The 536,182-nt window shown below is 36.2% G+C and overlaps 3 protein-coding genes and 1 non-coding gene across 5 annotated transcripts in view; 2 read left to right on the forward strand and 2 right to left on the reverse strand.

The window, feature by feature from the left end:
* Positions 1-26,714: 26,714 nt before the first annotated feature.
* On the reverse strand, positions 26,715-26,786 carry TRNAH-GUG (transfer RNA histidin (anticodon GUG)). The gene has a single exon. It is a non-coding gene; the product is annotated as a tRNA-His (tRNA).
* A 669-nt stretch (positions 26,787-27,455) lies between these two features.
* LOC150075934 (SOSS complex subunit B1) lies at positions 27,456-53,291 on the forward strand. The gene is made up of 6 exons (XM_090387675.1): positions 27,456-27,529; positions 27,723-27,861; positions 35,003-35,074; positions 38,936-39,014; positions 42,784-42,892; positions 53,007-53,291. The coding sequence occupies exons 1-6, from the start codon at positions 27,490-27,492 to the stop codon at positions 53,159-53,161; spliced, it is 594 nt and encodes a 197-aa protein (XP_090243801.1). The 5' UTR covers positions 27,456-27,489; the 3' UTR covers positions 53,162-53,291.
* A 139,692-nt stretch (positions 53,292-192,983) lies between these two features.
* E(z) (histone-lysine N-methyltransferase E(z)) lies at positions 192,984-431,980 on the forward strand. The gene is made up of 19 exons (XM_090387215.1): positions 192,984-193,042; positions 200,092-200,281; positions 219,153-219,281; positions 225,649-225,762; positions 228,736-229,042; positions 245,392-245,488; positions 258,223-258,386; positions 272,990-273,016; positions 286,584-286,675; positions 294,238-294,415; positions 331,546-332,516; positions 354,465-354,726; positions 361,672-361,785; positions 364,253-364,255; positions 398,746-398,807; positions 402,530-402,625; positions 411,213-411,294; positions 426,448-426,613; positions 431,722-431,980. Exons 1-19 carry the CDS (start codon positions 192,984-192,986, stop codon positions 431,780-431,782), a joined length of 3,174 nt encoding a protein of 1,057 aa, XP_090243341.1. The 3' UTR covers positions 431,783-431,980.
* A 16,950-nt stretch (positions 431,981-448,930) lies between these two features.
* Positions 448,931-536,182, reverse strand: part of LOC150075936 (dnaJ homolog subfamily C member 7-like) — a 201,506-nt gene continuing 114,254 nt past the window's right edge. For both annotated transcript variants that reach the window (XM_090387984.1, XM_090387983.1), the window contains exons 2-13: positions 503,181-503,269; positions 495,901-496,025; positions 494,039-494,152; positions 489,192-489,266; positions 485,680-485,798; positions 483,806-483,959; positions 477,719-477,883; positions 474,935-475,026; positions 468,229-468,302; positions 462,463-462,609; positions 456,235-456,378; positions 448,931-449,476 (exon numbers count right to left, since the gene is read on the reverse strand). In XM_090387984.1, the coding sequence (XP_090244110.1) occupies positions 449,373-449,476; positions 456,235-456,378; positions 462,463-462,609; positions 468,229-468,302; positions 474,935-475,026; positions 477,719-477,883; positions 483,806-483,959; positions 485,680-485,798; positions 489,192-489,266; positions 494,039-494,152; positions 495,901-496,025; positions 503,181-503,269 (1,402 nt within the window). In that variant the 3' untranslated portion in view covers positions 448,931-449,372. The remainder of the gene's footprint in view (positions 449,477-456,234; positions 456,379-462,462; positions 462,610-468,228; positions 468,303-474,934; positions 475,027-477,718; positions 477,884-483,805; positions 483,960-485,679; positions 485,799-489,191; positions 489,267-494,038; positions 494,153-495,900; positions 496,026-503,180; positions 503,270-536,182) is intronic.

Here is a 536,182-nt window from a genome sequence, read left to right on the forward strand (position 1 = left end):
ACATAAATTATAAATTTAAAAAAATAATGTTTGACCCATTCGGATTAATTGCAAAAATGAAACCAATTCTTCGTTTCAATTTTGGCAAAATTCTTCTTATCCGTAAGCGGCGAGTACGGGGAGGGCAAGGCATCGTTTCAAATTAAATACCAGCTGATCGACGCAATTAATAGCCTAGCACCTACGGCCGCATCCGGTGCTGATGGAATTCCTTAGTTTATGCTGAAATGCCTCAGTACATTTATTGTTGATCCTGTCGTTATTTAACAAGATCCTTAATCAAAAAATTTTCTAGTCAGACCGCTGCCGTCAGATAGTCAGTCAAACTATCTAGTCAGACCGCTGCCGAAAATACGCAAATACGCTCTGCTTCTCAGCCCAGTCACTTCCGTCCAATTTCCTCTGCATCAAGCCTAATAAAGGTCTTTGAGAAATCACTTCTGAGAACATTAACCATCTAAATTATACCACAACAGCTACCACAGATCCATTATGCTACCGGTCAAGATCCACCGCTACAAATCTAGTCATCACCGCTACCAAGATCCTCGAGGCATTTGAGCACGTTCAGAAATCACCGTTACGTATATCGACGTCTAGGCAGCATTTGATTCCATATCCGTTTACGCGTCGGCAAGGCCACTACGTGAGTATTACTTCATTGATGGAGACGTGTTCTAGTTTATTCAGACAATGCTTGAGAACAGGACCATTATTGTTCGCGATGGCAATCTGCGCTACATCAGGACTATTACAGCTGGAGTCTCACAAGGCGGGGTCCTGTCCGGAATCTTGTTCTCAGCTGTTCTCGTGACGTTCGTGACGGGCCGAACTGATATCATCACCTTTGCCGATGATATAAAACTGTTTACTCCCATCAGCCCTGGAGACACTGCTGACTACATCAATGCCTTAATCCTTCAGAAAATCCGGAACCTTGAGGCCTTCCTCTCCGGTTTCGGACTTCACATCAATTATGAGAAGTCAAAACAGTTGACTTTCTCTCTCAAACGGACCTCAACAATAGTGCAGCCCATTTTAAGAGGATCCGCGATTTCTGCCGTCCAACAACATACAGATCTGGGCGTTATTTTTGATCAAAAGATATCCTTTCTACCGCACATAAACCACTTGCAAATAAAGTTCTGTCGACTCCGGTGGATGATTAAACAACAACTTATGCACGTCCATGACCAGGCTGTTGGGTGCAGATATATTAAGACGTGTTTATCAGGTCATACTCTACGGCGCCGAAGTCTGGACTTCAATTGCTACGACCCATCTTAGACGGATTTTCGAGGGGAAATTCTGGCTACTGCAGTGGGCCACATGGAAATTTCTGCTTCCCCCTGCACTAAGGACCACCCAGATGGCGGCAGCTCTCAACATCAGACGTCTTCCTGCCATCATTCGCGAGAGAAGACTCGTCTTTGCCATCAAAATGATGGTCGGCATTATTTCAGTACCAGATTTCTGGGCTAACAGCGGTTGGAGGATCCTGGTCCCAAGCCTTAGGGCTAATCCAGTCCTTCAGGCCAATTCAAACCGGTTAAAGTTATCTGATCGGTTCCTACTCGTGCAAATGCTGCAAGACATACACTCCTTGGCGGTGACCTCTACAAATTCGCAGTCGAAGAAATATAGGCAGAAAGTAATCGGTCGACTTCCTTCCCAGAACCACGTCGGAGAACAGTAGAACCTGCTCCCGAGGACCTATCCATCACTGACATGGATCCATCACTCCAGTGTTCAAACCTTTCTGGAATCATACTTCTGTTTTTTTTTTTTTTTTTTTTTTTTCATCTTCGTTTATTATGTTGTGTAATTTATTTTATGTAAACTCCTGGCTTGTAGCCGTGAAGGAAGTTATATTCACAATGTGCCTTCTGTACATAATAAAGAGTTCTTCAAATTTGGCAAAATTCCTTTTATCCGTAAGCGGCGAGTACGAGGCGAAGGCATCGTTTCATACCCCCGCTGGTTCTAAATATAGTTTGAAAGTTGTATCGTTGTGTATAAACACAATCTACACACTGTTTTTACATGTTCAGTGATTGCATTATGCCAAGAACAAAGGAAAAGAGAAACAGTTCATTCAAACACAGGCGATCATTATGAGAGGTGGTTGAGAAGTCTTGCTGTCTGGGAGATCGAAAACATTGTTTCGGTCTCCTACTAGTTCTATGTATATTTTTCAGGATGCACTTAACCGCCCCTTCACTCCTGCGAAATAGCAAAAGGTCTGCTTTGGTCCCCTACTATTTCTATGTGTATTTTTCAGGATGCACTTAAAACCCTTCACTCCTGCGAAACAGCAAAAGACGCCACCCTAGACTCTTAAAATCAGGGCCAGCTCAGGGGTATATGTCAACCCTAGCCACATTGACCGATGGCGCCCTCCTCCCGCCGATGCGAAGATTTTAATTTTTTAGTATGATTAATTTTACATTTTATTTACTTACAAAAAGAAAATTATACGCAATATAATTATGTAAATAATATATTGTAAATTAGTAATTATAAATTATAATTATCTAAATTAGTAAATTATAAATTTAATATTTGTTTTAACCAGTGGCGGCTCGTGACTCTGATGTGTGGGGTTGCTGCTTCTTAAAGTTAGATTAAATTGCCTTGGTTATAAGACATGTAGACTTACACTGTGCTGCCACTTTATTAGATTGCTGTGCACACAAATGGTTTGTCCCAGAACGTTGCAACTCACATGACCACAGTTGTGGATATACGTGCAGCAGAACAACCTTTCTAGTATCAGTTAAGCGTACAAACCGAAGCAAGAATTGAGAAAAGGAATGATTTAACGGACATTGAACGTGGCATGGTAGAAGGTGCCAAACGTGCTGGACAAAGCATCTCTGAAACGGCAGTTCTCCTGAACTTTTCACGCACCACAGTTTGAAGGGTGTATCGAGAATGGTTCAACGAACAGAAAACATCCGCTCAACGGCACTCCTGTGGAAGAAAATCGCTTGATGATGAGAAAGAGAGAGAGAGAGAGAGAGATCAGAGGAGGATGGCTAGAATTGTGCAAGCAAACAGACTGGCTACAATGTCGCACATCACGTCAGAATACAACCTTGGTGCGTAGAACAAAATATCACAACGGACCACTAGTCGCACTTGGGCTACAACAGCCAACGGCACCATCGCGTATCTTTGTTATCAATGAAGAACAAGACAGCACGCCTCCTGTGGGCACAGCACCACCAACTGTAAGTTGCTTGGTCTGACGAGTCGACGTTCCTGGTGCATCATGTTGATGGAAGGCTTAGAATTTGGTGAAAACAACATGAAATCATGGACCCGTCATGCCTGACGACTACTGTGCAAGATGGTGGGGGCAGTGCTATTAGCATTAGCAGAGGCATATGATGCAAGAAAGCAAGCTTATGCAGCTACAGACAAAAAAAAAAAAAAAAAAAAAAAACAACACACTCCCATTTCACCCCTCCATTCGTTCCAAATACCTGTCCAGCTGAGCCTTAAATTTATTTAGGCTATCAACTTTAACAAGGGAAAGAAGTCTGTTCCACCAACCAACTACCCGCTGGCTAAAGGCAAATTTCCACACATCTATCCTACATGTCTTTCCTCAATTTGAATTTATGTCCTCTCAACTGATTATTCTGAGCAAGAGGAAGAATCCCATCAGCATTGAGCATGCTCACCATTCAAGGCTTTATACACCTCAATCAGAACACCTCGCTGGTGCCTAGTCTCCAGACACCGTAATTTGCAAAACTTAAGCCTTTCTTCATAAGAGCAACCCTTTGTTCCATTCACTAACCTTGTTGCCCTTCTCTGTACTTGTTCCAGCAGCTCTACATAATTCTTGAAATGAGGCCTCCAGACCTATATACAGTACTCAAGGTGTGGCCTGACCATTGCTTTTATACAAGGGAATAATCACATCCTTATCCCTGCTAGAAAAATTCCTGTATATCATTGACAAGACACAATGAGGTACTCTTGCAGCCCGTCTGCACTGCTCAGAGAACTTCATATCTGCCTGCACAATTTCCCCCAGGTCCTTTTCATTCTCTGCCACTGTCAGTGTAGTACCACAGAGTTGCTACGTTGCTCTGGGGTTACTGTTTCCGATATGTTGTACTTTACATTTGTCAATGTTAACCTTCATTTGCCACCTCTCAGCCCATGTGCTCAACCTTTCCAGATCCTGCTGCAGCAGAATAGCGTCAGTAGTGTCCTTAACAACCCTGCCAACCTTTGTATCGTCTGCAAACTTGGATATTAAGCTTGATATACCATCATCAATATCATTTATAAATACAGGAAAGAATAATGGACCCAATACTGAACCCTGAGGGACTCCACTAATAACATTAGTCCACGATGAACAGTGTCCATTGATTACCACTCTCTGTCTTCTCCCACTCAACCATCCCTTTATCCATAACAGCAATTTGCCTCCAATGCCACACTGCTCCAATTTGGGCAGCAGTCTTCCATGTGCAACAGTATCAAAAGCCTTTCTAAGATCCAAATATATAATATCAAAGTTTACCCTGCATCCAGTTCTTTTGTGACTGCATCATAGTATCCAATCAAATTAGTCAGGCAAGACATTCCCTTAACAAAACAATGCTGTGCTGTCCGAGCTATAACTGAAGTCTTGTCTAGAGGATCCTGCAGTGCTTCTTTAACCAGTGCCTCCATTAATTTTCCTGGAACAGAAGTTAAACTCACAGGTCTATAATTACTTGTGTCAGCCTTTGATCCTCCTTTGTGAATTGGGGTCACATGTGCATATTTCCAGTCTATGGGTGCCTCCCCTCAGTCCAAAGAAGCTCTCATAATTATGGCTAAGGGTTTGCTTACTTTCTTTGCTGCCTCCTTTAATATAACTGGATATATCCCATCCACCCCAGGTGTCTTTTTTGTTTATCCTCAACAATTTCTCCTCCACTTTCCTCTCAGTTATTACAAACTCATCTAGCTCACTGCCAGAGTTTACTTCACCTCTGGCATTCCCCTTTCTCAATTACTCCTCATGTGTAAATGTAGATGCAAAATACTCGTTTAGATTGTTAGCCACCTGAGCAGGATCCTTAACTGTTGAACCATCAATATCCAGTGATCCAATCGATTCATCCCTTTCCTTCTAGAGTTTACATAAGTAAAGAACTCTTTTCTGTTTTTCTTTGCATCCTTGGCCAAGGATTTCTCATAATCTGCCTTTGCCTACCTAATCTCCTTTGTGACTTGGTTACAGACCAGCTTATATCTATCATAGGCTTCCATGTCACCCATTAATTTATATGTATCCCATGCATTTTTCTTCTCTGCCATATGTCTCATTAGTTCATCTGACAACCATTTAGGCCTAAACCTTGAACAATATTTCTTAGTTGGTATGTAAAGCCTAGTAGCTTCCAAGATAAGTTCTTTGAATGCTTCCCATTTTGAATTTGCTGTTGATAACATCATCAGTTGGACCCACTGTATAGAATTTAATTACTGTCTCAGTCCATCGCAGTCGCCTTTACGAAAGCAATAACCCTTCCCTTTACCCCTAATGGTAGTTACTTCTTTGAGTAAATCCCACTTCAGCACACTGTGATCACTGCCACCTAGTGGCTCATTTAGCTGCAGATTCTTAATGCATGAAGCATCACTACTGATAATCAAATCAAGAGTATTACTCTCTCTAGTTGCCTCCCGAACATGCTGATGTAGAAAACAATCATCCAATAAATCCATAAAAGTCTTGCTAGTGTGTGAGTGACCAGCCCCCAAATTCCAGTCAATATCTGGGAAATTAAAATCCCCCATTATAAGACTCTCTGATTTACTGGCCCACTCTATTTCCCTGTACAGTTTCTTATTATACTTATCAGAGTCATTAGGCCTATAACACACTCCTACTCTCAATTTTGATCTCCTAATGCTTATGTCACACCAAACTGACTCGACACTGTACTGTCCAGTGATGTCGTCTGGTTTCTTAACTAATAGCATAACCCCTCCTCCCTTCCTGTCCTGTCTATCCTTTCTGTAGACGTTGTACTCCCCAAATTCCAGTTCTGCATCCCTTATATCTGTGTGACACCACGTCTCTAATATCCCAACAATATCTGCCTTTGATGTTTTGAGCAATACCTCAAATTCGTCAAATTTATTTACCAAACTCCTAGCATTGGTGTACACGCAAGTATACATGCACCTGTTCTTTTTCTTAGCTACCCTAACACAACCCATGTGTTTACTTGTACCGCAATAACTTCCAGCAGTCTCTGAAATATCCTGCATCTTGTTTTCCAGGCTGCTGCTCATTCCAACAGAAGCAGTGCAAGAATCTCTTTCACCTCTGCCAGTGGCTACTGTTAATTTATTGGTCCTTGTATCCCCCAAGCCAGCAGTTTTCCGACCCACCTAACGCTGTCTCGGCAGCATTAGCAAATATACTTGCACCCTTTCTATTTAAGTGTATCCCATCCCTGAAGAAGCAGTCTCTCCTGTTAACAAGTACAGACCAAACTTATGGTGTGGGGAATGTTTTCTTGGTACATGTTGGGTCCACTGATACCCATAGATTCACGTCTGAATGCCATCTCGTACCCAAACATCGTTGCTGACCAAGTGCATCGGTTCATGTTGACAGTTTATTCTCAGTCAGATGGTTACATCCAGCAAGATAATGCGCCGGTGCACAAACCCCGAATCACTATGGAATGGTTCCAGGAATATGACAATGACTTTTCTTTGCTGCAATGGCCCGCTCAGTCTGCGGATCTCAATTCCATTGAACATCTTTGGGATGAGCTGGAAAGGATTGTTCTCTGCAGGTCTACACCTCCGTCGAATCTCAAGGAACTGCGTGACACGCTCATGTCTACATGGTACTCCATTCCTGCACAACGTTTTCAGCATTCTGTTCAATCCATGCCTAGACGAATTCAGGCTGTTTGGAAGGCTAAAGGAGGCTCAACACGCTACTAGGGCGTCTCCGTAGCCAGGTAGGAAGGAGCAGCAGTGCGTAGCACACGCTTCTTGATTAGACCGGCGTTCGAGCCCGTCACCACCAAATACGGAAGATGCGGAAAGGTCAGGGAATGACCACCGCATATCCCGGAGCAATATGGCCTTAGTTGCTAATGCTCCTAAAAACCAAATAACAAACAAACAAACGCTACTAGGTAGGCGTGCATAATAGAGTGGCAGCACAATATAGATAGTAAAAATAATAAGCAAGTTAAAAGTACTACGATACATTAACTGAACACTTACCATTAACAGAGTTGGGTAATCTTGAAATTTTATTTAAAAATAAGATCCATTCTTCGATTTTTATTTGTTGAAAATAGATTAATATCTTTTTCATTCAAGTTTTGTGCACTATTCAAATCAGCACTGCTCGCTCCACAGTTCCTTTACCTCGTTTTGACACTTCTAAAAAATGCGTATTGGCAATCTGCCAACTGGGCATTGACTGAACCACTGAAACCAAAATGTGGAACTGTGTAGTGCACAGTTCCGCCTACGGTTATACTTCAAAGTTGAAAATGATTTCGCGTTTTTATTCGTTTATTATTGAAATGATTATTGGAAATAGAGGATGAGTATACTATAGGCAGGACCTGTTAATAAAAATATTAATTGTTCTTCACAAAATTTAATATAACTCCACTATATTTAGATTTAAAAAGCTGGGGGTGCTGCAGTTCCGCAGTGTCTACCAACGAGCCGCCCGCCCCTGCTTTTAACATGTTAACACATGAAATACACAATTTTTCTTGAGGGCTTTGTTTTTGGGAGGAGGGGACGGCGTTTGTGTCCCTAAGCCAGTGCCTACTCGGCCTTACCCTAAAGCTGGCGAGGCTTATAATTTTTTTTTTAAATTAAATACTTTATGAAGAAGATGAAAACTACGCACGCTAATGGCTGTTATACAGTTCGATAGTAAATTTTTTAATTTCAGCCATCCACTTCTATTACCTCAAAATTTCAATACATTTAGTTAAAAATTCTTCCCTAATGCAGATTTTCTTTTGGGATTTAACAAAGTTTTTCAACGCAGAAGCCACTCTTAACTTAAGTAACGCGAATGACCTGTATCGCTCTTGATTACACATTAAAACCTTTTTTTATGGCGATTTCAAACACGAAATATATTAGAATCTGATGCATTCTGAAGAGGAAAAGTTAGTAGGGTGGGCTTCTAATTGAACTCTTGCGGATTTTAACTAATTGACAGACGCGCGAGATCGGATCAGGAATGTTTTTTTTTCTCTTTGGGCCCAATATATGCCATACATGATTAAGGGTGATTGAATTAATATCATAAACCACACACCATTTGCTCCAATATACTTAGGCTTTTGTGTGGGGGGGGCGGTAGGATTTGGAAAGCTGTAATGGATTTGCAGTTCTTCGGGATCAGGCGAATGTTGGAATGTTTCCATTTCGTGAAGAAGATACCATCCTGAAGACAGGAATTATACAGTTGGATTAGCAAGTTAGTGATTAGTCCACAGGCGTTGAACAGCTTCACCCTCAATGAAATATAGGCTTGGGGCTTTACCAGGTTCAATTTTGGAGATGGCATAATCGATTTCAGCATGCGAGAAGTGTTCATCCATTAGTGAGGAAAAGTAACTGTCATTCAGATTGATGATATCGCTTTGGTCTTCAGTATTAAGGTCCGAATGATCAAGTAGTGGTTTCAAGAGACCCTTGAATCGTTATAGAATCAATGATATCCGCAGTAGAGATCTTGTTACGGCCATTCTTGTCGACTGAATGCACTGCTTTAGATGTAATGATTGGTCGTTGTAAGGTTTTGGGCGCATCAGCAACTTAGGCCATATTCCACAGTATGTAATATATCTCTAAATTGCGTGCGTGCGTTGGTCCATCTGCTGTTTCCTGGACGAAAAACCATGCTCTCCTCGCTTGAGACCGACTATATATATATATATATATATATATATATATGGGTGATTTCAATTTGCCTCTACTTGATTCGAGTAAATGGGAAGGAAACTCGACATGGGGAACAAAATTTTTAAATCAACTAGATGACTTATTTGTATCAACATGTCAGGGAAAGTACTAGAGAAAAGAATATCCTAGACCTCATCATCACACATGAATCAGATGACATAACAGGGTTGTCAGTAGAAGAACCAGTAGCAGGAAGTGATCACGGAGTTCTACGGTGGATGATGATGAGAAAGGTGGCAGCAGTAAAAGGCAAAGGAATGGGTTTTAATTTCAGAAAAGGAAATTACGATGCCTTAAGGTACTACATGGCCTCTATTAACTGGGTAGATATTCCACAGAGAATGAATACATTTGAACTGTGGTATGCTTTTAAAACATTAATCACAGATGCCTTGAATGCCCATTTACCATTAAAAAAATATTCCACGAGGAGGGTTCCAAGTTGGATGAATAGTGAAGTTGCCACATTACTTGAGCAGAAAAAAGGTGGCATGGAAAGGTTACAGAGCAATAAAAAGTGGAGTAGAATGGTATTAAGGGTAAGTTGCTACAATGGATAAAAGGATGGTTAAGTGGAAGAAGACAGAGGGTGGAAATCAATGGGTGCTGCTCTTCGTGGACTAATGTTATTAATGAAGTCCCACAGGGTTCGGTGTTGGGTCCACTGTTGTTTTGTATATTTATCAATAATACTGATGAAGGTATATCAGGCTTAATGTCGAAGTTTGCAGATGATACAAAGGTTGGCAAGGTTGTTAATGACAGTAATGGCAGTGTGCTACTGCAACAGCATCTTGATAATTTGGGCAGATGGGCTAAGAAGTGGCAACTGAAGTTTAACCTTGACAAATGCTAAGTACTACATATGGGTAGAAGTAACCCCAGAGAAACGTACCAACTGTGTGGTACTACACTGAAGGTGGTAGGAAATGAAAAAGACCTGGGAGTAATTGTGGCAGATATGAAGTTTTCTGAGCAATGCAGACAGGCTGCCAGGGCAGTTCATGTGGTTTTGTCAATGATATATAGGAATTTTGCTAGCAGGGAAAAGGAGGTGATTGTCCCTCTGTATAAGGCAATGGTCAGGCCACGCCTTGAGTACTGCATATAGGTCTGGAAGGATGTAGATTTGCTTAAGCATGTACAGAGAAGGGCAACAAGATTGGTGAGGGGAATGAAGGGATCCTCTTACCAGGAGAGGCTAAAGTTCTGCAAATTGCAGTGTCTGGAGACTAGGCACCTGTGAAGTGATCTGATTGAGGTGTATAAGGCCTTGAATGGGTTGTGCATGCTGAATTCTGATGGGATCCTTCCACTTGTTCAGATTACGAACCTAGGGGGGCATAAATTCAAATTGAGGAAAGATGGTTGTAGAATAGATGTGCAGAAATTTACCTTTAGCCAGCAGGTGGTTAATTGCTGGAACAAACTTCCATCTGTCGTTGTGGAAGTTGATAGGTCAAATAAATTTAAGGAGGAACTGGACAGGCATTTGGAGGGAATGGTGTGATTTTTTTTTTTCTTTTTTTTTTGGCTGATGCTGCATAAGCTCATACACTTGCTTTCTTGCATCACATGCTACTACTACTACTACTACTACCACCCTTATGGTGCCAAAGACTCTACATAACAGCCTAGCAGCAATAGGTCTCCCAGCGAACACCTACAAGGAACTCCAGAAAGTCGCATTCCTGAACACTTGTAGGATAGTCAGAGAGTTCCACGACCAACAGTAACACCAGACATAGTAACAACCACCCTGTGTACTTGGTAGCAATACCCGTCACGAGAGGTGGAATCCCCAATCAGGGAGAAATAATATAAGAGCAACAATAATAATAATAATAATAATAATAATAATAATGCGATTGCTACCTCAAGCATCACTTCCAGAAACACACAGCAGCACTCCACCAGGCCATAAGGGAGATAGACAAGTGGTATATCCCACTCAACCTACGCTAGGAGTCCCCTCCCAACCAGGAGGAACAAACGAAGCTAGAAAGATGGGCAGAGAAGACACTCCATAGCAGACACTACAATGATCTCCATCAAGATCACATAGATAAAACTGCTTCCAATGCATGGCTAACGAGCGGGACGCTCTTCCCCGAGACTGAAGGATTCATGCTCGACATCCAAGACCAGGCAATCAACACCAGGAACTATAGAAAATACATCGCCAAGGAGCCCGGAGTGTTCGATGACACATGTCGACGATGCCACCTGCCCTCAGAAACGATCCAATACATCACCGCGGGGTGCAAGGTGATTACCCAGACGGCGTACACTCAGACACGACCAGGTAGCCAGAGTAATACATCAGATCAGTAGCCAGAGTAATACATCAGAAGCTAGCAAGGAAATACCAGTTGATCGAAGAAAGTGTACCGTACTACAAGTACGAACCCCCAGACAGTACTAGAGACCCGAACCCACAAGCTGTACTGGGACAGCACCATAATAACGTATAGGACAATCCCGCACAACAGACCGGACATAACTCTTGTGGACAAGAAGGAAAAGGCTACCTATCTGTCATAGCGGTACTCAACACAGGCAACCTGCAGAAAACCCACGGGGAAAAAATCAGGAAGTACACCATCCTAAGACAGGAGATCAAAGAGATGTGGCATATGAAACAAGTAACGATCATCGTGTCAACCACAGGTATGGTGCCAAAGACCCCCTACATTACAGCCTAGCAGCAACAGGTCTCTCAGTGAACACCTACAAGAAACTCCAGAAAGTCGCAATTCTGAACAATGTAGGATAGTCAGAGAGTTCCTCGACCAACAGTAACACCAGACATAACAACAACTACCCTGTGTACTTGGTAGCAATACCAGTCACGAGGTGGAACCCCCAATCAGGGAGAAATAATACGAGTAATAATAATAATAACTTCATTAATTTTCTTTACTTTTTATTTTATGGGGTTGATCAGTTGGCTTCTGAGTGGCTCTTATAATAAGGTTGAAAAAACTTCTGGAAATCATTTTATGGACAACCCGGAAAAATCATACATACAACCAGACTTTTTTATGGATATATTTTTACATAATATCGAGATGATTCAAAACAACTAAGTCCGTAAAGTTCAAAGCACAAAAAAAAAGAAAAAAAAAAAGTCTAATGAAAAATAATAAAGATATTACATAAAAGCCGCACTGATATTTACTCCTATGCATCAAACGCCGGCGTGAATCGTTACCAGTGGCGTGTTATCCTATAGACAAAAAAGACATCTGCCTAGGGCCCCGATCAGAGGGGGCCTCAAATCACTGTTTCAAAAACTCATTGCTGTTTTTTACTAATATTTTTAAGTGATTTTTTTTTTTATCGGAAACTGAACTTTCTATCTGTCAAGATCAATGAACTTTACTTGAATATTAATTTGAAAATTTACGTTTTTTTCAAAAATGGCTTTAACGATTTTGATGAAATTTTATATTTAGTTCTTTGTCATATAATTTGTTTATTTTGTTGTCACAATAAAATGAAATTGAAAATGTCCTTTATTGGTTTTTTCTTTAGATGCCCTCCCAAATTCTATTTTGCTTTGGGCGCCAAGGTATAACGCGTCACTAATCGTTGCAGGAAGCCTGTACAAGTAGAAAAAAAAAAAAAAAAAAAAAGTACTGGAAAGGGAAACTGAATGCGCATGTGTCGAAATGCCCACGTTTAGAGAACATGTATTTATCAATTTGTTTCGTTTTTACTTGTATCCATTAAAAGCATCCTCCAGTATTTTAAGAAATAAGTCAAAATGAAAATACTCGTTTAAAGTGAATACATATATTCTTTATACTTCGTGAAAATTTCTTAGTGCTTCATTTTGACAGACACTTGCTCATGTTTACAGAATATACGTACATGCCCAATTTCAGCTGTTTCACAGAATGGGTTGGCAACGCTGTAAAGTCCCCCTTTACAGCGCAAGTTGCAGTCATTGGATTAACATCACATCAGTGTTTTAAACAGTGGCATATAGAATATGATTATAGTATCGATGACGTTAAACCCACGATTTAGTTGTGCCAGAAAACTCCCATTAAAACCAGCCCACTATTTGGTATTTTCATCATATTTTTACCATGGGAAGGGAGGGGGGAACAAACCTATAATACTAATGCCTAGGGTAACATTTTAATCATAAAAAATTGAATATAATTGCATCTAATGTGACTCAATACCATAATCATTAAACAAGATGTACAAAATAATTTTTAAAAAACTTACAGTATTAAAACATTCCACTGCTTTTTCAAATTGAGCGCGTTTGTAACGCACACGTCCTTCACAAATATAAAGAGAAACTGGGCAAAAGGAACGCTTTTTCTCTCCTTCTTCTTCGTCGTCCTCCATGTCAAAAGTTGTTTATGGAATGTGACTGTATACTTTCAGTTGAGATTTCTGTTTAAATTTAATTGGCATATCTTAGCTAACTTCTAATACTTAAAATGGCATGAAACCCCATCCGACAGCAACAAAAGGTTATACTTCTGCTTTCTGCATCTTTGCTCCTTTGGCCGACTTTTCACATCTTAACTTTAAACGCCATTTGAATGTTGCCAGGTGTCAAATTAAAACCATTACAAGCGATTTTGCTTAGCAACAGTTCGCCATCTATGAGTGGAATTTATTCTGAGCTTGAACTGATAATAAAAATAAACAAAATAAAATAAATAAACTGAAAATAAATTTTCTGTTTATAGTCCGGGAAGACCATACTGTCAGAAGAGTTCAGAAGATCGAAAGAATACAAGAAACAGCACCATATTTAGCAGTCACGAATTTGAACCCCGGTCACTCAAAGCACGTGTACTTATGTACTTTCGCACTTGACTACGGCGGCCGTCTAAAAAAAAAAAAATCTGTTTATACTCCGCGACGACCACACGGTCAGAGGAGTTATTATTATTATTATTATTATTATTATTATTAGCCATATGGTGCAAGGGAGCCTGCAGCTTATGCTGCACCAACCAAAAAAAATTTTCTGAATTACCCGAGAGAGAAAAGTAGAAGGGAATCACCAAGAAAAGGAAGAATGATGATATCCAGCTCAGGACCCTAGGTGTGCAAGCCCATACTCACCAGATGTGAGCCTCTGGGGCGTTCACAAGATAGAAAAAATACAAGAAACAACGCGTGCCTGACCACTCGGATACGGCGGCCTCGTAAATTCAATGTTTTTGATCAACGTTTCCCAAATTGGGTCCGTAGACTAGTTCCAGGAGGTCCGCGAAACGGATCCGCTGGAACTGGTAAAATTATTTGTTCTGTATATAGCAAATTGATGATAAATAAAGTTATTATTATATAATTATGTAAAAACAAGAATAAAGTTGTTGTTTTAAACATACTTTTAATTTTATTTTCAGAAAACCTAGTATATATATATATATATATATATATATATATATATATATATAAGGTAATGTTTAAAGAGTTACGTAGAAAAGAGGTATACAGTTGATGAAATGGTTTCAGTGAATATATATATTTGCAATTTATTTATAATAATTTTTTACGAATAATGTAACAGTATATATTATTAATAATTAATGATTTTGCCAGGGACACTGCCAAAACTACTTTACTTCTTATTACTTTCTGTCCCTTCCTTGTTCTCCGTAGTTACAATTTCAGTTCTAATAGCCCATTACCTATTCCTTTCTACTTACAAACGTATATATATATATATATATATATATATATATATATATATATATAGGGGTCCACAAATTTTTTTTTTGAAGGGGTCCACAAAACTTTTTTGATTTTTGAAGGGGTCCGTAAACTTTTTTTGATTTTTGAAAGAGTCCGTAAATCTCATTTGTTTGGAAACCACTGTTTTTGATGATAGCCACTTTTCTGTAGCAGAATGAATGTTCGACTTTAGGTGTGGACTAAAAAATAACAAAAAATTGAAAGAATCAATTCTGATTTATTTTTTCCTTTTTAGCACAAAAGTAAAATAAATTATAATAAATTTCGTTAATAAGCTTTATTTTATTTATTGTTTTTTTTCCCCTTTAAATTTTGTGTAATTGAAAGTAAATATGCTCTAAAAATAATAAATTTTGATCAGTGATAATGAAAAATCTATTAGGCATCATAAAAAGTTTCTTTACTTCGAAACAGAAGCATCGAATAGCAAATGGAGTTTCATGAATTCAATTTTTTTTTTTTTTAAATTTAGATGGAAGTTGGTCTACTGTGGCAGCAACTATGTTTGCCGCTTCGGGGGTACAGCTAACCACAACTGCTATACTGCAAAAATCCACCTACTCTACCAACGCGATTACTGTACAGTACTGAGTAAAGTTTTTTAGCTTCTAAAACGATCGCAGGCTGATAAAACGATATGAAAGGAGACTACGAGATGGCAGCACCTACTAGGGAGATTTGGGGGGGGGGATAACGTGATATGGCCAAGTATACCCATAGGCCAGAAACTATTCGATTGTGATGCAGATACATAATGGAGGGGGAGGAAAATCTGAGAACACCGATTTTCATCATTGGAAGATAAAAACCCACAATGAGAAATCGAGAAGGATGCACGTGTTTTAATTTAGATACATAAACACCCTGTACATTAACTGCTTTATGTGCTATATAACGGATGATTTGAAGAGTGAAAAGCATTTTGTTATACACTATTGTTCTCAACGTGGTAGTACTGATTAGATTTCAAATGGTCTGATTCGCGACATTTTAAGGTGCTCTGTAACAATCACGTGTGCACCGTTGTATGAGATTCTGCTGATCAGCTGAGGGAGTGTAATTCTCCTACCTTCATGCAAAATCTCTGAGCCTTTGCAATTTGAACTGAAGTGAGTGGCAGAAGGCCTCGGTTACACTGATTGGCCATTATCTGTTCAACAACCACACATTATACATTGTGATGTTGCCATAGTTTGGTTCGGACCGCATTCCACAATAAATAAAAATAAATATCCATACATATATTCTCGACCTTCCTTAATTAATGCTCCTATGCCGCTTGAAAATTGCAGTTTTCTTCAAACATTTATCTCCGTAAATCTTTGACAGTTCTCCAACAGTCTATGCAACACCCATGCCACGTCGAACACAATATCGTAAACAGAATATTGCCCAATTTTCGAATCTTACATTATATTTCAGGTGGTAGGTGACTTTTATCAACCGGTGAAATACCACCACTTTGCTTATTGGAGGCTTGAAGTGGTAAAACCCATGTTTAGTCTCTAGAGCAAAGTTTCCGGCATCCCCCTCTCCCCATACTTCTCCTTCAACCCATGCATGGTACTAAGTACTATAGGTTTTGATACCTTTCGTGTTTGGGGTTTTCATAAAAAAAAAAAATAAATAAAAAAAATACAGCTCACAGAACGGTTCACAATTACAGCACGTAACTTAAGACCACTTTGCAACTTCCAAACAACATGGCAAAATTTGCAGCACTTGGACATACAGCGTCCTGTAATCTACTGGCAGTTCGCTGAAACTTGAGTGGTTGTACGATAGTGCTGTAATTCCATAAATTAAATGATCAGCTTGTGTTTTTACTCTATGGGTCAGAAATTCAACTTATATCTTTAATTTTTTTTAAATATCACGTTATATCAGATCAGATCATCACGCTATATCCTATTTTTCCAAGGTTTTAACGAAAGAGGATAGAGCTGAAGGAGATGCCCTGCCACCCACATAACTTGCAGCGTTGTGAGTGATTCTGACGCGCGCGGTGATCTCTGGAAGAGGTCAACTTAAAACATTAGACGGCATAGGTCATACGCTTAAAATTCAATATATTTTCCAAAAACAAGGCTGTTTTCATGACTTCGTTTATTCCTTTAATTAAGAGGTTTTTTTTAAATATTAGCTTTTTTAATGAAATGAAAAACTCAATAAATAAGTTAAGTTAAATTTTTAAAAAATATTTTCAGTTTCAAGCAGAAACTGTTATTGTATGTGAAAATATTTTCCCAGAAACTACATTTTATTTGAATATTAGTAGAATAAATAAATAATAATAATAATAATGTTATATGATTATTAATTTAAGTTTATTGCATTTTATTTGGAACATTTGCATTAAATTTTTTGAAGCATTTGTCAGCAAAATTAACCCCAGGGGGCTCACATCTGGTGAGTATGGGCTTGGCACACCCAGGGTCCTGAGCTGGATATCATCATTCTTCTCTTTCTTGGTGATTCCCTTCTACTTTTGTCTCTCTCTCTCTCTCTCTCTCTCTCTCTCTTATGATAACTCGGGAATTTTTTTTTTTTTTTGGCTGTTGCAGCATAAGCCTCAGGCTTCTTTGCACCATATAGATAATAATAATAATAATATTAATAATAATAAATAAAAAAGAAATACTGTGAAAATATATATAAGAAAAATTGAAATAAATCAAAGTAAGAGGAAAGTTTATTTAGGATGAAGCCTACGTTATAGGAAATTAGAAATTACAAATACTATAAAGCAAAGTGCACAATACACAATATTCAACCAGAGCCATCTTCCGAACGGCCCTACTCTCGGTTCAGATTGAAGGGATACCCAAAAGTAAATATTATAGTTGATATACTGGGTTAACTCTCCTCTAACAATCATCAGAATAGGTGTTTTGAGCGCTGCATAGCCAAAAAAGATGCTTTTCATTTTAATGTTTTCAAGATCATAATAATAAATTATGCTTATAAAATATTATGTCTGTTTACAGCACCCCACCCCCGGGAATGTCCCGGATGTGCCCATGAATTAAATCATTCAGATTTTTTGTAGATACCTTATATATGCACAGGCCCGACGAGAGATGTGAGAGAATAGTTATGCACAGTATTTGACCCCAGTCGAAATCTTAATACAGTATTACATTTTTTAAACAATTAAATTAATTTTTAATAATTAGAAAAATTCTACAAACTTAAAATAAAATGTTTTTATTTTATTAATTTTTTTATCTTATTCATTTATTCAATTGATTGCTAGTAGAGAATAAATTTACAAAAAAATGACAGTTTAAAAATAAAAAAGGTCCTTCGTGCTGGGTGTCTCAAAGAGTTCTAGTTAGTATTCACAACATGTAAGGCTTAACAAACTTCGCTCACGAACTGCTTGATGGCAGCATAACGCTGAGAAGGAAAAAATATTGTGTTGCTAGGCAGTTAACCACCAAAACGATATCCGAAAGCACGGCAGAGATTTCGAGAGCACTGCGCATTGGGACCGCCTTCAGCGGCGGGCAGGCTTCCTAAATCAATTTTTACTTACACCGCTTGCAAGAGACTATAGGTTCTAGTTAGTACTGCTGTGACTCAGTTGTTTGTGGGAAGATAGTCATTCTGTAGGTCTTACTGGAGCATAATTTTTCACAGTTTTCTTGAAACCCGTTCAGGATTTCCATTATATTAAGCGGGAACATCATGTTAAAGCTTTTCAAGGAGATTAGGTTGGACCAGAGTGGTTTTATTTCAGGTCAATATAATTCCTATTTTCAAAAAAAGGTGATAAAAATGATGTAACTGATTACAGACCTATAACCTTGCAAAACAGCCTTGCTAAACTCTTCGACACAGCAGTACACAAACATCTCTTCGAATTCTTCAGGCCTTTCATTGATCAGAATCAACATGGTTTCTGCAGTGGCAAGTCAGTAGTCACAAATTTACTTCCTTTCTGGCAATACACCTCTGAAGCTCTTGATAACCACCTTCAAGTTGATGCAGTCTACACAGACATTAGTCTACACAGTCTACACATTAGCTGTAATAATGATAAATGGCTGGAAGTCAAGAGAAGAATAAATTTTGGAGGGATAGCATTCAGGAAATATAGTCACATACTGAAGAGCAATATCCCAGTTTGTCTGAAACGTAAAATAATGAACCAATGTATACTCCCCACCATGACTTATGGAAGTGAAACTTGGGCACTCACCAAAAGAATGGAAGAGAAGCTGAGAACGACACAGCGAAGAATGAAACGAATTATATTGGGAATCAGACTGTTAGATAAGAAGAGAAACACATGGATTAGGCAGCAAATTCAAGTAAAGGACATTCTTATCAAAACTAAAGAACTAAATTGGTCTTGGGCAGGACACATAGCTCGATGACAGATGGACTAAGAAAATAACAAAATGGTTGACAAGGCAATCCTCACCCAAGAGGAGCTAGAAGAAAACCTGGAAGACAAAGGCGGAGATGGATAGATGAAATTCATGAGTTTTTGGGTAGTAAATGGATGGCCAGTGCTCAAAACAGAAGGAACTGGAAAGTTGCTGGAGAGGCCTTCATCCTGCAGGGGGTTGAAAATGGCTGATGATGATGACACAGACATATCTAAGGAATTCGCACGAACAACTTCTGGAAAAACCTAAGCTATATGGTATCCGTGACCCTTTGCTCTCATGGCTACGCAGCTATATTACGCATCGTTCCTTGAGCGTTATCATCAATCAAGTTAACTCAGACTGTTTTATACCACTAAGTGGAGTACCACAAGGCCCTTAGGTCCCCTTCTCTTCATTGTTTTCGTAAATGATCTTCCTTCGTTCATCTACACCTCCAATGTTCAAGTTGCTCTCTATGCAGATGATCGTAAGATCTACTCAGCAGTGAAGTAGATTACCGATTCTCAACAGTTTCAATGTGCTCTCAATAAATTCTCTCTGTGGCTATCTCTGAATGGCTTGTCTGCTAACCTCTCGAAGTGCAAAGTAATCTCTTTCTCATCCGGCAGATCTCCACAACTAATAAATACGGAGTACAGTATTAACTCTGTGCTCATCGAAAGGTGTGACCAAGTTAACGACTTGGGGATTCTCTTCTCCACCAGTGATAAATTCGATGCTCATGTCCTTAAAATCACCAGCAAAGCATTCAAAACACTGGGATTCATCAAACGGAACACATAAGTTCAAAAACTACAGATATGCGGTTATCCTTTATAAAACTATTGTTCTGCCAATCCTTGAATTCAGTTCACCCATCTGGAATCCTCACACAAAGACTTTAACTAACAAAATTGAAGCAGTCCAAAAAAATTTTGTCCGTTACCATACGTACCGCAATCCTCTATTCTATCACTCAGTGTATTATGAATCGCTGTGTGATTACTTTCATCTTCCTGATGGGGGTTCCACTCTTCGACGAATACTGTTACTAAGTGAACAGGGTGGTTGTTATGTCTGGTGTTACTTTGGTGGAGGAATTCTCTGACTATCCTACAGGTGTTCAGGATTGCGGCTTTCTGGAATTCCTTCTATGTGTTCTCAGGTAGAACTATTGCTGCCAGATTGTTATGTAGGGTCTTTGACCCCATGCCGGTAGTTGACACGATGATCGGGAGCGTCGTGACTTGTTGCATATGCCACATCACTTTGATCTCCTCTTAGGTCCGCGTACTTCCTAATATTTTCCTGGTGGGTTTTCCTGAGGCAGCCAGTGTTGGGCCGCTAAGCTATGTCAATCAAATAGGTAGCCTTTTCCTTCTTGTCGACAAAGGTTATGTCCAGTCTGTTGTGCGGCATTGTCATGTCCGTTGTTATGGCGCGGTCTCAGTATTGCTTGTGGGTTGGGGTCTCTAGTATGGCTTAGGGTTCGCATTTGCAATACGGTACACTATCTTTGATCAACTGGTATCTCCTAGCTAGCTTCTGATATATTATTCTGGCCACTTGGTCGTGTCTATGAGTGTACTCTGTCTGGATGATCACCTTGCGTCTTGCGGTGACGTGTGGATTGTTTCTGAGGCCAAGTGGCATCGTCGACATGTGTCATCTGGCACTACAGGGCACTTTGGCGATGTATTTTCTATAGTTCCTAGTGTTGATTACCTGGTCTTGGATGGCGAACATGGATCCTTCAGTCTCGGGGAAGAGCGTCCCGCTCGTGAACCATCCTTTGGAAGCCATTTTATCTATGTGGTCGTCATGGAGGTCACGGTTTGTAGCGTCTATCAAGGAGTGTTTTCTTTTCCCATCTTTCCAGCTTCGTTTGTTTGGTCAGGGAAGGAGGGGACTCTTCGCTTATGTTGAGTGGGGTATGCCGCTTGCTTATCTTCCTTATGGCGCGGTATAGTTTTGCTGTGTTTTTCTGGAAGTAATCCTGCAGGTTAGCTATCGCTGTCTTCTGTTGCTCGATGACATCTATCAGGCCCCTTTCTCTTTCTTTCCGAACTATTGTCAATCTCTCCACAGTTGACTTTGGATGGTGTTGGCAGCTCTTCGTCATCATTGTCCTTGTCTTTCTCATGATATTCTTGAGCTCAGTGTTAGTCCAATCTATGATCCCAAAGGAGTATGTTAGCACCGGGACTGCATAAGTGTTTATGGCTTTAACTGTGTTCCCTCCTTTCAGCTTTTTGCTTTGAGCAGGCTTCTGATCTTTGAGCAGTCTCTAATGGTATTTTTCTTTTGCTTTGAGCAGTCTCTAATGGTATTTTTCGGTCAGACAGGTCTTGATCTCCTTGTGCTCTAACTGCTGAACCTGCATCATCCCCAGATATTTATTGGTCTCTCCCCCTGTCATGTCTTAGATCTCTTTACCAGTCTGAAGCTGATAGTTTCTGCCATCTGGTTTTCCCTAACGCAAACCGTCTGTCTTGCAATTGTCTAGACCAAATTCCGTCCTGATATCATTGCTGGATTTTTCGGTGATCCGGAGTAGTTGCTGGAGTTGTTTATTGATTGTCACTTAGAGCTCGATGTCATCCATGTACATCAAGTGCGAGAGGGTGTACAGGTTTGTCTTCCTTCTTTGAGATTATATCCATACTTGCTGTTTTTGCGCATGGTGAACAGCGAGTTGAGTTTAGACAGAACCACAGTAGGCTCAGGGCAATTTTATGAAAGATTCCTCTCCTGATGGGGATCAGTCTGGTTGTGATGTTCTAGACCTTGATGGTGGTACTCCATTTCGCCATGTCTGATTCTAGGAAGTTTGTCACTGTTGGATTGACTTTGTACAGTAGCATAGCTACCCTTTTTTCGGGCCCGGAGGCAAAGAACGTGTTCGGGCACCTACTTAATTAATGAAAATTGCAAAAAGAGGAGACAGTCAAAGACATCGGGGCCCTAAAGGGCCCGGGCTCGAAGGCAATTGCCTTGTCAACCTACATGGTAGCTACGCCACTGACTTTGTAGATCATTAAAGTCTCTATTAGGAGCCGTGATCATCTACTGACTAGGATATTGTGTTGTGGCCCCAATAACCCAGGTTCGAATTCTGGTCACGGCAGTGTAGTTACGCAAACAGAAGAAAGGTAGAATTTTTATTTTTCCAGGTGTCATTTCGAAAAAAAAAAAAAAAAAAATATATATATATATATATATATATATATATATATATATATATATATATACAATATACAGTTTCCTTTTAAATTAAACAAAAACATTCGACTGAATTCCACTCTGTAAAGATATGTTTAAAAAAATGCCTTATCCAGTAAGAGACACCAAATCAATTTCTGCATTTTTAACAAAAAAAAAATAATATTACAAATTAATATTCCCTAACCATCACTTAAAAACTTGGTTAAAGAACCAGATAATAAAGTATATAATATAATTTTAGATATTCTATTTCAATGCAAACGACCTGATACTGTTCCCCAGAACTTCCTCATCAACCTCGTGTTTTGGTAACTTGCATTTAAAAAAAAAAAATTCAAATGTTCAAAAATTCAAATTCAAATTCAAACTTCTATTATTTTATTTTCTCCTATAGACAACAGTTATGAAATATACAAGTATCATGATTGTAAGTTTATCATTTCTGAAAAATATGGTTTTATTTCCTTTTATTTCAGTGCAAGAAATCTATCAATACCGAGAGAATGGTGTTAATAGTTAAGTACTCATGGGACCTGTGTACTTAATGTCCGATAAAACTTTTTTGCTGAGGTTATTATTATTAGTGATATTTTTAAAATAAGAAAGTGAAAGTATAAAAGTAAGACTAAAGTAATGAAAAGTTAATTTTACATATTCCAAAACTGTCCAAAACTGTAATACTGATTAACTTTTTCTCAAAATATTTTTCAAGATTTTGAAACAAAAAATAAATAAATAAATAAATAAATACGGAACTGGTGTATACCCTTTATATTATATTAGACAAAGTTTTGGTGAATATCATTATTTATGTAATGAATTGAAAGGTTATGAAGGGCGATTTTTAATTGTATCAGAATGAATTGAGAAAGTTTAAATTATGTTTTAGCGTGTGAATTTCGAGTAATAACAATACGGACTAAAACTATTTATATTTATTTATTAGCAATTTAAAGATATTTACCCACAAATACCAGACAAATGAACTGTAGTTTCTTTGAGACAATAAAATAAATGGTATTAATACTCCCCCCCACCACATATTTCTCCATAGTATTCCTCATTGAATGCAGTTTGACACTTTGACCCATATTGGCGTTTTACATAAACCTTTGAAATTAAAATTTCAGCATACATGCTTAAAACTTCTGCACAGGTGAATGTGAATTCGTGTTTTCTCCGGCAGCAGTTCTAATAATTGCCTGAAGACTAGAGGTGCGAACCCATGTGAGTGACATCTGTGGTCATCCTGTCCTCTATTCTATTTCCAGTGGAATAGATCATCGACAATAAGCAAGCTTAAACTAAAACTTGTACAGATGGATTAACACAAGAAGCGATAACCACTGCTAACCACGCTGTTATTGTTAGCACTCCCATTAACTTACATGATACATTTGCATTATAGTGTAAGCACCCTAAGGTGAGACTGCACATTTAACAGCAGTTCCGCCATTTTCTAATCTACTGTCTTCAGTGCTGCCATCTGTTGATTTAAATTGCAAATAGGAAATACTATTAGCTCTTCTAGTTCGCCTGGTGTGCTAGATTTTGTGCTAAGGCAACCAAGGAACGTATTGATTCCTTATACCAATATAAGGAATCAATATATTAGGCCTTTAAATTCCACGCATTTTTAAATTTCTTGGGGTAAAAATAAAATATATATATTTGAAAATAATAATAAAAAAAAACTCTCGCAGGCCACTGTGTAAAGAAAATAGTAAACAAGTTTCTATTTTCATATACAAGACTGAAACTAGGTCATTTTCTTAACGATATGGATAGGTAATCTCATAGCTACTTGAGTGCTATGAGTATTACATCCTCCCCAAGTATGCAATAATGAATGTTTACTACTACTACAATCACCATCGCTCGCATATGGCAACGACTGTAAGGAGACAATAACATAGGAGGGAATTATTTTTTGAATCTCCCCTTTCTATATCTAGAAAGTTTATTTATAGAGAACAACAGATCTATGTATCGCAACCTAGCAGTAAATGACCACTTGGCTTTTACGACCAGTAAAAAGATTTATAATCTGCTGAACCATGCTGTTCATGCTCTTACGAACCATGCTGTTCATAATAATTTTCTGTTTTATTACTGGATTATTAAAAATAATTGTTTGGATAGATACCTACAACTATAGTCAGGACTGTGTAAAAACTTTTAAGCTCCTCGATGCAAACCAGAAAACGTTTCCAGTGTTAATTTTATCTTTCTCAAAGCTGTCCTGATAGACACGGAAATACTATTGTAGTTTTATAAGTATTCAGCATCACACCTGAAAGGGAAGTTCGACGTTCTGCTTGCATAAAAATTGCCATATTGGGTTACTCAAGAATCCACCCATGTGTATAGTCAGGACTAAATGTGTTAATAGTATGATATAGTAAAATATCCACCCATGTGTGTAATGTCTATAAATTGCATGTGTTCCCTGGTTGGATTGCATGTTTTATTGAACGAAAAAAATCGATTTTATAGGAGAAAAAGAAGGCCTTGCTGTTCTCTGGAGACTGACTGACTAACTCAGGCACGGAGTGAACAAAACCTGTCAAAGTTCCTCGATCATTGACGGAATTCGAACCCTGGTCTTTTCCATCCGGTGTGGAGAAGACGATGATTATAAACTCTGTGTTGCAGGCGAGGACATTAAGTTAAAATCTTGCGCCCGAGGCAGGTGCTTCGTCAAGATACCCTAGTCCCAGCTCTTCGACGAATGTTTATCACCAGGGGCGGACTTTGGCAACTGTCCCAAAATTTTTTTGGACCCGTAAAACGGTTTTATTATACATTTTTTATAGTATAAATTTTCATAGGCAGAGGACTCTTTTTAGTTTTCAACATACTACAAGACCTGTATTTTTATATTTAGTAATAGAAGATCTTTTTTAAACCATTCAACTGTGTCCTCCATTACAATTTCTGAAAGGTGGCAACCCTAGGTGGGGCCCAAAATGAGAATCTTGCCAAAATGAGAATTTTTCCTTAGTCCGCCACTGTTTATCACCGTTACATATATATCACATATATATATAGATAATACCAAGTTGGAACCTGGATCTCCACCTTAGAATCCGCATAATGAAATGTTACGTTTGGTCAGTTTTGTTGTATGATGGCGAGACCTGGACACTGAAAACTAACACCTGCAATAAACTAGAAGCATTTGAAATGTGGATATACAGAAGAATGTTAAAGATATCATGGACAGCAAGCGTGACCAATGAGAGTGTCCTGCAGAGAATTGGAAAAAACCTGTGAATTGCTGAAGGACGTAAATCTTGGGCACCTGATGCGGAACGACAAATATCCAATTCCACGGCTGATTATTGAGTGGAGAATGGAGAGAAGAAAAAAGCATGGGAGAAGACACATATCATGGATATATAACATCAAGAATTGGACGGGACTGAACACCTAGCAGCTGTTCAGAGCTACCAGGGACCGAGAAACATTTGCTGTGGTGGTCGCAGACCTCCGTTAGGAGATGGCACGAGAAGAAGAAGAACTTGTTGTATCAAATTAAAAAATAAAATAAAATAAATTTTCATTAATTTTGGATACGGCCGGATTCAGAAGGGTTTGATATCTCATACTGTGAGTTTGATGTGATATGCAGCATTTACTTACATATTACGAAGGAGATATAAAATGATCCCATATAAAAGGATGAATTAGAATTCCTGTATTATCACCATTTTTATTAATTTTTTAAAAAAATTCTAGTGATTATTTCTTGCACTGAAATAAAACAATATTTTTCAGAAAACGATAAACTTAAAATCATGATGTCCAATCATAATACTTGTGCATTGACTGTTGTCTATAAGAGAAAATAAAATAATGGAAGTTGAACATTTTTTAAAATGCAAGTCACCATAACAAAGAGATCGATTTGTACTGAAATAGAAAAACTAAAAGTATACACTTTTTTAATGTATTATTTGGTTCTTTAATCAAGTTTTTAAGTGTGTCATTGTTAGGGAATATTAATACCCCCAGGGGCTCACATCTGGCTTGGCACATCCAGGGTCCTGAGCTGGATATCATCATTCTTCTCTTTCTTGGTGATTCCTCTCTACCTCTTTCAGGGTAACTCCGGAATATTTTTTGGCTGGTGCAGCATAAGCCTCAGGCTTCCTTGCACCACATGGCTAATATTAATAATAATAATAATAATTTGAACTCATTTTTTGCTAAAAATGCAGAAATTGATTTGGTATCTTTTATTGGACATTACATTTTTATCATATCGTTACAGAGTGGAATTTAATTTAAAAGAAAAAAATAATAAAAATCATAAATAATTTTTGTTTTTCGGAATGACACCGAAGAAAAAAAAAAAAAGACTTTCTTTCGTTTGAGAAATCACAATGCCGTGACCAGGATTCGAACCTGGGTTATTGCGGCCACAACGCAATGTCCTAACCACTAGACGATCACGGCTACGAAGAAAGGATGAGCATAGGGCCTTAAAACTACTTTATAAATAATATTACACGATGAAGCGCCTAAATTGTCAAAATTTAAATCGAATTTAATGTATATCAGTTTAAAATATTTTTATTACTCAGTATTTTATTTTTCATCAATAGTATAACAGCTTTATAGGGGAATAACGTATATTAATTTTTGACCAATAGAAAATGTCCAGCTTGATTCTGACTAGAGATTAATGGCGTATTCCATCTGTTATTTTCTGAGTGGAACATATTATACATATTTCAGACAAAGTTACTTAGGCTTTAGATACAATTTATTTTTTGAATAGTGTTTTCACACATGTTGATGATAATAACGATATTTGTGTAATATTTTTGCGTATAGGTTCAATTTACTGAGTACACAATTGTACAAGCTGAGCCTTTATACGAAAAAGTTGGGCCATTCCATTTCATACTCTTTCTTTCATAACGTGAACTCATTGAACAAAAAACACATTTATGTATGTGTTACACTGCATGTTTATGTATACTGTATATATTTTACATATGTTTGTGAAACAAGAAACACCCATAGCGTGATGCTTATTTAAAGCTCTTTGGTACTGGCGATAATTTTTTCCTTATTTGCGTAGGTTCCTATATCTAAATATAATAATATCTAAATGGATTACACGTCTACAACAATTCGCGATTTGAAGCCAGGAATGAAAAATATTAATCTAGTTTTCATTATACTCGATATTGGTAAGTAAAGTTTCATGAATTTTGAGTTATGGGTATATTTTTTTATTTATTTTTTTTTTTTTGTCGTTTGTTTTTCATGTCGCAACAATATGTGAATGTATTCTCTGTTTTAGCTAATTAATTACGTTTTATTATGTGTGTATGACGACAAATATGTATACTATGGTCACATTATATTCCTCTCACATAATAGGTAAACCAAACACTACAAAAGATGGCCATGAAGTAAGAACGTGTAAAATAGCCGATCGTACTGCTTCGATAAATTTGTCAGTTTGGGATGAACCAGGGAACCATATTCAGCCAGGAGATATATGTAAATTAACAAAAGGGTAGGTAAATTTTGTTTAAATATGTATACGGATCTAATAAAATTACTAATATCATTTGCAAACCAATAATTTTATATCGGATTTTTTTTTTCTGTTACCAAAATCAAAAAAAAAAAAAAAAAATCTAATAAAGAAGCTATACACTCATCAGACTATTTTAATGTATTATTAATTTATTTATTTTATAGCAGCATAACATTTTCTTAACCCGATTCGCGACCCAAATAACTTGGTGTAGTCAAAACAAAAAAAGGAAGGAAAAAAAATATATATATATATTTTGAATTGTGGGTATTTGCTACTCTTAGTTGATGCCACTGGAATCATGGGGTGAAAATGCAGTGCAGAGGAAGGGAACCCCTCTGATCCTGCCATATTTGTTTTTCCTTTCAAGGAAATTCCAAAGGATGGATCAATGCAGGGTTGCCAGCTTTTGAAAATTATTTTTATGGACATTATGAAAAAAAATTACCCAACTCTTTTATTTATGTATAATATCAAGATGGCTAAAAAGGACATAATTCCATTAAGTTAACAAAAGTAAAAAGTATTAAACAAAAAGAAGTGATCGAGTTATACACATGAACTTGAAATGATATATATCTGCAAAATAAATAAATAAATCTAGAAAAGCAAAAGAGCAAAAAGAAATTTACAAACTAATTTTTAAAGACATATCTAAGATAGTTTTTTCTTTGGCCTTTTCTGTTAGCAAAATCATTACATTCGCATCAGAGTTTCTATTGCAAGTAAGTTAGTTCTGCAATAAGTGTTGTGGAAATAACTGCAAACCAAATTTATAAAAATCCTTTTTGAATTTCTTTAAAAACAAAAAATACAAAATGGATATTTTAATATATTTGATGAATGAAGAGTACATAGGGCCTGCAAAAATGCCAAATGAAGAGTACCTAGGGCCTGCAAACACAAAAGATTGCCCTGCTTGCTCCACATGCTTTATGGACCAATGTAATTAAAGTTACTAAGGTAACTTTAATTATTATAGCCCACAAAGAGAACTATATTTTGAATAACAGTGTTTTGGTATAACAGAGAATGAAGATTATTTCTGGGAATCAGAAAATTTGTAAGAACCACTTGCATTTCATAGAAATCTGCAAACAAACAAATACATACTAATAAAATAATCTTGTGCAGCATGTTTTTTTCTTTTTTGTACTTTTTGCAAAATTTAGGAATACTGGTTAAAGGAAAAATTTGCCCTTTTTTTTTTTTTTTTTTTAATTTCAAGTTTCTTTAATATATCTACTGAACAGCATCAGATGAAGTAAATAAAAAAAATGGGGGGGGGAGCCTGACTGTTAGCACAAAACCTACAGAACCATCCATCCGGACATTTACATATCATTCATTAACTTTAGGAACAGCCTACAAGTGGAGACTCCTTTGTCCATTTATTGGACCGTACATGAATAATATTTTCTATCTACAGTTTTGGACCAGCTGGTACATTTGATTTTGCCTGGCTGGTCAAAAACTGTAGATAAAGCTTTCTGTTAGCATGAAGCAGTAGATCCAGTTTTTATCTGTGAATGGGTTAGTATTAGTAATGGCCGCATGGTGCAAGAAAGCCTATGGCTTATGCTGCTCCAGCCAAAAAAAAAAAAAAAAAAAACCGATTAAAACAATGATAAAAAAAACTAATAATTAATAAAAGAAAAGGAAATTAAACCTATTATCCTATGCGTTTCCCTTACCCAAAGGTACTATCCAGATGACCTTTGAATTTCCCCAAACTGTCAGCCTCTACCACCCATGTAGACAACTGATTCCAGTAATTTATAACTCACTGGCTAAAATAAAATTTCCTGCAGTCCAATCTAAACATCTCCTCCCGTAACTTGAATTTATGTCCCCTAGTTCTAGCATCATTTATAATCTTGAAAATTTTGTCCTCATTCATTTTACTGATGCCTCTCAGAGCTTTAAACACCTCAATCAAATCTCCTCTAAGGTGTCTAGTTTCCAAACTCGGCAACCCACATATTCGAAGTCTTTCTTCATAAGGATGCCCTTTTGCCGATCTCACCAGGTGAGTTACCCATCTTTGCACCCTTTCAAGAAGCTCGATGTCTTTCTTTAGGTGCGGTTTCCATACTTGAACACAATATTCCAAGTGTAGTCTAACAAAAGCCTTATATAATGGGATTATCACGTCCCTATCTCTACTTGCAAAAGTTCTATAGATCATCGATAGGACACCATGAGCCTTCCTTGCAACCTGTTTACAATGCTCAGAGAATTTCATGTGTGACTGTATCGTAACACCCAAGTCCCTTTCCTCCAGTACTGGGTTTAGTTGAACTCCACCAAGTGAATAACGTATTTTGGGATTACTGTTTCCCAGGTGTAATACCTTACACTTTGTTGGATTAAAGCATAGCTGCTATTTTTCTGACCATTCCTGAAGTGTATCTAGGTCTCTCTGAAGAAACTCAGCTTGACAGTGATCATTAACTACTCTACCAATTTTAACATCTGCAAATTTAGACATCATGCCCTCTATTCCTTCATCAATGTCGTTTATGAAAATTAAAAACAAGTGGTCCTAATACTGATCGTTGGGCAACCCCACTTCTTACATCAACCCAATCTGAGGAATAGCCATTTATCACAACCCTCTGCCTCCTGCCCTGAAGCCATCCTGCTATCCATCTAAGGATTATCCCAGCGATTCCAACCTGTTCCACCTTATAAAGCAACTGCTGATGTGGGACTGGGTCAAAAGCTTTGCTGAAATCTAAATAAACAATGTCGAAATTATTCCCTAAATCCAGCTCATGAGTGACCCTTTCAAAATGGTGAACCAGATTTGTTAAACATGATTTTACCTTTACAAAACCATGCTAAGTATCCTTGAGAATTTCAATTCTATCCAAATGATCCTGAATTCCACCCTTGATCGTTGCCTCTATGATTTTCCCTACCACTGAAGTCAGACTGACAGGTCGATAATTTTCCCACTTCACTTTTAGAACCACCCTTATGTATGGGAGATACAGTGGCACTTTTCTAATCCAATGGAATCTCCCCAGAGTCTAGTGATGCTCGCATAATTAGCCTCGATGGTTCAGTGCACTCACTTGCCGCCTCCCTTAAGATTATAGTGTATATTCCATCAACTCCAGGAGCCTTACTGGCCTGTAGGCTTGAAAGTTTTTTCATTAAATAATCTTGCGAAATTTCAATATCATTAATTACATATTTTTCAACTTCGGTCCCACAATTTCCCATTACCACAAAAGGTTTTTCTTCTGTAAATATCAATGCAAAATAACTGTTGAGTTCATCTGCAACAGCAGCTGATGTATTTAATACTATCCCCTTTCCCTTATGTAAAGGTCCAATCTGGTTTGTCCTGCTCTTCTTAGCATTCATATATGTGAAGAATTCCTTATCTCCCCTCTTTGCTCTGTTTGCTAGTGATTTCTCATAAACTGCCTTTGCCTGTCGAACCTTTTCTGTGGCTCTATTACAGATCATCTTGTTGCTGTTATATGCTTCAGTACTTTTTATTGCGCTGTCACTTTTCCATGCCACCTTTTTCTGCTCAAGTAATGTGGCAACTTTACTATTCATCCAACTTGGAACCCTCCTCGTGGAGTATTTTTTTTAACGGTAAATACGCATTCGAGGTGTCTGTGATTAACGTTTTAAAAGCATACCACAGTTCAATTGTATTCATTCTCTGTGTGATATCTACCCTGTTAATAGAGGCCATGTAGCACCTTAAGGCATCATAATTTCCTTTTCTGAAAAATTATAATCCATTCCTTTGCCTTTTACTACTGCTACCTCTCTTTTCATCATCCATCGTAGAACTCCGTGATCACTTCCTGCTACTGGTTCCTCTACTGTCAGCCCTGTTATGTCATCTGATTCATGGGTGATGATGAGGTCTAGGATATTCTTTTCTCTAGTACTTTCCCTGCGAAGCATACCAAATTTTAATTTGGTATGCTTCATAGTTTACTTAAAGTTTATTGGTAAGCATACCAATAAACTTTAAATAAACACTATATATATATATTATTGATCTGCTCAAAGCCCCCGATGAAGTAGTGGATAGATGGCCATGTGAGGGAATGATTTTCAAAAATTGCATCACCCTTTATCATTTAGTATTGATATTTTTTCATTATCATTTAGTTATGATATTTTCATATTTTGCTTCATAGTAATTAATACGTTTACATTAACATAACATTTATAGGCCAACGAGAATTAAGATAGCCTATATATGCTAGCTTGATTAACTGATCCATATACACACTAATACCTATAATGTCCAAATTATACACATATAAAAATACCACTTAATTGAATTAATCGATCAATATATATAATGTTTTTTAATAATGTTGATATACATAATAAGCAGAAATATATGTACATGCACATATTTGAAATTTTGTGCGTTTAATGGTCTCTTAAACTGGAAAATGGAAGTGATTTAGCAACTGATGTTTCTGTTTTTTTGTCTAAAAAACATTTTTTTGCAAATTTCACATGAATTAATATATATATGTATATTTATTTTTTTGAAAATAAAAGGTATAAAACATATGGCATGTCTTTAAATTTTTTGTTAAAATTTAAAAGTACCTACAATAAGTACTGCAGTCCATTAAGAAAAGATGGAATATTGGTACTGTTTAAACAGAATGAAATAAACCCAAAGCAGTTTTAAAAAAATCAAGAGGAAGTTTGTGAAGTTTGTGAAGCAGGTGACCCACCACCATTTTTGCTAAGTTTAGATGCCATGGCTGTTGGGTTAACTAAGGTATTAGTTAACCTAAATAAGGTATTAGTTAACCAGTCTCAGATGGAGGGAGGAAGAGTTTTTAACCTGTTAGTTATTCTGGGGTTTTTCAGTCCTCACAACATGCAAATCAGCCATGAACACGTACTTGTGCATAATGTATATACAAATGTGCAATACGATCTAATCACTGTGCATCCTAAACTCAACAACAGAACCTGTAAATGGAACTAATGCATGAATAGCTATCTAACGCTGTTAGTTATTCATGCATTGTGCTTTAGTGCATATTTATATTGGAATGATTTTATTTTCAAACATAGTCATATGGTTCTATTATCAACCTATTGGCTGACATGCAATTTTTGTTACCTTGAAGCTGTATAGGTTTCTCCTTTCTCTCTTATCTGTGAAGGTAAGAAAACAAGCAGTTATTTAAAAATAAGAATTACTCTTATGTACTGTGCTTGAATTTTACTTTAGTTTGGTATCAGTAACATCTTTGCTAGAATGTATTACTTTATAAGATCTGTTGAAAGACAATATTTCCAATGTACACTTTCCTTGATGGAGATCTTACTGTGCTTCTTTGTGATCCAATTGGATCACAGAATGCCATGGAAGCAGGGGCAGAGCTCCCCTAGTTTATTATTATTAATTTTTAAATTGACACACGTTAAATTCTAGTTAATATCATAAACTCAATTCCTAGTGAGACGTTTTGAGCAATATATGATTTATCTTTGTAGATGCAAATCTCAAGACCAAATATGATGAATAAACATATACAGTTTTGCCCCATATCTGCTGATTCAATTACCTGCGGTTAACCAAGGGGAAAAAACTTAACACATACTACTCACATGTCCAATACGATGCTTCCCTTTTTTTTTTACAGTGTCGCATATGATTTGGTCACCAACATTATAATGGTTCTTTAGAGATTTAACTGATGCACCATTTTCAAACTTTTGAATAATTTCAAGTTTTTGTTTAATTTGAAAGCACAACGCTTACATTTGCCCATCATTTTTGCAATTTCTAAACAAAAAAAAAATGTTACTGTAAAAAAAAAATTCCAACATCCCTGACATAAATAACAAAACAAAATTTGTCCTTTTGTGGTGCGATGGAACACACAGTCGACACGATGCACTAAATCAAACTAAACATTTGGTCTCTTTTTTTTTTTTTTTGTTTTGAGCAGTAGGTGTGAAGACAGCAGGGGTTGCAAGATAATAGGTACACTAATCTCCCAATGACAACTTATAACGGCAGTTCTTGTCGCTTATTTACGACTTGCAAAATATCTGTTTATACCTATTCTAGTTATTACTTGAATTTTATGATTTCTGTTTTTTTTTTTTTTTTTTAATTTGGAGTCTTGAATTGTTCTGGTAAATCAAGAGTCTGCTGTACTTTATTATATGTATGTATATACAAGAAAATCATGTTATATATGGTGTCAGCAGGTGTTCACTTATATCCGCGGTTTCGGCCCTCCACGGTAGGTCTTGGAATATATCCCCCGCGAATATGGGGGTCTTACTGAATATTCAAAAACAATTCTGATGAAGTTTATATATGGCATCAGCCAACACACACACTTTGCCTATCCCTTCCAGTAACTTGTCCAGACCTTTATTATTATTATTATTAATAGCCAAATGGTGCAAGGAAGCCTGAGGCTTATGCTGCACCATGAAAAAAAAAAAAAAAAAAAAAAGTTCCCGAGTTACCCTGAGAGAGAGAGAGAGAGAGTGTGTGTGTGTGTGTGTGTGTGTGTGTGTGTGTGTGTGTGTGTGTCAAAAGTAGAAGGCAATCACTAAGAAAGAGAAGAATGATGATATCCAGCTCGGGACCCTGGGTGTCCCAAGCCCATACTCACCAGATGTGAGCCCCCGGGGTTATTTAAAAATTTATTTCTGCTACCCACTTCCAGAATGCTTGGTAGGAGTTTATTCCAACAATTGACAATTGTCTGGCTGAACACACACACACACACACACCTATTTTGCAAATCCTTTTTTACTAATTTAATTTTATTTCACCCGAGAAAGAGTAAAGATGCCATCAACATTTAATTTGCCATCTAAAATGTTGTTTATATTCAGTTAAACTTTACTGTTATGATTATTGTATTTGTATTTATGTTAATATTTCTGGATATTTTTTTATTTCTAAAAGTTTCATTAATTGCTAGAGTTACTAAGAATTGTAATGTAATAGGAATGTGTATTCATAAACAACTGAATATTTGATAAATCTCTCAGATACTTTTCATTTGTTTAGCAAAATAATTTTATGTTCAGCAGTATTAAACTGATCAAATGTGTTTATTCTTTGCTTTTGTTGTAGTTATGCATCAGTATGGAAAGGCTGCCTAACATTGTATACTGGAAAAGGAGGAGATATTCAGAAAATAGGAGAGTCAGTATGCATTTGTATTTATTAATAGCACATGTGTGAAAGATGCTTATTTTGACTGAAAATTTTTTATTTGACAAATATTACTTCGGATGTGAGATACTTTAGATTTTCAAAAGGCTTCAAACTTTTAGTTCAGCCTTTTTTCATAGTCAACTTAAGTAACTTTCTTTTGCAAGCCAAAGGCAAACTAAAATGTTTGTAATATTGAAACAAATTTTATTCTTTTGCTAAGTTTCTTATAATACATATAATTTACTTCAGGAAGTAGCCTGAATAGCACACTATTGAGGCTACTTTCAGAGGAAAAATTTCTTACAAGAGATTCTGTTTGCACTGAAACAGAATTTGCAGTGCAACCCTTTTTAGTGTCTTTTGCTTTCAAAAAAAAAGCAAAGAATTTTTATGCAGTCAAGCTGCTACAGATTTTTAGTTAGTAGTGACATATTTAATTTTGTTTCCCATTGCAGTATCAATGGGCGCCTCCGTAGCCAGGTGGGAAGGAGCAGCAGTGCGTAGCACACGCTTCTTGATTAGACCGGGGTTCGAGCCTGTCACCACCAAATATGGAGGATGTGGAAAGGTCAGGGAATGACCACCGCATATTCCCGGAGCAATATGGCCTTAGTTGCTAATGCTTCTAAAAACCAAATAACAACAACAACAGCAGTATCAATAATAAAAACACGGTAACACAGCAGTGCATTACATTTCAGGCGGGTTCAGTTTTTTTTTTTTTTTTTCTTAAATGAATTGAATTTTTGTTCTGTTTCTGAAATCACTATAAGCGTAAATATAGCTATCTCCTTATCAATTGATTAATTAAACTAACAATACTAATGTCCTTATCTCCTTATCAATTTATTAATTAAACTAACACTAATGTACAAGTTAGTGCATTTGCATAATTTCTGTACATAGCCAACTACATAAATAGTTATAAATTGGCACCATTAAGTATATCTCATATTGTGAATACCTTCACAACGAGTTGCCACGATATTGCACTACCTCGAATAAGTAACACTTCACCATAGGAGAAGACTATTGTTACTTATTCTCAGCGAATACCATCACCCATACAGTACCGTTTCGGAGCTTATTGGCTCCTCATCAGTGGGTGGGCAAGTATCCTGGTGTTGCAATGATGACAACGCAGTTGCGAATTATAAATCCACAATATGAGAGATGCCTGATGGTGTGGAGTAAATTAGATTATAGTATAGTTTAGGGCTAAAGCCTTATGTTACATAAATAGTTTAACTCTTTATTTTTAAGGAGTCCTCATGTGCTGTAATGTAATGACTAGATCATAGGTATAGCTTAGCTTAATTTTTCAGCACTCACCTCATAGTAATCTATGAGGTGAGTGCTGAAATGTTTAGATTGGACTGCAGAAAGTTTTATTTTAGCCAGCGAGTTATAAATTAGTGGAATAAGTTGCCTTCATGGGTGGTAGAGGCTGACAGTTTGGGGAAATTCAAAGGTCATCTGGATAGTACTTTATCTGGATAGTAAGGGAAGCGCATAGGATGATAGGTTTAATTTTTTTTTATTATTAATTATTATTATTTATTTATTTATTTTATTTTTTTTATTTATTTATTTTTTTTGTTTTTATCATTATTTTGTTCGGATTTTTTTTTTTTTTTTTTTTTTTTTTTTGGCTGGTGCAGCATAAGCCATAGGCTTTCTTGCACCATGTGGCCATTACTAATACTAATACTAATCTGCTTAGTTGGTGGAAAGTTTTACCATATACATAGTGGTTATAAGATAACTTATGGGGATTATGGATTTAAAAACTAAGTTATGGGCTTTAAAAATTTTTGCTAAGAAAGGAAAGTGCACCTTCCATTCTATGGTTGCCTAATTAAAATAAATTAAATGAAGAAAGCTAATAGCTGCGCACGAGTGTCTTTCGAAATTGTCTTCAGTTAGCTGTAGTGGGTGGGGGAAAGAGAGTGCTCGAGTGTGTTATATACAGGTTGGGTTCCCGAAATGCATTTCAGTGCACATGGAAAATAAGATACATAAACCCCCTATCGCAATATGCTAGAAGACTTCAACAGATTTTTAAGAATACAGATATCAAATTAATATTCACATCTTATAACAAATTAAGTTCCAAATTCAATTCATACAAGACAACACACGAGTATGGGACACAAGATCATAACAACATTGTATATTTGATCAGATGCCAATCAGATTGCCAAGCATGTTACATAGGCAGTACAACAGCAAAATTTGGGACATCAAAAATTTCCAACACGCTTGCGTACTACCACTTTAATAGCTTCAAATCTAATTTAGCAAGTAACTAACACAACACATCCAATCTTATAATCATAACCTACTCATCGATTCAGCCATCACAGTAGTCAAATTAAATTCCAGCTATAAAATCCTTCAAAACGAAACCTTCGTCATTGAGTGGTTTAAGCACCATACATCACTTAACGTATTAAACAAAAAGATTCCCGCCAACTTCTCCCCCATTTGGAATTTAGCACGTATTAAGTTTCCACGTGCACTGAAATGCATTTCGGGAACCCAACCCGTATATAACACAATCACGCACTCTCTTTCCCTCCACTATAGCTAACTGAAGATGATTTCAAAAGTCGCTCGTGCGCGGCTATTAGCTTTTATCTTTCTTCATTTAATTTATTTTAATTAGGCAACCATAGAATGGAAAGTGCACTTTCCTTTCCTAGCAAAATTTTTAAAGCCATAACTTAGTTTTTAAATCCATAATCCCTGTAAGTTATTAGAATCTTATAACCACTATGTATGTGGTAAAACTTTCCACCAACTAAGCGGATTACTATGAGGTGAGTGCTGAAAAATTAAGCTAAGCTATACCTACGATCTAATAAATAGTTTAACTAATTTAACTAATGTACAAGTTAGTGCATTTGCATAATTTCTGTACTTAGCCAACTACATAAATAGTTATAAATTGGCATCATTAAGTATATCTCATATTGTGAATAAGTTATACAGTATATGCCTAACTGTATTTCTGAATGTGTGCTTTATTAAAGTTTTATAGGGTTCTATTTTTCTTAATAAAAGAACAATTTCCAAAGGATAGTCTCCGATCAAATATTTTTAATTTGTAATACATATTTTGTCATTTTATTTATTTATTATTGATTTTAAAGAAGCCAATATTTAAGTGAAATAATTATTATTTCTGTATATTAGAAAAGTGCAGCAGAACTTAGTTATTTGAACAAATAATGGTTCTTTTAAAATAATTTTCAGTGATATTCATTGGAAATAAATTTTGATACAGTGAATCTACAGGCCCTCGTGAAATTTGTTTTTATAGGATGTTAGTTATATAGTATCGGTGTAAATACACCATGGTTAACCCATAAATTTGAACTACGTAAGTAGTGTAGAAGGCATCGTTTTAATTGTATCTCATATAAAAACAAATAACAGTAGTCTTTTCTACTAGAGAAGTGTTATTTATTTGAAGTAGTGCAATACCACTATCTCGTGAAGGCAACCACAATATGAGATACAATTAAAATGATGCCTTCTACACTACTTACGTAGTTCAAATTTATGGGTTAACTATGGTGTATTTACACCAATACTATAGTTAATTACCAAAACCCATAAGAATTATGCCCTTGTGCATTTCGTTTTCAAATAGGATGTTAGTGTAAAAACAAATTATGTATGCTGAAAAATTCTTCTTTGTATAGTTGTCATTTTGTATATGGTCACTAGTTTAATCAGAAGTTTGTTCGTTTGCTTTCATGTGACTGCAGAAATAGTTTTAATTATATCATAAATAATAAAACTATAATAAAAAATATATATAGTGATGTTTTAAAATTTCAGATTCTGTATGCTTTTTACTGAAATGCCTAACATGAGTGATCCAAATCCAGAGTTCCTTCAACAGCTTCAAGCAAAATTGGTAAGTACCTTCTTTTTCCTGTGATCCGAAAGTTGGCCAAAATTTATTAGGGAAAGAGAGAGGGGGGGGATTATTATTATTATTGCATCATAAACGTGAAGGGTGATTATAAAATATCATCTGCAGTTTCAGGCAGTGTTATGTGGCTGCTTGCCCTGGATCGCTAAAATGTAAGGAATTTTTTTGTGTGTTTTTAATTAGATTTATTGGTAAGTCAAGATAATTTATTTTTTTTTTACGCATTTTGGTCCTAGCATCTTAATAAAATGGCAGTTTGAATTCTGTCATCAGCCTGGGGTTTGGGATATACAGGAATATAAAGAACAGAATTGTTTTTTAAAATCACTTGCTACAATTACAAAATAAGTGATGTTTTAAAATTTGGTAGTATGAAGTTTGTTTCCAGTTAACATGATAATAATTAGAGTTGAGTAAGAATTTGTTTGAACTTGATTTGGTAGTATTTCATGTGAGTAACTTTCTGGATAGTATGCCTAGAGGAAGGAATTTTTTCTGAGGAATTTGTAAATTTTATAAAAATTGAAAAAGTATGTGCATAAATGTTTTTAAATATTTTTCCTTTATTCCAACTGTGTAGTCAAATACTGTGGATTCTGGTTATTTGGGCCACCGGTTAATCGGGGCAGCCATTTATTTGGGGCAAATCTTAAAAAACAGAAACCAATGGAGAAAATAGCCAGGGTTTACTTCGCTTAATCGGGACAGCATGCTGTTTAATTGGGCAGGAGACCGCAGCACTGGAGATTACCCTACGATTGTCTCCAACGGTACCACATGGTTCGGTCGAAATTCTGGAGGTCACAACCATAAAATATTAAAAACAATTATCATTCACCTGTTTATTGGGCTTTTCTGTTAGTGAAATCTATCATAAACGGACAGTAAACTCGATCTTACTGAATTTGCAAAAATACCGACAGCTGGAATTCTGTGGGTTGTTATGGTGAAATGTGTTTACACTTCCATGAAATCTTCAACCATATAAAAAAATTAATTTTCAGATCTTCTCTTCATTCCTATTTTTAAAGAGCTTCATAACTCGTTACTCCGTTCTCACTTGCGTGTATCGCGTATCGTGTTACTTGCAATTTGTGTGTGCTGTGTTCTTTGTTATTGCTTGCTTATCTTTTTACTGTTTTAAATTTTAACCCCCACCCACAAATGTCAGTGAACAGAAATGTCAACTAGTTCGTATGTACACATTACAGTACGTATTAATTATTCCAACTGTCACGTATATTCTTCTGATTTTCACGTATCATTTAATTTTTTAATTGGTAAGGTAATAAAGGGTAAATTTGTGCTTAATATATCTTTACTTTTATAGCCTGCGGATAATATTCCTCCTATTTTCTCTAATTAGAATCGCTGTTTAATAGAATTAAAATTCAATCCACAAACGTGATCACAATGACCAGCGCTTACTACACATCATATAGTGAACGGTACTTTACTATGGTGAGTTCGTTGTAACGTGATTTGATTGTACAGTGAACCAGTTGTAAAGGGGGGGTACATTGTATTTTTAACTATTTATGTGAAGCTTCGGATAATTGGGGCAGCTGCTTAATCGGGCCAAAATGCACTAGTCCCAATGTGTCCCAAATAATCGGAATGGACTGTATTAGATTTGAAATTATTGTCAAAAATAAAATCAAGATAAAAAGTTTGAAAAAAAAATTATAATACATTTAAAAATTTGTAAAAAAAAAAAAAAAAGTAAACAAGTCATCATACTTTTTTGATGATGTAGCATTTCTACATTTATATATTTATTATTTGATTCAGCTTCATTAACTTTGGGATTTAAATTCCAGAGAATTTCTCCAGTTTCAGATTATGTGAACCCATATCATCTCAAACCTTGTTAAAAGCCATTTTTGTACTGCCTTTCAAAACTGTCATAAAGATAAAAATGGCTACTGTTACTTGTAGTGGCACCAATGTAGATATAATTTGTTGACACTGCATTGACACAACTTTCAAAATGTATGCATTTGTTCAAGCTCCTTTGGGCCAACATAGAAAATTCTCTATATACAGCAAACCCCTGCTATTCGCGGCATCTGTATTCGCGATCGCCGATTTAATATAAAATGAAACCTAAAAAAATTTTAAAGCGCTGTGAATATTTTCCGCCATAAAAAAACATGGGCGTGGCTAAAGTTATCTTTCCCGGTCAAAACAACACTCGGTGGGTGGGGGCAGAGGGGTGACAAAATCGCGAGCGTGGATGTTTCTCGCTAATCCTTGTTCAGTATGTGTTATGCGCTTGTCATGGAAGGTTTTGTCGTTTGTTTTTAATTTATATGCTTATAAATTGAATAAATTTATCAATTTATAAATTGATATGCTTACAAAAGTGATAAATCTACCGTTTTGCACTGTAAAACAGACTTTTTCTAGTGTGTTAATGGAAGAAAGTGACTTTATTGTGGACAAGTTCTTTCTAAACCGTACAAAAATATGGCTACGAATAACAAGAGAAATGTGAAAAGATCAAAGAAGGTGATGACATTAGCGAATAAAATTGAGTTATTAGACAAAATTTCTAATGGTGAAAGTGTCTCCTCAGTGGCAAAACATTATAAAATCAATTAGTCAACGGTACGATCAATGAAGAAATCGGGAAAAAAAATCCGCCGTAATGTCTGTGAAAACGCGCTAATTGCTTCAAAAATTTGCTCTGTAACTCGTGATGTTAAATTAGAAAAAATGGAAAAAGCTTTAAATCTGTGTTTAGAAGACCGAACTCAAAATAAAATTCCGTTAAGTTCACTCATCATTCGTGAAAAGGCAAAACTCCTTTATCAACACTTTAGAGAAACTGGTGATAGCACTGGTGGGATAAGTTTTTTAGCTAGCAAAGGCGCTAGTTTGAAAGATTTGTTTGAAATTTCTAATAAATATTACATTTAATATTAAATTGTTTCTTATTTTCATTTTGATGCCATATGCTTGCATTTCACTATGTACTGTCTATGTACATAGTCATATTATGAAGGTACCTATAATACATACATATACAAAATTTTAAGACTAGTTTTTCTTATATATTTCATACTTTGGAACGGAACCCCTTTATTTCTATGGGAGCCATAACTCAGTATTCGCGACATTTCTCAGGAACGTAACCCCCGCGAATAGTGGGGGTTTACTGTATATGTTTGGAAAAAAAAAAAAAAAAAAAAGGTTAAAAATAATAATTAAATATAGAATTTGCGTCCATTCAGGCAGCTGTTTTGGGAATACATAAAGAAATATTTTAAAAATGCATGAATATCTGAAAAAATATAAATAAGAAAATAGCTAAATGGAATCTAAAATTCAAAATACAACTTGGTTTGTTTGTTATTTGGTTTTTAGGAGCATTAGCAGCTAAGGCCATATTGCTCCGAGGGGATATGCGGTGGTGATTCCCTGACCTTTCCACATCCTCCGTATTTGGTGGGCATGGGCTCGAACCCCGGTCTAATCAAGAAGCGTGTGCTACGCACTGCTGCTCCTGCCCACCTGGCTACGGAGGCGCCTAATATACAACTTGGCAGTAAGCCAATAGGCACAGTGACAAAGTTACTCGGACACCATGTATGCATTATGAGACAATTATTTTGTTTCGGTTTTGCATAATATGGCACTAGTTTGCCTCATCGATGAAAATATATTGATATGTAGAATGACTTTATTTCCTCTACACAAATATATATGCAGCAGAACTTATATCTCACCCCTCCCCTCTTTTATATAGCAGGGTGATCAGAGAGGTTCTCCTATTCTGCAGCAACCACTGCCAACTACACAGCCTTTACAAAATCAGCAAATTACAGGGCCTGTGACATCACCAGCTACAATGTCAGGTATGTTTTTATGTGTATTAATATATGTATAATCTGTTATTTACACATATATACATTACATACAGGCTGTAATATTAATTTAAAATGTCATTTCATCAGCCTGGTTTTATATTTAACAGTAAAGTTGATTAAGGTTGCCTTGAAAATGAAAAAAAAAAAAAATACTCCTAAAATCTTGTAGAGAAATAATATTTGTTCTGTTTGTCATCCATAAATTGACTTAAGTGAAATTTTTTGATAATAAAACGTGGAATGTATAGTTTAAATTAAATTAGGACACTTGCAGAATCTAATTAATTATTAGTTCCAATAACAGAATCATAGAAACTTGGGATGTTTGTACTTAATTAATTTACTGTTAGCTGCACCACATTACTTGGCAGCATGGATATCCATGTATGGTTCAGCAAAATCAGCTGGAATTTGTACATTTGGAGAATTGATTAAGGTTGATACATTGATAACAGTAAGTTGTTGATTGGTAGAGCGATTTTAAGCAGTGAGAATCTGTTTAATGAGCATTCTAATCTTTCCTTTAAAAATGCTTTCAAAGGAAAGATTAAAATGCAGATAGAACACTAAAAATATTAAAAGGCACACTAATATGGATATGAACATTGAAGGAAAAAGAGAATTTTAAGCTTTTTTTTTTTTTATCATACAAAATTATACATTTTTTTTAAATACAAATATGGAACAAGGAAGATGGATGAATGTATATATATTTAAAATTCTATGCACAATATAATTTAACTGATGAATTTTATTTATTTTTTTCTCAAGTTGTTAGGGCATGGACTCCACAAGGTGCCGAAAGCATTTCACAGGGATGCTGGCCCACTGTCCAACCTGCAATGTCTCAGGTTTGGATGGTGGTGGTTCCCTGCCTTTGACAGCTCATTTCACTTAATCCCACAGATGCTTAATGAGGTTGTGATCTATACATTGTCTACCAACACCAGAGGGATCAAATGTGTGTATCACAAAAAACCTCCACCCCATCATTTACTACCAGCCTGTAGGGTTTGATACCTGACATGATGGGTGCATTGATTCATGCTGTTGCCATACCCTGGACATGGCAACAGCATGGCCTCATCATCATGGCCTCATCATCAAAACGGAACAATTGAAATTAGAATTCATTAGATCAGGCAACCTTTTTCCACTCTTCCAATATTCATTACTGTTGTTATTTCTGTGTCCACTGTATGTATAGCTGCTTATTTTTAGCTGACAAAGAGTAATACCTGGTAGGTTATCTTCTGCTGTATCCTATCCATAACAATATCTAGTACATTCCGATATAGTACATCATTGTTGTATTGTGCTTTTGCCATTGTAGCCCATCTTTTTTGCCTTCATGCTTCTTTTCACCCTCCAACCTCTTGCATTAACAAGTTATCTCCATCCATGGACTAATTAGCTAGATGTTTTCTGGTTATTGGATCTTTCTTGATTTGCTATCCAGTTCCTATGTGGCACTGTTATATGTGAACATCCCAACATGTTAGCAGCAGTTTTGGTGTAGCATATTTGGTATTCACTGTCATAGCATGTTCAGAATTATTTATGTTGCACTGTTGGCCTGTACTGTTTCTGAATTGTGCATATTCTGTCCTTCAGTATCTAACTACCAGCTTTATAAAGCCAGGTAAGGGCATGTGACTATCTTTGACTGTGCAGTTGATTCCTTGGATGATTGTGGGTCTCTGATAAATTGGCCACCTGGTGTATATATATCCACCAGATATATTATACAAATTAATTTTCCTATCTTAATCCTATTAGGTGAGAGTGGTCACTTGTTATGTTTATATACATTCAGCAATCACTGAATTATGACCACCTATCTAAAACCATGTTGAGCTACCATTCAGATAGCAGCCACTATTTGCCTAGGCATTGACTCCACTAGATGTCTGTAGGGATCTGTAGCCATGCTGCCTGCAGGGCTTTCCACAGTGTCGGAAATGGATGACAATTGCATATCCATTTGCCTCACTTCCCATTCCAAAACATCCTACAGTTGTTAAATTGGATTGAGGTCAGGAGAATTCGGAGGCCAATTAAGATGTGTTCCTGGAACTGCTCATGCATAGTGTGGGCCCAGTGATATGGTGCATTGTCTTGGGAGAGCCCATTTCTACCCATCGTATAGAAATGTTCACTCACCACGAACATTTCAGTTATAATCGCATCACAGTGAAACGTTGGTTCATACATATCAGGGGTTGATCCAGTTCTTTCCAGCAAAACATGCCCCTCATTAAGCAACCACTGCCACCTGCCTGAATTGTGTGCATGATGGGTCCAGACTCATGTGGGGGCGCCTCCGTAGCCAGGTGGGAAGGAGCAGCAGTGCGTAGCACACACTTCTTGATTAGACCGGGGTTCGAGCCCGTCACCACCAAATATGGAGGATGCGGAAAGGTCAGGGAATGACTACCGCATATTCTCGGAGCAATATGGATAATTGGGAGTTGCTAATGCTCCTAAAAATCAAATAACAACAACAACAGACTTATGTAGCCTTGTACCATGCACAAAGGCATCTGTCGGCATGTTGCACCAGGTATTTGACCATCACACTTGTTTTCAGTCCCCCAGTGTCCAACTAGTGGGTTGTTGACACCACAGTATTTTTGCCATCGACCATGATTAGTGGTGAGGAGAGGATGTCTCTTGGGGATCTGCTACAGAACTTCATACATCTGAGTGTGCGGGATATCACCATTTGGGATATTGTTCTTGCATTGCCCATATTGTATTGCAGTGTCAACTGTTGCACAGTAACCTGCCATTGTGCCTCTGTGATGTGCTACACCCTTCACTCACCACGAACACCTTGCATATTCTTTATAGTTCTGTTGGCAGGAGGTGGTTTGACCCATTTGACACTATTCTTTGTATACCTTAACCATAGTAGACCATGAGCAGTTGACAAGACATGCAGTTTCTGATATGAAAGCACCTGACATACGAGCTCCCACAATCATGCCCTTTTGAAACTGTGAAATCTTTACTATGTCCATAACTGCTACTTTATCACTTTGACTTGCATGACTAGATGAAAATTACCCCTGCTCTAGTGTAGGAAGCTGTTCTGCTTTTTATACCATGAACTATTTGGAATAGTCATTTACAGATGGGGTGGCGGTCACAATTCAGCGATCACTGAGTGTATATCCATATTATATAAATTAGCTTTCTTGTCTCAAATCTGAGATGTGAGATATTATCTATGTTCAAAAAGGGGGGGGGGACCATATTAAGTGAGAGTGGGGAATGCCACTTTTGCATTTTATCATTATTTTTAAAAAAAATTTTGTACTGTTTTCCTCAGAAGACTAAGTTGAAAGTCCAACCAAAGTTGAATTATTGTATTAAAAGAAAAAATTAAGAGATTAATTAGAGAGAAAAAGTGAAAACATAACACCCACCCATCCTCAGAAGTGTGTTGAAATTTACACTTTTACAGCTTGAGAGATGTGCTGTTACCTTCCAGCAAGATTACACTCCACATATTTTGGTAACATTGTGTAGCCATCACTGTATGTCCAATTTATAAATGGGTGGATGGTCAGAGGACTAATTACTTGGTGACTATTCTTATAATCTCATTCTGTTAGATTATCAGCAGTTACAGTTTTTATATTGGAAGCTATATTTATTCAAGATATGTAGCTGCACATAGCAATATCTGATTATAGGTTGGATTAAGGGTGAGATTGGCTGCAGTTGTCCCCTGTGGCATCCAACATTTGGCTTTCTTTTTACTCCAGTGGCAACATGCTACAAATGCTATTGGCCTCAGAGGCACTTGATGCCTAGCTGCTTGGGCCAGCTTATATACTGGTTGGATGTACATTGAGTTACAATTTAGATGTTTGTTGAGTTATAAGTTGAATATACGATGGGCTACAGGTGGAGGTATGTTAACGCGTTCGCTGCTGGCCATGAGTCAGCATGCTATCGTTAATAGTACGGCATAGAAGGAGGAGACTGTCGCCAGAAGCCGACTGTGTTTCCATAACGAAAAAGCTTGAAAATTGGTAATAAGGGATTGTTAGGTATACCATATCAATATTCAAGTGTCATATAAGTAGTTTACAAAAGATGTTGAGATTCACGCGTCAGTGCGTGATAGGAACTGGAGGTCAAATTTGGCTGTAAATGCCGCATCATGCGCTGGCGCGTGACACAAAAACATAATAATATAGTATGTAAATAATAAAATAAAAAACATGCTAACATTAAGAAATACTTATTATTTCATAGCAAACCAATACAGATTACAAATACTATGTGTAAGAATGTTACTTATGTTTAATGTTCGCACAATCTAAGCAATAGCCTAGCGATCCTTGACAAACACTGCAGATATAGATTGTATCCTTACGTTTCCCTTTGGAATAGCAATGTTTGCATTGCTTCCTCAATATCTTTCCACCTTTTTTTTCTTCCCACGGTTTGAGCACATGTTCCAGTTCAGGTACATCATGCACAGTATGAGGGAGATCAGATGGCTGTTTCAATAAATATCCGATCACTGATAAACGGAAGTCATAAAGTTGCATCTTGTTATGTGAATATTTAGTAAAGAGATGGTGTGCATTCATCATTATTAGTTGCAAAATATGCATAAATATTTTTGTAGGCCCTCTAATGGTTTTCCTTTCGCAAGGATAATAGGCAAGCATTTGATCTTGCTTGTCAATGCCTGACAATTATAGGCAATTATATTCAATTATAGGCAATGGTTTTGATTTCAGTTTGCCTCGTTTGTTCTGCATTTCCACCATATCATTTTGGTATATCTGTAGATATGTAACTGATATCTCTTCTGTCCTTCCACTTAGCAATCATTACACCACGGGCACACCTTAATAAAGTTTCTCCTTTCTTCAGCTTTTTTTCTCGAACCTCTTTCGGAAATGTTTTCCTATTACTTTTGATTGTCCCAGTACAATGGGTTTGTCTGTCAGCGAGACACTTAGCGAGTTCATAGCTGTTGTAATAATTGTCCATAAATATGCTATGCCCGACATTTAACATTCCATCAAGTAAGTTTATGACTACTTTTTGTGCATGTCCTTTTCCACCAGAATCATCCAACATACCGGTATATACTTGAAATTTGATAACCATGCCAGTAGGTGTTGTGATCATATATAACTTGATGGCGTACTTATGGTGTTTGTTTTGAAATGTACTGTCAAAAAACAAGCCTTCCACGCCACAGTATCATAGACTCATCTAAGCTAATCTCACGTCCTGGATAATATATTTCCGACATTCGTGCATTGAACAGATTCACCATTTTTCGAATTTTATATAGGCGATCCCGTGGACATACCTCTTTCTTTTCTGGATTTTTTGCAAAATGCAAGGCCCGTAGTAATAATAAGAAACGATTCCTGCTTATGTTATCTGCGAACACATGTAATCCGAACAGTTTATCCGTTTTCCAATAATCTTGTATGCAGTTCAGTCGAATGGTTCCCATATGTAAAATCAATCCAAAAAAATACCAGCATTTCATCTCTAGTGGTGTCCTTCCATGCATTTATTCGAGAATGTTCTTTATTTTCTCGGGGAAGAAGTATTTCACGAGCATAAACATTTGTTTGTGTAATTATTTCATCGGTCAATAAATGATGAAAGTAATCTATAGGATTATCACCTGACACGGGTTGTAGCAAAGACTCGGATTTTGTAAAACGAAACTGTTTCATCGATGTTATGTCATTTTCCCACACGACGTTTTCCAACTCACCGGAATCCGGCTGTGGAAGTGTAGCCTCTTCCACAATATCTTCTTCATCTACGCTTTCCAAATCCGAAGCGTCTTTGGAGGGATAAAATCTTCATCATCGTCGTAACTGATGTCACTGGGATATACATCAGATAACTCTTCCAACATTTTTGCAATTTCTTCATCTGTAAGGGATTTTTTATATTGCACTTTTCTTCTTTTTGGGTGCAACGGCCCTGCTAAACTATCATCTGCACAACTCATATTACAAGGCTTTTCCGCATGTCACAACAAAATGTTCAACGCCACATACAATTACATATAGTTTACACCCTTTACTTGGTGGCGAAACAACTATACACAGCAGAAACACAATGCCAACTGAAGTTGAGAACGCCATACTAACGTCTAATGAATCCTGTGCCCACACATGATTGGCTACTGGGTAATGATGTCACGCCTGCGCGTGATTGGCTCTTCAATACTGCTACGACATCACGTGCCGGTGCGTGATCAGCAGCGAACGCGTTAAGCTACAGGTTGGATGTATGTTGAGCCAAAGTTGGACCATAATATACCCAAAAAAAAAAAAAAAAATTTGTATTGTTATTTTACAACATTCAATAAATATTTAAACTTATAATCTTATATGAAAACCTCATATTCTCAATATTATATAAATGTTTTTATGATACCTTAGTGATGAATTTTGTTCAAAAAGGTAATGGTATCATGGTTATTAAAAAACTGGACTTATTTAATAGTTAAACTCCCTCAAAGTAATCTCTCGCCTCTTGTACTCAGTCCAAAAAATATAGGAACAATCTGATATCACAGCTATAGTTATGTTGAAGAGTGTCAAGGGAATGATATATTGTATTCAGTAAGTCTTGTTTATCTGAAATCATTAAACCTGAATGGTGGTTCCTTAATCTTGCAAAACAAATTAGTATATATGACTTCGATTTGTCTACTGCTGCAGTAATGCCTGCACAGTACCTACTACATGATACTGTATTTTTGTACAATGACCAGCACTTGTCTGCAGAATATTGTTGGGCATAAATGCTTCTCCAGAAATTAATAGTACAAAATGTTTATTGTATATTGTGGACTTGTATAATAGCATGATGCAGAATGATACCATTGCAGTTCTTTCACATGTTCTGGTTCTTCTCTGAATTCTTTCTAATGGGAAGAACTTGGGTGATGCCATTCATTGGAATGGCATTTGATTTCTGATTTACATGATTGAAATCTGGTTTCATTCGGTGTGATCTTTATCCAATTGTATTAATTTTGCTTCATAAATAGAGCTCACAGTACCTGTAGCATATATTTACACTTCTCTGGCCAACAAAACAACTTTCCCCTTCGTGTACGCTTGTAGGACTGCAATTACTTTTCTTATATCTAGACCATACCATGTTTCTTGTCCCTAGCAGGTGTACACAGCAACTTTAGATCAGCGTTTGTATAATTAAAACAAATATAATAATATTCTGTTATTGAAGCATTATTTATGGGAATTTTTTAAAGTTTTGTTGTTCATTGTATTTTAATTATATTTATCCCTTCAGTATAATTTTCAGTTTTACAGCAAAACTTCATAAATCTGACACTGTTGGGACCTAGCCAAATTTTTTAAACCTAATACTCTAGGGGAACTAATGATAGTAAGGTGCACAGGTTAAGTACTGTATAAAACATATGTAAATTCTGATGGCACAATGAAATAATGTAGCCATTTTGGTAACTGTAGAGTGTTGTTTAACCAATAATGGCAGTGTGGAAAGTTTTTCCTGAAAATCCCATTTTAAGAAACTTTAAATTTAAAAAAATGAAGGAAGAGATTCTGCCATATTGGCAGTTATGAATTATATAGGATTGTGGTAAATTTTGTATTAGCTCCCCAAAGCAGTGTTTTTCCTGATTTTACTCGAGAGTTTGCTTTGGCTATAATCTGTAAACATGAAATGCACAGATAGTTGCTGAAGAAATTTCTGTAAGTTGTGTACTTTAGGTTCCAGCAAAAAAACTGTTTTAATTTCTTGAAGTGGCATGTTTGCTGATATAAGTCAAGTTCACACTATGATATGGTTTGAGCAGTCCTCTGATAATTAAAGTCCATGACGTATGTATTTATTGATTGCTTATAATGTAAAATTACAGCTACTGTCATTCAAACTGTATGTCATATAAACTGTAAAAGTAGACAGTTTTTTTTTTTTTTTTTTTTTTGGCAGTAATCTCTGGAAACATCATAATGCTTGCTTTTGTTGATTACAGGTGTTTCATTTGCAAATCTTGTCTAGCAGTCCAAAGAGGAATGTCCTGCATGTTCACATGATGTATAGTTTGAGTGATAACTGTCAGTTTTGAATAGAAAGTAACCAGTGAGAGATATATCACAGAATTTGGTTATCCACAAACCATACATAGTGTGTGTTTGCCACCATAGCCAAAACAATAGCACTCAAAGTGCAGGACTTGCTGAGTATTTTCTAGTTTTTTTTTTTTTATGTAATATTTTCAAAAGGTGAGGATGCTGGATGGCTGAGAATTCTGAAATTTTGATTGCTGGATTTATGAGCTTTTGCTGTACTTCTGGACATGTATAGTAATCTTATTTTCTAATCTGGCTTGACATAATCCTTGTTTGGAGACTCCTAATTTTTAGATTATTACATTTGAACAACTCTTCAGAATTGTATAAACTTTATGCTCTGTTGAAATGCAAAACATTTGCTGTATCCTCTAGGATGTGATTTCTTACCTAGTGATAATGTGCTATAAATGCTATTGGCCTGAGTGGCACTCATTGCCTACCTGCCTGAGCTGGTCTGCCCCTGGTTGGATATATGTTTATGTTGTCAATCTTTGACATAATTTTAACTGTTTTGTGAATGTATGCATTTGATTATCTTCCTTTCAAAAAAAAAAAAAACGTGATCATCTCTGACAATTTAGTAATTTACCACTTATTTGTTTGGAGAGGGCCAAGTTTAAATCCTTTGTGTGTGGTCAGAGGAAAAAGGCCTTTTCAGTAGGGTTATAATTAGCCAATCTTGAGTGTAGGAAGTAGGTCTTTTCCCCCCTCCCTACAGATTCTTAGTTTTAAGGGAAATAAAGTAGCTTTATTTTCCATCTCATTTTTTTATAGAATTAACTGGCCCTCTAGTTTATTTATATTTCTTTACCTTTTGGAGATTGCAGGTTTGGAATATATGTTTCAGGCTAACTTAAATTTTTTTTAGATTACTAAAATAAATACAGCCACACCCTGGCTTATAATACTCGACTTATGGAAATTCGACTTTACTTAAGTTTTTGCCTGCATGCATATAGGGTCCTCTGATCAGTATTAATCAACAGTTTAATGGGAATGCCTACCATTCCATTTTCACTGACCTGGTACATCCCTTCATGTATCCAGATAACTATCTACAAGATGGCGTGCCATGCCACAAGGCCTAGTAAGTTAATAACTGGTTTTAGGAACATGACAGTGAATTCTCTGTTCTCCCATGGCCATCCAGCTCACCTGATCTTAACCCAATTGAGCATGTTTGAGACCAACTGGAAAAGTACATTCGATGCTACAACTGTCCACCTGGCAGTGTATGAACATTACCAGACATATTGTACAGTGCATGGGTAGCACTAGCACAGGACACCCTGTAGCACCTTGTGGAGTCTGTGCCAAGATGTGTAAGGGCTGCATTATGGGCAAAAGGTGTACCTACAAAATATTAGGTTGGGTTGTTGCTATCATCATCATCAGCCATTTTCAATCCACTGCAGGATGAAGGCCTCTCCAGCAACTTTCCAGTTCCTTCTGTTTTGAGCACTGGCCATCCATTTATTACCCAAAAACTCATGAATTTCATCTATCCCTCTCCGCCTTTGTCTTCCAGGTTTTCTTCTAGCTCCTCTTGGGTACCATTCTGTTATTTTCTTAGTCCATCTGTCATCATGTCTTCGAGCTATGTGTCCTGCCCATGGGTTGTTGCTAATGTAAAGCCAACTCAGAGTTGGCTTTACATTAAGAGTCTGTTGAAACAGACTCTTAATCATTTGACATTAACAAGTAGTTGGCAAAAGTTCTGAAGTGTTGGTTTCCTAAAAATTTAAGATATATTCCATGCATAACAGTAACTAATTAAATTACCTTAATTTTATTGTATTTTACAAATTTCTCTAACTCTTTATTTTTTGATGTATTTAATAATATAATTTGTAATGTTTATTTAAACTTTAAAAATTTTCTTAAGTTAATATGAGATTTGTTTTAAAGATTTTAAATTAACGAATTGATAATAATTTTGGCAAGTTTGCTTTTTTTGTATACTTTAGGGAATGGTAATCAAGGACCTCCACTTTTTACTCAGCGTGGTATTCCTCGGCCAGCGATGTTCCCAAATACACAGGTGCCTATTCGAACACCTGTATCGACATCTAATCACAGTAATGGACTAAATAACAACAAACAGCGAATGAATCGAAGATAGGGGTTGTTTAACTGATAACATATGACTCATTTCCTGGGTGGTAACTGATGTTGCTATTTCGAGCTGTTCATTATGGATCAACTATTAGGCAGCAAAAAAAGAAAAAGAAATACTGAAGATAGAGAGTTAGTTAGGGTTAAAGTAAAAAAAGTACTGGGAATTTTGCCAGAAATCATTGCACTTGTAAATTAAGTAGGTGAAATCATGGTTAAAAAAAAAAAAAAAAGAAAGAAAACATTACATTTTGTAAGGACTTAGTTTTTTTTTTTTTTTTTTTAATACAAATTTTTACTACAGTAAACATTAAAGAAGAATCATAATGTAAGAATTTTCATTTCCAGGGTAGATAGAATATCGAAATAATTACGTCAATATTCTTCCAAAATAAAGTAGATTTTAACATTATTGCATATCAGTCCTTTTGGAATTATATGAGTTATGCATCAAGGAGTGTTGTTTTAGCATTTTGAGGCAAAAAATAATTTTGTAAACAGTTATTCAGTTTTTTTATTGATAGATTGTACATATGAAATTAAAATATATTCTTCAGAAAAGAATATTTATATATTCTTTTCTGAAAAGCACCAGTCAATTTCTTCATCTTGCACTGTTGACAGATGTTTACTTTTTTTAATATATATATACCTGATTGGAATTAGTATTCTTTTAGTTTATCCAGAGATCAAGAATGAATTTGCAAAAAAACCTAGGTTTGCACAGATTTCCTGTAGTAATTCACCTTTATAATAACATAGCCTTAAGGGGGGGAGAGATATATTTTCTAGTTTATTTTGTAATATACAGCAAACTGAGTGTCTTATGAAAGTGTCAGTTTGGAAATAGTTTAAATTTATGTCATTTTACATAAAAAAAAAACAATTGTTTTCATTCAAAGAAAGTGTTTCTTTTTTGCTTCATTTTTATTAAAGATAAAGTATGGCCTTTGCTGCATAATAGCTATCGGTAATAAATTTTAAAAAATGCAGTTTTACTTATATTTAAGTGTAACATTTTTGCTTTTGCTAAGATAAAGAACATGCACCTAAATATTAAGAAGAAAAAGATTCGGGAAGGAATTTTTCTTTTTGCCCTGAGAGAATCAAAAACCATTCATTAATAGATTTGACTTTGCTGGCAAACAAGAAATATTATCTGCAAATTGACTTGAGGGGTCATTGCCAACAATTGATTGGCACTTAAAGCATCCTATGTGAGAAGACTTCAAATATTTGCTTTCTTTTAATTTTTTTGTTTGTTTTGATTGACTGAATTTTAGTAAATTTCCTTTTTTGAAGAGAGATAATTTAGACCATGTGTTATTTCATTTCACTCCACTTTATATAAAAGCATTTCTTTATATAGGATATATAGGCAGAGAATAGGCCAAGAATTATTATTTTTATTTATTTATTTTTATTTTTCCAAATGGATTGAATTTGTTTAGTAAATGCTTAACCAAGAAAAGTTTTCTAACTTGGGATTTTATGTATTGATGTTTGTTTATTTTATAGAAGTTAAAAAAAAAAAAGAGAGAAATCTGACATTCCAATCTGAGAGCAGTAAACATCTTTTACAATTGTGTATATGCCTGCCCTTTTGTTTTCTATGCATATGCATTTTGATTGATATATCAATTATATCTAGTATGCTATATATGAACATTTTTAATAATGACCAGGAATTTTAAATTATGTGTTATAAAAAAGAACCTTCTTAAATTAGCTTTGTGCACTTTTTTGTAAATTTTAATTAGGAAGAGCTAAATTTGCAACATATTTTCTTATATAAATGGCTTAAATATAGGTAAATGAAACAAAAATTATGATTATCCAAAGATTATATTAAAATTAAACACTAAAAACCAATCTGAAATTTAATTATGCAAAACTTTATGTTAATAGATGAAGTAAAATTAATAAAATTATGCATCAAGATTTACAATATTTCTTTTGCATTTGTAATGCAACAAGAAATATTTATAATATATATATATTCCCTTTATATAATGTGTGTGTATTCTATATGCATAAATACAAAGGATGATTGATAAATAATGCACAATAGGCTATAATTTTTATTTATTTTTTTTTTTTTGCAAATATATATGTAACTATTTTTGTTGTAAGTATTCTGTTGTATGTTATCACTGAATATAAAGTACAATGTTTTGTCTTTTTAGGGAAAGATATTACTGATCTAATATAGTTTTTAATAACTGATCTAATATAATTTATTACTGATCAATAAGATACATACTATTGGCAACAGTCAGTCATTAAATATCTGTTTAAGACTGGTCAGATGCATTTCACAGGAATACTGTCCATAAATGATTAGAATATTTTAGGTACGGTAACTTTGGTATTAATGACTAACCTAGACCAGGAGACCAGTATTGGTATGCATCATTGCAAATGAAAGGCTTATTGGCAAAATGATCAGATTTGAGAGATGCATAACAACCTCTTAGATGATGAATATTCTTAAGATATTAAAAGAAAGTCTCTTAAAGATTATAGACACACTGTGCTATGGAAGAATATGTTTTTAGTGGTTTCCAAAGCTTTTTGTTACATGAAAACATGAGGATGGAGATTTGTTCCAATCTTCTTGAGACCTTGCAACAAGTAGATGAAGACTGTTTTAAAAGGGTTATAACCTGTGATGAAAAAATGGCTCTATCATTACATTTTACTTTCATGGCAATGTTGTAATATACGGCAATATCTAATTATACCACAAAACAAATGCAACAGTCTTGCAGTTATTCATGTCATATTTCTGTTTTACATTCATGTTTATGTTTGCTATTATCATATATTAAAAATGTGCTATTCCCATTGCCTTTGAAGACACAAGCATGGAGATAAACCAAGTGATTCCTCTGAATTTTATGTAGGATTGAACTCTGTGAGTAGCAAGACTTACTATTTCAAGAGATTCTTTACATTCTGTCTCTGTTATCACTGTTCTGTCTTTAGGATCATGCAAAATGTTATCTACCTTGTTAATAAAGAAACAACATAGTCTAATTTCTTTTTCTTTTTCTTTTTTTTTCAATATATATTCTCTTGAGTTCAATACATGACCTACATTTTGAGGGAAAAGTGGAAATACAGCAGACTCTCGATTTACAGGAATCGGATTAACCGGGACACTTCAAGATTCTAAATTTAAAAAAAAAAAAAAAAAAAAAAAGAGACCAAATGTTTAGTTTGCTTTAGTGCATCATGTCGATTCTTGTGTTCCATCACAACGCAAAAGGACAAATTTAGTTTTGTTATTTATATCAGGGATGTTGGAATTTTTTTTTTTTGTTTAGAAATTGCGAAAATAATGGTCAAATGCAAGAGTTGTGCTTTTTCAGTTGAAAAAAAACTTGAAATTATTCAAAAGTTTGAAAACAGTGCATCCGTTAAATCTCTAAAGAACCATTATAATGTTGACCAAACCATACGCGACATTGTAAAAAGTAAAGGGAAGCATCGTATTGGATATGCGAGTAGTGCGTGGTAAGCTCTTTATCTATCGCCATACTTTTTACGTAGGTTGCTGAACATTTTTTGATACAGCAAGTCCCCGACTTACGTTATTGTTACTGTTATTTGTTATTTGGTTTTTTTTTTAGGAGCATTAGCAACTAAGGCCATATTGCTCTGGGGATATGCGGTGGTCATTCCCTGACCTTTCCGCATCCTCCGTATTTGGTGAGCACTGGCTCGAACCCCGGTCTAATCAAGAAGCGTGTGCCACGCACTGCTGCTCCTGCTCACCTGGCTACGGAGGTGCCCCCAACTTACGTAGCTTCGGACTTACATTATGTTATTTATAATTTTTTTATATGACTGAAGATTTCAAGTGAAGGGGACACACATTTCACCATAATGTAACAACTCACAGAATTCCAGCTATCGGTATTATCACAAATGCAATAAGAATGAGTTTACTGGCTGTTTATAATTAACTGCACCAACAGAAAAGCCCAATAACCTGTAAAGTGCAAATTGCGTTTATAGTTTTATGGTAGTGACCTCCAGAAATGTGCTTTAGTAAAATGCCAGCTTGCATGGAGTGATAATAGTGAGTTTTCACCTTAACCCTGTGAAGTTCTTTTCAGAAAATTTAATTTTGGCTGTTATCATGGTGCCAACTAAGAGAATAAGTGACAGCGGTACTAGTAAATTTATCAAGAAAAGGAAAGCGATCGAGTTGGATCAGAAAACTAAAATAATAAAGATGAATGAAAATTACCAAACATCAACAAGTATCGTGCGGAATTCAGATTTGTCAGTGGCAACGGTGAACACAATAAAGGAGAAAGGCAGAATACGAGAAGCGGTCGGCACCAATGAAGGTGAACTGTAATAATAGCTGAGGCTACGAAATACGTACCAGTTTTTACAATACAATAACATGCGTTTTTTCTTCCTTTTATGTTTTCTTTTCTTATGTGCCCCTCTGGCTACTTCACTGCTGTCCCCAGATAAAGTTTTTAATTGAACTAATTAAAAATACATAACTATTTTTCTTCATTCTTCTGAGGATATGTGGGTTTTGTAATTTTGGCATATCGGGGATACAGCAGCAATATTTTATTAGTCATTCCCGAGTTATGCAATCCTCGACTTACATAATAAGTCCTGGAATGTATCTATGACGTATGTCGGGGACTTACTGTATTTTTTGGATTAACTGGGAAATTGATTATCCGGGAATATTTTTTTACCATCTATCCCGGAAAATTGAGAGTCTACTGTACCTGAAAAAAAAAAAAGAAGTGTTTTCTGTAAATGGCTTTTTCAGAGACTAGAAAGTCTCTGAAAAAGCGATTTACCTCCTCCTCAAGATCATCACTCAAAAGCTGATACCCATTGAGATGTTTCTTCTGATTTTTGAATCAGTGGGGCCTATTGATTCAGAAATCATTTGCAAATTCTAGGTTTAACTGTTGGGATTTGCAATCTCAGAGTGGCAGTTGCTTTATGGATTTGTGCGCAGGCACAGTCCCATGGAGAAGAAAAACACCTTGCGGCAATTTTGCCATATGTGTTTCTCTTCCTTTATGGTCCCTCTTAAATTTTTGAGTACAAGCAGTAGGCATCTCCAGTTATTTTATTTATTTTTTTCTTATGTGGCATAAAGTCTATCAAAAGAATTCCTTCCATATCCCAAAAAATGGTGGCCTTGATTAATTTCCCATTGGAGAATTGAGCCCTGAATTGACCCATTCTGTTTCTATTGCATGAACTCCTGTTTTGTTTCTGGATCCCAGTAATGAATCCACATCTTGTCATAGGTTGCAATTCTTGAAGAAAACTTTCACATGAATGATACAGATTCATTCATGTGAAAGTTTTCCTCACAGATTTGCGCTCTGCACTGTTCTGAAGACGTGTAAGAGTTCTTGGCATTCATCAAGAACTGAACCTTGACATGGCCAATTCAAAGGAGGAAGGAGGATGGTCAGTGCCAACCCCTCAGAAATATATTCTCTGGCAATTGTAGACAATTTAATATGTGATCCTATGTAATTAGTTTAATTTTTTTGATACATTTCTGGAGTTGTCACTTCTGTTGGTCATCCTGAGTGGGGGCTATCTTCTGTGGATTCTCAATATCATTTAAACTGCTTAGATCAAACTTTTTAACTAGCATTCAGAAGGGAGAGCATCATCACATACCAGCTTTCATGCATTCATGAAAAACTTTTGGTGCATTTGCTTCTTTTGTTAAAAAATTGATAATGGCTCAATGCTCCAATTTAATGATGTTCATATTTTCCTTTGGGTTGGCTACTTTAAATTACTTCTGTTTTTCTGTATTGAGCTGAAACTGCCCAAAATTCTTATTTTGGGAAAGTTCAGCTCAATACAGAGACTAGTTTTATCGTACTATCATAAATGCCGGGCATTTATGACAGTATGATAAAACTACAGTTTTTCATATATATTATTATTATTATTATTAACACCCCCTCATATTTACAAAAGAAGTTTTCACATGATAGAATCTGGTGTGAGGCTTACAGCAGATCCTCAGAAGGCTTACAAACTTCTTATATTTTCATTTCAATCATTTTCATCAAAATTTGGTTATGGGCCACGTTATCATTGAATAAATCAGTGATGTATTGGATGTCACAGCATTGGGATAGTTATCAAGATCACTGGTAACCATATCTGGCTTAGAAAGCAATAAAATTTCATCATAAGCCTTTGTGAAGGAGCTCGAACATCATCATCTGATTTAAACTATAGAGGGCAGTGGCCATACCATGTTACTTTTGGGTTTAGCTTGTTTGTATATTCTGTTCTATATTTGGTCATATAGGGACATCTGTTGCCATTTTGCTGGCTAGTGGCCAATGATCCTGTTGGAATTCACAATCTTAGATGTTCCCCGAAGGTGTGGTACCTGTAGGCTCTCCCTTTCTTTATTTTATTTCAATTTTGTGGATGTGGTACTCTTCCTTTGGTGAACGTAAGGGTGTATCTCATTGGGTGGGGAGTCATGGGTTTACGCTCAGGGTGAATGACTGGTTTCTTTTTATTTTACAATTAATTTTAATTTGTTAAGTTACCTTGGTACTCGGATAGCAAAATTGAACATTTTCAACAGGATTAATTTGCCATATTTGTTTCATAGTATAATTAGTGTTCATTATTTTCTTCAATATATTACAGTTGTAAAACTAGCAATATCTCACACACACACACACCCACACACAGCACAGGCAAAATTAGCAAGAATTGCAAGGTTTAGGTCGACATTTTATACTGTATTCCTCTTAAGACTAAAAACCTGGCTCTTTTTATTATTTTGTTTTTGTTTGATAGATTAAAGTCAATCTGTGTGGTTAAAACTCTTGAAACAAATGAAGAATAAGGTGGTTAAAAACTCAGAAGACAGAATTTTACTAGGGTGTTTTCATGCCTGGAAGGGGATATCTGGCAAAAATGTATTTGGAATATAATAACAAACATAATATATATTGTTATTATATTTCAGTGCTATTGATATTCAATTAAAAAAAAAATTATAGTCCATTGTGCATATTTATTGATCAACATCTTTATTTTTAGTACTTGAACTTAGCCAGAAACAGTATTCCCAAAGATGAAAAGAAAAGAAAAAAAATTTTTTTTTCTTGATGAGGAGCTGTAAGTTTTCATTAAACATTCCTTAGTTAAGACATAAATTGTTCCTTTGTATTGATTTAATTTTTAGTACCTAATGATTTCAGTTTTACTGTTCTACTCTTGTTAGTTTTCTTCATGAACAGATAAATATAGAAACTGCCAATAACTTTGAGAAACCTTTTTTTACCATAATTCCTGTGTACAGGTATCAGGTATTATGGTACGGGTCTAATTATGCCTGTATGAAGCAGTTACAATTTTCAGCTCAAAACAGTTTCTACTTAACCATTGAATCATGAGCCTTTTTCATTATCAATAGACATAAAACCTCCAAGTTCTTGAATAAGTTCAGAGAAACAGAGATAGCAATATTAGGCTGAGTATTAGTCACTGGTCCAATGTCACACCAATGAAAAACTACCTTTCTATAATGTTATAGTGTAACCTGATAGAGACTGAAAAATTATTTTTAGACTCTAAAGAAAAATTTTAGACTTTGCAACATGTCTGATATGTATTTGAGCCTTTTTGTATGAATACATATGACATGTTACACCACAAAATCACTCAGCTAAAAGTCTTGCAAGTGTTACTTCAAAAATTGAACAAGTTAGTGGAAATCACAACAGAAAAAAAAAAGAAACCTGAAATATATCCTCTTGGTGTACCTCTGCATGAAGACCTCATTCAAGTAGAATATGTATCCAGTTTTAAGCTTTTTGTGGTTTTGATTTAAGTGTAAATAATTGTTGCACTTTAACAATATATATGGGTATTCTTTTGCAATTAAGCATCACCATCTCTTTTAATTATGACTTTCCGAAAGATTGGTTTTTGAAATGTTGACAGTTATAAACAGTTTCTTGTTTTGCAGCAACAATGAATAACAGCCTATAGTAATATTTCTGCTCAAATGCAGAGATGCCTTTTTCACTAACTTCACTATGAAAATTGCTAATAGAACAGAAATTATTTAACCAGGCCAGCAATATGTGCTTCCATGCAAACACTTAATGTGCTTTCATTATGTGTGTCTGTGCCAGAGACACTATTGACCTGATTTCTTTCACAAAAACTATTACCTTGGCATTTATTGCCTGCCGAAATTGCTTGCTATTATTATTATTATTTATTTATTTATTTTTTTTGCATGTGTATGCCAATATATTTCCAATATACCTTATTCTCAAAACTTCCAGCACTTGCCATTTGAAATTGCTTGTGGTCTCAATTGTGCATTGTCTTCCATGCTGGAAACTGTAAAAGTTTGTTGGACATAACACAGCTAAACAATAAGACTATTTTTTCTTTTAGATAATAGGTAAATTTTAGTGTTGTCTGCTTTAAAGTTCTACCAATAAAGGTAAGTGGCTAGACAAGCTTTTTTATATACTATTTTCACTCCTTGGTCCTTAACAGACTAGAATAACTTGGCAAAGTCTTTGCATTAGCTATAATCAGGTATATTATTTGCTTAATAAATATTGGCATCGTGGGTAATCCTATTTGTTATGCTGTAATACTTTTCTATATTGGGCCATATAGCAGGGGTTCTTAACTTTTTTTTGTACAGCCACCTCTTCCAATTTTGCCCTGCCACCTTGCCTCATTTGAACTTAAATGAACATTTCAAATTTGAAAAATGTAATGATAAAAAAAAAATTGGCATAAACACACATACACACACACACTTGAAATAAAAAAAAAAAAAAAAGGTGTATTGCGGGAGGCCTTTTTCATCTTCCCCTAGAGAAGCCAGTTCTCTGTTTAAGAGCCCTTGCCATATAGCTTTTTTTTTTTTTTTTTTACATTAAATATCATTTTAACTTCTTTTGCTTTAAAAAATTCCTATTCCAACCAAGGATTTATTCCAAACACAATGAAATACTTTATTCAGAAGTTGATGAAATGTGACAATGTAGCATTTCATTTTTGGTAAGTTAATATTTGTTTTTGAGTTGTTCCTTTTCTTTTTTGCTATTTGAGTCTATATTAAAAATCATGCCTTCTTCCCCTCCCAAGTGAAGTGAAGTGTTTTGAGATTTTGTTCTTTCCTGTGTTTTAGACAGGCATTCAGATTTGTTAGCATTTTTTTTATTTATAATCACATAATACAGTTAAACTTGGTTAAAGCAATTTCAGAAGCAATGAAAGCTCAGCTATGACATCACAATTAAGTTTGTTTAAAAAAATCATCGTATAAATTATGCCATTTTTTTACTTTGGTTACAATGTCATTTCAAAGCACATCTTTGCTATAATGTTAACCTGACCAACAGTATATATTTTAAAATGTGTAAAACATTTTACACCTTTTACATTCATTGTCTGCTTTATAGTTTGAATAGAAATCTACTATTTAAACTAAAATACTGACTGTATTTTGAATAGTGGATGTGATGTTGACACAGCTCTCTTAAGTGGTTTAGCCTTCCATCATTTGTACCCTCAATTTAACAAAGATGCTTGCATGGCATCTGTGCAACAACCCTTTTTGTTTTAATTATAAAAAGAATTATTTTTAGTTTTTTTACGAATTGAAAATTGTGATCTGTTAATTATGATTTGCTAAATTCAGTTAAAAATGTTTAATGAAAAAAAAAAAAAAAAGAGAAATCAATAATAAAGAAAGTTTTTTAGAATTTTTAAGGTCACTGATTCCCCAGATTGAAACAGATGCTCATGCATGCTTTTGGTAAATGCAACATGAACGTCTTTATTTTGTCATTTGTTTACATTTAATCAGCAAAACCAAAGCACTGTGTCAAAATTAGATCGCTGTTGCAGGAATCTCACAGACACTATGGGAATAGTAATTGCTTGAAAAAAGATAGTGCTTTTTTGTTCACCTGGCATCTGTTAAATGCCAAACAAAAAAAAAAATTACTGTCTCTTAGTTCATTATATATCAAAATGAAAACAGAAAATGCTGCATAATCAGTCAGAGAATATTGGTGGCAGGAGGATTTGATTTCATTTACAAATTTAAAAAAAGTGGCATCTGTCAGATGCCATACTAGTAATGGAAGGTTAAGTAGCAAAGGGGTGAAAATACCCTGGTCAGTAGTCCACTTTTAGTGATTTAACAGTTATAACATCAAGGATATCATGGTCCAGTCAATAACTCTATAATTGAGTTGGAGTGTATGGTGTTCCTCAGCATGCATATAGAACTGATTCAGCAATAACAATTTTAGCTCAGTGACAGTTCTATGTAGTGCTGATTGTGGTATTATTGCCATCACTACACTGGTATACAACTAGCACCTATACAAAAATGTAACCAAAAATCTGATCATGTTCAGATCTTTGGTTATCTTTCAAGACCATTTCAGGGATTGTTTGTTTTTGTGTATTACACTGCATTTTGTATTGTGAAAGAATTTTGAAAAGCACCAGTGAAAAGACAAAGCATACTAATAGAATATTCTGTGAACCTGCTTATTCTGTTAGTTTTTTTTTTTCTCATTTTGTCTTGCACAATTTTTTGCATTCTTCAAATGTATTTTGTAAGCATAAGAGAAAAGTATTCTCAGCAAGCAAAATTCTTTCATAATACAGAACTTGGTGTAATGAACAGTTGTAATCCCTGTATTTATTGTCTTTTTATTATTTAAATCTGAGAATTGGTTAACCAGTGAAAAATTGCACCAATAAACAGCACGTCTAATATTTCACCTGATGCTTACGCGTGTAATTTTTCATTAAGTGGTGAAAGTACCAAGTACCTTCATCATCATAATCCTCTTGACTACTTATGATTAATTTTTGAAAGAGTCAGTTATCAGTTTTTGTATTGTCAGATGCACCACAAATTCAAAAGGCAAAATGTATTTTAATTGCAAATAATGTGTGTACATGATTTCTGGTATGTGCAGAACAAAAGCATAAATGAAAAACATAGTAAAAATGGGACATGTAGTTTTGTACTACATAGCTATAAACCTATTTTGCTGTTTCTTTCCATGCCCATACACTTTGACATATTTTATCGCTAAATGAAACTAAAATATTTTAGTTTCATTTAGTAATAGTAGTTTTTTTTTTTTTTTTTCCTTTGGTAGTTGTTGGCGCATCGGCTTCTGTGGCCATAGTGCATCTCCCAAGGTTTTTGCAGTACTTTGATCCAAGCCCGAGGCGGGATTCGAACCCGCGACCTTTGGGTTGCCAGGCAGGCACTTTACCCACCTGGCTAGCCCGATCGGCCAGTAATAGTAGCGGCAAATGATGCAAGTAAGTAAGTTTGTGCAGCATCAGCCAAACACATACACACACCCCACCTCATTTGTTAATTTCCTCTAATAATTTGTATAATACTTCCTTAAATTTATTCAAACTATTCACTTCTACAGCATCAGATGAAAGTTTATGCCACCAATCAGTTACTCTCTGGCTGAAAGTAAATTTCTGTATATCTGTTTTGCAGCCATCTTTTTTTTTTTTTTTTTCAATTTGAGTTTATATTCCCTTATGTGCATTTTCCTGTTGTCTGAGAAAGAGTAAGGATGCCATCAGCACGTAGTTTACTCAATCCATTTAAAGTCTTGAATACTTCAATGAGGTCTCCTTTAGTTCTGCAATTTGCAGAACTGAAGTCTTGTGGTGTAAAAATACCTTTTTATGTTCTTGATTGATCTGGTTGCTCTTCTCTGCATCTGTTCCAAGAGATGCATTTTAATCTTAAAATGAGGCTTCCAGACCTATCTGCAGTACTTAAGATGTGACTTAACCATTGCCTTACACAATGGGATAATCACCTCCTTGTGCTTGCTGGCAAAATTTCTGTATCATTGCTCAGAGAATTCATGTTGGAATACACTAGCCCCTAGCTTTCTTTTATTCTCTACTACCTGGATGGTAGAGAACAAAAGAGTTAGCACAACTGTGCTAATAACATACCATTTGAATGGTTACTCTCATTCTATTTTATTGTAGGATTGCTGCCTCCCATATGCAGTATCGTTCATTTATCAATGTTAAACCTCAATTACTACTTTTTAGCCCACTGCCTAAGTTTTTTAGGTCTTAAAACGTAATTTCTGTCATTAACGTTACACTCTGCCAACCTTTGTACTATCTGCAAACTTAGACAGTAAGCTTGATATATGCTTCATCAATATTAATAAATATTGAAAGTAGTAAGCCCCCTTGTTAGTTTAAAAAATGTTTAGATGAACATCAATAGATAAAGTTTTCTGTTATAGTCAGAATAATAAATATAAAAAGAAAACATTAATTGAATACCACTAAATTGAAACATATATCTTATAAGCAGTTGGATATGTACAATATACAGGTACACCAATCTAATAGAGAGTAGCATGATCCCTCAGAACAGCTTCAAGTCATTTGGGCAAGGACTCCATGTGTATCAGAAATGTTCTGCAGGGATTCTGTTTGTCCATGCAAACTTGATCCCATCCTGTTAACTCAGATTAGTGAATATTGTAGATTTAAAAAAAAAAAATAAACAAATAAATTGGTTGATTTAAAAAATAACGATTTTGGCTATGAATGTGAAATTTCATATTTGCAATGTCGATGGTATGAAGAATTGATTTGGAAAAAAAAAGAATGAAAAATATTAATAAGCAGCCATGTTGTAAACATTTAAAAAATAATTTTTAAAATTTCAGATTTTTGCTAACAACTACTGTAGTATGATTATATTTTATTCCATCAATATTAAATATTATTGGCAAATAAAAAGAAATTAATGAGACGTGTCTACTTCTTGCAGTAGTTTAATTCTTCTAAAAACACTCCAGAAGTGTCCAAAAACAGCTACTTAGATTTGCAAAAAAAAAAAAAAAAAAAAAATTCTAATGATATGAAAGTAGAGTTTAAACTAAATCTGTATAGCATTTTTGACTAATAGAAATTTTTTTTTTTTAAATATTCAACAATGACTATAAGCACTTAAATGTTTGTGGCTACTCTGTAGCCCCATGTGACTGTTTAAGCTTTAAGTGAAAAAGACCCTTGCATTGACGAGTGTACCTCTTTAAAAGTTTTGTAGGAAAATAAAGAATGTGTTATCGTATCATTGAGAAAACAAAGATGAAGATTAAGTTTGTATGAAAATATAAATTATTAAAAAAGTTATATTTTTATGTACATAATGTGATATTTGAATTTTTTATTTTGATTTATATTGTGCATTTCCATACTTTCACTGAATTAGTGGAAACTTCAAAGTTTATTATGTAGGTAGTACCATAGGCAGAATCAGGGTAGGGGCACGTGCCCACCCTGTTGCTTTTCGGAGAAATACACCTATTGCTTAAATTCCCTTTAGCAAAAAAAAAAAAAATTTTTTTTTGTTAATATAGTATTTTATCTATTTTTGCATTGTGGCTCAGCTATTTTCAACTGATTACAGTTGGCAACACTGATGCTATTGTGATCGTCATTCTAGTTCAAGGCGTCACGCAGTTTGGTTGTACATAACGTTTACTTCAAAGTAATTCAGACTTTAGCTATGTGCCTGTGTCCACCAGTCACATATATTTGAGTTCGTATTTGTTTTGTTCTGTGCATTATAAGGCACAAAATAGTGCCCCTCCTGTCATTTTTTTTTTGGATCCGCCACGGGGTAGTACTGTATTTTTGTGTTTCTTTGTTTTTACTTCAAGACATAATTCAGTGAAGGGGGATTTGTACATTTATAGTTAGATTTATAAAATATATACACCGATGAGCCAAAACATTATGGCCATCTACCTGTATGTCCTCCATGTGCAGCCAAAACAGCTCATACCCGGTGAGGCATGGATGCTACAAGATTTCTAAATGTGTCTTGTGGTATCTGGTACCAACATGTAACCAGCAGAGCCACTGCAGATCAGATTTGCTGTTCCAGCACAAACCACAGATGCTCGATGGGATCAGTGACTGGGGAATTTGGAGGCCACAGCAATACCTGGAAGCCTTCCTCATGTTCCATGAACCAGTCTCGAACAATCCAGGCGCATTATCTTGCCGAAAGACGGCACCACCAAAGGGGAAGACCATTGCCGTGAAAAGGTGCACCTGGTCAGCAATGATGTTTAGGTAGATGATAGTGATGTTTGTGATTTGGTTTTTAGGAGCATTAGCAACTAAGGCCATATTGCTCCGGGATATGCGGGGGTCATTCCCAGACCTTTTCCGCATCCTCCGTATTTGGTGGTGACGGGCTCGAACCCCGGTTTAATCAAGAAGCGTGTGCTACGCACTGCTGCTCCTTCCCACCTGGCTACGGAGGCGCCTGGTAGATGATAGACATCAGAGTGTCTGGCACATGGATGACTGGACCCAGGGTATCCCAGCAGAATATCGCCCAAAGCATGACACCACCGCCACTGCCATTTGCTTATTTTCGTCCCACGGTGCATCCAGGCACCATCACTTCCCCAGGTAAATGACGCACACGTACCCGGCCGTCTACATGGTGCAACAGGAAACGTGATTCATTGGACCAGACAGCCTTCTTCCAATCACTCAAGGTTCAGTTTCAATGTTCACATGCCCATTGTAGGCACTGTTGCTGGTGAACCGTGGTTAGCATGGGCACTCAGAGCGGCCTGCGGCTATGCAGCCCCATTTTCAGCAGGGTTTGATGTACTGTGTGTTGTGACACATTACTCCCATCACCAGCATTACAATTACTGGCGAGTTGTGCCACAGTCTCCCTTCTGTTGCCACGTACCATCCGGGAGAGCCTTCGCTCACCTCGAGAATCGATGAGCTGTGGTTGTCTAATGCCTCGCCGGTGATTTGTGGGTTCCCCCTCCTCAGACCACTTTCAGTAGGAACTAACCACTAGCTGACTGTGAGCATCCCAATAGCCGTGCCGTTTCAGATATACTCTGACCCAGTCGTCTAGCCATTACAATTTGACCTTTGTCAAACTTGCTTAAGTCCGCTGCCTTTCCCATTTGAAGAACTTTCTTTCCCATTTTCCACTGATTAACGGAACTCAGTATCAGGTGTTTTTTATACTATGTCCCAACCTGCACACGCACCGTAGTTCACCTGAAGTTGCTTCGATATGCATGATTACTTGCTGGTCGTAATGTTTTGGCTCATCGGTGTATCATGACTATTTATTAGAAATGAAGCATATGTAACTCATTATACAGGCCACCACTGTGTATATGAATAAGCACTCACTCTATCCTAAATGAAAGCTAGGGATTACAGAAAATGAGAGAGAGAGAGAGAGAGAGAGAGAGAGAGAGATATTCATGGGAATTGTTATTATTGTTAATAATTTCAAAGGGAGGTGTCAGGAAAGAAGCTGTCATTGTTTACCTGTTCATCTGTTACACGTGTAATGGGGGTCAGCTACTTGTGTCAGCTTCTGAAAACCAGATATCCGAGCTTGACATTATTTTTGTGGTTGAGATGGGTTTAGGGGTGAAAAGCTGCTGCAGTTGGAGGCCAGGAATATCATGGATGTGCCTTAGCAGAGAAATGCCAGAAAGTTACCATATTTGGAAGTAGGGCCTATTAATCTTTTTTTCTGAACATGGAGATTCACTGTGGTTTAATAGTTACTTTTCCAGTGTTGCTATTAATGAGGGAGAGAAGTGTTATATAAAAAAGGCTTCCTTGCACAACCTTTGGAATTGAATGAGTTATGGAAATATCCTGAATGTTGGAAAGGTTGAACGAGTAACTCTCAGTAAAGTGCTTTATAGTGTCTGAGATGGATTGATATTCTAGTCTGCCACATTGAGCATATTCTTGTTTTCTAGTATGTAGATCATTACATTCCATTAAAATTTAAATCACTTTCTTGGCATCCAGGGAGAATGGAAGTGAGAGGATGGATAGGTTGTTTTATTATAGTCTTCTTGCTGGAAGAAAGTTTTTAAGCCTTTTCTTCTTCAAAACAAGCAATCTGTTACCAAGGTTTGGCACATGTGCTATGCAAATGTGTTTCCCCATGGATTGAGGATTCCTGGAAAGCGAAGTCCATACAACAGTTTCATATATGGTCCTTAGGATGGTTTTTTTTAGGATGGCTCTGATATAATTGAGCTTAGCTTTCAATTCCTTTCCAAGCAGATTTTGAGGGTTCCAGCATCATCAAGGATCGTACTCTTAAGTAAGATCCTTGATGATGATGGTTTAAATGCTTTGAGCTTAGTGTGGTTGGAAGTCCAGCAGTTTACTCAGAGCAGTTGGTTTTGGGCGCAATCTGGTTTTCGTGCAGGAACTGCCCCAGTGGAAGACATCTAAGAAGGTGTTTATGTTCTTTCAGTGATCTCGATTTCAGATCTTTGCCATGAACATCTCTGCAAGAAGGAATTTGAGCAGGGGAACTGCCCTTACTCAAATTTCTCTTCCAGAAGCAGAACAATCCAGGAAGTAGATCAGATCAAATAGGCATGTCAATGAGATCCATTTTCTCAGCTACAGACATTGGTGTTTTAAAAGACATACTTTGACATTTTCTAGGGGGTGGTGAATATGGTGTCAATCCCAAGACTTGTTAGGTGGTCTCCTGGATGATTCCTGTGTGGAAGAGCAGCACTTGAGACTTAATAAAGTGTTGGTTGTTAAGGAATAATTTGAATGAGAATTTTGACCAGCCATCTGGCTCTAAGCTCATCCCAGGTGCCTGCCACTGTTATTGGACACCTGCTGGGCCCATAAGGAAGGTTACCCAGAAAATTCTTACACAAATTTTCTCACTGATTATTCCTAGCAACCAGGAATAATCAGTGATTCCAAGCAACTCTAACCTCCATTAAGAACTTCAAAAAGATCTAGATCCAGCCAGAAAGCGTACCAATTGACTTTTGATGTAGATGTAATGTTTGTTGCTGTCAGATAGGTTTACTTTGTTTCCTGGCATGTTCTTCCAAAAGAGGGATTTGAGCATTGGACCATCTTTCAGATGTGTTCATGGGGATCTGGTAGTGAGGTAATTGATAGCTCTCCTGCCCCAAAATTTGGCTGCAGTATGTTGATAACATCCTAGTGATTTGGCAATGTGTCAATCACTTTCTTGAATAGTTCCTGCAACATCTGAATATTCAAGCATCTCTTTGAAGTTGGAGCCAGAAAAGGATAATCTCCTTCTCTCAAGTGTTTCTATCCACATGGGTAATTTTTCTGTAAGAACCACAGTGTACTGAAAATTAATTGACTCAGGTAAATTGCTGGATGTACCATGCCAAAAGCCAGCATCATCAGTGACTCTCAGAACATACTCTTCCTTTTCTCAGGTCACTAGAGTAACAGTTTATAAATTTCATTGTAATGTAATGTTATCTACATTGTCCAGTCATTGTGTGTTAGAAAACATATGAAAAACATACATCAGCCATGCTCTTTGATATATTTTCTATACTCTGAGATGGACATGTACCTTAGTCTGGAGTGCATGTCCATTTCAGAGATTATAGAGCACTTCACCATCGAGGGTCATTTATACTGATTCATTCAATTCCAGGAGATTGTGCAAGGAATTTGTCTTCATGCCCTCCTCAAGAGCAACATCAGAAAAATGACTATTAAACTGAAATTGATCTCATTGTTTAGTGAAAAGATTAACATGCTCCCCTCCCAACCACAACAGCTTCTAGTCTTTTCTCTGCACTTGGGTGCATTTATAATAACCTCAGCCTATAATCATGCAGCACCTACGTCAGCCACAGTATTAACTCCTCTTCAGTATATTGCTAGTAGCTTCTACCTGGCAGATCTGGTCTCTATTGACCTATACAATTAGTCTTCCCTGCATTTCACTTACTGCAAGTGAAACGGGTGAATAGATATTGTGATTCAGCAGCAGTGACATTCTTCTCTTCAAACCTCCACATCAATGATGTAAGTTCCTGCGAGAGTAAGAATCTTAGCACCTGGAGCTGACATGATTACCTCATGAGCTATGAACTGATTTACTTTGGTATGTGTTTTCTGTTTTCCTATATGGATGTTTGTTATTGTTTTGGTTTTTAGGAGCATTAGCAACTAAGGCCATATTGCTCCGGGATATGCGGTGGTCATTCCCTGACCTTTCCGCATCCTCCGTATTTGGTTCCTATATTATTATTATTATCATTATCATTAGCTGTATGGTGCAAGGAAGCCTGAGGCTTATGCTGCACCAGCCAAAAAAAAATTTCTGAATTACCCTGAGAGAGAAAACAAGAGTCAGAAGTAGAAAGGAATCGCCAAGAAAGAGAAGAATGATGATATCCAGCTCAGGACCCTGGGTGTCATGCTTTTGTTATCCTGATGGTGAAGCTAGAAGTAAAACTAGCAAAGTGCATTTGATAGCTTATGATTTTTATTAATCTTATCAGTATTTATTCAGTTTTTTAATGTAGCTTGTACTTGTGTAAAGCTCAGTGCATTAAAAAGCTAGTTTTTATTTAATGGGGGGAAGAGAGAGAGAGAGAGAGAGAGAGAGAGAGAGAGAGAGAGAGAGAGAGAGCAAGCTTATTCTATATATATAATGACCGTTTATATATACCTATTAGTTTTGTAGATAATTTATTTTATTTTGTTTGGCCAACTGTTACTTTTGAAATAAAATGCAGTAATGTATAATAGCCCCAGGGGCTCCAATTTGGTGAGTATGGGCTTGGCACACCCATGTTCCTGAGTTGGATATCATCATTCTTCTCTTTCTTGGTGATTCCTTTCTGCTCTCTCTCTCTCTCTCTCTCTCTCTGGCGCCTCCATGGGCAGGAGCAGCAGTGCATAGCACATGCTTCTTGATTAGACTGGGGTTCGAGCCTGTGACCACCAAATACGGTGGAAAGGTCAGGGAATGACCACCGCATATCCCAGAGCAATATGGCCTTAGTTGCTAATGCTCCTAAAAACCAAATAACATCTCTCTCTCTCTCTCTCTTAGAGAGATGTTATTTGGTAACTCGGAAATTTTAACTCGGTAACTCGGAAATTTTTTTTGGCCAGTGCAGCATAAGCTTCAGGCTTCCTTGCATTATATGGCTATTAATAATAATAATAATAATAAATGCAATATGATTATTTACAATTTTTTTTTTCTTGTTGTAATTTGAAATAAATATTTGTTTCTGCTATTTATTTACACAAAAGTAATAAAAAAATTATTATTTAGCAGCAAAATAAAAATAAGCAAAGACTAAAATCTCGGTTAATCCAAATTGGATGAATTCTTTGATTGTTTTAACATTGCATAAAATATGATTTAATCAGATTTCGTTGTATTTATTTTTAGTTTTAAAAATTAACTTTTACATATTAGATTGATGCTAGTTATTTATTCCTAAAATACAATTCAGGCACTTTTCAGATAATAAAATATTTTTTCTTATTAAAATATTTTTATTTTATTATAATAATGAGATTTGTTCCTTTTACCATTATGAAAGTACTAAATAGTACAAGTCTATCATAAGCAAACCACAGTGCTTGATGTCTAGATAATAACACACAGAAAAGGTACAAGAGCTTTAAAATGGGTCTTTTAAGTTCATAATCTGGTGATTACATCTTGAAGCGTTATGGACTGCAAGCCAATATGCATATGGAAGTAATTGACATAAATTTAATAAATCTTTTGCTTTCATATACTGCCAAGGTCATACTTTCCAAGTTTTTCTCCTGTATAACTAGAAAAAGAAAGTCTTTGATATATAACATTCTATTCTCCTAAATTAAATTTGGATGTTCACTTACAGTAATGGACCATGTGCTTGTAATGGTGTTAGTATCCATTTGAAACACTGTCTCCAAAGTATGCCTGTTTGAGATAATTTCTTCTGAACTAGAAAGTCTGCATCTCTTTATATTCATAACCTAATAAACATTGTGATGTCATAAACAAGGTTCATTATACATTCCTGACCCAAAAGTGATTATAAAGCCAATTCACTTGATCATTTGGAGGATTTAAAATAATTACATTTGTACTTGGAGATTAAAAATTTGTATCTTATTTTGTTAGTTTGCATTCAAAAAATATCATATAAACACATAATGCACTGTTGAGTTCAGCTCCATCTTAGCCCTTTCACGAGTGAGTTTTTGGATCACATGCATGCCACCCGGAGTGAATTTTTTGAAGGAATTTGGAATTCTGTAAATTTTGAAATATTGTATACATAAATGCTTTTAAATATTATTATTTTTTTTCTATTTCGATTTTATAGCTGAACATTAATGTGGGATTATTGTCAAAAATTTCAGTCAAGTACTGTACTTTACTGGAATTTGTACTATATAAAATAATTGGAAAAAAATATAAAAAAAGGATTTGTCATTACTTATTTTTTCTGTGCAGTAATATCTTCTATGTTTATATACATATTATGATTCCATTTCGTCATCTATTGGATCTGAATCCCAAGAATTTCGTCAGTTTGGTCCTGTTTAAGTCCATGTTGTTTCGACAATTGTTAAATGAGCCCTCCATAAACCAATTTTTTGAAACTGTTGTAAATATTAAAATGGCTACTATTATTTGTGAATGCAGTTGAATCATCTGTAAAGTTTCAAGAGAATTTGCAGTATCAACAAAGTACATCTACAGATGTAATTTATTGACACTGCATTGACAGAACCTTGAAATTATATGAGGTGTGGCAAAAAAGTTCCCAGACATGTGCTGTTGTGGTCTGTACAGTGAGTTTGAAAATAAATGGAAGTGGTATGTTACAATTCAAACTTCCTCCAACAGGTGGTGGTACAGAAATTTTCCAGTAGACTGACCGGTTGCAAGTAATGGCCAGTTTCATTAGTAGTGTTAATGTTCCATGTCAGGATTTTGCAAGGGAGCAAGGAATGAATATCAAATTTTGCTTTAGTTTAGGAAAATCTGCAATAGAAACAGTGAAATGTTAAAAACTGGTATGTCAAGTCATACTAGTGTTTGAATTGTATGAGCAGTTTAAAGATTGGATGTTCGCAACAACCTAAGAAATGAGCATCAGTTAACTTCTTGAAATGAATACATAGTTGCAAAAGTTTGGGGAATTGTAGCAAGACATTACAATTTGACCCTCAGAATGATGGATGAGTTGGATATGAGTAAAGAGGTGATTTGTCAAATTCTGCATGAAGATTTAGGGAAAAGGAAGGTGTGTGCAACTGACCTTCAAGAGGGTCATGAATGATCTGCCTTTGCCTGCCTAACCTCCTTTGTGACTTGATTACAGACCAGATATAAGCTGGTCTGTAATCAAGTCAAAAAAGGAAGTCAGGCAGGCAAAGGCAGATTAAAAGAAATCGTTGGCAAAAGATATAAAGAGAAACAGCAAAGACTTCTTTACTTATGTAAGCTCTAGAAGGAAGGGGATGAATCAGATTGGTGCACTTGATATCGATGGTTTGACTGTTAATGAACCTTCCGAGGTAGCTGACAAACTGAATGAGTATTTTGCATCTACATTCACATATGAGGAGTTATTCAGGGAGGGGAATGCCAGAAGTTTATCAAATCCTTGCAGGGAGCTAAATGATTTTGTAATAACTGAGAGCAAAGTGGAGGAGAAATTGTTGAAGTTAAACATAAGAAAGGCACCTGAGGTGGATGAGATCTATCCCTTTTTTATTAAAGGAGGCAGCAAAACAAGTAAGCAAACTCTTAGTCATAATTATGAGAGCTTCCTTGGACTTTGGGGAGGTCCCCATGGATTGGAGATGTGCAAATGTGATCCCAATTCACAAAGGGGGGGATCAAAAGGTGACATGAGTAATTATAGACCTCTTAGTTTAACTTCTGTTCTGGGAAAATTAATGGAAGCACTGGTTAAAGAAGCACTGCAGGATCATCTAGACAAGACTGCAATTATATTTCATACACAGCATGGGTTTGTTAAGGGGAAGACTTGTTTGACCAATTCGACTGGATACTATGATGTGGTCACAAAGGAGCTGGATGCAAAAAATAATTTTGATATCATATACTTGGATTTTAGGAAAGCTTTTGATACTGTTGTGCATGGAGGACTACTGTACAAATTGGAGCAGTATGGTATTAAGGACAAAATGCTGCTATGGATAAAAGGATGATTGAGTGGGAAAAGATAGAGAATGGTAATCAGTGAACACTGCATTGGACTAATGTTAATATTGGAGCCCCCCAGGGTTCAGTGTTGGGCCCATTGTTGTTTTTTATATCTATTAATGATATTGATGAAAGTATATCAGGCTTAATGTCCAAGTTTGCAGACGATACGAGGGTTGGCAGGGTTGTTCATTACATTAATGACAGTATGCTATGGCAACAGGATCTAGAAAAGTTGAGCAGATGGGCTGAGAGGTGGCAACTGAAGTTTAATATTGACAAATGTTAAATTTTATGTGGGTAACAGTAACCCCAGAGTAACATATTGACTATGTGGTACTACACTCAGGGTAGTGGAGAATGAAAAAGACCTGTTGGAAATTGTGCAGTCAGATATATGAAGTTTTCTGAACAGTGCAGATGGCCTGCAAGAGTAGTTCATGGTGTCTTGTCAATGATATACGGGAATTTTTCTAGCAAGGATAAGGTGATGTTTATCCCCTTTGTATAAGGCAATAGTCAGGCCACACCTTGAGTACTCTATACAGGTCTCGAGGCCTAATTTTAGGAAGAATGTAGAGCTGAAACGTGTGGAGAGAAGGGCAACGAGATTGGTAAATGGAACAAAGGCTCTTATGAAGAAAGGTTTAAGTTCTGCAAATTGCAGTGTCTGGGGACTTACCTGCAGGGGTGATCTAATTGAGGTGTATAAGGCCTTGAATGTTTTGAGCAAGCTCAATGCTGATGGAATTTTTCCTCTTGCCTAGATTAATCATCTTACGGGACATAAATTCAAATTGAGGAAAGACAGTTGTAGAATAGATGTGCTGAAATTTGCCTTTAGCCAGTGGGAGGTTGATTGCTGGAACAAACTTCCATCTGTCTTGGAAGTTGACAGCGTAAATAAATTCAAGGCAGAACTAGACAAACATTTGGAGTGAATGAATGGGTGAAATGTGAAGGTTTTTTTTTTTTTTTTTGATGATGCTGTATAAGCTTGCTTTCTTGCATCATATGCCTCTGCTAATGCTAATGAACAGAAACAACGAAGAGCATCATCATGTGAAGGCTTCATCCAGTCTCTCAAGACAATCCTAATTTTCTTGACTGCATTGTCATTGGAGATGAGTGTTGAGTGCATCAGTATGGTCCAGAGATGAAGTGTCAGAGCATGCAATGGACTTCAAAATCATCACATGGCCCAAAAGTTTAATTTACAGAAGTCCAGAAATCATGTTTTTTGACAAACGGTGAAATTTACAAGGAATTTTTACCCAAAGAGGAGAGAGCCAGTGCTGTTCTACATGCAGGTTCTTCAATAATTATTGTGCATTTCCCAGGTGATGCTGCACTTTTGAGAGAAAGGCAATGGGTTCTTGTTGCATAACGATGCCCCTGCCTATCAGCACTTGTGAAGACATTTCTGACAAAGCATGGCATTGTATAGACCAACCGTCCATCTTACTCTTCCGATCTAGCACCAGCAGTCTTCCTCTTTCTCAAGGTGAAAACTGCCCTCAATGGAAAGAAATTTCAGGATGTTGAAGACAAAGAAAAATGTAACTGCTGATTTGAACATCACCTCTTTGGATGCCTTCACCAACTACTCTTTTCACAAACTTTTATAATGGTGTAATAAGTGTATTTAATCAGGTGATGATTACTTTGAATAAAACTAAAACCATTTTTGAGCTCCTTTACTTTGTGTTCTTTTTATTGCACCAGGCTAGGAATTTTATTACCACATATATGCATGCATACCCACGAAAGGGTTAATTGCAGTTGTAACAGAGAGAGACAAACTACCTTTCACTTTTTATACACATAAGTTGCAGCCAACTTTACCATGTCTGTCATGTATATTAACTCCCAAGAAAATGGCACTGTAACAAAATTATGCATGTGATCACATTTAAATTACTAAGTGTGTTTTAAGAAATCACACTTGACTACATAAATATTGCTTTAATTAATGTATTTTTAGGAAAAGGATAAGCTTATTACAACTCTGCCCTTTAGCTATGTTTCAGAATTCCATTTGTGGATCAAGTTTTGGGTTGACCAGCACACAATTTTAAATAGTTTTATCCTTTCCTATCAGTTAACTAATTGAACAATATTCACATAGTAAAGGGTGATTTCTTAAAACTTCTTTAGTAGTATCCATATAATATTCTTCTCTAACCCAGTTATATTTAAATTGTTTGCAAATTATGCTTTCAACAATACTCAAGATTTAAAAGCCATTTTAAGAGAATAAATTATGAATTGATTATTTGTACAAATGTTAACTCTTTTTGACTTTTGTGTAGTGGATGAAAATTTACTGAGCTTGTCAAGTTTTCCTAACATAGTGAGTGCTTCTCTTATTATCATCATTGAGTTGAATGTCCAGGGTAATGTATCTGGCGTCAGTTTTACTCATTTCTGACTACATCATTAAAATTATAAAGAAAGTATTTACTAAATAGTATTGACATCAAAGGTTTCAGGTACTTATCTTCTAATGCTAGAAATATTGAATTTCTGTTTGTCATATAATACAGCAGTGGTTCTCAACTATGGTTTATTATGTTGTATTATAATCTCCCACAATGTCCTTTGATATTCCCCCCCCAAGGGAAATATTAAAGAACATCATGGGATGTAATACACCATAATAAATAATAATAAAAAAAAACACAAAATCTTAGAGAAGGGAAACTATAGCTAGGAAGGGGTGGGGTATAGACCAATCTTCACTTATTGGGGCCAGTAGAATTGGAAGGTTGAGAAACACTGCAAAACAGTATGGACAAAGTAAAGTATGAAATGTATTGTATACTGCATTTAGCCACATAATTTACAGTTTATTTCACCCAGTTTTATACTTCATAAATGGTTTTACTCAATTATTCTTCAAAAAACATATCGCATTTTCTTAATCTTCTTTGTTTTCATTTGTAAAGATTTCATCTGCTGTGGAAAATATCCAGATTTGGCTCCCAGTAATGATGGATGTTATTTTATTTATTTATTTTGTGTTTTGTGTCTATTACTGAGTTAGTTAGTTGGCATGAATTGCATTATTCTTCAAAAAACATATTGCATTTTCTTAATCTTCTTTGTTTTCATTTGTAAAGATTTCATCTGCTGTGGAAAATATCCAGATTTGGCTCCCAGTAATGATGGATGTTATTTTATTTATTTATTTTGTGTTTTGTGTCCATTACTGAGTTAGTTAGTTGGCATGGATTGCAATTTTTTTGGGTAAATTGTTACAATTTATGGGAAACTTGTATTCTGTGCTGCAAAACAAACTGCAGAAATGTTCAGATGTGCAATATGTGGATGTACACAGGTTCATTGTAGCCTTTTCAGTAACTTGAACAGTCCAAACTAACTATATGTGGCTATCTCTGCTAATGTGTGATGTAGTGGGCAGTTTTAAATGTTGCCAGGAAAAACATTGTTTACACAGTCTGGCATTTGTTTCTTCTTGTTTTTAATGAAGCCTGATGTCTCGAGGGGAAAAAAGTGTAATATAATGTATTCCTCTTTCTTTCACGAAATTGTAACATATTCTGTTCAGGTTAGCAGTTAATTGAACAGGATAATGTTTCAAGGTATACTTTTACCATTTAATCATAACTATATTTATCTGAAGTGTGCAACGAAACTGATTTTGCTACGAAACTGATTTCTTTATATTCATGGAGTGGGTCATCAGGATTGAGTCATAAATACAGGGTGTCTGTAAATGATGTTTCCGATTTTGATATTTTTTTATTCAGAATTACTTCAAACTGCTTTCGTGAACCACATATCAGCTGAAAGATCAATTCAATAAGTTTTATGAAGGTACATAAAGTCATTGGTAAAGTTCATGAGTGTAGCTTGAAGTAATTCTGAATAAAAAAATATCAAAACCGGAAATATCATTTACGGACACCCTGTATATTAAACCAAAATGGGTATGTTAGGTAATGCCTACTAAAACTGAACACCTCACACTTTAGGCAATATTAAAATTCATCAAAAAGAAAAAAAAAGTATCTGATTATGTCCATCATTGGTAATAAATTTAAGTTAAGGACAAAATGTGGGAAGATGCTTAGTAGAAATATTTTAAAAAAATATATTTCACAGGAGCTAGATCATTTGATAGATGATAGAAACTCCATTTAAACGCTTCTTTAATTTTATAAAAGAGTGCATCATCAGTGAATGATAAGGAAGTCTAAACTTACTGTATTCCAGTAGATAATGTAATATTAAAGACCAGAATCTGATGAAAACAGTGCTGGACTGGGCCATCAGGAGACTGCAAGATCTTCCAGTGGGCTGTTCTCCATTTGCAAAGTGAGGCTAGTGTTATATAAAGACTGAGGCTAGTTCAGTTGGTATATCCAGGCCCACTTATATATGTCAATCTGTGACTTATATTGTTTAACCCATATTTATTGAATTAATAAGGACTTCAGAAATTTCTCCCCTACTTTAACATGGGGTTAAAACCTTTAACCCCATGTTAAAGTAGGGGAGCAAAATATGGGCCTAAGTATGGCATTTATAATAAAATAAAACCCACTTTCAATGAAATGAAAACTAAATTTAATGAATCAGCAGATTCTTGTGCACAGGTCAGGTGTAATGAAATAAGACTTAAAATAATCAAATTTGATTTGATATCAAAATTTGTTCCTGAAAATAAGAAAACAAATATATCATAAACAAGTAATGATAAATGTACAGTGATTTCTCAGTTTATGCATATTTGCTTCACTGTGGACAAATATGTATGCCACTTCTTGATTTAGGATGCCTTAGTTGTTGATTTTGAAAGCTTCACTAAAAATAGCTAAAGTAGATGAGTGTGCTACATAAGATAGCATGAGGTAAACATGCTAAGCTGTACATAAAAATCCATTTTTGCACTTAATACTGTTTTCAGTTATTAATGACACAAATTTTGGTGTTCTCAATTCTGTAAATTCTTCAAAAATAATTACAGTTTATAATTGCAAATTATAATTGTTTTCTTAATATTAAATTGTAATTATATATATATTTTGCTATGCTGTAACAATGAAATATAAAACTGCTTTATTTGCCTTAGGTTTAAAACAGGAAGTCTAAGAAAAAATTGAACTAAATAAACAATTAAAGATAGCATGAATTAAAAACTTAAGCTATAAAGTACAATAACAAAAAAAAAAAAAATAATAATAATAATGAAAGATTAAATCATGAAATAAGAACTTACAGCTTTTAACACATTGCAGTTTCATACTGTAATTTAATTCTCTGTGTGAACAACGTATTTAAAAACACTTATATATTAAAAAATAATGCTTGGTGGATATTTTACGTGAATAAATTCCTATAATTATTTTTTGGAGTTAAATACTATGCATCAGCTTGGCCCTTGTCCCCCCCCCCCCCCCCGTATCAAGAAATGGTTGTACTATATTTGTTGTCCCTCCATAATGGTTGCATCAAACTTTTATGGTAGAAAATATGAAATTATAAAAATTTAAATTATTTTTCTACATAAACATTGCGTTCATAATTTTGTTAATTTTTAGTTTATTTATTCATTGCAGTTGCTTTGGAATTGGCTAACTTTTATGGTTATGTTAGTAATATAATAGGTTAAGGGTTGTTGGATGTGTTCATTGAGTTTCATGTTGGTGAGGGCAGGCTCTGCAACATTTAAAAAAAAAACTTGCATTAATTCTGGTTTTGACACACTTGAAGACAATGCCATTTAAAATTAACAAAACAATACAATCATAGTGAGTCTGAAATATGAGCATTTAATTGACAAGGTTCTGTAAATAATCTTACTTTCATTTCCACATGTAAAGAAAATCGTAATAATGACTTCAACTGATTTATTTCATTGGGTAAACAATGTGTTCTGCACTTTAAGTGCAGTCTTTGACTTAAATGTAGCTTTCTTTTATTCCATCACATCTCCTTAATTTCTTGCAGATGTTGTTGTCAACAATATATATTTTATAGTGGCAATGATGATCATTATGCAACAAACAAGATACTAGAAATATTTTAATGTACAAGTGGCATTGTTGCACAGGTTATCTTGAAATGAAAGCACTTCACCCTTGTAAAATTGTAAAATTTTGAATTTATTCACTGGTTTAGCCAAAAAATCATGTGCTTGATTTTCTCCGAGGTCAGTTAGGCAAGTTTAGTCAGTTGGTGTTTTTTGTGATGGTATAACAGTAAGATTATAGTCACCAAAGAAGTGAAGGAGAAAATATCCACGATTTTTAGACTTCATTAATAATAGATATATTGTTGTTGTTTGGTTTTTAGGAGCATTAGTAACTAAGGCCATATTGCTCCGGGGATATGCAGTGGTCATTCCCTGACCTTTCCACATCCTCTGTATTTGGTGGGCATGGGCTCGAACCCCGGTCTAATCAAAAAAGCGTGTACTACCCACTGCTGCTCCTGCCCACCTGGCTACGGAGGCGCCCTTAGATGTATTGTAAAGTTTACATAGGTGAAATGCTTTTATTCAAGTATTTAGATAACAGTATTTGCTGCTGCTGCCACTGCCTATTGGAGAATAAAGAAACTAGATTTTCAACTTCCTATTTTTTGCCATTTATGTGAAAAACCATCTTCATAAGATGTTTGTATTGCTGTAGTTTAAAAGGAATATGCTCAGTATGCTGCATGTCATATTTTGTAGACTTTTGAAAATTTAATGCATAATTAGTGCATCCCAATTTTCAGACTACAAAATTAGCCAGAAAGTGCTTCACTCACATTAGCATTAGTAAAGGCACATGATGCAAGAAAACAAACTTATATAGCAACAGCCAGAAAAAAAAAAAAATCTTCTAATTTTACTCATTCACTCGTCCCAAATGTTTGTCTAGTTCTGCCTTGAATCTATTTATGCTATAAACTTCTACGACAGATGGAAGTTTGTTCCAGCAATCAACCACATGCTGGCTAATGCTAAAGGAAAACTTCTGCACATCTATCCTACAACTGTCTTTCCTCAATTTGAATTTATGCCCTCACGGGCAATTATTCTGAGCAAGAGGAAGAATCCCATCAGCATTCAGCATGCTCAAACCATTCAAGGCTTTATACACCTCAATCAGATCACCTTGCAGGTGCCTAGTCTCCAGACACTGTAATTTGCAAAACTTAAACCTTTCTTCGTAAGAGCAACCCTTTGTTCCATTCACTAATCTTATTGCCCTTCTCTGCACTCGCTCCAGCAGCTCTACATCCTTCCTAAAATGAGGCCTCCAGACCTGTATGCAGTACTGAAGGTGTGACCTGACCATTGTCTTATACAAGGGGATAATCACCTCCTTATCCCTGCTAGAAAAATTCCTGTATATCATTGACAAGACACCACGAGCTACTCTTGTAGACCGTCTGCACTGCTCAGAAAACTTCATATCTACCTGCACAATTACTTCCAGGTCCTTTTCTTTCTCTACCACTGTCAGTGTAGTACCATACAGTTGATACATTACTCTTAGGTTGCTGCTTCCCATATGCAGTACTTTACATTTGTCAATGTTAGATTTCAGTTGCCACCTCAGCCCGTCTGCTCAACTTTTCTAGATCCTGTTGTAGCAGCGACTGTCATTAGCGTAATTAACAACCCTGCCAACCTACATAACATCTGCAAACTTGGACAATAAGCCTGATATATCAGTATCATTGATAAATACAGAAAACAACAATGGAGCCAACACTGAACTCTGAGGAACTCCACTAATAACATTAGTCCACAAAGAGCAGTGTCCATTGATTACCACTCTCTGTCTTCTCCCACTCAACCATCCCTTTATCCATAGCAGCAATTTGCCACCAATGCCACACTACTCTAATTCGTGCAGCAGTCTTCCATGTACAGTATCAAAAGCCTTTCTAAGATCCAAATATATGATATCAAAGTTATTACCTGCATCCAGTTCCTTTGTGACTGCATCATAGTATCCAGTCAAATTGGTCAGACAAGACTTCCCCTTAACAAAACCATGCTGTGTCTGAGCTATAACTGAAGTCTTGTCTAGATGATTCTGCAATCCTTCTTCAGCCAGTGCTTCTATTAATTTCCCTGGAACAGAAGTTAAACTAACAGGTCTGTAATTATTTTTGTTGCCATTTGATCCTCCCTTGTGAATTGGAGTCACATTTGCACATCTCCAGTCCATGGGTACCTCCCCTGAGTCCAAGGAAGCTCTCATAATTAGGGCTAATGGTTTGCTTACTTCCTTTGATGCCTCCTTTAATATAACTGGATAATCCCACCACCCCAGGTGCCTTTCTTATGTTTATCTTCAACAATTTCTCCTCTACTTTGCTCTCAGTTATTACAAAATCATCTAGCTCACTGCCAGAGTTTAATTCACCTCTGGCATTCCCCTTCCTGAATAACTCCTCATGTGTGAATGTAGATGCAAAGTACTCATTTAGTTTGTTAGCTACCTGAGCAGGATAATCAACAGTTGAACCATCAATATCCAGTGGACCAATCTGATTCATTCCCTTCCTTCTAGGGTTTACAAAAGTAAAGAACTCTTTGCTGTTTTTCTGTGCATCCTTTGCCAAAGATTTCTCGTAAACTGCCTTTTTTTCTTTTTCTTTTTTATGAAAACACCAAACATGAGAGGTATTAGAACCTATAATACTTAGTATCGTTCTTGAGTTGGAGGATGAGAAGACGAAACAAGATATTTGTTGACATTAGACTTGAACTTTTATAGACTGTAATTTTCAGGAAATACGTATGAAGGAAGGTTGTTCCAAAAAACTACAGTTGAATGAATAAACGAGGAAGATGAAAATTTTGTTCTGTGAGTTTGAAGTTTGACAGTAAATGAATGTTGATTGATGGCAGCACATGTTCGGACTGTTTTGAAAGAGAGAGCGGAAATTATAGAAGCCAATTGAGAAGAACAGTACCCATGGAAGTATCTGTAGAAAAGGCATGCAGCAGAAACAGTACATCTATGAGACAGCGAGTGGAGAGACTCTGTTCTTCGAGAGGAGTCATTATTAATCTAACTGCCCTCTCCTGAATGGAATCTAGAAGCTTGAGAGAGGTTTTGGGAGCACTGCCCCAGATGTGGGAACAATATTCCATGCTAGAGCAGATTTGTGATTTGTATAGAGTGAACAGCTGTTTAGAAGAAAAGTAACGCAGAGAGAAAAAGAGAAAACCAAGTTTTTTAGATGCAGAGGAAGCAATATTTGTAATGTGCTTGTGCCAAGAGAGATTAGAAGTCAGGGTAATCCCCAAAAGAGATATATCATTTTGCCTAGAAATCGGAATGTCAGCAAAGATAAGCATAGGAGTAGAAGAATCCTTTTTGCGAGATATAAGACAAGACTGAATTTTAGAAGGATTGAAATCAACTAAGTTGTCTTTGCCCCACTGGAAAATTATCTGGAGATCAGCATTTAAGGAATTAGTAGCGGACATTTGAGAAGTTGAAGCTGATTGAGCAGGGCAAGGTTTCTCAAAATGGAAAGTGGAATGCAATGTGCTATCATCGGCAAAACTATAGATAGGATTTCCAGTCAATGGAAGAAGGTCATTAATATACAAGGGGAAAAGAGTGGGGGAAAGAAATTAACCTTGGGGGACACCAGCATTAGTGGAAAAGTTAGAAGACAGAGTGCCATCTACTATCACCCTCAGTGAGCAATCAAAGAGAAAACTGGATAACCAATTACAAAAAACAGTTGGCAAACCATAAGATGGAAGCTTGTTTAGAAGACCTTTATACTAAACACGATCAAGAGGCTTTGAGATGTCAAGGGCAACTGCTTGTGTTTCACCGAAGTTTTCCATTGAATTTGTCCATAAATGGGTAACATAAGCCAGCATATCACCAGTGGATTGACACTGACGGAATTCGTACTGGCAATCGTTGATCAGACAGAAGGTTTCTAAGTAGTTTAAGAGTTGGTGGTTAATTGATTTCTCCATTACTTTAGAAAGAATAGAAGTAATTGCAATGCGACAATAATTGATTGGGAGAGATTTGTCACCCTTTTTAGGAACTGGCTGGATATGAGCAAATTTCCAAGCAGAAGGAAAAACGTCTTTGGAATAAGAAAGTGAAAAAAGGAGGCAAAAAACAGGAGTAAGTTCATTAGCACAGGTTTTGAGAACAAGTGGAGAAATGCCATCAGGACCTGGAGGTTTCTTAGCATTAAGATTCGTCAAAATCCTTCTGACATCCTTTTGACGAAGACCACAGGAGGCATTGAATGGAGCGTGTTGGAAATGGTGGGAGGTGTTTTTTCAAGATCATTAATACATGAGTTGGAAGAAAAATGGGATGCTAGCAGCTCAGCTTTATCCTTGGCTGAAGTGACAACAGAACCATCTGGTTTTGATAGAGATGAGAAAAAGTTGCAGCCAATAGCTTTGGCAAGAGACCAGAATGCTTGGCTACCATTAGGGCAAGAAGCAAGTTTTCTGTTCTTAGCCTGTTCAAACTCTAGTTTGGACTGATTAATAACTGCGTTACAATTGTTGTGAGCTTTGGTGTAGGCAGAAAATGAAACTGAAGAATCGGAAACAAGCCAATTACAATATGCAACATTCTTCTCTTAGAACAGCCTTAGCACTTTATCTAAACCTCAAACCAAGGTTTAGATAAAGGACAAGATTTTAAAGTGGAGTGTGGAATAAAGGATTCCATTCCTAAATGAATAATTTCACTGATACGATCTGAGCAAACGTTGACATCAGAAGTTTTGAAACAGTAATCCGACCACGGAAAAGAAGAAAAGAAATCTTGCAGGACATCCCATTTTGCATCCTGTAATGCCAACCAATACGAGGTTGGGAATAACCATGAGATAAAGGCTCCATTGGAGAAGAGACAATCACCAAGTTGTGATCTGAGGTGCCTAAAGGACCACTCACTTGAACTGTGTACTTAGAAGGGTTGTTTGTGAGAAAAAGATCAGGTGTTTTGGATGTATGGTTAGGATTGTCCAGTATTCTTATAGGTAAGCAATCTGTGCAAGGTCATTAGTAATTGCAAAAGCCTCGGCATCTTTACCAGCTGGGTCGGTGTGACTAGAAAACGGAAGCCAGCTGGAGTTGACCATTAAAATCACCAAGGAAAATTACCTCACTGTTAGGAAAGTTGGACTGGAGAAAGTCAAGTTGCAAAGAGAAGAAGTCAAAGAGCTCCAAGTGATTAGTGCAGTTGGGAGAACGGTAGAGACAACAGATGAATTTAACACAGTGAGGTAGAGAGATTTTAAGCCAGAGAAGATTGAAAAGAGGAGATTCCAAATTACCAAGTCTCTGACAGGGAATATCGAAATGGACATATGCACAAGTACCACCTTTGAGGCGAAAGGAATCATACAGCGAATATTTTGGGCAACTGAGATGAGCAGTAGTTGAATCAACCGAAAGCTGAGATTCTGTTAGAAAAAGTACATGGGGTTTGGCAGACTGCAAGTGGAAATGGACATTGTTGAGATAAGAATTGAGACCACGTATATTTGTGAAACGAACTAGGAAGCGTTTGGGAGGTTTAGATCTTTTCACAGATAAGCTTACTGTATTAGTTTGACAATTCATGGTGTATTCAATAGTAAGAAAAAGTGGGGGGGGGGACATGCTGTATGAAGTAATGAAATTTTTGGATGTGGTGTACACATGGTAAGAATATATTGAGATCCTTGACATAATGTGGCCTCAACAATGCCCTCCGCATCCACACTACTCGCACTCCCTCCAGTCACTATCTGGCATAGTAGAGGTAGCAATATTATACACTAGCTGATCTGGAAGCCTCCTAAAGAGTTACCGATAGGTTCGGTCTGGTGTACTAACTAGTGGCCGTAACTAGAATCTAGGTAAATAACTAGAGTTAACATTTAATTTTCTGCTTTAAAAATTCTGAATAATATTCAACAATGTGTGTTTGAGACACGTGAACTATATCAAAGTACTTCAGAGAAACCCCCACAATGTTCAAGCTACGTGGACTGTGTCCCATCGGCTATTTCTTTGGAGAATTACACTCTAGCCCTTCATTTCTACATCCTTTCCTTCCTTCCTTCCTTCCTTCCTTTCTTTCTAGATTGTAGAGTCAGTTCAGTTTTGTTAGAGAGCAAAGTGGGAGTTTTTGTTTGCATTTTATAACTTAACCCTGTGAAGTTCTTTACAAAAAATTTCATTTTGATTGTTTTCTTTGTACCGTCTAAGAGAATAAGTTAAAGTGGTACTACTTCACTGCTGTCCCCAGATAAAGTTTTTAGTTGTTATGATATATAACTATTTTTCTTCATTCTGCTAAGGATATTATGTGGCTTTTGTAATTTTGGAATATCAGGGATATAGTAGCAATATTTTATTAGTCATTCCCAAGTTATGTAAAACTCGACTTACGTAAGAAGTCCTGGAATGTATCTCTTACGAATGTTGGGGACAGACTGTACATGTAATCACCAAGATTCTTCCCAGAAGAAAGTTTAATTCTGAAGTATCAAACAGAAAAACTAAAGTAGAAGAGAGGGTAGATGATGTCAGTGATCTGTTCTAGGAATATAAATATGACTCAGATTCACCTGGCAGGATTAGGATGGTGTTTAGCTGTATAATACACTTACATATAACCAAGGGATGAATATATGCCTTGAAATATTCAGTATATACATAGTAATCATCATTAACCTGAATAAAGATTTTTGTCTATAATAAAATATCATGAAGCAACTGTAAATAGTAGACTTAAATTGCACATTAGTTTCTACGTATACCACGCTCAGTGCTTCCACCACGATGTCTTGACCTTGAATTACGATTAAAAAAAAAAAAAAAAAAACATGACTGACTATTAGCAATTTGATTAAGAATTTTTTATCAGGCCACAACATTATCCCAAAAGTGCATGATTGTGAAATTTAAATACATATTATCAGCTCCTACAGTTTACCTGTAAAACTTATGAAAAATACCTGTTCTTTACAGTTTTAAAGAAAACATTTTTTGAATTTCAGTCACATATGTATTTTATTTTTCAAATATGCATATGGCTGTATTCAATTTGTTTTGCACAATATATGCCATAGCTGGGGTGTGTTTGTGTGTGTGTGTCATATTTTTGTGCTTGTGAATATCAAAGATTTCTTTCTAACGATGTTCTTCATTGTTTCAAGAAATTTGCAGAAGTTTTTTCCCAGAAGCTTGTAACCAGTGGTGTGCTGGATCAGCACATATAAGCTGTTTGTTAAACTTACAGTTAATGTGGCATCTGATAGCCACCACTTTTTGAAATTTTCCTGTTATTTTTTAAAATTTATAAATGAAATCAAATCCTCTTGTTATACAGTATTTTCTGTTTTGAATTTGGTATACTATGAATTTCAAGAAATTAATTTTTTGTTTGGTGGTTAACAGATGACAGGCAAGCAGATGTGTTTTTCTTATATGCTATTCCCATTTCCTCGTGGTATGCCATGTAAGATACCAGTGAAAGCCTGTTAATCTTGCCATAGAGCGTTGGTTTCGCCAGCCAAATATGAACAGCTGACAATTCATGTTGCTTCTACTAGACGCTACATGAGCATCTGTGTTTCAGTTTTGGGAATGATTCACCTTGAAAATTTTTAAAAATACAATAAACTTTCTTTATTATTGGTTACTCATTTATTTTGTTCAATAGTTTGTAATTATGTAGTGCATATGCAGGTAGTATAGTCTGTATCTGAGTAGCATGTATGCAGGAGGTTTTGTCAAGACCATGCTGTGCAAGGAGCTGGGTGTGTTTTTGCTGTTGTATGTCATATCAAAAAATTTTAGTAATTCGTACACCATGGCTAACTCCCTATTTTACTTTATCTACTGAATGCATCATGAATAGTCATGCTAATAGAACAGACTTATCTAAGAAAAGATCTAAACCTCCCAAAAAGTTACTCATTCATTCAAAAATATACATAGTCTCAGTTCAAATCTTAGTGATGTCCTTTTCAACCTACAATCTGTCAAGCCCCACCTTTTCTGATAGTCTCAGTTATTGGCTGCTTTGGGCACTACTCATCTCAGTTGTGTTAATTATTTGCTCTGATTCCTTTAGCTTCAAAAGTGGTAATTGGTCTGACCTGATATTCCTTGTCTGAAACTTTATAATTTGGAATGTCCTCTGGCTTAAAATCTCTTTTCTCCATTCTGTAAAGGTGCCTCCGTAGCCAGGTGGGTAGGAGCAGCAGTGCCTAGCACACCCTTTTTGATTAGACCAGGGTTCGAGCCCGTGATCACCAAATACGGAGGATGCGGAAAGGTCAGGGAATGACCACCGCATATCCCGGAGCAATATGGCCTTAGTTGCTAATGCTCCTAAAAACCAAATAACAACAACCCCGGAGCAATGTGGCCTTAGTTGTTAATGCTCCTAAAAACCAAATAACAACAACAACATCCATTCTGTAAAATTCATATGTTGTCCTCATCATTTGCCAAACTCCACTAATTACTCTGAACTCTTTGATTCCCTTTCTTTTAAACTCTCCTTTCACCATTCTAACTTTCCTAATAGTGAGATAAGTTTCCTTAATGATTTTAATGATAACAACTCCAGTTGGCTTCAGTTTTTTAGTTACACAGATCCACCTGGTCTAGATTTTGAGGCTTTTACATTTGCTACAACCTCACATAGATTTTTCATTTATCTCCCACTGTAACAGACAATCTTAACCACATACCGAACAATTCTCATCAATTCCTCATCAACAACCCTTTGAAGTACACTGTCAGTGTTAGTGGCCCTCTAGATCTCAACTTGGTGATGCTCTCTGCTGAGTTGGCAGGTGGTCAGTTCTGACCCAGCCAGCTTGGTTTTTGAGTTTACTGTCTGGTAAAAAATTGAGAAAATACCAGATATGTAAATGTCTAGTATTACATAATTAGGTAAGTTTTAAGAGTATTATAATGTTATAAGTTTGTTCATTTTAGTTGCATTCAATTTTCATTATTAATTTCTTGAGTTTTAATAAATTTTACAATCATCATTGCTTTGGGCAGAACTATATTCTTTAAATCTTTATCATTCTGTTATAGCAAGAATAATAAAGTTTTAAATGTTTCGTATCCAAATAATCAGTTGTTTGGATGTGAAAAGATGTTTCTATTTAAAAAAAAAAAAAAAAAAAAAAAAGATAAAATTTGCACTATCCAAAATAATAATCTCAACTTATAAACTTTCAGTTTAGTTCCAGTATATTTTAAATTACTATTTCTTGCTGTCTCTCCCCTTCTAGTGAGAAATTTTTTTTTTTTTTTTCTACCAAACTTTCCTTGTGTGTTCAGTATTTTTATGGAAACCATCCAACAAGTCTATTACTTTGAAGTAATTGATGCAAAACTGTAAGTTGTGTATAAACAGAATTGGAAGGTATGGGTACATGAAGCTGATATCTGTCCAGTTTTTCTGAGGAGGTCATATGGCAATCCTTGTATTGCTTGGCATTACAAGATTGCAAAAATGGGATGCTCTGTGCAATTTTTATTCCTCCTTTCCTTGGTTGCTTTACTGTTTTAAATATTCTGATTTCAATGTTTGCTCATATCTTGTCAGTGAAATTATTCTTGTAGGAATGAACTCTTTTATTCCACATTTCACCCTTAAATCTCATCTCATGTGGTTTCCTTGGTTTCCAATAAATGTGCTAAGGCTGTTCAAGATAAGAATATTTCATTTTATAGTTGGCTTGCATCCAGCTTCAGTAAAGCCTGCAACAATTGTGAAACAGTTATAATGTAATGCAATCTCAATTTGAATAGGCTAAGAGTATAAAACTTTTTTCTTGGCCAAATGAGTATTGTAGTTGAGCAGTCTAATATCTTGCCAAAGCTGTTTGCTGAAACTTCTGTACATCTATTCACTCAACACGAACGACATAACCCAACACTACACTATGATATAAATATACCACTACACCGATTGATCTTTATCTGTACAGTCATTAACTACACACAGCAAACACAGAGTTGCCATAGTTTTACTGAGCCGTACACACCAATAAAAAATAAAAAAAAAATGTCTGCTTATACTCCCACCGCTGTTAAAACTTGATGCATCCTCTCCGGAAGATAAAGCTGATTTACTAGCATCCTACTTTTCTTCTAACTGTATTGATGATTTTGATAAACCACCTCCTGCCATATTCAGTACACTCTACTCAATGCTTCCTGTGGTTTTCTGACAGAAGGATGTTAGAATTCCAAACAGTCTTGTTGCCAAGAAAGCTCCAGGTATTCTTCAAACCCATGTTCCTCCCCTTATGTTTTGCCTTTTTACACTTTCTTATTCCACTGGTATTTTTCCTTCTACTTGGAAATTTGTTCATATCCAGCCAGTTCTTAAAAAGGGTAACAAAACCATCCTATCCAATTATGACCTAATTGCACTTAGCCTTGCTCTGTCTAAGTTATAGAGAAATCCATCTGCCAACTCTTAAACTATCTTGCTGATGGAATCCATATCGATTCCATCAGCGAGAATCATTCCATGGATTCCACTATGGCTATGTATACTGCTGTGGTCCCTTATATTTTCAAGTAAAAAAAATAGTAATTAAGTTTGCATTTTGTAATATGTGTCAGTTGAGAAAAATTCTACAATTTCTAACTATAAAAGTGTGCCAAATGCACTTGCAACATAATATCAAGAAGACTATTTATTTATATATTTTTTTTTTTTGTCAAAGCTAGAAATGTAGATTTTGTTTTGGTATTATTCGATAATAGTGTCTCTTAATTTCTGGTAGAATATAATCTCAGGTGTATTATATTTTAATAAAAAAAAAAATTGTTTCATACCAATGTTTGCTTTTGTAAGCAGCATTTAATAATTCATTTTTTGCCTTTTTATGCATGTTAATAATAGAATATTTTTGCAGGGCTTTCCCCATTCCTGAATGGAAAAGGTCTTGGAAATGCAAAAATTTTCAGTGGCCAAATTCACATAATGTGCAACTATCGATAGAGAAGCATTCTTCTCTTGAGTTGTAAATCAGCCATTGCATCTCTTCAGAAGGTGGGAGGGGGAGATCAATATTGTTTGAATATTCTTTTGTAATAAATCAGATTGGTCAGATATCTCTTCAACTGTCATACTTAGTTCGTGTCGCATGACTGCAGAAATGTGAAAAAATATGCTACTGGCAGTTTATGCAAATTATATTTTCTGAATGATCCTGTAAATTATGAGCATTTTTGTTGGAAACAGTTTGGTATATAGGACAACATAGTTTGCTGAAAAATAGTCCTGTTGTTAAATGACATTTGTGAAAAAAATAACTTTTATATATATATATATATAAAAGTTATTTTTTGAAGTACTGAGTGTTTGAAAGGTATATACAGTGCATGTGGAGTTTTAACTTTTATGGAGAATGCATTGAAATATTAATCACTTTTTCTAACACGCCATAATATAAACTTTATTTTGAATTATAGCTATTTTTTACAGAATATATTTTTGAACTTCTGTTAATTCCATGATCATGTGTATAGCACTCACTTAAAACAGGTGCTTTGCTGCATCCTGATTTGGCACATCTTTCCCCCCCCACACACACACTTCTGGTTTTGTCTTGATGTTGTGTGTCATCCAGATGTTACTGATTAATAGTTTGAAGATATAGAACCATGCGTGGGGTTGTTAGATGTCTGTCTTTTTTGTTTTCTTTATCATTATCATTTAGCTGGCATTTTAAAATTCTGTGATATGTTTGGATTTTCTTTTTGAAAAGCGCATTAATGACTCCCTTTCTGTATATTACCTTATAGTTTGGCATGCCTTAAATGTGATTGAATAGTGAATAGAATACAAAGGTAGAAAAATTCTTTCAATGATCATTTCCTTTCACTCTGAAATTTTTACAGAAGGTATAACAACAAAGGCATTATTCCTGATGCAATGGTGTGCATGTGTACTCAGAGCTTCCTCCACACTGGTTGCCTGTCCACTTGACTATCTTTTTAATTTAAATGCATGATTTTAAGTGAATGGTGCTTAGGCCATCCCTTGTCACAACTGATGTGCATTGTGGAAAATAACTATGTACCGTAAATAGGTGCTTGAGGTAAGCACACAAGTTTATAATAATGAATGAAATAGATTCATCAATAGAAGTACTTTCACTACATTTAGTGAAAGTACTTCTGTTTATTTTCTTCTATTTCTAAATAGTTGATGGTGCTAATAATGAAAACTAGTAACCAGAAATTTAAAAACATTTTTTTTCAAAAATGTATAATAAAATTAATACATATAATCAAATTTTTCTTTTCATTCTTTCTATAACATCATTAATAGTTTTTTCCCTTCTCTTTGCTTTTCCTGCAAAAATGAAGTAATTCATTCATAATTACCCAAGATTCTAAAGTCAAGATATACTAAACACCACTTTACAGTTAATAGAAGATAAGTTTTACAGTTAGCTGTTGCATTGCGCCTGTGTTAATAGTTTGTTTACAATCATTAGGAAATGCAATATGTTAAACATAAGGGGAAACAAAGAATTTTTTTAAATGTATGCAACACACAGTACACACTTTGGCATTTTTGCCTTTGATGACATCCTTTGTTTTAATTTGGTATCTGGTAATCCTAACTACATGTTATTAATTCAGAATTTCAGGATATAGAATCATGTGATTCAAACTCAGTGACTCAGAGTTTGAGGAAATATAACCTCTTCTTTGGCTCTTAATCTAATTTGACTTGAGCCTTCAGAATAATCTCAACCTCACTACATCATTACACATTCCCTTACTCTAATATTATGAATCACATTTGAAATCATTCTTGGAACTTATTAAATCTATAATACAAAGGGTACTAGGAAAGTTTTGCAATATGACGCAACAATGAATCACAGGAAGCTGCTTGTTGCTGCATATTGAGACATGTTCATACGTGCATAGTAGCCGCCACGCCAAGTCGATGGGCTCAGTTATTCATTAGTAGTGAGAGTGTAAAGTGCTTGCTATGGCATCGTGGTCACGAAATGGGATAAGGACAGTTTTGCGGTATAATTTCGTGCGTGGTTTAAACATAGACCAGTGCTTAGAAGAAATGACTCTTGCACTAGATGATGATTGTCAACATCGTACAACGATATTCAGGTGGTATAGAGAATTCCAAAGGGGAAATTTCACTCTGGAGGATTCTGAGAGGCCGGGAAGGCCACGAACGTCAGTTACGGAGGAAAACGTTACTGCTGTGAGGAAAATGCTTGACGAAAACAGGCGAGTGACCTACCAACAGATAGAGGATACTTTGGGCCTAAATGCACCAGCAATTCGTTCGATTCTGCAAGATCATTTGCACGTGAAGAAACTTTGTTCTCTCTGGGTGCCGCATCAACTGACTGAAGAGCAGATGACACGACGTGTGACTTGGTGCCGGGAGATGTTAAAAAAGTTTGATAAGGGACAATCTCGGTATGTGAACAACATCGTGACAGGTGACGAGACTTGGCTGTACTATTACGATCTGCCGACCAAGGCTCAAAACAAAGTTTGGCTCTTTGATGATGACGACACACCCGTAATTGTCAGAAAATCCCGATCTGTAAAGAAGAAAATGATAGCTGTATTTTTCAAATCGAGTGGAATTGTGGAACGTGTCGTTTTGGACACGCAGAAGACAGTCACAGCTAAGTGGTATACTGAACAATGCCTGCCTAAAGTCATTGGATCTATGAAGAACCTGCGGCCAAAGTCAAGAATGGACACCTGGTGCCTCCATCACCAAAATGCTCCAGCTCACCGCGCCAAAGCCTGCACCGAATATTTGACCACGACAGGACTGAAACTTCTCGAGCACCCTCCCTACAGTTCAGACCTTGCTCCCTGCGACTTTGCACTGTTCCCGCATGTGAAAATGAAGCTAAAATGGAGGTGGTTTTCCAGTGATGAGGACCTTCTACGGGCTTGGGACAACGAGTGTGCTTTACTCCCTAGTGAAACTTGGCAGAACTGGTTTAAAGATTGGTTTCGGAGGATGGAGAGGTGTATTGAATGTAGAGGAAATTACTTTGAAAAAATTAAATAAACAAAGCTGTATTGCAAAACTTTCCTAGTACCCTTTGTATGGTTGCTTTATTTTAATGGCAAAATATGAATGGCTTATACTGTAAAGCCTCAATCTATGAAACTTGTATGTCAGTCAGAATATGAATGTTCAATAATTTCTGGGGCATTGTTCCTTAATACTCTTTTTTAAAATTTTATATAATAAAAGGTTTCTCTCCCCTTCCTTTTTTTTTTTTTCTTTTCTTAACTTCATGATCTATAATATTGATTTAATTTTTGTGTCTGGTCATATGACTAGTAGATTACCAGCTGCCTTTAATCTATCTCTTCTTCTATGTTGTAGATATATTTAGATACACCTACCTTAGTTGTTAATATTATTTTTAACTGTACTTCATTGATATCTCCATACAAGAATTCAGCTTAGTAAATTTTTGTTTTTTTTATATATATATTTTTTCCTTCTCTCTCCCTTCTTTTAAGTTGGTGATGGTATTGTTACTTTCACCAAGTCTAAATTTCTTTTTCTCATTTATGTTGTTTAATGTTGATCATCTTAAAATGTTTAACATGTCCATTTCAATACTTGCACTCTAGATTCTCTTTTAATACTGATTTTATTCCTATTACCTAAAGCTTCTGAATTTTGCATAACGTTTTTCAGTGGTCTTATTTCTGACTGCTAGCAGTACAAGTGGTGTTCTTCTGAGATTTATCCGTATATACTACCCATCACTGAAATTTTCTCATTTAGAAAGAATGGATGGGAGTTACACCTGAAAATTTATTTGCATAGCTGTGATGTACATGGACATAAACAATTAGCATTTCAAGGTGATTGATGCAGCAGAACATACAATAATGTGCATGTTATCACCCTGAAGGTGCTATTTATAGCACTTTCAGATTAAACATTAATGGGTAAACAAAATGGTGAGCATATGATCTATGGGCATGCATGTAAGGCAATATTATGTATAGTGGTGCCTCCGTAGCCAGGTGGGCAGGAGCAGCAGTGCATAGCACACGCTTCTTGATTAGACCGGGGTTCAAGCCCGTGACCACCAAATACGAAGGATGCGGAAAGGTCAGGTAATTACCCCCGTATATCCCCGGAGAGATATGGCCTTAGTTGCTAATGCTCCTTAAAAAAAAACCAAATAAAACAAATTATGTATAGTTGATGTACTTTGAAAGGGGTAGAATCATTAAGTTTTTCGAAGCTGGTATAGCACATTGTTGTTTGTGTGGTTTGTGATGCCCCAAATGGTGGTATGCTGTTGGCAACAGTGAATATAGGAAGGTATTTGAACATTGCACTTGAGCCCTGGTGACATTGGAAGAACAGAATGGGAAGATCAACAGCTGCTGATTAGCCACAGTAAAGGTATCTGTCACAATCTGTCAGATTTCCAATATTATGCCATCTAACTCTGTTTCTTGCCTTCTCTGCAAATGCCACCCCATTGTTGTCAGCATCCTTGTGGTATGAGAGAGCTGCTTGGAGACAACAAGCATCATCATATCATGTTTAGTGACAAATCACATTTCTGTGTGGAATCCACTGACTGGTGTGCATGTGCGCGCGTACACATGCACAGAGATGATCCAGTCTTCTCAAGGAGTTACATACCAGGCCAATATCCAGAACTGTGGTATGGGGGAGCTATCAACTACAATAGTGTTCATCTTTGGTCATTATTGATGGAAAGACATTATTTTGAAACCATTCTAAGACCAGTATTCTGTCCTCTTTACATTCCATTCCAAATGCTATTTTACAGCAGGAGAATGCCCATCCACATGTGGCTCTCATATCTCAACAGTGCCTACATGATGTGGACATACTTCCTTGGCAACAACAATTGTTTGTTTTTAGGAGCATTAGCAACTAAGGCCATATTGCTCCGGGATATACGGTGGTCACTCCCTTACCTTTCCGCATCCTCCGTATTTGGTGGTGACGGGCTCGAACCCCGGTCTAATTAAGAAGAGTGTGCTACGCACTGCTGCTCCTTCCCACCTGGCTACGGAGGCGCCATACTTCCTTGGTCTGTATTCATAGATATGCTGTCCATTGAACACATTTGCCTCTGCCTCCCAGCCACCTTCCTTCACTGCTGTTGCCCAATTTACAGTATAATTGCAGAAGCATGGCTCAGTGCTCAAAATGATGAATTTTGCCACTTTTCAGCTCCCTACCACAATTTTTGGTCACTTTTATCACTCTTCTTGGATGCCATATATTATATTGATGTGTACAATATCTTCCCAAATAAGTACTCCTGAATTGGCAAACAAACTTAATTTCTTCTTTATGTCTTTGATATCTACCATGCCACTTATTTTGAGCTTAAAGCATGCACCCTATTTTATATGAGACTGTTTCAATAATGAGCAGTCCACATCTAGTGAGATGAGATTTATTAGTAATGTTTTTTTTTTTTTTTTTTTTTTGGTCAATGTAATTCAGTTTTGTTCAGAATTGTGGACTGTTGTTCGTCTAATAGCAAGTGACAAAAATGTGTCAGTGCTATAGAAAAGAAAGTAATCCTGACATTGAACATAAAGGAGTTAAAAAGTTGATCTTTCACATGACATTCTAAGTATGAAGGGTAGACTACTACTTTTCATAGCATCTGAAAGAATTGTACCTTTAATCTTAGAAATTCTAAGATCTACTAGGTCTCACACAATTGTTGCTAAAAAGAGTTCATAGAAGCCTGGTCCATCCAACACTACCCAGGTGTCAACGTCAAAGAAATATTGGCAGGATCACCATCCCTCTCTCCTGGATTGATCTCTTCTCTGACCTCAGGTGCCATCTTGGGATATACCTTAGGCTGTACTTCTCAAACCCCCACCACCCAACCCTGGTAACCTTTTCTCATCTCTTACATCCAAAGTTTCTTCTGCACCAGGAGGTCCCAAAAAAAATTCAAGACATACTTCCTCAACAGATAACAACAAGCCAATTGGACTAAGCCCTGTCCAATTAATCCCCAGTCATCCTGTGTAGGTCACTATAATCAATACAGACAAGCCAGAGCCAATCATCATAATGCAGCTTTCTCTCAGAGCCATGGAAACTACTCAATAATTACTATCACAGGAAATAAAAATTGCTGAGCATATACAGCTCAAACAGATGTCCAACACAACCTAGTCACAATCTTTTTTCTACGTTTGTAGCTGCCATTGAGTCTCTTTATGAAGCTGAATATGGCTTATGAGTTTTTTGTCCATCTAAAAACCCCTAAATCTGCTGTTGAAGGTTGTAACACTCTGGTTGAAATGTATGGTAATCTTCCATCCCCTTACTTTTTTCTATTTCTATTTTGGGTTTCACTGGTGTTTATTTAGTTATTATTATTTGGCCCTGTATGTCAGAAAGCAGCAATTGGCATTAAACGAATTATTTCTAATTCATGCAGAGTAGCGTTCTACCTTTCATACTTAGTAAACCTTGGACATTCTGCATATAGCTAATTTATGTATATAAATTAGTATCCTGCTAAATGTTCATTATAGTATTCTAAGAACAATACTGTTGTATTGGTGTGGTGTTAACAACATAATGTCTACTATATCTAGTGCATTAATAATATTAATGTTAATATAAAATTAATTTGTGTGAATGCCTCAAACTATTATATAATTTTGTGCAAATGTACCGTTTTATTCATAGTTGAATTTAAAAAAAGAAGTTTGTATGTTAGGCATCATTATAATATCTCATATTGTGAAATCCTTCATGAGTTGCCTATTAACTTATACAGTCTGCTATTAACTTATACTCAGTTGAGTACCACCATCCAGACAACATTGTTTCAAGGCTATTTGGCCTTTCATTAGTTGGTGGGTAGTTACCAAGGTATAACTGACAACACAGTTGTGGAACCAATGGCATCTCTCATATTGTGTAAGCCACTCTTATGACAAATTCAGCTATTAAGAAATTATTCATTTGCACAAAACTGTCTCATATAATACCTAACATAATGTCTATTAAAACACAACAATGTAAATGTAAAATACAGTACATTTACGTTGTAAGTTTTTTCATCAAATGCACTCTGATTTCTAAAGTTTACCACCATTAGATATGTTAGTGTGGCCCAGATTTATGTCTAGTTATGTAGAAGATAGGTGGCATCCCTTGGAATGAAACCACCAAAATAAAACTAAACTGGGTCTGCAAGTGAAATAGTTAAAATCAACCATGGAGTACAGCATCATACAGTTTTCTAGTGATGACAGACTAACTGAGTTAAAATAAATTTATTGAAATAAATAAATAATATATATAAAATACTAAAACAATAGTATTTTACATATATATTATTTATAAAACAGTATCTGTAGAGAGCGAGGTTCTGTCTCCCAATGTGGTATCCCTGCTCAAAATACGTCTTGCACAGGCAATAGCCTGTTGCACAGGAACAGAAGTGAACAGAGAAACCACATCAAAGGAGATCATAACCTCACTCTCAGAAATAGTAAAATCTTTAATAATATGCAAAAATGTGTATTACTGGAAACAGTGTAAGCAGTTTTCCCAACAAGGGATGGTAATAACTTGGCAGCATATTTAGAAAATTCATGTGTAGGTGTATTACAATAAGAAACAATGGGCCGCAAAGAAATATCAGGTTTATGGATCTTTGGAAGCCCATAAAACTGCGGGAGTCGACAACCTGTCACATGAAGCTTCCAGCAATGTGTAGGTGTATTACAATATTTGTTAGCTAAAACCTTCATGCAACAGGTTGTTGACTCCTGCAGTTTTATGGGCTTCCAAACGAACATTCCTGGTAATCTTGTTAGTTAAAAACCTTCATGCAACGGGTTGTCGACCCCCTGCAGTTTTATGGGCTTCCAAAGATCCATAAACCTGATATTCCTTTGTGGCCCATTGTTTCTTGTTGTAATACACCTACGTATGAACTTTCTAAATATGTTGCCAAGTTATTAGCACTCCTTGTTGGGAAAACTGTTTACACTGTTTCCAGTAGTATGCATTTTTTGCGTTTATTGTTGTTTACTTTTTAAGGTATGAATTTAGACATCTGGGTTACAATGCGGTCAGCCAAGAGCCTTGTCTGAGTGCAATAAACCCGGGGGTCTAATATGGGTGCAAAAAGTTGCTCTGTGCAACCTTTTAGGGTTAATGCCTGGGTGATGTTGGTTTAGATTGGTTTGGATGGCTGCATTTATATGGAATCTGATAAATTTATCTGGTATTTTATTCTTGATTAGGTTGGCTTTTAGTTTTACTAGTACTTCCGAAATATATCCCTGTTTGTTTCAGATTCGTATAATTCTGTTGGTTTGGTTTCTGATAACGTTGCCATATATCTGCTTTGTTACATTTGTCTCCCAGTTTGTAAGTTTAATGGTCTGGACTGCTGGCAGTGTCGTGTGCTATTTGAAACAGTGACCTCCAAGTGACTCCCCCATCTCATGGAACAAATGATTTTGATGAGGATACACAGGAAAAACTGTCATTGCCAATTATTTAATTTAAAGGTAAAGGTAGGATTGTTACTAATCGGGATCAGACCATGACTTAGATCAGTCTGAAAGATGGCAACTGAAGTTTAATCTTGCTAAATGTAATGTTTTGCATTTGGTGAAAAGATATCAGAGAGGGGCATAAATACTAGGAGACAGGGAATTAAGTGGTTCATGACGAGAAAAATCGGAAGATTTAGAGGTTATAACACAAGCACACGTGGTTTTCTTTGCAGTGTACCTTTCTTCAAAGTAATCTCCGGACTCCTCCATAAGGCCGCCGTAGCCTTGTGGTCAGGCGCGTGGGTGCATAAGTTATACATGCCTTGAGTGACCGGGGGTTCAAGCCCGTGTCTGCTGAATATGGTGCTGTTTCTTGTATTCTGTCTATCTTGTGAACTCCTCTGACCATTTGGTTGTCCCGGAGTATAAACAGAAAATTTATTTTTATTTATTTTATTTCTGAGAGCGAGGTTATAAGGTTATGGTCTCCTTTATGGTTTCTCTGTTCACTTCTGTTCATGTACAACAGGCTATTGTCTGTGTGAGACTTCTTTTGAGCAGGGATACCACATTAAGAGACAGAACCTCGCTCTCTACAGATGATATTTGTACCACTCTTATGTTCAATGACTCTCTGTTTCGCCAAATACAGGGCACAGCTGTGGGTGCCCCTGTTAGTCCTCTCGTGGCCAATATCGCATTGGAAGAACCTGAGAGTCAGATTTTCTTGAACTTACCTGTTCTTATCACTCTCTGGTATCGTTATGTTGACAATATCTTTGCCATTGTCCCTTGGGAATCAGAAACTTGAATGCTGCAATATCTCAATTCTCTGTCCCCTGTCATTCAGTTTACGATTGAACTAGAGGTTGATAATACTTTTCCTTTTTTTGGATGTTTTAGTCCAACCCGTGGGTTCACATTTTGTAACTTCCATTTTTAGGAAGCCAATGTGCTCAGGCCAATTTACCAATTATGGATCTGCACATGTCCCTGGTCATTTACATAGCATTGCTTGTACTTTATTCTCCCGCACTTGGATGCACTCTAGTTCAATTGGTGACAGACAATTGGAGATTTTCAAAATTAGGGCGGAGCTTTCAAATTGCGGTTATCCACCTCAGGTTCTAGATAGATGTGAGCTTCGGGCTCACGAATTTGTTGTGCAATTTAACCCTCCTCATGTCAATGAATTTATCTCTACCACCTACATCCCCTGTTATCCGGGCATATTGGAACGTCCTGTTAGGATTTTGTGTCTCTATCACATACAATGTGTGCAACTTCCAGGGAGGAAATTACAGTCTATTATTTCTAAGGTGAAAACACCTGTTCCTCCTCTCCTACGGAGTGGTTCTGTATACCGCATTACATGTCCGGATTGTGGGGGTTTTATGTAGGTGAATCCAGCAGAAGATTGAAAGATCGGGTTTCTGAATGTGAGGTGGCTTTTCGAACTGCTAATTTTGATTGCTCAGGGGTTGCCAAGCATTATTGGGTTGAGTAGCACAATGTTGATCACTGTCGGGATATTGAAATCAACTATTCATGTGATTACTGCCAGCGCTCATGGCTTGAGGCACTGCACATAGCTAGCAGTAATAGTACCATGAATCGCACTAGGAGTGCATTTGCACCCCATAATGGAACGCACTATTTTGCAGTGTGATGAGTGCTGGAGATCATCACGTGTACATAATTCTGTTCTACCAACACACTATACTCATTATACATGATCATGCTCAGCTGACTTTTGCTATTGTGACCAACAATATAAACTAGAGTACACCATTCACCGACTAAGCTGATGAAGAGGCACTTTATTTTAACGCTTTTATTTTATTTTATTTTATATTTTATATCTGTTTTAGTATTATATGTATATATTATTTATTTATTTCAATAAATAAATTTATTTTAACTCAGTTAGTCGGTCGTCGCTATAAAATTGTATATAAGCAACCTGAAGCTGAAGGCCTGTTTTCCATGAAGTACAGGTTCAGAGAAGGCAAAAACCAAGAGATAACTGTGTTTTGAGTAATGTTTAAAAATACATGGTTCTGTGCTAGCGTCCATTTATTCCTATTTCGATTGAAACAAGAAGAATAAATGCCAAGCAGTGCAAACTAAGGTCAGCCTCCAGGAGGATAAAAATTGTTAAAAGAATGCGTATTTGAAGCAAGATAGAAATTAAAAGGTTATCAGTTCTGTCAAGTTAAGGTTATATGGGAAAACAATGGTGGTTCTCAGTAGATGTGTGAAATGTCATATTCCTCATCAGCTGTATATGAGAATTCGATCCATTTTTGGTTCCATGGGGATCATTTGGACCTTCATTCTGTTTTTTATTTTATTTTACAGAGGGTTAACTCGGTGCTTTCTATTTTCACCATGGTCTTTCTATTGAAAATTTAACAAATCTGTATTAAATACAGAATGGTCTTCAAAGTGGTAGTTTCTCATACTTCCTACAAACTGCTAGTAGGTTAAATAATTTTCATTTCAGCCAAAAAAATCGATATTGTAGATAAACTTGTATTTTTTTGCATACATCCTTCCTTATTCCATTGCAGTATAACCTTAAATGTGTGTGCATGTGCATCAAGGTACAGGATTAACACTTGTATTATGCTATCTGTATTATAACGAAATTCAATTTATAAAACATAACATAATAACCTGAACTTAATAACCTCCATTTATAAATAAATAACCAATTTCTGTTTATACTTACTAAGACTACCATATCCAAAAGAGTTTACAACTTCATTGTAACTTTTATTGCAAGTGATTGGCACAACAGTTAACAGTAAGCATGTTGCTCACTGTTAGCTTGTAGTAACATACCAGCTTGATCTCACAAAATATATACCCTCATGTTTAGGGCTCTACAAACATGGTCACAATGGCTAAACAGTTTAAGTTTCCGATTACTCTGGTAGGTTGTACACCCCAAATGTAATTTGTGTGTTAATTTTGTGAGTTTTCTGATCATTTTGCCTGCTTTCCTGGTCACCATCATTACCAAGGAATCCAACTTGGAGACAAGAATTTTACAGGTCACTTTAGCAGCTGTGAGGATGAGCTGCCATTTCTTTATTTTATGATCGTTTTGATCTATATCTTGCAAGGATTGGCACAACTTTCAACATAGGTTCAGTACAAGCATGAGGTACAGTTGCTAAACTATCAACAACATTATTTTATGGAAAAAAATTTATTAGTTGAAGGAATGCAATGAAAAGTAATAGTCCAATCAATCATCCAGCTTTCAGTAGGATAGTGTGAAAATTAAAATTACGAGGAAAGTACTCTTAATTAGTTATTTATTCAATGCTGATACAGCAAACTTTATTCTTTTTTAAATGGTCAGAGAAAAAATAAATATTTGAAGTTTGTTCAGTTAGGAGAACATTACAATGTTTATCTTATGCACATTTTTTGCATGCATGGTTGTTATAGGGGGGGTGGGGGATGTTTGTAACTCAGGGACTTCTTGGATTTCAGGAAATTTAACCAAGAAATTGTTTGCTCATTTGTGACAATGTTATTTTATCTTTCTTTGTAACGTGCCGCAATGTGAAATGGTAACCATAGTTCCCCTTGCCACTCTCATTACCTTTCTCTCCACGTGACCCAGCAGATTTACATCTTTCCTAAATTGAGTCCTCCAGACCTGTATATATTACTCAAGATGCACTCTAACCATGTTCTTGTACAAGGGGACAATCACCCTTATCCCTGCTTTCAAAGTTTCTGTATGTCATCAACAAAACCCTATGAGCTGGCCTGGTAGTCTATCTGCATTGCTACAAGAACCTAATATCAGACTGCACAATTACCTCCAAGACTTTTTCATTTTCCACTACCTTGAATGCAGTACCACACAGTTTATATGTACTCTGGGATTACTGCCACCCATATGCAGAACCTTTCACTTGTCGACGTTAAACTTCAACTGCCATTTTCAGGCCCATCTGCTTAATTTTTCTAGATCTTGTTACAGCAGGACACCATCATTACTGTCAATAACTGCCCTGCCAATCTTTGTATTATCTGTAAACCTTAAGCCTGATGTATTATTCTTGATATATTATGCCTGATTTTAAGCCTGATATATTATTCTTGATATATTATGCCTGATTTTAAGCCTGATGTATCTTCATCAATATCCTTAATAAATACAGAAAACAACATTGGGCTCAGCATGAAACTCTATGGGACCACTGATAGCATTAATCCATTAAGAGCAATGTCCATTTTTAACCACTCTGTCTTCTCCCACTCAACCATCCCTTTATCCATAGCAGTAACTTGTCCCTTGATGCCACAGTGCTCCAGTTTTAACAGCAGTCTTTTATATGCAACAATATCAAAAGCTTTCCTAAATTCCAAGTATATGATATCAAAATTATTTTTTGCTTCGAGTTTCTTTGTTACTGCATCACAGTGTCCAATCAAATTGGTCAGACCTCTCCCCTTAATGAACCTATGCTATGACAAGTATAATTGCACTCCTGTCTAGATGGTCCTGCATTAGTTCTTATCCAATGACTTCGTTATTTTCCCTGGAACAGAAGTTAAGCTAACAGGTCTGTAATTATTCATGTCGCCCTTTGATTTGCTTTGTGAATTGGGTTACATTTGCACATCTCAAGTCCACAGGGACCTTCCCCCAATTCCAAAGGTTCCCATAATTATGATGGTTGTTTACTTTCTTTATCTTTATCTCCTTCTTACACAGAAAAATTCCTTCGTGTGTAGGAAGGATTACAATGATGATATGATATGCTTAAAATAATGATATGCTTAAAAAATTTATGTGATGTGATTTAATTTTTTTTAGGTGAGCTCTGTGCTTTAGCCCTTTGCATATGTGTTATAGTAGGTTTTTTGGAGCATCAGCAACTAAGGCCATTTTAATCCATATATGCTGTCAAAGTTGCATGTGTTCTGTGTTTGATTTTCTGTTTAGATTTATGAAAACTCAGAGTTTCAGTGAGAAAAACCATGCTACCCTCGCCCGAGATCAACTAACTCGGTCTACATTGTGAAAAAGCCCATAAAAATTCCTCGTGTCATCGTCGGGTGAACTCGGATCTTTTCCTGCTTGGGGAGGACAATGATTCTATCAACTGTGTTACACACGAGGGCTTGCATATATGAATATGAAGTAACATTCTGGTAATAACCCTTGTGGTTGTTGTGGGGGCCTGTGATTGCCCTTTATCACCCTGTTGGAAAGTCTGGGTTCAAATCCAATCTCAGTAGGAAAAACATTTATGGACTTTCATAGCTGAGTTGTTTGTTCTTTGGTGAGGGTTGTATGATTTATTTGATTTTTGGTTTAGAAACTAGTTTTACATCCTACAAACAGACCATACCTGTAATTTATAAACACATGCTGAAACATCATGACTGGTTGCCTTAGTACTTATTCAAAACCACTCAATATAAGTCCCTACTTGTCACATGACACTGGGGTAAATCAAAAAGTAAGGAATTTATTTTTATTAAATAAAATTAAAAATATGCAATTTTTTTTTTTCATTTAGTTCCTTTGTTTCTCTAAACATCAAAAGTTGCTTAATGTTGTCTAAGGAGAACATTTTTAATTCATGAAGCTTTGTATACTGCTTTAGTTTTGTCATCTGCAAATTTTATCTATATAAATTTTTTTCCCAACAAGCTAAAAAAGTGATAGCTTGAAGGGGCAAAGGTCCAAACTGTATGTGTGAAGGAGGTTTGTGAATCATTTCATAGGTTGCAGCAGCTGAATGAGGTCAAGCATTTGCTGTCAAGTTTTTCTGCTGCAGAACATCTTGATGGAAAATCTCTGCATTTACTGTGAATAACATGTTCAGGTTTCTCTTTCGATATGGCAGATTATCTTAGCCTATTGACAGTCTCCACATTTCTGGATAAAATAGTGTCCTGACATGACTTTGCTAGAAGTCACACTTTTAATTTTTTGGTTGTTGAGGATAATGTGTTTCCACACCATGCTTTGGTCACATGCTCGTAGTGATGCACGTGTTTCATTACCCATAAATCATAGGAATGCTTCTCCATTGCAATGCTGCTGCACAAATTGCATGACCTCCAAACACTTCTGTTTTTGTGGTTGGTTACAAGAAGTTTGGAGAGCATCTTGAACAGGCTTTTTAGTATCTGACAATATATTTATATAGGATTAAGTATGCAAACTCACAGCTGATACCCCAACTGGCAATAGCTGAAACTAATCCATCTGTTTTCTTGAATTTGAGCATTAACTTGATGGCCTGAATGGTCTTTGCCAGCCCCACTTGTTCTGCCATTTCTAAACCTTCCAGCAACTTCATACATCTTTATTTGTTTAATATGATTTTGTGCACATTGTGCTAACATTCTTTTGTGATCTGGGATGGTTTCATCATCTCTTCTGACTGAAAGAACCTGATCACAGCACATTCACTGACTGCAATTGGAAAACAGATGATGTGATTACACCTAGACTGTATAAGAGACTGCATGCAACTGGTGACACTTGTAAATTTTCCTAACAGCATAGGAGTGATGATAACCTTAGTAGCGTATTGGGAGTTTCACACACAAATTATTTTTATTATTATTATTTTTTTTCCTTCAAGTGATGAAACTGCATGAACTAGAATACCATAAGAAAGAGAAATAAAGTAGGCGATTGTCATATTTATTTTATAAACTGATATTTCAGTACCTCTTCCAATACCTTTAGCATTAGTAGTGGCAAATGATGCAAGAAAGCAAGCTTATACAGCATAAGCAAAAAAAAAAAAAAAAAAAGAGCTCACTCACTCACATTCACCTATTCATCCCCTCCAATAGTTCATTTAGTTGTTCTTCCTTGAATTTATTTAAGATTTCAACTTGCACAATGACTGATGGAAGTTTGTTCCAGCAATCAACCACCCTCTGGCTCTATTCTGTAACTGTCCTTCCTCAATTTGAATTTGTGCCTTTTCATGTGTAGTCTGAGCAAGAGGAAGAATCCCATCGGCATTGAGCTTGCTCAATCCATTCAAAGCCTTTTTCAACAGTTAAGAAGAAATTGGGTGGATAAAATAGTCACATCCAGGGGGTTGTCCTTGGGGTGTGGAGGATATAATGCATCTAGATCTTGGACTGAAATTGGTTCCAAGGAAGGAAGGAGAGGAGGATTTGTTCTAGACAAATAGAACTTGCTGTCATTTTAAGAGCCTAACATTCTAGGACTGGCCTTAGTCACATAAAGTAGGTCTTGGCAAGAACAGAAAAATACGAGCAGTTTTCAAAACCAAAAGTTGGAACTTGCAGCACTTGCACATGTATTTTGTTACTATTTGATTGATTTTGATGTGGGATGAACTAGCTGAGAGATGGTCATTCATATGGAATGGAGGGAATGCTGATGAGTCTTCTAGAATACATTAGCCCTATATGCTGTCCAATGGTGAGAAAACCAATTGTGAAATGGCATGCGGCAATCACTGCTTTTCCTGGACCATTTCAAATGTGTCATCCTGGAATAAATGTTTTGTTGAAGAAGCAACTATACTGGGAACTCAAAAATGATGCAGCAGCTGTTCAGTTGCCCTGCTACTTTTTTGTATATTGGGATGAGTTTGAGAGTGGGAACCTTTGAATTCTCTATTTTCTAATGTATTGTCAAGGATTTTGTGTTGTGAAAGTAATTTCCCAGGTTGACACAGTGCAATTAATTTGGTAGTTTTCCATATTTCATTATTTATCATTATTATTATTATGTTTTTATCATTATTATTATTATTAGCTATATGGTGCAAGGAAGCCTGAGGCTTATGTTTCACCAGCCAAAAAAAAAAAAAAAAAAAAAATCCCGTGTTACCCTGAGAGAGAGAGAGAGAGAGTCAAAAGAAGAATGATGATATCCAGCTCAGGACCCTGGGTATGCCAAGCCCATTCTCACCAGATGTGAGCCCCTGGGGTTTTCTTGAAGCCTAACTTTTAAGCCAGTGACAAAAATTGAAACAGAAACCAAAATATGCAAAAATGATGTACAAGCATGTACCTGTTGCATTTTGGTTACCAACATGAATTAACTGATTTTTTATGACTGCTCTTCAATTAAAAAAAAAAAAAAATTTAGGTCAAGTTACTCACACTGGAAGCATATAAAAATTCATTCCATGACAATTCTAAGATAGTTTCATATTTAAAGTTAAGTGAGGTAACGAATTGGATCTGATGGCATGTCAAGTGCTGGGTTAATAGCATTCATATTAAAAGTGGTCCTGTGGTGTTAATAATTTTTTATGTCTGAGATAAACATGAGTCAGAAAGCAGATAAAGTTATGTTTTATTAGTATCCATGGAATAAATATCCATTTAATGCATGTGAAACGAGTGTAGGTTCGTTCTCTAATTCTGCAGTTTCTAATGCAGAATATTTCCTACATATCATTCACACAGGTATAATGAGAGTGGGAATAATCTACAGACCAGAAGATCATGAAGGCTAGGACAAGAGTCTCGGTGCACAGATGGAATGGGCAGAGGTGTAGCTAGGTTTTTGGTGCCCTTGGCAAATTCGTGGCTATGCACCTTTTTTTAGACTGTTAGTAAAATCATAATAAATAATAAGTACAGTCGGACCTCTGTTTAATGAATTTCTTTATAGCAAATTTTTTTAAATTCCCCTTGGTAATTAACATAGTTTCTGTAGAACTAAGAAAATTTACCATATAACGTGGATTATGAGAGACTTACGAGGTACACATTGATCGCACCTCTGGCCTTCAAGCAGTTTAGGTAATAGTGCTGTTGCTGATCATGAATTTAGAACTAAAGAGATTACCATCTTCAACTTAGTGGTACCAGTAAAACCTATCCAACTAACTGTCCCACATACCGAGAAGTTGAGCTGGTGTTGAATCTAGTGGGGTGACTGAGGGTTGTTTACCCCGTGTTATCCCCACGGGGGAACCCCCCCCCTGTGAAAAATAGTAATTTTTATTTTAATATTCGTTCAAAGACCTTGGATGTTGAAATTTTTGCCACATTTTTTGCTTAATTTTAATTGAAATTTTCTTTTCTTACTGTGCTCTTTAGGGGCCATATTATCAATTTACATGATGTAATTATAAAACACGAATTCAATAAATTTATGTCAAATAAACCACAAAAAATCACAGCAAAAATAAATCGCCAAATTTCAAAAGACATAAAACTTTCAAAATAATTAAATAGGCAATATTTCTGCCAGCAGAAATTGTAACTAAAATCCACTATTTCAAGTGTCGACAGTTTCATTTTATGGTTCCTTTTATTTTCACACACACACACACACACACACCATCTCTTGATGTTTCACACAAACGATCTGCTTGCGCGACTGATTCTTTATTATTATTATTAACTATATGGTGCAAAGAAGCCTGAGGCTTATGCTGCACCAGTCAAAAAAAAAATTTTTTTTTTTCTGAATTACCCAGAGAGAGAGAGAGAGAGAGAGAGAGAGAGAGTCAGAAGTAGAAGGCAATTGCCTAGAAAGAAGAATGATAGCCAGCTCAGGATCCTGGGTGTGCCAAGCCCATAAACAGATGTCAGTCCCTGGGGTTAAGTTATATATTGCAAACAAAACTGACTGGTTCGCAGGCCGTTAATAGGTTCGCCTGAATTGGTCCTTCAGTGACGGATGATTTGTAATTAGAAAGCATCCCGCGGCTTTCAGGGGAGGGGCTAAACAATGTCTGGGTAGAGAGAGGAGTGTATACTGTAGCCACTATTTCAATCGTTGGCAGTTTCGCTTTATAGTTTTCATATTTTCTTTTTTTTTCGCGGCAAGAGTCTATTTGTGTCTAATTCTTCCTTTGTATACCGCAAACAAGACTGTTTGGTGGCAGCCAATAAACAATAAATTTTTTTTATCTTTTTATTATATATATATATATATATATATATATATATATATATATATATATATATATCTGTACTGTAATATTGTAAGATTGCATAAAGATATGCTTAGAAGACCTGAATGAGTTAACAAAAAAATTAATAAATGAAGTAATTGATATGCAAAGAAAAATAATATTATAAGAAAAAGCAAAGAAGAATAAGATTATTATAATACTTGCATGTTTGATTTGTATGATTTTTCTGTGAATTTTAATCGGTCATTTTCATATTAAACTGTGATTGTTGTGAGTAATGTCGGTTTTTTTTAAACTGACAATTAGTATTTAGATGTTAAATATTTCCTTTTGTTTTCTCTTATAACATTCATAAATATACAGATTTGTTTGCAGTAGTGTACATATGGGGTGCAGGGGAGAATTTGCTCCCCCCACAAGATTTTTTTCTTAAATGGTGCCTATGGAAGGGTGCACAATTTCTTGACAAGGGAAATAGAACATTACAGACAGTAAAAGTGCCTATTTTGTCACCTTTGCTCTCCTCAAGGAAAAACCTGGGTATGCCAAAGTTTGTAACATATACATATGTTGTTAATATTAAATAAAAAATATACACATGTACTACACGTACCCCCCAAAGTTTACATTCTCCCCCCCCCCCATGCAAACACTCTGGATTCAACACACTCAACTACTTTCTATGTATCCATAGCCAGTGGGCAGATCAAGGGGTATTCTACATTTGGACAGTAGGCTCTGATCAACCTACTGTAAGCATCCTATTAGAGATTTAGGAGAGAGTGGTTTTCCTTTAGTGGAAAACTACTTTCCTAAAGAATGGTTTGTAAACGCCATTATGTCTGGCATTTGTGGATTATGAAAAGGCATTTGACTCCATACAGCACAAGGCAATGTTTCGGGCACTGGAAAGACAAGGCATAGACATTCTATACATTATGATTTTGAAGAAAATATAAGAAAATGCTACCTCCTTTATTAGACTAGGCAAAGACAGTAGCAAATTTAAAATTGAGAAAGGAGTTTGACAATGAGGCACAATATCTCCGAAGTTGTTTACTGCTGCCCTTTAAGAAGCTTTCAGAAGATTGAACTGGTCACAGAAAGGAGTCGATGTGAATGGAGAGTACCTAAACCATTTATGATTTGCAGATGACATTGTGATCATAAGCCATGATCCTGAAGAATCAGGAAAATCTTAATCAGTTATGGAGATTATTAAGGATTTCAGACTGAAAATGAATATAGCTAAAAAAAAAGTAATGAACAAGTATGCCACAGGAAGGGATATAATCATTGAAGTTGCAGAAATTGAAAAAGTGGATTCTGGGTCGACGCTAGAGGTGTACAGTGAGCTGTCTGACGGCACTAGGGGTTCCCCCCCCATCTCTGTGTTGTATACTCTGTGCAGGCCAGAGATTTAAAAGTGTGGGGAGTGGAATGTTGTGTAGTGTTATGTTTTGTTCTTCTGACCATTTGGCCGTTGGGGCCCCTAATTGGACTCACCATTGCCCACACTTTGCCATGATGAGGCAGGTCAGGCACCTAGTAGATTTTTAAGTACTCTGGCATGTCGTGCCACCTAGTTTCCAAAGATTTCTGTGCCAAAGACATAAAAAGGGGGGAGGCTTTGTGGTGAATTTACAGCCAAACTGAGGTATAGGTTTAAGTGAGAGGGGTTAAATTTTTGTGCTAGTTTAATTAATTTACTTTATGGCCATACTCTAAGTTATGTTTGATTAGGGGAAGAGACTGAAGGCTGAGGGGAACAGATAAGGGGACAATAGGGAAGGTGCCCCATGAAGATCAGTGGGAACATGCTCCACCAGGAGAAGAGGGGAAGGAGACAGGAACCATCCATTCCCCCTGACAGGGGATGGGGAATTAAAGAAACTAGGTTAGGGCACCAGGTTTAGATCGCCAAATGGCAGGTCAGATTCAGGATGTTCCTAACACCTCGACTAGGGGACTAGAAGGTCATTCATTCCATTAGTTGGGGTAGTTATATGCTTCAGTTATATGCTATTATTGAATATGTCGGAAATTGGCATTTGTCATTGATGTTCCTCCCTCACATGGCAATGCCACCCTTCAGCACATCTCAAACTGTTCCATAAAAGAATCCCTGGCGATAACTTCCTCCCGTCTGATCACAATCCGATTGCTGCCAGAATATGACTGCAGGCATCTAAGGAGGAACGTTTGGCAGTACAAGCTACAAACACTGAGGAGCATGTACAATCCTAAATACATCAACATTGAAAAAGTTAACACCCTTTTTCAACTTTACCTATGGAATATACTGGCAGAGCTTAACATCAGTGAGGCTGCCTACTGGCTTTCGAGATGGAATTCATTGCAAGGTCTGCAATGTCCAAAACTTGCATCCTTAGCCCCCACTCGAAGCCATGGGGAAATTACCTAAGGCCAAGGAAAAACAGGCAGCCCATGCCTCCTACAAGAACTTGCCTCCTGAAGAGTCATGCCATATTTCCCAAAGCAAGGGTGGATTTCCAGAATATCAAACAATAAGCTATTGACACATTCAGGAATGGCCAGCTGTCCAGAGGCAAATGTGTGGTCAAAAATTCATACCTGCACCCCCATAGCTTTGGATGTCCAGGAATGGTGTGACCACATGCAATTTATGGGAGATCACAGAATGTCGGAAGTATATTCTTTGAAGTGCTCAACGTTTCTTCAACTACCAGCAACATCGAAATTTCTGAAGAACAGCTAATGAAAATAAACTACCTGACAAGCCCACCATAGGAGCTGATGCAATATCTCTTTTTAGTCTCAAAATTGCGTCCTATTTCATCAGCAGAGAGCTCACCCATCTCTGCAACAAAATATTCAAATAGGGATATGCACCTCAATCAGTTGGTTGACTTATAGAGTAGTGGCAGTTCCAAAAAAGCCTCATGCGAAAATACCTGCGGACTACAGGCCAATATCAATCGCCTCTCCCTGAAATGCCTCGAGAAGTGCATCTATAATGATGTTGCAGTAGCAGTCTTTCTGCATAGGCCAGATCATGCCATGCCGAATAGATCTACTATAACCTGTCTACAGTCCTTATCACAGAAAATACTTCATGCCTAGAATGACAATGAGGATCTGCACACCATTTTTCTGGACATGAAATCTGCATTCGACTCAATCCAAATCACATCTCTCCTTGCATTACTGAATAGTTTCTATGGGATATCTAGCAATACACTCAAGTTCCTCAGAAGTCTTTTACATAGGAGAATCCTTCACATGTAATAACAGCAGTAAAAGCTCAGAAGTAGGAATCGCACAAGGTGGTGCTCTCAGCTCTGCTATTTACTGCAATATTAATTCCACTTATGGATCAAGTTCCAATGTTCTTATTGTATGCTGATGCTTTTGTATGTTACTTGCCATGCAAACGCTAGGTTGTTGATCCAAAAAAAGACAAAATTCAGAAACTTTAAACAACTACATTAATACTTTCTGCCAATATGCTAAATTTTTTGGTCTATCAGTTAATTCCCAGAAGTCAAGCTATCTCATCTTTTCTTTAAGTCGCATGACATCCGCTGATATCTTACTTCCAGAATTAGCAGGAAAGGTTCTGACTTCCACACACAGTGTCAAGTTCCTAGGGGTAATCCTAGATGCTAATCTCACTTTTAAACAACAAATCCAAGCCCACCATTCCAAAGCCTTCTGGGGAATGAAAATAGATTTATGCAGAACTCAACAAACATATAATCAGGAAATACCTCAAAACGTACTTCAGTAGCGTGATCTATGCCGTGGAAGTTTGGTCGGCCACACCCACCAGCCTCAAGAAACTGGGGTCTAGAATTCTGGGTGCTGAAGTGGGCCAATGGGTGGTCTCATCAGATCTACACGATATTCAAATCTGTACTATGCTCCAACCTGCAATACATGCCAGCAGTCCACAGAGCCCACGTGCGGAAAATAAAGGCTTTCTTTCATCTGTGTTCATCTAAGCATGATTATATGAACATCCGGAACATGGTTGGCGTTTGCAAAGAAGACACCTTTGCAGTACCCTCCCCCTTTGTGCTCAAGGCTACAGAGTTTCAATAGACACCTCCCAAATGTGACTTTGGACACAACTCGCTCAACATCGACTTGGACCTATGGTCGATTGACAAGTCATATCGAAATGACATCTTGGGCTATCTTACCATACGTAAAGGACAGGTTTGCAAGTGCCGGCCTTAGTACACCGATGTCATTTTATATTATGCTTAATTTGTAGTCTTGTTTTGATTAAGATTAATTCCCTGTTCAGATATTTTCTTTAATGGTTACTTTGTGATTGGTCACTTGTATAGTGAATGTTTTGTAAGATTTCCTCTGGTTATCTGTGCAGGGAATCAAAAATATATATTGGTTAATTTATTAAAGAATTTTATTATTATATTTCCTGTTCTTCCATTTGCTAGTTTCGGTTTTGGTGGGGAATCTTGTACTACTACTACTTGGCACATTGTGGGTAGTCAGTTCTAGTCCATCAGACATGAGGTTGATTTGGGACATATCCATCCTCAGTGGCGTGTCGCCATAGGAGTGTACAAGTGGTACTTGCCACAAGAAATTGAAAAGGTGGATTCAGGGCCGACGCTAGGGTGCTCAATAAGGCACTTGCCACAAGCGCTGTCTAAAATAGGCGATGCACCACACCACACACAAATATATATATATATAGTGGATATGGCAAATAGTTAACAGTTATAAACGTAAGATAATTAATTATAATGGTGATACAATCAGTGAAAACCTAAACAAAGAACCTGACAAGGGAGTGAAGAGCTGATTAATGCCATAAATGTCTGGATAAAACATTACATCAGTCTTAATATCTATGAACATAATGTGAATGAGCAGGTGGTAACTAAGTGCTGTGATAGCTGTGATAGCTGTCATAGCTGTCTCTGGTCCATGGTAATAACCTGGTAGGGAAACAATGGTTATATGCAAAAATGAAACATAAATATATAAGGTTCATTACTAAATCACTATGTCAAGCCAATTGTAGTAAAGATAGGTTGGACACATTGCAAAGGACTTTATCAGGGGCTAACCCTTACAATGTGTCCTCCTACAATTGGCGAGCTATCAGTTTCTGTCATCATCTGCCTGTTATTCCTGACGAATGGTCAATAGATATCATAAGGATATCTGTAAGGTGACAACTAAGTTAAGTTAAGATTAAACTAGAATATAGTAGTGGATAGAAGATAAATAGTTAGGGAGGTAAACGAATTAAGGTGGTTAACAAGCTAGATGACTTTAGCCCGACCGATAGCCCAGACATCAAAATCGAAGTAAAAAGCAAATAATGGTGATAGTAAAGAACCAATAATACTATATAACATGTTATTGGATGACAAAAGATAGTCAGCTATTGCTAAATAAGGAGAACGGAGATTAGGTGATAGACAAGTAATAGTACCTCAATCCCCCTCGAATTGCTCTAATAGTTCTTGAGGTATGAAATGTAGAAAAAGATAGCATATAGATAAAGTGAAGGAATAGTAGTAAGTCAGATTTACGTCGGAACATACCGGGAGCGTAACTTCCCGTCCCTTCTAGTAAGAGAACCTGGTATTGTAATAGAATTAAACAGCCAATTTGGAAAGTAAGAATCAAATATAATCTTGAATGAAGAAGAAAGGAATGGCCAGTTCCTGATTACTTACGGCGTAGTATAACATGTAAGGCAAACTTACCACAATGACGAGACGCGGGAATATATATATATATATATATATATATATATATATATATATATATATATATATATATATATATTCATATCAACTCTGTGGTACTACACTGACAGTGGTAGAGAATGAAAGGGACTTGGGGGTGGTTGTGCAGGCAGATATGAAGTTCTCTGAGCAGTGCAGACGGGCTGCAAGAGTAGCTCATGGAGTATTGTCAATGATATACAGGAATTTTTCCAGCAGGGATAAGGAGGTGATTATTCCATTGTATAAGGCAATGGTCAGACCACACCTAGAGTACTGTATACAGGTCTGGAGGCCTCATTTCAAGAAGGATGTAGAGCTGCTGGAACGAGTACAGAGAAGGGCAACAAGATTAGTGAATGGAACAAAGGGGTGCTCTTACAAAGAAAGGCTTAAGTTTTGCAAATTACAGTGTCTGGAGACTAGGCACCAGCGAGGTGATCTGATAGAGGTGTATAAAGCCTTGAATGGTTTAAGCATGCTCAATGCTGATGGGATTCTTCCTCTAGCTCAGAAAAATCACCTGAGAGGGCATAAATTCAAATTGAAAGACAGATGTAGGATAGACGTGCGGAAATTTGCCTTTAGCCAGCGGGTGGTTGGTTGGTGGAACAGACTTCCATCCCTTGTGGTGGAGGTTGATAGCCTAAATAAGTTTAAGGCTCAGCTGGACAGGTATTTTGAACGAACAGAGGGGTGAAGTGGAAGTGGTTTTTTTTTTTTTTTTTTTTTTTTGGCTGATGCTGCATGAGCTTGCTTTCTTGCATCAAATGCCTCTACTAATGCTAATGCTAATATCGTACCTTAACATGCATATATATATATATATATATATGCATGTTAAGGTACGATGTGAATTAGGTGCATTTTAAGGTTTTTGCCGCGGAAGCCACAAACGCTAGCGTTGGCCCTGGGTGAATTTATACACTTATCTTGGACACGTCATTAGGTGTAATAATGATAATTGGCTGGAAATCAAGAGACGAATAAATTTCGGATGGATAGCATTCTGGAAATATAGTCAATGAGGTGCAATATCCCAATTTGTCTGAAACATAAAAAATAATAAACCAATGTATACTCCCCACCATGACTTATGGAAGTGAAACTTGGGCAATCAAAAGAATGGAAGAGAAGCTGAAAACTACACAGCAAAGAATGGAACAAATATTAGGAATCAGACTGTTGGATAAGAAGAGAAACATGGATTAGGCAGCAAACTCATCAAGTAAAGGACATTCTTATCAAAAAAAGAACTGAAATGGACTTGGCAGGACTCGGCTAAGACATGATGCGAGATGGACTAAGAAACTAACAGAATGATCCCCAAGAGGAGCTAAAAGAAAACCTGGAAGACAGCAACGGAGATGGAGAGATGAAATTCAAGAGTTTGTGGGCAGGAAATGGATAGCTGTTGCACAAAACAGAAGGAACTGGAAACGCTGGAGATTCCTTAATCTTGCAATGGCTGATTATAGTTTGCCTTTACCCTGAAAAGTGGTCATCTGTTGTTTCGCGGAAGTGAATCATCCACAGTTTGTCGTAAATTTCTCTTATTTCCATTTACATGGTCATAACAATTGACTATCTGAGTGACTCCGATATTTCGGACGGTTTCAAAAAAATTAAAATTTAAGCCAGTTATGTAAACGAGCGGAATTTTTTTTTTTTTTTTTTTTTTTAATTTTTTTTTAAATTAAAAAAAAAATTTTTTTTTTTTAATATCCTCTTTATGCAGTACTACGAGGTAACCATGAATAGATTAATTCTGTTATGTGTACAAAAACTTACAAAAGGAATTTTCCCTGATTCTTGGAAACAGGCGGTGCTTCGACTCACCTTAAAAGGTCCAGACAAAGATCCTACTCTACCAAAATCTTACCACCCCATGCTCTTCGCCCAGTCTTGGGCAAAGTAATGGAGCGGCTGCTTCACCCAGATTATCTACCTACTACCAGACAGACAACTCAGACTCTCCAACGAAGTATGGCTTTAAGCCAGGATTCTCCACTGAAGACGCTATGAACAATCTCCTCAACCACAGAAAAATATCTACTGACTATCTCTATTGACTTTCGTGGTGCCTTCGATTCCATCTGGTGGCCCAGCATTGTCAGATTATGGCAACTCAATATTCCACTCAACCTCTACCGCTGTCTGCAGAACTACCTCTTCAATTGCTCAGTAACTGTTCAAACAAATTTTCAGAAAACTTCCCGACCAGTTGTTAGAGGTTGTCCACGGGGCTCAGTTCTTGGCCTTCTTTTGGAACTTAATACTAGATGAATTTCTTCTTATAGATCTAGGCCCTGTGGACTGAATGGCCTATGCAGATGGCCTCATTATTTATCAAAGCTGATTCTAGAACTCAGCATGAGCAAATTGCCTCCCCTGCCTTAACTATTCTCCAAAATTGGGCAAACCACAAGTTAATCATCTCTGGAGAAAAAACGAAGACTATCCTCAAAGGATCCTTAGACATAAGAAGACCACTCCAAATTAAAATCTCTGGGCAGACATTGCAATTCAAAACAAAACTCAAATATGTAGGAGTAACCCTTGACTCCCGGTTAACATTCTTACCTCATCTTAATTACCTCACCAACAAAATACGTCGTTATACCGCCATGATCGTAAGAATTAGCAGGGCAGAATGTGGTTTGAAGAGGAGGACTCTCATGCTACTTTACAAAACCTGCTGTGCGTTATGGTGCAGGCATATGGTTCCCTCATGCCATCATTGCACATAATAAAGCAAAGCTACATACAATTCAACACAATACCGTACTCACTGTGACCAGAGCTTGCTGCGCAGTCAGTAATCCTGCCCTGTAGGACTTAGCAGGTACTCTTCCTCTGGACCTGGAAGTTATTCATTGCGGCCTTGCATACTGCATAGAGAGGAATTCCCACCACCATTCTGGATATAACACTCAATCTAGCTAATGATCCAAAAAATGACATAGATTTCCTCTAAGCTCCTCCAGCATTGGCAAAGATCTCGGGAGCAAACAGCCAAAGATGAAACAACTAAAAGATTTCTTCCACAAGTTATGATAACTGCACGAAAACTTCCTCCATGGTACTCACCAGGCCTTCACGTCTCGTTCTTCCTCACTTGTCATGGATCGTTTCAGGCCAAGCTGCATGCCCTGGGTCTAACCGATTCTCCTCTCTGTCCATGACGTGACAACGAAGACTGGATTCACCTCATGTATAATTGCCCTCTTTATGATTTACCCAGAAGTCTCCTAATTACCAGAACTGGAAATATACCCCATGGGCAGGAACATCTCTACATATTTGACGAAACCAACTACAAAGCCTTCACTACTTTCGCCCAGACTGTATTTGAAATTCGTCAAATCCACCTACAGCAAACTTTTCAGACCACCCCCATCTTATAATGGATCCAAAATTCAATTCACAGAACATATCCTGAATTGAATCAAAGAAAACACCAACAGAATATTGATCTTTATCCTGACATAACAAGAATCTCTCGACGTTCACAAAGGAAATTCTCTTACAAACCCACCAACCCAAAAGGACTTTTCTACAATATACACAAGAACTCCAAGCAATCCTTGAGCTTCATGAATCCCTGTGCCTCCTCTCATCCCCTAACTTGAGAAGATGATTCAAATCCACTGCACAGCATGGGACACTGCCTATTGCCTACAAGTTACCCACCCTTGGTCGAAGAAGATTTAATTGCTGACGCTGGGCCCTTGCCCAGTGTGGGACCCACTCACTTGTTTTGGCACCTCTTCTCTTCGAGGTGTAGGACAATATCCGATTTTCTTACTTGAATAGGAACTCACATAAATACTCCTCCGGGAGCAGGACTGGCATTTGACTTGTCAAACGCAGGGTGATGCCATTAGGCAACCTGATTTTGTGGGTCACTTGACCTCACAATCTTTTCTCCTTTTTCTGAGGTAGGGTGGGGCCAAAAAGAAAAAAAATTTTTTTTTGGGCCCTTCCTGGGAAGCTCACGCTAACCCCAGGGTTGGCCAGCCAGAGTTCTCTTTCTACTTACCTGGTCCGACTCCCAGTGCCATTGACGGTAACTAGCGGTCTGTGGTGTTCCACAGACTTGAGGCTAAGCGTCTAGATGAACAACATAACCCACACCTATCTGGCCTTGACAGTACTGTCTTACTTCACAAGAGACCCAAATGCAGAGTTGTGCTAAAGGACCGGTGCTGCTTGTCAAAAAACACTGTCATTATGTAGTATGTACTCAGATTTAAGGATGCATTCAGGCTTGAATTGCCATCTTAAATCACACCATTTGGCGAAAATTAATTTTCACTCTGCCCTTTGCATCCTAGGGGTGCCATTTCGTCAGGTGTCTAAATAGGTTGGCACGGAACTGATGTGGCCTCTCAGTGGTGTCCTCCTGATACCGGCGCCCTTGGCACCTGACCCGATGCTAAGGCGTTCCTACGCTACTAAACTATTATTTTTAGGCCACCCGAATAATGAAATTCATCTTCCATTCTGTGTAACTTATGACTGTTAATTGCGTGTGTTCTATGGTCGATTTGTCTGTTTTGCTGAACGAAAAACCCCAGTTTCTGGTGGGAAAACGTGCTATCTACGTCTGAGACCGACTAACTCAGCCACGGAGTGAAAAAAGCTTATTAAAGTTCCTCGCGTCATCGGCGGTATTCGAACCCCGGTATTTTCCACCCGGTGTGTGGAGGATGGTGACGATACCACTGTGCTATCGCGCAGACTCCTACGCTACTGGGAATGTGTGAGCAAATGTGAATGTCTTATTGTGGGTGACTTACATCGGCCCGTAATTGATTTGAATGGGTGTAAGGGAAACTCGCCATAGGAACAAAATTAAATATACAATAATATACAAAATAAACAGTAATATACAAAATATACCGTTAGTGCTTGCCAAACAACACCTCCTTCATGTCACAGGGCCTGAGTACACGCTCCAATACATATATCGGTTTCTGCAGCCAGCCATCAACTACGAGTCAGAAATCTGGGCGTCGGCCACGAAAACCAACCTAAAAACCATTGCATCTGATGAGTACTGGCTTCTTCGGTGGGTCCTCTTCAAGCATAAACTGCCACCACTCATACATACTTCACATATCACCCAACTTCTAAATTACAGAAAAGTATCCAAACGGATATTTGCCCTCCGCTTGCTTGTGTCAATTAAAATGATAGAGGGTGAATTCAATACGCCAAATTTTTGGCAGATGTGCAATTGGAGGATCCCTTAAGAGCCCTCCACTCTCTGCAGTCTGTGGCGTGGAGGCTCAGAATAGGGGATAGATTCCTGCCCATGGAGATGCTTCACAACATCCAGGAGATAGATGTGGACTACAAAAAGTTCATAGAGGACAAGTCGTACAGGAGACGCATCATCAGGGAACAGCTTTCGTCTTCACACGAGTGACTGTCATCGTCCTTTCATGTGTCTTCATTTCACATGTTAATATTAATTTTATATGTAAAATATGTAATTATACGTTTTATGTCCTAATATATGTTTTATGTAATTCTTCTTGTATTAGTTATTTAATGTTAAACTCCTAGCATTGTCGCTGTTGTGGGTATTATTGCATCAGGCAATCATGTAACCAATCACTGCCTGCAATAAAGATATTTAACTTCAAAGCAGAAACGGATCACCCGAGAAGAAGATCGAGGAGTTCTGGGGAATATCTGGAGCAGTGAAGTAAGACATAACAGGCGAGCACCCTGGATTGAAGTAGAACAGAAGAAAACCAAGGACATACAAGAGATGAAAGAGTGGTAGATTCGATAAGAAGAAGTAAAACAGTCGATCAGCATCACCCACAACTTGCGAACCCCAGGAATTGATAACATTCACAACTACTGGTACAAGAAACTCACCTGGAACGATACAAGCATACAAGAACGTAGCAGAGCAGTTCACTCGAATGATAAGGCACCCGGAGACAATCCTGTAGATTCTCACTGAAGGAGTCACATATCTGAAGCCTGAATATACAATAGGAAAGAACCTAACAAAAATGGAGAATGATTTACAACAGGATGCAATACATTACAAACTTGGTTGCACGATAATAAATTAGCACTCAGCTTTGAAAAAACAAAATTTTTGGTAATAAGACCTCCTCATCAAACCTTGGACATTGAACCCTCTATCAAATTGCACAAACATGATTGCCTACATGATCAGAATTTCAAGAATTGCAAATGTATAACTGTGGAAGAAGTTTCAAATCATTGTTACCTTGGGTTATGGATTGACTACAGTCTACGTTGGGTAATGCATATAACAAACTTGTACAAAAAAAAAAAATGAGATTTTATGTGTACTTTTTCTACTACATTAAGAATAAGTTAAATCTTATATTATGCATTAGTGGACTCCCGGCTCAATTATTTAGTAAATATATGGACACGAGCAAATAAAACAGAAATAAGGGCAATGAATAACTTAATGAATAGGATTCTGAAACTTTTAATGGGGACAAACTCTTGGAATGACCTGAACAAGAGAAGGCAATTTTTGTTGAAACATAAAATACTGTATCCAGTTCAAAAACTGAAGTTAAATTTATTCTTAAAAAATCTTAACACTATTTTCGAAGAGTCGAATCTGCAAAGAAATGTCTCACAAAATTTAAGGAACCCAAAAGCAATTACTTTCCCTCACCCTAGGATACTAAATAGATTTGGAGATAGGCACACAATGAATATAATAAACAACTTGTTGGCTAGCATTGATTTCAGGCTCAGGAGAAGTTACCCCATCACCAAATTAAAATTCCTAATAAGAAAATTCTTGATACTCAATGACACAATAGATTAGAATTGATATGCAGATAAACTACTACCTCTGTTTAAAGTGTGGAATATAATGTGTAGTGACTTCATAGTCTTTTCTGTAAGATAACAAATTTGTACAAAACTGTTGTAAAGAAAGAATTACAACTTGTTGTCAAGAAATTTACTTTTCTTAACAAGTTGATTTATTGTAAGCGAATTCTCTTGATAAATAAAATTGTACTGTATTGTATTGCATTGTAAAATAACAATAATAATAATAATAATTATAATAGGGCAAGATGGTCCAGTGGTTATAAAGATTAATAAAATAAATAAACATTGTGAAAGTTGCTCCAAGGACACACCTAACCCAAGGTCTTGGTGACAATCTAATGCAGATTGTGGCGTCATCTGGCGTCAATACCGAGAACTACCATTTGACTTAAACCGAAGCGAAACAGGTCCCCCTCCATATATGGATGATGTCGAGAGAAATATTAATCATACTGCATCGAGTGTGACGCAGGATAAAGTCATTCAAGTTCTGGGCTTAGGCAGAGGGGTTGGTTCGAAAAATCAGAGGCGATCTCCCAAGGAAGACAGTGGATATCATGACCTCCATGAGGTCATAATATCCAAAATAGAGGATGAATGGAAGAAGGCCCTAACAGAATTCGAAAGAATGTACCCCACAAAGACTCACGTGATACCGAAGCAGAGGCCAAACAGAACTTTGTGGAGAGTTACAGACCACTTGAATGGGCACATAATACCGCATTACCTCGACAGCAGCGATATGCAATACTAGAAGCCATCCACACAGCTATGTATTGTGCTGTGGTAGCAGCCACGAGGATTAACGGGAGAGAAGCAAGAGACCAGCAGCAGAAGAACCGAAAGCAGAAGGAACCACCACCTTGGGGAAGAAGACTACAGCAGAAGATCGAAGAATTATGAGTCAAGATAGGCCAATTGACCTAGTACCAACGGGACAATAGAAGTAAGAAATTTATTGGAAAAGTGAAGAGCATCCTCAAGAGAGACAGCGTCCACATCAAACACGAGACAAAAAATCAGTGAATAGGACAGTACTTGGACACATTTTAGGAGAACCTCCTTGCACTCAGCAAGAGACTACGCCGTTACAAAGAGAGAGATCCCAGATAAAAATAAACAACCGAATCTTCGACGAGGACCAAAGAGGCTTCTACAGAAATCTTGGAGAAGACGGGAAAGAAGGGAACGGACCACCCGAGAAGAGGACGATTAAGGAGTTCTGGGGAAACATATGGATGGAGCAGGGAAGTAGGACATAACAGCCGAGCGCCCTGGATAGAACTAGAACGCAAGAAAATCAAGGACGTACAAGATATGACAGGGTGGGAGAATCGGGAAGAAGAAGTCAAACAGACGATCAAGAACTCTCACAACTGGCGAACTCCAGGAATAGAAAACGTCCACAACTACTGGTACAAGACGCTCACGTGCACACACAAGTACCTGGCAGAGCAGTTCATCCGAATGAGAAGGCACACAGAGACAATCCCGAAATTTCTCACTCAAGGAATCACATATCTGAAGCCTAAAGACGAAGATACAAGAAACCCAGCAAAATGTAGGCCAATCACCTTCCTGCCAACAACGTACAGGATCCTGACCAGCTGCATAACCAGGAAATTATCAGACCATTTGGAGAGCCAGAACATAATGGTCGAACAGCAGAAAGGATGCAACCGACTGAGCAGAGGATGCAAGGAGCAATTAACCATAGATGCCGCGGTTATGGAGCAAGCCCACAAGAAGCTCCGTAACGTGTACACAGCCTACATCTATTACCGCAAAGCTTTCGACTCCAAAGCTCATAGCTGGCTAATAGACGCGCTGAAGATCTACAAAGTCAATCCGATAGTGACAAACTTTCTAGTAAAAACGATGGCGAAATGGTGTACCACTATTAAGGTCGAAAAGATCACAACCAGGCCAATCCCCATCAGGAGAGGAATCTTTGAGGGAAATGCCCCCCTGAGCCCATTGTGGTTCTGTCTAGCACTTAACCCCCTGTCCACCATGCTCAACAGTAGCAAGTACCGATGTAACCTCAATGAAGGAAGGAATAACCTGTACACACTCACCAACCTGATGTACTGGATGACATTGACATCAAGCTCTACGCGGGAACCAAGAAGCACCTCCAGCAACTACTCCAGATCACCGAAGAATTCAGCAATGATATTAGGATGGAATTTGGTCTAGACAAATGGAAGATGTACGGATTGCACCAGGGAAAATTAGTCAGCCGAAACTACCAGCTGCAGACTGGTAAAGAGATCGAAGTCATGACAGAGGGAGAAGACTACAAATACTTGGGGATGATGCAGGCTCAGCAGTTACAACACAAGGAAATTAAGGCCTGTCCGACCGAAAATACCATCAAAAGCTCAGAAGCCTGCTGAAAGCAAAACTGAATGGAGGGAACACAGTTAAAGCCATAAACACCTATGCAGTCCCAGTGCTAACATACTCCTTCGGGGTCATAGATTGGACTAACACCGAGCTGGAGGATATCATGAGAAAGACAAAGAAAATAATGACCAAGAGCCATCAACACCACCCGAAATCTGCCTTCGAGAGATTCACAATTGCCCGGGAACAACAAGGAGGAGGAAGGGACCCGATAGACCTCATTGAGCAACAGAAGACTGCAATATTAACCTGAAGGATTATTTCCAGAAACACATAGCAGCACCCCACTTAAGTTAGCATAAGGATGATAGATAAGTGGGTAACCCCACTCAACCTAAGCGAGGAGTTCCCCCCCAACCAGGAGGTACAATCGAATCTAGAAAGATGGGCAGAGAAGACACTCTATGGCAGACACTACATTGATCTCCATAAAGAACACATAGATAAAATTGCTTCCAATGCATGGCTCACGAGCCCGATGCTCTTTCTTGAGACTGAAGGATTCATGCTCGCCATCCAAGACCAGATAATCAACACCAGGAACTATAGAAAATACAACGCCAAGGGGCACAGAGTGTCCGATGACACATGTCGACGATGCCACGTGGCCTCAGAAACGATCCAACACATCACCGCGGGATGCAAGGTGATCACTCTGACTGAGTACACTAATAGACATGAGTGTACTCAGTCAGAGTACATCAGAAGCTAGCAAGGAAATACCAGTTGATCAAAGAAAGTGTTCCGTACTTGTAGTACGGAACACTTTCGTACTACAAGTACGAAAGTAAGTCTGGTGTTACTGTTGGTGGAGGAAATCTCTGACTATCCTGAACTCCTGTAGGATAGTCAGAGATTTCCTCCACCAACAGTAACACCAGACATAACAACAACCATCCTGTGTACTTGGTAGAAATATCCATCACGAGGTGGAACCCCCCCAATCAGGGAGAAATAATGTAAGAGCAATAATAATAATAATAATAATCCTGAACACCTGTAGGACAGTCAGAGATTTCCTCGACCAACAGTAACCCAGACATTACAACCACCCTGTGTACTTGGTAACAGTACCCGTCACGGTGTGGAATCTCCCAATCAGTAATGTATTATTATTATTATTATTATTATTATTATTATTGTTATTATTATTGTATTAAACTTGTTAATACAAGAGCAAGCATCATACACAACAAATGTAAATGTTTTTTTCAAATAAGATAATACAAATTATAACAATTCGAGGTTTAATACCGAGAGAAAAGTTAATCACACAGCCAACAACACAAACACTGGGAGTAGCAGGATTAAGCTTAGGAAACCTTGGATGACTAAAGAAATAGAAGAACTAATGGTACAAAGGGATAAATATTACAGGCAGTTTAGAAATTGTCCATCAAAGAAAGAACATTATCACAATTATAAAACACTCAGAAATAAAGTGACAGGTATGATAAAAAAGCAAAAAAACACTTATTACAATCATCTTTTCATGGATAAGCAGATAACACAAAAGGATAAATGGAGCATTATAAATGACATGTTAAGTACAAGGAAGAAAAAGTCAAGGGGAAACCAAATTAAAACACTAGTAGAACAGATTTCTGGTGCAAACAAACAATATGAGGCTGCAAATAGGTTTGCCAAAGCTGTATTAGATCTCAACAGATATTTAATACATTATTGCCAAAATTCCTTTACTCAACAAGATAGGCTTCCTCAGATAATGAACTCTTGTGTAGTCTTAGCTCCACATTATACTGAGATTCTTAAAATTATAGAACAATTAAAGAACAAGAAATCTTACGGACTGGACTGTATTACAGTAACCGAAGTAAAGAGAAACAAAGAACAGTTCTCTGTTCTCTTGGTAGAGCTAATAGCACGGATGTTAGAGTCGGGAAGCTATCCTACAAACTTACTGTCATTTAAGATAATTCCTATATATAAAAAGGGACCACCAGATGACTTTTGCAACTACAGACCAATAACAATACAGTCAGTTTTAAATAAGGTAATAGAAAATTATATATTTTCCCATATAAGCAAATATTTACATCAATATGGTCTGTTAAACAGCTCTCTATTCTCATATCAGAAGGGCAAGAGCACACAGACATTATTAGAGAACTTAATAGACTCTCTAAACTTACATTAAAACAACAATAACTTCATATTGATTTTATTTATAGATTTGACCAAAGCATATGACCTAATTGATATCCCAATATTGCAACAGAAATTACTGAAATATGGAATAAGGGGAAGACTCAATCAACTACTAGCAAATTATTTAACCAAGAGAAAAATAACAGTAGAAGTAGAAAATACAAAGGGGAAATCTTATAATGTAAAGAGAGGAGTACCTCAGGGCACTCATGCTGGGCCAATCATGTTCAACATCTATATAAATGACATATTCGAAGTAATTAAGAACTCCTTTATAAAAATGTATGCAGATGATATAATCTTATATACAATAGGAAAGGACCTAACAAAAATGGCAAATGATTTACAACAGGATGCAATACATTTACAATCTTGGCTGTACGATAATAAATTAGCGCTCAGCTTTGAAAAAACTAAATTTTTGGTAATAAGGCCTCCTCATCAAACCTTGGACATTCAACCCTCTATCAAATTGCACAAACATGATTGTCTACATGAACAGAATTTCCAGAATTGCGAATGTCTAACTGTGGAAGAAGTCTCAAATCATTGTTACCTTGGGTTATGGATCGACTACAGTCTAAGTTGGATAATGCATATAACAAACTTGTACAAAAAAATGAGATTTTATGTGTACTTTTTCTACTACATTAAGAATAAGTTAAATCTTAGAACAAAAGTAACCTTATATTATGCATTAGTGGACTCCCAACTCAATTATTTAGTAAATATATGGGCACGAGCAAATAAAACAGAAATAAGGGCAATAGACAACTTAATGAATAGGATTCTGAAACTTTTAATGGGGACAAACTCTTGGAATGACCTGAATAAGAGAAGGCAATTTTTGTTGAAACATAAAATATTGTATCCAGTTCAAAAACTGAAGTTAAATCTATTCTTAAAAAATCTTAACACTATTTTTGAAGAGTCGAATCTGCAAAGAAATGTCTCACATAATTTAAGGAACCCAAAAGCAATTACTTTGCCTCACCCTAGGATACTAAATAGATTTGGAGATAGGCACACAATGAATGTAATAAACAACTTGTTGGCTAGCATTGATTTCAGGCTCAGGAGAAGTTATCCCATCTCCAAATTAAAATTCCTAATAAGAAAATTCTTGATACTCAATGACACAGTAGATTAGAATTGATATGCAGATAAACTACCTCTGTTTACAGTGTGGAATATACTATGTGTAGTGACTTCATAGTCTTTTCTGTAAGATAACAAATTTGTACAAAACTTGTAAAGGAAGAACTACAACTTGTTGTCAAGAAATTTACTTTTCTTAACAAGTTCATTTATTGTAAACGAATTCTCTTGATAAATAAAATTGTATTGTATTGTATTGTATTGTATTGTATTATTGTTATTATTATTATTATTATTATTATTATTATTATTATTAACAGCTACAAAACAGCAAACAAACGTGCCTGAGGGTGCAGCTACAAAGCATTATTACACAGCTTAAAAGCAGAAGCTTGGAGTATACATTTCCCAAAGTAAAAAGAAAAGTAAATTTACAGATAAAATAAAACTAAATAAATAAAAGTAGGACTCATCCGTCCTATTTAAGTGAACAGGTAGGAGTAAGACAGAGTACTGGTATTTCTTCACACACATTACACAATCAGAGTCATAGAACTTGCAAGAAGAGTCCATTTTAAGTCCGGTAACGGATGAGGTTAGCAATTTCAGTTGCCTTTTGAAGTGTCTGGGGGTGTCAAATATGTCCATATTTGCTTTGTTCATTGATCTTGCAGTCCTGTTGTAGAAGTTGTAGTATCCATAATTAGTTCTCGCATAGGATGGTTTCAGCAGTGGATGGTTTCTTAACGCTCTTGTCGGAGCGTTGAAATTTATTTGTGAGACGAGATGAGGGCAATTCAGGGTACCATTTAACAGCTGGTTAAGAAGAAGTAAGTCGGCTTTATCTCTTCTTTTTTCCAGTGTTTCGAGTCCAAAGAATACACACCACTCTTGGTAGGATTTCTCATTGTATTCAAGGCTACTTTTAAAGCAAACGTACTGGATTGCTCTTTTTTTTGAATATTTTCAATTTCTAATTTTTGGTAAGCAACATGTGGGGACCAGACCTGTGAGGCAAATTCTAGGGCTGGCCTAACATAGATTTTGTAAAGAAAGATGAAATGTGCCAACTGATTGAAGTCTCGGTTAATTCTTTTCAGGAAACCTAGTTTCTTGCTAGCTGCCTTCACAATGTAAGAGACATGGACATCAAAGGAAAATGATTCTTTAATAAAGATACCTAAATTTTTGGCTGTACTAACTTTTTTGATTGCCTTATTGTTGATACAATTGGAAAAATTAAGTTTGTTTTTCTTGTGTACATTAGCAAAGCTCATCAGCTCACACTTGTTTTCATTGACTGCCATTTTGTTCTCCTTCAGCCCCTGAATAACTCGTTGAAGACCTTCGTTTAGGATGATGCAGTCATTGGTAGTGCGAATTGCTTTATAGATTTTTATGTCGTCTGCAAATACGTTGATTTTAATTTGGTAGTCTCCAAGGGTGCTTGGCAGGTCGTTGATGTAGATAAGAAATAATTGCGGGCCTAAGGATGAACCCTGTGGGACACCAATTTCAGGACTGAAAGGATATGAGGTTTTACCTTTAAGTGTCATGGACATTTCTCTACCTTCCAAGTAGTTTTCAATCCAGTTTAGTGCCTGTCCTCTGAGACCATAGTGATGCAGTTTGTTGATTAGTCTCTGATGGACTACCTTGTCGAAGGCTTTGCTTAAATCAAGGAAGATGGAGTCGACTTGTTTTCCTTTGTCAAGCGCCTGGGATATATTCGAAACAAACGAAATCATATCTGTGCAGGTGGAACGATCCTTGATAAATCCGTGAGAGTAATCTGACAAATTATGTTTCATTTAGTTAAATAGTTGCTTCATTACAATGGATTCAATTATCTTTGAAAGTGTATTCAATTGACAAACTGGTCAGTAATTGTTGGGTGAGAATGGATTTCCTTTTTTGTAAAGAGGGGTAAGAAAGGCCTTTTTCAGTTGAGCTGGATAGATTACACTCTCAAACACGAATTTTATTAAGTGAAGTAATGGCTTTACAAGTGTTGTTCCACGTTTTTTCCATAAGACAGTAGGGATACCGTCCGGGCCTCGTGTGAGGTCCTTTTTCATACTGTGGATTGTGCTCAATTCAAATGTGCTCAATTCATTTCAAATGCTGTTAGTGTATCAATGTAGTTGAGAGGAAAATTTTTGTTTCCTTCCATCCCATCATCTGCTGTATCTGTTGTGTAATTTATTTATTTATGAATACAATTTATTTATCAAGATAATAATAATAATAATAATAATACAATTTATTTATCAAGAGAATCATAATAATAATAATAATTTATTTATTTATTTATTTTATTTATCAGGAGAATTCGTTTACAATAAATGATAATAATAATAATAATAATATTAATACAATTTATTTACAATAATAATAATAATAATAATAATAATAATAAAATTTATTTACAATAATAATAATAATAATAATAATAATACAATTTATTTATCAATACAATACAATTTACAATTTTATTTATTAAGAGAATTCGTTTACAATAAATGAATAATAATAATAATAATAATAATAATAATAATAATAATAATAATAATAATAATAAAAGTTTATAGAAAAAATTAGAAAATGATTTAAAGGGGATAGATATGTGAGTCGGATAGGTTTTTTTTTGTCTGTTTTGTTATCTTGTTGTTTTGCATCATTTACCATTTGATATGAGAGCACTTTACCTATGTAAAGTTTAAAATCTATTACACAATCACAGATAAAAATAAATATAACTAAAAATAACCATGATAACTCCTGGTGTTTTTCGTGACGATTAACAGCAATAACACAATAACTGAAGAAGCGTCAGAAAGTATTGTTTTTGAGTCTGTTAGTAATAAATAGCTTCTAAGGTTGACACAAATGGTGTGCTTTCATTTTAATTATTTTTTTAAAGATAAACTGTGTAACATGCAGTTCAAACATTATTATATTATTCGAACAAAAGTCTCTAGCCCGATAGTAATACGAAAAGTAACAACTGATTACAAATTTATTTCTTGGAATATTATCTTTTTTACAAATGCAACAAAAAAAAAACAAAAAAAAAAACAAAACAATCTAGTGAAGAATAAGACTGATAGTTTTCAATAGGATTATCTGTATTATTTTAAATGTAAAATATTTTTGATTTATGTTCCTATATTTAACATTTTCTCATAAAATCTTATCTTATCATTTTCTTATAAAGCATGATAATTGAGGCCAGATGAGCCTATTTTTGTGTTGCTATAGTTAACTGGTCAATAATTTTATTTGAAATAAAATTTAAACGACATATCTTTTTTGAACTGTTTTATAAAATAATATCGGCTTTGCTAATATTTGAGTACCCTAGAAAATTCTGCAGAAAAAAAATTATGATATCCTGGCTTTTACATCACCTCGGTCATATCCCGATTTTTGTTCTTCTGAGTGCGTTTTGTTCTGATTTTTTCATCTTCAGAATTCGTTTTGTTTCAATCTGTATCCCTGAAAATCTGGTTACCCACCCAATACGTAACAAAGAAAGGCCAGCAACCAGCTAAGGAGAATTCCTCCTTGCTGTCGCCTCTCTTGAGAGGGGGTTAGTAAAATGAAAGAAGGCGGAATATTCACTGTTATAGAGAATTCCAGAACTCGGGGGCTTAATTTCAAATTACAGGGGAAGAGATTTAGACTAGATTGTAGGAAGTTATCTTTTAGCCAGCGACTCATTGATTGCTGGAACAGGTTGCCTTCACAGGTAGTCTAGGCTGACAGTTTGAATAAACCATGGTTAGGCCGCATCTTGAGTATTATATACGGAACTAGAGACTTCACTTTAAAAAGGATGTAGATCTGTTGGGACGGGTGCAGAGAAGAGCGTCCAGACTGGTGAAGGGAACAAAAGCGTGCTCTGACCTAGAAAGGCTCTATTTCTGAAAATTAGCATTAGCATTCGTAGAGACATTTGATGTAAGAAAGCAAGTTTATGCAGCATCAGCCAAAAAAAAAAAAAAAAAAAAAAACCACTTCCACTTCACCCCTCTCTTCGTTCAAAATACCTGTCCAGCTGAGCCTTAAACTTATTTAGGCTATCAACTTCCACGACAAGAGATGGAAGTCTGTTCTGCCAACAAACCACCCGCTGGCTAAAGGCAAATTTCCGCACGTCTATCGTACATCTGTCTTTCATCAATTTGAATTTATGCCCTCTCAGGTGATTATTCAGAGCGAGAGGAAGAATCCCATCAGCATTGAGCATGCTCAAACCATACAAGGCTTTATACACCTCTATCAGATCACCTCGCTGGTGCCTAATCTCCAGACACTGTAATTTGCAAAACTTAAGCCTTTCTTCGTAAGAGCACCCCTTTGTTCCATTCACTAATCTTGTTGCCCTTCTCTGTACTCGTTCCAGCAGCTCTACATCCTTCTTGAAATGAGGCCTCCAGACCTGTATACAGTACTCTAGGTGTGGTCTGACCATTGCCTTATACAATGGAATAATCACCCCCTTATCCCTACTAGAAAAATTCCTATATATCATCGACAATACACCATGAGCTACTCTTGCAGCCCGTCTACACTGCTCAGAAAACTTCATATCTGCCTGCACAACCACCCTCAGGTCCCTTTCATTCTCTACCACTGTCAGTGTAGTACCACAGAGTTGATACGTTGCTCTGGGGTTGCTGTTTCCGATATGTAGTACTTTACATTTGTCAATGTTAACCTTCATTTGCCACCTCTCAGCCCATCTGCTCAACCTTTCCAGATCCTGCTGCAGCAGAATAGCGTCAGTAGTGTCCTTAACAAACCTGCCGACCATTGTATCGTCTGCAAACTTGGACATTAAGCTTGATATACCATCATCAATATCATTTATAAATACAGAAAACAATAATGGACCCAACACTGAACCCTGAGGGACTCCACTAATAACATTAGTCCACGATGAGCAGTGTCCATTGATTACCACTCTCTGTCTTCTTCCCCTCAACCATCCCTTTATCCATAGCAGCAATTTGCCTCCAATGCCACACTGCTCCAATTTGTGCAGCAGTCTTCCAGGTGCAACAGTATCAAAAGCCTTTCTAAGATCCAAGTATATAATATCAAAGTTATTCCCTGTATCCAGTTCTTTTGTGACTGTATCATAGTATCCACTCAAATTGGTCAGGCAAGACTTCCCCTTAACAAAACCATGCTGTGTCCGAGCTATAACTGAAGTCTTGTCTAGATGATCCTGCAGTGCTTCTTTAACCAGTGCCTCCATTAATTTTCCTGGAACAGAAGTTAAACTCACAGGTCTATAATTACTTGTGTCAGCCTATGATCCCCTTTGTGAAATGGGGTCACATTTGCACATTTCCAGTCTGTGGGTACCTTCCCTGAGTCCAAGGAAGTTCTCATAATTATGGCTAAGGGTTTGCTTACTTCCTTTGCTGCCTCCTTTAATATAACTGGATAGATCCCATCCACCCCGTGTACCTTTCTTGTGTTTATCTTCAACAATTTCTCCTCCACTTTACTCTCAGTTATTACAAGATTCTCTAGCTTACTGCTAGAGTTGAATACACCTCTGGCTTTCCCTTCGCTAAATAACTCCTCATGTGTGAATGTCGATGCAAAATATTCATTTAGTTTGTTAGCTACCTGGGCAGGATCATCAACAGTTGACCCATCGATATCAAGTGGACCAATCTGATTCATCCCCTTCCTTCTAGAGTTAACATAAGTAAAGAACTCTTTGCTGTGTTTCTTTGCATCCTTTGCCAAAGATTTCTCGTAATCTGCCTTCGCCTGCCTAACCTCCTTTGTAACTTGGTTACAGATCAACTTGTATCTATCATAGGCTTCTGTGTCATGTGTTAATTTGTATGTATCCAATGCATGTTTCTTCTCTGCCATATGTATCATCAGTTCAACTGACATCCATTTAGGCCTAAACCTTGAACAATATTTCTTAGTTGGTATGTAAAGCCTAGTAGCTTCCAAGATAAGTTCTTTGAATGCTTCCCATTTTGTATTTGCTGTTGGTAACATCATCAGTTCGTCCCACTGTATAGAATATAAATACTGTCTCAGTCCATTGTAGTCGCCTTTACGAAAGCAGTAACCCTTCCCTTTACCCCTAATGGTAGTTACCTCTTTGAAGAAATCCCAATTCAGGACACTGTGATCACTGCCACCTAGTGGTTCATTTATCTGCGGATCCTTAATGCATGAAGAATCACTGCTGATAATCAAATCAAGAGTATTCCTCCCTCTAGTTGCCTCCCGAACATGCTGATGTAGAAAACAATCATCCAATAAATCCACAAAAGCCTTGCTAGTGTGTGAGGGACCAGCCCACAAATTCCAGTCAATATCTGGGAAATTAAAATCTCCCATTATACGACTCTCTGATTTACTGGCCCACTCTGTACAGTTTCTTATTATACTGATCAGAGTCATTAGGCCTATAACACACTCCTACTCTCAATTTTGATCTCCCTGAACACTGCACTGTCCAGGGATGTCGACTGGCTTCACTTCCTTGGATTTTATTTATTTCTTAACTAATAGCATAAGCCCTCCTCCCTTCCTATCCAGTCTATCCATTCTGTAGACGTTGTACTCCCCAAATTCCAGTTCTGCATTCCTTATATCTGTGTGACACCACGTTTCTGATATCCCAACAATATCTGCCTTTGATGTTTTGAGCAATACCTCAAATTCATCAAATTTATTTACTAAACTCCTAGCATTGGTGTACACGCAAGTATACATGCACCTATTTCTTAGCTACCCTAACACAAGACATGTGTTTACTTGTACGGCAATGACTCCCACCAGTCTCTGAAATATCCTGCATCTTGTTTTTCAGGCTTCTGCACATTCCAATAGAAACAGTGCAAGAATCTCTTTCACCTCTGCAAGTGGCTACTGTTAATCTATTCGTCGTTGTCGCCCCCCAAGCTAGCAGTTTTCCGACCCACCTAACACTGCCTCGATAGCATCAACAAATATTCTTGCACCCTTTCTATTTAAGTGTATCCCATCCCTGTAGAAGCAATCTCTCCTGTTAACAAGTACAGTTCAAGCTGAAAAAAATTCTACCCCTTGAGCCTTGCACAATCTTTCCAGGGCCGAATTGAACGACAAGGCTCTCATAATATACTCCCTCCTATCGTGTCTGGGCAGAATTGTAGACACTTTCAAATTCAACCCTATTTCACGGCTTTTTTTCAACAGTGACCTGTACTTGTTAAGCAATTCTGCCGGTCTTCTACTCTTGATATCATTAGTGCCGACGTGTACAACTATATCACCTTTTGTGCCCTTAAAAGATGATATCTGCTCTACAACGTCATCAACCTTTGCCCCTGGCAGACATACCCTGGTCCTGTTCCACCTATCCTTTTTACAAAGCATGTTCCCCGTTTCCCTGAGAATAGAGTCACCAACAACTACTAGTTCCTTTGGGACCAGCGCATTCTGCCTTGCGGGTTGCCGCTGTGTTGCACGATGACCAAGTGCAAGCTCTGGCGTTGGTGTGGGCAGCTGAGAGCTTGATGGGCCCTCAATTTAGTTCCGTCGAAGGCATCCACCCTGTCTTTCAAGCTCTCATATAGGCCCATAAGAACGCTGAGTTGTTGCCTGATTTCGATACACTCTTTGCATCGCGCACACACAAAGACATCCCCCATGGCAATGTCATGTCTCGTATCAAGCTGTGCATTTTAGAAGGCTGTGATTCAGAAGGCAACTGCCCCCCTCAGTTCTCCTCTGAGCCACAGCACTCCCATTAGCTTGAGCCTTTTGTTTTGCTGCTCTGGTCTGAGTCATGATTTCTTTTAATTTAAATAAAATTTCATTTTCAGTTTATTACTTATCTCCCAACACAGTTATAACGGGATATATATATTTTTAGTGTCAAGTATTGATTATTATTATTATTATTATTATTATTATTATTATTATTATTATTATTATGATTAGCTATATGGTGCAAGGAAGCCTGAGGCTTATGTTGCACCAGCCAAAACAAAAATTCCCAAGTTACCCTGAGAGAGAGAGAGAAGTAGAAGGGAATCACCAAGAAAGAGAAGAATGATGATATCCAGCTGAGGACCCTGGATATCATCATTCTTTTCTTTCTTGGTGATTCCCTTCTACTTCTCCCTCTCTCTCCGAGTTCCCTTTATATAACTTCCGTTATGTATTAATTTCAGTTATGTATTAATTAATTATGTTACGTTTGTAATCTAAGTCGGTATATGTATTTAGTTAAAAGTGCAATTTAAATGCCAACGAAGTTCAACAAGTTTAATAGATTTTACCGATCACTTAAAAATATAATAACCTATACTATACTAACGCTAACTAGGTTCGATATATAACGATCGTATGACAAAGACAAAGGCGGGAAGTTACGAACAGTAAATCTATGGACACTCAAGTATTAATTAACTTTCAAATCTGGCTGTCTCAATTCAGAATAAACTAACGATCCTTACTAGGTATATAAGCTTCTTTCAAAAAATAATTTGATGTAAAAAATATTCAATAAGCGGCTAAATATGGCTAAAAAACTTCTCGTTCAGCGGAGTTGCGACTTGCAGCGTCTCTAGACTAGGGACCTGCCGGGAGATTTGAGTGAGGTGTTTAAAACCTGGAATGGATTGAGCTAGCTGAATGTTAATGCATTATTTTACTTGCTACGACTACACACCCATGAGGAGGCATAAATTAAAGTTGAGGAAGGATGGCTGCAGGATAGATGTGCGGTTTTGCTCTCAGCCAACGGGTGGTTGCTTGTTAGAACAGGCTTCCATCTGTTGTTGTGGAAGTGGATGGGTTGAAGAAATTCAAGGACGAACTAGACAAATTCTTGGACAGTACGGATGGGTGAACCGTGTAGATTTTTTTTTTTTTTTTTTGGCTGATGCTATATAAGCTTGCGTTCTGGCATCTGGATCTCTGAATTCTAGGACAGACCGGATTAACCACTGTAGTATCCGAGATGGCGCATCTCTTATAATACTTCAATTCATGATATTTTTTGGAAATGCGCCAGTTGACACTACCGTCAGAGACCTCAAAGACAAATTATGAATTTTAAGTACAAAATGCAAGGCGCCATCTGGTGTTTAGTGCAAAGTTATTGTTATTTGAAAGTTTGGTTTAAAAGCTAGGAAAACAAATCATGGCAAGTACTAGGTAGGGTGTCATTTGTGTTAGTGAATATTTGTGGTGTTTATATTTCTAATGAATATTTTTTGGGGAAAAGGCATTGTTTATATATTGTGTATCTAAAGAACAGTAAATTAGCGCGCCTACAATATTTGCTTTGCTGACAGGTATTGTGAGATTCATGTTTATTGTGCAGGCCGCAAAAGGACGCTACTTGCCGAAATTAGGGAGGCATCATGATAACTTTTAATTTGAAATAGCTAAATGTAGATTTGTGATTCATGAAGTTAATCTAGCCTGTGTCAATAAAATATTCTGTGTATGTTCGATTTTTCTTTTGAGGGAAGCTTTTATTTTTATTTAAAAACGACAAAAGCTATTCTTCATATTCCTCCTATTGAAGGAATCAAGGGGGAGGGGGAAGTGTTAGTATACTAGACCTGCTGGTAGGGTAACCAGCCGTCCCGAATTTTCTGGGACGTCCCGATTTTCGGCTCTGTATAGACGCGTTCAGGAAGAACCCTAGGTGGGGCGCCATTTGCCCCGATTTATCACATATTTATATTTAAAAATAATAGAAGTCTACATTCTGTTGATTGTTTGATGTTGACTTAATAATAAATAAACATTTTACTTACCTACCTATGTGTATCTAATTTATTCAACCTACCTATTTTAAAAATTATGTCGAGATATACCTCTATGTATAATAACCAAGAAGGAACATGTATATACGTTAATATTAAAAGATATTTTGTAATCTGATGTACCAATGAAAAAAATCCCAATTTTTTTGGTTGTGTCCCGATTTTTTAAGGTCAGTATTCCGAAATTGGCTGATCACGAGTTGGTCACCCTACCTGCTGGGTTGTTAAAAAGGCACTTGCCCAATACAGTTGTGTGGAACATATGTGGGATTTTAGTCAAAATATGTTTTGTTTTATTGCTACACATTATTGCATCTCGATTTACTGTTGGTGTAGCCTTAATTGAATTTTTTGCATAGTGATAGTGATATTTGATTCATAGTTGTCGGAAGTGGAATTCCCCTTCTCTATTTTAAAGGGCATTACTTTTTTAGATTGCGTAATAGTCAGTGGTGTATTTGTATAAATTCTAACGATTGGACTCTGATATTTTAACCTTCGGCATTCCATCCCACAACTTTTCCCCACAGAGTTTGACTTTATGGTGATGGGGACAACACCCTTCGTAATTCCTATCAGTAATAGACTCAAAAATTGAGGTCCATCTTCTTCCATTCAAGATTATCAAAGATGTAAATGCACTTATATTGGTTTAATCAGCTCAGTTAATAATAAATTCCTGAATGTGTTTTTTTTTTAACAATGGCATAAATAATTATTAGTTATGGGCAAAAATATTGGTGTTAAATTCATATTATGCCACCTTCTCAAATCACCAGGTATCGCTGAACCTTCACCAGGTATCGCTGAACCTTACCATATGATAATGAATGGTCTCTTGATAATTAAGCTCTGTGAAAATTAAAAGCTTTAAATTTCTGTACATGATTAATTTTTATCTATACGTTAAATTAATTATAAATAATATATTAACTGTTATCAGTAAACTTTTATCAACAACAGCTTTTGATACTATTGTGCATGGAAGACTACTGTGCAAATTGGAACAGTATGGTATTAAAGGCAAGTTGCTACAATGGATAAAAGGGTAGTTTAGTGGGTGAAGACCAGAGTGGTAATCAATGGATGCTGCTCTTCATGGACTAATGTTATTAGTGGAATCCCGCAGGAGCTGGTGTTGGGCCCACTTTTGTTTTGTATATATAACAATGATATTGATGAAGGTATACCAGGCTTAATGTCCAAGTATGTAGATGATACAAAGGTTGGCAGCGTTGTTAATGACAGTGGGCTACTAAAACAGGATCTAGAAAAATTGGGCAGATGGTCTGAGAAGTGGCAACTGAAGTTTAACATTGACAAATGCAAAGTATTGCATATGGATAGAAGTAATCCCAGAGAAACGTACCAACTCTGTGTTACTACACTTAGGGTGGTAGGGAAAAAAAAAAAAAAATCACCTGCGAGTAATTGTGCAGTCAGATATCAAGTTTTCTGAGCAGTGCAGACAAGCTGTCAGAGCAGGTCATGGGGTATTCTCAATGATATACAGAAATTTTGCTATTAGGGAAAAGGTGATTATCCCTTTATATAAGGCAATGGTCAGACCACACCTTAAGTACTGTGTACAGGTCTGGAGGCCTCATTTTAGGAAGGATATAAAGTTCCTTGAGTGAGTACAGAGAAAGGGAATGAAGGGGACTTCTTAGCAAGAAAGCATTAGTAGGGCATATGATGCAAGAAATAAAGCTTGTATAGCCTCAGCCAAAAAAAAAAACAAAAAAACCTTTCCCATTTCATCCATCCATACACCCCAAATGTTTGTCTAGTTCTACCTTCAACTTAAGTTGCTGACCTACACTACAACAGATGAAAGTTTATTCCAACTGTCAACCACCCACTGGCTAAAGGCGAATTTTTGCACATCTATTCTACACTCTATTGTCACTCACTCCTCACTTTGAATTTATGCTCCCCTCAGGTGAGAAATCTGAGCAAGAGAAAGAATCCCATTGCCATTGAGCTTGCTCAACCCATTCAAGCCTTTATACACCTCAATCAGATCACCTCGCAGGTGCCTAGTCTCCAGACACTGTAAACTGCAAAACTTAAGCCTTTCTTTGTAAGAGCAACCCTCCATTCCATTCACTAATCTTGTTGCCCTTCTCTGTACTTGTTCCAACAGCTCTACATCGTTCTTAAAATGAGGCCTCCAGACTTGTATACAGTACTCAAGGTGTGGCCTGACTACACGGGGACAATCCCCCCCTATCCCTGCTAGCAAAATTCCTGTATATCATTGACAAGACACCATGCGTTGCTCTTGCAGCCTTTTTGCACTGTTCAGAAAACTTCATATCTGACTGCACAATTACCCCCAGATCCTTTTCATTCTCCACTACCTTGAGTTTAGTACAACCCAGTTGCAGCATTAGCATTACTAGAGGCATTTGATGCAAGAAAGCAAGCTTATGCAGCATCAGCCAAAGAAAAAAAAAAAAAAACCACTTCCACTTCACCCCTCTGTTTGTTCAAAATACCTGTCCAGCTGAGCCTTAAACTTATTTAGGCTATCAACCTCCACCACAAGGGATGGGTGTCTGTTCCACCAACCAACCACCCACTGGCTAAAGGCAAATTTCCGCACGTCTATCCTACATCTGTCTTTCCTCAATTTGAATTTATGCCCTCTCAGGTGATTTTTCTGAGCTAGAGGAAGAATCCCATCAGCATTGAGCATGCTTAAACCATTCAAGGCTTTATACACCTCTATCAGATCACCTCGCTGGTGCCTAGTCTCCAGACACTGTAATTTGCAAAACTTAAGCCTTTCTTCATAAGAGCACCCCTTTGTTCCATTCACTAATCTTGTTGCCCTTCTCTGTACTTGGCTGACCGGGCTAGCCGAGTGGGTAAAGTACCTGCCCGGCAACCCAAAGGTCGCGGGTTCGATTCTCACCTCGGGCTTGGATCAAAGTACTGCAAAAACCTTGGGAGGTGCAATATGGCCACAGAAGCCGATGCGCCAACAACTACCAAATCAAAAAAAAAAAAAAAAAAAAACTCTGTACTTGTTCCAGCAGCTCTACATCCTGGAAATGAGGCCTCCAGACCTGTATACAGTACTCTAGGTGTGGCCTGACCATTGCCTTATACAATGGAATAATCACCTCCTTATCCCTGCTGTAAAAATTCCTGTATATCATTGACAATACTCCATGAGCTACTCTTGCAGCCCGTCTGCACTGCTCAGAGAACTTCATATCTGCCTGCACAACCACCCCCAAGTCCCTTTCATTCTCTACCACTGTCAGTGTAGTACCACAGAGTTGATACGTTGCTCTGGGGTTGCTGTTTCCCATGTCTAATACTTTACATTTGTCAATGTTAAACTTCATTTGCCACCAATCAGCCCATCTGCTCAACCTTTCCAGATCCTGTTGCAGCAGCATAGTGTCAGTAGTGTCCTTGACAACCCTGCCAACCTTTGTATCATCTGCAAACTTGGACATTAAGCTTGATATACCATCATCAATATCATTTATAAATACAGAAAACAATAATGGACCCAACACTGAGCCCTGAGGGACTCCACTAATAACATGAGTCCACGATGAGCAGTGTCCATTAATTACCACTCTCTGTCTTCTCCCCCTCAACCACCCCTTTATCCATAGCAGCAATTTGCCTCCAATGTCACACTGCTCCAATATGTGTAGCAGTCTTCCATGTGCAACAGTATCAAAAGCCTTTCTAAGATCCAAGTATATAATATCAAAGTTATTCCCTGCATCCAGTTCTTTTGTGACTGCATCATAGTATCCAATCAAGTTGGTCAGGCAAGACTTCCCCTTAACAAAACCATGCTGTGTCTGAGCTATAACTGAAGTCTTGTCTAAATGATCCTGCAGTGCTTCTTTAACCAGTGACTCCATTAATTTTCCTGGAACAGAAGTTAAGCTCACAGGTCTATAATTACTTGTGTCAGCCTTTGATCCTCCTTTGTGAATTGGGGTCACATTTGCACATTTCCAGTCTATGGGTACCTCCCCTGAGTCCAAGGAAGCTCTCATAATTATGGCTAAGGGTTTGCTTACTTCCTTTGCTGCCTCCTTTAATATATCTGGATAGATCCCATCCACCCCGAGTGCCTTTCTTGTGTTTATCTTCAACAGTTTCTCCTCCACTTTACTCCCAGTTATTTCAAGATTCTCTAGCTTACTGCTAGAGTTGAATACACCTCTGGCATTCCCCTTGCTGAATAACTCCTCATGTGTGAATGTCGATGCAAAATATTCATTTAGTTTGTTAGCTACCTGAGCAGGATCATCAACAGTTGACCCATCAATATCAAGTGGACCAATCTGATTCATCCCCTTCCTTCTAGAGTTTACATAAGTAAAGAACTCTTTGCTGTTTTTCTTTGCTTCCCTTGCCAAGGATTTCTCGTAATCTGCCTTCGCCTGCCTAACCTCCTTTGTAACTTGGTTGCATATCAACTTGTATCTATCATAGGCTTCTGTGTCATGTGTTAATTTGTAAGTATCCCATGCATTTTTCTTCTCTGCCATATGCCTCATTAGTTCATCTGACATCCATTTTGGCCTAAACCTTGAACAGTATTTCTTAGTTGGTATGTAAAGCTTAGTTGGTATGTAAAGCCTAGTAGCTTCCAAGATAAGTTCTTTGAATGCTTCCCATTTTGAATTTGCTGTTGGTAACATCATCAGTTGGTCCCACTGTATAGAATTTAAATACTGTCTTAGTCCATCGTAGTTGCCCTTACAGAAGCAATAACCCTTCCCTTTACCCCTAATGGTAGTTACCTCTTTGATTAAATCCCACTTCAGCACACTGTGATCACTGCCACCTAGTGGTTCATTTATCTGCAGATTCTTAATGCATGAAGAATCACTGCTGATAATCAAATCAAGAGTATTACTCCCTCTAGTTGCCTCCTGAACATGCTGATGTTGAAAACAATCATCCAATAAATCAACAAAAGTCCTGCTAGTGTGTGAGTAACCAGCCCCCAAATTCCAGTCAATATCTGGGAAATTAAAATCTCCCATTATAAGACTCTCTGATTTACTGGCCCACTCTATTTCCCTGTATAGTTCCTTATTATACTCACCAGAGTCATTAGGCCTATAGCACACTCCTACTCTCAATTTTGATCTCCCAATGCTTATGTCACACCAAACTGACTCCACACTGCACTGTCCAGCGATGTCGACTGGCTTCACTTCCTTGGTTTTTATGTGTTTCTTAACTAATAGCATAACACCTCCCCCCCTTCCTATCCTGTCTATCCTTTCTGTAGACGTTGTACTCCCCAAATTGCAGTTCTGCATCCCTTTTATCTGTGTGACACCACGTCTCTGATATCCCAACAATATCTGCCTTTGATGTTTTGAGCAATACTTCAAATTCATCAAATTTATTTACTAAACTCCTAGCATTGGTGTACACGCAGGTATACCTGCACCTGTTTCTATTCTTAGCTACCCGAACACAACCCATGTGTTTACTTGTACCCCAATGGCTCCCAGCAGTCTCTGAAATACCATGCATCTTGTTTTTCAGGCTTCTGCTCATTCTAATAGAAGCAGTGCAAGAATCTCTTTCACCTCTGCCAGTGGCTACTGTCAATCTATTGGTCTTTGTCTCCCCCCAAGCTAGCAGTTTTCTGACCCACCTAACACTGCCTCGATAGCATCAGCAAATATTCTTGCACCCTTTCTATTTAAGTGTATCCCATCCCTGTAGAAGCAATCTCTCCTGTTAACAAGTACAGTCCAGGCTGAAAAAAATTCTACCCCTTGAGCCTTGCACAATCTTTCCAGGGCCGAATTGATCGACAAGGCTCTCATCATATACTCCCTCCTATCGTGTCTGGGCAGAATTGCAGACACTTTCAAATTCAACCCTAATTCTCGGCTTTTGTTCAACAGTGACCTGTACTTGTTAAGTAATTTTGCCGGTCTCCTACTCTTAATATTATTAGTGCCAACGTGTACAACTATATCACCTTTTGTGCCCTTAAAAGATGATATTCACTCTACAACGTCATCAACCTTTGCCCCTGGCAGACATACCCTGGTCCTGTTCCACCTATCTTTTTTACAAAGCATGTTCCCCGTTTCCCTGACAATAGAGTCACCAACAACTACTAGTTCGGGACCAGCGCATTCTGCCTTGGGGGTTGTCTCTGTGTCACGCGATGCCCAAGTGCAAGCTCTGGCGTTGATGTGGGCAGCTGAGAGCTTGATGGGCCCCTCAATTTAGTTTCTTCGAGGGTATCCACCCTGTCCTTCAAGCTCTCATATAGGCCCACAAGAACGCCGAGTTGTTGCCTGATATCGAATACACTCCTTGCATCGCGCACACACAAAGACATCCCCCTTGGCAGTATCATGTCCCGTACCCGATTGCTCTGCAAACATCAAGCAAACAGTGCATTTTAGAAGGCTGTGAGTCAGAGGACAACTGCCCCCCTCAGTTCTGCTCTGAGCCACAGCACTTCCATTAGCTTGAGCCTTTTGCTTTGCTGCTCTGGTCTGAGTCATGATTCTATTAATTTATTATAATTAATTATGTTATGTTATTAATTATGTTAAATATAATTAATTATATTACGTTTGTAATCTAAGTCGTTATATGTATTTATTTAAACGTACAATTTAACTGCTAACGAAATTCGACTAACGCTATCTAGTACGGTATATAACTATCGTAACACAAAGGCGGGAAAAATTACGAACGGTAGCGGAGTTGAAACACGTGGAAACCTTTACTGATACTTTTATGCAATTACAAGGCCGAGTAAAGAATAAATACACCAAATTAATCAGAAAATCACAAAATAATGTTATACTACTAAATTTAAATCAAAAGTTTTAGAAAAACAATTTGAAATCAATAAATAAGAAAAATCCACTTAGCGGCCCTAGGGTTACTGGGATTACTGTTACCCATTCTGGGGTTACTGTTACCCATGTGCAGTACTTTACATTTGTCAATGTTAAACTTCAGTTGCCACCTCTCAGCCCATCTGCTCAACTTTTCCAGATCCTGTTGCAGTAGCATACTATCAGTACTGTCATTAACAATGCTGCCAACTTTGTATCATCTGCAAACTTAGACATTAATCCTGATATACCTTCATCAATATCATTGATAAATACCGAAAACAAAAAAGGGCCCAACACTGATCCATAGAGGACTCCACTAATAACATTAGTCCTTGAAGAGCAGTGTCCATTGATAACCACTCTGTTTACTCCCACTCATCCATCCTTTTATCAGTTGTAGCAACTTGTCCTTAATGCCATGCTGCTCCAATTTGTACAGTAGTCTTCCATGTGCAACAGTATCAAAAGCTTTCCTAAAATCCAAATATATGATATCAAAATTATTCTTTGCATCCAATTCTTTTGTCACTACATTATAGTATCCAATCAAATTTGTCAGACAAGGCTTCCCCACCTAATGAACCCATGCTGTGTTTTAACTATAACTGCAGTCTTGTCTAGATGATCCTGCATCACTTCCTTAATCAGTGACTCTATTATTTTCCCTGGAACAGAAGTCAAACTAACAGGTTTGTAATTACTTGTTGCCCTTTGATTCCCTTTGTGAATTAGGGAAACATTTTCATATCTCCAGTCAATGGGGACCTCCCCAGAGTCCAAGGAAGCTTGCATAATTATGGTTAAGGGTTTGCTTACTTCCTTTGCTGTCTCCTTTAATATAACTGGATAGATCCCATTCACCCAAGGTGCCTTCCTTATGTTTAACTTCAACAATTTATCCTCCACTTTGCTCTCAGTTATTACAAAATCATTAAGCACCCTGCTAGAATTTGATAGCCTTCTAGCATTTTCAGTCCTTAATAACTCCTTATGTGAATGTAGATGCAAAATACCCATTCAGTTTTTTTTATCAGCTACCTGAGCATGATCATCAATAGTCAAACCATCTATGTTACGTGGACCAATCTGATTCATCCCTTTCCCTCTAGAGCTTACATAAGTAAAGGACTCTTTGCTGTTTTTCATTGTATCTTTTGCCAAAGATTTCTTGTAATCTGCCGTCGCTTGCCTAATCTCCTTTGTGACTTGATTACAGTCTAGATAATATCTGCATAGGTTCTGTGTTGCCTGATAATTTATATGCATCCCATGCATTTTTCTTTTCTGCCACGAGCTGCATTAATTCATCTGATATCCATATAAGAAAACCTTGAACAGTATTTCTTAGTTGGTATGAAAATCCTGGCACCCTCCAAGATTAATTCCCTGAAAGCCTCCTATTTAGAATTTACTGTTGGTAACATCATCAGTTGTCCAACTGTATAGAATTTAAAACCTGTTTGAGACCATTGTAGTCACTTTTACAAAAGCAAAAACCTTTCCCTTTACCCTTGATGGTAGTTACATCTTTAAGTAAATCCCACATCAGTACAATGTGATCACTGAATCAGCAGGTAAAGTGGTTTCTTTACCTGCTGATTCTTAACACACGAAGAATCACTGCTGATAATCAGATCAAGAGTATTACTCCCTCTGGTTGCCTCTCGGACATGTTGCTAAGAAAACAGTCATCCACTAAATCCACAAAAGTCTTGCTAGTGTGCAAGAGACCAACCCACAAGTCCCAGTCAGTATCTGGGAAGTTAAAATCTGCCAGTATAACACAATCTGATTTATTGGCCCACTCCATTTCTCTGCACAGTTGCTCATTATACTCATCTGTGTGGCACCACATCTCTGATATCCCAACAATATCCGCTTTTAATGTCTTGACCAGCACATCAAACTCATCAAATTTAGTAACTATACTTCTAGCATTGGTGTACCTGCATCTGTTCCTACTCTTAGTTATCCTAACACAGCCCATTATTTACTTGTTTCACTATGACTCCCAGCAGTCCTGGAAATCCCCAGAAACTTGCTTTCCAGGCTGCTTCTCATTCTAATAGAAGCAGTGCAAGAATCACTTTCACCTGTGCCTGCGGCCCCTGTTAATCTTTTAGTCTGTGCATCCCCACAAGCTAGCAGTTTTCCGACCCACCTAACACTGCCTCGATAGCATTAGCAAATATTCTTGCACCCTTTCTATTTAAGTGTACTCTATCCCTGTAGAAGCAGTCTTTCCGGTTCACAAGCACAGACCATGGTGAAAAAAATTCTACCCATTAGCCTTGCACAGTCTTTCCAGGGCCGAATTGATTGACAAGGCTCCCATCATATACTCCCTCCTATCGTGTCTGGGCAGAATTGCAGACACTTTCAAATTCAACCCTATTTCACGGCTTTTTTTCAACATTGAACCGTATTTGTTAAGTAAGTCCATAATTCTCGTACTGTTAATGTCATTAGTGCTGATGTGTACAACAATATATTACCCTTTGTGCTCTTAAAAGATGATATCTGCTCTGCAGTGTCATCAACTTTTGCACTTGGCACACATATCCTGGTCCTATTCCACCTATCTTTTTTGCATAATATATTTCCTGTCTTTGTAACGATAAGAGTCCCCAACAATAACTAACTCCTGTGGGACCAGGGTATTCTGCCCTGAAGGTTGCCACTGTGTTGCCAGATGATTAAGTGCAAGCTCTGGCATTGATGTGGGCAGCTGAGAGCTTGATGGGTCTCCCAATGTGTGCCCGAGGGCATCTACCCTGTCCTTAAAGCTCTCATGAAGGCCCATAACAATGCTGAATTGGCACCTAACTTCTTCACAATGTTTACATCGAGCACACACAAAAGCATCCCTCTTGGCAACATCATGTTCCATCCTAGAAAGATCTGCAAACATATCACAAGTTGCATATTTCTTTATGCTGTGATGCATTGGAGAATTGCCCCCTTTGGTTCTCCCACGAGCCACACCGCTCCCGCTCCTTTGTGCACGTTGCTTTGCTGCTCTAGTCTGGGGCATGATTTACGTTTAAATACGATTTAATTAACAATGAAAATTAGTAAGGTTAATAAATTTGATTTAATTTACTCTACTTGACTATACAATACTATACTAAGCTAATGCAGTAATATGTATCCCACTATATAGTTTTACATTATACCTTAGCTATCAAATTTGAAATATACGTTATCAAGTTACATTATACCTAACGATCACAATGCTAAATTAGTTATATCCTTAGCTAAATACAAATGATATATATCATTTGTATTTAGCTTGTAAGGAGTCTGCTGACGAGGCTACTAGGAGCCAGACGTGTTCAAAGCTGCTAAGTGGATTTTTCTTATTTATTGATTTGAAATTATTGTTTTTCTAAAACTTTTGAACACAGCGGCAACCCCCAAGGCAGAATGCGCTGGTCCCACAGGAACTAGTAGTTGTTAGCGACTCTGTTGTCAGGGAAACGGGGAACACGTTTTGTAAAAAGAATAGGTGGAACAGGACCAGGGTATGTCTGCCAGGGGCAAAGGTTGATGACATTGTAGAGCGGATATCATCTTTTAAGGGCACAAAAGGTGATATAGTTGTACACGTTGGCACTAATGATATCAAGAGTAGGAGACCGGCAGAATTACTTAACAACTACAGGTCACTGTTGAAAAAAAGCTGTGAATTAGGGTTGAATTTGAAAGTGTCTGCAATTCTGCTCAGACACGATAGGAGGGAGTATATGATGAGAGCCGATCAATTCGTCCCTGGAAAGATTGTGCAAGGCTCAAGGGGTAGAATTTTTTTCAGCCTGGACTGAACTTGTTAACAAGAGAGACTGCTTCTACAGGGATGGGATACACTTAAATAGAAAGGGTGCGAGAATATTTGCTAATATCGAGGCAGTGTTAGGTGGGTCGGAAAACTGCTAGCTTGGGGGGAGACAAAGACTAATAGATTAACAGTAGCCACTGGCAGAGGTGAAAGAGATTCTTGCACTGCTTCTATTGGAATGAGCAGAAGCCTGAAAAACAAGATGCAGGATATTTCAGAGACTGCTGGGAGTCATTGCGGTACAAGTAAACACATGGGTTGTGTTAGGGTAGCTAAGAATAGAAACAGGTGAATGTATACATTGCATGTACACCAATGCTAGGAGTTTAGTATTTGATGAATTTGAGGTATTGCTCAAAACATCAATTTGTATGGGATACATACAAATTAACACATGACACAGAAGCCTATGATAGATACAAGTTGATCTGTAACCAAGTTGCAAAGGAGGTTAGGCAGGCGAAGGCAGATTACGAGAAATTTTTGGCAAGGGATGCAAAGAGTTCTTTACTTTTGTAAATTCTAGAAGGAACGGGATGAATCAGATTGGTCCACTTGATATCGATGGGTCAACTGTTGATGATCCTGCTGAGGTAGCTAACAAACTAAATGAATATTTTGCATCGACATTCACACATGAGTAGTTATTCAGCGAGGGGAATGCCAGAGGTGTATTCAACTCTGGCAGTAAGCTGGAGGATCTTGTAATAACTGCGAGTAAAGTGGAGGAGAAATTGTTGAAGATAAACACAAGAAAGGCACCTGGGGTGGATGGGATCTATCCAGTTATATTAAAAGAGGCAGCAAAGGAAGTAAGCCAACCCTTAGCCATAATTATGAGAACTTCCTTGGACTCAGGGGAGGTACCCACAGACTGGAGATGTGCAAATGTGACCCCAATTCACAAAGGGGATCATAGGCTGACACAAGTAATTATAGACCTGTGAGTTTAACTTCTGTTCCAGGAAAATTAATGGAGGCACTGGTTAAAGAAGCACTGCAGGATCATCTAGACAAGACTTCAGTTATAGCTTGGACACAGCATGGTTTTGTTAAGGGGAAGTCTTGCCTGACCAATTTGATTGGATACTATGATACAGTCACAAAAGAACTGGATGCAGGGAATAACTTTGATATTATATACTTGGATCTTAGAAAGGCTTTTGATACTGTTGCACCTGGAAGACTGCTGCACAAATTGGAGCAGTGTGGCATTGGAGGCAAATTGCTGCTATGGATAAAGGGGTGGTTGAGGGGGAGAAGACAGAGAGTGGTAATCAATGGACACTGCTCATCGTGGACTAATGTTATTAGTGGAGTCCCTCAGGGTTCAGTGTTGGGTCCATTATTGTTTTCTGTATTTATAAATGATATTGATGATGGTATATCAAGCATAATTTCCAAGTTTGCAGACGATACGAAGGTTGGCAGGGTTGTCAAGGACACTACTGACACTATGCTACTGGAACATTATCTGGAAAGGTTGAGCAGATGGGCTTCGAGGTGGCAAATGAAGTTTAACATTGACAAATGTAAAGTACTACATCTGGGAAACAGCAACCCCAGAGCAACGTATCAACTCTGTGGTACTACACTGACAGTGGTAGAGAATGAAAGGGACCTGGGGGTGGTTGTGCAGGCAGATATGAAGTTTTCTGAGCAGTGTAGACGGGCTGCAAGAGTAGCTCATGGTGTATTGTCGATGATATATAGGAATTTTTCTAGCAGGGATAGGGAGGTGATTATTCCCTTGTATAAGGCAATGGTCAGACCACACCTAGAGTACTGTATACAGGTCTGGAGGCCTCATTTCAAGAAGGATGTAGAGCTGCTGGAACGAGTACAGAGAAGGGCAACAAGATTAGTGAATGGAACAAAGGGGTGCTCTTACGAAGAAAGGCTTAAGTTTTGCAAATTACAGTGTCTGGAGATTAGGCACCAGCGAGGTGATCTGATAGAGGTGTATAAAGCCTTGTATGGTTTGAGCATGCTCAATGCTGATGGGACTCTTCCTCTTGCTCAGAATAATCACCTAAGAGGGCATAAATTCAAATTGAGGAAAGAAGGTAGGTAGGTGTATAAGATTGCATCACAGATGTAGGATAGACGTGCGGAAATTTGCCTTGAGCCAGCGGGTGGTTGGTTGGTGGAAGACTTCCATCCCTTGTCGTGGAAGTTGATAGCCTAAATAAGTTTAAGGCTCAGCTGGACAGGTATTTCGAATGAACAGAGGGGTGAAGTGGAAGTCGTTTTTTTTTTTTTTTTTTTTTGGCTGATGCTGCATAAGATTGCTTTCTTGCATCAAATGCTTCTACTAATGCTAATGCTTATGCAGCATCAGCCAAAAAAAAAAAAAAAAAAAATCGCACCATTCCTTCCAAATGCCTGTCCAGTTCCTGCTTAAATTTATTCAACCTATCAACTTCCACAACGACAGGTGGAAGTTTGTTCCAGCAATTAACCACCAGATGGCTAAAGGCAAATTTCCGCACAGCTATTCTACATCTGTTCTTTCTTAATTTGAATTTATGAAAACAGGTTATGAACCCCTTAGGTTCATAATCTGAACAAGTGGAAGGATTCCATCAGAATTCAGCGTGCTCAACTCACTCAAGGCATTATACACCTCAATCAGATCACCGCGCAGGTGCCTAGTCTCCAGCCACTGCAATCTTGGTAAGAGGATCCCTTCGTTCCCTTCACCAGTCTTGTTGCCCTTCTCTGTACACGCTCAAACAAATCTACGTCCTTCCTAAAATGAGGCCTCCAGACCTGTACGCAGTACTCAAGGCATGGTCGGACCATTGCCTTATACAGAGGGACAATCACCTCCTTTTCCCTGCTAGCAAAATTCCTATATATCGTTGACAAAACCCCATGACCTGCCCTGCCAGCCCCTCTGCATTGCTCAGAAAACTTCATATTTGCCTGCACAATTACTCCGAGGTCTTTTTCATTTTTTACCACCTTACGGGTAGTACCACACAGTTGGTACGTTTCTTTGGGGTTACTTTTACCCATATGCAGTACTTTGCATTTGTCAAGGTTAAACTTCAGTTGCCACTTCTTAGCCCATCTGCCCAAATTATCTAGATCCTGTTGCAGTAGCACACTGCCATTGCTGTCATTTTTTTTTTTTTTTTTTTTTTGATTTGGTAGTTGTTGGCGCATCGGCTTCTGTGGCCATATTGCACCTCCCAAGGTTTTTGCAGTACTTTGATCCAAGCCCGAGGCGGGAATCGAACCCGCGACCTTTGGGTTGCCGGGCAGGTACTTTACCCACTCGGCTAGCCCGGTCGGCTTGCTGTCATTAACAACCCTGCCAACTTTGTATCATATGATGCAAGAAAGCAAGCTCATATAGCATCATTAAAAAAAAAAACCTTCCCATTTCGCCCATCCAGTCACTAAATGTTTTAGTTCAGCCTTAAATTTATTTAAGCTATCAACTTCCACAACAACAGATAGGAGTCTGTTCCAGCAATCAACTACCCCCTGGCTAAAGGCAAACTTCCGCACATCTATTCTACAACTGTCTTTCCTCAATTTGAATCTATGCCCCCCCCCTGAGGTTCTTAGTCTGAGCAAGCGGAAGAATCACACTTTGTAAGTGCACCCCGTTTTGTTCTTCTCACCAATCTTGTTGCCCTTCTCTGTACTTATTTTAGCAACTCTACATTTTTCCTAAAATGAAGCCTCCAGACCTGTACGCAGTATTCAAGGTGTGACCTGACCATTGCCTTATACAAAGGGATAATTACCTCCTTGTCTCTGCCAGCAAAATTCCTATATATCATTGACAAAACTCCGTGCCCTGCTCTGGCAGCCTCTCTGCACTGTGCAGAGAACTTCATATGTGACTATACAATTACTCCCAGGTCTTTTTCATTCTCCATCTCCTTGAGTGCAGTACCACACAGTTGGTATGTTTCTCTTGGGTTACTGCTATCCATATGCAGTACTTTGCATTTGTCAATGTTAAACATCAGTTGCCACTTCTCAGCCCATCTGCCTAACATTTCTAGATCCTGTTGCAGTAGCATACTGTCTCTTATTAATTTATTAATGATATTGTTATATATTTATTAATGATATTGGTGAATGTATATCAGGCATAATGTCCAAGATACAAAGGTTGGCAGGGTTCTTAATGACAGTATGCTCCTGCAATAGAATCTAGAAAAGGTAGGCAGATTTACTAAGAAGTGGCAAGTGAAGTGAACATTAACAAATGCAAAAGACCTGGGGGTAATTGTGCAGACAGATATGAAGTTTTCTGAGCAGTGCAGACGATCTGCAAGAGTAGCTCATGGTTTCTTGTCAGTAATATACAGGAACTTTGTTAGCATGTATAAGGAGGTGTTTATCCTTTTACGGATCCAATCACAACCGTTTGGCCATCGTTTCCTAGTATTTAGGTAGGTAGGTAGGTGTGGTAGTATATAGTCAATGTAATGTGCAGGTTCTGGATTACAATTACAAAGGCAGTTTAGTACACAAGCTGTGCAGTAAAAGTGACCTGACCGAAATATTGTCTTGTCCGCCAGATATAAATGTACCTACAATATTTTTAATGTGTAAAATTTTTTTATTTTTTTGCAGAACCCTTAATTTTACCTCACGGAACCCCATGGTTCTGTGGAACACCATTTGAGAAACACTGGTATAAGGCAGTGATCAGATCACACCTTGAATACTGCATACAGGTCTGGAGGCCTCATTTTAGGGAGGATGTAGAGTTGCTGGAATAAGTATAGAGAAGGACAGTGAGATTGGCGAGGGGAACAAAGGGGTACTCTTACCCTGGAAGGCTTCAGTTCTGCAAATTGCAGTGTCTGGAGACTGGGCACCTGCGAGGTGATCTGATTGAGGTGTTTAATGCTTTGAATAGTTTGAACTCAATGCTGATGGAATTCCTCCTCTTACTCAGATTATGCACTTGAGGGGGCATAAATAAAAATTGAAAAAAAGATGGTTGCAGAATAGATGTGTAGAAATTTGCCTTTAACCAGCGAGTGTTTGATTGCTGGAACAAACTTCCATCTGCCTTGGAAGTTGATAGCTTGAATAAATTAAAGGAAGTACTGTACTAGACAAACTTTTGGTGGGAATGAATAGGTGGAATGGGAAGAGTTTTTATTTATTTTTTTGGCTGATGTATAAGATTGCATCATAGCCACTACTAATGCTAATAAAAAGATATTTATTCTGATCATTGTCAGACTAGCTTCCTGTTGGGTGGTCTTATTATAATATAAAAATAAAAAAAAAGGGAAAATGCATTTCTGTATTGCAGACTCTATAGGATAGAGTGCTGTGTACTCTGTCCTATATTGGAGCTGTGTACTCTATCCTGTATTGGGGGTAAGCTAATGTATAGTATGTGGGATAAATGTTATATTATATAATACACAAAAAACAAATTTTGAGAGAAGTTGACCAAATATATAACTGAACTATATAAATGTGCTAATATTTCATAATAATTGATGTACCAGTGAAAAAACCAAATCAAGTTTCAGATTCCAAAAACAAAACATTATGAACAGTATAGATAAAGGAAATCATGTTTAACTAATCTGGTTAGCTATTTTGACAGGGTCACTCAAGAGCTGGACTTAGGGAATAATTTCGACGTTTATTTGGATTTCAGCAAAGCATTTGACTCAGTCCCACATGAGCGGTTACTTTATAAGCTGGAACAGGTTGGAATCATAGGGCAAGGTGGCTTCAGGGCAGGAGGCAGAGGGTTGTGATAATTGGTTATTCCTCAGATTGGGTTCCCCAAGGATTAGTATTAGGACCATTGTTGTTTTTGATTTTCATAAATGACATCGATGAAGGAATAGAGATGTCCAAAATTCTGCAGATGATGTAAAGATTGGTAGAGTAGTTAATTGATTGCTGCCAAGCAGAGTTTCTTCAGAATGACCTAGATGGACTTCACTTCAGAGCTGGTCAGAAAAATGGCAGCTATGCTTTAATCCAGCAACGTGTAAGGTATTGTACCTCGGGAACAGTAACCCCAAAATAACTTATACATTTGGCCGGAGTTGAACTTAAGCCGGTAGTGGAGGAAAGGGACTTTGGTATTACGATACGGTCAGATATGAAGTTCTCCGAGCATTGTAGACTGATTGCAAGCAGGGCCCATGGTGTCCTATTGATGATTTGTCAAACAATCGCTAGTAGAGGTAAGGACGTCATAATCCTGTTATATAAGGCTATTGTTAGACCACGCTTGGAATACTGTGTTCAAGTATGGAGACCACACCTAAAGAAAGACATTGTTCTTCTTGAAAGGGTCCAAAGACGGGTAACTCGCCTGGTGAGATTGGCAAAAGGGCGTCCATATGAGGTAGGACTTCGAATATGTGGGTTGCAGAGCTTGGAAAATAGGCACCTTAGAGGAGACTTGAATGAAGTGTTTAAGGCTCTGAGAGGCATAAGTAAAATGAATGAGGACAAAATTTTCACTGTTATAAATGATTCTAGAACTAGGGGCTGTAATTTCAAGTTATGGGGGAGATGTTTAGACTGGATTTCAGGAATTTTTATTTTAGCCAGCGAGTTATAAATTACTGGAATAAGTTACCTACATGGGTGGTAGAGGCTGACAGTCTGGGGAAATTCAAAGGTCAGCTGGATAATTACCTAAGGGAAGAGGGAAATGCATAGGTTGTCCATTTTCTTTTCTCTTATTAATTTTTATTATTATTATTTTTTTTTTATTTTCTTCTTATTATTAATTTGTTTTTAATTTTTTATTTTATTTTATGTATTTTTTGTTATTTTATTATTATTATTATTATTTTTATTTATTTAATTTTTGGCTGGTTCAGCATAAGCCGTAGGCTTCCTTGCACCATGTGGCCATTACTAATACCATTTCCCTCTTCTTTTTTATATGCATTGTGTGGTTAGAGAACGGGTTCAGTTCCAGTTTTTCTGTGCCCAAATCAGTGAACTGCAACTATAATTAACATGTAAAAGTTTTTCTTTCTGAGTTGAGTTCCAAAGATCTTTTATTAATGCGATTTATTACAAACTGCATCATCAGTTAGTTGGAAACAAAGATAAGATATTGTGATTGAAACACATATTTGAAGGTTTCTAGACAGTTTGTATATAAAGAGATGCATTATATGAAATGACTTTGAAACATGTGCATACATACTCCACAGTGCCCATGCATTATAAAAAAATAATAATAATAATAATTATATATGTGGCCTGACGTAGCTGAGCAGTCAGGAGCACGAGTGCGGTAGCACACACTCTTTGAGTGGACCGGGGTTCGAGCCCGTGACTACTAGATACGATTAACAATTTGTATTGATTGATTTATTGTAAACTCTACTGACCTGGTGGTCATGCCGGAGTATAAACAAGAACATATATACACACACAAACAGTAAGTCCCCGAGATATAAGCAAGAGATATGATCCATGACTTCTTACGTAAGTAGGTAAACTCTACTGACCTGGTGGTCATGCCGGAGTATAAACAAGAACATATATACACACACAAACAGTAAGTCCCCGAGATATAAGCAAGAGATATGATCCGTGACTTCTTACGTAAGTAGTTTTCCGTAACTTGGGAATGACTAATAAGTTATGCCAAAATTGCAAAAACCACATAATATTCCTAGAAGAATGAAGAAACATAGTTATATATTTTTAATTAGTTCAATTAAAAACTTCAGTATCTGGTTACCTCTTGTCTCCATGTCGTGGTCGTAGAGCAGAATGATTGTACGGTCCAGCTCTGTGATCGGGTGATTATTGTGAATGCATTTTGTTTCTGATTGTTTTGTGTCTTCAAGGAAGAGGGATGCTTAGCTTATGTAGGGTATTTATCCCCATCCCGCTGTTTTAAAATCAGAAAGAGTTCTTGATTTTAAAATGGTGGCATGTGGGGGGATAAAGACCATAGGCATGTCAACCTAGGAGGACAGGACAGGGGAAAGTAGTGAGTGACACCTGCCAATCACTGCCTTCTTCCTGACTTTTAGTTGAAGTACGGAGGGCTAACCAGATTCTGGAGTTTTACCAAAACTTTATCTGGGACAGCAGTGAAGTAGCTGGAGTGGCACATAAGAAAACAAAAGGAAGTAAAAACTGATGTTATTGTACTGTAAAAACTGATATGAATTTCGTAGCCTTGGTTATTATAGTTGATTCATTGGTGCCGATCCCTTCACTTCTCATATTCTATCTTTGAAATTTATTTCCGCCAAGTTAGGTATTTTCTTTTTTTGTTTTGCTGGTGTCAGGCAGGACACTGGATTTTTAACTATTCATTTTCCTTAAGGAACCGAGATTAATTATGGCACAGTTCTTTTTTAGAGAAAGAACAGTGGAGTTTCAGACTACAGAGGTTTGTCCAATTAGAGAGGTAATGCAGGGAGTGACTCAGGTTGTTTCGGTTCATGAGATAAAAGGATTAACTTCATTACCGAGGCAGAAATATCAGTTGGTCTAGAAAACAATAGAGGCAAGAGAAAAGGTTTTGAAAGGGTTTTCTATTAGAAACGTAATGATCAAACCTGTGCAAATTGGTAACATATGCAAAGTGGTTACTATTGACAGGTTTCGGGTAGAAATGTCTAATAGTCCTGTCGAGAGTTTTTTTAACAAGTTTGGTAAGGTTGTTAAGATTCACAGGAAAGAATATGAGGAATGGCCAGGCGTAGAAACAGGTACGGTGCAAATTCATATTGACATGAAAACGCCCGGGCCAAACATCATCGATTTGATGGATCATAGGTTATTAATAAATTACCCAGGAGTTCAGAAAGTTTGTTTGAGGTGTGGAGGTAAAGACCATTTGGGAGCAGAATGCCAAAAATCACATTGTTTTAATTGTAATGGCACAGGTCATATTACGGCCAACTGCCTTAATAATTGTAAAAAATGGAGCTTCCACGCATAAATTCATTCAATGCCTGGAACGCACGTTTGCCGAAAGAGTTGCTGGTGGGGGAGGACAGCAGAAAGCGAGCGAGCCGCCAAAAGATATGCCTAATGCTGAGAGTGCGGTAACTATAGTAGCGCAGAGGGGTGAGATGCAGATTAAAGAAATCACACCAACGTTTATAATAGCGTACAATATGTCGGCAACACAATCGGAACATTCGGAACTAACTGAGGACATGGAAGCGGAAAATACAGTACAAAATGTACATAAGTGGGGGAAGAAGGAAGAAATAAGCAGTAAAACTAAAAGAGCAAAAGGGGGAAACAGAGGAAATTCAAGAGACCGAAACAAAACAAATAGAGGGGGAAGAGGTATCAATTTTGTCAGGCGGTAAGAAAGATTGCAAAACACTTTCGGGGTCTGATTCGGATTCAGATGGCATACAAACGAGGGAATACGAAGGAATAGAATGGTTAAATGTAGTAGGAAACACAAAAGAATACAGGGAATATAGGTGAAGCTTGGCGGAAATTGTTAAAACTCGAGGAGAACCGATTTTTCTTTGGAATGAAAACGAGGAGGGTGAAGTAGTAAATATACAGTTCGCTTGGGGAGATTTCGTTATTTCCAATATTAGAAACAAGAATGTTGGAGATCTCACTGTGTTGCTCATCAATAACAAATTAAAGTTAAATGCTGAACATAGGAATATCTTAGCAGAAGTTCTAGTAAAGTTCTGCTCATAATGTCCGGAATAACATTTATGTCGTTAAATGTACAGGGTCTGAGAGCGGTTAACAAACAAAGGATGATATGGCAAATTATGATGAAGGGGGGGGGGGAGATTTGGTTTCTACAAGAAATCGATCTGAAGAGGTGGGAATAGTAGTGGTTCCTCCAATTTTAGGGACTGTACGACTGGCGGGTAGGGATACAGAAGGTCGGGTTGTGGCAGTGGATTGGAGTTATGAGGGGGGGGTGCACAATTAGACTAATTTGTGTCTATAGTCCAAATTCCACTTTAGAAATGAAAACTCTGTTTCAGTGACTGGGCAACTTGTGGGGGGGGTTTAATGTTCTGTATATATATTATTTATATTATTTTAATTTATTCCCCTATATAAACAACTCCCCTTTATAATATCTCCCCAACTACGCATCTGACTATTTCTTCTTCACAGAAGACTGCAGGTTTGGGAGGGAATTTGTAGGTGTATATTATCCTCTTAGATGAACTAGTGTCCAGTACAACAAATAATTACACAAATGTTATACAGCAAAAGACAAGTTTATTATGCATATTTTCATGATCATAAATAGAATAAAAATATAACAATTGAATATAAACCTAAGACCACCTGATTTGGTCTCATCTTATTATACACATCTATTTTAATCTAGCATTGGTTGAAACCATCAATTACAATACCAAGTTTCATTCCCTCCAGTATACATTCAATCCTACATCCTTTAAAACATCAATAACAAAATCGATCTCTTTCTATAATTTTTTCTTGCGTTAGTTATTGATCAATGCATCAATTTAAATCGTTATTAGCAAAATAACAATCCTCTTTCTATTAACTCTTACATAATTCAATACTACATTCAATCCTGCATCCTTGAAGAAACCTTCAATAACAAAATCGATCCCTTTCTATAATTTTCTTAGGATATTGATTATGCATCAATTAAAACAGTTAATAACGAAATAACAATCCTCTTTCTATTAACTCTTACATAAGTCAATACTACATTCAATCCTGCATCCTTAAAGTCCTTCAATAACAAATTCGATCCCTTTCTATAATTCGCTTCAGGTATTGATCATGCATCAATTAAAACCGTTAATTAACAAAATAACAATCCTCGTTCTATTAACTCTTACATAATTCAATACTACATTCAATTTATCTATCATAAAGATTATTAAAAGGTATCACGGTCTTCTATTTCCCATCCAAAATTTCTAAATGTTAACTATTAGCTTGTCCTGGCTAATGGTCCTTCAGCACATTTCCTAATTTTAACTTATCCTTGCTACTGAGTAATTCTCATGTACAGTATCTTTCTAAAGTCCTACTATTTAATTTCGGGGTCCCTACAGTTCGTAGTGTGTACGAGAACAATTATGTGACTAACCACTTACTTTGTTATCTCGGGGTTCTGCAGCATGTCCTTTGTCCTTCTCGCGGTGACCATCAGATCATCTTCATCTAGAACTCATCTTTCAATCTTTGGAGAGTTCGGCTGGGGTTTCCGGGTTTGCTACCTGGGTTTCGAGTGCCCTTGCTCCTAAAAGAATGATTCACTCATCTGATCAGCACGTTTGTTCTCCTTTCTGTTCGGCTCCGGATTCTATCTGCTTCAGCTCCATTACCTCCGGGCATCAGGCATTTTGTTTATCCTACAATAAGCTAACTTAATGGCGTTTAGCTTTCTCCATTATTATGGTTGCCTACGGCGCTTTAGTGAACTCAAAAAAACTCTGAAAACTCTGAACTCTCCTTACTGAAACAAAACTGTGTCAGCTACTGGCTGACGGATTGACTAACTGCTACATCTTAACTTGCTCCCCTCTCTTCTTTCCAACACTCATCTTACTGCCCAACTCACTGACACTGACCCACTCTTCCCTCTTCAACTCCTCCGCACTTCTTCTCAAAACTCTCTCCGACCAAAAAACAATCTTTCCTTTTTCCCCCTCTCCTTGTGTCGGTATCCATCCACAACTTTCTCCCGGAATTTTCCACGCCTCCCCACAGTGTTTTCTTCCAATCACTCTCTCCTTTCCATTTATTATTTTTCCTTTAATTCGTTGAAAAGCCTCGGTCAGCCTGCCCCGTAGCACGTGAACAATACTCCCTATTTTCAACCTGTTGGATCTGTGGCCATCCGGTGTGTCCTTTGAAGTAGCCGGTTGTCCAAAACAACACATTACCCTACACATATAACGCCTCGTCTCTAAGGCATTTTAAAACCACAAAGAAACGACATTCGTGACTATAGCATCTGTTTTTGGGAACTTGTGCGTGTGTTTACGAACCGATTTCCTGTCTGCGGTAACTTGGCTGTACTAAAGTGTCTCGGAATAACCCTCACTTGTTTGTCGTAGTAAGCCACCCGTTGTGCTTTCTGTAGTGTTCCTTGTTTTAGCGAAAGTAAGGCTAATTGTTCTGCTTTCGTTTCATTACCCTTTCCCAGGACAACTAATTTGGTTCTGCCAGTGTTATGTAGGAAATTTTACAATAGGAAAAAATTTTAATATTTTCAGCCCCTACCAGAATAAATTTTATTTCAAAACTGCAGATTTTATTCCTATATCTCATTAATGGCAAGAATCTAAACAAAAAGAACTAATTTTCCAAATAATAAAAATCAGATTTTTATTATGTAAGATTTTCAAATCTTACAAACTATATGACGGGGGTGCAGTGGGTTGTAATGGCAGGGGACTGGAACTGCGTTCCTGACCCCATTATGGACAAAATTCTGGGGGGTACCTCGCATCATGGTATGGGGGGTGTTCGTGAATTAATCGAGGTTTGTACTAAATGGGACTTGGTAGATGTCTGGAGGGAAAAAAATCCGGGGAAATGAGCGGCCACCAGAATAGCCAATAATATAGGAACTAGGATAGATCGCACTTATGCAACGAGTCAGTTGAAGGATAAGATGACAATGATACGGCATGTGAAATTTGCGGGAGGTCGACAAGTTTCAGATCACATGGCAGTAATGTGGAAGGGAGATTTATTTACAAACGTTAGTCTGGGAAAAGGCTATTGGAAGCTCAACCCAGCAGTTCTGGAGAGAGAGGATTGGGACTTTACAACAGTTATTGAAAAGATAGTAGAGCAAGGTGGAAATGAGTGGGAAATGTGGACGAAAATTAAAGAAAGTGCTAAATCATTTTATTACTCAAAAATTAAGGAAAGAAACGAACACCGCAGAAATAGACTGAAAGATCTCTTACAAGAAAAAGGAATTTACCAACGGTGCGGAGATGAAAGGGGCAACAGCAGAAGTACAAGCGATTATTGATGGTATAATATTGGAAGAAGAGAAAGAAAAGGCGCAAAAAATACAGCTGAAATTTAGGGAGGCTGATAGTCCTTCAGCTGCGTTTTACCAAAGAAGACTTAAGGCTAAACAATTTAGCCAAAACGGTTCAGGAAATTAAAGACGATGACAACACACATTCAACAATGCTAACTATTATGAATAGTTTTATAAATTACTATGAAAAAGAGCTTGCTTTGCAGAAAAAAGAGAGACAACTCCATTTGGATGATTGGACAATTCACACCCTAGCAAAAAGCATTACAGAACAGGGAAATAATTATGGGAGATCTAACTGTGGCTCTAAAATCGTGTAAATTACGACGTGTGCCGGGACCGGATGGTTTGGGGGTTGAATTTTATAAGAAGTTTTGGAACTTGTTAGCGCCTATTCTTCTGGCTGTCTTTAACAAATTTTTTCAGGAAGCGGTTGTATCCGAAGGCTTTTTAAATGCCTATACTACTTTCATTCCGAAGCATGGACAGGATTTAACGAAAATTGGTAACTGGAGACCTATAACGTTGGCTAATTGTGACTACAAAATATTTGCAAAGATTTTGACAGCTAAGTTAAAACGCGACGTAACCCAGGTAGTTAGAAGCACACAGTGCTGCGGTATACCGGGGAGGCGGATAGAATATAACCTTTGGCTATTAAAAGATATATTAGAATATCGGAAACGAAAGAGTTACAATTTAGCGTTAGTAGCAATCGACCTAGAAAAGGCTTTCGATAGAATCGACCACGACTACCTTTTCTCTATAATTAAAGATACGAACATAGGATCTCAGTTGTTTACAGTCCCGAGAAATCTATATACACGTAGTAGCACACGACTTTTGATAAATGGAGAAATTTTGAAAAACATTAAAATTGATAGGGGAGTAAAACAAGGATGTCCGCTTAGTCCTTTGTTATTTACGTTAGCACTAGAACCACTACTGGGAAGAATAGACAGAACTGAGGCCATTCGGGGGATACTGTTGCCAAAGCCGGCAGAGCAGTGTAAATGTATAGTGTATGCGGATGATGTTACCGCCACTCTCACTACGTTATGCAGTAGAAGAATTTATGTCACTCATTACTTCTTTTGGTAAAAAGTCGGGGTTAAACATAAACAAAGATAAAACTAGGATCAAATTGTTAGGGGAATGCATACATCGGCCTTTACCACAACGAGAAGTGGAGTCGGATAAATCGATTCAAATATTGGGAGTTCCATTTAGAGAGAGTCCCATGCTACCTGTAGGAGGGCTCACCACTAAAATACGGGAAAGTTTAAAAGAGTGGGAAGTGGACAATTTTCTTTTGAGAACAAATCCATTATTGTTAGACCCGTAATTCTTCCTAAGATCTTATACACGGTGTTTATAACAGGAATCACAGCTAGGACAATGAGACGATTTTACGTTCCAACATTTCAGTTTCTATGGGGAGGAAAACGGCAAGAGTAGCACAGAAATTTTTATTTTTACCGTGGGAAGATGGGGGAATAAGTATTCCAAAAATTAATTTGAGGTGTAGCTGTAACAGACTGCTGGACGTGGCTAATATGGTGCAATCTAACCATTTAGTAGCGGTACTGATCAAATATTTTATGGGATTTAATTCAGCCTTAATTAAAGGCAGCAATTATCTAGGGCCAAAAGCAGAGACAATTCCTATATATTACAAAAAAATTCGGGATATGTGCACGCAGTTAAGAGAGAAAGATATAGATCCTTTTAAGGGTGGTTTAAAATGACTCTGCTGGGCACTGTTTAACTCAGAAAATCCAGAAAGCCAAATTTAGGAAACCATAATGCGCAGTTGTATTTTAAAAATCTAAAAATTGGCGGAAACTACCCATCGCATATTGATTTTTCGTGGAGGGTTGGTTATGGAAACATACCAATGAACGATATCATGTATAGATTTAGTCAGACAGGCAACAGATTATGCGAATTTTGTACCGAAATTGAAACAGTGTACCATTTATTTTATTACTGTCGATTCGTGCAGGAAGTTTGGAAGAGAATTTGTAGATTTTTGAGGATAAGACAGTTCACACTGGAGGAGGTAATTTACTTGCAATTCAATCATCCCTTGGGCAAGAAAAAAATGTTCATGATATTTTTAGTTAGAGGCAAAATATCATATGTGGAAGCTTCGAAAACGGTAAAGGTTTGGGACCTTTAGGGGATCTCTTTGGGACTTGAAACAAACAATGTCTGCTTCCATGCAAAGGTTTTTACAGTTAGAAAAATGGCGTTTAGGGTCTGATAAGTTTCTGAAAAGGTGGGGAGAGCCACCTCTTCTGTACAGTTTGGTTGGAGATGAGGTTCATCTTAAGTACTGGTTTTAGTTATTTGGAGGGGGAAAAAAAAGCACCTGGGTTTTTTCGTTTATTACAAAATTCAGTTTTCTCTTGATAAAAATGTAGATCTCTTAGGCTCTCATCAAAACAGTTCCATGATATAGGTTTAAATTTTATAACTGATTTGTTTGGTTTAATAGACCTGGGTTATTTTTCACATTAAATTCACAAATAGCTTTGAAATGATCGTCTGAATTAAGATTTTTCATGATTTAGGTTTGGATTTTATAATTCATTTGTTTGGTTATTAAACCAAAGATCTGGTCCAATGGTTTTTTTTTCACATTAAATTCACACTAGCTTTGAAACAATCGTCTGGGTGGTGGTATCCGCTAAAAATAAATAACAGCAGTCTTCTCTACTAGAGAAGCGTTATTTATTCGAAGTAATGTAATAGCAGCTATCTTGTTGTGAAGGCAACCACAATATGAGATACAATTAAAACGATGCCTATTATGCTACATACGTAGTTCAAATTTATGGGTTAACTATGGTGTATTTACACTGATATTATATAGTTAATTACTTAAACCCATAAGGAATTATGCCTTTGAGCATTTATTTCTAATACAATACAATGAGTAAACAAGATCGGCGGAATTTCTTAACAAGTACAGGTTACTGATGAAAAAAAGCCGTGAATTAGGGTTGAATTTGAAAGTGTCTGCAATTCTGCCCAGACATGATAGGAGGGAGTATATGATGAGAGCCCTGTTGATCAATTTGGCCCTGGAAAGATTGTGCAGAGCTCAAGGGGTAGAATTTTTTTCAGCCTGGTCTGTACTTGTTAACAGGAGAGACTGCTTCTACAGGGATGGGATACACTTAAATAGAAAGGGTGCAAGAATGTTTGCTGATGCTATCGAGGCAGTGTTAGGTGGGTCGGAAAACTGCTAGATTGGGGGGATACAAGGACTAATAGATTAACAGTAGCCACTGGCAGAGGAGAAAGTGATTCTTGCACTCCTTCTATTGGAATGAGCAGCAGCCTGGAAAATAAGATGCAGGATATTTCAGAGACTGCTGGGAATCATGGGGGTACAAGTGAACACATGGGTTGTGTTAGGGTGGCTAAGAGGAAGAGCAGGTGCATGTATACTTGCATGTACATCAATGCTAGGAGTTTAGTAAATAAATTTGATGAATTTGAGGTATTGCTCAAAACATCAAAGGCAGATATTGTGGGGATTTCAGAGACGTGGTGTCACACAGATATAGGGAATGCAGAACTGGAATTTGGGGAGTACAATGTCTACAGAAGGGATAGACAGGATAGGAAGGGAGGAGGGGTTATGCTATTAGTTAAGAAATACATAAAATCCAAGGAAGTGAAGCCAGTCGACATCGCTGGACAGTGCAGTGTCGAGTCAGTTTGGTGTGACATAAGCATTAGGAGATCAAAATTGAGAGTAGGAGTGTGCTATAGGCCTAATGACTCTGATGAGTATAATAAGAAACTGTACAGAGAAATAGAGTGGGCCAGTAAATCAGAGAGTCGTATAATGGGGGATTTTAATTTCCCAGATATAGACTGGAATTTGGGGGCTGGTCCCTCACACACTAGCAAGGCTGGCGCGCCTCCGTAGCCAGGTGGGAAGGAGCAGCAGTGCATAGCACATGCTTCTTGATTAGACCGGGGTTCGAGCCCGTCACCACCAAATACGGAGGATGCGGAAAGGTTAGGGAATGACCACCGCATATCCCCGGAGCAATATGGCCTTAGTTGCTAATGCTCCTAAAAACCAAATAACAAACAAACAAACTAGCAAGGCTTTTGTGGATTTATTGGATGATTGTTTTCTACATCAGCATGTTCGGGAGGCAACTAGAGGGAGTAATACTCTTGATTTGATTATCAGTAGTGATTCTTCATGCATTAAGAATTCAGATAAATAAACCACTAGGTGGCAGTGATCACAGTGTTCTGAAGTGGGAGTTACTCAAAGAGGCAACTACCATTAGGGGTAAAGGGAAGGGGTATTGCTTTCGTAAAGGCGACTACGATGGACTGAGACAGTATTTAAATTATATACAGTGGGATCAACTGATGATGTTACCAACAGCAAATCCAAAATAGGAAGCATTCAAAGAACTTATCTTGGAAGCTGCTAGGCTATACATACCAACTAAGAAATATTGTTCAAGGTTTAGGCCTAAATTACAGTATCTGGAGACTAGGCACCAGCGAGGTGATCTGATAGAGGTGTACAAAGCCTTGAATGGTTTGAGCATGCTCAATGCTGATGGGATTCTTCCTCTTTCTCAGAATAATCACCTGAGAGGGCATAAATTCAGATTGAGGAAAGACAGATGTAGGATAGATGTGCGGAAATTTGCCTTTAGCCAGTGGGTGGTTGGTTGGTGGAAGACTTCCATCCCTTGTCATGGAAGTTGATAGCCTAAATAAGTTTAAGGCTCAGCTGGACAGGTATTTCGAACTAACAGAGGGGTGAAGTGGAAGTGGTTATTTTTTATTTATTTATTTTACTTTTTTTTTTTTTTTCGGCTGATGCTGCATAAGCTTGCTTTCTTGCATCAAATGCCTCTACTAATGCTAATGCTAAAAGATGTCTGGGTGTCCAACGTCTTTCACTTTTGCAACAACTCCTGAACGATGTCCAGTGATGCTGGTGGCCCCGTCTGTGCATATCCCAACACATTTCTTCCATTCAATACTGTGTTTCTGGAAATAACCATTAAGTGCATTGAAAATTTGAGAGCCGGGTTGTTCTACCCGACAAGATTAGCAAACAGAGGAGTTCTTCCTTTAATTCTCCTTGGTAATCAAACCTCACAAAACAAAGAACTGCCTTGTTAGTTATGTCTGTTCATTTGTCAAGTTGAATTGAATAAAACCTAGAATTTGTCACATGTGCAATCACTTGATTTTCAGTATCTTCGGCCATGTCTTCAATTCTGCGCTTCACAGTGTTAGCGAACATAGGAATTCCTTTCAGTTTCTGGACAGCGTGTTTCCCCAAAACCTCTTCACAGGCTTGTAACAAGCAAGGCTTAATTAATTCTCCAATCGTATACGGCTTTTTACATCTCCCGATTTGAAGTGCTGTCAAATAAGAAGATTTTACTAGGGACTTATCTTCAACAATCATTGTTGCTAATGAACTTTTTTGCTTTTTCAAATTTTCACGCATCCTTTGGAAGTATTCAACTGGCTTTTTAACTAAATCTGGGTGTTTTGACTGCAAGTGCTTGCTGAGTTTCGAAGGTTTCGTGGCATCTTTGGATAAACACTCAGAACATATAATACAAAGGGGCCGTGAATCCAGTTCACTCCCAGGTTCTTGAATAAATCCAAACATCAAGTAGTCCGCATCATATTTTCTTGAAACTTTGAACTTTTTCTTCTCTTCGCCTCCAGTTCTAATGTCCTTCCTGATGATGCCTTGTGGTGGCTGCGTTGACTGATTCATTAACCAACTCATGACAATGCGATGTATTACCTAAGAAGCGCAAAATGCTTGCTTGCTTTTTCTCACTCATTGGGGTTATTTTATTTGAATGTAAAACCCAACAAGAAATAAGATAGTTATCAAACTCAAGCTCTTTGATGCTATTAAATATCACACTGTGCAGAGTTAAAATAAAAATATCACTGGTCACTTACCTAAGAAGAATATCGTATTGAATAAACACCAGTATAGTGTTGAAGAAAATTCGCTTCTTGAATAAACCCAACAAAACGAAACAATCGGACTAGAATCTTTATTTGCTGAGCAAATTGACTGCTGACGGCAGAAGCACTACTGACAGTGCTGAGCAGCGTTGTTAATCGCGGCACAGATCTTGCCCCGAGCGTAGACAAGAACAGATGTCAAAGTAGTTTTTTCTCTTTTTCGCCAATGGATAAGAAATAGAAATAGCTTTGTTTGTATTTTTTTACAATAAAAGCATTGCTAATACCGGATATTGCACTGGGCCTTTTATAAACATGCAACGTAATAAGGCGAAAATTGCAAAAAAAGTAGAATCAGAATATAATGAAACATTTTAATAAACATGAAAATTGCAAATATATTCAAATTACTCTGCGGACCACTGGTTGCCGACCACTGACCTAGGTCACCTGACCTTACAGCAATGGACTTTTTATTTTGAGGAGTAGTCAAAGATAGTGTGTGCATGCAAACTCAGAACAATTCAAGAGTTGCAAAGTTATCGAGGGTGCTTTTGAAGAAATTGACAGTGATCACGACCTTTGTAATAAGGTAATTTCAAGTATCTGGGGCAGGTTGCAATGTTGCATCAATGGAGGTGGCCACTTTGAATACTTAAAATAAAATATTATAGATTTTTGTTCATATAACAATATTTGTATGTGTATTTGTATTAAAGCTATTTATTGAAAATATTGTCTCCTGACTTTTGCCCTACCCTGTATATACTATAAGGATGCTTCTTTTTGTCAGTAACTAACCCTGTTACTTAACACTTTTAAAAGAACTTCATGTTGCATTGCACAATTTTTATTTATTTTTTTATGAAAACTTCCAACATAAAAGGTAACCTGTAGTACTAGTATCATTCATGAGTTGAAAGCTGAGAAGACAAAATATACTTGTTGACATTAGACATGAATTTCTGTAGATTTTAATTTTATGAAAATACATGTGAATTAAGGTTGTTCCAGAGAATAGAAGAGAGCAGAAGGGATAAATGACAAAAAGTTGGTTCTGTGAATTTGGAGTTGGCTGGTGAGTGGATGCCGATTGGTTGTGGTGTATTTGGAAGAGGGTGGGGAAATTACAGATTAAATTTAGAAGAACAGTGCCCATGGAAGTATATGGGCACTGTTCTTCTGAAACTGCTGCATGTATTTTCTACATTTATTCCTGCACATGTTCCAACAGACGTATCTCATTTCCAGTCTAATAACATTAGACTGGAAATGAGACCTCCAGTCCTATATATAGTACTCAAGATGCGGCCTGATTATCCCATTGCTATGTACAATGGGATAATCACTTCCTTATTCCTGCTGACAAAATTCCTGTATGTCATTGATAAAACACCATGAGCTGACTTGGAAAACTGTCTACACTGTTCAGAAAACTTCATATTTGACTGCACAATTACCCCAAGTCGTTTTCCTCTTCCACTATCCTGAATGTAGTTCAACACTGTACATTAATCTGGGATTACTGCCGCCCATATTCAGTACCTTGTATTTGTTAATGTTAAACTTCAATTGCCGTTTCTCAGCCAATCTCTATAATTTTTCCAGACCTCATGGAGTAGCATACTTTGATTACTGTCATTAACTATCCTACCAATCTTTGTATCATCTGCAAACTTAGACATTAAGCCTGATATTCCTTCATCAATATCATTAATAAATATATAAAAGAACAATGAGCCCAGTGCTGAATACCAGGGGACTCCACTAATAACATTAGTCAATGAAAAATAGTGCCCATTAATAACTAGTCTCTGCTTTCTCCCACTCAATCATCCCTTTATGCATAGCACTATCATTCCATTAATATCACAGTGACCCAATTTGTATAGCAGTCTTTTATGTGTAAAAGTATTAAAAGCTTTCCTGAAATCTAAGTACATGATATCAAAATTATAATTTTCATCCAGTTCTTGTGATACTGTATCGTAGTATCCAGTCAGATTGGTTAGGCAAGGTTGCCTCTTAACAGCTCCATGCTGTGACTGAAGTATAACTACACTCCTGTCTAGGTAGTCCTGGTTTGGCTGTTGATGACCCTGCTCAGTTTTTTGACAAATTGAATGAGTATTTTGCATACATTTATAAATGAGGAATTCTTTAGGGAAGTGCATGCCAGAAGTTTATGAAATCCTGACAGGCAGCTAAATGCTTTTGTAATAACTGAGAGGAAAGTGGAAGAGAAATTGTTGAAGTTAAACACAAGAAAGCCATCTGGGATTTATCCAATTGTATTAAGGGAGGCAGCAAAGGAAGTAAGCAAACCCTTAGCCATAATTATGAGAGCATCCTTGGATTCAGGCAAAGGTTGAATCCAAGGATGCTCTCATAATAGAACGAATCCATACTACTATGGCTGTAGATGTGCAAATGTACAGGTAACCCTCGTATAACACGGTAGTTTGGTTCCTACAAAATCTCGTGTAATGTGAAACCAAAAGCTAACAAAAATACGCAATTTTTTTTAACTATTGGAAACTTAATTTTTATAGTAGTAATAACTTAATATTTTAACTATATTTTTATAATAGTAGCAACTTAAATAGTAATAACTGAACAAACATCTTACTTTACAAATGGATACTTATACGTGAGATAATGTATGTTCATTTAATTTTCTTCCTCTTCATCGCTGCTAAGCACAACCTCTTCTGCAGCATCTAATTTTGTGTACCTTCTGCTCTCTTTAAAAGTCATGAATTGCACTCTTCGAAGTCAATTATTTTTATGATCTCAAATAATCAAGTTCAATAGCACAGAATGTGCTATTAAACGATACGTGAAAATTGGAAGAATATTTTCCAGTTAGCAAAATAAAAATAAATTTATGCTTACATACATAACTTAATTTAATTAACACATACTGTTATATGTAAATACTAACTAATTGATATTTCTGTTCACTGACGTTTTTTTTGTTGTAAAATTTAAAACAGTAAAAATGATAAGCAATTAATAACAAAGAACATGGCATGCACAAGTTGCAGCAAACACTGTACTGGGTAATGAGTTTCTGAAAATTTATTTATGTTTTTTATATGATTGAATATTTCATGGAAGGGGAAACACATTTCACCATAATAAAGTGAAAACTAACCTAATTCCAGCTATTGGTACTATAGCAAATGCAAGAAGATAGAGTTTACTACCCATTTATAATTGATTACACTAACAGAAAAGACTGCTAGTAGTCTTTTTGATTACACTAGCAGTAAACCAGAAACTGCAAATTGTTTTTATTGTTTTATTGTAGTGACCTCCAGAAATGTGTTTTAGAAAAATATCATGAAGGCGATAACAACTAGCAAGGGATTCACAAAAAGGAATGGAAACGTTGAAAATTACATTAACATTATAGCAGTGTTTTCCCAGCACAAAAGCTCAAAAATACTGTGTTATGTGAGATTTCCCGCAATTCTCAAACAGTGTTAGAGTGAAACCTTGTTGTAGAAATACCATGTTGTGCAACAATTGCCACAATTTATCAATCATTTTAGAGTGAAACTGTCTTGTAAAAGTGCCATGTTATACGGGGGTTGACTGTATTCCCTAATCACAAAGGGGGGAAATCAAAGGGTGATAAGAGTAATTACAGACTTGGTAGTTTAACTTCTGTTTCAGGCAAAATAATGGAGTCACTGGTTTAAGAAGTAATGCAGGACCACTAGCTATGACTGCAGTTGTACCTCAGATACAGCATGGGTTTGCTAAGAGGAAATCTTGTCTGACTAATTTGATTGGATACTACTATGTGGCACAAAGGAACTGAATGCAAAAAATAATTTTGATATTATACAGGGTGTCTCAGAAATATTGGTACAAATATTTAGGGGAAGTAGGTAACATCTAAAGGAATGTGAATCGCATAGGAACCCATAACCGGAAATGTCATGGGAAAGTAGTAGCAGAGGCACAAGAAGCAGAAATGATACAAGACAGTAATTAGTGGCAAACATTTATTTGACATAATATTAACAATGGAGTATGAGATGAATGCATTTCATGATGTTACAACAGATGCTCGAAGGTTCCACCATGAGACGCGATGCATGCATGACACCGACGCAGCATGGATTGGCGAACACAGTTGAACACACCTGGAGTTTCTTTGACAGTAGCAGCAGTGCAGACGAGTCTCGCCACGAGATCCATTTCTGTCTCCACAGGCGATTCATACACGATAGATTTGAGGCCCCCCCCCACAGAAAGAAATCAAGGCTCGATAAATCAGGTGAGTGTGGGGGCCAGGCAACGGGTCCACCATGGCCAATCCACCGATGCCCAAAACGCCTGTTCAAATGGTCACGAACACACACCTTCCATAATGGGCAGGCGCCCCGTCATGTTGAAACCAAATGTTGCATCTCACATTTGCTGGAACATCATCAAGTAACCCTGGTAGAACTTGTTCAAGAAATATCTGATATTTAGCGGAGTTCATGTGGGATGGTAACAGCTATGGGCCGACTAAGCAGTCGCCGACCATACCTGCCCACACATTTATTGCGAAGCGATGCTGTGCTGCATGGGGGCGCACACCGTGTGGGTTGTCGTGAACCCACACATGAGCATTGTGCTGATTGAATAAGCCTCATCCGTGAACAAAACATAGGCTGGAAAATTCAAGTCGTGAACACTTTCTTGGAGAAACCACTGCGCAAAAGCCACACGTGCTGGATGATCTTGGGGGAGCAGTAACTGAACCTTTTGGAGATGAAAGGGGTGTAAGGAATCGTCGTGCCAGACACGCTGTACACTGCAACGAGACACTCCTAAGGCAGAGGCAACGGCACGTGTGCTGGTAGTAGGATTATTCTGGACAGCATTCAACACACTTTCTTCTATGGCGGGAGTTCGCGTGGAACGTGGTCTGCCCGCACTACTCCTGTTACCTCTAAATGACCCATAATCGCACAAATTTTGATGCACACGCGCAAACAAATGGTGGTCCAGTACATGTCTGTCCGGGAAGCGTTCTCCATAAATTCATTGAGCGGCTCGTCCATTGTCCTCTGCTAATCCATACACTAGGTGCATGTCCGCCAGCTTACAGTTCGTATATCGATGCATGCTCTTCGTGCGGCGACTACTGCTTGAATGAGTAAACCAGAAATTTTTCTTCTCGCGAACTGATGAACAGCGCCGTGTACTGACTTACGGTGACGTTTCCAGTTATGGGTTCCTATGCGATTCACATTCCTTTAGATGTTACCTACCTCCCCTAAACGTTTGTACCAATATTTTTGAGACACCCTGTATACTTGTATTTCAGGAAAGCTTTTGATACCATTGCACATAAGACTTCTGTAAAAATTGGAGCAGTATGGCATTAAGGGAAAGTTGCTGCTATCGATAAAGGGATGGTTGAGTGAGAGAAGATAGAGCATGGTAAATCATGGACACTGTTCTTTGTGGACTATTGTTATTAGTGGCATTCACCAGGGTTCGGTGTTGGGCCCATTGTTGTTTTCTATATATATATATATATATATATTGGGGAAGTCCCCAACTTGTGTAAGGGTCGTGTTCCACGGAATGCTGTGTAAGTCGGAATTTCTGCCCTGCTTGTGCAGCACTTATAACTATGCTTGCTGAATTGATTGAATCAAAAAAGAAATGTTCGACGAACATGTAAATAGAATTATTTATTGTATTTATTCAATTTTTTATCTCATGCATAGGAAAAATTACAAAAGTGTGCAATTTAAAAAAAATTCAAAATTATAAAATTACAAAAAAAAGAGGAGATAGGCGTAACGTCAGTAAGTTTTACCTCTCAAACATCGTTGCCAGAATCGATGTCTTCAGCTGATAAGTACGCTGCTGCAGAGGTTGAAGACTGTGGAGATTTAGAAGGGGTCGGCCGCTCAGCCTTACAAAAGAATATATTAATGGATGACTGGACGGTGGATTTTTTCTTTTCATCATAGATTTCTTTGTAGCAAGCATATCATTCACCCCTCTGTTAACTTTTAAGAATCGTTTGCTGTCAGGATCCATCTTCTCAAACCTCACCATTGCCGATGCAATTTCACAAAATGCCATTTCCATCTCTGGTGATGCAATTACTTGGCTTCTCATTTGGTTCTTCTTAAGCTTTGTCAACATTTTCTTCTTTCACCATTGCTGCCTGCAAGTTGATAATTTCTTTTCTTCTTCCTCTATTAACTCCTCCACGTCTTTGGCAACAACCTCCAACTGAAGTAGCTCTGCAACCTGTACAATCTTATCTGTAACCTCTTCATATGATTCGTCTTTTTCAAATCCTTAGAAGCCTTTTACATGCCAGGGGCATATTTTCTTCCATGTGCTATTTAAACAACTTTTAGTAATTTCCCAGGCCTTATTAATGCTTAAGATGGCATGGTAAATATTGTAAAATTTCCAAGTCTCTTACTTAAAATTTTTCTCATCATCTACTGCAGACAATGCCTGAGCAAATGTTGTCCGTAAATAGTATGCTTTTAAATTCGAAATAAGAAATAACACACTGATCCATATGTTGGATGAGTGAAGTCGTGTTTTGCGGTAGAAATATGACTCTCACGTTCGAATTGAAATCATCTAGATGCTTAGGATATCCAGGAGCATTATCTAATAGAAGCAAAATCTAGAAGTAAAGGAATGGCGTTGTCTTTGCAATATTTTTCAAATTCAGGAATGAAGCAGCATTTAAACCAATCCTCAAAACAAGCAGTGGTTTTAATCTGTAATCTCCTGCTGCATTAGCTCCAAGCAAGGGCTTGGCCCTATCTTTTGACTGACACCTTGAAACCTGGCATTGTCTTTTCCTCTTTGGCAGTGTATGTTGGATCTGGTATTTTTTTCTTATATGGAGTAGTCTTTCTCAAGGTTAAAAATTTGCTGTGTTGAATAGCCATCTTCATCAATAATTTTTTCCAGCACATCACAAAATTTCTCTGCAGCTGCAGAATCGGCTCTGCAGAACCGCATACTTTAACATTGTGGAAACCAGCACGATGCTTGAATCTGTTAAACCACCCATTGCTTGTCAAGAACATGGGTTGAGGTTCACCATACTTATCCTTAATATCTTTATGAATGTGTGTTGCTTGAATGGTCATTAGACTTGGGGGCACTCGCTTCTGAAACTGATTTTCCATCAATATTATTAACAGCTGTTCCATCTTCGATATAGCACCTGAACGCTGTTTTGTGATCACTGTTGATCTTAAATGCGTTGATCCTCTGACATGTTCTTTTATACACGCACTGTCCTTTAAAATAGTATTCACTGTTGAAGCAGCAAGAACTAATTCCCTTGTAATAGATGACAAACTTTGTCCTGCTTCATACTTCTTAATCATTTTCATCTTCATTTCTAAATAAATTTTGTTTTGTATCCTGACACTACCACCACTTGCACTTTCCGTCGGTCTCTTTCTCTTCATCATTGTAATATGTAAATAGGAACGAAGAGAAGTTTCTGAAAATTTGTATTTTATATGATTGAAGATTTCAGTGAAGGGGAACACATTTCATCATAATAGTATAAAAACCCACAGAATTCCAGTTATTTGGATTATCACAAATGCAATAAGATCGAGTTTATAATTAGATGCACTAACAGAAAGGCCCAATAAACTGGAAAGTGAAAATGTTTTTGTTTTATGGTTGTGACCCCCAAGAAAGATATCACAAAGGCGCTCAAAATTTATTCTTGTAACGGAACATATGATAATGATGAAAGTGATATGATACAATGATACGATAACAATTTCCATTATAAATATGACCTTTTAGAGATATAAAAAGCTTAGTAATATAGCGAAATTTTCAACTTTCAAGGACTTGGAACGAATTACAAAAAAAAAAAACACAATGTGTTATTGGGTTCACATTATGATATTTTCACGATACCTCCATTTATTCCTATAGGATGCAAAATAGATTTCCACGATTTTTTTAAGTTTGCACCGGCTGGCAAAAACTTAAGTAAAGCCAAATTTATGGAAGTCGAGCATTACGTAAGTCGGGGAGTTTCTGTATGTATATATATATACAGTAAACCCCCGCTATTCGCGGGGGTTACGTTCCTGAGAAATGCAGCGAATACCGAAAACGCGAATACTGGGTTATGGCTCCCATAGTAATAAAGGGGTTCCGTTCCAAAGTATGAAATATATAAGAAAAACTAGTCTAAAATTTTGTCTTTGTATGTATTATATGTACTTTCATAATATGACTATATACATAGACATATAATACATAGTGAAATGCAAGCATATGGCATCGAAATGAAAATAAGAAACAATTTAATATTAAATGTAATATTTATTAGAAATTTCAAACCAGCATCTTTGCTAGCTAAAAAACTTATCCCGCCAGTGCTATCAAGTTTCGTTAAAGTGTTGATAAAGGAGTTTTGCCTTTTCACGAATGATGAGTGAACTTAACGGAATTTTATTTTGAGTTCGGTCTTCTATCCACAGATTTAAAGCCTTTTCCATTTTTTCTAATTTAACATCACGAGTTACAGAGCAAATTTTTGAAGCAATTAGCGCGTTTTCACGGACACTACGGCGGATTTTTTCTTCCGATTTTTTGATTGATCATATCATTGACCCATTGATTTTATAATGTTTTTCCACTAAGGAGACACTTTCACCATTAGAAATTTTGTCTAATAACTCAATTTTATTCGCTAATGTCATCACCTTCTTTGATCTTTTCACATTTCCCTTGTTATTCGTAGCCATATTTTTGTATGGGTTAGGAAGAACTTGTCCACAATAAAGTCACTTTCTTCCGTTAAAACACTCGAGAAAGTCTGTTTTATATTGCAAAACGGTAGATTTATCATTTTTGTAAGCATATCAATTTATAAATTGATAAATTTATTCAATTTATAAGCATATAAATTAAAAGCAAACGACGAAACCTTCCATGACAAGCGCATAACACATACTGAACAAGGATTAGCGAGAAACTTCCACGCTCGCGATTTTGTCACCCCTCTCCCCCCACCCACTGAGCACGGTTTTGACCGGGAAAGATAATTTTAGCTACTCCCATGTTTTTTTATATGGCGGAAAATGTTCACGGCGATTTAAAATTAACATTTTTTTTAGGTTTCATTTTATATTAAATCGGCGACCGCGAATAGTGGGGGTTTACTGTATATATATGTGTGTGTGTGTGTATATATATATATATATATATTGGTCAATTTCATTTAATTAGATGTTATTAATCTGTAGGCGATTAGGTGTATATGGATCAGGCTACCAAGTTAGCAAATATAGACTAGCTTTAGCCTGGGAGGCCTATAAACATTATATAAATGAAATAGTATTAAAAATAATGATGGTAAATAATGAAAATTACAATAAAAATGCTAATAAACAATAAAATGCTAAAAACAAAGTAAACTGCAATAACATTTCCTTACTTGGCCATCAATCTGCTACTTCATCGGGGGCTTTGAGCAGAACGATAGCCAGACTAAAGGAATGTCTTAAACCTACCCATTTCTGTTGTATCCGTACCAGTTTTGCCAGTTATAAATTTTTAAGTGATACATGTTAGTGTGATACATGTAGAAAATCAATAAGATTGGATAAAATTTTTAAATTTAAATTTTTGCCAGCGTGTTGTCTGAAACAGCAAACTGGGATAGGTGACACAAAGCCCAATGGGTATGTATCAGAATAAATGAGAAAGGTTCTTACTTCTGTCTTGTACTGTGGTGGTCAGACTGAAAAGGGGGTAAATTCCCGCCTTCTGGTTGTTTTATATGTTGATAAGATTATACTGCGCAGTCGTGCCTTTTGTATATTATGGTGTGATGGTGAAATCGCTGTAGGCAATATATCCTGTGTCAATGTGAGTATTTTGAAAGCCATGGGTGGGTTTATATTTATGCTTGTGGGGAGGGGGTTTGCTTCTGATGTCGGAAGGAACCTATATAAATGAAATGTTTATATCATTACATGTGTTGGAAAATACAAGCAGTATGTTAATAAAAATGTGTTGGAAATTACAAGAAGTATGTCAATAAAAATGGGTTGCTATACCCTGGACAAGGGCCAATATAGCTTTTCTAAGGCATAACGACCCGTGATTGTCCGGGGGGATAGCTATGTACATATTTACAGCCTCCTTCAGAGTGAATTTTTATCCTGTGTCACTAGATTAAACTGAAGGGATATAATCGTTATGTGTATGTTATCAACTGGGAGAGCAATCTAGCTAAGCATATCTATGGCAACACTATTAGAAATCAAAACAAACAGGTTAATACCCATCTGCAATAATATAAAGAACACTACGGAAGCAATTAAAAAATTCATAGAAACTCTCAACAAGAATAATATACCCACCAAATACAGCAGACATATTAAAGCGGCCATTCGTACGAACCTCAATAAATACCACCCTAACGCCAACCCATATACACTTATTGAAAACACACTGAAACATAAATGGCCCGTAGCTTACAACTACTAGGTTGTCTAAAAATATCTGTGTCCAGTTTCAAATAAGATTAAAAACTTCCCAATATTGATACCAGGGTTTATTACGCTCAGAAGAGGCTTGTCGTCTGACCGCACTGTAACCTGGCCTACTAAAAAATTTTCCCCCTTCCAAAATCAGACGATCTAAAATATGGGAAATTATCACCGGAAACAAACTCCCGACAACAAAATAATGGTGACTAAGATTTAACATACACATAACAATTATATCCCTTCAGTTTAATCTAGTGACACAGGGTAAAAATTCACTTTGAAAGAGGCTGTAAATATGTACATAGCTATCCCCCCCCCCCCCCCCCCCAGACAATCACGGGTCGTTATGCCTTAGAAAAGCTATACCGGCCCTTGTCCAGGGTATAGCAACCCATTTTTATCGACATACTTCTTGTAATTTCCAACACATTTTTATTAACATACCGCTTGTATTTTCCAACACATTTTTATTAACATACTGCTTGTATTTTCCAACACATGTAATGATATAAACACTACATTTATATAGGTTCCTTCCGACATCAGAAGCAAATTCCCCCATAAATTTTAAGCATAAATTTATGCTTAAAAAACCCACCCATTGCTTTCAAAACACTTGCATTGACACAGGATATATTGCCTACAGCAATTTCACCATCACACCATAATATACAGCAGGCGGGAATTTACCCCCTTTTCAGTCTGACCACCACAGAACAAGACAGAAGTAAGAACCTTTCTCATTTATTCTGATACATACCCGTTGAGCTTTGTGGCAAAAATTTAAATTTAAAAGTTTAAAAATTGATGTAAAACTAAACATTTTATCCAATCTCATTGATTTTCTATCAATTTAAATTTAATACTATCACTTAAAAATTTATAATTGGCAAAACTGGTACGGAGACAACAGAAACGGGTAGGTATGAGACATTCCTTTAGTCTTTTTTTTTTTTTTTTTTATATGAAAACCCCAAACACGAAAGGTATCAAAATCTATAGTACTTAGTACCATGCATGGGTTGAAGGAGAAGTATGGGGGGAGGGGGATGCCGGAAACTTTGCTCTAGAGACTAGAGCTGTACCCTCAAAATGTAAGGAAGATTGAATCTCGCCGTGGTGTCCATATCATTACAGAATTCACTTTGAAAATGGTGAACGTAAACAAATACAGTAATCAGTGACTTGCCATTTTCTTTTTTTTGGCACTGCAAGATATCTGTGTTGTATGTATACTACATCCAATCTCAATGTGCCACTATTTCGACAGTCTACTGTAGATGCAAAATACTCATTCAGTTTTGTCAGCTACCTGAGCAGGGTCAACAGTTGAACCATCGATATCAAGTGGACCAATTGATTCATCCTCTTCCTTCTAGAGTTTACATAAGTAAAGAAGATTTCTGGTAATCTGCCCTTGCCTGCCTTACCTCCTTTGACTTGATTACAGACTAGTTTATACCTACCATAGGCTTTTGTGTTGCCTGATAATTTATGTCTTGCATGCATTTTCCTCTTTGCCACAAGCCTCATTAGTTCATCTGACATCCATTTAGGCCTAAGTCTCGAACAGTATTTCTTAGTTGGTATGAAAAGTCCAGTAGCTTCCAAGATTACTTCCCTGAAAGCTTCCCATGTAGAATTTACTGTTGGCCATATCATCAGTTGGTCCCACAGTATAGAATTTAAAAACTGTCTGAGTCCACTATAGTAACCTTTACAAAAGCAAAAACCCTTCCCTTTAACCCTTATTGTACTTGCATCTTTAAGTAAATCCCACATTAGTACACTGTGATCACTGCCACCTAGTGGTTCTTTTATTGACAGAATCTTAATGCATGAATAATCGCTCCATCTGGTTGCCTCTCGCACATGCTGCTGTAGAATGTTAGTGGAGAATGAAAAAGACCTGGGGTAATTGTGCAGTCAGATATGAAGTTTTCTGACAGGGCAGACAGGCTGCCAGAGCAGCTCATGGGGGTCTTGTCAATGATATACATAAACTTTGATAGCTGGCATAAAGAGTTGATTATCCTTTTGCATAAGGCAATGGTCAGGCCACACCTTGCATACTGCATACAGGTCTGGAGGCATGGTCGGATTAAGGATGAAATAGACCCAAGACCATATTTAAATTTGAGGCCTCTTCAATATGTGTTTACTAGCAGTACCCATTACGAAAATTTTGCAATTTTCAAATACATCTTAAAAATACTACTAAATTTTAAAAACTGATCACCTTCCCTGGTACCTCATCTCCATGTCTTTAATGTCCTGGTGAAACCCCTCACTCTGTCCTTCACTTACACTTCCTCAGTTTTCTGGGAAAAGTCAACGTGGAAGTGTAAAAATATACTGTTCTTAAAATGTACTTCTTAAAATGTAGTACAGTCTCTATAATACTTCTATGAAAATGACATTTTTTTGAATTCTTGTGCCCTTCTAGTAACCTTATCTTAACATGCTGGAATGATCTGACCCGAGACGCTACTTACAATTGGCCATGACTATATACAGGGTTAGTAAGCAAAATTCTGACTCTATCAAACGTTTGCCCTTGTTCAATGGATTGGTCAAACCTTCTAAAATTGTCATATTCCGCAGTAAAATAACAACTGCTCCTACCTTCAACTCTAAAATGTTGGGTGGTAAACCACTTAAATTGAGGCTGTCCAGGAATTGGGTTGGATATCGCAAAAGTTTTTCAGTATCTTCAGATGTAATTGTGTTAACACTCTTATATTGTAATGAATCAGCATTATTTGTAAAATTTCTAAATTAATTCTTTCACGCTCATCATTTTTTGTGGCAAGAATAGCACTCAACGAAATGACATTTACATAAATAAGGTTGTGGCCAAAAACAACAGGAATCAAACCGTCATGAACTATTTAGATTAGGATCTAATTCAATTTCGTTTCAAATATGTATTAAATGTAACGAATGGCAATGAGTGTATGAGCTTGTGTGCGCAATGTGGTGACATATAGTGAGCGAGCAGTGCAGTGGAATCCTAAAGATTAGTTCTTTCTTTAAGGTAGGCAGCACTAGTTGTTGTTATTTGGTTTTTAGGAGCATTAGCAACTAAGGCCATATTGCTCCGGGGATATGCGGTGGTCATTCCCTGACCTTTCTGCATCCTCCGTATTTGGTGGTCATGGGCTCGAACCCCGGTCTAATCAAGAAGCGTGTGCTACGCACTGCTGCTCCTGCCCACCTGGCTATGGAGGCGCCAGCAGCACTAGTAGAGAATTATTATTTTTATTTATTTATTTTTTTTTTTTTTCGGAACAAAATTGTGCGAACATGCAAATTGTTAAATAGTTAAAAGTTCAAATTGTTAATCAGAAAAAAATGCCTTATCAATTTAAACAACTGTTTGTTTAACAGTTAACATCTTCCTGTGGCTCCATGTATGAAGTGAATATTGAATTATTCTCATTTGTACTACAAAATTGGCCCTTTCCGTAAAATAAAACTATTCGGAATTTTCAAATTTTAACAACTTTGTGCACACCTAGGAAGAAATAGCTTCAATTTGAGGCCACTTCCAGCCTGATCAGTTAAGCCTATTGGTCATACTGATGGAGTAAAGAAAACTGCTTCCATATTAAATATATAGATATATATACAGTCAGTTCTGCTATAACGTGCATTTTCGCAATGCGAATTTGCTCCAAAATGAACGATTTATTAGAGAACAATGCGAATATAACATGATTTTCACATTGGCTCTTGCACGATTTTGTCTGCAAGTAACGCAAAACTCGGCACCAAGCTGAACGTAGCGACCTGTGCTGCAATACATACAAGTTTATGAAGCTTAAAAAATGTTAAGTTTACTGTAATTGTATTGGTTGGAGACATACTGTTGTCATTCGCTGTATTCACAAGATAACATGATATTGTAGGCTGACTCATGTTTTCAGGAGCTCACATTTTTCTGTTCGAACAGAAATTTCATGAGGTGTGATACCGTAAACAGAGGATCACATTTTTGGCAGTCGTTACCATAAAACAGTGCTTCTCAAACTTTTTTGGATCACCACCCCCCCCTAAAAAAAAGCCCTGGCGAGGGCTTTTTTTTTTAGCCCACCAATATAAAGTGAAGCTAAATAATTGAAACGAATATTTGTCTGTTTACCTCCAAAAATTTAAATGCAGCCCTGCTTGTATGTGTGTGAATTATAAAGAAAACTATTTACTGCACTTTATTCCTTCTTCGTAAAAAATTACAACTACATATATAAAATCAGTTATAGTCACTTAAATTAAGTCATAAAAATTAAAGTTAATTACATAAATAAGTCACGATATTAATGGAAATAGTTAATTATATTTTAATAATTAATGCGATGGATGAGCTTTTTTTTTTTTTTTTTTTTTATGTAAACCCCAAACACGAGAGGTGTTAGAACCTATAGCTTAGTACCGTGCTTGGGTTGGAGGTTGAGAAGACGAAAGAAGATATTTGTTGACATTGGACTTGAACTTCTGCAGACTGTAATTTTCAGGAAATACGTATGAAGGAAGGTTGTTCCAGAAAACGGCAGTTGAATGAATAAACGAGGAAGATGAAAAGTTGGTTCTGTGAGTTTGAAGTTGGACAGTGAATGGATGTTGGCTGGTGGCGGCACATGATAGGACTGTTTTGAAAGAGAGAGCAGGAATTATAGAAGCTAATTCAGAAGAACAGTGCCCATAGAAGTATCTGTAGAAGAGGCATGCAGCAGAAGCAGTACGTCTATGAGACAATGAGTGCAGAGACTCTGTTAGAGAGGAGTCATTAATTAACCTAACTGCCGTCTTCTGAATGGAATCAAGAAGCCTGAGAGAGGTTTTGGGGGCACCACCCCAAATATGGGAACAATATTCCATGGCCGGGTGGATTTGCGATTTATACAGAGTGAGCAGCTGTTTGGAAGAAAAGTAATGCCGAGAGCGAAAGAGAAAACCAAGTTTTTTAGATGCAGAAGAAGCAATATTTGTAATGTGCTTGTGCCAAGAGAGAGAGGTTAGAAGTCAGGGTAATCCCCAAAAGAGATATATCATTTTGCCTAGAAATCGGAGTGTCACTAAAGATAAGCATAGGAGCAGAAGAATCCTTTTTGTGAGATATAAGACAAGACTGAGTTTTAGAAGGGTTGAAATCAACTAAGTTGTCTTTGCCCCACTGGAGAATTACCTGAAGATCAGCATTTAAGGAATTGGTAGCAGATTTTCGAGAAGTTGAAGCTGATTGAGCAGGACAAGGTTTCTCAAAATGGAAAGTGGAATGCAATGTGCTATCATCGGCAAAACTATGAATAGGATTTCCAGTCAATGGAAGAAGGTCATTAATATACAACAGGAAAAGAGTGGGGGAAAAGAACTGAACCTTGGGGGACACCGGCATTAGTGGAGAAGTTAGAAGACAGAGAGCCATCTACCATCACACTCAGTGAGCGATCAGAGAGAAAACTGGATACCAATTACTAAAAATAGTTGGCAAACCATAAGATGGAAGCTTGTTTATAAGACCTTTATGCCAAACATGATCGTAAGCCTTTGAGATGCCAAGTGCAACTACTTGCGTTTCACTGAACCTTTCCATTAAATTAGTCCATAAATGGGTAACATAAGCCAGAATATCACCAGTGGATCGACACTGATGGAATCCATACTGGCGATCGTTGATCAGATGGAAGGTTTCTAGGTAGTTTAAGAGTTGGCGGTTAATTGATTTCTCCATTACTTTAGAAAGAGTAGAAGTAATTGCAATGGGAGGAATTTGTCACCCTTTTTAGGAACTGGCTGGATATGAGCAAATTTCCAAGCAGAAGGAAAAACACCTTTGGAATAAGAAAGTGAAAAAAGGCGGCAAAGAATAGGAGTAAGTTCAGGAGCACAGGTTTTGAGAACAAGTGGAGAAATACCATCGGGACCTGGAGCTTTCTTAGCATCAAGATTCGTCAAAATCCTTCTGACATCCTTTTGACGGAAGACCACAGGAGGCATTGAATGGAGTGTGTTTGGAATAGTGGGAGGTGTTTTACCAAGATCGTTAATGCATGAGTTGAAAGAAAAATGGGATGCTAGCAGGTCAGCTTTTATCCTTGGCTGAAGTGACAACAGAACCATGTGGTTTGGACAGAGGTGGGAGCAGAGATGGGCAAAAGTTGCGGCCAGTAGCTTTGGCAAGAGACCAGAATGCTCGGCTACCATTAGGGCAAGAAGCAAGTTTTCTACTCTTAGCCTGTTCAAACTCTAGTTTGGACTGGTTAATAACTGCTTTGGCGTAGGCAGAAATGAAACTGAAGAATTAGAAACAAGCCAATTACGATATGCAACATTCTTCTCTTGAACAGCCTTAGCACATTTATTGGAAAACCAAGGTTTAGATAAAGGACGAGTTTTAAAGTGGAGTGTGGGATAAAGGATTCCATTCCTGCAAGAATAATTTCACTGACATGATCTGAGCAAACGTTGGTGACATCAGAAGTTTTGAAACAGTAATCCGACCAAGGAAAAGAAGAAAAGAAGTCTTGCAGGTCATCCAATTTTGCATTCTTGTAATGCCAAACAACACAAGGTTGGGAATAGCCATGAGATAAAGGTTCCATTGGAGAAGAGACAATCACCAAGTTGTGATCTGAAGTGCCTAAAGGATCTCTCACTTCGACCGTGTATTTAGAAGGGTTGTTTGTGAGAAAAAGATCAAGTGTATTGGCTGTATGTTTAGGATTGTCCGGTATTCTTGTAGGTAAATGAAGAATATGTGCAAGATCATTAGTAATTGCAAAAAGCCTCAGCATCTCAACCAGCTGGGTCGGTGTGACTAGAAAACGGAAGCCAGCTGGAGTTGTGAACATTAAAATCACCAAGGAAAATTACCTCATTGTTAGGAAAGTTGGACTGGAGAAAGTCAAGTTGCAAAGAGAGGAAGTCAAAGAGCTCCAAGTGATTAGTGGAGTTGGGAGAATGGTAGAGACAACAGATGAATTTGACACAATGAGGTAGAGAGATTTTAAGCCAGAGAAGATCAAAGAGAAGAGATTCCAAATTGCCAAGTCTCTGACAGGGAATATCAGAACGGACATATGCACAAGTACCACCTTTGAGGCGAGAAGAATCATACAGCAAATAATTTGGGCATCTGAGATGAGCAGTAGTTGAATCAACCGATAACTGAGATTCTGTCAGAAAAAGTACATGGGGTTTGGCAGACTGCAAGTGGAAATGGACATCGTTGAGATTAGAATTGAGACCACGTATATTTGTGAAATGAATTAGGAAGTGCTTGGGAGGTTTAGATCTTTTCGCAGATAAGCTTGCTGTATTAGTTTGACAATTCATGGTGTATTCAATAGTAAGAAAAAGTGGGTGGGACATGCTGTATGAAGTAATGAAATTTTTGGATATGGCGTACACATGGTAAGAATATACCCTTGGTGGAGATTTATTAGCTTATCAATATTAGGTTTAATATCTGTAAGTAGAAGTCGTAAATCGCCATGTTTAACAACATCCAGACAATTTCTTTGTTTTGTCAGCAATTGAGATACAGCACTGAAATCGGTTTCGACTAGATATGATGTTGGAAAGAAATAAGTAATTTTTTTACAATTCCCCACAATGCAGGATAATGGTCAGGGATTTTCTTTTGTAACCAAAATTCCTGATATGAATTTTGAAATTTTGGCTTCAGTTCAACTTCATTTTGTAACTCAATCAATTCTTCTTCTACAAAACGTTCACCCTCGTCATTATTTAAAAAAGGATTTATAACCCAATCTGGAATTTTCAAATTAAGGAGATCTTCGAACCTTTCCTGCATATCTCTGTGTAACATTTCTAGATGATTACAAAAAGTTAGTAGAGTTTCATCAGCTATTTTTTCTGTTTTCCCTATTTCCAACGGATTTGGAAATTGATACAATTCATGTCGTCCTTGGTTGCACATAAAAAGCTTTAATTTTGAAATAAATGCTGAAATTTGAGTTTTCGCCTTAATAAGAGTTATATGTTGTCCTTGTAAATGTAAGTTCATTGAGTTGAATCTAGTAAATAAATCTGCACGATAAGCAATATCAGTTTTCATTTTCTTGAGGTCATTACTAAGGTCGTTGTTCCTATCTTCAAAACACTCGAAAACAGTATCAAAGAGTTCATAAAATCTGTTGAGACAGTTGCCTTTTGACAGCCACCAAACCTCGGAGTGAAGTAGCAATTGTTCAAAATCTTCACTGTTTTGATCACAAAGCTTTCGAAATATATGATCATTCAAAGAATGTGCTTTAATTTTGTTTATAGCAGTAATAACAGTTTGTAGAGAATTGTGCAGTTGATCACCAAGTTTTTTCGCAACTAAATGCTGACGGTGAATGACACAATGAGCAGTAATAATATTTGGCACAGCATTTTTTAAATAAGCCATAAAACCCTTTTAACGGCAAATCATTGATGGTGCTCCATCCATTGCACAAGCAAGTACATTTGTAAGTGGAATATCCCTGTCTTTAAAAAACTTTTCAGTAACCCGAAATATAGACTTGCTTTTGGTATACGTTTCTAGACATCTTGCAAATAATAATTCTTCGTTCAACTTTTCATCTTTTATGAAACAGGTATGTTAGTAGTAAAGATTCGTTACCTGGCAGAGTTGATGGCCTATTGCCCCCCTGTCACCCCCTTTCATGCCTAACACCCCCATGGGTAATTCAAATGTCCCCCCAGGGAGCAATATCGCCCACTTTGAGAAGCACTGCCATAAAACAATAAAAACAATTTGCAGTTCCCGGTTTATTGGGCTTTTCTATTAGTGCAATCTAATTATAAATGGGTAGTAAACTCAACCTTGCTGCATTTGCGATAATACAGATAGCTGGAAGTCTGTGGGTTTTTACGTTATTTTGGTGAAATGTGTTTCGTCTTCACTGAAATCTTCAATCATATAAAAACATAAATAAATTTTCAAAATCTTCTCTTCATTCCAATTTTTTAAGCTTCGTAAACTTGTCTCACTTGTGCGTCCCGTGTTCATTGTTATTGATTGCTTATCTTTTTTACTGTTTTAAATTTTACAATCCAAAAAAATGTCAGTGAACAGAAATATCAATCAAGCAAACTTCATATCTTGTCAAGGTAAAGTGCTGTGTTTACTGTAATATTTATTTATTTATTAGAAATTTAAAATGTTTAAGCCCGTGTTAGCAATTTTATTGGGTTTCTAAATTTTTTATTGTTTTACTTACCAGACGGAACATTTTTTGAGTGCCCTGGTCCTGGAGGGATTGTGCAAGCCTCGTGGGGTAGAATTTTTTACAGCGTGGTCTGTGCTTGTTAACAGGAGAGTCTGCTTCTACAGGGATGGGATACACTTAAATAGAAAGGGTGCAAGAATATTTGTTAATGCTATCGAGGCAGTGTTAGGTGGGTTGGAAAACTGCTAGCTTGGGGGGGGGATCACAGACTAAAAGGTTAAAAGTAGCCGCAGGCAGAGGTGAAGGTGATTCTTGCACTACTTCTATTAGAATAAGCAGCGGTCTGGAGTGAGGGGTGCTGAGCATTTCAGGGACTGATGACAGTCATTGTGAAACAGGTGGGTATATGGGACGTGTTAGAGTAACTAAGAATAAGAATAGGTGCATGTATACTTGCATGTATACCAATGCTAGAAGTATAGTAAATAAATTTGATGAATTTGAAGTGAAGACATCAAGACATCAAAGGCGGATATTGTTGGGATATCAGAGACGTGGTGTCACACAGATATTAGGAATGCAAAATTGCAATTTTGAGAGTACAATGTGTGCAGAAAGGATAGAAAGGGAGGAGGGGTTATGCTGTTAATTAAGAAAAACATAAAATCAAAAGAAGTGCATCCAGTTGACATAGATGGACAGTGCACTGTTGAGTCAGTTTAGTGTGACATAAGCCCTGAGAAAGCAAAAATAAGAGTAGGAGTGTGTTATAGGCCTAATGACTCGAAAGAGTACAATGAACAATTGTACAGAGAAATAGTGAGCTAGTAAATCTGAATGTCTTATAATGGGGGATTTTTACTTCCCATATATTGAGTGGAACTTGTGGGTTGGTCACTTGCACACTAGCAAGACTTTTGTGGATTTATTGGATGATTGTTTTCTTCAGCAGCATGTTCCAGAGGCAACCAGAGAGAGTAATAGTCTTGATCTAGTTATCAGCAGTGATCATTTGTGTATTAAGAATTTTCAGATAAAGGAACCACTAGGTGCCAGTGATCACAGTGTACTGATGTGGGATTTACTTAAAGATATAGGCACAATATGGCCCAAGAGGCCCTTGTGCCAGAAAACCCAAATACAACAACAACAACTTAAAGATATAATTACTATCAGGAGTAAAGGAAAGAGTTTTTGTTTCCGTAAAATAAAGGTGACTACAGTGGTCTCAGACAGTTTTTAAATTCTGTACGGTGGGACCAACTTTGATGTTACCAACAGAAATTCTAAGTGGTGGGAAGCATTCAAGGAATTAATTGCAGACGCTACTAGACGTTTCATACCTCAAGGTTTAGGTCTAGATGGCTATCAAATGAACTAATGATACTCTTGGCAGAGAAGAAGAATGCATGGGATGCATATAAATTATCAGGCGACATAGAAGCCTTGGCAGATATAAGCTAGTCTGTAATCAAGCCACAAGGGAGATTAGGCAAGCGAAGGTATATTACGAAAAATCTTTGGCAAAGGATTCAACGAGAAATAGTAAAGATTTCTTTACTTATATAAACTCTAAGGGGAAGGGGATGAATCAGATTGGTCCACTTGATATCAATGGTTCGACTGTTGATGATTCTGCTTGGATAGCAAACAAACTGAATGAGTATTTTGCATCTACATTCACACATGAGGAGTTATTAAGGATTGAAAATGCCGGAAGCAGGGTCAGAAATAGAAGGGAATCAACAAGAAGGAGAAGAATGGTGATATTCAACTTAGGATCCTGCGTGTGCCAAGCCCATACTCACCAGATGTAGGCCCCTGGGGTAGTGTTTGTGGCTTTGAATGGATTGAGCAAGCTCAGTGCTAATAGTATTCTCCCTCTTAATCAGATTACGCATGTAAGGGGACATAAATTCAAATTGAGTTAGGATAGTTGCAGAATAATGTGCGGAAGTTTGCCTATAGTCAGTGGGTTGTTGATTGCTGGCACAAACTCCAGTCTGTTGTTGTAGAAGTTGATAAGTGAAATAAATCCAAGGAAGAACTAGCAAACTATTGGATAGGCGAAATGTTTTTTTTTTTTTTTTTTGCTGATGATGAGCTTGCTTTTTTGCATCATTTGCCACTGCTAATGCTAAATCATTTAGCTCTCTGTCAGACTACACTGATAAAAGTCCCCTACCCTAAAGAATTTCTCATGTGTGAATGCAGATGCAGAACCCCTATTCATTTTGTCAGCAACCTGAGCAGGCTCATCAATGGTTAAATCATTGATATCAAGTGGATCAATATGATTCCTTTCTTCTATTGTTTACATATGTCAAGAAAGCTTTTCTGTTTTTCTTTGCGTTCTTTTCAGAAGAAAAACACCTGATATTACCTGATAAATTTGTGCATCATTTGCATTTTTCTTCTCTTATGAATCTCATTAGTTCATCTGACATCCATTTAGGTGTAAGCATTGAACAGTTTTTCTTAGTTGGTATGCAAAGCAAAGTAGATCCTACAATTACTTTCTTAAACGCTTCCCATTTAGAATTTGCTGTTGATAACATCAGTTGGCTCCACTGTGTAGTATTTAAAAATTATCTGAGACCATTGTAGTCACCTTTACGAGAGCAAAAGTCCTTCCCTTTACTTGTGACAGTAGTTACGTGTTTAAGTAATTTCCATATCAGAAAGCTGTGATCACTGCTACCCAGTGGTTCTCTGCTGATAGTCAGATTAAAAGTATTGCTTTCTGTTGTTGCCTCTCTGGCATGCCTGTAGTAGATGATGGTATAAAGCAGTCATCCACAAAAGTCTTGCTAGTGTGTGAGTGACCAACCCACAAGTTCCAGTCAATATCTGGAAAGTTAAAATCCTCCATTACAAGACATTCCAATTCATCAGCTTCGCCAGCTGATGAAGAAGCACTTCGTCTCGAAAGCTACTGTATATTTTATTAGTTTTATCGATATTTTATTATATTTTAATGCTTTTATTTTATCTCTGTTTTAGTATGTTATGTAGATATTATTTATTTATTTTAATATATTTATTTTAAGTCAGTTTGTCAGTCGTCGCTAGAACGTTTTGTGATATGCAACCCATTTTCCAATTATTTATTATGCTTATAGCATTATTGTATATGCAAAATATACATACACCTGTTCTTACTCTTAGTTACCCTAATGTAGCCCATGTTTTTGCTTGTTACATGAGTATGTTATCTCAGCAGGTCTCGACATTTCTGACACCTTACTTTTCAGGCTGCTGCATATTCCAGTTGAAGCAGTGTAAGAATCACTTACACCTCTGCCTATGGCTGTTGTTAATCTATTAATTTTTGTCTTCACCCCTTCTAGCAAGCAGTTTTTTGACCACCTAATACTGTCCCCCTTCCCATAGTATCACCAAATATTCTTTCACCTCTTCTATTTAATTGTATCCCATTCCTGTAAAAACTCGCTCCCCTGTTAACATAGCATAGGAGTACTAGATTTCCCCCTTTTTTTGGCAAGAAATAAGACAGTACTGAGTTTTGGTTGGGTTGAAGTCAACTAAGTTTTCATTGTCCCCATTGGAGAATTACCTCGAGATTGGCATTTAAGGAATTGGTGGTGGATATTTGAGAAGTTTAAGCTGTTCAAGACAAGATGCCTCAAACAGGAAGATGGAATATATTGTGTGGTCATCTGCAAAACTACTGGCAGGATTCCAGTCAGTGGAAGGAGGTCATTAATATACAAGAAGAAAAGAATGAGAAAAGGAACCAAACCATGGGGAATACTAGCATTAGTAGAGACTTAGAAGACAGAGTGAAGTTTACCATCATCAGTAGTGAGCAATCAGAGAGAAAAATGGATACTAAATTGCAAAAAAAAAAAAAGTTAGCAGTCCATCAGACGGGAAGGAACTTGTTTAGAACCCCTTTATGCTAAATGATCAGAAGCCTTAGAAATGTGATGAACAATTATTTGAGTTTCATCAAATTTTTTTATTGAATTTGTCCAAAGATGAGTACCGTAAGCCAATATATCACCAGCAGAACAGCACTGATGGAATCCATACTGCTGATCAATCACATGAAAGGTTTTGGGATAGTTTAAGAGTTCACAGTTTATGGTTTTCTCTATTACTAAATATGAGCGAATTTCCAAGCATAAGTTAAAACACCAGTGAAATAAAGTGTAAGGGTGCTTACACATAGAATGCAGGTGGCTGCTTACCGGAAACCCAGCACCTACATAAAGCAGAAGCTTCGCACTGACTATGACACATAGAAAGCAGTTGACCAGTGCAACTTCTCGGTATGTGAGGGAGCAAAGTTCTGCACTGGTCAACTGCTTTCTGTTGTGTTCATAGCCAGTGAGAAGCTTCACCTGCATATCGCTACTGGTTCCAGGTAAGTGGTTACCTGCGTTCTGCATGTAAGCACCCTCAGGGTGCTTACACATAGAAGTTGTGCTGGCCAACTGCTTTCTATGTGTTCATAGCTGGTGAGAAGCTTCTGCTTTATGTCGCTGCTGGTTTCCGGTAAGCAGCTACACCCTAAGATAGCAACACAGAACAGAGCAAGCTCAGCAGCACAAGGTTCAAGAACTAGTGGAAGAATACCATCAGAACCTCAATCTTCCTTGGCATAAAGATTCTTTTAACATCCTTCTGTTGGAAGACCACAGGAGGCATTGAGCATAGTGTAATGGGTATGGTAGGGGATAATTTACCAAGGTCATCAACACAAGAGGTAGAAGAAGAAGAGTAGTAGTCTAGTAAATTGCATTATCTTTAACTGAGGATATAATAGAACCATCAGGTTTTAACAGAGGCGAGAGTATTGATACACAAAAGTTGCTGCCAACAGCTTTGGCAAGAGACCAGAATGTTCAACTACTATTTGGACAAGAAGCAAGCTTTCTGCTCTTATCCTATTCACAAATGAGTGTGGACTTGATATTAAATGGACTTTGAACTGTTTTATAATTGTCAATGACTTTATTGTAAGCAAAAAATAAAGTTGGGGATTTGAGTACAAGCCAATTGAAATATGCTACAGTGTTATCTTGAACATCCTTGGCACATTTTCTGGAAAACCAAGGTTTAAATAAAGGATAAAATTTAAGGGTTAGAATGTGGAATAAAGGATTTCATTGCTACAAGAATAATTTCATTGACATAATCTGAACAAATGTTAGGATTGGAAGATTTAAAACAGTAATCCAAATAAGGGAAAGAGGAATAGAAATCACAAAGATCATCACATTTTTGTTCTTGAAAATGACCTTACATGTTCCAGTACAGTTGAACCTCTCATATTTGGGAGATTCAACTGTTCTGGGAAATGCAACTGTGCTGGGATTTGCATATATTTCTGGAAAATGTGCAACCCCAACAGAATCAGCAAATTTATTTCTTGCACTTGCCCAGCTAGGTAGTGGCTTCTCCATTTATTGTGCATCAGCATCTTTTATGTTTATATCCATTTTACCAATATATTTAGTCTGCATTTGCCCTTAAACATGCTGCCTAGAAGAAAATCAGTTTACCCAGAGGCTTGTGATAGTTCAGAATGCAAATACAGTTCATATCTATTACAGAAAAGCTTAAATTTGAAAGAATCTCAAAAGTGTGACTTCAGTGAAGAACTGTGTAGGATGTGAAGAAGAGTAGAGGGAAGCTGTAAAAATTTTGTAGACAGTAACACAATGAAAGGAATGACAAAGCCTGTATATATGCAGTTCTATATGCAGTAAACCTTCGGTATAAAAATGCCTTTTTTATTATATTTTATTTAACAGCCTCCCAAACTTTGTGTCATCAACAAACTTTTACATCAATTCTGTTATGCCTTCATCAGTATCCTTAACAAATGTCAGAAACAAATGTGTGAGTTCCTGCAAGTGACTCTACTGAAAACTGAACTCCACTTGAGTCTCTGGTCTAGTCAGAGTAAGAGCCATTTATAACCACCCTTTGTCTTGTGTCACTTAAACAACCTTTTGTCCACTTTAGAACTGCTCCATCAATGATGTGTGGAATATTTCAGTTTCATGTTGAACCCTAATTTGGTGATAGGGTGCATTATAAACATAGTCATTTTTGCATCATAAAAAAAAACTAAAAACCAAGCCCTAATTCAAGACTTTTTCTTTACGTGTCTAAATGCCTTTATTAGATGTCATGCTAATTTTTATGTAGAGATTTGATAACAGAATATCTTGCTTTAAGAACCACTATGTTTTTGCATATAATGCATTTACTTTTTATCAGTTCTGACCTGATTGTCAGTTTTTTGAAAAATAATTTTGCATAAAAAAAGTAAACTGCATAACTAAAAGTATTCAGACACCTCTCAAAGAATATTGTGTACTATGCCAGAAGTCCTCCATACATGCGTGTTGACTCAAACATACCAGTGTAAATCTCATGGGTTGGACTGCAGCAGCAGTACATTACAATTCAGTATGAGTCGTGGAGTACCACTTAAACTTTCAAAATGTAATGGTGGTTAGATACCACATCAGCAACTTTTCTGTGCATCCTACTTCAACTTATTTTAACAAGATTTGACTTGTCCATATTCCTCTTTTTTAGGATAAATTGAGAATAACGTGTATGCTAACAGAACGTATATTTACAAGCTTAAAAAAATTTGGTGCTATCTATTTTATGATAATTTAAACAAATTGTGTCTTCCATTTCATATGAATATCTAAATATATTTTATCGTAAAAATGTCATCTTTTTTAATACACTGGTGTGCAAAACTTAAGGACCAATCAGGTTTTCACCTATAGCTTCTCATAGAGGTGGCCTGGATATGGAAAAAGCATACCAAAGGAACTCCGTGAAGTACAGAAATGATGAAGGAAACAACACCGACACAACAACGGAAACAAAACGGTACGGAGGGACTTTATTCAAAAATGGCAACATAGCACTGGCTGCCATGATACAGATGCATTACTGCCAAAGATGGAACAAAGGGAAGAGGTGGTCCTCAGTAGGAGATATGGCCACCACTAATGTCGATGTAGGCTTTACACGGCCTGTCCATACTTAGAACAATGTTGTTGATAAGTTCTTGCGGTAACATCATCCATTCCTCTGTCAGCAGCATCTTCGGCTAGTAAACATTTTCTGGTGGGTGTGGATGTGCCGCTAGGCATCTTCCCAGAGCGTCCCATATATGTTTGATGGGATTTAGATCGGAGAAACGGGCAGGCCAGTCCATACGAACAATGTCCTCACTTTCAAAAAGCATATCAACAGCTGCAGTGTGATGGGGTGTGGTGTTATCATCCATAAACACGAACTCGGGGCCAATGGCACCTCGGAACAGACACACACGGGGAAGGATTACCTCGGTACAGTAGTGTGCATCGGTTACAGTACCGTCTTCCAGTATCTGGAGTTGTGTACATCCATCCAAGATAACGCCTCCCCAGATGAGAACACCTCGACCGCCATATCGATCCCTTTCAGTGATGTTTGCGGGGTGATACCGTGTGCCAACCTCTCGCCAAATTAACTAACGTCCAGAATCACCGCTGAGACTGAATCTACTCGCATCAGTAAAGAGTACCTTACCCCATTGCACTGCTGTCCAGTCCTTGTGTTCGATGCACCACTGTAAACAGTGTCTCCAATGGGCAGGTGTTAAAGGGACACAGCATACTGGCTATCGGGCAAACAGTCCACATTTGTGGTCACCTGGACACAGTAAACCACGATATACTGTGTCCTGTGCAGTTGGTTTGCAATGGATCCCGCTGTCTGGTGTCGGTCCCTCTTGGCCTGTAGGAGTATATAGCGGTCATTTTTGGGCATTGTTTTTCGTGGACTGGTCCATCGAACAGCTGTAGCTGTTGTTCTGAAGGCTGACCGTGCATGTGAGACGATGCTATGGACGATACCAAACTCTGCAGCCACACTCCTCGCACTTCAACCTTCCTCGAGCTTCCCAATTATTTGACCCCGGGTAAAGTCATCCAGATGTCTACTGGCCATTTCATTGTCTGTAGCACTGTATGGAACCAGTTGAATGTCTGTAACAATTGTGCTCATCGTTTGGTAATTTGCACATAACTGCTGCTTTTATCTGTTTCTGTGAGCCCTCTCATCATGATTCAAATTTTTGCATGTGTACCAGCTTTCTACTGAACAGCAACAGTTATGCAAATCACCAAAGGCTGTTTCGTTTGATTTTGTGGTTGTAACATTAGCATTAGTAGAGGTATTTGATGCAAGAAAGCAAGCTTATGCAGCATCAGCCAAAAATATAAATAAATAAATAAATAATAAAAAATAACCACTTCCACTTCACCTCTCTGTTCATTCGAAATACCTGTCCAGCTGAGCCTTAAACCTATTTAGGCTATCAACCTCCACGACAAGGGATGGAAGTCTGTTCCACCAACCAACCACCCGCTGGCTAAAGGCAAATTTTCTCACGTCTATCCTACATCTGTCTTTCCTCAATTTGAATTTATGCCCTCTCAGGTGATTATTCTGAGCAAGAGGAAGAATCCCATCAGCATTGAGCATGCTCAAACCATTCAAGGCTTTATACACCTCTATCAGATCACCTCGCTGGTGCCTAGTCTCCAGACACTGTAATTTGCAAAACTTAAGCCTTTCTTCGTAAGAGCACCCCTTTGTTCCATTCACTAATCTTGTTGCCCTTCTCTGTACTCGTTCCAGCAGCTCTACATCCTTCTTGAAATGAGGCCTCCAGACCTGTATACAGTACTCTAGGTGTGGTCTGACCATTGCCTTATACAATGGAATAATCACCCCCTTATCTCTACTAGAAAAATTCCTATATATCATCGACAATACACCATGAGCTACTCTTGCAGCCCGTCTACACTGCTCAGAAAACTTCATATCTGCCTGCACAACCACCCCCAGGTCCCTTCCATTCTCTACCACTGTCAGTGTGGTACCCCAGAGTTGATACGTTGCTCTGGGGTTGCTGTTTCCCATATGTAGTACTTTACATTTGTCAATGTTAAACTTCATTTGCCACCTCTCAGCCCATCTGCTCAACCTTTCCAGATCCTGTTGCAGTAGCATAGTGTCAGTTGTGTCCTTGATAACCCTGCCAACCTTCGTATCGTCTGCAAACTTGGACATTAAGCTTGATATACCATCATCAATATCATTTATAAATACAGAAAACAATAATGGACCTAATACTGAACCCTGAGAGACTCCACTAATAACATTAGTCCACGATGAGCAGTGTCCATTGATTACCACTCTCTGTCTTCTCCCCCTCAACCACCCCTTTATCCATAGCAGCAATTTGCCTCCAATGTCACACTGCTCTAATTTGTGCAGCAGTCTTCCATGTGCAACAGTATCAAAAGCCTTTCTAAGATCCAAGTACAGTATATATATCAAAGTTATTCCCTGCATCCAGTTCTTTTGTAACTGCATCATAGTATCCAATCAAATTGGTCAGGCAAGACTTCCCCTTAACAAAACCATGCTGTGTCTGAGCTATAACTGAAGTCTTGTCTAGATGATCCTGCAGTGCTTCTTTAACCAGTGCCTCCATTAATTTTCCGGGAACAGAAGTTAAACTAACAGGTCTCTAATTACTTGTGTCGCCCTTTGATCTTCCTTTGTGAATTGGGGTCACATTTGCACATCTCCAGTCCATGGGTACTTCCCCTGAGTCCAAGGAAGCTCTCATAATTATGGCTAAGGGTGGTTTGCTTACTTCCTTTTCTGCCTCATTTAATATAACTGGATAGATCCCATCCACCCCAGGTGCCTTTCTTGTATTTATCTTCAACAATTTCTCCTGCACTTTACTCTCAGTTATTACAAGATTCTCTAGCTTACTGCCAGAGTTGAATACACCTCTGGCATTCCCCTCGCTGAATAACTCCTCATGTGTGAATGTTGATGCAAAATATTCATTTAGTTTGTTAGCTACCTGAGCAGGATCACCAACAATTGACCCATCGATATCAAGCGGACCAATCTGATTCATCCCCTTCCTTCTAGAGTTTACATAAGTAAAGAACTCTTTGTTGTTTTTCTTTGCATCCCTTGCCAAAGATTTCTCGTAGTCTGCCTTCGCCTGCCTAACCTCCTTTGTAACTTGGTTACAGATCAACTTATATCTATCATAGGCTTCTGTGTCACGTGTTAATTTGTATGTATCCCATGCATTTTTCTTCTCTGCCATATGTCTCATTAGTTCATCTGACATCCATTTAGGCCTAAACCTTAAACAATATTTCTTAGTTGGTATGTAAAGCCTAGTAGCTTTTAAGATAAATTCTTTGAATGCTTCCCATTTTGAATTTGCTGTTGGTAACATCATCAGTTGGTTCCACCGTATAGAATTTAAATACTGTCTCATTCCATCGTAGTCGCCTTTACGAAAGCAATAACCCTTCCCTTTACCCCTAATGGTAGTTACCTCTTTGAGTAAATCCCACTTCAGCACACTGTGATCACTGCCACCTAGTGGTTCATTTATCTGCAGATTCTTAATGCATGAAGAATCACTGCTGATAATCAAATCAAGAGTATTACTCCCTCTAGTTGCTTCCCGAACATGCTGATGTAGAAAACAATCATCCAATAAATCCACAAAAGCCTTGCTAGTGTGTGGGTGACCAGCCCCCAAATTCCAGTCAATATCTGGGAAATTAAAATCCCTCATTATAAGACTCTCTGATTTCCTGGCCCACTCTATTTCCCTGCACAATTTCTTATTATACTCATCAGAGTCATTAGGCCTATAGCACACTCCTACTCTCAATTTTGATCTCCTAATGCTTATGTCACACCAAACTGACTCGACGCTGCACTGTCCAGCGATGTCTACCTGGCTTCACTTCTTGGATTTTATGTATTTCTTAACTAATAGCATAACCCCTCCTCCCTTCCTATCCTGTTTATCCCTTCTGTAGACATTGTACTCCCCAAATTCCAGTTCTGCATTCCCTATATCTGTGTGACACCACGTCTCTGAAATCCCCACGATATCTGCCTTTGATGTTTTGAGCAATACCTCAAATTCATCAAATTTATTTACTAAACTCCTAGCATTGGTGTACATGCAAGTATACATGCACCTGTACTTTTTCTTAGCTACCCTAACACAACCCATGTGTTTACTTGTACCCCAATGATTCCCAGCAGTCTCTGTAACATTCTGCATCTTATTTTCCAGGCTGCGGCTCATTCCAATAGAAGCAGTGCAAGAATCACTTTCACCTCTGCCAGTGGCTACTGTTAATCTATTAGTCCTTGTATCCCCCCCAATCTAGCAGTTTTCCGACCCACCTAACACTTCCTTGATAGCATCAGCAAACATTCTTGCACCCTTTCTATTTAAGTGTATCCCATCCCTGTAGAAGCAGTCTCTCCTGTTAACAAGTACAGACCAGGCTGAAAAAAATTCTACCCCTTGAGCCTTGCACAATCTTTCCAGGGCCGAATTGATCGACAGGGCTCTCATCAAAAACTCCCTCCTATCGTGTCTGGGCAGAATTGCAGACACTTTCAAATTCAACCCTAATTCACGGCTTTTTTTCAACAGTGACCTGCACTTGTTAAGTAATTCCGCCGGTCTCCTACTCTTAATATCATTAGTTCCAACGTGTACAACTATATCACCTTTTGTGCCCTTAAAAGATGATATCCGTCTTTTGAAATAGTGTTATTCCTTAAGTTTTGCACACCAGTGTATTTTAATAGTGCTTTTCATGTCCACTTATTAAAAACTGTATATTTTGTATATCATAAAAAGGGATTTATTTTAATATTTTAAAATGATTTAGGCAATCGCCATCGTCGTCATCGTCATCGTCATCATCGTCATCATCATCGTCTAAGCCTACAGAGAAGGTAACACCAGATCATATACACACAGTATCTTTAAAAGTGTCTGCAGAATGGAAGAAGAAAGTCAAATCTGAGTATATGAGGTTAAGACAAGTAAAAAGGTTCAGACGGCATGATGAAGTAAAGGTATTCAGCATATTGTTTTTATTGTTTGTATACTTAATATTGTGATAATTAAAACAGTTACTGAGAATGTATAGCTGTGTATTGTTCTTATTTGGAAGCTTCGACATATTTCGTCCAAAATAAAATAGCACTAATGTTGATCTATCAAATTCTCTGTTATATCGTCTATTTAACTCAGAAATTGAATCTGCTTTATCTCTTTGATTTATCTGTTAATTTATGATTTCCTGTTTTTCTCTCTCTCTCTCTATCTATCCTATAAACTCCTCTGACCTTATGTGGTCACATATACAGAAATTTCATTTTATGTTATAAGCATGATGACATCAGTTGAACCAGTAGAGCAGTGGATAAAAGTTTCATGTGTGTTTTTATTACTTTGGGTATACATGATCAAATCCAATCAGATGGTTTGTTTCTTTCTAACTATTTCTGAATTCTTTTGCACAAACACATTAAGTAATTGATGTTTTTGTGCAAATGACTAACTGACATAAATCAGGATGAGTGGCTGCTGCCATAACCAATTGGTTAAGTTCCAGGGTACAGAAGTACATGCATTTGAGTGACTGTAATCAAAGTCCATATAACTACTAAATACAGTGATGTTATTGTATTCTCTTTCTCTCTCTTTATCCTATAAACTCCTCTGACCTTATGTGGTCACATATAACTATAAACAGAAATTTAATGTTATAAGCATGATGACATCAGTTGAACCAATAGAACAGTGGATAAAAGTTTCATGTGTGTTTTTATTACTTTGGGTATACATGATCAAATCCAATCAGATGGTTTGTTCTTTCTAACTATTTCTGAATTCTTTTGACAGAAAAATTGAATGAAGGTGATGTAAATGAGAGATACAAAAAAAGCATGTTCATCAGGAAGGGAATTTATTGATTAAATAAACTAACCATTGAATTTTAACCTGGAACCTTATTTTTGACCCTTATAGTCAAACTTTATGGCATTATGCAATCCACTTGGGATACCTGGCCTGGGCAATGTGACACTGTCACCACTCTTGTTAATGGACAAAGCCACCGCTTTGGCAGGTATTTAGGCACACTGCATTCGCGTAGACGGTAATTTGATATCAGTATGGATAAACGTTGTGAGTTAACCGACTTTGAAAGAGGGATGATAGTGGGTGTCTGACACACGGGGCACTCTATCGCAGCGGTGGTACAGAAATTGCACTATCCCTGTTGGATAGTATCAAGAGTGTATCGGGAATACGAAACATCCAGACAGCATTGTGGGTGGAGAAAGGTGGCGGATGAACGTGGCCATCGATGTCTGTCTCGCATTGTTTCAGTCTACTGCAGAGCAACAGTGACACAAATCACTGCAGACTACAACGATGGTGGTACCAGAAATGTTTCCACCAAGACCATCAGGCGATCATTAGCCGCAATAAGTTATGGGAACTGCTGACCCACCAGAGCCCAATTGCTAATACCATGACACAGGATTCTACGCCTCACTGAGCGAAAGAACATCGGCACTGGACATTGGATGATTGGAGACTGGTCTCCAGGTTTGATGAGTCCCATTTACAGTTATTTCGAGTGGATGGGAGGATGCGTATTTGGCAGAAAGCTATGCACCTGTCATGTCCACAAGGAACTGTTCAAGAAGGTGGATGGTTGGTAATGGTGTGGGGCATGTTCAACTCGCACGCGTTGGGACCTCTGGTACATCTAGACGCATCGCTGAACAGTTCAGGTTATGTGTCCATCCTTGCAGACCATCTGCATCCCTTCATGGTCATCATGTACCCACAGGGCAATGGACACTTCCAGCAGGACAGTGCACCTCCTCACAGATCCATGGGGAATAGAACATGGTCCAAAGAGCATTCTGCAGATTTTACCAACATGGAATGGCCTTCCCATTCACTGGATATGAACCCTGTGGAGCATCTTTGGGATGCTGTGGAAATGTCTGTTCGAGCTTTGGATTCTCCACCCAGGAATGCGATGGGATTATGGACAGTGGTGCAGTAAGCATGGATGGAAATACTTGTGGAATGCTTTCGTGAATTAGTGGACTCAATGTCTTGCTATGTGACTGCCCTTATCCAGGCAAAAGGCAAAAGGTGAGCCTACTTATTACTAGGAAGGTAAGCCATGATTTCTATCCACTCAGTGTATGATAAAGGTTTTTCTTAATGTAGAACTCCGAATGTGTGCTCAAATGAAGATGTGCTCTTTCTGCAAAGAACACATCTTCATTTCCATCAAGGCACTGCTGGTTCCACATTTAATGAAAGACTTGGCATCTGTGTTATGTTTTGTTAATTCCCGTGAATTTTTCATCCATTCACACGTGAAATTGTTAGCTGCTTCATTGAGGTCTGTTGGTGTAAAATCATAGTTTGGTGCAAATTGCATGAACGCTTAAAGGGTTTGTTAATTGAGGGCTGCTAGAATTGCAGCCAACTCCATGATTAATTCAATACTTGTCCTTGTTGCCTGTGTTACATGCAATCCATATTGTCAATCACTGAAAGAACTTACGTTTTCAGAAGGCTACACATTTTGAAGGCTATATGCACATTTTGAACACACATTCTCTGCAAGGAAAACAGTAGTGTGCCCCCCCCCCCCATCTGGGGAACACACTTGACTTTTGGGTGAGGAAAGTGCTGTTTTATTTCAATTTTAATTTTATTTCATCATTTTATCCATTTATTTCATCTATTTTATTTCAGTCTTTGAGATTAAATGTATTGAATACGTATATATCTACTCTAAATATATCTACTCATAGCTAAATTTTATGTAAAATCTTTTTATTTGTACTTGTTCTGAAAGGGGGATGTGAAACTTATGAAATATTTCAAGGATGCAAGGTATAATAAATGTAAAGTTTGGGACCTCTGCATTATATACTAATTAGAGAAAACTATGGTCTTGCCTTCCCCAAAAGTAATGGTTGAATATTTCCATTTTGGAAAATTTCTTATTTTAAGAGTCAAAATGATGACGTTAGGTCTCCTCTGTAACCCCAGTTAGGGAAAAAGTAATTATGATGATTATTGCACATGGTCACAAGTTGCTCAGCACAATTCTGCTTTGCATCTCCTGAAAAGGCAACAAAATTTGAGGGATCAGTTGGGCAGGAACCTTACACATAAGCATGTAATTTTCATGCTGTCATCCACAGAAAACTGGTGGCTATAGAACCACTACTCAGATGGACCTCATGACTTAATTCTCAAATTGTTAGAGCGTCTTCCAAGGCTAATTCCTCCAATTTTTTCATATTCTCTGTGACAGCAATTGTTTAACTGCCCTTTAATTTCTGCATTATTAACACTAATGTTTTCACCATTTGAACTATCTATACCACTCTGACACAGTGCTTTAGGATGGGAAATTCCAACCCATATACTGCACTCATCTCTTTGTGAATTGTTTTAGATTCATCCCCCCCTTGTAGAAATTAAAAATGACAGATCTATATTCTTTGTCCACATTCACTCTCTGTCTGTCTACTGTAGGCATTATAATTAAATGATACGCAATTGTTATATAAGCACCAAATTTTGTGAAAGTACTACCGTATTTCCCCATGTATAAGATGCACCTTTTTTCGAAAAATTTGGGGTCTAAAAACTGATTGCATCTTATACTGTGGTTGTAGATTTTTTTTACTTGCATTTCCTGCTTTTTCACGATTGTTGACTTTGCGCTCATTGTTTCGCACTTGTTACCGGTATATTAGGTTATGTTTTGCTACGTTCTGCCCAGAAATGGCTCAGAAAAGATTTTCGTACAGTGCTGAATTCAAGTTAAAAGTGATCCAGTTTGCAAAAGTGAATGGAAATCGTGCTGCTGAACATAATTTTGATCCTCCTCCAATTGAGAAAACAATCCGAGACTGGCTACGGGAAGAAGAAACCCTACTGAAAACGCCACGGCAGAAGAAGACCATTAGAGGCAAGTCAGCAAAATGGCCTGATTTAGAGAGGGAATTGAAGATATGGATTGAGGAGCAAAGGCAATTGGAATTCCTGTGTCCACAAAGATGGTTCAGCATGAGGCAAGAAGAATTGCTGATGAAAAAGAAGGTACTGATTTCAAAGGAGGACACAATTGGTGCTTCAGGTTCATGAAATGGAATGGACTAAGCATGCGTACACCACTAGACTTGCCCAAAAGATGCCTGAAAGCTATGAGCAGAAGGTCCTTGAATTTCATCGTTCTGTCATTCAATATCGGAAGACACATCAGTTTGAGTTGGGACAGATTGCAAATGTGGACAAAGTCCCCTTTCAATTTTATGTCCCAAGTAACAGAACTGTTGATAAGAAGGGGTGAAAACTAACTGTGAAGACAAGTGGACATGAAAAGAGCCATTGTACAGTTCTAGCTTGTTGTGCCGACGGAACCAAGCTGCCTCCTATGCTGATTTTCAAACGCAAAACAATGCCAAAAGAAGACATTCCTCGAGGAATGATTGTCCACGTTCATGACAAGGGTTGGATGGATCAGGATGGGATGAAGATCTGGTTTGAGAAAGTTTGGAGCAGGAGACCAGGTGGGCTCTTACGCAAACCTGCCCAATTGGTGCTTGATCAGTTCAGGGCATACATAACAAAAAATACAAAGAAGATTGCTGCAGAGCAAAAAACAAAACTTGCCGTCATACCTGGAGGCTTGACATCCCAGCTCCAACCACTTGATGTCAGCATTAACAAACCCTTCAAAGCTGCCATGAGAGACGAATGGAACCAATGGATGAAGTCTTCTGGGGACAACTTGACACCAGCAGGAAGAGTGAAGAAACCAACTATAGGAGAAGTTTGTACCTGGGTGAAAAGATCCTGGGATAATATCAAGATTGAGATCGTTGTCAAGTCATTTAAGAAGTGTGGCATTTCAAATGCCATAGATGGAACTGAGGACGAGGCAATATACGAAGACAGTGATTCGTCATCAGACACAGATGAGGACAAGCTAATGGATGGGAGTTTTGATAGTGATGAGTTGTATGAATTTTATGATGAATAAAACTAGTTCAATAACTTTATGTAATACATTTTTTTTTTTTCAAATTTCGGGCCCCAAAATTCAGGTGCGTCTTATACATGGGGAAATACGGTACATAGATTACTTTCAAACAAAAAAAAAAAAGAAAAGAAAAGCAATTAATGAAAGAAATGGGATACCATTTCAATGCAACTATTTAAGTAGTTTGAGAAAATAATGCTACACTGTGTTATAATTTTCTCTCTGCACTGCCTGGAAGCCATATTGACCCTGCTGTGACTGACAAATTTTGGGCTCTTTAGAGATGAATGCATTTATATCCACAAGTCAACCTAAAGTAATTAATATAATTTTTAATCGGATAAGTGTTTTCAAGTTTTTAATGAATAACAGATTCATCTAGTGGGTGAATCTTATTTATTAAAAGCTTCAAGGCACTTTTGTGACCAGTTTCAGACCTATATATATGTGAGTTACTTATTAGAAAAATGTAAAAAAAACATAATTTCAGTAAAAATAGAAATTTTTACTGAAATTATGTGTGTCGAAATGTGTGTAGATTAATATGTAAACATATTAATCTACACACAAGACAGCATAATAACCAAGTTTTACTGTAGGGATTCAAAAGAAATGGAAAATATATTGGACTGATGAGTATAACGGATAGCCATACAGAGAAATAGAATGGGCCAGTAAATCAGATTATCTTAGAATGGAGGATTTTAACTTCCTAGATATAGATTGGAACTTGTGGTCGGTTGCTCACACACTAGCAAGACTTTTGTGTATTTATTGGATGATTGTTTTCTACAGCAGTATGTTCGAGAGGCAACCAGACGGAGTAATACCCTTGATATGATTATTAGCAGTGATTATTCATGCATTAAAAATCTGCAGATAAAGGACCACTAGATGGCAGTGATCACAGTGTACTAATGTAGGATTTACTCAAAGATGTAACTACCATCAAGGGTAAAGGGAAGGGTTTTTGTAAAGGTGACTTCAGTGGTCTTAGACAGTTTTTTTTTTTTTAATTCTATACAGTGGGATCAACTGATGATGTTACCGACAGCAAATTCTAAATGGAAAGCATTCAAGGAATCGATCTTGGAAGCTACTAGGCTTTTCATACCAACTAAGATTTAGGTTGGTATGAAAAGCCTAGTAGCTTTTCATACCAGGCCTAAATGGATGTCAGATAAACTAATGACACTCCTGGCAGAGAAGAAAAATGCATGGGATGCATATAAATTATCAGGAGATACAAATGCCTGTGGTAGATATAAGATAGCCTGTAATCAAGTCACAAAGGGGGTTAGGCGAGCAAAGATAGATTATGAGAAATCTTTGGCAAAGGATGCAAAGAAAAACAGTACAGACTTCTTTACTTATAAAAACTAGAAGGAAGGGGATGAATCAGATTGGTCCACTTGATATCAATGGTTCGATTGTTGATGATTCTGCTCAGGTAGCTGACAAACTGAATGAGTATTTTGCATCTACATTCACACATAAGGAATTCTGCAGAGACGTGGAGGCCAGAAGCTTATCAAACTCTAACAGGGAGTTAAATGATTTTGTAATAACTGAGAACAAAGTGGAGGAGAAATTGCTGAAATTAAACAAAAGGAAGGCACCTGGAGTGGATGGGATCTATCCAGTTATATTTTTTAATATTACTAGATAGATTATAAGTGCATCCTTGGACACAGGGGAGGTCCCCACAGACTGGAGATGTGCAAATATATCCCCATTCACAAAGGGGGGATCAAAAGGTGACATGAATAATTACAGACTTTAGGAAAAGGCCTTTTGCTTCAGGTTCCATAATTATATAAAAATATTGTCACATCTGAAAGAGCAGTAACCAAAATATATAATAGATAGGATACAAAAATATACAGATTATATAAATAAACAGGAGCTTTCGGAATGATGGGTCCCTTCATGAGCTACGTTAACATGTGGAAAGATGTTTCCTCTATATTTTTGTATCTTACCTATTAAATATTTCATTTACTGCTCTTTCAGATATGATAATATTTTTATATAATTACAGACTTGTTAGTTTAACTTCTGTTCCAGGAAAATTAATGGAGGCACTGGTTAAAGAAGCACTGCAGGATCATCTAGACAAGACCAGCATGGTTTTGTTAAGGGAAAGCCTTCAATTTGATTGGATACTACGATGTGGTTACAGAGTCACTGAATGCAAAAAATAATTTTGATATCATATACTTGGATTTTAGGAAAACTTTTGATACTGTTGCACTTGGAAGACTACTGTACAAGTTGGAACAGTATGGTGTTAAGATCAAGTTGCTACAATGTTTAAAAGGATGGTTGGATGGGAGAAGACAGAGTGCTAATTAATGGACACTGCTCTTCATGGACTAATGTTAGCAGAGTTCCCCAGGGGTCCGTGTTGGGCCCATTGTTGTTTTCTGCATTTATCAGTGGTATTGATGAAAGTATATCAGACTTAATGTCCAAGTTTCCAGATGATATGAAGGTTGGTAGGGTGGTTAATGACAGTAAGAACGGTACACTTCTGCAACAGTATCTAGAAAAGTTGTGCAGATGGGCTGAGAGGTGGCAACTGAAGTTTAACATTGACAAATGCAAAGTACTGCATGTGGGTAGCAGTAACCCCAGATTAACATACCAACAGTCCGGTACTACACTCAGGGTAGTGTATAATGAAAAGACCTGGGGGTAATTGTGCAGTCAGATATGAAGTTTTCTGAGCAGTGCAGACAGGCTGCAAGACGTTTTCTGGCCATTTTACATGTTGTGCAAACTGAATATCTTGAAATAACTCATGAGGGAACCCTACTCCTTCCACTTGAGATTAGCTAACACTGTGGTCCCAATGGTATTTAAGCCCAAACCTCTCTAAATGAGTGACCAGTGGTTAAATCACTATACTGTCATGGAGGAATTCATACATTGTGTATTGTCTAACTTGAACGTGACCAGAACTTGACCAGAGGAGCAAGAGTAGCAGCCTGTCTGCACTGCTATCATCACCTAATGATATATAGGAATTTTGCCAGCGGGGATAAGGAGGTGATTATTCTATTCTATCAGGTAATGGCCACACCTTGAGAACTGCATACAGGTCTGGAGACTTCATTTTAGAAAAGTTGTTGAGCTACTAGAATGAGTACAGAGAAGGGCAACAAGATTAGTGAGTAGAACAAAGGGTTTCTGTTATCAGGGTAGCCTTAAGTTCTGCAAATTGCATCATCTGGAGGCTAGGCACTTGCAAGGTGATCTGATTGAGTTGTATAAGGCCTTGAATTGTTTGAGGAAGCTAAATGCTGATGGGAATCTTCCGCTTGCTCAGATTCCACATCTGAGTTGTCATAAATTCAAATTGAGGAAAGACAATTGTAGAATAGATGTCGGAAATTTGCCTTTATCCGGCGAGTGGTTGTTTGCTGGAACAAACTTCCATCTGTCGTTGTGGAAGTCAACAACTTGAATAAATCAAGGCTAAGCTAGAAAAACTTTCTTAGTGGTGAATGGATGGGTGAAATGGGAAGGAATTTTTTTTTTTTTTTTTTTTTTGATGCTGTAAAGCTTGCTTTCTTGCATCTTATGTTTCCACAAATGCTAATGCTAATATGCATATTATATGCATTTATGAATACGTCAGTAAATATTATGATAATTAACTTATATATATAATACTAAAATTATTTAACCTTGGATACTCAACTGGTCTCTGATAGACACTACTTTTAATTTATTATTTATTTTTTTTCATTTTAGGAATAAAATCAAATGCTCCCGTATAACTTTTGCAACTAATATTCTCTCAAGGATGATAAAGTATTTTCAGGTTTTGTTTTGATGTATCAAATTTCCACATATTTACCAGAGTTAATGAAAGATTTATTATTTGTTTGGTATCTGACAGACACTGGCTGAATGCACTTTTTGATTTTTTTTAATTACCTGGAGTTTTAATTACCTTGTTCAGTCAATGCCATGATGAATCTGGGGGCTAAAGGGAGATTTGCTTGCTGTTAATTAGGTGACTACTTATAAAGTGACCATTCATTGAAAGTTAACAATTGTTTTAAAGTTGTCCTTTTATCTAGTCATCTGTTTTGCATTTTTTTAGGAGCATCAGTGACTTAGACCATATTGCTCCATTGTGTGTTATGTCTGGACAACTGTGTCTTTGCTGGCCATTTTACATGTTGTGCAAACTCAAAATCCTACTGCTTCCACTTGAGATTAGCTAATACTGTGGTCCCAATGGTATTTAAGCCCAAACCTCTCTAAATGAGTGACCAGTGGTTAAATCACTATACTGTCATGGAGGAATTCATACATTGTGTTTTGTCTAACTTGAACATGACCAGCAATGCCTGGATTGCATTTTACAGTCTGATGAAACCCACTTTTATCTTCACTCATAATTGAAGGAAATCCACATGCTGAATTGAAGGAAATCCACATGCTGTTAGCATTAGTAGAGGCATATGATGCAAGAAAGCAAGCTTATGCAGCATCAGCCAAAAAAAAAAAAAAAAAAAACGCTCCCATTTCACCCCTCCGTTCATTCCAAATACCTGTCCAGCTCAGCCTTAAATTTATTTAGGCTATCAACTTCCACAACAAAGGATGGAAGTCTGTTCCACCAACCAACTGCCCACTAAAGGCGAATTTAATTTCCACACATGTATTCTACAGTTGCTCTCCTCAATTTGAATTTATGCCCCCTCAGGTGAGAAATCTGAGCAAGACGAAGAATCCCATTGCCATTGAGTTTGCTCAAACCATTCAAGGCTTTATACACCTCAATCAGATCACTTTGCAGGTGCCTATTCTCCAGACACTGTAAACTGCAAAACTTAAGCCTTTCTTTGTAAGAGCAACCCTTCATTCCATTCACTAATCTTGTTGCCCTTCTCTGTACTCGTTCCAACAGCTCTACATCGTTCTTAAAATGAGGCCTCCAGACGTGTATACAGGGTGATTCACTACCAGTGCGACAAACTTGCAGGAGGTGTAGGGGGCACAAAGACGAATCGGAATCACATAGCATTACAGGGTCCGAAATGCCTTTGTCATGCGGTAGAGGACGTTGAACGGCGATCCGCTGGAAGTCAGCATTTGCGAACCGGTTCCCGAGGCAGTAGGATGGACGAGTATTCAAACGTTGAACTGGCTGACATGCACCTCGCATATGGAGCTGTGGACTGTAATGGGCGCGACGCTCTGCTCTTGTACCAGGAACGTTTCCCGCACAGACGTGCTCCTCATCATACGATTTCCGCACATGTGCACAGAACGTTACGTGAGACTGGTTGTTTCATGAGTACCATTCATGGTACCATGAATCGAGAGCGAACGACGAGGATGCCAGACAATGAGGAGAATATCATACATCTTGCAGAAGACAATACGAGTACGAGTACTCCAGCGATAGGCCAACGATTGGGTATTTCCCAATCCACTGTATGGAGGATACTGTCAACAAACCAAATGAGTTCATACCATCTGCAACGCATTCAATCATTGGAGCCTACAGATTATCCACTCTGGAGGACTTTTGCTACTTGGTTTCTTCAACAGAAACAGTTCGCAAATGCTGACTTCCAGTGGGATCGCTGTTCACGCGACCTCCCGTTCAACGTCTTCTACTGCATGACGAAGGCATTTCAGACCCTGCAATGCTATGTGATTCTGATTCTTCTTTCTGCCCCCTACACCTCCTGCAAGTTTGTCGCACTGGTAGTGAATCACCCTGTACAGTACTCAAGGTGTGGCCTGACCACTGCCTTATACAAGGGGATAATCACCTCCTTATCCTTGCTAGAAAAATTCCTCTATATCATTGACAGGACACCACGAGCTACTCTTGCAGACCTTCTTCTGCACTGCTCAGAAAACTTCATATCTGCCTGCACAATTACCCCCAGGTCCTCTTTGTTCTCTACCATTGTCAATGTAGTACCACAGAGTTGATACGACACTCTGGAATTACTGCTTCCCATATATAGTACTTTACATTTGTTAATGTTAAACTTCATTTGCCACTTCTCAGCCCATCTGCTTAACTTTTCTAGATCCTGTTGAAGCAGCGTACTGGCATTAGTATCCACAACCCTGCCAACCTTCGTATCGTCTCAAAACTTGAACATTAAGCTTGATATACCATCATCAATATCATTTATAAATACAGAAAACAACAATGGACCCAACACTGAATCTTGAGGGACTCCACTAATAACATTAGTCCATGATGAGCAGTGTCCATTGATACTACTCTCTGTCTTATCCCACCCAACTATCCCTTTATCCATAAAGCAGTTTGCCTCCATTACCACACTGCTCCAATTTGTTCAGCAGTCTTCCGTGTGTATCAAAAGCCTTTCTAGGATCCAAATATATGATATCAAAGTTATTCCCTGCATCCAGTTCCTTTGTGACAACATCATAGTATCCAATCAAATTGGTCAGGCAAGACTTTCCCTTAACAAAACCATGCTGTGGCTTGTCTAGATGATCCTGCAGTGCTTCTTTAACCAGTGCCTCCATTAATTTTCCTGGAACAGAAGTTAAACTAACAGGTCTATAGTCACTTGTGTTGCCCTTTGATCCTCCTTTGTGAATTGGGGTCACATTTACACATCTCCAGTCCATGGTTACCTCCCCTGAGTCCAAAGAAGCTCTCATAATTATGGCTAAGGGTTTGCTTACTTCCTTTGCTGCCTCCATTAATATAACTGGATAGATCCCATCCACCCCGGGTGCCTTTTTTATGTTTATCTTCAACAATTTCTCCTCCACTTTCCTCTCAGTTATTACAAAATCATCTAGCTCACCGCCAAAGTTTAACTCACCTCTGGCATTCCCCTCCCTGAATAACTCCACATGTATGAATGTAGATGCAAAATACTCATTTAGTTTGTTAGCCACCTGAGCAGGATCATCAATAGTTGAACCATCAATTTCCAGTGGACCAATCTGATTCATCCCTTTCTTTCTAGAGTTTACATAGGTAAAGAACTCTTTGTTGTTTTTCTTTGCATCCTTTGCCAAAAATTTCTCATAATCTGCCTTTGCCTTCCCAATCTCCTTTGTGACTTAGTTACAGACCAACTTATATCTATCATAGGCTTCCAAGTCACCCATTAATTTATATGTATCCCGTGCATTTTTCTTCTCTGCCATATGTCTCAATAGTTCATCTGACATCCATTTAGGCCTAAACCTTGAACAATATTTCTTAGTTGGTATGTAAAGCTTAGTAGCTTTTAAGATAAATTCTTTGAATGCTTCCCATTTTGAATTTGCTGTTGGTAACATCATCAGTTGGTTCCACCGTATAGAATTTAAATACTGTCTCAGACCACCGTAGTCGCCTTTACGAAAGCAAAAAACCCTTCCCTTTACTGCTGATGGTAGTTACCTCTTTTAGTAAATCCCACTTCAGCACACTGTGATCATTGCCACCTAGTGGTTCCTTTATCTGCAGATTCTTAATGCATGATGAATCACTACTGATAATCAGATCAAGAGTATTACTCCCTCTAGTTGCCTCCCAAACGTGCTGATGTAGAAAACAATCATCCAATAAATACACAAAAGCCTTGCTAGTGTGTGTGTGTGACCAACCAACAAATTCCAGTCAATATCTGGAAAATTAACATCCCTCATTAATATCCCCCACTCTCTGATTTACTGGCCCACTCTATTTCCCTGTACAGTTTCTTATTATACTCATCAAAGTCATTAGGCCTATAGCACACTCCTACTCTCAATTTTGATCTCCCAATGCTTATGTCATACCAAACTGACTCGACACTGCACTGTCCAGCGATGTCGACTGGCTTCACTTCCTTGGATTTTATGTGTTTCTTAACTAATAGCATAACCGCTCTTCCCTTCCTATCCTGTCTATCCTTTCTGTGCACATTGTACTCCCCAAATTCCAGTTCTGCATTCCTTATATCTGTGTGACACCACGTCTCTGATATCCCAACAATATCTGCCTTTAATGTTTTGAGCAATACCTCAAATTCCTCAAATTTATTTACCAAACTCCTAGAATTGGTGTATACGCAAATATACATGCAACTGTTCCTATTCTTTACAAAGACTCCCGGCAGTCTCTGAAATACCCTGCATCTTGTTTTCCAGGCTGCTGCTGATTCGAATAGAAGCAGTGAAAGAATCAGTTTCACCTCTGCCAGTGGCTACTGTTAATCTATTAGTCCTCCTTGTATCCCCCCAAGCTAGTAGTTTTCCTACTGACCTAATACTGCCTCGATAGCATCAGCAAATATTCTTGCACTCTTTTTATTTAAGTGTATCCCATCCCTGTAGAAGCAGTCTCTCCTATTAACAAGTACAGACCAGGCTGAAAAAAAATTCTACCCCTTGAGCCTTGCACAATATTTCCCTGGCCGAATTTATCGACAAGGCTCTCATCATATACTCCCTCCTATCGTGTCTGGGCAGAATTGCAGACACTTTGAAATTCAACCTAATTCATGGCTTTTTTTCAACAGTAACCTGTACTTGTTAAGTAATTCCACTGGTCTCCTACTCTTAATATCATTAGTGCGAATGTATACAACAATATCATCTTTTGTGCCCTTAAAAGATGATATTCGCTCTACAACGTCATCAACCTTTGCCCCTGGGGAATGAAGGGATCCTCTTACCAAGAGAGTCTTAATTTCTGCAAATTGCAGTGGCTGGAGACTAGGCACCTACGTGGTGATCTGATTGATGTGTATATCTGATTGAGCACGTTGAATTCTGATGGGATCCTTCCACTTGTTTAGATTATGAACCTAAGGGGGCATAAATTCAAATTAAGAAAAGACATGTAGAATAGATGTGCGGAAATTTGCCTTTAGCCAGCAGGTGGTTAATTGCTGGAACAAACTTCCATCTGTCATTGTGGAAGTTGATAGGTAAAATAAATTTAAGGAGGAACTGGACTGGCATTTGGATGGAATGGCGTGATTTTTTTTTTTTTTTTTTTTTGGCTGATGCTGCACAAGCTCATATACTTGCTTTCTTGCATCACATGCCACCACCACTACTACTACTATTAAGCAAGAGTACACAACAACAAAGAATCAACTATGGCCCCATATAAGACATATAACTGTAACATCATGAAATTTATGCAGCTAAATGCTCAGCGAGCACGTGCAGTCGTGGACCAAATAAGAATAAAGGCTGACGAAGACAATACAGACGTCCTGTTCATCCAAGAGCCCTATACAAATGCAAGAAAAGTCGGGATATCCGCTTACGTACAAAATTATACAATCAGAAGAAGAGACTTCGTGGGCGGTTATCCTTGTTCGGAACCCGCACATAACTGCCGCCAAAATCCACACCCTCTGTACCCCATGGGTGGTGTGCGCCCAGCTTATAGGACCTATGGGATCGTTCCACGTCATCTCATTGTATTGTCGTCCAGGCGAAGATATAGCCCCTGCCATCAGGTATCTGCAAGCAGTCCAAGCCCTCCTCCCAGATGGGAAGATTATTCTCTGTGCCGACGTTAATTGCTGTTCTGCAATGTGGCACAGCAACTCGGAAGATCGCCCGGGCAATCACAACGGCCGGCAACTCGAGAACTTTCTCGCTACTTCCTCTCTTGTAATCCTTAACAAGCCTAACAACATGCCTACCTTCAGTAATACCCTATGGGAGTCCACAATAGACATCTCAGCAGCCACAAGATCTATTGCCACTAAGATCACTGACTGGAAAGTCTGCGAGGTTTGGACAACTTCCGACCATAGGGCGATTACTTTTACCCTTCAACGCTCAATAGAATCAGCACCTCCGCCTAGAAACAATATCATCCGTTATGCAATTAACAAAGCAGACTGGAACCTCTTTAATTTAACGGTCCAAGCTTCCCTTCAAATTCCTGGAAACACCAATCTCACCGACCTCAACCACAACCAGCATCAGAGGAAAATAACATCAATTATAACCAATGTCTGTGACAAAACAATCAAGAAGAAACACCCTTTCCCGAGTGCTGTCCCATGGTGGTGCAACCAACTGGATCACCTCCGCCATCAGGTTCATACAGCACGGAAATCATTTCAACGTGCTCGCCGTACCTGGCCCCCTCATGAAGTTGATGCCCTACGCAATAACTATCGTAGGCTAAGAAATGATTACACTAGTTTAATTAGAGCCAAGAAGAAACAGTCTTGGGAGCACCTGGTCTCCACGACTGGAAACGGCACCCCCTGGGGAGTTGTGTATCGCATTGTTACGAACAAGCTCCCCAGGGGCGAGGTCATCTCCTCTACAGTCACCCCGCAGGGCACCACAACCCTCACATGGGAAGAGTCAGTAAACAACATCTTGGACACCCTGTTCCCGCTAAACACAGATTCTCAATCCAGCCAGCAACAAGAAATCTGTACTGAAAACGCATCCTACAGCACCACTTCTATAGAACCGCCTTTCAACTTAGATGAATTAAAACTTTCCATTGGCAAAATAAAAAACAAAAAAAGCCCAGGGTTAGACTTCATTGAAGCAGAAGTAATTAAGAAGCTTGCAGAGACGCAATCAAATCTCCTTCTCAGCCTGTACAACCATTGTCTGGAAGTTGGACTCTTCCCAGATGACTGGAAAGAGGCCAATCTACGCCTCATTTTGAAGAACCCAAGTAAACCACCAGAGCAGCCAAGGTCATACAGACCCATAGCACTCCTTCCCGTTTTAAGCAAAATATTTGAACGTCTTCTCTTATCCAGATTGGAAAAACACTATAAAAATGCAAATCTCCAGTCCCCAAACCAGTTTGGTTTTCAGGCAGGCCGTTCAGCAGAAGATGCTGTTCGACAGCTCACAGATTCAGTCAAAAATTCAGCCACCAAATACTTCTTAGTAATATCAGTGGATTTCGCCGGGGCCTTTGACTTGCTCTGGTGGCCAAGTATACTACGAAGACTCAGAGAAGCTAGCGTTCCAGCAAATCTTTATAGCTGCATACAGGACTGTCTTCACAACAGAAGTGTTACAGTCAGAAATGCCTATCGACAAGTCTCCAGAAATGTCTACAGAGGATGCCCCCAGGGCTCTGTCCTTGGTCCTTTCCTATGGAATGTGGTCATGGACGAGTTCCTGAACCTAGACCTGGGGGATGTTTCCACCCAAGCCTTTGCAGACGACTTGATACTGACAGTCACTGGAAACTCCAGAGCTTCCCTGGAAACAACAGCCAACGGAGCCCTTACAAAGCTAGAAGAATGGGCCAGCCTCCATAAACTCCATATATCCACTGAGAAAACTACTTCAATTCTACTCAGAGGAACCCTTCAAATAAGCAGGCCGCCGCAGATTAAAATTGCTGGTAGAACTATCAAACTGACAACTGAGATGAAGTACCTTGGGGTAATTCTCGACCCCAAGCTCACGTTGTACCCGCATATAGACTACCTTCATCGCAAAGTCAGGAACTACACAGCAATGGTAGTGAGGATCAGCAGGTCTGACTGGGGCCTAAATCGCCGCTCGCTGCACTTGCTATACAAAGCTGTATTCATTCCCACTATAACCTACTGTGCAGGTGTCTGGTTTCATCGTGCACTCATTGTTCGTAACCAAAGGAAGCTCACCTCCATCCAGCGTAATATCCTTCTCACTATCACCCGTGCCTGCTGCACAGTAAGCAACCCAGCGCTCCAAGTCTTGGCAGGAGTTCTCCCTCTGGACCTGCAGATAATTCGCAAAGGTGTGCACTACCGGCTCGCAAAGGGACTCCCTACCACCATCCTGGATTTCACTACAAACCCAGCAAACACCATCAAAGAAGAAAAAAAGCGCCTTGCAGTCTACCTTCTTAACGCCTGGCAAAACAGATGGAATACCACCCCCAAAGGTTCCATCACTAAAAAATTCTTACCTGAAATAGCCCAGATCTACCCTAAAGCTCCAGCATGGTACAGCCCAGGGTTATATACCACTTTCCTGATTACAGGCCATGGATCTATAAATCACAAACTTGCCTCTATTAACATCGTGGATGATCCTCGCTGTCTTTGTGGTGAAAACGAAGACTGGGATCACCTATTCTATGTTTGCCTGCTCTACGAGGACCTGCGAACGTTGCTCATATCAAAAATACATGCCTTGCCTCGAGGAAATGAACATTTTCTGATCAATGAGGAAGACCAGTACCACGCTTTTTCTGCCTTCGCCCATGATCTCTTCACCAGAAGAAGATCACTGGTACAACGTCCTGGAACTGATGCACATTGATGAACACACTTTCTCATATACTGAACATCTTCACCTAGATTGTGACCACTTCTAGCTACTGGACTTGACACTCAGGTCGCTTGAATTGTTTCATCCGTGTCTCTCTTGATACGTGATTGCCTTCCCACCCTCTCAAGGGGCATCTTCTTCCACTTCCGCTTAGGTGAGAGAATTCCCACCCAACCTGTGGAGGATGCCTTCCCTTACATCCTCCGTCGCTCTGTCTATACTTCCTTTCCTTTACCCTCTTCAGTACATCCTGTACTCCCTGTACCCTATTATTTTATTTTATATATATCTTTTTTTTTTTTTTTTTTTTTTTTACTTGGTCTCTTTCCAGGAAGCTCAGGTGACCTGGAGGAGACTAGCCAGAGAATTATGGGCAGCCTGGCTACCTCCTAGTGGTGTGTGCGGGCAACGTGGGATCCCATCAGGGGCCCTGCGGCCAAAAGCCAGGACACCCAACAGAACCCAGCACAATACTTCATTTACAACACAAAAAATTTTTCTGGCTTTCACAGTGATACTGTTTGTCTCCACAGAGTATATATGGCGCAGATGTGGGAAACCACCAGAGGCGCCTTCCCCCCAAAACTATGCACACTACTATTATTAAATGATGAGAGAGTAACAGTATGGGGGTGGTTTCACATCCATTTCATAATTGTACTGTATTTTTAGAAAATTTGTTAATGGATGCTTAATAACTATATCGATGAATGCACAGAAATTTTTAGGTATGTTGGAAAAGATTCTTATTCTAGACTTCAGGCAGAGAGTTGTTTTGAATCAGATGATCTTCAATAAAAGATAGGATGTCATCACATATTCACTAGAGAATTATTATATTAAGAAGAGAAAATTTTAGTGGAAGAAACAACAGTAGAGGTTTTGAAACAAAGTGACAAACTTGTAGTTCAGATATGAACTCTGCTGATCACTGGTTATGAGGCTATCTGAAAGCTGTGTCTATGGATATGAACCAAAGATATCACACAACTGAATAAGCAATACAAATAGCGATAATGATTTCTTTACTTGAATCCTAACTCTTATTGATTCAGAGGAACAATGTTTTGAACACTTTATTTGAGGTTCCACAATGAAACTTGGTTATTATGTTTCTTGTATGTAGCTTATGTTTATATGAAAATATTTACATATTTTTATGTTAAGTTGCTTCATGTTCACTCTGTAGATTATAACAATGAATATAAACCACAAAGTTTTGTGCCTGACATTTTGCTTAATACTCACTGTACTATTTTAAGCACTGATAATATAAAAGTGATTTAACATTAAGAATGACACCAGCTATTATCTATTTAGACTGCTGACTTTTAAGAGGTAGGAGACGATCATTGTTAACATGAACTGTGCCACAAGTGTATATTTTTATTCATCATATTTAAAAAAATTTTACCCTTAAAATTCCCCAAATTGAAAATGTCTTTCTAATTAAATAGATTATTTTTTCTATTCCCCCTTTTAGCTTGAATGAGTATAATGTCAATTTTGAATGTGTTATTATGATCTCAAGAAGTATTATTGCTGTAAAATAAATTTATTTAAGTGAACATTTTTTTTAGTCTGCATACATAGGAAATCGCAGATTTATTGCTGAGACCACTGCCTTACTTCAGAAACATATTCAAGATAGCAAAGCAATTCCACTCTTTCCTACTGATATTCCAGCTCATTTTCCATTAATGAGAAAGGTATGGAATTATTATTTTTATAGTATGTGAAATTTTTTGGCCTTTGTTGTAATAAATTATTGTGAATTTTATCTTTAATATCATTTAATTATGCTCTCTTGATAAAAGTTTTGACTTAACACTGCACTTGTACAATGTCCATACACTTTTAAATCTCTGGCATTTCCAGTGAACTGGTACACCTACAATGAAAACAATGCAGAGAAGGGGGAAACCCTTGGTGCCATTTGACCCTAAACACCCTTTACACTTTATACATTGGTGGACAAAAGTTAAATTAATAATGGCAAAATGTAATGATTTGAAAAATAATTGATACAAGACAGTGCAATATATTGTTATGTGATATGACAAAATAAGCTTAACAGTCATGTGATTATTTTTTTTTAAACTTGTGTTAGAAAGATTTGTTATTCTGAGTATAGAAAACATCATTAATTCGAAGTGTAGGGCACCAGAATACATCCATTTCGATTTAAGCTTCGAAGTATTCATGCCAAACAAGAATATCAATATTAAAGAGATATTTAGAGAGATTCTCTTATTACACTACTGAATTTTTAGATTCTCATTTAAAATTTTAAATATTAAGAATCTTTTATTTGTGTTATAGTAGTCATTTGTGAATAGACTATGTTGATTTAGTCAGTACTAAAAAGAGATAATAATTTTACCATTGAGAAATTCAATCAGTTTCTCGCATGTAATAACATATTGGTAAGTTTCATTTTTACCGCCATTACTAATCATATAGCTCATTGTACGGGGAATTGAAAAGCTTTTAGCTCAATGCAGATTGCAAAGTTTTTCACAAAAGACAATATCTGTACTGTGACTCTTGTGTTTACAGAAAATTTCAGGTTTGTAACTATATTCTTCTCCTTTTTTTTTTTTTTTTTTTGTTTTTCACAGAGGGGGTTGAAGTGTGGAAGGTGAATGAAGATGGCAATTGTTGTGAGAATCATGTATTATGCAGTCATTGAGTGCCTTCATTTAAAGAGAATGTTACTGAAAGAAATTCATGAAGATATGCAGCAAACATAGAGGAATCTTATCCTTCATGCACCACAGTCAAAAACTGGGTTACAGAATTTAAGCATGGAGATGGTGTTGAAGATGCACCCCACATTGGGAGGCCTATTACCATGTCCATACCTGCAAATGTGGATGCCATTCTTGACATGATCATGCCAGACTGCAGAATAACATTGAAACACACTGAGACAACATCTCCCATGAGTGAGCTTGCAATATTGTGGTGAATGTTTTAGGAATAAAGAAGGTTTCTTCGAGGTGAAGGTAGCTCAGAAGCTGGAAAGAGTGGGGTGTTGTCATGAGATTGTGCAACATTTTGAAGCTAATGAAGCTCAGTTTTAGGAGTGGTATGTCACAACAGACAAAATGTGGATGCACCACTTCGACCCTGGAAAAAAGAATAATCGAAATAGTGGAAGCATCCCGCTTCTCTCCTGCCTAAAAAGTTTTGAATGCAGAAGTCAGCTGGGAATGTTGGCATCTGTCTTCTGGGATGCAAAAGAAGTGATCGTAGTTGATTTCTTGAAACAAGTTGCCGCTATCAATCCTGAGTGTTATTCTAACCTACTGGAATGTTTCCATGAGGAATTGCAACTCAAGAGGCACAGGAAATTGGCTAAAGGCATCATCTTGCATCAAGACAATGCACCGGTGCACAGCATTTGTGACTCGGGCAACACTGCATGACTGTGGGGTTGAGCTATTACAGCATCTTCCCCACTCACTGGATTTGGCCCCATTACACTATTTTGGCCTCTCACATCCTTTTTGAGATTTGGAAATAGAAAATAGTCCAATGGAGCCAAAGCTGGTGATAGATGTTAGCAACTGGTTTGAGCCAAACTCTTCTGAATTTTACTTGAACTGGTTACAAAAGTTAGTGGATCGTGCCAGAAGTTGCGTTGACTTAATGGGGGGGAACTACATTGAAAAATAAATTGATTTTCGCAACTTTCCTGCATTCCTTCTTCAGACTAGAAACTTTTCAACCTCTCCTCATATACAGACTGTATGTTAAAGTAAGCCAGCCCTGTGTTGTTTATTAGATATAATTATACATTTCTGCTAAAGAGAGAGTATCCATATTTTGGGATATTATTTGCTGTGTAATCTGCTTGTAATTCTTGAAGAAAGGTGAAATTTCCCTTTTTTTTTAATATTGTCACTTATTCACTGAATTTCATAACTTATCATAGACTGCTCTTACAAATTACAGCTGCTTAAGCTTGTCATACATTTGTGTGAACCTATGACCAGTTTGACATTACAGTTGTGAAATTTTACCTTGGTTGTGCAAAATTAAATTTTTTTTTGTGTATGTAATTAAGTTGCTATTTACAGAAGAGATTAACCATGGAAACTGCCTTGAAAGAAAAAGATTACATATAACTATACACTAGAATAAAGCATAACTAATAAAAAAAGAAACTACAGCAGTTTGCAGGACATTAGAAATTTCCAGTTTGAATATGTGGAGGTATGCGATAAAAGTTTTGTATCTTTTGTCTTTTAACAAAATACTGTTAAAAATGAGAGAAAGTTCTGAGGTTAATCTCTTCTGTAAATAGTAGCTTAATTTATGTGCACAAAAAAAAATAATTTAATTCCACACAACCAAGGTAAACTTTTACACATTTGTAGTCAAATGTATATTTTTCAGCTGTGCCTACATGCTGGTCATCTCCTAACCCTTCACTCTCATCTGTTTATGTAAGTCAGACCAATCATTGGTTTACACAAATACTCTCTAACTATTTTACATAGCTGTAATTTGCAAGAACAGTACCTGCTTAAGTTACAAAGTTCACTGAATAGGTGGCAATATTAAAAGAGAGAAATGTCATCTTTTTACATGGATTACAAGCATTAAATAGCAAATAATATCCCAAAATATGGATGCTCTCTCTTTGGCAAGTACATTTATACATAATAAACAACATAGCTCTTGTTCTCTTGTAGCTTGTATACACCAAGCTGCATGACTGATTATGTAGCAAAAACAAGACTCAGCAGCCTTTGTAATTACATGCAGGAAATTGAGCAATATTGTGTATACCTTGATAGTTATTATCCTCTTTTTTTAATCCCCCATTGCAAAAGTATTTTTTCTCTGAATCATATTCATTGGTATTTTCTCTCTCTTTCTTCTTCTCATATGTGGTGATTACATTGTGGTGACTTAAAGGAAGATATGTGGCATCTACATTGGGAAATTGCATGTTTTATATCATTAGTTATCAATATATTTTGGTTTCAGTGGTGTGAACCAAATGGATTAGGTGTGTACCTGTAGCAACTTCTAGAGTTATGTGAACACCCTTTTATTCCACAAGCAAATTTTGGGAAGTAAATAGAAATTTAAAATTACAACATTTGACTATAGTTGGTTTTGGCAGTCTTTTTGAATTAAACAAACTATTCACAAGTAACTGCCTAATTCAGGCATCGAATTTCATTGTAGATGCATTTTGAATTATCTGAATTAAAATGCATATAAAATTACACCCAAACCTCTTTTTACGCGATAGATACATTCCTAAAAATTACACATAAAAAGAACTACTGATTCCATAGCAAAAGTGAAGATTGGTTCCAAACCTGAAATATAAGCAAATTAATGAAAAAAACAAACATTAAATTCGTTAGGATCATAAGATTTTTTTATTTACATTTCATGAGAACGCACATACATATAATGAATTTTAATAACTTTAAAAAAACCATATTCATTTCAGTTGTTTGCTAAGGATTCTATAAAAAAAATTATGTTATTCGCTATCAGTTTCTGACAATAAACACGAAAGCTTTCATTTTCGTGAGACTGTAATATCACTAGAACTACTAGATATGGTATTATCGTCATTGACATCCGCCTCAATTTGTGGAATTCTTCTTGTCATGTCTTGAACAGAAGTACCACTGGTTGTTTCAGTAGTTTTAGGCATGAACTCAGTTATTAATTGCCGTGTTGATGCTTTAGATAAGTCGCGATATAATTCTCTGTATGAAGACATTAACAACTTAAGCTCACGTGAAAACTTCCCAGCACATTCTTCATTTGGATCATGTTGGGCAAAATAATTGCCTAAATTACTGGCCAGTTTAAGACCTTCTTTAATTATATCAGCAGTAAAAATAGGATTATCTTGATCATTATCATTAACTTCTTCGCTTTCAGGAGTCTCAAAAACAATCTCTACTATTTCGTCTTCGCTAAGAGGTTTATCAATTAACAATTCTTCGATATCTGCCGACGTAAGATCATCGAATCCTTCTCTGCCAATTTCACATGCCAAACTTATTATACTGGGGAATTCTGCAGTATGATTGAAGGGACCAGGAGCATTCTCTTTAACACATGCGGGCCAAATAGCATTCCAGCATGCATTCATAGTTTTTGGTCTCAATTCAGATAACGAAAATCGAACCTGATCAGTACAATCCATAATTGAAAATTTTTTCCACACATCCATAACTGACAGCGTTTCATCATCATTTAGCTTGTTCAAAACAAACTGAAATGTTTGTCTGACATAATATGTTTTAAAAGCAATTATACCCTGAATCTAGATGTAGCAATGATGTGGTATTGGGCTGCAGAAAACAAAATTGCACATTTGGGTGTTCTATGGCAGGATGACTGGGTGCATTATCAAGAATCAAAAGCACTTTAAATTCGAGACACTTGTCATTCAAATAGCATCTAACTTCTGGTACAGAATGTTTGTGGAACCACTCAGTGAAAATATCAATGGTCACCCAAGCTTTTTTGTTGGCCATCTAATGAACTGGCAATTTTTGAAAATTGGCCGTGGTTGGCCGATTGGCCAACCACGGCCAATGAAAGGTTGTGGTTGGCCTTTCATTGGCCGTGGTCTTAATGATCGATTTATGAGCAGTGGTTTTAACATCCGATCTCCTAAAGTGTTCGAACAAAATAGGAGTGTTGTGCGATCCTTTGCTGCTTTGAATCCACCAACAGTTTTTTGCATTTTTGATACGTAAGTTCTGTTTGGCATTTTTTTCCAGAAAAGGCCAGTTTCATCCATATTCCAAACTTGTTCACGAGTGTAACCTCCATCTTCAATTATTTTAGCAAGTTTTTGTGGAAATGCTTTAGCAGAAGCCGTTTCACCTTTAATTTTTATATTATGAAGAGCATGTCTTTTAATAAACTTAGCCAGCCAACCATTGCTTGCATGTAATTCATATTTTTTCCTCGATTGAGATGAAGTATCTGGCTGCAGTTTTTTAATCTGTTCATAAAATCTCAATGCTGGTTGCTTGATGGAATTTCCATCAACTGGCATTCTTTTTTGTACATTATCTTCTATCCACATCACTAAAGCTTTTTTGGCCTTTTCAAGAACAACATCTCTTGTGTTAATTTTTCAATCGATTGTGTACCAGAACATACCGCTTTTCTAATAGCCTCTTCATTTTTCTTTATAGATCTGATAGTTGATTCACGGACTCCAGAATGCTTACCCACAGCTGTCGCACCTTCCCCAGTTTGAAGACGATCTAAAATTTGAATTTTTATATCTAAGGAAACGGCTTTCCTTATTTTTTTGGTTATCGGCAACATCATGTGAGGGCTGGATTAAAATCTTCGGTTAATGAAATGAAAGTTTGAAAATTACATACAATGTAGCTTACCATTTATTATTTCTTGGCAAAATTATTAATTTTATAATGCGATTTTTATTTTGATTTCACTTAAAAAATGCAAATGTGGTAACTGTGTTGTCTACTCAAACACCAACTTCAAACTGCTAAGAACTGCTTTTTTATGTGCAGTCAGTTATGTAATTCGGGGAAGAATTCCCAATAAACAAAATTCGTAAGAATTTTCTAAGTTGATACGAGAAACCAAATTCAACTGCAAACAACTGCTGTGTTTTTTGTTTTTTTTTTTGGTTTATGCACAGTCAGTTATGTAATTCGGGGAATTTAGAATTTAGAATTTTCTTAATTGAAACGAGAATGCAATTCTACAAAATTCTCAGAATTTTCTTGAATTATGGATTTTTTCCTAACTCAGACTTTAGGTTGGTCGTGTAAAAGTGGTTGGTCGTGTAAAAGTGAATAAAAATCGCGTAAAAAAATTATTTTTGATATCCCAATTCGCGTAACTCCAAATTTGTGTAAAAAAAATTTGCATAAAAAGAGGTTTAGGTGTATATTGTTAGTCAGGATTGATAGTAGCTTTGAAATACATCATATTTAAAATAATCCAATATCAAATTAATGAAGGGTATACTGTATATTTGCGATTGTGTGTCATGAAGTAAATGAGTAATCAGTTAACAGATTTTTTTTCCCCCTTTAGTGTGAAGTTAAACAGCAAGATGGTACAGTGCAGTCCAAACCAATTCGTATTATTTATGCTGTTACTCCAATACCGACCATGTATACATGGGCTCCCATTCAACAGAATTTTATGGCAAGTTGATTTTCTTGACTTCTTATTTTTTTTTTTTCTTCTTTTTTCTTTTTCATGAGCTTGTGAACTACGTAGAAATTTTACTGTGCTCTGCTCATATATATGAGCAGAGCACAGTAAAATTATCTTATATTATGGCCATATACCTTTTTTAAATGTCTTGAATAGCGTCATGTGGTAGTGGCATGAAGATGTTTAAATGGAGAACAGTTTTAATGATTTACTGATAGCATGCACTCTTGCTCTGAATCACTCATACGAAGCTATATTGATGATTGACTGTAATTGCAAAGGAAGTATGTGTGTAATTTTGTTTTGTTATATCAGTTATATATGTGTTCTAATTATTCATGTTACCATATTGGTGACATGGTATTGTGCAGAAATATCCAGCAGAAATGTGTATGGTGGCAAGAAACCAAATGTCAAACATATTGCATTCTTTTTGATTGCAGTTATAGTTTAAAATTTATTTGTATAGTGCGTAACTGAATGGTTCGCTTTTTCTTTTTGAATCAGGAGAGACCCTACATCCATAGGCTTATGGAAAACTACCTGTGGTTCAGATCCAGTGTCCTCTTCACCTCCTTCTGGTGTAACTTTCTAGTAGAGATCCAGCAAAACAGCTACTGAATGAATGGGTGGACTGCGGCTATGGAAATAAGCTGACAAGATTGAATAAATTATATGCTGAAACCTCAGCAGAATGTTTCAGCATCCACAGCAGAAGACACCACAAATCTCATGCTGTGGTTGCTGGAATGTATGGCTGTATATAAATTTAATTTGTGTATTTTATCCTCTATTAGTTAAAAAAAAAAAAAAAAAAAAAAGGAGGAATTAGCTCTATGATGTCTTGCTACTAAAAATTGAAACATTAAGAAACTAAAAGAATTTAGTTTCTTAATGTTTCAGAGGATTCTTAATGTTTCCTTGTTTTAATGTATGCTTTTAAAGTATTAAAAGAATGGATTCACTACTTATTTGGTTTCAAATTATTTTTAAAATACAGACTAATCGTATTCTCTCACTTGAAGATTAGGGTTGATGATTCAATGTATTTTGGGATCGAGCTTGGGGTCCATGGGCCTCCGATTTTGTGGTCCATTGGATTATTAATTTTGTCTACAGTGGTGCGGAATACATGTAAACTATTTGTTATAGTTGATTCAACAATTGAGAGTATCGGCACAGAAGGCTCATAGAGATAATTCCTCCTTTTCTTAACTAATTGATATATAACGTAGAACATATTGAGCCATTGCAGCTCTGATATCTACTAATTCTATCCTTTAATAAATTTATTCAGGGCCTAAAAATGAATTGAAATATATTAGTTATCTACATCATCAGTATGCCTTTCAACAATCATATAAATGATCAGATGCTTTGAAATATCTCAAGCAACAGCTCGAGTTTGTCCAAATCTTTTGGACATGTAAACTATTTGTTATAGTTGATTCAACAATTGAGAGTATCGGCACAGAAGGCTCATAGAGATAATTCCTCCTTTTCTTAACTAATTGATATATAACGTAGAACATATTGAGCCATTGCAGCTCTGATATCTACTAATTCTATCCTTTAATAAATTTATTCAGGGCCTAAAAATGAATTGAAATATATTAGTTATCTACATCATCAGTATGCCTTTCAACAATCATATAAATGATCAGATGCTTTGAAATATCTCAAGCAACAGCTCGAGTTTGTCCAAATCTTTTGGGCTTTATCCAAAGATGAGTGAAGTAAAGTATGCTGATGGAATTCATGTTGTCAGTAACTAGCTGCATAGGTTTCAAGATAATGTAAAAGTCAGTTGTTAATGGATTTTATCACCTTTTTAATTTGAAAAGATTCAAATTAAGAGCTCTAAGATAATATTTGGATGGCAGGGATGTCTCTCTCTTTTCTTCAGAATTGAATAAATATGGGAAAATTTCCATGCAGAAGGAAAAATGCCAGGTGGAATTAAGAGTGTACAGAGTTTATATAAAACAGGAATTGTTAGAGGGTTTAAGAACAACTGATGGAATGGCATTGGGATCTGGATACTTGTTGTTATCATGATTATTTAGGCTTCTTCTATTTGGTTTCTGTTGAAAATTAAAAAAAAAAAAAAAAAGGTGTATTGAATGGGCAGTATTTAGTACCATAGGAGAAGGAAATTCATCAAGTTTATCAGTACAGAAGTTAAAGGAAAGGTAAGGTTCAAGTAGGTCAGCGTTCAAGTAGGTCAGCATTTTCTCTTGATGATGAAGAAGAAGCATCAGTATGTAAAAGTGTTGGAAGTAAGTATGAACAGAAGTTGTGGCTAATGACTTCAGAGGGATCTAAAATCCACAATAATCCTTTAGATAAGAAGCAGGGTTTCTGCTATTGAATTTTTTTCAGTCAGCTTTTATTTACAGCCTTTGATTTACTAATCAAACTGCTGTTTGCAACTTTAAAACTAACACTATTTTAAATATGTTATTTTGCCAACACAGTTTCAAGTTTTGAAACTATTTCCATCAATTTTTATATCATTAGTGATTGCAAAAATCTTAACCTCTCTCCAGCTGGGTCAGTACAATTTTAAAATGGAAATTAGAGGCATTAGTCATGAGAAAATGGTTTAATTTTTAGGGAAGTTATTCTAGAGAAAGTTGAGATTTAAGAAAAGGTGATATGTAGATCTTGGGAATGTGATAAAGGTATCAAATTAATTTTTTAAAATGGGATGATTAAATTTAACTAAAAAGAGGTCAGAAAGGAATGATTCTAGATTAAGGTAATCTCTGTTAAGGTCTCTTCGAGTGGGATTATGAATGTTGTGGCAAATAGAAATATATCCGTGCATATTTGCAAGCTGTAAAATAAATTCTTGTTGATTCTTGTAAATTTGTGTGTGTGCATCCATGCATGTTATCCTTTGACTAGTATATTTCATGTAGAGGCATTCAAATATATATTTTTCTTTTTGAAAACCAGGTAGAAGATGAAACAGTTTTGCACAACATTCCATATATGGGAGATGAAGTTCTTGACCAAGATGGCTCTTTTATTGAAGAATTGCTCAAAAATTATGATGGTAAAGTGCATGGAGACAGAGAATGTGGTTTCATCACTGACGAGATATTTGTAGAGTTAGTGCAGGCTCTTACTGCATTTCAAGACCTTGATAATGATAACTTTAATGAAAAGGAAGAAAAGAAAGAAAAAAATGAGATTGTCAGCTTAAACAAAAATAAAAAGTGCTGTAATAAAATTTTCCCCGAAGGTGACCTTTCAAATTCAGGTAAGAGGCTATTTTCTTTTCAATGATTGAATATCCTTTGAAGTTATATTTGATACAGAGGATATTCTTTTTAAAAACTGTATGAAACAAATTTATTGAAATCACAGTTCTTAGTAAATTATGTATATTCTTAGCATCTGTTCAATATTTTTTTACATTGTTGTAATTTTCAAATATATACAGTACTTGTATATTCTTTGTTATCTGCACTTAGTTTGTAGAGGAAATTAAGTACTATTGGAGATTTGCTTGGACTTGCAAACTTTTTTTTCCCAGATGTTTTTGTGTTACTTAATATTTAAAAAAAACATGTAGTAGGTATAGCTTATGGACACTATAGAACCAAGTTCAATACAGCACTGTGTGCTATTTGCAACTTTTTTGCTGTATTATGAATCTGATAGTGAATTCAAATCAGATCAGTTCTTGTTTTCTCTGGATCCCTTTCCCACATATACTCTCTGTCTGATGTTGCAATAGTCCTAAAGTTACTATATAACTTCTAGTAACAACCAACAGACTGGTTTGAGTTAAACTTTATTAAAACAAATAGATATTCACATAAATAAAATACTAAAACAGATATAAAATAAAAGTGTTAAAAGTGAAAATACATAAGCATTAAAATATATATAAATGATAAAATAGAAACTTTTGGGGAGAGGTGTCCCTTCATCAGCTGGTCGGCAAATGGTGTACTAAGTATATACAGTTGGATCTCCATATAATGAAATCGATCGTTCGATTGAAAAAATTCATTATACAGAAATTTCATTATAAAGAAATATAACCTTTTCAACAATGAAAAATACTGTAATTCAACTCAGAAATACAGAAAAATATGGGAAATAAATCAGAAATAAGCGGAAATGAAAACATTTTCTAACATTTTAACACAATTAATTTTTTGATACACACATTAAGAAATGACCACTTACATGATGCGCACAATATATTAGTACACTTTTAAGAATTATGTCGTAAAATATACAGTCATTTTTTGTTGTACACTGGATTTTACATTATTAATAAAAATGTTCGCATTTGTTTAAGCACTCAAATATATTTTCTGGCACATTTTCTTCACACTGCAGGTCTAGACACCAAGTTTCAAATGCTGCCAGAATTTCATGTTTGGAAGGTTTAATATTGTCCTCATTGTCTTCGTTGCCCTCAGTTCCATACAACTCATCGATATTCTCACTGCTTTGAATACTCTCCAAAATGTTGGAGTCACTTGGATATTCAGCTACTATGACATCGTTATCAACTCCTAAAAATTCTTCAAGAACAATTTCTCCACTGATCAAACCTCTCGCTTGGAGTTCTTCCCAAGATTGTTCAATGTCTTGTAGCAGTTCATCCCTCTCATCGCTGTTAATTGGCATTTTAGCAAAACCTGCTTTTGCAAAACAATTCTTAATCGTTGTTTCCATCACATCTTGACTCCACACTTTCGCAAACTCTGACATGCACGTCTGCAAATCTGTAACAGAATCTATAGGTTGGGTGGTTTCTATTCTCGGTATAAATTTTTTTCAGTATGTGCCTTTGGTAGTGCATTTTCAAATTCTTGATAATGCTTTGGTCCATTGGCTGCAATTTAGATGAGGTATTAGGAGGGAAGAAAACAAGCTTCACACTTGTAAGTTTTTAAATTACCGAGTGAAAGTGGGCAGGGCAGTTGTTGACAATCAAAGTGATTTTTCTGTTTTCTTTCTATCAAATTTTAAAATCCACTATTCAAAAATTTCACTTGTGATCCAAGCTTTTTTGTTGTAGTTGTAGTCCAACTCTAACAACTTTACTCCTTTGAAACATCAAGGTTGTTTACTTTTGCCTATTACCAAAAACTTCAGTACCTTTTCATTTCCAGCCAAAACTGTAATTCTTTCCTTATTATTTTTACCACCTACACATTTATCACCTTTAAAAGTTAGGGTCTTGTTCGGCAAACATTTAAAAAATAGACCTGTTTCATCAACATTGAATATGTCTTTGGGCTCAAAGTCCTCCATAATTTTTTTTCAAAACTGTTTCTTTCCAATGACTACAGTTTCTTCAATTACAACCCTACTTTCACCAGAAATAACTTTTTCGAGTAAGCCATGGCACTTTTTAAATTTGTCCAGCCAACCAGAACTGGCTTGAATAGTTTTATGCCCAAGAAAAGATACGTACTCCATAGCCTTTTTTTTTTATTAATGGCCCTGATATCGACATGTTTTGGTCTTGAATCAACTTCACCCACTTAAAAACGGCTTCATCTGCATCTTCGTACAGGCATAATTTCGAATGCTTCCAACTGGGTCCCGTTTCCTCAAACAGTTTGAGAATCGAAACACGGTTCTTCAGAATGGTTGATACACTACTGGCAGGGACACCAAATTTTAAAGTGATTTCTTTTTTTTTTAACACTGCGATGCGATGTACACTATTAAGCACTTCCACTGATTTAAGGAAAACTTGTACCTACTGTACAGAGACAGGTGAAATTTAGTGAAAGTGTGGATGACTCATTTAAACAACAGAATTTCTGGGATAAAGGAAAATCATTCTCTCCTAATTCTCTAATAGGGTGCTTACAATAAAAATCAGGTTGACCAGAGCCAATGTCCATGTTGGGAATATTCCTTAATCTTTGCCAATGATTGTGGACACAGATAGCAGTTGACCAGTGTGACTTCTCGGTAGAGTAAATGCTTTACAGGCAACACCAAGTGTCGATGTTGTAAATACAATGTGTTTTTCTTTCTTTGAATTCAATCAATGTCTTAATTCAATTAATACCTTGAATATTTATAATGGACACCCCACTAGCCGAACCAGGCTGTTCCAGGGATGCCCACTGATGTGGAAATAAAAAGATGTTAATAACAATAAAAAATTGTGGAATGCTCTTAAGAATTAAAACGTTTAGCTATTAAAAGCTAAAGTGATTAATTCTTAATCCTTTTAGCTCTTAATTCATGCTTTCTACAGGATCATCTCTATTGCCTAAAGGCCAGAGGTGCGAACAATGCATACCCAGGTCTGTCGAAATCAGTTCATTATATGGAAATAATTTTATTCATTATACGGAAACTATTTTCAATGTAATGACCAGGGGGAGATCAATAAAGTTCACTACATAGAAAAATTCACTGTATGGAAGTTTGTTAAAGAGAGGGCTGACTGTATATGATTTAGGTAAAATAACAGAAGCCAACCAGGCATGATCGTAAATCGCACCTCTGGTGCTAGTAATGCAGCATTGCGCATTCATAAGGAATGGCAGTGCTCATCACACTGTAATATGGGCAGACTCCATAATGGGGTGTATGGGCACTCACCTATTACAATTCATAATACTGTTGCAGCTGACTATGTGCAGTGCTTCAAGCCACGAGTGCTGGCAGTAATCACGTGAATAGTCGACAGTTTGAATGTCGTGTTGGGATCAAGGTTATGCTGTTCGACCCAATAATGCTCAGCAACAGCGCAGCACTCAAAGTTAGTGGTACGGAGAGCCACCTCATGTTCTGAAACACGATTTTTCAACCTCCTGCCAGTCTCACCAACATAACACATCCTGCAATCTGGACATGTAATACAGTAAATAGAACAGCTCCGTAACAAAGGAGGAATAGGTGTTTGCACTCTGGAAATAATGGAATGCAATTTCCTACCAGGGAGTTGCACACATCATATACAGTAAGAGTGTAAAATTCTGGCGAGATGCTCTGACGTGCCCGAATAATAAGAGATGTAAGCATTAGAAATAAACTCGTTATCACGGGGAGAATATGATCAAGTGCCAAAATCGCGAGCTTATAACTCACACTGATTCAGAACACCAGGTTGATAACCACAATTAGAGAGCTTCATTCTTACTTTAGAAAATCTCCAATTGCCTATCACTAATGGAACTGGAATGCGTCCATACGCTGGTAAATAAGGTACGAGCATTACTACGTAAATGTCCAGGAGCATGTGCAGACCCATAATTAGTAAATTGGCCTGCGTGCGTAGGTTTCCTGAAGATGGAGGGTGTAAAGCATGTACCCACACGTTGGACTAGGTCGTCTAAGAAAGAAAGAGTATTATTTGTGTACAATTCAATAGTAAATTGAGTGAAGAGGGAAAGGGAATCGAGATATTGAAGGAGTCGAACTTCTGATCCCCGAGGGACAACAGCAAAGACACCATCGACACACCGACACCAGAAGGTGATGGGAACAGGTAGGTTCAAAAATATACAACTCTCAAGTTCTTCCATAGCAATATTATCTATGATGGAACTGACAGGGGCACCCATAGTTGTGCCTTGGATCTGACGAAACAAAGAGTCATTGAACATGATTGTGCAACCAGTCAAACAAATCGAAGGCAGTACAAATGTCATCAGTAGAGAGTGAGGCTCTGTCCTTCAATATAGCATCCCCATTCCAAAGTTGCCTTGCACAAGCAACGGCCTGCTGCATAGGGACGCGAACGGGGAGACCACATCAAAGTTAACCCTGACCTCGCCCTTAGAAATGATAAAATTCTATATAATACTTAAAAAATGCATGCTGCTAAATACAGTATAGTCAGTTTACGTATTATATAGGATTATAAAATCCTATATAATACGTAAAAATTGCATGCTGCTAAACACAGTATAGTCAGTTCTCCAAACAAGGGGTATTAACAACCCGGCAATGTATTTGGAAAGTTCGTGTTACAACAGGGAACGATAGGCCGCAAGGGAATACCAGGTTTATGGATCTTCGAGAGTCCATAAAATTGCGGGAGCTGGCAACCTGTTGCATGGAGTTTCCAAAGAATGTTTTTTGGAACCTTGATAGAAAGAAACTGGTCATATACAAGCTTATTGACTTTGGATTCCAATGTCTCCAATACCTTAATGGAAGAATGTTATCAACAGGAAGCCCTTACTTCCTTATGCAAAGATGATAGCATCGTAATCTTACCTGCCAATAAGTGCTGGCACATCATTGTTATTAGAGTTTATACAAAAACTTACTTTTGAAAAAAACGGTTTTCGAATTCCAGTATTTCCAAAAAAAATGGTTTTCGAATTTTTACAAAAAAAAAAAAAAAAGCAAAAGTATAATTAAAACAAGTAAAAAAATATTTATACTTGTTTTAAAATTTTTCAGTTTATTTAATATTTATGGAACTACAAAAATATAACAAAATCAAATTAAAAAAAAACTAAAATAACTAAAATCCATACAAAATATAAATTATAAATTTTTATTTCATTTAGTATTTTTCTTCAGGAAATACAATTTCAAAAAACAAAATGTCCATTGAACGATTCTTATTCTTGATACAAAATTGCTTGAAATAGAAAATACTCTCTCACTGAACTTGGTTTTATTGTTTTCAGGGCATCAAATAATAAATCTAAATTCTTTGTTCTTTTATTGGTTGCCTCAAATACTGAAAATTCGGCCTTCAGTGTCTTCGGATTTGATATTATTTCTTCAGGTTCCTCAAGACACCTATGAATTGATTTTTCCATGGCTTCTTTTAGAGCATTGTCCTGATTAATAGTTTCTCCATCTCCGATATATTCATCATCTGAATCTGTTTCCATACAAGAATTTGGATATATTCTAGACAATATTTTTCCAGATAACTTAATAATATTGAGTTTTGAAACTAGTGGAAATACACTAGATTTCTTTGTTGAAATGTTTTGTGGATTTTGCAAATATAGCAAAAGGGTTACCAATCCAACTTGTCTTCTTTCTTGAATTCGTACTTCTAAAGCATTTAATAATTTGGAGCTGATTTCAGTCTTCAATTTTTTTAGTTCATTTAACAGTAATTCAAATATGCCTCCACTTGTTAATAAATTGGCATCTCGCCACTCTAAGGTCTCAGCTGTTAGATGTACTGATCCCAACACTTTAAGAAGCTCCATGATTTTAGGATATTGAGCATATATTCATTCCACATATGAGAAGAACCAATATCATTCAAAGCTAAAACAACACATTCTTTTAATGTTATAAATCTTTCAGTCATGGCTTCTAAACTATTCCATCTCGTTTGGCAGTCAAGAATCAGACTTAATTCCTTTCCTTTTTCTTGTTTTACATAATTCTGAAGGATGCTATCTCTTACGGAAGATTTCCTAAAAAATTTGCAAAATTTTCTAATTTGGGAAATTGATTGTTTGTAATTGTCAGACAACATAGGGAATCCACAGTCATTATCTAGATCAAGAGAATTTAAAAAATCCTTGCCATAGTCATCTTCACACTTTGTCATCTTCTGATTCCTCATTTGTAACATATACATCAGTTTCAGCAATTTCTTTATTTTTATATAACACATCAGTAACTCCTAAGTGTATGATGTGTGAATAGCATAGTTGATTAATTATAGGTGATAATAGGCCAAATATTTTCGTAACAGCGGCACCATCATTTGTCGCTGCAACTATGTTTGTTTTTGCTAGATCCAAGTTAAAAATTTGTAGCCTCTCAGAAACTAATTCTAATGTTTTCTTCATCACAGGAACTAGTTATTGGAACTAAGCCCAAATTAAAATCTTCGGCAAAATGGTGTACGTTGATATTCAAATATCTGTGATTTCTTTTGCTAGTCCACTCATCTAAAGTTATAGAAAAATTTTTTTTCCCATTCTTCTTAATACAATCCAATTCATTTATAGTTTCATGTTTGGCATTGTCATTCATAAAATGTATGAATGAGATCCATTACTCGAGTGTTGTTTTTCAGTAATGAATATCCCCGTTGCTGCAAAGACTCGTATGAACAAGCTTGTTGTAATGCTAATAATGGACAGTCCATCCAATTGCAGCAAGTTTTCCTATGATTTCTTCTAAACTGCTCCTTTTTACGAAATTAAAAATACTGGCTTGTTTTTGTGGGCAGGAGTTTGTCCAGGTGTCTCTTGCCTGTCGATCATTTCTGTTTTCTTGCCGATTATTATTTTATGAACTGCTTTCAGATGATTATGGAGATTGCCCGTAGATGATCCTTTGCAGCTCAACATTTTATTACAATGATTTCAGCATTCCTTGTCTTTTCCAACCTTTTTGAAATTATCCTAAACCTCCAACTTATTTGCAACATTCATTTTGGTCTAAAAATCAAATGAAACATTTTAAATATTTTTATCAATGACATTAATATTTAATAATGAAAGAATGTTATATTATTAGAATAGACATTAATATATTTATATATTATATTATATATGTTATTATATTATAACATATATTTACTTCCGTTGTTTTTGTTTTTACTAACTAAAACAAGAATAATAACAAGCAATAACATAAACTTCCTATTCCTGCTTGTGATCAAACTCAAGTGAACGAAGCTGTCACAGCACATTATGTACTGCGTAGTATGGGTAGTACGCAGGACTAAACTGGTCTGTTCTGGTGGGGTGCACGTGAGCAACACAGCTGATGTCATCAGTCAGTCTGTGTGATGCCACATAGAATAGCATAATAGAATGCGTTTGTGAATTTGCATGTCAAACATTCACCTGACTCGTGAAGATTAGTTTTACTACAATATGCTTGTGCCCGAGGTGATTTCAAGTCAAAATGTTAATGTTTTTAATTAAATAATTAATTTTTACATATTAATTCTGGTATCTAAAACCCGGTTTTTTAAATTTAAAAACTGGTTTTCGAATTTTACAAATTTATCCTAAACAACCGGTTTTTAAAAACTGACAAACCCTAGTTGTTATGGACAAATCTGATTATATATCCGAGATATTTTCTCTTTTGCAAGATTGTGAAGTCTATGAATCTATACAGGATTTTCCCATCAAGGTATTGGAGAAATTGGAATCCAAAGTCAATAAGCTTTTGTATGCCTGGTTTCTTTCTAACAAGATTTCAAAAAGCATTCCTTGGAAACCCCATGCAACAAGTTGCCAGCTCCCTAATTTTATGGACTCCCAAAGATCCATAAACCTGGTATTCCCCTGTAGCCTATTGTTTCCTGTTGTAATACACCTACATATGAACTTTCCAAATACATTGCTGGGTTGTTAGCACCCCTTGTTGGGAGAACTGACCATACTGTGCCTAGCAGCATGCATTTTTTATGTATTATTAAGGATTTTATCATATCCAAGGGAGAGATGGTTTCCTTCGATGTGGTCTCCCCGTTAACCTCTGTCCCTGTGCAGCAGGCTGTTGCTTGTGCGAGGCAATTTTTGAATGGGGATGCTACCTTGAAGGACAGAACCTCACTCTCTACTGGTAGCATGATCATGTTCAACGACTTTGTTTCATCAGATCCAAAGCACAGCTATGGGTGCCACTGTCAGTTCTGTCATATCTAACATTTCTATGGAAGAACTTTAAAGTCATATATTTTTGAATCTACCTGTTTCTATCTCCTTCTGGTGTTGGACGATGATGATGATGATGATGTCTTTGCCATTGTCTCTCGGGGATCAGAAACTCGACTCCTTCAATATCTCAATTCCTTTTCTCCCTTCATTCAATTTACTATTGAACTGGAAACAAATAATACTCTTACTTTCTTAGACATCTTAGTCCAACGTGTGGGTACACTCTTTAAAACCTCAGTCTTCAGGAAACCTATGTGTGCAAGCCAATTTACTAATTATGGGTCTGCACATGCACCTGGACATTTATGTAGTACTGCTCGTACCTTATTTACCAGCGTATGGATGCATTCCAGTTCCATTAGTGATAGGCAATTGGAGATTTCTAAAGTAAGAACGGAGCTCTCTAATTGCGGTCATCTACCTGGTGTTTCTGCATAGGTTGCAAGCTCGTGATTTTGGCACTTGATCAGATTCTCCACATGATAATGAATTTATTTCTATTGCCTACATCCCTTATTATTTTGGCACGTCAGAGCGTTTCGCTAGAATTTTACACCTTACCGTATACAGTGTGTGCAGCTTCCTGGTAGGAAATTGCATCCATTATTTCCAGAGTGATAACACCTATTCTTCCTTTGTTATGGAGCAGTTCCATTTACCATATTACATTTCCGGATTGCTGGATGTGTTATGTTGGTGAGACTGGCAGGAGGTTGAAAGATTCTTATTTCAAAACATGAAGTGGCTCTTTGCACCGCTAACTTTGAGCGCTCCGCTGTTGCTGAACGTTATTGGGTCGAGCAGCATAACATTGAACCCAACATAACATTCAAACCATTGGCTATTCACGTGATTACCACCAGCGCTCGTGGCTTGAAGCACTGCACATAGGGGAGTGCACATGCACCCCATTATGGAGTCTGCCATATTACAGTGCAGTGAGCACTGCCATTCCTTACACATGTTTAAGCTGCATTACTGGCACCGGAGGTGTGATTTTTGATCATGCCCAGTCAGTTTCTGTTATTTTACCCAATGTGTATATATTCAGTACACCATTTTCACCATTTACCGACCAGCTGATGAAGGGACACCTCACCCCAAAAGTTTCTATTTTATTATTTATATATATTAACGCTTTTATGTATTTTATCACTTTTAACACTTATTTTATATCTGTTTTAGTATTTTATTTATGTATACATCTATTTATTTTAATTAATTTAACTCTGTCGTTCATTATTAGAAATTATATAGTGATGTTCAAGGCCTGTTTTCTAAAGTCCTAAAGTTGAGACTAAAGGATTAATTTCCCCATTCTTTCCTTCAAATTTTTATTTACATGCATTTCATTCACATCATCAACAACTGTGGAGTTGATCCAAGCTGTTTATCACAGTAATTAATATTTACCCTTTATAATAATGTTGTGGGATATTCACTGAAAACATTAGACAGAATTTTCTACCATTATTTAAAATTAGTACTCATCAAAACATGAACAGCTTTAAAATTACTGTTTCTTAATTGAGTAAAGGAATTGTCGAGGAAATGGGAAATAAATTGTTCAAAAAGGATAGGTGGGATAGAACCAGAGTAAAAGTTAATGATGTTTAAGGGGACAAAAGTTGATATTGTTGTGTGCATGTTGGTACTAATGATATTAAGAATAAGTGATGCGAGGATTTAATTAAGAGTTATGACAATGCTAAGAAAAAGCCACAAGTTAGAGCTAAATTTAATAGTCTGGAATTTGCTCACATGATAATAAGAAGTACATCATAAGAGTCTTGTTCATCAGTTCAGTCCTGGAAGATTGAGCAAGTCTCATAGGGAAGAATTTTTTCAGCATGGCCTGTACTTGCTAACAGGAATGGGATACACTTAAATAGAAGAGTGCAAGAATATTTGTTGATGCTATTGAAGTGGTATTAGTTGGCTTGGAAAAGAGCTGCATTTGATGAATTAAATGGTTCAGATTTATCAAATATGTTTGATGTACCTCCACCAATGCTTCCTAGCATTGGTGGAGGTACACAGACCAATAGTTTAATAGCAGCTGTAAGCTAAGCAAAACCGATTCTTGTGGTGCTCTAATTGGGATGTAGCAGCCTTTAAAGCAAGATGGGATGTATTACAAGGCCTATGGAAGGATCCCCATAGAACAATCAAAGATCCCTTCAAAAGCATTATAGCACTTTGAAGGGACCAGCCCAAAGAGCACTGTAATCAGAAACCCCTTCCCCCCCCCATTCACAGGATTGTTTCAGGGTTTAGTGTTGGGCCCATGATTCATGGGACCAGAAGGAAAGAGCACTAAAAGTGGAATAGTGCTAACGTCGCATCTTAATGAATGGTTACTATATGGGTTGTGTAAAGGTTACTGAGAGCACAAACAGGCACATTTAGCATTAGCATTAGCATTAGTAGAGGCATTTGATGCAAGAAAGCAAGCTTATGCAGCATCAGCCAAAAAAAAAAAAAAAAACCAAAAAAACCCCACTTCCACTTCACCCCTCTGTTCGTTCAAAATACCTGTCCAGCTGAGCCTTAAACTTATTTAGGCTATCAACCTCTACTACAAGGGATGGAAGTCTGTTCCACCAACCACCACCCGCTGGCTAAAGGCAAATTTCCGCATGTCTATCCTACATCTGTCTTTCCTCAATTTGAATTTATGCCCTCTCAGGTGATTTTTCTGAGCTAGAGGAAGAATCCCATCAACATTGAGCTTGCTCAAACCATTCAAGGCTTTATACACCTCTATCAGATCACCTCACTGGTGCCTAGTCTCCAGACACTGTAATTTGCAAAACTTAAGCCTTTCTTCATAAGAGCACCCCTTTGTTCCATTCACTAATCTTGTTGCCCTTCTCTGTACTCGTTCCAGCAGCTCTACATCCTTCTTGAAATGAGGCCTCCAGACCTGTATACAGTACTCTAGGTGTGGCCTGACCCTTGCCTTATACAAGGGAATAATCACTTCCTTATCCCTGCTGGAAAAATTTCTGTATATCATTGACAATACTCCATGAGCTACTCTTGCAGCCCGTCTGCACTGCTCAGAGAACTTCAATCTGCCTGCACAACCACTCCCAAGTCCCTTTCATTCTCTACCACTGTCAGTGTAGTACCACAGAGTTGATACGTTGCTCTGGGGTTGCTGTTTCCCATGTGTAGTACTTTACATTTGTCAATGTTAAACTTCATTTGCCACCTCTTAGCCCATCTGCTCAACCTTTCCAGATCATGTTGCACTAGCATAGTGTCAGTAGTGTCCTTGACAACCCTGCCAACCTTTGTATCATCTGCAAACTTGGACATTAAGCTTGATATACCATCATCAATATCATTTATAAATACAGAAAACAATAATGGACCCAACACTGAGCCCTGAGGGACTCCACTAATAACATTAGTCCACGACAGGCAGTGTCCATTGATTACCACTCTCTGTCTTCTCCCCCTCAACCACCCCTTTATCCATAGCAGCAATTTGCCTCCAATGTCACACTGCTCCAATTTGTGTAGCAGTCTCCCATTTGCAACAGTATCAAAAGCCTTTCTAAGATCCAAGTATATAATATCAAAGCTATTCCCTGCATCCAGTTCTTTTGTGACTGCATCATAGTATCCAATCAAATTGGTCAGGCAAGACTTCCCCTTAACAAAACCATGCTGTGTCCGAGCTATAACTGAAGTGTTGTCTAAATGATCCTGCAGTGCTTCTTTAACCAGTGCCTCCATTAATTTTCCTGGAACAGAAGTTAAGCTCACAGGTCTATAATTACTTGTGTCAGCCTTTGATCCTCCTTTGTGAATTGGGGTCACATTTGCACATTTCCAGTCTATGGGTACCTCCCCTGAGTCCAAGGAAGCTCTCATAATTATGGCTAAGGGTTTGCTTACTTCCTTTGCTGCCTCCTTTAATATAACTGGATAGATCCCATCCACCCCGGGTGCCTTTCTTGTGTTTATCTTCAACAGTTTCTCCTCCACTTTACTCCCAGTTATTTCAAGATTCTGTAGCTTACTGCTAGAGTTGAATACACCTCTGGCATTCCCCTCGCTGAATAACTCCTCATGTGTGAATGTCGATGCAAAATATTCATTTAGTTTGTTAGCTACCTGAGCAGGATCATCAACAGTTGACCCATCAATATCAAGTGGACCAATCTGATTCATTCCCTTCCTTCTAGAGTTTACATAAGTAAAGAACTCTTTGCTGTTTTTCTTTGCATCCCTTGCCAAGGATTTCTCGTAATCTGCCTTCGCCTGCCTAACCTCCTTTGTAACTTGGTTGCATATCAACTTGTATCTATCATAGTCTTCTGTGTCATGTGTTAATTTGTAAGTATCCCATGCATTTTTCTTCTCTGCCATATGCCTCATTAGTTCATCTGACATCCATTTTGGCCTAAACTTTGAACAATATTTCTTAGTTGGTATGTAAAGCCTAGTAGCTTCCAAGATAAGTTCTTTGAATGCTTCCCATTTTGAATTTGCTGTTGGTAACATCATCAGTTGGTCCCACTGTATAGAATTTAAATACTGTCTCAGTCCATCGTAGTCGCCTTTACGGAAGCAATAACCCTTCCCTTTACCCCTAATAGTAGTTACCTCTTTGCGTAAATCCCACTTCAGCACACTGTGATCACTGCCACCTAGTGGTTCATTTATCTGCAGATTCTTAATGCATGAAGAATCACTGCTGATAATCAAATCAAGAGTATTACTCCCTCTAGTTGCCTCCCGAACATGCTGATGTAGAAAACAATCATCCAATAAATCCACAAAAGCCCTGCTAGTGTGTGAGTGACCAGCCACCAAATTCCAGTCAATATCTGGGAAATTAAAATCTCCCATTATAAGACTCTCTGATTTACTGGCCCACTCTATTTCCCTGTACAGTTTCTTATTATACTCATCAGAGTCATTAGGCCTATAGCACACTCCTACTCTCAATTTTGATCTCCCAATGCTTATGTCACACCAAACTGACTCAACACTGCACTGTCCAGCTATGTCGACTGGCTTCACGTCCTTGGTTTTTATGTGTTTCTTAACTAATAGCATAACCCCTCACCCCTTCCTATCCTGTCTATCCTTTCTGTAGACGTTGTACTCCCCAAATTGCAGTTCTGCATCCCTTATATCTGTGTGACACCACGTCTCTGATATCCCAACAATATCTGCCTTTGATGTTTTGAGCAATACCTCAAATTCATCAAATTTATTTACTAAACTCCTAGCATTGGTGTACACGCAAGTATACCTGCACCTGTTTCTATTCTTAGCTACCCTAACACAACCCATGTGTTTACTTGTACCGCAATGGCTCCCAGCAGTCTCTGAAATATCATGCATCTTGTTTTTCAGGCTTCTGCTCATTCTAATAGAAGCAGTGCAAGAATCTCTTTCACCTCTGCCAGTGGCTACTGTCAATCTATTGGTCTTTGTCTCTCCCCAAGCTAGCAGTTTTCCGACCCATTTACTTGCATTATACACTAATGCTAGGACATGGTAAATAAATTTGATGAGTTTGAAGTGGTTAAGTCATCAAATGCAGATATTATAATGATATCAGAAACATGGTGGCACTGACATAGGAGATGCAGAATTCAAATATAGTGAGTACAATGTGTACAGGAAGGACATGTATGTGTTTTTCCCTGTAGTAGGTTTTGCCAAGATCACCCCACATTCTGCAGATGTCATCTGTATTGTAGCATCCCTGCATAGCCAGTCATGCATGTGATGTAGGTTTGTGTGTTTATTTACTGTCATGTTGCATGGGAAAGACGACAAGATTGGAAGTAGGGAGTTATACCCTTGGTTAAGAAACACATACATTTAAAAAGCTAGTTGATAATGATTGCTAATGTAATGCTGAGCCAGTCTGGTGTGACACTTGGAAAACAAAAATGAGAGCAGGTGTATTTTGTAAGCCAAATGACTGTGACGAATATAATGAACAATTTTGGGCCAGTAAATAAGAATATCTTATTATGGGTGATTTTACATTTTCAGATACTGGCTGGGATTTGTGGGTTAACCACTCATTCACTCACTAGCAGAATGTTTCATATGGCACTTTACTTGAACAGGCTTGTTCACCAGATTCATCATCCAATTCTGAAGACACTTCTCTAGAAGGTGGATTGGGAATTGGGAATTATAGTATAAGGTTAACCTGTTTTCTCTATTTACAGGTATACCTCCTGTGACTGAAGAAGCTAAGTTTCCATCACAAAAGATGAGACACAGAAAAGACCTTAGTGAGTGGCAAAAAGGAGTGATAGCATTTGGTAGGCCTAAAGGGAAAAAATACCTGAAATACCTGAATTTTCTGGTATTTCAGAAAGGACAATAATAAGGTGTTTTTGTTTTTCAATAGTAATTTAAGAAATGGTGAGAATTGAGATCAGCAGCAGGATCATAGCCACAAATGTCGTTTAGTAAATGAAAAATGATTTCAAACAAGACAAGAACTGCTGCAACTGTAATGTGGTCTGATGAATCCAAATTTTGTATGCACTCTAATTATGCCAGGCACCTCATTCACAGGGAAGCAGTGAGGCATTTCAACCTAGCCCTCACAATAGCACACTGAATAGAACCACCGTCCTCCCCACACCAGCTGGAAAAGGCCTGAGTTTGAGCCTTGTTAATGACATGAATCTTTGAGGTTTTTCCACAATGTAGTTGAGTTAGTCTTGGGTGAGGGTTGCATGGTTGTTTCTTTTGGAAACTCAAGTTTTTCTTACAGCAAATAGACATGTTAACCACAAAATACAAGCAATTTATAAACAGTATGCTGACACTTTATAGTCTTAATTGCTTTGGTGTTTAACACATGCATACATTTCGTCGAGACAGTGTGCAAGGTGTCATACAAGCAAGTCGTAGGTCAATGATGTTTTGGGGATGTCTTAACTATTAAGTGGATGCCTACTTGAAATACCAACCAGGATAAATCAGGTTGTGCCTTTTGGTGAATGTTTCAGAGACACTTGTGATTTCAGTACTCCTATATTCCAGAATGACACGTCCAGTTTAGAGGATCTCTATTATTTTAAACTGGCACAAGGAATGCAAGTGTAAATGGTCAGGCACTTAAGTTCTATGGAGGAAGTATCGAACTATCTTGAATGGAAGTGAAAACCAACAACACTATTCACAAACCCTGAATGAATTATGAGCTCAGTTGTTTTCAGAATGGCCTAATTATATATATAATTTGTTTGTATCCCTCTGTCTGTGATGCTTTTTGAACTTGAATAATTCAGACTAAACAAGATTTTGACCTGATCCCTTTGCAGTAGTATTTATCTGTAAAATTTAAAATAAAAAAAAATTCCAGAAAATTATATAATTTGCTTGTATCCCTCTGTCTGTGATGCTTTTTGAACTTGAATAATTCAGACTAAACAAGATTTTGACCTGATCCCTTTGCAGTAGTATTTATCAGTAAAATTTAAAATAAAAAAAAATTCCAGAAACTTTTCCAATCAATTTTATTTTGACCCGATTGCAATTTTATTTAGCAGTGAAATTGAAATAAAAAAAAAAAAAAAAAAACCCAAAATATTTTTCGATCGATTTTTCCTTTTGCAATAGGTTTTATTTAGCAGTAAAATTGAATTAAGGGAAAAAAAAAAATTTCTGTATAAAATTTCATTTTTAGTCATTTTATTATCCAAGTCTTTCCCACTAACACCATAGTTAGCAGCGAAGGGAGCCAAGTGAGATTACTTCGTTACCAATAACGAAGTAACTAGAGGTTACTTCGTTATTAATCTTTACTTCTCAAAAACAGTTTTGATGAAATATTAACCATGGGTATTTTAGTATTGATATAAACTATTTGAAGGGTCTAGTTGATTATTAATTGAAAAATTACACAGGTTACCAAATTTTTTGTCTGGTGTTGTATGTGTATGTATATATTTCTCTTTCAATTTCATTTATCAAGATACCAGATTAATGCATTCTTTTCATTCAGGTGACAAATCCAGCTCTACATTTCCAGCTGATATGATATTTTCAGCAATTTCATCAGTTTTTCCTGATAAAGGAACACCAGAAGAGCTAAAAGAAAAGTATGTCTCTTAGTTCCAAGCTTATTAGATTTTGTTTTTTAATTGCTGTATATTTTAATAATAAAATAATAAAGTTTATTGAATCAGATAATACAGGATTACTAAGTAAATGGGTTCAGTCCCCAGCATGAAAAGATCAGAGGGATTAATATACAAAATTCCAGTTCAGGTAAGTAAAACTCTAGATATAAATAAAAAATTATGCAGAATATACATAGTGTCAGAGAAATTGCCCTGCCCTAAAAGAGTTAATGGAACTATCAGAAAAATTGCTCTGCCTTAAAAGAGTTAATGGAACTGTCAGAAAATTTGCATGTTGGTATCATGATGATATATGCAAATGAACTAAAAGGATAAATTGGAAATAAAAATATGTAGGTACAGAGCATTAGAGTAGTCACTATGGTGTTATTAATAGTTGCAAAATAAGATTGTGTATTATGAATCAGTTTGTTGGAAATTCTTAAAGATGTCCAGGCCATATTTATGCGCCACGTATATCCAATCGACGACTTTGAATTGGGTCACAGTCTTGTTCTTTGCTGGATTGGTCACATGACAAACTGGTGACAAGCTTTTAGGACAGTTTGTTGATGATGGCACCAGTAAATAGCAGAATTCACTTCACTTGTTGTCAGAGTTTGGAAACACCCAAGCAAACATTAAGTTGTGAGGACCTGATAATTTGCCAGCAAACTACAGATTTGCTTTGATGAAGAGAATTAATTAATTAAATTAATTAATTCACCTTTGGGACATGATAATTCACGAATTGTATCTACACAGTGCATTTTATTGGCTCTCATTCACCCCATTTCTTCATATACAGAATTTTAATGGTGCAGAGAGAATTGGTTACCCTTCTTCATTCCAATTGGAATGAAGAAGGGTAACCAATTATCTTTAGTGATGGGTCAAAGTTCTCTGGGCAGTGATGCAGAAGGATTTATGTGTGGTGATACCCAAGCAAAGGAAGTGTTCCCGTCTACATTCAACAATTGTGTGCAAACCCTTGAAATCATAATGCAGGGTACTATTGCTTATGTTAACCATTCACCAGTGTTTTATTTTATTTTATTTTATTTTTTATTTCTTCCTTTCTTTCTTTGTAATGCCAAAGGTTGATGTTATCTGTCTTTTTGCTATTTCTACAGTATTTACACAACCTTTTATTCCAATAGGATATAAGGTAGTATAAGATTAGGATAATGCTCATTGCTGTACTGCTGCTGCTGTTAGTTACTTTGCAGTGTTAACATGCCTTCTAGTTTTCAGGCCTTCTAGGTTCTTTTATTTGCATCCTGTTGAAAATGTCTGGGACACATGGAATTGCAACTTAGAAAAAAGAGCCCAAACTACAGTGGTTTTCAGGAGAAATAACCAGGAATGACACAATATTCCACAAGAAGCTATAAGACACCTTTTTAAGTCAGCACCAAGACATAATGGCTTGTATTACTGCTGCTGAGTGGAGGAGATCATACTTCATACTGATGTATTCTGATTTTCTGCATTAGATCTTTTGTTCTGGTGTTTTTTAATTATTCCTTTCCTAAATGATTGCTTATTTATGTAAAAGCTCAATAAATCAACATACAGTTTTAGGGTAAGCAGTTTTTCTGGCACATTCATTTGTATATGCTTGACTAGAGAAGAAACAAATAATAAATAAGTGAAAAACATTAAAATATCTGATAGAGAGCTTGCTTAATGAATATCAAATTGGTGTGATATTTATGTAATAAAAAAGATCAATTTATGCCTTATTAACTAACTTATTGAAGCAGGTGACTGTCATATATATTAAACTTTTTAATCTTTTAAAACTACCAAAAAAAATGAGGTAGTAGTTTCCAACAACTCTGAAAAGGAACAAATCCATACTGCCAAAAAATTCAAAACATTAGCACAGTAAAATGTTAACAATATAATTTCATTATTCCAGTTTACAGTTAGGGTCCTCTCAGCTTGCATAAAATATGTATGGATGTGATCTTATTAAATTAGGGCTTTATGCATATGTTTAAATCTTGTACAACACTTATCCTTGACTGCATTATTTTATTACCTCCTAAGCAGATGTGTCTGGTATATTTTACACATGCACACCTACCTACCTGTTAGAGTGAAGACCATGTGAATTTTTGCTTCATCATTATATTTGACTTTTGATCTGCATCATTAATTGTGTTAGAATTTGAGAAATACTGATGTAAAATATTAAAAAATCACCTGAGTAGGCATATGTACACCAAATGATTGCTCCTGTTATTATTATTTATTATTATAATTATTTTTTTGGCTTATCTGCTTGAGGGTTAATTTTATTTTTATTTTGGATCATGCCAACCATTTCAGATGTTGACACACACACACACACACAGGGTGTTTCAAAATTATGTATACACACTTTAAAAATTTATATTTAATGAACAATATATACAAATGTAAATTTTTTTTTGATACTTTAAAGACAAAAAACTTTTTTTTTACAACAATAAAACTTTACTTTAATTGTTAAATGCCCTCCATCAGCGTTAATGCATGAGCTGCATCTATCTTCAACAGATCTACATACTGAAATGCACAAATCAGGTGAAATGTTTTCTGCTTCTTGTTGAATTTTTTAATTCCTTCATCATTCTAAAAACACTTGTATGGTTTGAACCTAGCTCTTGTGAACACCGTCTTGTTGATTTTCTTGGGGTGCACAAGATTGCATTTCTTACAGATTCAATGTTTTCATCACTTCTTGATGTCTTCTTCCTGCCACATGCTAAGTTATTGATATTCTGAATGGTTCCATGCTCCTCAAATTTATCCCACAAATGAGTAATTGTTAAACATGTCTGTGCTTTTGTTCCCTATCATGATTTCCAAGCATGCTGAGCTTCATTGGCATTTTCATATTTCCAGTATACCATTTTATAATTGTCTTTCTTTCTTCAAAACTTAATTGGGTACTCTATGTCGTTTTAGCAGTATCTATAAAATAAAACAAAACTTAAATTATTGAAAAAAAATTTTCTGTTTTTAAGCTACAAAATGAGTTTAAGAAAATTAAATTGGTGCATATTGTTAATTAAATATAAATTTTTAAAGTGTGTATACATAATTTTGAAATATTCTGCATATAAACAGATTTCATTTGGGCATGTTTACCCCCTCCCCTCCAGTGCAGAAATGAATCTTGTTGTGTTTGAAGATTCTATCCTAAATTCATTCCCTACCAACCTTAAGCTTCTCCTTCATTGTGTAGACAATGTATTATTAACAAGTGGCTTGCAAACTATTAATTTATTCAACCCATTCCATAGTCATTCAAAGTATATTTTAGAACCACTTAAAAAAAAAAAAATCAATTGTGTTAATTCTTAAATTTAAGCATCCGTAACGAGTATAATTCTTTAAAAACTTGTATTATCATTTTAAAAAATGCATACAAGGAAATTTCCTCATTTCTTTTCACATCATCTGTACATTGTTAAAAATTCACTTTTTTATACTCAACTACATTGCATTAAAATATAGTTTCAGAGACACTGATTTACATTCTGAACTCCAGTATATCTAACTACTACCTTCCTTAGCAGATGATATCCCAGGCCCTGAGTTCCAAGCATTCAGTGACCACAGCAAATTCCATGATCATTCAGCAAATACAGTGATCATCTGGTGTTTTCTGTATATAAGAAGTGTATGTAATCTGTGAAATAACAAGCAGTAAGTTTCTTGCTTAAATATAATAACTTGGTATAAAGTTTATACTAACCGAGAAAGGAAAGTTGGTTTTTTTTTTTTTTTTTTTTTTTGTACTAACCATTTTTTTCTGTGCTTTGATCACTAGTTGGCACTGCTCTTGCACACACATGCCATTGCTTGGTAACCTGAGAGGAAAAGACCATTCCTAAGAGCCAAAAAAAAAAAAAAAAAAAAAAAAAAGTGCATAATATGATTTCCAATGATAACAAATCTTGTAGGCTGCAAAATGTGTCCAGACATCCAGTAAAAAGAACAATGCAGTAGTGGACTGATGCAGTAACAAAAAAACTGAACATGAAATGAACCTGGACCTTTACCATTATATATGGTACTGCTGGCCAACCTGTGGATAAGTAGTCACCCTTTAAGGTTCAAGAGGAATTAGGAAGCAAAGCAGGAATGCCAAAATCAGTTAACCAAAATTAAGTGATATCTTTAAAATGGATTTTGCAGGTTAGCCCCCCTAGATCAAACCTATTACTATCATTCTAGGTTGGCATCTAGATAAGTTACTGTATAATCTTGCTGCCTCTACGTTGGCAGCTGTGACTGTTGGGAGTCTGAGTAGCATGCATTATGGGTTACTGCTGAGGCCACACTGTGTTAAGGAGCTGGGTATATCTTGCTGTCTGTATAGCATATCTAAGAATGTCATTATTTTATATAGCGTTTTCTCCCCCAAAAACCCTTATTCATCTGTATCAGTGCATCACGCTCAAAAAATTGAACAGATTTATCTCAGACCTGCTAATTCATTCACAGAAGATATATTGCACATTATATGGAAAAGTGACACAACTCAAGAAATGTGATTTTTCAGAAAAGCAAAAACAAAGAAATCAGATAAGGTTTCATCTCAATTGTGGGCATTAATAATAGATAAGAGAAAAATTATCAGCTTGATAAAGCACAATAAACCTTTCTAACAGATTTTAAATATTATTTTCAAATTTGTGTTACCATGACTACCATAGAGGTCATAGCATGACTTTGGGTTGTGTCACTTTTCTTATTTGTTATTTATTTATGTTTTTTGTTGTGACACTTTTAATATAGGAAAGGTACAGAAAATTTTAACATTTTGAAATAGTTTAGACAAAAATAGCATATTTTCTTAATTAATGAAAATATATTTTGAAATGAACAATATAACAAAAACAAACAAAAAATGTAATTTTAATTTAAAAAAATACAATAATTCTCTTATTAATCAAAATAAGGTTTAAGGTTTGAATGCCAAAACATAAAACGGTTCGTAGCTTTTAGGGATATGATTTGTTTTAATCAAGTCCAGGATATCTGATTATTTTTTATCTGAAACTTGTATCTTCTTGGTGTATACTGATTTCATTTTGAGAGCTTGCCTTGTGACGACTGACGTCTCTTGTGAGTCACAATTTTTTTTTATAGTCCTCTTGCTCGTACAACATTTTTATGGAGAATGCAGTGGGACTACATTTTCAACCTTTGGTATCTTGATTTTGCCTAACTTTAAATTTTCATTGTCTTCCATCTTTCAGTTGTTCCCATAATGCTGACAAACGTTTTTAAAATTGATGAAATCATCATGGGCCATTTCAGTTACTCTATACGGGTTTCCTCGTTTCTTCGCTGCACGTATTAATGTAATATACTGTCAAGGAATATAAATCAGTCCTGATTTTAATGCTTTCTTTGCAGATTTTTCTATCACAGAATGCATGTTATCCCTTTCATGTATGTCCTGTAATTAGGAACTTATGAGTGATGGACTTAATACTCAACATAGATACAGCATGCATGTACATAGCAACACTGAATTTATTCTTCTGTTGTCCACTGCAGTTGTCTGAGTAGAAGGTAATCTCAAGGTCAGTACTCTTTACGGATCTGGCAGTCTCTTCTAAATATTTGTAAACACAAGTGTCTATATCTATGCCCCCCCCAGTTACCTTGACCCCCATGCCAGAAGAAACACTGTACTTTACCACTTTTAAGCTCTGAAATTGTAAAGTTATAGCAGTTTAATTTAGATTTGTAATAGAATAAGGAAGTGTCACCCCTATCACCCAGTCACAATTAAAAAAAGTGTCATTTTTACCAGTGCAACAAATACAGTCATCTGTTACAAATCTGATGTGTCGCTTTTCTACTGTGACTAGTGGCAATACCTGCTTAGTAGAAAAGCGACACAACTGCACTCTACTGGCTCAAATTTTGAGTTATAAATATGTAGTTTTTTCCAGGATGTGGAGTTCAAGCTTGTGCATCCTCCTGTTTATATTAACTCGAATTCTATAATTTTTGAGTTGTCACTTTTCCATACAATGTGCGATATGTGGTCTCAGTTTTAATGTCAGTTAAGCTTAGTTTATTTAGAATTGCCTCTATCTGTAACTGCAACAACTTTCACTTTTTTTTCCTCTTTTGTTATTTTAGCTCATAGATCACTAGATCTCATGCACTTAAAGAAAAAAAAAATTAAATAGCTCAACTATTCCTGATTATAATAAAAGATATGATCTGCACATGTTAAAACATTTTTCACAACACTAGTGTGACTGTACTCATATGCTATTCTACATATCCTTCCATTCATGTCTTCAGTGCTCTGGATTTTAGGCTGTTGGTGGTAGACCAAGACATGACAGACAGTTAGGGAGCATTATGTGATTGTCATGATCATATGATCATATCACTCACATAATGAACAAGGCAAGCTTTTCCTGGTTACAAGCCATACAACTGAACAATCCACTTTTGCAATTCTGCAAGGTAAATATTTCTGTTGTCTTGTTGCATTTTAATGTGCATTTACGAGATATAATAGAACATAATAGAATATAAATAAAACAAGATATAATAGAACATTTGATAATTTAATATATTATTTGAGAACAAAAGAGCTATCTAATAATAAGTTAACTTCAGCATAATGGGGTTTCAGATATTCACATAAATTAGGCACACATGCATAAATTTTAACCAAAAATTTACAACACAGTTGTTTAACATAACATGTAATTATTAGCAGGCAGAAGAAACTTCTACAACCTCATCTCACCATTGGCCCTCAGAGAATTTGACTTTAGAGAGCAAGCACCTAGAGGAAAATTTGTGTTTCCTTGATGCATAGAGAGCTGAATTCCAAGAATTTTCATGGAAGAGCGTACCCCACAAGTCTTTGATGACAAAAAAAGTGCACACTGTTGATTGACATGCAAGATTGGTGCAAGTCACACCAAACCTGGACTGTGGATTACCAGATATTGAGCCTGTGGATTGTGTGTGGGGAATGTTATTACTAGAGTGTGTTATTCCAACTGTAAAATTTGGTAGAGGTGCTCTCTCCTGCTTTTCCCCATCCACAGCATTTCACATGAGGGTGCAGGCTTATTAAACCTGTACAAATTTTCACATCTTCATAACTTCATAACCTCTCTCATGCAGCCATGCACTCAGAAACTGGCAATAAATCTTTCTTTTATTATAATTATTCATGTCTGCCATGTTAGCCCTATATGCAAAAAATAAAAATAAAAGTCTGAAAACAAGATATAATAAAACATTTGATAATTTAATATATTATTTGAGAACAAAAGATATTCTGTGCAAAGGGACTTTGTGGACACCCTGTGTATAAAGTAAAACCTTGTCTTGTGACTTTTTTTTTTGCATTATTACTTTCAGTAAAAATGGCTTTGAAGTATCTATACAAGTTCAGAACATGTCAGTATTAATTAATCAAGAGAAGCATTTAGTCAGATATACATATTAACACTAGAAATTTCTTAATTCTCATATATTTTTTATTTTCATTGTGTTAAATATTTGTGAGTAGATGGCTAATGCACTAATTTAGTCAATATGAGAAAGCTGACACTTATGCTATGGAGAAATTCACTAAATTTCTTGCACATGATAACATGATTACTAAGTTTGTTTTTGCTGCAATTATTAGTCATACATTGTGATGTATTCAAGCTGTATGTTAGTGCATCAAAATAAGCATTAGGTTACTTATGTATAATTACACATACCTGAGAGTAGAGAGAGAGAGAGAGAGAGAGAGAGAGAGAGAGAATATATTCATGTCTGGATATTTTCTGTTTAATGCTCATAAGCCTTGCAAAGAAGGGTGATATTTCTTTTTTTTTCATTATTATCATTCAATTAAATTTGTAACTAAGTGTGAGCCTATCTTGTTAATTATACTGCATGGGCCAGTGACCAGCTTGACTTCACTTTAGAACAGCTGAGAGTGGTAAACAGAAAATTTCAAATGTCTAAGTATAGTTGAAAAATGCATGTTTGATTACAGTTTTTGCATGATAATGTTGTTATCTTGGTTGTATGGATTGAATCTGTTTTTTTGTATTCATAAGTCCCTATTTACGGAAAAATTAACCATGGAAGCCGGTTGACAGAAAAACATTATACACAACTATATACTAAAATAAATAACAATGCATTAAAAAAAAAGAAAACTGTGATTTTCAGAATGTTTAAACTGTTTATTTCGAAGGTGGAGGTATGTGATAAAATTTTTGGCAAAATCTGAATGTGTGATGACACTAAATGCTAGATCAGTTCATACTAAGCACTCACTGAACCTCAGTGATTTCTTTCTTACACCTACTTGTCCATCAGTTTTGTAGCTCAGAGTTTTGTTTTTGTTGTTTCTAACAGCAACAAAGAAAGTTCAGTTTCAGCAAATGGAGTGAATTCAGCAATTTCACTCAGAAGAAAAAAAATTCTTGAATGAAGAAAGATGAATTTATTTAAAGTGCTACTAGTATGTATAGGAGAGGAAGAAAAAAAGTAGTGATTGTACAAATTCTCTTATTTTTTGTTTGCTTTTCAGTGATGTTTAATCACTTATTTTTGCATGATAATGTTCAACATAAAATAAAAAAAAATACATGATTACCCAACAAATTATGATTTTGTTTGTTGATTTGCTTTTTCACTTTCTCTTTATTTATTTATTTTTTGATGCACGGTTATCCTTGGGCCATTGGTTATAATCCTTGCCATGACAGTGTAGTTATATCTGCTATGAGAAAGTGCTGCTGACTTCTTGGACAAAAAATTTTTTCACAGCAGCTTAAGGGTGATATTCGGCATAGAGAAATAAAAGTTAAGAGCTAGGTTTTCTCTTATATCATTGAAAAATGTTTGGCTGTAATCACTTTCTGATGCTGACAAGTGCAGTGGGCTGCAAAAATTGCTGTGAAACATGGTTGCAACCTATGCAGAAGGAAAGCCAGCTCCACTAATCGGAATGAAGCATGCTTGATTTTCTTGTGAAACAGCTGCAGTCAAAATTAAAAAGACACTGCATGAAAAATTTTTGACGACCCCCATAGAGAAACAAGTTTTATAAGCTAGGTATTCCCTTAGGTAAGTCTGTTCCAGCAATCAACTACCCAATGGCTAAAGGCAAACTTCCGCACATCTATTCTACAACTGTCTTTCTCAATTTGAATCTATGCTTGCTCAAACCATTCAAGGCCTTACACACCTCAATCAGATCACCTTGCAGGTGTCTAGTCTCCAGATGCTGCAACTTTCAGAACTTCAGCCTTCCTTAGAAAGAGCAGCCCTTTGTTCCTCTCACCAATCTTGTTGCTCTTCTCTGTACTCGTTCTAGCAACTCTACATTCTTCCTAAAATGAGGCCTCCAGACATGTATGCAGTACTCAAGGTGTGGCCTGACTATTGCCTTATACAAGAGGAAAATCCCCTCCTTGTCTCTGCTAGCAAAATTCCTATATATCATTGACAAAACTCCATGACCTTCTCTGGCAGCCCGTCTGCTCTGCTCAGAGAATTTCATATCTGACTGCACAATTACCCCCAAGTATTTTTCATTCTCCACCTCCCTGAGTGTACTACCACACAGTTGGTACATTTCTCTTGGGTTACTGCTACCCATATGCAGTACTTTGCATTTGTCAATGTTAAACTTCAGTTGCCACTTCTCAGCCCATCTGCCTAACTTTTCTAGATCTTACTGTAGTAGCATACTGTCTTTACTGTCATTAACAACCTGCCAACCTTTGTATCATCTGCAAACTTGGACATTAAGCCTGATATACCTTCATCGATATCATTGATAAATACAAAAAAAAACAATGGGCCCAGCACCGAACCATGGGGGGCCTCCACTAATAACATTAGTCCGCGTAGAGCCATGTCCATTTATTACCACTCTGCCATTTCCCACTCAACCATTCCTTTATCCATTGCAGAAACTTGCCCTTTATGCAATACTGCTCCAGTTTGTAGAGCAGTCTTCCATGTGCAACAGTATCAAAAGCTTTCCTGATATCCAAGTATATGATATGAAAAATTATTTTTTGCATCCAGCTTCTTTGTGACCACATCATAGTATCCAATCAAATTGGTCAGACAAGACTTCCACTTAACAAACTCATGCTGTGTCTGAACTAATACTGCAGCCTTGTTTAGGTGATCCTGCATCACCTCTTTAACCAGTGACTCCATTTATTTTCCTCGGAACAGAAGTTAAACTAACAGGTCTATAATTATTTGTGTCACCCTTTGTGAATTGGGGATACATTTGCACATCTCCAGTCCATGGGGACCTCCCCTGAATCTAAGGTTGCTCTCATAATTATGGCTAAGATTTTGCTAACTTCCCTCGCTGTCTCCTTCAATATAACTGGATAGATTCCATCCACCGAGGTGCCTTTTTTATGTTTAAACTTCAACAATTTGTCCTCCAGTTTGCTCTGCATTATTACAAAATCATTAAGTTCCCTGTTAGAGATTAGTAAATTCCTGTCCTCCCCTTCCTTACAGAATTCCTCATATGTGAATGTAGATGCAAAATACTCATTCAGTTTTTCAGCTATCTGAGCAGGATCATCAACAGTCGAACCACCAACATCAAGTGAACCAGTCTAATTCATCCCCTTCCTCCTAGAGTTTACATAAGTAAAGAAATCTTTGGTGTTTTTCTTTGCATCCTTTGCCAAGGATTTCTCGTAATCAGCTTTCACTTGCCTAACCTCCTTTGTGACTTGATTACAGACTAGCTTATATCTGCCATAGACTTCTGTGTCACCAGATAATTTATATGCATCCCACACATTTTTCTTCTCTGTCCCGAGCCTCATTAGTTCATTTGACATCCATTTATGTCTAAATCTTGAACAGTATTTCTTAGTTGGTCTGAAAGGCCTAGTAGCTTCCAAGGTTAATTCCTTGAAGGCTTCCCATTTAGAATTCACTATTTTAAACATAATCAGTTGATTCCACTGTATAGATTTTAAAAACTGTCTGAGACCACTGTAGTCACCTTTACAAAAACCCTTCCCTTTACCCTTGATGGTAGTTATATCTTTAAGTAAAAACCACATCAGTACACTGTGATCACTGTCATTTAGTGGTTCCTTTATCTGCAAATTCTTAATGCATGAATAATCACTGCTGATAATCAGATCAAGTGTATTACTCCCTCTGGTTGCCCCTCGAACATGTTGCTGTAGAAAACAATCCTTTAATAAATCCACAAAAGTCTTACTAGTGTGCAAGTGACCAACCCACAAGTTCCAGTCAATATCTGGAAAGTTAAAATCCGCCATTACAAGACATTCTGATTTATTGGCCCACTCTATTTCTCTGCACAATTGTTCGTTGTACTCATCAAAGTCATTAGGCTTATAACACACTCCTACTCTCATTTTCCCTTTCCCAGTGCTTACGTCACACCAAATTGACTCAACATTACACTGCCCACCCATATCAACTGGATGCACTTCCTTAGATTTTGTGTTTCTTAACTAACAGCATAACCCTTCCTCCCTTCCTACCCTGTTTATCCTTTCTGTGCAAATTGTACTCCTCAAATTCTAATTCTGCACTGCTTATATCTGTGTGACACCATGTCTCTGATATCCCAACAATATCCGCCTTTGATGTCTTGATGAGCACTTCAAATTCATCGAATTTATTTACTATACTTTTAGCATTGGTGTACATGCAAGTATACATGCACCTGTTCTTACTCTTAGTTATCCTAACACAGCCCATGTATTTACTTGTTCCGTGATGATCCCAGCAGCTCTTGAAATCCCCAGCAATCTGCTCTCTAGGCTATTGCTCATTACAATAGAAGCAGTGCAAGAACCACTTTTGCCTCTGCCTGCAGCTACTGTGGAAACATGATTGTAACATGCAGCAGGAGAGCAAGCTGTGATAGCAGATAAAATTCAGTTCCATTTGGTAATTTACACATTTATTGAATATAGTAATGCCTTCATTAAATAAAAGAAACATTTATAAAATAATTATCCACCTGTAAAATCACATGATAAAAAAGCACAAATTTCTTTATAATGTTTGTTTGTTTGTATAATGTTTGTTTGATTGGTTTCAGCAGTCTTTTCAAATTAGATAATCTAGTTGCAGTTGTAGTACTCAACTTAGCCTCTGAATTTCATTATAGATGTATTTCAAATAATCCATACTAAAATCTATATAAAACCTTATATTGTTGGTTGGGGAATGGTAGTAGCTTTGAAGCACTACTTGTTTCAAGTAATCTGATATTGGTTTAATGAGTACATCATAGTGTGCATGCTTGCGTACATCAGCAGTTACACCATCATGTCCCATAGGACTAGCTATGGTGACACTGTAAGAGAGGTGATACAAGCAGGTGGATCCAGCTATTTGATTATTGTAGCAAATACATATTAGTTGTATATCTTGATCCCTGATTTAGTACATCTATCAGTCTAAGATTCAGTGTACTTTCTGGAAATTAATGAACAACTAAAAAGAAACCACCCTGCATAGCCAATCCTCTTTTTCTTAATTGTTGTGAACTTACATTTATCCATGTAGAATTCCTTGATTCAGCAAATTTTTGAAACAGTAATAGTAATTAGAATTCTGTGTGAATTCTTTAAGTGATATATTTTAGATCTATTAATATAAAAATCTTGTATAATATTATATAGATATAGAGAGTTGATAGAGAAACACGATCCTAATGCATTACCTCCAGAATGTACAGTTAACATAGATGGACCAAAAGCACATTCAGTTATGAGGGAACAGAGTATGCATTCTTACCATACTTTATTTTGCCGTCGTTGTTTCAAATATGATTGTTTTCTTCATCGTAAGTATTATTTGATTATTATAGTATTTTTTGTAGAATGCAAATTAGTTTCTTTTTAAATACATATTTAAAATAAATAATGTGATTAAAACACTTAATTTACACTGGTTAAACCAGTTCTTTTTTGAATTGTTATATGGGTATAATTTTTTTTTACACTCACGAGAAATGAAGAAGATACCAATTACTTTTTATATAAATTTATTTCAAACTGAAAAATTTACTAATTAAAAAAAAATGTAGCTGCTGTTCACTTAAATGCTAAAAATCAGTATAGAACAGTACAGTATATAGTTCATGTTTATAAATAGCTAATAGGTAAATAATTGTGACTTTTATAAATGGCATTGCTGTCACTTGGAATTTTTGTAAGCATTTTTTAAATTAATTAATTTTTTTTTTTTTTTTACATTGTAGCCAAGTTAGTTGTTCTTAGGTTGTACATGCTTAATTTACCTGCTTATCATCTAGAATAGTATTTCTCAAATAGTTGTACATATGTCTCTGACAATATGAAGAAGACAATGTAGGTGATACTTCAGTGTCAGTTTATTGTGTATGACTTAGAACCAAACAGTGATCTCATTGTATTGGGAGATAAATTGCATAGGTGATGGTTTATTATTACTAATAAATTACCTATTGATTTAAGGCATGAGAGTTGCATTTTTTCACATTTAAGAATTAACTCTCACTTATCATAAGGCATCATGCATATTTTTGATCACTATAAGCAGATTGATGCACACCAACTGCAACTGAATCCTTAATCCGTTATTGAATTGGTTATAATCAGGTATAAAATGTCTTGTTTTATAATTGTGAGCAGAGTCATTTTGATTGTATATAGAGATACTCCACCAAGTTCCTAGATCCAATACTTGTTATGTTCATTATCAGTGATATTGTTAGTTTTTATATGGGCAACATTGTTTTCTGTCCTTACAAAGAAAGCAAACAGCAACTAATTTCACTACAGACAGTTATGAGTTTTATTAAGAATTACAAAGGCTATAAAGAGGAAGACCTGCTTGTATAATAATGCCAGGAGCATAGTATTAAGTTTAAATTTGAAAATATAAATTTGATACTCCAGGTATAATGATGTGATTTAAATATCAGAAACATGGTGTCACTGATGTAGGAGATGCAGAATTTGAATACGATGCCTAGTGTTCAGTACATGGAAAGAACAAACATGACAAGGAGTAGTTGTATCCTCAAATGTCACTGAGCACCTCTAAGTAGTGTCCATTATTTATAAAAAAAAGATGTAGATGTTGTGAGGGTGGGGAGTACATGGCTGTTCACAGTGTTGAAATACTCTGCCATTTGCTATACAAAATTAACAGTGGGCACCTTTTGCATAGCTTACACCATTAATGTGATGCATACAGGGTTCATTGCCTTTGGGACTAATATCATGTTGCCTGTTATCTATATAAAATTCCTAAAGGAGGATATATTGGACTATATTACTTTTTCGTTTGATCCTTTTGCTGCTAGTCTTGATCCTTTCACCACTAGTCTTTGCTTGTTCATGCTGATAGAATAATGATTACTAAACTGCAATTTCTTCCACACAGTTCAGCTGGATTATGGTAATGTATGAGGGGAGTATCAAAAAGTTCTTACCCTTACCTAGAAATAATAGCCCTAGAAAGGTGAAACTTTGCAGTAACTTTAATCCTTTTCTATGTGTTCTCCCCATGTATGGATCAGTTGTGTAATGCCTTGATCATAGAAGTCTGCACTTTTTGCCTGAAACCACGATTCCACTTCATTTTTTTTTTTTTTTTTTTTTTGTTGTTGTTGTTGGTGCATCGACTTCTGTGGCTATAATGCACCTGACTTTATATCTGGAAAGTACTATTATTCCAATCACATATTTCTATGTTATAGATATACTTTCTCTTTTCCAATGCTACTCTTGTGTATCTCTATGCTCTTATTTTTTTAAAAATGTGACTATAGAGGTCGCTATTTCCATTTATTCACAGCTCTCTATTAAGTCCATTATGCTGCTATAAATTGCTATATCCTGTAGCGAAATCACATATGTGGTATGATACATTCGTGTACTCTACTAAATATGTGCACTTTATTTTCCCACCTTCTACCTTCCAATAATGCATTACTTGAAAACTCCAGGTATCATTACTTTTCTCATTATACTTTCAGTTTCTGTTTCAGCACATTTTTAGGCATATTTTGACTTTCATGATTTTTCGCCTGCTTTTTTTTTCCTGCAGTACAAGCATTTGGTATTAGTCTCCTTTTTATACTAACACTTACAAAGCCAGGGCCCTTACTAAAAGGTTGGGCTTTACAACCCCAACTAGCCCAATACGTTTAATAATGTTTTCTATACCTTTTACCTTTCTATTTACTATTTCTACCTTTTTTCCGTTCGTTTCCTGTTACTGCAATACGAAGGTGAAGTTTTTGCATTTTACTCTGATCCAAGCCCAAGGCAGGATTTGAACCCGTGACCTTTGGGTTTCCAGGCAGGAACTTTACCCACCTGGCTAGCCCGGTCAGCTCCACTTTATTGATGACTTCCTGAGATGAATCAAAGCAGCATCCACACAATGATTTCTTCATTGTACATCACATACACATTGTACTATCTTCACCCTTCTAGTTTCTGGCACTCTGTGTAATTTTCACATCCATTTATGCATACTTTATTCAATATATTAATACAAACTTATATATACTCTTGCATCCTTTAATGCTGCTTTGCACTTTTAGGTACATCTGTCATACCTGACTTATTAACCTTTCATTAACTGAAACTATTTCATCAACTGAAAACCTTTTTTCATCCACTATAATATTTAATATATATATATATATAAAAATGGGTATTCAATGTAACTCTTTAAAGGAAAAGTTTAAAGAGTCACATAGAAAAGAGGTAAACATTAGATGAAGTGGTTTCAGTGAAAGCAAGATGATTAAATTAATTAGGTATGACAGATGCACCTAAAAGTGCAAAGCAGCATTAAAGGATGCAAGAGTATATGGAAGTTATATTAATATTAAATTATATTAAGTATGCATAAATGGATGTGGAAGTTACACAAGGTGCCAGTAACTATAAGGGTGAGGAAAGTAGATAAAGAAGAGAAGTAGATTACTGAAAGGTGAAAGAATGTTAACATCCTAGAGGTTGTGATGAATTAAGAAATTATGAGCTGAATTTGCCAAGCCAATATAAAGTGGGGAACTGTAAAGTAAAATTAGTACAACAAAATACTAATAAAATAAAATGAAAATGGTATAGCTGTCATCAGATATGGGGGGGGGAACTTTTTTATAAATGGTCTAATATTGGTAATGCAAAAAAAATGCTTGATCTGATGTCAGCTGAAATATATATATATATATATATATATATAAATATAAATGTGTGTGTATTTAAGAATACATAAGTCTGATAAACTTTGCATAGATGGAGGTGAAAAGTACACAAAGTGCCAAGGACTAGAAGGGTGAAAATAGTAGAAAAAAGTATTGTTGTTTTGTAAACTGTGAAAGAATGTTAATATCCTAAAAGTAATGATGAATTAAGACAATTATGGCCTAAATTGCAAAGCAAATCAGAGGTGAGAGAACTGTAAAGTTAAATGATTAAACAAATAAAATAAAAATAAAATACAGAAAATAAAAAAAAAATAGGTGTTGTTAAAGCTGTCATCAGATATGGGTGGGCAAATTTAGTAATAGGTCAAAAACAGGGATAGCAGAAATGCGAAATCTGATGTCAGCTGAAGTAAATGTTGATACATGGTCAGGTATTTCATCAGGGGATTACATATCAGGAACTGCTTTTTTATACCTGTCCATAACAGTGGAAGAGAGGTGAAACGAAGCCAAAAAAAAAAAGAATGAAATTAGCACATTCTCTTACAGTATGGACAGGGTAGTCCCAACGCAGCGTCAGTGATATAAAATAATGATAAAGCTAAAATAACATAGTGTTTTCAGGGTGGGAAAAAGGTTTTGAATTATATGTAGATTTTTAAGTAAATTTGGAAAACTATATTAGTGTAGGAATTTAATAGAAATTAGAAGGTATTAAAATTATTTAGAACAAGCATGTGGTATGGGGTGAGATATTAAATTGAGGATGGGGAAGGGAGTTAAATAAAGACTAAAATAGCGATAGAATGAGTATAGTTGGAATGTTCGTATCCCCCTCATATTGCACTAATAGTTTTACGAATGGGAAAAATGTAGAAATAGAAAGTAGAAAGGTAAAAGGTATAGAAAAAGTTATTAAGTGTACTGGGCTAGCTGGGGTTGTAAAGCCCAACCTTTTAGTAAGGGCCCTGGCTTTGTAAGTGCTAGTATAAAAAGGAGACTAATATACTGCAGGGAAAAAAGCAGGCTAAAAATCATGTAAGTCAAAATATGTCTAAAAATGTGCTGAAACAGAAATCAAAAGTATAATGAGAAAAGTAACAATACCTGAAGTTTTCAAGTAATGTGTATTGGAAGGTAGAAGATGGGAAAATAAAGTGCACATATTTAGTAGAGTACATGAATGTATCATTTTATGGGTCTTGGATATTTCAAGTATTTGTTACCTTACAACTCGACCTTTTGTCCTCAATCAAATGAGTGTTACCTTGGATTATTTGCACTAAATCTACTCATCAAACCACCTTTGGATATATACTAATCTCTTTCACTATTTACCATATTCATCACTACTGAAATTTTATTCATCTAATACTATCTTTGGATCTATGTGACTCTTTATTTATATTACAAAATTTTCTGTATAAGTTATTTTCTACAGTCTCCTAAGGATTTGATGCCTAACATCCCACCATTGGGTCTTCTGTCATCTGGTTATATGTCACCTTGGATTTTTTTCTTATTCTTTCATCATTGGACTTTAACTAGATTTCCTCATCCCTCTCAGGATACTATATTATTCTTTACATGTTTCTTGCTTTTCATGATTACATATGTAATTACTCATATCCTGTATTTAAATATTTTTATATGTAAGCAGTACTCCCTATTTGGTCAAATTTTGATTATTATACTGGGATTATATAACATCCATATCTCGCTAAATATATAGAATATTATCACTTGGTCTTCTTTCAATTAATTTTGATCTACATTCATTATATGTAATGAATTTTGATCTACATTCATTTTCTGTTTTACTTAGCAGTTACTGCTATGTTCAATACTTTTTATTTATCTATGAAATGTTTTATGTTTATTTTCTGTACATCTTATGACTTTATATCTGGAAAGTACTATTATTCCAATCACATATTTCTATGTTATAGATATACTTTCTCTTTTCCAATGCTACTCTTGTGTATCTCTATGCTCTTATTTTTTTAAAAATGTGACTATAGAGGTCGCTATTTCCATTTATTCACAGCTCTCTATTAAGTCCATTATGCTGCTATAAATTGCTATATCCTGTAGCGAAATCACATATGTGGTATGATACATTCGTGTACTCTACTAAATATGTGCACTTTATTTTCCCACCTTCTACCTTCCAATAATGCATTACTTGAAAACTCCAGGTATCATTACTTTTCTCATTATACTTTCAGTTTCTGTTTCAGCACGTTTTTAGGCATATTTTGACTTTCATGATTTTTCGCCTGCTTTTTTTTTCCCTGCAGTACAAGCATTTGGTATTAGTCTCCTTTTTATACTAACACTTACAAAGCCAGGGCCCTTACTAAAAGGTTGGGCTTTACAACCCCAACTAGCCCAATACGTTTAATAATGTTTTCTATACCTTTTACCTTTCTATTTACTATTTCTACCTTTTTTCCGTTCGTTTCCTGTTACTGCAATACGAAGGTGATACGAGCGTTCCAACTATCCTCATTCTATTGCTATTTTTGTACTCCTTTATCCTTTCCCCATCCTCAATTTAATTTTTCACCCCATGCCACATGCTTGTTCTAAATAATTTTAATCCTTTTAATTTCTACTAAATTCCTACACTAATATATTTTTCCAAATTTACTTAAAAATCTACATATAATTCAAAACCTTTTTTCCCACTCTGAAAATGCTTTATTTTATGTTATTTTAGCTTTATCCTTATTTTATATCATTGACACTGTATTGGGACTGTCCTGTCCATACTGTAAGAGAATGTGCTAATTTTATTCTTTTTTTTATTTTTTTGTTTTCACCTCTCTTCCACTGTTATGGACAAGTATAGAAATGCAGTTGCTGATATGTGATCAGGTGTAGCCCCCTGATGAAATACTTGACCATATATCAACATTTACTTTAGCTGACATCAGATTTTGCATTTTTGCTATCCCTGTTTTTTGACCTATTACTAAATTTGCCTACCCATATCTGATGACAGCTTTTAACACCTTCTATTTTTTTATTTTCTGTATTTAATTTTTATTTTATTTGTTTAATCATTTTACATTTTTACAGTTCCCTCACCTCTAATTGACTTTTCAATTCGGGCCATAATTGTCTTAATTCATCATTACTTTTAGGATATTAATATTCTTTTGCCTTTTACAAACCTAAAATACTTCCTTTTTTCTACTATTCTTCTAGTCCATGGCACTTTATGTACTTTTCACCTCAATCTATGCATATTTTATCCAACTTATCTATTCTTAAACGCTTATATATACTTTTACATCCTTTGTGGATTTTGGTGCATCTGTCATACGTTGCTTATTTATTTTTATTTTTATCCATCAACTGAAGTTTTTTTTATTACATTTAATATATATATATATATTGTGTTCTTACTGAAGACTATAAAAATGATATTTGGTAAAGTTTACCGTAATAGGTCCATATCAGGTGTGCAACATGTACATGGGGCAATTAGGCATTATACGTGCATGAAATTATATTAGTCAAATTTATTTTATGCTATCTATCTGTAGGGAATTAGGTGTATAAGGACCAAACTAACAAGTTAGTAAAAGTAAACTAGATGTAACCATAACCTATAAAGGGCCCTAACCATCTCAATATATAGTGAAGTCATACTAATTCCAGTATTAACAAAATAAACAATCAATATTACCATAATGTCGTTACTGAATAAGGCTTACATCGAAAGGCACATCAACAGGGGCTAGTGCCTCTGAATAACAGTGTGGATTTTGGTGCATCTGTCATACGTTGCTTATTTATTTTTATTTTTATCCATCAACTGAAATTTTTTTTATTACATTTAATATATATATATATTGTGTTCTTGGGATAAATTTAATAGACTTATGTTTATTTAATTGTTTCATTGTTAATGGTTTGTTTGTTTGTTTGTTATTTGGCTTTTAGGAGCATTAGCAACTAAGGCCATATTGCTCCGGGGATATGTGGTGGTCATTCCCTGACCTTTCCGCATCCTCTGTATTTAGTGGGCACGGGCTCGAACCCCGATCTAATCAAGAAGCGTGTGCTACGCACTGCTGCTCCTGGCTACGGAGGCGCCTCATTGTTAATGGTAGTGCTGTATATAGACAGCATACGGCTATAGCTATGGGAGCGTGTAGTTCATGTATTGTGGCCAATCTATATATGCATCATTATGAATGCAAATTTAATAACAGTGCTATACTTTATAGATATATTGATGGCCATTTTTTATCCTACAGATTTGGAGCTTGAATGTACGAATAAAGAGAGTTTTCTGGCAGCCACATTTCTAGATATTGATATTAAAATTACATAGAGATTTTAATTTTGAGACAGTCAAATCTCACCCATTGGCATTTAAACATATCCCGCAGAATATAGCAATATAATTCTATCTCAAGGATTAAGATTAATTAGAATATGTAATAGTCCTGATAATATTGTAGTTTCTCTGAAAGAATTTATTAAAAAGCTGAGTAAAAATGGTTTCCCTTTTAAATTCATATTTAAGCTCACTGATGATGAAGCCCACTAGCTTCGAAATAATCGTCTGGGTGGTGGTATCCTCTGAAAATAAATAACAGTAGTCTTCTCTACTAGAGAAGTGTTATTTATTTGAAGTAGTGCAATACCAGCTATCTCGTTGTGAAGGCACCCACAATATGAGATACTATTAAAATGATGCCTTTTACACTACATATGTAGTTCAAATTTATGGGTTAATTATGGTGTATCTACACCAATATTATATAGTTAATTACCAAAACCCATAAGGATTATGCCTTGTGCATTTCGTTTTCAAATACCTTAAGTATTTATGTAGGGCTATTTATATAGCTATAAAACTATGGCATGATAATATTTGCCCTCATTCTATGGTTAGGAATTTGGGGATTTACTGAATTTGTCTTATTTTAAGCTTATGTATATATGTACAAATTAGGCACTTCCCATAGAGCTGTTGATCTGTGTCTTACACTCTGAAAAAGTTGTACCCATAGTTGTTCTATGGGAAGGAATTAATTTTTTTTTTTTTTTAATCTTGTCCAGAGGTCGCTTATGTCCACAATGCTTTTAATTGGAGAATACCTTTTCCGTAATCGCATATGACAGTAGAGGGAGCTTTGAACTTTCTTTTACTTCACGCAGCAGGTTGGGTCTATCCACATTTTGTTTGCTCTGCTGTATTGGTAAAATTTTGCTTTGTTCAGATGTATTGGTTAATTTTGCTTTGTTCTGTAAGATTGGCTTGCTTTTCTGTTATGGCCTTTAACTTTAACCTTAATTCTATATTAGAGTCCTATAATCTTAATTAGATTAGTACAAGCTTCTTTACACAACGAATTACCAGGAACCCTGCTAAGGGATGGGGTTTACACCCCCTGGTAAATTTCTGAAGTAGTTTGCTGTTTTTACCTCTACTTTTATCTTCACCCCCTGGTAAATTTCTGAAGTAGTTTGCTGTTTTTACCTCTACTTTTATCTTTATGCTATCTAACTCTTGTATCTTATGCCTCAAAATCTATTAGAGTAATTCAAGGGAGATTGAGGTACTATATTGTTGCCTATTCCTTTCACCTAATTTTTTGGGCTTATGCCCTTACTATTCTTTCTTTCCTCCTGTCCATTTTGCTACATTTTGTTATATTTGCCAGTCTGCTGTTCTAATTTTATACTACGAGTTTCATATTTATTTTGGTAATATTAGCACATTTAGCTACTTAAATTTAATCTTAAAGCTATTATATATATACTATATTTAGTATATATGAATATGGTGAAGCTGGTATTTAACTAGCAGAAACAGATAGCTCATGTTGTTATTGATGGCATATATTGAGAGGTGCTAGCCCCTGTTGACGTGCCTTTCAATGTAAGCCTTATTCAGTAACAACATTATGGTAATACTGATTGTTTATTTTGTTAATATTTGAATTAATATGACCACTATATATTGAGGTGGTTAGGGCCCTTTGTAGGTTATGGTTACATATTTTTCTTAAGCTATATAGTTTGAAATAAAAGTAAATATCTCATATTTTTGCTGGCTTATGTAATGTTCAATCATTTCTGATGGACATTAATTTGTCCTGTCCAGAATTTTCAGTTCTTTAAATGATCTAAAATTATCTAAATTATTTGGATATTAGTGATAATTCTGCCTTATATATATATGTGTGTGTGTGTGTGTGTGTGTGTGTGTGTGTGTGTGTGTGTGTGTGTGTGTGTGTGTGTGTGTGTGTGTGTCCGATAATTCAAAATAAAACATAAGCCAGTAGTATGGCAAAAAATGTAGAGCGAAAAATTAACATAAAATAATGTAAAATAAAATAAACCAAACAGGGAGGGGGAAGTAAAGGTAATAAGACATAAACAGTAGCCGTTAGTCCCCTATATAATTTAGCATTTTAAATCCAATTAATAAAACCGATATAAAATTTAAAATAATGCCAATTATAATATGATTTAGCAGTACTCCCCCTCGAAGGTACCAGTTCCAAAAAACGTGAAATATCACCAAAAAAGGGGTTAAAAGAACTACTAAAAGAAAAACAAAATATCAAAATAATAGACTGACCATTATGCCCCATATCGACAGAGGACCACGAGGCCAATAATGGTCATGGAATCGCTGCATTTCGATCGCTATACAAATCGTCACAAAGGCGATTTGTATAGCGATTTCTCACTGCATAAGGACCACTGCCATGCAAATCCTCTGCATTGGTGGATCGATCGGAGGAGGAATGGGTGGTTTGGTTCTTCGATCTTTTCGCCTTTGCAACGATTTGTATAGCGATCGAAATGCAGCAATTCCATGACCATTATTGGCCTCATGGTCCTCTGCCGATATGGGGCATAATGGTCAGTCTATTATTTTGATATTTTGTTTTTCTTTTAGTAGTTCTTTTAACCCATTTTTTGGTGATATTTCACGTTTTTCGGAACTGGTACCTTCGAGGGGGGTACCGCTAAATCATATTATAATTGGCATTATTTTAAATTTTATATTGGTTTTTGTTAATTTTTTGCTCTACATTTTTTGCCATACTACTGGCTTATGTTTTATTTTGTTTTATTTTGAATTATTGGATATATCAGGGCTTCATGTGGAGGATGTGCATTTTGCTGCCTCTAATGATAGCTTAATATTTATTTATTTATTTTCTTATTTTATGTTAAACTTTTAAGCCATTATTTAATATATATATATATATATATATATATATACACATATACTGATTACTTATTTTCTTGTTGCTGAAAAATCATCATCCAGTTTTACCTTGAAGTGGTCCACACTTCATGTTTTGGGCACTTTGGGGGATAATTTATACCAGTGATCTACAGCATTGCCCAAAGGTGAACTTTATGCAATCCTGTCTTCTGTTTCTCCATGATATTTTATTCTAAGAGTGGTCTCACCACCATCTTATGTGCAGGAGTAATGATACCATATGCCTCCCTGGCTATCTGTTTACACTGAATCACACTCCATATTGGATTGCATCAACTCCATGTCATTTTTATCTTGAATCACTTTAAACATCCCCCCCCCCCCCCCATATTGTAAGTTACTCAAGATCCTCTAAGATCTTGCACTTGGTTTTCTGTTACCCAGCTTCAAAATCTTACATTTTGAAGCACTAAACTTTATATATTACTTTTTAGACAATATTTGTAATCAATCCAAAATTTGAAGCAACGTAACTGTATTGGCACCCGAGGAACATGGTCACTGAAGTTTGAAGTGGACAGCCTTCCATTAATAATATTTAAAGCTCCCACTTGTGAGTTCAAAATCAGAAGTTTGATTGTTGTTTGACAAAATCCTTTACTTGCATCTTTGTGGTGGCAGGACTGGAGAAACAGTAATGGAGAAATTGGTTAACAGCCAACCTTTGCACTATCTTGAAACTTTTCATATGATTAATAATCTTCATTATGGATTCTGTCAGTGTCAGTTTGCTGGTGATATGTTGGCTTACCTTACTTAGCTTTGTATAAATTCCATGGAAAAGTTTGAAAAAACTTAAGCAGTTTCCCTCACCATTTCTTAATTGTGTTTGTTATAACCCATTCTTTTTCTCCTATATCCCCTGGAAATCCTCTCCATAGTTTTGCAGATGATACACTACGTTCTACCTTCCGCTTTGGAAAACTGCTCTGCAAAAAACAGTTACCACTTCTTGAATATTCTCCATCATTTATTTAAAATGCTGATCTCTAAGTAATTTTCAAGATTTTCTTCTCTAGTGATGAGAAGAAAATTTCATTGACTTCAATCCTTCTAAAACCTAGTCTTTTCTTTTTCTTATAAAAAACAAAAAAAATCTGCTGCTCCCATGCTAGGCATCAGAAACACTAAGATTTCTAAACATAATCACATATCTTTACTGGAATAACCCTGACTTCTGACCTTTCTTGGTCATGTAACAAATATTCCTTCTTTTGTATCAAAAAACTGGGTATTTTCTTTTGCATTACTTTTGTTTTCAAAATGGCTACTGACTGTATACAAATATGATGGAATAGCACCTCCACATCTTGGGTGTTCCCCCCCCCCCCAAAAAAAAAACAATTTCTCTTAATCTTTTAGATTCTATCCAGAAGAGGGCAGTCGGATTAATTAATAATTCCTCACTTAAAAACTCACTGCACTTCCTATTACACCACCATTCAGTTTGTGCTTTTTTGTGTATATATGTCCATTGTCATGTTCTTCTGAATTAGCATCTGTAATTCTAACTCTTTCTTCCTTATCATTTCTAATAAGTGTTTAAAATTAGTCACCATCCATTTACAGTGCAACTCCAAGCTCACCATTCTAACCTTTCCTCTTTTTCATTTATTCCTTTTACTTCCGTTCTTTGGAATGATCTTCCTTCCTGTGTATTTGTTGAAAATTACAACTTTGATTATGAGTGTTATCTGTCTTAATGTTCAACCTGTACATGACACCAAAGTACTCTAGTATTATAGGTTTTGTGTTTGATACCTTTTGTGTTTGAGTTAACCATTGAAATAAAAGTAATAATAATAAAAAAAAAACCTTGGCCTTCTCATTAACTATCCTCACAACTTTAATCATCAGTAGACATTGACAACCTCCTCTGCTCTTTCCCATCAATGTAATAAAGATTTATTAGCTTACTTTTTTTTTTTCCTGTAGGTATATTGTTTGGAGGGAAAACTTTATGCCTACTGAGACACAGTTGCTGTGGTGTCTTGATTCTAGTGTATTTCACTGTGAGGTCTTAATTTTTATTCATGTTTTTAGCTATTTTTACATTCTTCAATAAAATTTGACTGCAGAAAGAGATCCATTTGTGAATACAGGTAGTTCCTGACTTTATGAGTTAATTTGTTTTCCTAGCTTGCACTCGTAAAGCTGGAATTTATTTCTCATAGATGTAAGGTTAAAAACAGGGGATACTTTCTCAACAATGAAATTTGACCATAGTAATGTTAAATAAAGGTCAACAAAACAATGTTTATGCTTAAACAATGATTTATTTATCCCAAGAAATGAAAATGTAGCCTTTGAAATCAAGCAAATTATAATAATAAAGAAATTATTTATGTCATACAAATGTTAAATAATGTTTATTCTTTATCATTATTGACTAAATGCACACTCATTGATTGATGGTTCAGCACTCATTGTTGGAAGCACAAGTAGTTGTCTTCTTCGGAAATGCTTCAAGAGTCGTTTGTTTCCAAGACAGTCTTCTCTTTTCTTTATAAATTTCATGATAGTATGCATAACCATTTTTTAAATCTGTAGCATCCTTTCTAGTGCGATCAAAATTTGAATCTTGTGACCATGGATGCTGGCAGCATGGTGCAAAATTGTGTATTACTTCGAAATCCAAAGGTGGTGCAAGTGCACCACCTTTGGATTTCGAAGTAATACACAATTTTTAATATTTTCATTAATTTATTGAAACATTAAAACAATACAAATTCTACAAAAAAAAAAAAAAAACTAAATATTAATTCAAATAATTTATCAAAAAAAGAACGAAATTAAATAACTTATTTTAATTAAATAATTAAAATTTTGTGAACAAAAAATTTATCCACCTTGCAAAATATCCTGTCGGCACCCAGCTTGTGACTCGGAAATCTGAGATGCTTTTTCTGTGTTGAAAAGCTTTGTCAGGCCCCTCGAGAATGAAGGAACGAACAGGAGTTTCAGATGTTAAATCTTCTTCCTCAGCTTCTTTACATTTTGGCATTTCAAGTAGGTCTTTATTTGTGAGCTCTCCATTGAGTGCTTGAACAAGATCAGTGACGTGAGTTGTAGAAACCTCAAGCTGCAATTGGTTAGCAAAATTAATGACCACTTCTGTTTCATTTTGTACTATCTCTGCTGTTTCTTGAAATCTTCAAAATTATCAATAAACTGGGGACAGTTTATTCGAAACAACCTTCATGTTCTTCTCTGTAATTTTGTCCCAGGCTCGTTTTATTATTTTGATTGCATCTAAAATATGGAACTCTTTCCAAAATTCTTTAAGAGTTGGACCTTCCTCCTGAACAAACAAACGGACACACAGTCGTAGCACAATAATACACAGTAGTATTGTATAGCTACACATGTGGTTTGAAATGCCATATTTATGGATGTTTTAGCAGCAAAAGAATTTATTTATTGCAATTAATATTCATATTTTTGATTTTGTTGATGCTTGAAAAAAAGAACTCGTAAAGTGGGAACTTCCTGTATTTACATTTTACTTTTTCAGTATAGTCAAGATTTGTGATATATAGGTTTTTTATTTACATTATAACTAATGTGCAGTTGTTACACTAGCTAATACTGTATTGACCATTTAGTCCAGTTAATGAATGCACCTATTCTGGGATATAAAAATTAAAATTTATGAAAGTCTTGCAAAGGACTGTGTTATCTATTTTTAAATTATTGACTATATAATTTTCCTAAAATTTGACATGTAGGCTGCTGTTTAATGGAATAAATTTTTCTAAGCATGTTTTATGTTTTTCATGTTATGCTATATATATTTGTGTAATTGTGTTTAATAAACGATAATGTTTCAGTTCATAAACCCAAAACATATCTGTTCACATGATTGATTTAATGAAGTTAATTTATTGGTATAGTGAGCGCTGATATGATTAGCAATGCACAAAAAATAAATAAGACCAACATGTTTCTACTTTTTTGTTCATAGCTACTAAGGGAGGAGATTTCAGTGCAGGTAGGATATTTTTATACGGGCATGTTTGTTAAAGTGGCACTGTCACCTTGCATGATTTCTGGCTTAACTTTTAATTCCATAGATACAGACTTACACACATACAAGCACATGTTTTTATATGCATTCTCTGGTGAATAGGCTGAAATGGATAAGAGACACCCATGTTATTCCTACAATTTGATTACAGATAAAATGTTAGCATTAACCTTGTTCAATAAAATGATGATTTTATAAACCTCTAACCAGTTAAATGTACTTGAATGTTCACAAGCAATACTTTACTGCCACTGATAAAATGACCATTTTAGCACTTTAATTTTTCTTTTAAGTATTTTCTTAGGGGACTTTAGAAGTCACAGTTTAAAAGCTTTGTATTCTGGTGGAAAAGAAGTAGCATTGTAGTAGTGTTAGATAAAGAAGTAAGGGAATCTGTGGAAGAGGTTGAATATGTTAATGATAGGATAATATTGATGAGGATAAAAGCAGGACCTAGAGATGTGGTGGTGGTGGTGGTGGTGCAGGTATATATGCTAACATCAGATTATGATAATGAGGAATTGGATGGAATGTATGAGAGATAGTAGAAGAAATAATTAATAGAAAGAAAAAGGAATTATTATCTGGTAGTAATGGAGATTGAATATGGTGATGGTGGTGGAAGAGGAAAAGAATAGGAAATGGGTGGGTGACTATGGATTAGGAGGGAGGAGTGAGAGAGAGAGGAAAACACTGATTTCATTTAGGAAGAAAAATGAACTGGTGGTGATGAATATGTGGTTTAAGAATCATAAAAGGAGTCATTGTACTTAAAATTCCAGGAGTAGGATGTTAGAAGATACCAACTGGGTTATATAATGGTAAGAGAAAGGTATAGGAATAGTGTAAAAAATTTATATGCATATCCAAGACCTGATATTGTTAGTGATCACAATATAGTGATTATGGATGTAACAGTAAAGCAAGAGAATTGGAATAGCAAAGAAAGATAACAAATTTGTTATGGAAATAAAGGAAGATTGAAGAGAAATTGTGAGCTAAGGTTGAAAGTGAAGTGTAGATTAGAACTGTATTGAAATAAGGTCATTGGGAAAACAATAGGATTTAAGAAAGGAAGTAGAACTTAAAAAAAATAAACGTATGTAACATTTGAAATGGTAAGGGGATTGATGAAAGAAGAGATGGAAGAATGTGAACATTGCAGTGGAAACAAGGTGTCAGAGAGAGGAGGATGGCAAAGTGAGCAGTATAGCAAAATAATAAGTATGTAAAAGGAAGGAGGGTATGAGTTTAATGTTTGAAAGGGTTGTTTTTAGATGATGGAATTTAAGAATGACCCAAGAAGAATACCAAATAGATGAACTAAATATATAGAACAGTGTTTCTCAACCTTTAGTAGACTGGAGCAACACGAAGTATTCACTGATTTAGGCGGAGCATCAGAACAAATGTGTATGTACTATATATATATGTGTGTGTGTGTATAGTATATGTTGTATACCAATGGAAATATTTGAATCAGTGGGAAATGTAGGGATAAGGGAACTAACAAAAGTATGTATGCAGATATGTGAAAAGGGAAAAAAATGGTCAGAGGATTTTATGACTACTGTTATGATTCCAATAGAGAAGAAAAAAGAATGCAATCGTTACCTTTGATTTCCTTACCTCAGAACAGTTGGTTTCATATCACATGCAGCCAAAGTGATATTGAGGATAATGAATACAAGATTGAAAAAAAGGATGGAAATGATATGAGAGGAACAATATGGGTTCTGAGGAGGAATGAGGGATATGATTGGAATAATGAGAATTTTGATGGAAAGAAATATAGAAATTAATAAAAGTGTTTGTTTTGTGGATTTGGAAAATTATTGATAGGGTAAATTGGAAAAAGGTGATGAAGATTGTGAAAGGTATGGGAATTGATCGGAAAGATAGAAGTACAGAGGAACTGTATTCAGGCCATAGGGTAATGTTGAGAGCCTGGATAATACATAGGAAGTGGATAGAGAAATGCAACAAGACTGTTGCTTCTCTCCTCAACGTCATTCAATATATCTAGAGGTAAAATAGTTAATATGGTTGGAAGGGGAGATGGAGAAATTGGAGTTGTATACAGATACTGAGATTTGCAGTTGATATGGTACTGATAAGGCAGCTTACGGTAAGTAGAGAAGAATATGAGATGAGAATAAACTGTGAAGACTAATGTTGTGGTGGGAAGGGATAAAAAGGGAATGACTGTTAAAATGGATGATAACAGGATATTACAAGTGGATAAGGCACATCCGTAGCCAGGTGGGAAGGAGCAGCAGTGCGTAGCACACGCTTCTTGATTAGACTGGGGTTCGAACCCGTCACCACCAAATACGGAGGATGCGGAAAGGTCAGGGAATGACCATCGCATATCCCGGAGTAATATGGCTTTAGTTGCTAATGCTCCTAAAATCCAAATAACAAACAACAACAAACAAGTGGATAAATACAGATATCTTGGCATTCTTCTGACAAGTGATGGAGAAGTAGTTAGGAAATTAGAATTACAATGAATTATTCACCCTGCAAATATCTGCTTCAAGTTATCAAATGCTATTTTACCCATTGTAATTCTAATTTCTTAACTTGAAGCAGATATTTGCAGGGTGAATGGATATTGAGTTAAAGTATAGGTTGGTTAATTATTTTGTATGAACATCATGCTTTATAGGCTGAGACTTAGACACTGAAGGAGAAGGATATTAGAATTGGAGCTTTTGAAATGTGGAAAGGAAGGGCAAGTTGGAGGAGAGTTGAAAGGGAGAAATGGATAGATAAAATTAGAAATGAGGAAGTACTGCAGAAGACGGTAGAAAATGTATATAAAGGCTGTAAGGAACAGGGAAAAAAATTAGATTGGACATATACTGAGAGTAGAGAGTTTAAGAAATTTAATTGAAGGGAAAGTGATGGGCAAAAGGCTGAGAGTAAGAAGAAGAATTGGAATATTGAATGATTTTCTAGAAGCTGATGAGTATAATGGGCTGAAGGAAAGGGTTGGGTGCAGAGAGAGATGGAGATGTGGTTGAGTTCTGGCTCTTGTGGACCATCATGGAACAGGAAACACATTGATTTTCATAAAAAAAAGTGGCATTGTTAGTGATTTAATTCTGATGCTTTTTTCCTAACTTCACACACTCAAGTTCTTTCTCTATATTAGAAATGTATGTAATTTAATAGATGTAAGTAGGTAGGTATAGTAATAGCCACAAAAATAGCATCACTGCTTAAAATTTATTATTTTATTAGTATCTTTCTCTATACATAAAATTAGGTGAACTGAAAGCATTGTTTTGCCCTTTTGTAATAGCATGCTATTGCATCATATTGAATGTTTCTCATTTATGTGTTTTCTAATAGATGTGTGTTTTGAATTGTCCTATGTGTGAATGGATATTGAGTTAAAGTATAGGCATATACCTGCTAGCATGTGCTTTCAGTTTTTATTCGGCAGTGATCTTGCATACAATCATTCTTATACAATGCAATCATTCAGAAGAGCAATAATTGCTCTTCTTATCAATAGCAATTATTGCTCTTCATAAGAAGAGCTTTTATAGTTTATATATTTCTAAAAAGGTTGGCTGTAATCAGTTTTCTGTGTCAAGAATTCTTAAAGAGAACTGTTGAATGGGATTCTGGACTAGAGCCAAAGCAGATAAGTACTCCAGTATAGGACAGATTTTTAAAACTTCTAAGCTCTATGGACCTAAAAGCCATATGAAAGAAATGGGTGTTAAAGGCAAGTGAAAGAATTGTGACGAACATTTGGTTGCAGGATAAATGTGCAGAAGTTTTCCTTCAGCCAGCTAGCTGGTGGGTGATTGTTAGAATAGGCTTCCATCCTTCTGTTATTGTGGAAATGAATGGGTTGAATAAATTCAAGGAAGAAGTAGACAAATTCTTGAAGGGTATGGATGGGTAAAGTGTGCAGGTTTTTTTTTTTTTTTTTGACTGATCTGTATAAGCTTGCTTTCTTGCATCATTTGCCACTACTACAATATTTACCAAATCCATCAGGGGTAAAAATGGCTAACCAGTGCTTAGACATAGCTGGACAATTGAGTAGTGGGCCTCTATAATCTTCATTGATGAGGCAAAATTTAATCTCCATGAATTGGATGGAAACCACTATGTTTGGTATTAGTTAAACCCCATAGAAAACTGCTGGCATGTTATGGGACAAAAAATTTCAGCAAAGTAGCCATCAAAGCAATGATTACTCCATCTCAGACAGTTGCAAAGCAGTAATTAAAGTTTGGGATGGACCAATAGAATACTAATCTTTTTTAAAAGACCTACGGGCTTATGCCATAACTTTGCTTGCTGACATTTTTCTTATCTTAACTCAAACATTGATCACAAAAGAAAAAGTTCGTATGGTCTGCAGTTTTCTATGATTTTTTCTAAATAGTTAGTTTATAATTTTTGTAATAAAATATAATGCATTGTTTAATTATTTTTAATCAGTTTATAAGAAAACTCAGTCTATAGAGACAGTTATTCCTATTTTAATGCTTATGTTGAAAAATATTTTTAGAAATGAACTTTATATGGCTGCTACTGTATATAGAATATATTCAAAGCAAGTATACTATTTTTAATTTTCGTGAAAAAAAAAAAAAAAAAAAAAGCTAAAATTATTCAGTTAGGTTACAGTTATTCAGGTTAAAAATTATTCAGTAATGGGCTGCAGGAGTTTTCTATGACTTTTTCTAAATAGTTAGTTTATAATTTTTGTAATAAAATATAATGCATTGTTTATTTTTTAATCAGTTTTTATAAGTCTGTAGAGACAGTTATTTTTAATAAGTCTATAGAGGCAGTTATTCCTGTTTTAATGCTTATGTTGAAAAAAATTTTTAGAAATTAACTTTGTGGCTGCTACTGTATATAGAATATATTCAAAGCAAGTATACTATTTTAGTGAAAAAAAAAATTATTCAGTTAGGTTACAATGCTTTATGTAAAAGAGTTGAGCTTGCAAAGTGATTATTCAAAAAGATTAAATTTGGCATTATAATGTTTCTTGAAACTGTGTGTAGTATCTAAAGTTATTTAGGTTAGATTGCTGAATATATTTCTCCTTCATCAAAATTTAAATTAATGGTTTATGGAAAATTTGTTCTGAAAAATTATTTTATTTTATTTTTTCAAAACTAAATTTAGAATGCAATATAAAAATGGAATATCTAGATGGTGTCTCTTTATCCTTTTATTAATTTTGAATATTTCTTTTTACTGTATTATGCATGATGACTAGATGGTTACTTTGTCTTCTGTTTATATCTGAGATGAAGTTTTAATTTTGCTTTGCATTACAAACTGTTTTACTTTTCTATATTTTACATAGAGCAAATCATGCATGTATAAAATAATTATATATAGCTTGTATAAATTATATATGATACATTTATATAATAAATAATTACATATAATATTAATAGTGTAGAATTTGATATAAACCATTATGTTAACAAAAACAGTTGCAAATAAATTTGGGTTGCATTAGTTTTATGGGAGAAGAATGTTCCATATGCCTAATGTCCCAGATTTATTTAATTTTAAATTCTGCATCAAATTATATTCCCCTTCAATTCTCTAATAAAAAAATTATAATTTTTCGAAAAAAAAAAAAAAAAAAAATCTGAAAGAGATATGTTAAACTTTGTTAGTTGTTCTTTAACCCACAGATAGTGTTGTGCCTGTGGTGGGCATCGACAGGCCCTTCTGGAAAATATTTAATCCCGGTGATTCACTGTTTGGGGATTAGAGTAGTTGTTACTTTTGTTCCTTCTTAATTGTGTCTTTAGGCTTGTATGTGCTGTTTTTTTTTTGGTCCATTTATATTGATTACATTGTGAAAACTAAGTGGGCCTATGAGGCTACATAATATCATTTATGTTACTCCATAATATGGTATTGATATCTGATATAGAAGAAGGCAGCTTATGGTAAGTAGAGAAGAATATGGGATGAGAATAAACTGAGAACAAAAGAAGTGTTGTAAAACACTACTTTTCATCATGATGACATGTTTTCCACTATCCAAAAGCTTTGCAAGATTCACCACTTGCCTATGTGGGCAAATAAGATAAACTGGAAAATAAGAGAAACTGGTAAAGTTTGTGGCTGCAAATGGCAAGTCGGCCAGCTACATTTTATTTGCATTCTAGGAAGGTGTCTCAGAAGTATCCTACATTACCAAAAAAAAGCTAGAACATTGTTCTGATGTGTAGTGTGCAGCATGACAATAAAATTGATCCTTCAACAGGAGGGGGTCACAGATCGTCATATCTTATAATTCAAAGTTTACAAAAGGGGTGATGAACTGATATAGTTAGACAAGTGTGTTATGTATATATCAACAGAAATAATATACACTAGTTTGCAATGATTTTTCCTTTTTTAATGAATTTAGCAGGCATTGATTTGCAAGTTCATAAGAAAAATAAAAACACTGTCATTTTTTTATTTCAGGTTATACAGAATTTTCATATATAGTGAATGTCAAAGAACCTTGGAAAAAAAGGATATTGAATGATTCATGTTACTATTTCATGTTTGTCATATTCATTACACACACACACACACACACACACACACACACACACACACACACACACACACACACACACAGTATTAATAGTAATTTATTATTATTTTTTTTCTCCTTTGAAATGCAGAAATTTTTTGTTTTTGAAATATTGGCGTAATTTCTTGTGGTGGAGTAATGCTGAAGTTTCATGCAAATTAATTCTTCCAAGAACTTAAATTTGACAGAGATTGTTTCATATTTCTATTTTATGTTACCAACATTTTTATAAAAAATTAATAATTAATAAACTTTTATTTTAAAATTAAAACTAATGGCAATAGTTTTTTTCAGTGGCCAAAAAGCAAAAACATTTGCAAAATTATCAATTATTATTTAAAAAAAAAAAAAGAAAGAAAATTAATAAGTATTACAATTTACTTGTAAAAGGTTAAGCATTAGTACACTCCAAGCACAATTCAGTACCTGAATACTTTTCCTCAACTATTAAAGTTAAAATCTGGCCCCTGGCAAACTACACAGTATCACTTTTGTTACCAAATGGGGTGATACTACCATCAGGTTGAGCAAACAAAGTTGAGTATTGTTGCATTTACTATCAACTATCAACTTAAAAATAAGGAACAAAGCAGATCTAGTGCCAAAGAATTACAAAATTCTGAGTGGGGTTTCAGTTATTTTTGGTATGACAATATAATTAAAAAAATATGGAAAATACTATTATAGAGCCTTAATGCTGTATCACTTAGACTGTGGACCCTTGTTCTGTGGCTCAGAATCAGCTCATTACTACATCAAGCATAGTCCCTTTAGATAACTTTGGGAGTCTTCAGATCATCAATGGTCCACAGCTTATATATAGAAGCAAATGAACCTCCAATTTACCTTGGGAGGAAAACATTACCATACAACTGTGTTGCAAAGATCAGAAGCCAGTCTTCCTTCTCATCCTAGTTAAGCATATGCATTTGTTCTGCAGTGTTTTATGCTATAAGACTAATTTCATGTAATCATCCCTGTGGGATTTCATTCGGATCACCTTGCAGGTGATCTGATTGAGGGGCACAGAATGATAAGGCAAATTGCTCAGAAATGCTCTCAAATTCTCTTGACTATTAACTGCTGAAGCTCAAGCAGAGACCTGCACTTATTACTAATTCTTTTAAGAATTCCTACAAAAAGTAATCTCAGGGCATTAAATCCGAGGAGTGTGGTGGCCATTCAGTGTTTCCCTCTGCCTGATTCTTCAACCTGAAAACTTTGTCCGAGAATTCGAGGGACAGTATTTGCATAGTGAGCTGGTGCTGCATAAAAAAAAGCAATGTTAAAAAATTGATTTTGGACTGCATTAATGGAATGGTTTTTATCTTTTAGTAGTCTTAGGTAGCTTTCTCTTGTCATGGTTTCCCCAGAGAAAAATGGCCTGAGAACACTTCCTGTCCAAATTTCAAGCCAGGAGCATTTAAATCCTTGTTAAAAAATAAATGGGGATTGTGAAGAGAGTAATAACCACAGTTATGGCACTTAACAGTTCCATTTAGTTTAAATGTGGCTTCATCAGTCCATGAAGTATTGTCAACAAAATTGGGGTTTGTAACACTCATGGTTAAAAACCACTTAGCAAATTCCAATCTTTTATCTGAATCATCCTCATTCAATCTTTTTAGTAGGATGGGATGATAAGCCTTATTTAAGTTTCAAACTTCTTTTTCTTTTTTTTTTTTTTTTTTAGATTTTTAGATTTTTTTTGTGGCTTCATCAGTCGACAGGACTTGTTTTGATGTCCTCTCTTATAAGTTCCAAATTTCCAATTGGATATCTGTCTACCAGGTTTTGGTCAATTGTGCACTATTCCTACTTCATCAAACCTTCATAATATGAGTTTTGGTCTTTATTAGGTGAATGGTAAATTTCTTGAACTGACATGCAACTTCTGCCACATTTTCATGTTTTGCATGCCACTTTACAATTTAAATCCTCTCATTATAAGGACCATGGTACTTTTCCCATGTTCAAATTATTCTGAAACAATAAAAAAAAAATTATAAACTATTTTCAAATAACTATATACTTACATCAGTAGTTATTCAAAATAGCTTTCTTACTTATGGATCACCTTTGTATAGACACAATGATATGCAATGTCATAATATGGCCTAAGTTGTTGATGTGCTTGAAAAACCAACAATGTCTTCCAGAATGCTGCTACTGCACACCTACCATGGACTCTGTTTTCATTCTCTTGTGATCATTCTTCCAACAGTGGAGAAAATGCTCTTAATTGAACTATAGCATCCAGCAGTTACATGTGACCCATGAGCTATAAAATTCAAAAATTACAAAAAACAATGACCCAGAAGCAAATAAAGCTGTGGGTGTTACAGCAGTTTTATTCTCTTTGTTAGTTGCAATATCTCTCTCAGGGAATGTAATATTTGTAGTTCAAAATTGTATGTAGGTAGAAATTTAAATCAAGTAAAATAAAAAGTAAAATGAGACTGTCTGTGCCATAAAATATTTATCTTAAACTGGGAAAACTTTAAAAACTTTTAGAAGATATTGACACTACAATCAACATTCCTAGCCCAAACCATAAAAAACAGTCTTGCATCATGACCTTCTCCTCTTCTGAACTTCATCGTGAGCAAAAATACTGTGAAAAAAGAAAAATGATATTCCTGTGCTCTTTCCACAACCATCTGGTCCAAAGACTAATGTGACTTGTTGCTCCACAGGGTCTGTTTTTCACTGTTCCATGGTCCAAGAATGATGGACTAGGCACCATTGCAAATGACATCTAATACAAAGGGTACTAGGAAAGTTTTGCAATACAGCTTTGTTTATTTAATTTTTTCAAAGTAATTTCCTCTACATTCAATACACCTCTCCATCCTCCGAAACCAATCTTTAAACCAGTTCTGCCAAGTTTCACTAGGGAGTAAAGCACACTCGTTGTCCCAAGCCCGTAGAAGGTCCTCATCACTGGAAAACCGCCTCCCTTTTAGCTTCATTTTCACATGCGGGAACAGTGCAAAGTCGCAGGGAGCAAGGTATGGACTGTAGGGAGGGTGCTCGAGAAGTTTCAGTCCTGTCGTGGTCAAATATTCGGTGTAGGCTTTGGCGCGGCGAGCTGTAGCATTATCGTGATGGAGGTACCAGGTGTCCATTCTTGACTTTGGCCGCAGGTTCTTCATAGATCCAATGACTTTAGGCAGGAATTGTTCAGTATACCACTTAGCTGTGACTGTCTTCTGCGTGTCCAAAACGACACGTTCCACAATTCCACTCGATTTGAAAAATACAGCTATCATTTTCTTCTTTACAGATCGGGATTTTCTGACAATTACGGGTGTGTCGTCATCATCAAAGACCCAAACTTTGTTTTGAGCCTTGGTCGGCAGATCGTAATAGTACAGCCAAGTCTCGTCACCTGTCACGATGTTGTTCACATACCGAGATTGTCCCTTATCAAACTTTTTTAACATCTCCCGGCACCAAGTCACACGTCGTGTCATCTGCTCTTTAGTCAGTTGATGCGGCACCCAGAGAGAACAAAGTTTCTTCACGTGCAAATGATCTTGCAGAATCGAACGAATTGCTGGTGCATTTAGGCCCAAAGTATCCTCTATCTGTGGGTAGGTCACCCGCCTGTTTTCGTCAAGCATTTTCCTCACAGCAGTAACGTTTTCCTCCGTAACTGACGTTCGTGGCCTTCCCGGCCTCTCAGAATCCTCCAGAGTGAAATTTCCCCTTTGGAATTCTCTATACCACCTGAATATCGTTGTACGATGTGGGCAATCATCATCTAGTGCAAGAGTCATTTCTTCTAAGCACTGGTCTATGGTTAAACCAAGCACGAAATTATACCGCAAAACTGTCCTTATCTCATTTCGTGACCACGATGCCATCGCAAGCACTTTACACTCTCACTACTAATGAATAACTGAGCCCATCGACTTGGCGCGGCGGCTACTATGCACGTATGAACATGTCTCAACATGCAGCAACAAGCAGCTTCCTGTGATTCATTGTTGCGTCATATTGCAAAACTTTCCTAGTACCCTTTGTACGACATTCATTGGTGTTATGTGAACACTTGTGCTTCCTATGCACCAGCACTTTGTGAAAATCCATGCTTCCTGTGCACCATTGACACTTAATGCATGCTACTGTGGCAATCTGCATCTCCATTATAACATTTTCCAGTGAAACCACTCCATTTTTCAGCACTTTATTTGGAGTTTTTGGTTTGTCCAACAGTGCACAACTGCAGTGCCTTTTCTTCTGTATTTTTTGCTATGTCTATTACAGTTGACCTTTCAAGCTGCTACTGCTACTGTTGCTCACAGTGCCAAGTTTCTAATATGGTACTAAACAATGAATTGCCTTAACACAACTCATTCCACTTGTATTTGATATCTGTATTGTTGCCTACACACTTTAAAATATATTCCTGCTTTGCATACATCTTGTTTTCAGTATTCACATTTGTATTAGTATTAGCCATATGGTGAAAAGAAGCCCCAGGCTTTTGTTGCACTAGCCAAAAAATAATAATAAAATAAAATCCACCAATGTTATGATTCCCTCCTCTCATAGGTAAGGCTGGATTTATAAGATGCAGTGGCACAGTTGCTTCAGGCCAAAGGTTTGCCGCGGGGGGGGGGGGGGGGGCTGGATCTATGTAATTATAATAAAGTTTTTTTTAGCTTTTTATTGCATTTCATTTACTCTAATTATTACTTTTCATTTATTGTATATAAATCTTTATTTCTGTCTTCTGTCCCCCTATTCTTTGGTATCCCTTGCATATTAAAATACACACAAGCAAGTTCATATGGCAGACATTAGAAAAGAGCCTATAAAAATGTGTTTTTAAGTGTTACTTTGTGTCTGCCCATATCGTCACTCCCAAATCCTGTTCTTCTTCTTCTACTTTTTTAAAGTACGAGAAGAACAGAATTCAGCTACACCAAGTGTGCAAGTTATTTTGGGATTGTTATTCCCCAAGTGTGAGACCTTGTATTTTGCTGCAATGAAACAGTTTCCACTTCTCTGATCATCCCCTAAGCCTAAGCCATTCTGAAGAAGTTCCCTGCTTGACACTGATCATTAACTGCTCTCATGATCTTGATATTATTTGGTAAATGTAACTGTTAACATCATGTCCTATATCTCTTTATTAATGTCATTTAGGAAAATCAGAAACAACAGTACTGATCCTTGGGGTATCTCACTTCTTATATTAGCCCAGTCTAAAGAGAACCATTAATAACAACTCTCTGCCTCCTGCCCTGCAGTCACACTGCAATCTGCCTAAGGATCTTATCTGCAATCCCAGCATGTTTCAGCTTATACAGTAACCTCTTATGCAAGACTGAGTCATGTGCTTTCATATAAAATCCAAATAAACAATGTCAAAATTATTTCCTACATAATTTCCTAACTCATAATTGACTCTGTCAAAATAGCTAACTGGGTTGGTTACACATGATTTTTCCCTTTAAAAAACCATGCTGTGTTTCCTTCAAAATTCCATTTCTGCCTAAACGATTCTACACTGCACTCTTGATCACTGCTTTCATGATTTTTCCTACTGCTGAAATCAGAGTGACTAATCAGTAGTTACTACTTCACTCTTAGAACCACCATTATTGATGATACGTTGGCACTTTTCCAGCACAAGGGAATCTTTTCCTAATACAGTGGTGTGCCCATAATTAATCTTAATGGTTCAATGCACTGTCATGTCACCTCTCTCAAAATTACTGGGTATGCATTGTCACCTCCAAGAGTCTTGCTTGCCTTTAGGCTCAAAAGTTTTCTAATAAACAGTCTTCTGTAATTTCAGTATCTCTAATTTCATTTTGCTAGCTTCATGCACACAGTTTCTCCTCACTGTAAAGGGTCTTTCAACTGTAAATAACAATGAAGATATTTATATATTTTGATATTTAAATCTTCCATATCAGCTGGTTACCTAAAACTTTTCCATTATGCAAGTGTTGGAGTACAAATGAATGAAGTATTCATTCATTTTTTCATACGTATATATTTGTATATGTTAAAAACTGGTTGTCTTTGTTCTTTGCTCTCTTAACCAGCTATTTCTCATAATTGACCTTTGCCAGCCTAATCATGGTAGGGACATTTGAATATTTTTGGCATTGTAGTGAGTATATATTAAATAAAATAAATCTGCAGTCATAAATGTTGGTCCAGTGCCAGTTGGCAGATCGACCATATTTAGCAGTCAGGGGCTTGAACCCCAGTCTACTCAAAGAGCATGTGCTATTGCACTCCCACTCCTGACCACTTATCTGTGGAGGCCTATATATGTTATCTTTATGTAAAAAAGGCATTAAGCTCTTCCATTGTGATTTGCAGTTGCCATTGGAAAGTCCAGTTTTGATAATTGATTTTATGTTGGTATGTAAACTTCTGCATCTATTTGTTTACTTGAGGTTATCAGAAACACTGAAGACTTATCATGGAATATATGGATTTTATGTTGGAAATTTTATTTAGCATTCAGAAGAAATTAAATGTATATAAAGAATAAAGAAAATTTCAGGAAACTTTTGGGCTGCTCCAATACCATCTGGCAGCATTCTGGATGTTATGGAGCAGCGCAAACCATCCAGAACACAGATTACCAGTTGGACAACCCTAGTCTAAAGTAAGCCAAAGAGACTTGCTCTTCATTAATGAACTGCTGGGTATGATTACGTTGCAGAAGTTTCTTCTTGGATTTTGAATCTCTAAATATCTATATCTTCAAATATTTGAAATTTTAGGGTTAGTAGTCATGTGTATATCGAGAGTCAAACAGTTCCTAAAGGAAAAAAATAAAAGAAAAAAATAGAGGCTACAAAATAGCTGAAATCATGAATGATGTTAAAGAATTTTTAATTACAAATTGTATAAAACTACAGATTTATATGTGTGCTTATTAATATCTTCTTTGTATTATAGCATTTCACCCAACTCCTAGTCAATTCAAGCGAAAAAATTGTGACATGAAACCAGAAACTCAACCATGTGGACATAAATGTTATTTACATTTGGTAAGATTTCCAGTTAAATTTTAAAAAATTATGTGAATAGAATACATTTATTTAACCCTTTTGTGTGTTACAGCAGTACTTGTATTGGTGTACAGAATTGAAATATATTGAAGTAATCAAAAATGGGAAACTTTAAAAATTTATTCTTATTCTTATTTCTGATATTATACTGGATGATGATAATATGACAAATGATCTTTAGAAACAACAGCCTTGTTATCCAAAAAAAATTATTTCCCCTGGCTGCTTTAAGGCAGTTTTAACTTTTTGATTGCCAGCTCTGTCGAAAAATTAATACTATTAATTATTAAGGCTAAATTTTTATTCTAAAATGAGGCCTTAGAGAATTTTGATGGTTATACTTCTTCGGTGAAATAATGATGTAATTTATTAAATAATTAATAAATCTGGCTAATAAATTTAATTAGTGCACCTGCATGAAAGTTAAATTCATAAATATAGTTCCAAATGAAAGCAAAAGAGTCGGCAGTGGTCTTAATATAGTATTCTGAATAAATGAACACAAGTTTGTATTTGCATTTGTTTTGGTTCAAGTCTGTATACATCACAGATGTGTTTAAGATTAAAAAACTCTGACTGGCTGCTAAAAGTTAAAAATATCATTAATTTGTAATAAGTGAATTTTAGTGTGGTATGAGCCAAAAGTTCCTGCACTAGTTCATTAACAAAGAACATACTTATACTTTAGTCACAGGTCATATTACCTTAGTCACATTCAGGATTAATACACAAAGTTCATGATTGCTGGAACTCTGGTTTTGGGATCAAATTCAGTACTGTCTGTAATTCTGTCTGGACTTCTTAAATTTCTAAAGGAGGGACACCGGCAAACAGGTTTTTCTGTTCATGGCTGAGAAGGTGAAGCATAAACTTTCCTATGATCCATTGCATATTCAGATCTTCTATTTAAATGCACTTGAATGTTTCGTATTATAGCCAGGCCTTGCATAACACGAGTTTGATTAACGCGTTTTTCAGTTACCACAATTTGAAAAAATTATACCACTTTTTACTTTACGTGATGCAAATTTCCAGTAATGTGATTTTTTTATGTGTTAGTTGAAAAATATTCGAATTGTGCGCTAAGTGTCTGATGGTCAATAAACAAGCGTTTGCCTGCTGCCCACCTCAACTATCAGAAGCATACACATTACTTGTTTGTCTCCTCCTAATAAAGTAACGTGCAGACGTATTTAAAAATTCTAATTTTCTACCCCTGTTAACTATGGATGAAAGAAAGAGTGAAAAACAGCGTGATTGCAATAAAAAAAAAAACCAAAAGTTATTACTTTAGCTGAAAAATTTGAAGTTATTAAAAAACATGAAAGTGGTGCAAAGAATGTGAAAATCGTAAGAGATCTAGGATACAGCGAGTCTACCGTATGAACTGTCTTGAGCCATAAGGACGAATATAAAGAGAAAGGTAAAGTTTCATCAACTTCTTTTGTTTTACAAAATGCCGGAAACAGAACTCTAATAATGATTGAACCAGAAAGTCTTTTATCAATTTGGATAGAAGATTGCAATCAAAAAAGAATTCCATATTCAGAGCAAAGCTATTAACATTTTTACTAAGCTCAAAGAAACAAAATATCAAGGGGAGACTGAAACGTTTGTTCCTAGTTCAGGGTGGTTTGAACGTTTCAAAATCGAGCAGGACTGCATAATGTTAAAGTAATGGGGGAAGCTGCTAGTGCTGATGAAGATGCTGCAGCCAGATTTCCTGGAGAATTGCAAAAAAATCATTCGGGATGGTGAATATGACAATCGGCAAATATTTAATGTTGATGAAATGGGCCTATTTTGAAAACGGATGCCTACTAAAACTTATTTGGCTACAAATGAAGCATCACAACTGGGTATAAAGTCTCAGAAAATCGACTAACACTTTTATCAGGAGGTAACGCTTAAGGTGATTTTAAATTGAAGCCTATGCTTGTGTACCGTACACAAAATCCTAGGGCTTTAAAAGGATATAGCCATCGAACTCTTCCAGTCATTTTACGTTCAAATAAAAAAAGCATGGATGACCAAAGCCCTATTTGAAGACTGGTTTACATCTTATTTCTGTCCAACAGTTGAAGCCTATTGCAAGAAAAATAATCTTACTTTTAAAGCTCTGTTGCTTTTAGATAATGCACCTGGGCATCCTTCTGCACGTGGTGACTTAAATGAAAATATGAAAGTTGTTTTTTTACTGGCATTAGCATTAGTAGAGGCACATGATGCAAGAAAGCAAGCTTATGCAGCATCAGCCAAAAAAAAAACCTGCTCCCATTTCACCCCTCCATTCATTCCAAATACCTGTCCAGCTCAGCCTTAAATTTATTTAGGCTACCAACTTCCACAACAAAGGATGGAAGTCTGTTCCACCAACCAACTACTCGCTGGCTAAAGGCAAATTTCCGCACATCTATCCTACATCTGTCTTTCCTAAATTTGAATTTATGCCCTCTCAGGTGATTATTCTGAGCAAGAGGAAGAATCCCATCAGCATTGAGCATGCTCAAACCATTCAGGGCTTTATACACCTCAGTCAGATCACCTCTCAGGTGCCTAATCTCCAGACACTGTAATTTGCAAAATTTAAGCCTTTCTTCGTAAGAGCAACCCTTTGTTCCATTCACTAATCTTGTTGCCCTTCTCTGTACTTGTTCCAACAGCTCTACATCCTTCTTAAAATGAGGCTTCCAGACCTGTATACAGTACTCAAGGTGTGGCCTGACCATTACCTTATACAAAATTTGTACAAGGGGATAACACCTCCTTATCCCTGCTAGAAAAATTCCTATTCCTATATCATTGACAAGACACTATGAGCTACTCTTGCAGACCGTCTGCACTGCTCAGAAAACTTCATATCTGCCTGCACAATTACCCCCAGGTCCTTTTCGTTCTCTACCACTAGAGTGTAGTACTACAGAGTTGATACGACACTCTGAGGTTACTGCTTCCCATATGTAGTACTTTACATTTGTCAATGTTAAACTTCATTTGCCACCTCTCAGCCCATCTGCTCAACTTTTCTAGATCCTTTTGCAGCAGCGTACTGTCATTAGCTTCCTTAACAACCCTGCCAACCTTCGTATCATCTGCAAACTTGGACATTAAGCCTGATATACCATCATCAATATCATTTATAAATACAGAAAACAACAATGGACCCAACACTGAACCCTGAGGGACTCCACTAATAACATCAGTCCACGATGAGCAGTGTCCATTGATTACCACTCTCTGTCTTCTCCCGTTCAACCATCCCTTTATCCATAGCAGCAATTTGCCTCCAGTGCCACACTGCTTCAATTTGTTCAGCAGTCTTCCCTGTGCAACAGCATCAAAAGCCTTTCTAAGATCCAAATATATGATATCAAAGTTATTCCCTGCATCCAGTTCCTTTGTGACCACATCATAGTATCCAATCAAATTGGTCAGGCAAGACTTTCCCTTAACAAAACCATGCTGTGTATGAGCTATAACTGAAGTCTTTTCCAGATGATCCTGCAGTGCTTCTTTAACCAGTGCCTCCATTAATTTTCCTGGAACAGAAGTTAAACTAACAGGTCTATAATTACTTGTGTTGCCCTTTGATCCTCCTTTGTGAATTGGGGTCACATTTGCACATCTCTAGTCCACGGGTACCTTCCCTGAGTCCAAAGAAGCTCTCATAATTATGGCTAAGGGTTTGCTTACTTCCTTTGCTGCCTCCTTTAACATAACTGGATAGATCCCATCCATCCCGGGTGCCTTTTTTATGTTTATCTTCAACAATTTCTCCTCCATTTTCCTCTCAGTTATTATAAAATCATGTAGCTCACTGCCAGAGTTTAACTCACCTCTGGCATTCCTCTCCCTGAATAACTCCTCATGTGTGAATGTAGATGCAAAATACTCATTTAGTTTGTTGGCGAATACAACTTCGTTATTGCAATCCATGGACCAGGGGCTGATTGCAACTTTCAAGGCTTACTATCTCCGTAGAACATTTGCACAGGCACTTGAAGCTGCAACAGGAAACAATGCAATTTCTGTACCAGAATTTTGGAAAAAATATAACATACGAGTGGCCATTGAAAACGTTCATGCAGCATGGGAAGAAATGACAGCCAGCAATATGAAAGCAGGTTGGAAACATCTTTTACTCCATTGCACAAACGATTTTACTGGCTTCAAAGATGCAGTTCAAAAAGTTATTGAAGAAATAATTAATATTGGTAATGAACTTGGTTTCAAAGGCTTGGATACGCTAACGTTCAAGAATCACTGAATTCACATTCAGAACAGCTAAGTGACAACGACAAAATGGTACCGCAAAGGAGTAACGGTAAAAGAACTAGGCAAAATCTTTCATATTGCAGAGAATCTTAAACAAAAGGTAATGGATGTTGATCTAACATTGAAAGAAGCATGTTATTTCTCCGGGGCCTAGAGAAGCTTGTTGTCGGCTATCAGAAATTGTATGATGAAAAAAAAAGCCAAAACTATTCAACCGACTGTGTTCAAATATTTCTGCAGCAAATAGTTAGTTTCTTCATTATGTATTTTATGCAATAAACATTTAATTCTATAATTATTTTTATTATCTTTTACATGGTATGCAATTAAAAAGTTATTTAAAATGTATTTTTAAAATTCTTTATGGACATTCCTGAAGGTCACGGACCAATTATAATTTTTCCTATTAATTATTATATTTGATTAACGTGTTTCCATTTTGCGTGATGCACTCGTGGGGCGAATTAATTGTGTTAATCAAGGCCAGCCTGTATAGGCCTAACATCCCAGCCACATGATTAATGGTATGTCATTGTGGATGACTTTATGAACTTTTTCCATGTTGTTTGCATTACTCCAGCTCAATGCAGATGACCTAAGCACTCTGAACCTTTATCAGATGTTTGATCACTTTTAAACCTGAAAACACTGAAATGTCTGTCCTTTCCATCACCAAAAGCTGCTTTCAACTTATTTCTCTTGAATAGAACAGTTGTGTTCATTTGTGCAGTCAGCAATCAATTTTATAATATCATTTATGAAGAATTACTCTAATTCTAAATCACATTTGCTGAACCTTGAACACTTGGTATATTGGTGACTGCGACAAAGATTCTGGTGCTTGGTCTAGGCAACTCTGGCATCCACTTTTTTATTCTGTCTTTTTTTGGGATGAAGTCTTGTAACTTGTTCTTCATTGATGGAAATTCCTTGCTCTGTATCTGTTTCTTCCATTCGTTTTTCAACAATATCTTCTTCCTCTTCACTTTCTTCATTGTTTTGTGAGCTTCCTGAATTGGAAATATTACCAAATAAGTTCTTCAAATAATCGTTGCTTTCCTCTAAACACAACTGTTTTCAATTTGTTTCAATAAATAGAAAACTGTGTTCACACTCTGACTGAGGAGTAAACTGTGGTTAGAAATGCTCTGTATCCCAATGAAAGTTTCTCTGCTGAAAGCTGATTTGCTTACAATGGGGAAAAAATTTGAATAAACTGTCACATTTGAATGTAAGCATTAGTCAGATTGCATGATGAGGTAATCTGATGCTTGCCATTCAAATTTGATCTGCATTTAAATCCAGTTCTTCATACTTGGTTCAAATTTTACTATTCCATTTCAAATTAGACTGTTTCATTCAATTCTATTCCTCATTCAAATTTAGTTGGTTCATTAAAATTCAACTAATTAAAATTTGAAATGAATGAGCTTATACACAGGGTATAAGTGTAATTAATTTCAATGGCTATGACATTCAAAAATAGCAGGCAGTTAGTGTATTCTTGACATTAATCAATTTTTGGAACAAAAGAAGGCAAGAAATAGTTTAAAGTGAAACACTCACTTTTTGTTTTTATTATTAAAAAAAAAAAAGTTCCCTGATTAGTGTATGGCAAAATCTAAAGAGAAACCAAAGGGATAGAGGAAGTGATGTCTAAATTTGCAGATCATGTAAAGATCAGTAGAGTTAGTTAATGATCACTGCCAAGCAGAGCTTCTTCAGAGTGACCTAGATAAACTTCAGGGATGGTCAAAAAAGTGGCAGCTATGCTTTAATTCAGCAAAATGCAAGGTCTTACACCTGGGGAACAGCAACCCCAAAATAACTTATACACTTGGTGGAGTTGAACTAAAGTCAGTACTTTAAAGTACTTTACAGTACTGACTTTAGTCACTTTTGACTAAAGTCAATACTTTAAAGTACTGACTTTAGTCAAAGTTCTCCCAAGTTACAATTCGGTCATGTCTGACCATATTGTAACTTGGGAGTTACAATACAGTCAAACATGAAGTTCTCCGAGCATTGTAGACAAGTTGCTAGGAAGGCCCATGGTGTCCTGTCGATGACTTATTGAACATTTTCTAGTAGAGATAAGGACATTATATAAGGCTGTTGTTAGACCACGCTTGGGATATTGCGTTCAAGTGCGAAGACCACACCTAAAAAAAGACATTGAGCTTTTTGAAAGGGTCCAGAAACGGAAAACTCGACTCGTGAAATCGGCAAAAGGGTGTCCTTATGGGGAAAGACTTTGAATATGTGGCTTGCAGAGCTTGAAAACTAGACACTTTAGAGGCTCTGAGAGGCAGTAGAATGAGGATGAAATTTTCAAGGTTATAAATGATTCTAGAACTAGGGGCCATAAATTCAAATTACGTGGGGGGGGGGAGAAGTTTAGATTGGATTGCAGCAATTTTTATTTTAGCCAGCAAGTTATAAATTACTGGAATAAGTTACCTACATGGGTGGTTGAGGCTGACAGTTTGGGGAAATTCAACCTACGGGAGGAGGGAATACATAGGTTGTCTATTTCCTTTTCTTTTATTATTTATTAATTATTTTATTTAATTCTTTTTTTTTTTTTTATTTGGCTGGTGCAGCATAAGCCTTAGTCTTCCATGCATCACATGGCCATTACTAAAATACTAAATACCCTCCAGATAACACTTACTAGCATCGCACAGACACCACATGAGAAGTGTAGTGGACTACAAAAACTTCAGACAATATCACCTTGTCTGTTAAATGGCAAAAAACTGCTTTCTTGTAATCCATAATATATCAAAATGCAAACAGAAAGTACAGTATAATCACTTAGAGCAATGTCTGCATAACTTATGAAAGTGGTCTGTAGGAATTGACAATAAAATAGAGCTTTTTTCAGTGATAGGATAGAGTCTCATTAGCAGTGGTGGAAGATACATACAGGTATGTCTGTAACAACCTAATTAATTGTATTTAAAAAGTAGTTAATATATTTCATGTGTAGTTTAATATTTTTGTGGGCTATGACTTATGCTTCAAATATAAAAGTAATTGTGGTTTCCATCTCAAAGATAAAAGTGGTCTGTAACTGAAAATAGGGGTAAACACTGATTTTGTGAATATTAATGGGGAAAGGTACATGAAAGGATTTGATTTTATTTCCAGATTGAAAAGAGTGGTGTATGTCAGACACCATGCTAGCAGTGGAAGTGGAAGGTTAAAAGGTAATATACATTGTGTATCACTGGGTTTTTTTATTTATTTTTTTTTTTTTTTAGGAATCTGTGAAAGAGAAACTGAGGGAAAGGCAACGGGAAGAAAATGAGTTAGGAGAAAGGAGGAAAATGAGAAAACAGATGTCATTAGATAGTGGAAATGAAGCAAGCAGTGAAGATAGCAATGATAGCCTACGGTCTACTGGAAAAAAGCTAATAACTGAAAGGGATGAAAATCCAGGTACATATTTTAATTTTAGTCATTTACTAAGTGCATGTGCTTTGTTTAAATGTGTTATACAGCAACATTTTACTGTTCTTTTGCATCTATACGTTCCAATTAAAATTTTGATTCTAAGCAAAATTATTCTATGTAGTCAGTGAAAAATTTTCATAAAGTAATGATAGTGGTGATTTCCGTAATGAGGAATGTCAAATTAAATATGACAGTCAGTATAGTAGAATTGGAAAAAAATCATCTTATAGTATCAATCTGAATTTTTAAAATAGCATTTATTGTTTGAACAGAGCAAGATTATTTTATTTAGAACAAGATTTATGTTAGAGGTTGTTTATGAATGGGTATGGCACTTCCATCATTTCTACTACCCAGGTAGTATAAATGCATCGTTTATTCATATCTCATATTGTGAACACCTTCACAACGAGTTGCCTAGGTATTGCAATATTTCGAACAAGTAACACTTCTCTGGTAGAGAAGACCAGCAGAGAACCCATGCATAAACAACCTCTTTCATACTCTTAGACATTCAGTCAAGAAATATTTTTCGATTAAACCACGCACACCATCAAGCATCTCTTATATTGTGGAGTTATACTTCATAACTGGGTTGTCACTATTGCCACATGGTACCTGTCCACCCGCCGATGATGAAGCCAACTAGCTTTGAAACGGTGCCATCTGGGTGGTGGATCCCATCTGAGAATAAGTTACATTAGTCTTCTCTACCAGAGAAGTGTTACTAATTCAAAGTAGTGCAATACCAAGGCAACTCGTTGTGAAGGCATTCACAATACAAGATATGAACAAACGATGCATTCATACTACCTGGGTAAGTAGTATGAATGATGGAAGTGCCATACCCATGCATAAACAACCTCTTTCATACTCTTAGACATTCAGCCAAGAAATATTTTTCAAAGATTTGTGTTATAGAATCTACATGGCCAATTTTCTTTTTTCTTTGCGATTATTAACAGAGCAAAAGATTTTTTACATACATTATACAAGGGATATATACAGGATCACAGGCGCCTCCGTAGCCAGGTGGGCAGGAGCAGCAGTGCGTAGCATACGCTTCTTGATTAGATCGGGATTCGAGCCTGTGCCCACCAAATATGGAGGATGTGGAAAGGTCAGGGAATGACCACCACATATCCCCAGAGCAATATGGTCTTAGTTGCTAATGCTCCTAAAAACCAAATAACAACAACAACAGGATCACAAGCTATGCAATGCATAATAAACAAAGACAATGAAGAATAATGAAAAAATACATAATGCAATGTAAAATGTGTTAAAAGAATTTTGTATAGAATATATAAAATTTATTAGAAAACAGGCCTTGAATGCATATCACTGTTTAAGTTCCAGTAACTGAAAGACTGGTTTAAGTTAAAATTTATTAAAATAAATAGGTATATACATAAATTAAAATACTAAAGCAAATATTAAAAGCAGTAAAAACGATAAAATACATACATATCAGCATTAAATATATGCTCAGCAGCAGTAGTAGCCAAGTGTGTGTGTGTGTGTGTGTGTGTGTGTGTGTGTGTGTGTGTGTGTGTGTGTGTGTGTGTGTGTGTGTGTGTGTGTGTGTGTGTTGGGTAAAGTAACAGATGCTGACTGGGCATAATCATAAATCACACCTCCGGTGCTGGTAATGCAGCATCACGCATGTGTAAGGAACGCCAGCACTCGTCGTACTGTAATATGGCAGACTCCATAATGGGGTGCACGTGCACTCCCCTATTAAGATTAAGATTCATAGTACTGTTACAGCTCACTATGTGTGGTGCTTCAAGTCACAAGCGTTGACGGTAATCATGTGAATAGTCTACGGTTTGAATGTCTCGTCAGGGATCCAGATTATGCTGCTCGACCCAATAATGCTCAGCAGTAGCCAAGTGGTCAGAAGCAGAAGTGCAGTAGCACACGCTCTTTGAGTAGACCTGGGCTCAAGCCCCTGACTGCTAAATACAGTCGATCTGCCAACCCACACTGGACCAGCATGCAGATTATGGTCCATTTCCCTCAACATGCAGTGGGTTGATAATGGCCATAGTTTAATAGCGGAGCACTCAAATTTAGCAGCATGGAGAGAGCCAACTCATGTTCTGAAACATGATCTTTCAGTCTCACCAACATAACACATCCCACAATTCAAACTTGTAATTTGGTAAATGGAACCGCTCAGTAACAAAGGAGAAATAAGTGTTTTCACTCTGGAAATAATGGAATGCGATTTCCTACCAGGGAGTTGCACACATTGTGTATGGTAAGAGCGTAAAATTCTAGTGAAATGCTCTGATGTGTCCAGATAATAAGGGATGTAGGCAACAACAGAAATAAACTCATTATCATGGGGAGGATCTGATCGAGTGCCAAAATCGTGAGCTTGCAACTCGCACCTATCCAGAACACCAGGTGGATAACTGCAATTATAAAGCTCCGTTCTTACTTTAGAAATCTCCAATTGCTTATCACTAATGGAGCTGGAATGCATCCATGTTCGGGTAAATAAGGTACGGGCAGTACTACATAAATGTCCAGGAGTGTATGCAGACCCCATAATTAGTAAATTGGCCTGCACACAGGTTTCCTGAAGATGGAGATAAAGTGTCCACACTTTACAACCTCCTGTTGCTCTCAGCTGTTGCTGATCATTATTTGGTTGAGCAGCATAACCTTGATCCCGACGCGACATTGAAACCATCGACTATTCATGTGATTACCGCCAGTGCTCATGGCTTGAAGCACTGAACATATTCAGCTGTAACAGTACTACGAATCATAATGAGGGAGTGCACATGCACCCCATTATGGAGTCTGCCATGTTACAATGCAGTGAGCGCTGGCGTTCCTTACACATGCGTAATACTGCGTTACTGGCATCGGAGGTGTGATTTATGATCATGCCCAGTCGGCTTCTCTTACTTTACCCAATGTACATATATACTCAGTACACCATTCACCGACCAGCTGATGAAGGGACAGTTTGCCCTGAAAACTTCTATTTTATTTTTTATATATATTTAACACTTTTTTGTATTTTATTGCTTTTAATGCTTTCATTTTATATATTTTAGTATTTAATTTATGTATATATCTATTTATTTTAATAAAGTTTAACTTAAACCAGTTTGTCTGTCGTTACTAGAAATTATGCAGTGATATAAAATTTATTTTATAGTTTATTAAAATACATTAAATACATTTCATTCATTTGTTTATTCATTTCTGTTACTTCTTGGTTATAAAACTGGCACTTGGAAATTAATTTACATTCACAGTCTAGATGACTAGGCTTCCTTCTGCAGGCAGCCACAAATCAGTGGGCTGGTTTTTGTGGGTGCAGTAAAAAACTGGAGCCCCCAGTAAAAATCTCTGCCAAGACCAACGAACTTGGACACCAGCAGCTCTGGCCTGAGGTCTCATGGAGATGGCCCATCAGGCTATAGGGATGTTGGAGTTTTATTCACTTCACAGGGACTTGGCAAACTGTCCCTACCACTCAGAACCATTAAAGCATGTGATTATGGCCCCAACATATCCTCTGATACTCAGAAGGCTTATATAAAACCACCTATGTTAGGAGTATTCTTTTGTAAGGAAGTTTCATTAAATCCAACTTCAAGGGTAGAACTTCAAGGATCTCTTAAGCTGGGCATGGTGAAAGTGAGCACTCCACACTCTGTCTGCTAAGAGTGGTACGCTTCACACACACACACACACTCACACTCACTCCACTCACTCACTCCACTCACTCACTCACTCACTCACTCACTCCACTCACTCACTCCACTCACTCACTCACTCCACTCACTCACTCACCTCACTCACTCACTCACCTCACTCACTCACTCACTCACTCACTCACTCACTCACTCACTCACTCACTCACTCACTCACTCACTCACTCACTCACTCACTCACTCACTCACTCACTCACTCACTCACTCACTCACTCACTCACTCACTCACTCACTCACTCACTCACTCACTCACTCACTCACTCACTCACTCACTCACTCACTCACTCACTCACTCACTCACTCACTCACTCACTCACTCACTCACTCACTCACTCACTCACTCACTCACTCACTCACTCACTCACTCACTCACTCACTCACTCACTCACTCACTCACTCACTCACTCACTCACTCACTCACTCACTCACTCACTCACTCACTCACTCACTCACTCACTCACTCACTCACTCACTCACTCACTCACTCACTCACTCACTCACTCACTCACTCACTCACTCACTCACTCACTCACTCACTCACTCACTCACTCACTCACTCACTCACTCACTCACTCACTCACTCACTCACTCACAGCTCTGTATGGAGCAGATGGGAAGGATTCTAGTAGGTATTTTTCTTCCTGTCCCAGTGTATCCAGTTGAAGGATTTTCTGTATAAACTGCTCTCTCTCTCTCCCTCTACCTCCCCCTTTTGGAGCTTTGTTTCAGGCAAGTATCGACTTGCAGTATTTTTGCTTATCCATGGAAAGGGTACGTGGAGATAGGAAACTATTATCTGGTTCTGGGGGATTGAGGGATTCCTTGTGAGGTAAAATGTGAATATATTCCGTGATAAGAAAAGATGGAAAATAAACACAAGTAGGGCATTCTATTTCCACTGAAGGTTGATTAAACTTAGTCTTTTTGTCTATTTTAGACAAATGACATTATCCACAATTCAGCTTGTGTTGCCAGTATCTCTTTAAATTGCATAGAATCACCCAATCATCAAATCCACTATGCATTTAATAACCACCTCCAGGATGGCTGTTTTAAAGCTTACTGACTTCTCATCAGCTGGCAGGTAGCCTATTTGGTGAACATGTGCTGAAAATGTGAACAATTGTATTGAATCTGATAGCAAGAGTATGTCTGCCAGGAACAGAAATTGGTATAACGATCCAGAAATCAATTCTAAAGTGTGCTAAAGGGCATATGGTTTTTCCAAATGGGAACTAACTAATGGCATAAAGTGTAAATGAACTGATAAGGGCGTTGTGAAATATAAGATTATGTAGAAATGTGTCATGAAATAGGGCAAAATGTTCTTGTACTTGCAATTCTACCCAGATATGATAGGAGGAATTATATAATGAAAGCTTTGTGGATTAACTATAAACTTTATTCTGAAAGACTTATGGGGACATTTCCAGCATGGCCTGCCCTACTTGATAGAAGGAATTTATTTTATGAAAACAAAATTCATTTGAACAGATAGTGTTAGGGCTTTTGCTAATGTCATTGAGGAAGGCCTTTAGGGTTGAGGAAATCTATTAATTTGGGAAGGATGGCATAACCATAGGAATGATATAGATCAGTGGTACAGGCCAATATTACACTTTTATATACTTCTCAAGAGTGTTTACAAGCAATCTGTAATTATGTTATGCACAGAAAATGGTATAGAAATAGTCATCTGCAGTCTGTGGCTGCTAGTACGAAAACCACCAGTGGCCATAAATTACAAGGAAACAGTGCTTAAATAAGAGAAAAATAATTAACAGATTAGTAATTAATTCATGAAAAGTTAAGTAGTTATTTACTTTTCATTTCTGTTAATCACAGAAAATGGAAAAATAAAATTAATTTAAGAAAAAAAAATTCATATCTGAAATTTAATGTAGTACATGTGGTGCCATCACAGAGGATGAAACATGGATGTTTTAATATTATTTCAAGAAATAAAGGCAGAGCAAATAGTGGAAGACAGTGCAGTTTCCAAAATGATAAACAAGGATATGAAAATCAAAATTCAAGACTACGCTTATAATTTTGTTTGATTTAAAAAGAGGGGGGGGGATATTGCTTATTCAGAATTCATTCCTCAATGAAAGCTGTCAATCACGTGTTTTACTTTCAGTTCTAAAACATTTGAGGGAAAAGGTGCAAATTGTGACCAGACAAGGAGATGTTGCCGTTGCGTTATAGTAAATGTGCCACCTCACACTGGAAATGGATTCTCCAGATGGAAGAACATCCTTACGTCACCAATTTGACACATCATCTGACTTTTCTTTACAGGTGTCAAAACTAAAGCTATCCAAAGAACTATGAAAGAGACAAATACAATTCATAAATTCAGTATTAACTTATTTATAAAATTATTCCTGGAATTTTCTAGACCTGCAGACTTTATTGACTGTAGGTAAATAAAAACAGATCATCTTAACTAAGAAAGTAAACACTGGTGATCATGGGAATGTATGTGAACAAGGGGTGTGACAAGAAGTTGATCTATAGGCTATGTGACGACATCATGAGGGTCCAAGGTTTTTGCCGTAGAATTTTTGTCCTTGCAAAACAGTGACTAAAGTATCCCAGTTAAAAATTGGGATAATTTAGTGACTGTTTTGTGAGGACAGCTATACTCTGGTAATTGACCTCAATTCTGTGATCTTGTTAGTTCTTTGGACTATTCAGGAATTTTGTTGGATGTTGATGGTGTAGGCATAAGATTTTTTTGTGTATGGAGTGTCCTAAATCAGTTTTTTTCTGCACAAGATATTTTTTTTTTGCATGTGTATTTTAATTTTGATGTTGATATTCATTCGTGCACATAGTTTTATTATTCAGGATTCAAGAGGCCTATTATTATTATTCTATGAAAAATTTTATAGCTGGACCTTTCCCCCCCCCCCACACACACACACACAATAGTTTTTTTTCTTGTTTCTGACCATTCAAGGAATTTAGAGTTATTTGTACAATGAATAATTTTTTGCTCTTTTTTTTTTTTTTTTTTTTGTATATAAGGATTTCTGATTTTCTTTAGTGGACACTCTCCTTGCAAGTGATTTATTCTTCTGATTGGGTATTTATTTCTCTTACTGCTCTGTTACTCTTGTTGCACTCTAATCATAATAATAAAGGAAAGTAATAGCAACTGAATTCTTGTGCAGGTTTTTATCCCTGAGGACTTTAGTCTTATAATGTATAATAACAATTGCTATTCACAGTGTGGAATAAAAATATTTTTCTTCTGAATATGAACAGAATAGCACAACTGTTTCAAATCATAGACTAATAAATTCATAGGCTCTTCCTTGATTTGAGGAGATCTAATAATGACTGAGTAGCCACCAAATTGCTAAAGAGGAACTGCTGTAATATGAGTTGCATTTGTGATTCCCATACCATCTGGAATCATAAATTTTATGTAGAGCAGGGGTTCCCCAACTTTAATACATGCACCCCTTAAAAGTTTTTATGAATTGTACTACTCTGATAATACAATGTCAAAATAATTTGTTCCTACTTTAAGTAATTTCTAAACAGGTATTAATAAGATGAAAAAAGTGCACCTACATTAATGAGAAGGATTTGGCTACATAATTTCTCAATTCTTGGCTTGAGTTTGAAAATAGCCACACAAAAATCTTTTTCTATGTCCATCAGAGCACAATACTTTGTTTCTATTGTTGTGACGGATGAGATTCCTGTCTTGCATAAGTAAGACATTGCAAAGGTAGAAGAATTTTCATCACTTTCTTGCTGAGATCAGGGTACTGCTCCTCAACACTTATCCATAACTCTGCTACTGACTCCTTGCAAAACTAAAGTTCCAAAGAAGTATCAGAGATCATTTCAATGTACCTTTCTTCCTCTTCGATGTTAAACTGATTACATGGAGGAGAAGCGACTTGAAAGAGGTCTGTTATCTAGTTGTATTTGTCACTCACAGTTTCTAGAAAGTACTTGGTGAACTGGGATTGAAGATTATTTAAGTGTTGTTTCATACATTAATTTCAGTGAAGTTTGTTTGTAGATCATTGTCCTCTACAATATTCTTTAAGTGGGGAAACATATCCAAACTGTTTTCTTCCAATTAACTAAGCAACAGGCCACTCTTTCTGATGAAGGCATTGATCTTGTCATTCACTACTAGAACATGTGTGTAGTAACACTGCATTCAATGGATTGAACCTCTCAAAAATGTCACTTAAGTAGGCCAACTTCATTATGAAGCTTTCATTGCAGAAATATATTCAGAATTTTCTTGATTTTCTTCTAAAAAAGAGAGCTAATTCTTCTCACAAGATTGCACTAGAACAGAAGAGACTTGTGCTGAACTCCAATCTCTTCACAAAATTACATAAAAAGCTTGCTTTTCAATGAATGTGTTTTGATCAGGTTCATGGTTTTAATTACAATGTTCAATGCTTCATTCAGTTCTGGGCGTAACTCCTTCATAGCCAGTAATTCTCAGTGTGTGTCATGCAGTGTGTCCAAATATCTTCTGGTGCTGGACTGTTTAATTAGGGCCTATACTCCTTTGGTATTTCTGGCCATTTTCCGGTTTATGCACACTCCAGTGCAGTCTGACCATTTAAATGTTTTTCTTTCATGAAACTATCAACAATTCTGAAAAGTTTTAATGTTGCTCTCATTTTTATAGGCCTGCAGAAAAGGAGATAAATTTGTTAATGTTTTGATTGTCAACGTATCATACGTATACTATATTAAATGAGCTACACCACTGCAATCAGTCACTTCATCTAGCTGTATTGCAAAGGGTTTGTTTCTCAGCATTTCAACCAAGTTATCATCTAAATTGTTTGATATATCAGAAATCTGCTGCGAGACTGTGTTATTTATGAGAGAGAGAGAGAGAGAGAGAGAGAGTTACATTATAAAGCTGCTGAGTGCTGTTGTCATCTAGCATTATTTTTGCTATGTCAATCACTGCAGGGAGAATAAGACTTTGCCCAATTGTGTGTAGTTCTATCCTATATGCAACCTGATATAACACCAGAAAAGCTTTGGATTAAACAGTAGTGGTACTTACGAAACATTTTTACTGTTTGCAAACTTCATCTAGCTTTCTGCAGAAGTACTCCTGTGGCTTGTTTTTAATTTCAGAATGTTTTGTTTCTGTGTGTCATTTATTTGGCTTCAGACTGTCAGCTGTAAGGACATTGAGACACAAAACATTCTTTCCTGTTTATTACAACACTTATAAAACTGAATGATAAATATGATTTGTCATATTTACAAGATTTGAATGCTGGACTTTGACTGCTGCAAGGAACAGATTCGTTTTAAACCTATCAAAAACATCTCCAATATATTATGGGTCTCAAACAAAACTGCCTAATTCAAAACCGAACAAAAACAAGTTTAACGAGACACTGAATCACTGTTAAGAGGCACCTGACTTTTTCTGCACATACACGTTTTCAGCAATAAGGTAAAACCAAAATACATACCGTATATTCTGGAGTATAAGTTGACCCCTAGTTTTTGAAAATTAGTCATATATTCATTGTATAATGAATATATGACTAATTTTCATATATATTCAAAGTCATCCTTTGTTCAATGATTTTGTTTATGTAGCTGAACCATTGCCTGTTTGTTACTGTCCTGCTGATTGATATCTCTCTAAGTAACGTGTAAATAACGGAAGCAAATTTTGCTATTATAAACTGATAATCTGGAAGAACTCAAAGTAAACCTGAAAACATCCAATGAATTCCATGAACTGTTTTGGTCTGATGAAGAAGATGAAAATATTTTTCAGTTTTAATTGAAAGGTTTAGCAAATAATGTTTATTTGTGAGGAATATATAAGTAATAAATATATTTCTTACAAAATGTATTTATTGCATGTATATATTTTAGATATAATACAAGTATTAAATACATTGGCGTAATGTATATCTTTCTAACCTTAAGCTAGTACCTTTAATTCAAGCTTCAGATTTTATACTTGCCGTATAAGTTGACCTTAAAATTTTATGATTTTTTTTGTGCTTTGAAGGTTAACTTATATGTCAGAATATACAGTAATTAAATTTCAGAAGGAAGCAAAATATAATAATAGTGTATCTATTGTCTTAAATTTTAATTAACACAATAATTAATATTTTGCCTCTGCTGGGATTTGATCCAGTGACCTTGGAGACCTTAACCACTAGACAGCGGAGGTGGACATGCTTACTGTTTTCTTTCCTCGGAGTCACAACGAACAAATCTTTCAGAAATTGCAAATTCAGTACACCTTTCTTTCTTTTTTTTTTTTTTTGTTATTTGTTTGTTTTGAAGTAATTGTTTGAGAACTAGTCATCCCACTAAAACTACATAAACTTTCTAGCACCCCAGGGGGCACCCCACAGTTTGGGAACCTCTGATGTAGAGTTATTATCATTTTAGTAATTATTCTATTTAAAGTATATATTAGTATGTAGTGTGGCATACTAGGATTAAAAAAATATACATAGGGGAAACTAGATGAAACTTGAAGTTAGGTAGGGTTTACTAAGACAGAACTAACGTTGTGTGATTGGAGAATGACATATAGCTCAGCTCAACAAAACAGCCAATCCAGCAAAAGGATTGGATTTGTGATATAAAGCAAACAAGAATGATATGACCAACAAAAATCAAAAACAGTCACGAACTAGGCTGGGATAAATATATTTGGGCAATCAATTTAGAGTGAAACAAAGAAATTCCACCAGACTGAGAACATTTCAGTTCATATATTTCTAGTAATAGATTTAATTGTTTTCTATTTTTTCATAATTCCATAAATCTCTAAAGTCGCAAAAAAAAGTTGGAATAGAAGAATTCTTCTATTCCATTTTTTTTATTATTAAAGCATTTTTTAATATCTTAGAAACACCAGTAGAAACTAATGAGGAAGAAATAGATTTAAATTGGTTGAAGCTTTAAAATAGCAGGATATTAAATAACATTCATTTCTACAAATATATTTTAGGAAAATATCGAGAGGAAAAGTAAACCTAACAATAATGGTAAAAGTCTACTAGAATTTTGTGTAAGCCTTTGCACTGTTAATTACAAACATGGTTTCAGCATAAAGATAGCCACATGCTTATACTGAAACAATGCTGAATATCTTTATGCTAAAACTGGCTAGATCAAAATTATTATTTCTATAATGATTTTGATCTAGCCAGTAGAAATTACAGACTAAATCATTGTAGAAAAGGATCATTTCCAATCTCAAATCCTCTGAGATTTGAGATTGGAAATGATCTTGTATTGAAAAAATTAAAAATAGTAATTAAGAGAAATAAAAATGGTTTAAAATGAACAAAAATCAAAAGGCTTTTAAATGATCCTTAAATATAGAAACCTCCTTTTCCAAAAGTTAAATTTCATTCTAATGCTGAATTAACCCAGAACAAAAAATGGCACCATTTTAATAGAATAATGTGGCATGCTGCACCACAAACTAATATACTTTAAACACAATAATTACTAACTACAAGTCACTATGATTCTATAATTCTATATTTGCCTTAGAGCTGAATCATCATCCCTATCTGGATGATGCTTTAGCTCTAAGGGAGTTTTCATACTGAATTTTTTCGCTAAAGTGTGCTTTTTGTAAAAACAGCCACCAAGAATTTGGCTACTTGAGATATATGTGATGTTACCAATGGCAGCACATTCACCAGTGGTATTGTATAGATGACTGTCATTTTTGAAGTAAAATTAATAAACTGTACTTAAACTGTTTTGGTATAGGGGTGGTGAGGTTCATAGGAGCAGTATAGCACCTTGCCTCATAATCCTGTCAATAGAATTAATTATTTTGCTGTATTTATTTTGTGGTTTAAATATTTTTTAAAATTTAATCTGAAATGATCTAACCACATTTCCATTTCTCACAATAAATTGTTACTTTGATTTAGACATAGCACTGTCCAAACTCTCCCCACCCCCACCTTTTATTTTATTTAGTTTTTCTGCTACACTGTGGTTAAATTTGAACACTTATGTTCCCCCATTTGAATTCTTCATTATGTTTTAATTTATTCTGTCATTTGGTTTACATCAATAATACTAATTGTTTGAGGCATTTATTTAAGTTTAATCTCTGGCTATGAATTTTTAATTTTGAGTTTTATATTTTTCATGTTCTTCTGGATTCGTCGATTGGAGGAGTCAACTTTTAAATTTGAATTTTGTTATGTTTCCTTATTCATTTCATGGAGGGCAGTAGTCATAGCATTTTTTTTATTTTATGTTTGCTTCATTATCTCTCTTAATGTCTGGTGGCTTATTGTACAATTCACTGATAGCTTGCTAAGCTAGCAATCTGTGATTTAAATATAACCTTTTTTGGAGTTCACAAGTTCTGGTGTCCCTTGAAAAGATGATTCTTTTGGGCTCTTTGTTTTCTTTTAGTTGTATTTTATTTTAGTAGCACTTGTTCTTTGGGGTGTTGGCTTTTTTTTTTCTCTTTTTAAATTTTTATGTATAGTTTTATTTTTGTTTTGGTATGGGTGGTGAAATTTTTAGGAGCAGAATAGCATCTTGCCATCCCCATCAACAGCATTAATTATTTTGCTGTATTATTTTGCCATAATTTTGTGGTTTAAGCACTTTTTTTTCTTTTTTTTTTATCTGAAATGATTTAAATATTTTTATTTAAATCATTTAATCATTAATATTTAAATCATTTTACCACACCTTCATTTCTCAAAATAAATAGAAACTATGTTAACCTCTGTTCTCTGTCAACAAACCACTACAACTCGAGAATGACTATATCATAGTAATCTAAAGTTCTCAACCCCCGATCCCTTTTACTAACATGCTACTAGTTTTTGTGTACCTTACATCAAGAAAGGTCATGAATTTATAGGAACCCTGTATTATTCTGTATACCTATTATTCGGTGCTAAAATACGTTATATACATAATATTGTGCATATTACCCATGTTATAATATAAGAATTACTTTAGAATGTTAGGATTATGTTTTGTATAATATGTTTAAATTAACAATATAATCAAAAACATTTTTTCAAGTTTAGTACTAAGAATTTGAAAGCAAGCTTAAATGTTGCTTTTTATAAGAAATTTCCAAATATTAATGATTAGACATGTAATGTCGCATCTTTATATATGATTGAGAAAGATTTTTTAACATACCAAAATGATAAGCAATTAGGAATAATTTTTGAGTTTTACTCCTAATTTTTTTTTTCAAAATTTAAATGTATTTACATGTGTTTTGATTTTGTTTAATAGTATGTATACAAATTGGTCATTTTATCAGAAATGTTTCCATTTTGAATTTCATCAGCATTAGTTAAGTTTGTAGTTGGTTTTGAAATATCTATATAAATATCCAGATAAGAGATCAGTTCATAAAGTGAGAAGGTTTGTAGCAGTATTGTAATCATGCTTTTTCTACCAGACACATATCTCCCTGAGGAGCTGTTGTGGCCACCAACAAATTCCTCCACCTGCATCGATCATGTGGTCTATGAGCGGCATTGCAAAATGTCATGCCCAGCAGTTCACTGATCCCATCCTTCCACCAAGTTGCAGGTCTTCCTCTGCACCGCTTCCCCTCAGTTTTTCCTTCCATTATATTCTTTAACAGAAAGTTTTCCCTCCTTACTATGTGTCCAAAAAAATTGAGTTTTCTTCTGTTGATGCTATGAAGAATTTTTTAGACCTGCCAATTTTATTCGAGACACACTCATTTGTTCTTCGATCCATGTAAGAAATACACAGTATTCTCCTGTAACACCACATTTCAAATGCCTCAATTTTCTTCCTGTCAACTCTTTTCAGATTCCATCCTTCACATCCATAAGTGTCAACTGGAAAAATTAACGAATCAATGATTATCAGTTTTATCTTTAGGGACAGATCTTAATCTCTCCATAATTTTATCAGATCAGTGACCAATGTTTTAAAATTGCCTGTTGTCTCTTTACATTGTTTGAGCAGTTGCCATTTTTGTTTATTCTTGACCCTAAGTAATCAGATCCATCAACTTCTTTGATATCTTGCCCATTAACCTTCACTTTACTGGAACCGAGATTATCACCAATCACCATAATTTTAGTTTTACACACATTCAGAAACAATCCTTTTTTCTTACTTGCTTCACATACTCTCCTCAGAGTTTCTTTAAGATGATCCTTGGAATTGCAAATTAGCAGTGTCATCTGCATAATGAAGGTTGTTTATCTTCACTCCTCCAATTTTGATACCAGTCTCTAAATCTTCCAAAGCTTCACACATGATACCTTCCATAAGTAACCATGCGCTTTTGCTAAAAATGGGTATAAGTTTTAAGGGACTGCAGGGTAGAAATATAAATCTTATATAGTTGGAGTAGAACCTTTCTGGTGGGTACTAGCAAGGTTCCCGAAACGTCAACGTAATGTATAAGAATTTAGTTATTAACTGAATAATATATTCATATGATATAAGAGTGGTCATTACTAAAAGTGTCATTCTACAAATCTTAGTTTTGCCGAAGTTCATTTTTGTGGAGTGAGCTGAACATTGCTGTTTTTCCAATGTTTTCATGTATTAAGAAAATTTTCTGTCATCATTTGGTTTAGTTTATTCATGCAAGTAGATATTTTCATAAATGAACTTTATATTCAGTCTCATTAAATAAGCTCATGGCAAATTTCATACTCGTGTTTGACTAAAACCGAGAAATATCAACCAAATGTATTAGTATTGAAAGCAAGGAAGGACTTATTCTGTATTTTCCACAAAAAAAAAGAATCTCTCTCTCTCTCTCTCTCTCTCTCTCTCTCTCTCTCTCTCTCTCTCTCTCTCTCTCTCTCTCTCTCTCATATTAATTCCCTCATTAGCAATTGCCTATTTAATTCCTCTTTGAATTGTCACCTGTGCCTACAGCTTATCCCACAATGTGCTGCCTGAAGGTAATCTTTATAAGATCTAGTCTACTGTTGCTCTCTGTGATTTTATAGTTCCTCTGATTCTTATCTCATTCATCATGAGAATATTCCTCTCATTCATTTTACTAATCCCTCTTAAGATCCTTTATATACTTCAGCCATCCCCCGAGGGATCTAAAGCATCTCTTCTAAGCTATTGCTCATAGAGCAATAGTTTAGAAGAGATGTGCTTAGGCTCTTCACTAGTCTAGTTTTCCTTGTTTGCAACTTCTCTAGAAGTTCTATATTTTTTATTTAGATGCAACCTCCAGACACGGATATAATATTGTTGTTTCCTAGAGATGGATAATGAACCTCCTTCTCTTTACTTGCAACTGTGGACACTTCTTGTCATCTGTTTACACTGCTTATTAATCTTCATATCTTTCTGTATTGTAATCCCCAAGTCTTTCTCATCTTGAACATCCTTTATTTCTCCCACCTACCCCCAGTATGTATATAAACTACTCCTGGGTTTCTGTTTCTGAAATGCAAACCACACATTTGGAAGAATGAAACTTTGGTGCCATTTTATAGACATGCTTGTAATTTACCCAAATCCTTTTGAAGTAGCGGAGCTGCTTCTAGTTGCTAACCACCCTCTCAACCTTTGTTGTCAGCAATCTTCAACAGCTTTCTCTGTATTCTTTCATCAGTATCATTTAGGAAGGTAAGAAACAAGCAAGGTCCAATCACTGATTGTTCAGGGATCCCATTTTCTACTCCAGCTCACTCTGAAAAATGTCCAGTTGACATTTTTCAGAGTGAGACCACCATCTGTATCCTGTCCTCCTAGCAGTCTCTAATCCACTGATAGATCTTGCTTTATGAGACTAATTTATAACCTTATAGTAATTTACCAGGTTTGAAGGGCAAAATCATCCCTTCATGAAACTATTCTGAGACTCATTTAGAATGCCATTCTATTTGAGATGGTCTTCTCACTATGTCTTTAACACAGATGCTGTAATCTTACCAACCATGCTTTTAACTCCTTATAGATTGGAGAGAAGTTGTCAGTTCTACAGTTCAGGGAAATAATCCTGAATCGAATGATCTTATTAACATTACTAACAGTTGGATTCACTTGCTTTGCCACCTTTTTTTCAGCATTTTGAAAATTACTGATGCTGTTTTGGTCTCAGTAGCTTTTCAGAGAGAGAAATTTATGATATCATTATGCCATTTATTTTATAGTTGTTAAACTCAACTTCACTATTCCCCTGTGATACCAATGATTCGGCCCATCAATGCCAGAACCAGGGAAGTCATTAAAATTCATTACAGTTTGTATAAAAATCAGTTTTATTTTTGAATTGACCTGTCATCTTTCACACAAACTATACTGATTTGCAAAAATATCCTCATTTCAAAAGTGAAATGTTGAAATCAGTCACAAACGTTTTTTTTTTTAATTTTTTTATTTTTTCCTCTTTACAACAGGAAAAGCTGGGGCATATCCTGACGCAAATGATCATTTGATAGAATTGTCAGATAGCTTAATTGCATTGCCGTCAAATTGAATTTTTTCAAAAGTGGAATTTTCTGATAAGTTGTCACAATTTGAAAATATTTTAATCTATTCTGTTAAAAATACTTTCTTTTTATAAATACATGATAAAGTAAATTTCATTAAATATTTATGATAGTCATATCAGTTACATGTGTTCAGTATTATGATGCTATGCTATAAATATACTGAAGCATATTTTTATTAGTGAAAAAAAAAATTTTTTATTTTTTTAATTATTGTTCAAGTGGCTCTGTGAATGTGAACTGTAAAATGAGTATTCCATTTATTTTTTAATATTTCATATTTGCATATGTATAATTGTTTTGTTTTATTCATATGTGCATATACATGCTATACTTTTTAAACATAAACACTTGTTTTGCTGCTTATGCTCTAGCTACTGTCTTCTGCTTTTGTATGTTTACTAACATATGCTTTCTATTTTAACTACCTTTATGTTCTTCTCTATGTTTGCACTTGCTTCATTTGCAATACACACTGTTATATTTTGCCATGAAAAGGGAAAAAAGCCCATATATAAACGAAAGGAGGAAAGAAGAGAGGCCACTGGCATACTTAAAATAAATGAATAATTTTTACTGAATTTATATCCACATGCAAAAGAAAAAAATATATATCTATATGCAGAAGAAAAGAGGGTGCTAGACAGCCTGTTTATTTTATAAACATTAGCTGTACTTTAAGTGTATGGTTATAAAATATTCAACACTGCTGCCTATTTACATATATTTAATTAAAATATTTTCTTCTAAGAAAGCTCTCTTAAAACATGTCGTAACAATTTTCAAATATCACTGGAATTGCAAGTTTTATTTCTTTCAATTTGCAATTCTTTTTATATACCTTTGAATTAAGATTTTGGATGACAGAAATCAGCATATTATATTTTAGTATCAAATTCATTTGTTGCTGGAGTAAATTTGCCCAGAGTATGCTATTAAAATGATTTTGTTTTGTTCACTGTAATCTTTTCTCTCTAAAAAAAAATTGTATCCATATGTAATTACACATTGTAAGTAATTAACGTAATTATCATAAGAAAAATTTTTTTTTGTAATTTTAACATGTTGCTATAGAAAATTTAAGCAATTGCTTAAAACCCCTTAGTTGTAATTCAAATAGAAATGTGTAATGCTAATTTTAAACATTAAAGAACTTGTTTGTTATTCTAAAATAGGTTACATCTTGCTTGACAAACTTTTTAATCTCTTATTTTCATGAAAAGGGTTTAGTTGCATTTAATATCTGTAGAAGAATAAGAGAAATTTACCTCATTATGATATGTAGAACACCTCCTTATGATACTTTGTAGAAATTAAAATGAGTAAAAGATTAACACAAAATGATTACAGTAAAAAATCAATTGAAAACAACTCAAAAATTAGTTAAAAATTCAAAAACAATAAAAAAAATTTTTTAATTAATTTAAAAAGTTTAGCGTAAATTTTGAAAAATGATTTTCTTTCCTGAAGCTGACAGTACTTTTTGACTGTATGTCATGATCACAAAAATGGAAATTACAGAGTATGTGAGCTTGAATCTCAAATAGAGATATTATTTGTCTTTGTGCAAGTGCACAAAAGACCACGAATCTGAGATTAGATATGGAAGGTGAACATTAATTAGAATTCTCATGTAACTTAATTTCGTTTCTGTAATTAATAGTCTTGTATAATTATGTTGGCCACTGTATTTTGGTCTTGTTAGATAAAAATGTATGAGAGAGAGAGAATCTTTTATTGTACCACCTTCAATTGTAACAGTTATAAGATTGGATAGTGTTGCAATGTCCCTTCATGGCCAAGAGGCCAGAGGTTGACACTTACAGAGATGATGGCAACCATATATATTGCAGAAATAAATAAATTGACATTAAGTGATATAGGACATTAAACAATTAAATGAAGGCGCCTCCGTAGCCAGGTGGGAAGGAGCAGCAGTGCGTAGCACACGCTTCTTGATTAGACCGGGGTTCGAGCCCGTCACCACCAAATACGGAACATGCGGAAAGGTCAGGGAATGACCACCGCACCGGAGCAATATGGCCTTAGTTGCTAATGCTCCTAAAAAACCAAATAACAACAACAACAACAATTAAATGAAATAACATAAAATGACATAAGACATTAAATGAAATTAGATGATACATTGACATACATAATGGCATTTGGTTACATAAAATATTAAGATGACATGAAAATTACATTAAATAACAAAGTGGCTTAACCTAACATTAAAATTAAATAAACAAAATGACACTTTAAAGTCCCGATTTTTGTCTTCTCAGTTCGTGGGAGAAGACATGGTTTTCGTTAATGGCATGAAAGGCTAATTCTGACGCTCCTGAACGAGAAGCAAGTATTGAGGATGCATGCTGTTTTACTCGAATATTCAGCGGAAATCACGTAGATCCTTGGTAAGACAAGTCGCAATCACTGCAAGAAATGTTGTATACCAAGTCGTTTATTTGTGTCGTGAAAGAGGAAAGGACTGAGCGATTGTTCAGTATAGCGTGTAATTTCCGTTTTGGTCTGGCCACAATCTTAAATTCGGTATCTTTAAAGAATCTGTTAAGCTGCTTGTGCCACTGTTCAACTTATGGGACAGAAATAAAGTATTTTTTGGTGGTACTGTTGTTGGTTGGTGTAGTGTTTTGTATCCTATCCTTAGCTTGTACCCTAATTCAGTTTATTGTAGCAAGGGGGTAATCCCTGTTTAAGAATCTGCTGGTTAATATCTATATTTCTGAGTCTAAAGCAGATTCCATCATTGAATATTTATAGACATTGAGAAACTGATTAAAGATAACAGATCTTTTATAGGTGAATGGGTGATAGCTGTTATAATGTAGAATCATACCAGTGTTTGTTGTTTTACGATAGATGTTAAATTGAATTTTATTTGCATCCCGAGTAAGTATGAAATTTAGAAAATTTATTGATACCAAGGTATGGTTTAATGATATGGATACTAAGTCATTAAATTTTCTAAATTTCACACTTACTCGGAATGCAAATAAAATATAATTTAACATCTATTGTAAACCAACAAACACCGGTATGCTTCTACATTATAACAGCTATCACCCGTTCACCTGCAAAAGATCTATTATCCTTAATCAGTTTCTCAATGCCTATAAATATTCAATGACGGAATCTGCTTGGACTAAGGAATACAGATAGATATTAACCAGCAGATTCTTAAACAGGGGATACCCCTTTGCTACAATAAACTGAATTAGGGTACAAGCTAAGGATAGGATACAAAAAAACTACACAAACCAACAACAATCACAGAACCAACTTTTCATCTTCCTCGTTTATTCATTCAACTGCCGTTTTCTGGAACAACCTTCATACGTATTTCCTGAAAATTACAGTCTACAGAAGTTCAAGTCCAATGTCAACAAATATCTTCTTTCATCTTCTCAATCTCCAACCCAAGCATGGTACTCAGTACTATAGGTTCTAATACCTCTTGTGTTTGGGGTTTACATTAAAAAAAAACAAAAAAAAACAGCAACATCAAAAAATTCTTTTTTCTCCCCATGCATTGAACAGTGGCACAAGCAGCTTAACAGATTCTTTAACGATACCAAATTTAAGATTGGCCAGACCAATATGGAAATTAAATGCTGTATTGAACAATTGCTCAGTCCTTTCCTCTTTTGAGACACAAATAACTTGGTATGCAACATTTCTTGCGGTGATTGCGACTTGTCTTACCAAGGATCTACGCGATTTCCACTGAATATTCGAGTAAAACAGCATGCGTCCTCAATACATGCTTCTCATTCAGCAGTGTCAGAATTAACCTTTAATGCTATTAACGAAAAACATACATTTTTGTTTAACGAGGCCAAAATACTTAGTGTCCAATGTAATTATACGCGACTATTAATTGCAGAAACCATCGAAATTAAATTACATGAGAATTCTTATTAATGTTTACCATCCATATCTAATCTCTGATTCGTGGTCTTTTGCGTGCATGCACAAAGACAAATAATCTCTCTTTTTGAGATTCAAGCTCACATATTCTGTAATTTCCATTCCTGTGATGATAACATATGGTCAAAAAGCACTGTCAGCTTCAGGAAGGAAAATAGTTTATCAAAATTTACATTAAACGTTTTTAATTAATTGCAAAAAATTTTTTTTTAAATTTTTTGAATTTTTAATTAATTTTTGAATTGTATTCAGTTAATTTCAATTAATTTTTTACTGTAATCATTTTACATTAATCTTTTATTCATTTTGATTACTGGAGAGTATCATAAGTGAAGTGTTCTATGTACCATATTGAGGTAAATTTCTCTTATTCTTCTACATTATTGATATCAACGTAGAACGTATTGAGCATCATAGCTCTGTTATATACTATCAAGTTGCGTTTAATGGAGTATTTGATTATACAGCAAATTTTTTGTACTATTTTAAGCAACATCATTTTTGTGATTTTATATTATTTTAAACCTCTCTGTTTGTCATCTGTTATGATTGTTACTTTATATAATGTATCAGAACACCAGTGGGGTTGTGGCAGATATAGCAGTATAATTGCAAGAATGAAAAAACCAATTTCCAATTAAAAAGAGAGCTGGCAGCAGAAGCACCTCCCTGAAGGTTGTTATGTAATTTAAAGGGAGATGTCAGGAACAATGAATGATTTCCATATTAAATGGTGCCAAATGGCATTTTTTCAGTATCACTGGAAATTGATAGCATTGTAAAATTCAATTTATTGAACCAATGTGTACTATCTTTTGGGAAAAAAATTGGCTACCCTCGTCATTCTTCATTCAAAAATTAGATAGCATTTGAGAGAATAGGTAATCACAATATTGAGTGATGGGGTAATCAAAATTTAAAGAAGTGAAATTATTAGTGAAAAAAATCCTAAATAAGCATCATACAATATGCAAAAATTATTCAGTGGTATGACATTGTTTTTCAAGGAAAATATGAAGAGTATTTTATCCCTTTTATCATGAAGATAACCGTCTATATCTTGTAAAAGGAGAGAAATGGCAAGAGAATAAATAGATTTAGTAATTTATTTAATGAATTCAATTATTATTCTGCTTTATGTAAAATGAGGTTTTAAAATATGGCCACAGCAGAAATAAAACAGCAAAACTGTTATTAAAGATCAATGGACTGCACTGTCAGCCTTAATGTAATTAGAATTACTTCAGTGTAAATTTTATTATTCCTTTGGTATAGTATGGTATAGTATTCACTTACAATCTGCATCATTAATTACTTTTTAATTGGAAAAGTGTAGCTGTAAATAATTCATCTTGCCATGATGTTCATCAGAAAACACCGTTCTTATGTTAATTTTCCATGGAAAGGTTCAGACTTATTTTGAAGTTTTTCATTTTAAAATATTTCTCCCCCCCCCCCCCCATAAAAACTGATTAGCGTACAAAATTCACCATACCTGCTGATAGATTTGAATTTGGTCACCACTAGAGGGTTAGGATGAAATAGATTCACTAAATGATATCTGGAAGTAACGTGAAATAAAATAAACTAGTAATTTTGCATTGCAGAAATTACATTGTCTGAGGTAGTCTACAGTAACAAATAGAAGTATGATTTCTATTTCAAGAAATGTGTCACACGTCAAGAAATGTAAAATACCAAATCCGAACTATTCTTCAGTGAGGTTATCATTAGATAACCTCGGCCCTCTTTTTTTTGTCCCCAACTGGACTTTTAATGATACCAAGATCTCTGTATCCAGCATTCTTTACTAAAATATGCTATCACGTTTGCTACTTACATTCGAGACCCATTCATTGTGTCGTAATTTTCAGAATGTTAAGAAATAATAACATTCCAAATTCTTCAACATTCTGAAAATTTGCAAATAATGATTAAAAAGTAAAAGGCTAGAATTCATAGTTAATTCCATGCTCAGGTGAAAAGTAAAAGCAAACATTTACTTTTGGGCTGAGAACTGTAAATCAGAACAAGACTTAAAAGTTTATTCTGCGTGTGTAAACTAACCTCAACACAAGCAAAAAATAAAAATGTGTGCCAAGCTATAACCAAAATGAATCATTGATGCTAATAGCCCAGAAATGAGCAGCAGAAATGAGCAGTTCATTTTATTTGAAATGAGCCAACAATACCAACAGAAATGAGCAGTTCATTTTATTTGCCTTTAATTTTGCAATTAAATAATTAAGAATGAATGTCTGTATTCATTATGGTTACACTGTGATGTAACTCTTATATGCATTACATCACAACACTTATAATACTGTAGAATGTTTATGTGTATTGACAAAGTGAATGTGTTAACTTCTAACCTTTTTATGCATATATTGGTGTGTTTTTGTTGTTGTTGTTGTTTTTTTTTTTTTTTTTAATGAAAACCCCAACACAAAAGTTATTAGAACCTATAATAATATTATGCATGAGTTGAAGGCAGAGAAGATGAAAAAAGATACATGTTGACATTAGACTTAAATTTCTCAGGAAATACATACGAAGGAAGGTTATTCCAGAAACTGGAAGTCAAGGGAGAATAAATGAGAAAGAAGAAAATTTGGTTCTATGAGTTTGAGGTTGGACAGTAAAAGGATGCTGACTGGTTGTGCCACATTTTCAGACTGGTTTGGAAGGGAGAAGGGAAATTAAAGAACTCAGTTCAGATGAACAGTGCCCATGGAAGTATCTATAAAAAAGGCATACAGCAGAAATAGAATGTCTATGAGACAGAGAGTGGGGAGACTTTGTAAGAGATGGATCATTAATTAACCCAGCTATCCTATTTTGAATAGTGTAGAAGCCTGAGAGAGGTTATGGGGGCACTGTCCCAGATGTGTGAACAATATTCCATGGTAGGGCAGATTTGAGATTTGTACAGCATAAGTAGCTGTTTAGAAGAAAAGTAATGCTGAGAGTAAAAGAGAAAGTCCAGTTTTGTAGATGCAGAGGAAGCAATATTAATGATGTGCTTATGCCAAGAGAGATTTAAAAGTCAGGGTAATCCCTAATAGTGATACATGAATGGAAGTTTGTTCCAACTATCAACCACCTGTTGACTAAAGGCGAATTTCCACACCATCTATTCTACAATTGTCTTTCCTCAATTTTAATTTATGCCCACTCAGGTGAGTAATCTGAGGAAGAATCTCATTGAGCCTTATACACCTCAATTAGATCACTTCGTAGGTGCCTAGTCTCCAGAAGCTGCAATTTGCAGAACCTAAACCTTTTCTTGGTAACACCAACCCTTTGTTCCACTCGCCAATCTTGTTGCCCTTCTCTGTACTCATTCCAGCAGCTCTACATGTTTCCTAAAATGAGGCCTCCAGACTTGTACACAGTACTTAAAGTGTGGCCTGACCATTCCTTATACAAGGGGACAATCACTCCCTTATCCCTGCTAGAAAAATTCTTGTATATCATTGACAAGACACTATGAACTACTCTTGCAGCCTTTTTGCACTACTCAGAAAACTTCATATCTGACTGCACAATTTACTCCCAGATCCTTTTCATTCTCCACTATCCTGCGTGTGGTACCACCCAGTTGATATGTTACTCTGGGGTTACTGCTACCCATATGCAATACTTTACATTTGTCAATGTTAAACTTCAGTTGCCACCCCTCAGCCCATCTGCTCAGCTTTTCCGGATCCTGTTAAAGTAGTGTACTATCATTACTGTCATTAACAACTCTGCCAACCTTCGTATCATCTGCAAACTTGGATATTAACCCTGATTTACCTTCATCGATGTCACTGATAAATAACAAAAATAACAATGGGCCCAACACTGAAACCTAGGGGACTCCACTAATAACATTAGTCCATGAAGAGATTAGTTCATTGATAACCACTCTCTGTCTTCTCCCACTCAACCATCCTTTTATCCATTGTAGCATCTTGCCCTGTAATGCCATACTGCTCCAATTTGTACAGTAGTATTCCATTTGCCACAGTATCCCTTTTATCATGAAGCTTGCTCAGTCTATTCAGAAATTCTAAAATCCAAGTATATGTTATCAAAATTAACCCTCGTATAACACGGTTGTTAGGTTCCTATAAAATCTCGTGTTGTGCGAAACCGTGTTATACGGGACTAAGAACCAATACAAAAATTGGGGTTACGTTCCAAAAGCTAACAAAAGTTCCAAAAGTTCACATAACAAAAATACATAATTTTTTTATAACTATTGGAAACTTAATTTTTATTAAAAATAATAATAACTCAACAAACATCTTACAAACGATGATAGAACGTTTTCTCTGTTGCAGAATATCTTCACCTTCTGAACTTTCTTCTGCAGCATCTAGATTTCGTGTATCTTCTTTTTGAAGATACACGAAAGTTTGCATTTTTGAAGCTCCCTTTTGAACTTTGTGTTCCTTCCTGTTGAAGAATCTGCATTAAAAAAAAAAAAAAAAAGATTCTAATTGCTCGGCTAAGTTGCAGCCTCCCCTTATCTTTTTTAGTGCAAAATTTGGAACTTCAGAATTTTCATCTGCGCTATCATCCTCTGAATTGATTTGGTTTACCTCTGATGCCATTTCCACCAAATCCACTTTGCCAGCCTCTTTTCTACCAGTAATTCTTGAACATCTTCAGTAGGCTTATTATCAAAACTTTCCCTTCCTACTAATTTAGCAAGTTCTACTATCACACCAATCCTGTTTTCTGCCAGTTTGACCGTATTTCATGAATGAACTGACTCTGGCCATACATTTTTACAACACTCATTTCTATTTCAATTACTCACCAAAATTATTCATAATTGAATAATTATGGTCAGTAATTGAAATAATGATTATGGCATTTGTATAATCGATTATGGACTTTTGATAATGAAATAGAACAATATAATAGGAAATATGCTGATGCAGCGGAAGCCTGCACACACACACACATTGCATTGGCTATGTGGCATAAGCCAATGCAAAACTTTAGCTTTAATTTTGATAATATCAGCTTTATTCTGTTCGCTGTGCTTTTTATTTATTTATTTTTTTTTTCTGTAATTGATTATGGAAATCATTTGATTATGCCCATCATACAGGAACCCTCCCAATAATTTTGATAATTTTTCTGTTACTAGTCTGTATTACTCATTAAAGGATAATTGTGCTGGAGTTACAATATTTCCACAGGTCCTCACAGTATGTTCCTTTTTATGACCATTACTTAGATTTTGAAAACCAGGGCATATGCTCTCCTGATGTTAACGGAATTCTTATTTCAGCGTTATTAATTCTAAGGTTATTTAGATTTCAGTTCATAAATTACTGGTAGGAGTATATCGAGGCACATGAATCTATTCCTGAAATTATTAAGATTTTTTTTTTTCTGTGTGTAAATCTTCATAGTTAATAATATATTTTAAGGCATTGTAAAATTAATAAAGATTTTCATTTGTTGTAATGTTCAGGTCAGCAGTTTTTCATTGTAGCTGGGTAATTCTAAATATAGATACTACAGTTTGCTGGAAGGCCTGCCCTCTGAAAGGCAGATCTCAACACATGTGGAATTCTAAAGCTAGCTAGGGACACCTTCCAGCAAGCTATAGCTTGTTATGGGTAAGTAAGCCAGAAGGCTTGGGTGGAAAACAAACATGAAAGGAACCTGTGCAGACTTGATTGCTTGATCATTTGCATGCTTAAAGCATGCAAACTGTAATGTATATAGGGTGATGTGGAGGAGAGAGAGAAAAGAAGGGGTGAGATATATGAAAAAATTTTTAATGGGAAAAATTTTTTCACACATGAAGTGCAAGAAAATGTCCACTTTTTTTCCACTTATTTCAAAATGAAAACAAATTTTAATCATTTATATATTTTTTTCATTCTTTATGACTTCATTGTTTTATTAATATAATTTTTAGTTCTGCATTCATAAAATTGTGTTGTATGAGTTAGGACTGTCTCCTATCCTCATGTTTTTTGTGGCCAGCAGAATTTTAAGCTGCCTAGTTAATGGAGTGCCCTTATGGTTAGAACACTGGTTCACCATCTCAATAGGAGAATTGTTATTGGTTTTTTTTTTTTTTTCTTTTTCACCACACACAATAATTATAATCACTGTGTGAATCCTTATGAGGAACTATTTTTACATTATTATTATTATTATTATATGACTGAGTTAGTTGGTCCTGGGCAAGGGTGGCAAAGTTTTCATCTCCTGGATATGCTATACCGGTGCCTCTGTAGCCTTAGTTGCTTTGTCGTTTGGCATACACTGACCTAACATCTGACCGGTGGTCTTAGCACCCACAGCGGAACAAACAACTTTGCCTTCACAAGTTTCCTCAGTAGTGTAATACCACAGCAACTTGTTTTGAAGGCAAAGTTTGTTCTGCTGTGAGCATCAAGACTATTGGATTAACAGCAGTTTAAATCCATATAATTTCAGTAAGGCCAAATTGCATTGGCTATTTTATTTTGAAGATTTAAAGTGCATTTGGCTTTGAGTCAAAGATGGTGGATGGATTGGTTTTGATTGCCTCTTAGACTTGTGGCCATCAAAATGTTTATGGGTTTTTTTTTTGTCAAAATGTTGTGGACTTCAGAATAAATGGTATTATTATTATTTTATTTTATTTTTAATGGCACCAGAGTAAGCTTATCACTCATATAAGTACCATGTTTGCATATCCACAGACTAATTTGCAAGTGTGTAGGCTAGAAACCTCAGAGTAATTCACAAGGAGGGGAGCTGATACTCTCTTCATGTGAGTTGAGCTAAGTACAGCCTTGATTAGAGAAGAGAGGGATTCCTTTAGAAATCCCTTCAGTCAATGACAGAAATTGATCCAGACCTCTTCAAATAAGTTATGTATAGTATAATACATTGGCTGTGGTGTTTTTCCCAACCACGCTCCTCATTGTAAATAATTATTTTAATGAAACAAAATGCTTGAATTGACCAATAAAGGGCATTTTTCTTGCAATGTAGCACTCAGATATTCCAGTAGACATTAGTTTTGACTGACTGTTGGGTTTATTTCGATTTGTCATTTCAAAATAGACTACACCCGACATATTATACTAAATACACAATAACAACTTTGTTGGGGCGCCTCCGTAGCCAGGTGGGAAGGAGCAGCAGTGCGTAGCACTCGCTTCTTGATTAGACCGGGGTTCGAGCCCGTCACCACCAAATACGGAGCATGCGGAAAGGTCAGGGAATGACCACCGCATATCCCGGAGCAATATGGCCTCAGTTGCTAATGCTCCTAAAAACCAAATAACAATAACAACTTTGTTGGGTGCAGTTCTTCTCTTGACTGGTGTAGTTGAATCTACAAGATTACCCCACTACTAATGACATTTAATGTTAACGATAAAGCACTCATTTCTTGTTTCCAGTCTCTGATCCAGAAATGGAGCTTGATGATAATGGAAATGCAATGAAATGCAAATGTACACTCGTGTCAAATTTTTTTGGAGACAATTTGGGTGGAACCAATTTTCCTAGTTTTGTTGCTTTTTGTAGTAATTTTAAGTGACAGTGAATGGTGGATTGAGTTACTGAGCAAGTGTTGTAAATGTTTTGATGGCTTTTGCTGTCGAATTCAACAAGTTGTCCTGACTGGGCATCATCAATTCTGCTATAATGGAAGACCTGAACTTTAAAAACCAACAATGCAGTCTCTTCTGCTCCTGATCTGATTAGAAGTGATTGATGTTTAACTGTCCATGAAGTTGCTAGTGAAATGGGTATTTCTTATAAGATCAGTTTTAACACGAGTTGGGAATGTGACACATTTCAGCAAAGCTTGTGTCTTGCATCCTCATGGATTGAGTGTAGAAAATGGCTGGCAAAGTGAGCTTGAGAGAATTGATGCTTGTGTCATGACAGTCTCCCAGTAGATGAAAAGTGTTGCCACTTGACAATTTTCATGCACAAATTTCTTGCAGAGCACTCACTGTTACACCTTTCACTCAAGCTTAAAGTTCCCCTAAGCTTGAGTGAAAAAAATCACAAGGATTATAACGACTCAGGAAATTATTCAGAACACAACACAACACAGGAACTACTAGCAATTCTAAAAGAAGCCTATCAGAAATGCTTTCAGAATTTGCAAAAGCATTGGAATTGGTATATACAGTGTTAAAGAGACTACTTCAAGGAAAATCATTCCAAATAGCTGGTAAGCTTTGCTAGTTCCCAAATATTAGTTCCCTGGACTTTTTGATCACGCCTCATATAATAATAATAAAATTCTTCACAGAATTTTACAACGATACGATTCCCGTCTATAGAATACATACAACATCCATATGATACATAGAACAACAATATAATACATATAACATCCAGAATACACAAATCACAGTGAGTATATTGCTTTCTCCAGCATAAAATTAACCTAAATAGCTTTGAGTTATCAATAATTGCATTTGAACTGGATCTTCTGAGATACTGATGACATAGGGCCGTACTGTAGAGTATGATCTGGGTATAACCTGATAGACCAATTGAGCCAGTCTGGACATCTTTCACTTGTAGTCAGTTTTAGTTTTAATGACAGTTACAGGAATGGTGATGGCATGTGAATATGGATTTTCGATTTTTTTTCCCTGTAGGCCGAAACACTGGACCACAGATCAAAATCAATGTCAGCAGAGCTCAGTGTGCCAATGGTGCTGTTGGGAAAATGCCGCTTGAAGGTCAACAAGAGCTTCTACAGGTTTGAGCAGAGCACTGGAGGGTTTCTGAGAACTCTACCTAGGATTTTCCAGCCCACGAATTCCCAGATGTTGATGAAGTCATGATCTGCAGAGCACAAATTGAGTCCATTGTGAGCTTCCATACATATGCCACATGCCGGGCTGGGGTATAGCTTAGATTTTTACAGAGCTGTTATTTTGATGTCGTATAAGTAAGGTGAGCCCATTTGAGGACCCAGAATTCTAGACCCCAAAGCGTCTTTGGGCTGGACAAAGGAGCTGCAGACAGACTTCAATACTGTAACTGATTATTGAACTGAAGTAATAGAAGAGAAATTTCCTGACAGTTTCTGTATTATGCTATCTACAGAGGTCGGGATTCATGCCCAGAAGACCTGTAGCACTTTTGAGCGCAGTTGCTGGATTTGATCCTTATAAGTCAGATATATATATATATGGTATATATTTTTTGAAGGCTCTTTCAATGCAGGATGAACAAATAATGTGTGTATGCACATGTTCTCTTGGAACTATACAGAGACATGCCTACTATCTCTCAGCTGTATTTGCAAGTAATCACAGCTTGTTTTTTATTTATGATAGTTTAAAAAATCGGCAGGAGATCCCCTTTAAGCAAGATTCAAGACAATGTGGACTTCATTTCCTGTAATTCAGATCCAGAAATTCATGAAATTGAATCAAATAATATGTATGTGAATATTGAGGTTATTGCTTCAAACTAAAAAATAAGTAATGACAAGTTTTTATTTTTTTTTTTAATTTTTTTTCTTTCTTTTTACAAATTTTTTTTTTCTCTTTTGACAATAGTTCTGCTCTTATGTTTAGATGTATTTATGTACATGATTTTTCAGTTTTTGTAAATTTTCAAATTCCCTTAAATTCATTCTGAGTTTTGTGAATACTGTCTGGAGATCCACTTACCAAAGAGTTAATGTTTTGTGTAATTTTCTGCATTGATTAAAATTGTTTTTCTTTTCCCTACTTTTTTTTTTTTAGGAATTGGTTATTGTTTTTAATAAAATGCTTGTGATTAAAATGACGTAGTTCAACCTTATTGTGGAACAGTGGTGTTTCTAATGTCTGCTGAGTGTATAGCTGTACAATGTCCTCAACATATTTTTCAGAATATCTCTTAAGGTTATTTAAATAATAAAGCTTCTAATTGAAAAGGTATCAAGATATTATAATTATGAAAGCTATATTATTTATGATTAAGTAGCAGCTCTTCCCCACTATTTTATTCATTATATTCAGTTTGTTGAGTATTGTTCAACTTGAGTAGGACATAACAGCCTTCCCTGAAATATAATTTGTCCTGCTACAACTTTTTTGTTTTTTAATTTTATGTCACTCCCCCCCCCCCTCCTTTTCTTTTTCTTAGTAATACAAACTGTGGTTTTGATTTTTCTGGGCCCAAACAGATTTCTCTCTTTGTAATGACTGCTTTTGCTGCTTCTGCTGCTGCTGCTGATTGTTGCTGGTTTTTTTTTTTTTTTTTTTATCCAGAAATTTTTAATAATTAATAACCTCTTACTTGCATCAGCTTATAAACATTGATTGACTGTATTTTAATAATTATTATTTTAATTCTTTTATTTATGAATACTCACTTCGGTCACCGCCACAGTATTTATGTTGAAATTATTCACCATAATAGTTAAATCTACTCATATACAGTTAAAAACTTTTGGATTAGACGTTAAACAGATTAAAATTATTTTATATTGGATTGTCATACTGTATGTAATTTTTAAAAATTTTATCATTTTATACTACAAGATAATTTTATAAATTCAATTATAATGATATCACATTTGTAAATTCACTTTGAAAATAGTCAACCTAAAATAGATTAATGCATTTATTTGTTAAATTGATAGCTCTCCTTCTTCATTGATAGAATTTATAGTTTATATTAATGAACTACATCATTGTCTCTCAGCTTCATTGACTTTTTGCTTAAGGCAGAACTTTTTTAAAAAGCACAGAAATAAAGTTCTTCAAAAGGAAAGAAAGAAATTAGTAAATTTTGGTATTGGTATAAAAAGAGTATGTAGGAGCCTCCCCTAAAGATGCAAGGAAGCAAGGCCTTTGCTACGTTGGAGGGGAGGCTCCTACATACTCTTTTTACACCAGAAGATACTGATTTTTGCTCCGAATTTCACCAAACCGTCAACCTCGACCAGAAATTTCCCCACTCAGAAAGTCAGTTCATTTCAATACACAACTGTAGACCTGTTATTGGGTGGGTAATTTTGACCCTATGATTTTTTTTTTTTTTCCCATAATCAAAATAATCAGTTATTTTGATTATTATATGACTCTTGATTATGCCCATCACCACTGTCAACAGGTGCTTAAAAAACTTTTATAAAATGCAATGAATAGCAGTACAGCACAGTCCATTTTTATGAGTATGATAATCAAAATTTGAAAGACAGGAGAACAAACAAACAGCTGACTTTGTTAAACTATAGTGTTTATATAACTTTTTTAAAAAAGTTAATTTTATGTCTCTAGAGATTTGCATTTTTTTTTTTTTTTTTTTATAATGTACATTACAAGAAATTTTGGCTAAGGTAAAGAAAGCCAACATGAGAACGACGAGAAACGTCGGATAACTTACGCGGAAAATTAGTTTCCTGACACTGGACTCTAATGCTGCTCGCTTGGTAAACAGACAGTAGGTGTTATCGGTCTGGAGCCGAAATCAAGAAGGTTATATTGATTGACAGGTAGGCGTGCCAAACGATGAAATGATTGGTGGTGGGCATGACAGACAACAAGCTACTGTGTAGTCATTGGTTGGCATTATAATGTGTATTTATGAGTAAAGAACGGTGCATAATAGTTTTGTGATGAACAGTAAACAAATAATAGTAGCAATGAATCTTTTAAAGATGGAAGAAATTTGTAAGGAAAATAAAACGTTGGCTGATTTTTTGTTGAAAACTAAATTAATAAAAGTTTCATTCCATTAATTTTTTTGTTCTTCATTATGTTTTTTCTCATTATTAAAAGCAGATTTTTGGAGTTCATTAGTTTTTACTATATTGTTGATTTAGGTTTGGTTACGAAAAAAGGAAAAAGTTTCTTTATTTTTCATTATAGTTCGTAGCCTGGCCTTAAATGGTAGGTTAGGAAATAATAGAAGAGGTTTCCTTATATTTTGGGACCTAACCTTAAACGTTAGGTTAGGAAATAGGAAAAGAAAGAAAGAAAGATTCTTTTTATATATATATATATATATATAGTGAATAGCTATTGAGGTGTTGATTGACATTATGATACGTGTGTATCTGCACGAGTGTCTTTAAAAATAAAAGTACAGTAATAAAAAATTAATATTTTGTTAATAAACAATTTATGCTCTAGTCCACCCATTCTAAAGAAAAAATGTTAGGTTACCCCTCCATTTCAGGAGGGATTCAAGCTCCCATGGGATTCAAGTGGACCTGACCTTTTTTCACCATTATGGAAAGTGTTCATTAGGGCATGTGCGATTAGGGCAAGTTACCATTGAGGTAAGTGACCATTAGTGCTTCTGAGTGCTACTAAAGTGATACTAAACCGATATTATCGTGTGTTGTGTTCACGCACTAATCAGCACATCATTTGCCACGCCTACCTGTCAATCAGTATATCATTCTCAACTTCTGCTCCAGACCGATAACGCCTACTATCTGTTTACCGAGCGAGCAGTGCTAGAGTGCCGTATCAGGAAACTAATTTTCCGCGTAAGTTATCTGTCATCCTCGTGTTGGCTTTCTTTACCTTTGCCAAAGTTTCAAATGAACAGTTTTTAAAAAAAAGTTGGGTAGATAATTAAAGTAACAGTTATAAAGAAGGCAGTGGACAGAAACATCATTATATGAATATAAGATGGGAATGGTTATAAAGAAAAGAATTAATGAGTGTAATGGGAGGGTTTGCATGATGATTACACTGAATTTTTTGCTCTTTATTAAAGATCTAATACAAACATACCATTAGTAGATATAAAATTGGAAGGAAAACTTAACAGTATTGTAGACTAATTGCCTCATTCTTGCATTGCATTAAAATGATAAATTTATCAAAAAACGAGTTAGCTTTTTATAATGCAGTTTTTAAACCAATTGTAACTTAAGTAGAACTAACAGATGGAAGCAATGGCAAGACTGTATTGATATCTGATATGCACTAAAGTAAACCACAGTTTACTCAGCTATTTTATTGACATTGCCGCAAACTTTGACCCGGTAATAACCAAGTCTCTTTGTTGTTCCTTTTGTGGCACCTTTTTTGTAATGGTTCCTGTTTTCCAGCTTAAATTTGTGTTAAATGGCATGAAACTTGTCTTTTTGTGATGTTAGTTTTTGTATCATTCCACAAATTTGGACCTACCTCAGGAAGATCTGTTAGCTTCTGTGATTATGCACATGTATTTTTCGCAGTTGATATTCCACTTAGTTGTTGTCTGTCAGTCCTTTCAAAATACATTCCGTTAGCTTTATCTACAAATACCAACTGCTTAAGATAAATGTTAAGTCGGTACTACTTCCTCCTGTTGATTCAGACAAGTTTTTGGATATTTGAAATTAAGAAAGAGCTTCTGTTTTTGAAAGTATCAGATTAATGAGATGTGATCTCATTAACCTGATACTTTCTGGTGTCCAGCAGAATTGTCTTGAATTGTTTTCACATATAAGCTATACATCTTACCCTGTTTTTCTATATTCTTCCTCCATCTGGGCATTTGCTCCTAAGTCTGTCATTTACCTCTCACTTCTGTTAAATATTTTGTCCCATGCGGTCTTAAGTGAAGATGAGGTATTCTCAAGTTCACTCCCACCTCATGTCAGTATCCTCTATATTCTTCCTCCATCTGGGCATTTGCTCCTAAGTCTGTCATTTACCTCTCACTTCTGTTAAATATTTTGTCCCATGCGGTCTTAAGTGAAGATGAGGTATTCTCAAGTTCACTCCCACCTCATGTCAGTTTATGTATACTGAAAGCTAACTGCTGTTTGTTTACTGAAACTTTTGGTAGCAAAGGATAAATTCCTTTATATCTGGATTTTACTCAGTTCCCCTTAGAAAATATATAGCCTTTTCATTTTTATTGTAAAGACAATCAGTGGGAACCTTTACATGTTGAATAGCTGGCCTATGCTTCAACTTCATGAGCATTCGACTGATTTCATCTTCTAGCAAGGTGGCCTTCTCACCTGCATGTGGCCATATGAGAATTTCTCAATAACACACTACTGCAATAACAGATGGGGCATGGTACCAAAGAAAGACATACAATGCTCTCGGCATGCGAGGTCTCTGTACCTAACACACAACTTTTTTTAAATTAAAAGCATGCCATGATTGTGTCACTATTGCCAACAGAGATTCTGGGAAGAAGTGGATTATCAAATCAACGTCTCTCACGAGGCTCATATCACTTCTGTAGGAGATATAGGAAACTTTCAGAGATTCTCTGTTCATGTATACCATTCTTCATTTTTATGAAGAATGATATACATGAACAGAGAAAACAGAGTTGTTTTTTTGAAACTGTAGTTCTCTTTATGTCAACTTGTATATTAACAAGTTGATCTAATCCCATATACTGCTAGCTAAGATTTAAAATACTGCCTTGCATGTGTATTTTTTATAAAGAATGCTAAACTTTTAAGTATAGTACTCACTCCTGACATTTGCCAGCAAACGTTTTCAATTATCTTTCAATAAAGCTAGATTTTCAAAAATATTTTATCAACAAATTAAAGATATGAGTGATATAAAGGTCAAAAATAAGGTTTCAGTTAATATTTAGTGGTTAGTTTATTTAACCCAGTGGTGTCTACAATGTACTTAAAATGTGCCTTGCCAAAATAATGATCCCTTGTTAATTGTGCGGCAGTTGTGTTCCCCTGTGGCAACTCCCAGAAATATATGTGCAAGTACAGTTAACAATCTTTTAAACTCAAAAATAAAAGACTAATAAATTTGTGTTTATAATTTGTCTAAAATTTTTTTTTTTTTTTTTTTTAATTTTCAGCAGATTTTTATTTTTTGAAAATGAAGTTTTGTAAAACAACATTTTTTAAATATTTGATTTTTTATTAACAAATAAAAAGTGACATACAAGAATTATTGCAATCCATTAAAAAAATTATGAAATATCGGTATTGTCCAAGCAGAATTTAAAAAAAAGAGAGAAAAAGAGAAATCTGAAACTTTTTTCCAGAAATTAAAAGGAAAATTAGCACTTATCAAGTGCCCTGCCACCTCCTTTTCTGCGTTTTGGCACACCACCCCACTGCTGGGTTAATTAATAAACTTCCTTCCCAGTGACATGCTTTTATTTATATCTCTCATTTATATCACTTTATTTAGCTTTTATAGCAAAAGAATCAAGGAATAATTGGAGGTGGGGAGAAATGGCTGTTTGGATTTGATCACATATACCTGAAGTAATAATAAAAAGTCACATGAAACTCTTTTATCCATTATGCTACTTGTTCATCTGCTAATCTCGTTCTTGTAATATCCTGATTTGCAATGTCAATTAGTAATTTGAACAATGCATCAATTACTTAATTTCGTATTTAAAAATTAGCTCATTAAATTCTGGTTAATATCATAAACTCAATCCCTGGTTGAGACATTTTGAATGATATATGATTTATCTTTGCAGATGCAAAACTCAAGGCCAATATCATGAACAAACATATATTCAAGAATGGTTTTAATGATGTGTAATAGATTCTCATGGCAATGAGATATGTGCATACCATACTCTCTTCTGTTCACAACATAACAAAGCTTCTTCATATCCAAAAGATATTGAAATTTTTTAGTCATCATTATGAACAAACTGCAGCGCATGTTAAATATAATTACTTTTTAATTAAAAATAAAATAATAAAAGGTCTCCTTACATTAACTTAGTATTTGTATGACGCACAGTTTGATTGAGAGTTGTTGTCAGGTGGGATTAAAAGAAACCAGTTGATTGTCACGGAACTGAGCAGTTAAGAGTCAGCTACAGGAAAATTTTCTGAAGCTGACTTCTAATTGCCAAGTGCTATTGAGAGGCAATGGTATTCAAAATGACACCTTCGCCTAATAATATTGGTACTATGTTTTTTTTTTTTTTGTTTGTTTGTTTGTTTTATAGTTAATTTTGAAACTTTAGAAAAGTGCTATAACAGTTTAAAAAAGTAACAGATATAAAGAGCATTTTTTGTCAGTCCCTTGTATCTTATTATAACTTGAGTTTGATTGTATTTACAAAATTTAAAATCACTAATGTACAGTTATTTAATAATTGCAACATTTATTTCACTTAAAAGATTTAATTAGTTTTGTTAAGATTTAGTTGGTTAAGTATTCTGAAATGCAAAGTTTGATTCCCTTAGTGTTTACAACAGTGCCATATATTTTTAATCATTTACTGTAAGCATTAACTTTATCTATTACTTGCTTATTCGTTATTAAAGAACCTTGCAACTGGAAGTCTGTCAGCAGAGTGATTGCTAAAAAAATAATAAATAATTAAAAATAAATGCAAGCAGTCCTTTTAGGCATGCTTATTAGTATAATACTTTTATATAACAATTGTTCAGGAACTAAAATGTTTATTGAAAAGCATTGTGTTTCTGTAAATAAATACTCTGTAGAGATCAGTATAACTTGTACCAAGTGTAGTAAGCTGATATTTCATAGTCATTAAGATTAATTCTCCGAGTGGCAGTGACACATTTATTTTAGTTACTTATCTTAAACGTTGTTTGAATAAAAGAAAAACAATTTTTGGACATAATTTTTGTACAGTTTCAACTTGTTTGGTAAGTGGTGGTTTGAACAAAATTAAATTTTGTTCCCACTTGTTCATAATGCCATAAATCTAATTACTATTCATCACTTTTTTTTTTTTTCCCCTGTTTACACAAGCTTAGTTTATGTAAAAGAGTATTTAAAACTGATTTCTGAAAAGTTTAAATTTCAGTTTAATTACGAAAGGAAGTTGTTCTTTGTATGTCAATGTTATAATAGTTGTGTGGAGAGAAAGAGAGAGAGAGAGAGACAAACAATTTAGGCATGCTTATTAGTGACTGCATATCATCATAATTAAGAGGAACCAAGAGACATCTAAGTATCTTTGGTAGTACTTTTCTAGCACTTATGCCTTTCTTTTGCAGATTTTGCAGCTATGGATGCCAATGCAGTGGCATCACTTACACAGTCTGGTAGCCTTAGCAATCATGACTATGACTTAAAGAATAAAATAAACAACAGTCTCTCACTCGCTTCTGATAACAGTGGATCATCATTAGAAAAATTGGATACAATATCAAAATCAAATATTGAATATCCTTTAAATATTGCAGTTGTTAGCCAATCTTTCTGGTCAAGTGGGTCTCTTCTTTCAACACATGATACAAATGTCACTAGTAACATTAACCAAAATGATCTTGTGATTGCTGCTAGTACACATCCCAATACCATGGCAAGTGTGTGGCCTGCTTCATTGCTTGCTCCCCAAAGCATTCATGGTGAAGGCCTGCCTGGCTGTCCTCCTGTTGCACCAGTCTTCCGCCCTTCACGACGCTTTATTCCTCCTAACAATCATGACTACTGTATGCCTCCTCCTTCTCCATGTGATGATCAGTCTGGTGACCTCTCATTACCTGACGATAACTCTCTGTATGAGATGTCAGCAAAAAAGTCTGCATCTGTCCAAACGGATTTTCCGGATGGCAGTGATTATGCAGATGATGAAGATGCACCGCTCATCGCAGAAAAGTGCACCAGCACCTCTCCTGAGCTGGATTTCTCTGTCTGTGAATCTTCTTCTGATCCTTCTCACCCGACTAACCCTTCTGAAAGTCTGTTGTCTGTCCACTCTGACTCTGTCCACTCTCCACTGGTTACACAGCTCCACTCACCTACATCAGTGACTACAGATACTTCACAAGCTCCATCCTCTCCCAAAGGAAAGTTAGAACTTCTTGACCCAAGCATGTCACAGCCAGTTCCTCCTCTTAAGCCATCTGACCTGGAAGCTAACTGGACCGGTGCAGAGCAATCTCTCTTTCGTGTGTTATGGCGGGTTTTCTACAACAACTATTGTGCTATTGCCCAGATGGTTAGAACCAAAACATGTGCCCAGGTAGGTGTTGTTTATTTTTATTGAGCTTTTAAATATATTTTTCAGTTAGCTATTATATATATGATTATTTTACATAAATAATGCATTAATAGATAGGAACAAAGTATACTACATTGTTAATAAAGCAATAATTTTTTATCACTGATGGTTTAGGAAATATCATATATTTTCTTCCTCCAGGTACATTGAGGATGTAAATATGTGATTGTTTCCAAAACTGTCAGTAATAATAAAATATTGCTTTATATAAACACCAAAATAATGTAATATATATTACTTCCTATTACATAGCTGCCAACTCTCTGGATTTGCAACTCTCCAGTCGTAAATATGGAAAGTTGCAGAAACACAGCTTTCTTCATCTTTTTCTTTTTTGCAAAAAAATAGTAAAAATATCTTTTTTGTGTAACATTAAAAATTCCGTTATTTTCTGTTGTGAATATGGCCATAATAAACACCTGAGAATGGTTTGTAGTAATTTACAGTTAGCCATAAAAAAGAAAACTTGTGTTTTGCAGGTTTTTCATTTCCAATGCAACATGTAAAATATGGCCGAGGGAAGATACCCTCTCAGGTTAGAAAGCAATAAAGATTAATAATAGAACTTCATTTATTAAAAACTTGTATTGCTAATAGCCTGTAAATACAAGCCTTCCCCTGTCATTAGAATAGTAAATGCCATTTTCCTTATCAATCACAATTATAAGACCAATGAGATGACAGAACGAGTAAAAAGACATACGTAATGAACAGCAAAACAGATTGGTCAATGTTGAACTGGTTGAGAGTACACCACAATATTCATGGCAATGTCTGAGTGTTTTATACATATAGTAAAAAAAAAAATAATAAGGCAAACAAGCATTAGTGCCGTTCTACCAACATGCCATTGAGGATTTGTGTGCTGATATGATCCAATAAAGTGTTATAACTTCAGATATTTAATGTGCTCATAGCTGAAGCTGCATGATTTTGTGAATAAATTGTGATCTTAGAAACTCAGCTGGTCACCAAACTGTTTTGAATTCCTCTGACCAAAGTGTGTTTCCTTTTGGTGGCCAAAAGTCAGCTGGCTCCAAACAGAATATATAAAGCAAATTGCTGAGTTTCAGAAGTATCAAGTTAAATAATATTTAACTTAAATATAATTATATTTGGAGAACCAGATCATCATCTAGTAAGCCCTATTTAGTTTTTTGAATAAAATTGAAATGAATTTCACAAAAAAAAATAAATAAATAAATAAAAGTTTCCAATATTTCCCAGTATCATTAAAGATAAAGGAATTAGATATATTTCTATCTATTTCATTGTGAGAACCCATCAGACACTATTACGAAAAAAAAAAAAAAAAGAAGAAATAATTTATGTATAATGGTTTTTTTGTTTGGGGGAATAAGGAAGCTTGAAATATGAATCCCAAATCATGCTTAGCATTTTAACAGTTCCTCATAGCATTGCAAAATGTAAGAGAAAAACACACACACACACACACACACACACACACACACACACACACACACACACACACACACACACACACACACACACACACACTTCAGATATTCTCTTTCTGGTGAAGCTTTAAAAATGCTCTTGATAGCCTACTCTAAACAGTAGTGCTATTGTTAAAAACAGAATTTTGATTTAACATTTCTGAAGTGGACATAGTGTGTTGTCTGTGAAATTTAATTTATAGTGCAGTGGAGAATTTTGAAGACCACCTCCATGAAATCTATTTTTTTAAACTCCTGCACTTTGCAAAAAAAAAAAAAAAAAAAAAATCAGTTGGGTAACTGTAAGCAAAAACTTTTGAAAAGTTGGCAGCTGTGTTATTAAGTCATAGTGGGTATCTACATAATGCCTTGGATCAGTTATGTCAGATTTACATAAATAATGGCTTTTTACAAAGATTTAGTTTTTTGTGTTGGTACTTAAGAATAATAAGAAAGTTATTGGTTATCTTATCTTGAATAGTTATGAATAAACAAATTAAATCTTGCAATATTGCATAAATTGTACTGTATATAATAATGGTTTTTTTTGTTTTTTTTTTACATTATAATGTGTTCTTCATTCTCTGTCACTGATTTACAAAAAAGAAAAGAACAGTACAATGTTGAAATTAAAAGTTTACTTTAATATGCTAAAATATAAAAGAAAGATAGTGTGTTGTGTGATGGCATAACATTTAACTCACAATTGTGGAACCACTTATAGACACATTTGTTTATGTAGTCAGTTTATTGTAGTGTTTCAGTTGTAGTGCTTCAGCTGTAGTCAGTTTATTGCGGTGCTTCAGCTGTAGTCGGTTTATTGTAGACTAAGTGATTGAAACACTCAGTTTTTTTCCACCCAGATATCTACTAGTACAGTTCAGTAACTTAATTGATATCTCTGCGTTTTGGAACTCACTTCGGGATTTCATCTTCAGGCAAGAATAAACCTGAAATGACTTCTCAGTGACAAAATCCTAAATTGATTTCCAGAACTTCCATATAGCATTAGCATTAGCATTAGTAGAGGCATTTGATGCAAGAAAGCAAGCTTATGCAGCATCAGCCAAAAAAAAAAAAAAAAAACCACTTCCACTTCACCCCTCTGTTCATTCAAAATACCTGTCCAGCTGAGCTTTAAACTTATTTAGGCTATCAACCTCCACCACAAGGGATGGAAGTCTGTTCCACCAAACAACCACCCGCTGGCTAAAGAGGCACCTCCGTAGCCAGGTGGGAAGGAGCAGCAATGCGTAGCACACGCTTCTTGATTAGACCGGGGTTCGAGCCCGTCACCACCAAATACAGAGGATGCGGAAAGGTCAGGGAATGACCACCGCATATTCCCGGAGCAATATGGCCTTAGTTGCTAATGCTCCTAAAAACCAAATAACAACAATAACAACAACAAAGCTGGCTAAAGGCAAATTTCCACACGTCTATCCTACATCTGTCTTTCCTCAATTTGAATTTATGCCCTCTCAGGTGATTTTTCTGAGCTAGAGGAAGAATCCCATCAGCATTGAGCATGCTTAAACCATTCAAGGCTTTATACACCTCTATCAGATCACCTCGCTGGTGCCTAGTCTCCAGACACTGTAATTTGCAAAACTTAAGCCTTTCTTCGTAAGAGCACCCCTTTGTTTGTTCCATTCACTAATCTTGTTGCCCTTCTCTGTACTCGTTTCAGCAGCTCTACATCCTTCTTGAAATGAGGCCTCCAGACCTGTATACAGTACTCTAGGTGTGGCCTGACCATCGCCTTATACAATGGAATAATCACCTCCTTATCCCTGCTGGAAAAATTCCTGTATATCATTGACAATACTCCATGAGCTACTCTTGCAGCCCGTCTGCACTGCTCAGAGAACTTCATATCTGCCTGCACAACCACCCCCAAGTCCCTTTCATTCTCTACCACTGTCAGTGTTGTACCACAGAGTTGATACGTTGCTCTGGGGTTGCTGTTTCCCATGTGTAGTACTTTACATTTGTCAATGTTAAACTTCATTTGCCACCTCTCAGCCCATCTGCTCAACCTTTCCAGATCCTGTTGCAGCAGCATAGTGTCAGTAGTGTCCTTGACAACCCTGCCAACCTTTGTATCGTCTGCAAACTTGGACATTAAGCCCGATATACCATCATCAATATCATTTATAAATACAGAAAACAATAATGGACCCAACACTGAGCCCTGAGGGACTCCACTAATAACATCAGTCCACGATGAGCAGTGTCCATTGATTACCACTCTCTGTCTTCTCCCCCTCAACCACCCCTTTATCCATAGCAGCAATTTGCCTCCAATGTCACACTGCTCCAATTTGTGTAGCAGTCTTCCATGTGCAACAGTATCAAAAGCCTTTCTAAGATCCAAGTATATAATATCAAAGTTATTCCCTGCATCCAGTTCTTTTGTGACTGCATCATAGTATCCAATCAAGTTGGTCAGGCAAGACTTCCCCTTAACAAAACCATGCTGTGTCTGAGCTATAACTGAAGTCTTGTCTAAATGATCCTGCAGTGCTTCTTTAACCAGTGCCTCCATTAATTTTCCTGGAACAGAAGTTAAGCTCACAGGTCTATAATTACTTGTGTCAGCCTTTGATCCTCTTTTGTGAATTGGGGTCACATTTGCACATTTCCAGTCTATGGGTACCTCCCCTGAGTCAAAGGAAGCTCTCATAATTATGGCTAAGGGTTTGCTTACTTCCTTTGCTGCCCCCTTTAATATAACTGGATAGATCCCATCCACCCCGGGTGCCTTTCTTGTGTTTATCTTCAACAGTTTCTCCTCCACTTTACTCCCAGTTATTTCAAGATTCTGTAGCTTACTGCTAGAGTTGAATACACCTCTGGCATTCCCCTCGCTGAATAACTCCTCATGTGTGAATGTCAATGCAAAATATTCATTTAGTTTGTTAGCTACCTGAGCAGGATCATCAATATCAAGTGGACCAATCTGATTCATCCCCTTCCTTCTAGAGTTTACATAAGTAAAGAACTCTTTGCTGTTTTTCTTTGCATCCCTTGCCAAGGATTTCTCGTAATCTGCCTTCGCCCGCCTAACCTCCTTTGTAACTTGGTTGCATATTAACTTGTATCTATCATAGGCTTTTGTGTCATGTGTTAATTTGTATGTATCCCATGCATTTTTCTTCTCTGCCATATGCTTCATTAGTTCATCTGACATCCATTTTGGCCTAAACCTTGAACAATATTTCTTAGTTGGTATGTAAAGCCTAGTAGCTTCCAAGATAAGTTCTTTGAATGCTTCCCATTTTGAATTTGCTGTTGGTAACATCATCAGTTGGTCCCACTGTATAGAATTTAAATACTGTCTCAGTCCATCGTAGTCGCATTTACAGAAGCAATAACCCTTCCCTTTACCCCTAATGGTAGTTACCTCTTTGAGTAAATCCCACTTCAGCACACTGTGATCACTGCCACCTAGTGGTTCATTTATCTGCAGATTCTTAATGCATGAAGAATCACTGCTGATAATCAAATCAAGAGTATTACTCCCTGTAGTTGCCTCCCGAACATGCTGATGTAGAAAACAGTCATCCAATAAATCCACAAAAGCCCTGCTAGTGTGTGAGTAACCAGCCCCCAAATTCCAGTCAATATCTGGGAAATTAAAATCTCCCATTATAAGACACCCTGATTTACTGGCCCACTCTATTTCCCTGTACAGTTCCTTATTATACTCATCAGAGTCATTAGGCCTATAGCACACTCCTACTCTCAATTTTGATCTCCCAATGCTTATGTCACACCAAACTGACTCCACACTGCACTGTCCAGCGATGTCGACTGGCTTCACTTCCTTGGTTTTTATGTGTTTCTTAACTAATAGCATAACACCTCCCCCCTTCCTATCCTTTCTGTAGACGTTGTACTCCCCAAATTGCAGTTCTGCTTCCCTTATATCTGTGTGACACCACGTCTCTGATATCCCAACAATATCTGCCTTCGATGTTTTGAGCAATACCTCAAATTCATCAAATTTATTTACTAAACTCCTAGCATTGGTGTACACGCAAGTATACCTGCACCTGTTTCTGTTCTTAGCTACCCTAACACAACCCATGTGTTTACTTGTACCGCAATGGCTCCCAGCAGTCTCTGAAATACCATGCATCTTGTTTTTCAGGCTTCTGCTCATTCTAATAGAAGCAGTGCAAGAATCTCTTTCACCTCTGCCAGTGGCTACTGTCAATCTATTGGTCTTTGTCTCCCTATTGGTCAATCTATTGGTCTTTGTTTATATAGTCAGTTACTTTACTGAATTATACTAGGTATTGGGATATGAAAAGATTTTTTGTATTTCAATCACGTATTCCACAGCAAACTAATTATATAAATAGATATGGTAGGAAGTTCTGTTTTCTTATAACTCAAATTATTCTAATTCATAATAATGAATTAGAATATTTTGAGTTATAATAAAGTAGATATTTACAATACCAATATAAAATACAAGGATGTTGATTTTTGTCTGTTTTAATGCAATTGTTAGTTAATAAAGTAATAATTATTGAGCAGTTATATTTGTGACCAGTTAAGCACCAGTATACTCTGCAATATAATAATAATTGAAAATAAATGTTCAGGCTAAAGTGATAAGAAACCATTAGTTAACAAAACGTAATTATACAAATAAAAATAGGAACAAAAGTAATAAAAAAAAAAATCCAGTTTGGAGTAATTAGAATAGTAATAACGATTTCTGTGTGTATGAATGGTGGGATGACAGTTTAGAGCTAGAGAGCCCATTCTGAAAAGACCATTAACCTGGATTTTTAAATATATAAAGCATTGTATAGAATTATACATTGGAGTTGGAGTAGATTGATTTTAATAAATAAATGAATAGGTATATTCATTTACTTAAATGGGATTTTCTTAAAAAGATGTATTACCATCAGAGGCAAAGGAAAGACCTTTTACTTTTGTAAAAGGTGACTACAGTAGTCTGAGAGTTTTTAAATTCCATACAGCAGTACCAATTGATGTTACCATTAGCAACTTCTAAATGGGAAGCATTCGAGAAATTAATCATAGACTCTACTAGGCTTTTCGTACCAACTAAGAAATAATCTTTAAGGTATGAGCCTAAATGGATGTCAGATGAACTAATGAAACTAATGGAAGAGAAGGAAAATGCATTGGATGCACATCTGCAATATTATGTATTAGCCACTTCATGTGTCATTAATTTATTTGTTTTCCTATGAGTTGTACTTTATTCCATACGTTTGTTCTCATATAATGTAAGCCCTTATAACTGTTTCAGTAGTTGTCCCGGGGCAAGCTTGTAATTATCAGAGCTAATAAATGGAATTAATTAATTAATTATCAGGTGATAGATATGTGGTAGATATAAACTGGTCTGTAATCAAGTCTCAAAGGAGGTTAGACAAGTGAAGGCAGATTACTAGAAATCTTTTTCTTTGGCAAAGGATGCAAAGAAAAACAGCAAAGATGACTTTATTTATATAAAACACTAGAAGGAGGGGGATGAGTGAATTTGGTCCACTTGATATCAGTGGTTTGACTGTTGATGATCCTGCCGAGGTTGCTGACAAACTGAATGAATATTTTGCATCTACATTCACATATGAGGAATTCTTTAGAGAAGTAGATGCCAGAAGTTTATCAAACTCTTATAGGGAGCTAAATGGTTTTGTAATAATTGAGAGGAAAGTGGAAGAAAAATTGTTATATAATTTCTAGTAACGACTGATAAACTGGTTTGAGTTAAACTTTATTAAAATAAATAAATAGATATATACATAAATAAAGTACTAAAACAGATATAAAAGTGTTAAAATAATACAAGGGTTAAATATATATAAAAATAAAAAGCAATAAAATAGAAGCTTTCGGGGCGAGGTGTCCCTTTGTCAGCTGCTCAGTGTACGAGATACTGAGTATTTATGTGCATAGGGTAAAACAACAGAAGACGACTGGGTTTGGTTGCAAATCACTACTCCAGTTCTGGTAATGCAGTATTATGCATGTGTAAGAAATGCTAGCACTCATTGCACTATAGTGTGGCAGACTCCATAATGAGGGTGCATATGCACTCCCCTATTACGATTCATAGTACTATTACATCTCCTTGTATTGCTTGTCCTTCCGCAAACATGCTCTGTCAGTTGTACTATTCAGTCTTTGAATGCTTTCCATTCTGATTCCACGCTGTTCACTACTGTCTTAGGTACAACCTTCCTGAACTCTTCTCTGAACATTGCCCCTTTTCCCTCTTCTTTCAACTTCCACACCTGTAGTTTTCTCTCTCTCTCTTGTTATTTTGATCCTCTTCAATTTGGGGAATCTTAAAACTCAAACAACTAACCTATGATCACTACCCAAGGAGACACTAGGAATGACCTTGATGTCCACTAGTCTTCTGTGTCGCTCTATATCCACGAGTATATAGTCTTTGAAACTGTGAAGAGAGAGAGAGGCCAAGAGGATAGTTACCAAGGAAAGAAGACTGTGATTGAAAGAATGTAGTGAAACTCTATGACAAGATATTGATGTTAATAAAAAGATGCTGTATGGTATGGTGAGGAATAGAAGAGATGATGAACAGAGCAAATACTTGATGGATGATTATGAGAACCTAATAACCTAGGATTAAGAGATAAGAGAAACATGGAAGAGGTACTTTGAAAATCTGTTGAACATGCAGGACAGCCAGCAAAAGGGACAAATGCAAGTTGATCATAAAAGAGGGGATGAAAGAGAAAGTACAGAGAGAGACCAGATAGATTTGACATGGAATGATGTAGTACAGGCATGGAAATACATCAAGACAGGTGAGTGGTGAGTCTGCTGGTATGGATGAGATAAACAAAGAGATGTTGAAGGCTACATGTGAGGCAGGGATAGCTTGGACAGACAGACTGTTCCGTAAGATCTGGGATGAGAGACAGGTGCTGAAGGACAATAAAAAGTGTTCCAATTATAGAGGCATCACATTGACATCGCATGTGAGTAAGTTGTATGAGAGAGAGAGTTAAAGTGGAAGATAAGAGGAACAATTGAAAATAGGATGGCCGAGGAACAGTATAGCTTTAGGCCTGGCAGATCAATGGTGGATCTAATTTTCTGCATCGGGCAACTGATGGAAAAGTGTAATGAACACAAAGAATTATGGATGGCATTTTGGACATAAAGAAAGCGTTTGATGCTGTAAAGAGAGAAAGTCTGGGAGGTTTGAGAAACTTGGGGATAGAGGAACACCTTGTGGAGAAAATTTAGAATATTACACCAATACAGTAAGCAAAATAAGAACAGTGATGGGGTTAGCATTAGTAGAGGCATACAATGCAAGAAAACAAGCTTATGCAGCATCATCCAAAAAAAAAAAAAACCCTCCCATTTCATCCTCCCGTTCGTTCCAAATGCCTGTCCAGCTCAGCCTTAAATTTATTTAGGCTATTAGCTTTCACAACAAAAGATGGAAACCTGTTTCACCAATCAACAACTGGTTAGCTAAAGGCAAATTTCCATACATCTATTCTACAACTACCTTTTCTCATTTTGAAATTGTGCCCCCTCAGGTTCTTAGTCTGAGCAAGATGAAAAATCCCGTCAGCATTCAGCTTGCTCAACCCATTCAAGGCCTTATACACCTCAATCAGATCACCTCGCAGGTGCCTACTCTCCAGGTGCTGCAATTTGCAGAACTTAAGCCTTTCTTGGTAAGAGCATCCTTTTGTTCCCCTCACCAATCTTGTTGCCCTTCTTTGTACTCGTTCTAGCAACTCTACATCCTTCCTAAAACGAGGCCTCCAGACCTGTACACAGTACTCTAGGTGTGGCCTGACCATTGCCTTGTATAATGGGATTATCACCTCCCTGTCCCTGCTAGCAAAATTCATATATATTATTCACAAGACTCCATGACCTGCACTGGCAGCCTGTCTGCACTGCTCAGCGAACTTCATATTTGGCTGCACAATTACCCCCAGGTCTTTTTCCCTTCCACTTCCCTGAGTGTAGTACCACCCAGTTGGTACATTTCTCTTCGGTTATTGCTACCCATATGCAGTACTTTGCATTTGTCAATGTTAAACTCCAGTTGCCACTTCTCAGCCCATTTTCCCAACTTATCTAGATCCAGTTGGAGTAGCATACTGTCATTACTGTCGTTAATAACCCTGCCAACCTTTGTATCATCTGCAAACTTGGACATTAAACCTGATATACCTCCATCAATATCATTGATAAATATACAAAATAACAAAGGGCCCAACATCGAACCCTGGGGAACTCCACTAATAACATTTGTCCATGAAGAGCAGTGTCCATTGATTACCACTCTCTGTTGTCTCCCACTCAACCATCCCTTTATCCATTTTTTTTTTTTTTTTTGATTTGGTAGTTGTTGGTGCATCGGCTTCAGTGGCCATATTGCACCTCCCAAGGTTTTTGCAGTACTTTGATCCAAGCCCGAGGCGGGAATCGAACCCGCGACCTTTGGGTTGCCGGGCAGGTACTTTACCCACTCGGCTAGCCCGGTCGACCCTTTATCCATTGTAGCAGCTTACCCTTCATGCCATACCGCTCCAATTTGTACAGCAGTCTTCCACATGCAACAGTATCAAAAACTTTCCTGAAATCCAAATATATGATATCAAAATTATTTTTGGCATTCAGTTCCTTTGTGACCACATCATAGTATCCAATCAAATTGGTCAGACAAGACCTCCCTTTAACAAACCCATGCTGTGGCTTAACTATTACTGCAGTCTTGTTAGATAATCGTGCAATGCTTCTTTAATCAGTGATTCCATTATTTACCCCTGAACACAAGTTAAACTAACAGGTCTATAGTTACTTGTGTCACCTTTTGTGAATTGGTGATACATTTGTACACCTCCAGTCCATGTGGACCTCCCCTGAGTCCAAGGAAGCTCTCATAATTATGGCTAAGGGTTTGCTTACTTCTTTTTATATAACTGGATAGATCCCATCCACCTCAGGTGCCTTTTTTATTTTTAACTTTAACAATTTCTCCTCCACTTTGGCACTCCCCTCATTGAATAATTCCTCGTGTGTGAATGTAGATGCAAAATACTCATTCAGTTTATCAGCTACCTGAGCATGATCATCAATAGTCAACCCATCTGTGTTAAGTGGTCCAATTTGATTCATCCCTTTCCTTTTAGAATTTACTTAAGTAAAGAACTCTTTGCTGTTTTCTTTGCATCCTTTACTAAGGATTTCTCGTAATCTACCTTCGCCTGCCTAACGTCCTTTGTGACTTAATTACAGACTAGTTTATATCTGCCATAGGCTTCTGTGTTACCCAATACTTTATATGCATCCCATACCTTTTTCTTCTCTGCTGCGAGCCTCATTGGTTCATCTGACATCCATTTAGGTCTAAACCTTGAACAGTATTTCTTAGTTGGAATGAAAAGCCTATTAGCCTCCAAAATTAAGTCCCTGAAGGCTTCCCATTTAGAATTCAACGTTGGTAACATCATCAGTTGGTTCCACTGTAAAGAATTTAAAAACTGTCTGAGACCACTGTAGTCACCTTTACAAAAGCAATAGTCCTTCCTTTTAGCTTCGATGGCAATTACATCTTTAAGTAATTCTCACATCAGTACATTGTGATCACTGTCACCCAGTAGTTCCTTTATCTGCAAATTCTTAATGCATGAATAATCACTGCTTGTAATCAGATCAAGAGTATTACTCCCTCTGGTTGCCTCTCGAACATGTTGCTGTAGAAAACAGTTATCCAATAAATCCACAAAAGTCTTGCTAGTGTGCGAGTGACCAACCCACAAATTCCAGTCAATATCTGGAAAGTTAAAATCTCCCATTATAAGACATTCTGATTTACTGGCTCATTCTATTTCTCTGCACAATTGCTCATTATACTCATCAGATTCATTAGGCCTATAACACACCTACGCTCATTTTTCCTTTCTCAGTGCTTATTTCACACCAAACAGACTCAACACTGCATTGTCCACCAGTATCAAGTGGATGCATTTCCTTAGATTTTGTGTGTTTCTTAACTAACAGGATTACCCTTCCTACCCTGTCTGTCCTTTCTGTACACATTGTACTGCCGACCGGGCTAGCCAGGTGGGTAAAGTGCCTGCCTGGCAACCCAAAGGTCGCGGGTTCGAATCCCGCCTCGGGCTTGGATCAAAGTACTGCAAAAACCTTGGGAGGTGCACTATGGCCACAGAAGCCGATGCGCCAACAACTACCAAAAAAAAAAAAAAAAAACACATTGTACCCCCCCAAATTCCAACTCTGCACTGCCTATATCTATGTGACACCACGTCTCTGATATCCCAACAGTATCTGCCTTTGATGTCTTGACTAGCACTTCAAGCTCATAAAATTTATTAACTATACTCCCAGCATTGGTGTACATGCAAGTATACATGCACCTGTTCCTGCTCCTAGCCACTGTAACACAGCCCATGTATTTACTTGTTCCACTATGACTCCCAGCAATCCTGGAAATCTCCATTACCGTGCTTTCCAGTCTGCTGCCCATTCTAATAGAAGCAGTGCAAGAATCACTTTTGCTTCTGCCTGTGGCCACTGTTAACCTTTTAGCCTGTGCAGTTTTCCAACCCACCTAACACTGCCTCGATAGCATTGACGGAGGGTTGACGGAGAGTTTCAAAATAACATCAGTTTGAAGCAAGGAGGCGTCCTGTCACCACTACAGTTCATAGCTGTCATGAATGATGTGCAATGTAGAGGGGTGGAACAACTTGCAGAGGACCAGATGAAAGTCATGCTTTTTGCAGATGACCTCTGCATATGGGGAGAGAGCAGGGAACAAGTGCAACGGCAAGTTTGATATATGGGCTAGTATGACCAATGAATTTGGACTGGTTTTCAGTCTGGAGGAGTGAAGTAATGGTTCTAAAGAGGAGTGGTGAGCCTGAGGGATACATTACAATGGTAGGGAAAGAGCTAAAAATGGTTAGCAACTTCAAGTATCTAGGAAGCACCATTACAATGACTGGAGTGATAGACAAAGAAATAAGTAGAAGGATACAAGCGGACGGGAATTTCTACAGGTAGACAAGAGATCTGATCTGGAACAGGGACATATCACTGAAGTGTAAGAAGGCTATATATCAGGCCTATTACTATGGACTATGAGGAAAGAGGATGAAAGCAGAAATGAGATTGTGAGAAGCATAGCCAAAAAGACAAGACATGACAAAATCAGGAATGATGTGATTAGGGAGAGAATTCAGATTGAAAAACTCCAGAATAGGATTGAAAGTTCCCATTTGAAATGGTATGGACACTTCAAGAGGATGAATGAGAGGCGTTTGCCAGGAAGAATGTTTGATTTACGATTAAGGAACAAAAGACCAAGAATGAGGTGGCAGGACATGATAAAGATGGATGTCATTAAAAGAGGAGGAAACTGAAGTGAAATCAATGACAGAGAGAAGTACACGGACAGAGCATGGTGGTGAGGCTTCATACGTCAACCCATGGAATAGTAGAATGAAGACAGATGATGATGACGACGATGGTGAGTACTATTACAGCTGATTATGTGGAGTGCCTCAAGCCATGAATAGTCGTGAATGCGATATTGAAACCATTGACTGTTGACGGGATTACCACCAGCACTCATGGCTTGAAGCACTCCACAATGGCAGCTGTAATAGTACTATGAATCATAACAGGGACATGCACCACATTATGGAGTGAGCTATATTACAGTGCGATGAGTGCTGGCATTCTTTACACATGCGTAATACTGCATTACCAGCACCAGAGTAGTGATTTGCGATCATGCCCAGTCGTCTTCTATTGTTTTACCATGCACATATATATACTCAATACACCGAGCAGCTGATGAAGGGACACCTCACCCCAAAAGCTTCTATTTTATTACTTTTTATTTATTTATATATATATTTAACCCTTGTATTTTAATGCTTTTAACACTTTTATTTTATATCTGTGTTAGTATTTTATTTATGTATATATCTATTTATTTATTTTAATAAACTTTAACTTAAACCAGTTTGTTGGTCGTTACTAGAAATTATATAGTGATGCAACCCAATGCTCAAAGCCTATTTTCTAATGAGAAATTATTGATATTAAACATAAGAAAGGCACCTGGGATGGATGGGATCTATCCAATTGTATTAAGGAAGGCAGTGAAAGAAGTAAGCAAGCCTTTACAATTAAGGGACAAAAGACAAAGGGGGAGACCGAGAATGAGGGAATTAAGGGCGCTTTAGTCGCAGAAGAGAACAGTCGGTGGATTTGTGGCTGCTGTAAAGGGATAAGTATTTTTCATTTTTACTGTATTCTTCGTTAATTAACATACTGCATTGTGTTTTACAGAGATATTAAATAGGTTTAGTAGCATTCGCTAGCTTCTTATTTTGAATTTAACTAGCGATTTTTGGAAGTTACAACTCCAGGTATTGAAGCCAATATTGTTGAACTAGCTGCCGTATTGTAGTCGATAAGAAATAGCGTAATATGAAGCACTCAATTAGGAACCTGTTAACTTATTATAGTATTATCAATTAATTAAAAAATATTATTAATCTTATTAAATTTCGTTGTTAATTAAATTGTATTTAAACGGAAATCATGACCCAGACTAGAGCTGCGACACAAAGATCACAGACTAGCGAGTGCTGTGTGTCAGGGGAGAAACGAAGGGGGCAATTCTCCAACGCATCACAGACAAAAAATGTGCAAAATGTGAAATGTTCGCCGACCTTTCTAAAACAGGACATGATCTAGCCAAGGAGGATGCCTTTGTGTGTGTGTGTGTGTGCTAGGTGTCTAGAAATTAGGCGCCAGCTCAGCGTTCTGATGTGCGTCTATGAGAGCTTGAGGTGTAGGGTAAATGCCCTCAAATAAATTAATATGAGGTGGCCTGTCAAGCTCTCAGCTGCCCAGCTCAACAGCAGAGCTCACTCCTTGCGTCAGGCAACACAGAGGCAATCTCCAACGAGGCAGAATGATCTTGTCCCAAAGGAACTAGTTATTGTTGGTGACTATTGTCAAGGAGACGAGGAATATACTATGCAAGAAGGATAGGTGGAACAGGATCAGGGTATGTCCTGTTCAAAAGTTTATGAAGTTGTAGAGCAGATATCATCTTTTAAGGGCACATAAGGTGATATTGTTGTACATGTTGGAACTAATGACATTAAGAGTAAGAGATCTGCAGATTTACTCAACAAGTACAGGTCAATGTTGAAAAAAAGTCGCGAGTTAGAGTTGAATGTGCAAGTGTCTGCAATTCTGCCCAGACACAATAGGAGGGAGTATATGATGAGAGCCTTGTTGGTCAATTCGGCCCTGGAGAGATTGTGCAAGGCTCAAGGGGTAGAATTTTTTTCAGCCTGGTCTGTCCTTGTTGACAGGAGAGACTGCTTCTACAGGAATGGGGTACACTTAAATAGAAAGGGTGCAAGAATATTTGCTGATACTATCGAGGCAGTGTTAGGTGGGTCGGAAAACTGCCAGCTTGGGGGATACACAGACTAAAAGGTTAACAGTGGCTGCAGGCAGAGGCAAAATTGATTCTTGCACTGCTTCTATTAGCATGAGCAGCAGCTTGGAAAGCAAGGCAATGAAGATTTCCAGGACTGCTGGGAGTCGTAGTGGAACAAATAAATACATGGGCTCTGTTAGAGTAACTAAGAGTATAAATAGGTGCATGTATACTTGCATGTACACCAATGCTAGGAGTATAGTTAATAAATTTGATGAGATTGAAGTGCTAGTCAAGACATCAAAGGCAGATATTGTTGGGATATCAGAGACAGTGTCACATAGACATAAGCAGTGCAGAATTGGAATTTGGGGAGTACAATGTGTACAGAAAGGATAGACAAGACAGGAAGGGAGGAGGGGTTATGCTGTTAGTTAAGAAACATAAAATCTAAGGAAGTTCATCCAATTGATGTTGGTGGACAATGCAATATTGAGACAGTTTGGTGTGACATAAGCACTTGGAAAAAAAATTGAGAGCAGGTGTGTGTTATAGGCCTAATGAATCTGATGAGTATAATGAGCAATTGTGCAGAGAAATAGAGTGAGCCAGTAAAGCAAGGCGCCTCCATAGCCAGGTGGGCAGGAGCAGCAGTGAGTAGACACGCTTCTTGATTAGACCGGGGTTCGCGCCTGTAACCACCAAATACGGAGAATGCGTGAAGATCAGGGAATGACCACCGCATATACTTGGAGCAATATGGCCTTAGTTGCTAATGCTCCTAAAAACCAAATAACAACAACAACCAGTAAAGCAGAATGTCTTATGGGGGATTTTAACTTTCCAGGTATCGACTGGAACTTGTGGGTTGGTCATTCGCACACTAGCAAGACTTTTGTGGATTTATTGGATGACTGTTTCTACAGCAACATGTTCGAGAGGCAACCAGAGGAATTAATACTCTTGATGTGATTATCAGCAGTGATTATTCGTGCATTAAGAATTTGCAGATAAAGGAACTACTAGGTGACAGTGATCACAATGTACTGATGTGGGAATTACTTAAAGATGTAACTACCATCGAAGCTATAGGGAAGGGCTATTGCTTTCGTAAAGGTGACTACAGTAGTCTCAGACAGTTTTTAAATTCTTTAGAGTGGGACCAACTGATGATGTTACCAACGTTGAATTCTAAAATGGAAGCCTTCAGGGACTTAATTTTGGAGGCATAGGCTTTTTATTCCTACTAAGAAATATTGTTCAAGGTTTAGGCCTAAATGGATGTCTGATGAACCAATGAGGCTCGTGGCAGGGTAGAAAAACATATGGGATGCATATAAAGTATCGGGTGACACAGAAGCCTATAGCAGATATAAACTAGTCTGTAATCAAGTCACAAAGGACGTTAGGCAGGCAAAGGTAGATTACGAGAAATCCTTGGCAAAGGATGCAAAGAAAAACAGCAAAGAATTCTTTACTTATGTAAACTCTAGAAGGAAAGGGATGAATCAGATTGGACCACTTAACATAGATGGGTTGACTATTGATGATCATGCTCGGGTAGCTGATAAACTGAATGAGTATTTTGCATCTACATTCGCACATGAGGAGTTATTCAATGAGGGGAGTGCCAGAAGTTTATCAAACTTTAACAGGGAGCTAAGTGATTTTGTAATAACTGAGAGCAAAGTGAAGGAGAAATTGTTAAAGTTAAACATAAAATAGGCACCTGAGGTGGATGGGATCTATCCAGTTATATTAAAAGAAGTAGGCAAACCCTTAGCCATAATTATGAGAGCTTCCTTGGACTCAGGGGTGGTCCCCATGGACTGGAGGTGTGCAAATGTATCGCCAATTCACAAAGGGGGTTCAAAAGGTGACACAAGTACTATAGACCTAGTATTAGTAATGGCCGCATTGTGCAAGAAAGCCTATGGCTTATGCTGCACCAGCCAAAAAAAAAAAAAAAAAATCCGGACAAAACAATGATAAAAACAAAAAAAAAAATAATAATAAAATAAAAAATAAAAAATAATAATAATAAATAAGTAAAAAGAAACAAATAATAATAATTAATAATAAAAAGAAAGGAAATTAAACCTATCATCCTATGCGCTTCCCTTACCCGAAAGTACTATCCAGATGACCTTTGAATTTCCCCAAACTGCCAGCCTCTACCACCCATGATGGCAACTTATTCCAGTAATTTATAACTCGCTGGCTAAAATAAAACTTCCTGCAGTCCAATCTAAATATTTCCCTCCGTAACTTGAATTTATATCCCCTAGTTTTAGCATCATTTATAATCTTGAAAATTTCGTTCTCATTCATTTTACTGATGCCTCTCAGAGCCTTAAACACCTCAATCAAATCTCCTCTAAGGTGTCTAGTTTCCAAACTCTGCAACCCACATATTCGAAATCTTTCTTCATAAGGACGCCCTTTTGCCGATCTCACCAGGTGAGTTACCCATCTTTGCACCGTTTCAAGAAGGTCGATGTCTTTCTTTAGGTGCGGTCTCCATACTTGAACACAGTATTCCAAGTGTGGTCTAACATAAGCCTTATATAATCAGATTATCATGTCCCTATCTCTACTTGCAAAAGTTCGATAGATCATCGATAGGACACCATGGGCCTTCCTTGCAACCTGTTTACAATGCTCAGAGAATTTCATGTCTGACCGTATCGTAACACCCAAGTCCCTTTCCTCCAGTACTGGGTTTAGTTGAACTCCACCAAGTGAATAAGTTATTTTGGGAATTACTGTTTCCCAGGTGTAATACCTTACACTTTGTTGGATTAAAGCATAACTGCCATTTTTCTGACCATTCCTGAAGTCTATCTAGGCCTCTCTCTGAAGAAGCTCAGCTTGACAGTGATCATTAACTACTCTACCAATTTTAACATCATCTGCAAATTTAGACATCACGCCCTCTATCCCTTCATCGATGTCGTTTATGAAAATTAAAAACAACAGTGGTCCTAATACTGATCGTTGGGGAACCCCACTTCTTACACCAACCCAATCTGAAGAATAGCCATTTATCACAACCCTCTGCCTCCTGCCCTGAAGCCATCCTTCTATCCATCTAAGGATTTTCCCAGTGATTCCAACCTGTTCCAGCTTATAAAGCAACCGCTCATGTGGGACGGACTGAGTCAAAAGCTTTGCTGAAATCTAAATAAACAATGTCGAAATTATTCCCTAAATCCAGCTTGTGAGTGACCCTTTCGAAATAGCGAACCAGATTTGTTAAACATGATTTTCCCTTTACAAAACCATGCTGAGTATCCTTGAGAATTTCAGTTCGATCCAAATGATCCTGAATTCCACCCTTGATCATTGCCTCCATGATTTTCCCTACTACTGAAGTCAGACTGACAGGTCGATAATTTCCAACTTCACTTTTAGAGCCACCCTTAGGTATGGGGGATACATTTGCACTTTTCCAATCCAAGGGAATTTCCCCAGAGTCTAGTGATGCTCGCATAATTAGCCTCAATGGTTCAATGCACTCGCTTGCCGCCTCCCTTAAGATTATAGGGTATATTCCATCAACTCCAGGAGCCTTACTGGCCTGTAGGCTCGAAAGTTTTTTCATTAAATAATTTTGCAAAATTTCAATATCATTAATTACATATTTTTTAACTTCTCTCCCACAATTTCCCATTGCCACAAAAGACCTGTTAGTTTGACTTGTGTTCCGGGGAAAATAATGGAATCACTGATTAAAGAAGCATTATCTAGACAAAACTGCAGTAATAGTTAAGACACAGCATGGGTTTGTTAAAGGGAGGTCTTGTCTGACCAATTTGATTGGATACTATGATGTGGTCACAAAGGAACTGAATGCCAAAAATAATTTTGATATCGTATATTTGGATTTCAGTAAAGCTTTTGATACTGTTGCACGTGGAAGACTACTGTACAAATTGGAGAGATATGTCATTAAGGGTAAATTGCTACAAAGGATAAGAGGGTGGTTGAGTGGGAGAAGACAAAAGGGTGGTAATCAATGGACGCTGCTCTTCATTGACTGATGTTATTAGTGGTGTCCCACAGGGTTTGGTATTGGGTCCATTGTTGTTTTGTATATTTATCAATGATATTGATGAAAGTACATCAGGTTTAATGTCCAAGTTTGCAGATGATACAAAGGTTGGCAGGGTTGTTAACAACAGTAAAGACAGTATGCTGCTCCAACTAGATCTAGATAAGTTGGGCAAATGGGCTGAGAAGTGGAAACTGAAGTTTAACATTGTGTGAGTACTGTGTGCAGGTCTGGAGGCCTCATTTTAGGAAGGATGTAGAGTTACTAGAACGAGTACAAAGGAGGGCAACAAGATTGGTGAGGGGAACAACGGGATGCTCTTACCAAGAAAGGCTTAAGTTCTGCAAATTGCAGCACTTGGAAAGTAGGCACCTGCGAGGTGATCTGATTGAGGTGTATAAGGCCTTGAATGGCTTGAGCAAGCTGAATGCTGGTGGGATGCTCCCTCTTGCTCAGATGAAGAACCTGAGGGGACACAGATTCAAATTGAGGAAAGATAGTTGTAGAATAGATGTGTGGAAATTTGCTTTTAGCCAGCGGGTAGTTGATTGGTGGAACAGACGTCCATCTTTTGTTGTGGAAGTTGATAGTCTAAATAAATTTAAGGCTGAGCTAGACAGGCATTTGGAATGAATTGGAGGGGTGAAGTGGGAGGGTGTTTTTTTTTTTTGGCTGATGCTGCATAAGCTTGCTTTCTTGCATCGTATGTCTCTACTAATGCTAATGCTAACCTTTAGCCATAATTAAGAGATTATCCTTGGATTCAGGGGAGGTCTCCACAAACTGGAGATGTGCAAATGTATTCCCAGTTCACAAAGGGTCATCAAAAGATAACACGAGTAATTACAGTCATGTTAGTTTAACTTGTGTTCCAGGGAAAATAATGAAGTCACTGGTTAAAGAAGTAATGCAGACTCATCTAGACAATGCTGTAATTATACTTCAGGCACATCATGGGTTTGTTAAGGGGAAATCTTTGCTCACCAATTTGATTGGGTACTACAGACTACTACTACCACTGAATGCAAAAAATAAATAATTTTGATATCATATACTTGGATTTCAGGAAAACGTTTGTTACTGTTGCACATAAAAGACTGCTGTACAAATTGGAGCAGTGTGGCATTAGGGACAAGTTGCCACTATGGATAAATGGGATGGCTGATAGGAGAAGACAGTGTGGTAATAAATGGACACTGCCCTCCATGGACTAATGTTATTTGTGGTGTACCCCAGGGTTTTCAGTGTTGGGCCCATTGATGTTCTCTATATTTATCAATGATATTGATGAAGGCATATCAGGCTTACTTTCTATATTTGCAGATGATACAAAGATTGGCAGTGTGGTTAATGGCAGTAATAACAATGTGCTACTGGTACAGAATCTAGAAAAATTAGCCAGATGGGTTGAGAAATGGCAACTGAAGTTTAACATTGACAAATGCAAAGTAGTGCATATGGGTATCAGTAATCCGAGCATAACACTGTGTGATACACTCTCAGGGTAATGGAAAATGAAAAAGACATGGGGTAATTGGCTGTCAGATATGAAGTTCTCTGAGCAGTTCAGACAGGCTGCCAGGACAACTCATGGAATTTTGTCAATGATATACAGGAGTTTTGCTAGCAGGGATAAGGAGATGATTATCCTTTTGTATAAGGCAATAATCAGGCCACACCTTGAGTACTGCATACAGAAAGGGCATAGAGTTTGGTGGGTGAAAGAAAGGGGTGCTCTTACCAAGAAAAGCTTCATTTCTGTAAATTGCAGCTTCTGGAGACTAGGCAGCTCCAAGGAAATCTGATTGAGGTGTTTAATGCTTTGAATGGTTTGAGCAAGCTTTTTGCTGATGGGATTCTGCCTCTTGCTCAGACTACACATTGGAGGGGCATAAATTCAAATCGAGAAAGATTGGTTGCAGGATAGATGTTTGGAGATTTTTCTTCAGCCAGAGTGTGAATGTTGGAACAAACTTCCATCTGTTGTTGTGGAAGTGGTTGGTTAGTTTGAATAAATTAAATGAAGAATTAGACAAGTTATTGGATGGACAGACAATGTGGGAGTGTTTCTTTTGCTGATGCTTCATAAGCTTGTTTTCTTGCATCATATGCCACTACTACTGATAATAATAATGATAACTTTTTTTAAAGCATGTTAAGTTGCTGATGTTCAGTGATCAGTGTATATACACTGATCACTGAACTAAATACACTGATGTGATCAGTGTATTTAGTTCTGTTAATGATGAGGATAATTCGCCTTCATCAGTATACCCATTTTCAAAGTACTGTATAGTAATTTAAAAGCTAAATATTGGTAATGGCCACAAACTGTTAAGGAATTAAGGTGGCAATTTAATTCTTTTCTGGTTTTTAAAAAAAAAAAAAAAAAATTCCAGGCTATCACAAGTAACACCCAATTCGTTGTTAGTTCTCATGCACACTGTTCATGTGAAACGATTTTTTTCTGAAGTGTGTTGGTGTTCTACAAAATGGCCAATGAAATATATAAGAGAAGAGAATTTATCTATGTATAATATGCTGTATTAAAATTCATCTTTGCTATTTGGTATGGGCACAAATTAATCCCCCTCAAGGCAGTTATGAATCCAACTATTACTTTTTTTTATTTATTTTTTATTTATTTATGCACAAATTTTGTAATTTTACTCTTTAAATTTCCACATTTTCACTTTGTCCTGATCACTTCTTTCCTGTGAAAATTCAACTCCATGCATAAGAGATGGAAAATTCTAGTAAAAATTTAAAAAAATAAATTTTTTGTTCTTGTTATTTAAGGGAATTCTGTTTTCAGAATATATTTTGTTGAATATACTTATTGTTAATCTGAATTCAAATTATTTTTCTGTATTATTAATTCTCACTTCCATTTATTTATAATATAGGTCTATGCATTTTCCCAAAAGGAACTTGCAGACTATCCTCCAGAAGAAATTGTACATGATAGTACTCCTCCAAGAAAAAAAAAGAAAAAGCAACGTTTGTGGTCAATGCACTGCAGAAAAATTCAGTTGAAAAAAGACAGCTCTTCTAATCATGTATATAACTATACACCATGTGATCATCCTGGTCTACCATGCGACATGAACTGCCCGTGTGTAATGGCTCAGAATTTCTGTGAGAAGTTTTGCCATTGCAGTTCTGACTGTAAGTATCTTTTTTGTTAAATATCAAAAGTTCACTCAATATTAAAATTAAAACTATGCTTTGAGAATTAGTCTAATATAATATGAAAAGTGAGATAAGTTGTATGTTCCTCTGGTTTTGTGTAGTGTAGTGGAGTTGCTGTGTACTGAAAAAAATTGTTTTATAGCATTTATAAAACTACAGCATCAATTTAAATAGCATTGTATTTCAATTTTAATGGATGTTACTATTTTAATTTCTAGAAATAGTTAATCTCTCTCTCTCTCTCTCTCTCTGTGCGTGCGTGTGTTGAATAGAATAACAAAAAGTGGAAATAAGAAGATAGAAAATGGGGAAGTAGTCTAGTGCTGTCAACGATGGTAAATTTTAAACCTAAGCAGGGTATGGACAATAAAGCAATAAAAAAACAAAAAAAGTAAGAGTGTAGGAGATAGATTGATAAAATAAGGATGTTGCCACACAACTTACAAAACTGACCTCTCATCAGGTGTCAACAGCCAGGATTGCAAGAAAAATAGCAGAATATGTCTTCATATCTGATGTAAACCACAACAAAAGGTTAGAAAGCATAAACATAAATAAAAATCAGAATAAAATTTTGTAAACAAAATAAAAATTAAAAGGGGTTTTGTGAACTTTAGTTTCGCTATGAAGACAAAAAATTAAAACTGGACTTGATAACAGAAATTTCTAGACATATAACATATTAGTGTAATACAAGTTAAGGTAAAGAGATTTGAAAACATAGTTTAAAGCAAGTAGCCTTACAATGGACAAGAGACTTGAGTTAATACTTAAGCAAAGTTACGAGTAGCAGCTTTCAGAAAACAAAAGAAATATAGATATAAAACTAAACAAGAGTGGCACCTGGAAATAAATTTTCAACCAGAATCTAGAAATTTCTAAGAGTAAAAAACATGTTAAATGAACATAAGAATGGAAAAAACTGAAATTTCAAGTGGAATATAATGTATTTAGTCTAATGACAAATAAAGCAAACATGCATGAAAGCAGTGTTTTTTTTTTTTTTTTTTTTTTTTAAAATAGGTACTCATTCTTTGATAGCAGGAAAAATTGAAAATTAATAATATATGAAAAGTTATCAGGAAATGAACCTGATAATTGTTACTTCAGTAGTAGTGTTTTTGGAATAAGAACAACAAATTAAGTATATTAACACACAGTTTATTTAGCATAAATTTATTATACAAGTATATAAGAAATAAGTAATAAATAAAAAATAATAAATAAAAATTATTAATAAATAATAAATAAAAAATAATAAATAAAAATAATTTCATAATGAAGTTTTATAGAATATTCCAAATTTTTATTAAGTTCTCATCCACACTATGCAGACTTCTTTTCTTACTGTTTGTGTCTGTTGCTAAATGACATTTCAGAAGCAGCCACAAATCAACATATTTTGCTGGATCGAAGCATATCAGCAGTGGGCCTAGAATTTTAAGAAATAATAGTAAAGAAACTGTTTTTGTCATCAACAAAACTCTGGTTGGACTGACAGTCAGATTCATTTGTGAAAATTCTCATTCACAATTACTTGATGAAATTGGTATCATACTCAGACCGTTCATCAAATGCATACTCAGACCGTTCATCAAATGCATACTCAGACCGTTCATCAAATGCTTCAGTTCTTCCAAAACCATCTTTTCAATTAGATATTCCCGAAATCCATGAATTGTATCTCTTTCATTTAACTGAAACCTAATTGACAATTTTCTATGTTCATTCTTAGCGAGAATGAATAACTTCATTCTCACCAAATGTCACTTGAGAGTTAATATCTTTGGGCCAATGTTTACTATCAAGTACTTGGGCCAACGCTCCCAAATCGGCATTTTTACTATCAAGCACAGTGTTCTCCCCAGAAAATTTTGCCAGCTAGGTGGCATAATTGAAGTAGCCCAGTGGGGAAGTGTGATACTTCACAATATTATAAAATTTTCTGTTATTTGTAAATATTATTAAGCGATCCAGAGCAAAAATTAATTGCATAATTTAACATTATATGCTCCTGCCGCATTGACCTCGATTGCAGAGTATGTTCGAATTAATATTGATTGAGATCAGTGAGCAGTACCATACGGTACCACAAGAATCGCTTAAATTTTAGCCGGGCGGTGCGCCCATTCAATAGGTCCTGGGGAGATTATTTAGCCTGCTTTCTACTGATTGTTTCAAAGTTCTGTAGAAAGCGTCTGGATATCGATTGGAGAATAATTTCTGTAATCTGTCCCACGAAGTGAAACTACTTGAAATCATAGATTTTAGACAGAAATGTTGCCAGCTTTGGCAGCATTTCTGTAATACTGTCCTTGAACTGTTTGTCTTTTGTGAAAACGTTGTGCAACAATTTCTATTTTTTTATTCGGCCTGTACAAATTTATATCATGTTCCTGCAAGTCCAAGCTCAAGTCTGATAATTAATGAAGAGCATCACACATTAAACCTAAGTCTAGTATAAAGTTTTTAGTTGTAATTTTCTTCTCTAGTCCTTCATATGTACATCTTTCTTTTTGGTCCTGCATCAGATCATTCTTTGCTTCTTGAAAATGATTAACTAATGCCTCATAGTTATTCCAAAGACCCAAAACAGACTGAAAACTCTATGCCACCCATCATGTTTATATTAATGATATTGATGATGGTATATCAGGTTTAATGTCCAAGTTTGCAGATGATACGAAGGTCAGCAGGGTTGTTAATGACACTAATGACAGTTCATTGCTGCAACAGGATCTAGAAAAGTTGAGCAGATGGGCTGAGAGGTGGCAACTGAAGTTTAACATTGACAAATGTAAAGTACTGCATATGGGAAGGAGTAACCCCAGAGTAACGTATCAACTGTGTGGTACTATACTGACAGTGGTAGAGAGTGAAAAGGACCTGGGGGTAATTGTGCAGGCAGATATGAAGTTTTCTGAGCAGTGCAGATGGTCTGCAAGAGTAGCTCATGGTGTCTTGTCAATGATATACAGGAATTTTTCTAGCAGGGATAAGGAGGTGATTATCCCCTTGTATAAGGCAATGGTCAGGCCACACCTTGAGTACTGTATACAGGTCTGGAGGCCTCATTTTAAAAAGGATGTAGAGCTGTTGGAATGAGTATAGAGAAGGGCAACAAGATTTGTGAATGGAACAAAGGGTTGCTTTTATGAAGAAAGGCTTAAGTTTTGCAAATTACAGTGTCTTGAGACCAGGCACCTGCAAGGTGATCTGATTGAGGTGTATAAAGCCTTGAATGGTTTGAACATGCTCAATGCTGATGGGATTCTTCTTCCTCTTGCTCAGAATAATTGCCTGAGAGGGCATAAATTCAAATTGAGGAAAGACAGTTGTCAGATAGATGTGTGGAAGTTCGCCTTTAGCCAGTAGGTGGTTGATTGCTGGAACAAACTTCCATCCATTGTTGTAGAAGTTGATAGCTTAAATAGATTCAAGGCAGAACTAGACAAACATTTGGAGTGAGGAGATGGGCGAAATGAGAAGGGTGTGTTTTTTTTTTTTTTTTTTTTATTTGGCTGATACTATATAAGCTTGATTTCTTGCATCATGTGCCTTTGCTAATGCTAAACTATTTAATGTAGAAGCCTAGATTAAAAAAATGTGAAATAAAGTGATAATGTGAGATGTAAGCAGATATAATATGGGACAAATTAGATTTTAGAAAGACAAAATACAGAAGTACTATGTATCTGAAAACTTTTTTTTGTAACAAATAAGCCAAAAGTTACAAATTAAGCCAAATGTGGGTAATTTAAACTGGTGCCTGGCACTAACACCAAAGCCCAAAAGTGTGTGAAATTTCACAGTGAGATACACAATGCCAACCATAAAAAAAAAATAAATAAATAAAAAAATTTAAAAAAAGCAGAAATCTAGTTAGTTAATGGATTTTGAAGACTACTTCCCTATTTTTCTAACTTCTTATTTCCACTTTCTTTTTATTCCATTCAACACACACATGTGCATATATAGATAAAATATATATAACTAATAATTTCATTCAATACGAATGAAATTATTAGTTTATTGATCCTCCAGAACACAGAAGGTTTATTATTTAGTGATAAACTTTTAAGTGCTAATGAAGTTATATGATATGATTGAATGGCACAAGATGCCAGATATGATATGATATTTAATATATAATAATTTTATACTTAAAATACGTGAATTTTAATGTAACTTCACATTAGTAAGAGTAACTTAGGAGTTCCACAATAGGTGAAATAATTATGAACTATTGAATTTAATTTTAATACTTTTAATTTTTTAGTTTATCCTATTTTGTGCTCATTACTTCATAGGTATGTTAGCGTACACAAGTAAAGTGTCTGTTGTCTTCACCATGTCTGTCTGTCCCTCCACATGTAATTACTTGATTTCTAGTTGATGGATTGTCATAATTTTATATTTGGTTCTTTTAGAAAAATCTGATGGGCTATCACAAATGTCATTAAAATAAAACTAGTAGAAATCCAGTTTTGAAGTGAAACTTCTTTAGGTTTGCCCCAGCAGTTTTCTCATGGGAGTAACTTGCTTCCATGGATTGACAAAAATCACCACAACAATGCAACACGAAATGATTCATCGCCCCCACCATTGTACCACTCCGTACCAGGCACAAGTGACGTGGTGCCATACATAGCAGTGATGCATAATGTAGTCAGTACCCCTACAGCGTGGCCATGGTGTAACTCACACATGTTACACTGAGATATAGCAATTTATGTTTTAAATCGCTATATCTCAGCTTCTTCTGATTTTAAAAATAAAAAAATATATATTTCTTTCATCATTCTCTACCGTATTTCATAAAAAATTTTGACGGAAAAAAATTTATAATTCAACATGCTGAAGGCTAATAGTGAGTGTTGTAAGGCGTATAGAGCACGTATATGTGTAATGCAACCACCTCCATTGAGTACAAAATCTGTAAAAATAAACTTTGTAATAAACTTGTAAAACAATTGTAAAATATTAAACCACTGTAACATTGAAATAATAAATGTTTCAAAGGATTCTAAAGAAGTTTCACTTAACTTCCGCTATGCATGCTCGGCACACACACAATTTTTTTATTTCTTTGCCTGACCCTCTATATGCATGTAATAATGGTGGATGAATTTTCGTGAAATTTTATATTTGGCTCTTTTAGAATGATTTTTTGAGCCTTTCCAAATTTGATTAAAATCAGGCCAATAGAAATATGGCAATTATTTCTTTTTTTCATACTTGTCACATAGGCTATCCATATACTGTTTATTCTAGCTAAAATACTGTTGTTGTGAAGTTGATTAGAGTATTTTGGTGTGTAATGTTACAATACATTAAATTGAAATAAATGGTTTGGAACCTTATAAAAGTGTTCTTTTATAAGGTTCCAATAAAAGTGTTCTTCCATTTTCCAAACTCTCTCTCTCTCTCTCTCTCTCTCTCTCTCTCTCTCTTAGAGCCTACTGCCTCTTTAAAAAGATAGGGAATCTTGTCAAAAACACTACAAAAAGTGCTTATTGCATGTAAATTTTCAGTTGATTTTGTATAGCATTTAGTAAATAACGTTTTAAAAAGCAAATCCATTAAATTTTTTCTAATTTTGTATGTAACATTATAATACATTAAATTTAAATAAATCGTTTTGAACTTTATGGATCTAATTCTAATCTGTTTGTGCTTCCTAGATCTAATCATTGTATGGCAGATAACTATATTGGTATATTGGAAAAAAATGTATATTTTTCCAATACATGCTGCTCACAATTAGGATATTAGGTGCAAAATATCACTGCTTATATGGAGTGAAGTGTTATTCTTAAAATCTTAAATTCCCACATATGTCTTTCACTCAACACATCCCATTCTAATTACTTATAAACTTGTGTTATTAAATTAATAGAAATTATGTTTGCATTTCTTTAGGAAAGCAAACATTTGATGTTGCAAGTTTTTTAATATTTGAGGTATTTTAACTTGCAAATAGACTGGTAGTGGTTCACAAATTGCTGCCTGCTGTCAGTAACTTGTACATCTGTAATACATGGTGTATAGTAGAGTTTGGATCAGTAGGATATTTTTATATCCTAGATCTAAAATACCACTTCCATTTCTAGCTAAAATGGGGGAAAAAAACCATGATTTTTTACTAATATCCATACATCATCATCATCATCAACATCAGCCATTTTCAATCCACTGCAGGATGAAGGCCTCTCCAGCAACTTTCCAGTTCCTTCTGTTTTGAGCACTGGCCATCCATTTACTACTCAAAAACTCATGAATTTCATCTATCCATCTCCGCCTTTGTCTTCCAGGTTTTCTTCTAGCTCCTCTTGGGTACCATTCTGTTATTTTCTTAGTCCATCTGTCATCATGTAGCCGACCGGGCTAGCCGAGTGGGTAAAGTACCTGCCCGGCAATCCAAAGGTCGCGGGTTCGATTCCCGCCTCGGGCTTGGATCAAAGTACTGCAAAAACCTTGGGAGGTGCAATATGGCCACGAAGCCGATGTGCCAACAACTACCAAATCAAAAAAAAAAAAATCATCATGTCTTCGAGCTATGTGTCCTGCCCAAGACCATTTTAGTTCTTTAGTTTTGATAAGAATGTCCTTTACTTGAGTTTGCTGCCTAATCCATGTGTTTCTCTTCTTATCTAACAGTCTGATTCCCAATATGATTCGTTCCATTCTTCACTGTGTAGTTCTCAGCTTCTCTTCCATTCTTTTGGTGAGTGCCCAAGTTTCACTTCCATAAGTCATGGTGGGGAGTATACATTGATTCATTATTTTTTCAATATCCATACAACGAATTTTTTCAATATCCATACAACTAATTCTTAAATACTAATTCTTATATAATCAGAACTTCTCTACATCCTTAACTTTTTGTATTAGTATGTGTTCTTTTTATTTGGCTCATAGGTCAACAAAGATTTCCTGGATGTCGATGCAAAGCACAGTGTAATACCAAACAGTGCCCTTGTTACCTTGCAGTGCGAGAATGTGATCCTGATTTATGTCAGACTTGTGGTTCAGGTGTGTACATGTTTGTTATACCCATATTTTTAAAGTATTGACAAATAATATTGTGTTGCTCTGAAAGTATATACATTTGATAGGTTAACCCTCCAGCCAGCAGTAGAGCCCACTCCCATTCAATATTTAAATCCTTTAATGCTTTTAAAGATTAAATAAAGCAGTTTTTATTTTTAAATAGCTTAATACACTTAATTTCCTAAAATTGAAAGAGCTTACTTTTATCATTTAGAATGTCAGTGGTGTTTAAGGATTTCCCCTTTGGCTGGGAGGAGGATTGCATTGTACCAGTATGCCACACACATTTTACACCACTGGTTATACCACTTTATTACTTATAGTTTTGATTGGGATGTATATATATATATATTAGACTTGAAAGGGAAAAACTTTCAGACAACTTAATGGTTAAATACAATTGAAGATAACTTTATATACAATGGAGCTTGTTTGTTTGTTTGTTTGTTACTTGGTTTTTAGGAGCATTAGCAACTAAGACCATATTGCTCCGGGATATGCAGTGGTCATTCCCTGACCTTTCCGCATCCTCCGCATTTGGTGGTGATGGGTTCGAACCCCAGTCTAATCAAGAAGCGTGTGCTATGCACTGCTGCTCCTTCCCACGTGGCTACAGAGGCGCTGTACAATGGAGCATCTTTATAGCTAAAAATGTTAGTGTATTGCTCCCTCCTTTTATTTCTATCCAAGTAGCTAACTTATCAGCCACCTAAGCAGTTAGTTGCCAACATTTTGATTTTGCAGTTTGTCTGTGATGATATGTGATGATAGCCAAGACTACCATGTAGAGCTCTAAAATGCTGATGGAGCTGAAATCTTGCATAGGTGTGGCAAATTTCAATAAAATCCGATCACTCTGTGACCAAATATTGTGCTTCAACCTTCATCCTGGTATGATTATTAGTAATCCTTTGTATTTCTTCCCTCCCCCACCTCCAGTGTGCAAGGTCTATAATAGAGTGTGGCGAAAAAAGCTTTAGGTCCGCTTTAGGTGTGTAGAGAAAATTTTTTTTTTTTTTTTTTTTTTTGTTAGTTGTTGGCGCATCAGCTTCTATGGCCATATTGCACCTCCCAAAGTTTTTGTATTTTACTGTGATCCAAGCCTGAGGCGGGAATCAAACCCGCGACCTTTGGGTTGCCAGGCAGGCACTTTACCTACCTGGCTAGCCCGGTCGGCCGTAGAGAAAAGTGTCCACCTTGCAGAGGTTAGTTATTATGGGTTTAGTAATTCAGAAAATGAAGTTCACTATAATTTGCTTACTGTTTTTTTTATTATTATTATTATATTGATTATCATTTCACATATTTGTATTTCACTTAACTTGTAGTAAAAATACATATAAATAGCTTTGTTTTGAGTATTTCATTTTGGCCATTTCATATTCATTATGGATAACTATCTCACTTACTAGTTCATATTCATTGTTTTTGCTCACATAGGATTTTTTTAATGTTGCTGCAAAAAACAAGAAATTTCATTACATTCAGCATAATGCACTGTAAAATTTCAACCAGTATTCCAGGAGAGAAAGAGGAGAAACCTGCCAATACAAACTTCAATAAAACTTTCTTATGTTGTCGTAGCTATTTAAATGATCATCATTTCTCACTGCCAAATGAAAGTAATAGGCACAGGAAAATTGTTGACCCTCAGTCAGAAAGCTGGACACTGGTGTTGCAAAAGCAGTTATGAAAGTAATGGCAGCATTATATAGCATTTTTATTGGTTATATTTGTGGACATAGGCTACTGGTCAAAATTACTTATGCAGTCTGTTTATAAAGTGTTAACTTGTATACTTTTTTTTTGTATGATCTTACCACATACTGAATCCTCTGGCACCTCCGTAGCCAGGTGGGCAGGAGCAGCAGTGCATAGCATCCGCTTCTTGATTAGACCGGGGTTCGAGCCCGTGACCACCAAATACGGAGAATGCGGAAAGGTCAGGGAATGACCACCGCATATCCCCAGAGCAATATGGCCTTGGTTGTTAATGCTCCTAAAAACCAAATAACAAACAACAACAACTGAGTCCTCTATACAGACTTGCTACAGTACTGTTCTTATATTCTGGCAGCAGAATCTCTCTCAGTGTGGCAATTTTATTGCCAGTGAAACTGCATTGTACAGTACAGATAAGCTTGTAAACTTTCCTAGCCAGCAGTGATGAGTGTATTAATGGCATATTGTGCCATACACTTTGTGAGTAAGCTATGGCCATCACAAGTCTAATTAGTACCATAACTGAAATGACCTTGACTTTCACATTGCCTTCAATGCAAACCTCATTGACCTATGAAAACATGCATGAGTGCCAGTTATCCTTGAAAGTATCCAGTCCAGGGAGGTTAAAAATCTGAAAAGGATACCTATTTTTATTTATTTTTTTAATTTATTGGTCCCATCCAGTTTCCTAGCATCCTTGCCATCTATTTACAATACTGCACAGCAGGTAATTACAGACTTACAGCCACTAATTAAAACTCGTTCCATTATAAGACATTGAGGTTCTGCAGTTGTGGAAGTGGATGGGTTCAATAAATTCAAGGGAGAACTAGACAAATTCTTGGAGGGCACGAATGGGTGAACTGTGTTTTTTTTTTTTTTGGCTGAGGCCATACAAGCTTGCTTTCTTACATCATTTGCCATTACTACTACCACTACTACTAGTTCATGTTCCCACTCCATTATAATACTTTGAAATCTTGCAGTTCATGTAATATAAAAAGTCCCTGCCATGAAAAATAGCTAGTGAGAAATTGCAGTTCATGCAATCTTAATGCAATGTCCAGTCTGTGAAAAATCTTTTTAATAAATGAAATATAATCCAGGAAGCTGAATTCCATACTGTAGAAATATTCTCATCGACAAATTGCAGTTAGAAGGAGAACACACAGATCTGCAAGTGCATCATCTTCATAATTATTGAAATATGCTTAGACATTGATGTTTCTGATGGCTTTGTTGAATATACAGACTTGAAAGACCAATCAGCAATGAAATGTACACCCTGAAGCCCCTGTTCTCGTCGAATAATCTGACATGAAAGACCACTAAGTGATGAAATGTGGGTTATCTAGGGATGAATGATGAACTAGCCTGAATCATTAGTGATTATCTACCAGCTGCCAAAGCTCGTGCCTGCAGTACAAGGAACCACTTTGCAGTAATCGAAAGATCACCAAGTGAAGCAGCTCACCTGAGGATATTGTATTGTAGGAATTGTTCACTCCCTGGAATTTTAATTTCAATATGATGTAGCTGAAAGATTATTCAAGAAAACGTTATAGGAGCTTTTCACTGCATGGTGGAAACTGTTTTCAATATTATGTTGCATGGATCATGTTTTGGGGATGAAATATTCACCTCCTACTGAAGAGGATGTGAGTTTTACACAAGTGTCACCTGTGGTTAAATCACTTCTTCTGTTTTGCTTGCCGCAGCTGAAAGAAGAATTCTACATGTTTGCCCTTCAGTCACAAAAAAACTGGAACGTGTTATGAAAATATCCAGTGCAGCACACAGAAATGCAGGGGTCATCTTATTCCATGCTGCTCTCACACACGAAATGCTATTTTGCTGTGAGTGGTAGCTACATTTGTGTATTTTCACAGGGTGAGCTACCCACCATTAATTGAAGTGTTTGCATTTGTATTATGAAGTGTCCATTTTGGAGAATTGTATTACCATGTAATTTCTAATATTTCTAGTCAGGATCCAAGCCTGAGTACCCACAATGAGAGGATCTCTTTTAGAGAGAGAGAGATGTCCATTTAGGGTTTCACTGTACTATAGATGTTTATTATACTGAAGGTGACACCTAATTGCAAAGATTAGAATTCAGTTAAAATTATCTATATCACTAATGTACTTAAAAAATGAAATAATAGATTAAATTAACATTTATTAAGTGAATGTAACAAAAATATGCTTAAAACATCATTTTTTGTTTGTTTGTTTGTTCATTCATTCATTAATTACTAGTTACCAGTGCTTATGATAATATCCATGTTGGAATAAAGGAAGAATTTTTCATAACAATCAATAGATTATTAGCACCCAGTTAACAATGGGCCATGTATATTATTTGACAGTGTATAAATTTGATCATGCAATATGTGTACTGGCAACAATGTACATTACCCTAGGACCATAAAGAAAAAAGGGAGAAAATAAATAAAGAAAAATTTTTAAAATAATAGTAAGCTATACGTCAGTGGTTGCAAATCAGAAGTGTTTCTAAAGCATGTTGCAAAATAACACAAATAAGAGAGTCAACAGAGAGGCAAGCCAAGTATTTAGTATTGCCATTAGCCATATAGTGCAAGGCAGCCACAGACTTTTGTTACACTGGCCAAATAAAAAGTAGATAAGAAAATGCAAATTATGCATTTCTCTCCTCACATAAGTAATCCAGTTATCCTTTGAATTTTTTCAAGCTGTCAACCTCACTTACTTGCATAGCAGTTTGTTCCAGTAATTGTTCCAATGAATAATAAAAATAGAGCAAGCTTATCTGCGAAAAGATCTAAACCTCCCAAGGACTTCCTAATTCATTTCACGAATATACGTGGTCTCAATTCCAATCTCAACGATGTCCATTTCCACTTGCAGTCTTCCAAACCCCATGTACTTTTTCTGACTGAATCTCAGTTATCAGTTGATTCAACTACTGCCCATCTCAGATGTCCAAATTATTTGCTGTATGATTCCTTTCGCCTCAAAGGTGGTACTTGTGCATATGTCCGTTCTGATATTCCCTGTCAGAGACTTGGCAATTTGGAATCTCCTCTCTTTGATCTTCTCTGGCTTAAAATCTCTCTACCTCATTGTGTAAAATTCATCTGTTGTCTCTACCTTTCTCCCAACTCCACTAATCACTTGGAGCTCTTTGACTTCCTCTCTTTGCAACTTGACTTTCTCCAGTCCAACTTTCCTAACAGTGAGGTAATTTTCCTTGGTGATTTTAATTCACAACTCCAGCTGGCTTCCGTTTTCTAGTCACACCGACCCAGCAGGTCGAGATGCTGAGGCTTTTGCAATTACTAATGACCTAGCACAGATTGTTCATTTACCTACAAGAATACTGGACAATCCTAATCATACAGCCAATACGCTTGATCTTTTTCTCACAAACAACCCTTCTAAGTACAAGGTTGAAGTGAGAGGTCCTTTAGGCACTTCAGATCACAACTTGGTGATTGTCTCTTCTCCAATGGAACCTTTATCTCATGGCTATTCCCAACCTCGTATTGTTTGGCATTACAAGAATGCAAAATGGGATGACCTGCGAGACTTCATTTCTTCTTTTCCTTGGTCTGATTACTGTTTCAAAACTTCTGATGTCAACGTTTGCTCAGATCGTGTCAGTGAAATTATTCTTGCAGGAATGGAATCCTTTATCCCACACTCCACTTTAAAATCTCGTCCTTTATCTAAACCTTGGTTTTCCAATAAATGTGCTAAGGCTGTTCAAGAGAAGAATGTTGCATATCGTAATTGGCTTGTTTCTAATTCTTCAGTTTCATTTTCTGCCTACACCAAAGCTCGCAACAATTGTAAAGCAGTTATTAATCAGTCCAAACTAGAGTTTGAACAGGCTAAGAGTAGAAAACTTGCTTCTTGCCCTAATGGTAGCTGAGCATTCTGGTCTCTTGCCAAAGCTATTGGCCGCAACTTTTGCCCATCTCTGCTCCCACCTCTGTCCAAACCAGATGGTTCTGTTGTCACTTCAGCCAAGGATAAAGCTGACTTGCTAGCATCCCATTTTTCTTCCAGCTCATGTATTAATGATCTTGGTAAAACACCTCCCACCATTCCTAACATGCTCCATTCAATGCCTCCTGTGGTCTTCCGTCAAAAGGATATCAGAAGGATTTTGATGAATCTTGATGCTAAGAAAGCTCCAGGTCCTGATGGTATTTCTCCACTTGTTCTCAAAACCTGTGCTCCTGAACTTACTCCTATTCTTTGCCGCCTTTTTTCACTTTCTTATTCCAAAGGTGTTTTTCCTTCTGCTTGGAAATTTTCTCATATCCAGCCAGTTCCTAAAAAGGGTGACAATCCCTCCCATCCAATTATCGTCCCATTGCAATTACTTCTACTCTTTCTAAAGTAATGGAGAAATCAATTAACCGCCAACTCTTAAACTACCTAGAAACCTTCCATCTGATCAACGATCGCCAGTATGGATTCCGTCAGTGTCGATCCACTGGTGATATTCTGGCTTATGTTACCCATTTATGGACTAATTCAATGGAAAAGTTCGGTGAAACACAAGTAGTTGCTCTTGACATCTCAAAGGCTTTTGATCGTGTTTGGCATAAAGGTCTTCTAAACAAGCTTCCATCTTATGGTTTGCCAACTGTTTTTAGTAATTGGTTATCCAGTTTTCTCTCTGATCGCTCACTGAGGGTGATGGTAGATGGCTCTCTGTCTTCTAACTTCTCCACTAATGCTGGTGTCCTCCAAAGTTCAGTTCTTTCCCCCACTCTTTTCCTCTTGTATATCAATGACCTTCTTCCATTGACTGGAAATCCTATCCATAGTTTTGCCGATGATAGCACATTGCATTCAACTTTCCATATTGAAACTCATTTATGTTACCCATTTATGGACTAATTCAATGGAAAAGTTCGGTGAAACACAAGTAGTTGCTCTTGACATCTCAAAGGCTTTTGATCATGTTTGGCATAAAGGTCTTCTAAACAAGCTTCCATCTTATGGTTTGCCAACTGTTTTTAGTAATTGGTTATCCAGTTTTCTCTCTGATCGCTCACTGAGGGTGATGGTAGATGGCTCTCTGTCTTCTAACTTCTCCACTAATGCTAGTGTCCCCCAAAGTTCAGTTCTTTCCCCCACTCTTTTCTTCTTGTATATCAATGACCTTCTTCCATTGACTGGAAATCGTATCCATAGTTTTGCCGATGATAGCACATTGCATTCAACTTTCCATATTGAAAAACCTTGTCCAGCTCAATCAGCTTCAAGTTCTCGAAAATCTGCTGCCAATTCCTTAAATGTCGATCTTCAGGTAATTCTCCAGTGGGGCAAAGACAACTTAGTTGATTTCAACCCTTCTAAAACTCAATCTTGTCTTATATCTCGCAAAAAGGATTCTTCTGCTCCTATGCTTATCTTTAGTGACACTCCGATTTCTAGGCAAAATAATATCTCTCTTTTGGGGATTACCCTGACTTCTAATCTCTCTTGGCACAAGCACATTACAAATATTGCTTCCTCTGCATCTAAAAAACTTGGTTTTCTCTTTCGCTCTCGGCGTTACTTTTCTTCCAAACAGCTGCTCACTCTGTATAAATCGCAAATCTGCCCTGCCATGGAATATTGTTCCCACATCTGGGGTGGTGCCCCCAAAACCTCTCTCAGGCTTCTTGATTCCATTCAGAAGAGTGCAGTTAGGTTAATTAATGATTCATCTCTAACAGAGTCTCTCCACTCGCTTTCTCATAGACGCACTGTTTCTGCTGCATGCCTCTTTTACAGATACTTCCATGGTCACTGTTCTTCTGAATTGGCTTCTATAATTCCTGCTCTCTCTTTCAAAACAGTCCGAACACGTGCTGCCACCAGCCAACATCCATTTACTGTCCAACTTCAAACCCACAGAACCAACTTTTCATCTTCCTCATTTATTCATTCAACTGCCGTTTTCTGGAACAACCTTCCTTCATACGTATTTCCTGAAAATTACAATCTACAGAAGTTCAAGTCCAATATCAACAAATATCTTCTTTCGTCTTCTCAACCTCCAACCCAACACAGTACTAAGTACTATAGGTTCTAATACCTCTCGTGTTTGGGGTTCTCATAAAAAAAAAAAAAAAAATGACCTCCTGGCTAAAAGAAAATTTTCTACAATCTAGTCTAAACCTCTTCCCTTGTAATATGAATTTATGGCTCCAGGTTTTAGAATTCTCTATAACAGTAAAAAATTCCACCTTCATACATTTTACTAACCCCTCTCAGACCCCTATAAATTTCAATCAGATCCCCTTTAAGGTGCCTAGTTGCTAACCTCTGTAATCCACATAATCAAAGTCTTTCCTCTTACAGTAACCCTTTTGTCAATCTTCCAATCTTACTGTGTGAATTGTGCCTGCCTTTGTACCGTTTAAAGTAGCTCAATGTCTTTTTTTTTTTAGATGAGGTCTCCATACCTGGACACAGTATTCTAAATATGGCCTTACAATTGCCTTATGCAGTGAAATGGTGACCTCCCTACCTCTACAGGATATTGTTCTGTAAATCACTGATAGGTCACCATGAACTTTCCTGGTTAACTGTTTATGCTGCTTAGAAAACTTCATATCTGCCTGTATTTTAATTCCCAGATCCCTACTTCCTCTACTGTCTTTACTTTATCCCCCACAAGTGTGTAGCAGCACCTCCGTAGCCAGGTGGGCAGGAGCAGCAGTGAGTAGCACACGCTTCTTGATTAGACCGAGGTTCGAGCACGTGACCACCAAACACGGAGGATGCAGAAAGGTCAGGGAAGGACGACCGCATATCCCTGGAGCAATATGGCCTTAGTTGCTAATGCTCCTAAAAAACGAAACAACAACAACAAGTGTGTAGCAGTTATTTTGGGGTTGCTGCTTTAAATATATATGCCACATTTCTGACTATTCTGGAAGCCTATTCAAGTCATCCTGAAGGAGTACTGCTTGGCACTGATCATTAACAACAATCCTTACATTGCCTGCAAATTTTGACATTGTGCCCTTTATCTCTTTGTCAATGTCGTTCATGAAAATCAGAAACAACAGTAGTCCAAGAACTGATCCTTGGAGCACCACATATCTGATGTTATACCAATCTGAAGAATATAGCTTAACATAAAAGGATGCCTGGAGTGGAGAATCTACCTAATTATATTAAGAGTGGCAGCAAAGGAGGTAAGCAAACCCTTAGCCCTTATGAGAGCACCTTTGAATTCAGGGGAGATTTCTATGTACAGGAGATGTGTGAATGTATCCTCAATTCACAAAGAGGAGATCTAAAGGTGGCAAGAGTAATTACAGACCTGTTAGCTTAACTTCTGTTCCCAGGAATATAATGGAGTCTCTGGTTATAGAAGTAATGCCCGACCATCTAGACAGGAATGCAATTATACTGCAGTCGATATGGATTTGTTAAGGGGAGATCTTGTCTGACCAATCTGATTGGATAACGAAGGCACTGGATGCAAACAATAATTTTGAATCATATACTTGGATTTCAGGAAACTTTTGATACCGTTGCACATAAAACACTGCTGTACAAATTGAAACCATGTGACATTAAGGGAAAGCTACTGCTCTGGATAAAGGGTTAGTTGAGTTGGAGAAGACAGAGTGGTTATTAATAGACACTGCTCTGGACTAATGTTATTAGTGGAGTCACCTAGGCTTCAGGACTGGACCTGTTGTTGTTTTCAATATTTATTAATGATGTTGATGAAGGTATATCGGGCATGATATTTAAGTTTGCAGGTGATAGAAAGGTTGGCAGGATCATTAATAACAGTAATCAGGGTAAGCTACTGCAACAGGATCTATAAAAATTAGGCAGATGGGCTGAGAAAGGACAGTTGAAGTTTAACATTGACAAATGCAAGGTTACTGCATATGGGTATCATACCAACTGTATCATTTTCCACTACGCTCAGTATAGTGGAAAATGAAAAAATCCTTGGGGTAATTGTGCAGTCAGATATGTAGTTCTTTGAGCAATGCAGACAGGCTGCCAGGACAGCTCATGAGGTTTTGTTTATGATATACAGGAACATTGCTAGGAGGGATAAGGAGGTGATTATCCCATTGTATAAAGCAATGGTTAGGCTTCATCTTGAGTACTTTATACATGTTTGGAGGCCTCATTTTAGAAAGGATGCAGATCTGATGGAGTGGGTGCGTAGAAGGGTAACGAGATTGGTGATGGGAATGAAATGGTGGTCTTACCAAGGCAGGCTTGAGTTCTGAAAATTGCAACATGTGGAGACTAGGCACCTGTGTGGTGATTTGATTGAGGTGTTTTAAGGCTTTGGATAAATTGAGCAAGCTCAATGCTGATGGCAGTCTTAATGATTCCAACCATAGACTATGGCAGACTACTGTTGATTCCAACAGTACTCTGCCGACATTTGAACTCCATTTTCTCTGGTATCTTTTAAGAAATATCTTGGTGAAACCTTTCACTGTGTTCATCGGAGACTGCTCCCAAGTTTTCAGGAAAAAGATCTAAATGGGATTAAAGAAAATGAAGCTTTAATGAAATGTTACATCCCAACTCTTTGTATGCTAAAATTAGCTCATTCACAATTGCACTGCAAGTTTGTGATTTCTCATTGCCTAAAAAATTACTGCAGATGTTTTTGAATACCTTCCAGGCTCTTATTTCTATAGCATTTAATTTTTTTGTGAATTCCTAACCTTGGAATAGCAATTTGATTTCAGGACTCACAAAAATTCCCTCTTTTATCTTAGCCTCACTGATTGGAGGAAACTTTTGCCGCAAACAGGAAACTCCTCTTTTTTTTCCATCGCTTTCAGAAATATTTTTATCAAACCTAGCTTGATGAGCAGTGGAAGTAAATAGATTTTTGACTTATACACCAAAGGAGGATGTGCTACATTTTTCTGGCCTGGTGTAGTTCCTGAAAAGTCAGCCATTTTTTTAACAATGTAGTGGCAATCCTTCACTGGGCTGTCCCACTCACATAAAAAGCAGCAGTATTTAGTGTATCCACCTTGCAACCCAGTCAACAAAGCTACCACTTTTAGTTCAGCACAGATATTCCATTTGTATTCTTGATATATTTTTCGCAAAAGAGCCTTTAGGTTCTCATATATTCCCTTCGTGTGAACAGCCTGGGCCAGCGGTATAAGTGACTGCTTATTTCCATTATGGAGTAAAACTGCTTTCAAACTGACCTTGGATGAATCAATGAAAAGCTTCCACTGCTCGGGGATGTACTCCAGATATAACTCTTTCATTAATTCCTGGACTGTTACAAAAAACCAAAGTACCATCCATGGAGTAATAGGTCGCTGTGTTAGATTTAGGGCTCACAATACCAGTCAAAATCTTAATACCGGTATTTCGGTATTTTTAATTTATAAAACTGGGGTACCTGTTTTCCAATAAATATTAATACCGGTATTCCAAAAGAAACATTTTTTACAATAAATTTTGATGAAAATTAGGTGCAATAAATTAAGGAAAAAACAAGTAATTACTTGAATTCACATTTTAAATCAAACTTTTATTACAATAATAAATATTCTAGCAAAAATTATTAAACATACAGTTATTCTAAAAACATAAAAATAAGCATCTACACTACCTGTCCGAATAAAGTGAGCTCTTAAGAAACTCAATAGTGTTATCATTTAAACTGGATCTAATTTTGGTACATATTTAATTAGCGGCAGAAAACGTCCTTTTGGATTCTGTGCTGGTTGGTGCTTTGTACTGAGATAGTCGTAGACGAGTTTCAGTTTACCCCCCCCCCATTCCCTAATCTTCAAAAAATCTTATTTCCTCCCCCCTTATTCCCTCATCTTCAAAAAATCTTATTTCCTTTTTATCAAAAATAAAAAAATTTCCTTTTTGACTTTTTATGGCACTATACCCATATTAACGAAAGAAAGGGACCGACATTTAAGCTTGGTGAGGAAACCAAATCTAAGTTGTGGTGGGGTGGGGGTTATTTATTTTTTTTTATTATTAATTTTTATTTCTCTGTACCTCAGTATTGCCGTCAGTGGCCATTGTTATGATTTTCGTACAGCAGCTCCCCTCAAGCACTAAGCCTCACAAGCTACCTGACTGCGTTAAAAATGAGAATTTCCAGGAGCTGAGGGATATTCCCTAACCCCCCCCACACACACACACGAGTATATATATTATATATCATATATATATTATATATGAGCTGTCAGTTTCTCAAGAGCAATGACACAAATATAAAACAAAAGTCGTTTATCATACAAATCTACTTACAATACATAACTGGTGTTCATTTACATAAAATTTCTCTTAATTAACAATCTCAACTCTCTCTACAGCTTAAAACACTAAACTAATTCAATCTTAATCACTTCCTCATATTTCTCTTAATCACCAATATCAATTCTCTTCACAATAGCAATCCATAAGTTGCTAACTTAATGCTAACAATTCCATGTAATCTCTCTTAATTTAGCAATATCAATTTTCCTTACAACTTCAACCAATAAACCAACTCAATACTAAACATTTCCTTATTTCTCATTTCTTCAACTTCAGCTTTACTCTAAAATAATCTCCCATTTTATCTAAGTACCATTTCCAAAACAACACAGTTCAGAGGACTTACCTTCCTTCTCTTTCACGGTGGGATTCCTTTGTGAAGGTTCCTTCCATGGAGTGCAGTGATGCCTCTCTCTCTCTCTTCTTAGTTGAACTTTGTCTCTCTACTGTATAGCTCTTCCAGTACTATCTTATTTTGGGATTTCAAGAACAGTTCTCTGTTAATACTGAAAGAAATTACCACAGCAGTAGTAAAAGCCAGGGCACTAGCTGACTGGCTTGTTATTCAGCTTCCGGATTAACTTCTAGCACAGGAACATGCCCGGCAGAACCCTTCACTATATAGCTGGACCCGAACTGAACCCAGAACTACCACTGGAAGTCTGCAACCCTCTTTTGTTGTGAGCACCTTATTTATTTCCTTCTCATTTATTTATTGAATTGATTGCAAGTTACAATCGTCCCTTGTACTACTTTTTTATATGCAAGCTTATGTGCAAACCCCAGAGGAGTTTGCACGCATTTACGTATCTCCCCCTATCTAATTTAAACCTGATCCAATCACGGTGTTATTCTTTAAACTCACTCTTCTTCCTTTGGTGGGAAAAACAGGAAAAACAGACTATTTTTCCCACACAACGAAACGCTTTCATCTTCTACCACTAGATCACCTGTTCACAATACCTTTGAACTGCTCCATACTGACACCCTTTCCCAAAATGCACTAAATGTTGCATCCTCAAGTACAGGGATTAAACTAGAGGGATTAAACTATTGTTCGGAAGCTTTTAATTTTAACCCTTCCGCACCTGCCATACCATTGTTTACCATATTCCTTGATTGCCCTACCAGGCCTACTCCCACTAATGGAAATATTTCCATAATGATATTTTTGTTATTCCTTAAGTGCTTTACTTCCATACACACTATACTTCATCATCATCAGCCATTTTCAATCCACTGAAGGATGAAGGCCTCTCCAGCAACTTTCCAGTTCCTTCTGTTTTAAGCACTGGCCATCCATTTACTACCCACAAACTCGTGAATTTCATCTATCCATCTCCGCCTTTGTCTTCCAGGTTTTCTTCTAGCTCCTCTTGGATGCCATTCTGTTATTTTCTTAGTCCATCTGTCATCATGTCTTCGAGTTATGTGTCCTGCCCAAGGCCATTTTAGTTCTTTAGTTTTGATAAGAATGTCCTTTACTTGAGTTTGCTGCCTAATCCATGTGTTTCTCTTCTTATCTAAGTCTGATTCCCAATATGGTTCGTTCCATTCTTCGCTGTGTAGTTCTCAGCTTCTCTTCCATTCTTTTGGTGAGTGCCCAAGTTTCACTTCCATAAGTACTTACTAAACTTACTATACACTATACTTACTAAAAGAGAAATATATTTGTAAGATTTTATGTCTTACAGTTTCATGACGTTTTCAGGTTTCTTTGCATTTCTACTGTATATAACAATCCCTCATTTGCAAATTCAGCAGTACTAACGATTTATTGTTGTCGATTTTATAACCTTTATGTGAATAGATCATAGATAATTATTTTTTAAATTAGGACTGGAAAAAAATTACTGGGATCCCAGAATCTCGGTATTGTAAGCCCTAGCTTTTTGAGAAGATTCCACTGCTGAAGCTGTGATCCTATTAATTGAGCCTTGGTTTTGGAGAGTTCCAAATCTCTGACCAAATCGTTCAATTCTGCCTGGGTGATTAGACACTGCTTTGCAGTATAAAGAGTTAAAAAGTCTAGATCTGTACTCATTCTGGGTTCTGCATCATCTGGGGACTCCTTACCCAATCCTGAATTATAGTCAATGAATTTCCAAGTCAAAAAGTTTCTGGTGCCTTTGGCACTGGCATTGTATCATCGTATTTATGCTTGGATTTCAAAGAAAAAAAACAGAAATATTGGTCATGCAAAATTAGCAATCGTTTATGTGGTCTTGAGGTTCCAGCCATATCACCAGAACAGCAAAAGGCATTGATTTATGATTACCGCTAAGCCAGCCTGTTAATATCCTTGAACATAAGCTACAGAAAAACCTTTGGAGCCCATACTTTATCTTGATCTCTGACCTTGCATCCAAAATAGAGTTCATAGGCTTTTCTCACAAGTTGTGACGGTGGTTTCTGTTGTGATTTTAATACCACTTCTCTACAAATGTAGCAAAAGCTATCAGGCTTATTTGGGCAAGAATGCAACATATTTCATATGCCTGTTGAGGTATTCACACATAAGAACACGATTAAGAAATTGTAGATTTTTATTTCAAATTTAAACACAGTTCACGATTTACACCAATGCACACAACACTTATTTACAAAAATTAATTCACTAAAACACTTGTTCACTTTTTTCACTGCTCACTCTCTGAAACACGTACATTTTTGAAATACCAAAATGCTTGCTTGGGGCAGCACCCACTCATATATATACTGGTAGAGAAGTTTTCAGAAGGTTCGCAATGTTCCTAGAGAACTCCATTTAAATTCTAGAACCTTATAGAAACATCCAGACCTTTCTTCCATATATAGAAAAATATTCTGGAACATTCTCAAATGTTGTAGAAAGCTCCCAAATGTTATAGAGCAAAAATAAATAAATAGATGGGAAAGATGATTAAACCAACTACAGATCTTGGTTTTTGGACATATTTCCTATAAGAATCTGTTGAAATTATTTAAGAAAGGGAAGTGATGCTGACCAGTGTAATCCACAAATTCAAACCTATTGATAGCGCATTAGTATGCATCTGTGTGTAGTGTAGGCGCTGGCAAATCATCAATTACAAAGCATATTTTTATTAACTATGGTGCATAGAAATAAAAATATAATTTTTATTTCTGTGCACAATATTCAAAATTTATATACTTATCTAATGTATATAAATACTGGTGTTCTATAATTAAAAAGTTTTAATAATAATTTGAAATTTGAAGTACTTGTGAAACATTGTGAATGGTCAATCTTGAGCCCTTATTTATTTTAGCCTGATGGTGGTGATGGACTTCAGTTGACAGGTGATCTTTTTAAATAATGTTCATATGTGTTAACTGTTAATCAATGAAATTGATTAATGAAATTGTAATCTGAAATCTATAATTTTTTTTGAAGTGTTTTTTTTTATTTATTTTTTTTACGGTTTTCATACAAAAATTGTGCATGAGAATCTCTCAGGTGACCCACCACCAACTTTGCAACTGTTTGACTTTTTGCTTGAACAGTGGCAAGGTACTAGACAATTGCTGGCACAATGTTTGTGTATAGTTTCAGGTTGTTTAGTTTTCTTCTCCCAGTAGCTCAGTAAATGTTTACATCCTATCCTAGTTGTTTTTGAAAGAATTTATTGCTGTTTTCACATAATAAAGATGAGAACTCCATATTCTCTCAAAATGGATGCTATTCTGTGGGAAGCAACATACATAATTTCAAATTTCGCATGTTGTGAAGTGCACTAATTTGAAATTAACCTGTAAATAATAGTATCAAATACATATTAATACGTGTTTTGATCTTTTAATAATATTTATGTACATAATAAGCCGAAACGTATGCACAGGTGTGAAAATTTTCTCATTTAATAGTCTTTTAAACTGGAAAATGGAAGAGACCAAGTGATTGATGTTTCTATGTATATCTAAAATGTTTTTTAATAATTTGTGTTTTATACCTTTTAATAAATGGTATAAAACACATAGCTTGTTTTAAAATTTTTACAATGTTTTATTAAAACTTAAAAAGTACATATAATGTATTGCAATCTACTAAAAAAAGATGAAATAATGGCATTGTTCAAGAAGAATTCAAAACATACAAAACATTTTTCAGAAATCAGAAAGTCAAATGCCTGTCAGATGACCTGACACCATTTTTGCTACACTTTAGGATGTCACCACTGTGGGTTAAATTAGCTCATATGGTAGGAAAGGATACCAGCTGCTGACCTAGCAAGCAGTCTTGCAGACTACTCTCCCAGTCACTACTGGAGGGAATCTGAGTAGCATGTGCAGCAATACCCCGTATAGCACATAACCGGTACTGAAACTGTTTCATGTTATGTGAAACCGTTCTGATTGAGGTATAATTATAATGAGTTTTAATTTAATGTGTACCAGAGAAACAGTATAAATAAATTAAAATAAATCTATAAACAATTTGCTCTTGATAGCCAATTAAAAAGATTTGAATGAAAAAAATATTGCAAAAATTTTATTAATGAAAAGGTAACATCCTGAGAAATGAGAAAAAAGCTTTATTGTTTGTTCACGTACAGTCAGTCCTTGTATAACGCGTGTTTACATTACACGAATTCGATCATACACGATTTATAAATAGGGGAACGATATCTTATATAACACGAACCGAATTCGCTTATGCACGATTCGCCTTTGTGTTTACAAGAAATGGCAGTCGAACGCAGAATCTCCCCAACCGAACGCAACACGATAGGAATTAAGAGAAGATTCTGAAAATGTATTTATGTTTCTTATATCAGTGAAGGGGAAACACATTTCACCATAATAATGTAAAAACCCGCACAATTCCAGCTATAGGTATTATCGCAAATGCAATTAGATCGAGTTTACTACCAGTTTATAACAGATTCCACTAGCAGAAACGCAACTGGAAATTGTTTTTATTGTTTTATGATAATAACCCCTAGAAATGTGCTTTAGTAAAATGTGAGGTGTTAATAGTGTATCTCTGCCTTTACGGTGTTGTTTATTCAGTTGCTACATGTGCGCAGCTTTGTTTATGTGTATCAAGCGTGCCTCCTCATTTTGTAATTGTGCTTTATTCCCTAAAAATTAGTAAAATACTTAAAAGGTGTGAAAAGGAAGCATCCTGGTGAAGACACTACAGATTCAGAGAGAAAAAGAAAGGCAATATTGATAAACAGAGGCGGACTGGATCAAAAATTCTTACCCGGGAAAATTTATAGTGGCCTCATATTAGCGTTTATGGCCAAAATCACACTGGCCACCGGCCCACCGGGGTTTCCCCGGTAAGGCTTATGGCCAGTCCGCCTCTGTCGATAGAGAAAAAATATGAAATTGTAAAATGTTTTGAGCGAAATGAAAGACCATGTGATGTTGCACGTGCTACAGACCTAAATGAAGCAACGCCGAGAATTACAAAGAATGCAGAGAAAATAAAAACAACTTTCATAGCAGGAACAACTCAAAGTGTAATTAAAATCCATTAGATTAAGACACAAGAATTGGAAGAGATGGAACGGCTGTCATCTGTTTGGATAGAAAATCAAACAAAAAACAAGTTTGCTTACGATAGAAGCAAAAGCATTAGCAATATTTTATTACGTAATAGTCGTAATAGAATACGTAAGTATTTTATTGCGATTATTTATTGTGTTTGGTAATGTTTTGGTTACAAATGTGTGTTCAATCTTGGGTGGTCGGCACCTAACCCTATTTTTCCCATAGGGCCTGTTGTTCATATTGCACAATTTTGCATTGCACGAGGGTTTCTAGGAACACAACTATCGTGCTATACGAGGACTGACTGTATTTCAATAATGAAGTCTGGTGAAGTCGTCTCTTCTTTTTCTCGGCATGCAAGTCTTTGTAACATCAAATCCCATCTTGTAAAATTTGCTGTACGTTCATGCTACATTCAACATTCAGATCTCCATTCATAATCGCCTTGCAGGCCATGTCAACTTCCCGAAAAACTTTCTCCAGTTTTTCTGTTGAAAATTCTTTTGGTGCCACTTCAGTGTTATCCACTTCAGAATTGTTTTCCTCTTCTTCATATGCAGTTTTCTCGTCAATTTCAAGGAGAGTTTCATCACCTAAGTCATTTGCATGTGAGTCAGTGCAGTCACATACATTGGCAGTGTCTAAAGTTTCAAATCCCAAGTCTTTTCCAATCTTCACTATCTCTAGCAATTGTCTGAACTTTCAATTCAAAACCAGTGAAATCATTTTCCAAATGGAGCAAAACATGCTGCCAAACAGAATGCATGTTGTTGGCAGTGATTTCTAGCCAAGATGCAGATATATTTTCAGATGACATTCCTGATGTTATAATTTTTCCAAAATGTTTTTAAAGATGATGATTCTACTCCTGTTGAAACTTCAATCGCTTGAAAGTTTGCTGCAGATAATACACCTTGATTGTGGCAATTACGCCTTGATACATGGGTTGTAAGGGAGACGTTGTGTTAGGAGGAAGAGAGCATATTTTTACATTTTCATTGAGATCAGAAATTTAAGAATTTAAGGTGGATGGCCTGGTGTATTGTGTAAAAGCAACAAAATTTTGAACTCCATCCCTTCATCCTTTTAGTAACGTTCAGCTGTCAGAGAAAAATAATTTGTGAACCATTCTGTAAACAATTCTCTTGTAATCTATGCTTTCTTATTGGATCACCAAATTACGGGCAATGTGGTTCTTACGCAACCCTTTAGAGTTCTTGGGTTTTCTGCTCTGAACACGAATAGACGGCTTCGATTTAAAATCCCCAGATGAGTTTCCACCCAACAAAAGTGTTAAACGATCTTTTGATGCTTTATATCCAGGTTGGGCCTTATCATTTTCAGCTAAAAAGTTTGTGAGAGCATTTTTTTTTTTTTTTCTCAGAACAGTTCAGTTTCGTCAATGTTGAAAATTTGTTTGTCCTTGTAGCCACCTTCTTTAATGATGTCTTTCAATTCACTGGGAAACCTTGCAGCAGTGTCTTTATTTGCATTTGCACTTTCACCTGAGATACAAACGTTGTGAAGTCCAACACGGTATTTAAAGCTGAAAAACCAACCAGGACTGGCTGTAAATATTTCTTTAGTCTCCTCCTCTTCATTTTCTTCTTTTTTCTTTGACGTGTTATAAAGGCTCATGGCTTTTGCTTGAATGATGTTTTGACTCAAAAGAATTCTCTTTTAATTACAATCTTCTATCCATATTAATAAAAGATGGATTCCATATTAATCAGTAGCGAGCTTCTTTGCTTAGTTATCACTTTCGTCATGTAAGATGTGTAGAAATTCCTTGCTCTTTATACTGATCCTTCTTTTGAATAATTTTTCGCACTGTTGCTCCATTCATTCCATTTTCCTGTGCGATTTTAGCATACAATGCACCATCTTCATGGCACTTGATAATATCAAGTTTTTTTTCTAATGTAAGCCATTTACATTTAGTAGCTCCACCCCTTTCCTTTTTTTTTTTTTTTTTTTTTTTTTTGACTCGCCGTTTAGGGGTAAAAAATAAATTGTAAAATTAAAAGTTCGAAAAGCTACCACATCGTCTTGTCAGGATGGAATTAAGAATACCAAACACTGTTGCAAGTTGCTGCTGACTGCCTGAGGGGAGCTATTGGCACATGTGCATGTGAGACAATAGAGTTGGTACCGCAGCATATATGTAGAGTAGGCTATTGAAAGAGTTTTAATATGTACAGTAAATTTTTGACTTAAACTTAATTGAAAACCGTGCTGTAGTGAAACCTGTGCAGTTTGAAGCCGTGCTAAGTGAGGTATTGCTGTATGTGGGGACGGGGCACTGCTGAGGCCATGAGTAGGTTGGTACACTTTGTTGTGTATATGGGATACCTAAATTCTTTACTTCATACAACATGTTTTCCACCTCTTAACTAGTAACCCATCAATAGTAGTGCACTGTGAATAGTCAAATTATTGAAGAGGTATAGTATAAACTTCCCAAAACTTAATTTATTTCACAAATATACAGTTGAAGTTCTTTATAGCAACCCTCTTTTTAAAATCCTAGCATGTTATAACGATCCATGTGGTAGGTCTCAGGCTGATTTCCCACAAACCTAATGCTATTTTTTACAAAATATTTTACATTTGTTATAACGATCTTGAAAAATGACCAAATTGACCCCAGAGGCTCACATCTGGTGAGTTTGGGCTTGGCACATCCATGGTCCTGAGCTGGATATCATCATCCTTCTCTTTCTTGATAATTCTTCTCTCTCTCTCTCTCTCTCTCTCTCTCTCTCTCTCTCTCTCTCTCTCTCAGGCTTCCTTGCACCATATGGCTAATAATAATAATAAATTCTCTGTAACAACTTAAAAATTTCCACCACTCTTGTTTTGTATTTCCAAATGAAAGGACATTAGTGTTTATTGATATGGCTCCTACAAAGCAGGTAGAGTTGCCATTCGCAGATAAAATCAAGATTTTACAAGTTGTAGATAATGGCACACAGTCTGAGACTGATTATCCTTTAGAGTAGAATATTCACCATTCTGAAAGATCAAAAGCTGATTGAAGGCTTAGAAAAATCTGCTGCACAAAAGGCAAAAGTGCTCTTGGAATGGCTAATGACGATGTGTGCAGAAACATTCTCATAGATAGAAAAGATCTTTTAAAAGATCTTTTAATAGATCTTTTAAAAGCTAAAACCATTTGTTCATCAACATGCACCAGATGAATGCTGATGATTTCAAGTATTCCAGTGGATGGTTCCAGAAATTTAAGAATCGTCACAGGCTGTCTTCAAAAAAAAAAAAAAAGTGTGCAACTAAGGTGCAGTTATCTCTTCTGAAGTTATGAAGGAATGAAAGGAAAATTGTTTAAAAGAAGGTGTTTTGATTTTTTTTTATGTTGCTATGGATAAAATGTTCACATTTAAAGGCAAGAAATGTAGTGGCAGAAAAAAGGCAAAACAACAGATTATCATTCTGGTGGCGGGCATGTCTGGTACAGAGAAGCTTCCTCTCTTAATCATTGGGAAAACCCAGAAATCCTGATGCTTTAAAGATGTGAATACATTGCCGACTATATATATCATGCAAACCAAAAAAGGCTTTAATGTCATCAAAAATTTATGAATTGGAATTAAATCTACAAAATGTGGATCTATTCTCCCTGCTAACCTTGGGGTTAGCAGGGAGAATAGAAAAATTTTGCTGTTTGTGGATAACTGCACCCCTCATTGCCAAGTGAATGGCCTGTGCATAATCACTGTTGAGTACCTGTCACCTAATATAACATAAGTTCTTCAGCCACTTGATCAAGGTGTAATCCAGTGCTTTAAGAAAAACTATCGAAGAATGCTATTAAATAAAATTGTGCTGTGTCTCAAAATCAAAACAGTGCGTGTGCTTCAGGAAATGTATTTCTGTGTTTCAGAATGGGATGAGGTTGATTAAAAAAAAAAAAAAAAAGTGATTGCCAGCTGCTTGAAACATGCTAGATTTGCCACTTTGAATGATGTAACAAATAGAGCTTTCCATGCTTCTTCCTTTATTAAATGTGAAGAACAATCTGATAGTAGTGAAGAAAGGTTTGAGGATGTGTGTCATCACTCAGTGATTTGGTGTGAATATACTATCACATAACTAGTAGTGTAGTGCATAGTAGTGGAATTGTAGAGTTTTAATTGTGGAAAATAAGTAGTTCATAAGTTGGTGTTTATTTTTTTGTTTTAGGTAAGAAATTTTATCCATAGTAAGGTTATAACTAATTTAAAACCCTACAAACATAATGGTATAGTGTTATGGTATCAGGTTTATGGTATAACTTAAACTTGATAGAGTAATATGTATTATTGCATTTAGGTATCTATCAGTTTAGTGTATTATTCTCAAGTTAAATTGAATTTAAACAAAATCATGCCTCAGATTAGAGCAGCAAAGCAACAGGCTCAAAGTAGTGGGAAGGAGTGCTATATCTCAGGGAAGAACTGATGAGGCAGTTCTGTGAATAATCATGGCCTAACAAAATGTGCTACTTGTGCAATGTTTCCGGACATATGTGTAATGAGATATGATAAAGTCAAGATGGGATGTCTTTGTGTGTGTTCAGTGTAAAGTGTACCAGAAAAGTCCAATCCAATCAGTGTAAAGAGGATGAAGAAATTAGGTGCAAACTCAGCTTTCTGATGGGAGTTTATCAGAGCTTGAAGAGCAGGGTGAATGCTCTCAAAGGAACTAAAACAGTGGCCCATCAAGCTCTCAATGCCAGAGTCCTCACTTGTGCATCAGGCAATTAGTGGTAATCTCCAAGACAGAATGCACTGGCACCACAGAGTTATTGTCACTAACTCCATTGTCAGGGAAATGGGAAATATATTGTGCAAAAAATATAGGTGGAATATGATCAGTGTATGTCTGCCAAGGGCAAAAGTAGATGATGAGTAGAGCAGATATCATCTGTTAAAGGAATGAAATAAGCATATACAGTCGATTCCGGTTATTTGGGACACAACGGGACTAGTGCATTTTGGCCCGATTAGGCGGCTGCCCCAATTATCCGAAGTTTCACGTAACTAGTTAAAAATACAATGTACTCCCCCCCCCTTTTACAATTGGTTCACTGTTCAATCAAATCACGTTACGATGGCGTCACCATTGTAAAGTACAGTTCACTATACGATGTGCAGTAAGCGCCGGTCATTGTGATCACCTTTGTGAATTGAATTTTAATTCTGTTAAACAGCGATTCTAATTAGCGAAAATAGGAGGAATATTATCCATAGGATATAAAAGTAAAGATATGTTAAGTACAAATTTACCCTTTATTACCATACCAATTAAAAAATTAAATGATACGTGAAATTCGAAAGAATATACGTGATAATCGGAATAATTAATACGTACTGTAATATGTACATACTAACTAAACTAGTTGACATTTCTGTTCAATGTCATTTGTGGGTGGGGTTTAATATTTAAAACAGTAAAAATATAAGCAATCAAAAACAAAGAACACAGCGCACACAAATTGCAAGTAACACGATACGCGCAAGTGAGAACGGAGTAACAAATTACGAAGCTTTAAAAATAGGAATGAAGAGAAGAGCCTGAAAATTATTTTTTTTTATATGATTGAAGATTCCATAGAAGTGTAAACACATTTCACCATAATAACCCACAGAATTCCAGCTGTCGGTATTATCACAAATTCAAGAAGATGGAGTTTACTATCAGTTTATGATAGATTTCACTAACACAAAGGCCCAATAAACATGTGACTGCTAATTGTTTTTATTGTTTTATGGTTGTGACCTCCAGAAATTCGACCGAACTACGTGGTACGGTTGGGGACAATCGTAGGGTAATCTTCAGTGCTGCGGTCTTCTGCCCCGATTAAACGGCATTTTGTCCCAATTAAGCGAAGTAAATCCTGGCTATTTTCTCGATTGGGTTCTGTTTTTTAAGATTTGCCCCAAATAAGCGGCTGCCCCGATTAACCGGTGTCCCAAATAACCGGAATCCACTGTAATTTCTATTTCCTTAATTGTTTGGTTTTTCTTCTTCTTCTTCTTCTTCTTTTTTTTTTTTTTTTTTTTGCCAGTCCAGCAAAAGCCTGTGGCTTAGTATTAGCATTAGTAGAGGCATATGATGCAAGAAAGCAAGCACCATCAGCCAAAAAAAAAAAAAAAAAAAAACACTTCCATTTCACCCCTCCGTTCATTCGAAATACCTGTCCAGCTGAGCCTTAAATTTATTTAGGCTATCAACTTCCACAACAAGGGATGGAAGTCTGTTCCACCAACCAACTACCCGCTGGCTAAAGGCAAACTTCCGCACATCTATCCTACATCTGTCTTTCCTCAATTTGAATTTATGCCCTCTCAGGTGATTATTCTGAACAAGAGGAAGAATTCCATCAGCATTGAGCATGCTCAAACCATTCAAGGTTTTATACACCTCTATCAGGTCACCTTGCCGGTGCCTAGTCTCCAGACGCTGTAATTTGCAAAACTTAAGCCTTTCTTCGTAAGAGCAACCCTTTGTTCCATTCACTAATCTTGTTGCCCTTCTCTGTACTCGTTCCAGCAGCTCTACATCCTTCTTGAAATAAGGCCTCCAGACCTGTATGCAGTGCAGTACTCAAGGTGTGGCCTTACCATTGCGTTATACAAGGGAATAATCACCTCCTTATCCCTGCTAGAAAAATTCCTGTATATCATTGACAAGACACCATGAGCTACTCTTGCCGCCCGTCTGCACTGCTCAGAGAACTTAATATCTGCCTGCACCATTACCCATGGATCCTTTTCATTCTCTACCACTGTCAGTGTAGTACCACAGAGTTATGTTGCTCTGGGGTTGCTGTTTCCCATATGTAGTACTTTACATTTGTCAATGTTAAACTTCATTTGCCACCTTTCCAGATCCTGTTGCAGCAGCATAGCATCAGTAGTGTCCTTAACAACCCTGCTAACCTTTGTATCGTCCGCAAACTTGGACATTAAGCTTGATATACCATCATCAATATCATTTATAAATACAGAAAACAACAATGGACCCAACACTGAACCCTGAGGGACTCCACTAATAACATTAGTCCACGATGAGCAGTGTCCATTGATTACCACTCTCTGTCTTCTCCCCCTCAACCACCTCTTTATCCATAGCAGCAAATTGCCTCCAATGCCACACTGCTCCAATTTGTGCAACAGTATTAAAAGCCTTTCTAAGGTCCAAATATATGATATCAAAGTTATTACCTGCATCCAGTTCCTTTGTGACCACATCATAGTATCCAATCAAATTGGTCAGGCAAGACTTTTCCTTAACAAAACCATGCTGTGTCCGAGCTATAACTGAAGTCTCGTTTAGATGATCCTGCAGTGCTTCTTTAACCAATGCCTCCATTAATTTTCCTGGAACAGAAGTTAAACTCACAGGTCTATAATTACTTGTGTTGCCCTTTGATCCTCGTTTGTGAATTGGGGTCACATTTGCACATCTCCAGTCTATGGGTACCTCCCCTGAATCCAAGGAAGCTCTCATAATTATGGCTAAGGGTTTGCTTACTTCCTTTGCTGCCTTCTTTAATATAACTGGATAGATCCCATCCACCCCAGGTGCCTTTCTTGTGTTTATCTTCAACAATTTCTCCTCCACTTTACTCTCAGTTATTACAAGATTATCTAGCTTACTGCCAGAGTTGAAAACACCTCTGGCATTCCCCTCGCTGAATATCTCCTCATGTGTGAATGTCGATGCAAAATATTCATTTAGTTTGTTATCTACCTGAGCAGGATCATCAACAGTTGAACCATCGATATCAAGTGGACAAATCTGATTCATCCCCTTCCTTCTAGAGTTTACATAAGTAAAGAACTCTTTGCTGTTTTTCTTTGCATCCTTTGCCAAAGATTTCTCGTAATCTGCCTTCGCCTGCCTAACCTCCTTTGTAACTTGGTTACAGATCAACTTATATCTATCATAGGATTCTGTGTCACATGTTAATTTATATGTATCCCATGCATTTTTCTTCTCTGCCATGTCTCCTTAGTTCATCTGACATCCATTTAGGCCTAAACCTTGAACAATATTTCTTAGTTGGTATGTAAAGCTTAGTAGCTTCCAAGATAAGTTCTTTGAATGCTTCCCATTTTGAATTTTCTGTTGGTAACATCATCAGTTTGATCCCACTGTATAGAATTTAAATACTGTCTCAGACCATCGTAATCACCTTTACGAAAGCAAAAACCCTTCCCTTTACCCCTGATGGTAGTCACCTCCTTGATTAAATCCCACTTCAGCACACTGTGATCACTGCCACCTAGTGGTTCCTTTATCTGCAGATTATTAATGCATGAAGAATCACTACTGATAATCAAATCAAGAGTATTACTTCCTCTAGTTGCCTCCCGAACATGCTGATGTAGAAAACAATCATTCAATAAATTCACAAAAGCCTTGCTAGTGTGTGAGTGACCAACCCAGAAATTCCAGTCAGTATCTGGGAAATTAAAATCCCCCATTATAAGACTCTCTGATTTACTGGCTCACTCTATTTCCCTGTACAGTTTCTTATTATACTCATCAGAGTCATTAGGCCTATAGCACACGTGGCAAATACTATTACTATTACCTAAAGTTTAGAGGGAAATGTGTTTTGAAGACTGTGCTAGAGTGGATATGGACATTCTATCTTTCAGGATATATAGAAATGAAGATGAACTCATTACAGATGTAATGGAGGTGGATAGGGTAGGGGCACGTGCCCCCTTTCGTTTTTTGGAGAATATACGCCAATCGTTTAAATTCCCTTTAGCTACAATTCCTCCCCCTCCCCAATTGTTAAGATAGGATTTTATCTATTTTTGCATTGTGGCTTAGCTATTTTCAACTGACTACAGTTGGCAACACTGATGCCGATGTGATCAGCATTCTAGTTCGAGGCATCGAGTAGTTTGGTTGCTCATAATGTTTACCTCAAAGTAATTCAGAGTTTAACTGTGTGCCTGTGTCCGTAAGTCACATTGCGTTGAGTATCGTATTTGTTTTGTTTTGTGCCTTGTTTGTGCACGAAATAGCGCTACTCCTCTCATTTTTTTTTTTTCTGGATCCACCACTGGTAATGGAACTTTAATTTTGTAGTGAAGAAGAATTGGAACCTACTTTGGTTAAACAAGAAGTTTTGGTGAAGGAAGATTATTAGAGTTTAATTGCTGTCATGCACCTTCATAATTTTCTTTTAAAACATGCTCTGCCACTGAAACTGCATATTTTGACATTTTTAAGTCTGAAAGGAATTCCGCTGTCTATGGTTAGGCTTTGTACATATGTAATTTGCAAATGAATCTTACTAAGCCAATACGTAATCAGTGCAAATGTATACAACCTTCATTTTCTGGTTTAATACTATTAAAAACATGTTCCAAATTAGATAATATTATATTGTATTAGTAGTATTAGTCCTTGAGGTTGTCACAGACATTCTCTCAGATATGCCAGACAAGCTGTACTTGCTACCGGGAGTCTAAAACACTGATGGAACTGATATTCGGGTGACACTCAAGTCAAGTGGACCCAATTTCGGCGAAGTCCGGACGGTCTATGATAGCCAAATCCTCTGCTTGCACCTTCACGATGGTGGGACTTGTTAGTAATCCTGGGTATAGCCTCCATGCACAAGTACATGGTGGGTGACCACCCAGGTGTGAACCAACGTAAGCAGGGGTCGAGGTGTGGCGCCCACACCACATGGAGGAACGCCGCCCATCTATGTTACCAGGCAGTACTAGGTGGTAGATGACTCTCATCAGCCGGTGAAATACCACCACTTTGCTTATTGGAGGCTTGAAGTGGTGGAACCCATGTTTAGTCTCTAGAGCTAAGGTCCGGCCAACCCTTCCCTATCTCTTCCATCATGCAGTATGATTGATTATTTTTGAGGTTATGATGAATGTCTTGGCGAGATCCAATATTCCTTACATTTCGAGGGTACAGTTCTAAAACGGTGTTCGCAGGCCGGCCGCTAGTTAGTACACCGGACCAAACCTATTGGTAACTCTCTAGGAGGCTTCCGGATCAGCTAGTGTATAATCTTGCTACCTCTACTCTGCCAGATAGTGACTGGAGGGAGTCCGAGTAGTGTGTATGCGGGGAGCATTGTCGAGGCCACGTTATGTCAAGGATCTGGGTATATTCTTACCACATGTAAGCCATATCCAAAAATTTCATTACTTCATACAGCATGTCCCACCCACTTTTTCTTACTATTGAATACACCATGAATTGTCAAAATAATAGAGCAAGCTTATCTGCGAAAAGATCTAAACCTCCCAAGGACTTCCTAATTCATTTCACAAATATACGTGGTCTCAATTCTAATCTCAACAATGTACATTTCCACTTGCAGTCTTCCAAACCCCATGTACTTTTTCTGACTGAATCTCAGTTATCGGTTGATTCAACTACTGCTCATCTCAGATGTCCAAATTATTTGCTATATGATTCCTTTCACCTCAAAGGTGGTACTTGTGCATATGTCCGTTCTGATATTCCCTGTCAGAGACTTGGCAATTTGGAATCTCCTCTCTTTGATCTTCTCTGGCTTAAAATCTCTCTACCTCATTGTGTCAAATTCATCTGTTGTCTCTACCGTTCTCCCAACTCCACTAATCACTTGGAGCTCTTTGACTTCCTCTCTTTGCAACTTGACTTTCTCCAGTCCAACTTTCCTAACAATGAGGTAATTTTCCTGGGTGATTTTAATGTTCACAACTCCAACTGGCTTCCGTTTTCTAGTCACACCGACCCAGCAGGTCAAGATGCTGAGGCTTTTGCAATTACTAATGACCTAGCACAGATTGTTCATTTACCTACAAGAATACCGGACAATCCCAATCATACAGCCAATACGCTTGATCTTTTTCTCACAAACAACCCTCTAAGTACAAGGTCGAAGTGAGAGGTCCTTTAGGCACTTCAGATCACAACTTGGTGATTTTCTCTTCTCCAATGGAACCTTTATCTCATGGCTATTCCCAACCTCGTATTGTTTGGCATTACAAGAATGCAAAATGGGATGACCCGCGAGACTTCTTTTCTTCTTTTCCCTGGTCTGATTACTGTTTCAAAACTTCTGATGTCAACGTTTGCTCAGATCGTGTCAGTGAAATTATTCTTGCAGGAATGGAATCCTTTATCCCACATTCCACTTTAAATCTTGTCCTTTATCAAAACCTTGATTTTCCAATAAATGTGCTAAGGCTGTTCAAGAGAAGAATGTTGCATATCGTAATTGGCTTGTTTCTAATTCTTCAGTTTCATTTTCCGCCTACACCAAAGCTCGCAACAATTGTAAAGCAGTTATTAATCAGTCCAAACTAGAGTTTGAACAGGCTAAGAGTAGAAAACTTGCTTCTTACCCTAATGGTAGCTGAGCATTCTGGTCTCTTGCCAAAGCTATTGGCCGCAACTTTTGCCCATCTCTGCTCCCACCTCTGTCCAAACCAGATGGTTCTGTTGTCACTTCAGCCAAGGATAAAGCTGACTTGCTAGCATCCCATTTTTCTTCCAGCTCATGTATTAATGATCTTGGTAAAACACCTCCCACCATTCCTAACATGCTCGATTCAATGCCTCCTGTGGTCTTCCGTCAAAAGGATATCAGAAGGATTTTGATGAATCTTGATACTAAGAAAGCTCCAGGTCCTGATGGTATTTCTCCACTTGTTCTCAAAACCTGTGCTCCTGAACTTACTCCTGTTCTTTGCCGCCTTTTTTCACTTTCTTATTCCAAAGGTGTTTTTCCTTCTGCTTGGAAATTTGCTCATATCCAGCCAGTTCCTAAAAAGGGTGACAAATCCCTCCCATCCAATTATCATCCCATTGCAATTACTTCTACTCTTTCTAAAGTAATGGAGAAATCAATTAACCGCCAACTCTTAAACTACCTAGAAACCTTCCGTCTGATCAACGATCGCCAGTATGGATTCCGTCAGTGTTGATCCACTGGTGATATTCTGGCTTATGTTACCCACTTATGGACTAAATCAATGGAAAGGTTCGGTAAAACACAAGTAGTTGCTCTTGACATCTCAAAGGCTTTTGATCATGTTTGGCATAAAGGTCTTCTAAACAAGCTTCCATCTTATGGTTTGCCAACTGTTTTTAGTAATTGGTTATCCAGTTTTTTCTCTGATCGCTCACTGAGGGTGATGGTAGATGGCTCTCTGTCTTCTAACTTCTCCACTAATGCCAGTGTCCCCCAAGGTTCAGTTCTTCCCCCACTCTTTTCCTCTTGTATATCAATGACCTTCTTCCATTGACTGGAAATCCTATCCATAGTTTTGCCGATGATAGCACATTGCATTCAACTTTCCATTTTGAGAAACCTTGTCCTGCTCAATCAGCTTCAAGTTCTCGAAAATCTGCTGCCAATTCCTGAAATGCCGATCTTCAGGTAATTCTCCAGTGGGCAAAGACAACTTAGTTGATTTCAACCCTTCTAAAACTCAGTCTTGTCTTATATCTCGCAAAAAGGATTCTTCTGCTCCTATGCTTATCTTTAGTGACACTCCGATTTCTAGGCAAAATGATATATCTCTTTTGGGGATTACCCTGACTTCTAATCTCTCTTGGCACAAGCACATTACAAATATTGCTTCCTCTGCATCTAAAAAACTTGGTTTTCTCTTTCGCTCTCGGCGTTACTTTTCTTCCAAACAGCTGCTCACTCTGTATAAATCGCAAATCCGCCCTGCTATGGAATATTGTTCTCACATCTGGTGTGGTGCCCCCAAAACCTCTCTCAGGCTTCTTGATTCCATTCAGAAGAGGGCAGTTAGGTTAATTAATGATTCATCTCTAACAGATTCTCTCCACTCTCTTTCTCATAGATGCACTGTTTCTGCTGCATGCCTCTTCTGCAGATACTTCCATGGGCACTGTTCTTCTGAATTGGCTTCTATAATTCCCACTCTCTCTTTCAAAACAGTCCGAACACGTGCTGCCACCAGCCAACATCCATTTACTGTCTAACTTCAAACCCACAGAACCAACTTTTCATCTTCCTCATTTATTCATTCAACTGCCGTTTTCTGGAACAACCTTCCTTCATACGTATTTCCTGAAAATTACAATCTACAGAAGTTCAATTCCAATGTCAACAAATATCTTCTTTCGTCTTTTCAACCTCCAACCCAAGCATGGTACTAAGTACTATAGGTTCTAATACCTCTCGTGTTTGGGGTTCACATAAAAAAAAAAAAAAAAGTATAAGTAGAATTGCATTAAATGTTCAAAGTTTTCTTTATTTTGCTCTTTTTATGAACTGTCCATTTAGATTTCTCATTCCTTTGGGGGGGGGATTACTATAAAGAGCTTTGACTGTACATGTCTCAATTCTAATCTCAGTGGTGCCCATTTCCATTACAGTCTGCTAAGTATTGCCTTCCTCGACCACCACTCATTGCATTTATCCTAATTAGTTGCTTTATGATTCTGTCCACTTTAAATGTGGTATTTGTGCTTATGTCTGTTTTAATAGTCCTCTGCTATATCAGCCTCCAGAGTCTATCTGATTAATGAACAGTAGCATTCATTCTGTTATTGTAACAGTCCATTGGAAACATCTTATCTTACATTGCTCATCTTTGCACCATTTCCATGGAAAAGTTTGGAGTTTTAAAGGACTTCTAGCTTTCTTTTTTAAAGGCCTTCTAAGTAAGCTTTCATCTTATGGTGTGCCTTCCATTTCTTTCATCTGGTCATTTTCCAGTTTCCTCTCTGTTCACTCACTGATTGTTTGGTTGTTGGCTTGATGTCTTTTAACTTCTCGACTAATGCTGGAATTCTTCAATGTTGTTTTTTCACCCATTCTTTCCCTATTGTATATGAATGAATTTCTACCATCAGTTGGAAATCCTATACATGGTTTTGCTGATAACAGTACACTGCATTCCATTTTCTGGTTTGACAAACTATATTCTGTAAAATAGCTACAACTATTTGAGTATTCACAAGTTCCTAAAGTACTGATCTCCAGTGGAGAAAAGAAAACCCAGCTAATCTCAATTCTTCTAAAATCTGGTCCTGTTTTATTTCTCACAAAAAAGCAGACTGTTTCTATGCTCATCTTCAACAATGCAGAGATTTTTAAATAAGACTATATTTTTATTGGAGATAACTATAACCTTTTTTTGCCATGTATACCAGATATATTGCTTCCTTGGCATCAGACATCCACAGTAGCGTGTTATACCTTCATGGGACCCAAGGCAAAATGGAATTCGAGGACCCATCAACATCAAATATTGAGTGACAGAAGAACATGGAGAGCTGAACTTAGTTCAGCTCTCAGTGTTCTTCTGTCACTCGGTATTTAATGTTCTTACACTCATTCATTTAGGTTTCTTACACTCATTAAAATCAAAAACTGCTGAATTATTCCACTGCACCTCAGTTCTGCTTGGACATTCACTCAAGACTGGTTGATAAGATCATGACTACCTTCTCCCTGCTACTGTACTGCCTTAAGCATAAGAGTGCCAGCGGCACCAGTTACATACAAAGCAGCCTTTATTTTTTCAATTAACTCAACTATTTAAGGAAGAACTAAATATAAAATTTCATCAAAATTGGTAAAACTATTTTTGAAAAAAAAAAAAAAAACATAATTTTCAAATTAATCTTCAAGTAAAGTTCATTGATCTTTGCAGGTAGACAGTTCGGTTTCTGATAAAAAATCACTTAAAAATATTAGTAAGAAACAGGGATATTCATGTGTTGTGGCAGACTCCAGGGTTTCCCCATTAGCTGCTATTGTACATTTTGTGTTGAAGCTTATGCCAAAACCAGCCATTTGTATTTAGTGTTTGTTATTTGTTTTTTAGGAGCATTAGCAACTAAGGCCATATTGCTTCGAGGATATGCGGTGGTCATTCCCTGACCTTTCCGCATCCTCCGTATTTGGTGGTCACAGGCTCGAACCCTGGTCTAATCAAGAAGCGTGTGCTACGCAGTGCTGCTCCTGCCCACCTGGCTACAAAGGTGCCTTGTATGTAGTGTGTTGGGTGTGTTCTGTTATGTTGTCGGCCGATATCTAGCTCTTAGCAGGTGGGAAGCAACAACACCTGGTCACCACGTCCCACCCCTGCTACATGGTGGCGGGCCAGGATCTATCATCTTGCTGATCCATACCAGGGAAAACCCCAGCATAGTTGAAATTAAGTGAATGAAAGGAAAAATTGGATACAGTGGGAATAGTATGGGATGGTAGGGAAAAGAAAGTATAGAAAAGTGGAGGATCAAACAAACAGATCCACCAAAGAAATGGAAGTTATAGAATAACAAAGATTAAAGACATAGGAGAAAGTGGAAAAATCAACATCTTTCAGGAGAAATTTTCCTTGAGAAATCTCATCCCGACACAGGAACAGCAGCACTCGAAGATCTTCCTCAGCAAGCCGCAATCATGGGAAAAATCATCCCACAACCAGCTCCAGTCAGGATCAGCAAGTTCAAGTTATCTCCATGGACCCATCCTCTTGAGGGAATAAAGAAGGTTGATTTACCAAATCAGACCAGAAATTAGCAAGGTAATTTCCCCTTCTTAGTCCATCCTTTTGAAGAAATACAAAAGGAAGTTGATGATCTTCAACAAACCAACAATGATATGGAGTAGACTTTAGTCCTGAATCCATCAGTCACAGGTCCAGCAATGACACAGCACTGAGTTTAAGGTGCATCATACAAACGTCAAGATTAAGCTTGTTATTCAGATAATCAGATTTCATCTAGTGAGCTACCCCACCAATAAAATCCCAGGAGTTAGGAACTTCACATCCCAATAATTTAATACCTTATATACAAGTCAATCAACATGGTTTATCCAAACAAGTTTTCATTGTAGGTAAAATTTGAAAACGCCAAGAAATATGTTTACTTGATGACATGACATAACAGAGATCTATGGCATAACAACCAAATAAATTTCTGTCCAGCCATTAATCACTTCTGCATGACAGAATCCAACATGTCAATCACTAGCTAATCAGCCATAAGAGACGATCTAAGTTCCATTCTTCTCTTAAAAGTACACATAGCAAATCCTTAAATGCATCTAAGGTTCGTATCAACAGTGCCTTATTATCACTAGAAAAGACACCTGTAGAGTTAACTGCAGAGTTAACAGAGCTGCCTGCTGTACTTGAAGGAGCTGCTTGATGATAGCTGTCTTTGTGGCTCTATATCCCCAGTTCATTTCTAAAAGCGCTATATAGATGGCAGTTCACAAGAATGTGATCAACATCTTCCTCGAGCCCACAAATACATAATGGAGTAGGAGACAATCCTAGTTTATAGAGTTTATTATTCAAACTTCCATGTCCAGTCAGTAAATAAGATCCAGGCTAGAGGAAAACCAAAGGAAATCCCTTTTATTGAATTCCATTACAGTAGGAATGAATTCTCTTGTTACCTTACCAAGCACAGAAGTGTTCCAGTCATCTTGCCATTTGTTAATAAAAATGGATCAAAGACATTTCAGCTCTGTAGAAATTGAAGCATGAAAATCAAGTTATATATCATCGAGAGAAGTAGAATGTCCCTTTTTTTTTAAGTTATATTTCAAGTACCTGTATTTTACTTCATAATGAATAGACAACATACCAGTTAAAACTTGAAGTGCCACAGTTGAGGTAGTACTGCAGGTCCTGGTTATCACAAGAAGAGCTGACCGCTGTGCTTGAAGGAGCTGGTTGATGATAGCTGTCTTCATGGCTCTATATCCCCCAAGCACCAGCTCCATAACAAGGAATACGCAGTTGTAATATAAACGTAATGTGCCGTCCTTCAAGCCCCACCCATTTCTGGTAACTTGCCATAGTTTGGATTGGTGATTTGCATTTTTCTTTGATAAATTTTGCATGCGGGATGAAGCTCAATGAGTCATCTAGCATAATTCCTAGATATTTGGTAGTAGAAGTATATTTAATTGGTTGTCCATTATACCTGATCACAGGAGTAAAGAACAGAAAAGAATCAGTAAAAAACAGCAATGAGTTTTTGAAACAGTAATTTTGGGGTCTTAGGAAGATGTCTTTTTTTTTTTTTTTTTTTTTTGCCTATAGGATAATGTGCCACTAGACATGCTAGGTTTTTTCTTTTATTCTCTGCTTTTTTTTTTTTAACAACTGATAACTCTACAAATTACAAATTCACTCTACCCTGAAATACTATTCTTATGTCTGGGGTAAAAAAAAAAAGGTAAACTGGAACTGCAGCCATTGTCAATCTACTGCAGATACTGCAGGATCTACCTCTTCATTGATTCATATTGAGGGAAATGGACCATAATCTGCCATGCTGTTCCAGTGCAGGTTGGCAGATCAACCATATTTAGCAGTTGGGGGCTTGAACTCTGGTCTACTCAAAGAGCATGTGCTACTGCACTCTCACTCCTGACCACTCGCTACAGAGGCTGGGGTAGTGCACCTAAAAACTCCACAGGTATATCCAAAAAAGAGTGACTAGATTAGTGACCAAACCATAATGATATCTCTCTTATAAATTTATTCAACTCCTTTACATTCACAGAGCATTGTCCTTCTAAATTAGCATTTATAATTACTCTTTCTTTCAGACCAGCTTGAACACATGCATTAGCTAGTCAATACTCATTCATAATTCACTCAAAATTCACTGAACTAGCTTTTCTTCTTCATTTATCCCCTCCACTTCCATGCTTTGGAAAAACAACTTTTATTTGCATGTGTGTGAGAGGGAACGGGTAGAATAGTCATCTGTGTTTACCAGGTATTTCTTTGTGTATCCCAGTGAAATGATGCATTATCACAAAGGAAAAACCAGTTATGTTAGCCACAAGTATAACTGCTTTTGCACCATAGCCATCTATAGATAACACAAGATCTTCAATTATTATATTAATGTTCTCACATTAAAAGATGAATTCATAAGGCAATTCATTTTCATTTCAGAAAATCTTTTGCATGTCAAACAAATGTACACACATGACCTTATATGTTTATTGTCATGCGCCTGTTAATCAACTGCAATATCACTTCAAGTATTTTGCTCAGTTTCTTGAAAACTTAGCTTGCTGTTCAAATGCCAATATTTTTCCTAACATGATAATTACAATATGTGAATCCTACTCCAATACGCGCACACACACACACACACACACGCGCGTGCGCGCGGAATTGAGTACCATGTTCCATTAAATTCACTTGCACAGATTGTTTCAAGCACTAGTACACCAGTCCTAGTGTTTTTAAATTCATAATTGAAACTTTTTGAGGATTACCTTGCATACAGTAAAGGAGAGTAAAGTATTATGTTATACAATGATCTCCAGATGAAACAATTGTGATAAGATTTCTGGATTTGAGAATTTCTGTTTTTTAAGGAAAGGGCATTTCTGTTATGATAGAAAATTTCTTTATAATAAAAATATGCCTTACATAACATTTTCCTGAAAGAAGAAAGAAAAAAAAAAAAAAAAGGACCAATTAAGTTGTTCTAACAACTACTAGGCATTATCCTGTTAGATAAGCTAAACCCGAATCTCAGTGATAAATGAGTTATAACATAATACCAATTCCACATTATATTTTAATGTCATAAAATTATTGTTTTGTGGATTATTGTAAAAGAAGCTGGTTTTTTTTGATAATTTTTATTTATAACAATTTACTATTATTGAAGCATTGTTTGTATAACTTTTGAAAAAGGAGCCTACCATTTTGAAATCTTGTTGAAATGTTATATTGTATTTAGATAAGAATATGTTCTGATTTATGCTTAGGCCATTGTAATACTTATTTTAGCTATACTTGCATGTACTTTTTTTTTATAATGGTGAGTCTTAATACAGTGGTATGAGCTCCCAAATTGTGAAGCCATCACAATGAATTGTCTTAGTATTACACTAGACGTAAGTGGTGCTTCCCCAACAAAAATTTTTTTTTTTTTTTTTTGATTTGGTAGTTGTTGGCGCATCGGCTTCTGTGGCCATATTGCACCTCCCAAGGTTTTTGCAGTACTTTGATCCAAGCCCGAGGCGGGAATCGAACCCGCGACCTTTGGGTTGCCGGGCAGGTACTTTACCCACTCGGCTAGCCCGGTCGGCCCAACAAAAATGCCATGAGAGATCAGTGCCATTATATTAACTCTTGTCTTTTTACAAGTATTTTGCTTGATTTTTGTCTTTCTGAATCTGTCAGATAGACAAAATTTTTTACATCAGGTCTAGAATAAGTGTTCTAGTTTCCTGAGATGGACATAAGGCTTAATGCTGTAAATTTTCTAAATTTGCTTAGATTGTTATAAAATTTTTTGCTATTTTGGCAAGTGATTGGTTGACATTGTGTCCTGTGCTTGATAAAAATATGTAAACCAGTGAAGTGAACTGTAATTTAATCGTTACAAACTTTCCTATTTCAGATCAGTTTGATGTAAGAAATATATCGTGTAAAAATGTTAGTGTTCAACGAGGCTTAAGGAAGGTATGTATTTCTTTAAAAACTAAGGTAATATCAAATATGTTTAGTTAATTGTATAACTGATGTTGTTATAATGTAAAATTATAAATTTTTAAAACAAACGTAGGTGCATCCATAATTTAATTTAGTGGTTGATATATGATAATATTGTAACTTTGCCAACCATCACTTGCAAAAAGATGTACTTAATTCCTATTGTAGACCTGAGGAATTTTCTGTACTTTTTTTCACTGGGGTTTTGAGTTTGTTTCAGGTGTAGATGTAGAATTTTTCTTCTCTGTACATGCAAACTAGCCTAGAATGCTTTCAGTTGATAGATGTGGTGTACTGGCTGATACTTTGTTGCCTTTTCACTTACCTTAAAGAACCCAGCCTTTCTCTACTAGGATTCTGCATACCACACTGTTGTCAGATTACACTGAAGTTTAATAGCTGAATATTTCAAACAGTAGGGAATTGGATTTAAATGTTCCAAAGTTGGCTGTTGCATAGTTTTTAGGATAGGTGTTTTGCACCATACTCTTCACCACAAATTGCTAAAATTGAAGTCTTGATCATTTCAGATAATCGCACAGCCAATATCAGAGACTTAAATCTGGGAAGTAGATGGCTACAAAGCAAGAAACCCAACTGATTTCTCCATAATTGGTAAAGGCTCTCATAGTACGGCTTCATAGTATATGCCTTCAGTTTCTTTATCTTGTGTATTATCTTAATGAGCAGGTCTTTGTGATTTGAACTTATAAAGTGACTAATTCTAATTATTTGCTTTTAACAATATTTTTGGAAATGGAAATGTGTAGGTTGCCTTGCCTGAGAATTTATTTCTTTTCTCTGAATTTTTTTCTAAATGTATTGGGTGCCAGACACTATCACAGGAATTAAAATCCTTCCATTTTTATAGGTGGAGAAGGTGCAGTTTGTTTTATTCAAACTGTTCTTTGCCAGTCAGTGCCCTACAAATTATTCGTTAAACGATACATTGCCGTATGGGGCTTTGTTTTGTGTTTGTGTAGTCACAGCAAAGATATTTAATAGCAGTCCATTGGTATACAAAATGTGGTAACCTGATATTCTTTCCTGGGGAGGGAGAGAGGGAAAGCATATACAAATATATAATCCATTGTAAAACTCATAAACTTGTATTTTTTTTTTTAAATTCAAATTCAGTGATGTTTCACTTACAACCTTGCTTTTCAAATGTGGCTATATTAAACTGAAGTGGTCTAATTCACTGTTAGCATTTGATTGAGCTACAATAATATTGATCATTTTCCAGATGCATTTAATTTTATCAACTTTAAATATTGCAGGCAATTAGCAGCAATTAAATTATCTATATTTCTGATTGTTTTTAAATTTCCGCATTGAGATAATTAACACGACCTGACAATTAGGCTTAACTTTCTCTAAAGTGCATATCACAGTTCTTGTTAATGCACTTGTTTCAAAAATTTTTTGTGTGTGCTGTTTCCTTCTGGCTGAAAGCTGCTCAATATTAAAATTTTTCTGACTTCTCAAAGTTGACATAAATATAAAATTATGTATTTATATTTAAATACATAATTTTTAATTATTTGCTCTATATTGTGGCTGTATTATTTTTATTTTTTAAAAGTAAGAAGAACTTTGAATGTTTTTTGTTTTTTTTAAGTTTATGTATATCATATTTTTAGCTTAGATCCAACTTGCTGTAAAACATACTGTTGTAGTAATAATAAAGTAAAAACTGAAAACAGTTATATTTATCTGAGCATAATAACAAATTATGCTCAGATAAAGCTCAGATTACACATGCATGTTTATTTTATTTGCTATTATAGACAGTGGCTAGCATAACGAACTGATATTATCACTGTATTATTTTGAACTGAAACACAGTATGTATCGGCACTTAGTGTGATAACTGCTTTTGTTATTCCAGCTATCAAACCTTTAGGGAGTGACTAGTAAGAGTTTCAAGAGAGTTGTCAATACAGAAAAGTGGTTTGAATATGAATAGTGTTATGAAACTAAGTGTATTGTATGTATAGGATGTTCACACTGGCTAGCTATTTTTGTCTTTGAAAATGAAAAGGAATATACAGTTATATATGGTGCCTCCGTAGCCAGGTGGGCAGGAGCAGCAGCAGTGTGTAGCACACGCTTCTTGATTAGACCGGGGTTCGAGCCCGTGACCACCAAATACGGAGGATGCGGAAAGGTTAGGGAATGGCCACCGCATATCCCCGGAGCAATATGGCCATAGTTGCTAATGCTCCTAAAAACCAAATAACAAACAACAACAAGCAGTTATTTACATACAAAGCACAAAAGAAATAAATATTTTATGCACACATGAAACATACATACAGAGATATGTAGAGGGGAACATGTTCTATGGCTTTGAAAATTAAAAGTATGCCTTTTGCTGTTCCTGTGTTATGGCAAGACCCATGAAACAACTTTGACAATTGCTATTTCTGCATGACAGAAATATTAGGAATCTTCAGAAAAAGCAAACTTTTCTCCAGGTGATTTAAATACTAAAATTTTAACTTTCATATTTTAATTTTCTCCTCTTCGTGAATTAACTCGCACAATTAGAGGGTAAGTTCCTTCAATTAAGCCTTGCTATTCTATTTTAGGTTCTGTTAACTTTTGAAGCCATTCAGGAAAAATAGCCCATTCTACAACTTATACAGATATTGAAACAAAAAAAGAATATGTGCTCAATAGCTAAAGTGCCAGATTCTCTGTTATTGTTTGTTTTGATATATTGTTGCAATGTTAAATCTGAAAAATATATCTTTTTCTTTTACATGTGTATTATATTAAGCCTTATTTAACCTAGAGAGGGAGATTGCTGTGAGCAAAACACAAAATAACTAGTGCAGCAACATTTTTTTTGGATTTTATGGTTGCACAAAACAAAGGGGAATCATTTTTTAAGATAAGTTCAAGATCAAGTATTTTAAATGTCTGTAAAATCTGAGGATTTGGGCACTGTGCTGTTAAGGTTTCATATTTGTGAAACTTAAGCTACTGGGTGAATGACACTCAAGTGTTTGACAAAATAACTAAATTGCATACACAAACTGACACTGTAATGGAACTAATCTTTTATCTAGGTTGATGCTCCTGATGTAACAAGCATTGTAGTTTTTTTTTTTTACGTGGATTTTGATGCAGTATTGTTGCTCAGCACAGTACTTGTATGAAATATGTTAACCTTAAAAAAACAAGGAAAGAGAATTTTAAAGCTTAAGTTTGGTACCTAGAATCCAATTCTATTGCTATAAAAATATAACTTGAAATATTCAAACATGCTGCTTAAGTGGGTACAAAATTTCATATTGTTAACTATGTACTATGAAATAAAAGATGAAAATAATAATCATTTTTGACAGAAGTAGCTTTTTAAAGAAAGTGCATTATGATCCACTTAACCCATCAAGAATAATTTTTATTTTATTATTATTTATTTATTTATATTTATTTTTTTTCAAATTGTGCCTATATTTGCTTTGCTCACTATACAGTTTGGTAGATATACGTGCCTATCCTGCCTAAAAGATTGAAATCCAAAATGGAAATGATACCGAGAGCTCATGATACTGAAATTAATACACCCATTGCACATTAACTGCTACTGCATCATTTATAAGTACTTTTAATGCTTTTACTTTGCTCTTGTATTTTTAAAAATTATCTCTTTTTTTACATAACCAAAACTTTGTTTTTAGCATCTTCTCCTTGCTCCATCTGATGTGGCTGGCTGGGGAATTTTTTTAAAAGATACTGCACAGAAAAATGAATTTATATCAGAATACTGTGGAGAGGTAAAGTAGTAAACTTCATTTTTTTAAGTTCTTGTTAAATGAAATGTAATATGAATTTTTTCTAAAATATCTTGTGGATTTGAAAAGTCAACATTAAGCATTATAGAGTACATTTGAGATTAATACAGTGAAGATCTTGTTAATTCAGTGTTCAAAGGATCAGGACTTGTTTGTTTCACTTTACTAACTACACAGACAAACCATTTTGTGCTCTTGGAAACAGATAAGTGTTTTAGAAAAGTTTGCTTTTTTTTTTTTACCTAATTAACTTATTAAATTGTGTTCAATAAATAGTTTAATAGTCCTATCCCATTCATTAGCTTATTTTTAAATTTAGCTAGTGATTTTGTAAGTTATGACTTAATATTCATAGTGGTATTTCTGTATTGGTGATTTGGACCAAATATCATATCACATAACTAGTAGTGCAGTGCATGATTGTGGAATTGTAGTGTTTTAATTGTGGTTTTAATTGTAGCTCTCAGCTGCCCAACTTGATGCCAGAGCTTGCATATCAGGCAACATAGCGACAATCCCCAAAACAGAATGAGCTGGTAGTGCAGTTTGGATGTGCTTGTCTCTTCCCAGTAATTTAAGGTTTTATTCAGTCTGCATATGGAAATTCTACTTGCTGGATTGCCCATTCAAATCAAAATGAACGTCTGCATTGAATTAGAAAGAATATTTTGGAAGTCACTTTCAAAAGTGCACAATGCTTGCTGGGACTGTCTTGCTTTCTCTGCACCTAATGGTGAAAGGGTGTAAAATTTATACAATAGACTAGAATCTCTCTATATATATAACACTTAGGTATGCTGCCCAACAGTTAGCAGCTGGCAACAACTGCTAATTGTTGACAGCACCTGTTCACGTGGTTCACCTTGCATGACCACCACACCGGGCATTCTTTATTAATTTTTGTACTTAATGTTTTTCGACTGAAGAAAGGCAAGCTATGGCTGAAAGGTAACTGCTATTTTGACTGTTTATTTTATCTGTCTTTACTCAGAAAAAAAACTGAACTTATTGACATAATCAATTTGAGTTTTAAAAAGTGTCAAAATGGCTGAACAGTGTGTAAGAACTTTGAGAAACCGTAGAATACATGCTAATGAAACATTATAGAAGATTTGAGATTAATACAGTGAAGATCTTGTTAATTCAGTGTTCAAAGGATCAGGACTTGTCTCACTTCAGGATCTAAGAGACTGAAGTGAGACTCTACAACTACAAAGACGGACAAAAAACATTGAAGAAAGAGAAGCAAGATTGGAAATGAGAATACGGGCGAAATTCCATAGGACTAATCAAAAAGAAGTACAAATGCGAATAATCAACAAGCTGTAATTAATGTGGAAGAGCATGACATAGGAAATATGTGTTACAACTGTGAGTATTGCAATGCAAGATATTGGGGACATGAGTTAAACACATCGAATAAATACATTAAATGCTGTCATGAGGGAAAGGTTTCACTTGACTCACTGTTCGAGACACCTACTCTATTACGAGAGCTGCTTACAGGGGATACACATGAAGCAAATAACTACAGAGAACATGTGAGAGTTGCAACTCAGCATTGGCATTCGCATCAATGGGCGCAGATATTAAATCACCGCCTGGAAATGGTCCATACCATTTTAGTTTATCTAAACTAAAATGGTATGGACTTGTTTGGATAAACTAGTTTATCCAAACAAGGCAAGTAAGCCAGGATGTGGACAACTTTATACTTTCGATTCTTCTGAAGCAACAACAAAATGGTTTGAAAAACAATCAAACCAAGGGTGTATGGCCGAAGTAATGCAACAATTGGATGAGATGCTGCGACAAGTTTGCCCATTTGATGCATAAACAAATGCATCAAATAACCCAGGCCAATCCAACGATGAATGTGTGCATGGTATTTATAGAAAATCCAGACTTAGATAAGAGACAATATAATGCACCTACATCCAGAGCGGAGGTTGCTGCAATATTTGTTGGAGAAGACCACCTGCAAATACAGACGTGCAGCTGGATATCATCATTCTTTTCTTTCTTGGTGATTTCCTTCTGCTTCTCTCTCTCTTTCTCTGAGTCCTAGTGTAAATCAAATTTATTTTTGGCTCGTGCAGCATAAGCCTCAGGCTTCCTTGCACCATATGGCTAATTATAATAATAATAATATCTGACAGGTGACTGCTGTAGAATTATATCACCGCTGAACAAGAATGGAGACCCTATGGTGTATCCCAAGGGTCAGCAACCCTTTTGAGTGAAGAGCCATTTTTGATCTAATTTAAAAAAGAAAGAATCCATAGAGCTGCACTTCAGCTCAAGCTGGGGAGGGGGGAGTTGTTTAAGAAATGGAATAGAGTGGGAAGGTGTTTTATTAAAAAAATATATATTTTGAAATATTGATTAATATTTAAAATTTTATAATTTCTAATTAATGTTACTTTTGCTGCTGAACTTCTTGAGTGAGTCACTCAACATCAGGGAAGTATGCCGTAATTTTCATCTTTAAGCATGATGAGAGACTCACATTGTTCAGACGGCTTCTTGATTTGTTTTTAATATAGTTCATGTTCAAAAATATTTGCCCGCAGAAATTCGTCGAACCAAAAACTGAGAGAAGTCCAAACGCAAATATTTCAAATTTATATATGTGTGTGGTAAGCTACACCACGCATCGAACACAATTTGGTCTTGCTTTTTCAACTCGTCATCCATTTATGTCGAATTGCAAGGGCAGCCTTTTGCCTCTCCAATCCTCAATTTCAGTTTTAAGGCATTTTAGTCTTGCACTCCACATGTCCTTGATTTTTAAGTTCTCTAACTCCATTTCAAGCTTCACTTCATGTGGACTTAAAGTTAAAGAGCCGCAGTTACATGCTCAAAGAGCCACATGCGGCTCGCAAGCCGCAGGTTGCCAAGCCCTGGTGTATCTGTTGCTATTCCTGTGCGGAGAGGGTGGTTGGCGTGAGGAACTACAACACACAACAGAGAGAAGAAACGCGAAACATATTAGAGTAACACGGTACTTTGCTTATAGACTTTCATTGAGACCTGATTTTAGCCTAATTTATAGCGGTGGGAAATTATTTCAGCAATACATTGTAGACGCCTATGTGAAGTAGGCCTCCGTAGCTGAGTGGTCAGGAGCGGGAGTGCAGTAGCACATGCTCTTTGAGTAGACCGGGGTTCAAGCCCCTGACTGCTGAATACGGTCAATCTTCCAACCCGCACTGGACCAGAGTGGCAGATTATGGTCCATTTCCTTCAGCATGAATTGTTGAGGAGGCTTCCATCTTGCAGTGGGTTGATAATGGCTGCACTTTACCTTTTTTTTTTTTTTTTTTTATGTGAAGACCAAAGGATCTAGATTAAACTTTTACGCCATAATCAGAAAGATCTACAAGTGGAAATGTACCATGAATTATTGGATGCAGTAGAGGCAAGAGCTCAGAACCAAAACTTGAGAACAGGAAAGATGATAATTCATCTTTTGACTTTCCAAGGCCGCTCGAGGTACATGGAAGATGCGGTGGCAATTGTACGAAAGTTTGGGAGACCTGATCTATTCGTTACATTTACTTGCAATCCTGCGTAGCCTGAGATTGTGAATGCAATGGAAGGGAAGCAACGACCTGAACACAGACCAGACATAACTGTGCAAGTGTTCAAAATAAAACTTTCAGAACTGCTTGACAACATTCTCAAACGGAATCTTTGTGGTACTGTGATAGCCTTCATCTATGTGATAGAGTTCCAGAAACATGGACTACCACATGCACACATACTCCTCACTCTGTCTACAGATTCTAAAATACACACAAAGTATGTCATTGACAGAGTCATACTTGCAGAGCTACCATGCTTAAAAACAAATCCAAGGTTGTTTGAAATCGTCACAAAGTGCATGCTACATGGTCCCTGCAGCGCACTCAATTCATAATCTCCATGCATAAAAGGTGTATGCAGTAAGGAATATCTGAAAGAATTCATAGATACGACAGAAGAGAATGTTAACAGCTATCCGATATATAAGAGAAGAGAAGGACCTACTGATAAAGTTAGAAAGTATGATGCAGACAATAGATGGATTGTACCTTATAATCCATGGTTGTCGAAGAAATTCAATGCCCACACTAATGTGGATGTGCGTGCCTCCGTGAAGAGTGTAAAGTACCTCTATAAATATGTTGATAAAGGTCATGATGTGGCATCTGTAAGATCACAGAGGGAAGGTACCAGTGGTAGTTTGGTCTTTGATGAGATTCCGACTTTCTTAGATGGACGGTGTGTTAGTGCACCTGAAGCAGTGTGGCATTTGATTGCATTTCTGATGTTGGAGAAGTTACATTTCATTATAAGATTGGCAGTGCACCTACCTGATCAACAGCAAGTGATCTTTCAAGAGGGCAGAGAAGAGGAAGCCTTGCAGTGGGAAATGTCTACAAAGACCATGCTTGAGGCATGGTTTGAATTAAACAGAACAGAACAGATGTACAAGCAACGCAATTCAATTGCACAGAGATACCAAAGTACTACGTATTTGAGAACAAATCAGGCAAAGAGGTGGAGATGGTGTTATTGGATGTATGCCTGTTGTAAGTGTTCAAGACAGCGAGCGCTACTATCTACACATGCTTCTTACAAGAGTTACACGTTCTAAGCATTTGCAAACAGTTGATGGACAACTCTGTGAAACATTTCAGCAAGCTTGCAGAGAACATCGACTATTAAAAGGAGACAGGATATAGCACAACACACTTTCCGAGGCAATCGAGGCATGTACACCAAGTTATATACTGTTACTGTTTGCAATGGTATGTGGATTTGGAGACCCTGAAGATGTACCTGAACTATGGGAAAGGCATAAGCAGAGCATGAGTGAAGATTTCATAAGACATTATTCTGAAGAAACTGGTCCTCCTATGCTCTTCCAGAAATAAACAAAATGTTGAGAACTTATGGTCTGATCCTTAGAAAAGTGCATCAACCAGCTGTTGAAATGATGACAGAGCCTCTACATTGGCAATGATTTGACGTTTTGGAAGAACAAGCCAAAGCAATCGCAAATACAGAAAAATTAAACAACAAAACAAAAAATGGCATTTGACATGTACAATAAGTCAAACACTAATCGTAACTGGGGTTTTTTTTTTTTTTTTTTTTTTTTTGGGGTCTGGCTGGAACTGTAAAAACATTTACATAAACATTTTGCTGGAACTGTAAAAACATTTACAGTTCCAGCCAGACCCAAAAAAAAAAAAAAAAAAACTGAACACAGAGGAAGCTAAGGCACTTCTACAATCAAAACTGATAGTGTGGGATGAAGCACCAATGACTCATATTCATGCCTTTCAAGCAACAAAGTTACAGACTACTGCATGATCCGACAGATTAGACAAGTCCTGTGGAGGAAAAGTTATACTACTAGGCGGAGACTTCAGGCAAGGTCTACTGGTGATACTATGAGGCTCAAGAGTTTATTTTTTTAATGAAAACCTCAAACACGAGAGGTATTAGAACCTATAGTACTTGGTACCGTGCTTGGGTTGGAGGTTGAGAAGACGAAAGAAGGTATTTGTTGACATTAGACTTGAACTTCTGTAGACTGTAATTTTCAGGAAATACGTACAAAGGAAGGTTGTTCCAGAAAACAGCAGTTGAATGAATAAACGAAGAAGATGAAAAGTTGGTTCTGTGAGTTTGAAGTTGGACAGTAAATGGATGTTGGCTGGTGGCGGCACGTGTTCGGACTGTTTTGAAAGAGAGAGCAGGAATAATAGAAGCCAATTCAGAAGAACAGTGCCCATGGAAGTATCTGTAGAAAAGCCATGCAGCAAAAACAGTACATCTGAGACAGCGAATGGAGAGACTCTGTTAGAGAGGAGTCATTAATTAACCTAACTGCCCTCTTCTGAATGGAATCTGGAAGCCTGAGAGAGAGGTTTTGGGGGCACCACCCCAGATGTGGAAACAATATTCCATGGTAGGGTGGATTTGCGATTTGTATAGAGTGAACAGCTGTTTGGAAGGAAAGTAACGCTGAGAGCCAAAGAGAAAACCAAGTTTTTTAGATGCAGAGGAAGCAATATTTGTAATGTGCCTATACCAAAAGAGGTTAGAAGTCAGGGTAATCCCCAAAAGAGATATATCAACTTGCCTAGAAATCGGAGTATCATCAAAGGTAAGCATAGGAGCAGAAGAATCCTTTTTGCGAGATATAAGACAAGACTGAGTTTTAGAAGGATTGAAATCAACTAAGTTGTCTTTGAAGAAAGTTAGTAAAAAATTCTTTACATGTATGAACACTAAGGGGAAAGGATGGAACCATATTGGTCCACTAAAGGTTTTCCATATAAACTATTTCCAAACTCATGTTTTAATATAATAAGTGAATAGGCACATTATAGCCTTAGCAGCTTATGTGCCATTAAGCCTCCATAACAACAACAACAATAAACTATTTCCACCTTCTCCTCCACTCCAAAAAAAAAAAAAACTTATTGAAATAATAACAAACATGTGCCTCCCATTGTTATTGTTTTTTGCTTTTTTTAATGTTTTTTTAAAGTAAAAAACATTATCTCTTATCAGGCAAGTTAAGGGATAATGGAGGAATTCTTAGATTCATGCAATGTTACAAAAATTGAAAATATGCAAATATCTCATATAAAAGGCAGTTCAACAGTGATCTGGACAATTTTAATTTGTCTGATAGAAGTCAGACTTAATATTAAAAAAAAAAAAAGTCCAGAGTTTAATGTAATGACAAGGCTTGTGTAACATATAGTCAATAATTACCCTTGCTAGTTCGGATTAATTGGGAGAAGAGGTCATCTGGATTAAGCTATAATCTGTATTAGTGAAGCAAAAGATTGCCCTAAAAGACAAAAAAAAACTTAGAACACAAATAAATAGAAAATTTAATGATATGGGTAGTGCTGGTGAAAATAAATTTAAAAAAATATTGCTGTAGAGCCTTTATTTAAAAATTATAAAAAGACTGCATTTATCCATCGATAGAAGATTCAGAAGTTGTACGGCAGACTTGATTAACCAGGCCGTTTCAAGACTTCAAAGTTTAAAAAAAAAAAAAAAAATCCACCAGAAATCATAAAATTCAATAATTCAATAAAATAAATAAATAAATAAAATAAATAAAGGTATAAACAGATGTTTTGCATGCCAAACACAACTTATAACTTACGTTATAAGTTGTGTTTGGAGTTGAATGTACCTATTATCCTGCGCCCCCCCCCCACTCTCTTCACACCAACTGCTCAAAAAAAAACAATGGAAAGAGAACAAATGTTTAGTTTGTTTTAGTGTGTCATGTGAATTGTACTCCATTGCACCGCAAAAAAAAAAAAAAAAATTGTTTTGTTATTTATGTCAGGAGTTATTTTTTTGTTTAAAAATTGTGAAAATGATGGGTAAACGCAAAAGAGTTGTGCTTTCAATTGAACAAAGACTTCAAATTATTCAAAAGTTTGAAAATGGTGCATCCATTAAATCTTTAATGACCCATTATAATGTTGGTAACCAAACCATATGCAACATTATTAAAAATAAAGGGAAGCTATTAGATTTTGCGGGCTCATCTGACAGCATTAAAGACATGACTATCAGAAAAACTATGAAACTGTCTGCATATGAGGACCTCGACAAGGCAATGGTGTGGTTTCGCCAACAATTACATAAACCCATAATGTATAAAATGTTAGCTTATGTACATGTATATGTATAGGAAGTACGCAAATGAAGCGATATAAGAATTTACACCCGTTTGACTCAGAGTCAACAACAATACTGAACAACATGCAAGACAGTGTGATGTATGTTCTGTCTCTCTCTGTGCAGTCAGAGTGACTCGACTGTGAAAGAATTTTTCATATTTTGATTCAGATTATCCGACATCTAGATTAACTGTAACTGGATTAGTGAGGGGTTACTGTATTTTAATTTAATTTTATTTATTTTTAAAGTTGAGGAGGGGAACTACACCCTCTACAATAGCATATGTTATCATTGATACTGTAATATGTTGTATGTCAAAAAAATAAAAAACTCAGGGCTTATAAAACGGTTTTAGTGCAGTACATTAGACATTGATCTTATTGCTGCTGTGCACGCTCCTCCTTTGCTATTGGCCCATCACATATGGTCTCTTGCAGGAAGGTAGAACTTGTTATTTTGATTATAAAGGCTCCATAATACCAAACTGATATTTTTTGACATACAACGTATTGCAGTATCAATAACGATGTGGGAAGTAAAGCCTTCAGAACTTAACAAATTAAATTTAAAAAAACTGCAGATTCATTTCTTAGTTTGCAGTTATTTCAATAGGCACAAAAATGATCATTGCATACAAAATACTTTGTTATTATATAATTTGTTTCATAATTGTGTTATTGAATTGTTAAAATACATAGCTCTTTTGCAAGTGTTATGATCTTTGACATGTATCTAAAGCCAGTATTAATTACAGAAAAAAGTATATTCGATTCTGTAAGAATTTGCTTTACATATTTATTATTTCTATTTAAATTATGAGGACATAGTTTCACTTAAATTTTTCTTGTTACAGATAATCTCACAGGATGAAGCAGACAGGAGAGGAAAAGTATATGATAAATACATGTGTAGTTTCTTGTTCAACCTTAATAATGGTAATTTTTTTGCCAAAAACCTTTTAGCAATTCCAGTTTTGTTCCATGCGAATCTATTTTCTCCATCCAAAACACATTAAATTTTACTTTCTTAAATTCATCTAAATTATTTTGATGGGACATTCTGTTAGCTGAGCAATAAATATGTCAGTAATCCCCCAGTTTACAAGCATTATGAAAATTGAAATTTTAAATTGAAAGTTCATAAATCGGTAGTGTGAATTGCTGATATGGATAATGATATTAGTGTTAATCATATAATGCAAGGAAGCTGCAGGCTTGTGCTGCTTTGGACGAAAATAAATAAAATAAAAATAAAGTAAACAACCTATATCTCCCTTCTCTTATAACTATCCGGCTGACCTTTGAATTTCCCCCAACTGTCAGCTCAACTACCCACAAAGGTAACTTATTTCAGCAATTAACTTATTGGTTATAAGAAAACTTCCAACAGTGCAGTCTAAATCTCTTTCAGTGTAATTTGAATTTATGACCACTAATTCTAGAATCATTTATAATGATGAAAATTTCACCACCTTTAATTTAACTATCTCCTCTCAGATCCTTATAGACTTCAGTCCGGTCATTTTTATGGTGCCTGATTGCCAAGCTCCTGTAGCCCACATATTCAGTCTTTCCTCACATGGATGCCCTTTTGCATATATCACCAGTGGTGAGCTATAGTGGGCTCGTGAGAGCCCATTGTTGAGATGATCATTTATTTTACAAATAAAATCCTGGATGCAATTATTAAGTATCTAGAGCCGAAACTACGGTGGAGCAGTGGGGCTCCATCCCCGTCATTTTAATGGTGCAATCAATCAATCAGCTATGTATTTTAAAATTGCTTCATTTTTGATTTAATTACACTCGGACCTCTGTTTAACCAACTTCTTTATAGTGAATTTTTTTGAATTCCCCTTGGAAAGAAAATTTCCATGTAACGAGCGGATTAGGAGAGACAACTTTGTATGCATTGTTCTCACCTCTGGCCTTTAGGTAATTAGAAAGTGCAAATTAAGGGTGAAGGGGATTACCGTTTCACAAATGTTAGTAGTGTCCGTAAAACCTATGCAGTCACATACTGAGAGGTCGCACTAGTCAATATGCTTTCCATAGCCAGTCAGAGGATTAATTCCTGACACAGATAATAGCCTCTGGTTAACCTGTGTTGTGGTTCCCTTTTACTCTGACAAACAGGCATATGTTTTTCGAAGAAGTGAGAGTGATCCACACCTTCCAGTAAATTTCTCCTGTCTATGTTTACTTGGTCACAGTAGCTGAATATCTGCGTGATTTCAACATTTTGCACATATTCAAAGAACTAATGACAGTAGCAACGTAGAGGGAGGATTGAGGCAACTAAGATATTATATAAACTTTACAAAGATGAGATTCTGGCAGATTTTGAAACTTTGTCGAGGTTTCACTGTGTAGAAAATGTTCTAAAATATAATGGCATACAGGCAATAATTAAAAAAAAAAAAAAAAAAAAAAACTATCACCAATCTCCAAAAAAAACCAGCGCGAATTATCCCGCTTGTGCAAACATTTTGAATCAGAAATTAAATATTCTGGATTATTAAATTGATTTTTAAATCTGGAATTTCTTAACCGTTTAGCACTAATGATCGATATCCTGCAGGAGCTCTCTTACCTTTCAGAAGCTTTACAGAATCACTATGGTAAAAGCAGATAAATTAATTATTCAAACTATCAATGCTATTGCTAATTTGAAAAATTCTGAAGGAAATTATGAAGCTAAAATCGAGAGCATGTGAAGTGGAAAGAATTTGAAGGAATCAAAATCGAAAGTAAAGAAATTACCTCGTGGCAAGTAATTAAATAAAGAAAATAACGATACCATTGAAAGAATTTTTAAATATATGCTACCCGAAATCATGGAATATGAAAGAACTGTCATCTCGGTGGCAAGACTGTGAACACCGAATAAGAAATTTTAGTTTTCTGATAAAATGTGAAATAAAAATTAATGATTTTAGAGATTTTGTCAAACACAGTTTATCTTTAAAATTGAATGAAATTCCCTTTTCAATTAAGAAAGCCAGAAATATCTTTGAAACCATTGCGATTAGCAGTGCTGAAGCTGAGCGAGCTTTCAGTGTAATGAATAATATTGAGTGAATGAATGAATAATGTTGAAAATTAAACACGTTGCAGATTATGATCACCATACATTTAAATGGAAAACCATTGCTTCAATTTGATCCTGATCATTCTGTGAACTCATTCCTCTGTAATCATCGCTCAGCTATTGAGCAAAGCAGAAGATCAACAACAAATATTAATAAAGAAGTAAATTGTATGGGGCAATTTTTAGAATGAATTTTTCTTGAATATTTCTGTAATAATTTTTTTTCATCTAATCTGTGATTTTTGTGTACTTTTTCTAGAAAGTTTGTTTTTTATATAATATATTTGTTTTTATATTGTGGAATGTTTTGTGATAGTTTTTATGTTATTTGTGATATGGGAAATATTTCATGTTATTCTTTATTCGCAATGTTAAAATTTTCATAAAAAAAATGTATCCATTGTATTTCCCTAGTTCTTAAAAAAAAAAAGGACTAATAAAAATGTTGCGGGGTAGATAGTGTGTGTGAAACATCCTTCGCGTTTCTTTTAGGTATTTTGATTTATATATATTGATTACAAAATAAAAGAGCTTTTTTATTGTAAATATTTTATTGAGCATTCACAAATTTTCATAATTTCTGGAAGTCAAGATATAATGGATTTATGATAACTAAAGTAGGAGATGTATACTTGCAATTGCAACGTATCTAAATGTCTTTGGAAAAAGCGTCGATTGAAGTACCAATCATATAGGTGAAACAGCATACACAGCTGTTATGGGCACCTAATAATGGAATGTAACAAAAATGCAAGACAAAAAGGAGAAATTGTTGATAAATATTTGTATTGTTGCAATCATACTTACTGCAGTAGTAACTTCAGGAAGCATGATTGTGACATCATACTATTCAAAAATTCTAAAAAGTTAGAACTCCAGACACTATCGTATCAGTTATCATCATAAGGGGAGGCATGATGACTAGGTTTTTAAGTTTCTCTTTCTTTTTTTTTTTTTTTTTTTTAGATAGACCCAGGAACGTTTTACACATTCACTTATACCATGGTTAAGGGGGTAATAAGCCCTATCTGTCCATCCCCTGACTTGAGATATCATACCAGTCATGAAAAATGTGTTACGTGCTCTAATCGCACTAGTAGTGCGAGCGTGGGAAACGCCTCTGGTGGAAGCCACAGATGATGTCACTTCTGTAACAGTAGTGTGGCGGACTGTGACCGATCAAATTTACTCAGTAGAAAGTCAGAAAAACTGCGAGCCCATTGTTAAAATATTCACAGCTCACCACTGTATATCACCAAATAGGTTGCCCATCATTGGACTCTTTCAGGAAACGCCGTTCGCAGGCTGGCCGCTAGTTAGTACACCGGACCGAAACTATTGGTAACTCTTTAGGAGGCTTACTGATCAGCTAGTGTATAATCTTGCTACCTCTACTCTGCCAGATAGTGACTGGATGGAGTTCAAGTAGTGTGTATGCAGGGGGCATTATCGAGACCACGTTATGTCTAGGATCTGGGTATATTCTTAACATGTGTACGCCATATCCAAAAATTTCATTACTTCATACAGCATGTTCCCCCCCCCCCCACCACCACCACACTTTTTTCTTGCTATTGAATACACCACGAATTATCAAACTAATAGAGTAAGCTTATCTGTGAAAAGATCTAAACCTCCCAAACACTTCCTAGTTCATTTCACAAATATACATGGTCTCAATTCTAATCTCAGTGATGTCCATTTCCACTTGCAGTCTGCCAAACCCTGTGTACTTTTTCTGACAGAATCTTAGTTATCGTTTGATTCAACTACTGCACATCTCAGTTGCCCAAATTATTTGCTGTATGAATCCTTTCGCCTCAAAGGTGGTACTTATACATATGTCCGTTCCAATATTCCCTGTCAGAGACTTGGTAATTTGGAATCTCCTCTTTTTGATCTTCTCTGGCTTAAAATCTCTCTACCTCATTGTGTCAAATTCATCTGTTGTCTCTACCGTTCACCCAACTCCACTAATCACTTGGAGTTCTTTGACTTCTGCTATTTGCAACTTGACTTTCTCCAGTCCAATTTTCCTAACAATAAGGTAGTTTTCCTTGGTGATTTTAATGTTCACAACTCCAGCTGGCTTCCGTTTTCTAGTCACACCGACCCAGCTGGTCGAGATGCTGAGGCTTTTGCAATTACTAATGACCTCGGACAGATTGTTCATTTACCTACCAGAATACCGGACAATCCTAACCATACAGCCAACACACTTGATTTTTGCTTGATCTTTTTTCCTCAGAAACAACCCTTCTAAGTACACAGTCAAAGTGAATGGTCCATTAGGCATCTCAGATCACAATTTGGTGATTGTGTCTTCTCCAGTGGAGCTTTTAGGTGGGTATATAGGATGTGTTAGGGTAACTAAGAATAGGAGTAGGAACATGTATACCAATGCTAGAAGTATAGTAAATAAATTTGATGAATTTGAAGTGTTGGTCAAGACATCAAAGGCGGATATTGTTGGGATAGCAGAGACGTGGTATCACACAGATATAAGGAATGCTGAACTGGAATTTGGGGAGTACAATGTGTACAGAAAGGATAGACAGGATAGAAAGGGAGGTAGTGTTATGCTGTTAATTAAGAAAAACATAAAATCAAAAGAAGTGCATCCAGTTGATATAGATGAACAGTGCACTGTTGAGTCAGTTTGGTGTGACATAAGCACTGCGAAAGCAAAAATAAGAGTAGGAGTGTGTTATAGGCCTAATGACTCGAATGAGTACAATGAACAATTGTACAGAGAAATAGAGTGGGCTAGTAAATCGGAATGACTTATAATGGGGGATTTTAACTTCCCAGATATTGACTGGAACTTGTGGGTTGGTCACTCACACACTAGTCAGACTTTGGTGGATTTATTGGATGATTGTTTTCTGCATTAGCATATTCGAGAGGCAACCAGAGAAAATAATACTCTTGATCTGGTTATCAGCAGTGATCATTCGTGTATTAAGAATTTGCAGATAACATAGGTGGCAGTGATCACGGTGTACTGATGTGGGATTTACTTAAAGATTTAATTACCATCAGGGGTAAAGGAAAGGGTTTTTGCTTCCGTAAAGGTGAGTACAGTGCTCTCTGACAGTTTTTAAATTCTGTACAGTGGGATCAACTGACGATGTTACCAACAGTAAATTCTAAGTGGGAAGCGTTCAAGGAATTAATCGTGGAAGCTACTAAAAGTTTCATACCTATTAAGAAATATTGTTCAAGGTTTAGGCCTAAATGGTTATCTAACGAACTAATGAGACTCGTAATAGAGAAGAAAAATGCATGGGATGCATATAAATTATCAAGCGACTCAGAAGCCTATGGCAGATATAAGCTAGTCTGTAATCAGGTGACAAAGGAGGTTAGGCAGGCGAAGGCAGATTATGAGAAATCCTTGGCAAAAGATGCTAAGAAAAACAGCAAGGATTTCTTTACTTATATAAACTCTAAAAGGAAGGAGATGAATCTGATTGGTCCACTTGATATCGATGGTTCGACTGTTGATGATCCTGCTCAGATAGCAAACAAACTGAATGAGTATTTTGCATCTACATTCACACATTAGGAATTATTAAGGTTTGAAAATGGCAGAAGGTTATCAAATTGTAGTAGGATACTTAATGATTTTGGAATAACTGAAAGCAAAGTGGAGGAGAAATTGTTGAAGTTAAACATAAGAAAAGCACCTGGGGTGGATGGGACTATCCAGTTATATTAAAGGAGGCGGCAAAGCAACTAAGCAAACTCTTAGCCATAATTATGAGAGCGTCCTTGGACTCAGGGGAGGTTTCCACGGACTGGAGATGTGCAAATGTATCCCCAATTCACAAAGGGGGATCGAAGGGTGACACAAGTAATTACAGACCAGTTAGTTTAAACTTCTGTTCCGGGTAAAATAATGGAGTCGCTGGTTAAAGATGCATTGCAGGATCATCTAGACAAGACTGCAGCAATAATTCAGACACAGCATGGGTTTGTTAAGGGAAAGTGTTGTCTGACAAATTTGATAGGATATTATGATGTGGTTACAAAGGAACTGGATGCAAAAAATAATTTTGATATCATATATTTGGATTTCAGGAAAGCTTTTGACACTGTTGTGCATGGAAGACTATTGTACAAATTGGAGCAGAATGGAATTAAGGGTAAGTTGCTACAATGGATAAAAGGATGGTTAAGTGGGAGAAGACAGGGGGTGGTAATCAACGGGTGCTGCTCTTCGTGGACTAATGTTATTAGTGGAGTCCCACAGGGTTCGGTGTTAGGTCCACTGTTGTTTTGTATATTTATCAATGATATTGATGAAGGTATATCAGGCTTAATGTTGAAGTTTGCAGATGATACAAAGATTGGCAGGGTTGTTAATGACAGTAATGGCAGTGTGCTACTCCAACTGGATCTAGATAATTTGGGCAGATGGGCTAAGAAGTGGCAACTGAAGTTTAACCTTGACAAATGCAAAGTACTGCATATGGGTAGAAGTAACCCCAGAGAAACGTACCAACTGTGTGGTACTACACTTAAGGTGGTAGAAAATGAAAAAGACCTGGGAGTAATTGTGCAGTCAGATATGAAGTTTTCTGAGCAATGCAGACAGGCTGCCAGGGCAGGTCATGGGGTTTTGTCAATGATATATAGGAATTTTGCTAGCAGGGAAAAGGAGGTGATCATCCCTCTGTATAAGGCAATGGTCAGGCTACGCCTTGAGTACTGCGTACAGGTCTGGAAGCCTCATTTTAGGAAGGATGTAGATTTACTTGAGCGTGTACAGAGAAGGGCAACAAGATTGGTGAGGGGAATGAAGGGATCCTCTTACCAAGAGAGGCTTAAGTTCTGCAAATTGCAGTGTCTGGAGACTAGGTACCTGCCCGGTGATCTGATTGGGGTATATAAGGCCTTGAATGGGTTGAGCACGCTGAATTCTGATGGGATCCTTCCACTTGTTCAGATTACGAACCTAAGGGGGCATAAATTCAAATTAAGAAAAGACATGTAGAATAGATATGCGGAAATTTGCCTTTAGCCAGCGGGTGGTTAATTGCTGGAACAAACTTCCATCTATCGTTGTGGAAATTGATAGGTTGAATAAATTTAAGGAGGAACTGGACAGGCATTTGGAGGCAATGGTGTGATTTTTTTTTTTTTTTTTTTTTTTTTTGGCTGATGCTGCATAAGCTCATACACTTGCTTTCTTGCATCACATGCCATTACTACTGCTACTACTACTACTACTACTACCTCATGTTGTTTGGCATTACAAGGATGCAAAATGGGATGACCTGCAAGATTTCTTTTCTTCTTTTGCTTGGTCGAATTACTGTTTCAAAAATTTTGATGTCAACGTTTGCTCAGATCGTGTCAGTGAAATTATTCTTGTAGGAATGGTATCCTTTATTCCACACTCCACTTTCAAATCTCGTTCTTTATCTAAACCTTGGTTTTCCAATAAATGTGCTAAGGCTGTTTAAGAAAAGAATGTTGCATATCGTAATTGGCTTGTTTCCAATTCTTCAGTTTCATTTTCTGCCTACATCAAAGCTCGCAACAATTGTAAAGCAGTTATTGATCAGTCCAAACTAGATTTTGAACAGGTTAAGAATAGAAAACTTGCTTCTTGCTTTAATGGTAGCCGAGCATTCTGGTCTCTTGCCAAAGCTATTGACCGCAACTTTGGCCCATCTCTGCTCCAACCTCTGTCAAAACCAGATGGTTCTGTTATCACTGCAACCAAGGATAAAGCTGACTTAATAGCATCCCATTTTTCTTCCAACTCATGTATTAATGATCTTGGTAAAACACCACCCACCGTTCCCAACACGCTCCATTTAATGCCTCCTGTGGTCTTCCGTAAAAAGGATGCCAGAAGGATTTTGACGAATCTTGATGCTAAGAAAGCTCCAGGTCTCTATGTTATTTCTCCACTTGTTCTCAAAACCTGTGCTCCTGTTCTTTGCCGCCTTTTTTCACTTTCTTATTCCAAAGGTGTTTTTCCTTCTGCTTGGAAATTTTCTCATATCCAGCCAGTTCCTAAAAAGGGTGACAAATCCCTCCCATCCAATTATTGTCCCATTGCAATTACTTCTACTCTTTTTAAAGTAATGGAGAAATAAATTAACCGCCAACTCTTAAATTACAATCCTTCTGTCTGATCAATGACTGCCAGTATGGATTCCGTCAGTGTCGATCCACTGGTGATATTCTGGCTTATGTTACCCATTTAGGGACAAATTCAATGGAAAAGTTCGGTGAAACACAAGCAGTTGCTCTTGACATCTCAAAGGCTTTCAATCGTGTTTGGCATAAATGTATTCTAAACAAGCTTCCATCTTATGGTTTGCCAACTGTTTTTTGTAATTAGTTATCCACTTTTCTCTCTGATCGCTCACTGATGGTAATGGTAGATGGCTCTCTGTCTACTAACTTCTCCACTAATGCTGGTGGCCCCCAAGGTTCAGTTCTTTCCCCCACTTTTTTCCTCTTGTATATTAATGACCTTCTTCCATTGATTGGAAATCCTATCCATAGTTTTGCCGATGATAGCACATTGCATTCCACTTTCCGTTTTGAGAAACCTTGCCCTGCTCAATCAGCTTCAACTTCTCGAATATCCACTATCAATTCCTTAAATGACGATCTCCAGGTAATTCTCCAGTGGAGCAAAGACAACTTAGTTGATTTCAATCCTTCTAAAACTCGGTATTGTCTTATATCTCGCAAAAAGGATTCTTCTGCTCCTATGCTTATCTTTGGTAACACTCCGATTTCTAGGCAAAATGATATCTCTTTTGGGGATTACCCCGACTTCTAATCTCTCTTGGCACAAGCACATTACAAATATTGCTTCCTCTGCATCTAAAAAACTTGGTTTTCTCTTTTGCTCTCACCGTTACTTTTCTTCCAAACGGTTGTTCACTCTACAAATCGCAAATCCGCCCATCCATGGAATATTGTTCCCAGATCTGGGTGTCCCCAAAACCTCTCTCAGGCTTCTAGATTCCATTCAGAAAAGGGCAGTTAGGTTAATTAATGACTCCTCTCTACTTTCCATTTTGAGACTGCATGCCTCCTGTATGCCTTTTCTACAGGTACTTCCATGGGCACTCTTGGCTTCTATAATTCCCGCTCTCTTTCAGAACAGTCCGAACACGTGCCGCCACCACCAGCCAACATCAATTTACTGTCCATCTTCCAACTCACAGAACCAACTTTTCATCTTCATTTATTTATTCAACTACCGTTTTCTGGAACCTTCTTTCATAAATATTTTCCAAAAATTACAGTCTACAGAAGTTCAAGTCTAATGTCAACAAATATCATCTTGTTTTTGGGGTTTTCATTAAAAAAAAAAAAAGGAAGCTTAGGTCTTTTTTCTTTAGGTATCAGCTCTTACAGTTGCCTGATACAATGGAATAATGACCTCCCTAACAATCAAAAGTTTGATAAATCATAAGCAAGAAACCACGAGTTTTCTTGTTGTCTGCTTAGAGAACTGCCTATCTGACTGTGTTATTGCTGCCAAATCTTGTTCTTCCTCTGTTATTTTTAATTCAGCTTCACAAAGTGTGTTATTTTGGGATTGCTATTCCTTAGGTGAAATATTGCATTTTGCTGCATTAAAATATAACTACCACTTTTCTGACAATTGTGAAGGAGTCCTGCTTAGTGCTGATCATTATTACTCTGCAGTCTTCACTTCATATGCTGATTTTGACACCTAGCCTTTTGTCAATGTCATTAATGAAAATCAGAAACTGTGGTCCCGGAACCAATCCTTTAGAGGAACCCAATTCTAATGTTAGACCATTCTGAAGAATAACCATTAAAAACAATCTTCTGTTTCCTGCGCTGCAGCCACTCTGCATTCCGTCTTAGAACCTTACCCGTGATCCCAACATGTTCCAGCTTATACAGTAATCTCTCTTGAAGTCAGATGCTTGCTGAAATCCAAATAAACAATGACAAAATTATATCCTATGTCAAGTTCTAAATGTTCCTGTATTACAATACATTGCCACTGTGATGTTCCTTAACACTGAAGTTAGACCGACTGATCTCTAGTTGCCTGCTTTACCCTTAGAACCACCTTTATGTATTTGTAATATATTGTGGCATCTCCAATCCAGGGAAATCTCTTCTGAGCCAAGTGGTGCCCTTGTGATTTACCTTAATGGTTGAATGTGCTTTGTTGCTCCCTCCTTACTTTCTACATGTTGCTGCCTCCTTCAAAATTGCTGAATGCACTCTGTTTTGCTGCCTTCTTGCTAAATGAGGTTAGCATAAGCATTAGCAAAGGCACACGATGCAAGAAAGCAAGCTTATAAAGCATCAGCCAAAAAAAAAAAAAAAACCTTATTTCACCCATCCACTCACTCTAACTGTTTGTCTAGTTCTGCCTTGAATCTATTTCAGCTATCAACTTCTACAACGAGAGATGGAAGTTTGTTCCAGCAATCGACCACCTGCTGGCTAAAGGCAAACTTCCGCACATCTATCCTACAACTGTCTTTCCTTGATTTGAATTTATGCCCTCTCAGACAATTCTGAGCAAGAGAAAAAATCCCATCAGCATTAAGCATGCTCAAACTATTCAAGGCTTTATACACCTCTATCAGATCACCTCGCAGGTGTCTAGTCTTCAGACACTGTAATTTGAAAAACTTAAGCCTTTCTTCATAAAAGCAACTCTTTGTTCCATTCACTAATCTTATTGCCCTTCTCTGTACTCGTTCCAACAGCTCTACATCCGTCTTAAAATGAGGCCCCCAGTACAGTACTCAAGGTGTGGCCTGAACATTGCCTTATAAAAGGGGATAATCACCTCCTTATCCCTGCTAGAAAAATTCTTGTATATCATTGACAAGACACCATGATCTACTCTTGCAGACCATCTGCACTGCTCAGAAAACTTCATATTTGCCTGCACAATTACCCCAGGTCCTTTTCACTCTCTTCCACTGTCAGTGTAGTACCACACAGTTGATACGTTACTCTGGGGTTACTGCTTCCCATATGCAGTACTTTACATTTGTCAATGTTAAACTTCACTTGCCACCTCTCTGCTCAACTTTTCTAGATCCTGTTTCAGCAACATACTGTCATTAGTGTCATTAACAACCCTGCCGACCTTCATATCATCTGCAAATTTGGACATTAAGCCTGATATACCATCATCACTATCATTTATAAATACAGAAAACAACAATGGACCCAACACTGAACCCTGAGGGACTCCACTAATAACATTAGTGGAGTCCCCCAGTGTCCATTGATTACCACTCTGTCTTCTCCCACTCAACAGTCCCTTTATCCATAGCAGCAATTTGCCTCCAATGCCACACTGCTCCAATTTGTGCAGCAGTCTTCCACGTGCAACAGTATCAAAGGCTTTTCTAAGATCCAATTTCTAAGATGCAAAGAATAACTTCAATATATGATATCGAAGTTATTCTTTGCATCCAGTTCCTTTGTGACTACATAGTATCCAATGAAATTAGTCAGGCAAGACTTCCCCTTAACAAACCCATGCTGTGTCCTAGCTATAACTGAAGTCTTGTCTAGATGATCTTGCAGTGCTTCTTTAACCAGTGCCTCCATTAATTTCCCTGGGACAGAAGTTAAACTAACATGTCCGTAATTACCTTTGTCTCCCTTTGATCCTCCTTTGTGGATTGGGTCACATTTGCACATCTCCAGTCCATGGGTACTTTCCCTGAGTCCAGGGAAGCTCTCATAATTATGGCTAAGGGTTTGCTTACTTCCTTTGCTGCCTCCTTTAATATAAATGGATAGATGCCTTTCTTATGTTTATTTTCAACAATTTCTCCTCCACTTTACTCTCAGTTATTACAAGATTATCTAGCTTACTGCCAGAGTTGAAAACACCTTTGGCATTCCCCTCGCTGAATATCTCCTCGTGTGTGAATGTCGGTGCAAAATATTTATTTAGTTTGTTATCTACCTGAGCAGGATCATCAACAGTTGACCCATCGATATCGAGTGGACCAATCTGATTCATTCTCTTCCTTCTAGATTTTACCTAAGTAAAGAACTTTTTGCTGTTTTTCTTTGCATCCTTTGCCAAAGATTTCTCGTAATCTGCCTTTGCCTGCCTAACCTCCTTTGTGACTTGATTAGAGACTAGTTTATATTTGCCATAGGCTTCTGTGTTACCTGCTAATTTATATGTATCCCATGCATTTTTCTTCTCTGCCACATGTCTAATTAATTCATCTGATATCCATTTAGGCCTAAATATCTTGAACAATATTTCTTAGTTGGTATGAAAAGTCTAGTAGCTTCCAAAATTAATTGTTTGAATGCTTCCCATTTTGAATTTGCTGTTGGTAACATCATCAGTTGGTCCCACCGTATGGAATTTAAATACTGTCTCAGACCACTGTAGTCGCCTTTACGAAAGCAAAAACCCTTCTCTTTACCCTTGATGGTAGTTACCTCTTTGAGTAAATCCCACTTCAGCACACTGTGATCGCCGACCGGGCTAGCCGAGTGGGTAAAGTACCTGCCCGGCAACCTAAAGGTCGCGGGTTCGATTCCCGCCTTGGGCTTGGATCAAAGTACTGCAAAAACCTTGGGAGGTGCAATATGGCCACAGAAGCCGATGCACCAACTATTACCAAATCAAAAAAAAAAAAAAATCAATCACACTGTGATCACTGCCACCTAGTGGTTCGTTTATCTGCAGATTCTTAATGCATGAAGAATCACTATTGATAATCAGATCAAGAGTATTACTTCCTCTAGTTGCCCGAACATGCTGCTGTAGAAAACAATCATCCAATAAATCCACAAAAGCCTTGCTAGTGTGTGAGTGACCAACCCACAAATTCCAGTCAATCTCTGGGAAATTAAAATCCCCCATTATAAGACACTCTGATTTACTGTCCCACTCTATTTCTCTGCACAATTGCTCATTATACTCATCAGATTCATTAGGCCTATAACACACCTACTGTCATTTTTCCTTTGTCATTTTATCCAGATATCATGGAGCCTGGACTGTAGGCTCCGTGATAACTGGTTTGTGGGTAACGATCAGGTCTAGAATATTCTTACTCCTAGTATTTTCTTTAATGTGCCAATGCAAATGATAATCGTCTAGTTTAAGATTATTATTATATTTAATACCACTCATATACCACATGAAATTAATAATATAGTTTATTAAGCAGTCACATAAACCACTCCACATTAAGGTGATGTTTCAGGCATCTTGCTGATACCCATCATCAGGTCTGATGGTTTAGGTGATTGCTTAATAAACTATATTATTAATTTCATGTAGTATATGAGTGATATTAAATATAATAATCTTAATGGAAAGCAATGATATTAAATCATCTAGTTTATTTAAAATTTTTACCCCCTCCCATGGTGAGTTTCCTTTCCACTTGTTCCAATCTTAAGGGACAAATTGAATTACCCATAATAAGACATTCACACTTTCCTGCCCATTCCATTTACATGTAGAGGCCCTTGTCATACTCTTCCCACCACAAATTATATACTAGCATGCATAAGTATTGAGTCTGCACAGCTTTAGTTGCACTCAGCTAAAGTTGCTTTCAGTAAGAAGCATGACCCTTGCCCTTATTCCTATCTTGTGTATCCTTTCTCTGTATATTATACATATATTCCTGGATGACACCATTTTTTGTTAGCCCTATTTTGTCAGTGTTAGTTGTCCTAACCAGGAGTTTAAATCACTTGTTTTATTGACGACACTCCTAGCTGTACACGCAGTTGAGACTTGGTGTTTTTTATAATTTATTACTCTGAGCCCTAATGAGCCATAATGTCATGGCAGTCCTAATTTCCTTGACTGTATTTTCACTGTAGATGAGTTTGGGTGTTTCAATACAACCCAGTACAAGTCATCAGAACGTGCAGTGGACTTAAAATCATCACGAAGACCCAAAAAGTTTTGTTTACAGAAGTTCGCAATAAAAACAATGCTGATTGTGCTTTTGTGCTTTTCAACAAAAATAGGGTGTGATTCACAAGGAATTTGTACCTGAAGGGGGAGATAGTCAATTCTGTATTCCGTGTACCAGAAGGCAGTTCAGGAGCATGCTTGGCTAAAGCTGGAACCCTAATAAAAGCATTCTGGTTTTTGATTTCTAAAAATTGGCAAATACAGTCGATGCAGAACAAATATGGTGTAAAACTTTTAGCCCTTTTTGGAGTGCATGTAAAGATTTACATTTAAAACAATTTGTCCATTAATATCTAATTATCTTAATTTTTCCAGTATGTAATCATTCTCTTATCTGAGTTTCCAACAAATTGTGGGCACAGTTTACAATAGGTGGCAGCACCACAAAAGCTTTGAAAATCAGGAAAGGAGATTGTGCCTGTTGACTTCAGTTGTTTAATTTGGGATTATGAAAGCTGAAATTGAAGAAATTCTCTGCAATTCAAATCCAGAAGTTAATAAAATCAAATCAAGTAATACATAAATAGATGTAGAGGATATATTATCATTACATAAAAAAAATAACAAAGTTTATGTTGGTTTTTTTTTTGTTTTTTTTTTTAATTCTGATTTGATTTGACAGTAATTTTACTTTGTTAATGGACAGTAAAGTCAGAATATGAACAAATTAATATTTAAAAGTGTTTATTTTCAAAATTACATGAAAAAAACTTGTTTCAGAAAGCTCACATATGTTTAACAAAACTCATGTGTTTAACAGATATCACCAGAATGCTATTAACTTATTTCAGAGCATAGCATGTATTGCTCTAGCTTTATTAAATGAGTAGAGTAGGATTTTGAATCTTAAATGACAAAGGGTTTAAAATGGCAAGAGGAGCACTTTTAGTGTAAATTTTTTTATATATATATATATATATATATGGTTAATAAGGAATTTATAGGGGAGAATCTTTCAAAGGCACTGCATTAAAAAAATTAAATTCGCGTCACAATGGAATGGCTTAAGCTCGTTTTAATGTAATGTTGGTTTTATTTTCAGATTTTGTTGTTGATGCTACAAGAAAAGGAAATAAGATCAGATTTGCTAATCATTCCATCAATCCTAATTGCTATGCAAAAGTTATGATGGTAAATGGGGACCACCGCATTGGTATTTTTGCCAAAAGAGCTATTCAGTCTGGTGAAGAGCTTTTCTTTGACTATAGGTAAAAAACTGTTTTTATTTTTCTTATTATAGCAGAATTAGCTATTTATGATGACAACAAATAATTAGTCATTTTTTTTATTATTTTTGTAGACTTATTTTTGCCACTTAAACCATATGATGCTTAAAAAATTTTTTTTCAAAAAAACTAAAGATCAACTTGACAGAATGATTGCTGTCATCTGATGGTGTTTTGATATTGTAATCAATGTAAGTGATGTGCAGCAGTAAGATAGTGGCTAACATATTGCAGAGTTGGAAAAATGCAATGTGCAGTCATGCTCTAGTCAGTGGAAGTTTCAAGGTACTCATAACTCCCACTAGCTAGAATTTACAGACTAATTAGCAAGTACCCAGCTATGGGTAGCAATGTCTGCACTCTGAAAGAAATAATTAAGAAAACTAACTACACATTAATATAATGGAACCCCCTATGCATGTGACCTGTGAACTTACATAGCCACCAGGACAGACAGTTTCGATGGCACAGATACAAGGGGTGGTCAAAAAGTTCTTAGAACAGGGTATATGAAATGTATATATAAATTACAGAATATGTAATGTTTGATGGCTTGTCTCATAAAATAACATGAAAAAAAATCATATGTAAACTATCTTATGGATAGTTTTACATATAGATGGGAGAGGAATGAACATCTAACAAATCGAGTATTGTTCAATAATCAAATTTTTGACCAAAAGAGGACAGAAATGTTAAAGAAATCCACGAAAGAATGACTAGTGTTTGGGGAAGTATCATCTAGATATGCTACTGTTGCAAGATAGTCAGCAGAGTTCAAAAGACAATGGGAGTCAGTTGAGGATGATCCACGGTGTGTTTGGCCATCCAAGGCAGTCAGTTCTGAAACAATTGCCATCATTGAAGGAAAAAAATTTAGAAAACAGAAAATTTAGAAAATACATGAGCATTTGGGAATGTCCAAAGTTTGTGCAAAATGGATTCCCAGAAGCCTTCCATTCATGACAAACATCAGAGAATTAAGTCATCAAAAGAGAATTTAAAATAATTCTTGTTAATCTAGGTAGATTTTTATCCTGTTTGGTGACTGGTGGTGAAACCTGGTTACATTTTTACAGTCGTGAATCCAAATTAAAAAGCATGCAGTGGAAGCACAAGGAATTTCCAACCCCAAAAAGGTTTCATACCCAACCATCAGTTGGAAAAATGTTGGCCTCAATTTTTTGAGTCACAAAAGGATTGTTGTTAATTGATTAGATTGCACTTAAATCTACCATAATAGAGAAATATTATGCCAGCCTTATGCTGAAGTAAAAGCTGCAATTCAGGGATAAAAAGACATGGAAAGCTGAGTCACTGGATTTTGTTTATCCACATTAATGGATCCATGCAAAAAACTTGGGTCACGCAGGCTAAAATTCATAAATTTGGATTTGAACAATTAAATCACCCCACATCAGCTCAAATCTGACCCCAGTTGACTATTATTTGTTCAAAAACTCCAAGTCTCACCTTCATGGTACTCATTTTAAAAATGACGAAGAGGTAAAAGTAGTTATGGAAGCATAGTTTGTGATGCCCAACCTGAAGAATGCTTTTCGAAAGGATTAAACTCTTTGCAAATTAAATACAATAAGTACAGTAAGACCCCCGTATCCGCAGGGGATATATTCCAAGACCTACCGTGGATGTCTGAAACTGCGGATATAAACGAACACCTGCTGACCCCATATATAACGTGATTTTCTTGTACATACATACGTATAATAAAGTTTAATTGATAAATTAAAACACAGTAAAACATTACCAACATTAAATACAGTAATAATAAAGTACAGCAGACTCTCAATTTACCAGGATTGGATTAACCGGGACACTTCAAGACTCCAAATTTAAAAAAAAGAAAAATCAATCAGAAATCATAAAATTCAAGTAATAACTAGAATAGGTATAAACAGATATTTTGCAAGTTGTAAATAAGCGACAAAGTCGTTATTGGGAGATTAGTGTGTACCTATTATCGCAACCCCCTGCTGTCTTCACGCCTACTGCTCAAAACAAAACAAAAAAAGTGACCAAATGTTTAGTTTGATTTAGTGCGTCGCGTCGATTGTTGTGTTCCGTCGCACCAGAAAAGGACAAATTCTGTTTCGTTATTTATGTCAGGGATGTCGGAATTTTTTTTTTTTTTCTTTCTTTTATAGTGATTTTTTTTTTTTTTTTTTTTTGTTTGTTTGTTTAGAAATCATGAAAATGTTGGGTTAATGCAAGAGTTGTGCTTTCAAATTAAATAAAAACTTGAAATTATTCAAAAGTTTGAAAACAGTGGATCCCTTAAATCTCTAATGAACATTATAATGTTGGTGACCAAACCATACGCGACATTGTAAAAAATAAAGGGAAGCTATTTGATTTAAAATCAACATTGTAAAAAATAAAGGGAAGCATTGTGTTGGACATGCAAGTAGTGTAGTATGTGTTAAGTTTTTTCACAAGTAACTGAATCAGCGGATACAGGGACACAACTGTATATTGAAGTTCAGAGTTGAAAACATTAAAATATAAAAACATAGAATTTTATATTCCATTCTCAGAACTTTTTGACCACCCCACCCTCATAGAAGCAAATGGAATATCCACTCTTAATCCAGATCTAAAGCTATTTCCATCTCTTTGTATCCATAGAAGAATGTCCTGCTGGAGTACACATCCAGTAATTCAGTGACAAAGCATCAGCATGAGATTAAGTTTTGGGTTAGGAGAGTACAGCCACTGGTTTCTTTACAAAGTATTTATCACAAATACTTGGACATTTATGGTACTACAGAGAAAAATGGCAGATCAATATAGCACTATTAAGAATAGAGATATGTGTATAAAGGCCTTTATTAACTCATTTGGATCATACATGAGCACCTCTTAGGAGGTTTAATGGTTATCAAAAGGAAACATTTTAATACAACCCTTTGTTGTGAAAAAGGAAGTCTTATTGCAAAAGGTGTTGTATTGAATTTGAAGACTGCTTTCACTAATTTGATTGACTAACAATGATTGTTCAGTTATGTGACATATTTAGTTTTTTAAATAAAGCTGAATTTATAAGACACTAAAATTAACATTCAGATCACCTCGCAGGTGCCTAGTCTCCTTTTACAAAGTCAGTTAGTTATTTGCACAGATGCATCAATTACTTAATTTCATATTTAAAAATTAACATATCACTTTTTGAATGATATTTTTATTTGTAGATGCAAAACTCAAGACCAATATGAACAAAATATATATGCAGTAATGGTTATATTATTGTATAATAGGTTGCCTCAGTGTCATATATGGTGTTCCCTCCCCCGCCTCATCAGTGGGAGGCCAGGTACCTGTCAGTGGAGAACTGACAACCCAGTAATGATTTAACTTAAGGTTTGAGAGAGAGAGACGCCAGGTGTAGTATCTCTCTCAAAATAAAGTGAACTTGGCAGTTTAAAGCATAATAAACTTCATGTTTATCATGTTGCAAAGTCATCATAATATCACTTGCATATTCTTTTTATGAATAACATATTAGCTGATGTTGGAATTAACACTGTTTTTTCAAATGCTACTGCTGTTGTTGTTGGTTGTAGTTTAATGGCACAAGGGCCTCTTGAACCAAATTGTGCCTACTTCTGATTTATTATTATTATTTTTTTTTTCGTTTATGAAAACCCCAAACAGGAGAGGTATTATAACCTATAGTACTTAGTACTGTGCATGGGTCGGAGGGTGAAAAGATGAAAGATACTTGTTGACATGGCGCCTTCGTAGCCAGGTGGGCAGGAGCAGCAGTGCATAGTACATATAGGGCGAGAAGAGAGATTGCCTTTTATGGCAGAGAGAGGTAGTGTATATTAAGGCAGACAAGATAGAAAGTGTAATAATCTGATCCAGTGCTAGTTTAATAGTTAAGAGCTTGACGGTGAAGATACTGCATACTACTAGTAACAAGGCTGAAGTGATGAAAGAGGGAAAGATTGCAGCAGCACCTACCAGAGTATCAGATTTAAATCCATCAGTATAGACATAGTTCTGCAATTTATAAAGAGAATAAACTGCATGTAACTGCTTAGTGTTCTTTCCTCCATTGCTGAAAGTAGTCATCTGATTTACTAAGTACAGAGGGTAATATGTTATTTATTATTTATTAATACATCCCCACATAATGTTTTAAGAAACTATACTAGGAATGACCATTTTATATTTACCAATAATTTAATTTAAACAAGCATGTAAAGAAACAATAAATGACAAAAAGAAAAATACTGAAAAATTCCAGAGGTTCCTCGTTACAATTCAGTATTATTATCTGACTACCTATTTTAATTTTCTGTCTATTATTGACAACTGTATTTTCCATTCTTTTGATTGCTTTCCAGAACACTAGCCAAACTAGCATATAATAATAATAATAATTCCTATTATTACTGTTATTATAATTTTAACAGCAACACAGCTTGTAGCTCATATCAGTATGTGTAATTGTATATAGAAGTGTGCATTTGCAGGCTCATTTTCATGCTGTTTGGGCTGAAAAACTCAGAATAACGCACTGGGGGAACACCCCCCCCCCTCACACACACACATACGCACACACACATCAGATAACTACAGTCTTGATTGAAGAGAAAATTCCTCTACTCATTAACAGGAATTGGTCCATACTTCTCCATATAGTGATAGATGATGGTTACCATGCTGACTAAGCTGCCATCGAGGACTAGAGTACATAGACAGTGAATATATCTATTCTGTTGGCTAACTTGTGAATTGAAGTGAAATAACCAAACAACCTGAGTTTGGCCTGTATTAGAAAAAGTCTCATAATGAGAGAGATTGGTATCTGGAGGTTTGATGAAATAGATATACTGTTTAATTTTTCTCTGGACTGGAAAAGTAATACCACATCATTAGAAAAAAATGTACAAGATTTAACAAGTGAACAGGAATGGGTTTAACACCAGGAATACTGTTCTTAAAAGCATTCCTATGTTTATTTGGAATATCTTTCAGTTGGTGTGACACATTAGAAATTTGATGTGGTAATGAAACTATTTTTCTTTCTTTTGTTAATAAAGAATATCATTTCTTTTTTACAGATATGGACCCACTGAACAGCTGAAATTTGTTGGCATTGAGAGAGAGTTGGAATTTCCTTGAACTGCCATCACTTTGAGTTGTAATAAAGTGTGATCTACTCTTGATATGCAGAATAATGCAAATCTAATACTACAACTGCCATTTCATGTCACTCATCACCGTACCCCATGTATTTATATGCCTGTCTTCCACCATTATTATATCTTTATATACATTCATGTTGTAGAAATAAAATCATTTTCATGTCATGTCTCTTAATTGTTACACACACTTTGGCATTTTAAAAAAATTCATTAAAATTATGATTTAGCAACTCAGTAGGGATAATCTGAATAATAATTAAAAGATTAATTGAAAAAGTAAAAATGTATAATAACCTATGTCCTATCCCTTGGATATATTACTGAAACTTCTTTATACACAGTGTTGTGAATCAGATTGGTTCCTACAAGATCTTTGATTCACGTAATTTGAATTTTGATGCTCACCATAGTCTTCATCAAGACAGAACCACATACAGCTGACCATGCCCAGATATTGGCTTAATTATGAACTAAGCAAAGACCAATGTAGTTGAAAGTCCTGATGTTTATTGATCGTCATAATGAGAGCATACTATATGGGGAACTGTTTCTATTGAGAATAAAAGGTAAATCTTAACTATCCTTCATATTTGGTATTATAATGGGAAAGAGTGAGGATTAGCCCACCTTTTTCACTGAGGATGCTACCAGTCTATTTATTGAGCTGGGTCCCATTTCAGAGGCCCTCAATTAATACAGATGTTTTGTATCAACATCACAATAGCTCCTTGTCTACAAATTAGTCTTTGTCGTGGTAAGCTAAAAAGCAAAAGGTTGACCAAATTGTAGTGTAACTAACATTGATAAACAAACAACAGTGCATCACTGCATTGTTGTTTATCTGTTTGGTTTTCAGCAGCCAGTAAGCTTCATGAATATCTGAGAGTGTTTGTGAACCAGCATTCATTCCTAGAAATGCTTGGATAGATTTAATTCACCTTTTTCACTTATTAAATATTATATGAAGGGGGGTAAATAAAGTTAATAAAAAAGTTAAATTAGTCACTTATTCAGGTACATTGAAATAGAAAATTTTGTGTGTTTTGCAAATTTTATATTCCGCTTTCAAAGAAATTTTCTAGATGACATCAACAACGCTGTAAGGTTTCATTTTTACCTTGTCGTTTGAACCAAAATCTTGTCTCCTAAATACTGTTTCAGTAGTGGAAATAGATGAACATAGCAGGGTGAACATCATAAGTATAAGGATGGTGAAAAATAACCTGCTCCAGTTCATTCAGATTAGCTATATGTGGACAGTTATTACTATGTGGAAGGCAAACACCTCTGGAATGGAAGATCCTACTTCTTAGAGCTGGTTTCTGAGTTTTTAGATCATATTAGTAACCAGTATGGTTATGGCTTTGTTCAGAAGTGTTTGTCAGTGATGGCCAGAATACAGTGGCTGTCCATCACTTTAGTGAGGCTACACTCTTGAATTTTTTTTTTAATGAAGGTGAATGTGTGTGTATCTTCATTTTACACTGATGCTTGCTTTTGGAAATAAAGTAATGGATCCAGGTTGTTGTCTCAACGGTTACAGTGATAAAAAAAAAAAAAAAAAAAAAATCTTCCTCCAAAATGTGTTAAATGCGATGGCTTTTTTTTTTTTTTTTGTTCTGGCAACATCTTCCATCGTGCACTGACTACTAAATCCTGAGTTGTGTATGGTACCAATACTGGTATTAAGTTTCACTGCCAATTCACATGCTGTTATTCTTCTGTTCATAGAAGTTCAACTTGCATGTTTGCCAGCATCAGTTGAAGTTACTTGTCTTGCTTTCTTCTTAAACACCTGTGTGATCCTCCTTGAATGATTGGCACCTCCGTAGCCAGGTGAGCAGGAGCAGCAGTGTGTAGCACACGCTTCTTGATTAGACCGAGGTTCGAGCCCGTGCCCACCAAATACGGAGGATGCGGAAAGGTCAGGGAATGACCACCGCATATCCAGAGCAATATGGCCTTAGTTGCTAATGCTCCTAAAAACCAAATAACAAACAAACCTTGAATGATTTTCACCATTTAAGCACTGAAGATCGTGACATTCTCCATATTGTGCTCAGTGCCTGACGACGATGATAATGCATTATTCTGCGGCACTAAAAATAACATAAAAGTCAAATTTGCATTGTAGATATATATCTACACACACACACACACACACACACACACACACACACACACACACACACACACACACACACAGGATGACCTAAAAGTCTGAATACACTTGAAATTTTTATATTTTTTGTTTTATTTTGGTGCCTTTGCTGGATTATCATCAGGAAAGTGGACTCCTTGTTTATGTTGCAATGTAATGCAGTATATGTATAACAGGGATAGCCAGCCTATGGCCAAACATGATAATCTTCTGACTTTTGAGCCTCATTGATATACCTAATTTTTTTTCTATTGCATTTCACAACAGGAAAGGTAAGAAATATGTTGCATATTATAATACTTCAATAGCAAACATGTGCGAACCTCAACTCTTCTATCATAGCAAATTATAAGTATATATATAGGAATTTTAGTCTGTAAGTGACTTGTGAAACTAAAGGATTTATAGGAAATTTTATTATATTTTTTCTATTAAGGCAAGACGCAACTTCCTATAGTATTTCAATAAATTGGGTTGTTAAAATTAAAGTATCCCTATGTAGAGGGCTCTGCAGCAAGTTCTAAGGCTCGTACTGAAGAGAAATTTGGACAACAGGTACGTACAATAAAGAATGCACTCGCCATTTATTGGGGGGGGGGAAAATTTCACTGTATGGCACGTAACTATCTTAGTTACGTGCCATACGTTATTTGCATAATCGTAAGTTATTGCCATAGCGCTACTACTGAGCTCTACTGTACTGTATAAAAGCAAAGCAGTCTCTTCGAAATCATACAATAGATGTTTACCTGCACTACAGCAGCAATGCCAACAACGTTGCAGGAAAAGGCACTATTAGTGAAGCTGTACTATCAGAACAGCAACAATGCAGTTGCAGCTATCAGAGAATTCCGGTGTCAGAAGCACATAAGGTGTGGACCTATGACTGTTTGTGCTGTCTGCAAAATGATTGCAAAATTTAAAGCAACAGGACATCTTGGTGTTCAGTCAGGTAGAGGTTGAAAACGAGTGGACTCCTCTTGTGTTGAAGATGTGGCTATGGTGGCTGTCGTGGATTTATCAAGTCAATCTCCATGTGGTAGCACAAGTGTGCCGGTTGTATCTCATGCAGTGGACATGCCGTATTCCACTGTAAGGCTAGTAATGCGTCAGGTGTTGCAGTACTATCCTTACAAGATGCACATGCTACTGCAGCTAAAACATGGTAATGCAGATATTCATTTCACATATTCACTTCAGTTTCTGACACGAATGACAGTGGATATCATTTGGCCATGGAACATATTTTGGAGTGATGAAGCCCACTTTTGTTTAAATGGACAAGTGAATACACAACTTTTGTATTTGGGCAACAGAAAACCCTAGAATTATCCAAGATGTCCTGTTGCATTCTCCAAAAGTGGATTTACGGCCACATTCATGATTGGGCCATATTTTTTTGAACAGGTAACACCGACTGGATCCCGCACCTGTTCTGTCACTGGACAGCGATATTATGAAATGTTGGCAAATTTTGCAATACCAGAGCTGCAACAACGTGGGTGCCTTCAGGATACCATATTCATGCAAGATGGTGCACCACCCCACATCCACCATTATGTCTAAAGATTGCTAAGGTAACACTTTACAGACGAACGAGTCATCAGCTGTTGTTTCCAGACATCTTGGCCACCCCAATCACCGGACCTCACCCCACTCAACTTCTGGTTGTGGGGTTTTTTGAAGAACCAGGTGTATCGGGAAAGAATGTCAAACTCTGGCAGATCTGAAGGACAGCGTTAGACATGTGCTGGCCATTCCAGCTGACATGTTACATTCTGCTCTAGAAAATGCTGTTCTTTGAATGGAAACTGTTGTTGACCAAAATGGAGGACACATTGAACAATTGTAGCGCTGTTCAAGGGATTTGTATTACCACTTTGCCATATAGTGACACATTTTGTAACTAATTTTTTCCCCCCGATAAATGGCAAGCGCATTCTTTATTGTACCTGTTATCCAAATTTCTCTACAGTATGAGCCTTAGAACTTGCTCCAGAGCCCTCTACATAGGGATACTTTAATTTTAACAACCCTGTATACGCAAAAAATTCTGAGATGTATCCAAGGGACCAAAATAAGAAAAAATATGTTGAGAGAATAACATTATTGCCATTGCCCATAATGAATTAATTTGAAATGTGGATGACTAATCAAACCACATTGTATTGTGTAGAAGATAACACATTTAATTAAGTTAAACTCAATAGAAATACTTGATTGGTGACTTTCTGGATTCCATTTTGAATCCTGTCATCAGGTATAATCAGCAAAGCTGAGTGTAAAAGACTCTACCCTATACAGTTACTAATCCAAATATAAAATGAAAGTGCATGATGTCTGTTGCAGCAGGTATTATAGTGGTTTTCTCAGTGTCAAAATAACATTCCTTAAAAAAGGCTGAACAGCCTTTTTTTAAAGGAATGTTATTTTGGAATGTAAATTTCCAAAAAAGAAATGTTGTTTTTCAAAACATGTTGAGAGAGTTCAATGTTAGTAATGAGAGGTGTAATGAATGATACAAAAATTTCTGAAATACTGAAAGATTATATATAAACCCAAATGCTGTATGTGATGCATAAAAGACAGGTTTCAAGTATTTACTTGATAAAAAAAATTACTTCAAATGGAAAACCACTAGAGTGGTTAAATATATAGCAATCCTAAAGTCTAAGTATATAATGTCAAAACTGTTTCTAGCATCCATTTGCTTAATGACATAGTAATTTATCAGATTGGTTAGGTGTGACCTTCCCTTGAAAAAAGAACACATACTGGATCTATTCAAGATACCATTCTTGTTGAGATGGTCCTGAATCACATTCTCAACCATAACTTCCATGATCTGCCCTCTCACAGAAGTCAAACTCACTGGCCTATAGTTTCCAACTCTTTAGTCGCCTTTGTGTATTGGGGAGACAGTCTAATGATGCTCTCATTCTCAACAGTATGATACACTCACATGCAGCCTTTTCAGTCATAACTGAATAAATACCATTCTTTCCTGAAGCCTTCCCTGCCCTCTTTAACCTCAGTAGATTTTCTAACAAATGCTTTTCTGAGATCATTATCATTTATTTTACAGTAATGACTCCTAAGCATTCCCAAAAAATTCATGTTTGCTTTCAGCTGTGAATATTGTTCACAATTATCTGATCAAACTTATATGCCATTATAAGTTGGGATTTAATTGTTCTTCTGGATGATAGCTGGAATGGTCATTTCTGCTTTGTGAATAAGTGAAGCAGTTTCATTTGATGATATTGAAATTAGTGGAATCTGTTTAACTGATGCAGAGATAGTTTCCTGGATACAGACACAAGAAAAACAAGGGGGCAAGACAATGAATAAGAAGGAATTAAATGTGCCTACCTGTCAAAAAGCCCAAAAGCACATAGTACATAGATTTATTGGTCTTTCCAGCTGCCCCAGAAATTATTTCTCTGCAGTAAATCATTGAGAACATTGTGGAACAGGAATTAAAGAGCCCCTGCTATTGCATATTTTCATGTGAGTATATATGTGTTATTTTAATATTTAAAAAAAAAAAAAGTCAAAAAGTTATAAAACATTTTTTTTTAAATTTTATTTAAAATTTGAATAGTTAAACAGTGTATCAATAAGACCTGTATTTTTGAAGTTTTGTTTATGCAGTAACTCTTTTTTAATAGAAAAGCAGTAAAATTTCATAAGTCAGATTTTCAATAGCTCTTTTTAAGTTCTAGATGCCATTCGAAGACTTTTCAGTGGTTTGCAGGGTTTAAAGAGGACCACGTGTCTCTCAAAGATGATCCTTGCTCTGGCTGCCTTCCAACTTAAAAAAAAACAATGATTCACTCATTTATGTTCATTCTTTGATCAAGAGTGAATAACATTTAACTATCTGTAAAGTTGCTTATGAAATTGTCACTCACTCGGAGAGGTGTGGGCTCAAATCCTATTGGAGCCTGGAGAACTTTTTAATCACTTAAGATTTGGGTTTTGTTTCAAGATAGTAGTCCATAAAGAAAGAAAAAAAAAAAAAACACTTAGTTTTCAAATATTGGCTGGCTTGTATGTGTCTCTCTACGATAACATTTCTGGTTAGTCCAATCAAAACCAAATATTGGATAATGAGGCCAATATTATTATAGTATAATTAATAAAAGAGGAACTGTTTCAATTGGTTTATTAATAATAATCATTTTATTAATTATAATATAATATCAGCTTCATACAGCCTTCCTATAGGGATGTAACATTTCTTCTGATCTACTGCTTGTTTAGATTTGATACATCTGTTCACCAGGTTGCTAACCTGCTGTCTGATGATGGTACTAGTACGTTCTGAAACCAGTCACAACAGTGCCTTGAGTTTTTAATGGAAAATGGATTCATCTAATGAGTGATGTTATCCAGTTAAAAACAGTATTGGTTACTTTGAGTCAACTGCATGGACGTATGTAGTCATTTCTAAAAACACAAGTCTGAGCACTCTCATCGTCATTGGAAGACCAGTCCTCTGGCAGTTGACTGCAAAGTAAATGCAGAGAGGCATTATATTTAGGCTGTTTCAAATATTTATTACATCCCAACATCAGAGTTCTCAAATACTCCAGTGGGAGTATCTACCATTTTGAAACAAGATGGCCACTATTTTAAGTATCACTTGCTTTAACATTTGTCTGATCTAAACCAGATTTACAATGTGAGGTGGGGGGGTACTACTTCGAAATATAGGTCCAATCTGTTTGAAACTCTGAAACTCTTCTGTGTACATTATCGTGAAAATATTGTAAAGCCTTGTAAACATCTTCATTAGATAAAAATTATCTGAAGAAATAAAATTTTGTTAGATAATTTGTTGCTTTGCTCTATATTTTGAGTAGCTTTAATAAACATTTAACTGGTACACTTGTGTGTAAAACATATTTGTTTTTGTAAATTTAACAATATTTATAACAGAACAAATATGTTTTAATATTGATTATTTTGTTAAGGTACTGTAGTAGGGGGCAAATATAAATGAAAGATGCTAATCTTTTAGCATTTATTACTGTCATTTTATATTATTCAGATTGTAAAATACAGAGTATTTTACAATCCAATTTATAATACAAAATTATCCAGTTGCAGTAGACAATATTGAAACTCATCACCTGGCAGTAATAAAATGACAAATGGAAACATCCAAATGCTAGCCAAAGAAATCTTACCCTATCTATTTGTGTGAAAAGTAATGCACATATTCAAATTATTGAAGAAAGTACAACTATCTAATTTAGAGTGACCAAATTGTGGTGGCAGGGAAGAACATTGTTTTGCAGGAAAATCACATAACACTATTCAGAGTTCAGTGAATATTTGAATTCAAAACAAAACCAAGCCTTAAAAACATGTAGTGTACCACATATGGGCAGTTGGTTAACAGTCTCTTCAAACAATGCTGCACCGGAGTAGTAGGGAGTTTCTCTGCACGACATTCAGTGGATTTTTCAGCTTATACATCTGCCTCCAAACACACTTGTGCAGATATAGTACACAATTAAAAATATACAGGGTGGGTGAAAAGTCTGAAGAAAGGGGAAATACTTCATTTGCAAAATTTGTTCTGCATCCTCTGTTTCGAAATATGTTTGCAATCAGAACTTCACAGCATGTTTATTGTAATGGATTTGTAATTAGAAATTTTCACCTTGTAAACTTACAGCTTTATGTTACCCCAAAAAATGTGAAATTGGGAGGATTTAAATCTGGAGCCCACTCTGCTGGTCTCCCTACTACCAAATCAATCATCGTGGAAGAGAAGAATTCTAAATTTTAACCACCCAGAGTTTTCAGACACCCTGTAAGTTTTTTAAAATTGTAGATTTTGTTCCAAGAGTAAAAATGCACTGTACTCATTTCAGAGCTTTTCAAGCTACTGTAAAAATAAACTACTAATCACCAATACAAACTTCAAGACTTCATTCAGTGCTTGGTATGTTTTTCTAAATTCAAAATACAGAAATAATTTCCTATGTTATAGTCTTACAAATTTGTGGATACTTTTGAACTACCCTAAAGTATTAATTTTGATATCCAAATATCACAGTGCCTTTTAGCCAAACTAAATTTTGTTAGATGATATGGTTTATATCTTTGCTTTATATTTTGAATATCCTGAATAAATAGTTTAAAGAATTAACTGGTACAACATTGTGTTATCACTACAGGATGAATATAGTATCGAAAAAGTTGCTAGGAATCTTAAAGTATTAAAACATTTGTTCTGCTACAAGTTTAAAAAATTCCAATATTTCACGTACTAGAAGCAAAAATAAATGACATATGCTAATCTTTTAACATTTGCATTTATTACTGTAATTTTATATTTCTCTCGTTTTACAGCACTTGGTTGATTTGAGTGCTAAACAATTCAAATATATACAAAACAATTTTTACATCTTGAAATTGACCAATGCCTTAGTTTGAAAATCTGATTTGAGCTGAACTTTCAAAAATCAGCTTTAAGTATTATAATGTTTCAATTAAAGGCAATGTTTGCATACTAATCATGCTTTTACTCAATTTAGTTTGGCACCAGGAACTACATTATGTTGGTGCACATCAGAAATATAACCCAATTTCAAAATGACTTATTAAGAAGGTCACAATAGGTTAGTAATCTTATGACTAACTGCTTAGGCTTTAAACAGTTACCAATCTTTACTTTTAATAATATATATAAAAAAAAAAAAAAAATTGTGAAGAATGCTTTTCATGTAATGAAATTTTTCTAAAGCTACTAAAAGAATGAAAAGAGTAAAAGTTGAAACATTAAAAATGAATATTATGTACAATTTACACATCTCAGGTACACTATTTGTATTGTTAGCTGAACAAGTATTTTAATATTTTTATATATATATATAGGAAGTTCCATTTAATATGGCAATGAGGGGGTGTCCAACTTTTTTGATTATGGGCTGAAAAAGAAAATGGTGAAGGTTGCAACCATAATTGCTTAACACACATGCATGTTTTGAAATAATTTAATTTTTGATATAAACATTTCTAGTTTAATAAAAAAAAATTAGAAACGGTTATGAGCATTAATTCAAATCTTGATCTAGATAACTGGATGGACTACATTTCAAGATTCAAAACCAATTCCGCTTCTGCTGAAATTCCTCTCCGAACTCTCAATTTGCTCCTACTGATGACCTTTCCATAATTTCCATCACAAGACAGCAACTGATATATGCTATTAACTCCCTGCATCCATCTGGTACCGCAGGTACCAGATGGATGCAGGGAGTTATAGCATATATCAGTTGCTATTTCATAATTAATATTTCATAATATACCTCATTTCATAATTAAATGCATTAGCCCCTATATCCTAGATGCATTACTCTCAATCTACAACTCTGTCCTTTCCACACGAGTTTTCCCTGCTCAGTGGAATGAATACTCTGTGAGGCCACTGCCTAAGGTTAAAGTGCCAACAAGCCCAAAAGATTTCAGACCAATCTCAACTTCTTCCACCCTTCTCAAACTTCTAGAAAAGGTACCCTTCCAGCATTAAACAAACAGCTGATGCCACAGAAGCCGAAACAGTTCCATTTCGCAGTCGAAAATAGATCCACCATAACAAAACTCATGGCCGCACAGCCTCATCAATTCTTCAAGCCTTCAAAACTAAATCCGAATTAGCTATAGCGTATGGCGATGTTGAAGCTGCTTTTGACAGCCTAGACGTCACAGCCCTTCTCAGACTTCTGCAATTCTTCTTCAGGATTGATGGAGCTTTCTACTAGCTTTTTCACCGCCTTATTGAGGAATAGAAGTGTCCACCTCACTTTGAAGAAGACCCACTTTACAAGAAAAATCAATGCAGGAGTCCCACAAGGTGGTGTCCTGTCTGGCCTTCTCTTCTCAGCCATTCTGATTCCTTTCATGAGTCCTCGTGATGATGCTCTAATCTATGCCGACGATATAAAGTTTCTTACCTTAATCCCACCGTCTGCAAACCCAATGGCAATTACGTCTTCCATCACAGAGAACTTGACCGCCCTTTCAACTTACTTGAAGTTGTTTGGATTAAACCTTAACCCTTCAAAATCTGCAATAATGATTTACTCATTGAAACAGAAACTAACAATAATTCAACTTTCAGTTTTAGGTACTCTCATCCCAGTGGTTACCTGCCATAAGGATCTCTGTGTCTAATTTGATCCAAAGCTGAAATTTAATGTTCACACAGAATACCTCCGGAAGCGATTTAACACCCTACGCTGGAGAGCAAAACAGCACTTACTTCATTCTAACGATGCCGCAACCACTACCAGATATCTTCAAACCACTGTTTATCCGGTTATTTTATACGCTGCTGAAATTTGGGCATCTGCGTCGCCCTCACTTCAAAAACTGGTGTTCTCGTGTGAACACTGGACCCTGAAATGGGCCACAAATAAGCATCACCGACCCTTTCAATGGAGAACAACTGACATGGCTGAGCAGCTAAATGTACCCAGGCTCCCAAGGTTAATTGACAGCAAGCGTTTAATGACTTCAGTAAAAATGTACACAGGAGTAATAAACGTCCCAGACATCTGGGATTTCTGTCAGTGGCACAATCCTCCGCCATCCTTGAGGTCAGAGCCCACACTAATCCTCATATACAACCGGTTGAAACTGTGTAGTCGGTTTCTACCTGCCCAGGCACTCCCCAAAATTCAGGCACTGCTCCGTCTTGGAGTCGACCTTCAGAAATTGGCTACCGACTACAAATACCATCACATGCTCCTTGAGTGGATTCCATCTGTGGAACTGGAATAATTTCCTCAATCTGATGAAAAGGTTCCTCATAATTTCATTTTTACATGTTTAATTTTGTGTAACTCATAATTTCCCGTGTAATGGTAAATTTTTTTTCCAGTTAATCTCATTTTTCCTGGCCATGTCACCGTGATGAGTATTATTGTCTCTCTAGTACATGTTCTGTACTTATCAGCAATAAAGAATTTATATATATAATACTGTTAAAAATATGAGGGAGATATAAAACATAAGAAAGCAATTGAGAAAAATCAAATATTGCAATAAACATTTTTTCAAAAGTCAATATGAAACTATACTTTGGGTGGGGGGGATGTGTAACACTTAGTTATCACCAAAGCTACACAATGTGAAAGAGTTGCCTGTACACAGTCCATTGGTTGGACACCCCCAAATTTAAAGGCAGAGTTGAGGGAAATCCCTGGTGCCTCTTGACCAGTAACACTATACCCCAAAAATTAATCACTTCTTCATATATTATGTTAACAACATATGACAATTTTAAAAAGCTTTCTCTACTTGTTACATCTGTGCAGTTCTGGAATAAATCATAAAAAACCAAATGGCACAAATTAACCTATTCAGTACAATACAAAATAAAACTGCTGCATTTCTGCTACATGAATTTTAAATAGAGTAGATCCAAGCCTGAAGACATCTGTCACAAGAAAAACCAAAAAAAAAAACCATTCAACCAGGTACAACTGTTGAAAATCTTTTCTAAGAAATGTAAGAATTACAAGTTGTGGTCATCAAAAAGACTTACCACCCTGAATTTCAGATGCCACTTTAAAGAGACATGCTAGCTTTGTAAAAATTTTATGTTGACCTGTATACACCTAATTCTGTTTTTGCACACGAATTCAAAATAAATATTTCATTCTCTTTTTACGCGAGTCATTTTGATTTAACACGATTTCTATGAATTTTTTTTTGCCTAAATTCTAAGAAATTTTTTTTTATTTGTGGCATATTAGTATCATTTCTATATTACACGCATCAATAGATTGGATAACAGCTAGTGTTTGCGTTTTGAAACGCGTGCTTTTGCTTACCAATATTTACGTCTAGGTATCTATGAATCATCAACGTTTTTATTAATTTTGTGCACATCTACGGTATTCGTGCATTGTATCTTCAGCAGACATGTAGTAGTAAGCTGAAAGAATCTTTAGTGAAATTTGTGCACATATAAATTTATTAATTTTGCCGATAGTCAATAAATTGTAAGTTTACAAAATTTTCATACCTTTTTTTATTAATTATAACTGAGATATTTTTCGGTAGCCCTTATATAATGTCGAATAATTCGCCTATTACCAAAATGAAAAGGAAAGCGATTTCTTTGGAACTTAAAATTCAAATTTTAGATCGTCTTGCAACTGGACAAGGGGCTACGTCTGTAGGAAGGCATTTTGGTGTACATGAAGCTACCGTAAGAACTATTAAGAAAAATGAAGCTGCAATTAGGAAGTCGGTATGTTCTGGAACAAAGTAAGTAGTAATTCATCATCATATACAAGAGATATTGTCAAGGAAAAAATGGAAAAGGCCCTGGTAATGTGGATAGAAGATCAGTCACAAAAAAGAGTACCAGTAGATGGAAATGCCATCAAGCAAACAGCACTAAGAATTTACAGACAGATTAAAGAAAAGGAGCCAAGCACTTCATCTCAGTTAAACAGAAAGTATGAATTTTCTGCGAGTACAGGTTGGATGACAGGGTTTCTTAAAAGGAATGCTCTTCATAATATAAAAATTAAAGGTGAAACTGCATCTGCAGATGAATCGGCTGCTAAAGTATTCCCGCAGGAACTTGCAAAAATTATTGAAGATGGAGGATACACTCCTGATCAAGTGTGGAATGCAGATGAAACTGGTTTCTTCTGGAAACGAATGCCGAACAGAACGTATGTAGCCAAATCGCAGAAAACTGCTGGTGGTTTTAAGGTAGCTAAGGATCGTGTGACCTTATTATTTTCCTCCAACGCTTCAGGAGATCGTATGTTGAAACCACTGCTGGTAAATCGAGCCCTAAACCCACGTTCAATGAAAGGTGTAGATATCAATAAATTGCCTGTTCACTGGATGGCAAACAAGAAGGCCTGGGTGACCACTACTATTTTTACAGAATGGTTCAACAAATGTTTCGTCCCAGAAGTCAGACGTTATATGAATTTGAAAGGTCTCGAATTTAAAGTTCTTCTGATTCTTGACAATGCACCCGGCCATCCTGTCTTGGAACACCCAAACGTACAAATTTTATTTCTGCCACCTAATACTACATCTTTGATACAACCGCTAGACCAAGGTATAATTGCGACAATTAAAACATATTACGTAAAACGAACATTCCAACACGTTTTGGACAAACTGAATGATGAAACACTAACAGTCATTGATGTGTGTGGAAGAAATTCTCAATTATGGATTGTATCAATCAAGTTGGATTAGCGTTAACTGAATTAAAACCAGCAACTTTAAATGCGTGTTGGAAAGCGGTTTGGCCACAATGTGTAAAAAGCAAAGATCCCATCATCCCTAATACGACCGAATTTCCCAACATCATTACAATGGCACACAAAATTGGTGGAGAAGGATTCGATGATCTATCGTTTGAAGATATTGATGAATTGTTAACCGACAAAGCCCTAAGCGAAGATGAAATATTAGAGGTTGTCCTTGGGACTCCTTATCCCACAGAACGTAGTGATAATGAAGAAAATGATCCTGTTCTAAATGCAGATTTAATAAAAGAAGGTCTGGAACTGGCTAGAAAATTAGGTAATCATTTTGTCAAACATGACCCTAATGAGGAACGCGCTGGGAAGTTTCAACGCGAACTGAAGTTGTTGACAGCCTCTTACAGAGAATTATATAACGGACTAACCAAAACACGAACACAACGATTAATAACTGAATTCGTTCGTAAAACCGGTGAAACATCAGCACCAGAGGAGATTCGTGCTGATTTTGCTGAAGAGATCACAGAAAGAATTTCATTAATAGAGGAAGAAGACGATGTCCACAACATTTCTAGTGATGGCAGTGATATTCCAGTCGTACGCAAACATATGCGCCGTTTATTATCAGAAAGTGGAAAATGAATAAAATCTTGTTATATGTAAAACAGATTTTTTTTGTTCATGAAGAATTTTTTTTCATTTCATATGCATACAAATTTATTTTAGTACATTTTAATTACATATTATTACATGTGTATTTTGTTGAAATAAAATAATAAGCTTAAAACGAATATTTTATGTTTTTTTTTAATTATTTTTACTGATTTTTTTAGATCCTGAACCAATCTTCTTTTCTTCCATAAATACAATGTCTTTTTTTACACAAATTTTTTTTACACGTATTTTTCAGGAACGTATCTATCGTGTAAAAACAGAATTAGGTGTAGTATGGTTATAACATACCAATTTCTTTTTTGTTATTTTTTTTATCATTATTATTATTATTATTTTTTTTTTTTTGCACTTCCCCCGATTTTTCCTTTGTACAGTTTACTGGAACGTCTCCTATGCCCCTTTGAATATGTGTGTACCACACATTGTGTACAACTGTTGCTTGCTAGATTTTTATTAATGTCCCAATATCACTGAAGTTTATCGTGAAAAGATCTGATTCCCCCCCCCCCTCCCAAACAACCTTTTTGGCATCATGGATTCTCTTATCTCCAAAATACCTGGCTTTTTTCAATTCCATTATAGTTTTTATAGACAAAATAAAAATGTTTACCTGAAAAAATGCTAAAATACATTATGCAAGAAATGAGTCCAAACTGGTAGGATAATGGGAAAAAGTTAAAATAATTTATAATTACCCATATTTATATTAACTGGAAACAAAAGGTTTTTCTAACTGTGATGTTCCACATTTAACTCTGGCTGAATCAGATTTTCTTATCTTAAAATAAATTATATAGTTTACTATATAATTTGTCTTCACTTGGCACAATATAAACTTTATACATGTGAAAAAACGAAGTTTATTTTGAAACTAACTTTATTCCTGATGATTTTTCACAATATGCAAAATGAATGATGTTTACTGAAAGAACAGACAACACTAGACAGTCCCTTAAAAAGTGTTTCTATAAACAAACAATAAAAAGAAGTGATGATAAATATACTTTATACTATTCAAACTCTGAATCACTTAATCTGGAAAATGAAATATAAAGAACTACTTAAATTAGTGAATATGATAGTTCTGTTTTTGTGTCCTGTCCTTTATAGAACAAGGTAATGAATAGTTATCAAAGAGACATAACTCATCACTGACATAAATTATCTTTCATAACTGAATAATCTGACTTTCTTAAATAAAGAAAAATGCATAATTTGTGTTCAGAAGTTTTGTGAATGGTAGAGGGCAAATGATCAGCTTCGTTAAGGAACATATTAAGATTCCTAATTTAATAAAAACTGAGTATATAACAATAATTTTGCCAGACCATTCAAATCTAACAAAATTAAAAATAAAAGGTTGACACAACAACCATGTTATTCAACCTTAGCATGCAACCAAATAAATAACAGCTGACAATAAATTACACTACCCACAAATAGAATTCTTATGAAGTTTTACAACACAATTAGAACAACAGATTTGGGTAACAATTTACTTCTAAATTATGGAAATGGCTTTATTTATAAACATTACAACAGTGCCATTGCAAAGTTCAACATTTTATCACAGATTTATAATAAAGTTTGCCATAAGGCATGCATGGGCAAACTTTTCCATGCAGCAATTCCAAAAGTCTTTATTACTTTCCTTACACACTCAAGCTTTCTTATTTATTTATTTATTTTTTTTATATGTATTATTTCCAAAAATGCTATCATTGCCAGAACATGGCCTGAGATTGCCCATGCCTGCTATAAAACAATCATAGTATTATATTGACTAAAATTTGGTAATTAAATAACAATAGAAATAAGTAAAAATAATTATCAACTTGGTATTGTTTTTGTTTTATTTAGTAATGATTTTTTTCTTGATTGGTAAGATTTTAACAAAGAAACTGTTGAAACTAAATACTTTAATTAAGCAAAGTGTCTCACACCACTGCCAAAGTAGTCTAAAAATAGCAATAGTAGTTGTGTACATAGTTTATAATAATTACATTTGCTTGTTTCTTCTTTTGTAGATATTACATTAGCTATACATTTGGTGACCTTTGTCTGCACTCTAATCCACCACAGAGTAAAAGTCTAAAGCTAAAACTAGATCTAACTGCTCTTTAAAATCTAATTAAAATAAAATCTTATTTCAGATAGAATTTTTACTAATGTACCTGAGAATAAATTACTATGGAAAGTATTAATTCTGAAATCTGTTGCCTAGTTCCTATTTTTGTATTTGTTTAAGAAATAATGTCAAGTAAAGTACTGTAGTCTATACAACACTACCTAAAGTTTTGGCTGGATAACACAGTTATCACAACTTTCTAAGTCTGACTAGAGAAGTGTAACACTACTTGAAAAAATAATTCTACAACCTAACAGCTTATGACAATTAATATACTAACATCAGTATCCACGTGTCCATTCTGTTGATTACTATCAGTCATCTGTATAATCACATAATCACAGCTTTGATTTGGTTATATCATCAAATGTTACTTTTTTTTTATTATTATTATTAACGTAGTAATTTAAAATATAATTGTGGGAAGAGAAGGAATCAGAGGGCCCAGTTACAAGAAAATATAAAATAAATAAATAATAATTTATTAAAACAAAATGCAACTGAAACAGTCATGCTGATATATAATTTTATATAAAAGAATATAGATTCAATTTTCAGTATATACTATTATAGGAATTATAAAATGCTTTTTATAGTAGGGCTTTTTTTTACTAATATTTCATGCAAACAGAATTCTCACATCGTATTTATTTTCTACTGCAGGATGTTATCTAATTAAAACTAATATAACTACACCAGTACTTAGATATATACTTAATAAAATTAGCTCGTATATAAAAAGAGTCTTACACACTTAACTATACAAAGTCAGATTGACTTCCAAAGCTGGATAGACTTAGTTTTTATAACATTTAACTTCCTTCGGTCATGTAAAAGAGTATTACCTAGAAATTATTAAAAAATAGCAATATGAATAAAGTATGAATTGTGTGGTTTCTTTCAAGTTGCATTATGGAATGGTTATTGCTTAGTAGTATTTTAAGTAATAGTCAAAATATGTAGAGAAAAGGCAGTGAAAGCATTTTCATTCTTAATGTTTTGAAATGATTACATGTGTTGCCCCTGTATATACATATATAACAAATAATACAAGAAAAATATCAGTATATATCTGAAACTGATCCTAATTTCACGAACTCCTCTCCATCTTCTCTTAAAACTTTAACTTCTAAAGCTGTTACTTGTACCTATACTTAACCAATATTAGAACTTTATAACAGTTCAAATATCGTTTAACAACTTGTGAAATATCACATAGTCAGCTGTAGCCTTTTAACAGCTTCCAACTCTTAACTTTGCACAAACAGCAGGAATATCCTCTGTGCTGCTGCTGGCTGTGTTATGTGACTAAATTCTCATTGATCTGGTTTTGGTTTCAGCTGAAGTGAAAAGAAAAATTGTGCCGTCGGTTCCCAGGATTACTGAAGTAAAAGTTGCTAGAATTTCCAAAGAAATTTTGCTGGAACAGATGGTCAGAATCTAAAATGAAATACAATAATATCAGAAATTAGTGTGATCTTTGAGAACCTGCAAAATTATACTTAAAACAAGAAAAAAAAAAAAATTTCATAACAAAAATTTCTCCCTGGGATAGGTGAAAGCCACTCAAAATGGGAGGCTTTCACCTATCCCAGGTTCCACTACCTAATAGTTTCATGTCTTTGCAGGAAAGAAATAGGGTGACACTTTATTGTACTTAATGTACATAATTCTCAGTGTTAGTTTTAAAGGCTTGCAAAAATTAGCACAATCAATCCAGCATGCAATCAGAAACTATGCTACTGTAGATAAGTTGAAAGTTCAGGAGATGGGTAATAGTTGTTGATGATGGACTTGAATTTCTGTAGATTAAAATTTTATAAAATACATGTAAAGGAAGACTGTTCTAAAGAACAGAAGTAGATGAGGAAGAGGAAAAGTTAGTTTGGAGTTGCACAGTGCATAGATATTGACTAGTTGAGATGTCTATACTTCTCATTTTTATTGCTGCTACATGTTTCAACAATCCTTTTAAGTTCCAATATAGTTAGGGAAAGATGCTACATGGTTGTTTTAAGGTAACAATTTTTAAGAGTGGTTTTAAGATAATAATAACCTTAATGCTTGAAGACTTCTGCAACACTGTAGGAACAGACTACCATCCAATCTGTCACTAACACCTGTCCTCTCAACATCTGAGATAATGTCTCTTTCAATACCATTAAATCATTGTAATTTGGCTATGTTTGTTGCACTTAACATCATATAACACAATTAAGTCTGCCTACTACTGACCTCTTGCACTGGACCCAGTCTTTAATAGCACTAGTATAGTGCATTATATAGAATACTGTAGCAAGGGTGTTCATAATTAACATGTTTGATTCCACTTATATTTCAGAGAGTACATTCAATATGGCATAATTTTCAGAATGTTGAGAAACACCGTTCCAAAAATTCATAAATAATGGTTGAAAAATAAAAGTCTGGAATTCGTAGCAAACACTTACTTTTTGGCTGAGCTGTCAGAATAAACCTCACTTTTATCAAAAGTTTATTCCACAGACAAGCAAAAAAACAAATAAAACTGTACCAAGCTATAAACAAAAAACAAATGTTGCTGCTAATAGCCAAGAATTTAATCAGTGTGCCAAAACAATAGAACAGTTGTTAATCTTTTATGGCATTCATTTATAAACCACTTGAGAATGATGCCCAAATGCACAGCACTTGGGTGCTTTCTGAATGCTTATATACAGGGTGTCCGTAGATGACGTTTCCGATATTTGATATTTTTTTATTCAGAATTACTTCGAGCTAGCTACACTCATGAAACACATACCAGCTGAAAGATCAATTCAATAAGTTTTTTTTTTAAATTGGTACTTGACTGCCAGTTTTGCATTCTACCCGTTGTGCAGTGCTACATTTGCCAGAATGGCAAAATGGTGACCTGGCCAGAAAAAGCGTTTTGTGTGTTAGCAGCATTTCATTCAACAAAATGGGACGAATGAATCAAAACACAATTTACAAATCTGGAGCAGTGAAAATCCATGTTTTTTTTGAACATGAAAGGGACAGTCTTAAAGTTAACGTTTTTGCCACAATGTCTCGAGAAAGGCTGTACGGACTGTTCTTCATTGAACTGATGGTAGCCGTGTTCATCTACTTGGAAATGGTTCAGTGAATAGTTAATGCCACAGCTGCAGGAGGACATTACAGATGTGATTTATCAACAAGATGGTGCCCCGCCACAATTTCATAATGAAGTAAATCTTGGACTAATGTTACTTCTGTGGAAGCCATATGGAATGGCCTCTGGGGTTGCCTGATCTGACGCCAATGGATTTCTTTTTGTGGAGTTGTGTACATCCCTCCACTATCAACAACACTGCAGAAGCTAAAGGCACGAATCACAGAGGCCGTTGGTAAAATTGATCGCGAAATGAAGCACAGCATGTAGTAGGAGATTGAATATCGCTGATATCGTTTGAGTTACTCATGGTGTCCACATTGAACTTTACCAATGACTTTATATACCTTCATAAAACTTACTGAATTGATCTTTCAGCTGGTATGTGTTTCATTGAGTGTAGCTTGAAGTAATTCTGAATAAAAAAAAGATCAAAATCGGAAACATCATTTATGGACACTCTGTATATCACACTCAGCAAATATGTTAACAATAGATGGCTTTATTCCTTGGATTAATTCTCTTAATGATAGTTTTCAATTCTTGTATTGTGAAATTATTCTGTAATTAATATGAATGCCTAGTATATCTAAGGCAATTACTTTTTCTTTTCTTTTTTTGTGGTAATAATCAATACTAAATTCAGGATTTCAGGATGATTCTTGTTTCCTGATAATACAACCTTCTTTCTTAATGGAGATCTGAAGTAGCAAAACCATGTTTGGAATCCAGTGCAAACTAACAGCTTTTCTAACTTCTTCTACCATGTAGTAGAAGTGATATCTTATGAAGTTATGATAGCTATTTGTCTTCAGGCCATACCTTCCTTACATTTTGATGGTCCAGTTTCAAGATGGCATCTTAGGCCAAACACTAAAATAAGACACTGGATCAAACTACTGTTAATGCTTTACAAGACTTCTGAGTAAGCTATCCCAGTCTCTTCTTTTACTAGCTCTAACCAGGGGAAGTGTGTGTGTGTGTGTGGGGGGGGGAGGACTGCTAAGTATTTTCTGTGTCAAGGGTTTGGACTAATCTCACATCCAGAAGCAAAAATTTCATAAGCCACTTGTCTCTCAAAAAATACTTCTTTCACTGCTACATATAAGATAAACCAATATGAACACATAAAGAAGGCGGCATTTTTTTTTTTTTTTGGCTCATTATTTCAAAATTTCCTCAGAAAAGTGATGCTAAACTCCATGCTGGCATTTTCAGTAGACCACAAAATCAAAAACTTGCAGAAAGATAATTTTAAGATAATAATAATCTTATCTTTAGAAAGATAATTCTAAAGAAGTGGATGCTTTGTTAGCATCCAATTGTGTTGTGAAAAAATCCTTATAGCCATTTATAAATCAAAGGATTATGATAAGGCCAGCACCAATATGCTAACTAGTTGAAAAAAAAACTTGAACTTTCAACCTGATACTTTCAGGTTGAAAGTATCCAAGGTGGATGAATCTCTAGTAGGCTGCCATCATACAATGATGGCAGCCTAGTAGAGATTCATCCATGCGTAAAAAAAACAACACTGTAAAATCACAAAATAAAGGTACTGATTTAGTGAGGTGAGTGGGTACTTGCATTCACTGTCATTTATTAATACTCTGTACTGAAAACTGTCTATTGAATGTTCAAAATTCATATTTTGCTACACAAATTTTTATTTTTCTCTTTGTGAAAAATATTTACATGATACAGTAAAATCAATTAGATGATATATTGAAATTATCTAAAAAAATGCATATCAGTGTTACTGATTGCCATCATGGATTATTTATGGTGATTTATTTGAATTAAAATGATTCAAGAAAGCAAGCTTATGTAGCACTAGCCTATGTAATAAGAGTAATCAAATTTAAATTTCAAAAATAAAATAAGTGACCAATGTCATCTTTCATTTACCCATTTCTTTCAAGTATTTATCCAACCTCTCCTTAAATTTAGACAAACTTACAGCAATCAAAGTGCAGCTCTGTCAGCAGAAAATCTTGTCTGACCAACCTGATGGGTTACTACAACTCTTTTACTGTGTTGTAAAACTGTGTTGTGTTGAACTGGGTGCAAAAAAATATTGATTTTGTATAATTAGATTTTAGAAAAGCTTCCAATACTGTTCCATATGAAAGACTGCTGTGCACCTTGAGCAGTGTGGCATCAGAGGCAAGTTACTGCTAAGGATAAAGAGTTGATTGAATGGCAGAAGGCAGAGTGTGGGCACTGCTCTTCTTGGACTAATGTTACTTTTGCAGTACCTCAGGTTTCAGTGCTGGACCCTTTATTGTTTTCAATATTTATTAATGATATTGATGAAGACATTCCAAGTTTGAAGATGATACAAATGTTGGCAGAGTGGTTAATGACAGAGTATGATGCTGCAACAACAAAGCCTAGAAAAATTAGCCAGATGAGCTGAGAAATGGCAATTGAGTTTTAACATTAACAAATGCAAGATACTGCATTCTCAGATTAATGCCAATTAAGTAGTACAACACTAAAGAGAGTGGAAAAGAAAAAGACCTGGGGGTAATTGTATAGTCTGACATGAAATTTTCTGAGCAGTGTTAACAGGCTGCTGGACACTGTATAAGGCAATGGATAGGCTGCATCTTGAGTACTGCATACAGGTCTACAAGCCTCATTTTTGGAAATATGTGGAGAAGAGCAACAAGATTACAGACACAAAAGGGTACTCTTGCCATAAAAAGACTTCAGTTCTGCAAATTGCAGCATCTGGAAATCAGTAATCTAATTAAAGTGTTTGTTTAAGGCCTTAAATGGATTAAGTAAATTAAATGTGAATGGCATATAAGAGGACAAATTTAAATTGAAAAAGGATGACTCTGGGACAGATGTGAGAAAACTTTCTTTCAACCAGAGAGAGAGAGAGAGCACGACTGATTGTTGGAACAGACTTCCATCTGGTGTTGTGGAGGTCAGTAATTTTGAATAAATTTAAGGAAGATTGAGATCAAGTATTAGAGGAGTTGGAAAAATGAAGGGTTTTTTTTTTTTTTTTGGATGATGATATATAAGCTTGTATCATTTGCCACTACTAATAATCACCTCTATAATGTGAATTTGGTGGAACACCACCTCGCCTCATTATTCAAGTGGTACATTACTCTAAGATTGCCACTACTCTGATGCAAGACTTTCCATTATTAAACTTCAGCTGCCATTTTTCAGCCTATATAAATAATTCACCAAGTCTTATTGAAGTAGCATACCTTGATTACTGTTGTTAACCATCCTACCCACTTTTGTATTATCAGCAAATGTAGACTAGACTAGACTTTAAATACTTACATTAGCATCATTAGTAAATATTAGTAGTAAGGTGCAAACAAGAAAACCATGTAGGACTCCAATCATAACATTAATTCACAAAGAGTAGTGGCCATTTAAAACGTGATGCGCCATAAAAATCCTAATAACCAACCAACCATTTAAAACTACTTGCTGTCTCCTACCACATAACCATCCCTTTATCATAGTAGTCACTTGTAACTTAGAGCAATGCTGCATTGCTCCTATTTACACAACAGTCATTCATGGGGTGACTATATCAAAAGCTTTAGTGAAATCTAAGTAAGTGATATTAAAGCTATACTTTTTATCCAATCCTTTACTAATAACCTCATAGTAGCTAATTAGATTAATCAAACAATCACTCTTAAAAAGGCCATGCAATGATTCCTTTATAATTCCATACCTGTCCAGATAATCTTGTATTATTTTCTTAGCACAGAAGTCAAACTCACAGGTCTGTAGTTACCACTTCACCCTTTAAATCACCTTTATAAATATAAGACCTTTGTATATTTCCAATCTATAGCAACATTGCCTTGAATCCAAGGATGTTTTTATTATACTAACTAAAGAATTTTTCACCTCTTTTGTTGCTTCCTTCAATATAGTTGGATAGATTCCATCATTCCACTGGATAGTGCCAGATGCCTTGCTCACATTTAATTGTAAAAATTTCGCTTCTGGTCCATCCATCCTCAGTTATAAAGTTATTAAACTCCTATCAGTATGAGCTAGACAACTTATCACTCATATGGAAAAATTCATTAAAAAAATTTGGAGAAACTCAATCAGTTTCTGCCAAAACCCATTGAGTTTTGGCTGAAACTTTAAACATATTAAAGGCATTTTATTGCATATTGCATAAAGGCCTAAGAAAAGTCCCATCCTGTGGTCTCTCATTCCAGTTTCCTCTCCAGCTGCTCCCAGTATATCATAGTATATGGTACTCTGCTTAACTTTTCAACAAGTGCTGGAGTATTCCAATGTTCTGTTCTTTCACTTACTCTTCTTCTGTATGTTAATGATCTGTTTGCTACACTCCCTTTTCCAGTTAGCAATAGAAATTCAACATGCGTGCACAGACCTACTGGAGAGCCACATCTGATCTCCAATGGGGTCAGAGAACTTAACATTAATCCATGTAATCCTGTCTTACAAAAAATATTTGCTACTCTCAGTGTTCATCTTCAAACCCAGATTCCTAGACAGGAACACATTATTTTACACAAGTTTTAAACTTGACTTCTGAACTCTCTCTTTATGAGCTAGACAACTTATCACTCATATGGAATAATTCATTACAAAATTTGGAGAAATTCAACCAGTTTTTGCCAAAACCAATTGAGTTTTGGCTGAAACTTTAAACATTAAATTCCCAGGCCCACTTTCTTTCACAGCATTACTTTTCCTCTGAGAAATTGTAAAATTCTACACAAATCCTATATCTACCCTATCTTGGAATACTGTTCCCAAACCTAGGAAGGTGTCCCCAAACTACTGTGTGGGCATTCCTTGTTTCTATCTAAAAGAAAAGTTAAGTTAATGAATGACCCTCCCTTCACTTAATTTCAACTATTAAAATTGAGAAAATACACTTGTTTGGTTAGTCATGAGAAACTAACCTTTTCTAATCAAATCCATTATGTATAGAAATAGCAGCAATACATGTTATTAAAAACTTACACAGTAGCATAATATATATCTACGTTTGTAATCAAGTTTTTTAATTATAGAAATAAAATAAGAATACCTGGACATCTGATATTTCCATCTAAACCAAAGTCATAATGTGATCTTTGTTTTGGATCTGAAAGAATAGTATATGCTTCACCAAGTTCTTTAAATCTCATCTCTTGTTCTCTTTTCACGTCTTCTGGTGCACTTGAATGTCGATCTATAAATAAAATGGATAGAAAAATTATGGTATGTAAAATGAATTCCTTTCGTTAAAAATATTAATTGCCTGCTTCTATACATATGCCATCACTACAGGATGGTCTCACTTAAATCTTGTTTCAGGAGTTATGCTAGTCAAGAATTACATCCAAGTTTTAATAATGTCATTGATGTTTCAAAGTTGCATCATTTCTTTAATACCAAGATTGGCCATATGCAGATCTCCATCTAAAACATTCAGTAATAGTACACTGAAAGGACAGAATTTGGGGGGGGGGGGGGTTCCTGGGCAATGAGATGCTGTCACCCCTCTTGCTAGTGAATGAACCCTTGGCAGGTACACAGTTATGCTGCATTCAAGTAAACAGTAATTTGATGTCAGTAGGGATAAATGTCATGAGTTAACTGACTTTGAAAGAGGGATGATAGTGGGTAGGTATAGCAAGGCACATGGGTCACTCTATCATGGAAGGGGTACAGAAATTGCACTATCCCTATTCGACAGTATCAAGAGTGTATTGGGAATATGCCATTTCCGGAATAACATCTCATTGTGGACAGCGCTGTAGGCAGAGAAAGGTGGTGGATGAATGTGGCCATTGACGTCTGTCTCGCGTTTTTTCAGCCAACCAGAGAGCAACAGCGGCACAAATCACCACCTACTTCAACGAGGGAGGTGCCAGAAACATCTCCACCAAGACCATCAGGCAATCATTAGGTACACTGCATCACTGCAGATGGTAATTAGATGTTAGTATAAGATGTTTGAAAGAGGAATGATAGTAGGTGCCAGACACATGGATCACTATATCGCGGAGGTGGTACAGAAATTGCACTATTCTGTTCTACAGTATCAAGAGTGTATTAGGAATATGGCATTTTTGGAATAATCTCATCGTGGGCAGAGAAAGGTGGTGGATGTAAGTGGCCATTGACGTCTGTCTCTCATTTTTTCAGCCAACCGAAGAACGACAATGGCACAAATCCTCGCCAACTTCGAAGAGGGAAGTGCCAGAAACATTTCCACCAAGACCATCAGGCAATCATTAGCCGCAGTAGGTTATGTCGGCAGCTGACCCACCAGAGTCCCATTGCTAACACCACAACACAGGACTCTACACCTCAAATGGGTGAAAGAACATTAGCACTGGACCTTGGATGATTGGAGACAGGTCTCCTGCTCTGGTGAGTCCCATTTCCAGTTATTTCGAGTGGACGGGAGGGTGCATAACTGACGGAAACTGCACAAAGTAGACCATCTGCATCCCTTCGTGGTCATTGTGCTTCCACCAGGAAAATGCTCCTCCCCACAGAGCCGTTGTGACTAGAACATTGTTCAAAGAGGATTCCGCAGATTTTACCACCATGGCCCCTGTGGAGCATCTTTGGGACTCTGTGGAAAGGCACATTTGAGCTTTGGATCCACACTGAGGAATGCGATGAAATTATGGACAGCGGTACAGCAAGCATGAATGGAAATGTTTGTGGAATGCTTTTGTGAACAAATTGACTCAATGCCTTGCCATTAGGTGGGCTACCTGCTACTAGGTAGGTAGGTAGGTATCCCATGATTTCTGTCCACTCAGTATAAATATTAATGAAAATATTTCAAGTATACAGAGTGATTCACTACCAGTGCGACAAACTTGCAGGAGGTGTAGGGGGCACAAAGACGAATCGGAATCACATAGCATTGCAGGGTCCGAAATGCCTTCGTCATGCGGTAGAGGACGTTGAACGGGAGGTCGCGTGAACAGTGATCCCGCTGGAAGTCAGCATTTGCGAACCGTTTCTGTCGAAGAAACCAAGTAGAAAAAGTCCTCTGGAGTGGATAATCCGCAGGCTCCAATGATTGGACGCGTTGCAGATGGTATGAGCTCATTTGGTTTGTTGATAGTATCCTCCATACAGTGGATTGGGAAATACCCAATCATTGGCCTATCGCTCAAGTACTCGTACTCGGATTGCCTTCTGCAAGACGTAGGACCTTCTCCTCATTGTCTGGCGTCCTCGTTGTTCGCTCCCGATTCATGGTACCTCTCGTGAAACAACCAGTCTCACGTAACCTGTGCACATGTGCGAAAATCGTATGATGAGGAGCATGCCTGTACGGGAAACGTTCCTGGTACAAGTGCAGAGCGGCGTGCCCGTTACAGTTCGCAGCTCCATATGTGAGGTGCATGTTGGCCAGTTCAATGTTTGAATACTCGTCCATCCTACTGCCTCGGGGACCGGTTCGCAAATGCTGACTTCCAGCGGGATCGCTGTTCACGCGACCTCCCCGTTCAACGCCCTCTACCGCATGACGAAGGCATTTCGGACCCTGCAATGCTAAGTGATTCCAATTCATCTTTGTGCCCCCTACACCTCCTGGAAGTTTGTCGCACTGGTAGTGAATCACACTGTATAGGACAACCTTCCCATTTAAGATTTCTCTGAGAGGGGAAATGTTCACAGACATTAAATCAAGGTTAAAATTACATGATAAGTTGTTTCATATGTTACTTTAAGTGGCTGTACTCTTAAATATGTTTTAAAGACTTAAGCGAACCAAATAATCAAACCAAATCCTGCTGTTGACATCTCTAACACCCTTCACTATCAAACAATCTAGCTGCCCTTCTTTAGATCCTATCTAAAGGTTCAGCATCCATTTAAGGTCACATAGATTATTGAGAGTGTGCACTAAGCCTTCTTGTCCACCTGCAAAGAAAATTTCATATCTGTTGTTGTGTCAATAAATGTTTCTCATCCTGAACCATCTTTAATTCTATGTCCCTTAGTCTGAAATTCACCTCCAGATTTCTTTCTTTTTCCCCAAATACTAAAAAATAAATTTAGTAACATTATATTTAGTTTCTATCATTTAGAACATATCTGTAACCAATCGAGGCGCCTCTGTAGCCAGGAGGGAAGGAGCAGCAGTGCGTAGCACACTTCTTGATTAGACCGGGGTTTGAGCCTGTCACCACTAAATACGGAGGATGCAGAAAGGTCAGGGAATGGCCACCGCAAATCCCGGAGTAATATGGCCTTAGTTGCTAATGCTCCTAAAAACCAAATAATAACAATAACTGTAACCAATCTAAATAATTCTGAAGTAGTATGACCTGATCCCAATTATTTACCATCCTACCTACCTTTACATCATTAGCATAACTTCAACAGTTTTCTCTGGGTAAAAGCATTTTCTTAACTTTCTAAATAAAGTTCAGGAAATACTTCCACTAAGTAATATAAGTCACAAATCAAATTGACAGTTCATATTGCCTAGCTGTACTGGGATTACAGCGACAAGCAATCATCTGATTTTGGGACTGTGAATTCAATTATATTGGTGATATCTTGTTAAATTCTAATTTTTTCCCCATTACATTTAGTTCTTGTTCTTTTCTAATTATTATGTAAAACCAACAATTTTGTCCAGTATTCACACGGAGTAAAACATTTAATTTTAACTTGAATGAATGTTTTTGGAATTTTTCATGGTTCACAGGTTGAAGAGGGATGTTTGTCAGTCAAAAATGATCTTCCTCTAGCAACCCTTCAACTTCAAAAACCAATGATTCAACCACTCGTGTTAATGATCTGATCAGGATTGACTGCCATTTAACTATCCACAAAGTTGCTTGTGAAATTGGTACTTTTTATGGGACATGTTAATCAGTTTTAACACAAGATTTAGGAATGCAGCACATTTCAACCAAGTCTGCACCTTGATTTTTGGCAAGGATAAAAATCCTTGCCAGGATTTTTTATCAGTGCTGGTGCTGACCCACACTTTATTTCTTCTGCCATTACTGGTAATGAATCGTGAGTTTATATGAGTGATATTGCTCAGAAACAAAGGCCCAGTCCTCTCAATGGAAGACTGTCTTCCATGGCTCATAAAAAGCTTAATCAAATATGAAGATCATGCATATCGTATTTTTTGATTCATAGGGCATCAATCATTATGAATATGTCCAACATGATCAAACTGTAAAACATGAAAACTACAAAACAGTTTTACAACGATTTTGTGCTGCCGTTTAGAGAAAATAGCCAGAAAAGTGGGCTTTAGAAAACTGGCATCATGACAACAGCCCTGCACTCTCAGCACATTTCATTCAAGAATTTCTTGTAAAGCACTCCATCACTGTGGTTACCCATCCACCATACTCACCACATTTAGCTCCCTATAATGATCCTCCCCAAAGTTTAAAGAAGCTTATCAGCAATGCATCCAGAAGTAGAAGCATTGGAACTAATGTATACAGTATCAAGAGGACCACTTTGAAGGAGATCCATCCAAATAGACAGTAAACTTCACACACACACATACACATACAGAAAAATAAAAATGGTGAAAGCTGGTATTAAACAGCAAGAGGAGGATGTATGAGGATAAAATGGCATACAATATATAAAAATAAAATTTAACTAAATAGATAATAAAGAAAATAATGAAGTACGGAAAACAGAAAAAATAAAATCGGTATCATAAACATTGAAGGCTGAAAAGTATTACCCAGCCCTCATATTTCAGAAACATAATCTATACAATAATTTGCTTATGTTTCTCTGGAACACACTTTGAACTTGAATAACTCAAAGACTAAACAAGCTTTTGACCTTATTCCTTTTGTTTTATTTAGAGTAAAATTGAGAGGGAAGAAAAAAAGAAAATCCAAAAAATTTTCCAACTGATTTTTGAAATCCCAAGAATTGATTTAGCTCCCAGTGAAACATAACTTACTATTTACTTTGAAGAGAGGACAATTTCTTGACTTTTGTGACCACGATATACAAATCTCATGGTGAGACTTTCAACAAAATTGCCATTTTTGCTCATGGACAATGTAAAAGATTCCACATCCAGATAATTTTTGTACAAAAGTCGTAATTTTTTTTTAAAGGATGACATAGTCGTAAAAAATCAAATTGCATTTTTACCCAAGTCAGTCCCGCTGACACCTCAGCTAGCAGGAAAGGAAGCCAAGAAAAGGCTTTTGTAATTACTTTGATATCAATCTTTACTAAAACAGTTTTAGTGAAATATTGGCCATGGGTATTCTAGTTTAAATATAAATGATAAAACGCTAGTCGTATGGTAAGCTAAGTAAGTAAACCAGTATGTAACACAACAACAAAGAAAGGGAGGGAATAAATCAAGATAATAGGTGTTGTAGAAGGAATATGCTCTTAATATAATTTATAAGAAATGCCAGTTAATAAAAATACTAATATAAATTTACAAAAATGCCAATTAATTCATATATGGAAAAATTCAGAGAAACTCAATCAGTTTCTGCTTTAAACATATCAAAGGCATTTTATCACATATTGCATGAAGTCTGACACGTCTGTCTTGCATAAAGTCTACCTCCCTGTTTAGACCTGATACTGCTTAGGAGCACTGCTGAATTTCGCTTAACTGAATGAAACTTCAATTAATTAAATAATGAAATAAACCTGCAAGGAGATCTGATTGAGGTGTTTAATGCTTTTAATGGATTGAGTAAGCTCAGTGCTGATGGAATCCTTCCTTTTGCTCAGACTAAATACATAAATTCAAATTAACAAAGAATTGTAGGACAGATGTGCATAAATTTGCCTTTAGTCAGAGAGTAATTAATTGTTGGAACAAACCTCTGTCTGGTGTTGTAGAGGTCGATAATTTGAAAAAATTCAAGGAACAATTATACAAACAATTAGAGGGAATGGACAGTTAATATGGGAAGTGCTGGTTGGTTTTTTTTTTCTGATGCTGTATAAGGTTTTCTTGAACCATTTTCCACTACTACACAACATTTTGTCTCAAACAGCAGAATTTCTTAATTCTGCATATGAGTTAATATACAAAGTGTAACAAAAATCTATCCCCATATAATTTATTGCAAATATATAGATTTCCTCTATCTGCTACTATGCAGTTCTGCTACATTAGCATTTGTAAAGGCACATGATGCAAGAAAGCAAGCTTATATAGCATCAGCCAAAAAAAAAAAAAAAAAACAAATCTAATTTCACTCATCCACTCGCTCCAAATTCAGGATCAGATGGCAATGTGGATATATGATTAACTTATATGGATACTCACCAGGATGATGTAGTAATGCTCTCTTTCGGTAGGCTTTTTTAATTTCATCTGTTGTTGCATTCTTATTTACTCCAAGGACCTTGTAGTAATCTTTTCTTTTACTCTTTTTCAATTCTAGCTTAGCTTGCTGTAGGAGGTGTTTGTTTTCTATAATAATAAAAGAATTATTTAAATTAAATTATTAAAAGTTTTTTTTATTTTTAAGAACACATACCATGTGACCTAATTATGTCAATTATCTTCAGAATATTAAGCAACTGTTAATTCAATAAAAAGAAATGAGACTTGATGGAGCCATCAAGAAGATGAAGGGCTCTTCATCTAAAACAAACAAGTGAAATTTTCAATAGCCCTATCCCTTATTATCAACTGCTAATATAAAATTCTAAATATTTTATAGTGACACTGGCCATAACAAAGTGGCCGAACTATTGCATCCAGTTTCAGCATTCAGAGAATCACTAAATAGAGGCTATAGTACTCCCATAAGCAAAGTCCATTGTTTCAATTTTAATGTTGTTATACTACTTTTAATTCTTGAATGCAGAGGATACAATGGCAGGCAATCAAAACATTTTGAGAAAATATATTTTAATAATGTCATTTTACAGAATAAAAATTCTCTGCTCTTTCAAAATGCATTCTGAGGTAAACAAATTTTTAAGGCAAATTAGTGCTTGTGTCAGATGTACAAGAACTCAAAAAAATAATGTGTTAATTTTCAAAGGTAACCTTTATTTTGCAAAATCTAAAGAAATGAACAGGGCAGTTAACCACTTTGATGCAATTATTACTGTGGAAAATATTTTTGAAGTTCTACTTAAGTTGTTGAAGTGATTAAATTTTTTTTCTGCATGTTTGTCTCTTTCTTCCACTCATTTATTTGACAAAAAAACTGATGCTTTCAAGACAGCATTTAGCATACTTTAAATAACAAATACAGCAAAATGTGTACACTATGCTGTTTTAAATAACATGGTTTGCATGGTTATGTAAGCCTCTACAAATGAATAGCTAAAAATCCACCAAAAACATGATGAACCTATATCGTTAAAGAATAATTAACTCATGAAAATTGTAATTTTCATGAGTTTCTGGTTATTCACAAACTTCACACCATGGATAATGGGTTATACACGTATTAACAAGGGATATGCTCACTCACCCACTGTTAAAGAAATCACACTAAGCCTTCTTCGCCGACCGGGCTAGCTGGGTGGGTAAAGTGCCTGGCAACCCCCAAAGGTCGCGGGTTCGATTCCCACCTCAAGCTTGGATCAAAGAACTGCAAAAACCTTGGGAGGTGCATTATGGCCACAGAAGCCTATGTGCCAACAACTACCAAAAAAAAAAATAAAATAAAATAAAAAAATAAGCCCTCTTCCAATGATGTTATTTAGAAAGTCAGTATGTGGTAATTTCCATACTGTTTGAAGGACTGATTTTAGCTCATATAGGACCTTGTGGAAAGGGTGGAAACTTGCAATTCACCTCCCCAAGCATTCTGAGCCATCTTGGAGACCTGATAGACTACTCCATTCTCAAGAATATTTTTACTTTCCAGAAATTCATTACTCATAAAGAGGAACAGGATTAATTGCACTCCAGAACAGCCACACATAGGACTAAGATTTCACCTCTATATAATTGAGCAGCCAAAGAGACACATTTGTGATATATTTTGTAGAGGTGCATGAAGTCAATGGCCTCATGATCGCACCATTATTCCCCCACCACTAAAACGTTTCTGTAAATGTTGGAAGGCTGATATTATACAGCGCACCACTCTCTTCAGATGTAACACCTCAGAAATCACTATTCAGGCTGAATCTTGACACATTAAACAGAACTTGATCTCCATTGTTCAGTATGCTGTGTGCTCTGTACTCAATGATAATGAGTTCTCATGTAAAACTGGATTAGAGGAATGAATGCAGATTGCAGGCTTCCTAGAATAGGATCCCTTTAGTTAAGCATACAAGAAACTATATATCCTGATACAGTATGACTTACAACCAACAGCAGCAGAAATGCAAACTTATATGCATATTGTGTTTGGCTGTTAAGCAATGACAGTGATCATCTTTTAATGTTATTGTCTGTGGATGGCCTTAACTTTTCCTTTTCCTGTGGTTATGGAAACAATTCTAGTTTCTACTGGAATTGTTTCCATAACTTTCAGATGACAACTCCAGACACACCAAAGAACCTGATGATCACCATGTGCTGTTAACCTATCTCCATTCTTTCAATGGTTCTCCATCACTGACAATCATTCAAATAGTATCTCTTTATGTATTGGACAGTCCTATGAAAATAAGCTTATTTCTATAAAGGTGTGAAATTTGCATGTAGCTAGCCTTTTATTCAAATTTTACAAATTTTATATATATTTCCTGGAAGAGCCCATGACTATTTAATATAGGGTATATTATGTTTCTCCAATTTTACACATTTTGTCTCAAACAGCGAAATTTCTTAATTCTGCATATGAGTTAATATACAAAGTATAACAAAAATCCATTGCCATATAATTTATTGCAAATATATAGATATCCTCTATCTGCTACTATGCATTTCTTAATTCTGTTATTTAAGGATGTAATGACATTTCTGAATTATTCTTGAGTGATATTATTGAATCTCCATTAGTTCATTATCATTATCCATTAGTTCTTGTTGATATATACGATATTCTTCAGCTTGCTTGAAAAAGTTAAGGCCAGGCTTTTTTGGAAGCCACTCAGTAGGTCTATGTTGTCACAACCATTTTCTAGGAACTATTTTGTATATTTTTAGATTAACTGATGTAACACTTGTAAATACTGCGATGGTGTTGGATTAATAAGACAGTTCAATAGTACTACCTTCACATTTGTGTACAATTATATAATATGATGAAAAAATATATTAATAATCTAGCATAGTGATCATAAAATGACATGGAAAATAATATGAATTTAAAACCCCCCCTCCCATTATCAGAATGATTTTTCATGCAATTTCTCCCCACTCGTGATAATACTATCTGCTCACCTACCTAAGCATGATCTTGAAAAACAACCCCATTAAGACTGCTGAGTACAAGCTTACAGAAATTCGACTTTACGTAAGTTTTTGCCTGCCAGTGCAAACTTAAAAAAATCATGGAAATGTATTTTGCATCCTGTAGAAATAAATGGAGATATCGTGAAAATATCGTAATGTGAACCCAATAACACATTTTTTTTGGTAATTCATTCCAAGACCTCGGAAATTGAAATTTTCACTATATAACTAAGCTATTTATCAATCTAAAAGGTCATTTTTATAATGGAAATTACACTACACTTTCATCATTATCATATGTTCCATTATAAGAATCAATTTTGAACACCTTTGTGATATTTTTCTAAAACACATTTCTGGAGGTCACTACCATAAAACAATAACAATTTGCACTTTCAGGTTTATTGGGCTTTTCTGTTAGTGCAATCTATTATAAATGGGCAGTAAACTTGATCTTATTGCATTTGAAATAATACCAATATTGCATTTGTGATAATAACGAAACAAAATTGACTTAGAAATGAAGGTGATTAATTAAGAAATACGAAACAGGACAAAGTTTGTCATTATTGCATGGAATTAGATTTCGCTGCTTCAACAGTGAATACTATTTTAAGAAACAGTGCGCATATAAAAGAACATGTTAAAGGACCAACACATTTAAGATAAACAGTAATCACAAAACAGCGTTCAGGTGCTATATCAAAGATGGAAAAGCTATTGGTAATATGGATGGAAAATCAGATTCAAAAGCAAGTACCTCCGAGTCCAGTGGCCATTCAAGCAAAAGCAATTAGTATTTATGACGATATTAAGGATAAGTACGGTGAACCCCAAGCCAAGTTCGTGGCAAGCAACGGGTGGTTTAATAGGATCAAGCATTGCATGGTTTCCAAAACAAAGTATGCAGTAAAGTCACCAGTGCCGATTCTGCAGCTGCATAAAAATTTTGTGATCTCTTGGAAAAAACCCCTTCTAAATCTCCACCACCCTCAACTTCCGCAGCGGCGTGCATATCAGCTGGAGAGTTAATTCTGGCAACAATGCTTGAAAGGTAAAACTTGCTGACGTTATGCCTATTTCCTCTCTTTTTTTTTTTGTAATTTTATAATTAATAAGTTAATAGCATTTCAATTAATAAGCATTTAGGGAAATTCCGAAGACAAAGTTCTGTTGAACGCAACCCTTACGTAAGTTGAGGAGTGGCTGTATATATCCAGCCAGTTCCTAAAAAGGGTGATAAATCCCTCCCATCTAATTATCGTCCCATTGCAATTACTTCTACTCTTTCTAAAATAATGGAGGAATCAATTAAACACCAACTGTTAAACTACCTAGAAACCTTCCGTCTGATCAACGATTGCCAGTATGGATTCCGTCTTCCTTCACACACATTTCCTGAAAATTACAGTCTACAGAAGTTCAAGTCCAATGTCAACACATATCTTCTTTTGTCTTCTCAATCTCCAACCCAAGCACGGTACTAAGTACTATAGGTTCTAATACCTCTTGTGTTTGGGGTTTACATAAAAAATAAAATAAAAATATCCCTAGCATCTTTTTTTTCCAACCATATCAAATATGCAAATGTATTTAAAAAATCTACATACATACATGCAGTAAAAGCCCACTTAGCTGGCATCTGTGGGGATTGAGGGATGCCAGTTGCACGATCATTACCCTTATAGGTGCCTACACTATACGATGAAATCCTGTAATGTAAAGTTCTCAGTCTCAACAGCTATACTTTATATTCTTGGGCTTAATTTTAAAATAACACTTCTTTCTTATCACTGAAACTTATCATTGGTTGCACTTTTATATCATAAAATGTTAGAGCTGAGATCATATACAATTTTTGTGCATTCTACATATATCCAGTTTTTGATTTAACACAGCACTTCTATAGTGTGTATTAAATCAAAAATTTTTTTTTACCAAATTTCTGATTTTTTTTTTTTTTTGGATACCAGATGTAAAAATATATTAATAATCTAAATACTCTTGCTCAAATAATCGATACTTTAATTGTGGCAGGTGCACAAAAAAGGGCAGCCTTCAGTGCCTCTGATGATAACTTTTGATGTAACGTAAGCAGTTAATATAGAATTTTACAACTTTCTAAAAATTTTTCTACAAGTTAATTTTTAATGTAAACTTTTGTCTTGTTGAACAACAATGTTTTCATTTAACGTATCTTTGTATGTTTAATTTATTTACAGTTTTTTGCTTAGTAGGTAGGTGGTTCAACTCTCCTTTTCTAATATATTATTTTTTAAATGTGCTCCTTGCATAAGTTTTTCAGAAGAATTAATAACAGATACCTAGGCTTTTACTATATTTAAAAAGTTCACATTTGAACCAATGAAAAAAAATAAATAAATAACCAGCAATTTGACCAGTGAACTATCCAGTAATATTGAACAAATGGTGATAAACTAAATATTTATGTTTCAGCTGCTTTTTTTTTTTTTTTTTTTTAAGGCAGCTCTGAATCAGTTTATTTCTTAAGGTTATCTATTTTCATTTGAGGTTTTTCTTGTTTTACCAGATGAAAAATGTAGATATAACATTCCTTACAATGAGGTAGCAACTTTGTTTTTCTCATATATGCTAATTACATGACCAGACTTTCATTACATAGTACATATCCTGATCCCAACTCAGTATAGGCTCATTCTGCATGGTATTGTTTTCACTACATAAAATTGTATTCACCTTTTGTTCTTTCCTTCTTGTAAAGTTTTTCATAATCAGATACAGCTTCTTCATACATTTCCAAGTCTGTGTAGCTGAGCATAAAGAAATAAAGACTTATTGTTCCTTATCTTATTAATCAGCTGTTTTAAAATTTCAAAATACCACAGTTCATGAATAAGTTCATTTAAACTATAATACAACACCTTAGATTAAGTTTATGAAAAAAAAAGAATCAAATAAAGCAATCAACAAATCTCCTGTTCCCTGACAGTAGTTAATTATAAACACAGTGTTTACAGAAGATACATAACACATGATTTGATAGCATTACAACTCAAAAATAAATTTACATGTCAGAAAAGTATAGACTGAGTGAGTGAGATAATAGGAGTGGTAGAACTCAGAATTCCTGAAAGAGAGGTACCTCACAACGTTATACTGGATAACTTCATTTACTTTCGGTAATGGCGCCTCCGTAGCCAGGTGTGAAGGAGCAGCAGTGCGTAGCACACGCTTCTTGATTAAACCGGGGTTCGAGCCCGTCACCACCAAATACGGAGGATGCGGAAAGGTCAGGGAATGACCACCGCATGACCCGGAGCAATATGGCCTTAGTTGCTAATGCTCCTTAAAAAACCAAACAAACAAACTTTCGGTAAATCTTCCTATAGAAATTCCAAACAACAGATATAATCAATGACTGGCTGTACGTTTGCTTTGTACAGAAGTATGACATATCTGTGATCTTTAAAGCAGAAAGTATTCCTCTTGACAAATCCAATAATTTTAAAAGCTTTAGTAATGATATGAAAGATACAATTGTCATACGGACAGTTGCTTGAGAATTTAAGAGTGATCATATTACTGACTTCTAAGTCAGCAATTTGATTACTCTTTTGAATACTTGCTGATCCAATATAGTAGGAATAGTCAAAATTAATGCATGATCTGGAAGCTGAGAAATAGATTGGAACTTAGATGGATTTTTAGAGAGGCCACTGGCTGAGGCTCACTGCATGTGTTTATACAGAGCTTGCTGGAATTGAATCTGGACAGATGGTTTAGGAATTGATGAATAGAGTTGATGTCATTAGCAAACATGGCAATTTTAACTGAGGATCCTGAATTATTTTAGGAAGATAATTGATGAAGTTATTAGATGAGTCCTAGAGAAGAGGACTACTTTGGGGAACCCCAAGGGTTCCCCAAAGTAGAAGTGAGTGACCTTGAGGTACTTCAAGATTACTCATTAAGCCTTCTCTTTCATAACATTAATATGGAGTGGGAAGCCATGTGAGTGACCTCGAGCCATCTGTTATTTTCCCCCCTGCTATAGTCAAGGAGAAAGATTTTTAATGAGTATTATTAAAAATAAAAATGTCACTTCTGAAGAGGGTATCTTTGGATCCAGCAGAGAAGAGAGTCCTAAATTCTATAAATCTTCAATTTGCTAATGAGGATATTGTGTAGGATCTTATCAAATCAAATACACTTGTTATACGAGTAAAATCAGTTTCTTCTAGATGACCTTTGTGAACACAGTCAGGACAAACAGCCAATACAGAGTAAGGTTAGGGAAGACTAATCTACCTTTGAGAAAGCCAAGCTGTTGTGGGACCATGGAAAGTTTCAGATGGTTGGATAAATGTCTATGAATTATAGTATCAGAAATCCAGCATGGCAGAATTTCTGATACCATAATTCATGTGCATTTATCTAACCATTCTGGAGAGGAATCTGTAGTTCTTTCAATTCTTAGAACCTTTTTTTAAAGATAGGCTACATGTTCATATTTTTGGAGTGAACAGGACAGATACCTTCTTGTAAGGAAAGGCTAGAGAGCCTTAGTAGATTTTGATCAGGATTTATATAGGTATTATAAAAGCAGATTGGATAAGATCTGACTTCCCTTCTTCCTTTGAATGCTAATAATTGACAAGTTGTGCTTGATCACCAGATTTATTTAATCTTCTAAAGAATTCCTTTGTTTTCATCTTAATTATAACCTTGTTATACCAGTGAAGAAATATGGCATTGTAGGTATCAGAGATGGGAACACAATTATTGATGGCTCAAGGAATGGTGTGGAGGAAAGCATCAGTTAAATAGTCCACACTGTTATGCATGGTTAAAAATGGGAGATCTAGGTTCCCAAGATGGCATTTATAAGATTCTAGTTAGCCTTCCTGAAGTTGTCTTTAGGTTTACAAATTGATAATGAACTCAGATATTTAACAGACAATTGAATCGCAAAAATAAGAAGGATGTGATCAGGCTGGAAGAGTGGAGTATCTTGTCTTACAGTGATAATGGAGGTAGCAAACAAAAGATCCAGGTAGAACTGTGATCTCGAGGGAAGGCCACAATGCTGCTCAAGTCCAAAACTGCTCATACAGTTAAAAGCAGCATAGTTGTGATGAATATAAATGAAGATCCCAGTTCATTTTGTTGCACATTAAAGTTTTCCACATAAGTAAGGCCAGAGGATCAAACCTCTGTGAATATGATATTGTGTAATCAGTGAAAGTGATGGACATTGGTTGAGGTAAGAGGAGAATAAAAATATGCAAGAAAGATATGTGCCTTCAGGCTCCCAATTTTTTCGAAGTATGCAGTAAAGGAAGTCAAGATCATTAAGTATTACAGCCTGAACACACATGATTTTCTTAGAACAAATTAGGGCGACTTCACCACCACATGATCCTGTTTCTCTCCTATAGACATTGACGTTTTTTTTTTTTTGATTTAGTAGTTGTTGGCACATCGGCTTCTGTAGCCATATTGCACCTCCCAAGGTTTTTGCAGTACTTTGATCCAAGCCCGAGGCGGGATTCGAATCCGCGACCTTTGGGTTGCCCGGTTAGGTGCTTTACCCACTCGGCTAGCCCGGTCGGCACATTGACGTTGGATGGTGTAATCTCTGAGTCATAAATGTCCAAGTGGAGACAAGTTTCAAATCTATACACATATGGTGAAGCTAATAGCATCTATTGTGTACTTCAAAATATTTTTTACAATGCTTCTGCAATTGTGAAAGTAAACATTGCAAAAAAAGAATGATCCTCTTTACAGAGGATGGGGAGAAAAGAAGAGAGAAATTTTCTATCCATAAGCAGTTGCTATATGTTTTTTCAGGCTTTTTAAAAGAGCTAATGGTAGGTCTAGCTTTGAACAGTTTGACTAAGATTCCTGGGGGCTATGATAGTGGGACCAGACCAGTCTGATGGTAAGCTGAGGACCAAATAATGATCAACAAGGAGCAAGATGGGAAACAGGTTTTCACCATAAAAACATCAACAAATATTTTATGCTGAGAAACAATGATTTTTGATGTTGTTGGACATAGTTGAAGGACCCAGTCTGGTAACAAATATTTTAGCCCTAGTGGCGATTTATTTAGTCCTGAAGAATGTGGACTTTTGAAGTAGAGAGGTCAAGATCCACTTTGGTGGGAGAGATGGTGGGAAAAGGCCGATTTAAAGCAGTGCATTTTGGACATTCAGAACCTGCAAGACAGCTGGTATCAGTGTAATAATGAAAATGTTCAAATTGATCAGACAAGTAGGTCTTGAAGGAATTGCTGAATTAGAAGCATTGGGCACTGTAAAAATTAAGGCAGAGGTAGCAATTTTGCATATTTCCTGTCACTTGAAAAAAAAAAAAAATGTAGCACTCAAAATATACATGACTCTGATGAAACAGAATCACTATAATTTGTTGCAGCAAATGAGTTATATTTTAGCAATTTTGAAGTCGATTTAATTTTGTTCATTACCTGTCCATTCTCACAAGTTAAATGGTTTTGACACCATAATGCACAAACACAAATGGCACTGCCTCTCCTAACCATCAAGAACAGAAATGAAATAGTCAAAACTTGCTTGGAAGTTGAAAAATGTCTTACTTATTCCCCAATGAAATCTACTGAAGTTCTGCTGTTAAAATAATCAGTAATGGAACTTCAGAGACAGATTCTAAATTACATGTATTTAAATAATCTTCAGTGTCTTTAAATGCAAAAATGAAAACAAAGTTTTGATGCTGGAGGCCATTTGATTTCTCTCAAATGGCCTCTATGCCGTGATAAATTTCTCTATTGCAGCACAAAAGATTCCCAACAGAAACATACAGTATATGACCATTATAGTAATAAGGTGTTCCACCACTTGTACAATTATTTTAATAGTTATTGCCATTTCATGAGTGAGTGAGTGGTACTGTACTTTATAACAAAATGACAAACTGTAAAATGTGAGACAGTAGAACGGGTTAAAAATGGAGATCACACTTTTTTTTTTGAATTAGCTGTAGGTCCTGATATATAATGAGCACAAAGTTTCATTTTCACTTTAAACAATAAAATACATCCTAAATAAGGCTTTATAAGCAGAGTATATGAAAGGTTTTACATCATACAATTAATTTGTTAACCCTGCAGTGGTAGCACTCCAATCATAAAAAACCAATAGCCAGGTGACAATTTTCTTGGCTTCTTAAATATACTAAGATTTCATCTTTTCTATATGGATTGTAATACTTATTGTAAGTAATTTTTAAAATTTTAATAAAAAACTTATAAGCATAAAATATAAAGGTAAATCTCTTCCACTTTCCATGTTGTACATTTAACAGTTAAAAAAAACTGAAACATGCAACAGTTAAAACATGTGCATGTATTTCTGCTTATTATGTGTAATAATAAGTTAATATTAATAAGTGGTAATAATAATAAGTTTTTAAAATTTTTTTTTAAATATATGTATATTTAATACCCTGTACATCCTTTTTAAAAATTTATTTCAAATCTAGAGCATCGTGATGCACAGAAATTTTAATATTATGCATGTTGCTAATTCTGTTGCAAGTGAATATCAACTTTTGTTTACGTCTTTATTCAAACATTATTAAAGACATATCTATAGATCAGAGAACAGAATTCTATAAATAACTACGACTAGAAACAAACACAATTCCAAGCTTTGTATCATCAGTACTGGTCAGGTCGTATTATGAACAAACATGGTTGCATGTGGCCAGATAGGTTCGCTTATGCAATAACTCTGAGAAAACGATAAAAAAAAAAAAAATTTTAAACCATATTAAGTAAAAATTTGTCTATATTTAGGAAGGTACAGAAAATCAGTTTTATCTTCAACCAACAGATAATATGGGCTTGTTATTTTTGAGAGGAACCTTACTGGTCCAGTGCTATCATTGCATGGTTTAAATACATAATTTAAGGTGTTTTTTTTTGTTTTTTTTTTTTTACACTGCAGTTTTTCACATTTTGCATGTTTAAGTTCAACCACAGACTAAATGCAGCATCAGGCACCTATCTACTAATGAGATAGCAATCACTGAAATAACAATATGGTAGGGTGGGTGGTGCTATGCTGTACTATCTGCAAATGGCAGAGTCCTGCCTATTGAAGAAAAAAATCCCATTTGTTAGTAATATATAGAGCACAGTTGTACATTTGATATCAAGTAACCTCTAGCAAGACTAACTCATTTTTATGTTAAGCAAAATTATTACATCATGCAGTACTTTCCACAAGAACCTCAATATAAGCCTTATATAAAATTTAAGAATATTTCTTTTTCTATTGCACAAAGGGACATATCATAGTGATAAAAGAGGGTCACTGCATATAAAAGGTATTTAAATATTTCCAAGCCTATTATAGAAAAACAAACACTAATTACCATTCTGAAATTTTATATAATGAAAGAAATGCAGCAAATTAATAATACAATTAGGATTATGTTTGGCAAGGTGTTATTCTGCTACCTAAATATCAAGATATCCCAATATTCAAAATAAAATAAAATCATAAAAATACAAAACAAAGCTCACCCCTCAGCAGTGCAAATGCACCTTCATAACCACCAAAGTAAGAATGCCATTTTCATAATAAATAATGGGAATTAAAGAAAGATAGGACTCAAGCACCACTTCCGCAAGGGAACATCAATGCTTGTGAACTCCAAAAAAGGATCTTATTTCAGTCATTGACTGCTATCCATCTAAAGATCAACAGATATCCCTATATACAAAGAAAATATATAATGACTAAACTCAAATCATTTGAGTTTTTTTTTTTTCAGTTTAGTTATTCATTATTTTTTTTGCAGTCAGGTGGTATTAACATCTGACTGTACAGTTGTCAATGGCTGAAATATGATCCTTTATGGAGCTCACAATCACTGGTGTTTCCTTGAAAAGGTGTCATGTGCAAGTTCCCTGTCTTTATTTAATTCTGTTTATTTATTATGAAAGCAGCACTCATGCTTTGGCAGGTATGATATGAGAGTGCATTTCCTTGGGCAGGGTTTCCTTGGGTAACAGAATAGTCAAGTATAATCCTAATCATAGAATTAATCTGCTGGTTTTTTTTTTTTTTTTTTGTGGTAGTGTTTGTTTTTCTATAAATGTCTTGGAGGCATAGATAATGTGAAATCTAATCTAATAGGTACAATAATATATCAAATCTAATAATCTTAGATTGAGCTTTTGCTTAATGTAGCAAATTTACCCTACAGTAAAACACATTATTAGCTGCTGGAATTAATGAAAACATTTTGCAGGTAATACAAGTAAGTTTTACTTTTACAAGTAAGAGAAATAATTTGCAAGTTACACAATCAATGAGAACATTGAATATGCATGCAAGAGTTGCACTTTTATTCATAGAGAATGTAATAGAACAATAGTAAAACTCACCATTTAGCTCTTAAATTGTATGCTCGAATGTAATTTTCATTTAATTTTATTGCACTTGTGCAGTCCTCCACAGCCTGATTCAATCTATTTGTCTACAGCAAAAAAAAAAAAAAAGTATGCACATGATTATGAATCTATAAAATCAAATACAAATTCTAAAAAGCATAACAGGTGCAAATACAAGAATATAAACCTATATAAATTTTTTTAGCCATACAAAAATGAAACTTCTGGTAGTAGTTGTGGTTACATGCTATTAAACTGCATTTTGTGTATGCATTAATATGTACAATGAATATGCTTATTAACATTGATAACTGCATCAATAGTGTAGTGAATGACAGTACACAGCTGCAACTCACTTTTAGTGTCTAATGAGCCAATGAATTTTGGGTTTTTCTGCTTTAAATGGTTGGTACAAACAATACATATATTATACTGTAATCTCTCAAAAGCTTCAGTATTTCTGTGACAATATACATCAGTGTCAGTGGCACAGCCGGGGGGGAGGGGGGGGCAAATGCTCCCCTATCATAAATTTTGTTCTACTTAGCACCTTCTCCCCAAGTTCCCAATGAATCTATTTTTTATCCTTAACATCTGAAGATGTTTCAATAATGACATATAGTAATTTTTTTAGTTTATAATTAGCAAGTTACTGCTTGATAAAAGCATATAACGTGAAAGTTTTGCAATCAAATAACATATTCCGATACAATTTTTTTAAAAAAATAATATCCTTTAAATAAAAGTTATGTTTCTTATTGGTTGTCTTTTATTACAATCTTTGCTGATAAATCCTTGAAACGTATCTTCGTTTGCCAAATTGTTTTTGTTTACAAATATGCCAAGCCAGGGAGCAACTGGTAGAAGTGAGCAAGCAGTGAGCCATGAACTTAAAACAGCTGGACACTGAATGCTGAAAAGTGAAGATGCAAGTGTTCTAGGCCTGTTTTTATTATATTGAAAACTCTGAGGTACGCATTATATTTTAAATCATTTTTAGTTTAAATTTATAGAAGAAAGATAATTATAGAAGATAGTGGACTATTACAAACCCTTAGTTTCAGTCTGTCAATTTTATAGGCCTAATTTTTTTTTTTTTTTTTTTTTTTTCATTATTCAATTCATATTAATACCGTAAAATCCAATAGCTTGGCACCTGCAGGCCCCGCCTATTATTGACTTATTCTATAAATATTAGACAAATCTGATATTATTTTAGTATTTATTTATTTTAGATTGATCATAAAGATGAACTTTCAAGTATTCAAGTGACAATGAACTGACCATAAACAATGTACTGAAGTTCTTATTGCAAATGATTTGTGTGCTATCTACCCTAATCTTTCAACAATGTATAGAATTTACATGACATTAGCAGTGCCGCAGCTGAACATTCTTTCAGCAAACTTCAGCTTGTTAAGTCATATTTGAGATCAACTATGACAGAAGAAAGGTTGTCAGGACTTGCTCTGTTGTCCATTGAAAGATTCATGGCTAATGACATTGATCACGAGACTGTAACAGACCACTTTGCAAGAATGAAACCTAGAAGAAAGAGGCTGTTGTAAACTTGTAAATAATGCTGTTATGCTGCCTAAGACAAGCTGTAATTATAATTCAATTTATGATAAGCCAAATAATTGACTGATTTAGGGTCAATTTATTTATCTGAGTCAATGATTTATAAATTTTATATTCCATCTTTTAAATTACGTGTACACGTGGCATTGGTTTAAGGCAGTGGACGGCTTTTCTACTAATAAAGAGAAGAGTTACAAGACATATTACTTTTCAAATATCATTTGTACAGCTACATCCTTTAATTTGATTACTTTGCAAAAATGAAACTTTGATGCAAAAAAGTTTAAATTAATAGGAAATTACTAATGCTGATATATGTTTTGTAAGTCTATGTTTAATAAAGCATTATTTAAGATTATACTGTACTTGCATCCTTCACTACACTAGTAGTAACTAGTAAGTAAGATTACCGATTTAAGGCTTTTATTCACCAAAATCTAAATGACTTACATGCTCTCATATACAATAAATTATTTTTCCATAATTTTTTTAACTGGAATAGTGGAATGAAAACTAAAAAAAATGACAAAAACAATTACCGTCTATTTTATCCCTTTGTGTCCCCCTCACTTCAAAACCTGGCTATGCCACTGATCAGTGTATATTATTAATGATTTCATTCAATATGTTGACTATACTTATTGTAAATAATTTTATTTATTTCCATCTGACTGTTCCAAATATAGTACAACTGGTAGGAAGAGAATCAGTGTGGATAAATTAAATAATAATAATGCACACTTGAAGTAGTCTTAAGAAAACTTTCAAGAAAATAAAAGTTAACATTACATTTTAAATAACAAGGAATAATTAGCTGAATATACAATGCAAGGAATGTAGAATAAGTCTAATCTCTAAACTTAGTTCTTAATTAACACCAGAAAATAAATTTGAAGAAAAAAAAAGAGATTTTTCAAAATTCAAGAAATATACCTTTTATTTATTAATTTTAATATTACTAGAGTTAAAAAAAATAAAATGTATCTAAATAAAAATACTGGCTGACGTCAACTGTGACTCTTAAATACTTAAAAAGTGATTAGTTCATTACCTGCCTTACCATATAGCACCACATATTGGCACAACTTCAAAACTATCTCATTTACATACTGTATTTTGTTTCACTTAAACTAAATAATTTTTCTTGCACATGGTCTAAGAAATAAAATTTTTAAATATCTTTTAAAAGATTCTTACCTTTGAACAAACAATGGCACGATTGAAAAAGAGTTTGGCATTTGTATGAACATTACTAGGATCAATATGAAGTGCACTCGTATAAATATCATAAGCGTCCTGTAAACGATTACTCCTAAATGCTTCATTTCCCTCTTCTTTCTTCATTTTCAGCAGTTTAGCTCTCTGAAAATAAAAGTCAGTCATGAAAATAATAATAAAATTATAAGAAAGTATGCACACAACTCTACAATTACAAATAAAATGGTTTTATTTTTGTTTTGATTTTTTTATGAAAACCCCAAACACGAGAGGTATTAGAACCTATACTACTTAGTATGGTGCTTGGGTTGGAGGTTGAGAAGACGAAAGAAGATATTTGTTGCATTAGACTTGAACTTCTGTAGACTGTAATTTTCAGGAAATACATATGAAGGAAGGTTGTTCCAGAAAATGTCAGCTGAATGAATAAATGAGGAATACGAAAAGTTGATTCTGTGAGTTTGAAGTTGGATAGTAAATTGATGTTGGCTGGTGACGGCACATTTGGACTGTTTTGAAAGAGAGAGCAGGAATTATAGAAGCAAATACAGAAGAACAGTGTCCATGGAAGTATCTGTAGAAAAGGCATGAAGCAGAAACAGTACGTCTATGAGACAGCGAGTGGAGAGACTGTTAGAGATGAGTCATTAATTAACTTAACTACCTTCTTCTGAATGGAATCTAGAAGCCTAACAGGTTTTGGTGGCACCGCCCCCAGATGGAGGAACAATATTCCATGGTAGCGCGGATTTTCGATTTGTACAGTGAACAGCTGCCTGGAAGAAAAATAAAGCCAAGAGAAAACCAAGTATTTTAGAAGCAGCAGAAGCAAAGCAATATTTGTAATGTGCTTGTGCCAAGAAGCATTAGAAGTTAGGGTAATCCCCAAAAGAGAGATATCATCTTGCCTAGAAATCGGAGTATCGATAAAGATAAGCATAGGAGCTGAAGAATCCTTTTTGCGAGATATAAGACAGAACTTAGTTTTAGAAGGATTGAAATCAACTAAGTTGTCTTTGCCCCACTGGAGAATTACCTTGATATCAGCATTTAAGGAATTGGTAGTGGATATTCGAGAAGTTGAAGCTGATTAAGCAGGGCATGGTTTCTCAAACTGGAAAGTGGAATGCAATGTGCTATCATCAGCAAAACTATGGATAGGATTGCCAGTCAATGGAAGAAGGTCATTAATATACAAGAGGAAAAGAGTGGGGGAAAGAACTGAACCTTGGGGAACATTATCATTAGTGGAGAAATTAGAAGACAGAGAGCCATCTACCTCTCACCTACAGAAAGTGAGCAGTTAGAGAGAAAACTAGATAACCAATTACAAAAATCAGTTAGCAAACCATAAGATGAAAGCTTGTTTAGAAGACCTTTATGCCAAACACAATCAAAAGCCTTTGAGATGTCAAGAGCAACTGCTTGTGTTTCACCGAACTTTTCCATTTAATTTACCCATAAATGGGTAACAGAAGCCAGAATATCACCAGTGGATCGACACTGACAGAACCCATACTGGCGATTGTTGATCAGACAGAAGGATACTAGGTAGTTTAAGAGTTGGCGGTTAATTGATTTCTCCATTACTTTAGAAAGAGTAGAAGTAATTGCAATGGGATGATAATTAGATGGGAGGGATTTGTCAACCTTTTTAGGAACTGGCTGGATATGAGCAAATTTCCAAGCAGAAGGAAAAAACAACTTTGGAATAAGAAAGTGAAAAAAAAAAAGCAGCAAAGAACAGGAGTAAGTTCAGGAGCACACATTTTGAGAACAAGTGGAGAAATACCATCAGGACCTGGAGCGTTCTTAGCATCAAGATTCATTGAAATCCTTTTGGCGGAAGACCACAGGAGGCATTGAATAGAGCATGTTGGGAATGGTAGGAAGTGTTTTACCAAGATCATTAATACATGAGTTGGAAGAAAAATGGGATTCTACAGGTCAGCTCTATCCTTGGCTGAAGCAACAATAGAACCATCTGGTTTTGACAGAGGTGAGAGCAGAGATGGATAAAAGTTGCAGCCAATAGCTTTGACAAGAGACCAGAATGCTCGGCTACCATTAGGATAATAAGCAAGTTTTCTACTCTTATCCTGTTCAAAATCTAGTTTGGACCGATTAATAACTGCTTTACAATTGTTGCGAGCTTTGTAATGCCAAACAACACGAGGTTCGGAATAGCCATGAGATAAAGGCTCCATTGGAGAAGAGACAATCACCAAGTTGTAATCTGAGGTGCCTAGAGGACCAATCACCTCGACTGTGTACTTAGAAGAGTTGTTTGTGAGAAAAAGATCAAGCGTGTTGGCTGTGTGGTTAGGATTGTCCGATATTCTGGTAGGTAAATGAACAATCTGTGTGAGGTCAATAGTAATTGCAAAAGCCACAGCATCTCAACCAGCTGGATCTGTGTGACTAGAGAATGCAAGCCAGCTGGAGTTGTGAACATTAAAATCACCAAGGAAAATTACCTCACTGTTAGGAAAGTTGGACTGGAGAAAGTCAAGTTGCAAAGAGACGAAGTCAAAGTGCTCCAAGTGATTAGTGGAGTTGAGAGAATGGTAGACACAACAGATGAATTTGACAGAATGAGTTAGAGAGATTTTAAGCCAGAGAAGGTCGAAAAGAGGAGATTCCAAATTACCAAGTCTCTGACAAGGAATATTGGAACACACATATGCAAAAGTACCACCTTTGAGGCGAAAGGAATCATACAACGAATAAACTGGGCAACTGAGATGAGCAGTGGTTGAATCAAACGATAACTGAGATTCTGTCAGAAAAAGTACATGGGGTTTGGCAGACTGCAAGTGGAAATGGACATCGTTGAGATGTCCTAGATCTGAGACCACGTATATTTGTGAAATGAACTAGGAAGTGTTTCAGAGGTTTAGATCTTTTCGTAGATAAGTTTACTTTATTAGTTTGACAATTCATGGCATATTCAATAGTAAGAAAAGTGGGAGGGACATGCTGTATGAAGTAATGAAATTTTTGGATATGGCATACACATGGTAAGAATATATCCAGATCCTTGACATAACGTGGCCTCGACAATTCCCCCGCATACACCCTACTTGGTTTTCCTCCAGTCACTAACTGGCAGAGTAGTGGTAGCAAGATTATACTAGCTGATCAGGAAGCCTCCTAGAGAGTTACCAACAGGTTCGGTCTGATGTACTAACTAGCGGCTGTCCTGCAAACACTGTTTTAGAGCTGTTCCCTTGAAATGTAAGGAAGTTTGGATCTCGCCATGATGTCCATCATAACCTCAAAAGACATCAGTCGTACTGCATGATGGAAGAGATGGGGAAGGTTTGACCAGAACTTGGCTCTGGAGACTAAACATGGGTTCCACCACTTCAAGCCTCCAATAACCAAAGTGGTGGTATTGCACTGGTTGATGAGAGTCATCTACTACCTAGTGTTGCCTGGTAACACAGAAGGACGGCATTCCTCCATGTGCACCACACAGGAAATGGGAAAATTTTAAAAAATACAGTAGAATGTCGGTTATCTGGAATAATATGAAAGGCTGATCTTTCTTCTTTTTATCATTGACAGTAGCACAGTAAGTGCTGGTTATAGTGAGCACGTTTGCAAATTGAATTTTGATTATAATAAGCAAAAGAGCGAGTTTGCTACCTGTTTATAACAGATTGTACAAACAAAAAGCCGAATAAACCGAAAACTGCAAATTCTTTTTAATGTTTTATGGTTGTGACCTCTAGAATTCTATGTGACCTTAAGAAATGTGCTTTCTCGGAAATGAGTGAATTTCAGATTAGTTTGGCTCCGGATTCAGTAAGAATAACATTAGCCCGAAACTGTGCCATTTATTATTTTTCTCAATCTTTTATGGAAAAATGTGAACAAAAAGAAAACACGTAGTTTTAACATTGCAACAAAAAACGGAAATTATTAATAGAATTAGAAAAGGTGGAAATTTAGGAAATCTCTCCAAAGAGTTTAATCTGGGGACTTCAACAATTTACAACATCAAGAAAAATTCTAATGCTATAACAGAATTTGTCAATTATGGATAGTGAAGGAGGATCTAGAAGAAAAAAGACTATGTTGAAACCTGAAAATGCCACTTTAGAGAGGGCACTTTATTTTTTTGTTTTCTTCAGAAGCGAAGTTTAGGTGAACCAGTGTCTGGCCCAATGTGTTTTTTCACACATTGGATTTTAATTGAAAATTAACAGGTAATGAAGATTTTAAGACAAACACAGGCTGGCTGCAAAATTTTACACTAAGACATGGTATACATGAACTAGACATTCAAAACTAAGACACGGTGTACATGAACTAGACATTCAAGACGAATTGGCAGCGGTGTCTTAAAAAAGTAAGTTCGCTTCAGTTAAGCAAATTAAGAAAGAAAATGTTTATAATGTTGATGAGACAGGCTTATTATGGAAAGCATTACCAAGAAAAACCCTACCCACTAAAAGAGAAATGCCTGCACCAACCAGGTTTTAAGATGAGAAAAGAGCGAGTTACTATCAAATTCCTCCTTAACTTTCCCTAAGCTTTTAACCTCATTGATCCTAGTGTCCCAATGACATTGTATGCAAATGTCATTGGGACACACAGATTGTCCATGCTCATAATCGGTATGCCGAAAAAAGCATTTAAAAATCTTTGTAATTTTCCTGTTTTATATAAAAGTCATAAAAATGCTTGGATGGATGGTTCTGTCTTCCAAAATTAGTTTATAATTTTTTTTATTTAATTAATCTTAATTATTTAATTTAATCGTAAGGTAAAATTAAATTTATTTAATTAAATAAATTAGATTAAATTTACTTAATCTTACCGGAAAAAGTATCCAAAAAATTTTGTGGTTCGTTTATCCGGAAAATTTGGCTAACCAGAAGAGGTCTAACATCAATTATTCAGGTTAACTGACACTACTGTATTACAAATTTGTGAACATGCAACTATTCTACATGTTCACTCACATAGACAAAAAATAAAAAAGTTAATTCTAATAAGAAATTAGATTTTTATTATTCTTATAATAAAAAAGTTAGGTACTTAGGAGCCTGTGACACCTAAACAAGAAATGTTAAATAAATATAGTCTTCCATAAAACAGTTAAATCTTGATCAAAAAAATTCGTGGGTTGACCTGTTATTCCTCTGAACAATTCACGGATGACATCTGGTGACTTAGCTCCCATTCCAGTTAATAAATTATACAAGGCTTGTTTTAAACCTTGTTTTATGAGGTATAAAATAAATAGTTCAACTGCATGCACATTGCAAGAAATTCTACCAAAAAGCAGAATTTCTTTATGTACAATTCTTTATCCCAGCAGAATGCAATTTAACAGAGCAAATCCTGTATGAGTACATCATGCATTGTGGAAAGCTGGTACCTTCACCATACATAATGTACTATCAACTCTAAAATGCTTATCTGACCTGCCACCTCCCTTATGTAAAATATCATGAAGACAGATTCCATCAAAGCAACCTGAGGAGCTGTTCTTAAAGGAGTGTATTTAAAATATGCATTACTTAAAGCAATAAAGATATAGAAATGTATATAATTATTACTATTAAAATGGCCAAATGATGCAAGGAAATCAAGCATTTGCTGCATCCACAAAGGAAATATTTAACTACTAGGAACTATCAAATTCCTCCTTTAACTTTCCCTAAGCTTTTAACCTCATTGATCCTAGTGACCCAGGGAATTGTTAAAGCTTAATCATTCCCTGGATTACTATGTTAAAAGATAAAGGTAGCTCTCCTTTATCTCCTTTACATGAATGTCCACCATCTACCACCCACCCTTAGAATTTCTTGGGACTATCCCTGCATATTCAGTTACAAGTTGGGGCTGTCTGAATTACTATTGCAAATTACTACTGCACAGAGGGCTATGCCCAAACAAAATGTCAACAACTAAGGGAAATAAGTGTGAAGAAAAGGATGAAGAGAATAAATTCAAAATAACTATCCATCTTTTTGAGAAATATTTCTAATAGGTAGTATTTTGAGTAACAAGAAAATATTTTAATAAAATTAATAAGAAATAAAAGCTTACCCTATAAATTTCTTGAGCTCTGGAATGATCAGGAGCTAATCGCAAAACTTGCTGCAAGTGGACAAACGATTTTTCCACATTATCCTGATAGTACAAACACACACCTCGTACATACATAGCTTCCACATTAATTGAATCCACATGGAGGATATCACTTTACAAAAAGGGAATAAAGGAAGAATATTACAAATCTGCAGTTAAAAATTATATAAACTATGATTTCTTTCTTCCCTCCTCTCCTTTTAAATTATCAGAAATTCTTTTTCACTATAGTGAACAACTATAGTCACTTCTTTCACTATTTAAAATATGAACCATCACACCTCTAAACAACTTTGATTTTATTGAAGAATTTTACCTATCCTTACATCAATAACCATTATAACTTTACTGAAAATATATTTCTGTTATAAAAATTCTTCTTTAAAAATATAACTTAATTATATAGAATAGCTGTTTGAATTTAAATAATCTGTTTTTTTTTTTCTGGATGGCATTAAAATATATACACACAAATGAAAGTACTACAAAAGAGGAAAACAGTTATGAGGGGGAGGAGGAGCATTTGAAAAGTTTGTGGCCTGAGTATGAAGGATTTATTTGAGGAGTCTGGTAACATGTTACTTTTCAATGTAGTGCCTGTTGGAGTCAATACACTTTTGTCACTGATGCTAAAATTTATTGATTCCAGCTGCAAAAAAAGTTTTTTCCCTGAGCTTCCCAGAATGCACCTGCTGCAGCAATGACATCACTGTCAGTGGAAAACTGGATGTTAGCCAGGTATTTTTTCAAATCAGGAAACAAGAATGAAATACCAATGGTGCTAGATCTGATGAATGTGTGGGATGGTCCACGATTTCAAAGCTGCACTCATGCAATGCAGCCATGACAATGACAGACTTGCAAGCAGGTGTGTTGGCCTGATGGAACAAGACTCCTTTTCTGAGTTTCCTTTGTGTTTGTCCTTGATGTTTTCATGAAAACACCTCACAAGATCTGCATAATATGCCCTGTGACTGCCTAGCCTTTCTGAAGATAATCCACTAGCAACACTCCATCAGCATCCCAAAAAAACCAATGCCATCACCAGCAGACAAAACTGACTTGGCTTTTTTTTTCTTTTTTTTTTTTTTTGAGGGGGAGAAGAGTTCTGTTTGGACTGTTCCTTTGTTTCTGACTGAAAGTGGTGGACCGATGTCTCTTCCATGATCACAAATCTTGAAAGCAAATTTGCTGGATCTGCTTGAAAATGATGCAAATGTTCACTTGATTTGACAAACTTTGGTACATTTTTGATCTGCTGCCAACAACTTTGGGACCCATCATGTTCACGTTTTTCATAGTGAGAACTTCTGTTCTCATCTGAATGTGGTACACACATTCAGATGAGATTCCCAAGATGATGGCAATGTATATATAGAACTGTCACTTGTTGATTGCTCATCACCAGGTCATGCACATTGCAAGTCTTCCACAGTGTGGGTCACCTTCCAGGCTCTCTTCCTCGTGTAAATTCTGCTGCCCACTTATTAACAATGAAACATGATGAGGCATCCTCCTCCAATGTTTTTAACCATATCCTCATGAACTGTCTTTGGCATTAGTCCCTTTTTTCCCAAGCATTGGATGCCTGCACATTGACTGATTTTGTCCATCATTCCTCAGTCATGCAACTTTGTTGACTTCAGGATCTGTAATTAAAAAATAACATTATTGACACTGCATGAAACTTGGTGAGTTACTATTTGAAGTAACTAAAATTAAAAGTAACTATTTGAAGTATTTAAAATTAACACTGTACCACTACCCCTTCGTATTCAGGTCAAACTTTTCAAACACTCCCTCATATTTTATGTGATCAGATTCCCACATACCTTGCAATCTCTTGGGCTTCAGAATACTGATGTAACAATGTTAAGCATTCAGCTTTCAATAATTTTAGCTTGATACAGGCAACAGCTAATTTCAGAGCTTGGTCCACATAGAAGAGAACCTTTTAAAGTAAAATTCATGTTAACATATATAGTGAAGTACTTCAAATTAATATTAAAGTAAAAAACAAAATTAAAGTACAATAAAGAACCATGCATATTTATTATAATATAACATTTAAAAATGAAATTTTCATGCTTAAAGTCAAAAGAATCGCACAAAAAGCAGATAATTTGAAATGCAACTATTATTGGAAATATAAATCTGAGAAATAAAAACAGAATCTCAAGGATAGAAATGGTTTAAATTATGTAGCTTCAGAACTGGGATGTGTACTCATAAGTATCTAAAAGCTATGTGAATAATGAAAAGGACTTTCCTTTTCATTAATCGAAACGACCTCTCCATGCAACTGAACTGCCTGAGGAGTTAATCTGATTAATGAGGGGATCAGACTCATTTAGACTTTCAATGAGTTGACAGTATTTTATATGTGAGTTAATGCTTACAGAAAAAACAACCCTCCCATCTTCATTATCTGTCTTGTATTGCACTACTTTCAAATAAACAGCATTGGTGAGAGGCTACTATGACAAATATCTTTGAAAAATATTCTAAACTACTAAAGCATCTCTGATGTGGCTCATCAGATGTTTTTTAACTTTTGCCCCAACTGGATGTCTAACATGAACACAACCCATGTATCTGCTTGTTCTATAAGGCCTCCACCCTGGGCAGACCTTGTAATTGCACACACTTTGCCTTCCAGGCTTCTGCATGTTAAGAGAAACAGTGTAAGAATCTTTGCTTCTACTTATGGCTACTGTTAAACTATTAGTTATTCCTCCTCCAAACTAGCAGTTTTCCTACCTATCTAATGCTGCCTCAATATCATCAGCAAATATTCTTGTATCCTTCTATTTAAAGTTATCCCATCCTTGTAAAAATGCCCTTCTGTTAACAAGCAAAGACCACGCTGGAAAAAATTTAACCCCATAAGCCTTCCAGAATCTATCCAGGTTTGAAATGATTGAAAAGGCCCCTATCACTGCTATCATGTCTGACACTTTCAAATTTAATTCTAAACCCACAGCTTTTTCTCAAAATAGCTCTTACCTATTAAATATATCCTCACTTTGCTATTCTCATCATTAGTACAAATGTATACAACAATATCATCTTTTGTGCCCTTAAAAGCTAACTATTTTATACTATTTAACTTTTGTCTTCAGACATACCTTGGCCCTATTCCACCTATTCCTTTTGCACAATATATTTCCTGCTTCCCTCACAACAGAGTCACCAACAATAGCTACTTCCTGTAGGACTAGCACTTTCTGCTATTAAAAAGCACTGCTCCAATGACAAAGTATATTGCTATTTATTTAAAGTGATAAGATATATATCCATAATATGCAAGATTCAAGCTGGCACATCAAGTAAAATAAACAAATTTAGAGACCCATCTCACATATTGTGGATATATCTTGTCACTAAGGTGTTCAGGTCTTCACATTGCCTACCTATCACATGTGACATCCCAATAAGGATCAAAACAGCAGTGTGGACAGTGTCATATACTTCTCCATTGGAGTAGCGTGTTTTTTTTTTTTTTTAGAATAATGCAATACCAAGGGAACTCGTAGTGAAATTGCTTTCACAATATGCACAATATGAGATTGATGCATTAAGTTGCAAACCTAGTTGCTCACTGCTATGCACAGAATGAGGCTATGCCTTATCGTACAATAATGTTTTACAGCTCTTGTAACATGAGGCTTTTATCATAAATTTAGTTGAGTAAATTAATTACTTAAGATATGCTTGTTTGAGCAACCATGATAATTATACTCTGAACACTACTTATGAGATCCACAGTATAAACACAATACTTAAGCCTGCTGACTTAAGTATTGTGTGATTAGTTTTCTCATTTTATCAAAAAAACAAACAAACGGCATTTTGCTTTAAGAATCTTTTCACTAATGAATTTTCCATTCTAAATTTCAAATATTCTTTCCACTTCAGCATTTAATATTTCATTGCTTCCTATTTTCCTCTAAGTCTTTAAAAGATATGAATAAAATTTGAAACATCAGCTAGCATAATACTGAATTAGACGTTTTCTGGAACAGCTACAAGGGCAACAGGAGGAAAATCTTTACCAGGAGGTGTAATTTTAGCTGGATCAACCTGAGAGTCTTACTTTGGTGTGTTAACAGTGGTTGATCATTATTATTAAATCTAAGTTTCCCAAAAATTCTGTAGATCTGAACTTTGGTTTAGATAATTTAGTGAGTGGGCTATATTATCAGAGGACAGCAAAAAGGTTAACTCTACTACAACTGTAGTTCCATATCCCTTGTATAGTTTTTATTTAATTGTTTAAAATTTATTACACAAGTACTGAAACAGGTGCGAGCAAATAACCCACATAGTAAAAGATAACTCACATTTTTCACTTCAGTTTGAAAAGATTACTGTTATTTATATAGCAATATTGTCTAAAAATTGTCTTAGATGTAATGTGCTAACTTTGGCATTTAGGACAATATTGCATTGTGTATTATGTCTATACAAGTGTATACTCATGGGCTGATCTGTGTGTTATGCAGGCTGAAAAATGCAGGATAAGTCATGGGAGGAAACTCTACTCCCGAGGCACCCAAGATTGGCTAACTACACTCCTAACTAAAGAGGTCATTAAGGATTCTTCCAGTCTCCAAAGACTGGATTTGAACCCAGAGCTCTCCAAACAAGTCACAAAGTTTGACAAGATTTTGCGGCATCTCATTAATATCAGCTATTTCCAAAATTTCAAGAAAGAAGAGCTTTGATGAAAAAAAAAAAAAGGTACATGTTAAGTGGACATCAGTTTATATTTATGGTTCAGATTGTAGCTCAGGTATTTACACTGATGCTTTCTAAATACTATGCCTAGGGAGAAAGCAAGAGCAGGCCAGTGGATATCTTGTGCAGTGCTATCTTGAATGACTATATGCAGCCATAACTTTCAAGCCAGCAGTGATGGGAAGGAATGGATCTAATGACACTCAGATGCAGTTCAATCTAAGATTGGCCACTTGTTTTGCATGGGAGTGAAAATATGATAATTAGTAAAAACTTCATTTACCACTAGAGTCTAAAAAGATAACAGATTCCCCCATTAATAAGAAGCCCCACTGATACCAAAATTAGTTAACGTTTTTGGGATTTGAGAATGAACATTTAAAAGCACATGCACAGTTCCCTCAAATAAAAGTTATTAATTTTACACAGCATAATTTAAACGATTCATATATTTTTTAAATTATTATAGCATAATTTAAATTATTTATAATTTTTTTTTAATTATTATAGTTATTTTAAATGATTTATAATTTTTTTAAAAATTAAAACTTTGGTCATTACTAAATTACTAATTTTTGCATCATTAAGAAAAAGAAGCACATACTCTTCTATATTCTTTTTTCTTGTACAGCTCCTCTCCTTCCTGAATGAAGTAATTCAAAGATTGAGCATTTTTTATCTGTAATTGGAAGAAATATAGAAAAGTGCATTAATAAGACAAATATTATTACTTTTAGCTAAAATACAATATCAGCAGAGTTAAGCCAATGGAAATTAGTTGCTTTCAGTTTATGGGCATCTTTTCCTTAATGGTACCAGTTTCAACAATCTGTTAATCTATTTCTGGTTTTTATTTATTACTGACAAAGTACCACAGCCAGCAGTAATTACTATTAAATTACTATCCATTGCTGCCTACTAATAGTAAAAATAAAAAGAAATTTTATTTTTACAATATGTGTTAGAAATACCCCCTGATATATTTGGATCTGAACAAGATTTTGTTCACTCTGTATATAGTTCAGCCACTTGAAATTTACATGAACGTCACAAAATGATCCTACTTAAATTGTAAACTCAATATCAACCCATTGTAAAAGTAATATTCTAGTGCTGTAACAATACTGTAACAGTAAAAACAAACTACCACACAATGATTATGGTTTAAAGCAAATAATTATTCTGTGATAACTGCTTATATTTTGGGTATCTAAACTGCATAAGAAACGAATCCAAGAAGGAGGGTAATTAAGCCAGAGAAAGGTTACATTATACATATATACAGAGAAGTAACACTGTACATATACACAGAACATTTAAAGAGGTGGAAAGTACTTGAACACAAAAACAGAACAAAGTTATCAAAAAAAAAACTTACACAGAATGCTACTGTATTCATCATTCATTCCTACTACCATAGCCAACTGATAGGTTTATCATATATTATAATGGTAGATATGAAAGGATATGGATTTGAAAGGGAAGAGGGGCACATTCCTGCTGTTTTATCATGTCAGTGTAAATAACTTTGAGCTTTAATATTAAAGAGATTGAGAAGCAAGTTTATGTAGAAATATGAACAATTACAGGTATGACATATTCCTACACTGACTATAATAATCTTTTAAGTGACAAATAAATAGAGTAAAAAAGTCAGTAGAATCTGATTTTTTTATGGAATGAGAGAAGGTGCTAGAATGTGAAAGAACAATTCTATGAATATAACAATAAAAATTCACTATGGAACCTTAATATGTTTCACCCTAAAAACACTGGATAGAGTTCTCCACATATTTCTGTTGAAAATTCACGTACCTTCATTAGTGGAGAGAAGACAACAAAAGAGGAACATAACATTTTATTTTCATCTAAATATTACTACCTAATAACTTGTTCCCATTTGCATTATAATTATGGGCAAAAACTATGATCAAACCAAATATGGTGCATATATAAAACTGTTGAAGAAAAGAACTGAGGACAATGAAACTGGCAGTATCCCATAAGCAATACTCTACATTTTTAAACCATCAGGATACAGGGATATTTCGCACAACCTACTATAGGGTTAATATATCACGAAAATGGTAACTTACAGTAGTTTATAGTTGAAATATCTGCCATAAACATTTACTATAACGAGAATATTAGTAACTATGATATCCATTATAATCAGTAATCACACACAAGTTGTCTGTCCAACATGTCTAATAAAGTTTCGAGACTTTAGAATTTCCATAATTTTTTACATTTTGACACACACGAGGTGTTATCAAAAAGTTCAGGGACTGATTCTGTGTCTTCAAATTGCACCATTATAGAGAGTTGACTTGTCACAACATGTCCAATGACTCATCTAGCCATAGTAATGCATGGATCACTGTTTATCTGCAGTTGGTCTGAATTAGTGTGTACATTAAATAAGAAGTGTTTTATGAATTTTCATCAAATTAGGGAAATGTACAACAGGAACCCACAAAATAAATAAATTAACAACAACTTTTGGAAAAGACACCATGTCATTTGAAGAATTTAAAGTGGATCGCAAAGTTTAAAGAAGGCCACTCGTCCATCCAAGATGATCCGTGTTTTGACTGTCTTTCAACATCAAAAATCAATGATTAAATTGCTCACATTCATGATCTGATCAGGAGTGATCAACATTTAACTATCCATGAAGTTACTAATGAAACTGGTATTTCTTATGGAACCTGTAAATTAGTTTTAAAAGAAGATATGAGAATGCAATACATTTCAACCAAGTTCATGCCTTGTACACTAACTGATGATCAAAGAGGGCAGTGAGTTTTCACATGTAAAATCCTTTGTCAATGTGCTACTGCTGACCCACACTGTTTCTTCTGTCATCACTAATGATGAATCATAGCTGTATGGCTATGACCTGGAAACAAAAGGTCCAGTCCTCCCAATGGAAAACTCCATCTTTTCCAAGGCCCAAAAAAGCAAGACTATACCAATCAAATTGTGAAGATTTTGCTTATATTTATTTACTGACAACACAGGGCATTCTTTACTACGAATTTGTCCCATGTAGTTAAACAGTGGCGAACCAAGAATACTATAGGTCTATTTAAATGCACAATGCTCTTGGGAGAAAATGGTAGAAAAGTGGGCTTCGGCAACTGGCACTTACATCATGACAATGCCTGTGCACACTCAGCACTTTCAATTCAAAAATTTATTATTGAATTCAATTCAAAATTATTTTTATAATTAATAAAAAATTTATTAAAAATTCACTGGATTGGAAAAGCCACTGTACTATCAATCTATAAAGATGGTTCTAAGAATGAAATGGTTTACTGAAGATCAATCAAAACTGATGATAACATTTAAAAAGTGCAAAAAGTTCTCTGATTGAAAAATGACCATCATAATGACAGAACAATTAAGAATGGATAAAGAGGATGTGAAATCTTGAATGGAAAAAGGCATCAGCTGACAATGTATTATCAGTCACACAACATAATACATCCTTCGGATGAAACCTGCCTCCTCTAAATTGGCTTGATCTGATTTATTTTTATATTCCCAAGTAACACAATTTTCCTGAGGGGCAAGTTTTGGGCCTTTCAAAGAAGTTTAAAAGCACAAGTTGAGGGCACTAAAATCAATATCAGTTAATAAGTTCCAGAAAAGAAATACTTCCAATTGTGGACAAGGAAAATGGCATCATATAGAGTTGTCCAAATACATTGCTTTGAAGAAAACAAAAGCAAAAAACTGGCAAGTTCAGTTTTAACATACTTATAAAGTTATTCTTGAAACTTTCTAGCCACATCTTATATTAATGCAACTGTGAAACAATACTTGGGATACTGTGTCCTAGTATGGAGGCCACACCTAAAAGAAAAAGACATTGAGCCTCTTAAAAAAGGACCAAGGATAGGCAATGCACTAGGTGAGACTAACAAAAGAGAGCCATACAAAGAGACTTCTAAATGGGGGTAATTGTGCAGGCAGATATGAAGTTTTCTGACCAGTGCAGACGGTCTCTGCAAGAGTAGCTCATTGTTTGTTTGTTATTTGGTTTTTAGGAGCATTAGCAACTAAGGCCATATTGCTCCGGGATATGCGGTGGTCATTCCCTGACGTTTCCACATCCTCCGTATTTGGTGGTGACGGGCTCGAACCCTGGTCTAATCAAGAAGCGTGTGCTACGCACTGCTGCTCCTTCCCACCTGGCTACGGAGACACCATGAGTAGCTCATGGTGTCTTGTCAATGATATACAGGAATTTTTCTAGCACAGATAAGGAGGTGATTATCCCCTTATATAAGGCAATGGTCAGGCCACACCTTGAGTACTGTATACAGGTCTGGAGGCCTCATTTCAAGAAGGATGTAGAGCTGTTGGAACGAGTACAGAGAAGGGCAACAAAATTAGTGAATGGAACAAAGGGTTGCTCTTATGAAGAAAGGCTTATATTTTGCAAATTACAGTGTCTGGAGATTAGGCACCTGCGAGGTGATCTGATTGAGGTGTATAAAGCCTTGAATGGCTTGAGCATGCTCAATGCTGATGGAATTCTTCCTCTTGCTCAGAATAATCATTTGAGAGGGCATAAATTCAAATTGAGGAAAGACATATGTAGGATAGATGTGCGGAAGTTTGCCTTTAGCCAGCGGGTGGTTGGTTGGTGGAACAGACTTCCATCCTTTGTTATGGAAGTTGATAGCCTAAATAAATTTAAGGCTGAGCTGGACAGGTACTTGGAACGAACAGAGGGGTTAAATGGGAGCGTGGTTTTTTTTTTTTTTTTTTTTTTTGGCTGATGCTGCATAAGCTTGCTTTCTTGCATCATATGCCTCTACTAATGCTAATGCTAAATATGTGACCTACAGAGTTAGAGAAGGAATAGTAAAATGAATGAAGGTGAAATTTCTTTTGTGTATTAAATAACACTAAAACCAGGAGGAATAAATTAAGGGGGAAAAATTATAGGCTGAACTGTAGGAAGTTTTCCTTTGACGGGCAAATTATTAATCGTTGGAATAAGTTGCTCCAGGAGTAGCTGGGGCCAATAGTTCTGAGAAATTCAAAACCAAATGGATCAGTCTGATTCAAGAAGAGAAACATTAGTTACCATTTTTGGCTAGTGCAGTAAAAGATACTTCCTTGCAGCATATGGCCAATATTAATACAGTAAATAATACAAAAATACTCTAAATTGCAAACTTGAGTGGTGCCTCCATAGCCAGGTAAGGCAGGAGCAGCAGTGCATAGCACACGCTTCTTGATTAGACTGGGGTTCGAGCCCGTGACCACCAAATACGGAGGATGCGGAAAGGTCGGGGAATGACCACCACATATCCCTGGAGCAATATGGCCTTAGTTGCTAATGCTCCTAAAAACCAAATAACAACAGCAAACTTGAGTTCCACAACAAAATGTTATAAAGCTACACAGAAAATATAATTTGAGATTTACCTCTGCTATAAGAACAGTATTTGTAGGTTCCAGTTCTTTGGCTTTCTGTAAGAACTGCTGAGCAGCTGAAACATCACCCAGAATGATATGACATCTAGCAGCTCGCAAATGGCCCTATAACAGAAAAAAAAAAGCAAGTCAAAGATAACAATACCATTATATACAAAGTAAGGTCAAAGAGTTCCAAGGCTAAATGTTTATTTAAGCAAATATAATAATTACCAATAATTACACACTAAATTTTTCAAAATCTTGGCCTTTTACACATTTTGTCATCAGCTATATAATTGCAAAACAGCTTCTTCAAAGTCTTTTCACAAAAGTTCTTTGATTAAATTTTGTAACAGATGAATAACTTTTGTACAGTGTAAACTGTTATTCCTTTAATGAGTGTTTTGTTTGGAAAAAAATAAATATCACATAGTGCAAGTCATGTGAATAAAGAGCATGCTATAGGACAGTTAGAGTATTTGGAAAGATATTCAGAAATTGAGGCAGCACTGTCATGGAGTAATTTGCAATTTTGATTTGCACACAGATCAGATATCTTCCTTTTGATTACACCTCTGAAGCACTTCAATGATTTGTTTAAGTACCTAGCTAGTCTTATTAACTGTAAGACCTCCTGGTATAAAGTCAATGAATTATGCTTTTACAGTCAAAAAATAATTCAAGCATAACTTGAGACATGTCAGTCCAAATTTTTTTGCTCCTGGGAGATATGCAAATCTTCCAATCAGAAAATGGCATTTTGTCTGCAAGTCAAAGATAACACTACGATTCACCCCTTCTCACTATTGTTTTTAGAAATCCAGGACTGTAATCACAAATTTCAAGCAGTTCTTTTGGAAGTTAAAAAAAAACTTGGAAACAAAGAAGTTAAATAATCTTTTCATGTTAAAAACAATTGGCTCTAATAATGCTTCTATGATGAGAGATAAGTTTGTCACTTGTTGAAATGCAGGCTATAAATCCAAGCAAATTAAACAAATAAGTTTAAGTTTCTTCATCCCACTAGAAAATATCACTACTGCAGGCAGTAAACGAGCACTAATATTCAGATATTCTGTATGGGGAGAAGTTTCTGTATTTGAAATATCAATATTTCAAATACTGACACTTTTTACCTGCATTGATCATAATATTTAAAATAAAGAATTCTTTAGACAAACACTGCCTTGTCTTGTCAACATACCTTGGGTTTTTACTATTAGAATGGCCATTACTGATTTAAATTTGGAAACTGTACAAATTTATACATCATTTACTAAGTCCATACTGAAATACAATTCCAATTATGATTGATGGACTTCAGTTTCCTAGGCCAGAAAAATTATTCTTTTTGTAGTTAGATATGCAATAGCAATGTTTCTTCTACATATTTATTTTTCCTATATATATATTTTAGTTTTTCCTCTCTCATTTTCATTTCTATCAGACATACTATATATATATTTCAGTTTCCCCCCCCCCCTCATTTTCATTTCTATCAGTGGTGCTTTGTGGCCATTCTATCAGAAAAGAATCACAGAAGAAAATGCCATTAGATCTGACCTGATTTTAAGTTTCAAAATTTCTTTAAGAGTTTTGACTTCTAGAGTAAACATACCACTGCCTCATGGTTCAGAGGATCAGGTGGTACTTTTTTTATTGGAAATATTTAGTTACTTTTAAGGAATGCCTTTAGTTTCTTAAGCAGTATCTTACTAACTTGCCTCAAACTTGCTTCATTTCATCAAGGTTTTATGGAAATTTTCTAGTGATTACTAACTTAGTCTTTAAGATATTTATGTATTTGAAAAATATATATCTTTTGTCTAAAAAAAGTAGCAACAAGGTTACTTAAATCAAATATCACAAACCTTAATAAAGGAAGGATCAAGGTGAATAGCTTTTAAGGTGTCTTCTAAAGCAGACTTGTACTGACTCATCATCATGAAACATGCTGCTCTATTACTGTAATATGCAGGACAGTAAGGATGCAAATCTAGTAATTATAAAAAAGTATATGATCAAAGTAAGTCCTTCACAAATTTCTGCTACTGATATTCTTAAATTCTAGTCACTAATTATGTACTAACATAGTAAGTAGTTTTAGACTTTTTAGTAGTTTTCTTATTAACAGATACTTAAATTTGATAAATTAGTGCTAAGTGATCTTTAATTATGTAGGTATGTAAACAAAAATTATCATATATAACCTCATACAATTCTGTATGGCATGACTACTAATTAATGTTTGCAAAGTATGTGTTGAAATACCCAATAATGTTTCAGTCTCAAAAAAATTAATTTTCAGTTAATAATTAAGCAACCAAATTGGTTTGCTGACAAACAGCAGATAATTACATATGTTTAAGAAAATTACCCTAAATATGTATAAATATTATACATATTTATCATATGTATAATATATATATATAAATTCATAATTTAGATATGAATTTATATATAGATATATATTTATATATTAACTGTTAAAATTCAAATTTTTCATTTTCCCACTGACATACAATAGTATTACTTTCCTTTCTTTACTCCTAACATTATTTTTCTTGAGTAAGTATATGTGTTGAAATACCCAATAATGTTTCAGTCTCAAAAAAATTAATTTTCAGTTAAGAATTAAGCAACCAATTGGTTTGCTGACAAACAGCAGATGATTACATATGTTTAAGAAAATTTCCCTAAAATGTAGTAAGTGTTACTTCTGCTCTACCAGCAAATGTTGTCCCCAGATTGGTAGTAATATCCATCAAACCTAAAACTCCTCAGCTTTATCCAGTATTACTGTCCAGGAATTTTCTTTGAGGGAAGGCTGAGCATCAGAGCTTCTGCTTTGATCTTGAGAAAATTACTTTTGCTTTTTCAAATTTTGATCTTTGGTGGGGGAGGGGACAAATTCATCAATAAAGCTCATACAAAAAAAAAATCTAATTATTATTTTAATAGCATCCATCTTATCACACTCACATCGATATTATGAGAAACATCTATAGAAGTGTGTGTTCGCTGCTATTTTCATGTTGTGCAGGCTGAAAAATCTGGAGTAACTCATGGGGGAAATCTCTACTCCCTTTGCTTGAGATTGACTAATTAGAGTCGACTGACAATGACTTTGAAATCCCTACATTTATCAATGGAAATCAAACCCAGACCTCTCCAAAAAGGTGGTAGACGGATGCATCATTCTAACCAAGCTGTCACAAAGGACTTGTAGTTCACATTTTCTTGGCATCTCTTTGTGTGATTCCTCAAATTCTTGTTCACTTTTCCCCCCCTTTAATAATCTCTTAATTTGATGTTTTGATATCTTTTTGTTTGTGACCTCTCTTGCAATTTATCATAATTATCACAAACAAAATGTCTAATATGTCACAATAATTACCCTTCTAGCTCTAAATGTTGTCCTGGAGTGAATGTACAATGCTTCTTTAATAAATAAATAAATATACATTCACTCAGCCATCATTACTTGATAGAAAAAATTAACATTATTAAATGTTCATAGAATATGTACTGAATATGACTACTTTAAATACATTTAAATTAGTCATTTCCCAATCACAACAACAATGAAAAAAAAAACAAAGGTAATTGTGCAATAATAACACTTATTACATTAACTGCATTTTTCTTTTTTTTTATATATATAATTAAACGTTTTACTCATTTTATTTATATTTAACAACTATCGTTTTTATAATAGTACAAGTTTTATATCTGAGCTTTTAACAAACATTTTACATATACATATAACTGATCAATACCAAAAGAAAGAAAAATAATGAAAGTAATAATGTACATTATAAAGAAGAAATAATCAAATTTAACACTCAACAAAAAATTAAGCAAATATAAAAATAATATATCATAAGGAAAAACAGAAGTGTTGTAAGTTCAGCAAAATCTTAAAAATATAAAGAAATGTTACTAAGAGAGTAATAAAGTTAAAACACAACAAAAATAGAAAATTACAAACCATTCTGCAAAATGAGCAACTAAAAGAAAGAGGTGAATAGATGTTACCAAAAGCCTACACCAACCAGTCTGCAGTTCTTTAACTGACTTCTTCGTATGGCATACAGGCCTACCCTCGGCCTTTGCAGATACCAAGCATGCCAATATCATTACTAATATTAAGTAAGGAAAAGCCTGGTAAAAGAGATTGCTTGAAGGACAACATGCAACTAAAGAACTATTATTAGACCTACAACAGAACTCAAGTTTCTGCTGTTATCATGAGACTTTTCCATTATAAAGGGGAGTGGAAGGAAAATCCATATGATATAGTACATGTACACATACAAAGAGAAACCTGGATAGAACAGCAAGAATGAAAATATAAAACAGTTGCTTGAAAGCACACACTATTTACTTTGTGTTATATAATTTTGCATTAAACACTTGCACTGGTGTTTGTATAGAGGCTAAATAAAAATTAATCTTTCATTAGAAATTAGAATCACAAATACATTTATCAGAAATGATAATGAGCATCTAAGTAGAGCAATAGAGAATTTGTCTCTTATGTACAACTTAAAGAGGGATAGATTACCACCAAACATATCTTTACTAAACGCCACAAATGTACTTGTATGAGGGGAGGCTGAAAAGTAATGTTCCTAACGGCATAGCTTTTGAAGGGATAGAAATCAAAAAGGGAAAAAAAAAAAAAAAAATGTACTTGTAGATAAAGCTTGTCTTTAATCTAATGTGTCATTTTGATACACATGCTTCAACTCAATACATCCAGCATTTAACAAGTTTTTGTATGCCATTCAAGTAAAATTCTTTCAACTGAAAGCCCAACTATCTCTTCACAGGTGATTTAACTTCTACACTGGAGTCAATATCTGTTGCCTCAAAATGTGTTAAGATTTGGCAACAAAAAGTTGTTTGGTTCCAAATCTGGACTACATGGAGGATGTGGAACACAAACCTCAATGACAAAATTTTTGCCAGTGTTGCATGGTTGCAGTGAGATCATTATTGTGCACTGTCATGTCAAATTAATAGTACTGTATTATCATTAATAATAAAAATAGTTGTGCTCTACTCATTTAATTCTTGTTTTCAGCTTGTCCAATGTCTCACTGTATTGTACTGAATTGATTGTGGTTCTTTTTCCAAAAATTCACTGTGGATATACTCAGGGGCAGGGCTCCCACTCACAAATTTTAAAAAAACTTAGATTGCAACTTAAATAAACCCAAAAAAAACCTAGTTTTCATCATATAGTATAGCAACACAAATAAGATAAAACTTACCATGCAAAAATATCTTTTATTTAATTGTAATCAGAATTTTCATCCCATTCAGTTCCCTCCACATTTATTTTTTGAAGTTCTTTCATTTTTTTCAAACGTTCTTCGTATCTTTTATGACAAGTTCCTTGTATGACTTCTTTTACCAATTCTGATTTAGGTTTCCATGTATAGCAATTTTGATTAGATCTATTTATCGCCTGTTTTGCCATTAGTTGTTTTTCGCAGTTTCTGGTTTAAGGGAGTTTGTGGCTTTTGTTTTTATATGGTTTACTTGGGAGAAGATTCTTTCTACGCTTGCAGAAGAGTGAGGTAAAATAGTTAGACTGGTCATAAAGTTAGATAAAATCTCATATTTAGAATTATTAAAGCCATCTTTTACATTACGTAACAGATACCAAAACTCAGGGATGGTTTTGTAAGAGAAATCTAAATCTTGATTTAAACGAAATGATCTCCATTCATCATCTAGAAGATCTAGTTTGTCTTCAGAAACAAGGTGAGGGAACTGCATTGCTAAATGGAAAATTGAGGATGGTGAATTGGCACGATCATGTATCACTGCTGGATAAAGAACATTGAGACTGGCGATAATTCCATCATCATTTAGAGGAAATCTTTTTCTGATTTCCATATAAGGTTCGACAAGAAATTTTAAACAATCATTTTTAAACCTGCTTTCACTGTCACCAAGTGGTGTTGAATTTAATAAGGCCATACAACGGCCTCCCAAATATATTTTATTCAGAGGCTTATGATTTATTGCATTGCTTGGATCAATTTCAACCAGCTTGCATGAAGTAATGACTTCTTTTATGAAAAAACTAAGAATATTTTTTATACTCAATTGAAACCATTGAATGAAGTAAGTGTAATCTGAAATGCTCGGATTGAAATTCAATATTCAGGCAGTTTATTTTCTCCAGTACATATCCTAAAAACAACAACATATGCTTAGTTCCTTTGGTGATCATAGTGTTGTAAATATTCCCTGCACCATCGATTTTGTCAATTTTTGATTGATACTGAAAATAAAGAACTAACGCATCCCACTGCTCAATAATAATTTTTATTACATTGCCACAGGATAACCAACGTGTTTGTGCTAATTTGGAGATTTTATGCTTAGCAGTATCTACAACATCTTGAATCATTTTGAACTCGTTTAATCTTTTACTACTACGGGAAAAATAACAAGAGATATCTTTTATAAATATTTCTAGATATGATGGTAGTACCTTGACTGAATGACTAGCACATAATGCAAAAGAATGGCAAACACATCCTATTATAAATACTGATGGTACATCCTTTTTTAGCAATGACTGGAACCCATTCTTAGCACCCATCATAGTGGCACAATTATCACTATCAAAGCCAACGAGATTACTTATTTGAATGTTTTTTTCTATGAAAAGATCTTTTACAGCTTGATAAAGCCCTTCTGAAGTACCATTTTCGACACAAACAGTGTCAAGTAACACATCTACAACATCAAGTTTTTGAATATCAAAATAACAACAACAGCTAGAACTTGCGATAAAGATAAATCTGTACTTTCATCTATTATCATTGAAAACTTGTTGTTTCTGCATATGTTAGAAATGTATATTTTTTCATGATAGGCTATGCCATCTTGTATAAGATAAGAGACTTTAGTCGCCTTCATCTGGACTTGTTTTGCAATATTGCTATCATGAAATGCTTTCTTACATGCTTCTATAAGGTGATCACTTTGCGCAAATGGAATATTATGCTCAGAAATGAGTGCAGCAATTGTTAACTCTGCCTTTGCTACTTCTTCATTCTCCGTAGGTTTACGTTTTGTGAAGGACGTGTCTAACGTTGAACTTGTCTTAGCAATATTTGCACTTTTTTTTTGTTTAACTGTATTTTTATGCGCTAGTAACATCGATTTATTGGCATTCTTTAATTTCATTTCACAACAAATACAGTAAGACGCACGTTTTCATTACTGTCTTCTTTCAACCAATCTTTTAATTCCGGATCTTCTAACCATTCATTTCTAAAATTTTGAGTATACCACCATTTACTCATTTTTCTCTGTGGGGAACAAGTTTCAGACATTGTGGGCAATTTGTGGGTATGGCTAATTAGCAGTTATCTTATTTAAAATGTTCTATAAAATAAAAAATAAATCACTAATCCATTAACATAAAATAGAAATAGTCACTACAATTTAAATTTATTATATCACTGTATGTAGTACAAGCATAAATGTAAAAATCATACCAAATAATGCAATAATACTACGAACGATCACGAAAGACTGTGCAGTAAAGACCGCCTTCCGCCTCCTCAATAGGCTGCGCATACATGTTAGTAACACGAACATGTAAGCGTAATTTCATAGTGTAGAACCCTGCGAAAACTTTGAAATCCTTTTACATTTGTAGTATTTTGTACAAGCACTTGAGATATTACAAATTATGATCAGGTTAGAACATAAAATTAAGAAAATTGTAAACTGTTATTAAATGTATTAAATTTTATTGTATTTACAAGAAATGAAAATAAATTTTGACTTAAAATTAAAAATTACCGAAAAAACCCAGATAATGAGATATTTTTGTGAAAAAAACCTATCAACCCAGAGGACAATCAAAAAACCCAGATCTGGGTGGAAAAACCCAGGAGTGGGAGCCCTGCTCAGGGGCATATTCAGGGTGGAGCAGAGGGGACATATGCCCCCTCAACCATGCATATAAGGTTCCTAGGTCTATCTAAATAAAAATACTCAAAAACCTGGTCATCACGTCCCCTTTATGATGATACCAATACTGTATCCAGGTAGCAATGTGGGGGGAACGATAACGTATCTGGATACAGTATCATGCCCACCTATGATGATACCTGGATACGGTACTGGATATACTCAGAGTCCCAAAAAACAGTCAATATACATTGACTGTTTTTTTTGCCTGGTTGATGCCTGGAATCTGAATTTTTTTGGACATGAATTATTTGTTTTGATGAAATTCCTGGGGCCGTCACTTGTTTTCCAAATCATACTGGTGAATCTAGGATTCATTCAACTGCAATAACATTTAAAAATGCATCATTTCAGCAGTATAAATTCAATAATGGCATGTTGTTTGTCCTGCACATTCAGTGATACATCCATTAAAAACAGTGTAACCTGTAAAGAGCAGCATGCTGTATGTGTACAAATCAACAACTAATAGCGACATGGAGAACTTTGTTGCGACTTGTGTAGGTTATAAACTAAGAGACATTACTTTTCAACCCTCCCTTCTAATATCTAACATGATATTTTATGACTGTAAACAGGACTGCCCAACTATGAAGAATGGGACAACATGTCCCTTACGTTGGTGGTCAGAGGGCCACCAACTTATTGAGGTAAAAAAAAATGACCATTTAGAAGCAAAAACCTAAAACGTTTGTGCTTATGGAGGAGAATGGACACATAACACTTTGTCAGAGCATTCGATCTCTTGGATGAATGTTAAGAAAACTATGTGCATTTAATATATTGAAATTATCTAACAGCATTTATTTTAAAAATAAATATTGCAATACGTTATATGTCGAAAAAAAGTTCAGGGCATATCAAATGGTTTTAGTACAATATGCTAGACATTGGTCTTATTGCCACTGTGCATGCTCCTCTCTTGCTATTGGCCTGTCACATATGACCTCTTGCAGGAAGGTAGAACTGGTTATTTTGATTACAAAGACACCATAACCCCAAACTGGTACTTTTTGACATATAATGTATAGCAGTATCAACAATGTTTTATTTCTGACATAATATCTTTAACAAACATAACTAAATTTCATTAACAAGGAATAGATTCTAATTTTCAAGGAGAAATAAACCAAGAACTTACCAATTGCTTCAGTGTAAAAAGCAAGAGCTTCTTTGTATTGGTGCTGCTTATAGAGTTCATTGCCTCTTTCTTTTTTAGTTTCAGCTAACCTGGATAAAAAATAAATTATGATGTTGAAGACATGTCTCAAATCTAACATAATATCTAAATACATGTATATTGCAACACACATCTCAAATCTAAATATATTGTAACACATTCACCCTGTTAGATGTCTTAAAATTTAAAAGCATTAATGCAAAATGGCAAGAAATTTTTTAAAACCTCCCCTGCTCTTATTGTAACACATAGTAAGATCTGCTTTCCTTTTCCCTCCCCTCCTTATCCTGAGAATTACACAAATTTACATTAATTAATTCGAGGCTTAAAGATGGAACAAAATTTTAGAAGAACTGAAGTTAAATAAGTACTTCTGAAGGATCAAAAATTATCTCTAAAACCAAAGGGCAGTTTATATACAGGATAAAATACTCAGATCTTAAAGTCATATATGAAGTATGATCAAAACTTTTGGGACTAAACTAATATTTGGGAAATTATGACATATACTGGCTATTCAGATGGATCTTCTTAAATGGGAGTTGTCTAGAAGGAAAGTGGATGCTTTTGCTCACCTGGCACCTGTTAATTATCAAACAAAAATTTTCATTCACATCTCTTAATTCACAGCATATTAAAATGAAAATAGAAAATACTGTATAACCAATTAGAGAATGTTGGTGGAGAAAGGTATATGGGAGGATTTAATTTTATTTCCAGATTTAAAAAATAACAGAAAATTTAAAAACATGGCACTGTAAAACATCATACTAGCAGAGGAAGGTTAATCATTTTGCTGTATTTATTTCATGGTTCATGTGTCTTTTTAAATTTAAGTTGTATACTTTGTTGAAGTGATTAAATGTAAACTTCTCTGACCTAGTGGCAGGGCCGGCGCTAGGAATACACAAGTGAGGCACTTGCCATAGGCATCGTTTAAAATAGGCACCACAACCGCTCGCGTCGGTGCTGCCTAGTCATGCCAGAACACAAACATATTGTCTTCACCATGTCAATCAGTCCGAATGTAACAACTCCCAGTGGACAGACTTTCAAGAAATTTTATATTTGGTTCACATAGAAATTTATCGAGACATTTATCGACGTATTTGTCGAGACATCCTAAATTTCATTAAAATCAGACAAATTATTATTATTATTATTATTAGCCATACAGTGCAAGGAAGGAAGCCTGAGACTTATGCTGCACCAGCCAAAAAAAAAAAATCCCAAGTTACCCTGATAGAGAGAGAGAGAGAGAGAGAGAGAGAGAGAGAGAGAGAGAGAGAGAGAGAGAGAGAAAGTAGAAAGGAATCACCAAGAAAGAGAAGAATGATGATATCCAGCGCTCAGGACCCTGGGTGTGCCAAGCCCATACTCACCAGATGTGAGTCCCTGGGGTTCGCCGGCAATTATTATTTATTTATTTATTCATTACATGTAGTTTTAATGCAATATTCTTGGCTTCAGAAACACAGTGCCGCCTCACCTGTGACTGGTGACGGAAAAACTAGAGTTTTTCCTTCACCAGTCTAAAGTATTTGATAAGGTTATAACTGTATTTACTCCTCACTTTAGTTAATCACAGAAAAGGGAAAAAAAATTCAATTAATTTTAAGGGGAAAAAAATAGAATGTGCCTGAAATGTAATGCACTGTGTACATTACCTAACTTGTAATGGAAGTATGTTATCGGATGTTTAGATATTACTTAATAAGAAAAAATTCAATTGATATCACATTTTCAGCGTGTGTTTCTCGTTGGTCGCCGGAAAGCTTTTAAGATCAATCATTGCCTACCCAGACTACAGAAATCTATTCATAAATATGAAAGATATTTCGCGTAGCTTTACAGCAACCTTGCATTGCGAGCGCTCCACATCCAAACAAAAATTAACTCTTCCGCTTTCATGGATGCTGAATGATTGACAGGATTCTTCTCAAGGTGGTCGGACACCCCACAGAGCCTATTCGGGGAAAGCGTATACTGTATAGCTGAATATATTGCATTTCCTGCCACCTCTAATTGAAAATGGAAAGAAAAAAAAAATCACATTTACAAAGCGGTATAAATAAAAAAAATCTTGGGTCTACGTCGTGTGAAATTGTCTTATTTCTTTGACAACTATAAATAATTAAAAGTGGGTCGGAATTCACTGTACGCAGTTTGAATTAAGTTCACTTAAAAAATACACACCCACACACAGTGTTCCTGTTGTTAAACTGTCCCAAAAATTTCTTCCACACTTAAGATGCTAATTGCTGATTTACAAGTTCGAACATATTCGTAATTAATCGTGCCGTCCGATAAACATTTGACAAAAATATACATTTAGTTTTATTATTTATTTTTTGCCAAACATTAGTGTCCAGTTATTAATATTTTCCAATTCAAGATTCACCCCCCCCCCCACAAAAACAAAAAATATTCAAGTATAAACTTGTTTCCATTTTAGTCTTATTCGAGTCACTGATAAAGTAGCCGAAATTTTTGCTTTAGATAGAAAAATAATACTATCTGGTTATTTTTATTATATGCGTCATGCAATTTTATGAACATTGATACTAACTTATGACGCTGCGCAGAAAATAAAAATCGCCTTATCTTATTTCATCCAATATATTAAATCGAATGCCAGAACGTTCACCTTATTATGGGTTTCGTGGCTGATGAGTTATATCCTTTTAAAGCAATTTCAAAAAGAAATGATATGAGTGACATACTGCAAACGAAACTAAACCTAACATTGGACATCTTATATCGTACATTGATTTCCCGTTTGTGTCCGAAACACAAGAAATTCAGGGAAAAACAAATGAGTAAGTTAGCTGATAAAATGCATTACTTATCAACCGGATTGGTATTATTCATTTTTTTCCCGGAAGCATTCTTATTATACACGGTTCTTCCGTGCTCAGCTTTAAATGAAAACAAACACGGAAAGTTTGGTACGATGCTTCCATTAATAATGGAGGGAGATGTTTTAATTGTAGGTCGAAAAGCCAAGAATGAGGGCTATTATCTCTCAAAATAAAACCTAAGTCCCGATGCATTTTTAACCATGGCATTACTTATCAAATTCCGTTTTTATGTCAATGATCTTTGACAAATATCCATGCTTCTGAAAGTAGGCCTTTACTACGAATTAATGTGATTTTATTTCACAAAACATTGTTTTTCTTTCAATCCCACTGACTGCCGGTATCTCCTGTCCCTTAAGTTTGAAATTATGGATTTCTTGGCATTCGGAATTTTTCGTAATTTCGCAAACACAGACGTCACATCTTTGCTGATATTATTTGTTTCATTTTCCAGTAGTTTCAAACTTTAGTTAACTGCCACATGAACAGTATGACATGAAATGAGCCGCAGTTAACATTATAAATGGAACACGCCTCTGTGCGTGAGTATTTTTAAGAGCTTTTAATCACAGTAACGTTTAAATTATGTGGTCTCTTAGAACATAAACACACGTAGGCATATTAAACGTTAAAATCATTTATAAAACATGATCCAATACAAACTCAACCCGACAACACTGGATATGTAAGAAAAAAATACACTTATGAAAACTGGAATAAGAATTCTGCCCTCCATAATCAGTTACGACTACAATAAAGTTCACTAAAAGTCAGAAAATTAAATTAGTCAGTTAATTATTATATTGTAAACTATAATCATAATGAGACAATGATTAATCAACAAACCACTCTTACTTCCAATACAGAATAATAATAATAAAATCGAAGTCAAAAGTACACGAACAATATCGATTTGTCCCTCTAGTGGATATTTACAACTATTCCACAAATTCGTTACATGGCGCAGGTGCTTTATGGACTTTGTCCGTTCAGCACAGTGCGAGATCCGTTTTTATTTTTCGGACAGACTTCTCCAAATCAATCACATCTAAAGTTAAAACCATACTGGAGAGATAGTGGCATAGTGTTTTGTGGAAAGCGCCACCGGTGGTTTCTCATATCTGCGCCATGGTACTTTGCGAAGTACAGAATCCCTGTAAAAGCCCGAAAAGGTGTAATATCTGGTTTATTATTATTATTACTATTATTATTTCTCTTATATTATTTCTCCCTGATTGGGGGATTCCACTCCATGACGGTACACAGGGTGGTTGTAAAATCTGGTGTTACTGTTGGTCGAGGAAATCTGGCTATCCTAGAGGTGTTCAGGATTGCGACTTTCTGGAGTTCCTTGTAGGTGTTCTCTGGGAGACCTATTGCTGCTAGGCTGCTATGTAGTCTTTGGCACCATACCGGTGGTTGACACGGTGATCGGGATGATCGATACTTATTATTATTAGCCATATGGTGCAAGAAAGCCTGAAGCTTATGCTGCACCAGCAAAAAAAAAAATTCCCGAGTTACCCTGAGAGAGAGAGAGAAAGAGAGAGAGAGAGAGAGAGAGAGAGAGAGTCAAAAGTAGAAAGGAATCATCAAGAAAGAGAAGAATTATGATATATGTCAGAGTAGTGTTATGTTCTGTTGTTGTATCCCTGGCTTCATGGCTGCATGGCCCCTAATGGAACCCCGCGTTGCCCGCCGCCACCACTGGCAAGTGAGCCAGGCTGCCCGTCAGAGTCTGAGCTTCCTGACAGAGGCCAAAAAAAAAAAAAAATTATTTTTTGTTGAAAGGAGACACTAGGTAAAAAAAGAAGAGAGGTCAGAAAATTGTAGAAATAAAAAAATTCACGCCGACTTATGAGTAATTGTGATAAATATTTTAATTCTTAAGTTTTTTCTTCTTTTTTTCTTTAGTGGACTTAACGCCAAAACGCCCGCTAGAGGAATTTAATTAACTAAAATAGGCAAAAGATATTTAATTAATTAAGATTAAAAGCAAAGTGGTGGTTTCTGTTGGATGTCCTCTTTGATAACCGAACACAATAGAAGGAAAATTCGATTCGTATTTGGGACATGAAAATAACAGAAACCTCTGTAGCCAATGCGGTGGTTAATTCGCCTCCCACACTATATTACAAAAAAAAAAAACTGCTTTGGTTCAAGTTCCCAACACTGATGCAAGTTCCATCCCCCCCCCCACACACACCGATCCTGATGACTGTTTTTGGGGGGGTGGGGGAGAATTAAAAGATTAACTGTTTATCATGACTGAAATTCGAGTGTGCCTAAAGAGATACGAGACGAAAATTTGTGCTCTATAGCAAGCAGCAAATTGCAGATGAATGAATTTACAAACTAGAAGAAAGAGTTATATAAATAAAATAACAATCCAGGAACTAGAATCAGTGAAGAGCAGTGAAAGTTGCAAAGGACTTCGTGAAAATCGAGAAGGGAATCCATTAAATTGAGCATCCACTGGGATGGGGATCCCAGTCAGTGCAACAGGAAATATAATATTCAGGAAGTACGTTTAATGGAGGTTGTTCCAGAAGAGAGAAACAGAAGGGATAGATGAGGAAGAAGAAATGTTGGTTCTGTGATTTGGAAATTGGATAGTAAAAGGATGATGACTGATTGCGGCACATGCGTGTTCGGACCGGTTTGGAAGACAGAGCACGAATTATAGAAGCCAATTCAGAAGAACAGTGTCCATGGAAGTGGACACTGTTCTTCTGAATTGGCACAGAGTGGAAAGACTTTATGAGATGGGGCATTAATAATATTATATACAATATAATTAATAAATATATTAATATTAATGGTTTAATTATTAAAATCAATTAATAGAAACTAAAATATCCCTAATTAATAGTAATACATATTTTTACTAAATCATTAATTAATAATTAAAATTGTTTAATATTAGTTATTTAATAACTAATTAACAATCACCCCAGGGGCTCAGTCTGGTGAGTATGGGCTTGGCACACCCAGGGTCCTGAGCTGGATATCATCATTCTTCTCTTCCTTGGTGATACCCTTCTGCTTCTCTCTGTCTCTCTCGGGATAATTCACATTTTTTTTTTTTTTTTTTTTTTTTGGCTGGTGCAGCATAAGCCGCAGGCTTCCTTGCAGCATACGGCTAATAATAATAATAATAATTTAATTATTAAATAACTAATAAAAATTAGTCTAATTCGAATCAAACGTGCATTTCCGTTTAAATAACAGACATGATTGGACGAATTATACATTAGTTGTTCTGAGAGGGCTGAAATGCTAATATTAGCAACTTCTAAGAAGAGTTTCGCAGTGCAGACAATAGTGAGAACGCACACTTGCCAAAAAAAAAAAAAAGAAAAAAAAGTCTAATATTGCACGCCATATGACACGAAATCACCGTCGCCATGAGGATGACGTTAAGTCAGGAAGTCGCATATTTCATAGCGGCATTAAATAAAAAAATAATAAAAATGATAAAAATCTACAATGTTGAAAGTCCTATTCCGTATAACGAAAAATTTATGAGTTTCAGGCTTACTCGTGGACTCTGCCACAACTTTTCTTTTTATATTGAAACAATTATAAGGTGGCAAGGGGTTTTACAGCATCAATGTTTTTATGGCAACCAATATACCAGCACACAGCACGTAACTTACATACCAATGACTACCATCCAGAAGCAAACGAAGGTTTCGCGGAACCCTGAACGAAAATAATCTGTCTGCCCATTTTCTATTTGGATTATTTGTTAGACAACTGATTATAACTGCTTCAAGACTATTGAAGACTTTGCCCTCTTGGGAAATGTTGATCAAAGTATCATTTAAAACAATGGCTATTTAGACTTGGCTGTCAAAAGCATTTCCAAAGTTTAACCAGAAAGAGATCTCAACTCAGTTTATTATTACTTTTTTTTCATCTGGCTGAATATTCTCTCATACTCAGCATTACTATGAGTAATTGTTGAAATGCGAAGCATAATTTGCGATAATTTGCTATAGTTCAAACTTCAAGTTTGAAACGTGTCACTACATTTGTTAGTTCCTCAACCAAGGGCCATTCATTATACATCAATTATTTCTTCTTTTTCTTTGAGATGTGTTTTTTTTTTTTTTTTGTTTTTTCACATCTTGAGAGATGGAATGCCTTTTACATTTGAGGAAGTTCTCTCTAGCTTGTTTGCAGTTGAAGAGGTAAAGTGATTTTTTTATTTATTTTGGTATTCTTGCCATGTTCTGTATGCTTTCGTTTTCTTCAAGAACGCTTGCTTAGTCTTGGGGTTAAATAAATTTTTTAGTATGTTCTGTTATTCTTAGTTTAGTCGATCGATCATTTGCGATACGCCTCAATTGTGTTAAGACGGTGGTTGCTTTTTCTATATTCTTATTTAAGATTTTCTCCGTTTTACATTGTCAATAGATACATAATGGTTTGACGTTTGATGAAGTTTATGGAGTAGATCGTTAGGTTTTGTTATATTCATCGACTTCGTGTATTGACTGATGATGTGAGCGCAGTAGGATTGCTAATAGATATAGCAGAATGATCTGATCGGAATTTGTCAATACCATCAATGGTTTCTATACGATTTGTTTTATGATTTACTACATCCAGTTGATTTTTTGTTTCTTGTCGGCAAGGTCACAAGCTGTGTTAGGATAACATCGTGTTATCGAACAACTTTTAAGTTACGATGTTTAGGTTTGGACATATTCATATCTCCCGTCAGTATGGCTGGTTGTTGTTTTTTTTTTTTTTTTTTTTTATGAGAACCCCAAACAAGAGAGGTATTATAACCTATAGTACTTAGTACCGTGCTTGGGTTGGAGGTTGAGAAGACGAAAGAAGATATTTGTTGATATTGGACTTGAACTTCTGTAGATTGTAATTTTCAGGAAATACGTATGAAAGAAGGTTGTTCCAGAAAATGGCAGTTGAATGAATAAATGAGGAAGATGAAAAGTTGGTTCTGTGGGTTTGAATTTGGACAGTAAATGGATGTTGGCTGGTGGCGGCACGTGTTCGAACTGTTTTGAAAGAGAGAGCGGGAATTATAGAAGCCAATTCAGAAGAACAGTGCCCATGGAAGTATCTGTAGAAGAGGCATGCAGCAGAAACAGTGCGTCTATGAGAAAGCGAGTGGAGAGACTCTGTTAGAGATGAATCATTAATTAACCTAACTGCCCTCTTCTGAATGAAATCAAGAAGCCTGAGAGAGGTTTTGGGGGCACCACCCCAGATGTGGGAACAATATTCCATGGCAGGGCGGATTTGCGATTTATACAGAGTGAGCAGCTGTTTGGGAGAAAAGTAACGACGAGAGCGAAAGAGAAAACCAAGTTTTTTAGATGCACAGGAAGCAATATTTGTAATGTGCTTGTGCCAAGAGAGGTTAGAAGTCAGGGTAATCCCCAAAAGAGATATATCATTTTGCCTAGAAATCAGAGTGTCACTAAAGATAAGCATAGGAGCAGAAGAATCCTTTTTGCGAGATATAAGACACGATTGAGTTTTAGAAGGGTTGAAATCAACTAAGTTCTCTTTGCCCCACTGGAGAATTACCTGAAGATCGGCATTTAAGGAATTGGCAGCAGATTTTCGAGAAGTTGAAGCTGATTGAGCTGGACAAGGTTTCTCAAAATGGAAAGTTGAATGCAATGTGCTATCATCGGCAAAACTATGGATAGGATTTCCAGTCAATGGAAGAAGGTCATTGATATACAAGAGGAAAAGAGTGGGGGAAAGAACTGAACCTTGGGGGACACCGGCATTAGTGGAGAAGTTAGAAGACAGAGAGCCATCTACCATCACCCTCAGTGAGCGATCAGAGAGAAAACTGGATAACCAATTACTAAAAACAGTTGGCAAACCATAAGATGGAAGCTTGTTTAGAAGACCTTTATGCCAAACACGATCAAAAGCCCTTGAGATGTCAAGAGCAACTACTTGTGTTTCACCGAACCTTTCCATTGAATTAGTCCATAAATGGGTAACATAAGCCAGGATATCACCAGTGGATCGACACTGACGGAATCCATACTGGCGATCGTTGATCAGACGGAAGGTTTCTAGGTAGTTTAAGAGTTGGCGGTTAATTGATTTCTCCATTACTTTAGAAAGAGTAGAAGTAATTGCAATGGGACGATAATTAGATGGGAGGGATTTGTCACCCTTTTTAGGAACTGGCTGGATATGAGCAAATTTCCAAGCAGAAGGAAAAACACCTTTGGAATAAGAAAGTGAAAAAAGGCGGCAAAGAATAGGAGTAAGTTCAGGAGCACAGGTTTTGAGAACAAGTGGAGAAATACCATCAGGACCTGGAGCTTTCTTAGCATCAAGATTCATCAAAATCCTTCTGATATCCTTTTGACGGAAGACCACAGGAGGCATTGAATGGAGCGTGTTAGGAATGGTGGGAGGTGTTTTACCAAGATCATTAATACATGAGCTCGAAGAAAAATGGGATGCTAGCAGGTCAACTTTATCCTTGGCTGAAGTGACAACAGAACCATCTGGTTTGGACAGAGGTGGGAGCAGAGATAGGCAAAAGTTGCGGCCAATAGCTTTGGCAAGAGACCAGAATGCTCGGCTACCATTAGGGCAAGAAGCAAGTTTTCTACTCTTAGCCTGTTCAAACTCTAGTTTGGACTGATTAATAACTGCTTTACAATTGTTGCGAGCTTTGGTGTAGGCAGAAAATGAAACTGAAGAATTAGAAACAAGCCAATTACGATATGCAACGTTCTTCTCTTGGACAGCCTTAGCACATTTATTGGAAAACCAAGGTTTAGATAAAGGACGAGATTTTAAAGTGGAGTGTGGGATAAAGGATTCCATTCCTGCAAGAATAATTTCACTGACACGATCTGAGCAAACGTTGACATCAGAAGTTTTGAAACAGTAATCAGACCAAGGAAAAGAAGAAAAGAAGTCTCGCAGGTCATCCCATTTTGCATTCTTGTAATGCCAAACAATACGAGGTTCGGAACAGCCATGAGAGAAAGGTTCCATTGGAGAAGAGACAATCACCAAGTTGTGATCTGAAGTGCCTAAAGGACCTCTCACTTCGACCTTGTACTTAGAAGGGTTGTTTGTGAGAAAAAGATCAAGCGTATTGGCTGTATGATTAGGATTGTCCGGTATTCTTGTAGGTAAATGAACAATCTGTGCTAGGTCATTAGTAATTGCAAAAGCCTCAGCATCTCGACCTGCTGGGTCGGTGTGACTAGAAAATGGAAGCCAGCTGGAGTTGTGAACGTTAAAATCACCAAGGAAAATTACCTCACTGTTAGGAAAGTTGGACTGGAGAAAGACAAGTTGCAAAGAGAGGAAGTCAAAGAGCTCCAAGTGATTAGTGGAGTTGGGAGAACGGTAGAGACAACAGATGAATTTTACACAATGAGGTAGAGAGATTTTAAGCCAGAGAAGATCAAAGAGAGGAGATTCCAAATTGCCAAGTCTTTGACAGGGAATATCAGAACGGACATATGCACAAGTACCACCTTTGAGGCGAAAGGAATCATACAGCAAATAATTTGGACATCTGAGATGAGCAGTAGTTGAATCAACTGATAACTGAGATTCAGTCAGAAAAAGTACATGGGGTTTGGAAGACTGCAAGTGGAAATGGACATCGTTGAGATTAGAATTGAGACCACGTATATTTGTGAAATGAATTAGGAAGTCCTTGGGAGGTTTAGATCTTTTCGCAGATAAGCTTGCTCTATTATTTTGACAATTCATGGTGTATTCAATAGTAAGAAAAAGTGGGTGGGACATGCTGTATGAAGTAATGAAATTTTTGGATATGGCGTACATGTGGTAAGAATATACCCAGATCCTTGACATAACGTGGCCTCCACAATGCTCCCCGCATACACACTACTCGGACTCCCTCCAGTCACTATCTGGCAGAGTAGAGGTAGCAAGATTATACACTAGCTGATCCGGAAGCTTCCTAGAGAGTTACCAATAGGTTCAGTCCGGTGTACTAACTAGCGGCCGGCCTGCGAACACCGTTTTAGAGCTGTACCCTCGAAATGTAAGGAATATTGGATCTCGCCACGACATTCATCATAACCTCAAAAATCATCAATCATACTGCATGATGGAAGAGATAGGGAAGGGTTGGCCGGAACTTAGCTCTAGAGACTAAACATGGGTTCCACCACTTCAAGCCTCCAATAAGCAAAGTGGTGGTATTTCACCGGTTGATGAGAGTCATCTACCACCTAGTACTGCCTGGTAACATAGAGGGGCGGCGTTCCTCCATGTGGTGTGGGCGCCACACCTCGACCCCTGCTTACGTTGGTTCACACCTGGGTGGTCACCCACCATGTACTTGTGCATGAAGGTTATACCCAGGATTACTAACAGTCCCACCATCGTGAAGGTGCAAGCAGAGGATTTGGCTGTCATAGACCGTCCGGACTTCGCCGAAATTAGGTCCCCTTTGACTTAAGTGTCACCCGAATATCAGTTCCATCAGCGTTTTAGACTCCCAGGTAGCAAGAACAGCTTGTCTGGCATCTGAGAGAATGTCTGTGACCAACCTCAAGGACCCAACCTCAAGGACTACTTGTTGTAGTAGTAGTAGTAGAGTTTTAGGCACATCAGCAACTTAGGCCATATTTTTTTTGTATTATGTCTATTACTAGTATTTTGTGGTCGATTAGCTGTTTTGTTGGACGAAAAAACAATGCTACCTTCGCCTGAGACCGACTAACTCAGCCCACGTTGTGAAAAAAAAAGGCCCAGTCAGTATGGTTGTTAGGTAAAAATCAACTCATGTTGTCATCCACAATAGACGATCAGACGTGGAGTCTTTATTGTGATCTAGATGTAGGTACATGAGACCTATTTAGAACTGCTTATCATTCGCTTAGAGGGTTATGCATATTGCCTCGAAATTTTCTGTGTTTCTCCGTTTAATTTTGGTCAAAGTAATTCTATTTCTATAGATAAGAGCGTTGGCGTTGGATTTTACGAGCATCGGCGGCTAAGGCCATGTTGCTCTGTGTATATTGTCTGTAAATTTCTAATAAATAATAGAAGCTAGGTTCTGCTGTGTTGTAGCATCGTACTGACCGAAGAGTGCTCACTGCGATGGAGCACAACTGAGCCCTACACATGGCAACCAGGAACGACAACTGAACATGCCTAACAAATGACAAGAACTGCGTAATGGAAGAAATACCAGCTAACGGCACAAACTGAGTACGGGACTGGACCGTAACTGGAACCAACAAATTCCACCGGAACTGGCCACAGATCAGCAACCCTAACACGACCGGCAACCTCTGTGACAAAGGCACAAAGAATAAGGAACAGAGAAGTTTTTTTTTCTCTCATCACTCCTGAAATCTTAGCAGACACTGTCATTCCCGGATGCAACTTGGCCTTGAAGAAACCTGATCTCTGCACTTGATATGAAACCCGGAATTGATACCCCTACTACCTGGACAGGACTTGACCAACAGTGACAAACCACCGGACTTGACATTTATCAACACAGGACTTCACTAACTTGACTGAACTGGATGGGACCTGGTCCAATGAATGACATTGCAAATGGGAACACCAATACGACTGAAGACCAACTGCAGTTTCCTGCTGTCCATCTTGACTCTCAAAACCATGCTCCCTTGCATGGTCCTATCTTTTCCCCTCTCCCCCGGTGTGGGGGAGGGGACGGTCCTTCAGTCCCCTCCCCGCCGCTCCTCTTGTGTACTCAACGCTACAAACCTTTTTAGAGCGTGTCACTATGCTCGTGTCGTTGGTTTTAAGCAATAAAAATTCCACAAGTTCAAAATAATGGCAAAGCATTAATCGCTGCTTGAAATAAATGAAACTGTACACTGCCCTACCATTAATATCCGGACACCTGCATATCAACAATTAACCTTTATTTATGAGAAAAATAATAACGTGTACTGAAACCTTTAGCCTTTATGACAGCCAAGAGTCTCACTAGAAACTCTCCACCAGTTTTTTTTTTTTTTTTTTCTTATTGTCCTCCAATATTTTCCGCATCGGCCTTTAAAGTGCGACCAGTTCAGCTCTGTTTTTTGGGAAGTCTCTCCTCAAAAGCACCGGACGATCCAATTAATTCCAGAAGTTCTCTATAAGGAATGAGGTCAGCACCCTGGGCTGCCAGTCCAACATTTATGTCCTCAAATCAGGCACAACGTGAGCAGTATTACATGGAGTGCTATCCTGATTATAAAGGTATGGATCTTCCCGTGACGTGCTGCCACAATGTAGGTAAGGCATTATTGTCCAGGACGTCTAGACAGACTACATGGTTCAGAATTCATAGTTTTTTTCCCAAAACCAACGGACCAGACCAAACCACGAAAGACAGCCCATCACGCTGTCTCCTTCAAACTTCATTGTGGGGACGATACAGTCCGGCAGACGGCTTTCTCCGGACATCCGCTACACCCGGGCATGACCGTCAGACTCGCAGACCATGTGCCGTGTTTCAAAACTAGACGGCATCTGAAATTAATCGGGGTGATTAGTGGTGTATGGACGACTGCATGACGGTGACCGTAACCCATATCATGCAGCGTCCTGTGGCACGCTACTGGTAGTGACATGTGACGCAGTCGTCTCACTAGGGGTTCGACCTGCGTTCCGAACAGACGATTCTTTGCAGGGCTGTCCTATCACGTTCCGTTAGCTTCGGAGTTTTTCGGGGTAGTTTTGTGATAGTTTCAGTACTAGTACGCTTCCATTTGCAGGTCACATCGCCAGTCGTCGACTAAAAGATCTGCAGTGCCGTTGAACTGTTACGTACAGGTCGATTGCTTATGTGGTACCCCATAATGATTCCGTGCTAGAAATGTGTTAACACCATCGATCATAGCATTTTGCATTCACAATCGTACTACAGTTTCCTCGAAAGCCTAAGAACATATTTATAGTTCTGTCTGACACATGGTGATTGGGTAGGACGTGACAAACTATCAACGGAAGACTGTCCCAATATTAATGTTAGGGTAGTATATAACATTGGAACAGAAACTTAGCCAGAGTAAGTTTTTATTTTGGAGAGATCTATACAAGTTTTTTTTTTTTTTTTTTAAATAGAAACTTTCGTCATTTGCATTTTTTTTTAAACAGAAAATATACCGGGTTATTTTAATTATATCTTTGCAGATTATACAAATGTCGGCAGGGTTGTTAATGACAGTAATGACGGTACGCTACTGCAACAGGATCTAGAAAAGTTAGGCACATGGGATGGAAGTGGCAACTGAAGTTTAACATCGACAAATGCCAAGTACTGTATATGGGTAGCAGTAACCCTAGAGTAACGTATCAACTGTGTGGTACTACACTCTGAGTAGTGAAGAATGAAAAAGACATGGGCGTAATTGTGCAGTCAGATATAAAGTTCTCTGAGCAGTGCAGGTCATGGGGTCTTGCCAATGATATACAGCTATTTTGCTAGTAAGGTAAAAGGAGGTCATTATTCCTTTGTATAAGGCAATGGTTAGGCCACACCACACCTTGAGTACAGGTCTGGAGTCCTCATTTTAGGAAGGATGTAGAACTGCTGGAACGAATACAGAGAAGAGGGGCTTCAATTCTGCAAAATGCAGCATCTGGAGACTAGGCACCTGAGAGGTGATCTGATTGAAGTGTTTAAGACAGTGGTTTTCAACCGTTTTTTAATAACGACATCCCTAAGTAATTTATTTTATTTTGCGGCACCCCTACTCAATTTTGTGCCTGTTAGATCCGATTCTCTCTCTGTATATATATATATATGATATTTATTACAATAATATAATTATAAAAATTACATTTCATAATACAAATTATATATGTATACAGCATATAATTTTATTCTTTATATAGAGGTACTAAGTAAACATCAATTATAGATCACCACAAAATTAAAAAGATACTGTACACCTTTTTATAATGAAATAAACATAGAAATTAAAAAATAATAATAAGTTTAAGTAACAAACCTAAATTACGTGGCACCCCTGGAATGTTGTTGCGGCACCCCGGTTGAAAACCACTGGTTTAAGGCTTTGAATAGTTTGAGCTCAATGCTGATGGGATTCTTCCTCTTGAGGGCATAAATTCAAATTGAGGAAAGACGGTTGCATAATAGATGTGCGGAAATTTGCCTTTAGCCAGCTAGAGGTTGATTGCTGGAACAAACTTCCATCGTTATGGAAGCTGATAGCTTAAATAAATTCAAGGAAGAACTAGACAAACTTTTGGAGGGAATGGATAAGTGAAACCGATACTGTATGAGCTTGCTTCCTAGCATCATATGCCCCTACTAATGCAAATTTCGTAAGAATTAGTGTGAGCAATTACTTTAATATTCTTCATGGCTTCAAGCCTGTTCTATGACCATTTCTCATCTCCGCAGAATAATGGAAGGATTACAATCATATCTCAACTGAGATATCTTAGATACGAAAGCGAAGTTTCCGTGCATCCTCCATTAAGAACTTCCTGATGATTTGCAGTTTTTGAAATAATTTCCTACTGACTATAACTTGAACGAACTATTCTACTACGTATACTCCGACCTTGGAATGAAAATCAAGAATGTTGGGGAAAATCGATGAAAGGACCGCAAGCACAAACGAAAGACAGCGGGTAACAAAATTCGCAAACATTGAATATTTCTTTCTCAACCCATCACCCCACAGAAGTATCGGTAACCTAATACATTATACGAAGAATACTTCCCTTAGAAAACATTATGTTGTTAACACGTGCTAGGATATGACCAGTTCTTGAATCGATAAATACCATGCAACAGTACACGATGTATCCTTTGCCAAGGGAAACGGTCCACCTGGAAAAAGATTAAACTCTTCCTATCGTGATAAAAGCCTTTCAGGAAGAGGAATTCGTGCAGGTTTATTTCTAGGAATAATTGAGGAAACAGCACTAAAATAAAAACTATTATTTTCTCATAAGCTACTTTTTGCTTCTTTTTTTTTTTTTTTTTTTTTTTTTGCGCATATTAATACCAAGGCGAGTCAAATGAAAACGATATTCATTTGCTTAACCAAGATACATTTTTGAAGAAATCCAACAATTTTTTATACTCCGATTGTAATGGTTTTCTGTTGCTAGCGTCACTGCCACACAGCCTGTGTCTAGCAGTGATCTGCAAAATTGCTGAAGAGTACTGTCGCGCATTAGTGAACTCTTCCGTTTTAGACAGAACAGTGCTACTGCTTCATTGTCTGTTACTTTCCCCATATTATTTTTTTAATATGGGAAAAATAATATATATTGAGATTCGTTACTCCAGAGAATATTCCTTTTTCCACCCTTCCAAAAGCCAGTTCCGCAGAACATGTTGCCCAAGACATTAACTTTATTGAAGAAAGGTATCGTAGCCTAGTGGTCAGGCGCGCGGGTGCATAAGTACACGTGCCTTGAGTGACCGGGGTTCAAGCCCGTGATTGCTGAATACGGTGCTGTTTCTTGTATTCTGTCTATCTTGTGAACTCCTCTGACCGTTTGGTCGTCCCGGAGTATAAACAGAAAATTTATTTATTTATTATTTATCTGTGTTACAGCTCGTCTGAGGAACCACTGTTGTTGATGTAGTAAAATTTTAGGAGCATCAGCGACTAAGGCCATATTTCTAGGAATAACTGGGAATGAATGAAATATTGCTCTGTGTATATTGTCTGTAAATTATTATTATTATTATTAGCCACATGGTGCAAGGAAGCCTGAGGCCTATGCTGCACAAGCAAAAAAAGAATTTCTGAATTACTCTGAGGGGGGGGGGGGGGAGAACAAGAGTCTGAAGTAGAAGGGAATCACCAAGAAAGAGAAGAATGATGATATCCAGCTCAGGACCCTGGGTGTGCCAAGCCCATACTCACCAGATGTGAGCCCCTGAAATTGCGTGTGTTCTGCTATCAATTTTCTGTTTTTCTGGACAAAAAACACGAGTTTCGGGAGAAAAACCATGCCTGAGACCGAATAACTCAACCACGTTGTGAAAAAGGTCCACAAAAAATTTCTTCTGTCATTGACAGATCTCGAACTGAGGTCTTTTCCACCTGGTGTGGGAAGGCCGGCGATCTACCAACTCAGATACCCACGAGGGCAACGGAACCCCTGCTGATGCAACATTCTGCGTATGGTTCTGCTATGTGCACTAAACACCGCTCCAGTGCGTTTACGGATCTCTTCAGCAAATCTTTGGTATCTTTGAAAAGATAAATTACTTTATCAAAAATCGTCGTCATAGGTACTTATCGTACAATACAAATTAGTTTATAATTCTCACATTTGTTTAAATCACCTTCCTGATAACCAGGATTCCATCTTGTACTGGCTGACTGTAAAAAAATGACTACAGCCGCCATTTTTGAAAAACTGAGTTTTCAAAGATCTCCCCTTTCCAGATGAACATCTTCAAAATGAGAAACTCCGAAATCCTCCGTACGATATCCTGTCCTCGTTCAAATTCACTGGGACCCTTTACAGATGGTATATCGATTAATTGCAAATGATACTTCTACCTTTCACAAATGAATTTGCGAAAGGTAGACGTATCGAAAACTATCATTAGTATCTTAAAAGTTTCGCAGACTCTGTACTACGGCACTGCTCTCCACAATATTTGCATAAATGTGCTTATTCTTTAGTGCCTCAATACGTACAGTAAGGTAGTGTATTTTTTTAAAGTGATCAATTCACAGGATCCTTCACTTCATTTATGTTGTTGTTGTATGGTTTTTAGGAGCATCGGCAACTAAGGCCATATTGCTCCCTGTATACGTCTGTAAATTGCGCGTGTTCTGTGGTCGATTTTCTGTTTTCTGCACGAAAAACCACGCTACCCTAGCCTTTTTCACAACGTGGCTGAGTTAGTCAGCCACGTTGTGAAAAAGACCCATAAAAATTCCTTTCGTCATCGACGGGACTCGAACTCGGGTATTTTCTACGGTGTGGGGAGGACGGTGAACCGACCAACACGAGGGCACTTCATTTATAGTAGTTCTTATATCACATTATCACACTGCCGTTTCTTAGTAAAACCACCATCTCTCTCTCTCTCTCTCTCTCTCTCTCTCTCTCTCTCTCTCTCTCTCTCTCTCTCTCTCTCTCTGGTGTTCAAAGAAAGTGCATCATCCCTTAAAATTGTAATTGTCATCCGGATAATATATGTATATGTTATAATAATAAGTATATGACATAATAAGTATATGACAATATTTCTTACAGATTGCGGCAGATAAGATTGACACGCGTATGTGATGACGTAATATTGCATCAGCTGTTACTTTCAGCTATATAAGCATGCTCTGCACATATTGCTTATAGAGTGTCTTGTAATCAGTCGACAGTGAGTAGATTTCTTTCCAAACTCAAGAATACTGGTTCTCCTGATAGGAAAAAAGGAACCGGACGCAAACGAGTCTCTACGCCAAAACAGGACCGCGTTTTGAAGCGCTTATGCCTTAAAAACCGTAACGCTTCTTCGTCTGACCGGAAAGAGACTGGTAAGAACATACAGGAGTGGTAGCAAGTGCAGTAACAGTCAGAAGACGCCTCTTCAAAAATGGACTCGTAGCCCGTCGTCCTAAGGAGAAGCCCCCTCCTCACACAAAAAATGAAAAAGAGATGATTAATTTGGTGTAAGGAGCATATCAAATGGACCCCCGAGAAGTAGAAGTCAGTTATTTTCTCGGATGAGAAGAAATTCAACCTGAATGGCTCTGATGGGAGACAAACAATTCGCAGTAGACGTGGTGAAGAATACCATCCATACTGTAAGGCAGAGGTTCCCAAACTTTCTCGGTTCACGGCGCCCTTAGTGTCCCATAATTTTTTCACGGCATCCCTAGACCAAAAGAAATACCTAACACAGTGGTTTACGACCTTTTAATATATACCTATATAACAATTCTATTCTTTATATAGAGGTACTAAATAAAGATCAATTACAGATCACCACAAAACTAAAATGATACGATACAATGGATGCCGTACACTTTTTTATAATGAAATAAATATACAAATTTAAAATAATAATAATAATAACTTTAAGTAACTTAAACCCAAATTACACGGCACCCCAAGAATGTTGTTGCGGCACACCGATTGAAAACCACTGCTGTAAGGTGTCTACAGTGAAATTTCCTACCAGCCAAATGATATGGGGGAGCATTTAGTATCGCGGAGTAGGTCACCTGCAGTTTATAAAAGGTTCCGTAAATACCAATGGATACCTGGCTATATTGGAAGGCAAATTGCTGCCAACCGTTAGAGACCATTTCAACTTGCCAAGTAACTGCATCTTTCAGGACGACTCTGCTCCTTGTCATCGAGCGAAAAGTGTAAGTGGGCACTTCTGTAGTTACTTTAGCTTCATTTCGGCATAAGAGGTTCGACAGTAATGTGCTTACATTTGTTATAGGTGAAAAAATGGTTGGAAGAACGGTTCATTACAACTGTTAGCTGGCCAGGAAACACCCCGGACCTGAATCCTATAGAGAACTGTTGGCATCGTGTGGAATCTGCAGTTGCCAGAAAGAAACCAAAGACCCTTCGTGAACTTCAGGAAGCCATAATTCGTGTTTGGAACCACGAACTATCAGTTGATTATCTTCAGAAATTGATCTTATCAATGCCTCGACGGTGTGGTGCTATCATCAGGGCCACAGGTGGTTCAACTAAATATTAGTTTGCACCTGGTAAACTTTTCATTTTGTTTTCCATTTAAAATGATAAACTGAAGCAAATTGAGGGCTTCTGATAACATTTCAGCCAAAACTGTTGTATAAAGGTTGCAAATGCTCATTTTGGAATATTTTGAGAGCACCTGTCAAATATTACTCAGCTTTGCCTTAACTATTAATAAATATCTTTTGTTTATATTTCTATTTGTGATGCTAGTCGTTAATCTAACATACCATCGCGAAAAAGGGTTAGAAATGTGAAATTCCTGGGCGATGCACTTTCTTTGAACACCGGTGTATATGAGGTATGGCAATAAAGTTCCCGGTGTGGTGCTGTTGCGGTCACATTCGATGAGTTTGAAAATAAACGGAAGTAGTATGTTGTAGTTCAAACTTCCTCCAACAGATGGTTGTACAGATTTTCCAGTAGCTGGCAGGTTATAAGTAACAACCAGTTTCGTTAGTAGCTAACTTTTGTGTTAAGATTTTGCAATGGAGCAATGAATGAATAAAAATTTTTGCTTTAAACTGGGAAAATCTGTAACAGAAACGTATAAAATGTTAAAAACTGTTTATAGTGATGAAAAGTTAAGTCTACCAGTGTGTTTGAATGGTATAAGCGGTTCAAAAACGTACGTGAGAATGTTCGCGATGACCCAATTAGTGGGGCGTCCGTGAAACCTCTCGAAATGGGGAAATTGTGGCAAGACGTGGTCGTTTGGCCCTCAGAATAAAGGCTGATGGGTTGGACATGAATAAGGAGACGATTCATCAAATTTGGCATTAAGATTTAGGAAAAAGGCAGCTGATTGTTGTTGCATGACAACGACAAAACATGGCATTGTACAGATCAACCATCCACCCTACTGGCCCGATCCAGCACCATAGTGGCATAGTGTTTGGGGCTAGGTGCCACCGGTGGTTTCCCACATCTGAATCACAAGTACTCTTGTGAAGGAATACAGTGCTCTGTAAAAGCCAGAACTGAGTGTAGTATGTGTGGTTTATGTTAGAGTCGTGTTATGTTCTGTTGTGTTTCTGGCTACTCGGCCGCAGGGCCCCTAGTGGGACTCCACGTTGCTCGTCACTGGGAAGTGAGCCAGGCAGTCCGTTTTCTTTGGCTAAGATCGCCTGAGCTTCCTTAATGGAAAAAAATTTAAGAAAAAAAAAATGTGAGAGTGATAGTAAAAGAGTGGGAGTTAAAGTGGGTAAGAAGATGAGGAGAGAAGGCATCCTCCGGTGAGAGAGGGACCAAGGAGTTGGATCGCTCTGTGCTGGGAAGCCCAACCAGATAGAGGGAAAGATTCAGCACCAGCGGACTTCTTCCTCTTTCCCAAGGTGAAGAACTATCCTCAAAGGAAAGAGATTTCAGGATGTTGAGGACAAAGAAAAAAACGTAACCGCCGAAATGAACATCATCTCTTTGGACGTCTTCGCTGACTCTTTTCAGAAACTCTTAGATCCATGTAATTAAGTGTATTCAATCAGGTGGTGATTACTTTGAATAAAAATAAAAACCATTTTTGAGTGCCTTCACTTTGTGTTCTTTTTATTGCAGTAGTCCGGGAACTTTACTGCCACACCTCCTATATATCCTTTGGCTTCTTAAGACTCTCTTGCATGCGAACGTTAGGTTATTAAGAGCAAAAAACAATGGTCGTAAACGGATCGAACGATATGATAGGGTATAATGTTGTTTACAAAGTAAGAAAAAACTATTTCTTACCTTGTAAATTACTGATATTTCTGCAAGGAGAAAAAAAAATAAAGAAAATCTATCGCTCAAGGTCTCGAAGGCTATTTTACTTCCAGGTGCATGTATCTTATGATACAGACGCAAACGATGTACAGCTTCGGCACAAGTCCCCCCCCCCCAGACACATAATTCGTGAGTACGAAAACCGAACTTGAAAATTTATTTGCTAAAAATGTTCATTTTTTTTCCGGAAAGGGTGGGGAGGAAGGAGGTAGTGTTAGCAACGTTTTGCTTAGTGTTAGCAACGTTAGCAACAATTCTCGGCTTTTCGAAAACTTTTTGTAAATTGAGTGTGCTGAAAGTTCAATTTTCAGCTTGTAGCAAATATTTTTAATCACAATGTCACTTACTCCAATAATTTAAGCAAACAAGTTGGTGTGAAACTGGACTGGATCATAAAATATACAAAATTAGCTTGTGCTTTCATTTTTTTTATTTCTTAGAAATGGTGCCTCAAGGTAAAGCAATTTGGGAAACGTTAAATTTTGTGTCTCGTTAAATTTTACTTTACGGTAACAAACAGAGTTTGATGCCGTTTAAGAGACTATTCACCACAATCTCGGCTTACAAACATTCCACAGAAATTAAATTTTAGATTGTTGGCATTATAAGATGCTTTCTTTAGAAGTTGGTACGATTATCAATAAAACAAAATTAAAAAAAAAATTCATCAGTTTTCACAGAGGACATATAAAAACGTATATAAGAGAAGAGATATATCATAAAGAAGCAAAAAAAAAAAAAAAAAACATACAGTATTTAATAAATAAATACCATTACTTTCCCTCAGCATGAATTGTTGAGGAGGCTTCCATCCTGCAGTGGGTTGATAATGGCTGCACTTTACCTTTTTTTTTTACTTTTTTTAAAAAATCTCCACTGTCCTGCTTATAATATTATACTCGACATATCATTGCTTTCACTGGAAATAGTCCATCCAATTTCGCAAAAGATCAGAATTCAGTCTGATAAAATGAGAAATTCGAAAAATCGGAAATAAACACTCGTTGTAACGGATTCTCGCTACATCAAATCAAATGCAGAAAAAAAGGCTCTGAGCGCCAAGGTATATTCATAATGAAATAATATTGTACCAACCAAAAAATAACTTTAATCTGATAATTTAATTACATTCTCCTGTATAAAATAAAAATTTAAGACTCAGAGTTGTATAAATAAAAAAAATGCTAAAAACTGTGTGCAACGAACTAAAATAAAATACATAAAACCAATGTAAAATCTTATGAGAAGCTTTCAAGGCGTTGTCGCTTTGTCAACTCAAAATAAGAAACACGACAGTTGGTCAACATGTTGGCAGCATATTGCCTTACGCATGCGCAAACATCCTCCAATGGAGATCGTGGTTGGCAAAAAAAAGTGAGGAACGGAAAGGAGTAGTGGGATGTGAAAGACAAGGAGGATATTACTCGCCGGACCCTGCAAACCCCGGCGGGAATTGGCGATGCGACAAGCCAGCCATTTCTCGTCACACCATAAAATAACGGCCTCCATAATAGGATGCCTAGGAGTTCCAACCACTATGATCGTCCATTGCATCGGCCATTGCGGAGCACTTTTGGAATGAACAACATCTTGATTATAATCCAAGTTCCAATGTTGAGGTGTTTGACTGCGTTCACGACTACCGCCATCTCATGTGGATGGAAGCCCTCCATATAGCTGCAGCGGGTTCCACCATTAATCGTAGTGGTTGGAACTCGCATACATCCTATTATGCAGGACGTTATTTTACGGTGTGATGACGAGAAATGGTGAGCTAATCGCATCACCAATTCCCACTGGGTCTGCAGGGTCTGGCGAGTAATGTCCTCCTTCTCTTTCGCATCCCACCACCCCTTTACGTTTCTCACTTTTTGCCTTCCCTCTGCCAACCACGATCAACAACTGGTGAACATCTGGCAAACCAGGTGGAATACGTCGCCACAAGGCACAGTAACCAAAAGATTCCTCCCCGAGGTAAAGTTTGCGATGGCCAAAACTGCAAGATCCTGGTTCTCTCTCAGCCTTGAAACGTCCTTCTTGGTGACCGGCCACGACTCCCTCAATGAAAAGCTGTACCTACTGGGGCTTCTCGCTACCGACCTATGCTTTTGTGGAGGTAAGGAAAACTGGTACCACCTTCTTTTTGACTGTGACTTGTACGAGGATCTCAGAGATCAACTTCGGAGAGACATTCTGAACTTCTCCCCAACCAATGTGGATCAACTAATCCAGACTCCAGACAATCTTTCCTCCCTGCAGGCCTCTGCATCTGGCATTTTTACCAGGCGAAAGACCATGTATGCCAATGCCAACCAAAACCAGACAAACGATTCTACAGCCTAGATTTCACACTTGTGAAGGGAAAGGCTAAATTCAAATTTTTATTTATTTTTATTTATTATTTATTTTTTTTAATTATTTTTTTATTTTTTTTTCTCTATATATTTTATTTTTTATTTTATTTATTTTAATTTTTATTATTTTTATTTATTTTTTATTATTATTTTTTATCATTATTATTTTTTTATTATTAATATAATTATTATCGTTTTTTTGCTCAATTTGCCACACTATCAATTTTTATTTTATTTTTATTTCTCATACATAAATATATCACTTTATTATTATAATATATTACAATGTATTACCTTTATTATAATATATTACCTGCACGCACCACTAGCTTTTTTATTATTTTTTATTTTATTTTTATTATTATTTTTTTTTCTTTTCTTTTTTTTTTTTTTATAACCTGCATCACGGGTAGTTTTTTTATTTTTTTTTTTTAATTTCTTTCTCCTCTCTTGCCTCTGGAATGGGCCCCGAGAGGTTCCTGGCCCACCTGCTGACAACACCAGGTGGGTCAGAGTCTCTTTAGAGACGGTACGTGTTTTATTGGGACTGGCCCACCTTCCCGTGGTGTGGACGAGTACCCAGAATCATCTGTCCAGGTGACTGATGCTTCTGGGTAGCCAAGCGGCCAGAACAGAACAACAGAACACACACATAATACACACAAACCGACGTCACACACATCTGGCCCAATTGTAGTGATACTGTTCTTCACAGAGATACGAGGCGGAGTTGAACAAACGTTCTAGGTGCCGCCCTTACATATACACATGTCCACATGTCCACCGGAAGATTGTGTATGTGCAGGGCTATGTGCAATGCTTCTGGCACTACACTGACCTACTGTCGTGTTTCTTATTTTCGGTTGACAAAGGTACAATCCCTTGAAAACTTCTCATAAGATTTTACATTGGTTTTGTGTATTTTATTTTAGTTCGTTGGGTATACAATTTTAGCACTTCTATTTATACAATTCTCAGTCTTCAATTTTTATTTTATATGTAATTAAATTCTCAGATTAAAGTTATTTATTTTTAAACAGTTTGCTGGTTAGTACAGTATTCTTCTTCTTCCAGTCACATAGCTCCCTGAGGACCTGTTGTGGCCACCAACAAATTCCTCCAACTGCATCGATCGTGTGCTATACGAGCAGCATCGCAAAGTGTCATGGCCAGAAGTTCACTGATCACATCACATCCTTCCACCTAATTGCAGGTCTTACTCTGCACCTCTTCCCCTCGGTTTTTCCTTCCATTATATTCTTCAACAGAAAGTTTTCCCTTCTTACTATATGACCAAAAAACTTGAGTTTTCTTTTGTTGATACTATGAAGAAGAAATCTAAAATAATTTCCATTATTTTAGACCTGCCAATTTTATTCAATACCCACTCATTTGTTCTTCGATCCAAGAAAGATTTACGCAGTATTCTCCTGTAACACCACATTTCAAATGCCTCAATTTTCTTCCTGTCAACTCTTTTCAGATTCCATTCTTCACATCCGTACAACTGGAAAAAATTAACGAATCAATGATTCTCAGTTTTGTCTTTAGGGGCAGATCATGATCTCTCCATAATTTTATCAAATCAGCGACCAACGTTTTAGCAATTGCCTGTTGTCTCTTTACATCATTTGAGCAGTCACTATTTTTATTTACTCTTGACCCTAAGTAATCAAATTCATCAACTTCTTCAATATCTTGCCCCTTAGCCTTTACTTTACTGAAATCGATACTATCACCATTTTACACACATTCAGAAACAATACTTTTTTTCTTACTTGCTTCACATACTCTCCTCAGAGTTTCTTTAAGATGATCCTTAGAATTACATAGCACAGTATCATCTGCATAACGAAGGGTGTTTATCTTCAGTCCTCCAATTTTGATGCCAGTCTCTAAATCTTCCAAAGCTTAACGCATGATATCTTCGGCATGTTAGTTCTCACAGTTCCTTTCTGTTCCTGGTACAGTAGCTTAATCAGCTGAATTATGTGGATTGGGAAACCCATAATAGTCATCGTTTCCCATAGTTTCTCATGTTGAACACAATCAAATGCTTTCGCATAATCTATAAAACACAAAACGACTGGAACATTTAATTCTTTGCATTTTTCAATAATCAGTCGTAGGCTTAAGATCTGATCTCTGGTTCTTCTACCCCTTCTGAAACCTGCTTGCTCTTCTCACAGTTTTCTTGAGATTCTGTTCAATATGATTTTAAGAAGAATCTTGCTAGCTTGAGAAATTAGGCTAATAGTCCTGTAATTTGAGCAAATTTTCAGATCTCCTTTTTTGGGTAAGGGAATGAAAATTGATTTCTTCCAATCTGATGGCCACCGTCCCGTTTCCCCAAATTTTTACAATCATTTTATGAAAAAACTCGAAAAGGTACAGTATTACTTCATTATAAAATCTGTTGTGAGGTACATCAGTGGGAATTCTCATCCATGATTATCCTGAAAGTATTAGCATTAGCATTAGTAGAGGCATATGATGTAAGAAAGGAAGCTTATACAGCATCAGCCAAAAAAAAAAAAAAAAAAAAAAAAATCCCCATTTCACTGATCCATTCGTTCCAAATGTATGTCTAGTTCTGTCTTGAATTTATTTAAGCTATCAACTTCCACAACAGATGGAAGTTTGTTCCAGCAATCAACTACCCGCTGGCTAAAGGCAAATTTCAGCACATCTATTCTATATTCTTTACCCTGAACAAAAATTTCCTAGCTGTTATCTCCCTCCTACGCTGGACTGCCCTTATTATCCAACGGATTAAACCGTCTAAACGTAAGTAACTTTGACAAAATTTTATCAACTTTTCCAAGTGAAAAGTTCATTTCGTGACAAACATGATACCAAATACAACTATATACATTATACAACTAAATAACTAAAACCTTAAATTTAAAAATTAAGGTGTCTTAATAACAAATAATAAAAAAAGCAACTATACTTTTCAAAAGATGCTGTTAAGCTCAAATGTTTAAAAAAATCGCTATTATATATATAGCATTAGAGATACAATAGTTAATAAAAAAAATCAATAGATATAAAAATTTTAAAAAAAGAAAGAAAAGTAAAAAGTATTTATGGGCTTCATAAAGTCATTACGATCCAAAAATGGATCAAGACCGGTTTATGATTTCCAGGATTATAAATAATCGAATTAATCGTGACAGCTCAAATTTTAAAACTAAATAATTTAAGATAAGTTTAGGTGTTGAATACGGTTAGAAAGAGAAAATGACAGAATTTTATTATGTAAAGATTTATGAAAGAAGGTTTAGCTGGCTATGATACGTCTTTTCACTAGAGCTGTAAATGATATCTGGATGAATATTTTTAATTTTTCTTTAATCTTAACAGTAAAGTGTAAAGTGTGTTCAGTGTCTAGCGGCACCAGGGGTTTCCCCCATCTCCACGTTGCTTTCATTGTGGGTGTACCAGTTCAATGGGAAGGCCAGAGATTTAAAAGTGTGTGGATCATGTGAGTGTGTAATGTTATGTACCGTTGTTCCTCTGGCCATTTAGTCGCTGAACCCCTGCTGAGCCAAAGTTACCCGCACTTCGCCCCGTGAAGCCAGGTAACCAATAGTTTAAATTTGTACTCTGACAAGTCCTGCCACCTAGTTTCCTGAGATTTCAGTGGCTAGAATCTTAAAACATAAAAAATAAATTGCATGGGGATATTGTGCTAGAATTGGAAAGGCTAAAATTGTGGGCGAACAGTGTAACTTAGATACGGTTATTTCTGACGTGTGGGGTGGGGAGGATAAAGACAAAAGAATGAAGTCAATAGGGAAGACGACCCCAGGTGGAATCATGGACATGTGGACATATGTATATGTAAGGGCGGCACCTAGAACGTTTGTTCAACTCCGCCTCGTATCTCTGTGAAGAACAATATCACTACAAATCAGTGGGACATGCTCATGCCCCACCAGAGGGAAGAGTGGGGGCGGCGAGGAGGGGAGGAGAGGAGACAGTGAAGCCGTATCCCCCCCGCCGGGGTGAAGGAGAAGAAAGGGCTGGACAAGGGAGCAGGCTCATATCGCCAATATGGTGTGTATGCAGCAAAGCTGCGGCTTCGTCAGGTCCGCGACAGTAGCGAATCTTAACAGTAGTGAATTCACTAGTGGTATAGCATGAGCTTTAAACAGACAGGTCCCAGAGTTGTGGATCGGATGCAACAGTTAATGTTGGGCTACGCAGTGTTTCCTGCCAGAACTTATCACCCCCCCCTCCGCCTTTGCTTGTATTTAGGGCTCTTTTCGATTGGAGTAACAAGTGCGTTGCATCCGTCAACCTCTTCCTCCTCCTATGGACTAGCCCTGGCTTTAAAGCATACTGTTAATTATTTTGGTTGATAATCCAAGAAAAGCGAACATTTCGGTTCTCAGTAAAGTTTAAATCATCGTCACATACTAGAAATTTCATATCTTACACCGAGGATCAGACCCAGATCACTGAAATACAAAACAAACGGCAGTGGACCCTGAGCCAATCCTTCAGGAACATTGTGTGAAAGAACTCTAACAGGACCCATTAATTAAAACCGTATATGATCTTAAATAGCTGTGAATCCAGTACGTTCACTGAAATAGCTGTAAATCCAATACGTTCACTGAAATAGCTGTGAATCCAATACAAAAATGGATCTCGAATTTTGTATCAATTTCTGTAGCAATTGGTTATGATTCACTGGGTGCAAAGCTGTGATAAAATCTGGAAAAATTATATCTATACGATTTCCAGAGTTCATTGTAACAGACAGATTGTCAAAAAGTTTTGTTAATGCTTTCCCATTCTTCAACATCACAAGCTAGGTTCCATAACCCTGAAGAAACAGAAACAAAACAGCATGTCAACCTATATCGGCAAGAATTTAACATTAAACAAGAAACTCGCATTTGTAAAAACATGTATGACAGAGATTACTCGTTAGAGAGAAAGGTTTCATATTCACACAGTTTCACTCGTTATAACAGAAAATTTCTGTTTAATTATCGCTGACAGTACATTAATAATAATTGTTATACGCCTTACAATTTTTTTATCGTGACAGTATTTTATTATTATAAAGTTTTTTTGTTTTTTTTTACAAAAAGTTCTGCTGCAGTAGTAGTAGTAGTAGTAGTAGTAGTAGTAGTAGTAGTGGCATGTGATGCAAGAAAGCAAGTGTATGAGCTTATGCAGCATCAGCCAAAAAATCACACCATTCCCTCCAAATGCCTGTCCAGTTCCTCCTTAAATTTATTCAACCTATCAACCTCCACAACGACAGATGGAAGTTTGTTCCAGCAATTAACCACCCGCTGGCTAAAGGAAAATTTCCGCACATCTATTCTACATGTGTCCTTTCTTAATTTGAATTTGTGCCGCCTTAGGTTCGTAATCTGAACAAGTGGAAGGATCCCATCAGAATTCAGCGTGCTCAACCCATTCAAGGCCTGTAATTTGAAAGACGAGAACATTTCAGTTTCTCGTGGGGAACTCAACTTACCATGGTAAACAGTAGCACCCAAGACTCGCTACCTTACTGTCACTATAGTTACAGAACTATGATTACTCTTGTCACTATGGTTACAGAACTATACGACATTTCGAAGAGTTTCCCTTTCTTTATAGTGCAGCCATTAACAAACGAAGTGAAGTAACAACATCGAATTCAAAATCCATATTGTCGAGAGCATTAAAGTATCTACTTTACTAGAGCTGTCAAAAGCTTTCGTAATATTACATCGCAGTACCATGGGGTTGGCTTATAGTGGATTTTCTTTTTTATAATTTGCGTGACGGTAATCATTTGACTGTATCTCATGGTGAAATTGAGTAAATTACTTTTTTTAAAATATCTTCGTCATAGGTACTTATTATACAAAGTGGTTTACAATTCTTAAATCTGATCGCATTAACTTCCTAGTAACCAGGGCCAATTGTGGTTCTTTTAACGCTGTTCAGAAAGATTCCATCCTATACTGGCCTACTACATAAGGTGTAGTTAACAAAAATCCGCTCGGAAAGTTATAAAATACTGCATCATTCCACTTCATATATCCACCAGGTCGAAAGTGACACATTATATAGTTTTTGGGTGCAGATGGTTGTTAGCTGGCGGAATTCATCGCAAAATGTGAACCATGTATAACAGCACTTCGTAACTCTCCATAACAATTCACAGCATGGAGTATTATAGCCTTAGTTGCCGTTGCGCCGTAAAGCCTCCAACGGCAGTGAGTCCAACAAATTTTTCAGCCTCACAACACTCAAATCGATCTGTGGACACACTTGTACTATGAAAACATCACACGATAAAGGCCATGATAAATGAAGCAGCATATCATTTGAAATGGTGCACAACGATCAGTGGCTGATGCATCAAGGAAGCAAGCAGTGCCCCTCTCAAATTACCACATAACGAAAACAAACTCTTCGAACCAATCCTGGAGGACAGCACAGCGATTAGGATCGCTGTCCTTCCTCACTGTGGAGGAAAAGGGAAAGAAATTGTTATGGGATTTATTCAAACATTCAAACCGTGGCCAAGTAAATCGATCTTGGATGAGGACTGTCCACTCTTTTTCCTCCACCAGGAATTCGCGTTTACCATCCAGCAATACAAGAAAAACAACCAATTTAGACTCCATAAACTGAAGACTTATACCCTTAGTTGTTTTGACACAAAAATAAAATAATCCAATATTTTATTAGATTATTTGTATGTAATGTAGTCGTCCTTAATTTTTTATAACACGACACGTATTTCTCGAAAATTACAATCTAGAAATTCATGTCAAATGTCAACAAGTATCTTTTGCCTTCTCAACCCATACACATTACTAACGTACTATTACTGTATTACAGGAAGTCCCAAAAAGGCTCTCCTTTAGACCTTCTGTTTATTCTATATTAAATTATGTTAAGAAGCTAATTTAATACGGAGCATTGATATTCTTATTCTATATATATACTTAATTTGTCCCGTCCCACACATCGAGTGGAATTTGCAGATTACCTGAAGCTTTACAAAGTTATTGATTCCTCCTCTGAAAGAGAATTTCGATCCTAATTGCACAAGGGATGATCAAAAAGTTCTGAGAAAAGAGTATAAAAAGAAAATTTTGTACCTTTTCTTTTTTTCCAATGTACTCATCCCGAAATTGTATTTAATCTGCAAAGAGTTTAATCCTAAAAAAATTCTACAGACTGAACATCAAAAATCAAGCTTTCACAGTAGCTTTAGCTCTTCGTCAGCTTCAAAATGAATTCGAAGATGAGACTTGTGGTTTCTGAACAAATGATAGTCATTTGGGGTGAGATCTGACCTGTATGGGGGGGGGGAGGATTAATATTCAAATCCATATTCATGAATTTTAAGCTTGAGCAACCCGAAATTAGTACACGGGTGCATTGTCACGGAGAAGCAAAACCAGATGATCCAACTGTCCTCATCTCGCTGATGCACACCAACGAGCGTCAAGAGCTCGTTGGTGTGCATCAGCCAGCGCTGCTTGTTCGGCACATCCTGAGGTGTATTACGCCGATTCCTCTCTATGCTTCAGAAATTTGGTCATCTGCCCCTGCCTCATACCTTCAGAAGTATCTCAGTTTAGAGTACTGGTTGCTTAGATGGATGAACAGGGTGGTAGGCCACCCCTAACTATCTCCAGATCTATCCTACAAGCAAATCTGGGCACTCCTGATGATATGTCTCCCTGTCAAAAAATGTCCTCACGCTCGCAAGGCTTATAACGAGGCGAATTGATGCTCCATCGGTATCCATATTAATCTCTGGCCCTAGGAGGGCAAGAGGGGAGCACCCCGACTCCTGTCTCCCTCTACGTCTTACGCTGTCAAGCATTGATTCCCTGAGGAACATGTTTCCAGCCAATTGTCTTCGGATCTTCAATAAATTTAGGATCCACCCTGATAGGTTCTGTGAAGACAAGCCCTACAGGAAGGAAATCTTCAAGAACTGCTACCAGATTATGAACTTATAATACTCACCTGCTCCTGGACAGACGTGTTGTTTTTTTTTTTTTTTTTTTTTAACTTGCCTATTTGTATATGACAAAGACTTTTTGTCTTCATGCAATCATATATTTGTATATTACTGTATATTTTGTACATTACTGTATATTTAATCCTGTAAAGTCTCGGGTCGAGCCGCATGTACTCTTGTTTATTGTACATTGTGTTACTCGCACCTTAGTCTGTAATATTCACACCCTTCTGGCACAGAGCCGTCCGGGGTGACCAAGGTTTCTGGGAAATAAACTGATTTTAATAATAATAATAATAAATCTTTTCCGAATTCGTTATTTTTATTAGATAACACGGTAACACTGATCCCTATGACCTCCAGAGAACGACATTCGCTAGAATCAAAATGTTAACTCATACTGCCGGAATAATTTGGTGCAGAATGTCCAAGCTTCTATACTTTGGCCCCCCTTAAATATTCTTAAATTCACGCCCCCTTCCAGAATAAATGCAAATAAACAGTCCCATATGAAATTTAGCTATGAATACACATACTTTTATAAATTAATATATACTGTACTTCACTACATTTAATCTAAGTTTGAAATAAAATAATAACTTTATACTCTGATTTAGTGGAATGGTGTCCGTATACTTGAAGCAGCATTCTTGTTCGAATGCTGCTTCAGTACGGGGGGGGGTTGCAATATTTTTAATGAGGTATGAATAGTGCGATATGATTTCAGAAATCGAATCACCTTACAAACTAAATACATACTACTGTACTATTAAGTACTACACTATGAATTACGAGGGGTGGGGGGGTTAAAATGATTATATTCACTCCGAAGTAGTTGTGATAGAAGATTAAAACAATTTTTTTGTATGATATCTTGAAATCTCAATAGCAACCACACAAATTTTGTTTCGATCTGACCAATTCTTTTCTTCTTTTTTCCTTTGCAGCACTGAATGAAGCGAAGTGTCACGATGGATAAATTATAATACAGATCAATAATCGGTTCCTCATTCAGCACAGAAAACTACCCAAACAATCCACGAAGAAATGGTCGCTGTTTATGGAGAAGACTGACTAGGTTACAGTGTTGTTGCGCATTGGTATAAACAATTAAAATGTGGAAGAACCTCAGTGCATGATGAAGTAATTCTCAGACGCGAAGGCAACTGCTGTAACAGAATGAGAGGGTGCTTAAAACTATTAATGCATACATAAATATCATATTAGCAATGCATATAGCACTTCACGTCCATGATAACCAGTGAGATACTTTCCTGAAACAGAAGATTA

Source organism: Mastigoproctus giganteus, chromosome 13, assembly GCF_048544385.1.
Source record: "Mastigoproctus giganteus isolate SK-2022 chromosome 13, ASM4854438v1, whole genome shotgun sequence".
Classification (NCBI taxonomy): Eukaryota; Metazoa; Arthropoda; class Arachnida; order Uropygi; family Thelyphonidae; genus Mastigoproctus; species Mastigoproctus giganteus.

Excerpts from the sequence above, each read along its gene's own strand:
- LOC150075934 (XM_090387675.1), top strand. The coding sequence starts at position 27,490 with ATGAAAAATATTAATCTAGTTTTCATTATACTCGATATTG. Across the intron at positions 27,862-35,002 it reads ATATGTAAATTAACAAAAGG|TTATGCATCAGTATGGAAAG; the intron begins GTAGGTAAATTT and ends CTTTTGTTGTAG. Across the intron at positions 35,075-38,935 it reads GATATTCAGAAAATAGGAGA|ATTCTGTATGCTTTTTACTG; the intron begins GTCAGTATGCAT and ends TTAAAATTTCAG.